The following is a 576,716-nucleotide window of genomic DNA, read 5'->3' on the forward strand; positions in this document are numbered from 1 at the left end:
CTTCAGTGAGCCCTACTTTAGGTGAGGGGTTACCAATCTTTTAGGAGCAATGGGCCAAATTTTAACATACCTCAGTCCAAAAGTGGGCTGCCATTTGCAACCCGGCCACGGCCATGAATTTTCCCAAGGCCAAAATTGCTGCCAATGTGATTGCAATCCAGCTACTAAATGCTGCCCCTTCCCCCACTACCAAATTGCCACCAGCTTCATGGGCTGAAAAAAAACTGCTTGTTTGGCTAGATCCAGCTCACGGGGGCTCCCCATGTGGTTGGAAATTTAGTGGTAGGATGAGCAGTGGCAGTGTTACTAGTGTAAGAGCTGCAGAAGTTTGCTTGGCTGCAAGCTGAGTGGGTGAGCTGTGCCTAATAACTTTGCAAAAAAGGCGGTAAAAAGTTTACAGAGGGTGCAATAGCTTTTCCAAATGGAGGGTATGCTGTGCAGAAAGTATGCTTTTTCCTGGAGGATTTGAAGGTAACCAGAGCCCCCATTGCAAACCCCAGGCTCTGATTGGCTTACTATGGAGTCAAAAAGCTGAGGGAGGGAGAACCAGCTGGAGAGAGAAGCTGTAGGTGAGGTACACCATCCTGAAGAAAGGGGCAGATAGCTCCTCCTTTCCCCCAGGCAGAGGGAACAGAGATGACGCTTGCTGGGGAGCAGGCTTCAGAACAGTGGGTAGCTTGAGTTGTCTTAGGAGAAGCTGATTCCCCATCCAGGTTGGAGCTGTGCAATCAGGGACACAGGTACCCAGGGAAACAGTGGGGAGGGGTTGTTAAGCTAGCTGGGAGAAGCTGTCTGGTCAGATACCTACAGAGGGAAGTCCTCTGTTTTGGCTGGAAAGGCTTGTACTGCAAGGCCAGAGGCCTGCAGAGGGAATCCCGTCTGCATGTGGAGGTGCTGGGAGACAGAGACAGCCCAGAGAGGGAGTGGGCTGTGAGAATCTCAGATCTGCATGGGTGTGTGAGGGGACACTTAACCCCTAGTGTTTGCAGGAGGTATATCTTTCAGAAGGAAACTGAAGAAAAGAAGCCTATTGCAGTGGCTGATCAGAGACTTTGTTTCCTTGCTGAGTTACCAAGAAAGAGCAAAGAGTCCACCTTCCTGAGAGCAGCAGAAGCCCCTCTGCCATCTAGTGGTAGGTCATAGTTAAAGCTGTGTTGCCATTTATTATTATGGGAACAGGAGTGTGGCCAGAGGGAAATCAACCTGGGTTATGGGGAGGGTGGGGGAACTATTCTAAAGTGTTATAACCTGGTGAATGTAATCATTGAGGTTGTTTGATACAAGTGGGACCACCCAGTGTGATAGAATTATTCATCTATTGTTGCAATTGCAAATTCTATTCAAATTGCTGGTTTTATTATTAACTATAGATATATATCGTCTCTTGATTAATCATTTCTTTTCTGTATATAGTTGTGTATAATAAAGAAACCCATTTATTTATTGGATTTAAAGTAAATTCTTGGGTAGTGAGGTTGAGAGACATACCTCTCTAAGGGACACTTCAGTTAGCAGACTTGCCTGAGGGGGTTCTCCCAGGCCTACTGGTACCCTGAGGATCCAGAATCCAGCATATTGCCTCACTTGGTGTACTGGCAAGGGTTACACTTGCCAAGGCTCTCACTGGCAAATTTCTGGCCCTAGAGGGACCACCATGCTGGAGCCATGTTATCTGACCCATGGGGCCAGAAATGAGGTAGTGGGAGAAGCAGTGGTTACCACAGCTCCTGAAGCTGTAGCTTTTAATCCTGCCACCACCCAATTTTCAGCTGTGTAAGCAGCCCCATGGACCATGTGGCATTAGTTTCCTGGACTAGTCCCATGCTCTGGTTTTGGCCTATAGATGGAGGAACAAACCTCTGCTTTAAAACAAAGCTGTATTTGCACCCAATATACTTTTCCCCAATACCATTTGCTACATAGCTGAAGAAATTACTGTAACAACAGTTACCTACCTCCACTCAGGGTCAAATTGATCAATATATCTGGGGACAGTGTCAGGGACTTGAACCCCAACTTGCCAGGTCCATTGCCTGACCGCAAGAGACACGCAACACCAGCAAGGTCTTATCTCAAGCTCTTCATTGAAGCGTGCACACAACAACAAAGAGTAGCCTGTCTCCTCCAAGAACCAGCTCCCCTTGATAACAAGTAAGCACGTTTTATATAGACAGTTTTGCATTACAGATTCTACACCTAATTGACTCAACCTCCATGGTTAGTTAGAAACTTCTAGTGCGCAAGGCAAGATACTCGTGCAGGTGGGAATTTTCCACTGTGAAAGAAAACAAGATATCAGATCAGTGTGAGAAAACTCCTAATTAGTTCAAACTGGCTTTTGGCTACATGCTTGTTTTGAAATGCTAAGTAATAGGGAGGAGGACTACATCCTTGGTTGTTTCAGGTGCATCTCTGAAGCACTGAGTCTGCTTTGTAGTTAACTTCTACACTATTATCTATGGTCTTGTTAGTTAATTTCCACAGCTACACAATAAGAGGCTTTGAGCAGTTCTTACATATAAGCATCTTCCTTATCATCAAACATGCAACTTTCTTTTCAGCACTGTTAGTTATGCTAGTGGGTTCAAGGTAGGTTCAGTTTGTACCATCCCTGTTTATCATTTCACATTCCAATTGTCATACTGCATACAGAGAGCTCATGATTATCCTGTTTGTGGCCTCTCAGCAGTATTTTTCTTTGTGGGCTTTTGGGCCTGCTCTCAAACATCCTATATATCAACAGGAATGAATTTTATCCCATGGTCAGACTGGTATGGACTGTGGGTGTTTTTGCTTCCTCTGTAGCAGGGGCGTAGCATATCTCTTGAGCATATCCTGACATTTTATAGAAGCAGGACATTGGCTGCCATGGTTCCCCTTCTTTACCTGTGGCCGGTTAGGGTGTTAGGTCTGTGTTGTCAGGATTGATGGTAGTCTTATGTAGAGTTTAGATTATGTTTTGGAAAGGGATAATCCTGCCTCAGACAGGGAGATGAATTAGATCAGTGGTTTTCAAACTTTTTTCATTTGTGGCTCCTAAAAAATTTCAAATGGAGATGTGGACTTCTTTGGAAATTTCAAATGGAAGTATGGATCCCTTTAGGTTGTAAGTGTGGATATTCATATACTTTTGATTGGTCATAGTAATCTTTCATGGACTCCTTAGTCATTGTCTGTGGACCCCCAGCGGCCCACAGAGTACAGGTTGAAAACCACTGGACTAGATGACCTCCAGCCCTATGATGTATATTAGGCATTACATGGCAGGACAAAGGGGCACAGAGCAAAGTATTTTGATGGTGGCTTGTCATGTTCTTGATTTGGCATTTAGGCTAGGGCTAGCATTGGAAATCAGACTGCTGTCACAAGCCTACCATCGTCTCTAGATTTTAAAGGCCTTACTTGTCATGGCAGAGAGCTGGTTTTGACGGCCCGGGCTGGAGGGCTAGTGGAAGCACAGCTCTTTGAGAACAGTCTGAGGGAAGCTATTGTTTCCCCGCAGAGTGCTCTACTGAGCTGACAGAGATCCTACGTCAATCCCGTATCTTCAGTATTGCCTGTCACAGCCCACCAGCGCTTAATGCCCTGACAGATGAAAGATAAAGCAGGGGAGAATGGGATTAGAAGTGCCAGTAGCTGATGTTGAAGCTAATGCTGAATGACTGCACCCAGTAACTCTGTTAGGGTGCAGGGCAGGGTTGGTGGCAAGGAGGAGAGAATTTGGGCTCTTCTTCACCATTCTGCAAAGCCCTGTGGGCAGTGGGGCTGTTTTGCATGGCTAATTCAAAGCCCTGCGTGCTCTTCTGATTTTTGGAGGGCTTCACAAGTAACCATGAGGCCTACTGAAATGTTGACTTCTGTGTAGCGCAGAAAATTGCCTGTCTTCTCCAGTGGATCGACCTCCCTGAGGTGCCAGAGACAGTGGGCACCATTTTCCCGCCTTTCCCCTGCCCCAAATTTGTGTTTTCACTCCACATTATTGTTAGAAATGGAGTATTGTTAGAAATGCACAGCTTGCATCTTGTACCCGATAAGAAAGAAACACTGCCAAGGACTTTTTTCCTTTCCCAGCCTTGCCACAGCTTTTCTTATGCTAAATCGCGGACTCTCCCCCAGCTTCTCCCTAGCCTTTCTCATACAGATTACAGAAGCTGGAATTCAACTGACTGTGTCTTTGAAAGGGGGGGGTTGGTGACCTATAGTAGTCTCTGAGCATGCTTAATTAGTTGATGCATATTTACCCCTCCGCCCTGCATACTTAAGTAGTTAATTATACTATACATGCGATGTATGTAGTGATGTAACCACATGTATGCTTGTATGAAACGGAAGTGAGCTGTAAGAGTTCCTGTTTCTGCACACGTGCCCAGGAGGGAAAAGATAAATACAGCCTGCAAAATTCCTTGGTGGGTTCAGAGTAATCTGAGTTTTTGACTCTGCTCTGACCCTATTTGCAAATACACCTTTTGTGCCATCTAACGAGTGTGTGTCTGTGATTTTTGTGGCCTCCAGAGAAACAAACCGCTTTATGCATCATTATTGTGGGGGCTTGTGGGGAAGGTGCACAGCAACCCCCCTGCATGAGGCCTCCTTTAGGCAGCCCTCAGGGAGGGCAATGTGGTCAGCTCCCCTCCCTCTGGGTACAGCTGTGGAGGGTGCCTTCATGTCCTGCCTCCCCAGGAACAATGCCAGGGCACCGGATAGGGTAACACTGAGCTCTGCTCTGGCTGGGGCTGCTCCTGCCTCCATTCAGCCCAGAACAGCCTTGCCAGGTCTTAAATATGAGATCATTGTACTGGTAGCTGAAAGTGATTGTATTTGCTGAAAAACTATTGTACATCATAAAATATACACATAAGTCTTTTTCTTCTGTACGTTATATTGCTCACTGCAAGGTGCCAGTGAGTGAGTAAGATCCGTGTCATGAAAAGTGAAGCATTTATTTATTTTGGGGCAAGCAAGTGCTGACAGCAAGCCCAAAAGTCGTTAAGACTCCTTAAAGAGGGACTTGAGTCTTGCATAGGCTCCATCAATGAGCCGCCTCCAAAACGTACCAAGCACGTTGAACACTATTACTGAGTGGTTGTATATCAGACCAGAGTGCAAAGTCTTGCACAAATACAGTAACTACCGCACACCCAGCAGTACTTGCGCACATGAGCGCTGAAGGGACAGGGGCAGGACAGCCGGCGGTTCTAAGCCCCACCCCTTTTCCAGGGGAGCAACAGTCCCAGCGATTTAAATCACTTCCGCACCGAAGCTGCGTGTTGGAGTTGGGTGGCGTGTGTCTGACGTCACTCCGCCCGCTTCTTCCTTTCCCGGTTGCTTGCCTATGGTTCCCAGCAGCCCTCGCGCGCCCCCTCCCCTCCCGGCAGTCCACGCGCTGGGGCGCTCCCCCTCCCGCAACCCAGCTTGTGAAAGCCGGACGGGGGCGGCGAGGCGGCCATTTTGTTCCCTGGGCTGCTGCAGGCGGCCGCTGCGGCTGGCGGGGCCCGGGGAGCCGCTGGGGTGGCAGGGACGACGGCAGCAGCCGGTTTTTAAAGAGGGTTTTTTCTTTTAATCGCTGCGGGGGGGTGGGGCCCGTTTTAACTCGCCATGTCCGGAGAAGGAGGCACTGGCGACCAGGTGAGCGCGGCCTGGCCCCCCCCCCCCCCCGGAGGCGCGGCCGGGCTGGGTCCGAGGCGTGGGCGGGAGTGGGACTGCGGCCCCCGAGGGCAGGTTTCGACCCCGCAGCGTTTGGAGTCGCTGGGGAAGCTGCCCCGGTGTGGCACCGGGGCGGGGGGCGGCTTGGATGCCGCCCACGCAATGGAGAGAGGCATTGGTTTCGCTTCCTTGCCCCTTCCCTGTGCAGGCAGCCTTCAGTCTTCCCCACCTCATGCGTGTTGCAGCGCCTCGGAGTGTGGCACGCCCCCCCCCCCCCCCGCAGCTCTGGTGCTGGTGTGTGTGAACCAGCCACAAGCCATCCAGATGTGGCACCACCTACTCCGGGTGTCACGCCCCTTTCCTAATAGCAGCAAACTTCTTTCTTTGGGTTGTTGGAGAGAGGTCCCCCAGGGCCCCTGCTACATTTGGATATCTGACACCACGAACTGGTCGGTACGTTTGAACTAAACCACATGTGCCAGTAGTTGTCGCACCTTAACTCTCCGGCTGTGGAGTGAGCCAGCTGCCAAGTTAGTGCTGGGAAATGTGTAACAACTGTATCGCTGGTTTCTGTGTAGCTTTAATTTGAATGTGTGGTGGGGCTTTCCTTGTCAGAGCAGTGCTTTATTTTCGTGTTGAGGGGAAACGCTTGCTTTCTGAAGCAGCAATTAAATTGAGGGCAGGGAACCTAGCGGGTTAGGATGTTAGCTGTCACCTAAACACTTTCAGAGAAATGGCCTAATTTTATGTCAGCTTTTTCCACTGTTGCTTCAGAGCGGAGGGTAAAGCACCAAGCATTGGTGTTAAGTAACACGCTCACTTTGTAGGGGTGCTAGTTTGCCAGACAGGGGAAATCCGTTATTTAAATGTGGTGTGTCTAGATTCTGATCCGTTTTAAAAAACAAAGGCAGTTGGCTTTTGGCAGGGCGGTGTAACAGACTTCATCTTGTCCCTTTCACAGTACAGTGCTTTTCACATTTAAATCTGTTCACAAGGGAAATGGTTCCAAGAAGTAAAATTTGCTGTAATAGGATGTTAGTGCTCCTGTACCAATTCTGATTTCAATGGTTTAACAGTAGTGTAAGGATACACTGGGGACCCAGGGCAAACTGGAAGTGCCAACTTCTAGCTTCCTGTCTCCCAGCCCTCTCCCCACACATCCCTGTGTACCAAGGCAGGGTCTGGGGCAGTTTTTCCTATAGCACTTACTTAAGTACCCCACTATGTTTTGGTATTCAGGAGAGCGATTAAGATTTTCCCTTTAAAAATTAACAAAATTGTTTCCGAAAGTTTTTTTTTTTTTTTTAAATTGTGAAATGTGTATACATCATTACTGAAATTTAACCTGAGAAGGCACAATACTGTATTTTCTGATATACAACATGTCCCCAAATAAGATGCTTGCCTTTCTTCTGAAAGGCTGGAAAAAACCCTTTCTTTGAAAATATAGGTGAGTAATAGTTTTTTTCTCTCCTCCCAGGGAAAACGTGGGTAGTTGTAGTAATGGTGGAGCAAAAACATCAAGGCTGCTCTATTAATCCTATAGTTTCAGGGTGCACCACTCTTCCCTTCTCAAGCAGAGCTAGGTGGGTAGTAGGCATCACTTGCCAGGCTAGTTGAGGGTCTGATCCTAGCCTCTACTTTGGCACCACTAAAGAAATACGGAAGTGTCCCAGCTTCTGCAACTAAAGCCTCATTGGCTGGAGAAGGGGAGGTTCCTATTTTCCAGCCAGCAGCCGGGGAGTCCACATACTTACTGTGCTGCCCTCTGTGCATTAAGAGCAGCATTACTTTTGCCCCTTTAGAGGTTCATTCTTCAGAAGCTGTTGTTGCCATGTTTTCTTGCTTAAAACATGCACCCCAATTTCCAGCAGCTGATGTTTTTGGGGAAAAGTCTGTTGCATGCAAGAAAACATGGTATTACTGGGCCATGACTTGTTTGTCTCTTTCTTCTACTACAAGACTGTTAAGAAACTGTGCTTACAATGAAGAGAGTTCTGTTCTTAAAGGTACTCACCTTGGCATACTTGTTCTCGTGTGACCATGCCACAAAGCAATGGCTTCCAATCTTTCCAGGTATGCAACTTCACTTATAGTGTGAGACCAGCTTTTCCAGCTGAATTTCGGTGAGGCTTGTCACCATGCTTTCAGTTTGACCCCTAGTTTAGGAACTGTTGTGATGAAGAGTTTTAATGCTAAAGGAATTTCACAAATTATTCCTTGTGGAAGGTGTGTTGAAGTTATCAACTTTAGTTTTTAAAGTGAGATTTTTATAAGAGGGAAAGTATTTTCATTTAGTATCTATAGAGCCCAAGTCCTGAATGAGCATTCTTAACTTACTGACATGGTATGTTTCAAAGAATCATTGAAAAGAAATCCTTTTGGACCCACCACAAGTTTGACTACTTCTAGCAAGAGAAGTGTGTACAGTACAATGGTAAAAATACAGTCTGAATTTTTGTCTACACTAGCTCTCAAACCAGTTCTGCTACTAGATGCATCACTAAAAATCTTTTCTTAAAACTGTCTAGCATTGATGAGGCTTGTTCCTGTATTTATGTATTGGATTTTTACGCATGTGTAGTTTGAGTGTTATTTATGACCTAAATCATGTAAGGTTTTGAAGTTGGTAGGTGTAGTTTGTCTTGAAGGTTAGTAATAAAATCTTTTCCTTATTCTGCTTAATTCTAAGTGTTTTTGAGTCATGGTCGGTTAACTTGACAGAGTTCCACTTTCTGGGCATGTATGCCACCCTCAGTGCCATATCCGTCCCTGCCCCCAGCCTAATTGTTGCTGCTCTTTCTGTTCTTCACCCTATCTCCCAACTGGTTACTGTGTACCTCGCACAGAGTCTTTGTGTGCCACTTGTGGTGCATGATCTATAGGTTGCCCGCCCCGGTTTAACTTAATCCAAGTTAGTGTACCCACCAGTTTCCTGTGTTGTCCTATCAAGGACAACATAGTTCAGTGGGGCAGTGTGCAAAAACAGGATTTTTCCTGTGAATCTAGTTGAAGGATAAGAGTATCATTTTTTCAGCATGTTGGATAAGATTTAAAAAAATTGTGTAGGTGACTTGAATGCCTCTGTCCATTTTGTTTCTGAAAATGTTAACTGCTGGTTAGGTGTTTGCACCTGCATAGGGTTTTGGAATGATTTTTGAGAACAGAACTATCTGTGTCTATGATTGCTACTTCCAAGTTTCTGAATACAGTTTTCTCACGTGACCCCAAATAAGACCTGCATCTTGTTTTTTGGAAGGTGGGATATAGGGAAGAAGAACTTTTCCAGAATGAGCAGTCAAAAACTGCTGCCAGTTTGAGCTGATGTGAAAGGGTTATAGCTGGACTCTGCCCCTCCTGCTTGCTGTTCCAGAGAAACTGGCAGCCATCTTGCAGAACAGTGTCTTTATGCTTCAGTTTCAACAAAGAGAATCAGCTTCCCTGCTTAAGTCAAGTACCCTGACCTCGGAAGGCTTATCTCGGGAAAAGATCTGTGGGGGGTATGTAGGTAAATGTGGTGCATGGGATGAGAATGTAATAGGGTTTTATTTCAGTCGTCTGGATCAAAGTAGAATGTCTGATTACCATTTCAGTAATAAAAGAAGTATACATTTCAAAACTAAAGATACCTGAGATTAAAAACAGAAATAACATAACTTTCCCACCTGCCAAATTTGTGTCTTCCTACTTTTTGGGATGGTTGCTTCCATGTCTGTGTTCTCAGCTATACTTCCTTTCTCATTCCCAGTTTAAAGAATTTGATAATCCTCAACTGCAACCCATCTCTACTGAACTGAGGTGAAATGGAGGAACAATCAGACCTTCCTGTTTTTAGGTGGAGGTTGTGTTCTAACTGCTGACTTGCTACCTCCTCCTTGGAGGTTATAGAGTAGTTACAGGATTGCTCTATGCCTGAGTAGTGGCCTGAAATAATTAAAATTAGTCCCAGGGTGGCTACTGCCCCTGCTGCTTTACCATGGTGTTGAAACGCTGCTGGAATGTGTGTGGTGCAAATACTGCAGAATCCCCCTGCCACTGAAAAACTGATGTGTTGGTTTGGCAGGCCAGATCCAGCTCATTATCTGCGAGTTGCTGACCTATGCTCTGGGCCAGGAGTGGCCCATAGAGAGACTTTCTGGCCTGCAGCAGGTCCTTTGGTCCCACCTGGCCCAGGTGCCATCTGGCCCATGGCACACCCTGCTGCCACCTGGGGTGGGGTGGTTCTGCAGCTGGACCACCTTTCTTGGCAGCCTGGAAAGTAGCAGCTCCTTCTGGCTGCCACCACTGCTGGCCCCAGCCCCATGGTACTGGTAGGGACCTGCAGCACAGCCCTGACCCTGGCCTGGTCCAGATTCACCCACTCATGCTGAGCAGCAGGAACAGTGGTGGCTGAGCGGAAGCTGCTGCTTGGTGTGGGGGAAGAGTAGCCCCTCCCCTCACCACTAGCAGGACCTTCTTGCTGCAGCTGCTGGAACCTGTGCCTGGGCTACTTTGTGGCTTTTCTGCACTGCTGCCCTGCTAGGTGGCTTGAAGGTGGCAGAGAGGAGCTACAGGGCAGCCTGGAGGCTCCGGGCAGCTGCAGCAAGAAGGAACTGGCAGTGGTGAGGGCCACTTTTCCCTTGCACTGGGCAGCAGCTTGTGCCCAGCTGCTGCTCAGCATGGGTCTGCGATCCGGAGTGGGCTAGGGTCTGGGCCGTGCAGTGGGTTCCGGCTGGTCCGCTCCAGCCTGGGTGAGTCTGGAGCAGGTGTGGTGTGAACCAGAGTTGGGTCTTGGGCTGTGTGCTGGTGGTGGGAAGGAGCCGCAGGGTGCATGGGTGCCAGGCTATGTTGTGGGGGGGTGGATAGGGTGGGTACTGACTGTCCTGCAGCAGCTCCCCAGAACTGCTTACGTGGCCCATGGGCCCAAATAATTGCCCTCCCCTGTGCTAGACTGTGCCTTAGCTTTCAGGTACCTCTAAGTCAGTGGTTTTTAACTTTTTTAGACTCCTGGTACCCCTTGTTAAATTAACGTACCTTTTAGAAAATGCTAGTTATTAGCTTTCATCTGTTTTTTAAGCAATTCTTCTGTTGTGGTCTTTCCAAGTTCCCTGCTACAGGTCAGAATGTTTTTAACCATTGGCGATGCATACATGCACCCCCTGAGCATGGTGGTGCACCCCCTACGAAAAGGTGTTGCCAGCACCTGTGGGTGGTCTCTGCTGGCCACCCCCACCACCACCGACCCCGCCAGTGACGTCTGTGGGCAGTCAGCGATCACTGCCACTGCTGGCCCCCCCCAACAGTGCTGTGGTTGCTTGCAGGGGCTCCCTGCTTACTGCCACTATGCTTCCGCCACTACCAGCACTGCCGTGCCCCCCCAGCCACTGGCGGCACTTGTTGTTCATGTGTTTAACACTGTGAATTCCTACTTGAAATATCTGGGTTTATCTTGTTAGGTGTGCATACCTCCTTCACAGTACTAATATTGCATGATGGGACCTGTGGCACCCTTGAAAGCATCTCAAGGCACCCCAGCGTGCCAAGATGCTGTGGTTAAGAATTGTTACTCTTAAGTGCTGGATTGTATCATGTTTTCAGTGTATTCTTGATGCTCTGTAATAAGAGCTGGCTATGAGATGGATCACAGCTGGCTTATGCAGCATGCAGAACATGCTGGTGAAAAATCCATTTCAGCATTTGTGTACTATCTCTTGTCTGCTGCTAGTCTTGATTGTCAAATGGCCTTCTTTTACTACAAACTTATTTGTTTGCTTTCACATTGCCTTTAGGCATGGATCAGTGTGAGTAAAATGACCTGTAAGTAGAGGTGCACTGATTATTCGGTCCATATTGTATCAGTACCAATAAAAGGAAAATTGATGTTATCAGCAGCCAGAAAAGGCTGATTGATGTGGCTGATAATGTTGAGTGCATGTGCAGAGCCACAGCTTGTACTCAGCCAGCCCAACAGCTTGAAGAGCAGTGTCTGGCTGGTAGATTGGGGGTGTGGGGTGGGAAGGGGTTGGGGGCTTAGATCAAGGCCTCTGTGGTGAAGGAGGGAGTGGGGCAGGGGCAGGGGCAGGTGCTGCCTTGCCAGGGTGTGGCAAAGGAGGGGGCCATGAGAGGCTGGTCCAGGGGATGTGGGGCGAGGAGGGCAGATCCTGTTGCCCCCCTGGATCTGTGTGTGGGGCAAGGGTGGGCTGCCGTGGGGGGTGGCACTGGGCTCTTCTTAGCAAGGGGGTTGGGCCGGGACTGCGCTTGGGGAGGGCTGTGGCGGTGTGGGGTAGGGGGGTTATGGGGTGGGCTACAGCCACCACAAAAGTCACCATAGCTTACCCCCTCAACCACCCTTCTAGCACTGCTGCTGCCTGCCCCAAATGCAACCCTGGCCCAGCCCTCTGCCAGGAAAAGCCTGGTGTCACTGCTGGCCCCAGCCTGCCTTTGCCCCACACAGAGATCAGGGGGTACACATAGCGGTGGGAGCCACAGCCCTGTTCCCATGCCCCTCAGATGAACTGCCTGTGGCTCCGTCCTGTGGTCTGCCCTGGCTGGGCAGCATCTCCTCAGACCCACTCTGTCCCTCACTGCAGGGGCCTTGATCTGCCCTCCCATGCCTCTTCCCTCCCCCCACAGACTTGCCAGCCCAATGCTGCTCTCCAAGCTGCCAAGCTGAATATTGGTATTGGCTGACTTATTAATGAGCCATATGGGCCATCAATATTGGCCCAAAAAATCTTTATTGGTGCACCCCTACCTGTAAGTTTTTTTTTTCTACCCTATAGTCTACCTATATTTGCCTCTTGTGGAGTCATTCTATAACTTTAGATAAACAGTTAAAGAGCTCTAATTTTGTGGATGTTTAACTGTGGCAGATACTTTGAAAGCTTTTAAATGCAAGTACCCCCAGGTTGTGCGAGTGTGATTCTATGGTTCTTGCTCCTGTTATGCTCTTCCTCACTCTTCCTTTAATATAATTTAAACTGTAAAATTTTTGGAGAAGAACTGTGCCTCCCTTTATCTTGTACAGGCTAATGTACTGGAGACCTAAAAGGAAAAATGGTTGTGTGACACTGGGCTGACTTTGGAACCTGGAGTGTTTCCCAGTCTAAGAAGTCTTTGTGTGTGAGCTCAGGCAAGTTGGTCAGCCTTCCTGTGCTGTATAGGTCCCCACCTGTAAAGTAGAATCCTTCACTACTTTGAGGGTGAATGTTTGATACTCAGTTTAAGTGATGTTGAGAACCATACAGAAACCTAATCATCATGATTGAAACTTTTGCAGCTGTTCTTCTGGACAATAATATAAAGAATAGTTTGGCAAACAGTTGAATCTTTTTAAGATTATGCAGGGCTGTGTTGCTTCCCTACTTAACAAGCATTCAGCAGCCTGTGGATCAAATGCTAGTAAGCATACTACAGCTGGAATTGCTTTGCTTAACCTTCACTAATAGATTCTGCATGCAGGATTTAATAAATTTATTAGCTTGTTTTTTAAAAGGAGCCAGAAATACTATTTAATTCAGAAAACTATTTTGTACAAAATGTAACATTGAAAGCAAACCTTAACTTGTAGAATTGTGTAGGTGAGGCATTTGAAAGGCAAGTACACAGAAGTCTCCCTTTGGATGGGATGAGGGACTGTGACATCCCTTTGGATGGGATGACGAAGTTGGAGGAATGGGTATCGTGAAGTATTGAAGCTTCTGGCCTGATTATGCAGACCTTATTTGGTGTCATAAGTAAACAAACTGTTTGTAACCAGGTCCCAGTTTTGATACAGTGTTGAGATATCTGGAATAGCCTTCCAGTTGATAAATTTTGAGCCTTTAATTTGAGCTAATTTAAAGACAGATTTTGTTAGGATATCAAAATACAGAGTGAGAGAGAGCTGTTGGTGTAGGATTGGGCTAGATTGCCTGCAGGTTTCATTTTTGGTTATGACCTGTGTACAAAAACAGTATCTTGACCCATCATGGCCCAGTCTTGGAAGGCAGAAGTGGGGATTTCAGTTATTTTAAATTAGTTGAGTTCTGAATTGTGTGAACAGTGGTATAGTTTTAACTATGTTCAACTTGCAGAGATGTACAAGCAGGAGATGTTTTTCCAGTTTTGTGGGGATGCAGTCCGTACCTGAAGTAATGTGCATTTAACTGAGACAGCAGAGTTAGGCTTATCCATACCATCAGCTATCCTGGAACAGTAGACTGTGGATTTAAAGTACTGTAGGTGATCTGGAAGAGCTGTCTGTGTGGAAATGTACTTTGGAGTGAGTGCCTTTTTTTCTAGTTCAGTATGTATGAAGTAGTGGGGGGAACCCATCTATTCTATATATTCCCTTTCTTAGAAATAAAAATGTTTTCGTGGTATAATTATGGTATGAATTATTGATTTACAACCAGTTATACCAAAAAACCTTTTCTGTGTACATAGTCATAAAAACTGTGTAGGATAGCATTTAGTGACTGAAAAGCTAGTTTATTGCTTTAATTATACTGTCAGTGGCCTTAACCCTACCTTGTAGCCTGTGTAGGACTATGAATTGTGCCCCGCTAACATCTTCAGTGGTAAATGAATAGTAAGGTACAGTGAAATTGAAGTTATCATTATGGAAAGCTAAAATCTGAAAATGTTAACTATCTGGTAGTTTGCTTGTAGGTTCCCTATCCTTGTTCGTGTAGTCTTCATTCAGTGATTACTTGAAGTGGTTTTAAGGAAACTTAAAACAGCTCTTAAAATTGACTGTTTAAGTTGATGTCCCCTCAAAATAGGTAGTTTTAAAAGGCCAAACATGTTTTCACCAAATATAAATTTGAAATGACACTTTGCCTTCTGATCTTTTTATGCCCTGTGAAATCCATTCCTTCACAAAAACCAATAGTAAGTTGTTAGATTTGCTCTTTGATGTTGCAGAGGTAGATATTCCTCCTATTTTCCATGAAGGTGACTGGACATAGTGGAGCATGTTTAGTGTGGAGCATTTGGCGTCTCTTGCAGACTCATGTTGAGTTCAGAAGTTACGTAACCTTTTTAAAAGGGTCTTTAGAGCAAGCCATTTGGAAGAACTACAGAAGTTTTGAATAAAACAGTTGCTTGTCACTGCCAGTTATTGTGGTTTTATAGTATATGCCTCACCAAGATTCTTACCTTCTACTTTTCAGTATGAAAGGCCCCTGACAGATTTTAAGATGTGATGGAATCTAATCCTTTATTTCCAGCTGTTGTGTATTCCTGCCCTGCTACGCTAGATGTGTCGAAATCTTGTATGCTACTTGGCTGGGTGACCCATAGATTTTATACGGCTCCCAGTACACAGGAAGTCTGGTATTGGGCTGCAGCAGCTCCCCATAAACGTGGACCTGTCAGAACCCCTGTGCCATCCAGCTGGGCATTGCATGGGGTTTTGACAGGTCTTGGCCACACCTTCAATTTAAGGCATAATACAAACAAGCCACATGTGTTCTGTTATATGGGGAATAACTTGGTAGCTTGTTTATTGCATTATCGCTCCTTGAATGGTTTGCATATGTGGCCAATTACAATTTTTAAGGCATGATTAACTTGTTAATCTGGTATTAAATGTAATGTGTCAGAGACCAAAGCAGCACACCAGAAGGGTAACTGACCAGTTTGGACTGTGAAACTGCAGACATTAAGCATGGCTGAAACTATACGTCTGATAGATTTTATGAAATACAGTGGAATAACTTGGTGAAAAGTTTACATTACCATTTCTGGATAGGGGTTACATTGAATATACAGGAGACACTTGATTATATATAGTTGTACATCATGCAAAAAAATAAATCTTTTCTATACTCTGATTCTAACTATAATGGGTACAATATTTCAGATAGTGCCTTTTTAAATGCTCCTTTAATCACTTTTATGACAACTTTTTTTATAATTGGTCAGTTGTATGGTATTAGACAACATTTTAGGTACCGGTATCATTTCACAAATGAGGAAGCGTAGTTGGTACTTGAAATCTTGTCTGCATCTCTCAACTGTACAAGGAGTCGAATAACCTTTTGGCATTTTTCCTGGATTTACATGGCTGCAGCAGCCATTCCAGCACTTGGCAGTAGTATGTCATTTTGAAACTGCCTTCACTGAAGCTAGCATAACCCCCCCACACACACACTCCCCAAGTACCAAACAGAACAATCCATTGATTTCAGCTTTGCTGGATTAGTGTACCGTATATAATCCGTTTACCTTACTGTAGTGGACTGATTTACATACATGCTCTATGCAGCTTGTGTTGGATGTGTGAAATTTTGCTTTGTTTGGGAAAAAATCAAATTGACTTGGGCTATTTTTTTATTTGCAAGGAAAATACCCCTTCCCCCTGCCCCCAAACACCCAGCTGCAAACCCAGTGGAGGTTGTTTTTCTTCTCTTACCCAAATTTTAGAGTGGTCTTGCATCATTTTCCTAAAAATAGTGCAACATTGTTGGGATTGTGCGTTTGTGGTACAGCCATCAGCCTACAGACTAATTTAGAGACATGGGTTACATATTTTAGGGCCTTCTGCTGGCAAAGTTATCCTCCTTAGAAGTGGTCTGTTACTGATGAAGCTGTGCTGCCAGAATCCATTTAATGTGAATGTCGTTGTATGGGTAAAACTGTAGTTTTATGGACATAGCCTTTTGCTCTGTAGGTGGGTAATAATAGTATATGTACTCTGAAACAAAGTAATTTTGCTAACATTGGTCCACCTACACCAGAAGAGCTTTGCTTGTGCAATATATCATGGAGTGCTTGGAAAGTAAACGCAACCTTAATCTCCATGGGCAAAAAAATAGCGCAATATCTTTTCTTTATGCTTGTGTAGTCTAAGGCTAGAGGTTCCCAAACTTTTTCTTGTTGCAGACCCCCTTCCAGATATACCAGCTGCCCATGTACCCCTACCAGCATGTTTTATATTTTAACCCCTTAAATGCCAATTTATTATTATAATGAAAATGAACTCCACCTTTATAGTTTCTCCCATATATCCCCCAAAGATATCTTGCATACCCCAGGGATACGCATACCACAGGTTGGGAACCCCTGATCTAGACTAACAAATTTTAGTTGGCTTAAGTTAAAAATAGTGTTGTCAAAATAACAATTTCTGAATAGTAAATTGTTGATTTAAAAATATCTTTGTTAATGCAGTCTAATTTGACTTCAACTTCAATATTTGGTCGTGTTTTGTTTCTGGATAAAGTTTCTAGTATTCAGTTGTCTGTGCTTTGGAAGCTTTCCTCTCCAAAGGTTTTACACAGCTTCCTTTTTAATTTGCAATATGTTGTGCATAGAATTTTTGTAATATATTCCTTTATCATTAATTCAGTCCTTGTTTGTGTATTAGTAATATTTGTAACTTGCTCCTAGCTTAAATTGGGAACTGTGTTTCAAATATGTAGTCAGGTAGCTTTTTCATGTCCCTGTATTTTCATGCACCCTGTCCTAGATTTCCTTACCCTGTCCCAGATTCTTTTTTTTTTTTTTTCTTGTATCCTCTTTCTATACATTTCAGTTATTACCAGTGGAAATATTTCTTTTCATTGGTCTGCATATGTGAGGTGAAATCAACGTTTAGCAATGAAAACTGAATCCTGCCAAGCCTATGTGTTTGTTTTTCTAGTCAACTTGGGGAACTTGCAGTGTTCCATTTGGGGTTTGCAGAGTCTTACGCAGATGGTTTTAGCAGGAGTCCCTGTTCTTTTCTTGGTTCAAGACTTGTTAATATTACCTGGAATTTGTATTCTTTTGAATAACTATGCTAGGGGTGGGGTGGGGTGGTATGTGACAGGGATGTTAGCTGGTTTACATAGACTGCTAAATTCTTCTGGTGGTGTATTGCAATACAGTAAAGGATGTAGACACAGAGGCATTTGAATGTTTCAAAAGGGGAGCTAACATCCCTGTCACATTGCAAAGGCAGCAGCTTTTAGATGCATCCCAGAGAATTAAGTTTAGAAAAAATCAAAATTGTACATTTTTATTTTTCTTACAAATTAAACTAAATATAACACTATTTGAACCTTCTTTAGAAATATATGCAGATACTTCAAGTGCATGTGGGGGGCGGTGTATAGGGTTTGTGGGGGGTGTAAGTCCCTCAGTACAGCTTCCCTTGCCATATGCCATGCTCTGCCTGCTGCAGCCCACCCCCTCCCCCCAAGCACAGCCCACACTGCTGCATGCCCTCCTCCAACTCCCCCACACAAAGCCCCCACTGCTGGTGGCAGTAGCAGGCAGCATGTCCTCAGGGTGCTCTTGGCCAGAGCAGGCAGAGCCCTTCCAGCAGTGCATAGCTACAGCAAATCCTGGGGGCTGCATATGGCAGCACAGAGCTGGCCCAGCCTGCTGGTGCATGCTTTTGGACCAAACCAGGCTAGCTCCATGCCAATGTGGGGCTTGTAGCACTGCAGGCAGGAGCCATGTGCAGCCCCCAGGATTTACTGGAGCCATGCACTGCCGAGGGCTCTGCTTGCCCCAGCCAGGAGTGCCCTGAGGGCCTGCTGCTGCTGCTGGAGACAGGCTGTGCACTGTGTGGTGGGGGGGGCCACATTCACCCACAAACCCTACACATACCCCCATGCCAATCCCCGATTCCTGCCACCAGGAGTTCCCCTTTCCACACACCAGCTACATCCCAGGGAATTGCATGATATTAGGTGACTGTGCAGTCATGTTTTATGCTGCAAAATTATACAGGCACATAATTGCGTAATTCCCTGGGGTGTACTTAGATTCTATGTTATGTATGAACAATTAAAATTGAGCAGAACTGCTTTATTTTTAACCCTAGATGAGGTAGTGTTAAAGTTGGAGAGGTAGATGTTTGCATTGTTGTTGGCTCATTCACACGTAACAGAACAGGAGAGTTTCTGCCTTTTTGGATACAGCTCCAAATGTATGTGTGCATTAGGGGTGTGTGAATTGGGCTGTAGTTGATTCGGCTGAATCCGAATCTGAAGATTCGATGCTGATGCGGAGAATCTGCCGTTTGGCCATAGATGCAGCTTTAAGTGGTTTGTGTGGTGTGTGTTTTTTTTTTTTTGTTTGTTTTTTTTTCCTGCATACCTTGATGTACCAGGCGCAGCTCATGAATGCTGAGATGGTAGGGTGGATGGAGTGTCTTGCAGGAGCACAGGGTGGGCGCTCCATATGCTCGGCAGGGGACCTGGAAGTGGACCAGAAATGCTTCTGATCCACTTCTAGGTCTGCTGCCAAGCGCACAGGGAACCCCAGGTGCTTTCCCCCCCATCCAGACCCAGGAGGCACTAGTTGCTGAGCTGGGGTGCATGGCGGGGGGGATCCCTCACGCATGCTCTGCAGCAGTCAGCAAGTGGACTGGAAGTGCTTCTGGTCTGCTTCTGGGTCCCCTGCCGAGTGCAATGGGGATGACAGCTGCCTGCCCCCCCCCCCCCCCCCCGGTGGGACGCTCTATCTGCCCCAGAGCCCCATCTCAGCATTCACAAAGTTGCCTGGTACCTTGAGGTATGTAGAAAAAAAATTTAAAGGTGTGTCTGTCTGAATCATCGAAGCTGTCTGTATTGATTTGAAGGGTTCCTATTTGATTTGGAGAGATTAAAGTGTCTTCTGATTCGATTTGGATTCAGAGATGTGGCCGCTGAATTGGGCCCAATCTCCACTGAATTGAGTCAGCGACTGAAGGTTTACACAGCCTTAGTATCCATCCTTGACTGTGGACTTTTGCTTTAGTAATGATTATAAATGAGCCCCTTTGGGTTCATAAGGAGAGATGATGGCTATTTTCATAACCAAGCATCACATTTTTTGCCATTCTAGGTTTGTACTAGTATGGATTTTGGGTCATCTTATGCCTAGCTCACAGTTTATAAATTTGTTTTTGTTTCTTATCTAGTACTACAATTCTCTGTATGGTCAGTTGTCAAGTATTTAAATATACAGAAGTGTACATTTCAGATTGCAGGACAGATGGCTTTAAAAACCCCCAACTAAAATAAACATTTTTGTAATTTTAATAATAAAGTCAAGCTATTTGTTATATCCCCTGTTCCTCATACACATGAATCATACCGAAATTTGTCCAGTACTTGGGCTAAAGTCTGTCTATCTGAAAGTTTAAGTTTATCTTGTTTTGGAAATTTATCAGCTGCTTTTAAGACTCTGTGGTAGTAAAGAAAACTTGCTTAGACGGAGTTGCAGCAAAAAAGGCTGCACTTTCAAGGGTTCGTTTTACTGTTGGCCCGTACAAAAGTCTGTGTTCATTGTTGCTAATATAACATTGATGGAACAATGTGAAAAATTCTTACTAAACTTACCATGTTTTCCTTTAAATTTATAGGTGTGCATTGGGGTTGCTTACAGATGTAAGCCCACCCCTGCAAAAAAAAGCAGCACTTTATTTTAAACTCTGCATGTGCCCGTGCTGAGCACAGCATATGCCCAGAAGAGGCATTGTGTTTAGTTGGACCCGGCTAGCCCAATGACTATAGATCAGGCACTTCAGCAGGGTTTTTATGATGCATTTATCTAATAGTGGATTGAATCATCTTTAGATGAAAGCACTAAAAAGCCCTGCTGAAGCACCTGATGGATACAGACATTGCAGAATATGGTCAAATTAACGAGCTGCTGCCTCTGGTAAAGCATGTTTTTTTGTTTTGGTGTTTTTTGGGTGTCCCTTCCCCCCCACTACCCCCATCTACCAGCACCCTGGCTGGCTTAAAGAAAGGGTTGGCAACCTTTGTGCCACACCAGGCTGCTGGTTGTTATCCAGCCCCTTCTGCAGGTTCATACCTCCCAGGAATCAGTAGAGGTTGCAAGGCCAACAGATAGATAGAATAAGGCAGGCAGTAAGATCCTGAGGATGCCTCCTCTGCTGCAGCAGAGAGAATAAGCAAAGCTATGGTTTAAAGAACTGATGTAATCATGGCTATGCCAACAGAACAAAACAGCTGTAAAGCTAGGAGCTTGTAAACTCTAAACTGAATTATTTTAGGCTTTCCTAAGAACAAAACATGAAGGAAAATACAGTTCTCAAATTGCATGCAGGCCTGTGAAATTACATCTGTGGAAAAGTGAGGGAATAAAATAAAATTACATCTTCACTGGTATCAGAGTCTGCTTTTTGATAGTATTGTCCATGCTCAACAATCTTGTCAGATCTATAGCAGTTTATGATGTAGAAAATATACTGCTTACGGTATGTGCAGTAGTATGGGCATGCTATTTGTATAATTTGAACTGTTTTCTGTTTAAAAATTAAACGTAGAATTCACTCTTACATATTCAGTACTTTGCTACTGAGTAGTGCATTGTAAATGCAATGAGAACTTGCTTTGCATTAAAAAATGTTCTCTTTCAGTGCATCTTCTAAAATGGCAAGGTATTTTTGTATATCCAGAGATATTTAGCATGCATGAAATAACTGGCATTGAGCTTCTTGACTGCTATGTGTAATCTTATGCCTTTGCTTTTTTTTTTTTTTTTTTGTTTATTTCTTTTTTTAGGCTGCTGAATATGTCCCAGAAAAAGTGAAAAAGGCTGAAAAGAAATTAGAAGAAAATCCATATGACCTTGACGCTTGGAGCATTCTCATTCGAGAGGCACAGGTTTAGTGACATAGGATTAAATTTCCTTATCTATGGGTCCACTCACACTATTTGGTTCTGGAGTAAAATCAATATATACATTTACATAAATCATAATACTGTAAATGCTGTTTTGATTTTCAATTTTTAGAATCAACCTATAGACAAAGCACGGAAGACCTATGAACGCCTTGTTGCCCAGTTCCCCAGTTCTGGCAGATTCTGGAAACTGTACATTGAAGCAGAGGTTAATATTTTAACATTCTTTCTTATATAACATTTAAGAGAAGTTTAAGCTTACACTCTGAACTAACTGAGTTAGGTACATAAACAAATAGAGGTAAAGGAGGGCATTAAACATATCTTGCCTTTATTTTGTAAAATAGGTGCAAAGGAATAATTAAAATGAATTCTAAAATATTTGGGTCTTTTTATGAGTTGATGATTGTTGCATTATGGAATTGCAACAACATTAAAACAGTTTCAATGGTATTGGAGTGCTTTAGCCTTTTATTTACTTGTCATGTGTCAATTTATTGCCTCCTGTGTCATTTATTTAGAACTCATTTTTTTTGTTCATACGTACAACTTATTTGAATGGTTTTTATGAGTGTGTGGATCTTTAATAATTTTGCTTCCTAGTGTATTTTGAATGTTTCTGAATATAGTTTTTGCCAGAAGGGTGTGGGAAGGAAGATTTCTGATATTACAGTTCTTGAAAATGTATGGTTTTTCATAAGCAATGACTAAATCTTAAAGCCAGCAAATTTACAAGAGTTTATATAACTATTCTGTTATGTCTCAACCACAGATGCTTTTTTGTTCCCACTTATAGATTAGTCTAATATTTATTTAATGATGCCATGACATTCTTTTTATTTTTTTAACATTTTGTTTCTATTTGATAGCTTATGCACATGCTTTTCATAGGCATTTTTAAAAAGTTTTTAAAATAGAGAGAAATATTCCACAAATTCAACTCTTCAGATTCAGAAGGGTTTATTCCTGAGAGAAGAAATAAGTTAGCTGAGCCTTTTTTTTAAAGAAAAAAATACTTTATCTGGAATTTGCTGAAGTGGCAGCAGCCAGAGTAACAAGCCACATGGCTGAATCTTTTAGATATTCTAAAGGTAATACAAAAAAGATAGGAACCATGGGGAGTCCATTGTAATTGCAAATTAATTGGATGTATTGCTGCTTATAGTTGGGTGTAAAGTGTGAAACATATTTCAGCATATATTCCTTAATATATCCTACACTTGGCCCTGTAATATTTTATAAATTGGAGAGTTTAGTGTTGCTGATAGAATGCATATCTGTGGTGTGTATACACCAACATTAGGTTCTGAGTTTTTTCTCGCTTTTTAGGTTTAGATCCCATATTTGGGTTCATTAGCTGGCCTTTCCCACCTACGTATACCTTCCTTGCTAGGCCTTGCCCTTAGCTCAGGGTTTTTCAAAGCATCTTATTATCTGGGAGTAGTTTAGAGCTAGAACTGTTCATTAATATCTCCCTAAAACAGAGGTAAATGAGACCTCCTAATCTCTGTGCTGCCTTACAGATCTTTCACCAGAAGTTGCTCTTGCGTTATTTCAGAAATCTCATGCCACATCTTTCTTTTAACTTTTTTGCACAGCTATTGTGACAAGTTACCTCTTCCAAATTTTAACAATACCTTTTAATTTAATGGAAAATCCAGGAGTATTTACCAGCATGAGGATCAGTTAAGTTAGGGCAGTGGTGCCCAACCTTCTAACCCTGTTGGTTGGATGAATGACAGTCCGCAGGCCGGATTCCATGCATACTTGGTGCCATGGGTTGGTCTGCGGGCGTCATCTCTGTACTGGTGTGATTTCTTTTGTTGGATGTGGCTGTGGAGTGACCCACTTGCCATGTTCTGGACAGGGCCATGTTTCCTGGCCTGTGAGACTTCCTGTGAGTCCAGAAATTTGACAGCAGAGGAGCAACAAGTAATGCCAGATTCTGTTCTCCCTCTGCCAAATTTCTGGACCTGTATGGAGTCTCATGGGTCAGATGACATGGCTCTGTGGTTCAGAGGTTGACCACAACTGTTTAGGGTACAAAGGAAGATGAGCTTTTCTCCTACAAAGTACAGAAACTGAGTGTTGCTGTAATGTGATTTGGCATAGAGTAAGTAATTCTAGAGATGCTTATGGTGTATTTTAACCATATTTTACCTAGAGCATAAATGGGATGTAGAATTCTTTCATTAAAAAAGATGGAAAATTCCATCTGTGGATTGTAGTATTTTGACATGGGGGGGTCCTGAGTATGTTATACATCAAGCTTTTTCTCTTAAAGCAACTTTACATGTTTAAACCAAAATTCTGTTTTCAAATTTGGCTTGCAGTATCTTTCTTTCTTGCTAACTGTCTCTGTAACTGCTTACAGAGTAAGAGAACTAGAAAACCTACAATGTTTGATTTGGCCTTCTCAGTACTATAAGTTCATTTTGTAGGCATTATTTTATGTGAAATTGATTATTTTTGTCCATTCCAACTGTCTAGTGGGGAAAAAAAATGAACATGTAAATCAGGTTACTTGGCGGTATTGCCAGAGTGGTGTTTTACGATGTTTCTTGTATGCTCGTAATCTAAGGCCTTAAAGCAAATTCAAATGGAACTATTCTCAAATGTTTTGAGCAGTGTAGTTGAAATTTACTCAAGACAAGTTTGTTAGGGTGACCTGAGATGGACTAGAAGAGTTAGTTTGAGGTTTCTTTATTGCTGCTTTATAACAGAGAGAACCCTAAAACTTTTTTTTTCTGCTTGTTAATTGTTTTGATCCTGTCAGAAATTACCAGTTTAGTCTTTATGTTTTGATTGAAAGTTTCTCTAGGATGGTCCAAAAAAGAAGCCCTTGCCAGCCTGGAACTGGAGATTTTGAATCTATCTAAAGTTCTGAGGTCTTTGGTCTTCCTTAGCCTACACCTTTCGTCAAAGGCCAGATAGGATGATTAATCCAAAAACACAAACATAACATTTTTCCTCTTTAAAAAAATTCTTTATAGTTTGCTTTTATGTATCACTGAGAAGCAAAAAGTGGAAAACAATTCTTTTGCAAGTGGCCGTTAACACTAGTGAATGTCTTTGTTAAACTTAAAAAAAAAAAAAAGAAAAAGTGAGAGGTAAAAGCCTTTTAAACTTTATGGAAGTCCCACATACCTTTTAACATGTATTTTAAAATTTCCTTTTGTCTTCAGTAATTGATTATTTTTTGTGCACTTTTTATACCTATGTCAAAATCACACATAGTTGAGTCTACTGTAGACACATCTTTTCTTTTTCTTCCTGCTTTTCCCTTTATTTCTCTTTTTTCCAGTTTTCTTTGCTAGATGTAAACCCTACTAAAATATGTCACCTGTTTCCAAAACTACAATAGGGAAACTTAAGGTAGGGATTCTCAAACTCTGGGTCGTGACCGCTCTCCTCGGGTCTCGTGAGCAACTTAAAAGGGGGTTGCAAACCTGTGCGCTTGTGGTGCTTCTGCTGCTGGCACTTCTGCTTTTGCCGCCATGCGGGCATGCAGGGGACCCCCTGCTTATTGATCAGCCACTGGGGGGTCACAGTATCGCAAAGTTTGAGACCCCCTGACTTAAGGGAATGGGAGAAATGAGTAACTGTCAAAAATATTTTTAGGGATTGGTATTTGACAATTTAGGGTTTGTGATAATGCAGTTTGGTTTAGCGATTTGATGAGCACTACAGTGGTGGAATTTTGAATGCTGTGTAGCAAGCTGAAAAAAGTCACTTGCTAATATATTCTGCCTCCTTTTTCAAAATGATATGGCACAGTAATAGTTACTCTAATGATCGAGTCTATCATTTCTCTCTTTTCAACTGTTAAAACCCTCAAATTGTCAAGAGTTCCCCTTGATGCCTTTCAACAAAAGGACAACTACCATGCTGCTTCCATAAATCCACATGCAGGTCTATTTGCTAATCTTATTAAGCAACCTAAAGTTTCCAGCATCCTCCAACATAAATGTTAAATTATTGGATCTGGATTATATTTCTCTTCTGCTGACTTGCTGTGTCATCTTGGGGTAAGTTATTTAAATAGTTTTCCTGCAGATTAAAAGAGGGTTGTAACTACATACCTACCTCACAGGGTTGTTGTGAGGCACAATTTAAGTGCATTAGGAATGCTTAACTAGCATGCACTATAGAAGTACAAAATAATGTATTCTGGTGATGTACACCACATGAGTCTGGGAACAGTTGTATAATACACCCTTAATCTGTTTGCTTGGTGACTCACTTTAGAAGCTGAATTAGTTTAGAATAATATTCCTTTATGATATACTTCAAGAATTTAAGTGCTTGGTAGTATCCTGAATGTTTCAATAGTACAGCATTAAACACATGAATGACATTTCATGACTCTTTGTTTTTCAGAAGTTTCTGTTCCCTTATAGTGTCCCATGAGAGATGGGTCAATGGAAAATCTTTCTTATTTGTTTTATGTTAAATTATATGCAAGTATTTAAAACATTCTCAATCAAGGGTATTACTCTTGAGTCCTTGGATTTCAGATCCTGCCACTTGAGGTGGAATCCTTGAACTTCTTAAGGGTCACTAGCCATATGGTCTTTGCCTCCAGTGGACCAGCTCCTGTCATACTGATCTCAGCTTGTTGTCATTTTAAGCTCTTGTTCTTGGGGGGAGTTCAAAAGTTTGCCATAACAAGGTATTTAAAAAAAAATCAGTCACAGAGTCCTTAAACACCCCAGAAAGTAGGAAACTATATAATAAATATAAGGCTAGTGATGATGCTTGTAAATTTATTTCATTTGAAGTGTATCTGCACTTTTACAATTTCCACAAGTTTGAATTTTGTAATTGCTTGCAATAGAGAAATGCAGTTAGTTTTTAAAAGAGTTTTCAAATCATCAGTAGGCATATTCTGAGGGCGTTTTAGGTATTTTAATAGTAATACAGATGTTGTATAAGAATTTATGGGTGGGTTAGAAAAGCATGAACTGTATGATCAAGGCTTAGGATTGATGGTTTTGCATTTTACCAGAAATAGTACATGAGTGCCTTTTAACTCATGTAATTCATATTGGTGTGCAAACTAGTCAGAATGTATAATTTTATCATACTTGTATACAAAAATGAAAATAAAACTGTTTAGAAAAATAATTGTTTTTGTTTAAAATGTTTGTGTTTCTTGACAGTATTTTCTTCCCCTAATGGTCTAGTCTACCCTGATTTGGGAGAAATATTTTGTGAATATATACTTTCATAATCAGTGTGTTCTGCTCGAAAAATAAAACTGACTTCTGTCAGGATGGAGCTGGAGTTACTTCTAGTCAAAGTAATGTAGATTTTCACTGCTGTTTCATTTAGTAGTACCTTATTTGAATTAAAAATGACAGTATTGGCTAAATTTATGTAAAATATCTTTAATATAATGTATTCAAACACAATTCACTTACATGGACACTTCTCAAAGTAAAGTTTTACTGTTGAGAAACTATTGTACAGATTTTCTGTACAACACCATGTTGGACTTACTAAATCTTGGATGTTTCTATTCTGAGCTTTTAATCTTTTTACAGCTGTACTAATCTTTTTTAATTCTCTTATGGACTTATTCCCTTCCTGTTAATAAATGTTGTTCTGTCTGTGTGATTATTGTAGACTTTGCTAGAAATCAAAGGCAGTTATTTCCTGTCCCTTCTGCCCAATAGGCAAATGTAGGAATGAACAATTTCTAAAGTGAACATAATGTTTTGAGTTGTTACATCAGAAATACTTACCCACATAACCACAACTGACACAAGCTTTTCATATTAAAAAGATTCACAGTACTACAGTGGTGGAATTTCTGTTTTTAATTTGACTTCTTAAATTATAATTCAATATACATATGTTCCTTAAGTATCTATTTATGAAAAGTTGATCGTAGGATACATGCCGAGACAAATGTGTAAGAGTAATATATAATCAAAGGATACCACTATGGCTCTGTAGTATGTTGCCATTTCCATCTGAACACACAAAGACTATTTGCCATTCTTTCTTAATTCCCCTCTGGGATTGTGATTAAAACATTGCTGTTGCAATTGTTGGCTGTACAAACATTATTCAGACATCTGCAATTTAGTTCAATTAGAATACCCATCTCAAAGTAAGACAATCTGGTCTTTCATTCCTTTCTGTTATGATTTGAATAGGAAAAATGCAAGTTAAGAAAAGTTTTATACACTTTTATTGGGTAAAAGTTTCAAAAGCACTGAAGTCTTGCTTTTAAACACTGAAAATCTTACCTCTTCATTACTTTTATCACTACACTAGAGTGCTTGTGCTACTACTCAGTTTTCTTTCCTGCATTTAAACACAAACTAGCCTCTTTCTCTCTGGTATAGTTGCAAGAAACTTAGAACACAATATCTAAGGGTTTTTTTCCTGCTCCATGGTGGATCTCATTTGGGCCTTTTTAATTGAGATTGAAATAGCCATAATTGGCTCTATACTTCCCCTGATTTTTGCCTCCCTTTTGTTGCTCCTCCTTCTTTTGCCAGCTCCTGAGAGATCTAGTCCTGCTCCCTAGGCTGCTTCATTCTTAAGTCTAAACTGTCACTTCTTTTCTTGTGTTAGTCACCAAAATAATTTGAGATGCACGTAAAACCTTTAATGAGTTATCTCTAGGATAGAATACCATGACCTCTGTTCAAGGAACTTGTTTTGACAGGTTATGCCATGGTGTATCAGTTGAGTACTCTGGCATTCAAGTAAATTGTATGTTGTAGGTTATGAATGCTAATTCAGAACTTCACATAAGTTTTCCCCTAACTAGATATCACGTAGCCAGATATTAGAGACAATGTATGTTAAAAGCTTTCAGTGAAGTGTTCAGCAGTTAATTACATAAAAATGGATTTTGCTATGCTTACTGGCTGACACCTTTATCTACCATTGTTTATAATAAGTTAATACATAACAGTGACTTTAAATATTTGTGTTATAATGGACTACAGGGCCTTACTGCACTCTGATAAAATCAGCACAATTTCTTGAGCCTATAAATATGGGCATATTTTTACACTGAAGCATAGCTATTTTGTCTGTCTTTAGTTCAGACAAATCTTAAAAATGCCTATAGTTTAAAAATCTTTAAAATGCCTATAGTTGGTGAGAGTATCGGAACTCAGTTATGCATATAAATATTCCACAGTTTTTTCTGTGAAGTGATATCCTATTATTTTAACTTGAAACAGAGTAAACTTGTTGAGGAAGGGGATAACTTAATGGCATATCAGGATCTGGGTTCTTGCCTTCTAAAAGAAACAATCTCTGAATGTTCTGAAGATACGCACCTTCCCTAACAGGTTTTGCCTTGTACCAGTTACTGTGATTCATCTTGAGCACTGGTCTCTTAAGACAAATGAATGCACAATAAATGTATCCTTTAGCAGATTTTGGTATTTAGCATCCCTGTTTAAGTATATGCCACTGATCCATTGTACAGAAAGCCTACTGTATTCTCTAATTTGGAGGCTTGTAAATACAACTGAAGTTTGATGCACAGGACTTCAAACCTCTCATTTCTAGGGGAAACTAGTGCTTTTCAGTATATTCAGACAAGCTGCAAAACATTCAGTTTCGTGATTCATGCTACAAGCATCTTTAACAAAACATTTGTGAGCAACTTGTGCAAGTGTCTGCATGTAGGTGAGAGTTTTAATTATCAGCATTTCAAAACAGATTTTTCTGAATAAACCCCACATCTTCAGTGGTTGATAGCCTGATGATTTGCAGAATACAACTGTTCTTGGTCCATGCCTGCTTTTCCAAGTTGTTTTGTATAATATCTCCCTATTTATATCTCATTTAGTGTAACTATGTAGGCCTCAGTTCTGCAAGTACTGTGTATGTGTTTAAATTTTACAGATGAGTAACCCTATTGAGTTGGATAGAATCACTTGCATGCAGAAGGTAAGTATGTTTAGGGGTTAATAGGGCTAGGCCCTAACAAAGTAGTGCTTTCAGTGACTCAAAATAGCCTGGTTTAATTTCTTATTTAGTAGCCTTCCCCAAGAACTAATGGAAAAACACTGCTTCTTCTCTAGCCCTTTTTCATTCCCCCCCGCCCCCAAATCATAAATGGTATGTGTACATTGTATGGCTAGTAATTTAATGCATTCAGTGGGAGTGCAAGGCATCTGTTATTGCAAGAAATAGGGTTTACTTTAATCCGTCTGTCCCCTAGGCTGTCATTGATTGCCTCTAGCACAGCAAAACCAACTTAACTGTACAAAACTATCAGCAGAGCAGTGGAGATCTAGATGCCCTAGGAGGAAATGGGGTTGTGCCATTACTACGTTGATTTTAATTTTTTTTTTAAACAATTCCATTTTTTATTATGAAAAGTGAGGTCTTGCGTGCGCTGTCTTGCAAGATGCCTGTAAAGGACTGGAGACCATCCAGAAACCATTCAGTGAAATCTGACATGTAAACATTAATAGTCAGTCTAACTGTGTTCTCAACCGTTTTTAGACTCAAGGCACTCCTTTCTAACTTCTGTGAATTGAGTCATACCCCATTTCAAAAACAAACTTATTTACAGTGCTTACCTCTTTGCAGTGGGAGCAGGGGAATAGCCAGGCAGGGACTGAGCCTGAACCTGCACTAATCTGCTTATCTTCTCATACCTCCTGATACCCTTCAAAGGGCATCTTGGTTGAGAATCACTGATTAATTCAAACTGCTTTTAGAAAAATTCTTGTCTTTTTGTTAAATATTTGTGGAGTTCAGGCAACCTTACTATGCACATATTATCTAGATATATGCATAAAAGTCAGAAGTTTTACTACTTTTCCTTGCATGTAATTCACCTAGAAAATCTGGTTCAATGTTTGGTTAAATTTCTTAGTGCAGTGTGTGTGTGTGTGTGTGTGTGTGTGTGAATATGCCTCTTTGCTACAAAAAGGTGGTTGTGTCTGTCAAAAACTTTTTGGAATCTGTTTACCTTTAGTCTCATTGCTCCATTAGTATAATTTGTATGTGGTTGTAAATGGACAAAGTAAAAAGAAAAAAGCCTGTTATGAGGCTCATTATTCTAGGTAGGATAAGTTATGCTTAGATGGATCTTGGGTTTGCACAGTAGTTTTGCTTCATGCCATGTTATGATGATTTTTTTTCGTTTCGGACCTCAGCCTAATAGCTCTTTTGTGACACAGTTTTATTAGATGTGTAACCTTATAGGATTTCCATAGATTACTTAATTATTTATGGTGTTGGAATAGCTTTTATCTTGGTTAGTGGCTGGTGTTCAGATAGGTACTTAGACAAACAAACAAAATACACCTCACTGATTTTTAATCACGCATAGGCCCTTCTGGCTAAAGATTGTCCATGCACTAGAGATCAGGGCTGTATGCAACCCCTGAGAGGTTTAATATGCAGCCTCCAGCCTCCTTCCCCAGGACATTCCCTTCACTGCTGTGGAGGCTGCTGCCACTAGGATCTCTAGGCTTCTCTTCCTTCTCCATCTTCTGCTTCCACCTTTTAGGTGATGTGGGTGGCACAGCCTTGGGGTCTAGGGCCTCTGTGCAATGGTGGGGCTCCTGTCTATGCTACCTGGGGGACCCATTGCAGCATGTTGCCCTTTAGGTGCTTTGAAGTTGGACTAACATTACTACACTAGATCATGTTACTGCTTTTACGTGTAAGTTTGAAAAGTTCTTGTTTTTAGAACTTACTTGGACTTTTATTTTGGTTCAGAATGCTTCTTCAGCTTTTTCAAGATAGACCCAGGTAATAAACAAAAAAACCCTAACCCCATACAGCTCAAAGTACATACTGGAGAATGAAGAGCAAAGATGACCAAGCTTTAAAATCCAACCCTGTATTTACTGTTACTTAAACCATCGATTTCTGTGGCTTTATCTTGAAAAATGGATTTTGCTATTTCTTATGGACGATTCAGAAAGATACTAGCCTTCTGTGAAAAATGTATCGAGTTAAATAGCTGGTATCAAGAACTCCAACAGCAGCGTGTAAAAGACATTCAGCTTCTACTACTGCAAAAGGGGAGAATAGCAAAATTTCCCTGGACCCTATTACAGGATTTTGGATTCTGAGCTGATGTTGGCACCTGAGAATATTTGCACCTATTGTGATTCTGGGGACATACAAGTATCAGGGTTTAAATTCGGCTTTCATTTAAAAAATGTTCCTTTTTCTTTATGAAAAGGTCTTTACATATAAACTGCTTGTAGTATTGAGTTTTTACTTGCTAATTTCTTCCCTTTTCGCATCCAAAACTCATGAGTTATTTGGTCTTTTTTCCCCATGTTAGCTGGCCTATGATTTAGTCAGCTAGGGTTACAGTAGATACAGGAAAATGCTGCCTAGCAGCCACTGCTTTAACACCAATTATTGCAAATTTTTCTCCCCCTGAGCTCTTAATTTAAAAAGCATGGAAACTAGGTTTAGATATTTAAGTATAGGACTTTAAACACAGGATTCCAAGAGGCTGGTTCTGGCTCGTTTCCACAGTCTTGCAGTGATAGTAGTGGCTTTCTTGGGGAGCCATTCCTCAAAAAAAAAAAAAAAAAAATCCGTATGATTTATTTGAAGCCATGCATAGTTTTAAGTACTTGGAATCCATGGGTAAATTTTTTCAGTAGCTAACTCAAAATAAAGTCATTCTGCCGAACATAAGCAAGTATGGGGGGGGAGAAAACTGCCAATACTAGGTTTTCACTTCAAAAAGAGTGTAGTAACACTATCTGGAGAAAGGGAGAAGATAGTAATTTACAGTTAGAGGCTTAGTTGAGCAGCAGCAGAAATGCTATTGTTGAAGTAAAATAGAAGATTATGGTAGCTGATTTTAATGTTTGGACCTTACAGCATGTTTATAGAAGATTATGCAGGCAGATGTGTTGTGCAAATTGGAGTCTGAGATCAGCCATTGATTTTAAATGAAGTTACATTTCCCAAATTCTTTTGAGAAATGGAAATGTTACAGTTAAATAGAATAATAAGATAGTATCAGTTTTGCTTTTTTGTACAAAATGGTTCCCTTTTTCAAAATTTCTGATGTTTCCTTTGCTCAGCCCTAACAAAAATTATGTAAAAGGCATTACAGGTAGCATTTTCCATAAGTAATTATTTTCTCCATAATATCCCTGTTTTTAAAATTCTGGTGCTCTTCCAAATATTCTTATTAAATGTTAATATTTTAGATTAATATTGAGGTGTTAAAGCTTTACCAAGGACTCTTAACATGCTTCAGGTAATTGTATCTATGCAGTCTCAGATGCACCAGTGAGGTGGAAATGGTATAGGTATGTTTTATATATAGGAAGAGGGTACATATTTAGCAGCCTAAATAGTCAATGTGCATTTACGTTCAGTGGAAACTTTTTGGATTTTGAGATATTTACAATTAAGTTCACCTTTCATGTTGTCAGTTACTGTGTATATTTGGTAACAGTTTATACAATTTCAGAACATTGCTAATATTTAAAACATCAGTTTTATTTAGTGTCTACAGGAAGTTGGGATATTGAGAAACTTAACTGACAATTTTCTTTTGTTTTGAAGAAACACATGACACTAAAGGTTCTACTTTATTGAAAGTGGTGTGCACTCTTAACAAACCTATTTATATAAGTTAAGAAAAGACCACTTCCATAAATATGAGTGCTCCATTACTGTATGAATGCCTTATTGTACAACTTTTCTGCTTTCTTGAATGTGTCCCTTCTCTTCCCCCCCCCCCGACTTTTCCCGATGATTCAGTAACATAGTTTCAATGCAAAACATTCTCACACATCAGTCTATAAAATTGCTAATATTGACAAGTTTATATAATCATTAAGGAATACGTCCTGAGAGAAGGTGAACAAATTTAGTATTGAGAAATGGGGGTTAGTTATTTGGGCTACCTATTCATACTGTAGAGCTTCTCAGTGGCTTTTAAGAGCCAATTAGCCCTATTTCATTAACGGAAAGAGGTTATAAATGCTTGTCTATTTCACAGTCACTGTGAAAATTATTTGGAGTGTTTTTAAAGCAAAAAATTCTTGCTGCTACAGCAGCAGTTCCCAGACTAGTGGCTGTGACCTCGGTTGAGGTCACTGCACTTATAAGGGAGTTTGAGACTGACTTACATTGTTAGTGTAGATGGGCTTAGTCTGGGCACAGGGTGCTGAACAGTCATGAGCTGATTGAAGTTTTGACCCCAGAAGTGTGGAATCCTGGGCAGAAAAGATTAGGAACCACTGTACTGCATTTAAGATGACAGAATCAAGTGAGCTCATCTTAAACTGACTAGATTCTAGTCCGAGATTTTTATTTTTATTTTTTAAGTATTTAAGTGCCTAAAGGTCAATAGGTACCTAGTAGGTTGTCAAAAGCATCTATCTGCATCTTTAGGCACCTAAAGGCCTGTGAATTTAGTTTGAACACTAAAGGATTTGCTATTAAGTAAGAGCTACCCATAGGCTTAAAGGGGCTATCAAGTCATCAGCTTTAGAATCTAGCATAACACTCTTACATTTTTAGGAATCAAAATATGCCTGAATATCTGCAAGGGAAAAATCCTAACATAACAGCAGGAAAACAAATGGATATGCTACTTACATTAACCTCTCTCGTGTTTGAATCTGAATATAACATTCAGAAATTGGCTGCCTAAGCCCAAGAAGGAGGGTTGTTCTTTTAAAACAATAATGCACATAGTTTTTCATATGGGATATAGACCAATGGTTTAGCAAAAATTAATCTGTTAATCTTGAGTGTGTGTGCGACTTTCCTCTTCTAAAGTTAGCAAACAAAATAATTTCATTTTGTGGAATTATTTTTGTTGCATTTGTGGCAGATCCAGGTAAGCTGATCTTTCCTAATGCACACAACCACCTCCTGCAGCTTTCGTGGGCTGAAGACAGGGCATAGGAGACGCATACTGCATAAGAAATATCGCTTACTGGAAAATGGGTTTTTGATTACTAACAAGTCAGATCTTGCATAGTTATTGTCTTAATGATATTCCTTAAATTTAATGTCTACAGCTGAAAACTGTACAGTTTCTATTTTTCCTATTCCTGAGCATTTGGAGAAATAGATAGGCTTTGCTATTTAATGTTTTTCTTACATGGAAACAATCTGTATTTTTTTTTCATTCATATAAGTTCAGTTGTTTCTGTTAATATGTAAGCTGCGATTGAATTAAATAAATGTCATGAATTGCTTTTGTCATACACACTTTACGGTGGATTACTAAATCAGTCAAGCTGTAGTACATGGTCAGTACACAAAAAGTGACTGCAGTAGCTGTCTGCGCTAAAACTCTTATTCTTGGACAAGCATTTTTTCCATGGATTCACTGAATAAAAAATCTTGATGGAGCTCTTCAAGAAAAAAATTGATTTCTTGAACTCAATTCTTCCTCCCCACCCCCAGACTTCTGAACTTGATAGGATTGCCAGCCTTGCCTACACTGTGCCCCTTTATGTAAGCATATTTTTTTTTCCTTTGGTGGTTTGTGTTGGAGATCAAACTCCTGCTAAGATGCCATCTGCTTCAGTATGGGTCCTATTAGAGAGAACCCATATACCCTGGAACCTGGGTATATTGGGAACATTAGTGAGTATCTAGAATGGGGTTTGTCATCCACTCTTACAAAGGGGAGGCCAAGTACTGGACAAGAAGAGATGTACTTTCTTTACTTCGGTGCCTTGTCTGCCCTCACTGTTGACTTAATCATTTTGAATCTTGTTAACAGAAATAGACTAGACTGTCACGATGGTTGCAATCTGTTTTTTTTATTTAATCAACATTTTTTCAAAACATTTGGCCATCTAAGCTACTTTGTTAATGCTATACTTAGAGTTTATGGAAGACAGATGCCAACGTACGTGCTGGGTACTAATGTAGCACCTACTTTGCATGGCAACCTAAACTGGCTGAATGGTACGATGGAGATGACTATGGCACAGTGTACCTGGACAAGCCTCATTCCTCTGGGGCAATCTGTGCACTGATAAATGGATACCACCTCTGGGCCCTCACTTGGGAAGCTAAAAGGTTCCCCCCCTTTTTACTTTAGAAACCAAAAAGGATTTCAGCACTGATGGAGTACCATTTGCTATTCCTTTATGTAGTTAGTGTCAGCCTCCAGTTTTACCTGCCTGCTACAGTGCTTCTGAGACCCTGGTGGCTTCCATAGTGAAGTCGGTAACTTATCTTTATCCTCCTCACAAGCAATTTCCTGCAACCTGTGTTAGGTTCCATAGTTGAATGGTCTTGGACAACAATTATAGACATTGCAGTGTTATGGAGATTATAGTCATTGCTATTCACAATGGCTTTCACTAATCCCATGTGGCAAGTAGGTTGAGCTGCAGCAGGATTTGTCAGTTTGTTCTTCAAAGAATATATTTGCTGATTTCTAAACTTCGTTTATGATGTGTCAAAATGAGTATTGTGCGATGTGGCAAGAAACACCCCAATAAAGAAAGAGAGATGTGTGCACTCACACTAATAAAACTCATGTCAGAAGAAACTGGAGCAGTGGTAACTGGAGGACGGCAGTAGTCCCTTGGGTAACAATGAGGAGGCCGGTCTTCAGAATAATAGAACGTAATGACACAATTTGTTCTTTACTCTTTTGTTCTTTTACTTCTCTTTAGAGAGATGAGACTAGGAAGAGACATGAGTCCAGGAGTCTTCTTTACGCTATAACCAGCCAAACACTTTTCCCTGTGAAAGAGTGGCGTTATGCCAAGAAATCTGTGTTGGTGTAACAACACAGTGGTCATGAGGTGTTTTCCAATCTCAACAATGTTTTGTTTGGCTTCAAAGCAGCAAAAACAAGCAACCCCCTCCACCTCCTTTTTCATAAAGTTCTGGATCAAATAATTAACCCACTTATGTCTGTCCTGCAGAATCTCCTAGCCAGAGTGAAGTTTAGGCTTTTTCCTCTTATGTCGTTATGAGTTCATAACACCGTCAAGTACACAGTTTATGCTTTCATGAAAACCCACCATTTTGTATTCATACCTTTACTTCTATAGAAACACTGTTTTCTATATTGTAGCAGAGAAACTATAGAATGGAATCTCTTCTCCAGACAAAAAGTGATCAAACATGTTTTGCTTTGAAAGTGATGACAGTCTTCAAGGAGAACAGCATATCTTGTATATTTTAATCTCACTCAGTTTGTTTAACACAGAGAGAGGAGTTACCTTTTTAGCTACATATTATAACTGGCAGGTGAATATCATTACCAGTTCAATCTTTCCTTTTGCATAGGTGCTTTGCCTACCAGCCATAGCAGCATTTTCAGTGGGAATGCTTTACCCTTTTCTAGGTAATCAATTAAGAATTGCACTTAAAGAAATCTGACTTTATCCATGCCAACAATGGGTGCTGGAATCACTTCAGCTCTCTAATTATGTACTGTTTTAGCATGTCTAAAACAATTGGAATATATAATCTCTCATGGCCTTGATTAACTGCTTTTAGTCCATTTACTGTAGAAACACATGTGAGCCTTTTAAGAAGAATCAATAGATAAGTATATTTCACTAAAGACCCAAGCTATCAGTATTGAAACGAAGGTCACAGCTATAGTCATTGTGTCTTTTAATTAGCCTAAATTGAAATAGTCACAGGACATACAAGTACTTGGATTGCCATCCTAGAAAGATTTGCTTGATGGATCTCCAGGAACAATTTGCAATACGTAGGTTACTGCCAAAGTTGTTCTTTCCTTAGTTACTAATTGACTACCCATTATGGAATTATTAGGAGAGAGTTTTTCATACTCTCAGCTTTTAATTTATGCAAGATGTAGTAGTTGCACCTAAATTTCCAGTAAATGAAAATGGTTCTCAATACATTCCACATTACTTAAGTGCTACAGTAATAAGTAATAGGTTTTAATTAAAAAAAAAAAAAAAAAAAAATTAGTGTCTAATTTCTTCAGCAGGAGAAAGTGTATTCCCTTGTTGGGAAGCTGTGTATGTTTGGAAGTAGGCACTGTTCCTGACAGTCTCAGGAAAAAAACAAGAATTTTTGTTGGCCTGAAGGCAAAACTGATGCATCTTGTTGCAGAGAGCCCTGTATAGTTTTATTGGGCTGTGATTACATAGGCCCGGGGCACCTGTCTACAGTTCGGCCTGGAATCTCACTGTCCATTGTTTTATAAGAGAAATCTTAAGAGCTGCTTGATGTGTTGGCATTGGTGTCTCCATCCTTTTGTTTGGTCTTATGCAAACCATGTATAAATCTTCTTTCTTGTACCTAACAAACTGGATAACTGCTGCCTTCCCCTGGCTCAGCCAGTTTTAGTTATGTTTTCTGCTTTTTATGAACTGCTGAAGGTGGAACAATTTCTTTATTCATCAAGTTTGTGAGAGATTTTTTGTCAGTGACCAAGTACTCCTAAAAATGTCACATTTAAAACATATATACTGCTATCCGAGAGAGAGACGGTGTTTTATTCAGCTGCTCAAGTTTCCAGTGTTGCCAACTCACACGACTTTTGATGGTGTTCTTAAAGTCTATGCTTCAGGCATGTGAAAAATGTAGCTCTTTTATCTCTTCATATAAATAAGTTTTTCACATTCCCAAAGTGTACGCTTTAAGAACAATGCCAAAATCATGAACTGGCAATACTCAGCTTCTGTGTTTGGTGCACTTTTTTTTAAGCCAGCAGCTTCAGCTCAGGGTGTGAGATCTGAAATCTAGTTTGAGTTTCTGCTCTCCTCCTAAAAGAATAACATAGAAATATCAAGGTGTATAGTAAATGAATAACTCATATTCGGTTATCTTTGTCTGGATTCTTTAGTCTTGCTTGTCTTGTGTTCCTGTATCAAAAAGCCTGCAGATTTTTTCCTTGTGTACAGATAAGCATATGCCAAACAATTGAAAGTGCAGGAGTCTTTGCCACAATGTCAGCTCTCCTGTGAAATACGAATTTTCATTTCTGTCTAGGAGAACTTTTACAATCTCTGCTCTCTCCTATGCCTGATGAAAGGTTTGCACCCAAAAGCTTGCAAATAAAATAATTTTTTTGCAAATATCTAGTTGGTCTAATAAAAGAGATCACCTCTTCCATGGATTTTGATTCCTAAGTAACTCTGGCATTTCTTCTGAAGATAGCAGATTTCTAATTTAAGCAGTCGAACATCCTGCTAGTATGGCTTCCACAGCTATCCATTTCAACAAGACCTAAAAGACAACATTAGCACATGTCTGAATAAGATCATGGTTTTTCTTTCATGATCAGTACTGGTGGTTTATAGGCATTCTGTGATTGACTAATGATCCAAGTCTTGCTTTTCTGTCTTTCTCCAGTTGATGGGAGGTCAGTTTAGAGCAGAAGTTCTCTTTTTTTTTTTTTTTTTTTTCCCCCAGCCCTTAAAATATGACCTTGCATTTGGTGTTATTAAACTTCATTCTGTTTGTTACTCTAGTAATTCATTCACTTGGAATCATATGTTTACAATATACATCATTTAAATAAGAAAGCTTTCCTTAAATACCTTTTATTTAGCATGGAACAGAAAATGAGCAAAACTGTAAATCATAATTTGAAGAACTTTATTATAAAAACTGTCCAAATTTCCCAGCTGCTGAAAAACTAACTGTGTTATGTAAGTAAAGTATTATGGAAGTTATTGTGAGCCCGTAGATTCTTAAACATGTTTCCTCAAAGTGAGGACTCTTGAAAGTATAATACAGCATCATTATAATAGACCGTGTTTACAACATTCAGTTTTAGCAATCCTAACAGCAGGTACCACTTTTTTTTATTATGATGATCCAGCGAATGGACTAAGCTCATTATAATGAACACCCTCTTAATGAACTTGTCTCCTGGTCCCAGGGGGAGTCATTGTAATGAAGTACTGTATATTCCATTCAAATAAGGTGGACTTTTAATTTTAAAAAATTATATTAATCTTGGCATGGAATAAATTTGGTATACTGCTTTAGCACATGCTGCTGTTTCAATTTAGTATCGTGAAACATTAAGTTGAATAAAAGGTACTACTTGACTTTTATTTTTTAATTTTTTTTAATTAATCAGTTTCAATTAGAAGTAGCAAAGTAAAAAAAACTGGCTTTCTCTTACTGTAGAAGTAGTTGTGGTATTGACTTAAATGGACCAGATTTTGATATCTTTATTCGTATGAAGTGTAGTACATCGATGGAAATTTCTGGGTAAAATTCTACTCCAGATTAATAAGAGGACTGACTATCTGAATATGGAGTTTCTTAGCTCAGTAACACCCTCAGAGCACTTGGTACATAATATGGAGCAAATGTCTATATGCTCTATAGTAGTGATGTCTAGTCTTTTTGGCAAACATGCCACAAGTCAAATCCAAAATGAGATGAGTGACACTAATCAGCCACTGGTATTGCCCAGTGTCAGGACATTGCACAGTGATTTTGGTGGCACCTACTGGCAGCTTCCACAGTGCCCAAACCTTCAAGCTAGCCCAGACGACTCCTTCCCTATTGTTCTGATCCCTGTTGGCTGCCATCCTGTCTTCTGTTTCCAGTGCCCCCTTTAAATTTGGTCCTGAGCTTGTATGCCAGACATACCAGCTACCCCTGCTACTTGTGGCACGTCATGGGTTAGTTACCACTGTTCTGTAGCCTCCAAAATAAACTTTGAGACGATCACAGTTTACATTAAGTATTTTGTACTCTTGCTGTTCATTTCAGGGCTTATTTTTATTGTATTAAAATGCTTTAATTTTTTTATATAAATGTTGTTAGAAATTTCACAGAACTGCGATATTGTAACCAATTTAAAGACCATTTGAATTACAGTTTTCTTGCAATTAAAGTTCACACGTACAGCACTAATACTGTGGTGGACATTTCTTCTGCTATTTTTTATTGGCATGTATTTTAATAGAAAACTCTGTTACAATGAGTTAAGAATTTTAAAGTGGAAAATACATTTGAACTTTTTGGCTGTCACACATTTTTTTTTAAAGCCAACAGTTATTTTGGTTTTTTTTGTTTGTTTGTTTTTCTTTTGGTGGTTGTTGTTGTTGTTTCAAACAATGTACTGGACTCTAGATTTCATTTGCTGTTGCTATAATAAAATGTTTTTCTACCTTAATATAGACTTCATTTTTGTCAGTTTTGTTTTTTATATCTTAAAAAGAATAAAGGGTAACCTTTCAATCCTTGTAAGGGATAGCAGACTGCAGTGTAAAAAACTTGAAAGTATTTTCAGTAGAATTGTCATCCAAGATAATAAAGCTTTAAGGCATTATAAGAAAATACTTTGGGCTGCCTTTTTATTTCTGTTGTTTGATTTCATATATAAGCACTTCAGCAGCTGAGCGTATAGCTTTGGGTATATGAGAATTATTTAATAAATTACCATTACGCTTTAGTCCTTTTGATTTAGAAATAGTCTCTGATCCCAAAATAGAAATCAAAAAGGTCATACAAGGAACATATATCCGTCAAATTTGTTTTCCTTTCCCTTTGAATCCCTACATGATTCATGTATGCTGTATTGTTCTGATAAGATCTATTTTTGTGAGAGCTCACAGGAAAATAACCCTAAAAATGAATTGGGCATAAAGCTAATCTATAATGGGGCCAATGATGGGTTGGGATAATTGCACTGTATTGCCTGACTTCCCCCCCACAGTCCCCTTCAGTCAAGCCCTGCAGAAACAGTGAAACAAGGAGTTAAAGTTGAATAATCTGTTATAGGATGCCCTTGTTTCCCTTTCAATTTATATGTTAATATAGAATGTGAATGCTGCACTTTGTCTTTTGTCCTGGGATCAGTGGTTTGCTTGAGACCTCAAGTTTTCTAATAGACAAATGCAGGTTATCATTTTCTGTGTTCAAATCAGACTCTGCTATCCATTTGTATTCACATTAAGTATGTGAATCCTGATGTCCGTTATTTCCTCTTAGTCACTTATGCTAATTCTCATAAAAAAATTGAAGATTATTTAGGAAAATTAATTGCAACAACTACACTAATACATAAACATTTTGGGGATCAATATTTCACTATGAATTAAGTGTCTTTTTGCAAAAATATGCTTGAGAAAATGCATTAAGCTTGGTTGCAAAATTTAAGTTCTTAATCATTAACTAGGGATTGATTTATGAAAAAGGAACTATAATTGTGGTTCTTACAACCTTTCTCATTTTAATGTTTAATCAAACATTCCTTTTTGGTTGCAGTGATTTTTTTTTTTTTTTTTTTTAATCTTTTTCTAATAAGAAAGTATCTTTTTAAAAGTTAATGCTCTCCTCCGGACTATTTTATGCCACTCATATGATCCAAGGTCTGCAGGGAAGGCTGTACGAAAAGAGCTTGGGGGACTTGGGACTCTTCAGTCTGGAGAAGAGAAGGCTTAGGGGGGACTTGGTGGTAGCCTACAACTTCATAAGAGGGGTATATCAGGACCTGGCAGAACACCTGTTCACCACAGCTCCCCAGGGGATAACAAGGTCTAATGGCCATAAACTCCAGGAAGGCTGATTCAGACTGGATATAAGAAAAAGGTTATTTACGGCGTGTGTGTCCAGGGTCACAGTTCAAGTTAGCGTCTCTGGCTTAGTGCAGTACTGCAGGCAGGCAGGCTAACTGTCTCTTGAACAAATGGCTACCTCCTAAACAGGAAGCAGAACAATTGTATTCACACAGTGCTAGGTCTAGGCTAATTGGCATGCTTTTCAGCTGATCCAACATGACATCTGGTGCTGCAGGAACATTTGGGCTGGGTCTTGGGTAATTTGGAACCAAACTTGCATTTTAGGGATGCTGGGATCTAGAGTATATTTGTGCACAAACTAATGGATTGGCCATCCTACTTAAGCAGTTTAACTCTTACTTATTTTTAATGGCAGCACTATTTTGACTTCCTTAGCAGTTCTAGGCTATATTGGAAGTTTTGTTTGTTTGAAGTTTTGAGCCTCTAAACTTTTAAGTATACGAGGTCACATTATTCACATGTTTAGCTCTGAGTGAAGATTGTTTCCATATATACAAGGAGTGGCACCTTAGGAAAAATGATTTTTTTGGGCAAAATATGGGTGTGCCTCAGTTTAAATGTTTTTCCTACATTTTTTCCTGAATGCTCACAGTCTTACATAACAAGAGACCACTCTTACATAATTTTTAAATATATAAGTTTAAGTTGATCACTGACATCTGCTTTTTACCATATGTTTTTCTTTATCTTTGGCTTAATTAAGTACTAGTTTTGATATCTTTTATTCTATTCATACATTGCCCATCAAGGTTAGGTTTACTGTCTCCAGCCTTTTTATATATACTAGATTTTATATTATAAAATTAGTCTGATCACTGAACTTCTTAAAATTTCAGCATAAATATTGGGGAGGGGGGAGAGAATAGCTTTGGAGTGAGGCTTTCCAACTTGTGGTCTGTAGGTCCCCATGCAGCCTATAAGGGGTTAACTTGTTGCATGCGGGCTCCCACTCAGCTACTGCTTCCACTCAGTTACCACTCCCACCACCACTCCTGCTGCTGTTGCCTGGGGTCTTTGGGCTCCTACTCCTTCCAGCTTCTGTTTCCTGTCCCTGCCCCTGTGGGTGGAGCTGTGCAGCCTGTCTGGCAGAGGAACCCACATGCTAGGAGAGAGAACATGGTGGAGGTGGGAGGGGAAACAGGGGGGTCTACGCAGCTCACATAGCAGGTAGGGGAGAAGCTGATATAAGATCAAGGTGACTGGAGCTTGGTCACTAGTGTCAACTGAACATTTTCAGTTGACTTGTTTTCTTGTCCCAAGGCTCAGCAGTAAAATTCAGAAATTAGTTAACATTTGATCTGAAACCATCAATTCTCTTTATTGAATGTTAACTCCTTTATTTAATAACAACTTCTTTATCTGTTCTTTTTTTTATTGCCAAAACCTAGTGGATTTGGAAGAAATGCTGATTTTTATGGGTCTGTAAACTTTATTTAAATGTGATCCTCCAGTTTCTAACACCATGTAAGAGGTGTCCTAGTTTGATTCTAAAGACATGCTTCCTCAGAAAACAAATTTTGGGGAATATTCTGGTGTTCTAACAGACTCTTTATGAAAGATTTCAGTTTAGGGCTCTAGACTTTGTATGTAAGCTGAAAAGTTTGTATTATGCTTCCTCTCTTTTTACATTGCCCTGTCATTGTAGTATCTGAGCACTTCACAATCGCTAATTTACCCTCTAAATAGTTATGTCAGTTACATTTACTATTAAATGACTTGCTCAAGATTCACTGGAAGTCAGTAGTACAGCCAGGAATTGAATGCAGGCCACCTTAATCACAGGTCCCTCCCTGTTTATATTGTAGCTTATTAAGTATTCTTTAATTAAAACGTTGTTATGGTATTATTCCACATAATGCAGCACATCTGTCATCCACAACTCATTTGTGAATGTTAGTTGGCATGCGTTGTTAAGAGTATTCTCTAATAAGAGGATAACAGACAAGCTTCCTCTTTGAAGTAGTCTTAGAACTGTATTTTTTGATTAGTTACCTTGTGGTCTTATCTTGGTTCTTTGGTCACATGGGAAGGTTGGGAGATTCAGAGCAAACTTTAGTGTGTTTACATTCTATACTAGTTCTACGAATTTTTTTTTGGCCATTTCAACACTAAACTGTCAGAAAATAGAATTGTTTTCTATATGTTGCCATCATCAATGTCTCTTAAGCATCCTTTCTTACTTAATTTGTATTGATGTCACTTAGGTATATATGTGAGCCCAAACAGATGTAGCAAGAACCCTCAAATATTGGCAGAGAATAGTCTACCCAATTAAATACTTTGAATATTTTGCCAGTCAAGGTTCTTTTGGTAGATCTTTTATTAGACGAACTGAGTAGTTGGGGGGAAAAAAGTTCTTGGCAAGCATTTGGGAGTAGTCACCCTTCATCAGGCATAGGGAGTCTCTGTTGGTCTGAGACTCCAAGGAATGAGAGAAGCTAGAAGTATGGTTGATTGTCAGTGAGAATGTAAATAGGTAGAGATAAACAAGACAAAAGGAAAAGCAGAGAAGCCGGGGGAGGGGAGTCAGAGGGAGACAACAGTGATAAAAAACAAAAATATCTTGGGGAGGCCAAAGAAGGGTTTTTGTGTTCTCCCTAATGAGTCCAAAGCACTGTCTGACAGTTAAAATATAGATTGTCAGTTTTCCAAATCCAGTCTGTAGTCCTTAACCAGTTTAGAAGTTGCTTGTTATGGTGGTTTTACTTAGAAGACAGCCCTTGGTGAAGGCTTAGCTTTTGCTATCATAGTCTTCAGATGAATTTGGCCGCCCCTCAGAGAGTGTGTGTGTAATTCTGAGCTCCTTGTGAATGTTTGCTTCATTCTGTTTCAAGATTAGCTAAGGCTATCAGGAATATGCAAAGTTAATTGTTAAAGAAGATAATGTAATGCTTTTGTGGGAATTGTCTGCTGTCAAACGTATGAATATTCCATCACTCTAGGGCAGGGGCGGGCAATTATTTTGGGCAGAGGGCTGCTTACTGAGTTTCAGCAAGCCTTCGAGGGCCACATGACGGGCAGCCCAGGGCAGATTAATATTGATTTTCTAAATTTTTTAGGGGACCTGCAGGCCGGATAGAATGGCCTGGGGGGCTGCATCCGGCCCCTGGGCCACATTTTGCTCACCCCTGCTCTAGGGTGAAGAAAGATATACTTAAGGAAGTGGTGCTCAACCTTTTTCCAAGACGGGCTGGATGGGCAGTGCCCAGCCTACCTACAGCTGTTTCTAGCCAATGGTTCTAATCCAGAGCACAGGGTGGGTGCAGGTGGCAGCCTGGCACCTGGTGAGGGGGACATGGCCCAGCTGTGCAAGAAAATGATATGCAAATAAAATATTAAGTTGTGTGGTAGATTTATATATTAAATGATTATGAGGGTTAGCTCTTGATTCCTTGCACTTCCTCTGGGTAATACTGCATAAGTTATGTACACTAACTATTAAAAAATATTTTCAGTATTTTCTGCATTTCTTAGCCACAAGAAACTCAAACGTAGGTCATGAGGCCCCTGAAAATGCTGTACAGCTGTAATGTAAACAACATTCATGGCTGCAGAGCACTTTTAAAATGGTTAATAGCGTGCAAATTTAACTCTTGGGGCTTTGAGCAGGGGGTTGGACAAGATGACCTCCTGGGCTCCTTTCCAACCCTAATTTTCTATGGTTCTATGATTAAGGCAGAGTGCCTTAGGGAACCTGTGTATGGGTTTCCCGCGAAGGATACATTTGGGTGATTCTGCCTGCATTCCTGAAGGGTTTTCAGGCTGGATTGTTTCTTGCACAGGTGAGCAGTATCCAAGCCTTGTCCCCAGGGCTGTCAGGCAGGAGACCCTTGTCTGGAGGCACCCCTGCATCCCCTCCCCAGCTACTCCTGTTGGGGTCTTAGTGGGTACCCAGACCAGGCCTGTTTGGGGGGAGGGTGGGTGGGATGACCTCTTCCCACTCACTGCATGAGGTTTTTAACAACAGCAGGGGCTGCTGCACCAAGAGTGGGGGGGTGGGGAAAGAGCACCTCTGCCTTGCGGGCCTGACCTAGCTCCCCTGGAGCTGGGACAGGGGAGAAAAATGAAGCCCCACCCCCTACCTTGCAAGCGTAGTCGAGTTGCCCCAGGGGGGGTTGGAGGGAGCTGGGCTGGGACCATGAGATGGGGCGGGGGGGGGAAGTCTTCTGTTATTTCCCCCAGCCACCTGAATTCTGGGTGCAACAGCCTCTGCCACTGTCAAGACCCTGCCCCTCCCCCCACCACATGGGCCCAGACTGGCTCCCCCCCTCCCCCCAAAAAGCCCATCTGGGTAGCCTGGGGGGGGGGGGGACTCCCTCCCCAGCCACTGCTGACAGTTGCCAGCTGGTAGTGGGGGCATGGCTGGGGAGAGGGGCAGTCTGACAGCCTCCCGGGAGGCTGCTGGATTGTGGGTGCAGGCAGGCTCTGAACTCTTCCCCCTCCCCCACACACACAAGGTAAAGACCAGTTGGATTCAGTGGTGCTCTTAACTCATGGTGATTTGTGTAAAGCGCCATGGGTTAAAGCATCTCCCTGACAGGCTGCTTGCCCTTGTGTACACACCCAATGAGTTTTCTTGCTTTTTTGCCAAATCCTAATCATAGACTTGAAATAATTTGAATGGTGTTACCAATAGGTCAGAGACCTTTTAGGTTTTTTTTATTCTCCCATTGTTCCCTGATGTGTTCTGTGAATGAAGTTGTACTTGATAGACGTACGCACAACTAGAACTTTTGGTTCCAAAATGATACCTTTGATTAGACCAACTGGAAAATGGCAAGAAAATTGTCCTTTTCTGCAAGCTTTTGGACATCAAAGTCCCTTTGTTAGGCTCTGGGAGGAGTAGATGGTATAAGATGGTAAAACTTTTTTATACCTCCCTGCCTGCCATCTGACACCTCCACGGAAGGAATTGTACTTGATCAACACATCAAAGAGCTACTCAACACAGCTCACAAAGACACTCATAGACCCAGAGGAACAGCCTTCCATCTTCAGCTCCCTCTGTGCAAAAATGAAGTTTATTTCCTACCTATGGGGACTTTTTACCATCTTGTAGCATCTATACTTTTCCCAGAGCCTGGCGAAGGGACTTTGATCCCAAAAGCTTGTAGAAAAGGACTATTTTCTTGCCATTTTCCAGTTGGTCTAATAAAAGGTATCATTTTGGAACCAAGAGTTCTAGTTTTTTTGTCTTTTTGTCTCAGACCAACATGGCTACCAAGTACACCCTTGTACTTGATATGCATCCCCTGTCCCCACTCTCTCTTCACCCCCTGACCCTGGTGATAGTATTATTCCTATTGTACAACTCTGATAACTGAACAACTATGAAGTTGGAGGATTAAAGAGTCTATGGAAAGGATGTTGGTAGATTCAGATGTTAATTTAATTACAAATACTACTTACTTTTTTATAGCTTTGTAAGTTTTAAAATTTATTGCAATACAGGCAGAGATTGATAAATAAGGATGTGTAACAGTGAGCTACAGTAGGTAGAAGATCATTAATGAGGAAGGAAATTAAAAAAAAAACTGAAAGGCAGGTTGGTGTTTATAAAATTTAAACCTTTTGTTATGCATCTGGAAGTGACTTTGTGTGTAAGCAGGTAGTGCAGGCTGTTTCTGGGGATGGAAGAGACATTGAAACTAGAGTTGTGACTGCATTAACTAGTTCACTAGATGGAAAACTGACTTACCATTTCAAGTATGAGAAAGTGTAAGCTAAATCAAGGAAGGGTTCAATCAGATTGATCTCAATCTGAATAACGAGAAGGGGTAGGAAGAGAGAAAAAATTAAAATACTCATAAGTGCAATTTTTTCATGTAGATGGACTTGAACACATTCTCCTATTAAATCTGGCGGAAAAATGGAGGGAACCAAATTATATTACAACTAACATGAAAATGCTTAAACAAAATGATGGTTCAGTCAGTGGAGTAGAGTGTTTGTAAGGAAAGACGATGATCTGGATAATATATTAATATAAAAATAAGGAAGGCACCAGATTGATTCTGTGTGGAGTGAAAAATGTTGAAATAAAGTTTTTTCACTTGAGTATGTGCATTGCCTTGGTTCCAGGGCTGGCCAGACTTTACAGACATCTTTAAAATGTAAAAAGTGAAGGTGGCAGAGTTTGCGTAATCAGGGACATGACAGAAGGAATGGAGAAGACAGTTTCCTAAAATGATCATATGAAGAAGCTAAATTAAAGATACCAAACAAGATGCAGTAAAGATGGTTAAGCAATAAAATAAGAATAAATTTAAATATGCGTCTCCTGAAGAAAAGTAACTGTATTAATATAAGAATAGTGGCCAGACAGTCACCTCTAGAAATAATTATGCAATAACTTGATTCATCTGTCAACCATGGTATAACCATTAACCCAAGTAGATATTTATTAGGAAGGCAATATATTCTATTCTAGGTTGATTAACAGGAGGTTAGAGAGCAATATTTAGATTAAATGATATATGGCTGAGAGAATAAAGAATGGTATAGTGGATCAGCATGAAAAGGTGAAAAAAAGGAATTATAGATGAGAACAAATGATTTTGACAGTGCCTGTTAACTCTGAACATGACCAGGGAAAGGAAGTCATATATTACTGAGGAATTCTTGGTGACCAAATGGAGGATGGGGAAAGGTAAATAATAAATTTAGATTTGCTAGATGATACCAGCTTTACCACTATAGTACAAGAGATACTGATTTGGATTTAACACGCTGATAAGCAAAATTAAGGGAAATAAAGGAAGAACAACTTGAGGACAGCAGAGACTCAATATAACTAGATACCTATGAGAGAAAGGGGTAGTGGAACAACTGAAATCTATTTAAAAAGGACCCTTTTACAAAGGTCAGACTGACTAAAGGGGTGTATTCAGACAAGGACGGATGTGCAGTATGTGGCACTTTACATGAAGGCATTCCCTGTGCTACTGCTTTGTACTGTGGGGGCATTTTTTGGCCCCAGGAAGTCCCATGGTCAAAAAAAATCCCATGCCTCCCCAAAAATGGGGCAGTGCTCGTGGTGGCAGTGTGCACCACCCAAAACCAGAGCCTGGATGGCTGAAGTCGCACTCCAGCTGCTGGCCAGGTTTCCTGCTGCAGGAGTACTGTCACTGCAGCTCCCAGATAAGGCTGTTGGGGCCAGCACAGTTGCTGGCTGCAGCCTCCTGTACCCCACCCGGGGTAACTTGCTGTGCACCAGAGCACACGTGGCATGGGTGTTCCTTGGGGACAAGTAACAGTAGCAAACCTTGCTGCTACTTGTCCCCAGGGAAATGCATAGTCCCACTCACTCGGGTGTACCCAAGATGTAAGAATCTGTTTCTGCCATCCATTCTTATGTTACTAACTCCGTGAGAAATACTACTTCTACAGCTTTAGATTTCAGTTTTATTTGACCAGCAGTAAGGGGATGGAACTACATGGGCAGTCTTTGAACTTTAACACATATCAGAAATACATCTCTCTCTCAAATAGGTATTCAGGGATGAGAGGGAGAAGAAAGAAATCATAGTAGGCTTTGTTAAAGATTAAGTGAAAAATTAAATGCAAGACAGAAAGGGTGTGGAAAGTGACCTGGGAAACTGACTTGTATATTTTCATTCGACTTGACTGAAATGGCTAAAAAAGTAGAGCCAAGATGCATGGTGTTTGAGGAAATATTTAATGAATTAGTAATTGCAACACATTGCTGTTTTCTTTCTGGCTTCTTTGTTTTGTTTCAAGTCCAGCATTGAAAATCAGTGAAAGGATACATTGCTTATTTGCATTAGAAAGCACCCTCAAAGAAATCTCCGTATTTTTCCATTAAAAACTCAGGTTAGGTTTCTGCAGTCTGTGGCCTCTGAATGAATGAGACTTTCTCAAAGTATCATTGGGAACACAGGGTCTCTAAAGGGTGTTGGGTCTCTTTCACTTAAATTGGCATCTTGGAGGTTGATGGTATTCAGACCCTAAACTAAAGTCTCTGAAGTCTGTAGTAGGATGTGTAGTGTTGAGGTAAAGACCAGAGGATCTAGTTTTTCAATTTTGTGTGGAAAATAGCAGATTTTCCCCTTTTGTGCCTAGAGCAGAGGGGCTGGACCCAATGATTTCACAAGGTCCCTTCCAGCCCCAAACCTCTGAGAATCAGGAAACCACTGGTGGGGTATGGGCAGCAGGTGGGCATGGCCAAGCCACTAGGGGACTCTACCAGACTGCAGAGCCACAGCTTCCCTTTGCCTCCATGGGCAGGGGCTGCGGGTAGAGCTGGGGTTGTGGACCTCTTGTCTGGATCCTGATCCTGCTGCCACGGAGGGAGGGGGAGAGGTGCCAGGCCCCCCACAGGGGTCAAGTGGGGCCTTCCCACTGTAGCACCAAGACTCCCAGTTGCGCAGTGGGTCTGCCCAGCTCCCCTGCAGTAGCAGGGCCAGGGCAGGGCTCCTTTGGCCTCCCATCATGTTTGTGGCATTGTCAGGCTGGGCCCTCCCCAGCTCACCTGGAGGGAGAAAGAGGCGGTCCGGTCTCAGTGGGGTGGCCTCCACTGGGTGTACTGCATCGTTTCCCCACCCTCCCATGGCGCTGGGAGCACTTGGGGTCTGGGCTAGCCCCGAGGTGGGGCTAAGTGTGTGGCTGGCTTGGTCTGAGGAGGTGCCGTGGCAGCTGGAGCAGGCAGCATCAGGTCTGAGGGATTACTGCCAGCCCCTCACTCTGAGTGTGGCCCCAGGGTGTCCCTGAGAGGCGGCAGCACAGCAGAGCTCCTGGGGGCAGTGTTAGGGTTGCAATATCAACTTCTCAGGCTACAGCTGCTGCACCACTGCCTTTCAGAAACACCCTGGGGTCATGCTTGCCACACAAGGGGCTGACAGTGACCTCTTGGACCTAGTGCCACCTGCTTCAGCTGCCATGGTGTCTCTTCGGTCTGAGCCAGCTGCATGCTCATCCCCGACCCAGGGCTGGGCCAGACACCATGTGGCCCCAGCACCATGGGAGGAGGGTGAAGAAGGCAGCACGCCTAGTGTAACCACACTGCTGGAACCAGACCCCTCCTGGGTTACCTGGGGAGGGCCTGGCCCAGTGTTACTGAGAAGCCTGCAAGGTCCAGGCTGCAGTGGCACAAGCATGGTGGGAGGCACAAAGAACCCACTGCCCTACGTGAGCCCTGCTGCTGGGGGGTGGGGAGGGCTGGGCAGGCCCACCGCATGGCTAAGAGTCTTGGGGTCAGTGAGGACCTAGTTGGAACTTCTGGAGGGACTAGACATGTTCAAGTCAGCAGGTCCTGACTATCTCCACCCCAGAGTGCTTAGGGAATTGGCAGAGGTCATTGCAGGTCCCCTGGCACAGCTTTACAAGTACTCGTGGTGCTGTGGTGAGGTGCTGGAAAAGGGCCAACGTGGTCCCCATTTTCACAAAAGGGAGGAAAGAAGACCTAAGAAACTATAGACCCGTTAGTCTTGCCTCGGTCCTGGGGAAGCTCCTTGAGAGAATTATCCAGGAGCACATCTGCAAAGGGCCAACAGGGGAGATTATGCTTAGGGGCAATCAACAAGGGTTCATTAGAGGCAGGTCCTGTCAGACCAACCTGGTGGCTGCCTACGACCAGGTCACAAAAGTCTTGGATGCAGGTGTCGCAGTGGATGTAGTCTTTTTAGACTTTAGGAAGGCCTTTGACACTCTCTCACCCTATCCTCATTAAGAAATTAGGCAACTGTGGTGTTGATGCCTACGTGACCAGATGGGTCACAAATTGGCTGGAGGGCCGCACCCAGAGTGCTAGTGGACGGGTCATTTTCGACCTGGAGGGATGTGGGCAGTAGGGTTCCCCAGGGCTTGGTTCTAGGGCCTGCACTGTTCAATATCTTCATTGGCGATCTGGATGAGGGGGTGAAAAGCACCTTGTTCAAGTTTGCAGATAACACAAGATGTGGGGAGAAATGGGCATGCTAGAAGAGAGGGACAGGCTACAATTAGATCTGGACAGGTTACAGAGATGGGCAGATGGGAATAGGATGGGTTTCAATACGGATAAGTGCAAGGTGTTGCACATGGGGAGGAAGAACCAGCACCATACCTACAGGTTGGGGAACTCCCTTGTCAGCACAGAGGCAGAAAAGGATCTTGGTGTCCCTATTGATTGCCGGCCCATGTTCATCTTGGAGTGTGGGGACCTGGTCAGGAAGGCCAACTGCACCTTGTTGTTCATCCATAGATGCATCATGAGCAAGTCCAAGGAGGTGATCCTCCCCTTCTATGCGACATTGGTCAGGCCATAACTGGAGTACTGTGTCCAGTTCTGGGCGCTGCACTTCAGGAGGGATGTGGATAGCATTGGGAGGGTCCAGAGGAGGGCCACTCACATGATCAGGGGGCAGCAGGACAGGCCCTATGAGGAGAGGCTATGGGACCTGAACCTGTTCAGCCTCCACAAGTGAAGGCTGAGAGGGGATCTGATGGCCGCCTATAAATTTGCCAAGGGAGACCAGCAGGCAATGAGAGAGTCCCTGTTCCCCTGAGCACTACCAGGGGTAACAAGAACAATGGCCATAAGTTGATGGAGAGTAGATTCAGGGTAGACATCAGGAAGCACTACTTCACAGTCATGGCGGCCAGGAGCTGGAACCAACTTCCAAGGGAAGTGGTGTTCGTCCCTATCCTAGAGGTCTTCAGAAGGAGGCTAGACAGCCAGGATCATTTGATCCCAGCATCCTTTCCTGCCCATGGCAAGGGATTGGACTTGATCTGCTTAGGTCCCTTCCGACCCTACCAACTATGAAAAGTCCCACCTGACCCCTGTGAGGGGCCTGGCACCCCCCTCCCTGTGGCAGTGGGATGGGGATCTGGGCACAAGAGGACCACAGCCCTGGCCTGGGCCCGTGCCCCTGCCTGTGGGAGTGAGGGGAAGTTGTGGATCCCCCTAATGGCTCAGCCACACCAACTACACCCTGCCTGGCTCACTGCCTACCAGTGGTCTAGGACCTGTCCTGGTCCAGGAGCACAGTGAAGATGCAAGTGGCTGGGGCTATTCCTGGTGGAGATCACTAAGCTAGGTATATCTTATTGGTTAACCATTTAACCAGTATAATTGGAAACAGTTAAACCGATAGTATTTTAAACCATACTTACATCCCTACCTGTGGGAAGAGCTGGCAAGCAGGGCAGGGGGTTGTGGGTGACACTACCAGGGATGCAGGGGCTGTGGCTTGGAAGTAGGGGTAACAGCATGGGGCATGGACTAGCATGTCAGGACTGCTCAGGGCCACAATGCAAGGGGCGGGAGGAGGAACGGCCACAGTTGTGTTCTGGTGCAGGGTGAGAGCTCCTGCCAGGAGGGAGAGAGGAGCGGGGGGTAGGCAGGGGCTGTAGGTTAGGAATGAGGGGCCCCTGCAGGACTAGGGTGGGGGGCTATGGTTTGGTAGTCAGGTGCACTGGCATATCATGGGTGTTCAGCACCACAAAGCAGAAGGGGGCACAGCTGCACCTGGACCCACATCCTGGTGAGTGAAGGGGGCAGGGGGAGCTCTGATTTCCCATCATAAAAAAAACCCAAATGCTAAAATATAGTATTTAGAATGTATTTTGCTATAATGATTGAGGCACTGGTTGGCTTCCAAACTGCTTTAAAATTGTAGACATCAATAAAGTATCATATTCAGCTGACACCTATGTATTAAGTGGCAGTTTCATTTTCACCTTGGAAAAATACGAATTTTTCGGGTTTAATCACAGAATTTAGGATTTTTTTTATCAGAGAAAACCAGGATCCCTGGTAATGACCAAATACCTACAATAATGTAGGTTGCTGCATCCCTGCAAAAACCCCAAAAGAACAAGCCCCCCCCCCAAAAACCAACCAAACAAACAAAAAACCCAACCCTCTAAGCTTATAAATGAGTTAGTCCTTAGGACTTGTCTGTGCTTGAAAATTAATTGGATTAAGGTAGGATGTGAATTTGAAGTCTAACAACTATTCCTGAATAAATTTCTATGTGGATTTCTTATTCCAGTATAAGGCTACCTTGTTCCTGTTTATCTTAATTTTTGAATAGCTATCAGAGAAGGTCCCATGGAGATCTACATTCTTATTTCAAATCATGTTCTTGGCTGTTAAGAGAGGTCTGTTTAACTGGCAGCTTTCAGACCTTTCTTTACAGAAAGAAATAAAGAAGGCTGGTAGCCCCTGTTTGACCTAGAAATTAGAGTCTGTGTAGCCCAATTAAGAACGTCCATGTTTCTCTAACAGCTGAGTGCAGGTGGTTAGTTTATACCTCAGGATATTACATTTTAATGTGTGGCTGGAGCTTCATTCCTCACAATGAAGATTGCTAGATAGCCCATGTTTTGTTAAGTTATAAGATTCTGTAACCAAAAATGGAGACCTGCCATCTGCTGCAAACTTTTCTTTCTTTCAGGTTTCTTAACCTTTAGCCTACATAGTCATATTTAGAAAGGCATTAACTTGACTGCAAGTGGAGCATTATTCATGAGTTTTTAGTTTCCAAATAAGGATTCTGAAGGTTAGTGTTGGGGTAGGGACACAGTTATAAAAGGTCTGGTGTCTTTCCTTAGTGGTAAGGAGGCAGATGGATAAAATGCATCCATCTAGACTGGAAGCAAGTGCGATTTAGGAAGGGGTATATCTTTTTTTCATTTGATTGTGTGCTCATATTAAGGAGGCTTGGGGATGAGAGCTGAAAACAGCAGCAGGCTTCCAGGAGATTTTGGGAAAAAAAGCAAAGGGAAACCATGCAGATCTTTAAGCCATTCCTGCAATGGGCCTTCCCCTCTACACTGCCATCACTTTTCTATCTTTCTGTGGCCACCTGGGTCCTTTGTATTACCATTTATTTACAAATGCACTTTTATTTTCTCTTCCTTATAGAGAGAGACTTCCCCATACAGTATTGTTTCTTCACCATTGTAATAAATAGGAAGTGATGTGGCCCACATGTTGGTGGGAGAAAGTTGTTTCACTGCTTGCCCTGCAAGCTTTTGATGCACCCCTAGGTACCATATAGTGATTGGTAAATTGAGAGTCCAGAGTTATTGTTCACTGCATGCTAAACAGCGTTCTTTCTTTCTTTTTCTCTGTCAGGTAATAATACGTACAATGTGTTTTATTTTACAAGTATTTACTGGTATTTGCACAGGTCCTGAGCAGGTGCAAAGAGACTATTTACATGTGAGTAGAGAGAATATGGTAGAGCAAGGTCTCCTTTTTCAAACTTCCCCATCTCCTATTTCCTTCAGCAAACTGCAGTGTTTTAAAGGGACTGTGGTTCACTCCCTGCTCAGGCATCTATGGCCTGTGTGTGGCAGGTGTGACTCCTTTGGATTACAAGGTCACCTTTTTGGGAGACAAGACCTTTTTTTGTTGAAGTGTTTCAGAATGAAGACGGTAGAAGAGACGGGTGACTGATTCCCTGCCCCACTTCTCTACTGCTTTCCCCCTCTCACCCATGCCCAGGATAGTAACTTGTGTATTAGGAGGAATATAGCTTAACTTTTGGCTGCAGAGGTAACAGGTGGGGCTGCTGTAGAAATAAGCAAGTGTAATAATACTCCATTGTTGGTGCTATAAATTCAGCAGAAATACTTGCATCTGTATTTATTTAATCTGGAATCAGTGAGAGACAAGATCTATAAGTGTACATAACCACATTCAGAACTGGCTTCCTACACAGGACAGTGGTGTAACTATAAAAATAAGTGCAAAATAACAACATAGGTTATAATATAATTGTTATTACAGTTTTGAGAAAAATATTTTAACATGGTTTTTCTGTCAGTTTTCACTTTCCTTATCTCGGAGTTCCTTTTCTGCTGCTTGTTTGTTGTTTATCGTTAAGCTTATGCTTTTTATCTAGCTTCTTGCATGTATTGGCGTTCTGTTTACGGAGGTATTTAGACTTCAGTTTCATCTCTGTCGTTTATTTGATCAGAACATAAGTCAGTATCAACAAAATAATAGCTGGAAGCAGCCTGGTCATCAGGAAAAGATCTGATCCAGAACACTGTTTTGAGTAATGAAAAGCACAAGTGGATAAGACTGGCAAACAGTGTGTGTTGGTGATAAATAATTTATAGCCAGGCTATTTTATTTTGGAAACCAGTACCTTGAAGTATCCCAATCTTTACTGGCAAGGGTTTTATTGGATCTTTTATTGGATCAGCTATGTAGTTGGGTTAGAGTTGGACAGGCTTTTGAATGCTACGCTACTGATCTTTATTTAAATATGCCCTTGCTTGAATATACATTTTAATACAAACTTCCATGAATTTTTAATGAGGAGAAAACTAAGACCTGTAATTATTGTTCAGAAAATCACACTTAGAATAATGTGTTTTTTTCCACATAGATTTAAACTGCTGCTATATGCTCTTAAGGTTTTGCGTCTGCGGAACTGTTTGTGATTAAATCCATCGTTTGCTAGCAACGTTTCTCTGGACATGTCAGCTGTCTTGTCCTGGTGAACAAAGCCCATGATAATTTCAACTGATGAACACCAGTTCTCTATTGTGATTATCATGGTACTCCATGATAATCTAGATTAATTGTTAAGAAACCAGTTATTCCTATTATGAGTAACATCTGAGGACTACGTATTTTCAGATTTCTTTCCCCTCGGGTTACTTGGTCACTCAGCTAGGTTTGAAAGGAGGATATGGTTTCTGAAAGGCATATTAACATAATACCACCTCTTTCTCCAGGACCTCAGCCTCACCTTTTTCTGAAAAATATTAAGGAGTAGGCTACATCCAACAGAGGCACATGAGTATGGAGACATTTTGATGTCAGATTAGCCACATGCAGGGAGCTCAGCTGGAGAAGGTGTACTGGGGACATTAGACTTTTTTGCTTGGAGTTGGTGGTGCACCGCATTCATGAATGAGAGGTGGTCTCTTATTGAAGGTGTGCTAAGGACATGAGGAGGTAAAGAGGGCAATTCGGCTGAGGAAGCTTCTTCCTTAAGGAGCAGATACTTTACTTACTCTTTGCAAGTCAGCACAAATCATTAAAAACAACAAAAGCCACACCTTCATGCTTGTTTTTATAGTTTTTAACTTTAATACTACAAATAAAATGAAACAAAAATAATGTGCTATGCCCATCATAAATAACACGCATCTTTTCCAAGTCAATGAAATCATGTAGTGCTGCACCATTACTTTTCCCTTGAACGCTTATGAGACTCACTGATTTTAATAATTAGGAAATGTACAAGCACGTCCCAGGACAGAGTTTGACCCTGTAATTGTGAAATCATGTTACAAGAAGCTTACGTTATAGTTTTGTAATAATGTAATTGGAAAATGAAAACTACTTCCTATTGGATGCATCACATTCAAACCTGAAATGAAAGTTTCAGTAAAGTAGATGGCTTGCTCACAGAACTAAAAGTGAGGCACTTTTCCCATTATGCTGTAATCCAGGCATGCTTGAGCTCAACTGTATTGACAACTGTACAAAAACATAGTAATGCTTCTTCTTTTGAAGAGTTAATAAATTGATTTAAGACAGGGGTGTCAAAACACCTGGAGCTGTTGCATTTGGCCTGCAGGGCTTCTGGAGGGTCTGGGAATTTGGGAGGGGTGATGGGGGGAGGCAAGAAGAGGTGGGGCCAGTTGCTTAAATCTGGGTATGGGAATGCATTCTGGCAATGGGGTTTGAATAATAGCTTTGGTGACCCTGAACTGTTGCTGCTTGCCCCACAGCTGGGGTGGATCTGGATCCAGACCACGAGGCTCTTTGTGGACCGGATCGAGCTCAGTGTCACACAAGTCTGACACCCCTGATTTAGAAGAATGGTCTCCCGTCTGTGGCCCTTCACTGTCATATTGCCCATGAGATCCCATGACTTTGCTGCCACAGGAGATTTTGCTTTCAGATATCCGTTTTCCAGTAAATTCTGGTGCCTGTAGCGTGTGACGTGCTCTCTTATTTTTGCCCAAAAGCTAGTGGAGGTTGGGGCAGAAGTGAAGAGAGAGAGGACAAAAATTGCAACACAGTTACAAAGTGACAGTATAGCCTCACTGTGTACATTTTATCCTTAAAGTTATAAATAAATGCAAGATTATCAGTAATTCCTAAATTCTGTGATCTAGACTTGATCACTGTCTGCTGGGTGTTTGGGGGTAGCATCTCTCCCTCCATTTCCTCATCAGTGAGATGGGGATATTTGACTCATGAAATTGTGAATTAGTGTTAATATTCATAAAACTTTATACCTAGATACAAATATGTAACATTTAAATAGCTTCATATACCCTCAATCACAGCAACAATAGAGGGACAGATCTTTATATTTTTCAGTTAAATTTTAAATTACCTTCAGTATATTATTGCACTACAACACAAGCTGCAGCCAAGAATTTGTAATATTCTAATATTAAAGGTCAAAATTAGAGGTGACTGCGTTAGTTTGCATCTTTTTGCCTTCCCTCCCTTCAAACACAGGCAATATCAAGTCAAGTCTTTTGACCCCTTCTTGTACACATTATTTCTGAGTTTTGTTCACTGAATCTCTAAAAGTTGGAGATAAGTGATGTTGCTTAAGGATTATTTAGGAAACAGGAGTGTAACACAAAAAAGTAAAGAACAGAGAGTGCCAAGGTGGCAGTGGAAGTAACACTCTTTACTGGACAACGTAAATTCACAGTAAACCTTACACATCAGTAGAGTGGACAGAAGTTAAGTTTACTTGCACTGCCTTCTGTGTGACTTCTCAGTCTATCCCAAAGTACTGATAAGGCTAATATTAAGTATCTGGCATGTGATTCTTTGGCAGAATAGCGGCTAGAAGCAAGAAGCTCAGACATACTGGTTTTATGATGCCTTTATTTCTTACAACTTCGTATGTGGAAAGAAGAATACCCTACCCATAAGCAATAAATACGAAAAGTCTTCTGCTGACCTCATCCCTTTATAAATAGGGAGTAACTCCAATAAAATTCAGTAGAGGTACACTGGTATAAGGTACATGTGAGTTTAGAGGTAGCTACAAAAATTGCTAGTTGCACTTTTCATAGATTGTAAGGGTGGAAAAGACCTTGGAAGATCATCGGGTCCAGCCCCCTGCACCAAGCAGAAAAGATAACTGGGGGCCAGGTGACCCCTTTTGCAGATTTCCAGAGTAGGTGATTGAAGCATCACGTCTGGAGGAAGCTTATTCCACAGTCTGGACACCATGACTCTGAAGAAATTTTTCCTAATGTTGAGTCTGAATTGATCTTCCAGGAATTTGTGGCCATTACTCCTGGTTTTCCCCTTGGGTGCACTGGTGAGCAGTTGTTCACTGAGCCCTTGATGTGCTCCCGTAGCGTACTGGTAAGATGCTCCCAGGTCCCCACTCAGCCACCTTCTCCTCAGGCTGACTTTTCTTCACTAGGAAATTTTTAAAGAAATTGCACATTTATCTGTGGACTTTTAGAATACTTTTTTTCTTCTAAACATATCTTTTTTTTCTTGTTCACACATTTCTTCATTTTTGTCTTTCTCAATCGCCCCCAGATGTTTAAAAATATATACATTTTGGAGCTGGTGGATTTTCATGCTGCTTGAGGCGAAAATGGCCTGCTGCTTTATCTTAAATACATGAGTAGAAAGGGGTACCAAGAGTGAAATACTGTCAGGTCCATGGTAGTTGACTTTCCTTCCTTTGATATGCTTTTAAATGCAGTCCTAACTTCCATAGATATCTTTATTTTTTACATGTGGACAGACCTTTGTCTTCACAAAGCACAAGGGCTGGAGCGCTGGAGTGGGGAGAGGGAGTGGGAATGATATCAGGGACCTAGTTATGGTTCTTGGATCTTGAGGCTGGTTTCATGCTATCTCTGGCCCAAAGCAGGTCAGAAGCATGCTAGGTCCTGCTCTAAATGTTCCCTACTTAAAATAGTCAGAGTGCTGCTATTGCAGCCTTGACCTGCCCCTTACTCCAGGGAAAGCAAAGAAGTGTGCTACATCTTCATTGCAGTCATGAGCTAAATTTACTTCTGGGTGCTCATACCTAATAATCCACACATCTAATCACTATTGAAAATCATAGGAAAACATCACATTCTCAGCTTTGGACAAAGAACATTGACTTGAAGTCAAAATACTAGTCAGTTGTATTAGCAGCCTTTGTCTGAGAGCAAGAGATGGAAGAAGCTGACTTGTTCCTTCATATAGTAACAATATATGCCAGCACAGAATAAGCTTGCCTGGTTAATTTTGTACTCATTTTTATACATAGTTATCCAAAATATTTTTAAAGTAATTTGCCAAAATTGGGCCACTTTATTTAAAATCCATATAAATTGATGTTCAATTGTGCTCCTCTTCGTGGGTCACAGCATGTGTGTTGTCTGGAACCTGACATACCCTCACACAAAATTCGTAGCACACTGGTAAGCTACAATAACAGGCCTCCTGTGCACTCATCCATAAAACCACAAGATTTCTGAGTTCAGTGGTATACAAGATCACCTTGTCATGCTGTGTGAAAACCTTAATTGATCTGGGATCTTTGTGTTAACTGTATGTTGCCTGATCGTGGTAGATATCTGCATGCACTCACTGTTTGTGTGTCTTATTATTCTCTCGGACAATGTGAATCACTGAAAATCTGAGAAATGGTTCTTTTGCATCTTTCCATGGGAGTTCAGATGGGCCCTTTGTCCTTCCCACCTTCTGCTGCTCCCACTGTTTTGGGAGTTCTGCACATAAGTGCCCACAAAACTACTGGCTATTTTTATGTAAATTATCCAGTGGCAAAGTAGTAGACTTATCCATTATTTTTGTCTTATCTAAATAAACGACTTGCTAGAGTTCCCATTTATGGAGTTGAAATTTACATATTCAGTAGCTACTAATTTACATATTCAGTTTTAGGGTTGGTGTCTTTTTGCTGATAAAAGTGTACAGGAGTAAGTGCAGGCAAACAAAGACAAGACGAGTAATCCTCTACATTAGAAACATGAAACCAAATAGAAGAGGACAAAAGGACATGGCAGTGTGTCATGCTTAGCCACCTCTGGGGAGATACTGAGGGCTTTTAACTCTCATTACGTTTAATAAGAGTTAAGGGTTTTAAATGGAAACACTCAGTACTTTGGAACCCCAATACAAAGGAAAATCCTGTGTTTTCAGAACTTCCAAACTTAACAGTTATGCCCCAGCACTCCTTTCTCCAACTGGGAAATACAATTCATATTTATCAATTAGAAAGAAATAGAACAGAATCAAAACTCTTAATGAAAGTTTGCAGTGAATGACAGGCTTTTATTGAAGTAATTCAAAAGTATCAGGATAAGCTTTTTTTTAAAAAGAGCCAGAGAAGTATTGTAAGCCTGCAATTGTAAGCGGCTGTGAGAAAGTGAAACTCAATACATACCCATTCCTGGGGATATGAAAAGCAGAAGTGTCTTATCACACGTACCCTAGGACAGCAAGGACACACTCACCTTTTACTTTTTTCTTTTTTTTAAGTATTAATAATATTGTATGATGGAGCAATACCTTTCTAAACTCAGCTATTTCTGTAGTAACATCTGAGTGCACCAAATGCAAACCTCACCAGAGGTACAGAAAGCATCCATGTGAGAGAAACATGTTTGCTTTGGGCCAGGTCCTGTTCCACCTATTGAGTTCCTAACTGAATTTAGGTGCATAATGTGAACTTTATTCCATCCTGCTCATGTGAGTGAAAAAATGTTAATGCTAAAGGTGAGTGGGTCCTCTTCCTCATTGGATCTTAGGGCTAAAATGGTGGCGGGATAAAAACATACTAACAGTTTTTCAAGGATTTGAGAAAGGTGGAATGAGATTTCATTAAACACCAAAAGTCCCTGTAAATATTTAATGGATGGAATAGGACTTTTTCCTTTGTGGAAAACCACATTGTCATGGGATCCTACAGCTTAATTCTCCACCAGTTTGGATCTTAAGGGAAAAGAGTGTACGTGCTCCTATTCTAATGGCACAAGTGCGAATTATGGAATGAAGTGCAAGGCAGTACAGAATCAGACCCACAGGCTCAGTTCTCTCTTTCCTTATTTGGCAGTCACATTGCCCATTTTTAATTTAGTCTGTTCATTCTGAAATTTATTTGTAAAGGTTTACAATTAGATAGAAACCAAGTGGCTAAGAAATATGAGGAAACAGAGCAGGATCAAGAAGATGGGAGACAAAACGCATAGTAGCATCCCTGCACAAGAGTAGCATCTCTGCCCCATATACCAATTAAATCCTAATAGGTGGGAGTAAACCAAAACAGTTGCATGTAAAGGCTACTTTTGAAGTACTACTGGCTACTGAACTTTCAGTAAAATCACAGGAGACTCGCGTGTGTGAATATAATTTGATTAACTTATTAGAAACCTGTAAGTTAGAACAGTAACTGTCCAACGCTTTCTCCTATCTGCGGATGCTAAATGAATGGGAGGTAGCAGTATCAGGTAAAAATAAGAGTATTTACTCTAGGTCTCCTTCAGAGAGAGGAGGCCTTCCTCCTACAAACTCTTTGTAAAACCTACTTCCCTAATGGTTTAAACCAAAAATGAAAGAAAATATAACTGTGCTAAAACAGAGTTTACCTACTGTGCACATATAACTTCCTACTTCAATACCCCTTGTAGAGACTGAAAAGGTCAGGGGGGTGTTATCTTCTGTTTTGCTACCAACGTACATTTTGGAAAGCCCTGAGAAATCAAGAAAAATTGGTTTTGAAGAAAAAGAATAAAACTATGACTTTTCCCACCCAATTTACAAAGCAAATATTTTGAGGTTAAAAAGCAAGATTTGAAGTATTCCTCACTTTGTGGTGATGCTAACTGTATGTGTGTAGAATAACAAACACTTCATCAATCTGGGAAAACACCAGACTTAAACTCTCAAAGAGAATCAAAAGCTTTAGGTATGATGGAGCCGAATATTGAAGGGCACAATCCTCATTTTCCTGTTTTGTTTATAAACAAGGAACCTAGTTATAGCCTCAAATCTTGCTGCTTTAGAGCAAGACTACAGGTTGCCTAGTACATGTATGCAGATTTAACCCACTGATACTTGGTCAGAGGTTTGCTAATCTGTACCTGCCTGTAGCTCAACCTGTTCTGTGGGTAGGTGAGCATGGGATATAGTTAACTACTGATCTGTGTCCTATTTGAAAGGCAACATATACAAATAAATCAGTGCGGCTGTATTTTCTACCCTTTATTTGTATAATACTTTAAGATTGTGCTGCTTCTGTATGTGCATTATTTGTAAAGCAGTTACAGTGGGGAGAGTGGGGGAGGAAGAAGTTTTCTGAGAGGAATATTGCATATCATGTTGAAGGTTGTAAGACTCATGACTCTTCTAATATCTTGGAGAAATGAGTCCCAAAGCTATGTGGCAAACGATAAGAAAGACAGGTGCCTTTCACTTCGGTTTCTCATTTTCAAAGGGATCAGTTTATCCCAGGTGAGCACAGCTACAATCCTCATCAGTTCAGTGTGAGGAACATGAGCCTGCGGTAGTCGGGACACCATGTACTGAAGGTCTGACTGATTGGTTTAATTGGATCCAGTACAGTATGGGGAGACAGCACAGAGTTCAGAGTGCAAAGCTAATGTGCAGTAATTTACTTCCGTTAAAGCCAGGTTTAGGACAGAGATGTTATTGATATCATTAATAGGTTTTTTAACTATCCTTTAGAAAATATTAGCAGATCTAATATATAGTAAAAGATTATTAAAAATGAAAATTTGCTATTAACACAGAAGCAAATAATTCATGATGGACATGAATCTCAGATGAAGCTTGTCAGAGTTTATAATTCACTGTAGACATAGCTTTTGTTCATAAGGTGTGGCTAAGTATGTGAAATATAAAGCAGGATATTTAACCAATAGGTATTTAAAATTTATTCTTACCTCTGGAAATAGGAATTTACTATAACACATACTCTTTCTGCTTCTCTATAGATTAAAGCAAAAAATTATGACAAAGTGGAAAAGGTGAGTTCTATCATAAATTCTATTCTTCATGTAATTTTAGGCCCTTATTAAAGTATTCTGAGCTCCATAAACATGGAATACAGGTTTCCCTCGCTTTTTGCGGATTCTGTATGTGCGAATTCACTCTTATGCAATGATCCTTTTTATACCAAAAATTACTTATATGCAAGGAAAATTCACTCTTATGCGATTGGTGCGGTGGAAGCCCACTGTCAGCTGCTTTGTGCAGTGCATTCTGGGTGTGATGCACCCCAAAATATATTCCCCTGTGTGGATCTGCTCCTCATTCGTTGTCTGCAATATGTTTTTCTGCAGTTGCCATCCCCATTATGGTAACATTCACCACCATCCTGTGCTTGTGTGTACTGTCTGCTGTTGGCGAGTACCAACATTGTTTTCTAAAAGTAGTAGAAACGGGTCTGGGGGTCAGTACAGTCAAGGTCTTAGAACGTATCCCTATTTCTTACATTTTAATGTGAGTTCCCTTTACGTGAATTCTAATTGTGCATCATTTTCCAGGAATGCATGTACAACATAAAGCGAGGGAAACCTGCATATATTTATAAGGGATTCAGGTTTCTTGTGATTAGGCTAGGATAGTAGTTTGGAAAGAACTGTTGTTTATATTGAGTATTTTGTCTAGTTTGCCCAAGATTCTTAAAAACTATGATTGTCAAAATTGGTTATATCATTAACATGTTATAATCAGCTCAGCTCAGTAATTCTTTGATATTTTATCCCTATCCTTGGTAATTTTAGTTCTTTCTAATACATTCCAGCTCTTATTAGCCACGTTTTTAATTGAGGCTTCAAAGAATTTAATGTATATAAATCTAATCTCTGTTCTTGATTCCTGATAACGTTTTCTTCATTTGTTAAACAGTTGTTTCAGAGATGCCTTATGAAGGTTTTGCACATTGATTTATGGAAATGTTATCTTTCATATGTACGAGAAACCAAGGGGAAACTACCTAGTTACAAGTAAGTACAAATAGTTTGGTCTCAATTCTTTAGTATGGTGAATGTCTTCCTTTTCCTTTACAAGGCATGGAGTAGGGGTTCCATCTTGGAAAAAATCAGTCTCTGAATGTGAAGATCTGATCATAATTGGTCTTTGAAATATTTCTGCAGCTTGAAAACATTTTCTCTTGAAAGACTTTTTTTTTTAATGTATACCTAATTCATGATTTCATGGATTCTGTGAAATCCACAGTGGGGGGGAAAAGTTTACAGATAATAAAATATTGGCTCACCAGAGGAAGCCAGTAGTCCGTAGGGTGCTGTGGCAGGCTGCCTGGGCAGGGAAGGAGGAAGGGGAGGTTGCCCACTCAAAGGCCTGCGGGCAGGATGACTGCCTGTCATGTGATTCTACCTCTCCAACAGTTGGCAGCAAGGGCAAGGCTGCATGATGGACAGCACTCACATCCCATCAATGGTGATGGGTAGGATCACATGACTGGCAGGCAGCCTTTGCAGCCAATCAGTGATGAGGGGTGGGGCCAGTAGGCCCCTGGACCAATCAGAGGTATCGGGGGGGGCCTGTTGCACTCTGCCTGGAAAATGACTGCTGACCTCGCATTCTGCCTGTGAATCAACAGGCAGCCACCATGAATTAGGTAGGTTCCTACTTACTAAGTATGTGCTTCCAGTTCCAAAAAAGTCTCAGGGAAGCTGAACGGTCACAAACTCCTGCAAGACCGTTTCAGGCTTGACATAAGGAAGAATTTCTTTACTCTCCAAGCCCCCAAGGTCTGGAACAGTCTGCCAGCGGAGGTGGTTCAAGCACCTACACTGAACACCTTCAAAAGTAAATTGGATGCTTATCTTGCTGGGATCCTATGACCCCAGCTGACTTCCTGCCCTTTGGGCAGGGGGCTGGACTCGATGATCTCCCGAGGTCCCTTCCAGCCCTGATGTCTATGATGTCTATGAAAGCTTACAATAAAGGATGAAAATACTAGAAAAACGGAATAAAAGTAGGATGAAATAAATGTCCCCTCCCATGCCCCCCAAGACCTGCAAATTCAAAAGTAATCTGTCCAAACTCACCCACCCACTCCCATTTCATTGCATCTGACCTTATGATATGAAGTTGTTGTGCAATGGCAGACTAGCTAAGCTAATCATCATAGGTGGTAATCTGATCAGGCAGTTGCACGTAGAGCAATATCGGGTAGAAGAAAAGAACACTTGAAGTGGGGAAAATCAGCCTTGTTGACAATACACAAGAACAATCCACAGAAATGTGTGAACTACGGAACAATTACATATTTTATCCAAGCAAATTCCCTTCTCACAGTTGTTCTCAAAAGATTTAAAATCTAGTAGGCTGGTTTCTGCAAAGATGATGGAATAGTGCGGCAACTCCTGTGTCTAAGGCTGATAGTACAGAGAGGTTGACAAGGAGATTTTCAACTGCTTCATTGACCTAAATTGGCATTTAGCTCAGCATGGCAGGAATGGTATTGATGTGAACTGGAAGCTGCTTGCACTCCTGACAAACATTTACAAAGAGGAGAGGTTGGGATCAGCAACAAGGTAAATGACTTTGTTCAGTATGATAATGGGCATCCCATTTGTTGTGTTTTGAAAGGCTGATGGATTTACAATAGCCAGAGGCCTTGTGGTAAATGTTCAGAGCAGGAGGATAAACACCTAAATTTGCTGCTGATGTTGATCTGCTCGTCAGTGAGAATAAAGGCTTACAGAGCCAGGTCAACCTTTTGAGGACTAGCAAATTATTTGGTTGTCTTCGTCTGCAGAAGACCACTGTCTTTGCCCTGCCCACACTGGAATGAAGAGAACCATGCGTTCATTAAAGTAGACCGCAGCAAGGTGGACTGTTTTCAGCACCTAGAAATCTTCATCCTATGAACAGGGACCAATTGCTAGAAAAGGGATTGTGAGGAAGGTCAGGTGGTATAAACAGCTTTGGTCAACCTGTAGGTGATGTGGAAAAACAAGGGAATGCAGTTCGATGTGTGTGTTCTTGACCCTCCTCTTTGTGGTGGCAACATGAACTTTCAAGAAGGCTAACACAAAGAGAGCAAGCTTTTGAGATAAAATGTAACAGGCAGTTGCTCATGGTCAGCTGGTGAAACCGTGTCAAAAGCAAGACGATCCAAGTAAGGACTGTTGAACAAGAGTATTGTTGACACAGTAGTGAGGAAGTACTGGCTTGTTGACTGTATATACTGGATGAAGGATGATTCTGCTTCATCCCAATGGCTGTGCCCTTTGGCCCAATAGGGTGTTACGGATTGTGAAGGAAGATGCTTGATAGTGTAACAGAATGATGTGACATAGATGTAAAGAAGCTATCTGCTGAAATGCATGACAAGGCACAAGGGAGAATTAGAGTATGATGCATTACAGGCCTCTATTATCTTTAGCATATGGGACAGAGAAAGGAAAACAGCGTTGCCATACTCATACTCCAGCCAGCATAGCTGAGTAAAGTTGCTTCTCTGAGATGGATCCATAAAATTTAGACATTGAAAAGATCTATTCAAATATCAGGTGCTTTTCCCTGCCAGTGAGGAATTGCACCCTAGCAAAATTTCCTATTGCTTGAAATTAGTCAAATCTTTCTTCCTAGTCAGGTTCTATTGTTTTTCTCCATTGAGCCTTGGTGAGACATACAGCTGACACACAATAACAGCCTTAAAATAGTTGTGCAGCTGGAGGACTATCTTAGAACTTAATATATATCACGGTGTTTGAAAGAATGTTTAGATGTGGATCTTAAACATCCCTTTTCTTGATTTCACCTATTTCTCCTACTTAAACTCCTTTAAATTGCTCTGATTCCTTTCCATTTTTGGGGTTGACCCCTTTAAGTAGCTGCAGGTCGTATCCTTCTTACATAATTATCACTTAGTGAAACTATATATATGCTCAAGACTAGAACTGTTAAAAAATTGTAACTATTTCATAGAAAGGAAAAAACCCATATTTTTAAAACTCTTGAAATGTTTCAATTAAAAATGAAAGTTGACTTGGGGGGGGAAGGGAAGTTCCTTCATTTTTACTCTCATACAGCTTTCCAGTGGTGAAATACAAAAAGAAAATGTAAAAAAAAAATTAAAAATTAAGGGATCTGAGGAATATGAAAATTGAGAACAAATCTTTTTTTTTTCTTGTTGAAAAATTAGGGGTGATAATAGAAAACCTTTTTATTATTCTTAAAAAAGATTATTTTGATTTTTGTAAAAAAAAATTAAAATTAAGAATTTTAGTCTAATTCTGTGTTTTTCAGAGGAAACAATTTTTTAAATCTTACTTTTTTGTTGTTTTTTTTCTAAACTTCCCACTCTTTGTTTCTTTTACACAATAATGCTAAGTGTATTGGTTAGCCAGAAACATTTTTGGACCTTCTGGTTGTATTTTTTCTGTCCCTGGTACATGGCATATCTGATCTCCTGTTACCTAAGTAGAAAAGGCCCCAGGCACAGTCACTGATCCATTAGGCCAGCTACTGTTTTCTGCAAATATTTCTTACTGTTTATTTAAAATTTGTTGCTCAAAGGAATATTTCAAAAGTATTTAGTAAAATGGTTGAAACCTAGTATTCAGTGTTTTCAATATTGTACTTTTTTCCCCAGAGAGAAAATGGCTCAGGCATATGATTTTGCTCTGGATAAAATTGGCATGGAAATCATGTCATATCAGGTATATTTTATCATCTAAGCAAAACGTATTTCTAACATTTTAATATACTAACAAATAAAATGCAAAAATGATTCTTGATTTTGCTTATATATTTTTACATAGATCTGGGTGGATTACATCAATTTTTTAAAAGGCGTGTAAGTATTTTTAAAGTATTTTTTAAGTCAATTTATGTAACATTGATGTTTGTACAGGTTGCAGTCTGTAACTGCTGACATGTTAATGTCTCACCTCACTATTTAGAGAAGCTGTAGGATCTTATGCAGAAAATCAGAGGATAACAGCTGTTCGTAGGGTTTACCAGCGAGGTTGTGTGAATCCAATGATCAACATAGAACAACTCTGGAGAGACTATAGCAAATATGAAGAGGTAATTAAAAAAGTAAAACTTGTTTTGTTTAGAAAGTCTGGTCTTAAAACATGGACTCAGTATTGTACCTGTCTTAAATGTATGTGCACCAGGAAATCAATACTGAAAGCTCATGTTTTCTATGTGCAATATTGAGCTCTTTGTGCATGCTTGCAAATATTGTAAATGCACAGCATGTTAGCTGATTAGGGGTACTTTTATATTTCTTCACTTGCAGATTTTTTGTAGTAGAAAACATGTTTCCTTTGCTCATTCACTTTGCCATGATGTTTATATCCACCAAGGGGATGCCAAAAGACATGGACCCCAAGAAGTTTCATCCAAAAGACTTTATTAGCCGTTTTTCGGTTCTGCATTAGAACCGAAAAGTCCTGTGCCATCATTGCAAAGTAGCAGTCACCCTCTCCGATATCAAAAACTATTTAGGCTCTCGCTGGATGGTAGAGAAAAGTTGAGAGGTGCTACCCAGGAGGGGTGGATGGTAGCAGAAAGGCCATTGCCACTGATAGTGATGAATCTGAAATGGATACTTAGTACCTAGTTGTGGCAGCCAGGATGCATTGGATCTCTTGGCAGACAACTGTTGGGAATTCGGAAAGAGGGCCAAGTGACTGCAGAGGGCGTATTTATTTATTTGGGCTATTGAATTCTTCCAAAAACCAACAGTAGAGGTGTTTTAAAAATCAACCAGTTGAAGCTTAAACTACATGTTTATGTAAGATGCCACTTGTGAGATTTCATCAGAGGCCGCTACAACTTTGGCAAAAGTTAATCTAATCTACTTTTCTACAAGTCATTTGATATGCAAAAAACTCATAGTACCACTTCACTGAATTTAGAGTACTGAATTGGTGGCTGTGTAAAGTTTGTGTCACTTTGTAAGATGATCATTGACACAACAGAAGGAAAGTTAAGAACTCATCTGGATAATCTGCAAACACAAGATGGTCCTCGGTGCTCAGAGCTGCTTGACTCGTGAATGGTATTTTCCCCATCTTGCAGATCACAGTAGTGCAGGTAGTAGCAGACAGCATATCAACCGTACACTGTATAAATAGGAAAAGGGCACCCACTCTCCTCCCTCTGCAGAAAACAATCAAGCTGTGGAATCAGAGTCATCGTTGGGAGCCAGGAGCCACTTTACACACATGGTAAGCAGGTAGCCTGCCACCAGTCACAAGATGATACCACTACAAAAATCTGTCACCAAGCTAATTATCTATCAATGCAGAAGAGACCTTGGGACACCAATTGTCCCAGCTTCTATTCCAGAAGAGGCATGAGCACATCTTCCTCCTTTAGTGGAAGTAAATCCCTCCTCTACAGATTTCCACTAATGTGAGGAATGATTGCCAAAGCCACATAAGTCCAGACCATGTTTATTCTCAAACCTTCCTTCTAACTGAGCCCATTCTGGCTAACAGACTCACTGCAGAGTACACAAGCACTGGTGAGGTTCTCAGATCACCCCGACCAGTTGTAATAAAATAAAGGTCAAGTATTCCATCCAAATCCAAAGTCACTTTTTACATGTTAAGCAAATTATGACACAGAGCAGATTGCTATCAAGTGGATAGACATAGTCCTTCAAATGTCAAGAGATTTTTGTTATGATTACTTCAACACAGCCTGTGCTGATTTCAGTTCTGAAGTTTCTTGATGATTTGCTGCTACAGTTAAAATGCTCTAAATTTTTGTTTGCTCTTGCTACCATCCGTGTCAGGCTTCTTTCTCTGAACTATGATTTAATAATTTTTAGGTCCTTCTGGAATGGTGTATTGTTAATTGCTGTTCACTTTTTCTCCCTAGGGAATCAATATTCACTTAGCTAAGAAAATGATTGAAGATCGGAGTAGAGATTATATGAATGCTAGACGGGTGGCTAAGGTATGGACTCCTGTTTACTTCATCTTTATGCTACCTAATTCTGTAGAAGCCAGATTGAATTTAGCTTAGTTAAGATTTTCAAGTACAGTTAGTGTGCAAGGCTCACAAAATTGCTATTGACAAAACAGGGTAACAACCTAAAGGATTAAATAAAAGGGATCTCTTCAAGAGTGTATATTTCTGTCTTTGATTTAAAACATTGATACCTTTTCTTCTTCAGGAATATGAAACTGTTATGAAAGGTCTTGATCGTAATGCTCCCTCCGTCCCCCCACAAAATACTCCGCAGGAAGCTCAGCAGGTTGACATGTGGAAAAAATACATCCAGTGGGAAAAAAGTAATCCTCTGCGTACAGAAGACCAAACTCTCATAACAAAAAGAGGTAACATGATTAGATAATAAGGTCAATACTTGATGCTCTGTAGCACTTTTGAGACAAGGATGACTTTCAGTTGAAGCAATAAAGTTCATACTCAGTGTTCTGCTATACAAGAAGTTGGTATCAAATCATGTGTTTTTTTCTTCATGTTCTTGGACTATATGCATTTTCAGAACTGTTCTTTATTTTGCCTCTAAAGTTCTGGCTGAGCTACAGCTGGTACATTGGTTTCCTCTATCCTCTAATAGTAATAGCCATGTGCTGGTGACCTTCCTTTGAAAGGCTGGCACTCTTCCTTGTGGAAGAAGTCAGATACAGATCCTTCAGCCTCTAGGGCTCTTCACCTCCTCCTCTGTGAGGGAGTGTGGTTGGGTCTGCTTTTTTCCTGCAGGCTGTATGCAGGCAAAACATATTGCTAGTTGTGCCTTCTCCGTTTTGTTCCCTTTTAGAATTAGTTGTGTCTGTATTATTGTGTGATACTTTGCTAGATAAATGTGTAACTTAAAACAGTATTAGTAACTTTTATACAATTATAAAACTCCTTTTGCTAGGAAGACTTATCACTTAAATTTTTTTTCCCTAGTTATGTTCGCTTACGAACAATGTCTTTTGGTCTTGGGGCATCATCCCGATATCTGGTATGAAGCTGCACAGTATCTTGAGCAATCCAGTAAACTGCTAGCTGAGAAAGGGGTAAGAGTCTAGTGCAAAGCTTTCTTCCTTTTTTTTTTTTCCTGTTCCATTTAATTTGTTTGATGTGATGATATAATGCTGTTAATTCTTCCTGAGTAATTGGGAACCAAAAAGGACAGTATATATTAGCATCTTAAAATATGTAGCCTTCAGAATTTTAAATATTGTTGAATAATGTGGATGTCAAGGAATAAAAAAATTGCACTTAGGAAACTTAAGAGTTACAGAACTTAACTATAGCATTAGCATGGAATGTTTTGTATAGTAAAAATATCAGTATTTTATGGAAGATAGATAGGTGAGTACTATAAAGTGAATTGCCAGGTCCTGATCATTCAAATATTTATGAACATGTGAATCTGTGTGTGAATACTCCATCTAAATTCAGTAGATCTATTCATGTATGTAGTAGTTTATAGGCATGAGTTACCGCATGAGCAGGGCTTGCATTTTTTTCCTACAGTTTCATTAAGTATTAAGTGGCTTGTTATGATGTTTATTGCAGGACATGAACAATGCTAAACTGTTCAGCGATGAGGCTGCTAATATTTATGAAAGAGCAATCAGCACTTTACTAAAGAAGAACATGCTTCTTTACTTTGCCTATGCAGACTATGAAGAGGTGAGTAAAAAGACTTTCATATGGACACAGGCTTCCATGGGACAAGATGCCTTCTCTCTAAAATTTATTGAAAAGCATTTCATATCCAAAACTACTGTATAAGGAAAATATTAGTCTTGCCAACCTTTTTCTCCTCTATTAGAACTTTTTAGGCTAAAAAAACGGTTATGGAAAAAAATATGTTCAGATTTTTCCGTCTTTCCACTTAAAAACTGAATATATTTTGCAAAGAAGTAGGACATTGGAAGCCTATCCTAGAGGCAGACTTCCAAAAATCTCAGCTTCTTTTCTTGTATCTTAATCTTACCTAAGTGTTGTGAGGCTTAATGTTCCTGTGACCATGGCTAGGATGGCAGAATGAAAGAGATCACATCCCCTCTCCTCCCTCAGGTATATTGAGGAATTTGCCTAGTTAACCCTATAGCTTTATTACATTGACTCAGTAATAAGTGATAACCAGCCTTGCACATTAACTGTTGAAGATGGGGCCCTGCCCTATCCACAAATAGTCACAGATAAGGCCCGTGAATTACTGATAAGGTAAACCAGGTTGTATTGTGGCCACTTACTCATACCAGTATGAGAAAAACATCATCCTACTGGGGCCTTGGGGTCTTTTTGCAAGCAAATCTCAACACAAAAGAAATGATCCCTCCTGCCTTGCCAGGAACAACTTTTGCATCCTGAATGTATTGACTGTCCAGCTTTCATTTAAGACAACCCGGTGCCATGGGCAGAAGGGACAACTAGAAACCCATAAGCACTAGAGTGAGGAAAGGGTTTCCTTGGCTGTCCTGCCTGTTGGCTTTGTCCTGGGTAAAGGAGACAGTCTCAGGGTTCCAAACTCAGAAATAGTCGGTGGGTTCTGAACTCTGTTACTGTTCCTTAAAAATAAAGAAAAACAAAAATTTGCATTGTTTTTTGGGGATGTCGTATCACCATGCTAATGCACAAGAAGTACAAATGAACACTACAAACCAATTATAGGCACAAAGTGAGCAAATGCAGAAATAATAAAAATGTATGTTCTAATTTCTTTTTCTTAGGTGTTTATTTGTAATAGAAAGTATAAAATACCTTGCAGGTGTGATTTGTTTTAAAAAATTCTTCCATATCATGAAACAAGTTTCCTTTGTATTCCCTCAGAGTCGAATGAAATATGAGAAGGTACACAGCATATATAACCGGCTCTTGGCCATTGAAGATATTGACCCCACTTTGGTATGATTCAGTATTATTCAGGCTTTCCACAGATCAATTAATGTTGGTCTTGATGCATTTTTAGTAACAGCGAGTGATTTAAGTAGACTTTTATAATTCACTGATGGTTCCAGCTTGTGTAAACTCATATTCATCTTGCTTGCCTCAAAAACTTTGATATTGATTATCTTTGTAATTTAGAAATGAGCCTTGGGATCCAATTTAAAAATAAATTGGTAGAGAAAGCCTGTGGCACTGTGTATGTTTCACAATCTTCTATAGTTCTTGCCTTGTTTGCATGTTTCTTTTATGGATTATTTTATTGTATTTTGTGGGAGGAGAGGGTTATAGATGTATCCAAAGAATCTTGTATCTTGATACTTTTCTGTTGTGTGAGAAGTATTGCTGTTTGCATTTTAGGTGTACATCCAGTACATGAAGTTTGCAAGGCGAGCAGAAGGTATCAAATCTGGAAGAATGATATTCAAGAAAGCTAGAGAGGATGCCCGTACTCGCCATCATGTCTATGTTACAGCAGCATTGATGGAGTATTACTGTAGTAAGGTACTTGAATTATGCATAGTTTGAGAAGAAAGTTAACATTTGTATGGTCTTTTTTAAGCTAATAGTGGTATTTTAATGTTTGCAGGACAAGTCAGTGGCCTTTAAGATTTTTGAATTGGGGCTGAAAAAATATGGAGACATTCCAGAATATGTATTGGCATATATTGACTATCTGTCTCACCTTAATGGTAAGCTTTGGGAATTGAGAAAGTTGCAAATGAAACATTAATCTCCGTTTTCTGTGAGTTTGACTTCAGACCAAGTTCTTTGCATGTTGATTTTAATTCTTTCCTGGAGAACAATAAATCTTCTTCATATAATCTGTGATTTGAGAAATTTTTATTTTTTTGGGCCCCATAAATTTCCAGACAGGAACAGACATTCAGTTTTATTACTAAACAAAGTAGGCTTCTGAAATCATCAATGTGCTTTCACTGTGGCAGTGTCACTGGATCTGTTGTCAACTGTGCAAAACATTTTGAGTATAACTTTGCAGGCATTTACAGCTGGTGCTGCAGAAGTTCTCTTAAGTAGTCATGGACTGATCTTTCCATGTGGATCAATGCAGAATTCTTCCAGGGTTCATTGACCTTTACTTGTCTGGATTAAATTCATTTCCCAAAAACAAGTGTGAAAAACATAATTCAGGTCAGTATTATGAATGAACTAGCAGCTGCAAGTTTACTGTGTCTGGTGTAGGGCCACAGTCGTCAAAGGCCCCAGTGATGAAAGGAAGAGCACAGAATGGTGCAGGAAGACGAGCCCATGCATGAGTCATAGGAAAAGGAGGAAAGGCTGTCAGTGCAACTTCTGTGGAGCTGGCAGCAGAGCTCTGCTGAGCCAGTTTCCAAGGTGTTTTGCATAGTTGATAGCAGATGTAGTGAAATGGATAAAAAGACTTAACTGCACTTTTTACTGCTCTGGTCTTAGAGTGCGCTCTGCAGGAGTCAAATTCCACCATTCTGCTGTCCGAGTCTCCTTTTTTCATGATTGTGGCTCTTGGGGACTGTACTCTCTGCATCCATCATGCTTATCCCATGGGTTGCTTTGTTGTCTGTAGCTCTTGTCTTCAGGACTTGTGGCAATGGTGATATGGTGAACAAGGCAGTCTTCACAAGCCAAAAACAATAAGTCTACACACATATCTATCTCTTGTATGGGTTTATTTTCCCTTGGTAGGGACTGTAGGAAGGCAAGTCATCCTAGATTGCTCCAGTTTGGGGTATTTGTCTGTTTTCCCTGTCTTTGGACCCTCCTGTCTGAAACTGTTTTGATAAAACTTCACTAGAGGTAGAAAATCAAAGCCTATATTATTGACCTGTATTTTGTTGGCAAGTGGAGGGGTGTCTTGAGCCACTGTCCTATTTCCTCCTCTATTTTTCTAGCAGCTTTCTGTTAAACCAAACTGTCCATACACTGAAGAACCCAGTTACTAACCAGGTTATAATAGTATTAATATGTTACTGCAGAACTGACATACTTCTTGTCAGCTGGGTACCTGGAGAATACTGAGAGCTACAGAGGAGGCCACAAGCATTGCCTGTTAGTGCACCAGTAGGACTGGCTTTCTAGGCTGCAGTTTGGATGCATTTTTAGGTTTATTTCATCCTATTTAGCAAAGATGAAAATAAAATCAAAGAATCGCCACAGTGTACAAAGCTTTTTACTTGAGTTACACATTTCTTTGAAGAGAAATAGATTTGAAACCAGCTTTATGGTTTAATTTTTTAATTGATTTTTGGTTTTTCTTTTCCTTGTTTGTGTTTTGAAGAGGACAATAACACAAGAGTTTTGTTTGAACGTGTGTTAACCTCAGGAAGCCTTCCGCCTGAGAAATCTGGGTAAGTTTGCCAAAATATTTGTTTTGTTATCTTAAAAAAACCCCTATTATAGGCATCAAGGGTTAACCTGAAGAACAGAAACAGGTAAAGTTTGAGGCAGATGTTCTTTTCCTCTTAATCCTGTCTAAAGTAACCATGCTAAGAGCATTAAGACTTGCTCAGAGTGAAATTTGTCCAGTGTTCCCCTAAAATGTTCAGTACTTTCTGGCGGATGGCACTGCTCATCACAGTGCTCCCTGATGCTCTGGGGGACATGAACACAGACACTTCAGGGAAGAGAAGGTGAGTTGGGAACTGATAGAAAAGGATTGTTATGGATTGATAAGGACAGAAAAAAGGAGAGAAATAATCGCAAAGTGAAAGAGCCATAGAAGAGCTTGTAGACACTTCTGCTCCCAGACCACACTAGCAGCCACATTTCTACTCCTTCATAGTTTCTAGGGTCTGAAGGGACCTGAACAGATCATCAAGTCCAACCCCATGCCTTGAGCAGGAAAGAGTGCTGGGATCATAATACCCCAGCCAGATATCTCTCCAACCTCCTCTTGAAGACCCCTAAGGTAGGGGAGAGCACCACTTCCGTTGGGAGCCCATTTAAGAGCCTGGCAGCCCTAACTATAAAGTAATGCCTCCTGATATCAAGCCTGAACCTGCTCTCACTCAATTTGTGGCCATTATTCCTTGTTATCCCAGGTGGTGCCCAGGGTAACAGAGCCTCATCTATTTTCTGCTGGTCCCCCCGGTGAGTTTATAGACAGGCACCAGATCCCCTCTCAATCTTCTCTTGTGGAGGCTGAATAGATTCAGGCCCTTTAGTCTATCTTCGTAGGGCCTGGCCTGCTACCCCCGACCATGCGAGTGCCCTCCTCTGGACCCTCTCAAGGCTGGCCACATCCCCCTTGAAGTGTGGCACCCAGAACTAGATGCAGTACTCCAGCTGTGGCCTGACCAGTGCCGCATAGAGGGGAAGAATCACCTCCCTGGACCTGCTTGAGATGCACCTATAGACACACAACAAGGTGCGGTTAGCCTTACTGTCTGCTTCCTTGCATTGGCGACTCATGTTCATCCTGGAGTCAACGATGCCTCTAAGATCCCTTTCAGCCACTGTGTTGTTGAGAAGGGTGTTCCCCAGCCTGTAGGTGTGTTGCAGGTTCCGTCTCCCTAGATCTAGCACCCTGGACTTGTCTGCTTTGAATTCCATCCTATTCTCATCTGCCCACCTCCATAACCTGTCTAGATCTAGCTGGGTTCTGTCCCTCCCCTCCAGTGTGCCCACCTTGCCCCACATCTTTGTATCATCAGTGAATTTGGACAGCGTGCTTTCCACGCCCACATCCAAGCTGCTGATAAAGATGTTGAATAGCACAGGCCCAAGGACCAAGCCCTGGGGAACTCCACTGCTCACATCCCTCCAGGACGAAAATGACCCATCCACCACCACTTTCTGGGTGCAGCCATTGAGCCAATTTGCCACCCATCTGGCTGTGTAGGCATCAGTGCTGCAGTCACCTAGTTGTTTTATGAGCGTGGGGTGAGAAACAGTGTCAAAGGCCTTCTTGAAGTCCAGGTAGACAACATCCACCTCAATGCCCGCATCCAAGGACTTTGTGACCTGATCATAAAAGGAAACAAGGTTAGTCAGGCAGGACCTGCCTTCAGTGAACCCATGTTCGTTGAGGCAGTTCAGGCTGTGGCACATGTGGCCACTTGCGCTGCCCCTAGATGTACAGTGAAGCTGGGGTGGTGCAGCAGCTGGGCTGCTTCCTGGCAGCTCCAGAGGTGGTGGCTCCTTCCAGCTGCTGCTGCCAGTGTCATCACCACTGCCTGGGCACCATCTGCCCTGCACCCACCGCTCAGGATGCTGGACCAAGCGGGCAGGTGGGGTCTCCATGTATGGCAAGGTGTGCTCACCAGGCAGATGGGATGGGGCTGTGGGCGGGAGGGGAGTGGTCAAGCAGGGTGAGGCTGGGATTATGGGGCAGTTACAGCCAGGTCACTGTCCATGGAAACCCTACGTGCCTGCCCATGCAGTGAGTGCTGGACCCATCTAGTAATCTACCACTTAGGGAGTTTTGGTGAGCTGTTGTGGGCCAGGATGGGCGGGGAGTGCTGATCTGGCCCACAGCAGCTCACCAAAACACTGTACTTGGACCTATGGACCAAAAAATTGCCCATCTCTTGTAATCTTGAAACCCCAGGCATCCTGAAACTCGGTAGTCACGTTATATTGTTCTGCTTACTCAGGGACTGACAGTTGTTGCTTCCAGTTATCTGGTAAGCATTTGCATCTCTATTTTAGAGGAGAAAATAAAGTGCAATTTGAGACTAATCCTCAAAAATGGGCTGTGAAGTTGCAATGAAAGTTGAATTAAGTTTAGACATGTGTACTCAGAGCTCTTGTAATGAAGCCACATGAGAGTTTCTGCACAGCTTAGTTATAATTTAATTTTTTTAATTTTTTTAAAGCTGTGTGAAATTGCATGGCATTTCCCTCCTGTGCATTGAGAGAGTGCATTCTGGTATATTGTTTTCACACCAAAGTGTCAGGCTAAAAATGTAGAGTACACTTCTTTCTGTACTGAATGGCACCTTGCATTGTGGCTAAAAGGAAATTTGTTGGGGTGGGGTAGGTCAGGCAAGTAAACAGAGATCCAGTGCTCCCTACTGAATGCTGAAAATCACTGCCCCTTCAGTAGAAGTGGGGATTTATTCTAATATTTAAAAGCTAAAATTCCCCTCTCCCTCCTCTTTTCTGTCATTGTGCAGAACCCTGCACCCCTGGTTAACCTGCTTGTCTTCTTTGCCACCCACCAGTTCACTGCAGTGGTCCGGGGCACATAGTTTGTCAGGTGTTTTAAGATTTTTCAGAATGAAAGGTGCCATCAAAATGTGAGAAATTATTAGGAAGGTAAAAGTAGTGGTATTTATTTTGTCATGAATCAAAATTGAACATGCACTTGAATAAAGGACATCTTAAATGGGAATGTTTGTGCTTCTAGATCCCAGCTATTGGTACTTGACATCTGGGTATCTCTATGCTGGGATGGATTCAGCATAGCTTTCTTCCTAAGCAATCATTTACTTATTTTCTCTTCCAGAGAAATCTGGGCCCGGTTTTTAGCTTTTGAAAGTAACATTGGTGATCTAGCTAGCATTCTTAAAGTAGAAAAACGGCGGTTTACAGCATTTAAAGAAGAATACGAGGGCAAAGAAACTGCTCTGCTGGTAGATAGATACAAGTTCATGGATTTATACCCTTGTTCTGCAAGTGAACTTAAAGCTCTGGGTTACAAGGTAGGTGGCTGAGAACATTTAATTTTGTCACAATTCTTCGCTTTGCCTTGCACTTAACTGATGGTATGTTCCATGACTAATACCACACAACCCCAAGCCTGGAACACTTATCAGCATTTTTATTCTACATTTTGAAGATGGCTCTGAGTGGATTTTTTTTTTACCACTTTTTTTTTTTTTTACTACTGCATTTCAATGTAAGCAATATTGGGCTGTTGCTTCCATGGGATCTTTTTAATATCCAGCTGGTTTAGTACATAGTGAGACGTACTTGGGACAAATTCATCCCTGGATTAACTTCACTCTGGTTAAACAAGGGGTAAATTTAGCTCACAGTCTGTTTCTTGGGCCTTTCGTTGAAATTGGGTTGCCAACCAAGAGTGGAACCAGCCAGCTGCTCCCTGTCCTTTATCTAACTGTCAGACTCTAAGAGAGGTGGGGTTGGAGGGTAAGGACATGACTAACACACATGCCTGCTTTAGCATCTGATGAAATAGGCTACTGCCTATGAAAGCTTACGCCTCTGAACTAAGGTGCCACCCTGCACTGCCTTTCCTTCTGTGCTTTAACTAGTATTTCAGCTTTTGGCTGAGAGGCTGCCATAACAGCTTTGCCACTCAGCCTGCACCAGTTTAAACCAAATCTATTTAAATCTGGTTTTGCACGGAGTTAAACTAGTGCAGCTTGTGTGTGGACAAACCCTAAATGTTTGTACTGTGCCTGCCTTCCTTGAAAAAAGAATGTCTTGCAGTTGAAAGCTTGTCTAACTTTATTCCAACTCCATAATTGGTCCAATAAAGGTATCCCCCTTAAAGCCATTCTTGTGCTGTGCAAGGAATAGGGCTAAGTTTCAGCTGATGACACCAGGCCATCTATAGTGACACTTTGTTATGACTGGATTGTGATATTACCAAGTTCAGTGCTCCCTGATTTGTATTTTCAGGATGTCTCACGTGCCAAACTAGCAGCCATAATTCCAGACCCAGTAGTGGCTCCTTCCATAGCGCCTGTTCTAAAAGATGAAGTGGACAGAAAACCTGAATATCCCAAACCAGACACGCAGCAGATGATTCCATTTCAGCCAAGACACTTAGCACGTAAGTTCAAGTTTAGTTCTGATTGGGTTAAAGATACCACATCATACACTCTATTCATTGGCCAGAAACAGCCTCTTAATTTGCATTGAGCCCTTTCATTTGTGATTAATGGGACTAGTCAGAGACTATCCTTATTCAGCAAAGCACTTTAGCTTGTGTCTAATTTCTGGACACTTAAATGTTTAAATCCCATTGGAACTATGAAACAGTGTAAAGGTATATGTTTGCCCAGTTTGGATAGGGATGGTCCTGCCTCAGGCAGGAAGTTGAATTATATCCCTTCCAGCCCTACTTTTCTATATCAAAATTTAGGCATCTACTCAAGTATTTTGCTGAAAATGGGGACCGCGTTAAGATATGGCCTGAGACTCTTGCTAGCTGTACTCAGCTCCTGTAGATTGTTTTAGGTGTTCAACTCTGTAGACCAGGGGTCAGCAATATCTGGCCTGTGCAGTCACTGGATCCAGCCCAGAGAGCCCAATGGCTTTGTCCATTCCCCCTCCACCCATACCAGGGCTAATCAATTTCTGAGCCACTGCTGCGTCCTCCTCTTCCCCCTTCCATGCTTCACCAGCTGTGGTGCAGGTGCAGCCAGTGGGAAGCTGTGCTGAGTGAGCCCAGGCAGCTGGAAGCTGCATCCACACAGCTGCCACTTCTTTGCCTGTCCCCCCCTCCCACCATCTCTGATGTGGTACAGAAATGGCTGCAGATACCAGGCCACACAGCTCCCCACCGCCTGGAAGCTGCACTTGTGCCCTAGTGAGGAGCAAGGGGCTGGGAGAAGCCCTGATGGCATGGGCACAGGTGCAGGAAAAGCTGCCATGCTGCAGAAGGTATGCAGTCCACATCAACTTGGAACCAGGCTGTTCTGGCCCACAGCTAGAAAAGGTTACTGGCTGCTGCATTAGACAAAGAAAATAAGACACAAGTGCTGTTGACATTACTGGTCATTTGTTGACATGTACTAGTCATTTGTGTTGATGCAAAGGTTGTTCAGGTGGAATTGCTTGCTCCACTGTTTACACACAACTGATTAGTGTTCTGTCCCCCATTAGCTCCAGGTTTACATCCTGTGCCAGGCGGCGTCTTCCCAGTCCCACCAGCTGCTGTAGTTTTAATGAAACTCCTTCCACCTCCTGTTTGTTTTCAGGTTTGTTACAATGATTTAATAGATTCTGAAGGCTTACAAAAGTAACAGATAAAAATAATTTGTTTCATAAAGTGGGTTTGGCTGCCCTCATGGCATATGCGTGGGGTTAAACTGTGGCCCCTGCTTGGTTCAGCTTCCATTACTCACACCTGTCCTCAGGGGTGGTGTGCAGTATGGAAGTCCATGGTGCAGTGCAACAGGAAAGCCTGCAGCTGATGACTTGTGGAGAGGGGTGCCCATTGGGGCATGAAGTGTGGAGTGGGAAAGCAGGCTGCCCACATATGCCGTGCGAGCTGGGAGAGGGTGTGTAGAGAGAAAGGCAGGCAGTGGGGGGGCCTTGGCTTATGCTATTAGTGCCCCTGGTGTGACCTATGCAGGGTGCAGCCTCCAGCTGCTGAGGAGTGGGACAGCCCTACCATGAAGTGTTGCATTTGAGTACAGGTTACTTGATTAGATGTTGCATTGCCAAAAATATAAAAGTATCTGCTCTCCCTCAAAACCAGGGCCCTTTTGTGCATGTGGATGAACTCATGGAAATTTTCCGAAGGTGCAAAATGCCAGAAAGTAAGTTGTTGCCATACATCCCTGTATCTTACCCTCCCTTAGCGGCAGGCAGTTGCCAGTTAAGACCTACTTAAGTTAAAGATGTTTGTTTTCCTCAATTTTATTTCTACCATTAAAGTAGCTACCTAGCAGTTCTGCTATGTAACTATTGAAGTAGCTATGCCTTTACCCCTGCCCTTCAGGAGGTCTCATCATTGTACCTAGATTAGGCTGCTGCTGAACACCAGAGATTTCCTATACAGGCACGAAGACTATCAGGTCAATGTAAATGTGTAATTTACTGATATATGATTGTTCCTGTTCAAACTGCTGTAAGTAATATTAGACATTTGTGATATAAAACCACTCAACTAACAAATGTAACTTGGCTAATAAAACTAGACTGAAAGCAGGCGTTCAGGTTGTCACTCTACTCCTCTCATAGATTAAACATAATATTATCCAGCTTAGAGCTATATCATATTTGGGTGATGTGAAACTTGGGTCTCATTTTTCTCAGCCCATGGAACTTCACCAAAAAGCACCTGCTAACACACATAGCTTTCCATAGTTTATAGCTGAGAACTAAACTAGTCCAGAAGGATTGGATATACAGCATGCCACTTAAGTCTGGACACTTGGTCTCTTGCCAGAGAGTAATTTAAATGTTTTTTATAGTAGCAGATAGTCTCACACTCCAGAAAAATCAAACTTCTGACTTTTTTCTTTTCAAATAAATAGGAAGTGAAAAAATCATTTAATTAAAAGATAGAAAACTTCAGTATTAACTTTTAAGTGTAGGTCAAGTACATAAGCTTGGGCATTAGTTTCAGCATAGCTTATATCTGTCATTAAAACAATAAATTTCACTTGTCCTAGTGACTTCCCTTAAGCTGTTTTCTTAAAATAGTATCGTTTTCAACCACTTATTTTCTACTTGGCATTTAACCCCAGGCACTGCAGATTCTAGGTCTCTACCACCAGTGCTTTTATTTAAAGTAACTTTTTAAATATTGTCCTGAACACTCTTGAAATGTTAGTCTGGGAAGTCCCAAAATAATGGTAGGGATTTCACATTTTCTACTTGCACTATTTACTAGTAGAAATAGAGAAGCAAACTAGTTGTACTCTAAAATTCACTCAGCACATCTGTAACTGTTGCTAAAATAAACCATCTTCCCTAGTGTTCCTGTTAGTATCCGCATCAGATGTAAACTTTCCCTGCTGCCGCCCCAACCCTGAAAAAGAAAAAACTAGTTCAAGCTGAGCTACACTATTCAGTGACTTCTATTTTCTGATCTCCTTATTCTTTCTGGTTGACACGGCCTCAGTTGGAGGTAGTGTCAAGAAATCCTGACTGGCTCCTGGTAGTGATGCCATTCTCTTGTAATGTTTCCAAAAGTACGTCTAAATGAATTCACATTTTCCAGGGAAGCTTAAATTTTGCTGACTGGTTTGTGCTTGAAGATAATTGGTCTTTTCCTCATTCCAAAGCTGTTGATGAAGCTATAAGAATAATTACTGGAGGCCTGCCTGACCTAACTGTAGAAGGTAATGGACCTGTGGAAAATAATGCCATGCTCAATAAAGCTGTCAAGAGACCAAATGAAGATTCTGATGATGAAGAGGAGAAAGGATCCGTGGTTCCTCCTGTACATGACATTTACAGAGCACGACAGCAAAAGAGAATCCGGTGAAACAAGTTTAAAATCCTACTGCAAGAAAAGGACTGAGAGAATTTTTTGCCTCTGAAGTCAAATGTTTAAAGGGACATCAGTTTTTAACAGATATCTTGGAGCGGAGGTTTGTTACTGAGGTGCCTCTTATACCATAAGTTTCTTGGACAGACGAGTCTTAGAATGCTGAACAGATCTGTGCTCTGAACAAAAATTAGGTTTTCAAAAAAAAAGTGCAAAATGTCCAACTTGCATTTAGTTCCTCTTCAAGTGTGTTCACATCTACCACTTGAAATCTTGTGGGGTTTCAACAGTTTTATTTTAAAAACTGGATGGCTTATAATTGTGAAACATTTTTAATTCACATTTTCTGGAAAACAGTTGTTCTCAGTTTGCTCATGTAGTGTCCTGCCTTATTGTTTGTTTTTATTTATGGCAGAATGTACGGAATCTGTTTTGTAGTTTAAAATGGAAAAACATTCCTTTAAAATAAAAGGATATCAATAACTTCATGCCTCATTCAGGTTTTATTTCATACACAAAAGCTAGTTTGTTTGTTTTTTTTGGTTTTGTTTTTAAACATTGCTCAGCCAAAGCCACTTCAAAAAGGATGTTAGCAATAAGCCTTTCAGGGAAACCAATCATATCATACATATCTCAGAAGTTTAACTGTCCAGTACCCTTCAAGAACACTGTGATAATATCATTTAAACACAAAGGAAAATGTACATATATGTAGTCCTGATCCTCAAGTTCAGCAGAGCAAAGGTAGCAACTTTATGAAACAGCACAGATAGATCAGCCAAATTCTGACCTCTTGTGGTCAGCTGAGTGTAGCATTGCCATTGTCAGTCAGCAAAATTATTAGAAAGTTGATTTGCTATGTGGGTTCCAATTTAGCTTGCCAGCTGTTATCACTTGAGGAAGAGAACATGGAGTGATAAATTGAGATGCATTATGGAATTTACTAGCTACTACTAAATATAAGACATGTGAAAAAGTTGCTGTAATCACTTTGTAGGATCTGCTTGGCCTACAAAAACCCCAAAGTCAGTAGTTCTTACTTGGTACAAAATCCTCTATTGAACAAGCCATCTTGCTGACTAAGGCTACATTTCCTATTCCTGACAATTTATGAAGCGTCAAACTTCATAACTAAGCTTTCAGAACAGGAACAAAATACAATGTACTATACTGAACATGTGAACAACATGCAGAAGCAAGGCTTGGTGTCACAATAAGCAGAAGCTAGTACTCATGAATATCTGCATTTTTGTGGCTTTGCAGGGGAGGAGAAAGCAGCCTCCTAGATAAAGGAAGTGTATTTTTATCTACTGGCACACCAGTCATCCAGGATTTGTACTTAAAATTCCTTTTCATAGTTGTATTTATTCATATCGACCATTACTACCAACTTTTCTTATAAGCAAGACCATTTCAATGCTATTCTTAGCATTACCATGGGTCTCTAGAATAAGTGCTCAGATCTCTCACAGTGACACATGCAGAATGGGAATTGAAACAGAATGGAGCTTGCATATTAGAGTAAGCAACTATTTATTCCAATGTATTTTTCTGGATGTAAAACATAAGCTTGGAACACTACACAGGGATTTCATACCAGTATACAGGGGGGAAAAAAAGCTCAACTCCAAGGCAGAAGTGCCAGTTTTTACTTGCATCAAGCAAGGTGGGGTAGGTCCTGTCTGGTATTTAAGATCTTTGAACAACTGCAAAGTCAACGGTTACTCAAACCTGTTCCTTCCTCACCTGGACTCTTGGGTCAGGATTTCAAAACTTGATGCTTAAGTTTTAGATTCTTTACATGCATATTTAGATTTCTGTAGAAGTGACTTCATGTGCACAAGTGCTGAGCATGGAGCAGCTCCAAAGCATAGAATTTAGAACCCATTAACCTCTAGTTTGTTTCTTCCCTTCAGTCATCACTGAAAAGGGCAAAATAGCCCATGGTTTGGAAGCTAACACAATTTAGCACTTCTAAAACTAGGCTAATAACAGCCTGGGAACAGGCTCAAGAGAGTCCTAGTTGGTTTCTTAAGGTTCTTTTTTTCACATTAACTTGTACTTTTGAGGCCTTAATTCAATTCCACATAAAAATAAATTTAGTGCTATTACTGTAAAGCAGCATAAGATGTCTTTCCAGAAGGCAGTGATACAAACAGTCAGTTACCACCAAGCATGTCTCAGCTAAAATATACTTGCTTAAACTCGAACACCAATCCATGTTTGTGCAAATGTTCTTAAAAAAACCCAACCAAACTGCTTTAATACTGAAAAACAAGTTAAAGGAGCTACTATTGTACCCATTATGGCTTTCACAAACTAACAAATGTGTTTTCTTCATTAGCATTAATGAGTTATTGTGCATGGGCATAAAAACTGCAGGTAAGTATGAATTTGAAATATGAATTCTAGGAGGTGTTCAAGCACAGATATTCTTCACTTCCACTATTTTATTAAGTCACCCTCATCATTATGAAGCCATGGTTTTGTTTGCTGCAAGTGTCCTTCAAGCTCTTTGCTGCTTTTGCCATTGTAACATTTGTCATACCCCTATTTTTCAGTCATTAAAATTATCTCCATTCTGGATTTAACAGGCTATTAATTTAGCAGTTACATTTTATTAGATTCCTTCCTAAACATATCATCAAAAGAAAAAGTGCCTTGAAACACTATGAAGAAATATAGTTGATTGTTTAGGATAGGCCAAGGGTGCCCAGCTAGAAACAGTGGGACAAAACTGACTGCAGAAAGTCTTGCAAAAAAAGTAGGAGGCTTATAGGTTAAAGGAATTCACAACCAGATTGACCAATCATCTTAACATGCTGGAGGTTCAAATCTAGAACTGACTGTGGGGAGATGATGACACCCATTTACAGTCCAATTGTTATGCTAATTACAACTCTGGACATCAATTGTTATCTGGTTCAAAATCTCCTCAGTCTCCTCTTGGCCTGGCCCTTCAGATCCCTCTCCCTGTACGACCATCTTCCATCCTTCCCCTTCCTTTTACCCACACCATTCAATTTCTTCCTTACCTCACACTAACCCCACGCTTCTGCCCCCCACCCCCAAGGAATACAAAAATGAATGTAGCAGCACTAGAAAGATGTACCCATAGCCCTGATAACCTTACTCATGTATCCTTTTTAAAGATTGTAACCCTCACATCTGCTTTTGAATAAAACACAGCTCAAGTGATTTCAAGAGTAAATGACAACTTTGGGTAATACCAAAATAAAAAAAAACAATTAAAAAAAGGTACACATTTAAAATCACATTAAATAGAATAGTAAAAGTCAAGCAGTTTGTTTTCTAACCTTCACTCTTTTTTAACAAGCTGGTGAGGTGTTAAGTTATATAGACAAGTTATTAACAAAAACACACACACACGGAGCTACAACAGCATTATGGACTACTGCACTTCTAGAGCAGCGTTTGTATTGTAAAAGGTTGGAAGCATCCACTATGAAAAGACAAGACTTAAGATTACAGCCTGATATGCAAAGGTATGGAGAACAATAGTATCAAACACTTGAGGAAGACAGTAAGGAACTTGCTTCTCTAGAGTACTTTATATTTTCCTTACGCAAAATTTGTAAACACAGACAATACGAAAAATTACTAGACAAACAAAATTACAGTTTTCACCTTTTCTCCTTAACCACAAGCTAAAAAACCTTTAACTATAACAATAGAAAAATGTGGCCAAGAGACCTCTGACACAGAAAAACTGTTTGTTATTGATGCAATTATTTTTAAATCATAAAATGAGGAAATCTGTTTCACACTGGCACACAATCAAACAATACAGTCCTACATCCTCATCCTCAGAGCTGAAAGTTCCTGCAACCTTATCCCCCTGCTCAAACTGTAGGAACTACTGCCATTTCAAAATGTCAAAAGAAATGGAAGCACTGGTATACATGATGTACGTACATCCCATTCAAACTACAGTGATTGACTAAAGAAAGAATAAAATTGACAGAGTAATTAGCACTTAAAAACAGGCCTCATTTTAATTTCTTTGTTTTAGAATACATCAGGACTTGTCAATGTTTTGGGCAGAGTCCCAAAAACATTTGCAACCTCAACTTGTAAGATGTTGGCATGCCAGGGGTGAAGGGCAGGGAAGCTCAGAAGCCCAATCCTTGTGGGAGCACAGACCTGGCCCCTTCCCCGCCATCCATCCCAAGGTGCATGTGCCAAGCAAAATGCCTCTGTGTGCCATGCTCTGGCACCTGTGCTGGGGGTTGCCTACCCCTGGAATATATTCTATTTTATTGAGGCCCCCAGTTTACGAATAGGCACCAGGCTATTACTTTTGCCCATGGGTAGATCACCTTATAGTAACCAAGATGCCACTTCTAGAACCACTTCTTACCCAAAGCCTCCTGGGCAGTATCAGCTGAAGACCACTTCAGTTTTCCTTCTAACTCATCACTACTGTGCAGTAGTGTCATGTGCCAGGAAGCATGATGTGATGCTACTGTGCAGTAGCAATGAGCTACTATGCTGTCAGCATCATGAAAAAGCCATTTGGCATCACTAATGCACAGTACTCTGGTACTGCACAGTCATTTAGTTGTTTATACAAGTACTAAATAAATGACTGCAGTAATGACTACACAGTCAGCATCTTGTGTGGATGCAACCACTGCCCTAAATCTAAGATTTACTTAGTTCTCAAAGAAAAAAAATTACTTTTCATGCTGTTGAACCACTAAGATCAGAACACCTTCAGAGGACACTCATTTGAGAGATTAAGTAACTAGATAATTTCTCAAGGAACTACAAATGTTTTTGAGTTCAAGAACTTCTCTATAAAAACTGGAAAACAAAATACCAAATATTCTCACATTAATTCAAATTAACTTAAAAAATAGCTCATTTCCTTCTATACACATAAAATTACCATTACCAAAATTTTATTGATATGTTCTGAATTTCATTAGTATTTCTGAAGCTATGAGCATAAGTCTTCACTTACGTCACAATTTAAAAAACAAGTAGTTTCCTTCAGCCTAAAATTCAAATGGTGAAGCCTTTATCCATCTTCTAAAAACATTACATTTAACTTTTTAAAATAAGTAATTTACATAAAAAGGAATAAACTATCAGCAACAGAAAGGCAAGAAGTGCCAGTCTTATCAAAACAGTTTTCTCTCTGCCCTTCTGAAATCTTTACAATAAATAAATACAGTTGCAATCTTACAGATTGCCACCTTTGTAAATACTGTACAAAGAGGACAGTTACCCGATATCCAGAAAATTCACTACAAAAATATAATTATATAATGTTTTTGGTAATGCATTTGCAGGTAGAGAGGAAAACGTGATAGAAAAAATGCAATTAGCAGAAAGACTAGTAGCTTTCAAATACAAAATATAATATTACAGTAAAGTGCTGCGTTTGGCTTTGCTCTTGATTAGTTAGCCAAGTTTCTCACATCTGGAATTTTATGTTTGTTAAATTGTTATGTTTGTCAGTTGTTACTATAAGATTTCTTGAGGCCAAATCACTCAAACTTGGAAGAGACCTTTGCTAATCTGCTTTACATCAATGCACATACTAACTTTGTGATAAAGTAGAGAGTTTGGACACCTAAAAATCAGCCATTTAAGATGCCATTTGATTGCAAAATTATCACCTTATCTAGCAACTGCTCAGTTTCTGAAAACTGCAAAAAAAAATACAGATCATTAGTCTGGCATACCTAAAGATTCATCTGTTTTCACTTCAGAGCACCTTTCTCCTTCAGAATAAGCCAGTGTTACTCAGTTAAAGAAAAAAAAATTAAATGGAAAGCTGTTTTCCAGAGCAAAGTTAGGTGCAACATTTCAATAGAAGACAAAACTAACACTGTCTAAGAAGCATATGAACAGGTATTATGACTTTTCTGACTTCCCTAATAGTCGAGATTCTTCCTTATCCAGTATTTTGCTGAGAACAGTGTCATAGTAAGGGCTGAAGACCATCTTGTTATAATTGACAAGGCGAACGTATTTGACAGCAATTTCTTCCAGCTCCTTCTGAATAGGGCCGAGTCCACCTGGAATGGCAGGTAAAAACTTCTGGTGACTCGAAACAAGATAACTCTCCAGGAATGTTTGGATTCGAGAATCTGGAAAAGGGTAAGAAAAGGAGCAAGGTTTTAAAAAAGTCTCAGAAGAAATAAGTTATCTTCCTACATGGGGGGCAGGAAAAAGAGGAGATTCAAACATGGTAAGCACACATTTTGAGATCAGTCTGCAAGAAAATTTCAATCTAGAAATTCCTTTGTGCACAGACTGCCAACCATGCTAAGCTGTATTATGTTATACCAGGGGTTGGCAACTCCTAGTATGTGTGCACGTGAGGCCATTTTGCTCAGCATAACACAGCCAGCCCAGGCTCAGGGCAGCTACTGCCAGCCATGGAAACCAGGCTGCTCACAGCAGGCAGTAGGGAGGCTACAAGTCTTGCTGCAAGCAGCCTGGGCTCCACAGCAGGCAGCAGCTGCACAGAGCCTGGGCTGGCTGTGGCAGGCAGCCAGGAGGCTGCAGACAGCTGCACCAGGCTCCAGAACCCTGGCTGGGCTCCACAGGAGTCTGAGGGTGCATGGCTAGGAAGCTGCCTGGGACATTGCAACCCGTCCCTCCCACCCTGCACCACGTGCCCCAAGACAAGCATGCAGCTGCCACCACCATGGAGATGGTGATGGGGCCTCAGTGCAGCTGTTTGCAGACATCTAGCTGCCTGCTGCAGACGCCCAGAGTCCAGGTGGACCGTGACAAGCAGCAGCACATGTGCTCTGGGGAGGATGGTGGGCGAGGGGCTGGAGTTATGCTATCCCAGACCCCTTCCTGGCCACACACCCTGAGGTGCAGCTGCCACCACCACAGAGCTCAGCCAGGGCTCCAGAGCTCAGTTCAGCTGTTTGCAGCCTCCAGCTACCTACTACAGCCACCTGGGCTCTGAGCAGCTGCAGCAGGCAGGCTGCAAACAGTTGCACTAGCGTCTGGAGCTCCAGCACCAACACTGACAGCGACAGCCACATGTACACCTTTGGGCACACAGTGGAAAAGGGGCTGGGGCAGCACAACTGTCCCCCCCCCCACCGTCTGCCTAAAAGGTGCATGTGCACTCACTGCCAGCAACAAGGATCAGGCCTCTCATGGCTCTCCCACTGTCTACCTCTGGCATGTTGAGTCAAGGTGTGGGCTGGGGTGTTTTTGGTCAAAAGTGTTGCTGACCCTGTGTTATACTGTCTAAAAAACGATCAGAGCTCAGCAGTTACTACACATCACACAGTATCCAAAGCTAACTTGGTGACATAACTGCACAGCTCAGTGGGGCACTGTTAAAATCAAGTGAACCAGGTTCCAAAGGTGATCGCTGAAGTCCTGCAGCTGAAATTTGGGAAATGATATTTGAATATTTTGGCCTGATTTCCAGAAGTGCTTACAGGTCTGAAGTCAAATCAGCTGCGAGTTTAGGATGCAGCCAGAGCCAGCAGAAAGAACCAAGTGCCTGTCTTAATAAATAGCCAATACGTAAGCAATGCCAAAACATTTTAATAACCTGGTTTGTTAGTAGCATAAGAAAGGAGGATGGTTAGAACACAACCCATGCCCTCCAACCATACCTATCAGCTTGCATATGGTGTTGTCAGGATTTGCCACTGCCTGGATCTGTCCTTTAAGTACAGTCTCTTTCTCAGTTGTGAATGGTGTAAACCCATGATGGGAAAGACAGCTATTGACTTCAGCACACACCTTCTCACCAATAGTAGCCAACGCATCACCCAAGTTAAAGGAGCTAAAGAGAGGGCAGAGGATTAAAACATTCTTTAGGGATTATATATTATTCATTTTATATGCTGTCCAATTAAATTGTTATGAGTTGCCAATATGGTAACAAAAAATTTCTCTCACAAGTGCATATGGCAATCATTCTATACCCGCAAGCATCTTAATAGACATATACAAAAAAACTATTTTGTAAAGGGCACATGAGGACCAGTCCAAGCTATGAAGCACAGTATAGTATAAGCCCACATAATCTAAATTTTGTTTGGAGCCAAGTAACAACAAAAGCATTTTTGGGTCCAAGTGAACAATACCACTGAACAACATCTACCTTCCTTGGAGAACAGAGTTTAGCTATTAGGTAAGGACATGTGTAAAGTCCTGCTAATACAGGGGAAAAGACTTGCAAGGGTGCAGAAAAAGACCATAATCTGAATGAGCCAGGAATGTGTTCCTGTTGCAAACAAGGCCAACCGCATACTGGCCTGTATTAATAGGAGTTAATCTTGCAAGTCAAAGCAAGTAATTCTCCTGTTCTGTCTTGCACTGGTGAGACCTCACCTGGAATACTGTACCGAGTTCTAGAAAGTGTAGTGGAGAGCAAAAAAATTATTAAAGGCCTGTGAAACTTGATTCATGAGGAAACCCTGAAAGAACTGGGATTATTTAGTCTAGAGAAGGGCAGACTGGGCGGGGGAGGGGTGTCAAGATCGATAACAGATTTCAATGACTCAAAGTATGGTTATATGGAAGAGAGAGACAGACTAATGATCTTAAATTGCAGCAAGTGAAATTCGGGTTAGATAATCAGGAGGAACAGGCTCACTATGACAGTGGTTAAAACACTGGAACAGGCTACCTACAGAAGTGGTAGAATCTATATCCTTGGAAGTTTTTACAAGCAGATTAAACAGGCACTTGACTAACATGAACTAGATGACTTGAACAGGGGGGTTAACTAGGTGACCTTCTGAGGTCCCTTCCAGCCCTACTTTTCTACAATTCTGTAAGCAATTCAGATACTCACGGAAGGTGCATGCCTGCCAGCAGCACCTTTACAATAGTTTTAATTTTGTCAGCAAATCCTGGCAGACCAGAGAGTGCTGTGCCTGCTGCATTGAACGTGACCAGGAGGACAGCTCCAATCAAGATGAGCTGTTCCAGCTCCAGCTGCATTTCCTGAAAACGGGATTGGTCCATTAACATCGTCTGCAAAGAAATTTACAAAATGGAGTGTAAGATATTGGGCCAACAATTAAGTACGCTGAAAAAAACCCAAACAATTATACCAAATGCAATGGTGTAATGTGGATGGCTCTGAAACCCAAATTCCTCCAGAATTTTCATTTCCATTTGATTGGACAGCAGTACCAAAGTAACAACAAAAGCATTTTCAGGGGAATCCAGCATGGAGAGCTCTACAAGTAGCATGCCTAGAAGCCCAAACAGGAAGTATTAGTATTAATAGAGGATCTCTCAGCCCATTGCATGACATTTCCAAACATACTCTTCAAAATTTGGTCTTCTAGGGCCTTTGTACATGCCACAAAATGGGCCTTTAAAGTGTCTTAAATGCTCTTTTGCATTATTGCAAAAAAAATGGTATTACTGTTTGCATATTTGGCGGCGCACCAAAGTCATTTATAATGGAGTATGTAGAAAGATAGAATACCTCCAATGTGTTTTAATTTGCTACCTAACGAAGTGGAACAGTGCACGGGGCACTGGAAGCCAATGTGCTTGGGGTTTGGCAGGCCCCACACAGCTCAGCGACTGTGGGACCCAGCAGCAGCCCATGCAGGCAGGTTCCACTGAAGAAAAAAAAGCGACAAGCCTGATCTTTTTTTTCCTCCCTCTCTCTGGAGCATGCCTGAGCTGTGCAGGTGCCACCTAGGGAGCCCCTATGCAGCTCTGGGACTGTTTGGCACACCAGCTGCTCCCCACCTCCCCCCCAGCCAAAGAGGCAGGTAAGGATTGGGCCCCCACCCCCACCATGGGGGTTTAAGCTCAGTTTAATTCTCCCTATATTGATGCGGTGTTTTTAAAAACCTACTGTTTCAATTTAGGGAGGACTGAACTGATTTCAACCCCCATGGCATGTACAAGCAGCCCTAGGAAACAACACAATTCAACTGTACACGTTTTTCTACCTTCAAAAGCAAAAATGGCCAAGCTTCACAATCAAAACAATCTCATCTGAAAGTTTGTCCATCACTGTGCCTGGTGCCAGATACTTCCAAAAAACATGCAAGAAATGCTATATTGAAAAGGACTGGAGCAAGAGCAGGCCAGAAACAAGGTGCTTTGGCAGGTGTGTGGAGGCTTCAGTCCCCCTCATTTTGAGTACTATATTTATTAACAAAACTGAAGTTTCACAAAAATATTTCATCACTGTATTTCTGAGTCTATTACAAATGGGTATTTTTTTTTCTTTTTATCTTAAAGAAGAAAATTAAATTACTTATTAGTGACTGATGATGCTGTCTCACTTGTGGGCATCTCACAACTTGAGTCTTTGATCCAACTTCCTGCCTTAGCTATACACAGAGTTTGTGCTCTCCCTACAACTCACCACCCCTCGAATATCTTTGCCCCATGCCAAAGGGCTAAAGAGTGGTGAGCACTTCCTGCTCCTTAGATTCACTGCAACTACAGGAGTCCTTGCCTGCATGTACACAAATGCCAGGAGCTTGTGGAATAAGCAGGAAGAACTTGTCCTCCTGCTTAAACACAAATAATTACAACATCATAGGGATAATGGAGACCTGGTGGGACTCCACCCATGACTGGACCACAGGTATAGATGGCTATACCTTGTACAGGAGAAAGCGAATAGATAAAGAGGGCGGGGGTGTAGCTCTGTATGTTAAGGAAAACTATGCGTCCCTGCAAGCTGATGTTGGTGACCAGGGTGGACGACTGGAGATTCTCTGGGTTAAAATCCGTGGAGAACACGGCACAGGTCTACTACAGACCTCCCACCCAAAGTGAAGAGCTTGACCAGGAGTTTGCCTGGGAACTGGCTGAGGCCACATGCTCCAGGGACCATGGTTGTCATGGGTGACTTCAATTACCCGAACATCTCATGGATCATTTAGCAAAATCCGAGCAGGTCGCAAAGCTTCCTCTTGTGTGTGGATGACCTCTACCCAACTCAAGAAGTCTATGGGCCAACGAGAAGTAAAGCGCTGCTCAACATGGTACTGGCTACTGGGGATGACCTAAAAATCAGCAACCTAGTGACTGAAGGGAAGCTGGGTGACAGCGACGACGAGCTGATCACCTTCACCATCTGTCGTAAAGCTGGCAAGTCAGTCAGCAACACTGAAGTCCTTGACTTCAGGAAAGCCGACTTTGACAAGCTCAGGAAGCTGGTCAGTAAGGCCCTAAGGGACCATGACCCCAGGGGGAGGGGAGTCCAGGAAGAGTGGTTGTTCCTCAAGGGAGCCATCCTCAAAAGCACAAGCTAATTCAATTCCATCTTGAAGGAAAGGCAGCAGGAGAGCACAGCAGCCCCCCTGGCTCTCCAGGGATCTAGCAGATCTCCTGAGGCTAAAAAGTCCTAAAAAAGATGGAGGATGGGATTCACCACCAAGGAGGAATATTCTGCACTGGTCCGGTCCTGCAGGGAGCAAGCCAGGAAAGCCAAGGCTGCAACTGAACTCCAGCTAGCTTCGAGCATCAAGGACAATAAAAAGTCCTTTTTCAGATGATATGTGGGGAGTTGAAGGAAAAGCAATGGCAACACTGGACCCCTGCTGAACCAGATGGGACAACTGACACCCAGGAAAAAGCCAACCTATTAAATGGGTACTTTGCATGGGTCTTTCATCAATCCCACAGGATACCCATGCCCGCTATGGGACAGGGAGGTCCGAATGAGGGAGATCCCCTGCCCTCCATTAATACTGACCTTGTGAAGGAACATCTTGAGAAGCTGGATAACTTCAAGTCAGCCGGCCCTGACAATCTACACTCCAGGGTACTCAAGGAGCTGACGAGCATCATAGCCCAGCCCCTGGCACGGATCTTTGAGACCTCCTGGCGCTCTGGTGAAGTGCCCGAGGACTGGAAGAAGGCCAATGTGGTGCCTATCTTCAAGAAAGGGAGGAAAGTGGATCCGGCAAACTATAGGCCCATCAGCCTGACTTCTATCCCAGGGAAGATCTTGGAAAAGTTTATTGAAGAGGCCATCCTTAATGGACTGGCTGACGTCAATATCCTGAGGGATAGCCAGCACGGGTTTGCTGCGGGTAGGTCTTGCTTGACCAATTTCATTTCCTTCTACGACCAGGTGACCTATCACCTGGACAAGACAGAAAAGATTGATGTCATATCTTAACTTCAAAAAAAGCCTTCAATCTGATATCCCATGGTCACCTTTTGGCAAAACTGACCAATTGTGGCCTTGGGTCCACCATGATCTGCTGGCTGGGGAATTGGCTCCATGGTTGGACCCAGAGGGTAGTAACTGATGGAAGTCAATCGTCACTGGCTCTGTGACCAGTGGGGTCCCTCAAAGCTCTGTCCTTGGACCCATAGTGTTCAACATCTTCATTAATGATGTGGACATTGGAGTCAGGAGCGGACTGGCCAAATTCACCGATGACACCAAACTCAGGGGCAAAGCATCCATGCCAGAAGACAGGAGGGCTATCCAGGCTGACCTGGACAGGTTCAGCAGATGGTCGGATGAGAACCTGATGGTGTTTAACACTGAAAAATGCAAGGTTCTCCACCTTCGGAGGAAAAACCTGCAGCATCCTTATAGGCCTGGCAGTGCTATGCTGGCTGGTACTACAGAAACAAGAGACTTGGGGGTCATCATTGACCACAAGATGAACATGAGCCTGCAATCCAATGCTGCGGCTAGTAAAGCAACCAAAACACTGGCTTGCATCCATAGATGCTTCTCAAGCAAATCCCAGGATGTCATTCTCCCCTTGTACTCGGCCTTGGTGAGGCCGCAGCTGGAATACGGCATCCAGTTTTGGCCCCACAATTCAAAAAGGATGTGGAGAAGCTTGAGGGAGTCCAGAGAAGAGCCATGCGCATGATCAGAGGTCAGGAAAAACAGACCGTACAATGATAGGCTGAGAGCCATGGGTCTCTTCAGCCTGGAAAAGTGCAGTCTTAGGGGTGACCTGATGGCCACCTACAAGTTTATCAGGGGTGACCACCAGTTTCTGTGGGAACGTTTGTTCACTAGAGCGCCCCAAGAGATGACAAGGTCGAATGGTCATAAACTACTGCAAGACCGTTTCATGCTGGACAGAAGGAAGAATTTCTTTACTGTTCAAGCCCCCAAAGTCTAGAATAGACTTCAGAGGTGGTTCAAGCACCTACACTGAACACCTTGAAGAGCAAATTGGATGCTTATCTTGCTATGATCCTATGACCCTGGCCGACTTCCTGCCCTTTGGGCGGGGGGGCTGGACTCGATCTTCTGAGGTCCCTTCCAGCCCTAATGTCTATGAAATCTATGCAACTCCAAGACAAAGGCTGAATGCAATGTGTAAAAATACATCTCAAAGAACTCCAGTTACTAGAAACTAACTTCCTTTTCTCTCTTAATTATCCACATGCACACACAGTCTCACTTATAGGTGATCCAAAGCGGTGCCCACATATCTAGAGGTGGGTCTCAGAGATTTTATATAAACAAATGGAAAACTGCCCTGCCAAATGTGGCATAGCACAGAGGTTTCTAGGATGGCATAAGGCTTAGTGTAGGTGTGAATGGAGCTCCAGGTAGCTACCTTGCTGATATCAGCTATGGGAAGAAAGGGTTCAAGAGAACTAGTCTAAGCTTTGGAGGAGTGAACCCACTTGGGCAATCTTTTAACACAATTTGACTAGACAGTCTCTGGGCTAAAACTGTTGTGCATTTATATCAATCAGCTATGGAAACAAATGCCCAAAAGGAACTTGAGGTAGGACCAAGATTTTCCAAAGAAGTCAAATCCCTTTAGACTCTGAGCAAATAAAAAGAAGTCTCAGTTCATGAGGAACATGGCTTTGGAAAGTAAATGCCAGCAGAGATCTTGTGACTCAAGTGAAACTCAAACTACTTTAGGTAGGAAGTTGGGATGGGTCAACAATCACCGTATCCAGTTAGAAAACAGCATGGGGAGCATCTGCTAGCAGGGCAGTCATTCCCCTAGTCAAGTCAATGGCAATCAAAAAGGCTGTTTTCAGAAAGCATGAGGTTATAGGCTCACACAGCAAATCCAGAAGTGAAGTTAATGACTTAGTTAATGAAGTTAATAACTCAGATAATGCCCTAAAATGGATTTGGAGACTAAGAGTGTGGCGAAGTGCCTACACAGAGATTTCAACAGCAGCATACAGGAGAAAGAAATTGAGGAATGAGACTATGAGCATTGTGCCGTGTCCCAGGTGCACAGGCCCCCTCCCCCCCCCAAGCTTAACAAGGCTAGGAAAGTCATTTTGAATAGAGTTCTTAGAAACACTGAAAAAAGTGTTAAGTTGTGCCTGAGAACAGGACTGGGGATTGTGGGACCTGGATTTAGTCAGTGCCAAATCCTCTCAGTGCTGCAATGGAAAGCTCCAGCTCTACCAAACAGCCTCCATGTTCCCCTCAAGAACAGAGGCGAGGCTGGCACCATGGAAGGCAGTATTGAAGAAAAGCAGCGGTACTGCATGCTAACTTCAAGCAACGACGTTTAGACCCAGACTTTTTAGTTGAGCGTGGAAGAGACAGTTTATTGAGACTTCTCTGGTGACTTGCAAGGTTCAGCAAGGGTCCCTGTTGGACCTCAAAATTTCAACCTCAGTTATCAAATATGCTTAACTAATAGCCTCTCCCAATACTTATATTGTTAGCTGCTGATAAATTTTATTTAGTGCTTGAATCAGGACCTCTTCAGGATATTAAAAAAGAGAAACAATAAAATCAGAAATAGTACAGCCAGGTATTTTCTGAAAACCAGCACTGAAACAACTGAGCTTCACAGCGACCTGACAGTGGCCATGAAGTCTTATGCTTTGGATAACATGGTAATAGCAAGAGCTGCTCACTGGTATTCCATGCTAGAGATCTATACCAAGCCAAGGCAAGAATGATACCTGAAGGACTTCAGAGCTGGATGCAACTGGAAAGTGTTGAATTGGATACTGAAGTCAGACTTCTCCAACAAAAGACATTTAAGCTTTAGCTACTTCTAAATTAAAAAAAGACCTGAATTTAGATGACTGACAGACAGAACACCTGTCTTAGATGTATACATCCTCCAGACAAGATAGCTGGAGGGTCTGTTGGAGTTGCTCACATTCAAACAATGAAGTGAAAAATTACAAACCAAGGCAGAGGTGCCCTTTGTCATTAAAGAAAGGGCAATGTGGGGGGGGGGGAAGATGGGGGTGAGAGGGGCGGGAGGAGCAGGTGAGGTGCGTATCTGCAGCCAGAAGGCCCCATCCCTCCTTTCAAGTGGGAGCACGGGATAGAGAGAACTTACAGAAGGAAGAGATAAAAACAAGCAGTACAGGCTTTGAAGGAGGAAAAAAAAGCCCCAAAAACCTCACATGGGTCAAAACCTGGCCAACAAAATGCTGAACCCCAACCAGGTGGTTGAGAGGAAGAGGAGAGCAAGAAGTACACACTGCCATTTATCCTCCTGGCATAGGGCCACGAAGGAAGGCAGGACTAAAATTCACTGTGCAGGTCTGGCTAAGGCAAAAAGCTTCCAACTGCAGACTTAGGGCATGAGACACACCCACAAGTTGAATGGGTGTTTGGATTATTTCTTTTTTTGAAGTTAAGAAAAAAAAAACCGACTGGTGTTTCTGTGTTTAAAGAATAATAAATTATCCATCAGAAATCACATGAAGACCTATTCACAGCCCAGTTGAGAATGTTACTTCTCTGAATTTTATACCTCAGAGTTGTAAGGAATTCCTGAGATGACCTATATTTTATGAATTAGAACCATCGCGGTGGTATTGCCAGCCTTGGCCATTTTCAAGGGGCCTAGGCCAAATTGCAGAAATGTGGCTAAGCAGAAGACCTGTTTGTGAGTGACCGTAGTGTGAACCTTTGCAGATGTGACACCTAGGTTGGTCAGCAAAGTAAAGGAAGTCAACCACATGTCTAACTAAATGCAATTAAACAAAGCACAAGGCCTGGAAAGAGACATTATAAAGGGAAAACCATACATTAAATAATCCAAAATATTAGTAGTACTGATTGATGTAACCAAATGTATTAGATGTTATTTTGCTATATTCTTGTTAAGATGCTTAGATAATTCATAAAAACAAAAAAACAGCCAGTCAAAGACAACAATGATCTACGGTAAAAAAGAAACAGGCCAGTGCTGAACAGCATTCCACAGTGGGGAAGGGAAGAAGATAAGAAACCCTCCCTTTTACTTTCCCAAGGATACAAATCCCAACTAACTGACACTTTCCAAATCCACAGTTCCAAAAGTTTGAGTGAAACAAAGACATTTAAATAAAGCCAATCAAAGATCATTGATTAGAATATTACAACTAACCATCCATACACATTGTCTATAGGCTGCTGGGAAACGTGGGGAACTCAAAGTCAGGAAGACCTACTACCAATCTGCATGCCACCTTTTTCCCCCTACTCGAGTCTGCCTCCCAGCCAGCATAGGTGAGAATCTATATCATGCTGTCACGGCTAGCAGATAAAAACAAACATTTATCCCAAAGTCTGTATTTTAAAGTGGAAGCAAATAAAAGGATTGGACTGTAAATCTGTTTCTGCCTTTTTTTTCCTTCTTTATTTTATTATCAGTAGCCTATTCACAAGTTACCTGGTCAGCAGGGTAACAATGGGGAAAAATGATCCACAGAGTTTCTCCTGGGTGGTTCCATTCCTAACTCAACATCAGTCAAACTAACTCGAGATTATAAAAGAATATAGCCTCACCATCTCTGAAAGCTGCAAGTTTAGCTCAAGTTCAGAGCTTTTGATTCAGAATCTTCCCAGCCATGGGAAAAACTACTCTATTCTTAAATAAGAGACCTAAAACAGACAGTTCGTCTACAACATTCTTAAACTCTGAGACACAAAGTGCATGGAGGCTCTACAGCATAAGCAATTAGAAACAGACAATCCCCCAGCATGAAACCATATGAAAGTGGTGGGAGTCACCCAGGAAGGACCCTTTGCATCATCTTTTCACTTTATGGCTACCGTAATTCACATATTGGAGCCTAGTTGACGGACCATTTTGCAACTGCATTTGAGAATTATACGTACACAGCAAATTCACAAGGAAATTCCTAAATGAACACTTGCCTTATAAAAGTGATCTGGAAGAACAAAAAGGCATTATGTGGGCTAGAACCGCACCTAGAGGACTCAGATCTGTGGCTCCACCATACTAGGCACCATGCATGCATGCACTAAGAGACGCAGCCCAGGGCTGGGCATCTTAATCAAAATGGACACTGGGGGCACATCCAGATGAGCGTGGCTTCATGGACTTCATAGACATCAGGGCTGGAAGGGACCTCAGAAGATCATCAAGTCCAGCCCCCGCCCAAAGGGCAGGAAGTCAGCTGGGATCATAGGATCCTAGCAAGATAAGCGTCCAATCTACTCTTGAAGGTGTTCAACGTAGGTGCTTGAACCACCTCTGATGGCAGGCTGTTCCAGACCTTGGGGGCTCGGACAGTAAGTTCTTCCTTATGTCCAGCCTGAAACAGTCTTGCAGGAGTTTATAACCATTTCACCTCGTCATCCCTTCGGGCGCTCTGGTGAACAAACATTCCCCCAGATCCCGGTGGTCATCCCTGATAAACTTATAGGTGGCCATCAGGTCACCCCTAAGACTGTGCTTTTCCAGGCTGAAGAGCCCCGTGGCTCTCAGCCTATCGTCATAAGGTCTGTTTTTCCTGACCTCTGATCATGCGCATGGCTCTTCTCTGGACTCTCTCAAGCTTCTCCACATCCTTTTTGAATTGTGGAGCCCAAAACCGGATGCCGTATTCCAGCTGCGGCCTCACCAAGGCCGAGTACAAGGGGAGAATGACGTCCCGGGATTTGCTTGAGAAACATCTATGGATGCAAGCCAGCGTTTTGGTTGCTTTATTAGCCGCAGCATTGGATTGCAGGCTCATGTTCATCTTGTGGTCAATGATGACCCCCAAGTCTTGTGTTTCTGTAGTACCAGCCAGCGTAGCACTGGTGAGTCTATAAAGATGCTGCAGGTTTTTCCTCCGAAGGGGGAGAACCTTCCATTTTTCGGTGTTAAAACACCATCAGGTTCTCGTCCACCCATATGCTGAGCCTGCCCAGGTCAGCTTGGATCACCCTCCTGTCTTTAGGTGTGGATGCTTTGCCCCAAAGTTTGGTGTCATGGTGAACTTGGCCAGTCTGCTTCTGACTCCAATGTCTACATCATAACTGAAGATGTTGAACACTATGGGTCCAAGGACAGAGCCTTGGGGGACCCCACTGGTCACAGGGCACCATGACGATTGACTTCCATCAATTACTACTCTCTGGGTCCGACCACAGAGCCAATTTCCCCAGCTAGCAGACTGTGGTGGATCCAAGGCCACAACTGGCCAGTTTTGCCAAGAGGTGATCATGGAATACCAGATCGAAGGCTTTTTTCAAGTTAAGGTATATGACATCAATCTCTCCTCCCTTGCCCACGTGATAGGTCACCTGGTCATAAAAGGAAATGAGATTGGCAAAGGAAGACCCACCCGCAACAAACCCGTGCTGGCTATCCCTTAGGATGTTGGTGTCGGCCAGTCCATTAAGGATGGCCTCTTTAATAAACTTTTCTAAGATCTTCTCTGGGATAGAAGTCAGGCTGATGGGCCTATAGTTTGCCAGATCCACTTTCTTTCCCTTCTTGAAGATAGGTATCACATTGGCCTTCTTCCAGTCTTCGGGCACTACACCAGAGTGCCAGGAGTTTTCAAAGATCCGTGCCAGAGGCCAAGCTATGATGCTTGTCAGCTCCTTGAGTACCCTGGGGCTGTGTGGGTTGTGACACCACAAACATGTCTCCAGGAGTCAAACACGCCCCCCCCAGAACAGCACATGCACAGGCAGTGCACATGGCTGAAAAGCAGAAGCACGGCTCCAGGCAGCCCAGCTCAGCTGCCAGCCAGGCTCCTCCTGGCAGGATCACCACAGCTGCAGCCCCGGGGTAACTTGTCATGCGCCAAAGCACATGTGACACGAGTGTTCCCTGGGAACAAGCAGCAGTGGTGCAAGGTGCACCGCTGCTACTTGTCCCTGGGGAACCAAACATCCACGCTCATCTGCATAGGCCCCAGGAAGGGAAACAGGCACAGAAAAAGAGAGCATCCTGCCCTGCAGAAGCAGATACAAAAAAAAAAAATCAAGCGTTTCCCTTCCCGCTGCTTTACCCACTGGACCACAGGCTTTTTTCCCTTCCTTCAGTTAAACACATTCACATTTTCCACAGACACATTCTGGGGGATTTATTCTATCAGGTCAGCAAGTGCTTTAATTACCATCTTAACCTCCCACCCCACAAACAACAAAACTTTTACTATCTTGTGCCCGTAATGTGGATAGGGAGACCCAACAGTTTCTGTTGTACCACCAGGAACTGTACAGAGAAATGAATACTGTTAAATAAACACCTACTTCTGGAAAAGGCTGGTGTACATGATCCCACTTTAGCAGCTTCAGGTATGCCCGATTCTGAACAGAGACAGGACACAGCACAGGAATTCCACTAGCTGCAGGGCCACCATCAAAGGGTGAAGATAAATTTATGTGCCTTAGCTTAGTAAGATCATCTGATGCCTCCTGAAGCCAGTCTGTGACAAAGTCTAGAGAGTCTGCAAAGGGGTGGGGCGGGGAACAGGGAAAAGTATTTTTGTAAGAATCTTCTTTTGAGTCAGTTTTTACCATAATTAGTATTAAAATATTCTTACTGATATCTTTTCCCAATACCTGTTATTACCTCTTGATAAATTTTATTTACTGCTTGAAGAAGGACCTCTGAAGGATATCAAAACAGAGAAACTGTAAAAATCATAAATAGTATGGCCAGGTATTGCCTGAAGAAACCAAATCGTTGGCTGGAAGCACAGCAGACTAATATTGGTGCTGGTTTTAAGGTGTCCTACATTATACCAATTTCAGTTGGTAGGGTTTTTGTTTTTTTCCCTAATAAAAAACTGCTCTTCCAGGAGATTTCTCAAGTCCAAGTCCAGGGACCCTGGCTATTACTTACTACATAAGCAACAGAAAATATACCAAAATATTGATTTACGGCAATGATCATCAACCAGGGTGCTAAAAGTATCTTGGGGTGCTGCAAGATTTTTCAAAGGATGTCACAGGAAGTGCAAAAAGATAAGGGAGGAGTGAGGAGATAAGTTGATAAGAGCAGGCTCAGGCTCTATGACTACTTGCAGATGTTAAAAAAAAAAAAAATGAATGAAAAAAGATGCTTTAATAGAAGCAGCAGCATGTTTCTCTGACCCAGCTCTGAAGTCTCTGTATAAATCAGGTGCTTCAGCTGGGCTTTTTGGCACTTTTAGCTGAGGCTGATTCAATCAGCTATTAGATAAAAGTCCCAAAAAAAATTCAGCTAAAGCACCTGATTCATACAGGCATTGGGTAAGCCAGGTCCAACTAAGGTGCTGAGTTCAAAATAAAACAAAATGCAAAAGGCGGGGGGGAAGATGAGGAAGCAGGGTGTTTGTTTGTTTTTATGTCTGTAAGCAGCCTGCTTTGCTGCTCCCCTACTCCCACTCCCTTAGCAAGGAGGTAAGCACAGTAATAAACATATTCGTTTTTGAAATGAGGTGTTGCTCAATTCACAGAAATTATGAAGGGGTGCCTTGAGTTGAGAACCACCGATCTGGGGGGTTTTTTTGCAGCCTACAGGCAGACATAATATATAGGACAACACAGAACAAAAGTCATACTTGGCTGTTTCTCAAGAAGCTCCTGAAACTTCTTTCTTTCATATTCAACAGACTGCTGCATTAGGTGTGGCCTAATACTACTGACAGCAAAGTTGGCCATGTCCATTTTCATTAAGTCTAAGACAGAGAAAATTGCTCTGTAAGAAAAAAAGGAAAACATTAGTTTTGTTTCAGTCTGGGCTGCATGGGTGCAACACATACAGTTTTTGCAAAACTTATTTAGTGTAGATTAACCCAGGAAAAAAAAAAAAAGAGTTGCATGTAAAGTAAACAGGTATGAAAAGTATTCACATGGAGCTAGAAGTCTGGGGAACAGGAAGTAGTGATGAGGTTTGCTCCCCTGAAAGAGAACTCCTGTAAAGACAGCAATACCCTTTCCACAGAATAGTTTTCTGGGGAAAATGCATCATCATATGATAATTCTATAACATATGTTGTCTGAGTTTTCAGCCTAACAAAGGTACATGCACATACATGCAGACTATGGGCATTTATATACATGATCCAGGAGGCTGGGGTGGGGGGAAAGCACTTCAGTTAGAGCAGCTCCGAGAGCCAGTCTAATTAAAAGTGTCTGGAGCATCACATGTATCAGCATCCCTGCACTGGCAAGTGGTAGTGGGCATGCTTTAACTAAAGCTTGTTGAACCAAACTTTAGTTAAAGTGCCCCTGCTGCCATTTTTCAGCAAGGGATACTGATACACATGATGCTGGAGTCTCCTGAAGTGTGATAATTACCACACAGTAATTACCGATTAATTGCAGTGCACTGGATCAGATTACAGCATGGCAGAGCAGCCTAGATGCAGATGCACAGGTGCCCACAGTGATTTCTGCCATTTTGGGCAGCTACTCTTCAAGAAGAAACTAAATGAATAAAAAAAGACCACAAAAGAAAGCAACTTCAAAGAAGTACGATTCCAACTAAATAACATTTCCGTTCACAAAAGGTATTATCTATAGAAACATCTGCACTCAGAAACTCACAAAGTTAGAAAATGCTGTGGTCCAACAAAATATATAGAAGGTTAATATACAGCATGAGTGTGTTATCGAAATTCTCTGTAAAACTTGAAGCCTTGAACAATCTGCTTAACCAGACAGGAACACAGCCTAATCCCCTCTTACACCCTCCCCCCCCACGCTTGCCGCTCTAAGCATCTGTAGCATATTATAGCATACAAGGAAGAGGAAAATTGAACAAAGGAAGAAATGGCTGAAAACAGCATAGGTCTGAGTGAATGAGTCCTCTCTGTTCTGCATTCCTGATTATATCAACATTTGCCATCGATGACAGAAGGGAAATATAGTTTCATAGTTTCTAGGATCAGAAGGGACCCGAATAGATCATCTAGTCCCACCCGCTGCCATGGCAGGAAAGTACTGGGGTCAAACAATCCTAGCAAGCTGTACATCTAACTTCCTCTTAAAGACCTCCAGGATAGGAGCCAGCACCACTTCTCTTGGAAGTTGGTTCCAGATCCTAGCCGCCCTGACAGTGAAGTAGCGCCTCCTGATATCTAGCTTAAATCTAGCCTCTGTCAGCTTGTGACGGTTATTCCCAGTCACTCCTGGGAGTGCTTGAGGGAGCAGGGACTTCCACAGTGCCTGTTGATCCCCCCTGACTAGTCTGTAACAGGCCACTAGATCCCCGCTCAGCCTTCTCTTGTGGAGGCTGAACAGGTTCAGGTCCCATAGCCTTTCCTTTTAGGGCCTGCCCTGCTGCCCCCTGATCATGCGAGTGGCCCACCTCTGGACCCTCTCTATGTTGTCCACATCCCTCTTGAAGTGCAGCACCCAGAACTGGACGCAGTACTCCAGCTGTGGCCTGACCAGTGCCGCATAGAGGGGGAGGATCACCTCCTTGGACCTCCTTGAGATGCATCTGTGGATGCATGACAAGGTGCGGTTGGCCCTCCTGACTGCATCCCCACGCTGCCGGCCCATGTTCATCTTGGAGTCAATGACAACTCCAAGATCCTTTTCCGCTTCTGTACTGACAAGAAGGGAGTTCCCCAGCCTGCAGGTATGGTGCTGGTTGTTCCTCCCCAGGTGCATCACTTTGCACTTGTCGGTGTTGAATCCCATCCTATTCTCATCCGCTCACCCCTGTAACCCGTCCAGGTCAGATTGCAGCCTATTCCTCCCTTCTAGCGTGCCCACATCCCCCCACATCTTAGTGTCATCAGCAAATTTGAACAGGGTGCTTTTTACCCCCTTCTCCAAGTCACTGATGAAGATGTTGAACAATGCGGGCCCGAGGACCGAGCCCTGCGGAACCCCACTGCCCACATCCCTCCAGGTCAAAAATGACCCATCCATTACCACTCTCTGGGTGCGGCCCTCCAGCTAGTTGGTGACCCAATTGACTGCGTGGGTGTCGACACCACAGTCCCCCAGTTTCTTAATGAGAACAGGGTGAGAGACAGTGTTGAAGGCCTTCCAAAAGTCCAGGAAGACTATGTGCACTGCCACCCCTGCATCTAAGGATTTGGTGATCTGATCATAGAAGGCCACCAGGTTGGTCTGACAGGACCTGCCACTGATGAACCCGTGTTGGTTGCCCCTAAGCAAGACCTCCCCTGCTGGCTCCTCGTGGATATGCGCCAGAATAATTCTCTCAAAAAGCTTGCCCAGGATCGAGGTAAGACTAACTGGCCTATAGTTTCCCGGGTCCTCCTTCTTCCCCTTTTTGAAGATGGGAACCACACTGGCCTTCTTCTGGTCCTCTGGCACCACACCAGAGTACCACGAGTGCTCGTAAAGCCATGCCAGGGGTCCTGCAATGACCTCAGCCAATTCCTTTAGTACTCTAGGGTGGAGATCATCCGGACCAGCTGACTTGAATACATCCAGTCCCTCCAGAAGTTCCCTAACTAGTTCCTCACTAACCCTTGGCCCAGGTGTGCCCCCCTGGGGCCTGAGGGGGGTCCGTTGGGGGGGGTGACTTTTCCGGTCCCTGCTTAGGAAAATGGAGGCAAAGAAATCGTTAAATATGTTGGCTTTGTTGTCTGGTGTAATGACCAAATTTCCTAACGTGTCCTGCAGGGGCCCCACGTTACCCGGAAACTTCTTTTTGCCCTCTATGTATTTAAAGAAGGACTTCTTGTCGTCTTTAATCTGGGAAGACAGTCCCAGTTCCATCTCTGCCTTGGCCTTCCTGACTGCCCCCCTACATCCCCGAGCAACCACAGTATAGTCATCCCTGGCGATGGCCCCTCCTTTCCATTGGGTGTACACCTCCTTTTTAGCAAGATGTTCCCGGATGCTTTTGGTGAGCCATGGGGGCTTGTGTACCCTCCTGCTCCCTTTGATCCACATTGGGATTACCTCCCTTTGGGCTTGGAGGATAGTTTCCTTAAGGAGCAACCACTCTGCTTGGACACCTGGCTCCCCTCCTCTCTGGGACCTCGGTGCATCCCCAACTATTCTCCTTAGCCCACTGAAGTTTGCCCTCCTGAAATCCAGGGCTGCTGCTGGATGGTGAATCCCAGCAGGCAATGATCACTGTCACCCAGGTGATCGAGCACCTGCAGCCCGCTCACTAGGTCATCTCCCATGGCCAGCACCAGGTCCAACAAGGCGTCTCTCCCCTGGTGGGGCTGTGCACCTCCTGGGTTAGATGGAGGTCCTGCATTCTGGCTAAGAACCTATGTGAGCAGTCAGATCTGGCTGACTGCTCTTCCCAGCAAATGTCCGGGAAGTTCAGGTCCCCCATGCCTACCACATCCTTAGACTTCACTACCTCCATGAGCTGACCTAAGAATTCCTGGTCGAGCTCTTCCCCTTGGTTGGGAGGTCTGTAGCAGACCCCCCACTGTTAAGTATCTTTCCCCTCGACTGCCTTGTATTCTAACCCAAAGCACTTCAGAGTGCCCTTCTCCGATTCTTTGTTAATTGATGAGGAAATCTTCTTTTACTTTAATGGTAATCTCCCAATACAAAGGAAAAGAAAAAAGAAAAAGAAAAAGTAGTGTCTGATGACACAGAATTTAACAAAACTCTTCAGTTCACCAGTATCTAAAAGGCTCCTTACTACTGGCTACTGTAATTTCCAGTCCATAACTATTCCACCCCCTTCCCCCAGCTACCCCACCATGCCACTTCTAAAAATTGTAGAACGGTATTTGTGTTAACAGGCTGTATATGCCGCTAGCATATACAGGAAATATTTTGCTCTCTAACAAAAGGCTCATGTGCAAGTCTGAAATAATTGAAGTGATTCACAGCATGATTCATAAAAGTTATTTCCATACCTGAACAATGGAACAATTTCATGAATGTCTTTTAGTTTCTTAATTTCCTCATCTCTAGCTGGAGCACAGAGGGTCCCCATCATTTGAATGATGAATGATGCCAGTTTAGAAATGTCTAGGGCTCCATTTTCTGCCTCTTGCTTTATCAGGTCCAAATCAAGAACTTCAGTAATCTGATTTCTTAATCTAGAATGACCAGGCAGTAAGAAAGAGAGAAGAGTCTGAAAGAAAACAATTATCACTATATTAATTTTTTCATATCAAACATTTTTTCAATCATAGAAAAAAAGCTAAATAATTTTCTGGACTAGAAGCTAGTTCCACACTGGATGCATGTGGCATATGGCAATTTATTTTTCTAAGCCTAAATCACACAGTATCTTTTCTAAACCTCAATTTCCCTCCACCCTGTGAGTGGTTAAACTGCAGCCCAGGTGGCTTGTTAGTGTGGCTCTAGAATCCAGCGGTGAAAAAAAATTGCCACTGCTCATTCTCTCATCCCCTTGCCTGCTGCCAGATTTGGGGTCTTTGGTCACTGTTGGGGACTAAAATCAGAGGCTGGGGAAAGGAGAGCAACAGCACTCGCCCCCTAGGTTCCAGAGCCACAAGACAGAGACACTAACAACCAACTACTCTACCGCCAGAGGTCCAAATCCAGTCCGTGGAGCCTAAGGAGTTGGACACCCTTGCTCCTTAGATTCTAAGTTCTTTGGGAAAGGATCATCTTTTGGGGTGGAGGACACGCACACACATTATGCCAGTCTTTGACTGCACCCTCTAGATGCTGCATAATTATTGCATTTTCTCACATACAGCATGTCCCAGAATATAATGAGCACTTTTTTTGCAAAGCAGGATGAGGAGAAGGTTTTTCTAGAATCATGGCTGCATAGAGCAGGGACAAGGTATACTCTTCAGCCGACTTACCCTCCCTTTCCTGCTCAGCTAGAGCTGAAACACCAGCTATTACTGAAGACTGGTCTCCATTAAGTAGATTTAAGATTTTGAAAAGAATTAAAGAACCTCCAAGGCTGTGAAATAGTAAGAGAGGGTAAGGACCAGTTAGAAGACAGCAGAATTATCCTAAAAAAGGTTAGCTTAATTATGGGACTATCAAGACCATTAAAAAGGAGAGACAACTGTTAATACTTTTGGAGCAAGGGTGGGTAAAATATGGCCCATGGGCCGTATCCAGCTCACCAAGAGATTCTATCCGGCCTGTAGATAAGTTTTGCATATACCTGTATGATGTTCATGAACAAGTGTTATTTTGATCAAGTGTGGAAACATCATGAAAGATGGAGAACCACTGCTACACGTGTCCCTTATGCCTGCACTTGTCCACTGGAGGGCAGCAGGGCCTGATGCTCACCCTTGCCCAGAGGAGGGCAGCAGCACTTCAGGGGCAGTCTGCATCAGCAGTGTGCAGCAGCAGGAGGAAGAGCAGCATGTGCCCAGGGGCCTTCTGTGCATGGACAGAGTGGCAAAGCATCCCAGAAGTGTCCCACAGGGAAATGAGTGGCAGCCCTGCCTCATGCATCCCTTCCCGAACACTCTCAAGGCCTGGGGGGCTGCGGCTGACCAGTAGGCAGACACAGGCTGCTCCTCCATGGAGCTGGTGCTGATGGGACACTGGTCCGCACTGCCTGCCCTGTGCCCATGCAAATTCACGGCTCTTGGGGAGCCTGCAGCAGTCACACTGCACTCCAGGTGGTGGTGGTGGACATGGTGCTCCCAGCATGCCCGGCACCACCCAGCCTCACTCCATAGCAGGTAGTGCAGCGTAGCCTGCACCAGGTCAGCAGCGAGGCGGCCCGGAGGGTGAGGGTGCAAGGGAAGTTGTGTGAAAAACTGTGGCAATGCAGTTGTCTGTGGTGACTTGGGAACTGTTTATGAAAATACATTTGGAATACTGAGTGGTAATTTAGGAACTTTTTCTGAAAAAGTGTGAAAACGTGAGCTTTTCAGTGTGGAAAACTGGTAATTGTGTGAGGTAATTTGGGAACTTATTTTTGGGACTGCGTGGGGAAATATGGTGATGTGCAAAAAACAAAAGTTACAGCATTTATAGTATGGAGTTTATAGTATAAATGCCATAATTTTTAAGTAGAGCTGTTGTTAAACACCATTAATTGCATGTGTGCAGCCCTCAACAGTTCACCAAAACTTGTTAAATGGCCCTCCAGTCCAAATGATTGTCCACCCCTGCTCTAGAGTGATGAACAAAGAGCTATTAAGTAAACTGACTCCCTGAGCTGCCTGAAAAGTAATGCAACAGCCGCACAGCGAGACTGGAATCAAAGCCAAGTGCTTCTATCCTGGGCAGAAAATCAGCTTCCCAACTTAATACATGCACCTCAATTCTATGGGGCTGATTTTTTGGAGAAAGGTGCATATGTACATGAGTAAATATGGTAACAATACCAACCCATTATTCAACTATGAAGTTAACGTTGAAGCAACCTTACTTTCATCTCCTATACTGCTTGGTATGTTTGGCTCTCATATCTGACTGTTTCTTCCCCAGGCAGATGCATACAGTCCACAGGTAAAAGGTTATCATCTACACCGTCACTAAACATTTTACATCAATATATTACAACTGTAGCATTAACAGGTTACTTTATAAGTAAGCATTGTTTGCATACTTGTATCCATTTGTGTCATAATTTACAGAAATGTTTGTGCCATATAATTAGAATAACTGTAAGTCTCAGTTTGGCCAGGACCAGATTTCTTAGTTTGGTGAAAGTGTAAACTAATGTCCTGTGCCACCCTGCCCGGCCCACCTTCTTCTGATCAGCAGGTGGAGGCAGGGAGCAGGCTGGCCTGGGCACTGCTACTCTTGCCTCGGGTAAGGATCAGCCAGGGTGGGGGAAGTGCTGCTAGAAGCATGGGCTGCTTTTGCGTGCATGTGTGGTGCCCCATGTAAACTTGTATTTTGGCACCCTCCTGAGCAGCAGCTGGGGGTCGGGGAGGACAGCAGGCTGGGCTGGGCATTGCTCCTCCTGTCAGGGATGAGGATTAGCCGGGGGGGGGGGGGGGGGCTGGCAATGTCCAGGATTTCCTAAAAAAAATAATATGGTTACCCTACATTATATCATCTTACCTCTTTTACCTCCCCCAGAAGTTTAATTGAATGATCGTATGTTGGTGGATCTTCATTTAACTGGGCTTCCAGACAATCCCAAAAGGCTTTGTGTACAATCTCTCTCACTTTTTTCTCCAAGCTGTGAGTAAACACAATATCAGAAGCTAATACTTGAATCTGCAATCACAATTAACATTGTTAAAGAATGCTATATATAAATTAGCAACGTTTAGAGAAGAACCCTTGCCATTTTAACCAGGAAGCAGACAAACAAAAAACCCAACAACAAGCAAACCAAAAAACCCCCTAAAAAATGGATTTACAATGACTAACATGACAGAAACATACAAAGAAATTTACAAATACAAAATCTTTCAAAGCAAGTGGTGAAGGATAAATTCTAAAAGTAACCCAGTAAAGAAAGGGAAGATAATAATCAAGTTATAAATTTGTCTCCTCAGATTCCTATGAACAATGTCAGTGTTTTATAGCAGTACTTAACTAAATGTCCTAGAAGTGATACAAGTCCCCTAAGTAAAATTCAAAAGGTTTAATGCAGAATGTATTACTCATGAGGAATTTACCTCATAGCAAAGAGCACAAGTCACGGTTTTTCCATACACTTGAGCATTAAAGATTTGAGCTGGAGAGCCAAATTCAAAGTTGCTGTGAACTCTGAAATAACTTCATTGGTTCAATCAGTAATTCCTACTTCTAATTTTTTTATTCAGTTAATTTTACTTCAGCAGCATTGCACAAACTCGCATCAAATCTGAAGCCAACACATTCTTGAGGAAATTAAAATACTATTTTATGCAAGCAGCATAGAAAAGCTTGCGGTTCTCATTCCACTAACCATGAAAGCTCAAGCAATGCCTGAAAATGAAAAAAATACAGTTATTTACTCCATAGCTATTCTAGCCCTTTGAGCCATTGTCAGAATTTGCTCTTGCACACAGACCGTATCTCCTCATGCTTCCATTTAAGGGTATAAAAGGCCCTGACCTCACATGATTCAAAATGTCTATTAGCTAAGAACACAAAGCAGGGATGAAGAGGTGGTCATGGGATGGACATACAATATACTGAAGAACCATTTAGTACTTTTAGTCAGCATGAATTCTACTGCAGATAACTGGCAAGCACTCTACCCTTTGGGGAGGTAAGGATGAGTACCAGCTGGATCAGCTGAACACAAACTGGAGCTCTACTCTTCCAAATCTGGCATCAGATTTCAAAGCCTAGCCCCTTACAAAGTTTTAAAACATATATTCAGCTGCCTTGCATCTCTCAAATGTGGATGTTCTGGAGGCAGAACAAAAGTGCCGCTGGAGCTCTGGCAGAAAGCCTTCAGAGTCAACATGCATGGCACGCATGTCATCTGGTGGCATAAAACAATACAGTGACTGAATGGGAACTCATTGCAAGGAAATAACCTGTCCCGAAGAGGGGCACCTTAGTGCTATGAAGAGGGACAGGGACAGACTGAATACCATCAACACAGAACATAACAGCACACAATAGAACGTCATCCTTCATGGAGGACAAAGCTTAGGGCAGTGGTCTCCAACCTTTTTATAATGAAGATCACTTTTTGTAAATAAAGGGTGCCCCTGCCCCGCCCCGCTCCGCCAGCCTCTGCCCTGCCTCCCAGACAAGCTGCCTGGGTTCTGACCCTACTCTCCCAGCCTGGCCTGGGCAGCAGCAGGCGGGGCTCAGCCCAGCCCAGCCCAGCCCAGCCCCATGTATCCTGCTTCTTCCAGTCGTGGAGCCTCCAACAGACTGAGATCAGCTGTCAAAGGTTCCATGATCGACCAGTTAATCAAGATCGACTGGCTGGTGGTGACCACTGGCTTGTGGGAAAGATGACAAAGAAGATCATCAGCTGGTTCAAATGAAACCCAGACACCCCCTTCAAGCTGAATTTTGCATGATTTCTCAATACCACATTGTCCTTAGCAGAGGCTTTATAAATAGTTTCCTTGGATCCTTCTCCTAGACCAGGTAACGGAAACCCAAGTCATTTCCAAAAATCAGACTGTGAATAGTGTATTCCATGAGCTTCCAAGAGACAACATTTTTGTGCCATGACAGGGCAGATGCAGAAACTGGTGGCTGTGAGGATAGCTGAATTAAAAAAAAAATTAATATATATAAAATATTGCCATTTGGGGAAGGACATTGTGTTGAAGACTAATGTTAATCTGGGGGTGATATCATCCTAACCAAAGGCTGCACTGTTGTTTTAAGCAGACTTCCCATGTGACAGAGGCCAAGAAACATGGCTTCCTATAAGCAGACTGGACTGAGACATGGAAGGACAAATCCTGCAGTTTGAGAGCCTGGATTTATAGAGATAGAATATTGGAGGCAAATATTACCATACTGAATCTGAGTTGACATTACATGCTTGATCAGGTTCTTCAGGTCTAGGACAGGATAAAGACATGGGTTCTTTGAAATAAACCCTTTACCTGTGTTCCTGAGAAGACTTCTGCTACATTTCCCTTAAATGGCCAAGAGAGTGGCTACTCTGAGTTCCCTAGGAATACAGGACAACTGCAGCCAGGAAGCTCAGAGCAAAAGTAATAGCTGCAGCCACAAACCTGGAGGAGGTCTTAATCATTCACTGACACCTTTAGTACTTCTCTTTCAGTTGCTCTCCACACCCTTGAGAAGTTGGAAAGGAGAAGTGATACTGCCCTCTACTATGCCAGGAAGCTGTTTCATAATCCTCACTTGCTAATTCACAATGTAGAAATGTAGAGAGACTGAAGAAGGCTTTTCTGCCAAAGAGGTCCAGGTTTTCTGGACCCGTTTCCTGGAGTTCATCCCTTCAAACTGTTACTGGTTTTTTTCCTAGAACCCTGGGGACAATGAGTGATCCCAGTGCAAGACAGGTATAAATTGGGCATGGGACCCAATTCCTTCCAATCATGTAGACATAGAAACAAGCAGCATGCACTAAAATGTCCTTCACTGATTTCCTGAAGAACTGTCCTGTCTATAGAATAATCCAGGAAAACACATACAAATTAATGTTGTCTTAGTATCTTGTGTGTCCACAACCCCAAATAAGAACTCCTAGAATACAAGCACAGGGAGAGGAGGGAGGACTGCCTCTCTAGGGAGACAATAAAGTTATATGTGGGGAAGGAAATTGAAATGTTTCCTATGACTGTTTGTTTCAGTCTGAAGTGACTTGAATATAATTGGGGAGGGTGCCCCAATTATCAACACCAGAGGAGATCAGGAAATCCTCCACTTGGGGGAAGACTTGTCCATGCCCTAAATCAGGACTGATGGGCCTCCACAGAGACAAGATGCTATACTGTACTGATGGTGGGCCATCTACTGCCTTCTTGTAAAAGGTTCCAATACTGAATATTTCTGGAATAGCCTGGACCAGTAGGTGACAAAGTATCTAAAAGATCTGTCTGCTGTGCTTGGGCAAAGAAGTGTTGGGGGGGGGGGGGGAGGGGGGTGCACGACAGTGACAATGACGGCACTGTCTGAAGATGGTGCCTGTATCAAATACATGCGAGTATGCAGTAAGATCCAGTGACTTATACCCCAAAAACAATAATTTATTCTAATAGCACCAAAGAAAAAATCACAGAAGTAAGGAAACCGTAGTGCTAGAATGAAAGAACAGAGAAAAGCCAAGACAGATGAAATGATTCTTGTCATAACATTATTTCCCCAAAGGACTCTGCATATTCTACTCTTCATGTGCAGATGAGTGAAAGACAAACAGTAATTTCCATAAGTCACCACCTTACCTGCCTTCTGGTAATTCAGTTGGTTTAATTCGAAAGTCTCCATTGACTACAATTTCATGTGCCAGTGCCATGTTGGTAACTCCTTTTGCTGTTTCCATCAGTTCTTCTGCTGATACAAACCGAGGGGGACTAGCTGTAACATAAATTAAGTAACAGATATTTAATCTTGAGAAGTTAAGGGCCAAGATTATAAGCCCCATCATTTATGGCCTCCCCATTCACTTGCTTGATAATACAAAGAGCAGCAGAACCAGCGGACTTTCCCAGCTGAGGATCCCCAGTCTTAGATCTGCTCAGTTTTCCCAGCTGACGATCCCCAGTCTTATATCTATCATTGCCACTTCTAAGGACCACATCCCCAGCAATGTTGTGCTCCAGAAGTCACCAGCTGACGCTCTACACCCTAACACGCCTCCAACTTCTGCTGCTTCCAGTCCTTCTCTAGAAATGGTTAGAATAAATCTGCACCTTTAGTAGGGCCAACTCATTTCGGAGTAGCACCAGTTACAAGGGTCGTTGACTGCAGAGTAGGCCCAGGCCCTGCATTTGGGCTTTGGCTGCTCTATGCTTCACAACCTAAACCAACTGTATTTGTTACCCTACAGCCTGGCTTCTGCTTGGTTCTCTGCTTCTGCTTACCATACTTGTTAGTGTTCTTGATTCCCTGACTTCTGACACTGCCAGCCTATGGATATGAATAATACTTACTGGGTGCATCTACATGTGCACTTAGCTTGTAGCAATAAATTCTGGCATGGTTTGTACCAGAATTTATTACTTCTGGGTGTAGCATTTACACGTGCATCCAGGACCACAGCATGCTGAGCTGGGGTGGAGCAGCCCTGAATATCAGGCAGCCCGGGGGGAGGTGTCCAGTGTGCCAGCCCAGGTCTGCTCTAACCCAGCTCAGATGTGCTGTGGAGGGGCTGGCTGGGGCACAAGGGTACTACAGTGCAAGGCTAGCTGGCTAGCAATATTCCCACACTGTAATACCCTCATGCCCCAGGCAGGCCCAGTCACCATCTGCATGCACCTTTTGTTACACGCAACTACTCTGCTGTAGTATAGTACTTGTTCTAGTACTATTGTACATCAGAGTTAGTTTATTTATGCAACCTGATATGAACGCATGTGTAGATGATACTTTACTGTGGAGTTAATTAGTCAGTGCTGCAGTAAAGTGCACATGTAAGGCTTCGACTCTAGTTCTGATCCTCTTGTATAGCCTCAGCCCCTGGTCTGGATCCTCCTCTGAGTTCGGTACTTGTTTACGTACGTATTCCTTCAGACTGTCTCTGACCCATTCTTACAGTAGCAAACCTCTTTTAGGACTACAGAGTCAAGTCCTTCCCATAAGGAAGTGGGGAAAGCATTATTTTAAAACAGGTAAATAACTTAATTATTTTTATACCCCACACCTTTTCCCCTCTAAAACTAGTAACTGAAAGTTGATGTGTGCATCTTAACTGAGTAAAATGATTCTGAACAGTTTGGTTAATAGGAAGAGTCCTTCTGCATTCTGCCAAATAAGATATGCATCTTATTTGGGGGAATGTTCTATATGAAGAAATACAGTAAAATGGAGCCAACAAGATGCCACCTCACTGCTTATTCCTGGAGATTACTATTGTACCTCATTCCCCAATTATCATGTGTACAAATTCATATGGACTGTACACTCCTCAGGGCAGTGAGCTCATCTATAAAGCAGTCTAGCATAAACAATACTAAGAAATAACAAAATCATGGCCAACTCCTTCATTTCTACTCTTACATCAAGTTCTTTCCCCCTTCTTTCCTGAAACCAGTGTCTTGCCATTCCTAACTTAATAATGACTAACAGGGGGCCTATCTCCACGTAGCCCGCCCACCTGTTCTTAGGCAAACTGCCTGCTTTCTCACCCACCATGCCTTGGTCTCAATTGATTAATTAATAGATGTAATTAGGTGGGAGGCTGCCCATTTACTGCCCCGCTGTTAGAGGGCGCCATCTGCAGCTCCATTCCTTCCCTACACCGCAGCCCAAGCCTCGCAGATGACATCATGATGTTATCGTATGTGCCAGTCCCCCATGATGGGCTCCAGAATCCTGCTGTAGGACCCCCACCCCAGTTCCTCCCTTCAGGCAAACTCTGCTGCTATCATACTGGGCCATATCTCTTCCTGCCACTGGTTCCCCTTCGGGTGTGGTCCCCTCACTGGGACCTTCAGCTCACACTAGCCCCAGCCCCCATCCAGGCCAGTTGGGACCCCAGGCCCCTGGCTCTTGGGCATCCCTCCAGTGGGCCTCCTTGCCCTTCTGACCCTCCTGGTCCTGGCCCCTGCCTGGGCCAGTCAGGGGAAGCTCTGGCAGGCCTTGATGTATGACCCATACTCTTATTCTGGGGTCCTCCTCTCTGGGTCCTCCTCCACAGATGTGGGGAGCTAGGGTTACCTCACACCACAACTGGTGCCTCAGGGTCTCACAGGGGACTCTCACTCCCCCCCGGGCATCAGGTCGTGGTGCTACTACCAGTGTTATATTCGACCCACACTCTGCCTCCCCACATTGGAGGACTTACTGGGGTCAGGACTCAGCGCGCTCTCTCTCTCTCTGGCTGAGCCCCCTCTCCCTTCACAGGGCTCCACACGCTGCCCCCCCACCACACTGGGGGCTCCACACTGCTCGTAACGTCCCCTTTACTTGGGGTCTCGGGGCTTCCCTCCACAGGTGGGCTCAGGTGGCCGTAGCTGTTCCTGGCCCCAACTCTCCTCTTCGGGGTCTCAAACCCCAACAGGGCTCAGGCGGCCTTGGCTGTACCTGGCCTCCAACTCTCCTCCTCGGGGCATGCACCCCCACAACTACCTCCAGTGTACTTAACCCACCTTAAGGTGAGGGCTAGAGGTTAAGAAGCCCCGACCTGCCTTTCACCGAGGTGATCACTGGCCTGACATTTCCTGGGGGCTCCCATGGCACTGGGAGCTCCACCAGGCCACCCACTCCCGACAGGGTGTAGTTTCCGGTTGTACCCAGGACCAGGAGCCTCCTACCATCAGCTACAGCTCCTCCCTTACCTCCAGATGAAACTCAGCAGCCCTCACGCCAGGCGATGTTGTTGGCTGCCCTCTAGCAGCCAAACTGCCTTGTTTATATAGGCAGCCCTGAGCCTAAAATGGCCGCCTCATTAGGCACCTGGAAACTGCCAGCCCCGGGTCCTTAACATGGCAGGCACACACAGTGCCCTGCCACACTGACCTTGAGACTTAAATATGGTGCTGATGCTGAAAGGCTCTTTCCGTTTAAATCTAAATAATTCACAACAAGAAACAGTTCACAGCAAATAGCGTGAAACCGTAGTACAAGTACCACTCTGTTATGCAGCAGAAAAATGAAAGGGAGGAGGTGGCATACCTGCACCCTATAGAATGAAAGTCAGGTCTGGCCTTCAGGTAGGAAAAGGAAGCCTGCTGGTGCAGAAGTTGGAAGGTGAAAAGGTCACTGGCTAGTACAATGGCAAATCAGAAAAATGCATCAGCTCCCTGAATATACTGAGAACCTAATTTGCCCTAATTTAGGTTAGGTCAGTGGTTTTCAATCTCTGGTCCACAGACCCCAGGGAGTCCGCAGACTATATTTAAGTGGTCCATGAAAGATTACTATGATCAGTAAGTATGGGAATATCCAGACTTACAATTGAAAGGGGCCCGCACCTCCAAAATTTCCAAAGGGGTCCAACAAATGAAAAAGGTTGAAAACCACTGGGCTGGATAACATGCCATTCTAGGCTGCTGCTGACATTGCTGCGATGCAGGAAGTGCCACTGTGTTAGCAGCAAGCAACAGTAAGAAAAGATAGAGGAAGAGCCCATAGGCCTATAGGGAGCCTATAGGGAAACTATAGGCCAGTTAGTCTTACTTCGACCCTAGGCAAGCTGTTCGAGAAAATTATGCTGGCACACATCCAGGAGGGCCCAGCAGGGGATTTCAGGGGATTTCATGCTTAGGGGCAACCAACACGGGTTCATCAGTGGCAGATCCTGTCAGACCAACCTGGTGGCCTTCTATGATCAGATCACCAAAACATTTGATGCAGGAGTAGCAGTGGACATAGTCTTCCTGGACTTTCAGAAGGCCTTCGACACTGTCTCTCACCCTGTTCTCATTAAGAAACTGGGGGACTGTGGTGTCGACACCCACGCAGTCATTTGGGTTGCCAACTGGCTAGAGGGCCGTACCCAGAGAGTAGTAGTGGATGGGTCATTTTTGACCTGGAGGGATGTGGGCAGTGGGGTTCTGCAGGGCTCAGTCTTCAGGCCTGCACTGTTCAACATCTTCATCAGTGACTTGGAGGAGGGGGTAAAAACCACCCTGTTCAAATCTGCTGATGACACCAAGATGTTGGGGGATGTGGGCACGCTAGAAGGGAGCAATAGGCTACAGTTGGACCTAGACAGGTTATAAGCGTGGGCGGATGAGAACAGGATGGGATTCAACACCGACAAGTGCAAAATGATGCACCTGGGGAAGAACAACCGGCACCATACCTACAGGTTGGGGAACTCCCTTTTTGTCAGTAGAGAGGCAGAAAAGGATCTTGGAGTCATCACTGACTCCAAGATGAACATGGGCCGGCAGTGTGGGGGTGCAGTCAGGAGGGCCAACCGCACCTTGTCATGCATCCACAGATGCATCTCCAGCAGGTCCAAGGAGGTGACCCTCCCCCTCTATGCGGCACTGGTCAGGCCACAGCTGGAGTACTGCATCCAGTTCTGGGCACCGCACTTCAGGAGGGATGTGGACAACATGGAGAGGGTCCAGAGGAGGGCCACTCGCATGATCAGGGGGCAACAGGGCAGGCCTTATGAGGAGAGGCTATGGGACCTGAACCTGTTCAGCCTCCACAAGAGAAGGCTGAGAGGGGATCTAGTGGCCTGTTACAAACTAGTCGGGGGGGGGGAAATCAGCAGGCATTGGGGAAGTCCCTGTTCCCCCGAGCACTGCCAGGATTGACCAGGAACAATGGTCACAAGCTGGTAGAGGGTAGATTTAGGCTAGATCTCAGGAGGCGCTGCTTCATGGTCAGGGTGGCTAGGGTCTGGAACCAACTTCCAAGACCCCTACCCTGGAGGTCTTTAAGAGGAGGTTAGATGAACACCTTGCTGGGGTCATTTGACACCAGTAATCTTTCCTGCCATGGCAGGGGGTCGGACTAGATGATCTACTCAGGTCCCTTCTGACCCTAGAAACTATGAAGCCTGATGGTACAATTAACACAGATCAATGAAGCATAATTTTGACACACTGCAATAGAGAGAGCAAGTTCCTTAGGAGCAAAATCCTCAAGTTGCGCTTGTAGAAGCACTGATGACAATACTTGCAACAGAATGGGACATGCCTCACAATAAGTTATTTCTGCAAGCTCCTGTTAAAAACAAAAGAAAAGCACTTTTCTGGTGTGGTACTTTGATAGAAAGGAGGCCAGATCATTATGCCATCAGAAGATAAACAGGCCTGGCAAGATTTCTCTGAGTCCATCTGTACTGAAGGAAAGCAAAAAGCAGAAAGAAAAAAAAAGGAAAAAGCAAGGACTAACCGCTTCCTCTCATTGAACTTGTGATAATCTTGTCTCTATGATTATCCTCTTGACAAAAAAAAAAATCTTACAGCAAAAAAGACAGTGTGCTTCCAAATCTGAATAAAACCCTCTTCATCCACTCAAACAGTACATGAATAGATTCGTTTTGGATAGGCTAGCAGGTTGACTTGGCTAGGTTCATATTAGCAGCAACTTTTAACGAAGTGCCTTTTCAGTGTCAAAAAAAAAAAAAAAAGCTTTCACCACTAATCTGCCACACACAAATGTGCTGTTATTCATTTAGTCAAGAACTATAAGCTCCATTTTGTTGTAAGCATCTCTTCAATTTCACCAGCACCCGATATGCTTGGGTCATATTGCTTAGAGTGTAATCTTGCACAATTCCTGAGAGGAATGTTGAAAGGTTAAAGTGGTGAGTGTAAGAGACAAATGTGCACTTACCTTTTAACGAGAGTGCTCTTGCTTGGCTGCCACATTATTTCTGCCTAACAACGGTAGTAGCCAAGGTTAAGAAGGGAGAGCATAGCTAAGCATCAGTTCCATATTCTAAAGAATGCACTTAAACTCATACTTCTGCAGACACACTTGTCAGTCCTGGTCCATTTTTTACCTGGCATTCTTGACAAAGCAAGAGACCCAAGACTTATTACTACTCACTGCAGAAAATTGTCTAGCACCTTACTTGTACGCACCTATAGTCAGTGCTCGTACAAATGATGCAACACAAAACTGCACTTCCTACCAGGCATCTTGCCCAGATCTTAGACTTCAAGGTCTTCTGGCTTACAGCAGCAGTTCCCACCCTTTTTAGACCGTGGACCAGAAGTGACCAGCATCCTGCAGACTAGCAGCCAACTCAAGGGTTGGCTGCCAGTCCACAGTATGCCGGTCACTTCTGGACTTCAGGTGCAGCAGTCAATCCTCCCGGATGTGGCCCAGAGGTTGGGAACCTCCAGCTTAGAGCATTCATCCCATTAGTATAAGCATAAGTTCCACATGAAATGCCTGCACTGTTTGGTATAGCACCATCAACACTCAACAAATAGTGCACACTATTTTAAAAACAGAAATACTTATAAAATGTTGTAATCAGTGGTTCAAGAAACCATCCACAAAAACCATGGGAAGGGCTACATTTTCTGAGGTAACTGCTTTATTTATCCATACACATAAAATGTCCTTTGGGATTCTTTTTTACTTTTCCATTTAGCTGGGAACTTGCTGGTAACAGTTGCATCTTACCTAGATCCTACCTTAAAAAAAAAGGAAAAAATACCAAAGTGGGAAGATAAAATTCTAAAAGCAAACTTCTAACACAACACAACAGTCTGCCAACCTGCATATCACTTTCTTGTAGTATTACAATTGAAAATGATTAATTTACATTAACTTCAACAGCAGGAGTTGAAGGTATCTTTGCATCTTGAAGGTTTGATTTTTTGCAGAGAAATCCATCCATTTATAAAACAAATGCTACAGTATAATAGTCCAGAAAGCTTAAGTGAACTGGATCATGTAAGTACCATATACATAACACACTATGTTGGGATTTGATCCTGCAAATACTTAAGACACGCAAGTAATTTTTTTAACTAAGTATCTTGCATTTTTCTCCCCCTTTCCTTTCTGGTTTGTCTTTAGGCATGAGCAGACCTTGTGACCCTATTGCCAACAACCTTTCAACAAACAAGTTTACAACAGATGTTGTCACATGCTTGTGGGGATACTGACTCCCCAGGGTTGTCCTCAGTCTAGTACTATTTAACACCTTCATGAATGGCTTGGATGATGGGACTGAAGGCACGTTTACCAAATCTGCAGATGACACCAACCTGGGTGGAGTTGCAGACACACTGGAGGGCAGGGCTAGGATCCAGAATGACCTGGATTAATTGGAAAACTGGTCTGCAAATCAATTAGATGAGATTCAACAAGAACAAATATGAAGTCCTGCATTTGGGACAGAATAATAACATTCACAAATACAGACTCGGGAATCATTGGATAGGCTGCACTACTGCAAAGAAGGGCATGGGGGTTATGGTAGATCAGAAACTGAATATGAACCAACAGGGTGCTCTTGTTGCAAAAGAGGCAACCTGAGCTTTATTAACAAAAGTGACATTGTAAATCAAGGGAAATGGATCTTCTGCTCTATTTCATACTGGTGAGGCCTCACCTAAAGTACTGTGTCCAGTTCTCAGCCTCACTCTTCAAGCAGGATGTGGACAGATTGGAGAGTCCAATGTAGAGCAACAAAAATGATTATGTGCCTAGGAAGCAGTACTTACAAGGAAAGACTGAATGAGTTAGAGTTATTTAACCCAGAGAAGAGAAGACCAAGGGGGAATCTGAATATAGTTTTCAAATAAGTGATGGACCATTAGAGAGAGGAAAGAGACTGGGCTTTTCTCTGTGGTTACAGGGGACAGGACTAGGAGGAACGGCCTCAAGCTGTAGCAAGGGAAAATTTAGGTTGGCAATCAGGAGGAACTTTCTGACAGAGTGGTCAAGCACTGAACCTATAATATTCTAAAAGATACCATTTTAAATATTCATAGGAGACTCCAGCAGACCTCAACCTGTCCACAACAGAACTTACATTCTCCCTCAAAAGCCAACAAAACTCCACAACCATTTCCTTCACGCAAGAATTCTGAATGTTGATCCCAATAAGCAATAGAAGAGACTGCTAAAAACACTAAAAACTGTTTTCTTTACCACACAGTAACTGGACATGGATGCTGAGTAGAGTCTAAATTCAAATCCCTGCTCTCTGCAATACAGATTTCAAATGCACAGCGAAGAAAAATAATTCTTTAGAAAAGAAGTGACAAACAGCCAAATCCTAAAGTCCTTCTTCATGCAAAAAATCTTATTCAAAGACAGTTTTGCACAATGCTGAGTAAAGATTCCAGGATTTGGCCCAATAATTATAAACAATGAACTAAGGAACAACTATTCTTCAGGAGGAGGTGGATGGCAATTATGTTGGGGAGAAATTTAGAGAAAAGATAGCAAAGCTATAACATGGCAACAAAAGAGTTTTCAATTTTCCCATAACTTTAATTTCTGGAATATATTTCCTATTTATAACTGTAATACCAACCTGCTTCAGGGAGAAATGAAGGCCTTCTGAAACCAGAGGCCTCATTCGATGCACAGTAGAAAGAACAGCACAAGGAAACCTACTTTAACAGACAACAGCCTTACTCATGCTGCCTATGCATTGCCTCACAACCTAGAAGACCCCAGAAATGAAAAGGGAAAAATATATATATTTCTGCACAGTACATAGTGCACCTTGTATAGGAAACAGGAAGCAAGGGAAATGGGTTTTTTTTGTTATAAAAAAGGAAGAAAATATAAATCCCATTTCTTTTAATAAAAGATTTACTTACATTTTGACATGTTGTCTCCGTTTGGACTTCGGGTACTTTGTCGTATCCTTTTTCTAATGGATTGATTCGGGTTGTCCAAACTGTCCCCTCGTGTACCTGCCGAATCGTTCGATTTTCCTTCACTTGTATATGGCTTGTCAGGATCCTGAGATGACATTTTCAATGCTCTCACCCTTCCCTCTCCAAAAACAAAACAAAAACAAACACAGAACAGAAAGCAAATAAATCTAAAACATTTTCTGATTTTGCAGAACAAGCAAAACAAGCAGAATTCCCTATTTGGTTATAGGTGCATCATCAGACATCATATCATTTCTATAGATTGTTTTTTCCTTTTTAACCCTAAAAAAAGCCCCCAAAATACTTGAGGTAGCTTCCCACTAATATATGTTTATTCCAGACAAGCTCTCAAAAGATGCTCTCCACTCCAGAGTGTCGAGAGAGCTAGCTGGGGTTATTGCAGGGCTGTTGGCACGGCTTTACGAGCACTGGTGGTGCTCAGGCCAGGTGCCAGATGATTGGAAGATAGCCAACATAGTCCCCATCTTCAAAAAAGGGAAGAGAGAGGACCCGGGCAACTACAGGCCTGTCAGTCTTACCTCAATCCTAGGGAAACTCTTTGAGAAGATCCTCAAGGAGCACATCTGTGATGGGCTGGCTTCAGGGATGATGCTCAAGGGCAACCAGCACGGTTTCATTAGGGGCAGGTCATGTCAGACCAACCTGATTGCCTTTTATGATCAGGTTACAAAAGCAATGGATACAGGTGTCGCCGTGGATGTAGTCTTTCTAGACTTCAGCAAGGCCTTTGACACCGCCTCCCACCCCATCCTCATTAAAAACTAGGCGACTGTGGCATTGATGCCTACACAGTCAGATGGATTGCAGATCGGCTCAAGAGCTGTACTTGGAGGGTGGTGGTGGACGGGTCATATTCGACCTGGGGGGAAGTGGGCAGCGGAGTCCCCCAGGGTTCGGTCCTTGGGCCTGCGGTGTTCAATTTCTTCATCAGTGATTTGGACGACGGGGTGAAAAGCAACTCGTTTAAATTCATGATGATACCAAAATTTGGGGTGAGGTCAGCACACTAGTAGGGAGGGAAAGATTGCAGCAAGATCTGGATAGGTTACAGGAGTGGGCTAACAAACAGGATGCGTTTCAATATTGACAAATGCAGGGTGCTGCACTTAGGCAGTAGAAACCAGCAGCACACTTATAGAATGGGAAACTCCCTTCTTGAGAGCACGGAGGCAAAAAGGGATCTTGGAGTCATTGACTCCAAGATGAACATGGGCCGACAATGCGAGGTCACGGTTGGCAGGGCTAACTGGATCTTGTCGTGCATCCACAGGTGCATCTCAAGTAGAGCCAAGGAGGTGATCCTCCTCCTCTATGCGATGCTGGTCAAGCCACAGCTGGAGTACTGTATCCAGTTCTGTGCGCCCCACTTCAGGAGGGATGTGGACAACATTGAAAGGGTCCAGAGGAGAGCCACCCGCATGATCCAGGGACAACAGGGCAGACCCTACAATGAAAGACCGCGGGACCTAAACCTGTTCAGCCTTCACAAGAAAAAGGCTGAGGGGGGACCGTCTATAAACTCTAGGGGGAACCAGAAGGGTTTGGGGGAGACGGTTTCCCCTAGTGCCCCCTGGCATAACAAGGAATAATGGACACAAATTATTGGAGAGTAGGTTTAGATTAGACATCCACAAGAACTACTTCACAGTTAGGGTGGCTAGGAGGTGGAACCAACTTCCAAGGGAAGTGGTGCTGGCTTCTACCCTGGCGGTCTTTAAGAAGAGGCTTGATGCCTTCCTGGCTGGACTCATTTGAGTCCAGTTTTTCTCCCGCCCAGGCCGGGGGTCAAACTTGAAGATCTACAAGGTCCCTTCTGACCCTACTTCTATGATAAGATCAGGTACTGCTTCTCACTAAAACATGCATAGATACGAGGAAAACAAATCTCCTCGTTCTTTTCAGGTTGGTCACATAGGTATGACTTTTTAGAGACATATCATTGTTTTTATAAAAAAAAAAAGTTTAACCTTAATATTATACATGCTTCCTCTTAAGAAGTACAATAAAGTGCTTTGCTCATAATGTGTTCTAGATCTAAAATTAATTTCTGCAGTTGTTTATTAATACTGCCCCTCCCTCCCGTAATCAATAGGAAGCCAGTTAAAACAGGACTTCCTTGTAAGAGGAAAAAGTTAGGAATGTTAATCCACAAAAAGTTAGGAATGTTAATTACACACAATAAAAGTAAAATGCACTGTAATCTCTATAGCCAAGTTGTTTATTAGATGTGGGATTTTTCAGTATAGTATTATGTCACTCTAAGTACTCTACAAAAATAGTTGAAATTGTTGAAGGGGACAACAAAAGACCATTTCACACAGATTTTTTTTCCCCCTTCTGAAAGATGTAATTTACATATATTCAATTTAAAAACATCCTAAACAGTAAATTTCTGTTTATTGGTCATAACTTTAAGTGGGTTAAGGGAAGCTAGAAACACAGTACAGTATTAGAAATATATAATCTCTCTAAAAATGAAGTATCCAGCATCTTCCTGACTTCCCATCTCACAAATATCCTTTAGATAAACTTAAAAAGAAAAAACTTACATTTTGCACTTAATATTGCTGGCTGCAAAACATGGAAAAGCGAAGCTGCCAACAGAAAAACGGATCCAGAAGCATGCCAAGATTATTAAAGGCAACCAGGAGCCCAAAGCCTGTACAGATGAGCATGCACCAAGAACAAGTGATACCAAGGAATTTATAAGAAGCTGGTTTACATTTTTATACAGCCATTAAGAGACTGAGCCTGCTTATATTACCTTAATGTAGGGAGGACACAGAGAACTCAACAACAAACATATGAACTTACATTCGGTAACACAATTGTGCCTGAAGGGCTCCACTGTGCTAGATATTGTACTTACCCTTAGATAGATTAGGAGACGGTTCTTATCCCAGAAACCTTGACAAATCTGAATTGTCAAGATTTGGCAGCAAAACAAAAACAGAATTTGCAGCATTGGCAGCTCTAACCTAGCTACCACAGATGCTCAAAGGAGCGAAGACATGGTACTACAGAGCTCAGGGTAAGCTAGAAATCAGAGTACTAGCCTCTGTGGACCCTAGGTATGTATGGTTTGGTGACTAAACTGGGTTGCCATGCTGCAATTAATCCCTGATAGCTAAATTATATCCATCACAAATATACCCAAACATGCAAGACTCACATCTTCAGTTCACAATGTAGCCATGTCCTTAATGACTTTGCCAAATCTATAGACAGGCCAGTAACAGAACCCCACTAGAGTATATTAATTACAAGACCATCCTTCCTCAAATCTAGAATTTACAACTGAGAGCAAGGGTGTCAAATCTACAGCCTGCAGGCTGGATCCAGCCTGAAGAGCTGTGTCATCTGGCCTTCCAGAGGCACCGATAATTCAGGGGAAGGCAAGCAGGGTCAGAGGCCACCACTGAAATCCAGTGTACAGAACCCCACTGGGGATGTGTGTTGGCAGCAGGCAGGAAGGGGGCAGTGCATCAAGCAACAGCCGTGTAACCCCTGTGGCCACAGCTCATCCTGCCACTGCATCTGGATCTAGCCTACAAGGATCTAGCCCTGTTATCTAGATATGGCTGGAGGAGAGGTAGTGTTAGTATGACACCCTTGCCCAAGAGACAAAAGGCTTAATTCCCTTTTTCCTCACACCATGCACCAGCCATTGTCCACTAAACACACACACACACACACCCTTAACTAGTAGCCAGACAGGTCATAACCATTAATCCATTTTAACCATCCAATATGTGAGAGTAGGGGAAGCATTTATGAATAGAGAAGAGGCACAGAACGAGGTCACACAGTACATCAGTGGGAGATAACCACAAGCTCCAGCTTTCCTAGATTCTTTCACAATAGCCCATCGGGCCTATGCTACAGACACTCACCAGCCGGTGCCTACAAAACAGAAGGCCAGGGACTGTTATTGCAAGGCTGTGCAATTCCCCCCCTCCCACCCAAAGTGTTTATTAAACCACTGACTGACTGCATTAGTACAAGGGGATGCTGAAGAAGGGCTACCCATTTGATCACCAGCCTTCTCAGCAACAAGGCAAGTGGCCACACTTGCTGGTCGAGTTCCCTCATTCGCAACCATCTTTCTTGCTGGTGGCTCCCATCTGCCAGGAGGCTTCACAAACATGGCTGGTGGGCTCTGGCAACCAGATCTCAACGATGCCTCTTCCAAACCTGCCAGTGGCACCTTCTGTCCCGCAGAACCCCTTCCACGCGCTCACTCCCAAAGGAGCCCGTCGCTTTGCACCCCCCGCCGGGGTCACCCAGCGGCGTGGCCAACCCTGAATCCGAGCCACGCTCCCTGAAACACAGGCAGACAGGTCCCTGACTCGGCTGTGCCGCTCTGGAAGCAGGGCCGACGTTTGCCTCATTGCTGAAAAGGCTAGGGAGGAGCCGGGTTGCAGTTCACTGGGAAGAACACGCGTGTGGCGCCCTCCCGGCCTGGTCCGGCACAGCTGGCGCCTCCCGCGTGCGGCTTGGTCCAGGCCCCTGCAGCCCGGGTCTCTCCGGGGCTGGGGCCAGGGGGCGCTGCTGGAGCAAGGGGCCGAGGGGCACCAAGCTGCATGCGTATGGCTAGCTCGTCTCCGCCGTCCAATCCCCCCGCCCCTTCCCCGACTCAGCACCTACCCGGTCGGCGGCCGCGATGCAGGGCCGGGTCGGGCCGGAGCAGCACTGCAGCAGCCGGCACTCCTCTAGAGCCCGCCCCGCCCCTGCGCACACGCAGCGCCGAGGCAGGCGGGGCGGGGCTGCGCCGTCCCACCTCAGTCTGAGCTCGGCTGTGCGAGGCGCTCAGGCCAGGGCTGGCACTGGGATACTCGGGCTCGGCCCCCAGCTGCGCGGGGTGCAGGTGCCAGGCCCGCGCGTAGCAAGCGTCTCGCGGCGCCCAAAGACAGTTCCTGCGCGAGAGCCCCAGCGCCGGCCTTGGGCCTTGTGCGGGGCCCACCGAGTATGGCTACAGGGCAGCCTGCACCCCGTGGGCCACAAGCCCCGGACTGGAGCACGCATGCCACACGGGGGGGGCGGGGTGTTGTGGGGTTTTGTTTTGTTTTTTTAAAGAAATTGTGCGTGTTCCCAACCAAAATCAAGTGCAAAGCTGAGGCAGTCCAGAACCATAAAGTGGCCCTACAGCCAGAAAACATCCTCCACCACCCCAGGCTTCAGATATTTCCAACATCTTTTGGTGGGCATGTTCAAGGCAAACTCTGTGTTTGGGTCCAAGGTGGTGTTTCAGCATCTGTGCATCAGGCCCCTGCACCAGAGGCAGCAGGCAGAGCCAGAGCCAGAGCCAGGCAGCAGCCCCTCATATAGCACGTGCCCCGCTGCTCAGTGTGCCCAGGTCCAGTGCTGGCATGCATTGTTGGCACAGGGGTCCAATCCGGTCTGTAGAGCAACCCTGTGGGGGCAAAGACTTACTTCAGGAAGCAGCTGCTGCTGTATTTGAGTAGACAACATTATACAGTCTTTTGAAAAGCTGATTTGCCACTAACATTTCTGGCTTCTGATTATTTATGCAAAGCTTGCCTTGACTTTTTCAGTACTAGATCCAATTACCATATCAGTATCCATTGATTTGTGAACCAAAAAAACCCCAAAAACAAAACCAAAAAACCAACCCAGCAACAACCAAAAAACAAAAACCAGAAGGAACTTCCTGTTAAGGCCACAAAGTCAACATTTTAGAAAACATCAACTCTTCATTTAACCAGTTACAGTAACAGAGATCCAACCACAGCCCCTAATAAGTGGCAATTTAGGGAATTCCTCTGGTCAGGAGAAATCCTCTGACCACAGAAGACAGGACAGGAAAAGGCCTCTTGGGCCAAGTCCATTACTTTTATCTGGATCTCAGATTGGGTTATGCAGCTGAAGCAAGTTTGCTTTTCCTGCCAGCCACCCTAATCAGCTAAGAAAAATTGAGTATATTAGGGCTTCGTAAGAATACTGGGTTTACTAGAGGTGCACCAATAAAGACTCAGCCGATACCGGTAGCCCAGGGGTTGTCAACCAGGGGTACGCATACCCCTGGGGGTACTTTGAAAGGTCCGAGGGCATATGGGCAGGTAAGGACGGAGCGCTGCCACCCCGCCGGAGCAGGGGGAGGGCAGCGGTGCCCCTCTGCAGGACAAACAGGTGCTGCCCAAGCAGCCGGACACATGGGGAGAAGCTTGCACGTGGCGGCTGCCACTACCCCATGCCGCCACTCCATGTATGGGAGCCACCACCCTTCCCCCTCCTCAAATCAGCTGCTGGGGGTACTGCTCAAAAAAAAGGTTGAAAACCCCTGCAATAGCCAATTATTAACCAGCCACATTGGCTGATACTGATCCAATAACTAGAATCTAGTAATGAACTTAAAACTCATTTGAAAAGCTTCAAGCGCCTACACCATCATTTCTAAGCATGGGGACATGGTGGCACTTTAATTAAAGCATCTCTCAGAGCTGCTCTGTTTAAAACACTGCCTACCCCCACCTCCCCACACACACACTCTCCCAGAGCACACGTAAGAGTGACCCATGCCAGTGGCAGCCCCTGCCCTTCAACCCCAGCCTGCAAGCAGCTCCCTGAGCCTGAGGCTACCTAGGGATGGGTGGTCTCTAGGCAAGACTCCTCACTGGGGGAGGGACCCTGCTGCACACACCATTGGAGAACAGCCTCCCCAGCCAGGTTTTGCCTCAGAGCCCTGAGACACAGAGCCCTGGGATGCAGAGCCCAGGCACTGAGGGCTGAGTCATGCTAGGCTGGGCCAGGCCAGGCAGCTCAGCTTCATCCACCCCTCCCCACCCCAGTCACATCTGCAGCATCCAGCACCTTTTACTGCATTTGCCGTGGCCCCAGCCCACACTGCACCAGTGCCTGGGACACCACAGCAGGTGCTCCACTTTAGCCTGACCCACTGGTGAGGGGATGGAGGTGTATCTAGGATCACCCTGGCTCATGGGAAGGAACCCAGGCATCCAGGGGCCCCAGCCAAAAGGCCTAATTAATCAAATCAGAACATTATTAGCTACAATGCAGAAAAAAAGCTAATAATATAAATTTCCTTTTAAAAAGTTGGTGACAATCTGATAGGCAACCAATACTGATGCACCTCTAGTATTTACCTAAACCCAAGAACATTTCAAATTTAAGACACTCCAATAACTAGATTCTAAATGTGGAAAATTAGAAACATTGTTACAATTTTTCACATCTAGAATCTAGTTATTGGAGGGTTGTTGTAAATTTGTCTCCCACACTGCTGCAGCAAAAAAAGAGGCAGCAGAGCAAGTGGTGGGGACAGCAGGGGCCCCCCTCCCCTTCCTGCTGTCCTTAGCAGATCCAGGCACAAGTGGAATCCCAGTACTGCTCCACCCATTCCTACCCAGCCTTGCAGGAAGCAGCTGTGTGAACAGCCTAGCTAAGCCAGGGACTTCAATGGTGCACAGTTCTTCCTTCTCATGTCTGCTCCCTGCTTGGCTCCCCCCTCTCCTATCCCCATCCCTAGCAAGGAGCAGATGCTGGAAGAAGGAACCTGTACAGTGCTGCTGTCCCTGGCTGAGCTGAGCTCCCTGCACAGTTGCTCCCCCACAGCTCCCAGCTGGAGCTGTCCAACTCCCAGCTGATAGAGGCAGAGGGGGAGCCCCAGAGCTGCTCCTGCCTCACACCACAGAGAGCTCTGGCAGCATGCAGGTTCCTCCTTCCCTGCCCCAGTGGCTGGAAGTGGACTAGAAGGAGGAATTTGTGCACTGCCACAATTATTCTTTGCTACGTAGGGCAGGAGTGACTGTGCAGCTCCCCTAGTGCCTGTATCAGATGACAACAACTAACTGGAAGCCCAGGTCAGCAGCAACAGGTGTACAGACTACTCTTCCAGCATCTGCTCCCTGCCTGTCTCCACTTGCAAGGAGCAGCCACTGGACAAAGGAATCTGTACATGGCTGTTGCTGTCCCTGGCCAAGCCAGGCTCTGCACCACTGCTGCCCACAGCTTCCAGCTGGAATTATCTGACACTGAGACAAGACTTTGTAATCTGCACCCCTGCCACACACTTCTTAATTGGGGGGGGGGGGGAGAATGCCCTTCATCTTGGAATCAAGTACATCATAAAGAGAGAGTCTCCCTCTGCCTTAACGGTGTTTGTACCCAAAAGCTTGCAAAAAACCAACAATTTTTTCCCCCAACTATTTAGTTGGTTTAATAAAAGAGATCACTTTTACTCAAAGAACCTTGTCTGCCTATGTCCGTAGACCAACACAGCTACAACCAACACCCCCAAAAACATGAAAGATACATACATCAAAGCTGTTTTATAAAAAACTGTTCACCTTATGGTAGAGTATCTGCCCTGTGTTTATATATATAAAATATATATTTTAATGTTTGAGGGTTTTTTGCCTTTTTTTTTTCCTTTTAAAAACACCATCAAATGAACACTGTAGCTCAGTTACAAGCAAAATGTGGACTTCTAAAGATGAAAGGGAAAAAAACAAAACAAAAAACCCAACTCACACGTACTTATACAGAGGAAGTAAATTTCCTGCCTTATTTTATACAGAAGTATCTTTATAATGTAACAAACATGTACTAGGGGTGGTGTGTGTGCACGTGCATTTCCCCTGTACTTCTCATGACACAGCACAAGCATGCCAGAAGATAGAGTGACATGCTGGAGTTCTGCCTTTAAATGTAAAGTTGTGGTTTGGCTTCACCCTTTCAAAAGGAGTAACACTTTATGCTTACAAAAAGCACCTGCATGTGAGTATTAAATGAATAACAACTGGTGCCCCAGCTTCTCAGAGTATCCTGGAGAGCTGGTCAGAGGGATTTTAAAAGGGAAACATAGGGAAGGAAATTTTGCCCAGTTATGACCATCTCCCCCCATCTCAGCCTTATACCTGAAAGCTTGCAAAGAACTATTTAGTTGGACTACTATAAGTCATCATATTTACCAAAATAACCTTGTCTGTCTTGATATACATACACCTTTCATTGTTTAAGGCTGCAGACAAGAATAGAGAACAGTTTTAAAATAACTAAATAGGACTGTCACTTTAGTATGCTTTTGCAATGTGAGCAAATGTTTTACTATTTTGTTTTGTTTGCCTACAGAAAGCAGCCTGACTATTGTTCACTGCTGATAATGCATTTTCTCTATTTACCATTACTTCAATAGAACCTTTTCAATAATCAGCTATTTGAACAAGGGCTTTAGATTAAGTTCAAGTCAAAACTTAGCATGTAAATGGGTTCTGTGTTAAATTTCAGTGTTACAGCCAGATAAAGAAAAAGGAATGTTGGACTGGGCTCAATAGTCAAGCTTGGATAATCTTTGAAGGTCGCTATGTTCCATCCTTATGCCTGCAACATTTACTGAATTCAAATAAATTCAACAACTTCCCTTTTAAGAACCGAGTACTGTTGATTTTTTCCTGTAATCAGTCACAGAACACACAACTATTCCTTGCATGCAAATGTTGGTGTTAAAATGCATATTGCCAGCTGCAAAATGAGTATAGGGTGTTAGAGTGGGCAGATGTATACACAACAAGAGCCACCACAGTTGGCACTGCTAACCCTTCTGATTAGGTAATATTGAAGAGAGATGGGTTTTAGAACAAGTTCTATGAATAGAAACAGACAGGTCCCCGGGTAGCAGGTATAAACACGTTAAAAACAAACAGGATGTGTTTATAAATTGTAGCACAGAGGAACCAGATGAAGCAGAACACACACACACACACACACTAAACTTGTACTCATTACACTTTTGGAAGGTGCTAAATAGGAAAAAATTGAATAACATTCTCTCAAAACAGCCTTTTAAAAGACAGAAGACTTGATTAAGACTAGGGAAAAAAACAACAACAAAAAACACGTTAAAAACACTTAGTACCATGCAACTGCATAGTTTCTAGAGTCGGAAGGGACCCGAGTAAATCATCTAGTCTGACCCCCTGCCACGGCAAGAAAGAGTACTGGGGTCAAATGACCCCAGAAAGATGTACATCTAGCCTCCTCTTAAAGACCCCCAGGGTAGGAGCCAGCACCACTTCTCTTGGAAGTTAGTTCCAGGCCCTAGCCGCCCTGACTGTGAAGTAGCGCCTCCTGATATCTAGCCTAAAATCTACCCTCTGCCAGCTTGTGACTGTTATTCCTGGTCACTCCTGGTAGTGCTCGGGGGAGCAGGGACTTCCCCAATGCCTGCTGATCCCCCCTGACTAGTCTGTAACAGGCCACTAGATCCCCGCTCAGCCTTCTCTTGTGGAGGCTGAACAGGTTCAGGTCCTGTAGCCTCTCCTTATAGGGCCTGCCCTACTGGCCCCTGATCATGCGAGTGGTCCTCCTCTGAACCCTCTCCATGCTGTCAACATCCCTCCTGAAGTGCGGCGCCCAGAACTGGACGCAGTACTCCAGCTGTGGCCTGACCAGTGCCGCATAGAGGGGGAGGGTCACCTCCTTGGACCTGCTTGAGATGCATCTGTGGATGCATGACAAGGTGCGGTTGGCCTTCCTGACTGCATCCCCACACTGCCAGCCCATGTTCATCTTGAAGTCAATGATGACTCCAAGATCCTTTTCTGCCTCTCTACTGACAGAAAGGGAGTTCCCAACCTGTAGGTATGGTGCCAGTTGTTCTTCCCCAGGTGCATCATTTTGCACTTGTCAGTGCTGAATCCCATCCTATTCTCATCTGCCCACCCCTGTAACCTCTCTAGGTCTGATTGTAGCCTATTCCTCCTTTCTAGCGTGCCCACATCCCCCCACATCTTAGTGTCATCAGCAAATTTCAACAGGGTGCTTTTTACCCCCTCCTCCAAGTCACTGATGAAGATGTTGAACAGTGCGGGCGCGGAGACTGAGCCCTGCAGAACCCCACTGCCCACATCCCTCCAGGTCAAAAATGACCCGTCCACTACCACTCTCTGGGTGCAGCCCTCTAGCCAGTTGGCAACCCAATTGACTGCGTGGGTGTCGACACCACAGTCCCCCAGTTTCTTAATGAGAACAGGGTGAGAGACAGTGTCGAAGGCCTTCTGAAAGTCCAGGAAGACTATGTCCACTGCTACCCCTGCATTTAAGGATTTGGTGATCTGATCATAGAAGGTCACCAGGTTGGTCTGACAGGACCTGCCACTGATGAACCCGTGTCGGTTGCCTCTAAGCATGATCTCCCCTGCTGGCCCCTCATGGATATGCGCCAGAATAATTCTCAAAAAGCTTGCCCAGGATCGAGGCAAGACTAACTGGCCTATAGTTTCCCAGGTCCTCCTTCTTCCCCTTTTTGAAGATGGGAACCACGCTGGCCCTCTTCCAGTCCTCTGGCACCACAAGTGCTCGTAAAGCCGTGCCAGGGGTTCTGCAATGACCTCAGCCAATTCCCTCAGTACTCTAGGGCGGAGATCGTCCGGACCAGCTGACTTGAATACATCCAGTCACTCCAGAAGTTCCCTAATTAGTTCCTCACTAACCTTTGGCCCAGGTGTGCCCCCCTGGGACCTGAGGGGGGCCCAGCGGCGGGGGGGGGGGGTGACTGTTCTGGTCCCTGCTTAGGAAAATGGAGACAAAGAAATCGTTAAGTATGTTGGCTTTGTCATCTGATGTGACAACCAAATTTCCTAACGTGTCCTGCAGGGGCCCCACGTTACCCGGAAACTTCTTTTTGCCCTCTATGTATTTAAAGGAGGACTTCTTGTCATCTTTAATCTGGGAAGATAGTCCCAGTTCCATCTCTACCTTGGCCTTCCTGACTGCCCCCCTACATCCCCGAGCAACCGCAGTATAGTCATCCCTGGTGATGGCCCCTCCTTTCTATTGGGTGTACGCCTCCCTTTTAGCTAGGAGACATTCCTGGATGCTTTTGGCGAGCCATGGGGGCTCGTGTGCCCTCCTGCTCCCTTTGATCCATGTTGGAATTACCTCCCTTTGGGCTTGGAGGATCATCTCCTTACGGAGCGACCACTCTCCTTGGACACCTGGCTCCCCTCCCCTCCGGGACCTCAGTGCTTCCCCGACTATTCTCTTTAGCTCAATGAAGTCCACCCTCCTGAAATCTAGGGCTGCTGCCTTGCTGCAGGCCTTTGCCACCTTGCGCTGGACGGTGAATTCCAGCAGGCGACCACTGTTGCCCAGGTGGTCGAGTACCCGCAGCCCCCTCATCAGCTCGTTGCCCATGGCCAGCACCAGGTCCAACAAGGCATCTCCCCTGGTGGGGCTGTGCACCTCCTGGGTTAGATGGAGGTCCTGCATTCTGGCTAAGAACCTACATGAGCAATCAGATCTGGCTGACTGCTCTTCCCAGCAGATGCCTGGGAAGTTCAGGTCCCCCATGCCTACCACATCCTTAGACTTCACTACCTCCGTGAGCTGACCTAAGAATTCCTGGTCAAGCTCTTCCCCTTGGTTGGGAGCTCTGTAGTAGACCCCCACCATTAAGTCTCCCCTCAACTGCCTTGTATTCTAACCCAGAGCAGTTCCGTGTGCCCCTCTGATTCTTTGTTAATTGATGAGAATGGGTATTCCTCCTTAATGTAAAGTGCCACACCCCCACCTTTCCTTCCTATCCTCTCCCTCCTGTACAGCCTATAGCCCTTGACATTCACCACCCAGTCATGCGTTGAGTCCCGCAACGTTTCAGTGATCCCCACTATGTCCAGGTCGGTGTCAGCTAGCAGGAGGGCGAGTTCCTCCTGCTTGTTTCCCATACTACGAGCGTTTGTTTAGAGGCATTTGAGGCCTCCTGTGGATGTGTGCACTGGCCCCCTAATCACAGCATTGCCCTGGCCCCTGTCACTTACCTGTGTATATGTTTCGCTCATCGGTCTAGGCTGGGCTGTACTTGTGAGTGTTGCTTGGTCTGGCAGTCTGATGATTCCTCCACCCTTGTCTTCCCCTTCCCCCACCCTTGTCTTCCCCTTCCCCCACCGAGCCTAGTTTAAAGCCCGCCAGAGGAGGTCCGCCAACCTAGAAGAAAACACATGCTTCCCTTTAGGGGAAAGTTGGAGCCCATCCCATCCGAGCATGTCTCTTGTCATGATGTGCTCATCATGGTTGAGGAAGCCAAAGCCCGCCTCAAGACACCATTCCCAAAGCCGCCAGTTGGTCTCCACAATGCACGTTGCATGCTGTCTTCCATGTCCACTCACTGGTAGGATAGAAGAGAAAACCACCTGTGCACCTATCTCTTTTAGCACGCACCCCAGAGCGTGGTAGTCCTCCATCAGGCTATCAGGGCTTCTCCTGGCCGCATCATTAGTACCTACATGAACTAGGACCATGGGGTAGTAAATCAGTGGGCTGGATCACGATTTGGATCATCCCCTTTACATCCCGAATCTTTGCTCCAGGTAGGTAGTAGACCTCGCGTGCCGAGGGGTCCTGGCGACAGATGAGGCCCTCAGGATAGAGTCGCCTATGATGATCACATGACACTTTCTCCTCCTGGCCTGCTTATCACCTTCAGCCTGCTCGCGACGTGGAGAGTGTGGAGTTGCCTCCTCCCCAGTTTCCTCCTCTCCTTCCTTCTCCTCCAGAGTTGCCAGGGCCTTGTACCTGTTCTCCAGCTGGACTGGAAGAACTGGTACTGCTGTATTACGAGCAGCCCTGGTTCGGGAGGTGACCATCTGCCACTCAGCAGTGGAGGGGACTTCCTGAGGTGCTTCTTCTTTGGGTGCATAACCCTGAAGGGAAAGAAAATAGCTGTCAATTTCCTCCTCTGCCTCCCTGATTCCCCCTCAGCCTGCTAACCTCCTCCTGGAGCTCCCTCACCTGTGCCTCCAGGGCCCTAAGGTGGGTGCCTGCAGGACAGGTGTGGTGGTCCCCAATCCCTGCCCCCCCAGGCCTTGCTGGGCAACTCCCGCAGGCCAGGGGATGGGGGGGATGCCAGCCCCTCTATGGGCTGTCTGGGTGGAGGGCCTGGAAGCACTCCATGTTGACACCATCTTAGGAGTTACTGCCTGTTTCTGGTCGAGTGCGGTGCCCTCTAATAGCTGCCGATTAGATTAAAAGGGCGAAATTTAGATTTTGTCACTTGCTATGTTTTTTCAAAATTGCAAAGGAGGTAAACAATCAATTAACTTACCTTAAATTGACTCTCTTTCTCTAAGGAAGAGGAAGCAATTACTGCTTGCACCAAATAAGTGGAAAATGACTAGAAGTTTAAGAGGAAGCAAGGAGAAGGGAGGGGAATAGATAAGTAGTCCAAGAGTCTTGGATCCTACCAATTTATATCTGCAGTCTCCTCTCCCCGCCCAGCATACAATAAGGTGATTTATATATTCAAGTCAGTGCATTTTGGAGAAAAAGTCATCACACTAACTTAAAAAAAAAGAAAGCAGCTGTTTTGCTACCACAACCAAACAGAATACTACATATAAATAGAACATAAATAAATAGCTCATGCTTATCTTGACTCTTAGATGTACAAAATGGTAAGGCTTCATAAAAAGCAACTGTCATTAAAATTAAGACTGAGTTTCCATTAAGACCGTTTCAATGCATCATGCTCCACCAAGAACAACAACATGCATTTTGTGGTACATGTATGCTCCTGCCTTTCAGTCTGCAATGCTCTGTATTTTCCATCAAGAAGCAGAGATGATATGTTGAACTATCCATTTCAGAACAGCGAGTCAATTTTCAGCCCTACAAAGTGTATCAGTAACAATGTACTAGATCTCAAAAAGAAGATGCATATTGTGAATCTGTCAGGTACAGTTCAGACACTTGCTCCAATTAATACTGAAAAGTAACCTAGTAAGAATACAGCAATATCCAATGTAGCTAAATTCAGAATAGATTATGTCCCCAAGACAGTTGTGGGTCCTGAAGTCAACAGACTTAAGCTTGATTGAGTGGTGTCAAGTATTGCAGAAAAATGCATGTGTAAGGAGCCAGAAGATGAGAATCACTGGGTGCCTCTACACAAGATGTTTATTGTAGAGCTGCATAATCAGTTCCAAAGTAAAAAGTCTCAACACCTACACATGTGACTATTAGGCCACAAGAAACTAATTAGCTCTGCCACAGGTTAGTACTTATATATACAAGTACTGTTCTGTGGCAGAGTTCTTTAGTGAGCAACAGTGCACATCTAGATGCTGATGGGGCTGGCTGAGACATGAGAATGCTTCAGTACAGGGCTGCTTGCTGGCTAACTCCACAATGGAGCACCCTTGTGCCCCAATCAGGCTCTCTACAGCATATTGAACTGGGTAGGAACAGCCCCAGGGTGGCAGGCTGACACTCCCAGGCCCTGGTCAGCTGGGGCTGCTCTGAACCAGCTCAAGATGCTGCAGTCTCAGGCACACATTCAAATGCAGTGCCCAGGAGCAGTAAAATTCCAGCATGACATGCTAGTAACCTAGAGCAATAAACTCCAGTGCATGTGTCAGTGCACCCACTGGCACCCAGAGAAGCACAGGTGGACTGTTTTTTTGCCTAAATATTACTGCAACTTTCTTTGGGAGTGGAAAACTTAACTAGAAATAAAAGACAACTAAATTCCACTATTCTTATTCTGCTCAGAGACATAATCAGGGTCCCCCCGCCCAACAGCAGTTATATTCTACACTCAGTGAAGCCTGGCAACAGATGCAAGGTTAGAGTTGCTGTACTGCAAGGAAGATGCATCAAGAATTAAAGCATGTTTCTGGTACCCATCTTGTTGGATTGTTGAAACTCTCAACTCCAAGTAAGGTAAGATTGGGTTTATGCCATTAGGGAGACTGTAGGCAGGTAGTCAGTCAATCTCTAGTGGCACAGAAGAAAATGCATAGAGAGATTTAGGATTATGCAGCATTAGGTTTTCCCTGTAAATTGATGTGGACATGTCATACGTGTTGATGCTGTACAATCTACAGTCTTCTCATGCTGTTCCTTATCAACTATAGCTATGAGTTTTGCATTAACTGAAAGCCACTAGAAACCATTACGCAGTAACAAAGCACCTTATGTTTGTACTTCACATAGCTCTTCAGCTCTGGCTAAGGTAGCTGACAACCATCAACCAAGCTCAATTCTTGGTATAGGAACTCCAAGGCCAGGCTGAAACAAGGCTGTTTACAGGCCATCTTTGTGTCACCCAATCAATAGGGGCTGTTGGCACCCAACAGGATCAGACACCTGATAAAGTTATTTCCCCTATTGTTCAGACTTGCGCCAATTTGTCTAAAATGGCACTAGAAACATCATCTTCACATAAGAGTTTAATTAGCAGTCTGATACAAGTTGAAATAGCAAGCAACTGATCTTCAGACATAAGTTTGCATACTACTGTAGCACTGCACCAGTTAAAAAAAACAAACACCACACACATTAAAAGGAAAGATGTTAATTTGAACCATCTCTCTCACAAGGTCAGGTAAAAAGTAGGATAAAAATCAAGAACGGACAATTTGTTGTGAGGAACAAAAAAAGCAAAACAAAACAAGCCACAACATAAAGCAAACATTTCTTTGCACAGTACTAGCTTTTCAGGGTCAAGTTAGTTAATCATTTTCTCCAAATATTGGAGAGAAAGAGGTAGCTAGCTATATTAGTCCAAATCTAAAAACCCAGGCAGAAGGCAAGGCAGGCACTAGCACCTTACAGATTAAGTGGTATGCCTTCAGAACCAGTTACCCTTCCCTGCCTTCTGCTTCAAATACAGAATTAAGCTTCCTTGGCCCTAAAAAGTTAGTCCAAAGTTTGCTTTATGCAGTTTTGATTTTAAAACAAAACATCTTCTTTGAATGCTAAAGTTATGAAAAAAAAATAAGTTCAGGGACTAATGAAGCCAAGCCCATAGGCTTAAGACACTTAAGTGTCTGATTCTGTTTTGCCCCTGTAGCCCCTATTGATATGGTGACAAAACTGGGCTACGAACAGCCTTGTTTCAGCCTGGCCTTAGAGTTACTATAGCAAGAATTGAGCTTGGTTGACAGTTGGTTGTCAGCTAGCTTAGCCAGAACTGAGGAGCTACATGAAGTGCAAACGTAAGGTGCTTTCTTAATATAGGCTTGGCTTCCTGTACTTTAGTGCCCTTTTGCTGGCAATGTTGCAATATAGTTTAAGAATGACTGACTGACTGACTGACTATTTCATAAATACAAACAAAGCCCCAGATTAATTGAACTTGTTAGAAATAAAGTTCTACTCAATTCCACAAAATTACTTTATTAGTTATTGGAATACAAACTTTACAATATATTAGGTATTTTTGGATACTACTACTACATAGAACACAATTCACATTTATTTTTTAGTTACACACACATATTAGTAAGTCTGTCACCAAAATACTGCATAAAAATAGTTGGATTACTACTATGAAACTGATCTAGCAGTCTTTTTTTCTCTTTGGCAGAGAGTTTTGAATCTTCATCAATGGTTTTTAGCAAAGACAGTAACTCATCTTTTGTTGTCTTCTCTGTATTGCTGTGATATTCCCCCTCATCAAGTTTTTGGCAGAAAGTATAGCCTGAAGACAGATATGAAAGACATTCAGATTGCTTGCAAGCCATTAGAGTCATCTAGCCATCCTGTATTTTGCAAGCAAGTTTGCATTTAAAATAAAGTTGCAAATTGTCACTTAAAGCCTCTTTGCACTGGCCCAGTTCTTTTTACTATATATCCAAACCTGAAAACAGGAGACTTTGTGTATTTTGAGGCTACTTTTTAAAAGCTGAATTGCTTTAACAAAAAAACAACTGTTTAAAACTGTAGAAAGTTTTAAGTGGTTACCTGTATTCTTACTAGGATCTTGACCTTGTTGTATAGCCACCAGCTTATCACTAACCATTTTATGTAGTGTCCCTGGGATCTTGAATAAAAAAAAAAAAGGAGAGGAGACAGCCCAAATATATTTAGTTAATACTGGTTAAGATAAAGTACTTCAAATAAATGATATGGCTGCTTTTTAGGTCTTACCTTTAAAACATCTTTTTGACGATCCACCAAGAACAAAATCAGGAGGTCGGTTTTTCCTTTGGATAAGGTCTTATTGTTGATGACAGCTTTAGAAAATATTCTTTTCACAACCATCCTATTATCAGTCTATATGGGGGTGGGGGGGGAAAGAAGATGGAAAAAAAGAGGTAGACAAAAGGATACCACAGTAACTTTTTCCCCCTTTTGGTTTATCATAGGTAGCAAATAAAGACAAATTTCTGTGAACTGCATTTTTATATATATAAAACTCAATATTGAACATGCATTGAGGTAAATGCCCTAGTTACACACATCTACAGGGAAAAATTATAGAAGCATCAGACTGATGTAGGCAAACAACACTCTTGTGGTAGGGGCAATACCTTTTATTAGACCAACTAAATAGTAGCAAAAAAATTCCTTTCTCTGCAAGCTTTCAGGGCCAAAACACCCTTCTTCAGGCAAAGGAGAATTCAAAGATTGTAAATGTTCTCCCGGGTAGAAATGAAGCTTTATCTTGGCCAGGGGAGTTAAAAGATGGCAAGGTTCCCCAAATGTAAACAGTCCATTTTAAACAAGGTTGCTCTGTGGGTATGCAAAGGAGGCACAGACAATAGCCAGAAGTAGGCTTGTTACCTGATGGCGTCCAATTGCTACTATTCAGTTGCTTTAATAAAAGATACTGCTAATGCTACAAAAAGTTGTTTGCTTCAAACTGATGTAGGCATGCAATCTTTGACATTGTTTATGCAACTTTGCCTTTTACCTCTTTCTGCAACTTGAGCTCCGAATGATAAGCTGCAACAGCCATGAAGTACAACAACCTTCTGAACTCCTCTCTAGTTTGACTATTCAGAAGCTTTAAGTAGAGTTGAACTGCTTCTAAAGCCTGTTCAGTCTTTCCATTCACTGAGACAAAACACAAAGATAATAGCAGGAACATAAACCTACAAACTCTGGTCTTGGACAGCTGAATCAGAATTGACTATACGTATGTTTCTGAATTCACACTCACAACAAACATTAGAAGTTACCCATTAGAGAAAGCTGCTTATTTAAAAACAGAGATTAAGGGTCTTGGTTTGGTTGTTTGTTTTGTTTTTTTTGGGGGGGGGGGGGGAAGTATATATTTTCTTGGGGGTTTTTTTTTTTAATTTTTTCTAAAATTAACACCACAACCCTCCTATAAAGCAGCTACTTCCTTTCTAAAGTCACTTAAGAAGAATTTACCTCTTTACAAGCAAGCCAAAGCCAGTTATCCCTCCCTGCACTGCATTATGTACTCATCTTCCTTGCACAGGTTTACAATGAAACCTCTTTTACAAAAAAAAAATCCTGATTTTAAAAGAATACCCAAGTACTGGTACATGCCATTTTAAAGCCATATCAACATGAGGCATCCTCTAGTCCCAGCAAGAAAACTCACAAATTTAAAATTCTTTAGTGTTTTTAACTACCACATTTGGGCTCAAACATTTAGCATCATTTTCTTGCTCACCAGGACACATATTGAAACATCAACATAGCTCTGCCGACTGAACTACATTAGGATATAGCTGCAAGTTATTTACAAGCTACACTATAACAGACTTTGATAACTTGGGTGACAGGACGGTTCAGCCTACACTTTTACTCTACTTCAGTCAGCAAAACAGAATTGAACTGTCAAATTTTACTACAAACTGACAGCTGTACAAAAAATAGTTAATATGCTTGTGACCTTCAGTGGTGTCAGCCAGCAGTCCTATATAATAGAATATTCAAAGAAAACCTCAGTGAAATCTTCAAATGGGAAAAAAAAACAAAATACATGACTACTTAACTGCTGCCTAGTTACTTCATTGAAGACCTGGAGGGTTTTTTGTTGTTGGATTTTTTTTTTATTTTTAAATAGGTATTGTAAAAGAATAGATTCATTTAAAAACAAGTGGGCCATATTAGGCTGTTCATCTTGTGAGAACATGGCTTAAAAAAAAAAGCATGTTGCCTATACTGGAGTAGGGGGAAGCTTTACTAGGCTAAATTCACAAACATCCAGAAAGAATCCATACAAGGCTTATAAGAACCCACCTATTTATCTATAAAATGAAGTTGTACTATTTCATATGTACTAGTTTCAGGGCTGATCTATTCCTTTACCTTGTATAACTCATTAACTTTTGTGCAGATTAGAATGTTAGTTTCTCATACACTTTGCACAGCTGTGCCCACACAAGGTATACAACTAAGGACAACCTGGCAGTTAGCCCTGATCAAATTCCTAAACTAGGAATCAGCTCTCAAAAACTATTCACTAAGAAGGAAGATACTACTCCTTTATGGTGCCTACAGACAAATCTGATAACCAAGTACTCAATCCTTCAATCTATTTACCAGATAAGCCTAGAATCTCATCGACATTTCACTTACCCAGCAGCTCTGCAATTCCTGTGTGGATATCAGATGCATGGGTTAATAGTGGCTCTTTCTGACTGTAGTAGCCACCAATAGTATCAAACAGCAGTAGCTTCCATGCCTCTGTTTTGTCAGGTTGATCAGGCAAGTTTCTGCTTATATCTACCACCATTTGATCTGGAAGATAATCCAAGCAATCTATTGCTGCAGAGAGCCATTCATCTGTCCTAGAAAGAACCGTTATACAGACAGATCTGTCAATAAAGTGTTAGACAGTTACTTGCATTCTGTGGGCTAAGCAGATGTTTACAAAGAGTAAATTCCCAACTGCTAAGCAGAGAGAGGTAGTTACCTGTGCTAGTCTGAAGTCAGGCAGAAGGCAAGATAGTGGCACTGTAGGCCCGTTATTTTTGCTGAACTACAAAGTCTGTAGCAACAAAAAATAAGTGAAATGCTATGGGCAGCCACATATTCAAAGCCCCCTATCTAGAGCATGACATAAGGCATGTTCTCCAGACAGGGCCCAGTAGAGGGCTGCTCCATAACTCTCCTGCCCCTAGGGAAAGCCATCAGTAAGCCAAATAGCAAACACTACTGTCCCGCTCTAAGGAGCCTGCCTGCAGCCTGGGATCCTGAAGTGTTTTTGAGCTGTCTATAGCCCAGGTTTCTGGGGGTGTCCGTAGGAAAGGGTCATGCCCCAGGAACCTGGCTCCCTCCCACACTGATCAACTGGTCCCCCCAGCTCTCTGTAAGGGGCATGATCCTTGCATGGGACCAGTTCACCGTGATTCATCAGTCCCAGTTTGCTGACTAGAATGAGGGATTAGAGAGCTGATCCCCTTCCTCCCTTTTCTGCAGACAGCTGCAGGCTGTTTGACAGCCCTGGTTACAGGTACAGGAATTACTCAGGCTTTCCCTCTTAACTTGCTCCTATGGCTTTTTACCTAGAGGCAAGCGAGACCATGCCTCTGGGCTTGCACATAGGATGCCAGCCATGGATTTGGGAGTATCTGAAGAGTCTGCGAGGGAGGATACTTTCCAGTGACAGCACCACACAGCCTTGAATGACTGAATTCTGCTCAGTTGACAGCATTTGGAACCAAATTTAGCTATCTGGCAAGAGACAAAAACTTAAAAGAAGGGGGAGCAGTAAGTCCTGGGATGCTGGCAGACCAGGGAAGCCCTTTCATTTGAATTTTTGGCACATTAAAAATTAGAGCCCAACACAATACAAGCTACAAAGAGGTGTTCCATATTTATCGCGGAACACCTGAGGCTCATTCACCACATTTGCTGCTTGTTCCCACCTTTATCAGATGATGCATTATTTGTGTGTAAGCCATGTCACAATTTATCATATAATTAGTGTGATAATTGTGCAATAAATGTACTATCTGCTGGGGGGGAGGAAGTCTTATTAAGTAACTGGTTCAGAGAAGTATAATCTTTTGTAGGCAACAGCCTACTTCATCAGATGCTGTAACTGTGTCCTACAAAAGCTTATGCCTCTCTGAACCAGTTAAATCTCTAAGGTGCCAGCCTGTTCTGCCTTATGCCCCATTGCTAAAACAGAAGTGTACAAGGACTCTGAAATGAGAGCACTAGGCATAGACTATGGACACAGATTAGTAGTTTAGGATGAAGTTACAACTGTATGCACCTCTGGTTGTTTTCCGAAGGAGTTTAGTATTCTATTTGTCCAGGTACATTACATCACACAAAGCAAAATAAAGCCACATCATTGGTATCCTATGTTTTAGATTATATAGCTCCCAAAGAAATATGAACATTGATCTAGCTTGGATAAAAGAATTTTTCATATTTTGTTGTATTTTTTAATAGCACAGTTAAAAGAAACAAAATATATATTTCAGGCCAAGCCTTATTTTAGTTTTGATTAAGATTTGAAGCAACTTAAACATACTTAAAAATACAGTCTGTTCATTGATTGTTCAATGTGTCCAGAATCTAGAAGAATGACAAATGATACAAGCTTCATCAGCTCAGTTTTTGGTGTGGATTTGTATAGCAAAACATGGCCATCTTGCTTTCTCATAGTTTATCAGACCTTCCTTTCCTCCCCTTCCCTATTTTCTTTTTTTTCCACCCAACCCCATGCCAAAGAATTTACTGAAGTATTGCGAGTAGAAGCATTAAATGTTCAAAGCTAAATTCATTATAATATCAAAGCAGTAGCCATTTGTTTACACAAAACATAATAAAAAGAGGGAAGTAGTTTACAAACTCCTGGAATTATAAGACTACATAACAATGCTGGACTCCAAAAGTTCCAGGAGTTAATACAGCAGTCATACCCCAATTCTACCATGCCCATGGGTTTGGTTTTAAACTAAGAGATACTGTAACACATTAAACATAAAAAAAAAATTTAAAAAAAAAAGGAGGGAAATTAGTTAGTCACTTTCCAGCCAGTTTCCCATTGTATATGCTCCAAAACATTCCAGTCAAAGATCACAACTGGAATAAATAATCTTCAGCCAAATAAGTAGTTCCACAGACTAAGAAGTTTCTAAGCCAGCACAAACTGGAAGGATACTTAGTCACCATTGCATAGAATAGTACATTGGTGCTCAATATTTTGGACCCTGAGGACCTGATGAGAGGGGGTAGTGCTGGTCCACAGGCCAGACCATATGGGTCATATCTACAATGGGTTCAATATGCAGGTTCAGTCTGCTGGTAAAATCCAACCTGCTGGCATAGGTCAGCACACTGGAGGACGCCATGGCTCCATGCACCAGTGCATGTTGTTTTTTGTTATCAGGCCTGCAGGGATTCCCACAGGTCCAGATGTTTGAGGGCATGGGGATGGGGAGTGGTGGCAATGTTAACTGCCACAGCTTCCAGTGCCACTGCAATTAACACTACCAATACTCCTCTGGTGCCAAGTTTCTATACCCAGGGGGAGCCACAAGGACCAGATTCAGCCCTCAGTTGTAGGTTGAGCACCACTGGGATTTCAGGTAGAAGAGCGCTGGTTACTTATTTAGAACTTAACATCTCGGCTAGTTTGCTTACTTGGAAAGTAGCTTCTAATCCAGGGTGTCAAACCAAATCCACTGTACAGAGCCCTACCATCTGGACTCCAATGCTGGCTGAGTCTCATCCAAACACAAGGCATGGCACAGAGCCAGGCTGGACCCACCAACTCCTCCCCTGCACCCGCAACATACCTGATCCAACAGCATGGTGCAGATTCTGAAGTGGCCACCACATGGGGTGTAGTCTGGCTGGAACAGAAACTCTGTTGCATGCAGTGCCCATTCCAGCCAGTCTGAGACACTGTGCTTGCAAGCACCACATGCAACATGGGTCCTGGATTGGCTAGACCATGTGTGATGCATGTTCCATAGCAGGAGTCACATGCAATACAGTCTAGCCCAGGAGGCCACCACATGTCATGCAGCTGCCACTCTGGTCAGACTGCACCATAAGTAATGCCCGTTCTAGCTATTCCAGACTGGCCGGAGTGGCTATCAGATCAGGTACACAGGGAGGTAGGAGAGTTCATAGGACCAATCCTGTGCCTCATGGGGTTGGATGTGTTGGACACCCTTGTTCTAATCTATGCATCGGGAACCAAAAGACAGAGAGAGAATAAAAAGTTAAACTACCTTAACATCCTGAAGGGTGACTTTTACTTGCAAAGTTGCTTTACTCATTTCTCATTTGATTTAGCATTTGATTACCATTGAGGAATACTAAGACTTCTAGGCACTTGCTCCTTATTTAACTATCAGTGACTTCAGATGTCTTCCATGAGTCAGCATTTATTGTCTCTGCTGGATCCAATTTTAGCAAATACTGTATCACAATTCAACACAGTCAATTCTAGTGAATAGAAGAGGTACCATATCCATTCTCTCTTTTGTGCAGTACTGGAGATGGATCATCAACATATTCATTACAATAGCACCCAAGGACAAACTGGTATAAACACATCCACTGTTCTTGACTTCTTCACAACTTAGAAAGGAAGTTAGCCAAAAGTTTGTCCCTTCAATGAAATATTTTCTACTTACTGAGTGTCAGTGAAAGCTTTGAGAATCTCTCTATCCAGATAGTTACTTGTGATGATGTAGCCAGCATCTTTCTTTGTTTGGGGAAGTTTAGGCCCAATCTCTTGATGTTTGAGTAAAGAGTCAAGAAGTGGAAGGTCCACAAGCTGCAGTAGACGAGCTATTGTTTGTTCTTGCCATACTTCATTGATAACTGGGTGAGGCAGAGGGTACAAAACAAGTGATGAAAGCCAGCTAACAAAATTATGAAATAAAAAGGGATTAGACGAGTGACAAGTTTTCCCTCTTCTCACAGGCTGAGCTGTTCCCACAGCAAGGAGTTAAAGTATAGGTCCCTTATCAGCTTTAAGTACACTTTATCACAGCAGAAAAAAAAAAGAAAGAAAGAATTATAGATTTGTTTAGCCAGCTTCAAGAGTAGCTAGAAGAATTGCTCTGGCTAGGTCCAAAATGCCTGACATACTTTACACTCTAAAATTTGCAAGCAATCTTTGTCACAGATAAAGGAGTCTTGCACACACAGCATGCTAATAGGTACTTGTGGAAGAAAGAGACCTGTTGTAGCTTTTAAAGCTCCAAGTGACACCCTTACAGCAGATCCCTACCACATTAGCTTTCACTCACAGATGCCCTATAGGTCATCTCGTTTGCCTGCTCTGGAGTTTCTGGGAAATTAGTAGTTATAACTGAGAGAAAGAAAGGAAATACACTAGCAATTGTGAGGAGGATACTAGCAATAGCCCAGTATCAAGTTTTACTGACTGCTCACAAAACTCAGACATAAGAGTGAGAGCTTTCACCAACAATTTTGCAAAGTCTTAAATACAGCAATTAAAAGGGGGTGGGTACTAGGTGTGTTTGTAAATGTTTGGAAGGCTAACAAAAGGGGTTAATCTAATTATGCTAAATTGTCTGTGCTGAAGTCATGACAGCTTCACAATAGTTGTATGTTTTCTTTCAGGGAATTGTACATTTATTATTGAGAGTTGAGACAAACTAGACTTTCTGAGTGCATTATGAAACACACTCTTCAAAACAAAAGGAGAACACTGTGTGTTCAGGATCTTGGATTCTGATAGTCTGACATCTTCCCTCCAATTTAAGATTGGAAAGGTTTCCACCTGTCATACCAGTTATTGCCTTCCTTCACACTTCACAAGTACCTATGGAATCTCATTTTGCTTACCTTGAGGAGACAAAACTTCAGAGATGTTTACTTGCAGGGTGTTAGCAGGCTGCAGTCTCAAGTTTTTCCAGAGATCATCTAAGTTTTCTGATTTTATTTGACTGGGATTAAATAATTCTGTTTTCCCACGTCTGAGATGAAGAGAAAGGGCAATCCAAGCAGAAATTCAGTAAAAATAAATATTTACGTATGAAAATTAGTTATGCACATAAGTCATGACTATTTCTGTTTAGAAGGGCAAATACTTTACTAAATATTTCTGTAAGTTTCAAGTGGAAAACAAACAACCAACCAACCAACCCATACATCCTAAATGGATATTTTTAAGACTTGGCTGTACCAGATACTGGATTGCTCTGATCCAGTCTAAGAAATCATAGAAGTAAAGCTGCCAAGTTAGTTTCATTGCCCTATCACTAGCACATGAAGAAAGATAGAGCAGTACTAGGGCAAAATTGCATAGTTCTGAGAGTGAAGGAAGAAAGTCACCAATATCCCTGCTTCACTGGAATTCTTCCTCCTAGGCTACATACATGGGAGCAACAAGAAAGCAGTTGGTGATTTTTTGGAAGCTGCTTTTCCATCTTCCCTGTCCTACAGTCAGAGTCAGCACATAAAAGAAGCTACATCACAGACATAGGCTAAGAGACCCAGGAGTGCATGGATCTTCCCCTCCATGTTCAGACCTGGAATTGGCAAATCCCCCTACAGTTGCAGGGGGATAGGTTCAATAAAGTGATGAACCTATAGCTCTTCTCCCCCAGCAGAAAAAGTTATTAGAATTAGGATACAGTTTGTATGGTGGTAACTGTTCACTAGGAATATATTGTTTCTCACATACAGAAGTAGCCTGTGGGACAAGCATAAGTGAATGTAAAAATGCCCATCGGGCCTTGTCCCCCCCATATCTCCAGCACCTATATTAATGCTTTACTAGGTTTCAGTCATAGCCAGCTGTGTAAGTTTTATCTTCTTCTTAACCATTTACTGTAGGTAGAGAAAGAAACAGCAGAGCAATTTCAGCTGACAAAGGATTTCTGCTGTAAGCATCATTCCAATCCTCATTTCAAAATCTTCTCCATTTTGTAGTAAGTCAGTTTTTAGTACAGCTTGAAAACTTTTCCATTTTAGGCATGCATTCTGCTCTTTGTGTAACAGCCCACATAATTAATTCTTGTAACGATATGTACCATTACATCTTTTTCTACATCCAAAGTAGAAGCAGCACAGCATATTTCAGATAATACTCATGCCATCACACCACAAAAGCCACTCATAAATTTATACCTATGGGAAAAGAAAGGTCTTGGAATACACTAGATACATGTGTCGGAACAAGTCATGATTAAGCACTCTGCCTGATATAAATATCACACTTTCATCAAATGCAATTATTCTACTAAGATTATCCTGTTTCCAAATAAAAAGAGGTTTTAAACAGTATTTTCCCCCATTTCTGCTCTTAATAGCTTCTAATGGTATTATATCAGCTTCAGATCTTAGATTCTGAAGTTTCCCCATTAGCTGAGTTGATTCATTCTAATTCTAATTCGCTATCAGATGCACATAACACAAGATGTTTGTACAAAACTTTCTATGGGATGAAAATTGCAATGTCTAAAAGAAGTTGATGGTTTCAATCCAATTCCTAATGGGTAAGTGTCCATACCTCCTCCTCAAAGATGGCTTCCTGATAGCAGTCACAAGATTGAGTAGATATGGAGACTATTTTCTTGTTCGACAGTGCAGTCTCTCTAGGTAAGAAACTTATTGTACTAGCTTAATGGTTCGAAGGTATCGGCTAGCATCTTTCCACAAACACAAAGTATACCACCCACAAAAATAAGCACCATCTCCCTACTGCAAGGTAGGTTGTTTATGTACAGCTGACCACTAACCTTTGAGGTGTACGGTGCCCATGTTCCTTTTCAAATGGGCTGTCCACTGGGCTAGGTACATTTGCAAATCTATATAAACTGCAGCTACTATCTTCAAACACAGACCGTTTGTCTTTTCCAAAAACTCTTGTTGAAACAGCCTCAAACACTTTGTAATCCATCAGGGCTTGGCATACTCGCACTACTTTAGCACGAGAAATATCTATATCCCCAAAATATCTGTTCTGCAGGAGATGAGCAAAAACAATGTCCGCTGCATCTGAGCCGATGAAACAGTCATTGTAACACTTCAGATTCTGTCGCCGCTTTTTAACTTCCACTTGAGTTTGAAGTGCATTGATAATGCTGCTCCATATGTATGTTGCACCAAAGGGCTTTTGTGCCAAGCTGAAACCTGAGAACAGACAGGGAAAACATTAATAACTACTTGTTCTCCAAGATGCTGATGGCTTGGTACGTCAACTTCAGAGTCATAAGTGATATCCTACAGCATATATCCTAGGGGTAGACCACAAATGCAAACTCTGCACAGCAAAAAATAGTCTGTGCAGACACTGGATATGGGTTTCATACATGCAAATCTCTCTGGCGGTTGCATCCAGTGACCAGCCTACTTCTTATTCTTAGCTACGGTTCTCTTCTACCTTATCAGTCATGCCCTTTGTTCTGTGAAGGTACCTTTACAATCCACCGCTGACAGTCAATGGGGTATGTACAGAACCCAGTTAATACACACACTTACGTGCTCCTTAAGCAGTTGGAGCCCACCAGCAAGTTAATCATTAAGGCCCCAATGATTTCATCAACTGCGCTGAGAAATAGTTACCCCTGTTAGTCTGAAGTCAGAAGGCAGGACAGGGTAGCACCTTTGAAACTAACTGGTTCAGAGAGACATAAGCTTTTGCAGGTGGCAGCCAACTTTGAGAAGCCAAAGAGTTGCAAACTGCGCATCTGACAAAGGTTGCCAACAGAATGCCAACTTCTTTGACGATGGGGCATGGGAAAGGAAGTAACAAAGGGCTACTGCTTAGATAGCAGTGCACTAGGCACAGGACAAAGTTCATACGTTAGCCTCATACAGTCCAATAAACATCTAACAAATGGGCCACTTTCAGCCACAACAACTCCAGCTTAGAATCAGAGCAGTAACAGAGGCAAAAAGCTCCAATCAGCTGACTGGCAGCCCCAGCCCTGAGACGACATACTGTACCAGAGCATCCTGGCCTCCCCCACTTCCAGAAACATGCCCTTGGGATCTCCAGTGCGTGTCTCTGGAAATGGGTGAAGTAGGGTTCCCCACTTCCACAGATGTGCCCACAGCAATCTCCAGGAACCCCAGAGATTGCCAGTTCCCCATGTTCCCCAGTTCCCCGCTTCCAGAGAACACATCACCCATTGTCCTGCAAGATCAGCCAGAAGGACATTGGGCAATATGTACTTCGCCCAATGAAGCAGATCAGCTGCGCCTGCACATATCTTGACACAGCTGGTGATGCCTTTCTGAACCAGTTGTTCTCTACGGCTAGAAACAGACATCAGCTTTCCTAGGCAACAGATAGTTTACTTCAGCAGAGGGTATAAATGGGGCTTGCAGAAAGTAGGTATTCTACACAGGAGTGAACTTAAATACATGAGGTAAGGGGCGAGGGCACTTCTGAGAAAGGCCAAGATGGGTTGATACTTCAGCAGAGACAGACAAGGCAATTCACCTCATATCCCTCAAAGGGATGAGTCAATGGTGAGAGTTGTTACCCTTCCCATTAACAGAAGAAGCCTCTTAAAGCAAGCAATTATTCCTCTCTACTCAGCACAAGGTAAGCCTTACCTGGAGAGTTCTGGATGCAGCCTTTACAAAAGATATAAGCAAATCAGAGACAATCCAGGAGAGGGCAGAAATAATTATTAAAAATAAAAACAAAAACAAAACTTTAGAAAATATGATCTATGCCAAAAGATTTAAAACAAAACAAAACAAAACCCACAGGTCCTTCAATCTAGAAATTTGAAGGTTACAGGAACATAACCCTTTACATATTGGAAAACTGTTATAATAAACGATAATGATGATTAATTCTTCCTCATGGTCACTAGAGCCAGGATCAACAACAAAGTGCTTAGTTTGTAGCAAGGGAGCTTTGTTTCCAAATTGCATAAACTACTTTTAACTATACAAAAAAAGCTAAGCACCCATACAGGCCAGCCAAGCAAGCGGTGAAATCCCACCAGCGGGCATTTTAAGCACAGGTTAAACAGACATCAGTCAGGGAAGTCAAGCAATGCTTTCCCTGCCTGACAGCACTGTGGAATAGACAGGGTGACCTCTCAACATCCCTTTCAGCACCATTTCTCTAGCAAGGGTATGAAACACATGAACAAGACAGTTTGGCAGAAGATGAGGTTTTCAATAAGGATGCTCCCAACAGGTCATGGGTCAGCACAGAGCCCAAGCTGGGCAACAGCTTATTCACTCTGCCATTTCCAGTCACTTATTCTTGCCATGATGTACCTGTCACTTTTAATTTTAACTTCGTAGAAACAAGCAGATCAGAGGAGAAGGAGGGAGAGCAAAAGACACCCTCTCTCCCCACAAACTAGCTTGGGGACTATGCACTTGTATTTCTAAATACAAACCTCTTTTATTACCATTAACTCCTCCCTTGACCACTCAACAGGTGCATGTGGGGAGCAGAAATGGTCACGCTTTTCTCTGAGGGCTGCGATTCTCGACCAGGGGCCAGCCCCGAGATAGGCAACCCCAACAAGCCCAAGGAGGACCTCCCGGCTCTGGTGCAGGAAACCCGCGCTGCTCCTGCCCCGGCATCCAGAACAGGGACGGCAGCCGAGAACCGGCACTTCCTGAGGGGGTCCGAGCCTAGGGAGGCGAAAAGCCACGCCACGGGACGCCCTTTCACAGAGTCCCCAACTTTCAGGACTTGCCTGGGCAAGAGCCGCGAGACCTTACTGCGGTCCGGGGCCGGAGCCATCCCCTTCTCGCGGGACTCAGCTGGTAAGGGGCAGCCCGCTGCCACCCCTCTGGGGAAGACGCGACCCCCACAGGACCTGGACGCGGCCCCCCTCCCGCGGCCTACCCGGAGGCTTGCTGGCCGGACTGTAGACGGCGCAGAGATTCAAAGCTGCCGCCCTCTCCCGCACACTGGCCATGTCCAGCCCGCTCCGCGCACCGCCAGGGCACTGCTCGCGCCGCCGCCCAGCCTAGATGTAGCTGAGGGAATGGGCGGGGCCCGCGGGCCAGGGCCAGCCCCATTGGCTTGGAGCCCAGCTCGGAACGCGGTGAGTCCTCGCGCGCTCCGAGCTCCGGCCGCGTTGGCGCGGCCCTGGCCCCCGAGCGCGGTGTGTCCTCCGCGCTGCCGGCCCCCGCCGTCCCGCTCTTCCGGCCAGGGGCCCTAGTCATAAGCCCGCTGGAAATGGACCGAGCGGCTGCACGCAGCCACACGGACAGAAATCAAAACCAAGCAGCAGTGTTTCTTGGGCCGTTAATGCGTAGCTCAGGCGCAGCCTTCGTTTAGGGACTGAAACTATCCAGTTGGGGAAAAAAATCTGCTGTTACTATTATTTTTAAAGGCCTCAGTTACCTTAAAACCGTCCTAAAGCCACTTAAAATGAGAGCAGTTAGTGATTAAAGAGTGTTAAACTGCCTTAAATACCTTCTAAGGGGTTCTCAACCTTTTCTGTACCAGGACCCCTTTGTAAACATCCATAGCCAGTCCCAACCCAGTGCCTTTCAGTGCTCACGTGCTGCCCCCAGCCCCAGAGGTGGTGGGCAAGCAGCACAGCAGGGTCTGCAACTCTGTTTTCAAATTTGCTATCCAGCTTAAATGTTATCCATGTGTTCAAGTTTGTTTGGGACCTTTTCATATATTCTTGCAAACTACTTCTGGGTGGCAACCTATGGGTTGAGAAATGCTACTCTAACCCTTTCAAAGTTATGCCACTCCAGCTGAAAGATCTCTCTATATAATCCTATAGTATTGGCTTGTTCATGCTTTGCTTGTAGGTGAACCCAAGATGAACTTGCTGAATCAGTCCATCATCAAGACAGGTAAATAGGTATAGAGTTTCATCTACACATTGTCAAAATACTTACTCACAAAATGTGTTGCAAGGCAGTAGGTCCCTGTGTTCTAACTTATTTTTTTATAAAAAATCATTTCCACTCAGTGATTAAAATAAGATATACTGTCTTCTATACTCTCAACATATTTACAAAATTCTGTTGGAACACAATGAACTACATCCCTGAAAAGGTTGCTAACTTTTATTATGAAAAAAACAATCCCATGAAAGCAAGCAGAAGAGGCTAAGTTTGTTTCATGACAGTATTTCACTCAGATTGGTCTAAGTAGTTTATTTTGTTCTGATCTACTTAAATCTAATATTTCCTATTGGGCAGGGCATTGGCGTACAAAAAGTGACCTATCTTTATAGGTAAATAATTTCTTTGCACTTTACCACTGTGGTATCTATACTTCCCTATAGCAACAGCAATGTAGAGGTCCTTTGAAAAGTTACATTTATGCAAGATGCTAATGAACATGTTAATCACATCAGAAATGGCAAGGATGCTACATGGACACCCAGTTTAAAGTGTCATAAAATGGCAAACCAGCCAAAAAAAATGTTCCACATATAATGGCTGGCTTGTATGGTACCTTCAGTTGAACATGTGGAATTCTCTGCCTGCCCCAGGGCTGGGGCCAATAATCAGCTGATTGTTGGATCCAGCCTAATGTCAACCTAGGGTCTCCAGGTAGCCCTGGTGTAGTCAGTGGATTGTTGGCCCTGAACCCAGGATTGCACCAGGTCACCCTGGCCTGCAAGCAACTGGCATTCAACCTGCCAGTGCAAGGGAAGCCCAGAATGTGATTGGGATCTGATCCCTGATCCCAGAATTGCACCTCCTGCCATGCATGTCTGACATGACAGGACACATGATTATTGGGACAGGCACTTAAGTCCAATGGCACCTTTAAATGAACATGTGCCAAGGGCCTAAGGAACAGAAAAGAGGAACTTTTTCCTTTCTTTTCTATTGGGCAAAGGACATTGAAAAACACTACAAGGAAAAGCTTGAAAGCATTGGTCATTTATGTACAAACAGCAGTAATCCCTGTGATTAGCTGGGTGAAGCAAGCCAGAAATATATAATATTTTTTATCCACCAAGTTTTTAATAGAAGTAGATATATATATTTTTACAGAACTATGTGGAATATAAGATGCCACCCAATGTGAATGAGTGTAGCAAGACCTAGGCAAAGTAAGAGAGAATGTTGTAAACAGTACCACTAGAGAAGCTGCATGATCTGCAGACTTCCCAATCATTCTTTTATGTCATTAACTTTTCATGAGGTTGCAGAGACATGATTTTGTTACTAATGTTAATACAAACTTTAAAAAATATCCATAACTGAGTTCTAATCTGGAAGAATATTGTTAAAAAATTGAAGCAAGAAGCTTGAGTGTTTAGAATAAAACTGTTGAGCTTTGACTTGGAAATTTCATGCACTAGAGCCAGAAGCAAGTTCTATTGTGTGCAAGTTCCAAAGAAAATCTAAAAAAAATAAGTTACTCCAAAGCTCTAGGGACAAGATCCTGATCACAAAGAGACCAAGTACTGGGCCTAATTCTGAGGATTTGCTCCTACTCATAACTCCCACTGAAGCTTATAAGAACTCAGTCCAAGGATCTGGAATTTAGTCACAAGAGTACAGCTTTGCATAAGCATTAAAAGCAACATGTTTAAGTTCAGTTCCCATGGTTACCAATATATTTTTGGTGTCCCAGTTGAGAATAAATTAGCTAAGTGAATGAAGTATTTACAGGAGGAGAAACAGGATAAAAAAGAATGGGGTTGATACTATATTTAAATTCCAGGCTGGCTATGGAGAGACAGATAGCAATTTGAAAAGAACTTAATAATTTGTTCGGTTAAAAGTTGCCCAAACACAGTGGAAGTATTTTATTAGCAAATGCAAAGGTGCCTGTCCTAATCCAAAAATGGTAGTAAATGGTCAAGGAAGAAGAGAAGGAACTAAAACAACTTGTTTAAATTTTTCCTTCAAATGTTTCTGAGCTCTTGTCAAACCATTGAAGACTTGAGAAGAAATTGGCAAAAAAACCCTCGAAACATTTTTTCTGATTTTTGGTTGCCAAAACCCAGAACAAAATAGTTAAGGGTTTTATGACCAAAAAAGTAAAACAAACAAACAAACAAACAAACAAGGGATATTCCTGTAAACATTTCCATCTTAATACAAAAACAACTGTTGTCATCCAAATAACTACAACCATCTATTAACTTCACTGTTTTAATTTAATTATTTAGATTGTATGCTTAAGTGCTAATCTTGCATCTCAGAAGTAAACTTCAACAAGTCCATTTCTAAAATTTAAGCCTTACCAACACTAGACTTCTTTCTCTAGGATTCAATAAAGTGTTTTCCTGCAACAACATAAGAAAAACTGAAAGGCTGCTTGCAGATGTGAAAAACAACTCCTCAAAAAACCCTGCAGTTTACCAGAAGCAGCAGTGTGTTACTTCAGTCTGACTCTGAAGCATCTGCATAAATTGGCATTTCAGTGGAGCTTTTTGCTACTTTTAGCTAAAGCTGATTCAGTCAGCTATTACATAAAAGCACCAAAGCCCCCCACTAAAGTGCCTGATCTATACAGACATTGGGTGAGCCAGGTCTAACTAATGTGTTATCTCTTCCAGGTATGTGCTGGGGTTGGCGCAGGAGCGCACCAAGTTTAAAGTGCTTTTTTTTGCACCTGTTAAACCTTAAAGTTGGTGCCAACGAGTAAGTGTTACTATATACAAGTTGTCTCGAATACAAGACAAGACAACCCTGAATATAAGATGACTCCCTATAATTAGATTCTATATATGGAAAATGTATGTTATAAATTTCTGGGTATAGCATCTCATTATTGGAGTTTTGCCTTCAATTTATCCCCCTGGGACTGCTACAGCACAGAAAATAAATCTAGGGAATAGTCAGATGGCTCCCTTATGCTTTGCCTCTCCACAATTTCTTGCCCCTGCTGCTCCTTCTCTTTCCCTTCTACCATCAAACTCTGCGTTCCCTGAGCACATGAAAGAGAGGCACATTTGAAAATGCTGACAGATCAATTCATGTATTACATGCACGCACACTGAAAATAAATGCAAGTTTTAGCACATGTACTCTACAAAAATTCTTTGAAACAACACTTTTGCACCTACTTGAAAAAGATATTTTTTTTAAGTTTGTACTATATATAAGGCCAAACCAGTTCCAAATTCTATTAGGCAAAGCCTGATAGTCAAGTTCCAAAATTTGACTGAGCAGAGCTCAATCAATAAGTCTGCGTGGCTCTACCACTTGGCAAATATCCTCCCTCCCAGACTCACTGGCCTAGGGCTTCTGATACTCCCCAAATCCAGGCAGACATCCTATATGCAAGCCCCAGAACCAGACGCCTTGGGGTTCAGATGCCTCCTATTTCCCTTGATCTTAGCTAGAGGGTGCAAAGTGTATATAGTACAAACTTTTGTTTTTTGCAAATTACATATATAAAGTAACTTTACCTCCAACACTGACAAGCAGCCTCTGTGGTTCATCTGAAAGCTCAAAGCCCACTTTGACAGTTAAACCATTAAAAACCTGTTACAGTTCACACTGTGTGTCTGCACACCCATCTCCATACCCATACCCCTACCCACTGCCCTCCTCAGAGGGCCTGTCCCTGAAACAATCTATGCCAGACCTCTCTCCACCATCTGAGGTCTTCCATTTCTTTCCTGCCATCCTCTTTTATCTTCCTATAGTACCAATACGTTTCATTTAATCCCATTTTAATACAGTCCTTGACTGCAAGTTCTGAGTATCTGTTTAGAAGCAGGTTCTTGGCTTTCCACAGCATACCTAAAGCAGGATATGAGCTGGTCAAAACAGGCAATACAAACTATGTATTATATTAGTCCAAAACCAAAATGCTCATGATTTATCACATATTTCATTGGGCTGGGCTGCAGCAGAGTCAATGGCACGTCAAGCCATGGTAATCCCAGAGCTCAGCACTGCTCAGCATGTGTATGTGCTCCAGATACACCCCCCCAACAAAGGATCCATGTGCTAATTAACTCCAGTCATGACTGGGGCTGGGTGTTCTTGTCACAAGTCCTGAGGTGCTCCAAAAATGTATATGCAGATGAGGCACAGGGCAACCTGGTCCAGCTCCACCCAATGAAGAGCAGGGCCACGCTAATCATATACAACAGATGGAGAGAGGAGGGTAACAGAGATTCTGCAGTTGGTGGTCCTTATACAGACTGAATCAAGAATCCAGATCCATCCACCCCACAAGGAAACACATGTACAAGTTGCAACAGAATCTGTTGATCTCATTTCAGCCTTGTCAGCGATCTTTGGACCCACAGATAAAGCAGTCATGGAAGATAATCATCTCCAACTATGAGAGACTGCCAAAGATTAACTTATATTTGTGGTAGGTTCCCATCAACATGTTTGCCCAATATGGGCCATGTGTTTTATAGTCATGTTCAGTGTTGGCTGCATTTAATCAGCTTCATAGTTGGTTTCCTTTACTGAGCACGTGCTGCTTTTATCAGCAGTTTAATGATAGACAGGGTATTCAGTGTGCTTTCCTTGCATGTGAACGTAAGACAAGGGGCTTTTTCCACCATGCTGACTGAGGGGAAAAACTCATCTTGTAGTCAAGTAAATGTGGTACTTTAAATTGAATATTGGTGTAATTTTCATTCCTATAAGGGCCTATTAATTCTAATGGCTCTGTGGCTGTTGAAGTATGGCAAATCATATTTTCCATTCTTAACAAAAAATTCAGACAACATTTTCCAGTTACTTAGAACAGCTGCTCTTTTGTTTTTTACCTAATTAATATCAAGAATGTCTCCATTCATTGCATTACTGAAGCAGATTGAAGGAATACATTTAAAACAGTTGATGAATAAATTTTTCTCTCTAGCATTCACATTCAGATGGACAGACAAATGAAACTAAACAGAGACCTGTTCAGCTGATCAGCTTTAGCAGCAGGAATTTGCTGGTACATTTCCTTCAAGCCAGAAAGATCATAAAACAAGTACATTTCCACTGTTTCATTACAAGATGCTATGAAATTGAATACAAGCAGGCTTTTACTGTATTAAAATTGCCGTATTGCATTTTCACATCTTCACTTCACTTTTAATTTTCTCTCCCCCTCTGTTTATAACTGATAAATACATGGTTCCTAGCGCGATATTTGACTGAACATTTTCTCTTGAGATGCTAGAAGGACAAAGTTGTCACAGTAGGTAATGTGGTCAAATATCACACACTTAATTGAGTTTTTTATTTTTGGTGGATTACTTTGGTAGAGTACCTGCAAAAGAGAAAAGAAGAAAGATGAGAGGAACAGGGAAGGGCAGATCAGATAATCCTAAGGAAGAAAGAAGAATGAAATGGTAGAACATCCTGTGGTATCATGGCTATAGAATGATATTCACAATGTGAATGAGTGTGGGTGGATGTGATGGGTGAACACTTAGACTTTCTGGTGTCAGTGGGAGCATTTCCTTTGATTTCACTGGTTCCCTAATTTTAAACCTCTGGTATCTTTAGAAGGTCTGTTAGAATAATTAGCAGCCAGCAGGTCTCAACCAGGACCAAATAATTGAGATCAGCAGCCCTTGAAAAAGGCTACAGTTTATAAAAATGTTTCCATAACAATAAATCATGAAGAAAAAAATAGGTATGAAAGGGAGACAAAAAGACTGGATTAGTCTAAATGATTTAACCCATGGACTGTGTTGAGCTCATGTCTAGTAAACAGGAAAGGAACAAGACTGGAAATTAACGGACCTGAATTGACGCACAGTTCTAATGGGTGGACAAAATGAAGAGGTGATGATCTAGTCTACTAAATCACCCCATTTTAGGATCTTTTGAAGGGGAAGCAGCAGAAAAAGTTGGTGGGAGATTCCTCAGCTGGTGTTTTCAGCTTTGTTCCAGGGACTCTGTCCTCTGTAAACAATCATTAATGACACCCAGCCATCACCATTGCACCAAAATGATGATGCCAGACCCTACTTTTCCCTTCCCTCATAGGTTTCTGTTTCAGTCCCCTTCTGTTGGCCTACCCCAACCTTGGCTTTTGACCTGATTCTAAGACCAGCATTACCATACAGAACCAGCAAAATAGAGAAGCCAGCCTTACTGAACTGCTCAGACTTAGAAACACTGGAAAGACAGGACATTTGACCAGATCACTGAGATGATGTCTCAAGCTGTGGAAGTGACCTGGGATCCAGACCAAGAGCCACTATGGCATACATGCCAAGCAAGAGCATACAGCTTTGGCTTATCAGTTACCTTGCACTGTAAGACATCAACATTTCTACCACTTTTACTATGTAATCTCTTTTCCCCATCTATCTCCTCTCTGAAAAACAAGAAAAGTAAGTGTTGTTCATAACAAGAAAATGCAACATCCCATGGCAGAACTAACCTATGCGCCTCACTCAAAGACTGTGGACAAGCCTGCTAGTATTTTCTCCGTGAAAAAAAAGAACTGGTAAGTTTTGATTAAGTTCTGCAAAAACTCTCAAATTTCAATTTAAAAAGTTTTGTACTGATGTGTGTTTGAATCTTAATCAACACATTTTCACAATTTGGCATGAATTTGCTATTGTGTCCATCAAAGAGCCGTTTTTGCATTTGCCCATACCTGTATAATGTTAATCAAACAAAATTTGGGTTTTTGAGTACAGAGACCTTAACCTATCTCAATCTGGTCATTCCATTGAAATTAGCAAAACAAGCTTCCAAGAGAAGAGGAGTAAATAGATCAAATCGACATTTTTACTGACTACCTGTCTTGTATGCATACCAGCCCAGCCTCTGGCTTCTTTACTTTTCATTCCATCCAGGAAGAGCACACATCAACTGCAGAAACTTCCTTGGCCTGATGAAGGGTTTTTGAACCAAAAGCTTGCTTAATAATTGTTTTCCAACTATTTAAGTTGGTCTAATAAAAGATATCAGATTCACCCGAAGAACCTTGTCAAGCCAAACGTAAGGGATTTTGATACTGTTGTAAAAGAGTCCAGCAACATCCCAAGAAATATTAACAAGACTATCATAAGGAAGCCAAATGAAGTAATCCTATTCTACTCACCAATGGAAAGGCCTTTGCCAGAGGACTGTCTTGTTTTAGGCACCAAGAAAGATGTAGACCAATGGAAGAGTCTAGGAGAGCAACAAAAATGATCAGGGGCCTAGAAAACATGAAAAGAAATTGAAAGAATTTGATTTGTTAATAATTTAACGAAGGCTGAGGGAGACATGATAGGGTCTTCAAAATTTATTTAAAAAAAAGTTACCTTAGATAAAAAGGTTTTGTTTGGAGTAAACAGAAAATAGGTGAGGTAGATTAGTTTTTGATAATTTGCCAAATGTTCATCCAATGTAAGATTAAGAATATCATTCATCTTTTAAGGACAGATTACTAAAGATGGAGCTTTTGAATTGATAGTAGCAGTTACCCACAGAATGAGACTGGGCTTTTAAATGAACAATTTTATCTTCAGAGGGGTGTGTTTTGTTTGAGAATACATTCTATGAATGGTTCTAATACTTGGTGAGAGAGGAAATGTAGATTTAAGTCCTGATATTTCTCCTGAACTTGGGCAACAGATAGATGTTTTTATTTAATCATATATTCTTTATTGTGCTGAATATTTTAAGTTTGGCAAAAGTATGTTATTTACTATTCTGCAGCCATGTTTATACTGCTATAAACTTACCAGCCCAGAGTGCTGAAACAGGATGGGCTGCTCTAGACATGCCAACTCTCAAACCTGAAATCATTTTAAGAGCAGTACTAAGTTGTGTTGATAGGGAGTGTTAATTAGCTTTGGAAACTACACTGCTTCTGGTTCAGGATGTAAATGCATGCACAGCATGTTCCAGCACAACCCTGCCTGGTGTGGTTAGTTAATGGTATAGACATGCCCTGCATAGTTACATTTTTGTTTCCTCTTTTGTTTTTAACAGACAATATTGTTTTTAATAACTAAGAGATTCCACGAGGTACTTGATTTACCTTGTCCTCTCTTTTTTATCAGGGAAGTTGTAAATGCACTGAAAGAGATTTCATTTGAGTAAGGGTCATTCCTTTCACCCAACTTCTTTCTTATGTGGTCACAGATTCACTTTCCCAAACCCAATTTCCCCTTAGCTTTCTAAGGAAAGGGAGCTCTCACAGAACTGGTGTGAGCTGCCTATCACACTATTCCATTCCCTTTTGTACTGTAACTACAGCTGAACCACTAAAGGCAGTTCACCTGAAGAGAGACAGGAAGATTTACCCCTAAGGCTTTTCGAACAATGTATCATTAAAAAAATTCTGCCCTGCATTTTTAAGGGAATGAAACAATAAACAAGCTCCCAAGAAAGAATACTGAATCAGTCAGAGGCTTCTAACAGACAAGACATGCATTGTTCAGGGGTGAAATTCTTCCACTCCTAAGCTGCAATAGCAATTTACATGTGAAACAGAAGACAAATAGGACAATTTAGTAACCAAGGGTACAAGCAAAAAACAGTATTTCTTCTGGGTGAAAACACTGACCCTTGGTGTAACTTTAAATTTCCTGAGCTACTAGAGTATGAGCTCAAAGGCCAAAGGTGCTATAAGACCTAGTTTACTCATTTTACTGTAAGAAGGGATTAGCCACCAGTGGCTATTGATAGCACAACAGAAAATGAACCTGCAGCTGTATGTCTGGCCACACCACCTCAGAATTAGAACATCCTAAATCTGCTTCAGTAAGAATTTTTGCTACAAGTTCAGACCCCAAAATCCCACTGTGCTGTCCTCTGTTGTGATTGGTCTTAGGTATTAAGGACATATCTATACTGCAGTCAGACTGCATATTCAAGATAAGCTAGCTAAAGTTATCTACCATGGGCTTTAGTGTAGCCTAGCACCCTACCCCATCCCCAAATATGCACCCAGAGTTCCCAAGAGTTTGTACAATCTGAACTGAAGTGTGTGCTGCCCCCGGTCTTCACTACTCCAACTAGTCATTACCTAAAGCTAACTCACATATGCCAATATGTGGTACAATTACACTTCTTATTGCAATGTAGATATTTGTTTCTAGCAGAACTGTCAAGCTGAGAAGCAGGGATCTGAGCATGAATGTTGGTCCTAGATGACATGTGTGATATGCACTATCATCCTGATACTGAGACTCATGACAGATTGTGATATCTCATCACATTTTCTCAGAACAGAGTCATAATAGTGACCACTGAGAGAATGAGCAGCATATGTTCAATGTGAGGATCTAAAAGGGCTGGGAAAAGAGTAAGAAATCTTGCAAATTGCACTGGGGTCTGCCTGGTGTAACTGATGGGCTGAACTAGACCCACTGTGTTGGACTTCTTTCTTTGACACAACACCCTTCCTTGGCTGTAATTTTGTTATTCAGTAATTACCTGGGCATAAAACCTCACATTATAGAGCATCAGTTATATTGTGTATAAGGGAGTCTTGCTTGCTATGTGTGTATGGGGTTTACCACCTTTTATGTCACTATGTAATGCAATGTGCTGTTAAAACAATGTGGTTTTGAAATAATTACATGATGTTTTGTCAGGCCAATGTTTAAAAACGGAAGCAAAATGTTTCTACAATCATTGCCTATAGCAAGCCTTCTCACCCTAGTAAAATCACTAAGTCCCTGCAGAATTAAAAATAAACAGCAAATGGTAACTTCAGTCAAGCACATATACTGGAAAATGTCTATTTATAGTTAGAATACAGAATTGTAATACCCAAGGCTCATAGCTTGTTTTTAGTAGTACATTAAGCCACAACTGGTTGGGACTAGTGCACAATTGAGAGGGGGGTGTTTAAAAAAAAGAGAGAGAGAATCACATGAATATGAACTAACCCACTGACTAGAAAAACTTAGAGCAAGTTACTTGTCCTTTTCAGTCCTAACCCTAAAGTGCTATTAAAGCCATTTAATTCATTAAACCATTTAATTTATTAAGCCATATCCTGTTCATTGCTACTGTATTGCCAGAATTCTACAGATTTTAGAAAAGAAATTATTTTTCTTTATAAAGCCTCCCCCTTGCAATTTAGTGAGTACTGCATGCATACCTCATACAATACAGCTTACAAATTGAGATAAACCAAACATTAAATAAAGCCAAAAGCATGTACTACAAGAATGGGGCAGAAGATTATTTGAACAGGAAGCACTTTTGGAAAAAGTAATGGCTTCAGAATTTTAATTTATCTTTTCAAAGTGGGCCAGACATTCAGAGCCGGATGTGCCCAAGGGTGGTCTCTGCCAAACAAAGCAGAACATATTCCAAAGGATAACACACCTGCCCAGCTGACATTCTCAAGTAGGTGTATGTATTTTTTCTCTCTCCTCCCCCCAACCAAGCCCAGATTATAAAACAGAATAACTGCTATCTTGAAGCCATAAGGAAATTAGTTAACTAATATTGGAGACAAAAGGCAATATTCCATGAGTGCTAAGCATAATTATCTAATATACTAATTATCTAAATGTAAAAGTAGTAATACAGATAGTGCTTGGCTTAACAAACCTACTCAAAATTAACTGTAGAGAAACTTACAGTCCTCCTGACTAACAAGTGTTCCTGTAACTCCACTTCCTGCTATTTACCCAAAACCTTCAGGCCAGACTTACAGCTGTCTACCAGCAAGCTACCATCAATGAAATTACAGCATTCAGCAGAACAGTCAAGTACTTATCTTAAATGGCAAAATGAAAGCCTCTCTTAAAACTAAACTAATCAATGAAAGTGTCCTAAACTAGACTCTACTATAACTAAAATATGCTTCATCTGCCAGGGAAGAGAAGACTGAACCACATTGAAGGCTGGGTCTTTGGACTTTTTACACTGAAGACAGGATTTCTGTTTCCCTCGGCTAACGCATGCAGTTAATAATTTTCAGGTATGAAAATTCAAGAGGATGAACATGGGAACCTGAAACATACCAAATATCTACACAATTGAGGTGTGGCTTCTTGTAATGTCTCCAACACACCTGTACATTGCCTCTGTAAGATGGGATGTGAACAGTGATGGGTTGTTGCAATTACCACACATCTGAAAAGATTCTGTAGGTTCCCTAGGAGTGAATCAATCATGATACTGCAGAGCTTTCCATAGCATGCATCTGGACTACTGTGTTTTACAACACACAAATTCAGACCTCTCTTCTTTGTCACATAAGCCCTATATGATTAACAGAGATATTCTGTCAAATTAAGAGGCAGACAGACCTATATTTTGGGGGGCAGGAGAAATAAAGTTTTAAATTTGCTTCTACAGTGAAGCTTCAAGAATGTGAAGTACAATGGCAACTATAAAGCCACAGTTGCTCACCATGTGCCACCTCCCCTGCCTGCCCCCTAGCTAGTTCTCTAGAGTGGTCTTCATTGTATACTGTTTTCATTGTACACTAGTTTACAAAAATGAAAGCAGGCTTTGTATTCTCTCCACAAGCTTTGTCCAGCTTAGGCAAGAGTATTGTTTTCTTTTAAATCAACAAAGAGATCAGCAAAAAATTAACAAAGTTCCTGGTAAGACCGAGCGTGCACATAAAAACACAACATAAATGTACAGCATAACTATAACATACAACACCCTGACATATATAACATTTTATATATGTGTATATACACACACACAATATAACTTATGCTATGCTGCCCTGAAAAATGGCCGCTCTTCTACCACTGCAATGCAAATTCTGCCCCAAAGCATAGTGAATTTATTAAAATTGTGAAAGTGCCAAGAATGGCAGAGAGCCACTCTAATTCCAAGTCATCATAAAAATTCGTCATTCTTCTTTTTTATAATTATATACCTTTCGTCATGACAGCTCTTAAAATACTTTACTTACGATTATCCCAGTTCTGCAGTGGGATTGTAGACTGACCTTTGCATTCATGCAGATCCTTGCTGACATTTGGATTGGGCAGTAAGATCTAACTTGGAAATTCAGATGCACACTGGTGCCTAAATAGCAGCATCTCACTGAAAAGCAGCCATCCTAGTGTAGGGTTACAAGCAAGTGGTACATGGAAGAAAGTGGTGGCAACTTTGAGGACTGTCAAATCATCCTCAAGTGCTGCTCTGATCCCCCAGAGGTGTACCTGCTAAAGTTTGTGCCCTGGGGAAGCATGGGAATTCCAGACTGGCCACACAGAATAGGATACTGCTGTGGCTACTATGGTAAAAAAGACAATCATCAAGAGTCAGGGTTAATCCTTCCCTGGCTCTACAACCTCCACAGTTCTCCATGGTGAGTGAAGATCTAAAAGCCCTCAATTCAGCAGCAGATGCAGGGCAAGGGAAGGGTTAACCTAGTTCTTGGAAGTGATACCGGACACTAGCTCTTGCAAGAGTGGGTCCTGCACCTCTTCCCCTTCTGCTTTACACAGCTGGAGGTTTTACTCGCTTGCTTCAATTCCTTTGCTAGGCATCTTCCTTTATTAAGTGCTCAGGACCTCTGTGCCACATGCAGCAAATGCCACCCCTAGCTGGCCAATGACCATTCCTAGTATAAAAAGAAACTTTTAATTAAGTAAAAACAAATTTTATCTCAAGCACAAGCACCATGGAATCTAGGTTTGTAACATTCTATCCCAAAATAGGCCTGCAATGAAAATGATCCTACTGAATTAATTTGAAAAAAATCCCCATGAACTACTATAGGCATACACAAAAAAAAATGTACCGACCTGAAAGTGATAAAGGGGTGGCTGAGTGGGGTCACAATGGCTTCTTCTGTCAGCTGTAGTGGTTTCATTTGTCTGCCATATCCTGCAGCAAGTGGATGCTAAACCCTGGTAACTTAGCCCTGTTTCATTCAGGTATAAGCAGCAAGTTCCCTTCCTCCCCTTGTAACTTGTTATACTTTTTTTACCTATTCATGTGCTTAGTCCAGAAAATGCATTTAGTTTGCAAAGAGGAAGAATTGAGCATCTCCTCCTGGAGGTTTGAACTTCTGGTTTCAGGGAATCTGGATATTTCAAATCTGATAAATTGACCCTTAAATGCTAAATGATCATACCACCCCACCCCCCCCGTATCTTGCCAAAACTCCACTCGCAAAATGCCCGTCGACTTCAATGGGAATGCTTGATATAGAACAATAGCAACTTGTGGCCCAGAAAACAAGGAGCCTTTTTTCTACAAAGGCATCAAATTCAATATTAAATGCAGCCATTGCTTTCTGGATAGGAATAAAAGGAGATCATGTTTAAGACTAACACTTCTACATTGAGAAGACACAAATAAGAGGGTGAAAATGTGCTTTCATTTAACACGCATGCAACCCCAATAAGCAGTCGGCATTGGAAAATACTCAAAACACTTCAATGGAACTACAATATCATGGGCTTATACAGAGCTGATTGTATAGATCACAGGGCTCTATATGTATAGTATCAACTACTATACATGCAAGTGTTGTGAGACTCCATTCGGTGGGGCACAGAAGGACCCATCTGTTGTCCAGACCCCCTAGCCCATGAGGTCTGCTGCCTCCATGGGGCCCACATCCAAGATGTTAGGGGGCAGCAGGGCAGGCCCTATGAGGAGAGGCTACAGGACCTGAACCTGTTCAGCCTCCACAAGAGAAGGCTGAGGGGGGATCTAGTGGCCTGTTACAAACTAGTCAGAGGGGACCAGCAGGCATTGGGGGAGTCCCTGTTCCCCCGAGCACTACCAAGAGTGACCAGGAATAACGGTCACAAGCTGGCAGAGGGTAGATTTAGGCTAGATATCAGGAGGCGCTACTTCACAGTCAGGGCGGCTAGGGTCTGGAACCAACTTCCAAGAGAAGTGGTGCTGGCTCCTACCCTGGAGGTCTTTAAGAGGAAGTTAGATGTACAGCTTGCTGGGGTTGTCTGACCCCAGTACTCTTTCCTGCCATGGCAGGGGGTCGGACTAGATGATCTACTCAGGTCCCTTCCGACCCTAGAAACTATGAAACTATGTTGTGGAGAGGATCCACAGGCTCATCTGGTCCTTTGACTACTACCCCATGCTCCTCATCCATGTGGGAACAAATGACATGGCCAGAAGTAACCTGGACTGGGTCACGAGCGACTACAGGGCTCTGGGGGTTGGGCTCAAGGGGTCGGGTTCAGGTAGTCTTCTCCTCTGTGCTCCCTGTTGCAGGCCATGGTCCTAGGAGGGAATGATGCATCAAGGAAGTGAACTGACATCTCCGATGATGGTGCCACCAAGAGGGCTCCGATTTCCTAGACCACAGAGCACACTTCAGGGGGAGTGGAGTCCTGGGAAGAGACAACATCCACCTCACACAGAGAGGTAAGTCCCTGTTCTCAGCCAGGAAGGCTAATTTTCTTGATAGGGTTTTAAACTAAAATTGCTGGGGGATGGGGAAACGCTGACTGGAGCTTGCCCAGGGACCAACACACAAGGAAGCTCTGTAGATAGGGACAGCAGGAGGGCCACTCTCACGGGAATAGTTCTTCTTCACCGTGACAGGAAGTCCAGGGTTTCAGTAGGACAACTCGGGTGCCTGCACACTAATGCCAAGAGCGTGGGGAACAAGCAGGAGAAACTAGCCCTCCTGCTCTCCAGTGGCCATTACAATATCTAGTAGGGATTACAGAGACCTGGTGGGACTCCTCACACGACTGGAGCATAGCCATAAAGGGCTACGCCCTGCATAGAAGGGACAGAAAAGGGAAAAAAGGTGAAGGTGTAGCTCAGGTCACTAGTAGGAAATGTGTTGAGGGGCCAGAAACTGAAGGCAAAAGAAGTATATGAAGGGTGGTCGTTCCTAAAGGACATGATCTTTGAAGCACAAAGGAAGTCTATTCCCATACGGAGGAAATATAGCAAAAGGGCTTGGAAGCCCTTTTAGCTAAACAGGGAAATCATGGTCCTCTCAAGAAAGAAGAAAGAGGCATAAAGTCAACGGAAGCTAGGGGCAGCCCCCCAAGGAGGGCTATATAGCTGATCCCGCACTTGTAGGGATCAGCTTAGAAAAGCTAAGGCAGCAATTGAACAAAAATTAGCAATGGGAATCAAGGTCACGTCCTTCTTTAGGTACACAGGGAACATGAGGAAACCAAATGGGAGTGCGGGGCCACTGCTCAACAACTCAGGACAGCTAGTTGGCGGTACTCGGGAGAAAACAACTACTGAATAACTACTTTGCTTCGGTCTTCCACTGGGCCAAGGGGAAAATCATGTCAGCTAGGGTACAAAATGAGGAAGGTTCAAATGACTGCCTTCCTACTATTGCCGTAGAACTGGTATGTGATCAATTAAAGAAACTGGACGTATGTCAGTGGGTCTGAATGAACTTCATCTGAGAGTGCTGAAGGAGCTGGTTGAAGTCATCATGGAACCCCTGACCAAGTTCTTCCAAAACTCATGGCGCTCTGGGGAGATCCTCGAGGACCTCAAGAGGGCCAGTGTTGTACCCATCTTCAAGAAGGGGAGGAGGGAGTATCCAGGTAACTATAGGCCAGTTAGCCTAACTGCTATCTCAGGGAAAATCCTGGAAAAATTCATTAAGGAGTTTATGTGCAATAAGCTTACAGAAGGTAGGATTCTGAATGATACCCAGCATGGCTTTATCGCAGGCAGATCTTGTCTCACCAGTCTCATCTCCTTTTACAATCAGGTGACTCGCCACCTGGATAAGAGAGAGGAGGTTGACATTATATACCTCAGCTTCCAAAAAGCTTTTGATCTGGTAACGCACAATGTCTTTGCAAGACAATTGGAAGACTTGCTTACTGCAAGACTGTCAGATGGGTAGGAAACTGGCTGGGGGGCAAGGCCCAGAGAGTTCTAATGCACAGGTCTGTGTCATCTTGGTGGGAAGTGGCCAGTGGTGTCCTGCAGGGGTCGGTGGTTGGTCCAGTGATATTCAACATCTTCATCAATGATTTGGATGTGGGAGTGAAGAGCTCACTGGCCAAGTTCACGGATGACACCAAGTTATGGGGAAGCATGGTCATGCTTGAAGATAGGCTGCAGATACAGGCAGCCCTAAACAGGTTTGCAAGATGAGCAGACTGGAATCATGAAATTCAATGTCGAGAAATGTAAAGTGCTTCTGGGGATGAACAATCCCCTGCACATCTACAGGCTTGGCAATGCCAACCTGACCAGCACTACAGATAAAAGGGACCTGGGGGTAATAATTCACCACAGTATGAAGATGAGCTGGCACTGGTAAGACCACAGCTGGAGTACCGCATCGTTCTGGGCACCACGCTTTAACAAGGACGTGGTAAAGCTTGAGAGTGTCCAGAGAATGGCCACCTGTATGATCAGAGACTTGCGTGGCAATCCATACGAGGAAAGGCTTAGGATTCTGGTACTCCTCAGCCTGAAAAAGAGAAGGCTGAGAGGACTTGGTAGCAGATTACTGCTACATCAGAGGCATACATCAAAGGTTCAGTGAACAACTGCTCACCAGGGCACCCTTGGGGAAAACTAGGAGTAACAGCCACAAACCCCTGGAAGACCATTTCTGGCTCAATGTTAGGAAAAAACTACTTCACAACTAGGGGACCCAGACTATGAAATAAGCTCCCTTCAGAGGTGGTACAATCGCCTACCCTGGAAATCTTCAAGAGGAGACTGAATGGGCATCTTGCTGGGGTCACCTGACCCCAGTTATCTTTCCTGCTTGGTGCAGAGGGCTGGACCCGATGATCTTCCAGGGTTCCTTCCAGCCTTACAATGTATGAATCTATGAACTATCAACACATGCTGGAGAGAATAAAAGCCTGAGGCAGCTGAACAGAGAGACGAATGGATTCTGGAGAACGGATGTAGTGACAAAATAATTAAAGGTCATGGTGACTGAACTACAAAAGCTTTGCAAGTTTCAGGACTAGAAAAAAGAACTTGGACAAAAATGAGTGGAAGGATTTGATCACCCATGTAAATAAAAGGGGGAGGATCAACAATGACATTAAGGCCTTTAATGATTCTCTTGAGGATGCAGATGTACAACATTTACAAATTACTAAAGAGTGATTTACCCTGGATTTTATTCTGCAGTAAATTTACTCCATGGTAAAATGCAGGCATATTTCTAAGATCTCTTCAACTGTCTGCCTTAGGTACTATTACAGCTTCTTAGGTGGGAAGTGAATTTGCTTGCACTAACCAGAGCTACCCCTAGGGATGAGATTGGAGTGGACATATTCCATGAAGTGACTTTCCTATGCATCAGTTACTAACTATTTTGCAAGGGATAATTATACCCTAGACTCAAGTGACAACGTGGTAATTCCATCTGGCTCCATTCTAATCTACCAAATAAAAACCAGTTTATCATGGCATAAGCATGTTGTGACCATGTTGCAGCTGCAACCTGAAAATGCAAGGAAATTCCTAGGTAAAAGGAGACGCTAATTTTCTGGGTGTTTGGCACTCCCTAGTTTAGAAAATGCAGGTAGAGCAGAGACCAGTATCTAGCACATAAGACAAATGCTCTAGATACAAACACAGTAAATTCTACTAAAATAGACAGCACTGAAGAACAACTAAATTCATTAGAAGAACTGTAGGGATCGATAATATTTTTTGAGATTAAGAGGAAAGAAATCTGAAAAAATAAAAAATAGGTGTAAATCCAATATTCTGCCTCATTATGAAGTTTTTTTACATTCTGGCAGAATGGTAACAGAATAAAATCAACAGATGACGTTCTCAATTGCAAATATACATCTGTCACCAGGTAGGTCACCATCATCATGAACATTTTACTTCATCCTTGGAAGAAATCCATCAATACCATTGCCGTGTCACATTTCTCCGAAATTGGACTGGTACAGTTATTTTTCTATTTCACAAATATGCTGAAATTTACCACAAAATGATTTTGAAAAATAGCAGATTTTCTGAAACTCATACTTTTACGTTGCATTCTCCTGTTATTTATGCAACTTATATGACAGAGCTAATAAATCTCTCATTGGCTGTGAATCCTCCCTGACTTTATCATTCAAAGTAATGATCTTTAATGCAGTTCCAAAACATTTTGAACCAATGTCAACCCTCAACATTTCTTGCAGACCAGCAAGTACCCTTGTCAAACTTTTGTTTGAGAACATTATAAAGGTGCACAGTAACCAATGGATCCGTGATCATTTCTCTTGGTATCAGAGACCACAGTTTGAGAACCACCGACCTGATGTGTCCTGAACAACATCTATAGACTAAAGAAAATAAGGCTATCCTCACTCTTAAGAGGACTTGTACACACACACACTCACACTCTCTCTCTCTCAGCATTTATATTTTTTCTCAAGAGTTTTTGGTTGGGTATGACAAGTCTGTTTAATGTCCTTCCCAACTCAGCTATTATGTTTCTTCATTTTAAATTGTTTGCTACATTCATTATTTTACTGTTACAGGAAACCAAACTAAAATAACCTTTATGAAACTCTGTTCTGTTTCAATGTTTGCTAGAAATAAAAATGATTTGTTAGAAATCTCCAGTGATGGGTGGCTTCTTAGGGAAAACGATTTCTTTGAAGGCTTATATTGTTTAATAAACTATTGAGAGAGTGACAGGTGCATTTCTATTGATCCCCCCCTCCCCTCAATCAAGGGGGTTGCATGCATTTGGTTCTTCATTGGCTTTATCTTTTAAAAGATCCTACACTGAACACCTTCAAGAGTAAATTGGATGCTTATCTTGCTGGGATCCTATGACCCCAGCTGACTTCCTGCCCTTTGGGCAGGGGGCTGGACTCAATGATCTCCCGAGGTCCCTTCCAGCCCTAATGTCTATGAAATCTATGAAATCTATGAAATACACTTAATTGCATTTGAATGTGACATTAATATATTCAGATCCCTCCACTGCAGTGAAGATTTATATAAGCATTGCCTCCCAAAGAATGTTTGAAGGACTGTAGTAATGAAGAACTCTGTGGAAACTGGAGTCCTTCCAGACCTAGGGTGCCACAGGAGTAGGAAAGCAGTTCAGATGCCCAGTCCTTTCATAAAGGCTTTCCAAGACTCGAGACCCACCTATTTCTGCTCACAGGGGCTAAAGAAAGTGCAGAATATGGCTACTTGCCTGAAGTCAAAACCTGTGTGACATTAAATTCCCCTCTGTGGGAAAAACAATTATATACATACACACACGTGAATAATTTGGATACTTCATCCTAATTGCAAAAGAAAATCTCTAGCAATATTATTTTTGGTGCAACATGTATAAGAAATTTAAAACCAAGTGCATGAGGGAGGAAATACAGTCTTATTTTACCAGTGTCCAGAATTCCTGTCTTCTCATTTTGTATACATTTAGTAACTATCTTAATATTTGTACAGTGAAAATAAATTTAAAAACATTTGGAAAGAAAAGCACAGCAAATTTTCATTTTAAAAACATCAGTTCAAATTAACATGGTATCCAAACTGAAAAAAGTATAATGAAACATTACATTGGATTTGGAGACTTGCTCATAATAGGTAAGAGATCAGAAAGCAGTTTGTCTCAAACATGCCAATTTTTTCAACAGTCTGGCTTTTCAAGTTTTGTTGCATTAATAATAATAAAAAACTGAGCATTATGAGGTTTTTGTTTAAAAAGTGTGTTCATTTTAATGGGTTTAGTTAATAACATCAAATGAATGGTACAAAATTGTGTCCTTTTTCACATTTCCATACATCATATTATGGACCAGCTGAAAATCTGGACTAGAAATGCATAAAGTGTCTCTTATTAGCCCTAACCTCATTTTTGCCATATGTCAAGGAGATATGCAGAAACATGCATTTGTTAACAATGACATGTTAATACTAACTTAAACAATAAGATATGGCAAAGTGTGCACTGTGTTTGCACAGGCATGTGACAGGGTGAAAACAAAATGTCAGGTGCTGCCAACAAAATCAGAAGTGAATACACACTGACATTTTGCGATGATACGCTTAGCTTTTTATTTTTCAATGTTTTAAATAGTTGCAAATATTTAAATAATATTTAAAATATATATCCCCTATGGAAAGCATTTATTGGAAGACAGATTGAAAGATTTTCCTTTTTTTTTTTTTAAAGTATATCATTTAAACAATATATAAATATGATACAGGTCATAGGATTGTAGAGGCTCTGAAGCCTGTAGCTTTTTTCAGAGAGTTTTTTCAACACCTTTTTATTTTCTGCCTTTTACTAGCAAAACTTTGGAAATAGCAGCCTGGAAAGAACCTGTCTTTACAGAAATACTGTATTTCAGTGAAAAAATAGAGGGGATGGGGGAGGAAGGGAGAGCAAGAGAGAGACTGCTAATATGCTGGGAGCCAAAGGGCTAGAAGTAAAGTCTTATTCAATTACCACACATTGAATTTCATTAGTTTCTCTAGTTGCTATATAATGAAATGTCTAAAGAGGGTTTTGTTACTTCCTAGCACATCTTTTCTTCTAGTTGTTTTTGCAGTCAAGTTAATGCTGAATTTCCATTGGTAAAAGATGTTAAGACAGTAGGACTTCACCGCTGTATCAAGGAAGAAAGATGATTGGGATGTGATGCAGAATTTACTCTTATCCAACCACAGTAATCTGAAATGCAACAGAGCAAAGCAGGATACTTGTGGAAAAAAAACGATTTTACATTGACATTTTTTCTAAGTTTGCTTCAGTATAAAAATTCCTCTTCAGTTCCCAGTAAGTTTTATTCTTACTTAATGGTCCATTGAACCCTTACAGTTTTTCCAGATTTGTAATATATCCTGGCTTGATACCCTAATAATCCAGCTACCATCATTCTAGCCAAGAATGGAATAGAACCCCTTTATATTACTCTTTACTACGTTGGACTGATTGTTTTCAAGCAATGCAACGTACACCCTATCATCTATAGGTGGAATACTTGGTCTAATGACCTGGGGAATGAGCTTGAGTGAAGTCTCCTCCCTAACAATGCAAACAATAACATGATGTCCATCTAATTTCTTTTTGTTTAAATGTACCTGGCTTTTATAAAGCCAGTTACCCAAAAAGCCACTATGATTTCCAGTAGTCTGAGGGCTTAGTTTGGGGCTTGGTCTAAAGTGATTGGTCTCCTAAACTTCCATTTAGACTTCTACAGAAAGTACAGAAGTAGAAACATCTTAAGTTATTAAAATGAAGAGAAGCTTATCCTCATTTGCTACTTCCTTGTAAAATTGTGAAGGACCTGTAGCTAACAAATTCTGACTAGCACTTCACTACATAATCAGGGAGCCAGCCATACTATTTCCCATATTTATTTTTAAACCTACAGATTAAAGGATACACCAGGTAAATCTCTATATACTTAATAGTCCCATTTAAATTAACAGATTTTAAATGACCAGTCTTGGTTGGTGTCTGTCACTTCACTGATTGGTATCAGTACAAGTCGAACTTTAGAATCAGGAAGAGGAAGAAGCATATCTTAAAAGATTCATTACTGCACAAAAAAAATAGCGGTTCTCCCACTATCTCCAACACCTCAATTCCCTCCTGTTCACTGAAAGAGCAAATTACATGCATGTACTTCTAACCTTCTGTTCTTTTTAAATCAAAATTCATATCAACCCTCTTGATTATGATAGGCCCAGAAGCAGCCAATGTCTCAGTTGATTTGCTGGTAAACTGCCATTTTACAACAGATGAAGTATGAAAAGGCTTTTAAATAGGCAAGGGGCATTTACCCACTTCCATTCCAGTCAGTTCACAAATATAAAGGAGAATTATTGCTTTTAATAAGATAAAGAGCTTTGAAAATATGGTCACTATCCAATAAGAATCTAAATGCTATCAATTAAAATACTCTACCTTATTCTTTTTGAACCCCTAATTTGATTACTTGAGATGAAATAGTTCCATTTTCACATCCCTTCATTATGTTTTATATAATTCTATGGTATAAGGAATATATTAATAGCTAAACAGAACCAAAACAGAAAAAAAAATGGAAAAACAGATCACTCTGAACCTCAAACGTATCTAATTTGGCTACTGAATGGTAAACCCTGCTTTCCTGGCTGAAATTAAGGCACTAAGTGGCAGCAAAAAGATAAAGGGATGAATATTTTTTCTACATTATCTGAAGGAAGAACTGACATTTCTTATTTCCTTAGGACCCCAGCAGTATACACATTTTGAATGACTGAAGTAAGGCATTCTGTTGGCAGAATTAAAGAAAATGTTCTACTGTTTTGAGTCTATTACATTCATAGTCTGAGTGTGACTAGTGGCACTGCTAACAGTTAGAATGAAAAACAGCTTAAAAAAAATGTATTTTTGAAGATCTGAAAGGCACCAAAAAGAGAACAGCTCTGGTCACTGCTAAATCTAAAAATAACTATGTAAGCTGTGTTTAACACTGCATATAGTCTAATCAATCATTAATCTTTGTTGACAAAATGATAAAAAAAGTGTAGTAGCTCTTCATTTAAACTCTCAATTAATCATGTACTAGTTTAGTAAGAAATTTATTTTCACGTATCAGAAAATTACTGCAGTGTCTAACACAACTACACTTAAAGCAAAACTAGTCTATAGTATGCATTATTCTGGTTAACACTGAAGCAAACCTGTATAAACAAAAAGGGTTACCTCAAGATATATAGTTTACAATATGAAAATCAACATATAAATGAATAGGATTTACTGAAAACAATGGAAAGTGTATTACAAAGGTACATGAAACAATTTTAACCACAATATTTCCTCTGTGAAAAATACAACTATTAGTGAGATAAAATGTACAATTGATTTTTTTTCCAAAAGAAAAAAAAACACAGTATAAAGGAAAATATTTTTCTTCAAAACAGGGAAAATAGTTAAGGTCATTGTCTTTCATTACAATATAATTTGACACAAAAAGCAGTCATAGGATTGCACCAACTCCATGTCCAGCATCCTGAACATGATTAATAGTAAAAGGAGTCCATAAAGCATAATGACATTTCTGAATTTTATGATGGCAATATTTGTATACAGAATTTGATGTCACATCAGCTCTGTTTACAAAATGTACAATACTCTAAATTTGGTGGCCAGACAGAAATGCAAATATTAGTTTACCCCAACCCTGACTTTTTCTGGTGTTCAGTCAGAAAAAGCCACAGTATTAAGTGTTATCTCCAAAGCAATAAAGAAAAAACTATACTTAGTGCATGCTTTATCGTTTGTCAAAAAACATTTTTGAAAATAAAACTAAAGTTACCCAATAGTTTACAAAATATAAAAATCATTTGCAGGTTAAAAATGTGGTTATGTTTGTTTAGTTCCATCTCTAAAGGACTAATTTCCTTGGCAGCGTCACTTTTCCTTAGCTAGAGCCAAGGCACAAAGTTCCAAAAGAGAAAAGAAATCCCTATGAATAAGCACGTAGTCTGGCATTATAAGAGTAATCAGAGCCTCACTCTGAGCTTTCTGTTCCATCAAGTTAGTGCTGTAGAAAAACGTGAGATTTGGGGGGGGGGGGGAAAAAAAAATATTATAAACATTTCTGCTGGACACGATTCAAAAGTTCGCCAAATTTTTCAAAAAGATCCTCCACCCATTTTATATTTTTCATGCACAGCTGGACGATTTCCTCCTGTCCTAGATCTGCACTCTTTTTCTGAACGGAAGAAATCTATTTAAAAGATAAAAAGACACACATTAGCCTGACAATAGTACACATTTAAATATTTAGAATACAAATCCTTAATCTGTCAAAAAAGTAGTATTTCATGTTTTGTTTTTTTTAAATAATTGTTTTAGTCACAATACATTTAATATAAAGATCACAAAGAGATCACCGAATTGGTCCCTGAAGGTGGCTCAGACACAGAACATAACACTTATAACCCTGCCACCTGACCTGTCCTCACCAGGAGTTTGCACAGAACACAGCTAGGAAGTCATTATCATAAAAGACTCCATGTTTCCAATATAGGAGCACTTAACAGACAGGTCACAAAAGCCACCAGGGCATGGGTGGAACAGACCCTAACCTATCCAAGTGGGTCCTTCTAAGCTAGTTTCTGACAAATTTTAACACAGTCCAAGACCAATTTAGTCTCTGTGAAAAACCACAAAGAAAATGAGTGTACCTCCAAATAGGTTGATTCTGTTTAAATAAGAAGATAATGACCTTATAACATCAAAAGTGTGGTGCTTCTGGTTCAAATGGAGAGAGAAAAAAATATCAGGAAGAAATGGGAGATGACAAGAGTGGCTGACATGCGAATCAGGGATGAGGGATGGGTGAAGCGGGCAGTATTTGATTTGTTGATTTGGATCACTGTCCCTATTCAATTCAGCTGAATCCGATTCAATTCCAATTCAGAGAATCAGTGATTCAGCTAGACACAGCATTATGTTTTTTCTATGTACCTCAAGGTACCCGGCGCGGCTTGTGAACGCAGGGAGGGTGGGGCGCATGGAGCATTGGACAGGAGCGTGTGGGGGGGGTTCCCTGTGCACTCGGTGGCAGATCCCCCCCTGCGCTCCCCCAGCTCAATCGGCTGGGTGGGGGGCCCCCAGGTGCCCCCAGGAGGCACCAGACCCAGGAGGCACCAGTTGCTGAGTGGGGGGAGGGAGGAGGTTCCCGGCGCACACCCAGAAGTGGACTGGAACTACTTCTGGTCCACCGCCATGTGCACAGGGGATTCAGCCGCTGAACTGGGCCAAATCTCCTCCAAATCAAATCAGCGACTGAAGCTTCGCACAGCCCCATCACAGACCACTGGGGGCAGTAAACTCCAGTTTGGCCTGACTGATACTTTTCTCTGTGAAAGCCTGTAACTTGGTGGGCCTGCCATAAGGCATTGGATCTCTCAAATTCTGTCCAAATTACGGCCACCTAGAAAGCAGTTTTCATTAATGGCTGGTAAAGACAGCACTGTAGACAAAGGATTCATCAGTGCAATTCCCTAATGTAGGGAAAGACAGAACTAATGAACTAGTGGACATTACATTGTGAAGGACCTATAGTTAATAAATTGAGTCCCTTTAAGAACTGGGATAGAGCTGGATTGGGAAGACCATATCCTGAACTGAACTGGAGGCTGATTAGTAGATAATGCTGGCAAATGTGCCCAAACTAAATTAACAGATAGTCCTGACTGTTTCAAAGACGGAGCAGATGTTGCACTGCCCGGACAGGAAGCCTCTTCCATTTGGCTATGTATGATCTTATCCTTGTCAAGGGTTTTTCACTGTGAATTAAGACATCACGTATTGCAGTGGGGCAGTAATCATCCAGCCAACACCTGCAGTTAGGTGCATGGATCCCGGGAAAGGGTGAAAAATCCAGGCATTGGTTTCTGAGACCATATATTTATATGTATGAATATATCTATCTAATCATGTGTTTGAAAGGGACTTACAGTCACCTGGTCCAACCTCCTGCACAAATAGCGGAATGTTATTCTTAAAACATCCTTGCTCAATGCTTATGCATCCTCTTTTTGAAAACCTCTAATGAAGTTCCTTGTGCAGTCTATTCTGCTCCCTTAATGTTCTAACAGTAAAGAAGTTTTTTTCCTGATATCTAATCTAAATCTAATTTGCTACAATTTAAAGCCATAACATTGTGTTCCAACCTCAGCAGCAAGGGAAAACAGATGTTCTCCCTCTTCTTTATGGCAGCCTTTCAGATATTTGAAGACTGCTATCATGTCCCCCTTTAATCACCTTTTCTCTAAGCTAAACATGCCTTATTCTCTCAGCCTTTCCTTGTATGGCTTGCCTTCCAACCCCTTTATCATTTTGTCACCAACCTCTGGACCCTTTCTAACTTCTCAACATTCTTTTTCAAATTAAGAGCCCAGAACTCCACACAATACTCTAGATGAGAGCTTACCAGGGCTGAGCAGAATGGCAATATCATTTCTCAAGTCTTGCACTTAATATTCCCTTGGATGCAGCACAAAATTGCATTTTATGCAACTGTATAACATATTCATGTTGAGTTTATGATAGAACCCCCCCTGACAAATCTCCTTCTTGATGTTACAGTTCTTTCTCATTCTGTATTTGTGCTTTTGACTACTTTTCCTTAGGTGTAGCACCTTACATCTGTCTGCACTGAATTTCATCCTGTTGTCTCCAGCGTAGCTTCCTAATGCATCAAGATCCTTCTGAATTCTATTCCTATCCTCCAAAGTGTTTACAATCCTTTCCAATTTCATGCATTTGCAAACTTGATCAAGCAGCTCTCTATTCTGACATCCAAATCATTAATAAACATGTGAGTTGTGCCAAACCCCTAAAGAACCCCACTCACATGTTTATTAATGATTTGGATGTCAGAATAGAAAGCTGCTTGATCAAGTTTGCAAATGCATGAAATTGGAAAGGATTGTAAACCCCTAAAGAACCACTCGCCATTCTGAAACTGATTCATTTATAATTACTGCTGTTTGCAGTTACCAAGCCAATGATCTATCCATCTTATAGCAATTTGGTCTAGTCCACATTTCTTCAGTGCTCTTACATGAATGTTGTGTGGGACTTCTATCAAAAGCCTTTAGAAAGTCCAACTACACCATGTCCACTGCATTCCTTTCATCAAACCAACTTTTTATTGGCCAGGGACAGAAGTTACACACAAACTGGTTTAAATGATCAGAAACTGGTCCAAATCTGTTACAGAACAGAAATTCAGTGCACCTAAACCAGTTTCAAAGTGGCTGAAACTGGGTTGAGATGAATCTGGTTGAACATAGTATCAGACCTAATTGACTGAGGTCAAATTGGTTTATGGAACTTCTGTCCAAGACCCCTTTGTGGTTGAAGTTAAACCATAGTCCCTTGGCATACTCTGCATCCCTTGGCTGGGCTCTGCTGTCTGCTTCAGTGGAGCAGGGCTAGCTCTGGCCCTCTGCTCTTTAGGCAGTGTAGGGGTAGTGGTGTGGCCAGATGCCGGTCCCCCTAAGGCAAAGGGGGCATGGAAGAGGTTTATTCCCCCCCTTCCTCCCCTGTCCCACCAGCATGGACCCCAGCTAGGGTCTGCCAGGTAGAGGCACAGCAGCCCCTGTCAGGCATTTCATGCTGCTCGAGTGGCAGGGGGTATGGCCAGCCACAGCAGTGGCATGAAGTGAACGGAGATAGAGGGGGAGTTTAATTCCTCCCCTCCACCTGCTGCCCCACCATGTGGACCTGAGTCAGGGTCTGCCTGGGTGGAAAAGCCCATGTCAGGGTCCATACCTCCTTGCTGCTGCAGCAGCAGGAGTGGGGGCAGGGTCATGGCCAGGCACCAGCCCAGCATAGCCCCTCCTCTCTACCCTCAGGACCGCACCCGGGGAATGCCTGGCCAAGGCAGAGCAGCCCCTGTCAGGCATTCTCCACCGCATCACCACTGGAACAGCTGTGGGTGTGGCCAGCATTGGCGTTAGCCTCAAGTGAATGTGGAAGGGAGGAGGTTTAAGAAGGGATAGAGCAGAGAATAAACTCCCTCGCTGCTCCCTTCACTTAAGGGGGCCATGCCTTTGCCCCTGCCACTGCAGCAGCAAGGGTAGGGGGGACCCTGACACAGGCTGCTGCACCCTGGCCAGGCAGACCCCAGCTTGGGTCTGTGCCACCTGGGCAGGGGTAGAGTAGAGAATTAAACCCCACTCTGTCTCCATTTGCTTCACATTGCTGCTGGGGTGGCCAAGCCCCTTGCCACTTGACCGGGAGGGTGGGGGTGGGAAATGCTTGGTAGGGGCTGCTTCCCCCTCCCCTCTCCAGGCACACTGTGGCTGGGGTCCTTGCAGGTCAGGGTGAGGATTTAAACCCCTCCCCAGTCATACTCAGCCTGCTGGGGCCTGGCCACATCTCTCCCCTCAGCACAGCTTCTCTGCAGCCCTCTCTCTAGCCCCACCCTGGCTTCTAGCATGAGCCAATGCAGGCATACGTCTGCATTTCTGGAATGAAAAGTGAATGTCTATTTACTTGCAAATACGTTCAGTCTACGCAGGTTACACTAACCTGCAAAGATTGAATCAATTCAGGCCCTGTCTTTTTGAATGTCTGTACTTAGCCTCAGTGTTAGGCAATATAACATACTACTGGGTGGCCGGTGACAAAGACTGGTTTGGTGGATATACTTGGTCTAGTCTTTGATGAAGGCCAGGGACTTAATACAGAGCTCCATGGCCCCTCTCAGTGCAGTCTTAATACATGGGCAGACTTTTGGTGCTGGCTTCAGGTTTGGTATAGGACTCCTCTGTGCCCTAAGATTTGCCAAAGGCAAAGTCTTAGGGAAAGCTGCATGGAGGGGAATGGGCTCTAGTCACTGGAACAGTGCTTCTTATGGTCTCTCAGAAATGGTCACTGATAGGGTTGCTGCCTAGATGGCACAGACCAAGCCCCAGCAGACACTTCTTTTATATTTATGAGATACACATGCACTAAGAGTGAAATCTGTGTGGAGAGTCACTCAAAGTTAAATCAAGCCTGTTTGTGTTTAATATACAATAATCAAAAGTGGCCTAGTTCAAAATGTTACCAGAACATGTATATGCTAATATGCAAGAAAAAAAATGTTGAAAAAAAAATGTTGAAAAGTGAGGAACAAGCAGCATGAGAGAAATTTGCTATTTGTGGCAACTGATAATTTAACCACAGGAATTAAAGAAAAACAGACTATTGAGAAATAGGCGTTTTAAAATGTTTCCTTTATAGAAGTTAGCATTTCACAGAGAAAATTCACTTATTTTAAAATGTAAAAGAAAAAAAGTGTTATCCTGCTTTAAGTGCAAACATAAAGAGTGCCTTAACTACGGAGCCACTACCAGTACCACTGCTGACACTGCTCATCTTAACAGACATTTTGGTGCAGATGACTAGGATAATCCATGAAGGTTAACTATTGATTACACTGTATTAGTTTTAAAAAAGTTGTTTAGTTTCAACAGAATCATCATTTTCTTTGATGTTAAAGTCAGAAAAACAAATTTGCTGCCTCACATTGATGTTTTGATAAGTTATTTATAGACAATTTAACTTTCTGTACTGGTTTGCAATGAGTCTAAAATAATGTAAGCAGCAGAACAATACTCACCTCTTCTTTACATGTCAGATATATGTGGTATTTGTAATGATGGAGTGAGTGATACAGAGAGTACAACTGTATTTTTTCTGGATCAACTGTAAACTCCTGCAGAGAAAATAGTTATTTTTAGACATTAATGATATTAGTTGAAAGAAAAATTCATTGAATATTAGACTTTTTATTGCCAATAGATTAATGCCAGTTTTAGCAATTCAGAAATAGAAAATAACTTTAGATCGGTGGTTCTCAATCTTTTTAGACTCAAAGTACCTCTTGGAAAATGCCACCTTTTAGCTTTCATTCATTTTTTTACTATGGAAAAATACTAGAGCAATTCTTTTGTTTCAAAAAACTCAAAGACCACAACAGGTTGGAATGAATTTGACAGTATGGATTCCAAATTAAAATCTCTGGGTTTATCTTGTGAATCATGTATAGGTGTTTGCACACCTAACTGTGTTAATATCACACAGCAGCAACCATAAATGGATCTCAAGGCACTGCAAGAATCACTGCTTTAGATATTCCCTGACAAAGTAGAAAACTATGTTAAACATTCTTGCAGAAAAATTTAGTATTACCTCGCCCTAGTTTGTTTTCAGTATAAAGTTATCTTCCTTATTAAAGTTGGGTTTGACCATTTTCTTCCATTATTTTCATTACCCGGAGGAATTAAATGGTCATTTTTCAAGAATTATTGTGATCTTCGTTAGCAGCAGAAGATGCAGCTTTCTGATTCACTTCATCTGCCAATCTGATACAGTTTTTTGGAAAGGAGAAGGCATATTTTGTATTAGAAGAGTGAAAAGAACTTACATAAATTGCTCCAATAACTTGTAACTTTGGCAAGAAAAAAACCCTGTTATATATTTGCTGGTTGATGGCATCTCCAGAATTTATTGTGATTAGCTAAAAGTACACGTGGATTTGTGTCCATAAAATCCACTTAAGACTGTCCTGGTAAAGTCATGAGTCACACATATTTTTCCAGCTTCCTAAATTTATTCTTTTAGCAATTAGATATGCAATCCAATTTCTGTCAGTGAAGGTAAGTGAAAAGGTAGGACAAAAACATTTAACAGTTTAAATACATGGCCTGCAAAATTTCTTAAAATGTGTATTTCCTCTAAAGGTAATATTTTTCTCTACGGTGTCTAATAGTTTCTACAAAGTATTCATCATTGTTTAAGCATTGGTAGGTACCAGTAGTAAGAACTGAATAGTGACTTTGCCATAAGCCCCCTGTAGGAGCATGCAATAGTCGTGCCACCCCAGCAGAATATAAAATAGCTTCTTATTCGTAATATCAGAATCTGGTGTCAGTTCATTCTCCTCCTGACCCCCACCACTCTCCTGACTGGTGGAAAGAGGTGAGGGGATGCAAAAGACCTTTGCCTAGCCTGTCTTGGTGTATCATACCAGTGAAAGGGAGAGAAGCCAAGTCCCTTTCTTCTCTCTGCCCTTTCCTTGCCACCCATGCTGGAAGGAAGTAGCACTTAAAGGAGACTGTTTCCTATGGCTGCTTGCAGTGCGAATACCTGGCATGGTATAAGAAGTTGCCTCATGTCCCCTTAATTTCTCATACAGATTTGCAGCAGAGACCATGGTTTGGCTCTAAATATGTCCTTTTTAAATAAGTTAACAATTCTATTCAAGAACTAGTGGTCTGAAATATTATTATAATGTACGCATTCTATTTTGCTGATCTATTAGAATGCAATAATCAGTATTCTTGAAAACTGAAAGGAACTGGGTCATTCCTTTCAGGTGATTAAACATGCAGTTTCAAATCAAATTTTAAAACTTTATTAAATTATAATATTTTTGACAAATTCAGTAAAGATTTTATTTTTTCATGAATTCAGACTATAAATGTATCAACAAAAAATCATTTTGGAATCATTTTGTATCATGTTAGAAATATGATCACAAAAGTAAAGACCATTTTAAATATTTACCTGTGCTAGCTTAGTGGTTGATTTAGAAGCCCTCAGTGTTTTCTTGTTGTAAGCTTTCCCATTCATTTTAATTTTAGAAATAGCAGCTCCTCCACTTTTTGATTTAGAATCACGAGTGATTACTGTCAGTTCAGGAAAGTTTTCCAAAGCATTCTTAAAACAGCACAGAAATAAAAAGGATTATGACTTTAAGAATTCTACCAAAAGAGAACTTATCAATTATTCAGATTTCTTAAAAACTGATAAATTAGTCTCCAAGTTAATTTTAACATGTAAAAAATACGCTATTCCTAAAATGATTTAGGAATAAGATCGTTTAGCTATCAAATAAATAATAAACTTGTTTTTGACTAGCTATTATGTCTTCAGAGGATCAGATCCCTTCACAAAAGTTTAGCAGCAAATTTTGAGACCTTCACTAATAAAATAAATGAGTCAGAAATCCAAAAAGCAATTTAGGATGAAGGCCTGAGTGTTTCAGAAATATCAGTAAAATGGCTTTATCATATCTGTGAATTAGGGAAGCATTATCTTCCTCTTTTGAAAACTGACAAAATTCAAGCACAGAGCTTTTACAGCCACATGCCTTAGTTTCACACTATAAGCATCTAAAGCCCAAAACAAAATTCAGATCACCAATCTCCTGATTGTTAGCCATGTACTTTAGTTCTGGTAAGAAAGACTAGTTTCTCAAAAAGTAAAACTAAACTTCCAAAAATGTAACATGCCCATTTCTTTAAAAAAATCTCTTATCCAATACTAGTCTGGAATACTTCAGAAATAAACTTTTATTTGACAGTAACAGTGGGAACAGGAGCCCAATACTTGCACTTTATTAATGCTACTGCTTTATAAAGAATATTCTGTGAATTAACTGAACTCAGTTCTCCAGAACTGAGAAGGGAAGAAATGGCACTAATGCTTAAACCTCCCTTCCCCAACAGGAGATAAGCAGATAACAGAATAACAAGGATGCTCCAGAATACTGGAGCTGGAATACTGGAGATGGACATACAGGTGATGCTACCAGTTTCACTACTGCTGGACTATGACCAGCTTGACTCTCTCTGCTGTCTGTAGATAGAGCAGGTCAGGGCTTTCTTAGAAGCCAGAAGGAAATGTAATAAATCACCTGGTCTGATTTTCTTCCTAATATAGGCCACCTGATTTTATCCAGTAACTCTTGTATTATATATACCTCATTGTGTTAATACAGCAAGAGGAAGGGATTAAGACTGTTGTACCAGTCCCCTCAAACCCCTGCTGGGAAAGGAGACAAGAGACAATCTACTTTCTAAGCTTTTTCCATAGCAAGTCAAACAACTCTTTTGGCAGGAAAGTCAGAAGTGCCAGGGGGGCCAGGAAGTCCAATCCTGCCAGCCAGCTTCCAACAACAGTACAATAACCCACAACTTTCTCTTCCCCTCCTTACAAATCTGCTTCTGAACTATTTCACAGATTTCATAGACATTAGGGCTGGAAGGGACCTTGGGAGATCATCAAGTCCAGCCCCCTGCCCAAAGGGCAGGAAGTCAGCTGGGGTCATAGGATCCCAGCAAGATAAGCATCCAATTTACTCTTGAAGGTGTTCAATGTAGGTGCTTGAACCACCTCTGCTGGCAGACTGTTCCAGACCTTGGGGGCTCAGACAGTAAAGAAATTCTTCCTTATGTCCAGCCTGAAACGGTCTTGCAGGAGTTTACCCATCTTGGAAAGGGCGTTTCCAAGGGCATTTGGGAAAAGGGAGGAACAGGCATCAAATATCATTACTACTTGTCCTAACCATCTCTTCCTGACTGGTACACATACTGCGGGATGCTGATATGGATATATCTGGTCCCTGACCCAACCCTTCACTTTTTCTTGCCTTGTGTTCAACAGTGGTACTTGCATCTGTCCCCCACTTCTTCCACACCTTAACTTAGGACTTTACATGAAAAGGATTCTTCTTCCACCTGTGACCCCCCCCCACCAGGTCTAAGTAGTCCTGGAATCCCACTTTACCTCTCCAACGCTGGGATGTCTGCTTTGCTATTCCTTAGGAAAGCCATTTATCAAAATACATCTACCAAAATTTATAGACTATAGGACAATAAAGAAAAAAAATTCTCCAAAGGGACATCAAGTTAGTTTTCTTTTGAGGATCCTGACAAACTTAATAAGTAAAACAGTTCATGGGAAGTAAAACTGAACTTTATCTGTACAGTTAAAAATCTTAATCCCCAAAAGTTTCTAAGTGTAATATACTAAGATTTAATGTAGTCTCTTCTAAACCTATATTCTACTCTTGTTACAAATTTGTTCTCTTGCCATATACTTAAGTGTATACAGCAACTCAATTACCACTGGTTTAAACTGAAAAGTTTAAAAAAATACCTTTAATGTATGCTCCAAATGTAATTTGGGAAGCAGTCTTTTTCTATTATCATTCAGCATGCCATCAATTTTTCTCATATGAGGCAGAAGTAGCTCATCTAAAAGACATGCAATTTTTTAAAGTTAACACTTTAATATTAACACAAAACTTTTCCCCTACCTGAACCACAGACTGACCTGGTACTGCTTTACCCAGCCTTCAGGGCAAAAAGGTAGGGTGCCACTCATTTAACAAGTTAACAGAGGAACCACAGATTGTTGCTCCTCACCTACTGCACCTGCTAGTGTTTTCACTGATGACAACAAAATTTAGTGGCAGGTAAAGCAGGGGCATAAGGGAGGAAAGCATGTGATCATGAGTGAGGCAAGGCAGTTATGATCATTAGCATAAGCTGGAAGTAAAAAACACTGCAATGCAGTTTGCTTATACTACCAAAGTTTTAAATAAGAGTTTTAAATCATTCACTTTGTTTTATAAGTTAAGAAAGAGAACTTGGTACTTTAGTATAAAACTCAGCACATATACCATGACAACACTATATCATATCTAACCCAACAGCTAAATGTAAATGCAACTGGTTCTTTTGTTTGTTAAAAGCTCAAAAAGGAGATGGAAAGGGCATTGTAGAGAATAAATTTCACAGGCAACTTTAAACAGTTCCCTAAATCTCTCACTATCATGCAAGAAAATTTGCAGTTCAGAGACGGGTTGTTCAGAAGTAGGCTCAGGTTAGGAAAACTACCTTTTATTAAAACTACCCAACTCTTAAACAATTGAACAAAATCCAATAAAACATAAGTAAGGGGCAATGTGGTGCTTAAGAAGACTGTTTATTTCTAAACTGTTCAATCCTTTATTCACACAAGCAGCCCCTCTTCATTCTACTGACATAACTGCTGCAGATATAGATCCTTACAGGATGTGTGTAAAAATTGAGACTCAAACAGGGAAAAGCTTTTGAAATATGGATAACTCAATTTTGCAGCAGCTGTACACTATGGAAATGCATGCTGATTTCTATGCTTCAGTCTTCTTACATCAGTCTATGCCGTGTTAGAGAAAACTGACCTAAGGTTTGTTTGCTACAGTTCACTACAGAATATGTTTAAATTTCAATGCGACAGAACTAACTCCATCAAGCCTTGGTTCTCTTGAAGGTAACCTGGGCATAATTATATTCAAATAAAAATTGTAAACCAAAACTCCAAAAAGTGCTGAAAATGAGTGCATAATGAAGCAGGCATGTATTTGAAAATGTTCTTAATTAGAATCAGCTTTTGTAAAATGCTTTTTGATGGAGGCCATCTTGATAAAAAATGGATTGTCGCTGCACCTAACAAGATGCTAGCCCAATGGAGTTAGCTTCCATTGTGCCATATTCAGGTTAAGCAATTAACAATCAGAGGAATACTGTAATATTTTATTAATAAACAGTTACAGAATTCTATTAAATTCTAATCTAGACTTCAATTATTTACTATATTTCCTTACATACCACATGGACTTTTCCCCCAAAATTAGCCACTGGAACTTGAGGTGTGTGATTTGAATTAAGGAAACATGGCTGGCAGGTAGGGAGACCCTTGTGCTCACTGTGTTGTCCCCTGTCCAGCACATGCCAGGTTACTGCCCCTCTTCCCAACTTCACTTTGTTAATGGGACACTCTTAGGCTGCTGCTTAGATGAGGAATTGTCTGCTGCCAGCATCTAGGACAGAGGTGCTCAGCCCCCAGCCCACAGAGCTACATCATCTGGACTGAAGAGTTCCTCATGGGTCCGGAAATCTGGTAGCGGAGGAGTAGTAGTAATGCTGCCACCACTACTTGCTACCAAATTTGCAAGCCCCGTGAGGCTGGACTGGGCCCTGGGTGGGCCACTGCCATGAGGCTGCATCACGCATTAGGCGGGCCAATTCACATGCCAAATCAAACCCACAGAGTGACCTGGCACTGCTCATCTGACCTGCGGGGTGAAGAAGCTGGGCACCACTGATCTATCAAGTTAACGAAGGAGCCACAGGTTATTGCTCCCTGCCTACAGCAGCTGCTGGTGTTCTCACTGATGTGGCAGCTACAGTACGGACACGGGGAGGGCAGCTTCTCTGTTAACTCTGTGAGCATCCATGATCATTAGCGGGGCAAAGCAGTTATGATCTTCCCAGCTGGTGAAAAATGTCTCTCTTCATTCTACCTTCTGAAAAGGCATGTCTTATTTGGGGGGTGTATGCTCTGCAAGACAACAGAGTGGCACTGGGGAAGAACGGCATACTTGTGGAAATAGACTGGGATTTCAATCATGCATGTATCTTACAGTCCATTTTTCAGATTGTTGAAAGTCATGATATGATAAAACTGGAACACAGAGCAAACAAGCCAGAGACCTTATTTTGGCAACAACAACATTTGCCCTGAAGAACTTCATTTATAGATATTTGTTTTTTAGTACAAAGAAAATAGTCTCAGAATATAGTCTTAGACGGTACTGATGAATATTGAATTTAGGCGAATGAGAAGTTTCATCAGCCCTTTAGCAAATACAATGTACACACAACGCCTTGTATGCCTTAAAGGGCAGATAAAAGTCTCCATGTGAAACAAGAGGCTTTACACTTGTTTTACTACTAAAATGTATACACGTAAAGATGACAGACTAATAGAAAACACTAGGGCACAAGTGTTAAACATACTGTACCATTGCTCTTTTCCAAGGCTTGCATTGTATCTGGATCCAAGGCAATGCTAACAAGCAGCTCCATGTAACTCTTAAAAGTCTCCTTCATCGCTCTCGTGTTCAAAAAGCGAGTGACAAATGGAGCTGGAGGTACAAGCTCTGAAAAGGAAATGGAACTCAATGACTATTTTCTCTCTCAAACATGCTGAAAATAGTACCATTTGGGAATATACAAATATTTCAAAACCAAATGCTCTCTCAGTGTTAAGCACAAGTGACCTCTAGTGGTATCCTAAAAGTGTAACACAATATATTACGACAAAATCAAAGAGTCGGTATACCAAAGAGAAGAAGCCTTACAGGGTATCAGATAAATTACACTATTTCCTTAAAAGATGCAGAATTACCTGCATTTAGGTACTCTGGTAATGAGTGCCTCAGAGAAAAATGAACCTTTTACAAGCAAAAATCTAGAGAAAAGAATAAAGAAATATCCTTGTCACACAACAATTTCAGATGAGTCAAAAAGTTCAAAAGCAAAGTCATTTAGGAATCTGGAATACCACTGAATCAGTCACACTTCCATTTGCTCATAAATGCCTGTATAATAAATTCCTCTAACAAACAAGTATATGTTACCTAGTGTCACTTTCCAAAATATTTTTAATTTTTAGCTACCTATTTCATTAGTGAGATTACTCCATTCTATCAAGGTTCCTCAATTACTATGGCTGCCAGTTCCCTTTAAAGTAGCCCCTTACACTAGTAAAAGGAACAGCTGAATACTATATCTTTAGAAGTGCATTGATAAAGATTTTCTTGACCAATACCAATAGGCGATTAACCAGCCATATCAGCTGATACTGATCTGATATCTTATTTACAGGAATGCAACTGGGCAGCTTGAAGGCCAGCATCCTGCTGGTAAGTCTTGTGGGGGTGAAGAGGTGTGGAGGAGGGAAGGGGCATGGGGGTGCGGGGTCAAGGCCCCCATGGTGAGGGAGGGAGTGGGGTAGGGGGAAGCGCTGCCCATCCAGGGTGGTAAATGAGACCCTGGGGCTGGGAGTGGTATGGAACTGAAGGGGTGCTCCCCACCTTTACGTGCACCCCTGGGGGAGGCACGGGGGGCATACGCCCCCTGGATTTGTGTGCAGGGCAAGGATGGGCTGCCTGCTGCAGGCTTGGGGCTAGGGTCTGTGCCAGCTTCTTCCTGGCATGGGGGCAGCACTAGGAGGGGTTACTACAGGGTGGGATATAGCCGCACCAAGATTCCCTGTAACTACCCCTCCCAGAACCACCACTGCCTACCCCATCCCCACACGCTTGGAGCTCAGCCCTAGCCCAGCACCCTGTTGAGAAGAGGCTGGCATAGACCCTGGCCCTGAGCCCACCTTAGCTCTGCACATAAATCAGGGGGAGGGGCATATGCCCCCCATACCTCCCTCAGGAGCACGCAGTGGCAGGGAGCTGCCCCCTCCCCAGCATCCCATGCCCCCTGGATGAGTCTCCCACAGTTCCATCCCATTCCCAGCCCCAGGGCTGCCTTAACTGCCTTGGCTGGGCAGCTCCTGCCCCTGGCCCAGCCCCACTCTCTACACCTCACCGTGGGTGCCTCAATCCACCCATCCACTCCTTCCCTCCCCCTGTTCCTTTCCCTCCCCCCCCCACACACTTACCAGCAGGCTGCTTTCCATGCTGCCCAGTGGCATTCCTGACTGTGTGCATACCATGGCTGCATGCATGCATGCAGCATTTATCGGTGACATCATCAGCTACACCGGCCAAAAAAAGCCGACTGCCGATCCAATATGCAATTGATATATCAGTGCACCTCTACATATTTTATAATATAATTTCATGGAAAGATCCAGACTTTTGAAAAAGGGAGGGGTACAGATGATGAGATGCACTATCATACAAAATAATATATTTTTTCCTGTTAAAAATAAATTAGAAGCTTTATTAATATGTTAGGGGCCCAGGACTGTATTATTTATTTTAAGATTGAGGCAAAAGCAAATATATTTTCACTGGAATGAGCTAAAAACAATCTGCAGGGCTGTGAAATAGGAGCTTCATTACTAGGATTAGCTAAGAGGCAGCAGAACTGCAGAACAAAGGATAGTTTGACTGGGGGGAACATCAAAACCATAAAAAGAGAGGGTCATTAACACCTGTGGAATGAAGAGTTTACAAGTAGATTATTATGACCCATGAAGTCAATTGACTCCCTTAGCACAGCCTCATTAGAAATGTTGCTGTTCCTGCCAGGCAGTTGTTTTTAAAACTTTGGGTGGAGCAGGAATCAAAGGGGAGTGCAAATGCACCACTGCACCCTGCCCCACCCCCAATCATTCCCTTTAAAAACAGGCTTAGATACTGATAACAGAACATGACCCACCATCATCATCACTCTGGGCTTCAGGAGAAGAATCAGACTGGGAAGATGAAAACTCTTCTTTCCATTTTTTCCGTTTCTTTGGTGGTGGTTCTGCTTTTAGTTTTGGCTGTTTAGCTTTGGGTTTTACAGAGGAGGAGACTTTTGTTGTTGTAGGTTTTGGTGCTGGAGGATCAGGTGCTTTGTTGCTGCCACCACTTGGTTTGCAGTGAATAGTTCTGCAACAGTATTATGAACATTTTTATAAGCCATCAGAATAAACAATCATACAAAAACTAGCTTTAACAAAAGATCAGTCAGGTCGTTTTGGCAGTAAGGTACATCTCTCATGGGATATGTATTTAAGTATGCTATTTCACTGCACTGTAGTATGATCAATTTAATTAAAAGTATTTAAATACTAATTTACACCTTCTGCTGCTAAATATTAATTAATCCCTTGTGCTTAAATAGTAGTTTTCCCCATTTTCCTGTGGGTAAACAGTCACAGAGGTTAACTCACTAGGCCAATATTTTCTGGTGAATTGGCTAGAGACAAGGGCCTTGTACAGGCATGCAGGCTTTTTATCTGAAAGTAAAAATGGTTACTCCAAGAGAAAAATAACCTGGGAACAGTCAGGGTTAAATCTCTCCCAGGAGTTTCCCCTAGGAGAACAAATGTCTGTATTGCTGTGGTTTCCCTCAGAAGAGAGCTTTCCTCCAGCATGCCCACCCCCAACCCAGGGAAACAGTCTCTCACTTGCTGGACTTTGCTGGTCCAGCAAGGTGCAAAACTTGCCTCCTTCACAATCCCCACATTGTGCTTTAAGGAAACGCAAGCTGGCCATGGGTAGTCTGGGACAGCTAATCAGGGCTGCCCTATGCACTGGCAGCATTCCTTGCCAGGCAGAGTAAGGGAGCCTGCAAAACATGCCGAGATGTGTACAGCACCCTCCCTCACCCCTCTGACCCCAACTGCAGTGTGGGCACTGCAGGCTCTCCACTCTTCACGGCCTCTGTATTCAAATGTCTGTACTTACAGCTCTGGGTAAGTTTTTCTACCAAAAGGACAAACGTGGGAGAAGTTTCTGGATCTACATTCAAATCAAGATTAGATTCTGGGGGCTCTAAACATACTCTACTCCTATTTTCCTACAGCAGCCTCCCCCAGGAGGCTTGCGCCTATAATAAGTTTTACATAAAAAATAATCATGATTTCTCTTGCAGACTTATTACAGAAATAACCAAAACAGCTAATGAAACTTGCTGATAATACAAAGCTAGAAGGCACTATCAATACAGAGGAGAATTAGAATATCATATAGGAAGATCTGAATGATCTGACCTTGAAGACCAAAGTAACAAACAGAATGACATTTAATAGTACTAAATACAAAGACATACACTCAGACACTAATAACAAGAATTTTTTGTAAAAGCTAGGAGCTCTTCAGTTGGAAACAAAAGGAGGAGGAGAAGGACATGAGTGCATTAGTCAATCAAATGATGATTAAGAGCCACTAATGTAATGCAGCTGTGAAAAAGGCAGGTAGACTGTATCAGATAAGGTATCTCTGTACCAATAAGCCAGTACTAATGCAAGAACACTAGGAAGACTGTATCTGGAATGCTGTGTACAATTTTAATCATTCAACAAGACACCATTTGTTCCAAGTTGAGTTAATCTAAGAAGGGTTATGAAGATGAATAGGTTAAACAGAAAGCCTACAAGAAGAATCCAATGGTATACCTATATCAGCATTTCCCAACCGGTGTGCCATCAGACATGTCCAGGTGTGCTGTGGCATTTTGGGCTGGAGTCATACCCCCAGCCTGCTGCCTCTGTGGACACAGACAGATGGTGAGCGTGGCTCCAGCCAGGCAGGGGGCATGGCTCTAGCCCAAAATGCTGCCTGGCTGGCCATGCACCACCCCCTTACCCGGTCAGTGTCCAGCTGGCTGCACACCACTTCCCCACCCCCACCCCCCACCCATCTGGTGTGCCATGGTGCTTTCTTATTTAAAAAGGTTGGGAAATGCTGGCTTATACTGCCACAGTACAGTGCCAGGGAGTGCTCCGGTGCAACAGAATGGGATTATTATTATGTTAAGCAATAAGCAAACATAATGCTGCATTCTTAACATGTTATGACAAAAGGAGAGAAGCTAGTAGTCCCTGTGAAATCCCAAACAAATTACACAAGCAAGAAATTCAGTTAGCAATTTAACCCTGAATTATTACAGTTTTTTTAACATGATATTCAAACAATTAAAGTAGGTATATTCCCGACATCAGACCAATATAATAACTGGATTTCAAAATAAATACCTTGCAGACTGCACAGGTCTGTTTTGTGGTTTTTTTGAACAGACTCTGACATATTCCTTTTTGTTTGCATTTTCAATGAATTTCACATATACCCGTTTGTATTTTGTTTTTGCATCTCCAAAATATCCAAGATACTGGAGTGGGGAAAAAAAAGCAAAACAACACAAATATAAACATTTCTGTTCTCTTAAACATAGCCACTCAGAAGAACATTTTTAAATGCAAGTGCTAAAGAGGCAAGAATCTGGTCCCTCTACATGGCCTGAATGGTGTCAAAGGAATCAGGCTAGAAGTGGGAATCTGGCCCTGAATATAGTTTCATAGTAGCTAGAGTCGGAAGGGACCTAGGCAGATCATCTAGTCCGACCCCCTGCCTTAGCAGGAAAGAGCACCGGGGTCAGATGACCCCGGCAAGGTGCTCATCTAACTTCCTTTTAAAAATCCCCAGGCTAGGAGCCTGCACCACTTCCCCTGGAAGCTGGTTCCAGGCCCTAGCTGCCCTGACTGTGAAGTAGCGCCTCCTAATATCTAATCTAAACTTACCCTCCGCCAGTTTGTGACTGTTATTCCTGGTCACTCCTGGCAGCGCACGGGGGAACAGGGACTCCCCCAATACCTGCTGATCCCCCCTGACCAGTCTGTAGCAGGCCACAAGGTCCCCCCTTAACCTTCTCTTGTGGAGGCTAAACAGGTTCAGGTCCCGTAGCCTCTCCTCATAAGGCCTGCCCTGCTGACCCCTGATCATACGAGTGGCCCTCCTCTGAACTCTTTCCATATTGTCCACGTCCCTCTTGAAGTGTGGCGCCCAGAACTGGACGCAGTACTCCAGCTGCGGCCTGACCAGTGCCGCATAGAGGGGGAGGATCACCTCCCTGGACCTGCTCGAGATGCATCTGTGGATGCATGACAGGGTACGGTTGGCCTTCTTGACTGCCTCCCCACACTGCCGGCCCATGTTCATCGTGGAGTCAATGACGACTCCAAGATCCTTTTCCGTCTCCGTGCTGGCAAGAGGGGAGTTCCCCAACCTGTAAGTGTGGTGCCGGTTCTTCCTCCCCATGTGCAACACCTTGCACTTATCAGTGTTAAACCCCATCCTATTCTCATACAATGACAAGAAACTGTTCTTCTGATCAGAGTGGAGGGACCCCTGAATTAAATATTAGTCCTAAAGTTAGAGGGAATTTAGAAGAGAACATATATAGCCAAAATGCTACATTAGTTCAGTGATTCAGAACAGGACACCGTTTTTTCAGTGCCTTTATGTACAGTCAAAAAGTCATGTCCAATATGGTTTGAAAACAAACCTTCATACTTACACTATTGGTAGCAGCAAACTGTCTCTGTCCATCTCGCACTTCAGGAACAAACTTTTGTAACAAAGCTTTCTGAACTTTCCAAATAGCTGGAGGCTCTTTTCCCATTTGTAAAGAAACCTATAAAGACCAAAAAATATTAACTAAAAAATTACAGGAGTGTAGGTTGTAGTTCTGTTGGTCTAAGGACATAGGCAGACAAGGTTAAATTAAAAAATTATGCTGTTTTCTCTCCAGAGTTTACTATTTTCCCCCAAGTTTCTTTTATTATTATCTTTTCGTCGCATAAAAAAGAGAGAGAAAAACTGAAGAATCACACCAAATAGCAGAAGAAAGAACTTGCCAAAGTCTCTAGGGCCAGCTCCCTGCAGCAGCAGATATCCATAGTACCTGTGACATTACAGCATGATGCTTGCAGTAATGTGAAAACAGAGAGGTCGATACAAATTAGTGAACTGGATGAAGATTATATTTTCAGTTCAACTTGAGGCATCAGCAACAACTACCTGAAATTGATTATCTTGTCCATATATTTAATATAGCTCTTAAATATATTTAAACAAATTGTAATAATTATCACTAACTAACCATTGCAAGTCCTTTGTCTATAAGTACTGATCTATAAAGATTCTCATATTTTTAAGGAAATGGAATACCAACTTAAGGATGAATCTACGAAGATTAAGATCCAAAGGAGCCAGTAAAAAAAATTATGTAGACTTATGACATACTACATTTTAAAATTAGTAATACTTTCACTTACCCAACGAAGCTAGAAACAAAAATGATCAATGGAGCTTATTTAAAACTTGTATTCAATGGGGTCAGCAAATAGACAAGAGATGGAGACATCCAGGAAGGAATGATTTTGAAAAATTACATAAAAACTTAACCATCAAATGTGCTGACTATAAATAGCAGTAGTATTGGGAATGAACAGATGGGGAAAATGAAGCAGCAACAGAATCAGAAATGAAGAACAAATCTAATACAAGCATTTCTTTTCCTTAAAGTCTACAGATAAAGGGCTGTAGTGACTGCACATAGAAGCCATTCCTTGTTAGAGTAAGTAACAACAGGCTCCACCCCAAGAAAACAAACAAAACCCTCCAAACAGCCCAAAAGCACCAAGATACCTACTATTCCAACATCTGAAACTATCAATAAACAGGCTGCAGCTTGGCAGGGACAATAGTTTAGCTTGAAAACTTTAGCTCTTTTCTAAATGTTAAAAAATGCACTAGTTAACAGGAATCTTCTAGATCTTGGAACATTATTTCTATAAATATTTAACAGAGGGATTTACTTCCACATGCTTCATGTTTCTTCCCCCAAATTAGAAAGACAGCTTTAAAGCATAACGGTGACATCAACACAACGTTAGGGTATGTAGCAAATCATAATTTCTGCCTTCTGGTAGTTGGTTCACTGATGCTTATTTCATGGTATGTGCTGATAATTAATTCAAAACAAACATTTGGATTACCTTTAGTGCATCTATATCTTCAATCTTCACTACAAATTCATCACGTTCTCTGTACATGCCCTCTCCTCCACTGTCCGTATTCTCCTCATCAATATATCCTTCTATTGCAACAGATGCCTGTATTTTTGCTAACTGGTCTGAAGTCACACCATCCTGGCCAGCTACCTTTAGGGCTTCTGTTGAACTTGTTTTCTCCTGCATATTCTGAACATTTACAACAGGAGCAGTAGTGTGTGGAGATTCCTGCTTTACAGCAGCAGTAGTAGTGGCGGTGGTAGTGATGGTGGAGGAGGTACTGGTAGTGACAGCACTAGTAGCTGCCAACTTTTCAGTTTCTGAAGCAAAAAAATAAGCATCTGTTATACAAGTTATCAAGGACTAACACCATAAAAATAAATTATATTTATTTAATTTAATTGCATATATAATAAGTATAAAATATCTACTGAAGGCTTTAAGAATTTTGCTATAATTAAAACAACCAAGTTAATAAGCCCACAGTAAAACTTATTGTGAAAAAAAGTAACAGTTACAATTTAACTGTTACAATTTAATCTATGTATTTGCGAAAAACTGATGTTACATCTGTTGATACCTAGATATTAGGGTGACGGGCATCTTAGGATATAACACAAGTTACAGATATGACCAACAGAGAAATTTTGTACAAAAGTGCCACACAAATTCATACTTTGGATGTTACTCGCTTCCAGCCTGCTGACACACAATTTTCTATTGGATAAGGAAAAGCAAATGTCCATCATGTATAACATAGAATCTAAAATAGATATAAACATATACTTTTTATGTGGCAAGGGCCGGGACACTTGCATTTTGTAAACTGATACACTGGTGGTTCCAGAATACATTATGAGAGAGTTCCAAAGCTGTCATAATATAATTTAAAACAAAATTTTAGAGCCGTGCCTTGAGAATTAATGAAAAGCCACGCTTGCTTTAATACCAATCTGCTAAACCATATCACTTAGCAAACTGAGGTCAAATTTTGAGAGAGAGCCATTTTTGTTTTATGCAACTATTGAACATATTGTAAGAAATGTTTAAGTATACAACACTTATAAAAATGAACAAGTTAACTTGATATGTATATTATTAGATCCTTATTATTAACAGAAACATCCAGTATTGGAGAAATTGTAACAAAATGTACAAGTAAAATTAAAAATAATGTGAAATGTAGTTATAATATGTTTCATGACTGCAAATACATATTCCTTTAATGCAAAATCTGGTATACAGTATTGTCTCAAATAGGTCTACAAATTTCTCCAAGAATAACATTTAAGTCAGTGCTGCATTACCAATGGTAGCAGGGCTATATATCAATTCTTAAATTTTCAAATTTGTACATTAGGGTTGCGTGAAGCTCTGGGTGCCGATCTGATTTGGAGGCGATTTGACCTGATTTGGCAGCCGAATCTTCGAATTTGAATGGAATCAGAAGACCAACAAAAAGATCTGAATCAATTCCAAGTTGTCTGAATTGATTAGGAAAAGATTTGGAAAGCTTTGGAGATTTGGGCAGTCCGTGCTTGCAGCCGCAGGGAGCTGGACCCGGACTCTGCACCAGTAAGTGGGGGGTGGAAGCCATGTGGGAACCCCTGCCAGACTCCATCCCCCGCCCACTGTCCCAGCCTCCCCCTGGCCCATGGCTGCCCTGCAAGGCTCAGCTCCCGGTACTTAAAAAGCCCCACACTCACCGGCTGCTGCAGCAGCCATCAGGGCTTCTGAGGACTCATGGCAGAGCCCCACACAGCGCGGGGCAGCAGGAGGCAGTGAGGATCACCCACTTGCATAGCAGGAGCCGGTGAATGTGGGACTTTTTTTTTTTTTTTTAAAAGAGCCAGGACCTCAGAGAGCAGACAGGAGAGCTCATGACAGAGCCCCCCACACAGCACAGGGCAATGGGGATCACCCCCCTGCTTGACAGCAGCTGGGCTTTTTTTCTTTTTTTAAAGAGCCGGGAGGCTGGGACTGGGCAGGGCAGCCACTGACGGGGCTGGGAGAGCAAGTGGGGGATGGGGCCTGTTTGATTCGGAGAGTCGGCCAATTGGGCAGTGGCCAAATCTCCAAGTCAGATTCGGCAGAATCAATTTGGGACAGTGATTCAAATCACTGAATTGAATCACTGTTCCCCAAATCAGCCAAATCCGAAGCAAATACTAGCTGCTTTGCACAGGACTACTGTACATACTTAAGTCCAGAAAGCAGGTGCACAATTGTACATGTACAAGGGAACCAGTACCAACTCTGCATGACAAACACATTGCAGGGAACAGACTATATTGTTATAATTGTCTTATACAACATGCAAACGCTCCTGTATACAGTGAATCCAAAATGTATACTCATGAAACTGGCAGTACATGTATGCACTGCATCTTCATACATAGTAATGTCCTATTAAGTCATATGTATTAAAAATAGAAAATAGTGGAGGAAATATGTTTACAATAATGCATTCTCTGCGTTTCTTAGAACCAAGTTCCATCTGTTCAGCAAAGACACTTATTTATAACTTAATGGTACTCTAAAACGTACTTGACTTTAAAAAAAAAATGTTTATAGTCTTTGGCTAGAAGTAATTTTATATAGGAGGAATAGGAGGTATCAAACTATGACACCTATTTTAACATTCCAAAAAATATCATTTTCATATTAAAAAACAAACAAACAACCAGAAACTTGCAATGAGAGAAATGGATTATATAAAACTCTTCTACTCTGTCACTCAAATATGGAAACTATAATGAATCCGTGTAAAACAAACAAAACAGTAGTTTCTTCTGTACTAAATAAATAATACAAGAAATCCTTAAGTAGCAATATTAATGATTATATTGATAGTTGGAAATAGATTTTGGGGCTGTTTTATTTATCATAACAAAATGTACCCATCGGAGTAAAAATAAATCAATATAAATCAGGAATGATTCACACTGAAAGAATTAAATTTAAAATCGCACACCTGAAGTGGGGCAGTTTTGTGTGCATCTGAATTTGGACAAATACTTTCATTAAGTACATTACATAAACACATGTACACACACTTACCAAAACAGACTTACCAAAATATTCTTTTAATAAATATGTGCAGTGGAAATCACTTTTAAATCATTAACTATTTTTTCTACCACTTAGAAGATACTAGATGATATGGCACAAAGAGACCAGGATTCTATTATAGGGATGTCAAACATCTGGCTTACCAGGCTACCAGTGGGCCCAGGTAATTTGGCAGGGTGGCCAGCAGTGGGTGTGGCCTAGCAGAGAATCCAAAGCGCTGGGCCCCAGTGGACAGGACTATTGGCAGTAAGGGGGGCAGTTGAGCAAGAGGGCTGTGAGAGATGGTCCTTGGCTGCCCTGTGGCCACGTCTTGCCACTGCTTGTGTATCTTCACCACAGCAAGCATCTGCTTGGCCTGAAGTACAATTGGCCCCACTGCCACTGCAGTGGGCACAGCCTGCATTGTAGCCACCACCATGGCTGCTGTCACTGTTCCTAGAGTAACCACTGCAACTACCTCATTCCTCAGGCTGGATCCAGCTTGTGAGGAGCCCCATGCTCCGGATCTGGTCCAGGGTAAAAAGCGAGCTTGACACTGATGCTCTACAGCTAGTAGAATGGAAGGAAATACTGCCAACAGCTGTCTGGCACTCTCAAAACTACCTACACATGATATCTGAGACTAGGTTTATATGAAGCAAGGCTAATACCATGCAGTGATATGCAAGTTAGCTTTGCACATGGTAGTTCCAGAACTGGAAGTCCTGCTTCTCAGCAAAACTCATTGATCTGGGTGCAGCGCTGTGCTAGGCTACATTGCTTCTGATTCTAGATCTAGCAAGCACAGAATTAACTCAGGGTATTATGGAACTGCATTATACCATATCAATATGCAGCGTACAATCCAAATTCACGCTATACAAATGCATACTTTGAGCATACTTTATATAAAGTAACAAAGAATTACTGAATATATCATACAACTAGAAAAACTGACTTGGCTTATTTTTATAGAGAGTATCCCTGTTAATTTAGGGGATATCTGGATATGTGTTTAGTATGTTACTAAAGAACAGCACCTATCATAATTTTGCTCACTGAAAAGGTCATTAGCTTCCTCTACACATATATTAAACATACTGTATGTATATTATATGCATGAAAATTTAAGAGAAATTAAGTAACACAGAATTATGTGCTGTATAAAAACTTATCTTAGTAATAATTAGGTTTTTTAGTAATATCTGGTATTTTCCAAACTTCAAAAATCCACCAATCACCCAGGCCCCAAAGATTCGTGCCTGACCACTCCTCTAAGAAAGAAGCACTGAAAATTTCTTCCTGTAGCCAGTAAATTGTATAGCTCTTCTCTTTGCCAGAGGTGCTGCTGAACGTGACCCAAGGCATTTGTTCTCCCAACTACGTACCGTCTATGAGGTATTGCTCCCAAACTAGAAGACTGACCCAGGTTCTATTAGATGTCTCTGGCAAGGAAGGACTACAGTTTAAAGTGAAATATTTAGAAGTAAAAAATATGGTTTAATATCAGTATAACTGCAAAGGGTAGAAGAAATGCCTACTGATCGCATTAAAAAAGATTACTTACAAGAAGTCAAAAGGAGTGGAACTCCAAAGCAAATGTTTACTATTTACAGTACCAACCTTTAAGGGGTCGGGTAAACGCTGATGAACACATGACAACTTAGGAGATCCTAGTTGTCCTAGAGATCCCAGATAGTGCATTTTCTCTTTTCTGTAAATGAATATGTGAAGGACTTCTGTATGAAAGTCTGGCCAAGCATGACTTGAGAGACCTCCTGACTAGCATTTGAAAGTGGATGCATGTTACTTTGTAGGTGCAATGCAGTCCCTGATGCATGAAACTGGTCCTGGAATCTTAAGATGATGTCTTGACAGAGAAGGTGATCTCACTTTCAGCACTCACTGCTATTTTCCTTGTCAAGCAGAGGAAATTGTTCACAAGGCCCTGCACAGTGTTACTACAATGACTGCAGGGGTATCTGAAGAATGCCTTCCTCTACTGTGACAGTGTGCCAACTTGGGTCTTTGTTCCTTGGGGTCAAGTAGGGGGAGTGGGGCCTGCCTTGAACTCTCTTACACTAACAAGGAGCAATTAGGGTCCTGGTGAGGACAAAAATACTCAAATTACATCTGTAAAATGAGACAGGCAGCCACAGCTGGGGGGCGGGGGAAGAAAGCAGTGCCAAAATAATCAGTGCTGCAAAAGTGATGCAGCGGTGACCAAGAAACCAATGCTGATGTACTCAACATCAAGGGACAAATGTGGAGACACCCCATACTGACAAAATGAACATAACAGACAGCCTGCAGCTGTGAGATCTAATGCACAGGTCTTGGAGCTAAATTAAACTGATACATCAAAACACCAAATACACCTAAAGCTGGGAGAGGGCTCAAGGCATCAAAGCTTACACATCATCATGTCTGTCAAAGTGGTGAGATGAGTCACGAGACTCATGGGTCCACTTCTTCCCTCTCACCTGAAAGGAAGAAATACAATCCTTCAAAAAGATCCCTATGCAAGCCAATGCTTTTGACATCAAAGCGGTCAACTGAACTAATGGTGGCGAAAAGAACTAATTTGGGAGAATGCAATCAGGATGTTGAAAAACCTTCTGGAAGATAACTTAATTCAACTTCAATATCAGTACCAACAGATGAGATGACAAAGTCAAGTTCCATGTACTCAAGTTCCTGGAAATCCTTTGCTTGTTAATTTCGGTTTCAACAAATCAGGACAGTTACAGACACAGACTTCTCTAGAAGATCAGTACTGGGTTCAGATGCCTTCACAGCCATCTCCAATCAGTGGAAATGAATGGTGAAATTAATAAGTCCTTTATGCTGCCAGAAAAAGCCAAGTACAGGCAGTCCTCGGACTTACAACACAATTGGTTCCTCAAAACTGCATCGTAAGTTGAAACGTTGCAACTTGGAACCGATTTTTCCATAGGAAACAATGTTATAAATGGGGGATTGGTTCTTGAACCAAGGCCCCATACCCTATTTTCACCAAAAATAACCCAGAATTTTGTACTCAATCAATTATAGATTAGTAGTATAGCTACAATAATGTATTTCTACTATAAATAGCAATCATATTGATTTGGAAGGACTTCTTTGAGGTGACTGTGCTGGACTTTTTGAAGGGCTCTTGGCTGGAGTCTTCTCAGTAGTACTGGCTGCAGCTTTTTCTGGAGACCTGCCTTCTTTCTTAAAGAAAGCGTCCAAGGAAGTTTGGACAGATATTCTCCAGGGAGATGGGCAACGCAGTGAACTTGTTCGCTGGTGAGACATCAGGTCACATCAAACATTGTAAAGTCAAAACTGATGTCAGAAAGTTGAAACAGGGTGTCAATTTACAAGCGCTGTAAGTGTGAAGTGTTGTAACTTTAAACGTTCTAAGTGGAGGACTGCCTGTACATGGATTATAATTTGAAATGCGACATGTTTCCCATCTCTTACAGAAGAGATGTCAAAAAGAGCTGGCCCTGAGGGCTGGATGAAGGACACAGGGCCAGGTCTGCAGGTCAGATGGAGCCATCATGCAGGGCCAGTCCAGTGCAGATGCTGCGTACAGCATGTGCCCTGAACTGGCCAAGTGTGCTGTTTGCGGTGTGTGATGGCCCTAACCCCACAAAATATATGCAGGCCAATCCAGGGCACACACTACACGCAGTATATAGGACTGGTCTGAGACTGCATGTCGGATCCTTATGAGCCCAGCTCTCCTTATGGGCCCAGCTCTGTGCACTGGATCCAGCATGCACCACTAGTCTATGGGCTTGATCCAGACTGGCCCCAGATCCAGACATAGGTACTGCATATAAAACATGTCCCACATGCTGTGTGCAGCGTGCTAGCTCCAGCTTGGTGCAGCACATGGGTCAGTCCAGGGCACACACTGAATGCAGTGTCTAAGCCAGACAGTCATGGAGTCTGTGGGCCTGATTCACTATGTGCAGGCCACACCAGATGGACCAGGGCTGCTGCATTTTACAAGCAGCAGGCAGTACTGCAGGCCAGAAGATATAGCTCTGTGGGCTGCATCTTTGATGACTCTGTTTTATAGAAAGAGTCAAATCGCAGAACCTGAGAGAGCTGGTCTCAAGCATAAGTGAAGAAAACAGCAGCAAAATGGGGAAGGATCAAGGAAGCCATGAGGACTAGACATTAGCAAAAGCTGAATAATAAAAAATATTTATTTGGGCTCAGTGAAAAAATAAGTCTCCTCTTATACCTCTTTGGATGAGTGCATAAAGACCTAGGTAAAATACATACAGCCTTACATACTAGCCTAGAATACTACAGCCTGTGGTTTGAGCTAATGGGTCAAGGGCATATGACATCAACTACAGGGAAGATCCATGCAGACCATATTAGACCAAAGGGAATTCTTCTATATGCATCAATAGGCTTTGATAGTGTATTGAATGCACGGAATTCACAAATAATTTTTCAGGCAATAGTTTTTGTGGCACTAAAATCACACATTTTGAAAGAGAATCAAGAATTGTTTGGCTGAGAAGCCAAAAGCTGCTGCATATTTGGCAGTGGCAATAAAAGGATTTTGTGTGAACTTGCTGAGAGTGAGCAAGCTGCTCTATGCTGTCAACTTTTAGCTGTGACTCCAAAAAATTTCTCTCTCTCCATTCTGCCTTCCCAAAACAAGGTGCATCTTATTTAGGGGAACATTACATGTGAGAAAATACTGTAAAATGTTTGACAACCATTGATCCTTCTAGATCATGATGTATGCACAAAAGGTCACCCAGACCTTCAATGGATTGCCTAGGCAGGAGTGGGGTTTTGTTTGTTTGTTTTTTTAAGGAATGGAGGCTGCCCAGACCTTCAACATAAAATGTAACTAAGAAAAAAAGCATGTAGTTTGTTGGCAATAATTCAAAGGGAAGCTGACAAGAATTCTACAATGTGTAATATTAAGTTAATGCATTAAATGTATCAATGTATTAAACTGAGAAGTTGAAAAAAAATTGTGAAACAGGTATACACCGCACCATTATCACCAACCAGGCAATCACAGTGCAGCTGATTTTTGATTGCTGACATACAGACAGACTCCCTACTTTCAAAGTACTGGATAAAAATAGGTCCTCAGAAAGTCACTGTACAATATATGTTTTTAATTGTTCTCTTTTCTATGACTATCACTGAAAGAATCCATGCAATCCATCAAGACAGATCTGAATCTTTTCTGAAAGCAACCCTTAATGATTTCTTTTTTGACTGAATTTCTTTAAAACCATTTTTAAAATTATCACTGTTGAGGTAATGAAGACTTATAGGAAAAACTACATCTACAGTTTTGACTTATAAAACAATAGAATCAACGATGGTTTAATTGAATAAGAGTTTCTTCAATTCCATGCCAAAATCATCCTTTAATACATCAGATATATATATGGATCCATTTTTGAAACAGCATGAAAGGATTTAGCCATACACTTACCAAACTGAATAGTACTCATATGTTTTAGTATGACCTAACAAACTTTTTTTTTCAAAAAAAAAAAACAACTCCAAGACAAAAAGATTTAAAATTAAAGCAAAGTTCACACCAAAGTACAGAATTATGTTGCAATGTAAACACTTGAAATAATTTATTTTACCTGATTTGTTCTTTTTGTCAGAATTATCATCCAAAGCTGATAAAGCAGTGGAGATGCTTTTCTGAAGATCATGGTTACCTCCTACAGAATCATCTTCATCAGAAGAAAATGTAGGCAATGTTTCCAAATTTTTCTTAAGTTCTTCATCAGCTTTTTTGGTTGGACTTTCACTGCCTACCTCAACAGACACAGGAGCTGCTGCTGGTTGTGGTTTTGAAGGTGGGTGGGGGCAAGGGGCACGGACTATCTGGGTAACTGGTCGTCTAGTCCTGTTAGGCATTCGTACAGCAGGAGCAGAAAACTGTTGCCTAGGTCCAGATTTCAGAAAGTCTAAAAAAGATCCAATGAATCCAGTTTTGACTTCTGGTTGTTTTTCTTCCACTTCTTTGATTTTTTGCCTCATTTTTTCTTGATGTTGGTAAGTGTCATAACAACACTCGGAAATAGGAGAAGAATATGTTAGGCATATATCAGTTCCTCTTGAATTCTGACGTTTACACTGCCCACTTTTTTTCAGTTGTTTCTGATTTACATTGTCATCTTCTACAGCATTTTTAATTTGGCCTTTTCCTTTATTTTTCTTCTTCTGCAAGCTATCTTGAGTTAAATCGTGGTTCTCCTCTTCAGTTTTATTAACAATTCCATCCCCTTGATGCGGTACAGGTATTGACTGCAATGGTCCTTTAGCCTGGTTACCTGCTACACTGCCATCATGACCACCCATATTAAAATCATTATCTGATGCTGCGCTCTCTTCACTTAGACTCCTACCACTTGAAACAAATTCTGGGTCTCTAGTGGTCAGTGCACCTTCAACCGGGATATCATTATCTTCCTCAGATTCATGATTAATGCTAGACTGTTTCTTAGCTGTGCTAGAACTTTGCTCTTGCTCCTGCTGACTAGGTCCAAGGGTGGGGGAGGTCATTCTACTTGGTACATTTTGATCAGAAGTCTCAATATGCTGTTGATCAAGGTTCACATTTTTTGGCTGTATTGCAGACATAGCTGTAAGATTTAGAGTTATTTGGCCTCCATTTAGGGAAATGTTATGTAGGCTCTGTGGTTTCCCAACTACAGTGGGTGAGGAACTGAACCCAGTAGACACATGTCTTACATCTATTGACTGGAATTGAGATTTGGAATTTTCACCATTTTCAACAGATTGTATTTCTTCTTCATTAGATGTTGATTTAGCAAATTCAGATGGTGTGACCCCACAAGCTGCTGCTGTTGCTGCCAAGATATCATCTACGTTGGACAATATATTCCTCTCATCAGTTAGAAGCATGGACTCTGGGAAACATATTGAACCCAGAGAAACAAACTGATTCTTTGAATCATGTTGATTTGGTTGAGTAAAATGGTCTTTTGTTGTCAAATGCTGCTGCAGGGGTTTTGAGGACTCAGAGATGTCCATTTTCATAACTTCTGAATTTTGAGGATGAAGCTGTTGCTGAGAATGACCCCCGTTACTTTGAATTATATGACCATCTATTTGAAGGAACGGATGTGCTACCTGCTGAGGACTCTGTATTCGTTGCACTTGTGGAGATGCCTTTGCTTGTCCTAAACCTGACTGCAGTATTGACTGCTGAAGAATTTGTAAGTCACAGGCAGAGTCCAGAAGTACCTGTGCACTGGGCAAACACAACTGATTGCTATGCCTCAAAGCATGAGCCTGAATGTGTTGTGATGTGCTAACAACTTGACCCTGCTGCTCTTGGGTCTTATTTTCATGTACCTTATGCAATAGAGCATGTTGCTGGTTTAGTTCTTTAGCACTTGCATTTACTTGTGCTGCTTGCATTAAATCAGCTGCCTTTTTAATGTCATGGCTTACTACATTAGTGATATGGCCAATCTGTTGAGAAAGCTGTGCAACAGAATTAATCATTCTTTCATCTTTTTTTGACCCTTGTAAAGTAAGTCCAACAACTTGATCTTCAAGACGAGAATTACTTCTGATTACACTTTGAGAATATCTGTCATCTGCCTTTGAGACCCTGTAGGCTGTATCCTGAGCACTGATTTCATCATCAGTCAGCCGTTGAGTAGAAGATTCAAGAGAAGCTTGCTGTTGTAATGCCTGTAAATCTTGCATTGACAATTCATCATCATCTTTTGATGAAGCATACAAGTTAGAGTCAGATTTCCTTTTAACATACGATTTTGTATCTGAGGAAGATCTATTGTTCTGCAACGTCTGTGAATGAGCTGGGGAGGCAAAAGGAGGGGACTGAACAGCTGGTAAAAACTTTTGAGATTGCGGAGAAGACGATTCTTGTGGCTGAGAATTCTGAGAAGTCTGTAGTGAAATATAGTTCTGGCTTGGACTTGAGACTGACAGATTTTGAATACGAGGAGAGGAAGAAAATGGAAGAGATGGTGATGTTAATGTTAAGGGTTGCCCTGAAGTATAGCTTTCTGAAGGACTAACAGCTGACAAAACTTGTGATTGAGATGAATAGTTAACCTGTGATTGGCTAACAGGAGATAAACCCTGAGAATGACTAGAAGAGTAGCTCTGAGACTGGCTAACTGAAGAAAGATCCCTCGTTTGCCCAGAATAGTTCTCATTTGGAACTGAAGTTAATACCTGTTGTTCTGAGGAGTAACTTAGTGTCTGAGTATCAGAAGTTATAGCTTGTGATTGCGCAGAAAAAGTCAAAGTTTTATATATTGAAGGCAGCTTCTCAACCTTGCTGGATGAGAAATCCTGTGAAAGACTGACTGATGGCACATTCTGTGATGGCGTTGAAACATAATTTTGGGATTGGCTAACTGACAAAAGAGTTGGTAGCTGTGCTGTGGAATATATTTGTGCTTGGCCTGTTATCACAGAACTCTGGTTTTGTGCAGTTTTGAAATAGCTTTGGGTCTGCACAGGGGGTGCTACATTTTGAGGTTTAGGGGTCTTGGTTGACCTTGGTGGCTGCTTCGTAGAACAGTTTTTTGCTTTTGCTGTGGAAGCGGGTGGGAAACCAGGTGAAGGAATTGCAGATGTATAAGACTGAGCAAGTTCCACTGAAACTTGAGAATGAGAAGTCTTCTGTTGTGGTCCTCCATTGCTCACCTGAGTAGCATCTCCAACTGGACTGCAGGACAATGCTGACTGCCTGGATGTATCCTGAAAATTAACTCCACTTGTATTTGATAAATAACTATGTAAGGAATGCTGTGAACTAGTCAGTTGTGCCTGCACAGGCTGCGTATTTGAAGGCCTCTGATGGTGTTTAATAACACTACATTCTCGCTGAAATGCTCTATCAATGGATGCAGTGGAACCAGTAAAGACAGATGTACTATATGCCTGAGAGACCTGTTGAGCTCCTCCCAGTGTTGAAGGCAACAAAGTAAACTGAGGTTGCAAGAGATGAGGTGCAGATTCTTGAGCAGAACGATAGGTTGATGACTGAGGTGGAACACTAGTACTTAAAACAGAGCTGCCTAGGCGCTCAAATGTCAAAGCAGTTGGAACTGTGCCTTGTGAAGTCTTGATTTGTAATAATGGGTCATGAGCAGTTAAAAGACCATTCGATGTTGCACTGAAAGTTGCATCTTGAAGTGTAAGAGATGGAGTAGTAACAAAGCTTCTACTGCTGAAGGAGTTTGGATGCTGATAAGCTGATAAAGCAGATGTTGGTGGAAATGTTCCAGAGGCTGGTAATGCTCCAGTAACAAACAGTTCTGTGGGTGTTGAGGAATGCATGCCTGAAAAGAGAAAGAGAGAGGGGGAACACAAAAAAGAAAGTAATATTTTATACTTTTTACATACTTAAAACAAAATGATCTATAAACCCTTTCAAACATACCATCAGATTCAATGTTCCTACATGAAATAAATGCAGTATTATCACTATATTTACACAGATGCATTATACAACGTTTGTCCCAACATACAAATGAAAATACAGAAACATGGGCATTTATGGTCTAATTTTTCCAAGATGGAGTTCAATTTTTTCAAGTCTCAACTCCACTGAACTCCTTCAGTGAGCTGCCAACAAAAGGCAAAACAAAAGGCAAATTGTGGGTGCAAAAATTCTCAAAGAGAGAAACTAGGTTAGAAATCCCACACTTTCAGATATATTTTTTCCCCTTATTTAAAAGAATATCTTCCCCAGATAGCACTAATCCAAAACTCTGGGCACCTTGGATCTGCATTAGAAAAACAAACCAAAGAAACTACACATATAACACCATAGGGAATTTTACAAAACAGAAATCAAAGCCTTATCATTTCTCTTACCCATATACCACCCCCTAACTAATCAAACAGCAGAACAAAAGTACTGAAAAACCCCTGTATTACGTGTGCCAAGCAAGTACAGACTAAGTTGAGGTGACTACCGTTCACAAATTGCTGGGCCACGGAGTGTAAAATGTTTTGGTCTAGTAAATAAAATTTACACTGCACTCTTAAGAGATGAGATTTTATATATTTATAGCAAAATATTCCTTGTGGCAGCTTTTAAAATTTATGAACGCTTACGTCCTTTGTTGAATGTGTTTTTTTAGAAAAGGGGATTTTTACATCAAGTTATAGAAAAGATACGCACACTTACATGCCACCTGTATGTTATAACATGGTATAAAATTCTATGGCATCCACAAGATAATGACTATCAGAACAAAAGTCTTGGCATTACCTACTTGCAGACTTGTACTTCATCATCTGCTCTTAACTGATATAAGGATATTTGTTAATAAACCAAAAATTCCATATAATTGTAATTATAACATAATTATGCAAATTTGCTCAGTTAATTCAAGTCTAGCTATAAAATTACTTGTCTTACTCTTCATTTATACTTCCCATATAGCATCTTCCACTAAAGAAACTCAAAGATTTATGAACAATTGATGAGACTTCCTAACCTCCCTAGGAGTCAGAACAGGTGCAGGCAATTATTTTGGGCAGAGGGCCACTTACTGAGTTTTGGCAAGCCATCGAGGGTCACATGACAGGCAGCCCAGGGCAGATTAATATTAATTTTCTAAATTTTTTAGGGGCCCGGCAGGCTGGATAGAATGGGCTGGTGGGCCACATCTGGCCCCCAGGCCTCATTTTGCCCACCTCTGAGTTAGAAACTACTACTATTCCTAATTTAGAGGTGGTGGATAGAAGCAAAAACTGGTGAAGTCTCACAGGAATCTGTGGCAAAGCTAAAAAACCTAGATGCTATTATCAACTTTCAGTACCTTTTCATGAGATTAACCTACTGTATTTACCTGAATCCACGATGACTTCTAATTTAAGATGACACCCCGCAAGATGTCTATACATGGACACTTATAAATTTGTTATAGTTTTCCATATATAGAATCTAATTATTGGAGGGTCACCTTAAATTTGCACCCCCCCCCCACTACTATACACAGCAGCAGGGAGACAAGCAGTAAAGAAAGCAGTGGCAGAGAGGGAGAAGGGGTAGAAGGCCACCACACCTTACCCTCAACCCCCACACCTTACCCCTACCATCATTTAACCACCCCACCACCAGATGCCTCTCCCCCTAGGCCTCCCACACCTCCAATTGCCCCCCACCCCCCAAACACACATGTTCCCTACCCTAACCACTGCTCTAGCTCCAGCTCCAATTCCAGCACAGGGCATGGAGCATTCGGTGTCTCCAGCCCTGGCCAGATTACAGCAGCAGCTCTGGCCCACGGCCCATGTTGGCACCAGACCAGGAGCTGCTCTGCTGATGATCTTCCCTAACGCACCCATGTCCAGTCTCTCCTGCACTTCCCGCCCCACACCATGCATTCCCTCACTGCATACTGTGTGCTATCCCCCACCATCCACTCTTTCCCTGCTGCACAAGCCACCTCAAGTTGCCCTGGCTAGGCAGCAGTGATAGCAACAGCTCCTGCCCCAGCATTGGCCTAAGGCTGGCAGTGGTGGCCTTTCTGGCCCATGGTCTGCATTGTAACAAGGGGAAAAAAAATCATCATGGATTCAAGTAAATATGGGTCTTTTGGTTGTTTTGTTTTTGTTTGTTTGCTTTTACACAAACAATGAAAGCCCATATGAATTAACAAAATTTCTTATTTAAAATCTAGGCAATGAGTCAAATTAACTCACTGGCCTGGCCCCTCAGATATCAAATGCCACGTTCCAAGTGACCTTCATGAGCTTACACATATGATTCATGTAGTTCAAGCATTTTCAATTCAGTATCTAAGAAGAAAACAGCTATGTACTTTGGGTCACCATTCAAAAATAAGAATCCATACTAAACAGGACACCTGTTGTGATACAACAGATAACCCTGTAAATAAATCCTATTTATAATTTAAATAATCTCACTCTTTTCCCAAAGAATTTTTTCCAAATTCTTAAGTTCCTACAGCATGCTTTTAAAGCTTGATTTCAAAGTTTTTTAAACAGCATCAGCTGCAACAACTCTGGAGCCCTTAGCTGCCCTTTCAGTGAACAGAAATTAGATCCAAGTTACTGAATAATTTCCAAGATGTTTTTCATTTCACATTGTAGGATAGCTATATTGGTTCTTCCAGACAGACTAAGATAAAAACTATTTTCACATAATATTGGTTTCAATGCCAAATTTAAGTGTAGCTAGATTCTTTTCCAGGTCCACACCTTCTATAAAATGAGAATAAAAGCACACAGAAAGTAAAAATATTTAATCATGAAACTAATGTATTTTGATTTTAATTTTGCATGTTTATGGGTCCTCAACTGACCCTTCTTTTTCAACTTAAAACTCTTCTTAACATTGAGGAAAATGCAGGGCCAAGTGTGGCAGCACCACCTTATTACTGCTGCCATTTCTTAAAAGAGGAGCTGTTGAATCAGAAAGGAAAAGTAAAAACTTATGCTTGCCTTCCCCATTAAGAATCAAACACACCAGGAGAAACACACCCCAACCATCCTTGAAAATCACCAGGGAAATACAGGAGGGAACAAACAGTCTGTGCGCTGATCCCTTCTCTCCCATGTCCCCCAAAAATCTGAGTGCGAGAGATGTGTACAGATTTCCAAAATACATATGCATTACTTCAAACAAGTAATTTGGAGTTAAGTGAGAGAAGCTATTTTCTCTCCTAGCATTTCTGCAGAAGAGATGGAAGAGTCGACCCTCCAAAAATGGCAGAGGTAGCTGAGGGACATGGAGACAGAAGACAAATATCAGAGGACCATGGCAAAAAAGCTCAAGGTATTGCTTGCTCTTAAATTAGTCCTCTGGACAATATGCTCAATTCTTTCCACCATTACCTGGCAGTCCCAGTAGCTCAGGGTTAGTTTCACTATCATCAGATCATAGAACTTGCAGGAAATCTCCCCCTCCCCAAACGTACTTTGCCTAATTATGATGAGATGAGAAGAGGTGCTCCTCTCAGGAGACAACTGCAGATGTAGGAATGGGTTGTCACCTATTTTAAACACTACCAGCTGAACAGCATCAGGGCTTTTTTCTATCTCAGTCTGAACCCAATGCAGAATGTTTTCTTCTTGCTGCCCAAAAGAATTCTGGGGAGAATGAGAATTAGGTAATTGTCCTATTGACTTTTTTGGGTTGCTCCCCTTTGAGGCAAAAGCAGCTGCCTCATTTTCAAACAGCCCCAGTTGTTGTGGCTCACCCTATACACTGTTCATTAACTTTCTTGAGCAGCACATGGAGCTTCTGCAACACCATTTTTAAAAGTTCTAACTCCACATATATCATGGAATCCAAGATTATTCTTGAATTTTAAGAAAGCATATTACAGGAAACAGTCATAGGGAGGGGTCTGAGAAAGAGAGTTGCTAGGTTGTATGGATAGCGTAGTTGAAAATTCCTGACTGGCTGCTTACAGACATTAAAGCAAAAAAACCCAACCCCTGCACTTTACCAGAAAGAGCAGCACATTAGTTCAACCTGGCTCCACAGCATCTGTATATATCAGATGCTTTTTTTTTTTTTTTTTTTTTTGGGGGGGGGGAGGGGGGCCTTTAAAACCATCAAAGAAGCCCCACTGAAGCGCCCCATCTATACAGATGTTGGGGGAGCCGGTTCCAACTAATGCGATGCCTCTTCCAGGCATGCGTTGGGCTTGGTGTGAGAATGCGCTGAGTTTTAAGATTTGTTTTTTTGTTTTATTTTTACATCTGTAAGCAACCATTAAATGGTAACTTATTTATTCTAAATTGTTAGTGTAAAAAGCTCCAAAGAGATGCTAAAAGTATAAATTAAATTCACTGGAGAAAATTATATTTTTGTGTTCCTCAAACCAGGATATACAAGAGGGAGGAATGGAAAAGAAGAAAAAGAGAAAAGGAAAATACAACTGCAGAAAGAGGGAGAAAAAAAATGGAAACTAAGCATAGAACATTTTTTAAATTGCTGGAGAGATTCAGTGTGGCTGCAGTGACAATTTTTTTTTATTATTAGCTATACCATACAATCACAGGGTTACACAGGAGCATAAACAAATCAGGAACACAATCCCAAAAAAGTTTCAGAAACATTGATCTGAACAATTTTTAAATACTCAGAACTTTTTGGAATAAACTTTTATAGATTTTGCTCATATTCTTCAATGAGCACTACCAAATTCAAGTTTGGTAACATTCAGATTTTAAAACAAATGCCAGGTTTGGTTTTTTTAATGCAAAAAAGTAAAAGATTATAGTTTTCATGGCTGCAGATTTTAAAAATGACTAAAAATTGACATAAAAATCTTTACTAGCAAGATGACATCAAATATTACAAAAAACCCATTTTCTTGTACCTGTCTGCCACGCTGGAGCTCTGAACTGTGGCACAAGGGTAGTTCCTGAAGAGGCAGCCTGGACAGTGAGAGACTCGATTGCAGAGAGAAAATTCATAACTGAAGTTTCTTTAGTGTTATTTCCAGCACTGTGTATACTGGTATCGAATATTCCAGTAAGACCTATATTTGGAAAAACACAATTGTTATTTCAGACTGAAATGTATATTACAGTCAGAGATAGATCAGCTTCTCAAAGAATTTAAAAGGGCAGGGGAGAGTCAAAAATAAATAAGTAAACAAACAACCTTACTGTACTGCTTCTTTAGAAAAAGTTTCTTGCATGAAACATCAGCACTGGTGTCAGTCATTAGTGAAATACATCTGGGAATGCAACTGGAAGGTGCCCAAAAAGATTTTAAAATTCCATAATTCAAAGTATTTTGATTTGTTATTAGGAAGCAATGCCACCAGTTGTAAGTTTTCTTTATGCATCTTCCTTTCTTGCAGGTTTTGTTCCAGTCTTTGCAAAGTGCTGAAGTAACCTATCATCAAATTTTCTGGGCTAAAATATTAGCTGGCATTGAAAAACACATTCTAAGGTTGTACATATTTGTATGAATCAACATACATTCATTCTTGCATATTAGTCTTCTAATTTTCACAAAAATTGCCGGTACAGTACCAGTAACTTGCCTTCAGAGCAACCAAATAATATTTTGTACATATAGTATGCCCCTGATTATAACAAGCACCCTAATTCTCAAAGGCTCCAAGAAGGAAAAAAATATCTTACCTTGGAGTACAGGTTAAGTACCTCAGGTCTGAGATCTCTGAAGTGGCCATATGCTAGAGCTGGGGGCTTGAAAGCCAGGGACCATGGGCTGGGGGCTAGGGAGCCCCATGCTGTGGACCATGTGGGGGAGCCAGGCCTGATCTGGTTGCAGCACCCCTGGGACTGTGCAACTCTGCATGCTGGCTCCACAGCAGTGTGATGCCTGACCCAGCAAACAACCAGAGAGCCAGCATGTGGTCCTGGACTCAGTGCACTCCATCCAACCCAGCACATGGCTCCAGAGCCAGTGTGCAGAGTCCAGCAGCAGGCCAACCCCATGCACCAGCCTGACCTGGTACATTGTCAGGAAAGGGGGGTTTCCTATGGGTCCAGATGTTTAGCAGTGCCAGCAGGGTGGTGGGACCCAAGGAGAGCATTTTCCTTATATACAATGTGCGCACCAATCTTCCCTAGCTGGTTTGGAAGGAAAAAGGTACGGGTTATGTGCGACAAAACACAGAATTTGGCCCTTGTGTGTAGAATAAATTAACAGTTACTTAAGACAAGTACTGGTAACTTAACATGCAATTATCTGAAGGAGAAAAGCCGCAGGAGATTTCCCTTTCTGTTGGTACAGAATCAGAACAGATTACAAATCGTAACATGTTCTACTTTCCTAATGGAAACATAGAAGGGAAGTGGTGAAGTGTTAGCTTCTCTAAAAGAATTCTGCTACCAGCTTGCTCTTGAAAGTAACAGCAAATGCTTTTTCATTACAGGCACCTTAAGACTATAAAATTAACTTCAAGATTGTTTTATAAGAGAGCATTGTATTAGTCATTTAAACTACGTTTTCATGACAGATAGTTACCAGTAGGATGGTGTGTGGTAGCATATCCAGGAAGCTGATGAGAAGCTGCAAATGTCTGTCTGTGAAGAAGATCCGTTTCTGAATGTGATGGATGTCCTCCTCCATAGGTTAAACTAAAGAATAAATGAAATGTGGTAAGCTAAACATACAAGCAAAAAGCAAGTAGATGAAACAGTGACAAGAAGCTGGAAAACTGTAGAAAGGAAAAAAAAAACCACAGGCAAAAATCGGACATTTGTGCTAGAGCAAGGACTCCATTAAAAGCACTGAGTAGTTAAAGCTGAACCTATGAGCCTGGAAAAGCCTAAACTCGCCATCATAAAAATAAATTCTATGAAATATTGTCTTAAGAAAAAAACCCAACAGTTCCTTAATTCAGTCATCTGAGAGAGCGGGATTATGATTTTTGCAGTGCTTTACTCCCATAACATCTAGTGTTTCCAACCCTCTAGGACTGCTCTGGAGTCTCCAGAATTTAGATATACATCTCCAGGAGACTGCTGAGAGTCACCCAGGAAATAAGTGATAGGACGGTCATTAAAATAAATATTTAATGTTGAATCCAATTTATACAGTAGTCTAGTGGGTTTTTAAAATGTAACAGTAATGTACATTTGCCTCCCTGAGTAGAGTACAGTCATTAATGTCGTTACATCATGTGATGAAACCTCCCAGAATAGATTCAAACAGAGTTGGCAACCCTAACAGCACCTGCATTAGTGGACCTCTAGCCTCATGACTGTTATAACCAAATGGTTCAATTTTGGCCCACATTTAAACTAATTTGTATAAACTGACTAGGATTTTCACTACAAATATGTTAGACCACTAAGAAGCAGTAAAAACTGTAAAACATGTAAACGTTTTTGTTCAATACTGGATTAAAATGATGCTGAAAGGGAGAGTGGTAGAAAGCAACAAAAAGCCTTCTGGGATGCTAGCATTAAATAAAAGTTACAAATCATATGTACTTGAAGTTTTAAAATGAGTCATTCGGATTATCAAGGAGTTTTAATCATGTTTAAGGACAACAAAACCAATTAAATGATACAAACAAACAGTTAACGCTATGCAATGTCTAAGTCTTCATAAGAGCAATAATGCTAATGCACGAAGTAAAATAAGAAAAAGAACATCAATACCAAGCTCCATTAGAAACAAAGGATAAAAACTAACATTGGCCAAGTAAACAATTGGTAAAGAAAAATGTTTACTCTCAAGCTTCTAAAGGCAGAGCTCCACTGGTGCTAATGAGCGACTGGTAGGACCGCTGGGCATGGTACAATACTGCCAGGCTCCAGACATTCAAGAGTTGGAATAAAAAGAACAGCAAAACACAACACCATGCCATGAAATTAGCATAAAATCAGAGTTTTTATTTTTTAAATAATGAATTGTTGGTAGGGTGACAGAGTGGGTGAGAAAGATCATTTTAAATTTCAACACTCAATGCTTATGAACACATGCAAAAACAGACAAACCCTTCAAACTGGCTGCTGAGAGGGAGACTCTATTTACTCTCTCCTATCCCCTGTGATGTGGGGCAGTCAATCTGAATAAGGGAAAAATTGAGCATGCCATGCCAAGAATCATTACATCATGGGAAACTTCTAAAAAGTCACCAAATAATGCAGGAATTGGCAACTCTGAGAAGGATTTATTTTCTATTAAGATGACAAGAATGAACAACGTAGATACGGTGGCCCAGCAAAAATACTGTGCCCAGTATAAATTCTGAAATCAGTGAACACACTCTTGAAAGGGATAGCTATACAGTGAGAGACAGACAGAGACAGATATATTGAATATCCAGGCACCTTTTTCTTATAGCTGATCCCTGAAACTCAGCATATTTTTATTTTTCTTTAAATACAGTATGTAAACACTTGGGTTACCACCACCAGACTTCTAAAAAGATTAACTAAAAATCTTAAAAGTGGCCATGATACATGGTGTACTCACCGCCTGCCACTTACACATCTATGCACAGGTAATTATCACTTTTACACCTAACCATCAAGGCTCAAGTTCACCATGAGAGCACCCAGTAGGGCAGAATGCAATTTCTTCCATGTTTGCTAATGATGAGGCTTCAAGTGTTCAACAACAGCACTTTCATAGTGTATCTTTCAGTAACAGGCAGGATTCAGCTCCTCTTGATACTAAAAGGAAGAGCTTAATGTGTACTTGAGACCACTTCTTCCTAGTTTTATCTTTAGTTTGTGATAATAAACACAAGGCATCTTACACACTCTTTTTCGCTGTTGTGGTTTGAGATGAAAAAAATTACTGATTTGCATCTTTGTTATGAAGAGCTGGCAGACATACCTATATGACATTATAGGTTAAGTCACTTAATGTTTTTGTTTATTAGGAGTTTTAAACTCACCCAGTGACCTACACTGAATCCAGACTGTTGGATTCTGGATGCACACCTTGCTGGGGTTATCTGACCTCAGCAGTCTTTCTTGCCCAGAGCAGAAGAGCTGCACCCAATGATCTCACAAGGTCCCTTCCAGCCCTAAACTTCTGTGAAGCTGTGGATACCTTTGTAGGCTGCATCCAGCCCACAGCACAGACACCGACAGTGGAACTGCTAGGGACACTAGCAGGACCAGCAGGAGCTGCAGTGGTGGCAGGACAAAAAAGCAGTGGGACTGGTCACTATCGGGCTCGTGCTTGCCCTCTTGCCACCAACAGGCATGTTCACTGGAGCCAAGGAACCCCACATTCTGCAGTAGGCCACAGCTCCCCCACGCAGACTTCTGGTAGCTCACTGGTAGCCTGATGGGCCAGATGAAATAGCTCCACGGCTCAGTGTGAGAGAGTCCCAGCCTCGAGCAGCCCTGGGAACAGCGAAGCGGGTGCCGCCGCGGCAATAAACTGCCGGCGGCTGTGGAGCATGGGGCGCGGTACAGGCGGTGCAGGCGCGGCGGGGCTGGCACCGCACGCAAACCACCAAGCGGGCCTGACTACGGGGACGAGTCCCTCGCTGGCTCGCAGGGCAGGAGACTTAATTACCTCCCCCAGGTGTGCGGCGGTGTCGGCAGGAACAAAAGCCACACCGGAGTGGGGAGGAGCAGAACCGGAAGGGCCAGGAGGGGAGCGGACCCCCGGCAAAAGCCCGGAGCAGCAGAGGCTCGCCGACACGCGTCCTGCCCGCGTATTCTGGGGAAAGGGTAAGGCCCCGCAGGGCCAAGGCATCAGGGGCGACAAGCCTCGAAGACATTGGCGGCGATTATGAAGGCTGGGGGGCACTTCGCCCCAGCTGGAGGCCGCTTGGCCGGGGCCCCGGGTGAAGTGGGCTGCGGGCCTCGGCCACAGTGCGCTGGGGACAGAAGGCGGAGCTGCCCAGGCGGGGCAAGGACCCTACAGTGGCAGACGACCAACCCCAACCAGGAGACGAAGGCCTCCTGAAGGAGGAGAGCAGGACTTGAGGGGAACCAGCTGGCGCAAGGGACCCAGAGTCAGGCACCCGTGGTGGGACTGGCGGTTCGACTCGGGGGTTAATAACTTTGTATTTTGTACGCGAGGTGTTGCCCACCCCTCTCTCCTGAGGGGAGGCCGGGAGGGCAACCCGGACTTGAACCTGGAGGCCTGGGTGAGGGCGTAGGGGAGGACGGAGCCCTCAAATATCTCAGACTTGAATCGACTGGAGGTCCCACTTCTGGACATGCATGCTTCATAAAAGACACACTGAACCAAGGAACCATCAAAGTGGTGGCAGGTGGATCTGTCGCGGGCATCCCCGGAGTGAGGGCCCCTACCTGGAATTAGTGGACAACCACACATAAACGACTGAGCGATCGGACTCATTGACGGGCGCGTCAACACTCAGACATGACATCCCTGTTTTACATCATTCTTAAAGCCATACTGTATTTTTAAGCCTCAAAGGATTTCATAATTAATTTCACACATAACATTCATGAAAATGTGCACTTATTTTTTAATGCATATTTAGAGACTATCTAATACTATAAAAGCCTTAATCTGTCTGTCCACAATGCTTTATTTGCACTCTGACTGTCTGACTGATACAGCCAATCAGAGTGCAAATACAGCATTGGGACAGGAGGTGGCAGTGTGGTGCAGTGCCGCCATAATGGTGGGGACACAGGGGATGGAGCAGTGCCTCACCCCGCCCCCTGGAGGCAGCAGCAATGGAGCGGACAGAAAGCGGGGGGCAAGGTGCTGGCCTCGCCCCCCCCCGCCCTCTTCCCTGCGGTGGCAACAATGGGGGGGGGGGAGGGCAAAGCCACTGGTGCTGCCTTGGCCTGCCCCTCCCCCCTTCCATTGTTGCCAACTGCAGAGTGGACCCAGACTGACACGGCAGAAGAGGTGGGGGAGGGGGAGGGGGCCTGGGCCCAGGCCCAATGCTGGGGGGGGGGAGGGGAGCGGACCTGGCATGGCACCAGCAGGGGGAGGGGAAGAGCAGGTCTCCTCCACGCCTCAGGACCAGGTCCACCCCCCCTCCATATCGGTCCGAAGCCCACTCCCTCCCATACGCCCACCGCTGCTGTGTTGGCCCAGGCCTCCTGCTCTCCCCCTCCCCCTGCACTGCCACAGCAGGTTGGCTTCTCCCCCCCACGAGGCCCAGTCCTGCTCCTCCCCTCCCCCTATGGCATTTAAAAGGTGAACTATGAATTCTTACTAAATAAATTACTAACGTGGAGTATCTCACTTTTCCGTTTTTATGTATTTTCAAGAAACAAGAAGCACGCTTGGTTTCATAGCAGTGCTGAAGGGCAAGGCAGCCCCCGAAGAGTTCCTTCCTAAAAAGAGGTCTCAGATGCATAAAGAGTGTGTGGAATAAACTGTCTCGGTCTCAAATATTTTTTTCTACATGGCAGACAACATCTCCTACGTTATAAAAAATCCACAGCCAAAGTGGATGCATTTCTGTCCCCAGTCAACTGCTTGCAATATTTTGAGATCTTATGCAATTCTTGGTTATTCTTTTTCTTTTTTGAAGATGGTTGTTAGGAACTTCTTCTCTTCTGAAACTCTTCTTTTGTAATAGGAATTTAGCATTATATTCAAAGACCACAGGGGAACTTCATATATTAGGCTGCTGAGGTGAGGTAGAAACCTCTACCTGGAAAAAAAAAATACAGAAATACATAGAGGACAACAGATTTTTTTTTACCTGTATCCTACTAATCTCAAAATATTGTTAATTATCTAAACACCATATTCTAAAGACCTCCTCAATAATCAAAGTATTATATTTACTTTTATGATGGAATATATTTAAAGCACACTATACTTCTGTTTCTGTTGAGCCTGACCACATTTCATAATTTATATCAGCTCTAAACCCAAAAACAATTTTTCTTTCAGTGCAAACATTGTACTTACAGTACTGCTGCAAGTACGGGTCAACTATTTTTCCCCTCAAAATGAAGCAGAAAAAAAAAAAAATCAGTTGATTTACATGCAGACTATAATCAGACCAAGATGGTATTCACATACATAGCAGGTGACCTTGTGCAGCACGTTACAGGCCAGTTCAATATATGGGGTCATCAGCTCCACTACCACCATGCCAGATCAGATGACCTTACATGGAAACCTTAAAAGCACTACGGCAGATGATCTGGTGCAGCACCCTTAGAGACCAGCTTGTTTCACCCTTCAGAGTGCCACAAGAGGCTACTACACTAACTTTATCATGGGAGAAAACAGGCAGGCTCAACTTGTAGGGACAGATGCCAAGTTACTCTTTCAGAAATGTCTTATTTTGCTCAGGAAAGACCTCACATACTCTGGTTATAACTGACATCAATTTTGTGCACCAACATAAATTACACCGGGATCAGGAATGGACATGTATATGTAACTATCTTCAGATATTACTAGAGCCTTGCCACCAAGGTAAGATAAAACCCTCAAAAATAATCCTTAAATCAAGTGAAAATTTTCAAAGTGCTCCTAAAAGTCATTCTACATGGGAAACTGAATGCTTGCAACCACACTAATTACACTGGAAACTCTTAATGAAGAGTTTCCAGTGTAAACAATAAAACAAAAGTTTCCAATAGTGATGCTTCTACTAAAATGCACAAAAGGCAGAAAATTGATTTTTTTTTTTTAATCCCAGGCTCTGTGTACATCTACAGCAAGCAACAACTCTTTCTGACTACTAGGCTTGAAATCTAAAAGAAGTGACTAAAAGAAAAAAAACCCACACCATCCACGCACCACATTAGTGACTAGACTCCCAAAGGGAGATGAAGGAAATTATCTGCACTCATTTTTTCAGCAGCTGATTCCTGAGTTATTGAAAGCAAGGACAATTCACTGAAAAGGACTGACACATTACAAGAACATTATTCAAGTCCCCTGAATAAATGCCTCGCCCAACACATCACCAGAAGCACTGAAGCCCTGAAGATCAACAGGCAAGGTTCTTTGGGTAAATCTGATATCTTTTATTAGACCAACTTGAATAGAATTTTTCCAACTACTTGAGTTGGTCTAATAAAAGATATCAGATTTACCCAAAGAACTTTGTCTACCTATGTCCTTACACCAACACGGCTACAATCTACATCCCTGTAACAGTGAAGATCAACAGGCACCTAATGGGATGCATACCTGCCTTAACAAATGCAAGACCTGCCCACTCATCTCTACTGACACAATTATCAACACTCCCCAAACCATCAGAATCCATAGACTATACATATGTCTATCCCAGGACGTAATGTACTTCAGTTAGTGCACCAAATGACCTCGTGGAAACCATAAGGATGAAACCAGACAAAAACTATGCATCAGAATAAATGATCACAGAAAAGTGACCTCAGAGTTCTCAAAGGGAAATTTACAAAAGATAAGACTGGGAAATCATTAGCCTATTAAAAACCCGGAATTTTACACAGATTGCAACATCACGGCCCGTTATAATCTATCCGATACTCCAATGGCTCTCAACCATTTTACACTGGAGGTATCCCTTATTAGGATCAAGACATTTCTTGAAAAATGTGAACTCTCAGTTTTTTCACTCATTTTTGATTATGACAAGATAATACAGCAATTTTTCTGTTGGAAATAACTCAGACAAGAGGTCAGTATTTTTTTTTAATACTATGGATTCTTTTTTTTAATTGCTGAGCTTATCTTGTGAATCATGTTTGCACAACTAACAGTGCTAGATGGCATCCCACATCACCTGTGAAAGGACCTTGAAACACCCTAATTGAGAATTACTGAAATTAGGTACTTGCTAATCTCTATACTGGACAGGTGACAACCCCCGGCCCCCGAATAGTCTTGCTTATAAGGTTTCTATTGTACCTCTTCTCTGTTGACTACTTGATAATTTATCTTATATCCTGTTTTAATTTACATGCAAGTTTTACACATGCCCTTATTCCATCTGCTATTTGGCTCTGCTTTATATGCTTCTTTTCCAGAGACCTGGGGGAAGAGAAATTTGATTCCCAAAAGCTTGTCCAAGTCTATCCCAACCATGCAGTTGGTCCAAAAATCACCCACAAAAATCCTTGCCTCATACAAACGTCATTAATTTGAAGTCAACAAAATGGTTAGAAGAGCCAAAATATCTAAATTTCTCTCTAACAGTTAAGACTGCAAAGCTGACAGCAAAATCTGCTTACATCTCACGAACTCTAGATGCCAGGAAACAGATTAAAAAACTAGAAACTAAGCTGAATTTAAACTAATTTAATTGCAATTAAATGCTATGTAAATTGAGGTACTTTACAGACTGAAATTTTCTTTTACCAAAATATTTTACTCTAGGTTAAATCTCTCTGCATAGACATTTAGCGCCAATTAAGATTAATTATATAAGCCTGATACCCAGAAAGAGTCAAATTATTTTAATGCTTACCTTCATCTATTTCTTTCCATTTACATGCTCTTTCTGAAAAAAGCGTATTACTTGAGAACACAATATAGATGAAGCTGAGGACAAACGGAAGACCATGTAGTTTGCTAACCACTGGGAAACTAAATCATTTACTATAACATTATTTGAGTCTAGAGTCTATTGTTACATTATAAAAAGTAACCATGGCATACATATTTTCATTTGTTTCTTTTTTTCAAAACACGTCAATAATTAATTTGAATTGTAAATGCAAAAAATAGTAACATTAAAATTGGGAGGTAAAAACATCACTCAATTTAAGTAGTTGCATTTTCTACTGGAAAGCTATTTTTTAAAATTTAATGAAGCTATGAAGGGCAGAGAGAATTTAGAAACAAATTCAAGTATTACTTATGTTAGCTTATTATTGTTACTACTGTTGATACTGTTGAGAGCAGTTCTGCCCTGCCCAAGTGATGGAGCACCTTCTGCCTTTAGATATATGTGTACTACTGAAACTTTAAAAGCAGTAAAGGATGAGAGAGACTTAAGAATTAGTTCCAGAATAATCAAGAGTAGGCACATTCAATCTGGAGAAACTGTTCTTTTGCTTATTTTAATTCAGATCACTTATAGAAAAAATAGTGATTCTACCTGCATTTCATCGTTCCAGACAGTCTGCACCAAACCCAAATACAACTGTACAGAAATAAACAGAGGATCTCCTTTATTAATGCTGTGACAACTTCAAATCTGTTATCAGATGACCATGTAAATGAAACATAATCTTTTATGTTTGAGGATTCGACCTATATCTCTGCAGACTGCAAAAATAGTGTACCTGTAACAGTTATCACTCAGTAAAGGCAAAAAATGACTCTGCTGCTTAAAACAGCTACACTGTTCAACAAATTAATACAAGAGGACCTTAAAAGTTAATACATTTTAAAATACTGCTTGAGGACCTACTGCTCTTAGTAGCACAGTTCTTTGCTACTTCTGTGAACTATTCATGAATTCTCAGATTAGAAAACGTATCTTGAAGTTAATATTTCAGGGACTTATTAGTTTAAATTTAAATTATATGATTGTTAGAAAACATGCTTTCCAGACCAGGAAATGCAGCACTGTAGTTAAAGATGCAAAAGAACAGAAATTCAGTTGAAAGCCCCACGCTACTTAATTTCACTCATGGACATATTCATAGTGAAAATCAGAAACCCGTATTACCTTATCAATCTGTAACAGAAAGGTTCACTTTAAAATTACCATATTTATTTGACTAAAAGGTGCCCCTGAATATAAGATGACCCTCTAGTAACTAGGTTTTATATATGGAAAATTTCCAAATTTGTTACAATTTTCCAGGCACAGACCCTAATTCTTGGAGGTTTGCCCTGAATTTGTCCTCCCTTCTCCCACCTGCTGCTGCACCTGCCTCTCATAGCTGACTGGCTGCAAGGGCTGTCTATCATGCAGCCTTGCTCCTCACTGCCAACTGGAGGAGAGGGGAGGAGCCAAGAGAGGCAGCCCCTCCAGCCAATCCATGACAAGGGGTGGGGCCATGCCTCATTTGCAAAAGGCTGTGCCTAGGCCTACATTCTGCCCTCAAAATAAGGGGGCAGCCCCTGCAAATTAGGTAGGTCCATGTTTGTATAGCCCCAGTCACTTACGTCTGCACCACATGCCTGGCACTGTGCAGGACTCAGGCTACTGGTGGAGGGGAAGCAGACACAGTTGTTGCTCAGCTGTGGAGCCATGGACAGGAGCTAGGGCTGCAGATTGAGCTGGGTCTGCAGACCTCTCCTGTGCCTGGATCCCACTGCCAAGAGAAGGGAGGTGACAGGAGTCTCCACAGGTGTTGGCTGGAGTCTTTCTGCTGCAGCAGCAAAACTCCCAGCCCTCAATGAGTCTGCCTGGCAGGGCCCAGGCATGCCGACAAGCTCCCTGCACCTCCCACTATGTTTGTGCTGCTGCAGCCCAGACCTGGAATGCTCCTATGCGCTGCTGGGCTGGTCCTCCCCAGCTTGCCTGAGGGGAAGGGGGAGTCTGGTCCCAGCAGGGAGGCTTCCACTGGGTGCACTACGTCCCCGTTCCCCCCCCACCTGTGGTGCAGGGGTTGCATGGGGACCAGCCCAGTCCCGAGACAGTGGCTAGCTTAGCCCAAGGAGGTGCCACAGCAGAACAGGTCTGATGGGTCGCTGCTGGCCTCTCAAACAGCACGTGCAGCCCCAGGGCATTCCTGAGGGGGGGGGCCGGCACAGCAGGAATCCTAGGGGAAGCGTTAGAGCTGCAACAGTGGCCTCCCAGGCTGGAGTTGCTGCACAGCTGCCCCTCAGGAACTTGCCACGTGAAGGGCAGGCAGCAACTCCTAAGACCCAGCGCTGCCTGCTCCACCTGCTGTGGTGCCTCCCCAGGCCCTGTGCAGCCCCAGAGATATGGGCAGGAGGGGGAAGGACACAGAGTGCCTGGCATGGCCACTCCACTGGGACCAGATCCCTGACTTGCTAGGGGCAAGCTGGGAAGGGGCCAGCCCAGCAGTGCAGAGGAGCCTGCCAGGTCCAGGCTATGGTGGCACAAGCATGGCAGCAGGTACAGGGAACCTGTCACCCTGCCTGGGCCCTGCCACTACATGAAGGCCAGGCAGATTCACTACAAGGCTGGGAGTCTCACTGCTGTGGCAGAAAGCCCCACAAAATCCCAGTGTGGGGACTCAGCACCTCCCTCTCCATGACAGCAGGATCTGGGCACAGCTCTGTCTGCAGCCCCAGCCTGTGTGGGGTGAGGGGAAGCTACAGCTCCACACCTGGGCAGTGCCCCCTAGTGGCTCAGCTGTGCCCACTGCCCCGCATCCATGGCTCTCTACCAGAGGCCTTGGTCCCATGCAGCTCCAAGCACACAGTGAAGGGGCCAGAGTTTGCCAAACTTGGTATGTGCTATCAGTTAACCATTTAACCAATAGAATTAGAGGAGGTTAAATGGATCATTTTAAAACAATGTTTACATCTGCAGTGCATGCACAACCCTCTACTTCTCAAAGGCTCATCATTCAAGCGTCTCCTGGTAGAAAAAAAAATGTTCTTCTGGTAGAAAAAAGTAATGGAAGAATTCTCTCAGATCACCTTAATATGTGTACACGTGCTCTGATAATATATGCAGTTGGCAGTAGTCTCTGCCATATTCCACCGAACTCTGTAACCTCTATGTATGAGCTCTGTGCATTCAAAGGATACTGCCTGGTATTTTAGCTATTAATTTAAAATCATGATATCCTGAACTGAAAAATCTCAGCTTTCAGCCCTGAAATGTACTATCTTCAATTTAGCAGCAGTTCCAAAAACCTCTAAAAATAAATTTAAAAAATAATTTTAGATTTTTCAAAATTAATTACTTTAAAAAATAAATTATGCAAACTGAGAAGCTGGACATAACACTATTTCAATTGCAAGCTTTTTTAACTTTAATAAATCTCAAGGAAATTTTGCAATAAAAACCATTATGATTAAAGAAAGTGAAACACTTTGGCTCTTTTAGAATCTGGACTGAGTGAATTAGTTCACAAAACCTAAGTAATTTTGTGAAATATCCCAGTTTCAGTAAAGCTGCATTTTTCACTCAGAAAAGTTTCAGTCAAGAAAATTTGCCCAGCTCTAGCTGTGATCTCAAACAGAAAGCCCCCTTTCAAGTTCCCGTTTCAACGAAGTATTGCTTTTGGGAGTATTTTTGAGACCCCCCTCACTTGAAAAAAACATTGCCTCTAGGTTCAAAAGTTCACCATATCTTCACTACCACAGATATGAACCTCTAATGAAAAGGAGGTTATGTGGTCCAAGTGATCTATGTATGAATGAACTGATTAAATGCAGAGCTGAAGTCCATTACTCTCTTATCAATTTTACCTGCCTGTTTGATAACAAACATATTAACTATTTTAGAAGGAATCTTATTATATTAAAAGAAATACTATTTCCATTTTATTCTAATTTTCTTGTGATTAAGGTCTTTGAATTTATCTTGTTAAAAAAAAAAAGTAGCATGCAAAGGACAGGCTAAGGTATTCTTGTATCTTTTAATACTTGAATGCGAGTGCTGGTTTGTCTACGTAAATCCTCCAAAAGAGTTAATATAAAAGACAATTACAATTCCATTTCCATTAAAATTTGAATATAATAAAAGGACTTAGTCTGTCTTTCTGTCTGTCCATAATGCTCTGGAAGCACTCTGATTGGTTACTGAAACAACCAATTAGTTCTCCAAAAGTGTTCTGGACAAGAGGCGGTGGCACCACCACGGCAGAGCACCACCATAATGGCAGGGATGGAGAGGATGGAGCTGGGGGGCCATGGTGGGGCCCCCAGCCCTGCTCCCTGGAGGCGGTGTGGGATGCTGGCCAAAGGGCATAGAGGGAACAGCGGGTCAACTTCCCCCACACCTTTTCCTGGGAGGCAACAGCAGCTCAAGGTAGTGGGTGGCAGCACTCCGCCCCCCGCCCCACGTTATTCCTGATGGGCAATTGGCTAGTAGTTCAAATATATTTTGAACTAATTTGAAACCTCCAAGTGACTTCAAATGGGGAAAAGAAATTGTACATGTTTACCTCATTGCCTTTGTTATGGTGAATAAAGGCAGTCAGCATATTGTTTTTGTTGATGATACACTTAAATACACACATTTTAAGGTCAGTGAAGTTGATCAAATTTTTTCAAAAGTCATAAGTTCTGATTCAAAGACAAAAAAAAAAAAAAAAAGGATGATTTTTTTGCCAAAAATTGCCAAAAGAAATTGTGTTCTGGTCCTAAAATTCAGGACCATCTAACCTGGAACTGGGTAAAACCATATCAATAAAAGTGAGAGGAGCATTAATTTTATCCTGGTTTATTTATTGTGATTTATTATTAAATTTATTGTTATTTGACTCAGTAACATTAGGACTTATTAGGGCCTTCTTACACATTACGCTATGAGCTGCACAATATTGATCGGTTTTAGTGCTTGCTTGGAGTGTGGAACAGTCACACCCTTAGTCTAGAAATCTTCTGTCTCACTAGAGGACTGGTGAGCCAGGACAGGCTTCTATCTTTCCTCTATGGGTGCAGGGTGTCAAAGACTCTGGGATACTGGAGGACTTCAACCTGGGTAACTGAGGGGACTGGCCACACCTTAATGGAGCAGCTGGGCAGTGTGGATCAGAGATAATCCTGCCCTGGAGCAGCATAACTTTGAGCTGCATAACAAGTGCTTAAAACTACTTTAAGGTGTTAACGTGTAGACAATCCAGGGGTTAAGAGCTCCAGGAACCATCCAAAATTACCAAGGTCTTTAAACACCTAGTCACTTTCCCCTTCAACTGCAGTGTCGAAAGAAAATGCAATTAAAAGACAGAAGTGGGACATTACATTCCTGGCCAGTTTTTTGTTTTGTTTTGTTTTTTAAGTGAAAAAAATAAAGCATCAACTTATTCGTATAGGATGTAGGGCAGGAGAAAATTCACACTCTTTAGATATCATTAATTGGCAAAGCAGGGGAAATATTCATTTTGTTTTTCTTTGGTACTTTTTAAGTGACCTGTTTGTTTGTTTTAAAAAATGCTTAAATTATAATGTCTCCTTACTTTCATTTCCTCAACACCAGTTGCTGATCTTCCCTTCCCATCCCTGGGGCCAGAAATGAAGAGAAAGTGTCTTCCATTGTAACACAGACAGATGTTACAATTAAAATGCTTGTAAGACCTTTAAAACATTTCAAACGTTTCTCCATATTAAATGGAGAAAAAAAATCTCATTTTGGATTCAAGTAAGTACTTGAGTAAGTGCCTGAGGCAGCTGGGAACTGGACTCAATGGATCAGGAAGTCTCTTCTAATCTTGTCTCTCAAAGTCATTAATTCTCAGACTACAGCTCAGTATAACGGCAGGTGCATACAGTGATGTAGATTTCCCTTTCAGCAGTAAATTGAATGTAATCTCTCTACTAAAAACAAAATGCCAGCAAGAGTTACATATAGGATTTAATAAATATTTATATTCTAAAACCTCTACTTTGGGATTTTCTACTTCACATGTTCTATGTCAAATATCCTGTGTATACCATGTATGCAAATTTTTGGAAGGACTCATGACTGAAGTAGTTCTAACTTCCAGTTCAATACACTATGATGTCTTTTTGCAACTTGATGGAAGTCTTTGTTGTGAAAGGTTTGGGTGCCAAGATGAATGAAATTTAGTAGTGTCTGTATACACATGGATTTTGAGTCTTAATCTAGTCGGGTTTTCATAACACTGAAGGAACTGTCCCAATCGATAGTTGGCTAACTTGTTCATAACATTAAGAAGAAACTTAAGTGTTTTGCCCATATCACAAACACACTGCGAAACACACATGAATCACATGGAGAATGGTGTAAATTTGGATCTTATAAGTGGGGATCTGGGCTTTCTGTTTCCCACAGAAAAAAATGGAGAAAACATGGATTTCTCCTTTTAGCAGAGAAACCTGTGGATTCCCTGCTTCTGCAAAGAGCTCTGAAGGCTGGTTGAGCTCCAGCCTGGAAGAGCTGTTTGCAAACAGAGAGGGAAACCCCCAACCCTGCCTGTAGGGGGAGAGGGAAGGGCAGGGGCCTGGGACTCTCAGTCAGCCACTGCCGGGCTCAGCTCAGCCTTACTCTTCACTCCTGGAACCTGTGCAGTAAGTGGGCTTGCAAGTCATGGCTGGGGACACCAGCAGGGCTGGGGGGATTGCAGGGGACTTTTAATTTTAATAATGGATTTTGGGGTTTTTAATCAGAGAATTTGTCATTTTTTAAATCGGAGAAAACCAGGATCCCTGCTTATAATTACCACCAACACTGGTCTCCTGACAGCTTCAAAATAACCAAGCTCCCAATCAGAGATGCAAGCAATTTCAATATACATTAAATAATAAAAAAAAAACAACCCTGAAACAATGAAGCTTGCTTACTTTTTAAACTTCATCTGTTGAAGCTTGGTTTTTAAAGGCCTTGTCCTCTGCCTTTTCATAAAATCTTAAGACACCACATATAAATTATAGCTTGTATAAACGATGCTACACAAGGAATTCCCACCTCTCTTCTACCTCTCTGAATTTCTAGGGCTTCTCTTTAAGAGATGTCCAATTATTTTATGAGACTGTCTGGAAGGTGGGGTGGGGCGCAGCTGTGGCTGCCTCAGCTCCAACTACGACCCCGAGTCGGGGGCAGAGTTGGAGCCCCAACAGTTGCCTGCCCCCTCACCCCTACTCAAATCCAAGACAAGGGGCTCTTCTCTCTTGGCCCCCCCCATATTAAATGGGGGAAAGAAACCTCACCTTCGATTCCAGGAAATACAGTGCGTAACCCACTTATTCATAAACCTTGAAATGCTTTATGAAGGGCAAGGGGAAAATAGCACAATTTCCCAAATATGTTACATCAGTGTCCACTGTTAAAAGAATACTTTGAGGAGTTTGCTGTCATACCATATGGCACAGAGAGGGGCTATCCAACTTTAGAGTGCCCCCCACCCCAATCACACTGCCATCACTCCCACATTACTCCCGACATGCAGAGTCATGAGCCCCGCAAGGCATGAGCCTCCCCTTCCCACCCCACTCCAAGGGGAAAGGAAGGAAGCAGAAGCTGGAGGGGTGGGGGGACCTGGAAACTCCAGTGGCAACAGCAGCCAGAGTGGTACAGGGAGTACAGTAGTGCAGGTGGGAGTCGAAGGGTTCCAAATTAACCCCCTGCAGGTTACATATGGCTTGTGGTCACAATCTGGACAGCCCTGGCATGCGGTGTAGTTGCTGAGGCAGTTTTATTACAGCTGATATGTGTGTGTCTGCATACATTTAATTAACCCATTTTTTAAATTAAGATGTTACATTTCAAAATTGAAAAACCAGCAACTATTAGTCTAGGATGTAAAATAGCCCCAGTAGTATTTCATTAGGATTAAAATTAGCTTCAGCTATTAAAACACTTAAAAAATAACTATTACAGTGACATATTTTGCCTTGAGCTGTGAAAACTGAACAGTCTTTAAGATGCTATAGGACAAGTTATTTTATTTCTTAATAAGCACTTCATTTTTCAATTATGTGCCTTTGAAACTTGGCAGCTGAGATGTTAAATTGCAAAGAAGTCAGGACATCCATATCTACACTTCTTGGATCAACTGTGAATCACCGGAAACAAACACCATCACCTTTGCAGCAAGTGATTCTCTTAATCACAGAACCTCATTGCACTTCACAAAATTAGTTAAGACTAATACACTATGAAATATCATATAATTTTATGGATGGAAACTGAGACGGACAATAGGGTTAAGATTTTTTTTAAAAAAGGCAGCACCCTCTAATGACTGTAAAAGCTTGACTTGACCTACACATGAAATTTAAATGACCAAATTAAAATAACAGTGCATCTTGCACAAGATTGCAAGATTATGACTGGGACCATGTGAGATTAAGTGATCCCAATTGATTTAATCTCTTGTGTTAATAAAACATTGGTTACATTTGCAATTATGCTAAACTATTCATAAATTTCATATTTCATAGATTTCATAGACATTAGGGCTGGAAGGGACCTCGGGAGATCATTGAGTCCAGCCCCCGCCCAAAGGGCAGGAAGTCAGCTGGGATCATAGGATCCTAGCAAGATAAGCATCCAATTTACTCTTGAAGGTGTTCAATGTAGGTGCTTGAACCACCTCCACTCGCAGACTGTTCCAGACCTTGGGGGCTCGGACAGTAAAGAAATTCTTCCTTATGTCCAGCCTGAAACAGTCTTGCAGGAGTTTGTGACCGTTCGACCTCGTCATCCCTTGGGGCGCTCTGGTGAACAGACGTTCCCCCGGATCCTGGTGGTCACCCCTGATAAACTTATAGGTGGCCATCAGATCACCCCTGAGCCTACGCTTTTCCAGGCTAAAGAGTCCCATGGCTCTCAGCCTGTCATCGTAAGATCGGTTTTCCTGACCTCTGATCATGCGCGTGGCTCTCCTCTGGACTCTCTCAAGCTTCTCCACATCCTTTTTGAATTGTGGAGCCCAAAACTGGACACCCTATTCCAGCTGCGGCCTCACCAAGGCTGAGTACAAGGGGAGAATGACATCCCGGGATTTGCTCAAGAAGCATCTATGGATGCAAGCCAGTGTTTTGGTCGCTTTACTAGCCACAGCATCGCATTGCAGGCTCATGTTCATCTTGTGGTCAATGATGACCCCCAAGTCTTTTTCTTCTGTAGTGCTAACCAACGTAGCACTGCCAAGCCTATAAGGATGCTGCAGGTTTTTCCTCCCAAGGTGGAGAACCTTGCATTTTTTGGTGTTAAACACCATCAGGTTCTCGTCTGCCCATTTGCTGAGCTTGTCCAGGTCAGTCTGGATCACCCGCCTATCTTCTGGTGTGGATGCTTTGCCTCAAAGTTTGGTGTCATCGGCGAACTTGGCCAGTCCACTCCTGACTCCAATGTCCACATCATCAATGAAGATGTTGAACAGTATGGGTCCAAGGACAGAGCCTTGAGGGACCCCACAGGTCACAGGGCACCACGATGAGTGACTGCCATCAATTACAATAACTATCTCCCTACCTGACTGTATCCTCCTTGTTGACATCCTTCCTCAATTAAGGAATATTTCTCAGAAAAGGCATTCAGTGTCTGTTTGGGGTTTTGCAAATGTCTCCATAGACCAAGGGTGGGCAAAATGTGGCCCGAGGGCTGGATGCAGCCCACCAAGCCATTCTATCCAGCCTGTGGGGTCCCCCAGAAATTAAGAAAATTTATATTTACCTGCCCCTGGCTGCCTGTCATGGCAGCCCTCAATGGCTTGCCAAAACTCAGTAAGTGACCCTCTGCCCAAAATAATTGCCCGCCCCTGCCATAGACCATCACTGGTTCAGAATATTTTGGGTTCTGCCCTATTGTTAAAAACAGCTACCCAGCAGAACAAAATCCCTCCAGAGGTGGTGCAATCACCTACCCTGGAAATCTTCAAAAAAGGAGACTGGACGCTCACATGACCCCAGTTGCCTCTCCTGCCTAGTGCAGGGGGGCTGGACCTGATGATCTTGTGAGGTCCCTTCCAGCCATGAAAACTGTCCTGTAATCCATGCTCCAAGGTCTCCCATTCAGTCATACAAGACTCATCCCATTTGATTGAAGTGGAACCTCCACACTGATCAAAAGCTTGTTAAACAAGTTTCACAACTGGACAACCCAAAATAGGATCTGAGCAGCTCGCAATTGTAATATAATGGTCCCTCCCTACCTGCTTTGTTCGAACTTTAATCGACCAGCTACCAAGGAGGAATGCTTTGAAGCTATACAACTGAAGAATATAAGAACGAAAGAGAGTTGCTGGCAAAATGTACACTGCAGGAGAGACGCAGAAAAAAAAACCCTGCTGCAATATTGTAACTTACGCCCAGCTGATCATTCTTGGTGACGGATCCACACCCCACAAAGGCTGCAAAGGCTGAAATCATTTCCAGCCAGCACTGGTGAGAGACACTATTGCAACTAACATATAGCACAACTTTTGTGATGGCTCATTTACAGAATATTGGGAAGGAATCTTTTTCTGCCATTTAGTTCTGTAACTTGTTAATGGTACAGTTATTAAAGTACATCTGTCATTAAATCGAACGAGGTGTCGTGTCAACGCTTAACTGCACCTTAACCTGCTTTTGACTGCAATACCCTCAATTGGAAACAGATTTTCAAGACTTCAGCACTTACAGAATGGTCACATTTTCAAGATTTAATGACAAAACTCTCATTCTGTTATGTAAGGGAACATTTTCCAATACACTATTTTGAATGTCTTGTCCTAAGACCCAGATCTACAAAAAGGTCTACAAGAGTATTTCAGTCCACAAGTGAGATTTTAAAACTCTCATCCAACCTTATAAATGCCTATCTTATTTATTAGATGCATTTGCCAGCCTTTCCAACAAGGCTCTGGGTAGCTTACAACAAGAGAACCAGCAGACTTATAAAACAGGAGAACAACAAAACAACTTAAACAGGAAGTAGAATATCAATGTAAGACAGAGACCTCTGCCTTACACAGTGTCTCAGCTTAGCTCTGTTTGCTAAATTTCTGCCCAGATAGAAAAAAAGTCTCACAGTGCTTCTGAAAGAGCCCAGCCCCTGCTCTGGCAGGCCTTATGAGGCAGTTTGCCTGGGACAGTCATAGATTTCAAAAGTCAGTCTCAGCACATTGGAAAAAATTATGACAAGCATCCTAGAATTACATGGGCACAGGGTGCAGTCTAACAGGGAAATGAAGAAGCATCATATACCAGAAAGCTCTGCCTCCCCACCAGACTGTGTCCGTGCTCCGCCCACCAGGCTCTGCGATTGCCTACAGCAATGCTGCTGACTTCTGGGGGAAGAGGGTGGGAACAGGTGGGACAGTGTCCCTTATGTCCTGGATTTCCTTATGGTCACTCTAGGCATAAAGGAGAAGGTGGTCCTTTAGATGCATAGGACTCAGACCATTTAGAGACTTACGGGTCAAAACCAGCACAAGAATTCCACCTGGAAAGTTCCAGGAACCCAACTTTATTGCTCAAATATGCGCTATGTTATGTGCTGGGGTAACTGACTCCCCATCAGAAGGCAGACCGTGGTGGTCTGTGCCAGCTGAAGCTTCCAGATGGTCTTCCAGGGCAGCCTAATGCAGAGTGCATTACTGTGGTTTAGCCTCAAGATCGAAGTCATGGATGATGGTGGCCAGATGCAAATCTGAAAGAAAGGGTCACAGCCTTCTCACCAGACACATTTGGTGAAAGGTGCTCCTAGCCACCACCACCTAAAGATCCAGGTGCAGCAGAGGATGCAGGAGCACCCCAAAGCTGAAAACCTGAGCAATGAGAGACTATATATACCCCATAGGTTTTAAGGGTCTACCCAACTTGAGGAACAGGTAGCTGATTTTCCAGGGAGATTGTGGAGCTCTACCCAGGTCCATGGAGACCCAGCCCCTTCTCCACTGTCCACCCTGAAACAGGAGTGCATCCCGCCACCAGCAATGAGCCAGGCTCCATGGACCCAGATGCAGCTGCTTGTAGCATCTCTGCTACCTGCTGTGATCAGCCTGGGCTCTGTGGCCAGTGGCAGGGGCCTGCCCAGAGCCTGGGCTGGCTATGGCAGGCAGCCAGGAGACTACAAACAGTTGCAGTGGGGTCCGTGGAACTCTGGCCCAGCTTGTTGCCAGTGTCGGGTGCACACATACCTCTGCGCAGACAGTGGGGAAGGGGCTGGGGACAGTGCAGCCAGAAATGAGCCAGGCCGAGGCTCCACAGACCCTGGTGAAGCTGCTTGCAGCCTCCTGGCTGCCTGCCACAGCCGGCCTGGGCCCAGGCTCTGCTGCCTGCAGCCTCTCCTCCCACTGCCTGCTGCAAGCACTGCCCTTCCCTCCACCCCCGGACCCCTCCCCAGCACTACAAGACTGCAGGGCTTCCCACCCTTTTGTTTGCTTGCTGGCAAGTTGTCCCCCCTACCCAGCAAGCCCACTAAAATCACACAGCCTGCTGTTTTTTGTGGAAAACACCCAATTTTGGTAGGTCCCTAGTTATAGATACCCAAATTCCTCCTCAAGTCAAGTGGTCTGCTCACTACCATCACCCCGGTCTTATCTGGATTCGGTTTCTTGGGGTTCACCCATATCCAATCCCCATCTGCAGCCAGGCACTGGAAAAGAACTGAAACTGCAAGGCCAGGGTCAAAAGAGATGTGGAGCTGGGTGTCAGCAACATACCAATGGCACCTCACTCCAAATCTCTGCACAATCTCATGCAGTGGCCTCATCTACGCATTGAACAGAAGAGTCAACAAGGTGAAACTCTAGGGGGCCCCCACAGGAAAGATACTGAGGAGATGTCAAGCACTCACCTATCAGCACCTTCTGAGACCTGCCTGCTAGGAAACAGCAAAACCAGTTTAGAGAAGTCCTGCAAATACCTATTAGATTATGTAAATCTTTATCAGAGCCTCAAGGTCAACATCAAAGGCTTCTGAAAGAGTTAGTAAGATCAACAGGGCACAATTTCCGCTGTTGATCTCTAGGTAAGGATCACTGACAAAGGTACAAGCGCAGTCACCATGCTAGATCCAGGACAAAAGCCAGAATGACAAGGGTCCAAGAAACTGAAGGCATCAAGACATGCAGGGAGTTGTTAGGTGGCCACCCATTCAATGACCTTCCCCAAAAAGGGAGATTGGACAGGGCAATAATCCACAGGTTCCCAATTTTTTTACCAGTGTTCACTGGGTACCCACAAGGGCCCAGAACTGCCTTCATCTTCCTCACACATAGATGCATTTGGGAGCACAAAATAGGCCCCTGGTGCCTAAATCACCTCAAGAGCCAAAGAGAGGTAGCCCAGTAATTGAAACACTTACCTAGGGAAGGAGAAACCTGTGTTTCAATCCCTGCTCCAATAACTCTTTATACATTTTACCCAATGACAAATAAAAATTCATACATAGCTATTGGACTAGGGATCACTACCCAAATCTCTCTCCACTCAAGCGAGTATTCTTTAATCTTCAAGCTACAGTCATGTTCCTCTCTCTCTCTGGACCAATGCATCTTGGCCTCTTGTTTGCAAAACAACCCTTTCAGAACAATTGATGACAAGGTAGTTAATCCTGGAAAGTGATGGGGATTTGAATCCTTTCAGACAGAGAGAAGGATATCAAAGCCAGGTTTCCCACATCCAGGAGAAGTTGGGAGGGTGGTACTAATCCATCACTTCTTTGCCTTCTCCAATCCTGTATTTGGATAACAGGAATGATCCAGGTTCTCTTGCTGAAAGAAACAGCTTAGACATCTAAATCCAGGAAAAAGGTACTGGCTGTGAAAATCCCATCCAACACAGGCACCACTATAAAGCTAGAGTGAAGTGCTTAAACCCCAGAAAAGGGCAAGATTTAAAATAAACTCTTTTCCTCTTTTCCTCCAACTATCTTAAGGCAGCTCCAATACTCACATGCCAAACCATCCCCAGGTACTGTTTGAAGGGCCCAGACACAAACACAGTGCTACAGGATTCCACTCTTAGATCTAGACATATAAAGTTTGATGCTGAAACACTGAATACTTTAGTGCAGCTGTTCCCAATAGGTAGCATGGGTACCACTGGTGGTATGCAGACATCCTGTCAGTGGTACATGTTAACAGTTTTATTATAATTACTTTATTTGACAAAAATGTGCTGGTGGTACTTAAGGTTGAACTGAAAAATTTGCTGGTGGTACTTAAAGTTGTGTCATTTAAAATTGGTGGTGCACAATCCGTCAGAGTTTGGGAACTGCTGCCTTAGTGGATCTAGCACTTGGTTGTTCATCCAACACTATGCTATTAACCAGTAGCGAAGTCAGCTGGAAAAATTCAGTACTCCAGATTCCTCACTTCTTAAAACTAGGCAATACTTACTCCCTATATTTTTATTAAAATGTATTAAATTACCTTTAATAGTTATATGTGTATATGACGAATTAGGATGCGTGTGGAAATCAATGTGGAATCTGAACAGGCATAGGTTACTCAAAAAATCCCAATAGTAAACCCTTAATTTGTAAATTACATGAAAAATCAAACATATCAAACTCACAGTGGCATTAAGAGCCTAATGATTTTTTGTGAGTTCTTAAAAGAACACACGCACCAGAATGTTTCATAAGATCATGCAGGATTAATTAAATCAAGTCAAGTCAGCTGTGTTTGCTTCACTATGCTTACTTACATCAGGAGGCTGTTCCTTGTTCATAAATTATAGAAGAATAATTTCACTGACATAGTATTCTATTTTGAGACAGCAATGACATTGATATATACAACAAATTCCTTAAATATGCCAAAAGCAACAGTGTTCATTTAGAACTTAAACGTTTGAAGACTAATATATTAAACAAAAGCAATTAGTATTATTGAATCACAAAAATAAAATTTAGACATTTGCCTTAACTGGTGAAAAATGCTCCCTCATTTTGAATCTCTGAAAAAGCAGGACAAAAAACAAAGGGAGTTTTAGGAAAAAGCTATTAGAGGGAATACTCAATTCTCAGTCCAAAAACTGGTTGAATACACACTGAATTATCTTTCATTCCAAGGATGTTGTTCTTAACCTCAATAATAACATATTTTCTCACACCTTTCCCCCAAAATCAGCTCCCCAAAATTGGGATGCATGTTTTAAGTGGGGAAGCTGTTTTCCTCACTGGAAAAGAAAAGAGCACCCCTGAATACACCATGTATGCCACACAGGTGCCAAGACGGCAGTCCCCCTCCACACCTATAGCAATTGGCTGAGTGCTCGGAGCTTATGCCCAAAGCAGCAAGTGATCTGCTGGTAGTATCTGGATTAGGACTGTGATGTTGAAAAAACACTTCATTTACAAGTACTTAAATTAAAGAACTCCTTGCAGAAAGACCACTTAACTGTCTTGCTACTGCCAGTTACAAGCATGAGACAGACTAAGTCCTTCTGGAAACACAGAGCATCCCAGAAATGTGGTCTGCCACATACTATGGTTCCAGATGCCACATTATTGTTCCAGGAGGATTGGCTGCATGTCACAGTCAGCCATGACTCTGGAAAAAGCTTTTCCCCTACATTCTGCCTTTCAAAAAAAAAAAAGGTGTTTTACCCCAGGGGGTGGGGGGGGCACATGATATCATGTTTTATGTGAGAAAAAAAATGCAAAGTTGTCTTTCTTCCCTAGATAACAGAAAACTTCAGTTTCTACTGTTGTGCATACAAAAATCTAGCTACAAAAAGGATTTCCTCTCCCCCATCCAAGAAAATTCATAAAGATAGGGTTAATCATGGAATAATCTTTACAACCACAATCAGGATTAAATATTACACATTTAGGCAGTTCTTAGCACCACAATCCTAATGGTACTTTAAAAAATCCTGAAATTCAAAGGTCAGACCTGATTTCCATGGTCTATCCAATATCTTTTAAAACCTATCTTACAGGGTAAATGGGGAAAGCTAATTTTGTACCAAGCCTCTCAGCACTCTATCAGTAACATCCATGAAATTATATTTTTCCCACCTACCAACTTCTCAAACAGCAGGGAAGATGATTAAATGAGGAATTAAAAGATTTTCTGGCAGATGGGAGAGAAGGGGTCCCATATGAGCATTCATTTTGGTCGTAACAACATGCCACGGTGTGTATTCCACGCTTGCTATATCCAAATGTGAATGCCTTACTCGTCCATCCAACCTTTTGGGTGAACATGAATGACAATACCAGCAGGGAATTATTGGAGAATGTTTCTTGGGGAATATTTTCTTTCATTGGTTTAAGTTTTGTCCTGTCAGCTGTGCAGGCAAGAATTACAGTAAAGTTAGTTTTGTCGTGGTGCGTAGTCTTCATCAGTACACTTTTAGTGCCAGTGACAAGTAAATTAGCATAGTAAATGTAACAGAACTTCTGTGAGAAAGAATACAAGTGGAATGCTGGGGGAGAAAAAGGGGGTAGTTCTCATGGAGATACATAGAAACAGGAATTCCTGAATAACTCCATATACAGATAACATGTATTATAGAATATAGGTGCCTTACTGCAGTTTAGCTCAGAGTATAGACATATAAGCTGCTGACAGACTTGGGGGGATGAGGGGGACAGGGAACGGTGCTTTACTTTTGGCTCCAAGCACAACACATGTGCAGAAGAGAAACTGCATCAGTTTGACCCAGCTCACCCAACATCTGTACAGATCGCATGCATTAGTGGGGCTTTTTAGCCCTACTAGTTGGATCACTTATTAGATAAAAGCATGAAAGAGCCTTACTGAAGCATACAATCTGTACAAGTGCTGGGGACCTGGGTCACAGTGATGCTGTTTCTATTCCCCAGTAAAGTGCTGTTTTTATTCCCCACCCCCCCAATGTCTGTAAGCACCCACAGTTTACTATATGGGAAAAGGAGAAGGATCTTAGCCTCCTGTTATCTGCTTCACAGTAACTGCCTGGGGAACATTCACCTACCTCTTTCACTGGAGGCAAAGTTGCCACACTTAGCTTCCACATGTATCCAGGTAAAAGCATGCCTATGGACAGTTACCTTAAAGCAACTAATGCGTAAAGGCGCTCCACCTTTTATCCAATGTTGGAATGCCCATGCCATTAACTCATTTAGCTATACAGCCCTTAGAGAAGAGCATTAGAAATGCAGATGAAAGATGAAGAGCACCAGGACAAATAAGAGTTTAACTGTACACAAAGCTGTTCCTGATTAACTGTTCTAAAATAAAAACGTCTACATGTGGCACTAATCCAAAACATGAGCATCTTTGCTCCTGTTTATTGTAACACTTTGAAAATGTAGAAAACTAAACAGGGAACAAGACACTTGTGTGGACATTGTGATTCTGGCATACAAGTTAAACAGGAGCAACTCCATGTACAAGCAAGCTCTTAGGAAAAAACTGAACAAGGGGAAGTGAGACAGATATGGACAGAAATAGAAAGACAAACTGTGAAATCCATCCAAGAAGGTAAGTAACCTTACTTCAAGTTAACCAAGTAGCTCTTAGTCCTCCCTTTGGTTCTGAACGGAGACCTGCTATGTCTTTGCTTAAAATATAGAAGTAATTTCCTTTTACTTTTGTGTCTCAAAAAGTCCTGTAAAACCTGAAACTATGTTTGGAGTATTTGTTAACTTTCCAGCATTTCTTCTTTGAAGGTGTAGGTTGATGTGGATATAATTACTGTATTTCACGGATAAGCAGAGTTTTGAAGCCAATTTTTGTCTCTTAAAAATTAAACCTCAACTTATACACCATGTGACAGCAAAAAAACTGCTGCCAACATACTGCTAGCTTAGTGAGCATGAGGCGCAGTTGTGCTAACTGCACTAAATGCAGGAAGAATGGTCTCACTAACTACATGAGATACAGTCGCACTAATTACAATCAGCATTATTGTAGCAAAGACCATATGAACTTAATTACTGATACCCCAAATACCACACTGTATTCAGGATGCCGCCAAAACAAATGAAATATGATGCTAAATTCAAGACCAGAGTCATCAACTTTGCTCTCAATACTAATAACAGTTCTGCAACCCGTCAGTTTGGTGTGAATGAGAAACTGGTTCGTGACTGGCAGAAAAACACAACATAAAAATGATGCCTCATGAGAAGTGTGCAGGCTGTGAAATGCAATGCAAATGGCCAGAATTAAAAAGAGACCTCAACAGCTGGGTCAACAATCAGCAACAGTATGGCAGAATTGTAACAAGAAATATCATCAAGATGCAGGCTGTGAAGAAAGGATTGAAAGACTACCAGCAATCCAACCTGGTGTTCCCAGTTTATGAAAAAGAATTCTCTCTCTGCACCAGGGAATGAAGATAAATCACAGAGATTACCACTTGACCTCAAAGACAAGATAACCCAGTTCCAGAGCTGTGTGTTGAACCTCCAAAAAAAACCCCAACCAAAACAAAACAAAAAAACCCAACAATTACCATCTCAGTCAAACCAGGAATATGGACAAAACATCTATGTGCTTCAATATGCCAACAAACTAAACCGTGGGTGTCACTAGTGCTAAAAGCATACTGATGAAGATTATGGGCCACAACAAAACCAATTTTACTGTAATTCTTGCCTGAATGGCTGACGGGACAAAATTAAACCAGTGGTCATCTTCAAAAGGAAAACATTCCCCAAGAAAGAATAATTCCCCGCTAGCATTGTCGTTCCTGTTCATCCAAAAGGCCACATGGACAAGGAAGGAGTTCACATCTGGATACAGTGACTGTGGAATATGTGCCCTGGTATCCTGTTACAACCGAAATGAATGCTTGTGTGGGACATGTTTAAGGCCACCTCTGTGACAGTGTGAGTCAGCAAAGTAAAACTGCAGCAAAGTAAAACAGACTTAGTAGTGGTCATCCCCACAGGCTAACATCCATCATACAGTCACTGGATGCATGCTTAAACAAACTGTTCAAAGACCACGTTTGCATTAAGTCGCTGAGCTGAACGATAAGCAGCCAACATTTGTATACAAAAGCTGGAAACATGCAAGTAGCCTCCTTAGCAACTCTGCACCAGTGGATTCTTACAGCTTGGAGGGATGTTAAACCCCAAACTGTTTTGCTTCGTTCAAAAAATCCGAGATCAGTAATTCTATGGATGGTGAAGAGGAAGATATTCAGTGGCATAATGAAGACCAAAGACAGAATGAAGATGCCAAAACATTTGATGCCAAGGATCCATATGACAATCAGATCGCTAATCATTTAGATTGGAAGGAACTGTTTGGGGTTGACATTTCAGATGATGAAAGTGAACAACGCATTTTTAAAGTAGTTTCCAAGTAGTATTTTAAAAATGTTTTGAATTGTTAAATGTCATGAGGGATTAAACTAATTAAATGAGGGATTTTTAAATGTTATTTGTGTGCAAGTTGCAGCAACCAGTGCTAATCGCCACTGATGGTACTAATCATGGCGGTGATTGTTCAGCTGTTCATTCTTGAGCTGTGCTGATTGCATGTAACACAGGGCAATTGGTGCTGATTGTGCTAATCATGCACCAGTGCCTGTTTGTTCTTGTCTCAGTATAAAATGTGGGTCAATTTATATATGCTGTGCCTATGAAAATCCTAACCTTTTGCACTGGTCAACGTATAACTGTATCAACCTCTACACCATAAAATATGGTATTTACCTTTGTCTCTGTTTATCTTTGATTTACGGAGTAGATATACACAATACTATAGCTAGCTTCTTAAGGAGATATTCTAAAATTTAGAAAACTAAAACCAAAATTGTTACTACCTGGGCTGATGGCCAAATTTTTCATTTTAAAAATGTCAAGGAAGACAGATGACAAAATGATACGTCATTTGGACAAGCTCCGACATCATTTAAAATTAATTTACTCTAGTTGGAGGTGCCTCTTAATGAAAAAAACCTGATCTTTCTGAATGCCCCCTCCTACGTCTAAGTCAATCCTGCCAGATTAATCAAGATGCTCCAATAAAATTAAAGATGACCATGGAAGAAGAAGAAATATAAAGGAAAGAACTGCTGCTCTGGCCTTCAATATAGAAAATGCTGATTATTTTTTCAGAGAAGCAGGAGGAAAGAGGAAAGAAGAATTTAACACACCTGGAAACTGAATGGTTTTTTTTGTATTGATAATAAGTTTAAGAGTCTCTCTCTTCCAAAAGACACAGATGTTTCAGGAGCCTGCTCAGTGACCTTTAAGAAAAAAACTTGTGATTCTTGGGGACAAGAGCTTATATCCAAAATTAAACCTGGCATTTCTGGTGATAATGCAGAGCTAAAGACTGAATGACCATGGAGGCAGATTTTTTTTAATTTTTTAGCAATTAAAGACTGAGTGCAACATTCCCTATAGACTGAAATGTAACCTCTTCACATACATTGTGTTATCTCTCTGCGTGCTCCTGAAAAATGACATTAGAAACACTTGAAAGCTGTGGTTAGATAAATCTAATGCAATTTCAATCTTCCTTTTTCTTTTAACTCTCCATCAGAGATTTTAAAAAGACTGTCGAGCAACTGGGCCTGGAGAGGGTGGACAGCTATGCAGTGAGAGAGTAGTTCAACAAACTCTCATTCAATCTTTGACCTTCCTGCTCAATGTTTTAACTAGAGCAAGCTATGAATATACACCAGTGTTTCTCAACCCGTGGGTCGCAACCCAAAAGTGGGTCACAAAAATATTTGAAAGGGTCGCAAGTCCTAGAAAAATGCAGGAAATCACGGGTTTCCCCTTGCAGGCCTGCAAGGGCTTCTGGAGGTAACCGGAGGCAGTGGGCACATAAGCATCTGCATCTCCACATGCATGTGGCAGGTATGCAGCCAGGCAAGGTGGTGGGGGCAGCCCCAGCTGCTGGGTGCAGGTAAGTTTATGAGCAGCAAGGGGTGGAGGTTCAGGGACTGGGGACTATCCAGAGGGAGGGAGGGGGCTGTGTGGAGAGAATGGGTGTTTGGGGATATGCCTGCCAGTGCTGGCAGAAGGTGGCTGGGTACCAAGGCTGCAGCAAGGCAGAGGGTAGAGGGGAAGGGGCCTGCCCCTCCAGTGGGGGGAAGGGGTCAGTGGGAGCAGGGAGCTGTGTGGCTGGGCCAGCAACACTGGGACCAGTACCTGTACTCATAGGGCCAGGCTGCTGGGAGACTCAACTTGGGGGGTGCAAGGAGGCCATGACCAGGCTGTCTGGCACAGCACAGCACAGCAGCCCCAGCCCAGAGTAGGGGGCATGCCACAGGCCTCCCCTCTTGCTCCTCCTAGCCTATATCAGGGCTGGACTCACTCTGCTGCCACCCCCTCTTGCTCCTCCTAGCCTATATCAGGGCTGGACTCACTCCGCTGCCACCCGCATGAGCTGGAGCAGCTGCAGCCACCATGCTCCAGCATGAGTGGGACGGGGGCAGCTGGGGGCTCCTTCCAGCAGAGCTGAGGGGGAGTGGGGAGAGGCAGAGGGCTGCAGGTTGGAAGTGAGGGGCACCAGCATAGCCCCAGAGGGCAGGGGACTTTGGGTCAGGAGTCAGGGTCCCTGCAGAGCCAGGGGGCTGTGGGCCAGGACTGGCCATCTTTACAAATGGATCCCACTACAAAAAAGGTTAAGAACCACTGCTCTACACTATACTAGCAGTCCTTAAAAATAAGCAAACACCAGAAGAGAAATACAGAGAAATCTTACAGTGTCACTACTTATACTATATTTGCAGTGTGGTAAATATTAGAGTTCAGCTTGAAATGCTGTCAATAAGTTCGGAAGGCCTAAGTTTCACTATTTTACTATATTTGCTTTTCTTTTAATAGCAAATAGGTAGAACATATTTCATTTTAGTTTCAAGCTCCTAAAGTATTGTTACTAAAAACATTTTACATGTCTATAGTGCCAGTAACATAGAGATTTGTAGAATCATAGAAAGTTAAGGTTGGAAGAGACCTCAGGAGGTCCATCTAGTTCAACCCCCTACTCAAAGCAGGACCATCCCCAACTAGATCATACCAGTTAAGGCTTTGTCTATCTGGATCTTAAAAACCTCCAAGGAGGGACATTCCACAGACCCTCTGGGTAACCTGTCATAGTGCTTTACTACCCTCCAAGTGAGAAAGTATTTCCTAATAACTAACCTAAACTTGTCTTGCCGCAGCTTGAATCTAAAATCTAATGATTTTATACTCTTTAAAGTTAAAATTAGTTATCTAGAGCAGAGGTTGGCAACTTTTCAGAGTTGTGAGCTAGAACAATCCAGCTTGGGTCTGTGGTAAACCAGCACAACTGCTGCTACCACCACCATGGCAGCAGCTGCTTTTCTCTGCTGTTACTTCTCTCTGCCCTCCAGTTGTGGTTGTTGGTCCTCAGCTGTGTCTGTCAACAACCTGCACAATTCAGAGTCAGATTCAAACTGTGCCCCCCCCGCCAAAAAAACAACAAGCAATACTGGCACTGGTGGACAATCATTTGCTAGCTAAGACTTGAGGTTAATGTTCAAAATCAACAGTGCTGGAAGCCCACATTCATGACCTAATGGAGCCGAGTTGCATAGCAATGAGTTCAAACATTTCAAACAAATTCCCTCAACTTCATGTACAGATTTTCAGAAGAATGAATCTTGTCCCTCCTCCTTTCTAATATATATATCAGACCCCTGGAAGAGGTCACTCAGCTATACATTTCCTTCCCAGCTGACAGAACCAGTGCCACTATACAAATAGGATAGTGGCTGCAAAAAATAGGGAGTGGGATGAAAAACAGATGGCTGAAGTTCAGCCCCAAGATGAGCAATTCTCACAGAGAGGTAGAATTATTTTAATTATCTAAGACCCTGAGCACATCTTTCCCTACAGCAAGTTCATAGCCTCCAAATATCATGTTATGTCCTTTCTGGACAAATATGTAATGCTCACTCATGATGATGCATGTCTGTTGTTCAACACTGGACAAGTGCAATTTCATCAATGAGTGCTGATTGCCAAAAGATAAATACAAAGTAGACACCCAAGCAAATCAAGAGACCAACATCAGTACATCCCACTCTCTACAGACTCCTTAATTGCTTCAATTAGGACACTAGGTGTTCACCACACCATTGAAATCCCTCACTGATCTTGGGATCAGGATTTCTCGGCAAACTGCTCTCCATCCATACCAAGACAACAGCTCTCACCAAGGCCACAGTTGCAAGCACTGTTTATGGGTTTATCGACCAAGGATAAAAAAACTGTTCATAAAACATGCTAATTAATACTTTTTTTTTAATCCTACTATAGACAGGGTAAGTTGTATTGTTAACTAACAAGATACAGGACAACCTTTACCAGGCAACAATTTTAAATTAAATTTGTCCTACCTATGCTAGAAATTAAAAATATACCACTTACAATGCTTTTAGCCAGCATGACTTTAAAATATTCCATTTAATTTAGCCAGGAGAAGCCTAAAGTGGAATTTGAGAGCTGGAGACAGGACTTTGTTATATTGATTCCTAAACTATGGCAGAAAAATGGGCTCACAAAGAACTGAGGTGGTTGAGTTAACACGGTAACTTTTTTCAAAGGTTATGAGTCTGGTCAATAAAGATAACAGTGCTCATACAGTATATATTTCTGTAAGACGCCTGCTTTAGCGTTGTGTGACATCTTGATTAAGATACTAGAACCATACAAAATCAACACGGCAGACAATAAATGGACTAAAACGGTTTGAGATCAGTCCATTAGCCAAACTGTAAAAAGGAAATCAACTTTAAATCAGTGCATTTCTTGCGATTCATCTGGGGTCTGCTCTTGACTCTACACTATATTCTTATTAATAACCTAGGGAAAAAAAACGGAAATCAGCACTCAAGGATTGCACATGACAGTAACTGAGGGAGTGACAAATAGGGACCTACTTACTCAAAACACAAAAAACGGCGGTTTCTGCAAACATCATGAAAAACAGCAGTTTCTGTGATTTTTGTGCAGAATTACCAGAAAAAATAATTTACTAAAAATAAAATGGGGGTTTGCCAGTGGCCACTGCAGCCCACCCTGCTCACAGGGCAAGGGGAGGGAGGCCATAGCATGAAGGAGAGAAGCCAAAATGGTGACCATTCCCTCCACCACTTATTGGCTGAGGGCTGCTTTGTGTGTGGCCTCACTCCTCTCTACCAATCAGCAGCAAGGGGTGGGACTGCATGAAGGGCAGCCCTCTGCCAATCAGCAGCAAGGAGCAGGACTGAAAGGCAGCCCTCACCACCAGTCAGTGGCAAGGGGAGAGACCACTGGGACCCCTCAACCAATCAGCAAGCGGGGGGCCCCACTGCAAAGAGACTGCAAAGGTGGTAGACAGCACCACGATTGGCTTGCAAAAATCACTTGTCTGCTGCCTCGATTTGGTGATAAATAAATTAAAAGGATTCTTCATTTCAGAGGTACTTGGGTCCCTGAGTATGGAACAGTTTGATTTCTGATGTGGCAAAATGTAAAGTTATGTATCTAGGAAAAAAGACTGGGAGTCATACTTATAGAATAAAGTAAGGACTCTGAAAATGACCTCAGGTCAATCAACATGAAGTAATTAAATGCAAGTTTATAGTATGACACTTGGTACAAGAGAACTAAAATAATCCTTGTAATAATCCTTTTCAAATCCTTGTATTTGAAAAACAGGATTCCCAAATAGCAATAGGGAAGTTATGTTGTCTCTGATGTAGAAGCATCTTCTAGAACAGGAATCAGCAATCCCCAGCACAAGTACCAGAGTGCAGCACGTGAAGACATTTTGCTTGGGATGCCACAGCTAGCCTAGCTTCTGGGTAGACCCCTGCCGCCAGCCAAAGAGCCCAGGCTGCTTGCAGCAGGGGGCGGGAGGGCTGTAAGCAGCTGCACTGGCCCAGCTTGCTGGTGGCGGGTGCACACGCACCTTGGGGCAGATGGTGGGGAAGGGGCCAGGACTGAACTGCCACAACAAGGATGGGGCCCCTCACGGCTCCTCTGCCATCTGCCCCTGGCACATCAACATCTTACAAATCGAGGTCGAAGATGTTTTTGGCACTCTGCCTATGTTCTAGAATATGATGTCTAGCTCGATTCCACAATTCAAAAAAGGATGTTGCTAAATTACAGTGGAATCACAAAAGAGCCATAAGAATGATTAATGGATTACAAAACATGCCTTCTAGTAAAATAATCTGGGAGGTCAATCTAGTTTATGAAAGGGAAGGTTAAGTACTATCTTGATCACAATCTGTAAATTCCATGGGGAACGAGACTTTGATAATGGGGTCTTCAACCTAGCAGACAAGATTATAACAACTGCTGGAAGATGAACTTAGACAATTGAAGATGGGAAACAAGGCAAAAATCTTTAACACCAAACGTAATTAACCACTAGGATAATTTACCACGTGCTGTGGTAGATTCTTCAACATGGACAATTTTTAATTCAAGGCTGGACAGTTTCCTAAAAGACAGGCCATGATACAACCATGACAGTTTAGGGACTGCTTACAGCCTATGCTATTAGGTGATCAACTAAGTGATCACAATGATCCTTTGCAGCTTGGTTATCTATGACTATATTCTCTAAAACTGGAATGGATCAGCCTTAGAGCTTGCAAACCCATTCTAGTACAACAGGTGGAAGAAGGGGTCCAATGGCCAAACCCGAGACCAGTAAAGTATGACCCATTTTGATTTTATTTTCATTGTAATAGCTTTGCCCTTCTGTACTACTAGATGGGAAGTGCATGTAGACACACACACAAAAACAAAACCCAGAAAGGCACAGACAGCAAGTCTTAATAGTCACCACTATGACAGTATCGGGGCTGTGATTTTTTGAGTTGACACCAGACCCAAACAATACAATTGAGGGCAAGGCTCAACCTATAAGATCTTCCACTGATAAATGTTTTGTGCGTTTTAGCGCTTCCTTGCAATTCTGAATGGCCCTCAGGGGCTAAAACTCCCCCAAGAAGCTAGCAGGCAGGGACTTTCAGCTTGCACGAAGGGCAACGTGGAAGGAAAAAGCCCACCAAGCCAAGCAACGGGAGGATGCTAGAAGAAACAAGGAAGGGTGAAACAAAGCTGCTAATACAAAGAGAGGGCTGGTGAGCTCCCGACACTGGAGCTTCCCTCGGGCGGGTGCGGGCGAGGTCACCGGGAGCCCCTGGAGGGCAGCGCGGCGCCCCCGGCAGCCCAGCATTGTCCCTGCCCCGCTCGCAAACCTCGTGGGCGTCTCTAGCCCGCTCGGCTCTGCCTTTCCCCGGGGGCCCAGGAGGGAGGCGATGCGGAGCCCAGGCTGGCGAGGCCAGGGCCCTCCTGGCGGGGCTGCAGAGCCCCGCGGGACGAGGGAAAAACCGGCGGCTCCGCATCGCAAAGGCGCTGGCCGCGCTGCAAGGCCTGGGGCCGCCCCTGCCCCTGACCCGCGTGGCGACGGCGGCGGCTCCCGCCTCGGGGCCCAGGCCCCGGCCCAGGCCCCGGCCTCGCGTGGCGCCGCGCCCGCTGCTTACCTGGGCTTCAGGCTGCTCGCGCCCCGCTCGTAGGCCCAGGCGGCGGAAGGCGGCGCGGCGGCGGCGGCCGGAGCCAGCGGGTCGGCGAAGCCGGGAGCCGCCGGGTAGTTCCTGTCCATCATCGGGGGCTCCGCTGGGGCAGCGGCGGGGACCGAGCAGGGGCGGCCCCCGCCCCGCTCCGCTCCAGGCCGCCCCCTCCCTGCCTCCGCCTCCCGCTCAGGCGGTGGCGGCGCGGGACGGCTGTGAGCCGGCCGGGCGCGGACCCATGTCGGACTGCTCCTTCCCAGGATGCACCTCCCTGCTCCCAGTTCAGCTCCGCTCCGCTCCGCCGGTCGCGGCTTCGGCGGCCGGGGGGCAGGGGAGGCCGCCGCTGCGCTGCGCCGAGCTGAGCTGAGCTGCGCTGCGTTGGGCGGGGGGTGGGGGCTGAGGCGGGGCGGGAGCGGCGGGCGAGCAGGGGTCGGCTGTAGCCCCCTCCCAAGGGGCTTAATCGGGCTGCCCCCGGCGGGGCTGGGCTGGGCGGTGTTTACACGCTGGGGCAGGTAAAGCGACTCCGCTTTGTTGGGGAGGAAGCGGTGCCAGTTCGTGCAGGCCCAGCACGCGGGGACCCCTCGCCAGGGCTGGTCTGGAGCGCTTCAAAATGGAGGGAGATGTTGAGAAGGAGGAGGAGGGGGCTGGTCGGGGTGTTTTTTTCTCCTCCTCCGTTGTCTCCGAGTGGAGTCACTGTACTGCAGGCTGCGCCCCCGGCCCCGGCCTGGCTTTTCCGTGCTGGGGCGTCCTAACTCCTGGCTTCTCTGCTGAACATCCGCGAGAGGCCTCCCGCAGCCTGCAGGCTGTGCTTGTCCTACAGAGGTGGCCGGTGTCCCTAAATAATAGGACACGGATTCTCCACCCAAATATAGCAGCATACGCTCTGTCTCCCCTTCCCCCACCCCCCAACTCTCCTCAGGCAGTGATATTTCCTCACTGAGAATTCAGTCAAGCCTTTTTTTTCCCTCATCCCTTGGGCCTTGTCTGTAAAGCAAAGAGGATCTCTCACACTGGGGATTCCTGTTAAATCATCACCCTAGGCAGATATTTCCTCACTTGGAAATCAGCGGAGGGCAGGTCTAGTGTCATCCGTAGCAGGCGCGCATCCCCCGCCCTCACTCTCCCACATCTCTGCCCAGGGCACTGAAATTACTGCTTAGGCCTCTGTTTCTGCTGTCTAGATATGACCTCCCATCCTCTGGTCTCTTTTGCTTGTTTGTAACTTGCTATTCTGCATCCTTCTACTTGCTAGTTTATTGAATACTAACCTCTCAGGTGTATCCAAATTCAACTCTCTCCCACTGGTGAGGAAGGAATGTGTTGCTAACTAAGGCCTTTGCTACGCATGACATATATTACGCAATTCACCAGTTAATCGCACAATTAGTTTACACTGGGCACAAGTGCAAAGTCATTATCATGCAATTAACTGATTAATCATGCAATGCATTTAGACTGGCCACGCGTGCACAGTAATTATCACACCATAAAAATTACTATCCACCTATAAAAAGAGCCAGCCAGCCAAAAAATTAGTGCTTGAAAATGTGTAACAACTCTATAGCAGGTTTCTATTCAGCTTTGAATGTGTAGCAGGGCCTTAGGTGTTTATGTTCTCCCTTAGACTTTTTTTAAATTCCCGAAGCTATCTCAGTTTGCAAACGGGTCTGTGACTTCTGCTAGTCCAGTTACATGATGGTTTTTTCCTCAAGTTGTTTACATTTTTTCCATAACAGTGATATGAAAAAATAAACAGCATCTCACGTATCCGTGAGCAACAGAGATGTACAAGGGTTAGAAAAGAAAAAGGAAATATGTACACCTGGAATACTGCATAGCAGCAATTAAATCAGACACACTGACATTTCTTTTCACGCTGGCTTTAAAGATATGGGCTAGCCTTTTAATCTTGTTGCAACATGTACAAAATACTGTTTTCCCTTCTGTAAAGTAGTTGGCCAAAAATTCAGGATCTTGCAGGTTGTTCCAATTAGCAAGAGAAACCAGTGATATCAGGTTTCTTTGATAAAATCCTGCTTATTTACGAAAAACATACAAAGTCTTGTTTCCCTGAAACTAGGAGGAACTAAACAACCCAAGGCAGTTTCTTTGCTTACAGCTACAAACACCTGTCAGCCAGTGCTAAGCCCTAAAAATACGTATGCATCTCTATTCAAGACAAGACAGAGCAAAATCAGTCTACTCTGATATGCCTTTATTTTGGAACATGATATATGCCTGTTTCAGATGATTCTAAGTTTTTTTTTTTCATAATTTTCATAAAGGAGCTTAAACAATTTACCCATGTTGTCTTGTATGCCACATGCCCCCAAATAAGCAGAACATAGAAACAAAGGCTGCCTGCAGACATGGAAAAAATAAGCGCTTTACCAGAAGAAGCAGTGCCTTAGTTTGACCTGGCTCCACAGTGTCTGTATAGATTGGGTGTTTCAGTGGAGCTTTTATCTAGAGCTGATTCAATCAGTAAAAGCCCCGATAAAGCCCCACTAAAGCACCCAATATATACAGATGCTGCAGAGCCAGGTAAAACTAGCCTGCTGTCTTCTCTGGGCATATGCTGGTCTCAGTAAGGGAGTGTGCAGAGTTTAAAGTAAAGCATGTTGGTTTTTTTCCACATCTGCAAGCAGCTAAAAAAAAATTCAGTCCTGGCTAACTCAGTGACATAATTTGAGTAAGTCCTCCTAGAAACTCTTATGTTTCCAGAAAGCGTGGGTATCCCAGAACTTAGACTGGGGGAGGGAGGAGGAACTTCCTGGTGTGGCAGGACAGCAATAAAGCTGTCCCCTAGACTCTTGCAACCAGGGCCAGATTAACACATAGGCATACTAGGCACACACCTAGGGCCCTACATGAAGAAGGGGCCCAACTGTGCTTATTTGACATACAATGATTGAGTGAAAATATAAATATGCAGTATTAAGTAGGGGGCCACAAGTTTGTTTGCCTAGGGCCCACTAAAGGGTTAGTCTGCCCCGCTTGCTGTAGCAAGATTATTACTACTTTACTGTAAATAGCTCTTTAAATAAGTGACAGGAAATAGCAAAGTGTTGCTTCCACACCCCGTGTCTCTTCAAGATACTACAGACTGCACTCAGCAGCTCACTTGTCCTAAGTCAGTTCAAGTGCTCCTTCAGGCACAAGCTCTCTCCTCTTTCCCCACTTGCATGTACTTTTAAGCACCACATTATCTTATTCATCAATCATTAAATATCAATATAATGTCATGATTTGACTTGGGGTTTAATACAGAGTAAATGAAAATGCAGTTCATATTGCAAAGTTTTACTAAGGCAAGGGTGGGCAAAATGCAGCCGGCAGGCTGCATCTAGCTCATCAAGGGTTTTTATCTGGACCGTGGTGGGTCCCTCAGCCCTACCTGGCCCAGGCATGGCAGGGAGCCTGAGCTGTGGCACCTGGGGCCAGTCCTGCCACCCACAGGTGCACAGCTGAGCTGGGGCAGCATGGCAGCCAGACTCCATGTCCCAGCAGCCCCAGCAGCAGCAGCAGCTCATTCTGGTTGCCACCACTACTGTCGCCACAACCACCTGCAGTGACAGCCGAAGGCCGTGCAGTGAGCAGATTGCAGCTCTGTCCTGGGCCCTGGCCCTACAGAGTCATTGCCCTGTGATCCTGGCCGCAGCCCCACCCACCTGTCCTACTCCTGGATGCTGCTCTTCAGCCGCCTGTAATCCCATACCATGCACCTAGCTAAGCGTGCCGTGCCTGCGGGGGTCCCAGCCTGTCTCTATGGAGACCCATGCCAACTCTTGTCTGGCACCCCCAGACCACTTAGGGAGTTTTGGTGAGCTGTTGCTGTAGGGGTGGGGTGCTGACCCAGCTTGCAAAACTCACCAAACCTTCCTAAGTGGTCCTCCAGCCCCAATAGTTGTCTACCTCTGATCCAAGGCCTCTGATGTTGCAGACAGTTGGGGCTTTAAGCAGGCATTCGGTTTCATTCATAGATGTCACTGCAGGACTGGGCTTGAGGGGACAGAACAAACAAGGTGAGAAGACTATGGCATAGGGTGGGGACATGAGACTTGAGCCTGGACAAGCATACAGAGCCTTAAAAGTAATTATGAAGAGATTTCCCATTAAAGAGAAAAAAGGAATGAATTTGAAAGGGCTAACATTAACAGCCAAAGAGGAAATTTAAGCTAATCACCAAGCTGAAATTTAGGAAGAGTCAGTTGGTACAGGAGAGACAGAATCATAGCGTTAGTCAAGTTTTGGTAGTGGGAAGAAATGTGAAATTGCATGTTTTAGAAATGTTTTCGCTCAAGCCTACATAAATACAGACCGGAAAAGGGAAAAATAAAAAATGAACCAAAGTTTGCAAGTCTGACTTGGAATTGTCTGGAATTATTAAAATTAATTGAGAAAGTGAAGAGGCCTTCTAGGAGCAAAGGCTCAGATTCAGATTTAGCCATGTTTAAACAAAACAGCAACAAGGTTGCTCATTAAGAAAAGGGAGAAATGTGGCCCTGGACAGAAGTAAATGTTAGTCATTATCAATGCAGAGGTGATAGGAGAGACCATGACATTCAGTCAAGTATTGGAGGGGCCAGAGCAGAGGTGGGACCAAAGATAGATTCCAGCAGTGAATTATTTTTCTGTTTGCATATGTTAGCACCTGTACTGCTTGTGCTGTTAACATATATTAACTTGCATATCTTAGCATGTTAACATACTTGCATACATTAGCACAGTGTACTGCTTGGAAGGGATTGGGGGGATATCATACAATGAGGAACACAGAGGTTTCTATTTACATATGAATCAAGAGTGATGAAAAAAAGTGACTGCCAGTATTATGCTAATGATCAAGTACATATATGGTTGAAGCAATTGAAAGTAGCATTTCCAGCAGGGAAGGGTTTACAGATTGCTTTGATTTCCCTGCAGGATCCAAGTAATCTCCATTTCAATGTTACAATTACAAAACATTGTTTCCTGCAAGTGTGTTTGTAGAGGGTGATATACATGCCCATACCCTACACAATGGCTTGTCACCATGAACTCTAATGTTTGCTATCAAGAAAAACTGTATTAAGCTACCATAAGAGTTTTATTGCCACAAGTCTGGAATAATTTGCTGATAAATGGAAAAAGTATCTGTGATATCTGGGACATCTCAAATTATAACTTCATAGCATCAGAGAATGGGTATGAAAAAAATGTTATTTTGGTACCTAAGGTTATGACTTTCCCTGTAACTTCATGGTAAATAAGGCAACATGATTTTAGATTTGCTGATATATTTAATTTCTTTTACATAGTTGTAGCAGATATTGATGAATCAGTTGAGTGGAACTTACATGATTGATATCCACAAGTGCAAAATAAGGGCAATTTATCTAATGGTTTGCAATTTCTATGCATAGTAAAAATGTACTTGCCTTAACAAGATTTTGCCTCTGACCCAAGAACTTTGTTTATCTCTTTCCTTAACAACAAGTTCTGAGACCTCTGCAGCAAGTTCCTGAGATGTCCTTATCAAGCAGAGATCCTGTTGCCTGTCCCTGCTCTCTAAGACACTCACACTAAACTAGGCAGGCAAGGTTTTTTGAGTAGATGTAATATCTTTTATTAGACTAACTGAATAGTTGGAAAAAAGTTCTTAGCAAGCTTTCAGGTGCAGTTACCTTTCTTCAAGCACAGGGAGTCTCTACTGGTCTGAGACTACAAGGAATGAGAGAAGCTAAAAGTGTAGCAGGGATGTCAGTGAGAATGTAAATAGGTAGAAATTAGAAGAACAAAAGATAAAGCAGGGAAGAGAAGGGGGAAGAAAGCAGGGGGAAAACTATGCTTTTATGCTTTATCACACTAAACTATGTACACTGAACTATGCCTTTATGCTTTATCATTATTATTAGAGGGGGTTATTTTTTTCCAATTTTTAACACATTTTAACTTTTAGAATCAGCTTTTTTATAGTACTTGATCATCATGATACCTTGTTTCCCGGGGCTTGAATAAAAGATTTTTCCATGATAACCTTAATGATTCTTTGACTGTCCTAACCTCTCTTTTATTGGTTAGTATTACATTATTTAAATTTATATACTAAAGTATGCACATAATGAAGGGAATTATGTGCTTGGACTTCAATTAGAACACACACACACACACACACACACACACTTAAAACCCTGACACTAGTTGGAAATAGTTTGTTCCTTGTATTAGTAAGTAAACCTTAATCTTTAAGTACAGCAATTATCTGCCTATCAAAAACTTCCGTTCTCCAAACACTGTGTACATAAAAATAAATCTCAGTGTTATAATTAAATATATCAGTTTTCATGCCTTTTAAACTATATCTGTGGGTCCAACTTTCCACTACTAAGTTATGGTTGGTAGTTACAGCTGTTATTTTCTAAATGACGAGCAAATGGGACTAACCTAGCTACGAATAAATTTAGGCTGAAAAAAAAATCCTAACCATTACAAAGATCAGTTTCTTTCCAATGGGAATAGTGGGATCACAAAAAAATACTTTTAAGATTGAGATTGATAGGTTTATATAACATAGTACTTATTATAGCAGGTGACTGAACTCAGTAGCCCTATAAGTCCTTTACAATTTCTGTTTCTAAACTGGTATATTCAGTCATAATTCTGAGACCTCCTGAAGTTTATAAGGCTCTTTTAAAACTTGTTTAAACAAAATGACTTCCAGAATAAAATAGCTTTCCCGATTCTCTAAAGCCCATTATACATCTATAAAATCTGGATCTGCCTTTGACAGGTTCCCAAGATAGTATCTGTAGACAACAGGCTGTGTACATTGGCTATGTCATTTGTCTGGTTTTAGTAGACAAATGCTTTTACTGAAATCCATGTACCACACAAAGATGAATTCATAAGACTATAAAAATAGATGAAAACAAGGAAGTAGTAATAGTCTGGCCGCCTCTTCTACAAGGAGGTGGCAACTATGTAAGAGAAGTGACTGTCAGAGAACAAAGTAAGCAGTGAGATAGAGCTGTTGTAAAAAAGATGCCTCTGAAGGTGCAGGAGAGGGAGAGTGGGTGGTTGGCAATAAATGCAGGAAACAAAAGAATTAAGCAACAGTGAAGTATGTACAATAGGAGATTATGATCCACATGCAGGAAAAGGGTAGGGAAGAAAAAGGTGGTCAGACAACCGAAGCACATACAGATTGGTAGTGAAAATGAAAAGTATGAAACAGGACAAGAAGATTAAACAAACAGTGAATGCAGGAAGTCATCTGTCCCCAATGGACAAAAGGCAGACAAAAGATATTAAAAGATAATAGAATTAAAGACCATTACAGATGCATTAAATACCCTTCCTCTCCGTTTTCATTTAAGCATTTGGTGTAGTTCCCAAAGGGATGTAATTGCAAATAGGAGTGAAGAGGATATAAAAAAAGGCATACATCGAAGGGCATTTCCCCTTATGAAAATGTGACCTGAAGTTTTTAGGCCTACTTCTGCTGAGGTTGACAGCACACTCCAATTAATTTTTTTTGCTTGATCTAATCTTTCCAAATTTTAGGTGGATGCTTATTTTATAATGCATAAAGCATATGATCCTATTTATAAAATGTCACTTAGTAGAACATTGCCTTCCATGAAAGAGTTTGAGCAACAGGCACCCTTTTCAGTGCATGAATGCAGACTAAAATTTGGGTGTAATTTAAAAAAAAGTGGTAAGTTATATGTGACTTTAAGGAGCAAGGGGAAGGCAAAGGGGTACTTAAGTGTTACAGACTTGTAAAGACTTTCAAAATGTTTTAAAGTTTCTGTTATAAAGCAAATGAGCATTTTCTTCCTTCAGCTGTAGTTGATTTTTGTAAATATTTACCTTGAGACTAGTTTTCAGAATAATATGGAGACTGGCACAGTGTCAGCATTGAATTAAAAAAGCAAGCACAGTGTGTCAAAGTCGGTGCCAAAATGTAATTGGTGTCAAATACACATGGAGTTTATTATTTTAAAGAGGGAATGAAGCACTTTAGTAAGATTACTTAATAAAAATTTTACTGTAGTTACACTGTTTTGGAAAGATTTAGAATATAAATACAAAATACTCAGAAGGTGCTGTTATAAGTAGATAAACAGTGCTTTTGGTCTGGTTGTGCTTTAAGTCTTCTGAAGAAAATGTTTAGTTCCCAAGGTATTACAATTATATAGCTGATCAGTTGGTAATAGCTATAAATAATTTAAATACCAGATTGGGGAACAACATGATGTAAAAGCTTAAATTCTCACTCTGGATATCCTGTATCCTTGTCAACTTTTAGATCTAGATTGGGACAGGTAAGAGGAAATCCTAAAACTCTTATTTTAACATGAGGTGAGTCTTTTTAAAATCCCTGACCAATAACAGTTTATTATAATCAACCTCTTCCATTAATAATCTTCCGTTATTCCCTCTATTTTAAAGAATAGAGGTACTGTTCTAAACAAAGTTATATTTTTTTGTGCTGCCCAAGTTATGTACATACTTCATTTCAGGACAGATCTATCAAGCTAACACATTCCAGTTAATTTAATATATCGCTAAAAATGGAAATATCCATAAATCAAGTCTGGCTTTCATTTTGGCTCTAGTTTCATACCAAATTATGTCCATGAGAGGTTTATTATTTACTTTGATGGGAACGAGATCAAACCCTTGTCTAGTGATCCCCAACCAATGGTTGCAGACCATGGAACCATGTCCTGTAATGTTGCTGGCAGCCACAGCAATTGAGGTCAAAGTATGATGTGCCTACAGTAGATTATATACTCATTGTTGCTACCCAAGGGCCAGCAAATGTTAGGGACCACAGGTTTAAAATATTTTTCTGAATTCTACTTAAGTAAATTACTTCAATACAGTACTTAAAATTTTGCTCGTTCAATGTGTTCACAGGTAAATCTGAATTTAACAATATTTGATGCATGAATGCCATGTGCCCCCAGTGGCTGGGGGGACACAGTGATTGCCTAAAGGCAGTGGCGGCTTGGGCAGAGTGGCAGTGAGTGGGGAGCTTCCACAGGTGGCTGCGGTGAGTGCTGACATGTCGGTTGGCAACTACCTGCAGACACTGCTGGCAGTGGTGGCCAGCAGTGGCTGGGGACTGCCCCCGGATGCTGCTGGCGGTGTCAGTGTTGGCAGCAGTGTCAGTGGCACTTTTTACAGGGGGTACACTGCCAAGCTCAGGGAGGGTGCACATGCACCCGTGCGCATCTCCTACATGTCACCAGTTATTTGATGCTTATGGTACCTTCCCTTAGACGAGTTGAAAATATTTTACAAAAATGTAGCTAGTATGGTTTTACCCGAGCAATAAGGATATAGGCCTAAACGAACTGAGAAATCTTGACCAAGTTATTTGTTCTGCTAATAGGAGATATTGCCAAGTCAGACTGTCAGATAGGGATTTGGGAGATGTACATTTAAACCCTAACAATTGAAAGGAAATGCCAGGGAAATAATTCAAAGCAATAGGTACAGGAAATAAATAACATTATCCATTAATAATAATCTTTTGGGAACACTCAAAAGAAATATATAAACATTATTTCACAGGAAAGGGAAACTTCAGTTTACAGCTGCCAATATAACATCTTTCCTCATATTAACTTCTAAAAACTATTGATCATCCTTCACAGTGTTTAAAAAGAAAGAACACTGATATTTAATATGTATGTTGATTATACATTTAATATTAAGAGTGAGCTGGACAGTAAATTTATGTCTGTGGATTTTTTGTGGGTTGAGAAATTGCATTGTTAAATGTCAGTAATTGTTACTAAATGTTTATTTATACATATATATTGTTAAACACACATTAAATGTATATGTTGTAAAGCTGTTTAGTAATGCTATAATTAGAAATATAATTATATACAAATATTTAGCAAAAAATATTGACATTCAACTATATCATTCCTCACCCCACCAAAATCCACAGGGACATAAGTATGTTCACTGTTACACTCCTAATATTAACTGTATAAACAGCATAAGTATTCCAAAGAGCAGTTAACATTTCAGGCATGGCAACAGTTCTGAATTCATAAGTTACTATAGTTTCATGGTTTCTAGGGTTGGAAGGGACCTGAGCAGATCATCGAGTCTATAACGTACCTGTTCTATCATCCGCATGAATGCAGATCCTTTAAATGCATATACTGTACATTTCCACAAGCTGCTACTTACAATCCTCAAAGCTGAATAATGTTGAGTAATATTCTAAATGAATAATCTGTTTAAAATTCATCTTTTAAAAAGTAACTTTAGAAAAATACAGCTTTGAAAAGCTTTCCAGTTGTCCTGTATTTAGCAAGTCACTACATCACCATTGCAGACCTTAGACCTTAACACTTTTAAAAGGTACTTTCTTTTCTAATATTGTTTTCTAGTAATAGTGAAACACATGACCCAAGAGCAGCACTACCTTTCACTCATTGTGCATCAAAAGTGGCTTCATATTGAGCAGTACTACAGCAGGGTGGTCAGCCTTTGAAAATGCATCCAAGTAGTATACAAACCTTTTCTCTCTCCTTTTCTCTCCTGCAAAAAAATGTTTGGGGCACTCTGAATTCATGATGAACTTAGATCAAGGTTCATCTTCCTTTCTGAGAGCTTTTCACTTTCAAATCACAGCTTCCTATGATCTATGCACTTTTTTTTTTAAACTAATCAACAAACCCCAGATTTGCAAAAGCACTTGTATTGAGACTAGAAGCACTGCCCAGCAGAAGTGGATGGGCATCTATTAGTTGGCATACAAGTGGTGTAAATAGCATAGACTTATAGACTGGTAGCTATCATACCCCAAAGCTGTACAATATTCTTGGCATGTAAACATTGGGCATTTATACACATGCTCTGGGAGTGTTGGGCAGGGGGAAGAGGGTGGTGCTTTAATTAGAGCATCTCCCATAGCTCCTCTATTTAAAGCACCCATAGCATCACATGCATCAGCGTCCCCATGTTGAAAAACGGCAGCGGGGTATTTTAACTAAAGCTTGAATGAATCAAAGTGCCCCCGCTGCCGTTTTTCAGCATGGGAATGCCGAAACATAGAACGCTGGAGTCTTCTGGAGCATGGTAATTACCACGCTTCAGCAAACTCGATTAATCAAGTCTGCAGGTGTATAGGCACCTATTATTTTCATCTTCACTATATGAAATGAACTGCAGTTACTTTATGGATTAAAGATCAAACTGTGAATGTACAGGTAACTAATACACAGTAAAAGCTTTGCTATCTGGCATGAGTGGGGTAAGGGGGGAGGGTGCACCAGTTATCTAAAAATTCTGGTTATCTGAGAGTTATATATATGGAAGACAGTGCAATACTTGAAGTGCAAATACTTAATGTGCATGTGCATACCAGATAGACTCAGCCAAGATTCCAGTTGGTAAAGTGAGGATTTGTATTGGGGGAATATTGGAAATTCCAGTTAATAGAGTACTCTGGTTAGTAAAATGCCAGTTAACACAGCTTTTACTGGATTTATAAAGTTTTATTTTCATTTAAAAATGCACACACCAAAAAAGAAAAATCACTGCAAATTACAATTCTAACATTAAAAACTTCAAAACTCTCCCAAGGTACACTGAAATCCCATCCAATTACTCATCTGCTCAGAAAAAACCTAGAGAACGAATGTGCCTTTCATTATGAGGAGAAGGTAATGAAATGAAGAGCAAATCCCTCCCTTATGAGAAGGCAATTCAGTGCTCAAGTACTTCTATAATTATTAAGAGGCTAGAAACCAGTTAAGTTTTTAGACCAGGAGTGTCAAAGATTCAGCTCATAGGCTAGATATGACTCAAGCAGCCAAAGGACTGTTTGCAGTGTAGCAAACAGTGGCAGTGTTAACTGCCCCAGCTCTGCTGCCACCACTCATCTCATTGTTAAATTTCCATCCCTGTGGGCGGCCTGTAGAGCACAGAGCCATGTCACTTGGCCTTCAAGGCTGCCCACAGGCTAGAGATTTGATGGCAAGATGAACAGCTGTTGTCATGGCTCCAGGAGCTATGGCAATTAACACTGCTGCCACTCACCCCACCAGCAAATTTCCAGCCCAGTAGGCCAGATAACGCAGCTTCATACTCCATATCTAGCCTGCATGGAGCACCATGTTACTCATCTGGCCTGCATTTCAGATATTGACTGCTGTAGTATCACTCAAGCTGACATGTAGTCCTTACGCTACTTTGGAACCCCACTTTGAATCCAGCCCATTTCAGCCCTTATAAATTAATAGTTAATGATCTTATTAATTAATCATAATAATTAAAGTATATATAAACAGTTTTCATCCAAGAATCTTAAAACACTTTATAAATACAAGTGATAACAAAAATTAAATAACCCCCCACAAAACCTCTGTGAGGTCAGTAAGATGCTTGTATTACAGACAGAAAAGTAAGGTGCAGAAAGGTTAAGCAACTTGTTGGAAGGCAACATCAGACTCAGTCTTGAGTTTCAGTAACAAGAAAATAGTTCTCCATGAGTCTAATTCTTCATACATGCATCCAGTGGCAAAATCTGACCTTATGTAACTTCCTTAGCACCCTGTATTTCCCAAATATTACAACTCTCCTTAAAACAAACAAACAAAAAGTGATTTAGATATAAAAATCATGTAATGGCTCTGTAATCACATTTTCTATTTTCTCAACTGATTTTATTCACAATTTCTGTCAATTAAAATTAAGTTAATAGTAAATATTCTACTTTTCAGTTAAGATAGTAACTGAATACAAAATCTTAGCATTCATTTCAGATGTTCCAGGTTAAATTTTTGTTTGCTGCTGTCACACTAAAGGCCAATATTAGTTCTCTGTGTGAATATGATTGAGGAACTTTTGAACTCATGTTCTATTATCCAAAGATTTCATTTTCCTGAAGGGTTAGTGCAAAACTAAGGTCACCAATAGAAGCTGTGTAGCATTCCAGACACTACTTTGAAAAAAATTGCGTTCATTTTAAGGTCAACCAGTGACAAGTTTACTAGCAATCTGCTATGGGCTGTTTTGTGTGTAATCTAAGGAGTATCTAAGAGTTGAAGAGAGGCACAGAATTGATTTGCCTAGTGCCAAGCAATAAACAGGTGGTACACCTGAGGGGAATATAAGCAGTAGTAAAAATGAGGGTAAAAGTTCTTTAAGTAGAAAATACCTTGCATCTTGCTAATCATGGACTCTTGTGATCCAAAAATAAAATAATAATAATTACAAAAAAAAAAAAAGTCAGTAGAAAGTAAAGGCATCATTGTGGTGTTTCCATGCCACATTTGGCAGTCACCATCAAGAAGCACACTTTGTCCACTCACTTCCGCTCCACGTGGACACACACACACACACACACACGGCAATATAAGTTCCCAAAGCCAGTGCTTGATACATGCTTAGCACTAGCCTTCAGCTCTGTTGAGCATGCTTACAAACATATATTCAGTGCTACTCTGCAGCAGGCATATTACTTCAGTTCTGATTTGGCACTTGTAGACAAGGAATAAGTGAATGGGAATGTTCATGGCATTCCTGGGTGCAGCACAAAGACAGTGTAGACATGTCCTTCAGTGGCAACAGCAGTCATACTATGTAAGTTCTAAAAAGTTTAATAAAAACATTTTTTTTCCAAAACTAAATGCTAACCCTACCTCCAAATCAAGAACTAAGAATCCACTTTCTACTGCATACTTATTATATTCACAGTGGTATAACATTTGAGCAGCCAGAAAATAAGCTGTTTGTCTCTCTAAAAGACCATTTTCAACATTTAAAATATTTTTCCTTCTAAAGAAAGAAACAAACAAAAAACTGTTAATGGCATATCACTAATTTAGTGGCTTGGTCCTAAATGCAAGTGGCCAATATAAAATTTGTATCTTTATACAAAATTCAGTTCCTAGCACCAAAAACATGTACAAACAAGTAATCTTCATCACGAAACAAACTATTTCCAAAACAATAGCTTCTTTGTCTGCATGGTAATTTCACTCAGTCCTATGCTGAGGATCAGCAAGCTTTCACATTTTTGTGAACTGTTCAGCAGTGTGCAAGGTATTGCACTTTGTCAAACATATATCATCATCTTCCAAGGAAGAAAGGAAGCAGGTTTGTGCTTAGGAAGCAGGAAGTGACATGGACTTCTTAAACACCCTAAGCCCTTTTGCAGGCCCTGGGTATGGTGGTGGTGAAACATCACATCTTCCATCAACTGCCACTGCTTGTTCATAAGTTGGAAGTCCTGATTCATCTGTTCTTGGAGGAAGTGGATTTAAAGATACTTCTTCATGTCTTCTGAAGATGATAGATGAATGGCGTCTTCTACTTCTTACATAGTTGGAATATCTAAACAAAGTCAACAGTATTATAATACAGTGAGAGAAGAGGCTCATGTAGCTTTTTCTCATATAAGATTACAAGTTTTCCTTTTTACATTAAACAGGATGGGCCAAATTTTCTTTCTATAGCACAGGCTGGGAAACACAGTTAGGTGTTGGGTAGAATCCTCCAACAAAAAAAACCAAAACTGTTGCTACTTTACTGTGATAGCTGGACAGCTATCCAATTGCTCACCAGTCCTTGCCTATTTTGGATGGATAGTATGATACACACAGTCTGGTTCCTGGTCCCAGCTAAGGTAGGCTGCATTTCCGTGGCCTTGTAAAATCCCATTTTCCCCAAGATGCAGAGCTATACATGTCTGAGTAGTATAGGGCATCAATATTTATGGGAATTGAACAGGATTTCCTTCTTTCATCTGGAGAAGAGGACCCTTAAGGGCAAGGGACAGTTACATAATATAAAAATATTGTTTGGATGCAACTTGCAAAGAACTGTTACTATAAATAATGAAACTGATTACTGCTATGTAATATGTATGCTCTTTCCTTCCTTTTTGTATTAAACATTTCAGAGGAAGAATTAATGCTAGTTTCTTTCCTTGATTCTCATGAAAATTAAGTCTAAACTTCCTATACATATTTCAACTGACTTTCTTCAGTTGAAAGATGTGTACGAGAATTTGAAATTTTATAAATGAACCAAATTCAGCGCAGATTTTTTAATCTTGAAAGCTAGATTTATGGGATATTTCTGTACCTACTATAGTCTGCATATCAGAAGTAGAAATTAAGTGATCCCTTTGTGCTGTTTATAAGAACTTATAAGATATTTTTAAAGAAAGACATTAAATGAAGATCATGTATATAGTTAATTCTGACCAACTCAAATTTAATGTTTTGCTTATTGGCATACATGCAACATTTATGCGATCTTTTAGAACCATGGTTAAGGCATATTTTAGTGCTCTGTGAAACATGGGTGATATTTCTTTGTTCAAGAATAAAAAGACTGTCTTTTTGTGTCTTTTCTGATATATGAGATTAAGTCAACTCTACAGCCTTATACCAGGGTGGTATTTTCTAAAGCATTTAAGCATTGAACTAATCCTATCCATCACTGAAGTCAATAGTAAAACTGACTCCAGGGAGACTGGAGTCAGGCCAGTGCAGACTGACCATCAAATTCGAATCCTAAAATTGTTAAAAGTTTTCCTCTGGGAATAAAGAGGAATTTTTTCAAATCCTTACCCTGGTGGTTGTCTTGATTTGCATCTACTTTTGCAAAAATAGTAAAGTAATAATCCAGTTAAAACCACCAGCACTCCAGCAGCAATTAGGCCAATCAGAAGTCCAGTAACATCAATCTTCTGTAATCCCTCACCATCTGAAACAGAAATAAAACATATTAAATTTCAGTCAACTAATCCTTTAGGATTAATCAATTTTGTTGATAGTCACAACACAGTAAGATTAGTTATGGTAGTTCCTTTCTGTAAGTCTTGTCTGCTGGGTGAAGCTATTGTATCAGTCTAGTACTACTCAAAGACATTAACAAATGCCAAACCCAACATAACAAACATTATTCTTCTTTCCACAGGTTTTTTATATGTATATTATTTAGATGTGAAACAACATTTGGAAAAAATAGGAAGGAGGACAACTTATCTTTGATTAGATGACTAGAAATTCAAGGGAGGATGCTGACTTTCATTTTGTTTGTATACCACATGGCATGCTGGGCCCCAATCCAATTTTTAATACAAAATAAAAACAGAAACAGGCAGAAAAACTGCAGTTGAAGCTTTTACATGCTGTACAATAAGGCAAAAAATGGATAGTGTCACAAACATGCATTATAATCCATGTTCTAAGGGTCAACCAAGAACAGGTCTCAAATGTGCTAAACTTTGTATTTAGCTGGGAGCCAAATAATGCACTAGTGAGTGTCAGCTGATGCTGTATTTACTTACATACCACACATCCCAAAATACACTTTGTTCTGGGACAGAATGAAGAAAAATGATTTTTCAAGAACATTACTGGCCAAAGCACAGGCTCACCGCAGCTAAATGTTGGTCACTCCTCAGTGTCACTCATCCTTATACTGCAGCTCCACAGCTAGGAGTGGTTAACCTTCTTACAGCTGTTGCTGAAGCTGCAGCAGCTTTTGGCTGCTGAGCCAGAGGATAAGTGACACTGAGGAGTACACTCTGCCTCTCTTGCAGATGGCTGACCATGAGCCTAGCACAGACCCAAGCTCTGACAGCCATTCTAGCATTCCCATGCCTATATACTAGCACAGAAATCTTTTTTTTTTTTTTTTGGCAGAAGACATGCACCCCAGTTTTAGAAAATATTTTTTGGGAGGGGGAAGAGTGCATGTAGTGAGTAAGGGCTTTATTTTATACATATTTTAAAGGTCAAAGTCTTCAACTGTCTGAACCTCACCCAAGTGTATTAGACCTGCAGTAGACCTATTTTGTAATTTACAAGATATATAAAGACAATAAGCCAGGAATAAGCCTCGCTATAAATGCTGCCAGCTGCATGATTAAAGATCAAGTGACTGGACATAATGACCAGAATATCTAAAAAAGGGTTACAGTAGAAAAACCACATTAATTGCAACAAAAAAGGAAAGTTATGTAGATGATCACTTACTGATTGTTGTACTGGGATCCTTTTTTGAATATTCTTTCCAAAACGCCATCTATAAAAATAAGCATTTTTGAAAGATATAGGTTATATGCAAATTCTTAATCGTTAAGATATTAACAACATTAAAACAAAACAACAAGGCAAAAAATCATGATACAAATAGGAACAACTTCCACTAGACTCAATAGGATTTGTACCTGTACACCCCCCTGAAGCAGTCATACTGGAGCAAGCTTACAGTCCAAAGGCAAATGCCACCTATTAATATAGCAAAAAGACAAACAAAGGACACATCCAACTGTGAAATACTAAAAGGAAAATTTTTTCCTGATCCCAGTTAGTAAATAATTTACATCCCATACGAAAATGATTATAAGCACCATTTATTTCTATCCTAATTAACCTACAAAGCTTTGTCTCAATAATCCCCTGCAGTAATGAGTTCCACTAGTTAAATTATAGGATGCACATAAGAAAATAACCTTATACAGTGCATTCCTTCCTTTAGTTATACATTAAGTTACAAGTCCATAGTGTTACTAACCTAACATCCAGATTAAAACAGTCATGTAAAATTCTTTAGGAAATTCCAGGTAATGTAAACTCCTGTGGCAACACCAGGATGGAAGAGTCAGAGAGGTGAGTGTACTGCATGAGGGGTGAGCACCAGAGGCAGCTCAAATTGCAGTAGCTACAGTCCTCCAAATGACTGAATCTGACCCCTCAACTGAGTGATTAAGGCAGAACAGGGGAAGAGTTAGAAGGCTTCTTGCATCTTTCCTCCCACATGCCCTAGGTTTATTTTATTCATGAAAGCATTATCTTGTACATAAAACTCACCATTCATGAACCTGCAACATAATCACTACTCTTTTTTCAAGGTATTTTTGTCATGTCATGGCAATCAACACTTAGGACATGGCAATAGTTGGCAGTTTAAAAAAAGCACATAAAGTAGTGTGCATTTGACTGTATTTCTTCCCTCTTGGATCATTCTGAAGATATTCTGTGGCTCTGTTTAAGTTCTGTTTGTAAGTATTTGCAGAATTGGACTCTCCGATAGTAAGTTTCATGTGGCATATACCATGTATCCAAAGGTCTTTACTGCATACCTAGCACAAGAGAGCCCAATTAGGGCCTATGGATTTACTGCAATATAAATAATCTAGACAATCCCCTTTTCTCAATCTCTTGTGAACGGCTGCAACAGTTTTAAATAAAACTGTCATCTACTGATAGCCACCCAATATATTAAACAAAACAGAAACAATTACCGTTTTATCAGGATCTACAAAAAATTCTCTTGCTTCCTCGTAATTGCACAGTTCTTCAAAGCATTCTCTTTCTACATCACCAGGGGTAAATACTTCAAAATCAAATCTGTTACTTAGAAGATGTCGTTTCAGGAACAAATTGGCTTCTTTTTCTGATGTGAATACTAGTAAAATAATAAATAAATAAATAAAATCATCAAGTTAATTTAGAACAGTTAGTTTGAAGAGACTCATTCTAGTATTTTTAAAGAACTCTAGAATTTGTAGGCCCCTAGCAGACTTTACCCTTATTGCATAATTAACCTGTTAATCACATGACACATTGTAACATACCATATATTCAAGCAATTTTTGGCACCATAAAAAATGGCAAAGCTAGCCACAAGATGTTCGATTAAATGCGGAACATCCCTGTGGCTTATTTGTATGGCTCTTCATTTTGAACATGTTGGCATGTTAGCTTTGCTCTGCAGCTCTGTGTGTGATGCTGCAGAGCCAGGCGGTTAAAAGTGCCGATAGGCTTCCCCTATGCTGGCACGTTTCCTGCTTTGCTTTGCTGGCACAGAGGGACCCTTTCATCAGGATTGGGCAGGGGGCATCCTTCAGGTTTAGGATATAGCTGCCCAATACCCCACTGGGATTGGGTAGAAGGTCCTGGTTTGGTACTCGGGGCTGCTCCACTGGATGTCAATTATCCATAGGGTCGCTATGTCCCAGATTCCAGGGCTGTCCCATGATCAATCCCAACCATCAACTGATTGTGGGGATTGGGTATGGGTCAGCTCTGGGGACCCCATCTGCTGGAAGTTGTGTGATTGGAATTAAAGAAATTTTAAATCCATTCCCAAAAAAAGTAATGCATCCTGCCATGCACATCTCACATGGCAGTTTGCATGATTTTTGGGATTCAGCACAAAATTCATCAGATCTCAGTGGCACAATGATACTAACATCTGCTAAGGGCCCTGGTAACATCCTAAAAGAATTTAACTCCATTCTTGACTCTCTCATTTCACTCAACAGGAGGCTTTAAGGCCTCCTCCTGCAGTAATTTTGTTGCTACCAGAAGTGTTCTCTTTCTGCCTATACAAGATTTAAAAAAAAGCAATATAAATATTTTCTGCCCCTTACAGGTACATTTTAGATCTTTCCATAGCAACTTTGCAGAATTTGGTGCTTGGGCTAGCTGTCTGCTATGCATGTCACTACAGGTGTGGTATTAGTACTCTTAAGATAGCTGAAAGCCTTCTTCTGCATGTCAAAGACCCTGTAACATTTTGTCACATGCAACAGATACCCAAGCAGATCCAGACTGACTTAGACCCATCACCTACACTTTGCAAAAGTTGTGTTCTCTGTACTAATGGTTGTTTTCTCTAGTACTTTTTAGTAATTTACTCTTCACGTATTCTGGTATTACTGTTTCAGTCTTTGTTTTAGAACAGAGTTTCTATCAGCACACTATACAGTTCCCATTTATTCTACTTTGGGTAAAATTTCAATTTACCCTTGGATATTGTTCCTAAACCATCATAACTAGGAAGGGAAAATAATAGAGAGGCAAGGACAGACTAGGGGGGCTGCAGTGTTGCAGTTGCACTTCCTTTTGATTCCTTCTCTACCCCAACTTTAAAGCCAACTGCTTGCCAGGGGAAGGGGGGAAGGAGTGGCACTTCTATTCAGGTAGCACCGAGGGTGTCAGTCAACTTTGTGGCTCAGTATAATCTTCCTGATTCCTGCTAATGTCTCTTCATTCCATAAGTGTTTAAGACCCTCTTTCCTTTAAATGGTCTTAATGTTCCACTACTTAGATTACCAGAAATGGCTAACGGGCAACAAAACTGCAGAATGGATAACTATCTCCTCTGTTTCACAGCCCTGCAGACTGTTTTAGCTCTAGCTAAAAACCTTAACGCAGAAATGATTGACAATGAAGTATTAGAGGCACTGTCAAGACATTCAAGAAGACTAAATTTTGTTTTATAAAAATCTGAATAAGGGATGAGCATTTAACAATAATGATTACAGGACTAATAAAATGATATCTTTTTACTATTTTGATCATTTTTGCATAGTTTTTCTGTTTTTTAAACCCAATGTATAATCTGGTTAATTACTGAACATTTCAAGAAAGTTATATTTGATTTGCTTTGATCTTAAACTGAATAATATAGTAGTAGGCCCCTAAAATATTACTCAGTTGAGCTTCTAGTTTCTCCTTAACTGGAGACAAATGTGTGTCATCTTATATTCAATCTGCACTCCTCTTTTTGTAATCCTAGATCTGTCCAGGGAAAGAGGGCAGCATATTATTTTTCAGACTTTCAAATGAGTTTATAAAGGGGTTGATGCTGATGTAGTCTTCAAGATTTCTTTAGATTCTGATCATCTACTTCCCCTTTCTTTTAAACCTTTTTGCTATTTTGAGAAACTAGAAAGAGACCTCACTAAGCAAACTTATTCACTCCTCTTGTGTGCTGAAATTCCAGAACAGTTAGTGAAATTATAGCAGATGTAAAATAACTGGAATGCATTTTCTAACCAGGCATCTCCTGGGCTCAAGTTTTAGCCTGCCTTTCCCATCACTTTTTATGAAGAAAACATTTTTATCTGACAGGCTAGTCTGACTTGGCTTTCTGTGGTACAACTGACATTTTAAATCTAAATTTCAGCTCTGTGTTTTATAATACTGTTTTGCTAAGCAAGATTAGAAAATTAATAAAATTAACTCTTGAGTATGTAAAAGTAACTTACGTGTTTAAATAAAAGCAGTAATAGCATTGTTACAAACCAAATCCACTTTCTAAAAACAGAGGAGACTCAGAATAAAGTTATTCATGCACAAATTAACTCTTGTTAGATAGTTTGTTTGTATAGGTTATCACATCACTCAGGAATTTTTCCCTTAGTCCTTACTGTTGAATTTTGCCATGCAATCTCAAAATATTTTGGTTGCTGAAAATTCCAAGGGGATTACAGTATAATTCATGTATTAATTACAGTTTGCCTTTAATACCATACCTGAACACTTTGGAGGGATGGCAGATATATTATCTTAAGTAATTTTAAGAAATTCAGTTTATCAACTCTAAAAATATTCAGTCACTTAGATTTTCAACATAGAACGGACTTTATCCACAAAAAAAATAAAGGGGAAAACCACATAAGGATGAGCAATGCTGAAACAGTTTCCCCTATGTGTTCAGTTAAACCTATTTAACAAGCCTAACCTATTTAAAGACTTATTTGCCTCCATTTTCCTGAGCAGGGACCAGATCAGCCCCCACACTGGGCCCCCCTTGGGCCCAGGGGAGGCACACCTAGGCCAAGGGTCAGGGAAGATCTAGTCAGGAAACTTCTGGAGGGACTGGTTGTATTTAAATCAGCTGGCCTGGATGATCTCCACCCCAGAGTGATGAGGGAATTAGCTGAAATCATTGCAGGACCCCTGGCACAGCTTTACGAGCACTCGTGGTGCTCTGGTGTGGTGCCAGAGGACTGGAAGAGGGCCAATGTGGTTCCCATCTTCAAAAAAAGGGAGGAAGGAGGACCCGGGAAACTCTAGGCCAGTTAGTCTTACCTCAATCCTGGGTAAGCTTTTTGAGAGAATTATTCTGGCACATGTCCATGAGGGGCCACCGGGGGAGATTATGCTTAGGGGCAACCGACACGGGTTCATTAGCAGCAGGTCCTGTCAGACCAACCTGGTGGCCTTCTATGACCAGATCACCAGATCCTTAGATGCAGGGGTAGCAGTGGTCTTCCTGGACTTTCAGAAGGCCTTCGACACTGTCTCTCACCCCGTTCTCATTAAAAAAAAAACGGGGGGACTGTGGTGTCGACACCTACACAGTCAAATGGGTCGCCAACTGGCTGGAGGGCCGCACCCAGAGAGTGGTGATAGATTGATCATTTTTGCCCTGGAGGGATGTAGGTAGTGGAGTTCTGCAGGGCTTGGTCCTCAGGCCCACACTGTTCAACATCTTCATCGGTGACTTGGATAAGGGGGTAAAAAGCACCCTGTTCAAATTTGCTGATGACACTAAGATGTGGGGGAATGTGGCACATTAGAAGGGAGCAACAGGCTACAGTTGGACCTAGACAGGTTACAGGGGTGGGTGTACGAGAATAGGATGGGAGTCAACACTGACAAGTGTAAGGTGATGCATCTGGGGAGGAAGAACCAGCAGCATACCTACAGGCTGGGGAACTCCCTTCTCATCAGTGCAGAGGCAGAAAAGGATCTTGGAGTCATCAATGATGCCAAGAAGAATATGGGCAGGCAGTGTGGGGATGTAGTCAGGAAGGCCAACCGCGCCTTGTCATGCATCCACAGATGCATCTCAAACAGGTCCAAGGTGATACTTCCCCTCTATGCGACACTGGTCAGGCCACAGCTGGAGTACTGCGTCCAGTTCTGGGCGCCGCACTTCAGGAGGGATGTGGACAACATGGAGAGGGTCCAGAGGAGGGCCACTCACATGATCAGGGGACAGCAGGGCAGGCCCTACAAGGAGAGGCTACGGGACTTGAACCTGTTCAGCCTCCATAAGAGGAGGAGGAGGGGGGAATCTAGTGGCCGTTTACAAACTAGTCAGAAGGGACCACCAGGCATTGGGGAGTCCCTGTTCCCCTGAGCACTACCAGGAATGACTTGAAATAGCGGTCACAAGCTGGCAGATGGTAAATTCAGATTAGACATCAGGAGGCACTACTTCACTGTCAGGGTGTCTAGGATCTTCACCAGGTGAAGTGGTGCTGGCTCCTACCCCGGAGGTCTTTAAGACAAGGCTTGACAATCACCTTGCTGGGGTTGTTTGACCCCAGTACTCTTTCCTGCTATGGCAGGGGATCAGACTTGATGATCTGCTCAGGTCCCTTCCAACCCTACTAACTATGAAACTATACCAAGCTGTGTAAGCATATCTCAAGTATTTTCTGAAACTGAAAAAAAAGGCTTTGCCTAAGTTGTTTGGCAGTTTGTTTCACTTACCAAACAGAAATATTAAACATTTCTATTCTGAAATACAATGTAATAACTGAAACAAGATTGTTAATATGTTTTATCCAGTGACCATCTAACATAAGCTATAAAAAAAATCCTTTTAATAGGGCTGAAACCCAATATCCCCCATTTTCAGACAAGTACCTGAGGTACACCAAGCTAGAGTCTTTCACCCTCTCTCTCTGACCTAATTAATCTTTAATTCTTTTCTACTGGAATAAGAGCAGCTCTGCCCAAGAACAGCCTTTAGCCTGGCAGTTAAGGTGCTCTCTGGGAGATAAGAAATGTGGATCTGAATTCTTTCAGCCAGGGATAGGACTTAAACCCAGGTCTCTTACATCACAGGCAAGTGCTCTAACCACTGAGCTATTAAATCAAGGGAGGCTACCATAGCCACATCCTCCTGCCCTTCTCTCCCCAATTCTCTTAAATATTTAAAGAAATGGACAGGGTCAGATCCAGGGGGTGTACAGTGGTATTGTCAATTCACCATCAAGAGTTCCAATCTTGGCCGTTGGATGCACATGCATCACCATCCCTCCCTCCCCACACCTCTTTCATCATCCTGGATCTGCTACTCAACAAGAGTAGTCCATGCTTAAAAGAAGAAAGGTTTCTGCCACTCCCTGCAGGAGAAGGATCTGGGCTGTGAATGCCAAGCAAACACCTCCTGGTAATGGCAAGTAAGACACTTAACCCTAAAGAAGGTGGCATTTAGCACGCAACTCTCTACTCAGCACTTCCTTACGGGCTAGCTAAGGCAGTTCCATGTCCAGCATGCTGTTTTCTCTGGACCCCATTCTAATTTCTCCTCATGTATTACAAAGGAAGCAAGACACCCAGCTCACTGCTCTGGATTCTATGTGGGGACTTAAGCCCATTTAGGATCTCTGTGTCTCAGTTCTTGTCCCCCTACCAACTGATAAATGTTGAAATTAATGTATAGGAGCAGAGAAAATTTAGACTGAAGTGCATGCACGGTGCCAATTATAGTAATATTGAAATATAAGAGATAAATAAACATATTTTCTGAATGCCAAGTGGAGGAAAACACTTGCAAATATGAACCACTGCAGTGCTTCCTTAACAGAGCTACAGGTGTTGTTTCAAATTGACATAACTAAGAACATTTTATGTTGACATTAACAACTATCAACAGCAAGCAGCCAAAGACCTACAAGAAATGTCAGTTATCTTAATATATCAGTAGATTGAGATAAATATTTTCCAAGGTCAACTCAGATATCAACATTAACAGTATCTGACTATTAACCCTTTTAGCAAAACCATCCAGCCTAAAATTATGGGACAATAATACTGTAATTTAAACCAATGATCTAAACCCTATTTTTTTAAATGTTAACCATCATAAAAATGCACTACACAATTTTAAATTTTAAGCCCGAGATGGTTAAAACAGTTTTGTTTTAGAAAACAAATTAATTTTAGAAAAAAAATATACCTTCTTTCCCTTTATGATTCACATTCTTTAATCTTGCACAATGAGGAAATGCAAACATTATTGGCAGCTGACACAGCAGTACGAAACACATAATCATAGTCAGTATCTGTTGGATGGAAAGAGTTAATAATAGTTAGAAACTCTGAAGTGTTAGTGGTATAGTTTAAATTATTCCATAATGCAGTTATCTGACACAAGTCCCCACAAGCAACTTGGATTAGCTTTTCCCTACAAGTAGAACTCCTATCCAAACTGGTTCTACGTGTATTTAATTTTGATTGCATAATGAGTCCTACATAAGCAGTCATTAGGATTTGAACTTGGGGCCTTTAATATGGAAACACAATCTGCTTGTCTTCCAGAAGTAACTCCATTAGCTGGCAGACATGGGAGGTGATTAGTAATGCTAGATGCTGTCCTGTTTGCCAGTTTGTGGCAAGCGCACACAGAAATTTCTAACAAGGATCTCTCTACCAGAAAGACTGAAGCCTTGCGCAAGTCTTACTGATTGCTTTGATCTATACATACAGGAAGCACCTTGTCCAGTGATGAAAAAGTCATCACTTGGGCAGGAGACAGCTGCTGTTTACCAACATGCACACAGCTGCATTCATCTGTATTCAGACACTTAACTGTACTCTGCTTAGGGCACAATTGTAATGCTCTAGCCCAATGCAATTACAGTCTAAATAATTCTAGGATAAAGGCAGGGCAGCACCTTGGAGATTAACTCACTAAGACAGAGTGACTTGACAGCTTTTGTATGCGACAACCTGCTTTGTCAGATGTATGATGATACATCTGATGATGCATGCAGTTGACTAGGTGAGTTTTTGCCTTTCTGAACAAGTTAAATGCTAAGGTGCAACACTGTACTGCCTCCTGCCTGACTTGAGTGGTGCACTTCATGGACTCCCAACACCTGCCCTTTCTGTAAGCAGAGGAAGACCCTGGTGTGCACCAGGCTACAGCCCCTTCATCACATCCACTAGAACCTCCTGTTGAGGTTCTGGCTCCACTACTCCCCGCACCTTTTTGTTTACACACTCCCTATCTGCAGCCCCACCAAGTCCCAGGACCTCTTGGTCAACCTCCTCCTGGCCCTGTTTAAGTTCACTATCTATCGGACCAGGAAGGAGGCTCTGGCCAGAAGGACCCTGGGGACTGTAGGGTCATTTTCCTGTCCCTTGTCCATTCACGTCACTGGGCAAAGTTTCATGGGGCAGTGGTCACTGGCTCCTTGGACTTGCTTGAGGGCCAGTGGGCACTGTCCAGTGTGCTTTGCTTAGTGTCTCCCCTTGGTGCTCTCATTATGAACTTATGATCCTCACTCCTTCCTCTGTTTTTCTTTTATTCATCCCAAGAAATTTCATAGATTTCATAGACATTAGGGCTGGAAGGAACCTGATAAGATCATCAAGTCCAGCCCCCTGCCCAAGGGACAGGAAGTCAGCTAGGATCAAAGGATCTCATAGAGATAAGCAGCCAAATGTTTCTTAAGTGTCCAGAGTAGGTGCTTGCACCACCTCTGGGGTGAGTCTGTTCCAGGCCTTGGGGGCTCAGACAGTAAAGAAGTTTTTCCTTAAGTCTAGCCTAAAATGGTCTTGCAGGAATTTGTGACCTTAGGACCTTGGCATCCCCTGGGGTGCTCTGGTGAACAGGTGTTCCCACAGATCCTGATGCACACCCCTTATGTGCTTATAGGCTGCCACCACATTGCCCCTAAGCCTGTGCTTCTTCAAGCTGAAGAGTCCCATAGCTCACAGTCTCTCTTCATAAGGCTTGTTCTCTTGCCCTCTTATCAATCAATTGTTATATCCCTCAGGGGCCTCCTTCTTAAGGAACGCTTATAGATTTACCTGGTGGGCCTAAGCCCACACTTCCCTAGTGGCATAACAAATAAGCCTGCCTGACTTCAACAGCATGTTTCACAGCCTCCCCCAACACCTGCCCTTTCTAAGAGCAGAGGGAGACCCTAGTGCAAGCCTACCTGGAGCGTACTATACTGCAGCCCCTTCACAACCTCATTCAGAACCTCCTGCTGAGTTTCTGGCTACAAGGGATGCTTGTAGTTTGCCTTGGGCTTAGACCCAAGTTCCCTGGCACATCAAACAGGCCTGCCTGATTTTAGGCTAACGCATCTAACTCCCTTATACAAGGATGCAAGACACCGCTTCAGATTCTCTGCTTAGAAACCTTCTAAGATGCCCTTGGGAAACAGATGTGATGCTGATTAAATGGCAGGGTCCAGTTTCTGTGAGACTAACTTGAAGATCTCAAACACAGAACATATTAAAAATAAATATACCTGCTGCCCTGGGAGAGGCTAGAATACATCTCTCCGGCCCAAAGCCTGGGCCCGATTCCTTGAGGGACGCCCGGAGATGCCGCTGCCACCGACCCCTGACCAGAGCCCCAGGTGTGCTCGTGTAAGAGCTCTGCAAGGAAAGGCAGCAGCAGCCTCCCCAGTCCCCCAGCGCTGCAGCACTGCTCCCCCCGGCTGGAGCTGGACAGCAGGGAGGCAGCCGCAGCCCACGAACCAGCGCTCCCCACCTCCTCTCCCGGGGACTCACCCACCAGCTCCTGCGAGGCTGCTCAGAGACACCACCCGGCCGGGGAGCAGACTCGACTAGCGCTGCTCCCGCTTCCTCCTCCGTTTTGCTTCCTGCAGAAGGAGCGGCCGGATCACATGCTCCGCGCTGACACACCTGGGCCGCCCAGAACCAGCCCCCGTAGCCCGACGGTTCGCTCAGCCCGCAGCGCCTCGGACGGGCCCCTGGGGCGAGCCGTCGGGCTGCCATCAGTCCTGCTGGGAGGAGCTGAGGGAGCCCCTTTCGCCCCCGCCCTCACGGAGCGAAGTCCCTCCCGTCCCCTTTCGCTCGGGGATGTGCGGCTGCTGGGAGCGCAGATCTCCTCCTCTCACCCCATCCCGGTAGTGGGTAGCAGTGGAAAAACACGGGGAGGAGAAAACAGGCGGACGCCTTCTGGGACGGGACAGAGCCGAGGGACTGGGAACTTCTCCGGTTCTCCATCTCCATCACCTGGAAATTTACTGAGTCTGGGCTGGGTGGCTGCTGTGTTCAACTTCCGAGAAAAGAGAGAACTGCTCATTCTAGAGCCGTCTAGTTTAAAATCTGGGTAGAGCAAGCCCTGTCTGAGATAAGGTAGCTGAGGATGGGTTGGACTAGACGAGTTCCTGAGGTCCCTTCTAATCCTCATTTTCCCATGATTTCTAAGTCAGTGCTTGATCTGGCCTTACTTTTTAAATGCCCTTTCTGGCTGTATCTGCCTTTCACAAACTGCAAAACAAACTAAAAAGTTTCCAATTCATTAGGTAGGGTAGGGAATGATTTGCTCAGCAGAATGCTAGCCTGTGCAGCTGTAGTGTGGCTGATGTATTTGTAGCAGGCAGTCCTCAGACTTGCAACACAATTGGTTCCTGAAAACCACGTCTTAAGTCAAGACCTTGTAACTCAAAACCAATTTTCTCATAAGAAACAATGTTATAAATGGGGGACTGGTTCCTGAACCAAGGCCCCATACCCTATTTTCACCAAAAATACCCCAGAATGTTGTACTCTATCAATTCTGGATGAGTAATATAGCTACATTAATGTATTTCTATTGCATATAGCAATCATATTGATTTGGAAGGACTTCTTTGAGGTGACTTTGCTGGACTTTTTGAAAGGCTCTTGGTTGGACTTTTTGAAGGGTTCTTGGCTGGAGTCTTCTCAGGAGACTTGGCTGCAGGTTTTTCTGGAGTCTTGTCTGCTTTCTTAAAGAAAGTGTCCAAGGAAGTTTGGACAGGTGTTCTCCAGGGAGATGAACGATGCAGTGAACTTGTTTGCTGACGTGGCGTTGCATCAGATCAAGCCTTGTAAAGTCAAAACTGACGTCATAAATTTGAAATAGGGTGTCAATTTATAAATGCTGTAAGTACAAAACGTAACTCAAAACGTTGTAAGTTGAGGATTGCCTGTATTCTAACTTTTAGTGCCTGATTTTGCAACTCATATGTTCTTTTAATGTTATGGTTTTTGGTATGTAACTGTTTATGCAATGTACTAAGTGCCCTTGTTAGGCAACTGCATTTGTAGGTATCTAAATATCTCTGTAAATTTGCCCCAGATTCCTTGCCTAAAATTCCTTGCACCCTAAATAAATAGATTATTTATGTATGCAGTATTGTTTTCTGGGAGAGCAGTCAAAAGACCATTTTCTAACAAACACATTATATGCAGACACATCTACTAAAAGCTGTAGGAATATAGATATAAGCATCAAGTACGCTCAGAGTCTGAATGTACGTAAGCCAAATAATTTACCATTGGCCAAAATAGGTCTAAAATACTTCCTTTAGATGTATTTTCTTCTATAAAAAATGTTATTGTACACACCCCCCAAAACCAAAAAAAGTCAAATTGATTTTATTATAACATAAAATAAATGAAAACCCAGAAATTACCACGTCACCAAACCCTATTTTTTCTTTGGAAATATGCCTCTTTAGAATTAATTTAGAGAATTCTTCCAGCCAAAAAGTGTACTTATTTATTTATAACTTTAATAAAGATATATTTGTTGTGATCACTATGTTTGTTAAGTGGCCATGTTCGCCAATCAGAAAAAAGTTACACAGAGTTATGTAACAGTTACTAGGCAGACCGTAGTTGTTTTTCTGCCATCAATGTAAGAGATAAGCGGTAGCTAGAACTTTCCACAAGGCGGAGTCCAGCGTCAGTCAGTCAGTGCCATGGGCCTGTCAAAAGGTGCCTCATGCAATCACACCACCGCACGTCACCTAAGCTATAAAAGGAGCCTCCACCTGATCATCAGGGTCATTTCTGCGTCTAATGGACTCAGAACGATTTACGGCAGATTATTAAGGACACAGCTTGGCCTTCGGAGTGGCCAACCGAAGGAGGACGCAGAGACCCGCCTGATCCCGGCAACCTGAAACCCCAGAAACCACTCACCAGCCAGGTTCATTGGTCTCGCGCACCATTAGGGCGCATGAGGCGTGGTGAGTTCTAGCCGCTGCGCGGCTACGTTAATAGTCGCTAATAAAAGCTACCAAGCCTGTTCACTGTTCTCTCGCCTATTCGTGATCTGTGGTAAGCCCGACCAGGGAAAGATCCAGCAACATGGCATCATGAACAGGATGGTCGGCTGCAGATCACGATAGGGACGACCAGTCACTGTGTCAGGTTTGTCCTTGGGCATCTGGCCATCGGATGACCAGAAGCTCTGATGAACTGTGGGGTCATTTACAGTTTCACCAGGCCCCCAGCCACGCGGATAACAATGGCACCCAGCCGTTCTGTGTGTGGCATCAGTCCAACCCCCGGCGCCCCTGGGAAGTTCGCTTAACGGGCCGAGCACTAGGGTGTGTGCTGAGGGACTCGAATGTGTCATTTGCTGTCCTGTCAAACCAAGATGTCCCTGATGCTTGTGTAGCGGTAGCCAAAGAGCTTCCCTCGGGTGACCAGCAAGATACTGACCCCTCTCAGGATTGGGATGCTTTCACGAAAAAAGTAGTGGCTCTGACAGGCGAGAAGCGCTGTACAGAAGAGGTGAATCTTTCTCAGTTTGTTATCCCCGGCGGTGCAAGTCATCGGAGGTTACGGGGAGTCTTCACTGCTGTTAGGGGAATAAACGATAAGAGAAAGGGGAAGAAAGTGGAGTGCTTGCATGTGTGTTTAGAGGCTTTTGCGGCCACGCTTGGGCGCCTTAACAATTATGAAATGGCGCTGATCACCATCAGCTGCGCGGCGAAAAGAAATGACCCTCCCTCTGGCGGCAGCCATGAGCACAACGTCTTTGAGCCGTTACCTGCCACAGCAACGGCACCGCCTACTACTCCGCCCCCACCAACTTATCCGGAAGGGAAGGAGCTGCCTTCGGTGGTGATGCCGCTTTACCCACCCCTCCCTGACCCAGGGGGCAGGGCCCAAGCAACGCCTCCTACGGACACCACTTCGCCAACGCCCGGCCCCTTGCCGATCCCTCCGCTCCAAGCCCAGCCTGTCGAGATAGTAAAGACTCGGCAAGATGGAGATGGGAATCTCATTACTGAGCGGACCACCCAAGATCGCGACCATGGTGAGATGAACGAGCTTATTAACAGGATGGCAAGACAAGAAAATGAAACCCCGGCCCAGTGGCTTGGATGATTAGTATTGGAATATGGCTATGAGACACTCAGCCAGCGGGAAGCCATCGGTCTTGTTACGCATGGAAGTTTCAGTTTGGGACTCCTTCCTGGTTCGACTGTCCTGGAAACTGACAACACACCGTGGCCTATCTCCCTCTCAGCCTTGGTTGCCAGTGCAGTACATGAAAAGCCACACCAAGTCCACGAGGGAGCTCAACCCATTCACGCCCCACATTCGCAGCCATTCGTCAATGCCCTCGCAGGAGCTGTTTATCTCTCCTTACCCAAGCGGCGGATCACAGCTTCACACACGCCTCTCACGACACCAGCACGTTCGAGTGGCAGCACCGAGAGTTCCCATGAACTCGCCGATTCGGCAACAATGCCCACCCGTGGTGGGGGACCGTCCTTTCCTCGGCGACTCCTTAACACATTCACTGGAATCAGCGATGATGGCGGTCCAGAAATTACGCGTACTTCACAGACACCAGTTGTTCGTCACGACCCGTGGCCACAGAGACATTGTAAGGATCCCCTTCAACTTGAGATCCCTCCAGCGATCCTTTAAGCTACGATTGATATTTACACTGATAACCTGGAGATGGCGGAGCTCCAAACCAGCTCTCTTCATAATCAACCCCTCTCGTCACTGTACCGCTTCCAGCATCGGCGACGTCAACAGCAACGGCGTGGAAAACCAGAACTAGTGTGTGTGATAGAAGTCACCCCAGTAGCGACTGCTGCACATCGCAAAGAGGAACGCCAAACACTGAACTCTACGCAAGGAGTCCCACGTCGTTACCCTGAGTGTACACCTGAGGAGCGTGCCCGTTTTGGGTTCCTGCTAAATCAAGCAGGCATAAAAAAGGAGGTCCTCAGGAATTTAGATGATGACACCCAGAAGCAACTGGCAACTCAACTGGGATTTCAGTTCCCACGAAAACCAAAAAACGAGTAGGGGCAGACGCCGGCCATGAAAAGGAAGACGTCCGCCAACGAACTGAGTTGAGAACCCTATCATCTTCAGATCAAAATTTTGGTGAAGCTTCTTGCTTACCCATTAGCACTCGACAACTAGATCCCTGCCCCTATGCTACCATTCCCGTCATCCATCCCACCACGGGAGAACGAACTCCAGTGTGCTTTTTGCTGGACACTGGAGCGGAAATCACCGTAATCGACTCCACCGTCCCGAACCGACCCACAAACCACATAATTTATGTAGCTGGCATCAACACCACCACCACAGCTCCGTTGGTTAAGGTACGTCTCGGCGACCCACCCATAGTCATCGAGGCTGTCTTAGGCAACCAATGACTCCTAGGAGTGCACAAGATACGTGTCTTAAACCTGAAAAACAAAGTTTGCAGCGTTCTCCCAGTTCGCACCTCAGCGACGGGACTACCAGCCCCATACATACCTCAACTCAAGATCCCTACAGTTGCCCCATGGAAATACGTTCCCATACAGACCAAGCCTCAGCTTATTCCATCGCTAATCACCCTCTTAGACCACCTCACCGCTGAAGGGAAAATAGAACCGATACTTCATAGCCGCTTTGTGTCCCTCGGCTGGGGAATACTGAAACCGAAGAATCCCACCGAAGCCCGCTTGGTAGTAGATTATCGCCAAGCCAACAGGCGTTCAGACCTCGTTCAACTAGTACCAGTGAAGACACTCCCAGACATCCAAGCCAACATTCTTGCAACTATGGCTCGCGGAAGTTGGTCCAACATATTCTTTAGTCTCCCTCTTAATGACGAAGGTGGAATCTTATGTATGGGAGTACAAGGTCGTATTTACTGTTGGGAAGTTTGCCCTCAAGGGTATTCCAACTCACCCGCCTTAGCCACGCAAGCCATGAACAGCTCGTTGCGAGGCTTTAAGCACCCCGATGATGAAGGCAGTACCCAGGTATTCAACTATGTTGATGACATCTTAGTGCTGGGAAGTAACCCTGGGGACATCAAGCTCACTGCTAGTGAACTAGTTGACCATTTACGCCTGGAAGGGTGGGAGGTCAACATTGCAAAGTCAAACCTTGAACCATCTGTCACGTGCATGTTTCTTGGAACAGAACACACACAAGGAGGCTGTGTAACGTCTCCCGCTTCTGTCCCAACTCCACCGTGGAATATCAGCTCAGATATGTCCCCTACACCAAAACAAGCTCAGCAGTTTTTGGGGCATATCAACTGGTTCTGGGATCATATCGCACCTGAGCACTTACCTGCCTTGAGCACACTCCAGAGTCGATTGCATAAGAAAGTCGCCAAGCACCAGTCGTGGATGCAACGTGACAACCATCGCATCCAAGCCCTGATTGATTCTGCTACTACTACCTCGCTAGTACCTTTTGGACCTACGACACCGCTTCAACTTACTGTTGGGTGGACACCCACTCACTTGTGGATCACAGCCCACACTGCCGATGGGAAGCCGGCAATTTTCCTCAACCGAGCCCTCCATAAAGAACAACATCGCTACGGTCACCTAGGCAAGCTATTGTTGGCTTTTCGCCTCGCACAGGAACACAACCTACATCATGGGAGTGGAACACTAGCTGCTCCCGCTGTCACGTTGCTCCCCATCATCGATCCCGAGCGGACTCCGAGCGACTTCCACGGAACAGCGGCAACATGGTATACCTTAGCCACAAGTGGTCACTACCCTTGGGTAAATTGGATGTACCGCAACAGCGCAACAGTCACCCCGAACCCTGAGCAGCGTCCAGTGTTACACGGTACTTCCCTTCCTAGCTACGTCGCTAGTGACGGAACCTCCCGATTTGGAGGGGGGCATGCTTGGAAGTGCACCCTCTGTGGTAAGAGCTCCATAACATGGATTAACCCCCCCGGCCAAGCATTGGCTAATGCACCAACACCTACGAATGCCCAGGAGATGGAGCTAAGAGGACCCAAAGCGGCATTGTCACACATCGCCAACGTTCACAACCAGAATCTTACCCCAGTCGTTTTGGTACTCGACTCACAATGGATTTGTAGCATGCTTACGGGCACGGCCGAACCCGAACAATACTCGGATGAATGGGACGATATCTTCACCATCATCGAGTGCATGCAATACCCGCCAATGGTTCATCATACCCGGTCTCATCAAAACGATACAGACCCACTCCACACAGCAGTTGATGCAGACCTGCCTCTAGGCCCAATGCTAACAGAGGAGTTCACTAGCATTCACACCGCTGAGCGCCAGATCGGTAGCACAGCGGATGCAGGAACATCCAGAAAACCCATGGGCGATAAATATCTCAAGTGGTTACACGACATGTGGGGACACCCAGGAATACGAACCTCCGTAAATCGATACCGCAGTATCGGAGGGTGGAAACGCTCTGCTTGAAATGGCCTATCAGGCCCCCGAGACTGGGAACGCGTCACCAAAGCTTGTCAGCAATGCACCCGGATTAAACCCCAGAACCACAAGTTTCTCAAAGGAGCTTACAACTCCAACCAGTTCCAATCTGGAGCCTTCTGGCAGGCTGATTTTGCAGGACCTTTGCCAGGAGCCTGTCAATATCCTAAGGCACTGGTTGTCGTCGACCTCGGATCCCGTATGATTGGTGTTATTCCAATGACCAAGACGGATGGACCCCCTTGTGTCCAGGCCTTCTTACAGCAGTTCTCGCGGTGGCAGATACGCGCAGAAGTTCAGACTGACAGAGGACCCCTATTTAACAGTTGCTGCATTCAACAGTTCTTTACCACCCACAACGTCCATCATCATATGCATTTGCCGTATCATCTGTAATCGAACGGCATTGTAGAGTGAACGATAGGCGAGCTAAAGCGTAAACTCCTCTTAACTCTCCAACGCACTGACTTCAAGGGCTGGGACCGCATATTACCTGAAGTCCTAATCAACTTAAATGCCGACAAAGCCCCTTGGGCCGCGTGTACCCTCCAAACTCGAAAAGGATGGCAGCCGAACTTTAAACCTGGAGACCTCATATGGGTTGCCTTTCCCACTCCAACGCCCACCAAATATCCACCCGTGTTCCCAGGCTAGATTATCGAAGCTACAGCCCTAGCCCATACTTACAAGCTTCACCTGGTCAATTCATCTGATGACCGCGAGCACTTAGTTCATCTCAATTGGTTAAAACCGCGTAGTGATTTATTGAACTAACATCTAATTATTTTACAGATCAAGTGACCTTCCGAGATGTTCGATCGACAAGATAAAAGAGCTGACACCGAACCTCTCCTTCACCAGACCACCATGCCATTGCCACGAGGCTGGCGGGTGTCACCCCTGTCATTTGCAGGATTATGGGAGAGGCTTGTGGGAAGGTCGAAAGAAGCAATGGCAGCTGTACGCCCATCCCGTCGACAGTGAAAGCTTTGGCTAATTTTTCTGATTTACCTTTCACTATCAGCAGGTATCATTTTGATGTGCGTCTTACACCGCGGCATCACTGGACACACGAAGCGGACTCTCATTACATCCCTGTTGTCCATCGCAGACAACCTGTTTCTCCGTACCTCGCGAGAGTGGATGCTGCTTACTGGGCACACATCAGGTTCAGTTTGTGGGCATACACCTACCTCCGCTGCAGACAGTCCCTTTCGCATAGCTGTCACCCCTGTTAATTACTCGTATTTATTTCTAAGTTTTGTACGTGCATCCCCCGGTAACAAAACCATTCGCTACTTAGCCTGCGACACGAGTTCTCCAATTTCTCACTTACACGTGGGAATGGAATGGCATATCCCCAATCAATTGTACTGTTCAAGGTATCCCACAGGATTGTTTCAATTTCACCCATGGGCCACCTTGGAGGGCACCACACTCCATTGTGCCCGACCCCGACAATGTTACTCTCCCCATTCCCCCACTCCCTCAAACCATCTTATGAATGGTGAAAATTAAATTTTCCACTCCGGGCACCCCGTGCTATTGGCCAGGATGTCATACTAGTCCGTGCACTTTTAGAACCTCCATGGTGAGGAGGTCTTTTGAGGATGCCGAAGTATTTCGCCTATTCCCTGTAAAAGCATTTATAATGATGGGCAGTCACTTTGGTCCACCTGCTCATCGTGCTGCATTCAAACTCATTACCAGAAGTTTTAGCCCACATCTAAAACCGTTACAGGCCCTCTTTAACACTAGACACCCCCCCACCAATAGCACTGATCCCACCTCCCCACGATACTATGTTCTATTGTCAACAAGATGAAAACTCAACCCAAGCCGTTCTGTACAGTCACTTTCCCTATCATTTCAATGTGTGTTGTATTTTGGTCCAAGTTACGCTATGCCCCTATGAGTTTTCCAGTGTTACCCATTGGACTGCCCCGCTTATGTTTCCCAACCATGTCCGGAGCACCCGCAATGTGATCCCCAATGAACAAATTACAGGTGTCATGGGGGAGTCAAAATTCTGGTCTAATATGACTGAAATTGAGCGCAGGAAGTTTACCACTGGGTGGACCCTGTATAGAATGTTTGTTACTGGAGCCTCCGCCTCGGCATTGGCCATCCAGCAGCTCCAAACTCTGGAATTGCTCGCGAGACTGGCCAATAGTACGGCAGACGCTTTGGAAGTATTCAACCAGCAGTTGCAGGATACTTCTAAGGTTGCCTTCCAAAACCGCCTTGTGTTGGATTTCATGTTGGCCAAAGAAGGTGGGTTCTGTGCAGTGCTTAACCTCACTGTGCCAGACGAGACCTGTTGTCTCGTTATCTATAACGCTTTGGAGCCCCTTTCTAGAGCCATCAATCAAATCTGAAAGGTAGCTGAAGATATGCGTACAATTGTCCAGAACCCCTTTAATTGGCTAGCTGAAATGTTTCAAACTGCATTTAACCTCCAGCTTTCACCATGGTTGGTGAATCTACTAACTCCCCTATTTACAGTTCTAATTGTTGTATTGATAGCATCCTGTTGTGTTGGTTTGATCATTCATTGCATTCATCGTCAAATTACCTCGGCTATGCATGTCACGTACTATGAGTCCCTTCCTCAAATGAATAACACTTGCCGCGAGATACAAAGTGTACTGTAATATTGACCTGGCAGCCTAATCGAACCTTGGTTTAGTTGATTGAATTTGTTCACTTAACTCATTACAGTTGGTATTACGCCGCACCATTCGTTTGTTTGTAACCTCCCTAGCAGAAATCAAACGTGTTAAGTCTGTTTTGGTATCTGTTGTAAGTTTTTTGGCTCATATGGCCAGGGGGGCATGTTGTGATCACTATGTTTGTTAAGTGGCCATGTTCGCCAATCAGAAAAAAGTTACACAGAGTTATGTAACAGTTACTAGGCAGACCGTAGTTGTTTTTCTGCCATCAATGTAAGAGATAAGCGGTAGCTAGAACTTTCCACAAGGCGGAGTCCAGCGTCAGTCAGTCAGTGCCATGGGCCTATCGAAAGGTGCCTCATGCAATCACACCACCGCACGTCACCTAAGCTATAAAAGGAGCCTCCACCTGATCATCAGGGTCATTTCTGCGTCTAATGGACTCGGAACGATTTACGGCAGATTATTACGGACACGGCTCGGCCTTCGGAGTGGCCAACCGAAGGAGGACGCAGAGACCCACCTGATTTCGGCAACCTGAAACCCCAGAAGCCACTTACCAGCCAGGTTCATTGGTCTCGCGCACCATTAGGGCGCGTGAGGCGTGGTGAGTTCTAGCCGCTGTGCAGCTACATTAATAGTCACTAATAAAAGCTACCAAGCCTGTTCACTGTTCTCCCACCTATTCGTGATCTGTGGTAAGCCTGACCAGGGAAAGATCCTGCAACAATATTCTATTAATTTAGAAAACCAGAGTAGAAAATTAATTTCCTTCCCACAAACTTAATGAAGAAATAAAGAAATTAATTTTCCATTGCTATTAGAGGGCTAATCCACTCCTTCACATATTAAGGGCTCTTTTGGCTGGAGTCTTCTCAGGAGTCTTGGCTGCAGATTTTTCTGGAATCTTGCCTGCTTTCTTAAAGAAAGTGTCCAAAGAAGTTTGTCTGCTAGCATGGCGTTGCATCAGATCAAGCGTGAAGTCGAAACTTGACGTCAGAAAGTTAATAGAATCATAGAATCAATGAGTCAGAAGGAACCTAGACAGATCATCTAGTTTGACCCTCTGCCATGGGCAAGAATGAGCACTGGGGATGGGAGGGGTCATAAGATAAATATTAATGTCAGAATCCCCTTAATATTGTTATGAAAGTCAACTTCTGGCTTTTCTCAAAATAAAATCTGGAACCTTGGTTTAGTAGAAGAGTGACCATATACTAGTGGTTAGCTCTTGGCCCATATACTAGTGGGCCGCAAGTGCGTTCGAAGTGTCGATGATCAATGTGTCCTGCAATTCACATTAATTCTCACAGCTAGCTGCGTTCTTCATTGACGCACGAGCAGAGTGATCCACCGCTAAGAGTTGTCCAGTTTGTGTTTCCACAGGCCTCTTTTCCGTGGTATGCCAGCTCGCCCCAGGGCAGAAGCCAAGCCGGGGACGAGAGGGGGCTCCTGGTCCGCACGAGGTCGGGACGGGGGTCCCCCCCGAGCCAGCCTTCCTCCCCCGCCGCAGCGTGCCCCCCCCTCCGCGAGGGGGGCTCGTTGGGGGGAGAGGCGTTCCTGCCCGGCTCGGGGGCCCCGCCGCGCCTCAGCGGGAGCCCTACCGATCCAACGAACACAAGAGAGGTTTAAAACAACCCGCAGGGAGGGCCGTGGCCGAGGAGGCGAGGTCTCCGCTGCGGGATCGGTCCAGGCGCCCGGCTCAGGGGGGCCGCGGCCGGCCATGCCGCGGGCTGGGGCGGCTCCGCAGCGCTCCTGCTCCCGGGACCGTGCACCTCTTCTAGCTCTGTCATAGCAAGGATGAAAAGAATCATAGAAAGTGGAGATGCAAAAGACATTATAAATAATCTAGATTCTAGCCCACCTTCATGCAGGAGCAGCAGTGATCCCTCTCCTATAGCATATTTTCCAGTACTTTTTCCAGTGTCCTTTGTAGGACTGTTCTGTACTCCAATAGATGTTACTAGGGGAATTTTTCCCTAATATTTCGTTTAAACTTTCTCTGTCTTCAAGTTAGGTTGAATGGAACTTAGAATCAAGGAGTGTCTATACACACGCTCTGGGGTGGGGGAGGGAGGAGCACTTCAATTAGAGCGGCTCCTGGACAGCTGCTCTATTTAAAATGCTGTAGTGTTATATGATTGAATCTATACATGTGCTGTGATGTGTTCTAATAAGAATGCGTCATAGCAGACTCTGCTGGAGCATTCTAATTGGAACTCCAGTGTGCCTCATCGTCACCTGTATTCAGCATCCTGCATTTCAAAATGGCAGTGGGGGTGTTTAGCTATCATAGTCAGTAGTTTTAGAATCCTTGGAATATCTCTTCTTGAAAAGAAAAAAGACTAATGCTGCTGCTTCTTTTTGTAACTTCTTCCTGTTTTTTCTCTTTGAGTTAATGCCTTTTTTCTGTTTGTATTTTATTTGTTCCTTTTTCATGTAAATACTTTATACTGTAGTTTCTTTGAACAACTGGTATCCTGTGTCTAAACTGCTTGTCCTTCCATTTTACACTAGAGGGAGCTTTCTAATGTACTTTCATTATTTTCTAGTTCTACAATGATGCATTTGCTTACTGTCCCTTATATATTTATGTTATCATCATGAGATGCACTTTATGTAGTTTTTCCTTTGCATCTGACAATTTAGAATTTCCTAATAAAATGTAACTTAAAAATATCTGTGCATGAGTAAATGTAATGCTTTATCAGGTACTGGATTGACAATTCTGATACCCCAACATACAATATAAATCCTTAAACATGCAGTTAGAAGTTTCCCACAGTGCAAGGATGTCTCGGGTATGATCCAAGAGTTTATTCTAAGATGAGCTGTTGTTTTCATTTTCAATACCTAGTCAATTCTTGGCAGCTTTGTTAGGATGGCTAATAAAGGTGTGCTCTAGTGTAGAATGTGATACAGGCTCTCTTTATACATTATTTTACAAACATCCGTTTTTAAATCAAGTTAGTAATACACTGGAAACACCTGTATAGTCACACTTTAAGTTGTTTACAGCAGTCTTACAACAACATGGCTTAATTTAGTATTTTTTCTTAGGAGTTGGTTGTAAACTGATATTAAATTTATTCATATAGATTTTGCATGTTTAACAGCATTTATTTTAAAATGTTTATTTGCTGATGATAAATTATGAATAAAACTCTTCTTCTCAGGCTTTAGTCCTTTATCTCATGATGTCTCACTAGCTGTTCCATACCCATACCCCAGAAAAAAAATGGGGTAGTAGAAACCTGATATTCTAATATCAAAATAGAAAAATCCTATGTTGAAAAATAACTAGATAGACCTTTTAGGGTCCCCTTATACATAAGGAAGAAACAAAAAAGGAAAGCTACATCTTTTATATTTTTTTTTGCAGATCATGGTTAATGATGTGGTGTTTACTTCAGAGATCAAATGGGCTCATTTAAATTATTAAACACACTATTAAACAAGGAATAAACTCTCAACTTGAGTAAAGTAATTTTTGCATTATAAATGTATTGTATTTTGCTATTTTGTTGGCAGCAGTTTTCAAAGATAAGGTGCTGTTCCAATGAATGGGCGGTAGTATTAACTAGGTATATTGAGTCATAATGTAAGTATGAACTTCTGAGACATACATTGTTGTTGAACATGCTTATCTTTTGTTTATTTAACATGGAAATGTTATTTATTTGCACAATCCAGTAGCAATTCAATGTCCAATTAGGAAAGAGGTCAGAAGGGTAGCAGGCCAGGTGTGTTCTGGGTTCTGGGCAACAGTGACCCATGGGGCAGGTGCAGATCGTTGCAGCCTGGCCAGCTGCCATTCAGTGATGACTATTCTTTTTCCCTGTTCCCCCAAAGACAGTGACTAGATTTTGAATTTGCAGCAACCATAGTTGCCCCCACCTTACATTACTGAAAGTGTTCAGAGATAAGTTTTTCTTCCTTTTTTATTTTGTGTTTCCTTTTAATGCCTTAAAATGGGCATTAAAATGCCTTAAAACAGGCCTTAAATGATGGTCCATGGGCCATATATGGTCTGCAAGGTTGTAGACGTGATTCTTGGACTCCCATCCAGCTGCTACTGTCCCTTGCTCTCCTTTTCATGTTAAAAATAAATACATAAATAAATATACAAGATGTCACTGCCCATACTTTCAGTAAAAAAGAATGCTTTAGGCGATATGTAATAGCATCATATAGTGAATCTCATTAGTGAGGTTAGGTTTCAGTATTTCTGTAGCAAAATCTGGACTGATGGACCTGATAATCAACTGATAATCAAGTTGCGATCCTACCAGGTAAAAAAAGAAATAAACTCTCTCTCTGTGCTTACCCTTCTCTTCCCATATGTGTCTAAAATTAAATCTCTTTGTTATTTTCAGTCTAGTGTTTACAGGATCAGATCACCTAGAACTGCTGGATTCAACTAATGTAAGGTCTGGGCTCAGCTAAGATAAAGTGACCTAATATATTTTTCGTCATTAAAAGAACTAAGTATTTGTCTGTATTCAACCCAACCTCCTTTTTCATCCCCAGATTGCTGATGCATGACATATAAATTGGCATTATCTTCTTCCACAGTAAGTCCAACATCAAGTGGTTATAACTTTGTGAAACCCAGTATGTCTCTCATCCAGTTTCTTTTGAAACATTCCATGCACTGAATGCAGAGTATAAGCAGATTAATTTCTTTTTCCTTTGTGGAACAATAAAGAGGTTCATGCTAAACTTCCTTTCTCTAGTTTCATCTGATAGGATTCAGATCTGGCATCTCTTGCACCGAGGGTCTGGACATTTGCCAATATATTAATTACGTATTTAAACATAGGCATATTGTAGCAGGGCACTAAGGTGCCTGCTACTGGGAGAATCGGGACCATGACCCAGGTGCTGGTTGCCACGGCAACCAGGGGAAGCAAGTAGCCAACACCTGTGTGGTGCGTGGTCAGCTGACAGGAAGGGGGCAGGGCCTGGCTCTTATATAAACCACAGGTGGAGGCCAGGAAGGAGCCCCTGCCTGCGACCAAAGGAGAAGGAGCTCTGCCTTGAGTAAAGAAAGGGAAAAGCCTGAATGTGGGTGCAGCTGGTGATATGGGTGAGAGAAGGAGCACTTGTGGTGTGGCTCAGATGTTTTAGCTGTGAGGCCTGAATTTAAGTTATAACGCAGAGGCTTGTGTTTTGTTGTGTTGTTAAACTGGAGGACTGGGTGAGGCTATAAGGGGATGGAGGAGGCTTCATAGGGGAACCATGTTAGAGTGGGGACCCCAGCCCCCGAGAGGGGGGGCAGCACTGCTGAGAAGCCCCCCAAGAGGGGGGGCAGGAGAGACAGATGAACATCCAGTCCATCAGTGAGGCTTGGGGTGTGGTACAGGGGTGGTAGGAGCCACGCATGGCCCATGAGGTGGGGTTGTACCTGAACACCCATACCAAACACCGGTCCGGCATACAGCAGGAACCGGTGCCAAGACGATGAAGGGCAGCCTCCCTTATGATCAAATTATAAGATCAAAGACGTGGTGGGTGAGATTCTGAGGGTGCTTGGAGCACGCTTGGCATGGTACAGAGTGGGGACCTAGGGGCGGCACGACAACCCTAGGATGCCATCCTGCTACACATATAATGTTTGTCTGCTTGGGATCAAAGTGTGGCCTGTTTGCAGCATTCTGTGTGTTGTTTTTAACATTATCAACCATTTATTATTAACACCTCCAGAGCCAGGGCTACTTGTGCTACCTCAGTGTCACCTCCCCAGGTACAGCTGGAGAAACAGGTATGAGGCCCTGGCAGCCATGGAAGAGGAGGTAGGAGAGGATGCCTCCAAGGGAACTGATGCCACTCCAAGCACAACACAGGCCAAGAGACACCAAGAGGAAGAGATGCTGGGTCCTCGTCATCAGCAATTCCATCCTGAGAGGAATGGAGGGGCCCATCTGTCGCTCTGATCCCATGGCATGTGAGATTTGTTGCCTTCCTGGAGCTCAGATTCAGGATGTCACAGAGATGATGTCGGACCTCATCTGACCAGAGGATCATTACCCCATGGTCCTCATCCACGTGGGAACGAATGATGCGGCCAGGGGCAACCCAGACCACTTCATGAGAGACTACAAGGCTCTAGGGGCAAAGCTCAAGGAGACAGGGGCACAGGTATTTTTTTCTTCTATCCTTCCACTGAGCAGACGTGGACAGTACCACGATACATGCATCAGCGAGGTCAACTGGTGGCTTCAGAGCTGGTGTTACCAGGTGGGCCTTGGGTTCTTGGACCATGACCCGCATTTCCGCACAGAGAACATGCTTGGGCAGGACGGCCTTCACCTCTCCCTAAAAGGTAAGCATGTTTGTTCTTCCAGCCTGGCTGATCTCATACAGCGAGCTTTAAACTAGGTTCACCTGGGGATAGGGACACAAAGGAAAACGAGGATACTTCATCATCAAGCCAGGTAACGTGCACAGGTAGTACCCAGGTAAGTGACATGGGTCAGGCCAAACTTAGGAACAAGGAGGCGGCATGGGCACCTACAGGAGGCCTCAAATGCCTCTACACAAATGGTTGAAGCATAGGGAATAAGCAGGAAGAACTCACCCTCCTGTTAGCTAGCAAAACCCCAGACCTAGTGGGGCTCATGAAAACCTGGTGGGATTCTACCCATGACTGGGCAGTGGACATTGAGGGATAAAGGCTGTACAGGTGAGACAGAGCAGGGAAAAGAGCGGTGGGGTGTAACGCTATATGTCAAAGAGCAATACACATCCTCAGTGATCAGGATGAGGTCAGAGGAGGGGCAAAATGAGGCGGTCTGGGTAAGAATGTAAGGGAGGCATGGGGAAAGGGACTTGATAGTGGGCATCTACTACAGACTGCCTCACCAGGGGGATGAGCTGGACCTGGAATTCTCAGGTCAGCTCATGGAGGCTGTAAAGTCAAGGGATGTGGTTGTCATGGGTGACCTAATCTACCCAGACATCTGCTGGGAGGAGCAGATGGGCAGGTCCAACCACTCATGGAGTGGCAGTCGGGCAGGTCCAACCACTCATGGTTCCTAGCTGGGATACAGGACCTTCACCTAACCCAGGAGGTGCATAGTCCCACCAGGGGCAATGCCTTGTTGGACTTGGTCCTTGCCACAGGCAATGACCTGATGAGGGGTCTGTGGGTACTCAACCACCTGGGCGACAGTGATCATCGCCTGCTGGAATTTACTATCCAGCGCAGGGTGGTGAAAGCAAGCAGCAAGGCAGAGATCCTCGACTTCAGAAGGGCTGGCTTTTGTAAGCTAAGAAGGTTAGTAGGAGAGGCATTGGGGTCTTGGAGCTTCATTGAGATGGGAGTCTAAGATGGATGGTTGTTCCTCAAGGAGATGATCCTCTGAACTCAAAGGGAGTCAGTGCCAATGTGCACCAAGGCAGGCAGGAGTGCTGAGAAGCCTCTATGGCTCAGCAAAGATACCAGGGATGCCTGAGGGCAAAAAAGGAGGCATACAAACAGTGGAAGCAAGGTGCTATCACCAAGGAGGATTACACCTCCATTGCTCGGGACTGTAGGGAGGCTGTTAGGAAGGCCAAGTCAGAGATGGAGCTAGGGCTAGCGACCAGAATTAAGGATAATAAAAAGTCCTTTTTCAAATACATAGGAAGTAAGAAGAAGGCACCAGGTGACATGGGGCCCCTACAGCATAGACGTGGCAATCTGGTGATTGTGGCAAATGAAAAAACTGACCTCTTTAATAAATTCTTTGCCTCCATATTCCTGAACAGGGACCGGGACATCTCCCCCATTAGAATTGTGGACAGACCCAGGGGAGGCACTGCCATGCCTAGGGTCAGGGACTAGCTAGGGAACTTTTGGAGGGGCTGGACTTGTTTAAATAAGTAAGTCCAGATGCTTTTCACCTGAGGGTGCTGAGGGAATTGGTGGGGGTCATAGCAGAGACCGTGGCATGGCTCTATGAGTGTTCATGGGGCACTGGACAGGTACCAGAGGATTGGAAAAGGGCCAATGTTGTCCTCATTACACCCTTTTACAAGAAGGCAATTATAGGCCAGTCAGTCTTACCTTGGTCCTTGGGAAGGCCTTTGAGAAAATTATCCAGGAGTTCATCTGCAAGGGCCCAGCAGAGGAGGTAATGCTGAGGGACAACCAAAATGGGTTCATTGAGGGCAGGTCCTGCGTGACTAACCTGGTTTCTTTTTATGATCAGGCCACAAAGTCCCTAGACGAGGGTGTCAGGGTGGATGTCATCTTCCTGGACCTTAAGAAGGCCCTTGACATGGTTTCCCACCACATTCTCTTAAAAGAACTTGCTGACTGTGGCACTGATGCCTACACAGACATATGGGTGGCAAATTGGCTAGGTGGTCGCATCAAGAGAGTGGAGGTGGATGGGTCGTTTTTGTCCTGGAGGGATGTGGGCAGTGGAGTCCCTCAGGCTTGGTTCTGGGGCCTGTTCAACATTTTTATCAGCAGTCTGGATGTGGGTATGGAATGCACGTTGTCCAAATTTGCTGATGACACCAAGTTGTGGGATGAGGTGGGCACACTGTAGGGGAGGGACAGAATCCAGCTAGATCTAGACAAATTACAGAGGTGGGTGGCTGAGAATAGGATGGAATTCAATGCAGACCAGTGTAAGGTGCTGCATCTAGGGAGAAGGAACCAGCAACACACCTATAGGCTGGGGAACACCCTTCTTGTTAACATGGCGGGAGAAAGGAATCTTAGAGTCATTGTTGAACAGGATGAACATGAGCTGCCAATGCAAGGAAGCAGTCTGTAAAGCTAACCACACCTTGTCATGCGTTTACAGATGCATCACGAGCGGGTTCAGGGAGGTGATTCTTCCCCTCTATGTGGCATTGGTCAGGCCACAGTTGGAGTACTGCGTCTAGTTCTGGGCTGTGCACTTCAAGAGGGATGTGGCTAGCATTGAGAGGGTCCAGAGGAGGGCCACTTGCATGGTCAAGGGACAGCGGGGCAGGCCTTATTAAGAGAGGCTAAAGGACCTGAACCTATTCAGCCTCCACAAAAGAAGGCTGAGAGGGGATCTGGTGGTGGTTTACAAACTCACCAGGGGGGACCAGAGGGAATCGGGGGAGGCTCTGTTCCCTTGGTCACCACCCGGGGTTACTAGGAATAATGGCCCCAAATTGTTAGAGAGAAGGTTCATGCTGGACATCAGGAGCCATTACTTTACAGTTAGGGCTGCCAGGCTTTGGAATGGACTCCCAAGTGAGGTGGTGCTCTCTCTTACCTTGGGGGTCTTCAAGAGGAGGCTGGACAGATATTTGGGTGGGGTGATATGACCCTGGCACCCGTTCTTGACTGGGGCAGGGGGTTGGACCTGATGATCTGTTTAGGTCCCTTCTGACCCCAAGTACTATGATTCTATGAATGATATATTTACTTTAGACTTCTTTGACAATTCTTAATGTTTCCTGTTTCTCTCTTTAGTCAATCAGTGTTGCAGTGTAACAAGGATATTTGTGGACCACATACAAAAGGCTTTTTAGGCGCCATCATTGTTTTCCCTGGGAAACTAATGCATTAAACACTGATTTTTATTATTTTATTAGTTTATCTGACTTAGCAAGTATTGGTGGCAGTACAGTAGGATGTTTCTTATTGTCATTACCAATTTGATCAATTTACGATTCAGGCCTGTCATACTATTGAAGCTTTTGTATTTACGGGGTAGCACTTTAGTTGGTTTCATCATCTTTCTCCTTACATACTTTGCACATATAGGCTGCAGCGGGGCTCAGGGCACAAAGCCCAGGGCGCAGCAGCAGCCGCCTCACCTCGCACACAAATTGGAGGGGGCATATGCCCCCTGGGCCTCTGCTGGGCTCCAACCTTCCCCTGGCCCAGCCTGGCTGGTGCCCCACTCACCTGCTGGCAGGGGGCACGGAGGGGGATTGTTCCACTCACTTGGCCCAGCCCTGGCAGCAGGGAGCACAATTCAGCCCTCCCATGGGTGTCCTGTAGCTCGTAAATCCTGCTGCTCCTGGATGTGTCCTGGCCACTCCCCATGTGCATCCTGCCGTTCCCAATTGCTGAGCCTCTGACACTGGATTTCAGTCTGGGCGGGGGTAGACCCCCCGGCTGAGATTGACTGACTGTCAGGGGCTCCTTAATCCTGGTTGGCGACTACTGCCTTGGCTCTTCACTTGCAGCTCTGGGAGACAGCTTGGGTGCCAGTCAGTGCTCTTCTTGCAGCTATTTTGCTCAAAAGCCTTTCTCCCTGCTGCCTGCAGGGCCAGACTGACTACCTGATCTCAGTACTAGCCTTATGTGTCTCCAGATCTCCACCGCTTCCTGTCAGATGGCTCTCCAGCCATCCACAGGGGATTCCTATGACCTGATGACTGGCTTGCCCTTCCCTGGCAGCTTAGCTTAGCTCCTCATAGTTCTTTGCTCCTGGGCAGCCAAGATGTCTACTCCTTGCATAGTTTACTGCTTTGTAGCTAGCTCCTGGGATAGTTATTTCCTAGGGGTAACCCCTATATCCCTGTGGTTTCTGGCCTGCTGGCTTCCTGCCAGCTAGCCCTTAGCCCAGCTGCCAGGCTCACACAGCCAAGCTTGCTGTAACAGGAGCCTGGCTCCCCGTTACAGTGTACAAAGTCCCATCTGTTTAATTTATGTTGAATCTGACTGTGGCATCAATTCACATTAAACCCCATGATGTTGCATTTTCACTCCATTCAAAGACTGATGCAGATATTAATTGATTACCTTGTAGAGCAATGTGTTGCAGAGGCAGTAGCGTATCCATCCTGGTCCATTCCTATTGTATCTGTCATGAAGCAAAATGGTGAGGTTTCAACATGTGCTGACTACAAACGTATGATAAGTAAAACACTGCGGAAATATCCATATCAAATTAGAGTTGTAAACCAGTTCCTTGTCACTCTTGCTGGAGGAAATGTTTTTGCTAAAGTGGACTGGCTACAAGCATATCAAAAACTCCTTCTGGATGATCAAGGTGTAAAAGCACGGTTGATCAGTAACCACTGAGGAACATTACAAGCCAAGTACAATTTGGAGTGAGCCCTGCATCAGGAATTTTCCAAAAGTTTGTGGAAGACTTGCTCTCAGGTCTAAAAGGACTTGTGCTATATTTTGTCCTTACTGGAGGATAATCTATGCAAGAATTATTTACATGACTGCATCACTAGTGCTGGCTTAAAACTAAAGAAATATACATGTGTTTTGGGAGTAACCACATGATAGAATTTGTTTTTTCCAGTCTGCTCTTTACAGAGCGTAGAAAAATGCTTTATAAAACGAAAACAGAGACAGAAAACATTATTGTGTTAAGATTAAAAACAACAAAATAAAGTTCTTGAAAGTTAAGTAATACTAGAATTGAAGCTGATTGTCTTTGCATTAGGATACACTCAACTACATGCTTACATATTAATTATTGTACAGGAACTTCTATCTTACTTAGATCACAGGATGGACATTGACTTGGTGTCCAGTACAGAAAGAGATATTCTTTGGTGTTCAGTGCATTAGACTGGAGCTCGAAACAGCCTAGTTCTACGTGAAGCTCTGTCACCAATTCCCATGTAATCTTCAAATATGCATAGAGTTTAAAGTCAAAACAGATCATTAGATTGGCTGTTCTGACCTTCTTTATTTCACAGCCCCTTGTATTTCATTGTTTTCCATGTATAATTTGTCTTTGAGTAAGATGCCATTTTTTGGAGCTAAAGCTGTCCAACTTCTAACAGTCAAGGGCTGTGTATCCTGCAGGTTGCACTAGTAAGGGCCACACCAGCATAAGCCACAGGCACCACCCCACTGCACCACGTGCACAGGTGTCCCTCCCATTGCAATATGCATGTAGAGTTCCTCCACTACACTGTGAGAGTACCACAGCCCCCACTTGTAGTTGCCCCCACTACAGGCTGCCCACTGCACCATGCCACACAGTGCTCAACTGTACTCACTTTCCAATTTTGATTTAAAGACAAAACCGCCGTAAGACAAATGCAAAAGAAAGCTGAAGCAAGTAATAGCATACCGGCAGTTCTCGGGCTTACAACACAATTGCTTCCTGAAAACCATGTCTTAAGTCAAGACGTTGTAACTCAGAACCAATTTTCTCGTAAGAAACAATGTATAAATGGGGGACTGGTTCCTGAACCAAGGCCCCATACCCTATTTTCACCAAAAATACCCCAGAATGTCGTAGTCGATCAATTCTGGATGAGTAATATAACTAGATTAATGTTTTTCTATTGTAAATAACAATCACATTGATTTGGAAGGACTTCTTTGAGGTGACTTTGCTGGACTTTTTGAAAGGCTCTTGGTTGGACTTTTTGAAGGGTTCTTGGCTGGAGTCTTCTCAGGAGACTTGGCTGCAGGTTTTTCTGGAGTCTTGTCTGCTTTCTTAAAGAAAGTGTCCAAGGAAGTTTGGACAGGTGTTCTCCAGGGAGACGAGCGATGCAGTGAACTTGTTTGCTGACGTGGCGTTGCATCAGATCAAGCCTTGTAAAGTCAAAACTGACGTCATAAATTTGAAATAGGGTGTCAATTTATAAACACTGTAAGTACAAAATGTAACTCAAAACGTTATAAGTTGAGGATTGCCTGTATTCTAACATTTAGTAGCTGATTTTGCAACTCATACGTTCTTTTAATGTTATGGATTTTGATATGTAACTGTTTATGCAATGTACTAAGTGCCCTTGTTAGGCAACTGCATTTGTAGGTATCTAAATATCTCTGTAAATTTGCCCCAGATTCCTTGCCTAAAATTCCTTGCACCCTAAATAAATAGATTATTTATGTAAGCAGTGTTGTTTTCTGGAAGAGCAGTCAAAAGACCATTTTCTAACAAACACATTATATGCAGACACATCTACTAAAAGCTGTAGGAATATAGATATAAGCATCAAGTACGCTCAGAGTCTGAATGTACGTAAGCCAAATAATTTACCATTGGCCAAAATGGGTCTAAAATATTTATTTTAGATGTATTTTCTTCTATAAGGAATGTTATTGTACACACCCCCCAAAACCAAAAAAAGTCAAATTGATTTTATATAACATAAAATAAATGAAAACCCAGAAATTACCACGTCACCAAACCCTATTTTTTCTTTGAAAATATGCCTCTTTAGAATTAATTTAGAGAATTCTTCCAGCCAAAAAGTGTACCTATTTATTTATCACTTTAATAAAGATATATTCTATTAATTTAGAAAACTAGAGTAGAAAATTAATTTCCCTCCCACAAACTTAATGAAGAAATAAAGAAATTAATTTTCCATTGCTATTAGAGGGGTAATCCACTCCTTCACATATTAAGAAATTGATGTAACAATCCACTCAGCCGAACAGAATCTCTGATTCTCCCTGCTCCCCGGTCCTTTACGCCAGGTTGTTATTTTACATTTAAAAAATATGACAAATCAATCTGAAGACTAAAAAAGGTATCTTGACTTTAGAGTTATCCTATTTTTAGATTGCATTGCCTGCTGATCCTGGGTGCAATCCTGTTTGCAATGAAATCTTTCTTCAAGTTTCCTGTTGTTTGCTAATTTGGGCTTTCCATTAATGGTTAACCAGAAGCTGCGTTTTTATTTCAGCTTGCATGCGTTTAAAAATTCTGGGTGTTTTAAAACTACGCTCCGATTGACCTTATTTTCCCCTCTAGTACATGATTTTTAGAATGTCATCAATATATCTTTTGTTTTAACTTCACCTAATTCCCAAAGACCAGGAAAAAGATATTCTAGGAAGGTGAAAAAATAGCCATGTTTGTCTTGTGGCAGACATCTCTTTTTTGCATGGTACTGAGCACCTCATCTGTTATTCAGCAAAGAACTTGTGGTAGAACTTTTCCTAAGAGGGAAGTCGGCACTGTTGAGAGAGTACAGCTGCAGGCCATTTGGATTAATACTGGTACTACACTAAAATATACATTTAAGCCTAAAAACATAATTTTATTACACTAGCCAATTGCCCAACAAAAATGATGGGGTTGGGGGAGTGGGCGGGGATGGAGTGCTGCTACCTAGCACCCCATGCTTCTGCTGTTCTGTCTGTTGTAAGGAGCAGGGTGTCCAGTCCTTGGTGCAGCTTCAGAATCATGATGGCACTCCCCCTATGCTTGGACAACTCTGATTGGCTGTTTCCACCACCCAATCAAAGCGTGAATAAAGTTACAGACAGACAGACTTCGCTTTTATAATATGCGAATGATTTCACTAGAGTTAAGGTTGTTTGGATGCCCCAGTTCCATTTCCATACCGCAACATGGTTGGATTCATTGGCAATGTGCACCCGCTGACCTTGGCAGTGCACTCTCTCAAAAAATGCCCCCGACACTGCTGGTGGTGCCTGCAGGCGGTCACTGCTTGCCACCCACTCCCCCTTGCTTCTGACACTGCCAGTGACATCTATGGGTGGTCCCTGATCACCACCCGCCACCGACACTGCTGGCGGCATCTGCGGACACTTGCCATTTCCCGCCCCCATAGCCGCCACCTCCATTCTCCCACTGCCGACAGTGCTGCTGCTGCCTACAGGAACTTGCCATGCCTGCCTGCCCCCAGCCTCTGGAAGCATGCAGCATTTATGTTTGGATTTCTTTAAATTAAAACTTAATTTTGAATTTCATGGGTTTATTCATGTTTTTATAGCATTGTTATGGCAAATCTTTACTCCAAATTAGTGAAAAGTTCACTTCTTTATTTGCTTGTCAACTCCAGGGAAAAGGAAAGGTAGTCAAGGCATAGGTCATAGCTGAGAGCATAATCCTGAGAGAGAATTAAAAGTAATCTGTGTCCAGACAGAACAGGTATCCCATTCTACTGTCAAATTCATAATCTTTCTACTGTTGATTCATAATCTTACCATCCCTTACCCAGGGAGAATTTAAATAATTATTCTAAGTACTGTCCCTAAATACAAGTGAATTCAAATAATATTAAAAAAAATAAAATCAGATGTCTGTTGTGGGATTTCAAAGTAGTCCATTTTTCAAGTTTTCGCGATCAAATACACTGAGGTGCTTGGGAGTTTTGACAAGGTTTTCAGTGCAGGCAGAGTTCAATTTGATAGGTTTTATGTACTTTCGGAGACTCTTTTCCAAAGTTCAGCTACTATCTGCATTTATTTATTGTCTGACTCATGCTTAAAGTGTTTGGTGCTTGATTAATTATTTCATAATATTTCATGTGGTTACAGCAAGTGCCAAAAAAATTGCTATTTATTGCTCAATAGATCTACGTTTTACTTCTGGATGATCCCTGTTTTCTCTCTCAACCGACAAAATGAAAGGTTTTTTTATCGTTTGTTTGTTTAAATACAAAAGGAAAAGAAACCACCCCTTAAAAACCTTTCAAAATACAAAGGAAAAAAATGCCCAGGAACAGGAATTTTGCCATTTTGTCAGCAATGAAGGAAAGCTCCAATTGCCTCTTCAGGATTTCTCTGTTCTGAGCATGGAAGGGCTGAGGAATACGTGTGAAAACATTCATTTGCTGCTCCCAAATTTTTGCACAGCAGGATTTTTCTTTATTATTATTTTCGATTTGTTTAAAGCTGTGTGTCACAGGTGGAGAAGCCCAAGGCAACAATCCTTGCATCCCAAGCGACTTTCTGAGGATTGAGTTTAGGGGTTGGTTTTTTTTAGGCTTGAAGACTGTAAGTGCAGGCGATGCTGATCAGGGCCAGGTCGTGCGAGCTCGCCCCTCACTGCGCGCTGAGAGGCCGTAGGTCTCAGTTGCAGCCAGGAGCGGTGCAGGAACCGTTGGCGCGTGGCCCCGCCCCCCGCGCCCCTGAGACAACGGCCAAGCCCTGGCGGTTGGAATTGGTGGGAAGGCGAAGACCGTTCCCCCCACGCGTGGGTCTTGTCCGGGGCAGCGCCTCTGCCTGGCGGAGCCCGTGACCCCTCGTCCGCAGGCTCCTGCTGTGCTCGCCCTTCAGTCGCTTTGCCCCCCAGCCTACAGCGTAGGAGCTGCTCTGTGGGGATTTGTGCTTGGCATCTCCCCCCCTCCCCCTCCCCCAAGCTTTTACTTCTTTCACTGTCGTGCACACTTCAGAGCTGATACGGGCTGCTGAGCTTCTCCGCATAGGGAGATTGCTCCAGGGAGAAACAGCAGTTGAGCCCCATCCCAACCCAAGAAATACATGTCCACACCTTCAGCTTGCTGCCTAGCCTACCTCATGGTCTTTGCCTCATGTCTTCAAGAGGTGATTCTGAACCGGGGTCCCTCCAGGTGATGTGGGGCTTTCAGGGGATGATGTGGGGCTGGTAGGCGCACCAGCACAATGCACAGGATAAGCCCAGCGTTTTCAACAACAAACCCAGGGCTGTGGTCTTTCTGAGTTCTGTACATGGGAAAAGAAACCTGCTCTCTTATTTTTCTGTAGTCAAAAAAAAAAAAAAGAGTGAAGACTAAGAGCTGGCATTTTTTGGGGTGTGCCTCAAGTTTCTTCAGGCATCGAAAACAGGGTGAGAACCACTGGTTTAAATGCCTGCGAATGGAACCTGGGCAGAAGGACTGTGCCACTCTCTTCTTCTCTTTCTTCCTTCCCTGTTTCTGTGGCTCTTCTCTGTCCTTCTGGCTAGATTAGTGGTTCTCAGCTTGTTTACTCATGGCACCTCTCATTTGGACCCCAGGCGCCCAGAATGAGAATCACTGATCTCTATCTATACCTTCATTTTTGGGCTGCTACTGTACTGCCTGTCTGTATTTCAATTTCTTCTACATTTCCAAGCTAGAGGCAACATGTAACTGGTTGCATTTCTGGTTCAAGCACAGTGGCAAATTAGCGGTGTTTTTGCTCTTTCAGTTTCTACTGAGCCCCCAGAGTCTTTTGGGTGTTGGAGTGACCATATTGGATGGAAGAATAACTGGTGAGTGTAACCAACACTAGGGTTTATGGGGATTGGGGAGTGCATCAAACAACAGATTTCTTTAAGACAGAAATGGATTTGTATAAAATTATTATTTATACATAAGTAATATAGTTATCCATATAACATGCATTCAGTATAATGTAGATACTTTGAATTTTTATTGAAAAAATAAAATCTTTTGGTTTTTTTTCTTATATGTCCCTCTGGTGGAGTGATAAAAACTAAAATATTGCAGTTCTCAATTCTTTAAAAAATGACTGAGGACTTTATGTTGAGAAATGGTATTAAGACCTTTGTTGCTTATTTTGATGGGTTTTATTGTGTTTGTTTGTTTGTTTTCCTGCTTGATTCTCAGTTAATGGTTGTAGCATTATATTGTACCTTGAGGTTAATAACTAGTAGAGACTACTTTGACCTTCAGCAGTGCTGAATCCTTGGAACATTGCAGCTGCCAACTGTGCAGCTGCTGGCTTATCCAAAGAAGGGTAAGAACCTCCCTTTAACTTATGTAGACCACCTTTGAAGTTTTTTGGGGGGAGAAGTCATAAAATAAGTTTCTCCTGCTTCAACTGGTCCTCCCTGTTACCTACCATTTGTGGGAGCTGTTCTGTAACTAGTGCTGGAGAAACTTTCTTGAGTGGGATGAGACAGAAGTATTCTGACATACAGGTTTCCTTGTTTTCTTCAGTCTTCATTAACCAAAGAAGAAACAATCCCCACATTTTAGCACATCTCATTCAGAAGATCATTGATTTCTTCCAGGTGCTCTAATCAAGACTCCAAAGAAGGTGTATAGAAAAAGGTTATGTGTTATAGTTGCTTGTAGTATTAGTAGGGAATTAGAATAAATGACCCAGAAAATTCCTTCAAGTTTTTTTTCCTATGTTACAGCTGCAGAAAAAAATTGCATGTTAGAGGATGAGAAGACTGATGCTTCTTTAGCAAACATCTTTCCACTAACTAATAAGACTAAGGGTACCTGTGGTAGCCTTATAAGGATCTCACAACACCTCTAGGGTGCTAAGGCACCATGGTTGATCATTACTGGTTTACTATTATCTTTGGGCTTGAGAAGATGGCTCAGAACTTAGTTTGCATTTCAGAGCCTTAATACCATTTCGTTGTGTAAAAGAACTTCCCTAACTTGAGTTGGGATTCTGGGTGGCACCATACCCACTTTTGTAATATGGGAGCTATAAACAGGTCTGTACAGCACATTTAACATCCCTCTGTTATTACAAGTATATCACAGTTACTCTTGAGTCAACAGTGCTGCAGCAGTTTTGAAAATTAGCCTTCTTATTCTGGTATATAAATATGCTTTTAGGATTCTAACGTTAGTCACTCTGAAAATCCTGGCCTTTTATTTATATTTTTTATCTTTGGCTAATTGATCTTAAGAGTGTTTTGAACGTATGTACAAAAAGCTAGAACTCTTGGTTTCAGAATGATACCTTTTATTAGACCAACTGGAAAATGGCAAGAAAATTGTCCTTTTCTGCAAGCTTTCGGAGTCAAAGTCCCTTTGTCAGGCTCTGGGAAAAGTGTAGATGGTACAAGATGGTAAAAAGTCCCCATAGGTGGGAAATAAACTTCATTTTTGCACAGAGGGAGCTGAAGATGGAAGGTCCATGAGAGTGTCTTTGTGAGCTGTGTTGAGTAGCTCTTTGATGTGTTGATCAGGTAGAATTCCTTCCCTGGAGGTGTCAGATGGCAGGCAGGGAGGTAAAAAAAGTCCTTGTTCTGCAATGAAGTTTAAAATCCAAAATTGGCTAAAATTCAGCATCTTCCATGTTTCAGGGGTGCACTTGGTAGCTGTGCCGGTCTGAGACAAAAAGACATACAAAAAACTAGAACTCTTGGTTCCAAAATGATACCTTTTATTAGACCAACTGGAAAATGGCAAGAAAATTGTCCTTTTGAATGTATGTAGTTTTCCTAATACCCATTAACCTGTCATAATTTATATCCCTTTTTTGTAGCCTAAACTGGATTGAATTTCCACTGGAGGTGGGGCAAAGTAGTTATCTGTGTTAGTCTGGATTCAGTCAGAAGGCAGGTAGATATACATCTTTAAAGACCAACCAAATAAGATATTGATAGAGAGAATACGCTTTAGTTTTGAACAGTGTCTGTTTGGCTTAAAAGCATTTTTAAATTTTCCATTCAATTACACTGATTTATTTATTGAGTCTTGCTCTATTTCTGATGTATTATTGGTTTTGTTGTATAATGTCAGTGGCACGTCTAAATTTTTTTCAATCTTTTTGAGTAGGTTTCTTTTCAATGTATATTTTCAGTGTTTAATGTCAGAGTATTAGCTTTTCACGCACCTCTCTTTTAGACGTTGAACTATATTATATTGCCATAAGGTGAACAAACCCTAGGTATTATATAGGGCTAGCTTAAGAGAAGTCTCTTGCCTTGTGTACTGCTCCAAGAAAAGCTATCTTTTTAAGGTGATATACCGCAGCAGGAGACAAACTTTGGCAGGTTCCAAAATTCACTAATATGTCAACAACCATACGAAGATCGTTTGATTGCAAAATGATATAGCCAGCACTAAGATAAACCAGAAGAATTTTGTCTAGCTAGTGATGCAAAATCATGACTAAATAGTTGAAATAAGATGACTACTAGGCTTGTGGGGCAATTTCTTATAAATTGAAGCTTTGGGATAATTTTGTAATTTGGATTATGAGTGGGAGTTACAAATTGGAGATCTAATTCTCCACTGCTTTATTCTCTGTGTTGTCATTCATAAGTATACATGGAAGTAAGTGCCAAATGGCTGTAAAATGCCACTAAATCAGAATAGGATAATTTTAGTTCCATAAAGAACTCACTTTGCACAAGTGAAAGTGACTGAATGTGGTGTAATTTAGGTTATTTGGTTTTATAGGACTTAAACCTGAAAACAGATAATCTAACCTTTCTTCTGTCACTAAAACTGCTTCTCTCCTGCTTATTTTTTAGTGCTAAATTTGCTCTCCTAATGAGAGGGTGTTAGGGGCTCTTTGGGGTCACCCACCCACTGCTTCTGATTCTATTGTTTTCTCCCAAACAGTGTTTATAAGCAGGAATTTAATTTGACAAAGAGTCTCCAGTTATGACTATGACATGTAGACAGTTCATTAGAATGTCAACTAGGTGGCAGTATAGTTTTTAAAACAAACAAAAGCTTTTGTACTATTGTATCTCAAGAAAAAGTAGATCTAGTTTAATCAAGTTTCTGCAAAAAAGCTGCAGAAGATGTTTCTAGCTGCAAAAGATGATAAGAAATCAGTGTGAAAAGACTGCAGAAGATGTTTCTCTAACACAAAAATAGAAAGTAGATTGCATTGCTTGAACTGAAAGGACTATTCTTACTAGACCAAAAGAGCTTTAATAAACAATAAAAATATTAAAGCTGATGGTGGGAGGGAGAATTCCATCCCATGTATTGAGGGTGATGTAACTTTTAAATTTCAATTAAAGTGACGTAAAGTGTATATCTATTTTTGTTTTTGAATGTATTAAAATACTTTAATTTTTTTTATAATACTATCTATACATGCTTGAAAAGTCCTCCTCCAAATTTCAGCTCTGTTCCTACTGTATTCATGACCTTTTGAAGACAGCTACAGTACACTATAATTAATGTTGTTTCTGGAGTTTGTTTGAGGATAATGTAAATGTGGCTATCTATCATTAGAGCCAGGAAACTGGTTTGTATGATAAACAATTTTAAGGCAATTTAAGGCAATTGTCTAGATTATATAGACTAACTAGTTTTCAAATGATTTTACACTTTATTTATTTATTTAATTTATTATTAATTTATTAATTTATTTAGAACTGAAACTATTAAAGGGAGCTTTTTATACTGGAAGAGGTATATGCAGGTCCCAGGGCATTTATTTCTAGTCAGAAACAATTTATCCATAAACAACAGACAGGAAATACAAGCTCTGTAGTCTGTGACAAAATAGTCTGCTTAACACCTTCTGTGCCAACTGCAGCATCTATAAATATAATATAGACCCTTAATACACTAAAGTAATCTAATTTAAGAGATAAGGGCATATATAATATTAATGGGGTCTGCATCTGAGACAATGCTAAAACTTCTTCCCAAGATGATTGGAAGAAAAACTGTATTGGGAGCTGAACAAAACTTCTGAATTGCAAACTTGACTGGCATAGACTTGCAAAGGGATTTTTGTCACATCCTCCAATTGGTTTTGGTAATCTACCAGCATCAGTTCAGTATTTTTTAATTCAGTCTCAGCCATTTTGCCTTCTCTTGTGCTCCAAGAGTAATTGTAAAAAAAGAAAAAAAATCAGCAATTATAATAGGGCTAGACTAATTAATTTAGGTTTATCTGACTATTTATGTTCTTAAATGCCTGCTCACAGACCCTCCCTATGGGGCTCCATATACATTTTAAAAAGGTATTATGGTGGAATCATGTGAAACAGCAGATAAGCACTCTCATGGAGGAGAAAGCTTAACTCAGAATTATTCTTTACTCAGCTTTACTCAGAATTCGCCTAATGAGAAAAAAAAATGACACCACAAGGCTATTTAATCTATTTCTGTTCATAACAATGAATGAATCAACAATATTTCATAATCAGTGGTATCAAAGTAGCTAAAAGATATAGTAACAAAGTCAGGAACATCCAAGGTAACTGAAAATGAGAAACGTCTTGCCACTACCTTCTCCATAACCTTAACAAAAATGTTAAATACTAGGAATAGGTCCATCATTGATCACATTGTCAACATCAAATCTCATAGAACATGCTTCTTTAAGAGCACTCAACATGCTGTCATCCAAGGAGGCAGTGACCTATTTCTTTTCCATATTTATCACCATACAGCCTTCAGCAAGCAGAAAGGCTTTGGGTTGAAGACCTTATGAGATGGAAATAGCCCAAATTTAAATGTGTACCTGCAGCCTGAATTCAGGCACAGAAGACCTAACCACTGTACTCCTTAAGATCTTGCAGCATTACCTTAGGCATGGACAGTTTAATCTCAATTGGATTAGTTTCCTTTAGAAAAATAATAGGAGGTACTCAGGTATGTTACAGGGATAAAACAGATTGGATTAAGTAGACTATCTAGCACATGGAATAAACATACTATTTCAGATTTTGCACATACTATGGTGGAAGCAAAAAACAATAACTGTTTTTTTTCTTCTGTGTCCTGTAGAAATATGTTGTGAGAATAAAAATAAAACTTCCGTTTTGTTATCTTTAGTTAAGGATTTCTGCCACTGGTGCCCCAGCTTTCTTCCATCTGCTTTATCTGTCACAGAGAATCAATTAAAGGAACATGATGTCTAAAGTTGATGCCATGAAAGGCCGCATCCAGACAAGCATGGGCATTTGGTTCCCTGGGGACAAGTAGCAGTGGTGAACTTTGCATTGCAGCTATTGTCCCTAGGGAATGCGTGTGCCATGCATGCTTTGGCGCACAGCATGTTACCCCAGGGATAGTAGGGGAGGTTGAGGGCAGTACTGTGCTGGCCCCAGCAGCCTTACCTGGGATCCTGGGGGCTTCCTGGGGCTGCAGCGGTGGCAATTCTGCTGGGCAGAGCCTGGCTGGTAGCCACAGCATGGCTCTGGGTGGCCCAGCACTGCTTTTCAGTGGTGCGTACTACCCGTGCATGTGCTGCTCTGTTTTTTTTCTGCAGATTTTTTTGACTCCTGTATATCCAGGGGTCAAAATACCTGTGGAAAAAAAAAAACAGAGCAGCATGTGCATGCATGGGCGGTGTGCCCTTGCAGCACAGAGAACAGTTGACTGTGCGTTATGTGGTGCTGCAGATGTGTTTGTGGCACTGCATACTGCATGCCCAAGCTAATTTGGATTGCCTAAAAAGACTACCTAGGGTTATCCTACCAGGGAAGGAGAAAACATTATTAGAGAGTTTTGTCAGTCCATTGGAATGGGCTCTTGCAAGCATGGTGTTCTCTCCGAGAGTCCTTAAATAGTCTGATTCTAATACCCTGAAGGGGTGGAGCATTAAAACATGATTCTCAGCTTGATAGGAGAGTTGTGCTCAAGCCTTAAACTGTAGGAAGCAATGATTTGTCCAGGACAAAAGTACACATACAGACTCTTAATCTTACATTGTATGAAATTGTGGTCTTCTGTGTATATTTAACTATCCTGACATAACATCATAGAAAGCAATTCTGGAGTGCAAAAACCAAGAGTAGGAATTGACCTTACATAAAACTGTCTCTAGGAAATATTTGAAATATGTTCCCTTTTGGAAGAGATACTGACTGAAATGCAAGTTTGATAAATTGATTTTAAAAAAAGAAAAGATTAGAAAATGTGTTTTATGGGAATTTATGGAAACTGAATAGAAATACACAAGGTAAGATGAATCAGAAGATGTACTAATCACCTAAATAATAAAACCCATGTAAGATAGAATCTTCTTAAATCAAACAGCCCAGAAGCATCCTGTTGTCCATATTATATAGAATTATATTACTGCAGTTAATCTTCATTTCTTACATTAATTTTTATTTGGCAACTTCTCCATTAAGCTATATTAAACATGTTGATCAACATTTTCAGAAATGACATTGAAAATACCTTTCTCTGGTTTACACTAACACTTAAATGTTTTTAATATTGGTTCAGTATCCTAATATAGTAGAGGTTCCATGCCCATTACATGTATCCAGATTCACTGGCACTGTCACTTCACTGGCTGCTGGAGTGTGCTAATTAACATGCTCCAGCAGACTCACGGCAGACTTGATTAATCAAAGCTGCTCCAATACGTGCTAATAAGCACGTGTCAGAGCAGAACTCCGTCTCTGGTATGGGTGCCCTATAACCCTGACTTAAACACCAACTACTGCAATAAAATTTGGAATGTTGTGGTTTTTGTTTTTAAATTCTCTCACTTGAAGATTTTAGCAGGATCTAAAGAAAAGTTTAAATTTAAAACCTATTAGTGTTTGATTTCTTGATGGCATATTTGATTTCTTGACATTTTTTTAATCATTATGTTTATTAACAAATATTTTGACAGTAAATATTTGCTCCATGATATTAATTTCCCATCATCCTGGTTGCAAAGAAAATTTTGAAAATAAAAACAAGAGTGTAAGATACTCTTTTAGCACAGTAACATTTAATTTGTCCAATACTGCTAGCACCATTTTTTTTATCTGCTGGTGAATCATGCCACCTTTCACAGAATCAGGGTCTTTGTGAACTGGATCTCTTTGCTTTGCATTTTTGTGATTAGATCAATTGCTGTGTTATATCTTTTCTAAAACAAAAACAAACAGACAGACTAAACCAAACCAAACCAAACCAAACCGAACCAAACCAAACCAAACCAAACAAACAGCTCCCTCACCCTCAAAAAACCAACAGCAACCTGGGGAAATCCTACATGAAAACTTGGGAATCAGAGAAATGAAGGGTTGAGGCAGTGAAGAGTGAAGCCTTCTGATGGTGTACATATCCTCCATTTCTCAACCAGAGAAATATATTTTATAATCACGATATACCACACAGAGGGCACGTCTAAATGAGATGCTCACTGTGCAGTAGCCTAAAAATACTGTGCAATAGTGCATCACAGCACGGACAGTGCTAATACACTACTGTGCAGTATTATTAGGCTACTACACTGTAGCATCACCTACAAGATGTGTACTAGTGCTACCGCGCAGTAACTCCGGATATTGCACATTTATTTAGTACCTGCTAATACAAGTACTAAATAAATGTGCAGTTACAACTGCAAAGTAGCACCTCATATAGATTGCCTAGAGCGCATTAGAAGCTTAATGCTGTTATAGCATACACTTTTCAAAGCTTGAGTGATTTTCCAGAACTGCACGAAAAGAATAATAGAGAGGGAAGTTTAGTTTGCTGATTGTGGTAGTGGTATAATTTGCAGGTTGTTATCTTTTTAAGGCAAACTTAAGGTTGTGGTTCACTTTTTAAAAAACAAACAAAAAACCCATTTCTACTCCAAGTCCACAAATGAAAGAATGAATCAATAGTATCAAATTTTATTCTACAGTCTACAGTTTAAATGATTAACATCCCAAATAGTTTACCAATATTTTCTAACTCTCTGAATCTAAAATGATAACCATCATGATAGGGATAAAAAAACTGCATCTGGTTGTACATTATTATCTGGAAAACCCAAAAGAAGTTGAAGTTTCATAACTCTCAATTTAATAATTGATATATCCAGTAAACTAATATATATATTTTGGCTAAGAAACAGTATGAATTGAAAGCAAGTTTTTTTTCTTTCAAATTATTTTTCAATTTCAAGTTTGTAAATCTGCTTTTGTGTCTGGTCATGTAATATGCCATTCTGAAGTATAAGGCCTCTTATGCTCCCTATGTCAAGGAGTTCCATGGTGTGATGAAGTCTCAACTGGTCTGATTTCCTCCAAGGCATCCCTCAGTATAGCCCCAGTAGAAAGAGCAAGAAGGTGTCATCATCACAGTATGCTGTATTCTGGGGGAAAAAAATTAACAGCTGGCAGATTTTAGAGTAGTTTTCAGGAACCTGTGGCCAATATAATCCAGAGATTTGAGGCTTTCCAGGTGGAAGTTAGGCCCAGCAGAGCATCTGGGTTTGTCTCTTCAATTTGTTATTCTTGGATTATAATCAAAAGATTAAGAATTTCTTAAGGAAAGCTGAAAAGGCTTCATACGGAATCGAACTCTGACTTTCTTCTAGTAAAAGCAGCCAATTGGCCTATGGCAAAAATATATGATTTCTTAGGAATTTAAATGAAATTTGCAGGAGAAAAGAGAAAATAAAATCTGTGAGAGAGAGCTTTTCTCTCTTTACTGTTTTGCACAAAAAGTTACAAAGTCCCTTTCACTTGAAATGATAACATCTTGTAATATGGACTATGCTTGACATTTATTGTTGATGGACAAACTATTTCCGATATTTGCATGTTCTAACAGTGGATTGGGATAATCGTGTTTCTATAGGCAGCCCCTTGATTTAGAAACTATCTGGAACAGGTGAATCTAGAAAAATTCCCCCCCCCTTAATATCTTTACTTTTTTTATTTCACTGAGAGCAGGATTGAGTGCATTAAGTGTGCATGTAGTTCACTGGGATATAACATTTGTGAGCATTTTTACACAAAGGGGCCTAATTTGCTTAAGGTAAGTGTCTTACATGTTTTTTTCTATGAATAAATGTCCACAAACAAGCAGATAAATGTCAGTAAATATTTATGAACGGGTCCTACACATTTAATAACAGATTCAGCTTGTGCTAAAGTGTCATAAATTATTGTGTTTCTAAAAAGCCGGCTGAGATGCAACTAAAGATGTGCCTTTTTATATAAAATATTACACAGTATATTAACAAACAGAAGTTTTTCAACACATGTATTAAGTTTGGAAAGAGAACATTTGAATTTTTTAATAATTGTTTTGAAGAGACTTCTGTCAATTGCAGTTCTAATGCTGGATGTTTTAGCTAATATGAAAACCTAGCAGTTGTTATTGTGGTAAAATGTTAGTGTGAAATTGATGCTGTTATACTATAACAATAAGGACGTGACTCATGTATTTTATGTACACATGCATTCAACTGTAGTGACAAATGGCTTCATGCTGTGTGATTAAATGCATATTAGCATTTGCCCTAGGCATTTGATTATTACCATCTTTACTTCATTACATTACCACACTGTATGGCCATATAATTTATAAGATAATACAGACATCACTTTGTTGCTGATAGGAATTATTCTGTTTTATGGATGGTGTCCTTTAATTTTGCCTTTCATGGATTATAAAATTGGTTAATATCTGCTGAAGTGAATCACTGGAGAAGCAAATAAAGAAGTTGGCCTCAGGTCACAGTGTCATTTGTGATACTGGCAAAATCTTACAGGCTCATTTATCCCTGTACATGATTGATAACACCATGGGTTAAATGGAGAAAGCTTTGCTTCCATTAAAGGATCATCACGAATGAAGACCTCCCACTTAAAAGTCAGGCATGATGAGAAGACAAGAGACTATCTACAGGTCAAATTAAATAACTTAAATAATTTAAGTGGAATGACAGTGTAATTTGTCCATTCTGTGTTATTACCCTGACCCCCATCAGGCTTATAGGCTAACTCACTTTATACTGTAGGGTATTTAAGATGTAATTTTTAATAAGTGCTATTCAAAGATATAAAAGCCTTTATGGCACTTAAAAGTGTTTAAAAACAGATTTTATAATGTGCTTTTAAAAAATTCATTTTTGCTATGTTATATTTGTTAACCATAAAACAGGTAATAGAAAACCAAGTGTAATGAATGCTTCCAAGTGGAGAATTTAATCATTTTTATAATTTTTTAATGTTTAGAATGCTGTTTTAAAGATGCACACAGTATTAAGTATAAAATATTAAACAATATTTTTATAGCAACTCCATAGCAAACACATCAGAGGTCAAGAATCAAAGAAATATAAATTTAATTAGGGACATTTTTGTTGCACTGGAAGCAATTTATATGTTCATTGATATATCAGAAGACCTTCCAGTAGCAGTTATCTTGTATTTATATAGCTTTTAAAAGTTGTATTTATTTGTGGTGTTTATAGAAGACATTTAATCTACATTCATGCACATCTGTTATTTTTAATTCTTTAAAAATATAAAGTTTATTTTGTGTAAAATTATTTTAAAGGATTATATCTTCAACAAATATATTTTCAATTTGTAGGTTTTTCTTTTTGCAGCTCATCAGTCAGGCAAATAATACAGCTAATTATAAAATTACCTTCTTTCAGCTGGTGGAGAGGCACACAGAAGTGTCAGACACTCAACCTGGATAAGAAGGAGGAGAAGGAGTTGGGGGGTAGCATATATCATAACTCTGCAATTTCTACTAGTTTGTTACGGAACATTTTGCTGCAGTCACTGAGGAAGTTGTCTAATACCCTTTTGCAGAAACTGCATGGATTATGTGAGAGAAAATGACCCTTCACAGTGAAAGGGTGGGTGAAACCTATATAAACTCAGCACAGAAAAGCTTTTATCACCATTGACTGCCTTGGCAAGAGAATGCTTTGCTTGTTAAATGCCCTTGTGAGAATAAGTGATGTAGAGGAAAATGCTAGATACCCATGCCTATTTCTCCAATATCTTATCTTAAAACATTATCTCAAAACATGATCTTAAAATTCCACAAAGAAAATAATTTCTAACTTTTTTTCTGATAAAAGTGAATACAAATCTAACCCTTCTAAGACTAACCCTTGTAATTCGCCATTGACTTCAATAGGAATACTTCAATAATTAAAGTTACTTGTATATAATCTCTTTTTCAGGATTCAGCCCTAAATTAGGGTATTACTTTGAATACAGTTTTTTTCACAAGAACTGATTTATCCCAAAGCACATCATATAGAGCTAAGGTACTCTTTTTTTGAATTAACACCCTTTTGCATAAAGCAGATGGGATCCCAAAGTTTTAGCAGTATGGGATTTCAATACTTTTAGCAGTATGGGTCTGTAGCAGCAAAATTAGACCATGTGTCAGGTTTCATCATTTAACTTTATACTTTTAAATCTTGCCTTTCAGATCAGGATATTGTATGACTGAAGGCAAACTGAATAATTTCTTACCTACTGATACATTAGACTAAGGTCAGTATTAGTTTTACAACTTTTGATGACCTCCCTAAATCTCAGTTTTTTGGGAAAGCTGCATATCTAGTGTCACTTTACATATTAGTAGTGTAACTTGTAGCAATAGGGCAAACCCAGAACTTAAAAAACTTTGTTCTTTTCAAGTAATAGAAAGAAAGAATTATTTTATCTGTTATTGGGGGCCTGCGTACTTGAATTCAGTGGGAGATTTGGCTAAGTGAGGATTGGTGTCTCTGTTCTGAATATTGGTACTGGTATATTTAAGTTTCAGCAAATGAAGCATGTACTGTGTGTCCAAAATGCATGTTTAACTGCATGTTCATGTTTACATGTGCAGATTAGTTAAATTTACAATAAATATATTGGTGCATTCAAGCAACCAGTTAACATTTAGTATGGAGACATGCTTGAACCCAAATTTTGTAACCAGATTTCAGTCTCTATTCCCTGATAATTTGGTTGTTTCATTCTACTTAAATCTTTTGTTAATGGTGTGGGAGTTTAATTAGCTTTTCTTCTTCATGATTTATTATTTGCTGACAAGAAGTTTGGCTCTATATAAGACAGAAAACAATAATGGGCTCAATCCTCCTCTTTTTAACATGAGTATAACATGATTTCATTGAATTACTTCTGGTTTGCAGTGGTGTAACTGGGAAGAGAATCAATCAATCTACTATTAGGGTCCCAAACAACTTAGGCTTTGTCCATTTTTGGGTTTAGCCAACAGTGAACAAGAACTTAGGCCCTGATTTTATGCTGTGTGATGGCCCCATTCCCTCAAAATGCCTCCCAGGTAAGGCAGGAACAGCCTACCTCCCACTATTCTGAACTATCTAGCTATTCTGAACTGCTGGATACTTAGTTTCTTAAGTTCAGAAATATCTTTCCAAAAGGAAAAAAAAGTACAGCTGCTGTATGTGCAATTACTAGAGTTCCATAAATAAAAAACCAGGTAAACTGAGGAAAGCGCTGTAACCTGCCTTCACCAATCTCAAAACCAAATGCTCTACCTTTACTGTAATAGGCATCAGTATTCTACCTAAGGCAAGCAAGCACAACTCCTTATGCCAGGCTTGTCCAACATGCAGCCTGCCAAGCCATTTTCTGTGGGCTGCGGTGCTGCGACGGGAAACAAAAGTAAACGCTGTTTAATTTCGCTTCCTAATGGCTGCTGAAGGGCTGAGGAAGGGACAAGGTTCCTACACATACCACATCAGCTTGACATTGCTGATGCTGTGCGGCTCCTCCCCCCCACCTAATTTCACAGTGTCCCTTCCTTGCCCCACCCTTCCCTTCTTCATTTGCATGCCAGCTCCTCCCCTCTCCCACATTGCAGGGTTTCCATTCCTAGCCCCGCCCCTTCCTCATTTGCATGCCAGCCACGCCCTGCGCCGGTCCTCGCTGGCCACATGGGCTGGAGCAGGTTGCAGTGCAGTGGGCCGGCAAGTGGGCGCAGGAGGCGCGGATGCTGGCATGGAGGGATACTGCAGCCAGGCCTGTGGGAGATGCTGCTGCTGCTGCTGTAGTTGTCAGGGTAGGAAGCCAGCACCACTCCTGCCTCCCTGCATCCCCCCCGCACCCACAGATATCGCACTGGGGGTGGTGAGTTGTGGGCCCCAGGGAAGGAGGGACCCCTGCTGCTTGTGCTTGGGCTGTCCTGGGGGAGAGGGAGCAGGGGGGTGTCCTTGCACATCCTGTACCCCCTTGTAGAGTCCCCACATGTCCCCCTGGCTGCTGAGCCCAGGTGCACAAGTGTGGGAGCATCCTCGAGGCCGCCCAGGTGGCAGAGAGGACACAGCAGGGTCAGGTGTCACCCCTTGACCCTTGCACCCCCAGGCTGCGGCTGGACTGGAGAGGCCGCACGAGTGCCCGCTCCTGCCAGCCCACTGGATGATAAAAAAGTTCATGATCCGGTCCCACATTCAAAAAGGGACTCCCCTGCCTTATGCATATGCCTATGTGTAATGGAGTAAACCTAGTAAACAGCTAGGTAGATGAAATCTTCTGCTGAAAGAAGACAGGTACCACTACTACATCACGTCTCAGCATCTGCAGCTACTATTTGTGTCTCCAACCTTCTAATTCTATAAGTTTCATGGTAACTATGCTATTTAAAGTTCCAGTCAAGCATTCATGAAAAAAGTCTCACTTTTACTTTAAAGAAAGTAGAAGTATGTCTGCCCTGCAGCCACTTTTGTGACTACTGTATAATGTTGAGATATCTGAGTTCATTGTAAAGTAGGTAGCTCAGGTATCCATAGCAAGCTAACCACAGTAGCATAGAGCCTACTGTGAGCTAATGTTCCTTACTGGGTCACTTTTATGTTACTTCCAAAGTTGCTAGCAATCATGACTATGGAGAAAATTTTGAAAAACCAAGCATCTCCTAAAGGTCCAGAAACAAGAAGTTACATTAAAAGAATCCCACGTGTATTAATTAAAAGAAATCATAATTGTTTTGAGACCTGACATATGCTTTTTTGAAGTCTTGGGTTTTACAATATTGTACTATTTTTCATAGTTGGAAATAGGAGTTGTAGCCTTTCTGTGCTAGTTTGATTTTAGTAACAGTTCAATTGTTAGAAACATAAAAAAGAACAAAACCTCCCCACCCCAAACACCAAAATGTCAAGTTGTATCATGCACGTGAATAAATAAAAAATCCTCATTTAACCACACTAACTTTAAAGAGGATTTCAGTTTTTGTTCAATTAAAAACTGGTGCCTAATCTAATCAGTTTACAAATGGCTAAAGTATATTATTCATTATTTTTTTATTTTGAATATTTTCAAGTTTTGAGAGGGTCCTCCATAAAGATTAAAGCTGATGAGAAGATGTTAATTTTGCAGATATACATTTTAAACATGGATAAAGACTTCCAGACAAAGAAACCTGTTTATACTTTTCAAAGTTCTTCAGAAACATTGTTTTCTATTCAGCTGCTGGATTTTAAAACAAGTTTATTGGAGGCAGTAGAAGAATTGCGTCTAAGAAGGGTTAGTGTGCTTACATTGTTTTAAGATTGGTTCCCTTGTGTTACTTCTGTTTTTTCATTATTATAAAAAATTATTATAGGAATTCTACTCTCCTACAAAAAGTAATAACCAATGTTCATATAAAATATGTTCCCATCAGCATCTTGTGTCCTAAATGGCATGGAAGGTAGTGGTATGTGCTTTTGTAGTGTATATTCTTCTTTAGAGTTTGCACAATTCAGTTCTTATTGGTGTACAGCGGGTGCGTCTACACAGGCTACTACTGTTAAGATCCCATTCGCTGAATAATACTGCACAGCAGCATGTCTTGGTATTGAAAGTGCTAATATGCTACTGCACAATATTATTAGGCTACTGAGCAGTACCATTACAAAAGACATTCCTCAGTGCTACTGCACAGTAATTCCATTTACTGTGCATTTATTTAGTACTTGTATTAGCACTATCATTGTCAGTGGGTGTGGCTACATGAGACACTACTGCGCAGTGGTTACTGTGCAGTTATTTAGTACTTGTTTAGTAGCCACACCTGCTGACAATGGTATGGCTGTCATGTGTTTGTTTATTCCTAATAACACAGTCAGTTACCAAGTTAAGGAAAAAAGTTGCCTATTTTCAATTTTTACTTTTTATTGTGTTTGTTTAATTGTAAAGCAAAGAGCTAGGTGTTACCCTGACAATCTACAATTTTTTTTCATTTGATCATCCATAAATATGGGGGGTAAAGGACAAATTCAAACTATTACATTAGGGTAAGGGCTGGCAAGATGGCCTGCAGGGTAGGTCCAGCTCTCAGGGCCATTGGATCTGGCTTGAGAAATTTGGGGGCTTTGGTTGTATTCTAGTAGCAGGGGGCTTTGCCTATGCTGGGACTGGGCAGGGAGGAGCTGTGCCCATGCTGGATGGTAGGGAAAAGCTGCTGCATCAAAAGACCAGTGTACTTCAGACCTGAGCCAGGTTGTTCTAGGTGCTGGCTCTGAAAAGTTGCCAGTCCCTGCTTTAGGAAAATTGTTAGCTCTACTAAGTGTTAAGATATGAATATTTTTTGATTTACAAAAAATAAATAGGGGGATCCATCTTCATGTACTATACCTGTTTCTTGATAAAAGTTAAAAGATCTTAAAGACCAACACACCTCATTTTTATTTTTTCAGCTGTACTGCAAATGACTCCAGCATCCACTTGTTGATTTTCTTTCTCAGCTTAGTGAGAATTTTTGCCTCTATAAAAGGCAGAAAATTACTTAAGAAGCTTGAGAGAGTCCAGAGGAGAGCCACGCGCATGATCAGAGGTCAGGAAAACAGATCTTACGATGACAGGCTGAGAGCCACGGGACTCTTTAGCCTGGAAAAGCGCAGGCTCAGGGGTGATCTGATGGCCACCTATAAGTTTATCAGGGGTGACCACCAGGATCTGGGGGAACATCTGTTCACCAGAGCGCCCCAAGGGATGACGAAGTCGAACAGTCACAAACTCCTGCAAGACCGTTTCAGGCTGGACATAAGGAAGAATTTCTTTACTGTCCGAGCCCCCAAGGTCTGGAACAGTCTACCAGCGGAGGTGGTTCAAGCACCTACATTGAACACCTTCAAGAGTAAATTGGATGCTTATCTTGCTGGGATCCTATGACCCCAGCTGACTTCCTGCCCTTTGAGCAGGGGGCTGGACTCGATGATCTCCCGAGGTCCCTTCCAGCCCTAATGTCTATGAAATCTATGAAATCTTAAATTATATAATATTTTGAGCTGTTTGAAAGAAGTATAATATAGACAATATACAAAAAGTATATTGGTCTTGATAATGTTTACTTTTTTTTTGATTCATTTTAAAAGTTAAATAGAATAATACTTTAAAAAATCTGTATTGACTGCTGTATAAAATCGAAGGAAAAAGACTCAAGGTTTTACTTTTTGGTGCTTGTGGTGGGCCAGTATGGGGCGCTCCTGTGTTGAGCCACCCACTTCACTGCGCCTGACCACCTTCCAGGCTCCAAGTGCCTCCCTGGGGGCACCTCACGTCTGGCCGACCCCTTTCCTGGAGCACACCGACTAGCCTGGGGGTTCTACTGCCACCACCCAGGGCTGGGCTTGATTCTGGCTCTGCACCCTGGGAAACTCAGGCCTAGTAGCCCTGAAGGGTACTTGACATGCATCTCATTTAAGGAGTGAGTCCCACACTTGGGCCACAAAATCGGCAATTGTCTTCCTGGGTTGTGGGATGGTATTCTGGAATTTTATCTGGAAATAATCTGGTCCTAACCTTGAACACACAGCATTTTTAAAGACATCATAGTTATCTGCTGATTCCAAGGGCAGGCTGTTCAGGACCACAGACATGTTGCCCTCGAACAGAGCAGCCATGTGTCTCATGAACTCTTTCATTGGCAACTTCCATCGGCACACTTGGTTTTTGAAGATGCTTAGGAACACTTCTGGATCATTCCCATCTTCGTAGCAAGAGAAGATCGGGGTGTTCAGTCTGAGGGATGCATCTACTGTGGGCTGAGCACTCACTGTTTTAACATTTGCCTGCATTTGGAGTACTGCGAGCTCATGCTCCCGTTGTCGCTGAGTCTCTCTAGCTTCATGTTCATGCTGTTCCTTCTCATGCTCACGCTGTTCCTTCTCATGCTGTCATTGGGCCTCCAGCTCCTAACGCTGGTGCTGGGCCTCCAGCTCCATCCTTTTCAACTCTAGCTCATGCTTGAGGTTATGCTCTCGCTCCTCAGCTTCTAGCTGCAGCTGGAATTTCCAGAACTCCCACTCAGAGGGTGGCCTCTCAGTGCCCCCCATGGGTTCTGTGTGGATGACTGGAGGTGATCTTGTGGCCTGGTCATTATAACACAGGATCTTAGTCAGGTCTTCTCTCTTCTGCTCCTTCCTCACTGGAAGGCCTCTCTCTTTCATCAGCTCCCTCAAGTCGGCCACTGTCAGGTGGTCATACTCGTCAGCCATCCTAGCTATCTGCACTGTCCAGTTGACCTGATGCCAAATTAGAAATTGTTTGCCCAAGGGTTTTCAGTGATTCTATTTCCTTCCCCAGATTATGCCTTCAGTGCAGCAGGTTGTTGTATCTCACCATTACCACCACATGTGGCAGGCCAGTAGGTGGCACTTCTGCGTTGAGCCACCCACCTCACTGCGCCCGACCACCTTCCAGGCTCTGAGTGCCTCACATTTGGCTGACCCTCTTTCTGGAGCACACCCACTAGCCTGGGGGGTTCCACTGCCACCACCCAGGGCTGGGCTTGATTCTGGCTCTGTGCACCCTGGGAAACACAGGCCTAGTAGCCCTTGAGGGTACTTGATTCACTTCAAGAACTTGGGATGCTTCCCTCAGTCAGAAGCACAAGTATTGGTCTCCCTTAGCCAGCCAAACCAAGAGGACCCTGAGGCATAATCTAGACCCACTCCCAATAAGTCTCCAACACTAGGTACAAAAGAGAATTTTATTGGTTACAAGGGGTGGGGTTGGAATAGGGTACAGGGTAGAGCAATATCAGAGAAATCTCATACAGCAAACTCCCATGGCTGGGTAGCCTTTGATCATGCATCTGTGTTACTGCTAGCTATATATCTAGTTATATCTCAGGTAGCTTACTCACAAGTATCATCCAGAGGCAGGTGGAGATTCCCTCTGGAGGCAGGCAGTTCCGTGATCATGAGTTTTGAGAGAGAGAGCAAGTTTTAGATGGGTCAGCTCTTCTCTCTCTCTGAGTCTTCCTCATGGCTGCTGCCCCCTTCTCCTGGGCAGTCCTTAATTTATATAGTCCTTGTGACCTCATTTACCTGGTCCAATGGAGGCCAGCACCTCTCGGCTGTCAGCCAACCAATTTGAAATGCATCACTAGTTCCTGGGCAGACTGGCAGTTCTTAGGTCCCCAGGGAGAAAGCCCCTCACCCGGTATGTGATACCAATCACGTAGGCAGAGGGAGCAGGTTTCCCCCCTCCCTCAGGAATGTATCCAGCTCAGGTTACCTAAAGAGGATAGGGTAAGGTGTGTATCCTCCTCTGCTGGGCCCATTCTAACCAAATTGTCACAGAGCAGAGTTTTTGGGGAGAAAGAGAGGTGGCCTTCTGCCACAGTGCTGATGTAGGAATTCTAGGGGTGGATATAGACCTATGGATTTAGTTTAGGATAGTGGGTGGTAGGGACTACATGGGGGGCCAGTTTGAGCTCCAGTGTGGTGCCAGATCCAGCCAACAATCAGCTGATGAAGACTGCATGGAGGCCATTTGGAGAAGGTCCTAATTCTGCCAGACGTTCAATTTAAGGTGCAATGGAAAAAAGCCACAAAAATAATACAAGTTTTTTGCATAAATTTTTTGTGGCTGGTTTGCCTTTTTGTGGCACCATTAATTGCCTGAAAGTGTTTTCCTGTTTACAACTTAAGATGCAAATAACAGACTAATTGTGTCTTAAATGTAGTATCTGGTAGGAGCCTAAGTATCCAAAACGTTAATCTCTTCCATCATCCAAAAATGGTTTCACATTTTTCTTAATAACAATTTATAGAGGAAAAATGTTAGAAACGTCTAACAACTTGTAAGAGTATACATCTACTTGTATGTGTGGTGTTTGTTCTATCAATAAATTCAGTACTATATGGTTATTAATAGGGCCTTACTAAATTCACTGGGCTGCACTACGGCTCCTTTAATTTTGCAGGTTGCCCTGTGCACTGTCCTGCTGCTTATTGGTGGAGGGGCCCCACTTGTAGCTCACTCCTGATCAGCAGGGAAGCAAAAACTACATTTTTAAACATGGTGCTATTTCTGCCTTCCTGATGCTAATTGTTCAAGGGGCCCCAGGAGCCCCACTGCTTGCTGCTGACTGGTGGGGAGGCACAAATGGCACCATGTTTAAAACTGTGGTTTTCACTTCCCTGCCAATCAGGAGCGAACCGCAACTGGGGCCCCTCCATCAATTAGCAGTTGGGGTTGTGTGGGGGAACCTGAAAGATAAAAAGAGCTACAGTGTAGCCCACTTCCACCATTAACCCACTAGAACCTAGTTATTAAGGATCCATTTAGGCATTAATATTTTGAAATACCAAGATTATAGATTATGGCAGGGCATAGTCTACCACTTCTGATTTTCAGGGAGAATTGTGCCTTTAGATAAATTGGCATTTTAATTAATAACCAATGGCACAAAAAGGTCCTGTGATTTTAGTTATGAATCTGTTACAAATCTTAACTCCATCAGGACTGGTATATTGTAAATTTACCTAAGAGTGGTGCATCACTCTACTATGCAGGGAACAGACTAGAAAATGAATGGAGAATAAAGACTTATTACAGTACTAGTCTTGTTTTGAGGGAAGAATGAATTATTTCTTCATCTCCATGGGAGTTTTTACTGTGTATTTGTCCAGGGGCAGTGTGGCCAAGTGGAAAGAATACTAGACTAGGAGTTAGAAGACTTGAGTCTTAGTTTGACTGCTAATAAACTGTAATTTTAAACAAATAATTTCATCTCTGCTTTTATGTCTCATTCCACTCTATGGCTCGTTTGTTTAAACTGTGAGCTCTTATTATGCATGTAAAACACTAATATGGTGGGTTTCTTGTTGGCTGGAGCCTCTGTTTGTACAAATACTAAATGATCAAAATAAATGTTTTGCCCCTGCTCTGAAGATGAGGTTATAAGCTAAGCAGATCCAGTGAGTAGTGAAAATCTAGCTCATCAGACACTGACACAGTATAAAAAACTCACTCTGAGAACAAACTGACGGTTTGCTTAGTGTTTTTTACCACTTTAATTCTCCTACTGTTCAAACTCAGAGCCATTCAAATAATCCTTTCATTGGAGTATTATAGACAAGATGCCATCCAAAATCTGTCAGTGCTCCTTAGTGATCAGATGAAGATATTATGTTGAGCAATGTGAGACACTCTTCCAAGGGGGGGATAAAATATTGTATTATATGTAGTTTTCACACAATTTCAACATTGAAGTTACTGAACACAACTATAATCAATATCTGATTGATGTAAAAGTGAAGTAAAATTTAAGATGATAACATAAACAGAGTCTATAAATCATGTGTGCTGAATCATTGTGTATCATGGCCCTCCTTCAGGAAAATATTTCAAATCAAGAAAACGCTTTACACATAAGGGGCTAAGCACATTCTTCACACTTTACTTGAATAGGGATATACTTTAATATAGAGGATAGGGAGTATTTGATTGGTAGCAGCTGGAGCAATAGAAGTGGTGACTAGCTGAATGCCAAAATCTTATAAAAAACATATCTTTTCAGAAAAAAATATTGTTTCTCTGCCTTTTTCAAAGCTGACTCAAAAGAAACAGTTTCCTTTACCATATTTAGAAAATTATATCCAAAGAAAGAAACCAGATTTAAAGAAAATTGAGTTTGAATATAGATGACTTTGAAATTAAGACATTCTGGTGTCAAGGTTGCCCATAAACATTATTTTGATCCCATTTTGTGTAATTATTATTGTACAGTTTTTAATTACCTGACTACATGTTGGGTTTTTTTCCCCACAGCCTTCCTTTTGACACCTCTTTTTAATGTAATTACATGTTCCAACCTTAACTTTCTATGAGTCTATGATCTTATGATACACAATACAGTGAAGAATTCAAGATATGTTGCATGCTGATTCTGACAAGTGTAAATAATGCAAGAATCCCAATTAATGTAGAACTCAACTTTAATATGTACTTTTTAAATATTATTACCAGGACAAATAATTAGTATAAACAAAGCATATGCATTTAATAAAAAATTAACAGTAATTGAAAGGATAATGTAATTTTTTTTTGCAAATAACATGGCCTAGTGTATAATACAGACCTCATTTTTGAAAAGCAGCGTAACAAATATAATTCCTTGTAGTACCTTACTATCAGGGACCCAAGCCTGCTGCCAGTCCTGCACACTGGGTGGGGCTCGCAGACTAATCTGGTACACTGAGTCCAGAGCCAGGACTGTGCACTGGGTCTATGGTTGCATACCAGGTCCAATACCATGCTCCAGGTCTGATCCCACACTCTGTGTCTGACCGTATGTGCCAGAGTGATCTGGTGTATAGAGCCATGTCATCTGGCCAGGAGGGATTCCCACATATCTGGAGATTTGGCAATGGGGACTGGTGGTCCCAGAGCTACACGGAAATAAACATTGCCACTGCTCCCCCACTGCCAAATTTCCAGATCCACAGGGATCCATATTTCTCGCATATTATGCAACCCTCATTTCTGCCAGCTGGCTTGGAGTAAAAGCGCAGGGTATGTGCAAGAAAATGTGGTAGTTTATGGGTACAATTATAATTCTCCAAAAGGGACAGGCCTAAATTGGACACCTGTCCCTTTAATTTCTAAAATATCCTATATCCATATATACATTTAAATCAAGAACCAATGATGACATCAAGAATCAGTGGTGGTAAGTGAAGGCCATGGAGATCCAAAGTTGAGCTGACCAACATGACGTGAAGCTTTTTTCAAGCAATAAAAGCTATGTTTCATGGGCCAGTGGCTCAACCCCCTTGCAATCCCAGATTCGCTCCACCCTTCTCACAGACAATGCATATCCATCAAGCGATCCTGGAAGGAGCACTTCAAGACTCTACTGAACCATGAATCTGAGGTTTCAGCTGCCACCATTGAGTCCATCCCTCAACACCCAGTAATAGAACCTCTTGCTGATCCCTCATTCTTGAAGGAAGTCTGGCATGCCATCACTCAGACCAAGAAAAATAAGGTGCCAGGCTCAGATGGCATCCCCACAGAGGTCAAAGCTGGTGGTACAGCACTACTGCAAAAATTTCACCAACTTCTCATCAACGTACGGGTTAATGAGGAAGTTCATACCTGGGCAGTCACCTCTCTCAGACAGTCTTGATGTAGAAATTGAACACAGAATTTGCTGTGCCAGTATATCATTCAGAAAGCTGCTTCACTGTGTCTTTGCTGACTGAGATATGCAAATGCAAACTAAAATATTGGTCTACAATGCAATGATTATCTCCATGCTTCTATATGGATATGAGATGTAGGTGACATATTGAAGCCATCTTAAGTGCCTGGAATGGTTCCATCAGTGTTGCCTCAGGAAGATCCTTTACATTAGATGGAAAGACCACTGCACCAATGCCAACATCCTCTCTGAATCTAACATAACCAACACTGAGGCAAAGATCATGAAACATCAACTCCACGGGGTGGCCACTGTGTGCAGATGGCTGACACTTGTCTTCTGAAGCAAGTCCTCTTCTCTCAACTTAGTCATGGTAAGAAGACCCATGGAGGACAGAGGAACTACTACAAGGGCACCTTAAAAGCATAACCTTAAGAAGGTGGCATTAACCCTACAAATTAAGAAGTGCTGGCTTGTAACAGATCTCAATGGTGCTGCACCATACATCAAGCTACAGCCCACTTCAAACAGAATGTTTTGATCAGGAAGTTAAGAAATGGTAGAGGAAGAAGGAAAGTGCACAACATCCTTGTCAACAGTTGTGCCCCTCCCCCCCCACTTGTCATATCTGTGGAAAAAACTTGCAAAGCACGGATTGGACTCCTCAGCCACCTTAAAACTCACCAGTAATCCCCCCATCCTGGCAGATATCATCCTTGTATCCAAATATTCATTTAAATTTCTAAATAACAATAGAATGTTATTTAACATTTTATACAATGTACAACCTATGTATCAGATTACACCTACTGTATTGTTACATATTCTAACAATAAAGGACATAATAAGAAGTATAGGCAAAGGAGAAAAGTTAGATGTTTGTCTGAGACTTAAAATGAGATGGAGCATCAATGAGGCGAATAGACACAGAAAAGCTATTCCAAATGGCAATAACTGCAGAGAAGATTGTTATAGCATAGTAGTGAGATTGATTGGAGGAACAGAGAAGAGGACAGTACTAGTTGAATGAAAGGATTGAGAGAGGAAAATCTTTGAGATTGGCTGGAGCAAGTCCTTGGAACCTTTTATAAATATTTTAAACTTAGGAAAAAGGTTTTAAAAAGATGAGTTTTAACCTGGATCCTGAAATGTTTTCTGAGATATAGGTGCTGTTTGAAGATTAAGGTGTGACTGTGTTTTTAGTATGTTAGGGCCAGAGATCTCTCATTTCCTCCTGTGGTGAAAGAGATAATGCCTCAGTTTTCCTACCTAGCTGTGCCTCATTTTCCTCTCAGCTGATACAGCAGTTTGATTTAGCCTTCTGGTTAAATTAAGACAACTCGTATTCTGCACTTTGTTCAGGTGACTGCAGAGAGCTTTCTCTCTTTTTTTTATGGAAACCTGGTCTGTCAGTTTTAAAACATGAAATTGCCAGTTCGTTAAGTTCACAACCAAAATCTTTTGTGCTCCTCTTCTTATTTTCTCTTCCATCACCATCCTAGCTCCTCTCTAGGCCTATAACCTGATTCAAGTCTCTGTTAGTCTTATCCAGATCCCAGCTCTTTTTCCCCACTCCCACTTCCTTCTTCATGGCTCTTCTGTATGTGGAAATTTCCTGATTGCCTCTTGTTTAACTTCTCCTCTACTCATCAGAGAGACCCAGCAATCTATTTTAATTTGAGTTCTCTCCAAGCACAGCACAACCCTTTTCCAGTCTATCTTGCAGGAAAACCTGCAAGGAAACCTGGCCAGAGCTGGGTGTGGGGGGTGGGGAACGGGGCCCCTTCACCTCATGGCCCCACCCTAGCTACCCCGGCTAGGGTACTGGGGGGAGCTAGGTCAGGCCCCTGAAGCAAGGGGGTTCCATTTCCCCCTTCCCTCAACTTCATCTCTGACCATTCAGCAGCCAGGAGCAGCCAGTGTGGAGCTGCCCACACGAAAAATTAACTTGGAGGGAATACAAGTTCCCTAAGGCGCTCTGCTTTCGAGTGCCTTAATGTAATACCTAAATTAACCAGAGTGAATTTTTCACTTTTTTGGCCTTTTAAAATGTGCTCTGCAGCCATGCATGTTTGTTAAGTCATGGCTGTAGAGTTTTTTCAGGGGCCAGATTTCTTGAAAACTCACTTCTGTCTGTGCCCTATGTGTTTTGCTCCGTTTCTACTTGCTGTCTTCATTTTAAATCTAGGTTCTTTTTGTTTCCCAAAAATCCCTTCTTAAAATGTATTGCTGCCAGATTATATTTCCAAGGGTCTTCCTAGAAAATATACTTCTCAGAATGCCTGTGTTCAGGGTTCAACTGGGTAAAGCCTGAGCATGGCCTGTAGCAGGGGTGTCAAATTTATCTGGCCTTATGGGGCCACTACAGCTGGTTTGGGACCCACGCTGCCTGTGGTGTGGATCCTGGAATGGCTGGAATGCCTGACACATGCAGTGCAGTCCAGCTGGAGCAGCAGCCACACTATGCTGCATGTGGCACCTGCTTCAGCCAGTCCATGACCTGCACTTCATGCAGTGCCTACAAGATACAGACTGGTCCTGCACCATGGGCATGTGCTATGCCCTGTGTGGATCTGATCAGAGCCATGGGCAGCACCAGATTGGAAGGTGGTGTTTGGCTTGTGGGGTATATGTTTGACACCCCTGGCCTATAGCCCTCACGTTAAATGGCCAGCATACCCTGTTACAGTAAGGATGCAGACAGAAGCCTTCACAACATAATGTTATTTTATCAGCTGAAGACTTGGGAAATTCTAGAGCTTCAGCAATAAAGGCAAAAGGAAAGAAAAATGGATGAGATTTTCAGCAGAGGTAGAGTTGACATAGTGGCATAAATAGGCAACATTATACCAATGGTTATAATCAGATACATAGTTAGGGATGCTGGGGGAAACTGTGATGTAGACCGAAAAGAACATCAATGTCATCACTGAAAGGGGAAAATTGATATTTTGAATCAAGATGTGAGATAGCAGAAGCAATAGAAATGAATTTTGGAATGTGCTCCCTTTACCCAAGGGGACCTTGTATCAGAAAGTTTTCTCTGAAGAAAGCTGATAAACCGATAAAGGTACCTTGTCAAGAGAGGCAAGGAAGGACAGCTGAGAGAAGTTAGTAAAGGTATTGTAATGCCTATTTAGTCCATAAGAGTAGTGGTTAATGTTCACAGCAGAATTAAGATAGCAGAATAATTTCATAGACATTAGGGTTGGAAGGGACCTCAGGAGATCGTTGAGTCCAGCCCCCCGCCCAAAGGGCAGGAAGTCAGCTGGGGTCATAGGATCCCAGCAAGATAAGCATCCAATTTGCTCTTGAAGATGTTCAATGTAGGTGCTTGAACCACCTCCGATGGCAGACTGTTCCAGACCTTGGGGGCTCGGACAGTAAAGAAATTCTTCCTTATATTCAGCCAGAAACAGTCTTGTAGTAGTTTATGACCATTCAACCTCGGCATCCCTTGGGGCACTCTAGTGAAAACACGTTCCTCCAGATACTGGTGGTCACCCCGATAAACTCGTAGGTGGCCATCAGATCACCCCTAAGCCTGTACTTTTTCAGGCTGAGGAGCCCCATGGCTCTCAGCCTTTTGTCATAAGGTCTGTTTTCCTGACCTCTAATCATGCATGTGGCTCTTCTCTGGACTCTCTCAAGCTTCTCTGCATCCATTTTGAATCAAGGAGCCCAAAACTAGATGCAGTACTCCAGCTGTGGCCTCACTAAGGCCGAGTACCAGGGGAGAATGACATCCCGGGATTTGCTTGAGAAGCATCTATGGATGCAAGCCAGTGTTTTGGTTGCTTTACTAGCCGCAGCATTGCAGGCTCATGTTCATCTTGTGGTCAATGATGACCCCCAAGTCTCTTTCTTCTGTAGTGCTAGCCAGTGTAGCACTGCTTGAGCCTATAAGGATGCTGCAAGTTTTTCTTCCCAACGTGGAGAACCTTGCATTTTTTGGTGTTAAACACCATCAGGTTCTCGTCCGCCCATTTGCTGAGCCAGTCTGCTTCTGACTCCAGTGTCTACATCATTAATGAAGATGTTGAGCAATATGGGTCCAAGGACAAAGTCTTGGGGGACCCCACTGGTCACAGGACACCATGATGATTGACTTCCATTAATTACTACCCTCTGGGTCCAACCACGGAGCCAATTTCCCAGCCAGTGGATCATGGTGGACCCAAGGCCACAATTGTCGAGTTTCGCCAAGAGGTGATCATGGGATACCAGATTGAAGGCTTTTTTGAAGTCAAAATATATGACATGATTCTCTTCTTCCTTGTCCAGGTGATAGGTCACCTGGTCGTAGAAGGAAATGAGATTGGTCAAGCAAGACCTACCCGCAACAAACCCAAGCTGGCTATCCCTTAGGATGTTGGTGTCGGCCAGTCCATTAAGGATGGCCTCTTTAAGAAACTTTTCTAAGATCTTTCCTGGGATAGAAGTCAGGCTGATGGGCCTATAGTTTGCCGGATCCACTTTCCTCCCTTTCTTGAAGATCGGCACCACATTGGCCTTCTTCCAGTCTTTGGGCACTACACCAGAGCACCAGGAGTTTTCAAAGATCTGTGCCAGAGGCTGGGCTATGATGCTTACCAGCTCCTTGAGTACCCAGTGTAGATTGTCAGAGCCGGCTGACTTGAAGGCATCCAGCTTCTCAAGGTGTTCCTTCATGAGGTAGTTCCACAATGTAGTGGGCCAATAATTTAGCCTCATGGAACTTTGTACTAGAGGGGTCTTTGTGCAGAAGGATAAGCTGCTACATGGAATAGTTTTTGATTGATAAGAGTAAGATTTTGGCAAGAACAAAATTAGAGGCACGTGTTTAGATAGGTAGCCAATCCAGGAGGAAGGAATAGTTCATAACAACTAATATCAGTGATACTTAATGTCAAATAGAATGAAAGCACCACAGACACAAAACTGAGGAGGAGAACAGTTCTCATGCTGCATCTGGATTTTATCAAATCAACTCAAGTATGTTATATGTAGTGTGATTAGAGGACACTGCTCTTTGGAATATCATGAGCCAATGTTAACTGACTTTGGAAGGTAAAGTAAAAGAACTTTACTGTGCAGAATATTATGAAGTTTCTGGATTTCATAAAAGAGTCTTGCAATATTGAAGTTGCATAAGAAGTGGATTAGAGAAAATATGATTCACTATATTATAGAAGTGAATAGGCGTTTTGACAGGGAACCCGTTTTTAAAGTCAAAGTAAAGTACAGCATTGTATCTATCAACTCATATGATGGGGGAAAGATCAGGTGGAGAGAATATAATAGAGCAAATTTAGCTAAAATGTGTTAATGAGATCCAGAAGAGAATTATGAAAAAAAGAAAAGGGAAAATATTGTAAGAGGTTGGTTGGAAAATACATTTAAGACAATATAAGAATTTGAAAATATTATCTCACTTCTCCCAAGTAAATCTTACTACTGTATTTGGAATAACTTGTGCAGTTACTCTTTATAAAAAGACATATAGTTGACAATGTGCATCTAAATAGGGAATCCCTTTGAGGAAAAAAGCCCCCAAAAGGCATGATTGTTATGCCAATAAAGTTCCTAACAAAATTACTAGGAATTCTGTAAAAGTCAAGTAAAACTGTTGGCAGACAAAGTTCTTTGGGTAAATCTAATATCTTTTAATAGACCAACTCAAACAGATGGAAAAATTTTTCTTTGCAAGCTTCTGAGTACAAATATCCTTCATCAGGCTGAGGAAGCATCTGCAGGTGGTCTGTGCTCTTCCTGAATGGAGTAGTAAAATAGCCCAGTATGTATGCAAGAAACCCAGTCAGTTAAAATGTAAATTGCGGTGGTCAGTAGGTGAGAGACAGGTAGGGGGAGGGGGGCGCTGAAAGAAGAATTAATATAGGTGTTGTTAATGGATGACAGATGGGGGGTAGGGGAAGGGAATGAGAATAGCTGGTAAAAAGTAGAGGGTTATAACTGTTAAAAGTGTTATAACTCCATTTAACTTCAGAATAAACGTTAAATGTGAGAAGCAAGTATTTCTTAGGGTGATATCTTTTATTGGACCAGTGTACGGTTGGTCCAATAAAGATCCCATCCTAAAAATCCTTTCCTCTGTCAGGATTCTGAACTGTCATGGCTACAGCAGCACTCTAACACTACCCATAAATGTTAAAGGCAGAGAAACTGAACTGGGTGTCTGTTAAAAGTTTTACTTCGTTATTTGGTTCACAATGGGTATTCTAATCAGACTACGAAACAATCAGAAAGTGTAAGAACTTTATGATTGAGCAACATGAGAAATTGGCTGCAATTTCGTAGGAGGTGGATTATGAGTTTGAAAAGGATAGTAAAAGTACGTAGCAGCAGTTTTGGCTGTTTGGACATGAGCCAGCTGTACTCTGTTCCTAAATCTGTTCAGGGTCAAGAATCGAGGGGGCTTGACCAATCCACAGCCCATCTTGTAAAACTACAGCCTGAAGCAAACACTTTAAAAAAGGCTTGACACTTTCTAAAGGTTATAACGAGTAAATAAACCATCAAATTACTCCTCTTTTATTGTTATGATAGTGTTTTTGTAAAAACACTTAAATCCTTGTAGTCCTAAGGCATCTAATAAAAAATAAACACTTTAAAGGTTTTGTGTTCTTTGATACCTTATAAAAGTTATATGCACTATTTTCTTCCTCAGTATAAGAACGTATTTATTTCTTCGTAGTTTCTTCAGAAACTTTAAAAATCTTTGCATAACTTTTTGACAGCTTTCAGTCCAGAAAGGGTGAAATACAAAGATGGTATGACAGAAATAAAATTATACTTGAGGATTTTAATTATTAGCAGTTTGCTATATTAAAATCTTTATCAAATTGTCACTTGGATAAATTAGTATAATTGTAGCTTTTAGTAATTGTATAAGATGACATTCTTGAGTTTCCAAATGCTTTCTTTTAAGATCTAGGACAGAAATCCAGATAAAGTATATATAGATTTGAAAGAAACCTAAATTGCCCTGTTCATTCAGTTCTTTTCATCATTAATATTTTTTAGACTATATTATAGTCATTAAAATGTACTTTTCCCCCTCTACTTTTCAAATTGGTATTGATTTAATTTTGTTTTAAGTTTTTAGTTATCTATAAAGTTCCTACTTTGTGATTAAAATAAAATACAAAGGTTTCTATTTAATGTTTAGTAATAGTACATTTTTCTGAGGAATCCTAAATTCTAAATCCAAAAATCAAATCAAATTTGGAAATGTAGCTCTGCCCTTAGGTTGTTTCCTTACATTAAAATGCTTAAATACAAAATACACATTCATTTTTAAGTTAAATTAAATAGATAGCAGATGGAATTAAGAAGCATCTGTAATACTATCTTTTTATGAATTGCTGATTATGTAAACTAAAGCGTATCGGCATCATTCAGGCAACTGTTAACACAGAGTGATTTGCAAGTGTCATTCTAGTTATTTTGAATACAAGTTTCATGTACATACAACTTGCACAGACCATGTTTAAATATCATGAGCTTTTTCTACCTCTTGCTAATTACTAAAATACTGTCTGTTGCCCACCCCTAGTTTTACAACTAGTGGGTGCAAGACCAGATTCAACATGTGTTAATTATTTTTACCTTGTTTATGAACTCATAAGTTTGAATTTGGTGCCATTACACTCCATTGTCTAAAGTATATATATATTTTTAACGAACGTTGACTTTTGGCTTTACTTTACTTTACTTTGAGGGCATCAAAAAGAGAAAACAGATTGTTAAGGAAAAAGGTTTTGTGTATATAACATTGTATTTTGTAATAACCAAGGAATTTGGAAAGGTAGATCATAATCAAATTAGATATTTAAAAAAAATTCTTTAAAAATTAAGCTGGACTTTGAAGGCTAACTCAAAGCATTTTAGATCACAGTCCTATAGATACTTAAACGGTTAATTTCTTTACTAACTTTAATCACTTCATTGTTTCATAGTTGGTAGGGTTGGAAGGGACCTGAGCAGATCATCAAGTCCGACCTCCTGCCAGGAAAAAGTACTGGGGTCAAATGATGCCGGCGAGGTGTTTATGTAGCCTCCTCTTAAAGACCTCCAGGGTAGGAGCCAGCACCACTTCGCTTGGAAGTTGGTTCCAGATCCTAGCCGCCCTGACAGTGAAGTAGTGCCTCCTGATGTCAAGTCTAAATCTATCCTCTGCCAGCTTGTGACAGTTATTTCTAGTCACTCCTGCTCAGGGGAATAGGGACTCCCCCAGTGTTGGCTGGTCCCCTCTGACTAGTTTGTAACTTCAGTCCCTTAAGCTTAATATTTAGATGGGGCATGAAACTTATATTTATGAGACTGCTCAAATGTGTCTGTTCTGACTCAGTAGAAGAATTTTGATCAAAAATCACTATGTATCAAAGTCATTTAAAGACAATAATCTATGTTAAACAAAAGTTTCACTGCAGCATCCTTAAAGCTTGAAGGATTATTATGAATATATTCATAATGATCAAGAGGACATTCTTGAAAAATCTTTACTTCTTACTGTTTTCTACGAGAGTTTTGCTAATGATGTGTCATGCTTTATTTTTTCATTAGTGTGTAGTTTACTAGTAGCACATTTTAATAGCATTTGTAAAGAAATTGTTTGAGATTATACTCCTACTTCTATAAAAAGTCATAAGGTATTCAATATAATTGGCTTTTGTCATCACTGGGGGAGTAATAAGGGATGTATTCAGATTAATTCTTTATAGATTAATATAGGAAAACTAATTTGTTTTAGTTACAAAGTAGTATTCACTCAGGGAGGATGAAGAAAACATTTTATTACCTTTTAACATTTGGTATATGCATGTTTTAGTTTCATGCCACAAAGCTTTTGAAACTTTTGTAAAAAATATACTATGGCATAAATTTCATGCTAAAGCTAAAAATTTAAATAAGGGTAACCCTTAAAATAAGGGTAACATTTTAAATACTCAGATGATTTTAAAATTGAGTTTAAACTTGTAGGATCATTAGTTCTCTGTAATACTGCTCCTGCAGTATTTAAGGGCACATTAATTTGCACACAAATATGGGATTTTTCTGTGAGCATATATCAACAAATATATTTTTAATCAAAGAAAGCAATACATTATGCTAAATCTATTTTTACCATATTTAAATCATTTTGGGACAGATTTTCCTTCTTTATTTTAAACTCAAGGCTAGTTTATGTATTATATAAATAATCACAGAACAAACACATGAACACTTTATTTGTACTGAGTTTGGACAGAGATGAATTCGTACACAACTGCTGGGGTATAACAAAGGCTGCAAACAATGTCAACTTTGTGTTGCCATAAAAATATCCATGGTGGCACAAAAGCCATGGGAACAGATGTCATAACTCTTTGTTGTGCCACGGGTGCTTGAATTTTGTAGTGGCAACAAACCTAGCAATAATTTGTGCAGCTTTTTTGTGGCTGACTTCTAGTTGTTTATGGTGGGAGAATGCAGACAGCCCATAGCTATCTGCACTTTCTTACCACCCCAGACAGGAATTGCCCCTGGACTCAGGGGTCTGTGACTGCAGAAAAAAGACCCTATGTGCTATACCTTGACTTAGAGGCCCACCTACTAGTGGGGAAACCTGCTGTTTACAGATGTGTTTCTGGTCAGTGCACCAGGGAATATCTTTTCAGAGGATTCCCCTCTTCAGAGAATTCCCCCAGAACTTGCAGACCAGGGGAAGTACAGAGGGGAGAAATGCCAAAAGGGTTCCCTCTTCTGCACTTGCAGACCAGGTGCTGGACCCCTATACAAGTTGTTCCCTCAGTGCTTGAATCCTTTCTCAGGGGATTCAAGCACCAAGGGAACAACTTGCATAGGGGTCCCCCCTCTCAGTGCTTGCAAATTGCGCCCTGATTTGGGATGTGACAGCTTGCTAGGTGCATTGGGGCCCAACATATTTTACTTGTTGCTATGTTCTAGCTCTAGACACCATGTATAAGTAGAAGGGGAAACCCTTATGGAGATGTGTTGGGGGAATCATTTTCCCGGCAGCGACCAGCTGGGTCCCACCCCATCGGGGGGTTAACATCTGATCCATCTCCAAACCCCATCAGGGGTGTGGGGTCCACGTGTACCACTGGCCACCATCCACAGGCGACCCATAGAGACTAGCGGACATCACCGCGTCAACAGAGGACATCAAATAGTCCCCAAAACAGTTGCAAACAAGGAGGCAACCCCCTTGGAGCTTGCAGATGTAGATACACACTGAAGGAATTATTCTCCCAGAGCACAAGTAAGGAAGGGGCACAACACCCATAGGGCTTTTTCTCCTGCACCAAACCAAAGTGCACCTATCATGATGCCATGCCCTGGGTTGGGGTACAGTGTGTAAGCACAGAGGGTGAAGGACCCCTTATGGGAGGGACCCCTGTGCCCTGACAAAGGGGTGCATCTGAAAACAGGGTTTTCCCACTTGTAGATACATCCCCAAGTCAGGATGTAGCACTCAGGGCTCACCCATTTTAAAGTCATATTTGACTTTTATCAGGCTTATAATTCAAGAAAGAGGCTGTGTCTATGCAAGGGAGTGGTGCCTAGGAGCAGCCGTGAACTCCCTAGCACCCCCTACCGTCACGTTAGGGTGGACTCAGCACCCTCAGAATCTTGCCTGCCATGACTTTGATCTTGAACGGTTAAATGGGAGGCTGCCTTTGTTCCCCTGGTGAACGGTATGCGTGTTCTTGCCCCTACTCCAAATGGGGCGCCTCTGTGCGCCCCTCCCTTAAGGGGTATGCATGCCTCCAAACCTCCCCTTTAGCACACCCCAAGCCTTGCAGCTGTTCCATGGGACGTTGTACAGGTGCCCCTCAGGTGCTCTCTCCCTGACACCCTGGGCTCGTCGCCCGCCTGGCGCCCCCTGGGCCAGGCTCCTACCCACCGGCCTGTTACCGGTGCCCCAGGCCTGTCTTTCTGCTGTCGCCCCCTCTGGGGCCTATAACGCGCCTCTCGCGCTACGCATTTCCCAATCTTGGGGCTCAGGTGGCCGTAGCCGTGCCTGGCCCCTCCGACCCTACTGGGTCTTTGCCAAGACTACCGGGTTGGGGTCAGGCGGCCGGAGCCTTACTTGGCCTCCCCGACCCTACTGGGTCTTTATCAATCAGAGCCTGCCCCACTCTGGGGCCTGTGCCGCGCCTCTCGCGCCCGCCGCCCCACTCTAGGGCCTGTGCCGCGCCTCTCGCGGCTGGGGCTACAACCCCCACTCAGCAAGCACCCTCCTGGCACTCCTTTGCTGTGCCCGCTGTGGCACTGTGCCCCTAATGGGCACCGGGAACCCCCAAGGCGCTGGGGAGCTCCCGTGAGGCCTCCTCACTCCCCTACAGCCTCACCCGACCCTCCGGAGTAACTATAACACAATGCAAGCCCCCTGGCTTCAACATAAAACCCAGAGCCTCCTGCTCTTAACATAAACACTGAGCCACCCACCAGGGCCTCCAACCCTACCTCACATCAAGGTGCTCTCCTCCCTGGCATCATCGCAGCCAGTCAACACCACAATGCTGCCACTACCAATTCAGGCCGCTCAGCTCAGCCGCAGAGCTCCTGCTCCTGCTCCTGCTCCTGCGGCTGCCAGAAGGGAACTGCTAGTCAGGCTCTGGCCTGGGCTGTTTATAAAGGCTCGGCCCTGCCCTCTTCTGGCCACCTGACCTGCCTGGTTGCCCTGGCAACCGGCACCTGAGCTGCCCGGTTCATTGGCAGCTCAGTTCCTTTTACTTCCATGGCACAGGACTCCTTAGTGCTCCTGTGACATACCCCCACCCCAAGTTACACTACCTGGCACAGGACACCTCCGTGCTCCTGTGACAGTCTACATGAGATGCTGACTGTGCAGTTGTTACTGCACAGTCATTGAGTACTTGCATACCCAAGTACTAAATGACTGTGTAGAACCCGGCATTACTGTGCAGTAACGTCCCTACATATTTTCTTGGTTCATTACTACTGTGCAGTAGCATCACATCACAGTTCATGCTTCACGATGCTACTGCACAATAGTAATGAGCTATTGTGCAGTAAGCATCTTGTGTAGATGTGGCCAGAATGTGCTAGTGTGGAGTCTTATCTTCCCACCTTGGAGAGCAGAGGATATCTCCCACAACATATGGATTTTTAACATGACAGTTCAGCATTATTGCTTTATTGAACAACTAGTAATAAGGACACTGAATACTTTTTTCCAGTTTGACTGTTCTTAGAACATATCCTACTCAGATTCTTAAATAGGTTACAAGGATAGCTAATATTTAAAGGGAGATATTATGGTGTTCCGTTTAAGACAATGAGCAACTCTGGAATTAAAGCTTGCCATTAACTTTTTGCAGTTTTGAACTACATATCAGTGTTCCTTCAAGTGGTCTGCATTTCCTTGTTATGCAATAACAGGACAGTAGTAAATGGCCTACCACAACATAAGGGATCATCAGTAAATTATAGTATCTTGTGAAATCATGACCCTCTGCTAGTAGAGCAAACTGTTATTCTACAAAGCCTTCTATTTGCAGGGGAAGAGCCGTGTTTGTACAATTTGCCAATTGTACAAGAGGGATCTGCTTCTGGTTAGGAATTGGGAATTTTCAACAAGGAAAACTACATTTATATATTAAAATGTCTGAAATTGCACCTAACTTGTTGGCATCTTTGACAAACAGTCAGCAAAGATTCATTCTGTTACCACAATAGCAGCTTGATTCCAAGGCAGATGCTTTTGTAAGAATAGGAGAACTGACACACATCTTTCCACTTCTGCCTATTTTTTCCAGACTCTGAAATGAGAAAAAGCAGAAAATACTAATTTATTTTGATTAAACGTCTGCGGTTTTCAGATCTAGGAAATCTAGTTTAGGCAAGTGTTAGAACCTGACCTTATATCTAATGATCTTTGAATACCTGCTTCCTTGTCATAATCTTTTTTTCACAAGCTTATTGAGAGAGAGCTTAATGGCACAAAATGTTAAAATCTATGTCACCCTTCTTTCTAAGCAACAAGATGCTGAGCTCCAATCAGTGAAGAATTTCTTTTAATGACCTCTTCCTATACCTAGAACCCCTTCATAAAGGCCATAGTGCAGAAGTGATTTTTATCAGTAGTTCTCAATTTTATTTTGGAAAAATTCTTGAAGGAGCTCTGGTTCTCCCCTTTGTGAGCCAAGACATGGTTGTTTGCAGCATTGCTAAATAATTGCTGCTTTAACCATTTACTTCAGTTTGTTGGATATCTTCAGTATTTTATTTTTATCTCGTCAGAATGTTTAGTCACAACATTTTTAATAATGAAATTAAGATATCTTGCTTTATCCATTAACTTAATGTTTTGTTATAAAAAGATTTGGTATGACAAGGGAACAGTAACTTATTGATCATTTATTTGTTTTCTTAGTTCCCCAAGTTATTTCTCTGCCTGTTGACTTTTTTTTTAATTGGTTATTTATTGGTTTTATTTAATGAAAACGATGAGCATTTTTACTCATACCAAGCATATAAATTCTTTGGTTTTATCTGTTTGGTTTTCTGTTGAATACCATTCTGTACTGAACAGCAAATTAAAAATAAAGAAATTATCTAGGGATATAATTCCTATTTACTGATAGCTTCTATTAAAATATTTTCATGACTTTTTTTAATTAGGATGCTGAAATTCATTATGAAGATCAAATTAATAAAATTGTTTTGGAGAAACAGGAACTTGAGTGGCAGAAGGTTGGTAATTTTTCCCTTATTCTTTCATTTTTAGTATATAACTATTGGGATTTCATTATCATAGAATCATAGAAGTAGGGTCGGATCTTCAAGTCCAACCCCCTGCCTGGGCAGGAGAAAAACTGGGCTCAAATGACTCCAGCCAGGTAGGCATCAAGCCTCTTCTTAAAGACCCCCAGGGTAGGAGCCAGCTTGGAAGTTGGTTCCAGATCCTAGCCACCCTGACTGTGAAGTAGTTCTTATGGATGTCTAATCTAAACCTACTCTCCAACAATTTGTGGCCGTTATTCCTTGTTATGCCAGGGGGCGCTAGGGGAAACAAGGTCTCTCCCAAACCATTTTGGTCCCCCCCTAGTGAGTTTATAGATGGTCACCAGGTCCCCCCTCAGCCTTCTCTTGTGAAAGCTGAACAGGTTCAGGTCCCACAGTCTCTCATTGTAGGGTCTGCCCTGTTGTCCCCGGATCATGCGGGTGGCCCTCCTCTAGACCCTCTCAATGTTGTCCACATCCCTCCTGAAGTGGGGCACACAGAACTGGACACAGTACTCCAGCTGTGGCCTGACCAGCGTCACAGAGGGGGAGGATCACCTCCTTAACCCTACTTGAGATGTACCTGTGGATGCACGACAAGGTCTGGTTAGCCTGCCAACCGTGACCTTGCATTGTCGGCCCAATGTTCATCTTGGACTCCAAGATCCCTTTCTGCCTCCCTGCACTTGTCAGTATTGAAGCGCATCCTGTTTTTGTTAGCCCACCCCTGTAACCTATCCAGGTCTTGCTGCAGTCTTTCCTTCCCTACTAGCATGCTCACCTCACCCCAAATTTTGGTATCATTAGCAAATTTAAACAGGTTGCTTTTCACCCCATTGTCCAAATCACTGATGAAGAAATTGAACAGCGCAGGCCCAAGGACCGAGTCCTGGGGGACTCCATTGCCCACTTTCTCCCAGGTAGAATATGACCCATCCACCACCACCCTCTGAGTACGACCCTTCAGCCAATCTGCAACCCATCTGACTGTGTAGGCATCAATGTGACAGTTGCTTAGTTTTTTAATGAGAATGGGGTGGGAGACGGTGTCAAAGGCCTTGCTGAAGTCCAGAAGGACTACGTCCATGGCGACACCTGCATCCAATGCTTTTGTGACCTGATCATAAAAGGCAGTCAGGTTGGTCTGACATGATCTGCCCCTAATATAACCATGCTGGTTGCCCTTGAGCATCATCCCTGAAGCCAGCCCATCACAGATGTGCTCCTTGATGATCTTCTCAAAGAGTTTCCCTAGGATTGAGGTAAGACTGATGGGCCTATAGTTGCCCGGGTCCTCCCTCCTCCCTTTTTTAAAGATGGGGACCATGTTAGCCATCTTCCAATCATCTGGCACCTGGCCCAAGCACCACGAGTGCTCGTAAAGCTGTGCCAAGGGCCCTGCAATAACCCTGGCTAGTTCCTTGAACACCCTGGGGTGCAGAGCATCTGGACCTGCTGATTTGAACACGTCCAGCCCCTACAGAAGCTCTCTAACCCGGTCCTCTCCAACCTGAGGTCTGGAGGCGTTCCCCTCGAGTCCATCTTGCATCACGCTGGGGAAGTCCTGGTCCCTGCACAAGAAAACAGAGGTGGAGAATTGGTTAAAGAACTGGCACAACCACCAGATTGCCCAGTGTATCTTGCAGGGGCCCCACATTTCACGGTACCTTCTTCATCCTCCCTATATATTTGAAAGAGGAATTTTTATTATCTTTGATCTTGTATGCTAGTCTTAGCTCTATGTCTGCCTTAGCTTTCCTGACAGCCCCCCTACAGGCCCGAGCAGAGGAGGTATACTTTTCTTTGGAGATAGCCTCCCTTTGCACTGATTGTATGCCGCCTTTTTGGCAATCAGGCATTCCCGGATGCCCTTGGTGAGCCAGGGGGGCTTTTGGGCACTCTTGCCTCCCTTGCTTCTTGTTGGGCTGGTCACCCCTTGGGCCCTGAGTATTGTCTCCCTAAGGAATGACCACTCATCTTGGGCACTGAGTTCCCCTGCCCTCAAGAACCCCAGCGCCTCTCCCACTAATCTCAACTCATTGAAGTTGGCCCTCTTGAAGTCTAGGGCTACCGCCTTGCTGCAGGCCCCTGACACTCTGCACTGGATGGTGAATTCCAGCAAGTGATGGTCACTATCACCCAGGTGGTCAAGAACCTGGAGGCCCCTTACCAGATCATCACCTGTGGCCAGGACTAGGATCAGGTCCAACAGGGCATTTCCTCTGGTGGGACTGTGCACCTCCTGAATTAAGTGGAGGTCCTGTATCTCAGCCAGGAACCTCCTGGAACGGTCTGACCTGGCTGACTGTTCCTCCCAGCAGATGTCCGGGTAATTTAAATCACCCATGACAACTACATCCCTTGCCTTAAGTGCCTCTGCAAGTTGGCCTGACAATTCCCAGTCCAGCTCCTCCCCTTGGTTGGGGGGTCTGTAGTAGACCCCCACCATTAAATCCCTCTCCCCACGGCCTCCTTGTATCTTCACCCAGAGCACTTCAGCTTGCCCCTCCTCCGACCCCATTTTGCTGGCAGAGGATGTGTATTGCTCCTTGACATAGAGTGCCACACCCCCACCTTTCCTTCCTTCTCTATCCCACCTGTAAAGCCTATAACCCCTAATGCTAACTGCCCAGTCATGGGGTGAATCACACCACATTTCTGTAAGCCCTATTATGTCTGGGTCTGAACTGGCTATTCTGAGGGCGAGTTCCTCCTGTTTGTTTCCCATACTACGAGCATTGGTATATAGGCATTTAAGGCCTTTCATAGCTACATGTGCCACGCCCTGATTTGGGAGACTGTCTGGACCCCTGTTTCTTACTTGGGCACTCCTTGCATTTGTCACCTGTCTTTGTTGGGTGGTGTCTCCTGGTCTTCCTGCGGCCCCCTCCCCTGGCAAGGCTAGTTTAAAGCTCACTGTACGAGATCAGCCAGCCTGGAAGAGAAGACATGCTTGCCTTTAGGAGAGAGGTGAAGCCCATCCCACCCCAGCAAGTCCCCTGCCTGAAAGCATGGATCATTACCTGGCGGCACCAACTGCATAAGCGCCGGTTGACCTCGCCAATGCAGGCCTCGTGTCACCATCCCCACCTACTCACTGGAAGAAGAGAGGAGAATACCACCTGCGCCCCTGTCTCCTTAAGCTTGTCCCCCAGAGCCATGAAATCCTTAATGCGGACAGGGTTTCCCCTGGCTGCGTCATTCATCCCCATGTGGATGACAACCATGGGGTACTGGTCTGCAGGTCGGATGTAAGCCGGGATTCTCTCCGTGATGTCCCTAACCTGAGCCCCAGGCATGAAGCAGACTTCTCGTGCCATGGGGTCAGGCTGGCAGATGGGACCTTCCAGTCCTCGTAGGATGGAGTCTCTGATGACGAGGACCTGGCGTTTCTTCCTGCTAGTGTTCACTCTTTGCCCATTCCTTGTCATGTGGGGAGTGGCATTGTCCCAGCCGGTGCAATTTCTCTGTCTTTCTCTGTCACAGCTGCCAGGGCATCAAGCCTGTTCCCCAGGTGAACCTGGGGAGCTCCCACCATTCTAGGCCTAGCAGGTCTGGATTTGGACACGTTCTGCCACTCCTGCGTTGGACGTGTCTCCTGTGGGGGCTGTACAGTGGGCAAGTGGGCCTGCAGAGAACAGAAATAGGCATCAATTTCATCCTCTGCATCCCTGATCCCCCTCAGCCTACTCACCTCAGCCTGGAGCTCCCTCACCTACTCCTCCAGGGCCCTAAGTTGTGCACAGGCGGACCACCAGGCCGCACCTCCCCTACGACCCCACCGAGCCCCCCCACAGACAGGGGGCAAGGGGCCACTGACCCCGCCATGAGCTCTGTCTGGGTAAAGGCCTCAGAAGAGCCCATGGCAGGCGGCAGCACCAGGGTGGGGCCCCTGGCAGCCACGCTCCGCATCTGCACCATGTCTGCAGAGCTGCGCCTACTGCTTTTGCTCTCTATAGGTGCCACTCTGGGCAGCTACCTTGCACCCGCCTTATGTGAACGTCAGCACAAACGTAATTTTATAATGCAATTTTAATGCAGTTTATGGACAAAACATCATTGAATGTTACCTTTATTAATTTATTCCCATACCAATATTAAAGTATGATAAAAAGTGGTTTCACATCTTACAGTGAAACTGCTGTACTTCAGTTATTAATTTTTTGGCAATATGGTAGCTCATATTGCGATTTCTTTTATTTAAAAGGTACAACAAAATTTGCTCAAAAGAGATGTAGAACTTGAAATAACAGGTTGTTGCAGCATAGAAATGCGATATTGTGACAAAGCTTTGTGGGTGATGTTATACAGCAGCTGTCTGCACTATGCATAGCTTTAGCAATTTTAATGCCTGTACTGTCATGAACAACACTTTCAACCACTTTTTGGGGGGCAAAGTCCAAAGAAATGTTTCAAACAGTAATTTCCAGTGTCCAGAAGTGATTTTTACAGTTTTTTAAACTTCCAAGGTGAAACCTTAAGTAAAAAGACTTTAGCATTATTTTTAGGGTTAGCACTCATGAGGTTATGCTTTAATAGGAAATCCATTCTCTTTCCAAATACAATCAAACCTGTGTCCTCTGTCACTGGGTCAGAAGATAAAAGGTTTCACTCCCTCCCCCCCCCACCCCAACCTGTCTCTCACCCACTAACTCCTCAATTTATATCTTCACTGACTGGCTTTCTTGCATGCAGATCGGCCTCTGGCTTCTTTACCATTTATTCAGTCCAGGAAGAGCACAGACCAACTGCAGATGCTTCCTTAGCCTGACAAAGGCTATTTATACTGAAAAGCTTGCTAAGAAGAATTTTTCTAACTACTTGAGTTGGTCCAATAAAAGATATCAGATTTACCCAAAGAACCTTGTCTGCCACAGTTATTGTGCATTAAATTTAGAACTTGGTAAGCCAAGTACTAAATCAATGTGCAGTAACTCACATTACTGAGCAGTAGCATCATCACATGGGTTTTTAGCAATGCTTACTGCACAGTAGCCTACTACTACTGCGCAGTAGTCTATTAGTACGTTTTTTGTCTGGCATTCTACTGCTCAGTGTTAATAGGCTACTGTGCATTAGCGTTTCATGTATATGGGCCTAGTTGGTCTTAAACTTTGGGTGGATCAAAAATCAAAGGGGAGGGGGTAGGCAACTGAATCACTGTACCCACCCGGTTCTGCTCCTGGTTGAGGGTGCAGGCATTCAACACTTTTCTTCAGGAGCAAGAATGGTGGTTCCGGGAAAAAAATAAGCCTGTAATCTAGTAAAAGTGGCCCCTGGCAAAATTTCTACCAGAGGAATGAACATCTGCACACTTACCTTTGGGAAAGGAGCTACAGCACAGACCTCTGGCATCCCACCATGCTTTGTTTCTGGCTCCTGTAGCAGGTCCAGGAGACAGTGTGTCACTTGGACTCTGCAAAACACACCCTCTGAGTGCCTGGAAAGCCTAGCATCTTCATCATCCCCCACTGTACTCCAGGGCTTCAGGGGGACACCCACCCTGTCTTACCCACCCTGTATTCAGACCTGCCTGTCACTGATCTTCTCCACCCCCCACTGCCCTGTTTTCATACTGACGAGACCCCACCCCTGAGATTCGGACCAAACCTGAAAGGTACAGTGGGGATCAGGTCTATGCAGTTTTGGTACAGAAGTAGGTGAGGTCTAGCAGATCTGGGTCCAATCATGCAGGACCTGGAGTGCCTAGGTGCTGCCCCATGTTATGCACGGTCCCCATACTTAGCACTGCTACTTCTCTGTAAGGTTGTAGCATATATGGGCATTCCTTGAGCTGTAAATATACATCTAAATTTATGGCATAGTGTGACAAGGATGAGACCTAGGGGTGCTGTGAACTCCCCTAGCGCCCTCCTACCATGCCAAATTGGTTCCAAATGCACCCTATTTATCTCACCCGCCATGTCTTTGATGGTAAATATTGTTAAAGGGAGGCTGCCTTCTTACCCTCCTTGGCACGGTGCTCTGCGATGTCCCAGTCTGTGCCCTGCCTTCGATAACACTGCAACTAAAGCTTCAGGGGCTACGCATGGGTCCTACAATCACACTTGCCCTCACGGGTCCTCTGCCTCGTCTCCGTTACCCGTGGCCTCACGGATGCTTTCCGGCTCATCTCCCTATCTGCCTGTGCCCTCTTGGGCACCCCCTAGCTTCCCTCACTGCTCTTGCCTGCACTGGGGCCTGTCTACTGTGCTCTCGTAGCCCGCACTGGGGCCTGTCTCCCGTGCTCACGCCCGCACTGGGGCCTCCCACAATCGAGGCTCAGGTGGCCATAGCTGCGCCTGGCCCCCAGACCCCCTTCTCGGGTCTTACGCCCCACTGGGGCTTCCCACAAATCGAGGCTCAGATGGCCGTAGCCGTGCCTGGCCCCTAAAGCCCTCTTGGGGCTTAACGCAAGCACCCTCTGGGCTTCTCACCAGTGCCCACTCTGGTGCTCCTCACATGACACTGACCCACTGGGGCCAGGGTTGATACACCCCAAAACATGGTGCCCTCTCCGGTGCCAGGACCCCCCACGCTACTGGGGAGCTCCTATAAGGCCTTCTCCAACCCATACAGCCTCACCCAGTCCTCCGGTCTTATACAACAACAAAACAGAAAACTCCCACTCCTGGGCTACAACATAAATTCCCAGCCAAACTGGTTAACCTTCATTCATATCCCTACTAGGGTTTCTTTCCTCCACCCAGTATCCTCATGCAGAAACCACTCAGACCATCAGGCTTCTCTGCTCTGCTTGCTCCAACAGAGCTCCAGCTTCCTCAACTGCCTGGAACTGACCTCCAGCCTCAGCCTGGCTTGTTTATATAGGCCAGGCCCTGACCAAAATGGTTGTCTCTGCAACCCACACCTGTGCTGCTCTGGTGACTGGTAGCTGAGCCTGTACTACAGTTTGTCAGTAGCAGGCACCTTAGTGCCCTGCTACACATAGATAATACTAATTGTACACTGATTATTTCATTCTATCCAAAATTCCAGGTTTATGGCTTTAAAGTTCTTGAAGCCAAGATGCTAAAATCTGTATCAGTTTATATACTAAGCCTCTAGGAAACCATCCATTTAAGAAATAAGAGCTGTCTCATAAATTCATAGATGCTAGGGCCGGAAGGGACCTCAGCAGATCACTGAGTCTGACTCCCTGCCTGGACAGGAAAGAGTGCTGGGGTCAGATGACCCCAGCCAAATGCCTACCAGCCTTCTCTTAAAGACCCCTAACGTAGGGAAGAGCACCACCTCCCTTGGAAGCCCTTTCCAAATTTTCACCACCCTCACTGTGAAGAAGTTTTTCCTGATGTTTAGCCTAAATCTGCTCTCTGTCAGTTTGTGACCATTGTTCCTTGTTACCCCAGGAGGTGTCCTGGTAAACAGAGCATCTCCAGTACCTTGCTGTTCCCCAACTAATGAATTTGTAGGCGGCCACAAGATCACCTCTCAGCCTTTTCTTGCAGAGGCTGAAGTGGTCCAGGTCCCTTAGTCTTTCCTCATAGGGCTTGGCCTGTAAACCCTTAACCATATGGGTTGGTCCTCCTCTGGACCCTGTTAAGGCTATTCACATCCTTCTTAAAGTATGGCACCCAAAACTGGACACAGTACTCCATAAGTCTCCCTAAGATCCACAATGGCATCATGGGAAGAAACTATCTGAGTGTCATTTAAGGAAGACTTGCAAATTAGGTTTCCATTCCTCTGAAGAGACATCTAATGTTAAAAAGAATGGTTACCTAGTTTAATGCTGAAATTACAAAACTTTTGCTTCATATAGGATAATTTGTAGTTATTTTAGTTATATTACTGTTATAATACTTTAAAATCTGGTTATCCTTTCAACTGTATTTCTGTGATTCACTTTCCCCTCTACTTTTTAAAAATAAGGAGAAATAAAAAAATTGTTACCTGGTTATTTTATTTCTATTAGCCTCTTCTGTCATCATTCAGCCCACTCTGGCAGTCTGGAAAATGATCAGAATGCAATTTGTAACAAATTGAAAACATTTCCTAGAAGGAGACTTCATCATGTAAAACCCTTAAAAGTGGGTTATGCAATTTCAAGTTATTGTCTTAATATTATTAATCAAATGTCAGAGGGCTTCTGCAGCTTTGGAAAAGCTGCTTTTGGTGCTATGAGGTGTAAAGGGTGGGAGCCTTCAGCAACAACAATTTTGGACTATCTCTGAATTGCACAGGTAAGAAGTATTACCATGTTATATAACAGGAGAGAAGCTGCTAGAAAAAAATCTCTCAATCAAGATTTTTAATATTTAATTAATACTTTTTTTTGGAAAAACCACTGAAGAATGTACTAAAATACCAATATGTGTTTGTTAAGGTATTATTTCTGTGTTGTTTAAAGAATGAAGTATGTATCATATTCAAGCACATTTTAATTTAATTTAATAAATTATTTTGATTGAGCAGGAAACTCTGCAACATCAGACAGAAACATCAAATAAACAACACAAAGAAGCCATGGCTGCTTATAAAAAACAGGTAGAGATTCTTTCATTTAAAAAGATTGATAGGAATACCTTATATAGGGTGCGCATAATATAAAATTATCTAGATTATTAAAAGAATTATCTCTTTTTTTTGCTTTCAGGCACAAAAAGTGCATATGTTATAATTAGTATTTGCATTTTTTCTCTTTAAATATTGTGCCTTATTATATGTTTTTTTGTTTAGGGATAAGGACAGATTAAATAATTCTGTTGAATGATATGGAGGATTTACTGGTTCAGGCTGATTATTGTAACTGTTTTATGTGTCTGCTTTAGGCTACAATAAGTGGAAACTACATTGGAAACTAAGCTATTTCATTCTAGTGTAAGCTGCCCCAGTTTAGTTTCAGGTATTTCAGTTAGTCTACTGTGCAGTAAAGCATCTGACTTACTTAGAACACCCAGTGACACATATTTTAAAAAGTTTTGTTCCTCTAAAGTTTCTGTGATAGAGTTGTGCTAGGATTACTGCTGTTGGTTTTCACAGAGCAATATTCTCTCTCTCTCTCACTCTGTATACACACACACATGCACACGTGCACAGAGCTGCTGATTTGGCACTCTTGAGTTGGTTCATTCACCTGTGTGTATGGGGGTAGTTTAGAACTGGCAATTATGTTGGTATGGTAACAGTACCACTTCCGTAACTTTAATCCATAGTGTTCTGCTACCAATAAGAAAGCAAGCAGTCTTTTGCTGCTGCTCCTGGAAAGTGATATTTAATTTGAAGCTTCACAGAGAGTTTGACTGATTTAAAAAAAAAATCTACTGCAAGGTTAAGTGTCTGACAGGTGCCACCAAACTGCATGTGGAACAACACTGTAAAAACCTCAATTTGGCAGTGGCTGCATGAGGAGCAGGGTTGCCAACCCTCCAGGATTGCCCTGGAGTTTCCAGGAATTAGATATAAATCTCCAGAAGACTGCTCAGTGTCACCTGAGAAATAAATGATAGGCCATTCATTAAAATAAATATTAAATGTTGAATCTGAATTATACCGTAGTCCGGTAGGTTTTTAAAATGTGATAGTAATATGCATTTACCTTCCTGACATAAAGTCTATGCACTGTAACCTATAACTGATATATGCAAGCACGCAGTTATGTTCTCATTGTCTATTGCGGGCATGTTGACATTGTGTGTCATGGACATGTTGGCATTGTCTTTAATCTACTCACTACCCTACACTGCTTGAGATTTTTAGTGTTGTTTATTTATGCAATATGCTTAAAATGTGAAATTGTGATTTATATGACATTCCTTATTTCCACCGAAGGCAAAATGATGGCTCTGTAGTGAATGAGTTTTAGAGTACAGTAAATCAGTCATTAATGTCATTATATCATGTGGTGAAACCTCCCAGAATAGATTCAAACAAAGTTAGCAACCCTATTAGGGAGTGAGGCTGAAGGGGGGACTCCTGCCCTGGTCTGTACACTCCAGCCCCTGGATGAGACCCTACCACTGCTCCAGTGCTCCCCACTCCATAGTTAGTGTCTGGGGCTCAGCCCTTGTTTTGCTACTATTCTTATCACTGATCTGTCTTTGGAGGCTGTTGGAAGTTATTAGAGTAGCCATAGGGATTCTCCAATTTGTGTTGATGGAAGCTGCTTTCAAGAAGCTGCTTCATTGGCTAGGAATATGGGAGTGCCTTGTGTGCCAGACTTGCTTCTAATATTTCCCTTTGCAAAGGAACCATTGACTTTTCAAGTCTTTTAAACTAAAACTATTTTCAGATGCTGCTTTAAGGTAACTTAAAGTACCATTTTTACCATTCCAAGGGTGCGTCCAGATGAGCGTGGTATGTGGCACTGCTACACATTCTGGTGCCACATACCACATAGTCTGGTGCTCTCCATGCTGCAAGGGCACTGGCCACGTATGTGCTACTCTGTTTTTTTTCTGCAGGTTTTTTGACCCCTGAATATCCAGAGGTAATAAATACTGCAGAAAAATAACTGAAGCAGTGCACGCTTGGGCAGCATGCACTGCTGAAAAGTGGAGCTGGGCTGCCCGGAGCCATACTGCAGCTGCTGACCAGGCCCTTTCCAGCAGGATTGCCATGGCTGTAGCCCCAGGAGGCGATCTGAACAGGGTGTGGGGCCAGGGCAAATCAGCCTGTGTGGGGCCCCACCCCTGGATGCAAGGAAGCCGCCAGTGGATTCGGTGGCGGGGGGTGGTGAGTGGCTAGATGCGCTGATTTCAGCAACGGATTTGCCAGCAGGGTGGGGGGGCATGTCAAGCATCCGGGTGTGAAGATGGCAGCAGCATGGCATTGCTGAGCTGCTCTGCCCCACCCAGCTCTGTTGGACCCCCCAAAGCATGGGGCCCAGGGCAGTCATCTCTGCCCCCCTGAGAGATGGCCCTGCCCCCAAGACCCGGGGTAAGGCTGCTGAGGCCAGCACAGTGCTGGCCCCAGCCTCCCCTACCATTCCTGGAGTAACTTGCTGCATGCCAAAGCATGCTTGGCATGGGCATTCTCCAGGGACAAGTAGCTGCAGTGCAAGGTGCACCACTGCTACATGTCCCCAGGGAACCAACCATCAATGCATGTCTGGATGCACCCCAATAGTGCAAATAGCCTTAGGAGGGTCTTTGTCCTGCACAAAGTCTAAAGCTAATTCTCCATCCAGTTAGAGAATGAGTCCTGTTTTGAGACATAATTCAATAGGTATTTAGGCACCTACTTAATATATTAAGCATATGAAAGTATTGTTGATTTTATTGGGCCTGCTGGTGCTTAAAACTGAAACATAGAGAAATATTTCATATTAAAGCTGTGTTGTTTGTTGATTTTGTATTGTGGTCTTTACAAGGACTGAAAACCCTTCTAGAACAAAGGTCATATGATTCAAGACTGGACTATTCACATAGTAATGGATTTGATCTAGTACTACTGGATGTGTAGATTTGCTGTTTGCGGGGGGGGCGGGGGGGGATTTAGGAAGTGACCTGAAGGATGCACTGCATTTGAAATCTTGTTTAAGTTTATCCCACCATGCAGTTGGTGCAATAAAAGATATCACTCACAAAAATCCCTGCCTCTTGCAGATTTCGTGGACCATCATGGTTACAACACTACCTTAGCAAGTGTTTTTGGGTCATAAGTTTGCTGCTATAGTAAAAAAAGCAAATACATTGTATTGTATAGAGTTAACTATATACTACAGTCAAATTTTATGAGTCAAATTAATCCTACAGTGGTTAAAATGCAGCATATATTGCATTAACATACCATTTTAAAATTTATTTTCCACGTTTGGCAATCCAGGTACAAGCAAGGTTATTTACTATGGAAGAAGAAAAGGTACTGTATGTAATTGAACTAATTGAATTTATCATTCAATTAAATTAATACATGAAAAAAATTGTTATAAAATATGTGCAATAGCAAGTTATTTTTATTGGTATAAAGGTAATCCATAGAGGATCCATCTGAGTTCAAACTCATGTTATGCTCAGTGGCATACAAACATCTGTAATATTAGTATAATGTATTTCATATATTGGGTGCAAAAACTAAAAAAAAATAATGACTGACTTTGACCCAGAAGTGTCTATATTTTGGCGATAGATAACAATCCTTATGCAACACATAAAGAACATGTTTTTGTAAATTACATGTGCGGTTCCTGTGTGAATAACTCCTGACTTCAGTAGAAGTTAGGTGCTTCTGAAGTCTATGGGACTGATACATATTAGTCTCAATCCTCTAGGTTTTATTTGGACAGAACTCAAATTGATTACATTGACACAGCAAAATTAGCACCAAGTTTGTATAATACTTTGACATTCTTCTGGATAAAATATGCTATGTAAATATAAATTAATACATTATTTACATTATAATATCTACTCTTACATCTGCTGTTTTAAGTTTTTGGTAATAGTTGCAATAAACTGCAGGATTTAAAAGAAACTGGTATATATTTCTCATATATGAACCTAATACTGTCTCTTGTCAGGCAACAATATTCTTACACATGAAATTTCCTAGTGAGGTATTTTATAATAGGTATAATTTTAAAGAAAGCAAACCAGAAGTTACACTTAAAATATTAAGTAATGTTAAGGTTATAACAAAAGACAGGAAATTTGAAGTGAACATTTGCACTTCTAATCCAGTTTCATAGTTTCATAGTTGGTAGGGTTGGAAGGGACCTGAGCAGATCATCAAGTCCAACCCCCTGCCATGGCAGGAAAAAGTCCTGGGGTCAAATGACCCCAGCCAGTTGTTCGTCTAGCCTCCTCTTAAAGACCCCCAGGGTAGGAGCCAGCACCACTTCGCTTGGAAGTTGATTTCAGATCCTAGCCTCCCTGACAGTGAAGTAGTGTCTCCTGATGTCTAATCTGAATCTACCCTCTGCCAGCTTGTGACCATTATTTCTAGTCACTCCTAGTAGTGCTCGGGGGAATGGACTCCCCCAATGCCTGCTGGTCCCCCCGACAAGTTTGTAACAGGCCACTCGATTATTTTGTTCTTATATTGATTCATAATTATTGAGGAAAATGAATAATCTCTAACATGGAATTTACTTCTTTTGTAAGGTTGTTTGTTGTAGCCATGTTGGTCTAAGGAACCCAGCCTGCCTTGTTTTGTAACCAGTTGATATCATAACACATATTTAAGTGTCTGTTTGTTTATATTGTTTATTTGTTTATTTATATTTAAATAGGACAAAAGTATTACTATTTTTATTGTATGATTTTGTTTGCAAGGGTTTGATGCTATAGAAGAGTGGGTTTTGAACAGGTACTGCAAATTTTTAGTTCTTGAGCAGACATACCACAAAACAAAACAGCGCTTTACCAGAAGAGGAATAGTCATTTTGGCCTGGTCTCCATAGTGTCTGTATAGATTGTGTGCGTCAGCAGGGCTTTTTAGCATTTTTATCTAATTGCTAATTCAAGATGCTGAGCAAGCCGTGTCAAACTGACTTGATTCCTCATCTGGGCATGTGTTGTGCTCCATGCTGGGGCTCACTAGGCTGAAAGTAAAGCACTGTTTTGCTTGGTTTTTTTCCACATCTATAAGCAGCCCTAGTTAGTGAACAGCTACTAGTGCTTTTCTGATATTTTTTCAAGACATATTGTCTGATTTTTGGCCAAACAACAAAGTTTATATAACCTGCAAAAGAAAGTTTCTACTTGATTTTGATTGTAATGAGGATGCTGTTGTTGCAATGCCAATTAGTTCTTCTCTCAGCTTTCTGTCAGCATTACCAGATGTTCTTCAACATAATATACATGTCAATTTTAATATGTTTTATCAATGAACATAAGTTTCTTGCTATATAAAAATCAAGGGTTTCCAAAATTTCACTCCTGAAGGGCCATTTCAGAGGGGCAATCCTGGGTGGCAGGCCACAGAAGAGGGGCTTTCAGGCTGTATCTGGCCTGTGAGCCACAATTTTAGAACTGTTGCTAACTGTTCAAATGAAAAACATCTACAAGGCTACAGGGTGCATTGAATGGGCTTGTGAGCTGACTCGTGGGTCATGCTTTGGGAACCCTAACTTAGATGAATCAGTACTTGTTTTAACCATCTTCATTTAAAAGGAGATTTTTGGTGTTGTAAATACATTTTTTTCTTTGGCAAAATCTGTATTTGGATACAGACAGACATTTGAGGAGGTTAGATCAAGTTAAAAATGGGCACCTGATCTTACGTAAGTTAAGATGGGGGACGAGCAGGGTGGGGGAGTCTGGGGAGCTTGGGGGAATAAGCATGCTCAGGGGTGTCAGGAGGATATGGGGGGCTGGCAGGGTCTGTGAGGAGGGCCAGGGGGCAGGTGGGGTCCAAAGGGAGGATTGGGGGGCTAGTGGGGTCTGCGGGAGGGGGCAAGCAGGGTTTGTGGGGGGTGTTACTGTGTCTGTGGGGTGGCTAGGGGGGATGGGGACTCTTTCCCCCGCCCCTGAGACCAGGAGCTATTTTCAGCTCCCAACCCCTCTCCTACACCCAGGGCTGGATGGCTAAAACTAGACCAGTGCCAGGAAGGGGCTAGGAAAAGCACAGCCCCAGGGCTGTGGCCAGCAGGTGGCATTTCTCTGTCCTTGGGCTGTGCTGGGAACTGTATAGAACAGGGATGGACAAAATGCGACCCACCAGGCCACTCTACCCGGCCTGCGAGGCCCCTAAAAAATTTAGAAAATTAATATTTATCTGCCCCGGCTGCCTATCATGCAGCCCTCGATGGCTTGCCAAAACTTAGTAAGCGGCCCTCCACTCAAAATAATTGCCTGCCCCGGTATAGAAGTTCAGGACAATTAGGTTGTTCTAAAAATGGCCAACCCAATCTAAGTTAGTTGTACTTCAGAGGCAGAACTTAGATTGGGCTGGATTTTTAGATTGATCCAACTGTCCTGAACTTCTGTATAGCTCACACTTAGATCAATGTAAGTAGTGTAAGGTCTGCACCCGGGCAAACTAAGTTAAATAGAGTGACCATTTTTAATGCAGTGTAACTTCCCTCTAACCTCCATGAATGTCTGTACTTAGCCTTAATAGAACATAGAACAAATGCAAATTACTTGTGCTTTGGCATTTTAAGAACTAGTTGTGCTAAAAAATATACAAGATGTAACATGAATAAATGGATCATGATTGTTGAAACTGTGCAGATACACAGCCTTCTAGCAGGAGCTCTTGGAACTACAGTATTGTGTTTTAAGCACTGTTTACACACAAATTTGTTTTTATTTAACTAACAGTTTAGTAAAAACTAGTGCAGCATCTTGTAGACAACATTTTAAGAGTGGCTTATATTAATTTAGCTGAACTCATTTCCTCATTAATGTGAGCTAAATTGAAATCAGACTGTCACAATCTAAGAATCTTCAGAAAGATTTTGCTTCTTTTTAATTAAACCTTTTTTTTTTACCATCCTAAGTTAAACTGGTTTTATCTTCCTAGGTACTTTTTTTCAGGTCTTGTTTATGCACAGATTTGAATGGTCTTAAATAAAGGCATATTTTTAAATCAGTATAATTAAACCAGTGCATATTTGCAAATTTCGGTGTAGTGTCATCTGTGGTTTTTGCTTTTTAACCAATAATACAGAAAATACGAATATGTAGTTATTTTTAAAGCATCAGTTTAATTAAATTTAGAAGTGTGTTGGTTGCGAAACAATTAGTGCCTTTGAACTAGATTGGACAGACTAGTAGGGGTGTGCGAAACAGGCTGTATTCAATTTGGATTCGCTCCAAATCAGGAGACGGTGATTCAGTTAGTTGATTTGGATCACTGTCCTCAACTCAATTTGGCTGAATCCAAATCTGAAGTTTTGATGCTGATTGTTTTAAATGTTTTTTCTACATACCTTGAGGTACCAGGTGCAGCTCATGAATGCTGAGATGCTGGGGTGGATGGAGCGTCCCACAGGAGAGCAGGGGGTGCCCTCCGCGTGCTTGGCGGTGAACCCGGAAATGGACTGGAAGTCTTTCCAGTCCACTTTTGGATCTGCTGCTGAGCATGTCAGGGTGCCCCTCTGTGCCCCTCCAGCTTGGTGATCAGCCATGGGGGGACTTTTTACACATGCTCCAGGGTGGGGGTGGGGGACACTTTAATTAGAGTGGCTGCAAGAATAGGTGTAATTAAAGTGCCCACAGCATCATGTGTTTTCAGCGTCCTGTGCTTCAAAATGGTGGCAGGGATGCTTTGAAGCTTGTTTGATGAGCTGCAGTTAAAGTGGCCCCACCACTATTTTGAAATGTGGGGAATACACATGATGTGGAGGCTGCTGGAGCAGAATTGATTAACTGAGTCTGTTCTGATGCATGCTAATTAGCACGCATTGGAGCAGATGTCTGTAACAGGTATAGGTGCCCTAAGGTACCACCCAGCCTTACTTTCTGCCTGGCTTCAGATTAGCACAGCTTTGTATTAAGGGAGAGCTCTTTTTACAGTTTAGGAACATGGCTCTGGAACAGACCACCTGGTTTACAGAGTCTAGTTCCCTATAACTGAAGACAGCCACATAATAGACAATATGGCAGTTCACCTATGGTGCCTGCCACTTTAAGGGCTGGAGCAGGTAGCAGCCAGGTGCTTGTTTGTGGTGGTTATTTTGAGGCCCAGGATATATGTAGGGCGAAGCAGCAGTTTACTACTGGCCGCTGTGAAAGAAACATCACAGCTGGCTGAGCTGTGGCTCAGGAACATCCTGGAGGTAAGTGCAGGAGTGAAGGGGATGGCTTGGAGGCTTCTAGTCCTAGGCATGACCTAAAACTGCACTCTGCTGGGATAGGGAGGCCTAGTGGGACTGTCAGAGGTGTGGCAGCCCCATTCAGATACCAGGACTGCTCATCTCCCCAGTGAAAGGCAGGTCGGAGTGCCTCAGTAACTCCTAGCCCCCACAAAACTGGGTATAAGGGGGCCAGGCACAGCTATGGCCACCTGAGCCCAGGGGGTGTAAAACCCCAGGTGGGGCCAGGCATAGCTTTGGCCACCTGAGCCCCCACAGGGGACTAAGACCCCGGAGGCCCCAGGGAAGGGATAGATGTGTAGCCCCAGTGAGGGCCCTGATGAGGGTTGAGTAGGACTGAGGGTCAGCCTGAAGGACAACTCAGCAGGGTGTGCTGAGTACATCTGAGGGACATTCTGAAGGGCAGCACATGGGCCAACCCCCTGAACAACAAGTTGAGGGATATGAAGTCCAGTGAGGAGCTAGGGTGGAGTTAGCCCTCTGTGTGCTGAATTAGCTGGCCACTACCCAATTGAGGGTCATGAGAGAGGCCCAACAGACTGCATGTCACCACCTGAGGCATGAGTCAGATAAGCCTGATGGCTTACAGGGTCGCGCAAGGGAGCAGGGCAGAGTGAAGGAGGCACAGTATTGTGCGGTGGGCAAGAGACCCTGTGAGAGGGGGTGGTGTGCAAGAGGTCCCAGTGAGAGAGGGGCGGTATGAGTTCATGTATGAATGAGGCCTGATGAAGGACTACATTGGCCCAGCTTTAGGCCAGGAACATAATGTCATCCTGGATGTCAATTGCGAGGCATGGGCTGCAGTGTAGGGAAAGTTTGGAGCTGTGGATAGCGTCCCTGTCTTTGGGGTAGGTAATGGGCAGCCACCTGCATTATTCTACCAGTTAAGAGAAGAGCAAAGTCATGGCAGGCGAGACTGGGTGGACTGCCCCATAGATAGGTGGGTGGGCTGACTTGAGACTCGGCCCCAGGCTTGCCCCATCACAGACAATAAGTCTAAAATGGTCTATAAGAAAATCCACCCTACTTCCCTCTCTCCCCACACCACAAGCTACAAAGCACCTACTAACAACCTATAACAAACTTAAGACATTTACTACAAAAAAGCCAAAAATACAGTGATCCAAAGACAACAGAAGACTTTGGCAGCACTAATGCCTTGGCCCCTGCTATGTCAGGGAATTTGTCATGTAAAATGTGCCCAGGAGTCCTGAGGAAGTGAATCCAGCTGTACACTGACCTGTAGGAAATTCCTTCATGACCCCAAATCTAGTGATTGATTTATCCATGATTTATCCAGGATATGGCCATTTTCTGATGCTTCACTAGTAGGTAAATCCCTATCCAGAAGCCAAATTATGCATTCATGGAGCGGAAAATTTCTTCCTGGTCCTGGTGAACTGCAGAACCTTTGGAGCATGGATTTACTTTATTAAATCTTGTATAATTAAGTGCAGTATAAATACAATGTAACACATATTAAAAGCATATTGAAAAATCAGAAAGTAGTATTAAAAAAGAGAAGGAAACCTAGTCTAAAAATGATGATCACAACTACCAAGCCTGACTTTCCTTTACTTGCATGCATATTTGTTATGGAATTTCCTCTAATTCAGAGGCAGATCCAGAAGAGCTAGGTGTGGGTGCAGCCTCATAACCCTTCAGCTGTACACAGAATGGTGCTGCTGCTCACTTTTCCACTGATACCAAGGATGGAAAAGGACATAGTACAGGGGAGCTGCAGCACCATTCACCCTCTGGGTTCCAGAGCCAGGCCAAAAAACAGCTTTGATAGGAGCTGTACCCAGAAGCTAACAAGCTCAGAGAACTCACTGTGCATGTGCTACAAAGCTATAATCAAAAGAGGTGTGACTGCACTCCTCATCTCCAACTCCAGTATCCACCTATGCTGTAATGTAAACTAAAGCATATCCTCAAAAAGACATCAGACTTGCCTCAAGAACTGTGGAATATTGAAAACCTTTCACCTCCATGCCAAAAACTGCTCCAGTACTCTACCTCCTCCTGGCATGAGGAACCCATATCTCACCTTGAACTTTCTTTAGCTTCAGTATCTGCCATCAGGCTCTACCTGCACCATCAGCAAAGTTAAAGAGCTCAAAGTCAAATACCTCCCTTGAATAGAAGCAACCCATGCAGCAGTCAAGTCTCTTCTATTCTCTTTTGGGGATACTAAAAAATTCAACAAGTGGAGACTTCTACCTCAAGCTTTAATTTTTAACTCCAAGACCATTCTTACCTTATCCTATTATCTCCTTCATGAATCAGACTCCCTTTTGAAACAGTCCAGGTTCTTGTCTGTACTACTTGGTTTAAGTCATTGAAAACCTCTGGTGATTAGAAACCTTCTGATTTTCAGACTAAATTTATTCATGACCAATTTATGTTTTTTTGATCTTGTGCCAGTATTATCTTTTTATATAAATAGTTTTTCTCCATCCCTGCTATTTGCTTCCCAAATGTATTTATACAAGAGTAATCATATCACTTCTCAATATGAATTTTGTTAGACCGGGGATGTCAAATGCACCCTGGGGCCTGAGTCAGATCTGGGCTATGGGGCTCCTCCCAGGCTGGTTCCATTGGTCCAGTAGCAACTGAAGTGGGTCCAGGGCTGGGTGGCAGTATGGAGTCATGCTTGGGTGGCAGCACAGATCCGCATTTGTGTGGCGGCCTAGAGCCTCTGTCTGATTGCAGCATGCATCTGAGAGTATGCAGTGGCATGGAACTGCATTTGGGCAGCAGCATGAGCCCAGTGACATGTGTGAAGCCATGTGCTTCAGGTGATAGCACACATCCAAGGGCAGCAGCATGAGTCTGGGGATGTGCAGCGGTGTGGGGCTGTGTTTGGGCAGCAGTGCAGATGCATGGGGCTGCTGCCATATCTATTGGGGTCTAGGGACTCCAAATTCTGTGGCAGGACATGTCCCCCAACTTCTAATAGCTCAACAGACTACTGGTAGGCCAGATGGAACAGTTCTGTGAGCCAAATGTTTGAAATTCCTGTGTTAGACTAAATAAGCAAAGTTCTTTTTATCTCCTCCAATTAGTTTCACCATAGTGTAATAGGCACCAGGCTTTATTGGTCTTTTTGTTGATAGCTGATAATTCACAATCAGATTTTATGCCAATTCATACTGTTAACACCAACAATTAAATCAGTAGTTATTTTATATTTATAGCAGCATAATTAAGTGAGTAATTTAACTCAGGGGTGCTCAACCTCCAAGTCTTGGAATCCAGAACATGAGGCTCCCCCTGGGTCAGGAAATTTAGCATGAGGAGAGCAGTGGCCATTGATATGGCTACCCTCCTTACTCTGCCAAATACCCAAACCCCACGCCCCGCATGGCCGTTCAGAGTTGGACTGTACACCCTTCCCCCGGTAGGGCTGGGCCATACCTGTCCCTCAGCATCTGGATTGGGGATGGGGGATGGGTCTTCCCTCCTTTCCCCCACAGGGCCAAGCTATGCTCCCTTTTCCCTGTGGGGCCAGGTTGGGACTGGAATGCTCCCCTTCCTCCTCCATGTGACCAACCAGATGGTACACACTGCACCTTTCCCGGGCACCAGATCAGGACCAGCAGCTGGATCTGGCCCATGGACAGACCTGGCACTGTCCATCCAGCCTACTGGGGGAAAGGTTTGAGCACCACTGATTTTAACTTATAAAACCTTTTTGGGCAGTTTTTGAACACAAGGACCAAATTTTGCGTTAATTTATATTGCACATATTTCTATGGAAATAATTTGATTTATACAGGTGATAGAAGGTACTTACAAAAGTTTTATGCTAGTACAGATTTTAGCCCATAGTACAGGCTGTCCTTGGACTTATGACACAATTAGTTCCTGAAAACTGCATTTTAAGTTGAAATGCCGTAACTTGGAACTGATTTTCCCATAGGAATAATGTTATAAATGGGGGATTGGTTCCTGAACCAGGGCCTGATACCCTATTTTCACCAAAAATAACTCAGAATTTTGTACACAATTAATTATAGATGAGTAAAATAGCTTAATTAATGTATTTCTATTGTAAATAGCAGTCATATTGATTTGGAAGGGCTCTTTTGCCTAGAGACTTCTCAGGAGACTTGGCTGCAGGTTTTTCTGGAGTCTTGTCTGCTTTCATAAAGAAAATGTCCACGGAAGTTTGGATAGATGTTCTCCAAGGAGATGGGCAACTCAGTGAACTTGTTCACTGGCATGGCATTGCACTGGATCAAGCGTCGTAAAGTTGAAACTGACATCAGAAAGTTGAAACGGTGTCAATTTATAAACGTTGTTGTGAACAAGTTATCTCATTTAGTTGTTCTGCCCAGTCAGAAGATCTCCTCGGTGATACAAGATGCTCACTGTACAGACTATATACACCAAACTTGCCTGCCAAGTCTTGATGATTCCCTGGTTCAGTTGGACTGTCTGGCGTGTGCACATCCAAAAATGAGACCTTGCGTCCGCTGGACCCGGCGCAGTTGAGGGCTCCTCCACCCCTACACCCTTGCCCGTGCCTCCGTGTGGGAACCATTCCACTGCTCAGCCTTCCAATCAGATTCTCATTGGAATAGTGAAGGGAAAACGCAAACGCAGCTCCTGCCTGAAGTTGCCATATCTGGAGTCCAAGCTCCTACCCAGAGCGGGGTTCCACTCTCCCCTCTGAGGCTTTCCCTGAATGGATGTCTCCAGCCCCTCCCTCTGGGCATGCCTGGTGCCCTACCGCAGTGGGCTCGCTGCTAATAGTCCATTCTCCCCTTGTCCTCAGGGTTCTCCTCTGCCTTGCTCCTGCCGGAGCCAGATGCACCTGGACGTTGCAGTCTGCTCCTGCAAGTTCTGGGTGACCGCCTCTGATTCTCACTCCTCACCGGAGCCTTACTCCTTGTCACGGCGTGGGGCCTAGGAGCGGCCATGATCTTGCTAGCACCCCCTACCGTGTCAATTAGGCAATCCAGCACCTTCTATCCTCGCCTGCCACGTCTTTGCTGTTATCTGGTTCAATTAGGGAGGCTGCCTTTCATCTCCTAATACACGGTATATGCTGAACTATCCCCTGTTCCGTATGGGGTGACTTGGTACACCCCAGCCTTAAGGGCTATGCGTGCCTCCTACCTCCCCTTTAGCACGCCCCAAGCCTCGCTGCTCTTCCGGACGTTGTCAGGTCCTTCTCTTCTCTGCACCCTGCCCGGCACCCCTGGGCTTGTCACGCAACCGGCACCCCTTGTCTGGTGCCCCTGGGCTTGTCATGCAACCGGTGCCCCTCCCTCAACGTGCCCTCCCCGGGGCTCCTCTCGAGTATCCGCTCGCTTCTGCGGCTTCTCTCTGCTTTTGCCAGTCTTTCTGTAATCACCGACTCTGTGCCACCCAGCACCAAACAACTGTGCCGTGCCTGGCACTACTCGTTTGTCCACACAGGACACCGGGAACTCCCAAGCAACTGGGGAGCTCCCATGAGGCCTCCTCGCACCCCTACAGCCTCACCTGGTCCTCCGGTTTAACAATATCACACAGGGAACACAAAAGCCATGAGCCAACTGGCTGCAACATAACAATAAGCCTTCTGACTGTAACATAAGGTCCAGATCCCACCTGGCTTTCCAGTAAAGCCTCCTAGTCAGGGTTCTCTCTACCCACGCCGTGATGCAGCTGCTCACTCTATCAATCTGCTCGCCTCAGCTCGACTCCCCTGCAGAGCTCCTGCTCCTACGGCTGCCAGAAGGGAACTGCTCTCTAGGCTCCAGCCTGGGCTGTTTATAAAGGCCCGGCCCTGCCCCCTTCTGGTCACATGACCAGCTTGGTTGTCCCGGGAACCATCACCTGGGTTCCCCTGGTGATGGCCAGCTACCCTTCTTCCTATCTAGGAACAGGGCACCTAAGTGCTCCTGTGACACTCCTGCTCCAGAACGTGTGGGTGCTGCCTCGGGCGACATGCATCCGCCCCTTCGCGTGGTCACTGGTGTCCGTCGGCTGAATCGGCACTTTCGGTTCCGCCCCAGCCTCTCGCTCTGGCAATGCTTTTGAGCCGGGCTCCCTCACCGCGCACCTGCAATGGGTAAGTGTTGGCCCCGCCTTCTGGGGCAGAGACGGGCGTGCTCCTGTGGGGAGCCTGGCCCAGCAAGCTCCGGAGCCCACTGGCTCGTCTGCCCCTGCACAGTCATAAGTGCCCTTCATTGTAACTCGAAATGTCTTAAGTCGAGGACTGCCTGTACTTTGAAAACTAAAAAAAGAACAGTTTAGAATTGAACACATTTTTTTCCCCCCAGTATGTGCTCTGTTGTTTCAGTTTCACTCTCTGTTACAATATTTCTTATCTGTAATACTTCTACTGAAGTGCTTTAGGGTTATTTTAGATTTACATTAGTTTAACAGAGATTGCAATCTGATCCTATCTCTTTACTATCTGAAAAAAACTGAAAGCTGTTCCTCTGAAGTTTTTTCTGCTATGAACATTTAGGCTCCCTCTACCTGTGGGAAGTATGTATCCTTAGGACCTCTACATGTGGGAAGTATGTATTACTTAGGACCAGCTACATGTGCGAAGTACGTATCACACAATAAAAAGCTCCAAGTTAGACCTTGAAAATGTGTACTAACTTTATAGTTGATATATTATTTCCATGCCAAGCAGGGTCTACTCTATGGCTGGGAGCCCTATCAGCTGATAGGGCTCCCAGCTACAGACCATACCCAGTATAAAACCCCCAGGCCTGGGGGATTATGGCAGGCGGGGCTGCATGAAACCCCTGGGCCCTGGGGATCATGGCAGCTGTGACCCCCAAGGCTCAGGAGTGCGTTAAACCCTCAGGCCCACGTGCAGCTAAGACTGAAAGTTCTTCATTGGATAGTGCTCTTGGTCCTGGCTGTGCTACACTGAGAGATGTGTGGTGCATCTGTGACCAAGAGCCATGTCCAGTATGGGACTTTTGGTCTTGGCTAAGCAAAGGGGGCTCCCATCTGTGGGAACCTGCTTGTTGCTGATGCAGGGGAAGCGCAGGATTGAGCTCCCCCTACACGAGCAGTAAAGTGTGATTGGATCTAATGTACAGTCCCTCCTGCCATGCACATGTGACGCGGCAGGGAGCATGATTGTATGGATCATGCATTAGATCCAATCACGCCATTAGTTGCATGTATAGAGCCATAAGAATATATATCTATATAGTTCTGGCTTTGTTATTCAGTAGGTTTGTTCAAAACTAGTATAACTTGTTAAGTGTTTGTTTGTGCCATGAGTTTCTCTCTTGAAAAGGAAATAATCCAGTGAGACTTCACAATTTCCTAACTATTTCTATGTGGTAAAGATGCACCATTTGTTTTTTAGTGTTGATTTTTTAAATCAGTTTTCTCCATATTCGAATTAATAATTTAGCTCCATTACATGATTATTTTGCATACGGATTGTTGTCCATAATAAAGAATCTATCACAATATAAGATTACTTTCCTAATATACTAGGTTGACGATATTTTGTCATATTGATTCTCTTTTTTCAAATACTAATGTACACCTTTTGATTTAAAGGGAAAATATCAACTTGTTGTAGAAACAAAAGAAAAGGAAATTGATGGTCTGAAGGAAATATTAAAAACATTACAGGTAAAAATCATTGTAAACTACTGACTTAAAATATTTTAGCTTCAGTTAAGTGGGAAGTTGGTTATTTTTATAGTTTTTTATTTTTAAACTGGGTCTTTTCCAATATTGTCTTTTTCTAGTACAGGTGCACCTTGCCTTCCAGTATATAAGTTCAGTTGCTCCTTTAGTTTCTTCTTAGTAGTATGAAATTACTGTTACTCAGCATTTGAACCTGCTGTTGTAGTTCAGTGATAGAATCCTTGTCTACCTCGTGGGTTTGATTTCCAGATAAGCATATAACAAAGCCATGGAGGCACTAAATGTCTGGACTCAGTCTGGCCTTTGGATTCTGGCTCAATAGTCTAAAGGGGGAATGGAAGGTCTGGGCAGCCTCCACTCCTCCATACTCCTGCCTAAGCTTATGCACCAAAGCTTCTAGTGACCTCTCAAGCAAACACCATGATCCAGAAGGATCAATGGATGCATCCTTCTGGATCAGTATTTGGAGGGTGCATCTACACATGTCCCATGGTGCCATTGTTACTGTGCCATCATTTAGTACTTCTGTTAGAAAGTACTAAATGACAGTGCAATAACAGTTGTTACTACACTGTGCTGGTGGTGCACAGTTATTTTTAGCTGTTATGCCACCTTAGCGACTCACTATAGTGAGAGAGTGAATAGTTATGGTGATGTAGCTGCAGCTTCACAGTTTGTGCCCACCAATGCTAAGTCGCCATAGCACATTACTATAGTGACATAGTGTCTCATGTAGGTTGTCTAATTTAGCCCTTCAGGAAAAGGTCCTCCTCCTGTGACGATATCTGGGCTAATGATGCTTCTTTATCCAGAGTTTTCATCTTTTTCTTCATTCTTCCTTATTGGTTGCAGAGGAATAAAACAGATCCTTTCCTTGCCTTGTCTGGAAGATTCAGTTTGGGGCCTCTAAGATGCAGGTGCCCTGACTGGGCCTCAATCCAACACCCCTTCTTTGTGTGTGCCTTTTGTCCTTTCCCTAATCATATCCATGGTCTCCCTTTATTTTATGACTTGCAAACAGTCCTGTATCATACAGGCTTTTAACTTGCTCTGACAAACCCACTACTTGCACTGAGAAAACTTATTGCTGTTTGGAATTAGGATAAACTATACTTTTTGAACTGTATTACAATGTTTTACTTTGTCTACATACAGCATTGCACTGGTGTAGCTATAATAGTAGCTGGTCACCATTGCTGAAATGAGGGGAAATCTCCAGACAAGACTTATAACAAAGTATATTGGGAGATGACCAGTGATAACCTTGTTCTTAAAGAATGTTAAGAAAATCAAACGTTTAGAGAGTAGGGAATTTTTTTTAAAGGAGAGGATTCATGGTATTGTCATATGCTGCAGAATGTCAGATTTTGCTAGTTTCTAATTATTTTCCTGATTTTGGCTGAGTGGGCCAGTCATTTTTTCCACTCCTGGAAGCAAAATAGTTATGTTACAATTTCAAATTAAATGGAAGGAGACTCTTCAGCAAGATTGGGGGTGTATGCTTTACTAGAATTTTTCCAGTGAACCTAACATTTAACATCTTTTAAGGTGACTTTGGCTGTTATTCCTGTATTACTGATATTAAGCTCTTCATTCCTACCTTTTACATTTAATGATAAGTATTTTTTTAAAGATTCTTAGTAGTGTGGCTTTGCTTCTTTCACTGCTTGGAAACCTCCTTCCGTATTTTTAAGTCAGAATAGTAAATCAAATTGTGGTTGTACTTTTAGAAATGTTAAACAATTACGCAAAATTCAGTTGGTACCTGACTTATGAATCTGAAGAAATTAGGAAAGACAATTACTCTATAATTGCATGGGCCAATGTATCTTGAGACGGTGACATGGCACCCTTCTATTACAGCATCCTCACTTAACGTGCTGGTGACATCCTTCTGGACAGTGACCACTAAATATTGCTGCTGTATATGCAAAAGTGATATCTGTTCATACAAGTGTTTTAAAGTTTCAGATTAGTGCTGGCAAGCATGGGTACATGAAATTATTTATGGATAGACTTCCAGATTCTGCATATTATAGCTCCTTTATATTATATATATTGAACAGCACATTATTCATACACACGTGCACATCAGGTGTGTATGTATCTGTGTGTGTACATATATATATATATATAATTAAAGTGTTAGTTGGTGGATACACAGATTCATTAGTTTCTTATTATGGCTTAGTCTTACTTTTTTTCTGTAAGATTTTCTGTCAAATTTGAAAGTATTTATAATTTTACTGAACAGTGATTTCTCAGATTTCTTCAGCTGGTCCTAAAGGCCCTTAAAAATCCTTAGGTTTTATTATATGCTCAGACTAATTGGCTAAAAATGTGACTAAAACTGTCCATATGAATGAAACTCCAAATCAGACTGCAAATCATTTATTTCTCTTTTTTGAGAAAGGTGAGACAGTTAATTCCTAATAATGGACCTTTAAAGGAAAGAGAATACATTTTAAATTTCCTGTTTGAATTAATCTGGCTTCTTCTCTGTCTGACTGTGATTCAACACAGTACATTTGCTGAAGTGTTCTGATGAATCAGAGCTGTGTGTATGAGATCTGGAGTATTTCCTTGACAATTTTGCCTACGCTAATTTAGACTAAAATCATTTCCTAAAGAGTGAGATTAAGTAAATAAGTGAGGCAACATGGACCAATATATGTGGATGGAGAAAATTTGAAGCTAATTGTGGCACAAGGCAGAATTAGACTGAGATCATCTGGAACCATTTTTAATGCCATTTTTTTGAAGTAGTGACTATAACAGTTGTAGATATTTTAATGGCTTATCTTGATGTGTATATAGGACTCCTTGTATTATCTTGAAGGCCACATTTTAATTATGAATAACTTATTAATGTTTTGCAAGAAGTTCATTTGTTTATATTAGATTTCTCTTTTCAGTACATAGGACTGAGTAATAAAAACCATTTTTGCCGTTATTTGTTACATATTTTGTTCTTATTAATGTTCATTTATAAATAGATTGGTTTTTTTTAGTGTTATACTCTACATATTTAATCATTTGGTTAGTGTTGAGAGTATTTTAAAAGCAAAAGAAATTCTTCCACATGGCTGGTCTTCTGTGCAAAAGCTGCAAGGATTTGTTTTGCCTTGTTCAAACCATGACATAGCCCAGGTGATGTATAGTGTACCTCATGGTCTGCTGAACATGATACATGGCCAGCAAGAGTAATAAAGATTCTGCTGGCTTTTCTTAAGTAAGATAAACTGAAATAAAAAATATTCACATTATGTTAAAGATATGATTTAAATTTACCAAAGCAAGGAAGTTCAGAGTTCAGGTTAAATTTCCTTAATCCAGCTTGTTATACTTGGGTATAACAGCACAATAGGATTCAGTCTTTGGATCCAGTAAATTCTGCTCTGTGCATTGCTCAAGAGGACAGGAGGTCATAATACTGGCTATAAACCACCTTTATGCTCTACTGATCTTTGGCCAGTTTCAGTCCTGGCATGACTTAGGACAGCTTCTGCTACCCACAAACAGATCACTAATAAAAGGAGATCTAATAAGGGGCAGGGGACAGACAGGAAGACAGTGCAGATGTGCAGGAGGAACACAAGAAACTGGAAAACAAGTGGGGAGGGGAAGAATGTAAAGGGAAGAAGAAATATTATGGGGAGCCAACATACCTAGAGGAAAAAAGGCAAAATAAGAGGAAAAGATGATTGGAAATTAAAGAGGAAGAATAGAAAAGGAGTTTCCAGATCAGTTCTGGGATCCTAAGTATGAATTCTTAATACCTCTAACTTCTGCATTCTTTTCTTTAAAACATTTTTGCTCAAGGTTATAACCTGGCAGTCTTATTTCTTGAAGTGCTGAAATTCCATGTTAAATTAATTGTTTGTTCTCTAGACTTAATTCTTCTGTAAATAACATATTTTTGCATGAGGTTCATACAACACAGCTCTTGGCTATTGCTGTTTATCCCTTTATGATATCTATCATAAGAACATCTCCTATTTGCAGCCATTAACTGAGAATGCAGATCTTGAGATCTTGCTGAAATGTCACTGAATTCAAGATTCCCACTGATATCAATGAAATTCCATAGCAGATACTGATAGAATGAAAAGTATTGTATTACTGACTTCATATGTGAATTTCACAATTAATAAAGAATGCAGAATATGCACCAAAATATTTCATAGACAGCAGGAGCTGACATTTTTACATTTGGGCACTGAACCCAGATTTTAATGCTGTTAAATATACAAAGACACTTTATGAAACAGCACATTATTTTTAAGTTGAAGTCCACTTAAACCTATTTTATAAAGCATGAAAGCTACCATTTACCGGGTCAGAGCATAGATCCATCTAGCCCCGTATCCTCTCACACAATGGCAGAGGATGGATGCTGAGATGAAGGGTTAACACGGCACATTCAGAATTTTCTCACCCACTGCTTCTCCCCTACTGCAGCTCTAGCACTGCAGCATTATAATTATGTATCATTACAAAAATGTATGCCCCTTATACATTAATTTGTTTATATTAGAATTTCTGCGATTTTTTTGCATCTTTTAGATATTTCAATAAATTGTAATTTTAATCCTAAAATAAATGAGCCATAATCATTGAATTAAAAATGGGGATATTGCTTCATTGGGTTGGCTATACATGAAGCTAAATCTTTAATGCACATGAAAATACGAAAGGAAAATGTAATATCTGGGCCTTCTTCAAAAAAGATCTGTAAAGAAGAGTGGTTACTACAACTTTAGTTATGTAGCTTTATTTTCTTACAGATTTCAAACTACACTTTACAGAAGAAATTGAATGAAATGGTAAGTAACTGCAAAAACTATATCACTGTAGAGGAAAGACTCCAAGAATTTTTACCATGACAATATAATGTAAGCGTGGGAGGGTTATAATGAAAATACTCACAAAATTTAAGAAACAATTATTTGTTAGAATTAACTAAAAAAGAGCATGCATCCCCAATAAATCTCTTAAATACTTGTTTTCTCTTCTCTTTAATGTACCCTGACACTTGCAGAATTGTTTATCAAAATGACTTGGCCATCCTAAGGAGGGTAATCATCCACTATGTTATATATTTTAAAGTAAACATTTTAGCAAAATGGATAAGGCATTTGGGATTTTTTCCAGTTACTTATTAATTAATTCTTCAGTAGATTCTGCATTTCATGCAAGCAGACAAAATAAGGAGAGAGGCAACTTACACCCTCTGACATTGAATATAAATTCATATAGAGTGACAGCTTAGTCACTTTGAATCCTGTTGTATGTTTTAGAAAGTGAAAGAAAGCACCAGAAACATTGCCAGGCTTGATTGAATAAAAGCTGTGAAAATTCTGCTGCTGCTCAACTGGAAAGAATAAAGATAATATTGTCAGACCATTATAAACTGTGATTTTAATTAAGAAGCTCAAAAAACTGGAGTCCAGTTTAGCTTTAAGTACCATGACATTTGTACTGAAAGTCATCTTCAACGCTACAGTGGTTTTACACAAAATATGGTGAAATTGAATAATGTGTCCTTTGACCTGGGAGATAAGGCTACAAGTTAAAGATCAAAGGGAACATAAAATGTGTTTTGTGTGATTTCACTTTTAACTTGCATTTGTTTTTACTGATAATCTCGAAAATATTTAAAAAATACAAAATATTGAATTTGCTTATATGACTTCAGCTATTGCCTTTTACTGAGATACCATGTTCAATTATTTCATATAGAAGAGAATATTTAAATTACAACATTTTTTGCCTACAAACTAGTGAAGTATATATGCCAGTTAATTATATATATATGTGTATGTTTGTATATAAAATTCTTTCTATCTCTCTCTATATCTATATATCTATATCTATATATATCTTTAATTATTAAGTAATCGTTTTTGGATGTGGTCTAAGTGTTGATTCACTATGGGTAGAAACAGATGTTACCTGACATCTCATTTGTGCTGCCATAAAAAAGATTTTGATGGCACAAATGACAAGCCAATAGACATCTCTACTCTTTGCCACACCACATCAGTGGCATGACAAAAGGTAGCATTAAATAGTGCCGCTTTATTGTGGCTGACATCTATTTGTTCTGGGATGGTAGAGTGTGGGCAGCTCTCAAGCTCTGGGAGCTTGAGAGGCTTGTGCACTGTAGAAATTCTCATGCAAGATCAGGCCCCTCAAGCCTGTGGAGCATCTGTTTAGCTTTCCCTTCTTACAGAGATGCACCCAGGGGATTCTCAGGATGCTATCTATAAGTGGGGAACATTGGGGTTCCTTGCTTACAAAGACCTGCTCTGGGATCTCCAGAGGAAGTGAAGAAAGGCTGCATTGGTCCCAGCATGGAAGCACAGGATTTGATAATTCCCTGGGTCCCATGCTAATCCATGCTTCATGTAGAGGCATGGGTCAGTTTGGCTCCCAGTGTTAAGGCACAGGGTGCTGGAAATCCTCTAGGTCCCAAGTCACCCTGCTCATCCTTGTCAGGACCCATGCCAACCCATGTTTCATATGGAGGAACAGGTCAGCACAGGCCCCAGTGTGAAGGCACAAGGTGCCAGGAATTCCCTTGGTCCTGTGTCACCCCACATTGGGACCTTCATCTCCTGTGCATGACAGTGTAGGACAATCGATAATGTGTGTTTCACCAAATAAAGTGGATCGGTTGTCATGACACCTTCATCCACTTGTTTGGTGATGTCTGTCTCTACCCTATGACAGCCTAGTAATTTTCTAGACGTGTCATGGGGGAAAATTCATAGAATTCCTCTGTTTTTACTTTCTTTTTTGACTTACATTGGATGTGTGCTTCCTTTATGTAATTCACATACTCCTAGAACCATAATAGGTATATAGGATTATAAGGAATATATATGAAAATGTATAGAAATTATTTTCCCTGGCTGTCTTTGTCACAGTGGGTTAATTCCTTTAGACTTAGGTTCAACTCTTCCAAGTTTACTCCTAGAATAATTCAACTGCAATCAACAGAACTTTTTAGAGAATAAAGGGGAGTAGAGTTGGGATCCCTGGGCACTTCTACACATGCATTAATTCACTTTAGTTAATGAGCATTAAATCTAGTACTGCAGGGCACTTTTACATGGGCTCCAGGGATGGGGGGAACGATGCTTTAATTAGAGTGGCTCTGTAATTTAAGCACCTCAGCATCTCATGTATCAGCATCCCCATGCTTCAAAATGGTGGCGGGGGTGCTTGAACTAAAGCTCGTTTGATGAGCTTAGTTCAACCATCCCTGACAGCATTTTTGAAGCATGGGGACACTGATACACAAGATGCAGAGGCTGGCTAGAACACGGTAATTACTAGGGCTGTGCGAGGCTTGGACAGAGCTTCTGATCCAGAGAAGCTTCGGATGCTTTGGGGTCCAAAGCAGCATGTCCAACTCAAAGTGCTGGCCTTGTTAGGCTTCCCGAAGTGGTTCGGAGCTTCCAAAGCTCTTCGGAGCCACCTTGGAGCCACCTTGGAGATCTGGCCATAGGGTATAATGGGGAAACAATAAAATATCTACAACTTTGTTATTTTTTTGTCCAATTTGGATGAAATTTTCAAGGGTGGTAGACTCTGCAGAGAGCATGAATCCTGCCAAGTTTCAAGAAGATCAGTGCAGGGGCTTGGGGGGGAACTGCACCCCAAATTCTTGAAAGCAAAACTGTCACATCTATGTGTTACAACACAGAGGGGTCAAGACTGCAGGGATGGTAGCTCTTGCTGAGGCCACAAAGCCTGCCAAGTTTCAAGAAGATCAGTGCAGGGGTTTGGGGGGAACTGCCTGTCAAGCTGCAATCAAGCAGAACTTGTGCCATGTGTTAAGGTGTAGCAGGGTGACAGCTGCAGCGATGGCTGTGGCCACGATGCCTCCCAGCTATTGAGGAGATCGGTGCAGGGGGGTCTGGGGCCCTGCACCTCTAGCTGCTGACAGGCAAAACTCATGACATGGGTGCTTGTGGGACTGTGTCTGTCTTGGGGTGTGGGAGACAGTACTGCATGCCTGGCTGCTAAGCTACTGTGTTACCAGTTACCAATCAATCATAATTCACTCAGGGACCAGCTCAATACACAATACCTAGCTAATATAGACAGTTAATTGCAATCAATTAGCACCTACAAAAACAGACTAAGGAGAGGAAAGAATCAATACAGACAATCAACTGCCCCAAGACAGACACAGTCAGTCCCACAAGCACCCATGTCACAAGTTTTGCCTGTCAGCAGCTAGGGGTGCAGAGCCCCCAAACCCCCCTGCACTGATCTCCTCGACAGTTGGCAGGTGTTGTGGCCTCAGCATGGGCTACCATCCCTGCAGCTGTCACTCCGCCGTGCCTTAACACACACACTGTCACCCATGTCACGAGTTTTGCTTGTCCGCAGCTTGAGGTGCAGTTCCCCCAAACCCTTGCATTGATCTTTTTGAAACTTGGCAGGTTTTGTGGTCTCAGTAAGAGATACTGCCCTTGCAGTTTTGAACCCCCTGTGTTGTAACACGTAGATGTGACAGGAGTTTTGCTTTCAAAAATTTGGGGTACAGTTCCTCCCAAACCCCTGCACTGATCTTCTTGAAACTTGGTAGGCCTCACAAACCCCATACCCACCCACACCCCACATATCCACACCCACATGCTCCCTCACCCCACACCCCTATTGTGCAATCACCTCTATATGCACTACACAACCACATGTAAATCAGGACAAAACTATTTTTTGAAATCAATTAATGAGTGTTGTAGATGTTCAATTTTTAGAATATAACTTGGAAATTTTCTGGTTCTGAGATGGCAAAACCCCTTGCTGAAAGTACTTTCGGGGGCAAGGAGAGCAACTTCTTGTGGCAAAAGTCAGGGGTTATGGGGTGAGACTTCTGGTCACAAAATGGCAACCAGGGGATATGGCACCTGTCAAGGGGCGGGGCTACCAATGTGGCCCTCAACAGCTTGCCAAAGCTCAGTAAGTGGCCCTCCACCCAAAATAATTGTCCACCTCTGCTATAAGAGGATCATCGTAAAGCAGGGGTGTCCAGCTCCTAAGCCCCCAGGGGTCACACCAGCCAGGGGCCTCATGTTGCAGAAGCTGAACAAGGCATGCTGCATAGACTTTCCCCTCCCCCACTACACCAGATGCTCCTCCCACTGCTGCACTGAACAGACACATGTGAGCATGATCCCCTCTCACTGCTGCAACAGCCTCCTCACTGCTGTCGCATATGGACCTAATAGTATGATCTCCTCTGCTACAATGTGGCCCCCCATCACTGCCCTAAATAGGTGCAGTCTCTCCTCTGCATGCAGTGCTGATCTCCCATCTCCTGGTATAGCCCTGGACTCACCCTCAGCTCTCCATGCTTCTTCATAAATGGATTTTGATCAATCTCTATGGATAATTTTCTTATTAGCTTGCTTATGAAGAAAGGAAGGGGCAGCTGGAGGAGGAAGGTGGAGCTTAGAGACCCCAGCTGCTGTTGCAGCTTCAGTCATGGGGGAGATGCAGCTGAGTGAGAGCCCAGGGGCTGCATGGGCCACTAGTTGAACAGTCCGGCCTTAAAGTAGAGGCCTGGTAATGTACAGTAGACATGGCAGGGCTGCCACCTGTCTGTAAATGTACAGATGTTTTGTAATATCACCTGTCCATAAATTCTGTAAGAATAATTGACTCTCCTTAAAAATAAGAAAACCTGATTTCATTTCAAGATTTGTTGCCTGAATGATGCAACAAATCAGACATTGATGCTGGATAGAGAGAGAAGAAGCAGTGTCTCCTGGGTCATGTACACAAGTGCAGGCACCCTGTCAGGGAGGCACTCTAACTCATGGTGCTTTAAACAAAGTACCATGAGTTAGAGCACCATTGAACCCAACAGACATTCACCTGTTGGTTGGAGGGGATCATAACCTGCCTGCACTGGCTTTGGCCAGCTGGCAGGGCACTCTAGGAGGCTGCCAGACTGTTCCTTTCACCAGCCATGCCCCTGCACCCTCCCTGGGCATGCAGTGATGATTGGGTGGCTCCGTGGCTGTCCAGGCAGTCCAGGCAGCAGCAGCTCCTTCTGGCTGCCACCACTCCTGCCCCAGGCCCGTGATACCAGTGGGGACCAGCGTACACAGCCCTGACCCAGTCTGTCCTGCATCTGCTCTGGATTCACCCACCCATGCTCAGCAGCAGCTAGGCAGAAACTGTTCCTTGGTACTGGGGAAAAGCAGCCTCTCCACCTCGCTGCTGCCAAGCCGTTCCTGCTGCAGCCACCTGGATCCCACACAGGGCTGCACTGTCTGCACCACCAGCACTGCCACCTCCAGGCTGCCTAGCAGGGCAGCGGTGGCAATGCAGAGCAGCCAAAGGGCAACACAGAGCAGGCTCCAGGCAGCTACAGCAGGAAGGGCCTGGGAGTGGTGAGGAGGAAGGGCTCCTTTTTTCCCATGCCAAGGAGCAGGTTATGTCTGGCTGCCACTGCTGCTGAGCTGGGGTGGGTGATTTTGGGACAGGCACGGGGCAGTCCAGGGCGGGGCTGTGTGCACTTGTACCATAGGGGTGGGGCCAGTGGCAGTGGCAACTGGCAGGAGCTGCTGCCGTGTAGGCTACCTAGAAAAGCAGTCCAGCCATGGAACCACCCCAGCCCTGCTGCATGCTCAGCAGGTGGGCGGTGCAGAGGAGGCACGGGGTGGGCTGGGTCGGGGCTGTGCATTCAGGTTCTGACTCTTCCGCTCCTGCCAGGGTGAGTCTGGAGTGGGGAGGCACTGCAGGGTGTTCTGGCTCTGGGCTTTTGTGGGGTGGGGGCAGGTGCTGACTGGCTTAGGGGGTGTGCACAGGGGGGGACTTCCATGCACCGTACCCACAAACCCTCTCCCACAAATCCCACAACCACACCCTCCCCCACAAAAAAAATCACACACCCAACACACAACCAAAGATGGCAAACTCCCATTACCAAAAGAAGTACTTCCATGGGCAAGGGAAGGGGACTTCTGGTGGCAAAGGTCTTGGGAGGGGGCAGGACTTCTGGCCCCAAGATGGCAACAAGGGGGTGAAGCACCTCTCAAGGGGTGGGGCTACCCTTGCAGCCCTTTACAGCTCACCAAAACTTGTTAAGCAGCCCTCCAGCTAAAATAATTGCCTGCCCCTGAGATAGAGGGGAAGATTAGAGAAAAGGGGTGACTACCACTTCTTCCCTACACATCTTGATCCTCAGCTACCTTATTAGCCTCCTGGACAGTTGATCCTGGGTTACAGAAGCACAAATATAATTCTTGTTCATCCTCCTTGAGCTTTAATATTTTATCCCTAGCCATATATGAGGAACTGGGCCAAGCGTTTTAGGTTATTCCTCCACTCTAGTTTCCATGTGCTGTTTGAAATCTAAACAAACAACATGGCATTAATGTATGAGAAACAAAGCATAATGCTAAATGAACATTACTAATGTTCATTTATAATGCTAAATAATACTAATAAATAAATAATAAATAGTATTTATAAACACATTTATAAATATTTATTTTAAATTTTATAAATAAACACATCAACAAATAAATAATAGATAATGCTAAATAATACATTTATAATAGTAAATGAACCCAATGTACAGCAGACAGTTTAAAATGAGGAGCCAGGTCTGGGGAGGGAAGCAAAGAAACTGTAACTTGCTGGAAGCTTTTGAGCTGTAGAAACTGGTGCTTTGCTTTATGTAATTTGTCTATGGAGTGTTTACTTTTATAGCAAATCATATTGTTGAACATGGTTTTAAAGTAGGTGTACATTGTGTACATTGGGGTAAGAGGCAGTCAAACTGTAGAGACTGCAAACAGATGCATAAAGGGGCACCATCACAAAATCTGCCCTTTGGGCAGGGGGCTGGGCCCAATGAACTTACAAGGTCCCTTCCAGCCTTAATGTCTATGAAATCTATAAAACAGTCTAACTTTATTTTCCAAGCTGAGTGATACAAAAAAAGTAGAGTGTAAATCGTGAAAAATAAATTCACTCAAAATTATTTTATTCTTAATAGTCTCAGATATTAATAGCAATAAGGAATCTTGATCAAAATGCAAATTTCATTTTCATAGTGCCTTTTAGAATCAATCCACCACAGTATTTTCAGCTGAAAAAAGAACATTTATAATGGATACTGCATCTAAAAATTAAGAAAATAATTCTTTTAAGGGGAAAAAATGGCAGGAACTACTTTATAAGCCATTGTTTTCTTTTTTGGGGGAATCTGTCCCTCTAAGCAAATGGATTTTGATATGGATAATTTCCCCATTATCTTGCCTCACATCCCCTGTCATAGCAACTCCTCTGTTTACCTCAGACTCTAGCCTCACAATTCTCAACTTGTGTTTTACTGCAAAACCTCTGACTAATGATTCAGTTCCTTGCATATTCCTCAGAAGACAGCAGTTAACTTCCGCCTTTTCTCAGGAAGCCTCCTGATCCTGTGCTATCTTTCTGGCCTAGTTCCACTAAAAAATCACTGCCCCAGCAAACCACATGGCCACAATCAATTTCACTCCCCATCCCAGCTTATCTTTATTACAGGTGAAGGGCACAGCAATCATTCCCTCTCATGGCGTATTAGACTTTAGGATGGAAAAGTGAGATTCCACGGATTCCTACTTCAGCTCCAGGATCACACCACTTCTGTTTTGCAAGCTTGCTTCAGATTTCCTTTATCTTGTGTTCAGAGGAGGAGCATTTTAAGACTGAGATTTTAAGGCCTCTTTGCCTAGAGCAGAGTATTGCCCATCAAGGCAGTAGCAAGCCAGACTGCTTTATTTTATTGGGAATAAAGCAAGTTCTTCTTTGTCATCAGAAGCCATATTTGGCAAATGGCAAACTGTCCAAATAGCTAATCAAAAGACAGCTTTTTTTTGATGGTAAAGCTCAGGGTCAGGCAATTATTTTGACTGGAGGGCCGCTTAATGAGTTTTGGTGAGCTGTTGAGGGCTGCAAGGGTAGCCCCAGCCCCTTGTTGCCATCTTGGGACCAGCAGTCCTGCCCCCTAACTCAAGACCTTTGCCACTGGAAGACCCTCCCCTTGCCCCTGGAAGTACTCCTTTTGGGAAGGGGTTTTGCCATCTTGGAACCAGAAAAAAACAAATTGTATATTAAAAATCAAACATCCATGATAAGATATTTTAATTTTATTAAAAACAAATGTTTGTCCTGATTTGTGTGTGTTTGTGTCGTATGTATATAGAGGTGATTGCATAATAGCTCAAAATGCAATCTTACTTTTGCATATTGTAGGGGGGTGTAAGGTTGGGGGGTATGGGTGGGTGGATATAGGGTTTGTGAGCGTGTGTGGGTAGGTTTGGGTGGGTGACTGGGTGGGTATTTGTGGGGGGCTGTGGGTGTGTATAAGTATGTGTATGTGGGGTGTGGGGGAAGGTGTGGGAGTATGTGTGGATGTGGGTGGGTAGGTATGAGGGGTTTGTGGGGGTGTGTGGGGTGTGTGTCGGGCGCGTGGTGGAATGTGGATGCATGTGTGTGGTGGGGCATGTGCACATAGCAGTGAGTGGGCCTCCCTCCAGAGGTGCGAGGTTGTGTATGTGCCGGGGGTGTGTGTGAGGGAGGGTGTGGTTGGTTGTGGTGTTTGTGGGGTGTGTGATTGTGTGTGGGGGAGGGTGTGGTTGTAGGGTTTGTGGGGTGAGGGTTTGTGGGTATGGTGGGGTGTGCATAGGATCCCCCCATGCATACCCCCCTGAGCCAGTCAGCACCTGCTCCAACTCTGCAACAGCCTGGAGCCCGTGCACCCTGCAGTGCCTCTCTGCCACTGCCCCACACCACACTTGTTCTGGACTCACCCTGGTGGGAGTGGAGCAGCCGAAACCTGCACACATAGCCCTGACCCAGCCCACCCCGTACCTGCTATGCACCACCCACCCGTGGCACATCCTGTCACCTCGTGGGCAAGCAGTGGGCTGAGGCAGCTCTGTGGCTGGATTGCCTTTCTAGGCAGCCCCGGTGGTGGCAGCAGCTGCAACAAGCTGCCACCACTGGCTCCAGCCTTGTGGTACCAACAGGGACCCATGTGCACATCCCCAACCCAGCCCACCCTGTGGCTGCTCCAGACTCATCTGGCCAGGCTCAACAACAGCAGCAGAGGCAGCAGCCAGGCAGAAACTGTTCCTCAGTGTGGGGAAAAAGTGGCCCCTCCCTGTCACTGCTGCTGGGCCATTCCTGCTGCAGCTGTGCAGAGTCCATGGGTTGGACAAAGCCCCTCTGTGGGTTGGATCCAGCCCATGGGCTGTATTTTGTCCACCCCTGGTATAGCTGTTATAGCCACAATAGGACAAGTTAAGTTTATGTCAGTGTAAGTTGAACTTCTAGCCTGTTATACTATAGGCTAGAAGTTCAACTTATGTTGACATAAACTTAGCTTGTCCCATTGTGCCTATTTCTAAATGCAAGAGATACTCATAAGAAAAAAGGTAAGTATAGACTGCTGAATGTTATACCACAAATAAATTTAGAGAAGTGGCCCAGTGGTCGGTCATGCTGCCACAATTTTAGGCAATAAGGAATAGAATCAAATGAATGAACCCTAAAAACTGAGAGAAAGTCCCTGGCATATTTACCTCATCTTGGTAACTACACCATTACTGAAGACAACACCATGGACTAGACTGGTTAAAAGTAGTGCTTGATAAACCATATCACCCAATATGGTATATTTGTCCCAGAAGCTTTACTTTGTTGTATACTACTTTTAAGCAAATTGAGTGTTCACACATCTGAGCTGACATATTACCTAGTCAAACCATTTCCCTGGATCAGTTATATTGGCAAGGAGCACCTCAGAGGTCAATTAGTTTAGGCTTAGCTGCTTTTGTTTCTTCTGGAGCAGAAGAAACATTTGCATCTCATCTCCTAACTCTTATACATGATTGAATTATACTTGGTAGAAAAAGGTAAATATTAAGTGCCTCATTAAGTTTGTTTTCTTATTTTTGTTGGTTAGATTCACAACCCTAGCCTTAGTTAAATTCAGTTGTTTAGAGGATTTTTCAATGCTAACTTAAGTAAAGGTTTAGGAAAGAGAGAATTATATGAAAATGCATAGGCTGAGTAGCTGAGAGTGTTTTTTGTAAGTGGTTGCTGTTTCGTCACCTGTTCTTCAATTATGTATTTCCGTTTGCTGTAGTGTATTTAATTTCATACCTTATAAAACATGAACAATTTGTATTGCATATGCTATTTTGATAGTCTTATACTAGACATTTCTTCTGATTACTGTTAGCTTTTATTATACTTCGATGCTTGGACATACATTGCATTTGTTAGCTTACAGGAAGGGCACCCCACAAAAGCCAAACGCATTGGGTGAAATCACTCCATGTATGTACCAAATTTAAAAATGGATGAATTTGGCCAAGCCTTTTTAAAATTTATTTTACTGTCTTCTTCTCTTGTGGGTTAAGAAATGCGATATATGTAAATTAATGAAGATACACAGGGATTCATTTGAAATTAATTTGAAATAAGATAGGAACAAAAGTGGGAAAAATCATAAAAAAGAATAAAGCCTAAAAAGCAAAACAGACAAATAAAGTGTTTAGGGTATCTCAAGAAAGGAATAAGAGTGATATTATAATTGTATTAAAGTAAATCAAGCATACCCATCACCTTTTCTACTGTTAGTTTCACATCTTCTTATCACAAAACAAGAAAATGGCTATAGATTCAGTACTGAATATTATTAATGAAGTAGAAAAGTGTCCATATAAGGATCACCTTACTATCAGCTTAGTATTCCATAGCTTAGAGAGAAACAATACACTTAAAACTGATAAAAGAAAATATATACTACATAATGAATAATTACTAATTGCCACAAGATATTGCTCTTCAGTAGAATTAAAGCAAAGTGTTAACTCAGGTTTGTAGAATTAAAAAAAAAGACATTTATATGGATAATATGAAAATTCACAATTAGATAATTTAAGATAAACATTCATATGGGATATAATACATCATGTTTTAGTAAAGGAATCACTAAGTGGAAGCTGTTAGGAAGAAATTTGTTTAGCGTGTGGCTGTTCCCTAACTATCTGTTATAAGGTTTCCTGCATTTTTCTGTGAAGCACCTGGTACTGACTTGCATTTGTTTCAATATCTTGATCTGTGGGCCTCACTTTTTTTTTTGAGTAGTGATTCACATTTTAGCTCAGGCGTGGGCAATTATTTCAGCTAGAGGGCTGCTTAATGCATTTTGGTGAGCTGTTGAGGGCCACAAGAGTAGCCCTGCTCCTTAAAAGGTGCTCCATCTTGGGGCCAGAAATCCTGCCCCTAACCCCTGACCTTTGCCACCAGAAGTCCCTCCCCTTGCCCCACAGAAAAAATCCTTTTGGGAGGAGGGATTGCCATCTTGGAACCAGAAAAAAAACAAATCATATACTAAAAGTCAAACACATGCTGTAACTTATTTTAATTTTATTACAAAAATATTTTTGTCATGATTTGTGTTTGTGTAGTATATATAGAGATGATTGCATTAATAACTCAAAAAGACTTACTCTGGTAAATCGTGTGTGGGGTTTGTGTATATGTGTGGGGGTTGTGGGAGCAGGGTGTGGATGTGTGGGGTTTGTGGGGTGTGAGAGAGGGTGGAGGGTGTTGGAACCCCCCCCATTCTCCCCACCATGGTGCACAGCCCCTGCTGGCACCAGCAGCAGCAACAGACAGCCAGTGCTTGGGCACTCTTGCCCAGCTCAAGTGCTGTTGCCAGAGGCACGTGGCTTTGGCCAGCGCTGCACATGGGGGCAAGAAGTGAAGCCAGGCTGGCCTGCCTCTATCATGTGGGGCTCTGCATAGTGCACATGCAGCTCCCATACTCGCACAACACCAGGGGAATCCCCTCGTGATGGAGCCGGCTGCCTTCATCGCTTCCTGCCACACAGGTACTGGGACTCTACAGGGAAGCAGAGCCTGGGGCTCCCCTCCACTTCTGGTGGAGTCCTAGGACCTGCACAGCAGGGAGTGGTGAAGGCAGCAAGCTTCATCATGTGGGGCTTCTCCCAGTGGTGCACAAGTGCAAGAGATGCACATGTGCTGCACAGAACCCTGTGTGGTAGAGGTGGGCCATCTTGGCTGCACTTCTTTCCACCACATGCAGCACTGGTCAGAGCTGCACACTGCCACGAGCACCCTGAGGGCCTTCTGCTGACTGGGCCAGGCCCTTCCACGCATAATTGTGGAAACAAGGTACAATACAGTAAGTTTGGGATGGGGTGTATATGTGGGTGCCTTGCTCCCACCCTCGTGGGCAGAAGGGCTGGGCGGGGTACCATTTGTCGATGATCACCTGTGGGCCAGATGAAATTGCCTGGCAAGACAGATCCAGTCCATGGGCCATATTTTTCCCGCCCTTGTTTCAGCTGCTTCCTTTAGAAGACACAATTTACTAAAGTCCCTGATTACTGTTTAGAAGTAATTGATGTTTATTTGTGTGGGAGGGGGTTTGGTCCTAGCTTAGTTTCCCCCTGGACTCGCCTGCCATGGCTTAGATTGAAAGGAAAAAGAGAGAGATTTAGTGGTATTTTAGGAGCGAGGAATCACCATACGCTACCCAGGTGGTAAAATCTCACAGTGCAGCCTTTATTTCGCAACAGGAGGTTACAGGGTTGCAATAGCCTCGCTAATTACTTCATTAGCAAGAGAAGCCTGTATGGCCGATAAGCGAACTCAGCACCGGATGCCTCATAGATACTTTGAACTAAACATAGTCCTTGCTGCTAATTGCCTCATTAGCCAAGCATGTTCTCAGTGTCTTTTGTGAGCCTTGTTTCGGGAGCTGCCCCCACTGCTCCGTCGTAGTTTGTATAGGCATTTTAGCTCATCACTGCTGTCCCAGTGGGGCCGGTGGCTTGGTCCAGCTCCTACCGCCCGTGCACAGCCCTGGGAGCACTCTCTCTCAGAGCTCCCCTTGGTGCCACTTCCCAAAGCCCCGGTTCTTCCCTGCACTCACCGAAGCAGCTGCAGCTCTTGGGGAAGTATCTTGCCTTGCGGTTGACTGGCCATGCCATCTTGAGTCCCATGGTCCTGGCACCCTTCTGGATCACAGGTCAGGCTTCTCTTTCTCCCTCTTCTGGGGTCCAGTAGTCCCTTGTCTGTCTTCCACTGCCTGAAGGTGAAGTGTGTTTGCCCAGCTGCTGGGTTTATACTGGCTGTGGTGGGCTAATCACCCTGACCTTCCCCTAGTGTGTAACTCCCTTCACTTGGTGGGGTCATCCATGCCCGTAATTATCTCAGTAACAGGGCTCCCAGCTGAGCTCTTGTTACACTTTGTTTTCAGGAAATAATATATTCAAATTTAGTTTACTCAGATGACTCAAAGGTATTATTTTCCTTTGGCAGACAAGGTTCTTTGGATAAACCTGATATCTTTTATTGGATCAACTAAATAGTTGGAAACTTTTTTCCTAGCAAGGTTTTGGGTTTAGGCTCAGGAAGCATCTGCACTTGGTGTGTGCTCTTCCTGGATGGAATGAACAGTAAAGAAGCCAGAGGCTGGTATGCATGCAAGAAATTTTCCTTTAAGTTTCTTTGTACTATGCCAGGATTTTAAGAGTCCTCTTTGTTGTGTTAATTACTATTTATGTTACTGTCCTACCAAAGAGTCCAAGTTCTGAACCAGGATACCACTATGCTTTGCACTATAGAGACAAAACAGACTGACAGTCCCTGCCCCAAAATGCATACAATGTAAGCATAAACAGTAGACAATAGATAAATACAGACATATTGAGGAATACAAGAAAACAATGAGTCAGTATTCCCCACTACATTTGGAGCAGACAAACTGTTGTTTAGAATCACAGAAAAGGAGAGTTTTAAAGAGAAGGAAGGAGTTTTAAAGAAATGGGAGCTCCTCCCAATCATGAAGGACAGCAGGGGAGAAAGCATGGGCAACTGGTGCCACCTTAGTCAGGGGGCGCATGTGCTCCCCCCCACAGCGACCAGTCAGTGACTGGGGAGAGCGGGGTCCCTCTGTGGCCAATTGCGAGATGGCTCATCACTGCAGCCAATTGCTGCAGCTGCTTCTAGGAGTGGCTGTGGCTGCTTCTGGGAGCACAATAGCACCCCACTCCCTGGTCGGCGCTTGCAAGGCAGGCACTGGCACTCCTGCCTGCTCTCCGCCCATTGCCTAAGCTGTGAGCACAGCTGGTCAGGGGTGCACTGGCACTCTCAGGACTCATAGTAGAGATTTTATTAGATCAACAAGATTTTTGCAAAAAAACCCCAAAAAACTTTGGCATTGGATTAACAGTTGCAAAAGTTCTCTTGGGTAGAAGTGAAAGTTCATATTTCATAGGATTTCACAGAGGAGTCAATAGATGGAAAACTCCTCTGGGTAGTCAGTTCATAGCCGGTATGGAGTCTCTCACCTCCTGTGAGGATGTATGATGATGCAAATTACCTTGAAACAAAGGCAGGAACAGAATCTCAGGTCTCAAGTGGTCACAGTTGCTTCCTGCCTGGGAAAATATGAAGATTTCATTTTTTAAAAATTGGCTAAAATTCGATATCTTACATGTCAGATTTAAATGTAATGATTTAAAATTTCAATTTCAGATTTAAATTTAACACAAAAATTTAACAAGCAGGCAGTGAAGGATAGCAAGACAAACTGATTGGAGATGAGAATTGACCTTCTGACTAGGAATTAGAAATGATAGGGTGGGGATAAGCTGTGAAGGGCTTTGAAATTTTGATGCTTTGATTTATCTATTTATGATAATACTTGAAAATTTAGGGAACACATCTATAGCTGCTAGAATTAGTGTTAAACTAATGTTTTATTCCTGTTTCCAACAGGATCAAAAGCTACAGTTACACTTAATGGCAAAAGAAGAGCATCATAGGAAACTGAATGAAGTTGAGAAATGCTATGCTACTATTACATGTCAATTTGGAATGATAAAAGAGGCTCATGAGAAATTAGAACAGAATGGTAAATATGCCTTGAATATAGCCTGTCAGTAGTAAGTTCAATAATATTTTTACAATCCTGAGAGTTGAAGGCATTCAGCATCTTGGAGTATTATGCACTTACAGCAGGAGCTGGCAACCTGTGGACTGGCAGCTGGATCCAAATCTCCCATGAAGGTTTGACTATCCCACAGCAAATTCTCTATAGCCAGTGGAACAGCTGGGGACTTGTAAGGAATTATGTCCCAGTAGCCCAAGTCCCTTACCAGTCTCATTTACCCCTCTTGGGAGATGCCACTGTTGCAAGGTGGGAAGGTATCAGCATGACCAGCAACCAGGGGATTAATGCAGCCCAACTCCTACAGCCACATCTTTCTTACCTTGAATTTACCATTACTGCTGGTGATAGGAATTGGCAGCAACAGCAGCAGGGATGACTGACAGCAGCTACAGTAGAAGGACACTAAAAGGTCCCTACACATGACAGCTGCTGTATTAACCTTTGGGCTCCTGGCATTGCCAAGATCTCCCTCCACAGCAGAGGTGTCTTTCATGGGGAGGATAGGCGGGAGCACGAGACTGACAAAGAAATCACAGTTGTGCCTTTGTTGGCCATGTACTGGGGTTGGGAACAGGCAGGAGGATTGTCCAGCAAGAGTGGGGGATTAGCAGGCCACAATGGTGGCTGGGTTGCAAGTGGTGGCCCACTATTGTTAAAAGATGGCCAACCCCTGACTTAGAGTACTTGACAGAGTACTTTTTCACTGTTGTTAGAGAAAAGAGTATAAGCTGCCATCTGCTTGCCATCAACCAAGAGCCACAGTTCTGATACAGGTTGTTTTAAATGACATATCTTCTCCATTATATAGAAATAGAAAGAAGATAATATGGCAGGTAAAAAAACAACTCATTAGGTACTGAATAAATAGCCAGTCAATCTCTGTAAATTGTGCTGGAAGTGCCCCTGCAGTAACTCCTTTAATATTTTTCATTTTGCCACTTGCATCCCCCTGCCCCTGACTGGTGGAGGGACCCCGCTGGCTGGGCTGTTTGCCACTGATCACTGGGGAAGTGAAAACTGTGGCATATTTAAAACTGCATTTTTCGCTTCCCTAGGGATCAGTGGCAAACGGCCCAGCCAGCTGGACCCCTCTGCCAATCAGGCACAGGGGGTGCCAGATTTTTTATGTATAGATAGACTGATTATTTGATATTTTTATAGAAACATTATTTTGAAAAGAAGGGGGAAAACAAGATTCCAGAGTAAAAAATTATGGTCTACCAGTGAAGATTAGGAAGTTTTTAAAAATCTTAAGCTAACTAGAATTTTAGATTAGGTAGTGTACCTTATTTACTCAAATCTAAGATGACCCTGAATTTAAGATGACCCCCAATAATTAGATTCCATATCTAGAAAACATATACTTTTTTATAATTTCCAGATATAGAATCTAATTATTGGAGGGTTGTCTTAAATTCATCCCCTCTCGCACGCCATTGCTATATCAGGGAAAGTCGTGGCTAGCCCAGGTCTGGGCAAAATGCAGCCCATGGGCCAGATGCGGCCCACCAGGCCATTCTATCTGGCCCGCGGGGCCCCTAAAAAATTTAGAAAATGAATATTTATCTTCCCCTGGCTGCCTGTCACGCAGCCCTTCATGGCTTGCCAAAACTAAGTAAGCAGCCCTCCACTCAAAATAATCGCCCGCCCCTGGGCTAGTCACCTGATAACTGGATCAGGTGGCTGGGAGGGTGGGGGAGTCAGGCAGCCCTCTTGCCCTCTGCCCCACTTCTTCCCCCTCAAGCCTTTGTGCTCCTCACCCCAGCTCACCATAATCTCTGCTCCTTCCCCTCTACCCACTCCTCAAAATCTCTGCCCTTTCCCCCTTGCTCCGCACAGTCTCTTCCTATTCCTTCCCCCATTTACCATCAGATGCTGCTCAGGCTCTATTCCCTCTACAGAACACAGCATGTAGAAGTATAGCTCTGGCTGGACCATGCAGCAGCAACAGCACTGCTGATTGGCCGGGTAGGGGAAAGAGGTCCCCTTTGCTCTGTGTCCAGCCTGAGATGAGCTATGCCTGATAGTAAGGTGGATGGAAGGGGGGGCAGAAGCCATAGAGGGCAAGTGGCGCGGGGACAGGAGGCTATTGTGGGTCTGACTCTGGCCCCAGCCTGGGCTCAGGGCCAGAGTTAGAGCTGCAGCAGCTGCCTACTCCCCCTGCCCCGCACTTTGTATATTAATCTGAGAGTCTTTTCCATCTATGCTGGTTGGGATAAAAATCCTCATCGTAGATTTGAGTAAATATGGTAAGTTCTATGCTCTGTTAACATTCTGGGCATTTTACAGGTTGGAGTTATTCCTCTAAGTTAAGTTTAGACAAAGAACTGTGCCTAATGTTTAAAACAAATGAAGGGAAAACATTGCTATTTTTTTTATATGAGTTTTTGTTTGTTTGCTTTGTTTTTCCTGTTTTATCATGGAAAGCCCTATTCTTTGCTTGTCCGATGTAGAAAGCACTTTTTGTGGTTTCATGGAAAACTAATATCTTTCAGTATTTATGAAATATGTAATACATATAAACATATTTTATCAGTAAATGTATTTATCAGTATTTCCAAGTTGAACACCTGGAAAAAATTACTATAACAGTTACTAACTGCTTCTGTTCAACAAGAAAATGATCTATTCACCGTATGAACTGCAGGGTATCTTTCACTGTAGAGAAAATTCAGTTTTATTGCAGTCTATAACAGCTATAATAAGCATGTAGATGTAGATTCTTAACAAGCATCTAATCCATAGAAAAGTAATGTAGAAAGGATAGGAGGTCATTTATTTCACAAACAGCCTTCAATATCTAACTCTGTGCTTCTCAGCTTTTTTTAAAGACTTGAGTTGTCCTTCCAAAACTTTCGTTAACTGGGTGGCACCCATTTAAAATATTTATTTATTATAATGGTTACCTGATTGAAGACAAGCTAGGAAGGTGGAGGAGCAGCTGGCAGGGAAGAATCCATGTTGTAGCTGGGGTGGGAAAAGGGCATACAGCTGGAAGAAAAAAGCCTGCACTTATCTTCTCAATTTTATTTCCCCCCTCTGGGGGCACCATCAAAGACTGTCACAGCCCCCTAAGGCACTGCATCACCTTTGTTGAGCATTACTAACCTAACTACTGTTTTCAGTACAATTCGTATATTGGGTATGAAAGCAATTACTAGATTTAAAAATAGATGATTTATATTATTTGGGAGAGATTTTTTCTACCTGCTAATGAGTCCTGGACTTGTAGCCCTGACAGCTTTTAAAATCATAGGATAAAATTCTAGCCCTACTGAATTCAAATGGGATTTTTATCAGAAACATTAGCATGGCAAAATTTCACCCATGATATTTTTAGTTTTAGAAAGCTTTATTTTGGATATTTAAGAAGTATTTTAAATTCATTCACAATCTAAAAACCTTTCTCTTGCATAATTCTAAAACTATTAGAGGCCTAAGGTGCTGCCCATAAGCCTGTTTGTCACATTTTAAGCCCTATTTTATTTGAAATTCAGATACTATATCTAATGCCAGGGTAGAACTTCCCCGGACCTTTTTGGAAAGGAAAAAGGAAGTCTGTGCAGTACTAGGGACTGTAAAAGGACTGAATAAAAGGGAGACAGGAAATAGGTACAGGTTAGGAAAAGGTACAAGGGATAAAGGCAAATGGACTAACATTTGGGAGTTGATGGGGAGGAAGAAATCCTGTTTTTTAGATGTAAAATTTTAAAACACCTTGACAGCCAGGTCTGGAGCTACTTGGGAATCAAGGTGCTGCCCAGGGTCAGGAAGAACAAGCAGATTTCAGGGACAGTCCATATCAGGAAGCTGGGGGGATCAAGCAAAGAATGGAATCAGGAAGCAATCCAGGAGACCAAACAGAGAGGGATTCAGAGCACAGACTGGAGGGAACAGTAAGACTGAACCCTCTGGCATAGACTGAACCAATAAGCAAGTGAACTGATGTTCACTTTTCAAATGAAAGGCAGCCAGATCCTTGCAGTGGTCCATATGAATAGCCAGGGGACACTAGAGTACACCTCCCAGCCTGCTGGCCACTGCAGAGAGCTGGAGCCCTCTGACTCTCCAAGCCGTATTCCCTCCTCAGCTTCCCTGCTGGATGAGCAAGAGGTGTGGGGGAAAAACCCACCCCTCCCACCTGGCATCGGATCCCTAGCTGGGATCAGCCTGGGAGGTGGGTGGGAAACTGAAACTGGGGCCATTACTCTGCTTCCACTCTCTATCTCCCCTCTCCCCCTCTGGGAGCAGGGCTGGAATCTCTTAGCCACACCCCCTTTTCAGCATTCCAGCTGGCTGAGGTAGAGAGGGAGGGAAGTCTGTACCTGGGCTTGGCTCTGCCTGGGGCTGGCTGAGGGGAGGTGGGAAGGGAAGCCCACAACAGGGACTTGACTCTGCTGCCGGAGCTGGAAGCCAGGAGCCATGCCCGCTCCTCAGCCTCCAGACTGGATTGGAGGAGGAGCCCATAGTGGGGCTTGGCTTCACCCCCCCTCAAAACTGAGAGTGGGGTTGGAGTCCCCTAATTATGCCCACTTCTCAGCCTCTGAGCAGGCTGAGGGGAGAGGGGTGGAAGTTGTGGCTTGGCTCCACTCCCCCAGAATCAGAAGCAATGTCCTTTCCTCAGACTTCGGGCTGGCCAATGGCAAGGGGTGGAGAGAGGGAGAAGCCTGCACCAGAGCTTGGCTTTGACCCCTACAGCCTTGAGCCATGGCCCTTCTCAGCCTCCAGACCACCTGAAGGGAGGGAGATAGGGAAGCCTGCAGCCAGGCCTTGGCTCTGCCCCCCAGAGCTGGGAGCCATGCCCCTCTCTCAGGCAGCCTAGGGGCTGAGAACGGGGCATGGCAAGGGGACTTTAGCCCTACTCCTGGCTCAGGGAGGGGGTGGGAGGCAGAGCCAAGCCCCAGTGTAGGCTTCTTCCTCTTCCTAGCCAGCCAGAAAGCTAAGAATGGGGCGCAGTTCCCAGCTCCTGATTCATGGGGGCAGGGTCAAGATATGTTAAAAATGTTAATGTTGAAAATTAATGGAGTCAAATCCAGCTAATACCTCACATGTAAGAAATACTCTGGAATGCTTTTCTTTAAAAACGACTCCCTTTTTGAAAACATGAAATTTAAGCTATAGCGTGCCTAGCACTTTTTGAGCCTAATTCTGCTGGAGTTCTTTGTGTACAACCACAGTAGTTTTGTAGTGTCATATAATAAATTGTTAAAATACATTTAACTTAAATAAGGGTTAAAATACATATTCAATCTTGGCTTCTTTTTTACAAAGAGATTTTAATTTATAAAACCATATGTTGCTTTCTTTAAAATATAAAGGTATATTTTGAAAAATGTATTTTTTAAATTTTTTTTTAATTCAAGTGGTAGAAGCAATACAACTTAACAAGAAATTGACATCAGTGAATAAAAGACAAGAGTCTGAAATAAATAATCTAAAAGAAGTAAGTATAATATGAATTTCGCAATGTTTAATTGGGCTTGGTTGGGATATCTACAAGCTATATTATAGATTAATAGATTCATAGGTGTTAGGGTCAGAAGGGACCTCAATAGATCATTGAGTCTGACCCCCTGCATAGGCAGGAAAGAGTGCTGGGTTGAGATGACCCCAGCCAGATGCCTATCTAACCTCCTCTTGAACACCCCCAGGGTAGGGGAGAACACCACCTCTCTTGGGAGCCCATTCCAGATTTTGGCCACTCTAACTGTGAAGAAGTTCTTTCTAATTTTCAGTCTAAATCTACTGTCTGCTAGCTTATGGCCATTATTTCTTTTAACCCCCAGGGGCGCCTTGGTGAGTAGAGCCTCACCAATTCCCTTCTGCCCCACCATGATGAATTTATAGGCAGCCACAATAATTAATATTATTAATGAGAATAATATGCCACTACGCTGAACTTTTCTTCATAAGGTGGTGTTTACTGAATAAGTATAATTATGCAGAGTAGGAAAAAGAGCACTTGTACTAATATATTTGGTAGAAGTAAAAAAGCTGGGACAGGAGCAAAAAAGGATTTCAGGTTGCCTACAATTGATGGAGAGTTTTTGGGAGTATAACTGAAGATAGTGAGGAGGAGAAATATAGTTATTGAGGGTAGCTGGCGATTGAGCTCTGCCCTGTCCCTCATACATGCAGATAGTATAGTAATAGTCATACATCCTCTTTCGATTTTTGCCCTTTCCTAATTAGGTAAATAAGGCAACCTTGGAGGAGTCTGGGAAGTTATCTCTGTCCTCTGAGAAACAAAATAAAGGGTGATAGGAGAAAGGTAAAGGTAACTGCAGGATTTATAGTGGCCATGTATATTCATTATCTCTGCATATTCCAATTTGTCCTTGTCTCTTTCCCACCTCCATTTATTTGAGTCCAGAGCTTTTTTTCCCCTTGAACTTGAAGCATTGAATTGCTGTTGCTCTGATATTACCAGGCAGGTGTTGAGCCCCACCCTTCCTCCCCTGTTTCCCAGATGGCTGCTATGTGAAATTACATATGCAGGAGTTGTGAGACTGTTACTTGAAAATGTAAAGATTGGTCAGTGGAGGACAAAGGATTAATTACAATTTCAGTCCTTTTAATTGATCAGGAATTGGACATTTATTCACCCTTGCTTTTCTGAAAAGTGAGGTTGATGAGTACAACAATGCTTTAAAATTCTTTTTAGTATTGTTTTCGTTGTTTAATAGAACACACAACTTCTCATTGTTACAATTCATTGGGGTATGATGCCTTTAAAGACTTGGTTTAGAAATCAGCTGTATCTTGAGATCCAGACAGTTTAATTGATTAAGTCCTTTTTCATCTATTTGATTCTTGTAATCTCTAGTTCTTTGCCCACTGTAGACATATATTTTATGGGTATAGTTTTAATAAAAACAAAGATAAATCACTAATTAAATGTGAGGGCTTATTTGGTCACATATTGGAATGTAATAAGACACACCTTGAGCATGCAAAACAATCAAGTTCCAAAATGACCGTTTGATCCAAGAGATTGTATAGCTCCTGCCATCATTAAAAACAGACTGAGAAACTTATTAACAATAAAGCAGAACACTGTGGAATTATTGACATGGGTGTGTAAATCATGAGAAGGTTTTATAGCTTTTAGAAAAGGTTTCTGCTGCACAAATATATTACTCAAATAATAATAGCTTTATACTAACAAATAAATACTCTAGGAAAACAAACTGAAGTGGAAATTTAAAAAAAAAAAAAATGGTCTGTCCCAATAATGCTTTGTAGGTAAATAATTTTCCTCTGAAGAACAATTTTGATGCAGGTCAAGCATAGAAGCCTTAATTTTGTAAAAGTATGTTGTAATCTGCACAAGATAGCATATGTTCTCATGCTATATCACGAACTGTGTGCATGCTAAGAAAAGTGGCATTTCATAATTGAAAATGAAAGATATACACTAGAATTATGATCTGATCCTAAACTCTCCATATACTTAAGATTCATAAGAAATCGCAAATTCTATAAACATTTTTGCATAATGGTAAATTAGATTTGTTTCTGATTAAACGAAAATCAAGAATAATTTTAGTTACATTTCTTAAGAAATAAGGTAGATAAAATTGTATTGTGTATATCAGAAGTATTCAAAAATAAGTAATGAGTGTAAATTAGTAGACTGTTTCATCTCCAATAATAAAATTATTTAATAAATCAGTACATTTTTTTCAAGGAGTTTTTCCTGAAGTTTAAGAGGTCACAAATGAAAAGAGAATATTTTTATAGATGCAGAAAAAAGGGCCAATTCAGACTGTTTGGTTTTTTCTTCCTTTGACTGCTAGGAAATACTTTAATAAAGTATCCTGATATTTTATGAATGTCTATAGTTTCATAATTTCATAGTTTCTAGGGTCGGAAGGTGAGCAGATCATCTAGTCCAACCCCCTGCCATGGCAGGAAAGAATACTGGGGTCAAATGACCCCAGCAAGATGTTCATCTAACCTCCTCTTAAAAACCCACAGGGTAGGAGCCTGCACCACTTGTCTTGGAAGCTGGTTCCAGACCCTAGCCGCCCTGACTGTGAAGTAGCGCCTCCTGATATCTAACCTAAACCTACCGTCTGCCAGCTTGTGACCGTTATTCCTGGTCACTCCTGGCGGTGCTTGGGGGAACAGTGACTCCCCCAATGCCTGCTGATCCCCCCTGACTAGTTTATAACAGGCCACAAGATCCTCCCTCAGCCTTCTCTTTTGGAGGCTGAACAGGTTCAGGTCCCGTAGCCTTTCCTCATAGGGCCTCCCCTGTTGTCCCCTGATCATACGAGTGGCCCTCCTCTGGACCCTCTCCATGCTGTCGACATCCCTCTTGAAGTGTGGCACCCAGAACTGGACGCAATACTCCAGCTGCGGTCTGACCAGTGCTGCATAGAGGGGGAGGATCACCTCTTTGGACCTGCTCGAGATGCATCTGTGGATGCATGACAAGGTACGGTTGGCCTTCCTAACTGCCTCTCCACACTGCCAGCCCATGTTCATCTTGGAGTCAGTGATGACCCCCAGATCCCTTTCCGCCTCCGTGCTGACAAGTAGGGAGGTTCCCTAACCTGTAGGTATGATGCCGGTTGTTCCTCCCGAGGTGCATCACCTTGCACTTGTCTGTATTGAAACCCATCCTATTCTTGTCCGCCCACCCTTGTAACCTGTCTAGGTCTGATTGTAGCCTGTTGCAACCTTCCAAAGTCTAATTAGACTTTGCTCTTTAAGTTTTTCACTGTTCCACTTTGAACACTGGTGGATTAGCTACTGCCACCAAAAAGTAAGTGTGTTTGTTCAGTTTTTTAAACATAGTTTTACAAAGGAAAAGCAGCATACAATTGAATTAAATGAAAAAGAAATTATGTGAAGACAGGAATAATCAGAATCTAATATGTTTAGTCATATAACCACAAAGCTGTGAACAGCAGAAGTTTTTACTTTCAAAAGAACCGCTAAAATTGCATCCTTAGTTCTTTTATTTCCTTGAAAAATGATCGAAACTGAAAACTCAATAAGCTTTTCTATTTTATATGTTTTATTCAAATCTTAAGATACAGACACTGTTTCCTTGATAATGATGTTTCATGACAATTTACTAGCCACTGTAAGAAACCCAACAACATTTGATGGCTATTTTTATCAGATATTTTGAATTTCAAATAAAAACTAGTGAAACTTTTCAACAAAAAAATCCAGTTATTTCTGCAATTTAGCAGTTTCCTTGCTCACTTCTGGTGAGCAAACAGGTTATACTATGGGTTACTTTACATCACTCCTCTACACTTATGATGGGGCTTGTCAACCCAGGGCATTTTCTGTTTTCTGCTGCCTACAGACTGCATCGTCTTGGAAACTGTATTTCCTTGGCTGAGATGGTTAAGTCAGGGACAATCCTGCCTTGAGGGGGCTAAACTAGATGATCTCGTGGGGTCCCTTCCAGCCCTACTTCCTGGATTGCCTAAGAAGAAAATAATCCTATGAGTTTACAAGCTGAAAAGAAGAAGCATAATGACAATGACTAAATAAGAAGTGTCCTGAGTCCAACACATTTTCCCTGTGGTCATTTTGGGCATCTACATGTGCGCTTTAATGCGCATAATGTAGATTTGAATGTGCAGTAAAGCGTGACTTTTACATGTACTCTGGGAGTGGAGTGGGCACTTTTACATGTACTCTGGGAGTGGAGTGGGCAGCACTTTCATCAGAGCGACTCTGAGAGCTGCTCTAATTAAAGTCCCTCAGTGTTTTGTGTATCAGCATCCCTGTGCTTCAAAATGGTGGTGGGGACACTTGAACTGAAGCTAATTTGACGAGCTTTAATTCAAGCCTGCCACTGCCATTTTGAAGCTTGGGAATGCTGATATATGAGCCATAGGAGGCTGCTGGAGTGTGGCAATTATCATTACTGTTATTAGAGTATGTTGGAGCAGCTTCTGAACTCATGTGCAGACACCCTGATTGCGCTTTTTAGTTAATGTGCATTAAGACAAGCTAATATGCATTTTCCTAGTACATCACTAGATTTCATGTGTATTAACTAAAGCATGTCAATGGATGTGTAGACACTCCCTTCATGCTTACTTAGTCAGTGCCAAGTGGTTACAAAATGGTAATACTACTCTTCCCCCTTTTGGAGAATGCCCTTGTTGTGCATTCTAGGTGGCATCTGCAAGATACAAAGCCAACATGACAGAAGATATTTTTTAGAAGTTTAGGAGAGTCTGAGAGAGAATATTCTGCACCCTTGCTCTATTTGACTCTGTTACTGCAAATCACAAAGGTGTGCTTCCATCCCAGGTACAATTTGAGGTAATTCACATGGCTGCCTTAACCTGCTTTCAGGGTTGAGATGGCTTCTAATAGTCACATTAACTTCTGTAGGTGCCAGCTGCCCCACAATGTCCCTGTGTCAGCCTCTGTACTGAAGTAGAAATGAATTTCCTGCTTTATCTACTAGACTTAATGTCCTGTCAGCTAATCTCACAGCCATTAGCATGTTTTGCCTTTATCTTACTTACCAAGATACTGTCATTCAGTTACTGTTGGCAGGAATCTAAAGTTAGAGAGTACAATTTAACTTAACAAAGTAAACTTATCTTGAAGATTCAGGGAATGAGGCATGCAGATCTAGGGATTAGATATGAAGCTAAGGTTTAGCTGCAATAGATCCTGGATTTGGTTCTGGCAAGCATATCTGCCACATGGAGAATTAGTACCATTGGGTGTGTCTACACAAGATGTTTACTCTGCAGTGGATTAATTAGCTGCACAGTAAATGTCTTGGCATCTATGCGTGTGCCCCTGTTAAACTGGAGAGAACCAATTTACTCCTTCTGTGGAGTACTCTGCAGCAGCACATGTGTAGATGCTGTGTCAGCTAGCTGGGGCATGAGGGTGCTTCAGTGTGGGTGTTACCTGTTGGCTAGCCCCATGTTGAAGCACCCTCATGCCCCAGCCAGCCCCTCTGCACTATGCTGAGCTGAGGGAGCAGCCCTGGCTGGCAGGCTGGCCCCCTGAGCCCCCTGCCAGCTGGGCTGCTTTGACTTGGCTCAATGTGCTGCATTCCCAGGTGCACATTTAAATGTCGATAAACTTCTAGGCGCATGTTAAAATGGCATGCCTGGGAGCAATAAACTCCGGAGCAATACACTCCAGGGTTTATAGCTTCACATTAATTGCATGTATAGACACTTTCCTAAATGCAGTGGAGGTTATTTGTTTGATTACCAAAACTTCTAGTACTGGCCTTAGAATACCTAGAAGCTCTAAAAACAATTAGTTCTACTGCATGGGGAGGATACAGTCTTCTGACCTGGACTCATTACAACTACAGACTTGATCATTTGTCTTAAAAGGTCCTGTGGAAATAGCTTTTATTTGTATTTTGGTGTTAGCTATTATATTTAGGGATTTTTTTCAAGCATTTAGTACTTATTGTTTATGAGACTCATAAATGGAAACATGGCAAAGTTAAAAGCAGCTAGAAGCAAGCAAGCAAACAAACAAACAAATAACCTTGCTAAGCAATGCTTGAAGAGTTTATCCCAGAATTAACCTTTCAGCAAAAGGATAGTTTTGGGGAGAAGCAAAGTCAAAGATATGTCTAGTGCCTTATCTGCCCCTCAGTTTTCTTAAAAACCAAGAGGATGAAACAGATACTATTCTACATCCCTTTTATAAGGGTTTTTTACTTGTACGGATTGTTTACAGGGTTCTGAAGAGAACCAATATCTTATTGCCAGTAGGAAGTTCAAAGGGGAAAGTTAGAAGCAAAAGCAGAAGCCCTGGGATTCAGACATGGTTGCCTTAGGAAGAAAATGTTTTATTTGTTTGTTAACATTTAGAGGATTGCTTTTGCAATGATAAAAGTATACACATATTATTTTTATTTTAAAACTTTATAATTATTCATAAATTGACCCTTATATCCCTTTCACTTCAGAAAACTTTCCACTTGCTTCTGGCAAGTGGCTTTAATTAGATCTGATTTCTTTTCTCTATTCATAAGAGAAAAAAATATTATCACATCTCAGGCTGGTGATAGGTCTAAAATGTACATCTCCCACAAGCTAGGTAGGCTTTCCATTCCTCTCACTAACCTCCATGGATAGAATGTGCATAACATGATTTTTTACATAACACAATAAGAAACAAGGATCTAATTGTCTACTATGTAGAATTTTTTCTGTGCGTGGAAGCTATCCCTGATTTTTAGAAAATGTGAAGTGGTGGGCCCAGAGAAAGTGTTTGCACCTGCTTGAGCATTGGACTTTATAGATCACAAAAACCTTAAAACTATCTCCTAAAAACAGCAAAGTCAGATGATATATTAAAACTTGACCAATGTTCCCTTCTACTAATACCTGCTTTGGCATTAAATTTTGCGAATGTAATTTATTTATTGCTGTATAAGCAAATAATAGTATTATACTATTTTTATGTGAAAAAGGAAATATCCTAACTAGATTTACACTACAGAATACTGCAAAGTAATATTATACTCTTTAAGAACTTTTAAATTAAACAGCAATATTTTGTCCATATTCAATCACTTCAGACTCATTTAGAACAACATATAACATCTAATTATTGGAAAAGTGAGACTATGAATGTATTGACTAGTTTCAATTCATATAACTCTATATACATGATTTTTAAATACAAGATAATCTTTAATATTTTGTCCACATTCAATCACTTCAGACTCATTTAGAACAACATATAACATCTAATTATTGGAAAAGTGAGAATATGAATGTATTGACTAGTTTCAATTCATATAACTCTATATACATGATTTTTAAATACAAGATAATCTTCAATATTTTGTCCACATTCAATCACTTCAGACTCATTTAGAACAACATATAACATCTAATTATTGGAAAAGTGAGAATATGAATGTATTGACTAGTTTCATTCATATAACTCTATATACATGATTTTTAAATACAAGATAATCTTCATTTTTCTTTTGTACCGCTATATGATTTTGTCCAGAACAGTTAAACCATTGGTTTGTGATAAGATGGAATTCCAGTTTTGTGAAGAAAAGTTAAACAGACCAAACTTAGTTGCTAGATAAAACTATTACCATTCTGAATGCTTAGTTCGCCACTATGGCATCATGAAAAATTCTTGATACTATCTGTGAACAGCATTCATAACCTCTGCTATTTGTCTGAGTAAACGTCAGAGCGCTCAAGGAGAGAGCGATATTAAACAGACTACCTTGTACCAGAAAGGGAGGGGTGGGGGAGAAAAGGGCACAATATTTATGACTCCAAGAACTATAAGTTGTAATTTAATGAGATCAAAGCATTTGCTGTTTATTTGCTGCACTAGCAGCTTTGAATAAACTACTTAGAAAACAGACACTGAAAAAGCTCAGGATATTTAAAAGGTTGCAAGACTATGAAATCAAAGGCATATTTTAAATGGAAAACCATGTTGTAGAGGTCTTTAATATTAATTTAGTATTCTCTTGAGATTAAGTAATTAATGGTACAGTGAAAGCAAAGTTCCCCAAAATGTTTTGTCAGTTGTTGCTTTTACCAGATATCCACTGGTCTTCCTTTTTCCCCTGCTGTTTCCCAAGAGTACACAGCAAGACTCACTGGTGGACTCATGGAGGACTGTTCCTGTTGTATGGCTCAGCATTGGAGTTTTCTGTCAATATCAGCTATTATAGTGGTGGCCAACCTTCTTGGCAGGCATGGCACTCCGAAGCCATCCCCCTCCCTGTTTTCCTACTCTGCTTTTGCTTTCTGCCCTATGCTCTCTGCCCAGGGCTGGTCCAAGGGTAATTGGCACTGTAGGTGAACCGTGTACCTCCACACCCCCACCACTTCCAATGTAGAGGAAAATAAGAAGGCTAGAATGAAACTTTATGGCTCAGTGGGGAGAGCAGTCTGGAGACTGGACCCTGCATCCCCAGTGCTGGCCCGGGTTCTGGCTCTGGCCCCATGGGGTGCGTGTGCTGGGCAGGAGTGAGCAGCACCCCTGGTCTGGGGGCAGGGGTGCAGGTCGGGAATAAGGGGCATTAGGTGGGCTGGAGGCAGGACCAGTCCCAGGTGGAGCCATAGCTAGCTAGGGCTGATATTTAGAATTATGTTCCTGTTATTTTGTTCTGCATATAATTTTGGCACCTCCCCAAATTTTGGCACCCTAGGTAACTGCCTAGTTCACCTAATGGTTGGACCAGCCCTGTCTCTTCCCCTTCTGCTGCTCTGTTTTCTGCATCCTGCCTTATCTGCTGCTTTGCTGCTTGTCCTTTCCTGGTTTGCTGGATGCCACACCCAGAGGCTGCCTGTACTTTTTGTGGCACATGTGCTTCAGGTTGTCCATCCCTGAAGTGTAATATGATTCAGTGTCCACTTCTTTGACTTTCCTATGAAGAGATAGTAGCAATATTTATATACGCTTTCTTGGCAGGACACGGTTTAAAAAATGTTATTGAAAATGATATACATTGTATACGATATCTGGTAAAATTAATGTCGCGGGGCACTCCCGCGCCCCGCTCCTAAGGAGATGCCCAGGAAGAGGAGAGGCCTGGAGCAACACAGATGGGGGTTGCTGGGGCAACCAGGCCGGTCATGTGGCCAGGAGGGGGCAGGGCCAGGCCCTTATAAACAGCTAGGCCAAAGCCTGGGGAGCAGTTCCCTTCTGGCCGCCGCAGGAGCAGGAGCTCTGCGGCTGAGCTGAGCGGCCTGAGTTAGTGGTCGCAGCCTTGCCACCCTAACCGGCTGCGATGATGTAGGGAACAAGATCACCCTGACTGCAGGTAGGACTGAGAGCCCGGTAGGGCTTGGAGTTATGGATAGGCGTGTGGAGCCTCGGTTTAGGTTGGAGCCAGAGGGCTTAACTTTGAGTTACAGTTTACACCGGAGGACTGGGTGAGGCTGTAGGGGAGCGAGGAGGCCTCAGCGGGGCTCCCCAGCAGTTTGGGGGCTCCGGGTGCCCAGTAGGGGCATGGTGCCAGGGGGGCACAACGGTGGTGCCGGAGTGGCACAGAGCACGGGGTTGGACCCCGGCCCGGAAGGGTGACGAGAAAGGACCCAAGGAAAGGGTCAAGGGGGCCAGGCACGGCTACGGCCACCTGAGCCCCAAGCGCGGGAGGCGCGCAGCGCGGAGAGCGCGGTACAAGTTTGTGCCGGCGTGGCACGGAGCACGGGGTTGGACCCCGGCCCGTAAGGACGGCACTTTGCCCAGGTGGGTGACGAGAAAAGACCCAAGGAAAGGGTCAAGGGGGCCAGGCACGGCTAAGGCCACCTGAGCCCCAAGCGGGGGCCAGGCACGGCTAAGGCCACCTGAGCCCCAGGCCCGGGGAGGGCGCAGAGCGCGGTGAGCGCGGTACAGGCCCCAGAGAGGGCGAGGCCCGGAGAGGGCGCGGCGCGGAGAGCGCAGTACACAGGCCCCAGAGAGGGCGAGGCCCGGAGAGGGCGCGGTGCGGAGAGCGCGGTACACAGGCCCCAGAGGGGGCGAGGCCCGCAGAGGGCGCGGCGCGGAGAGCGCGGTACACAGGCCCCAGAGAGGGCGAGGCCCGCAGAGGGCGCGGCGCGGAGAGCGCGGTACAGGCCCCAGAGAGGGCGAGGCCCGGAGAGGGCGCAGAACAGGAAGGGGACCAGACAACGTCCCCCGGGACAGCTGCGAGGCTTGGGGCGTGCTACAGGTGAGGTTTTGGAGGCACGCATTTGCCCATAAGGCTGGGGGAGAGGGCCCCACTTTGGAGCGGTAGTGATACCATTGCGGTGCCGTTAGGTGCGAGTAGGCAGCCTCCCATACTGAACCAATAAGATCTAAGACGTGGCGGGCGAGTAGAGGGTGTCAGACCACCCTAATTGGCACGGCAAAGGGGCGCTCGCGAGCTCACGGCCGCTCGCGGGGCCATCCGTGACAATTAACATAACTCTTCACAATGAAAAAAACATTAACCCCTGGTTAAAATTTAACTAGTCATTACTATTAATGTAATTTATATTACTTAATTTCATTTACTTTGGTGTTTCCATTCATTTTTCTTTTTTTGTTAAAGAGAGGGCAGGAGTCAGGATAGTTTAAAAGATTTGTCTTTGTTGTGAGTTGAAATGCTGATACTGGATGAACTATTTATGCATGTTTCCTGTGTTAAGGAACTGAAGAAAGTAACTACAGACTTGATAAGGTCCAAGGTCACATGTCAGTACAGGGTGGGAGAAGAAAACATCAATCTTACAGCAAAGGAACAGCAGTTACAAGAACTACAACAAAAAATTAGAATGGTATTTCAGGAAATTTAACATTTGTTGGCTAATGCTTCCTTTAATAAACAGAGCTGTAATGATTTCTAACTTACACATTCAAATTGTTACATATCTTATATGATCTACATATTTTTTGTGACAAAACTATTGGGTATTAAATGTTACATTTTCTGAGAAACTCAGTGTATTAGGAGTATAAAATATTATTTTGTTGTTAGTAAGATGCCATTTCTTTAAAGTACTAAATCTTAAGCTTTAAAATAATTATACAAAATGATAGTTGAATATAAGCTGGTTAAAAATAGATGGTCTAATATCATTGAAGATCATTGAATAATATTTGTGTGTTATCTTTTGTTAAGGAGTCAGTGATTAGTAGAAGAGTCAATGAAGAAAATGCACACATTAGAGAGGAGAAACAAGTGAGTTATAAAAAATATTTTGCATTTTAAAATTAATACTTCTGATTAGTATTTTAGGTTTTTATAGAAACGTATGCTAAACTATTAAAAAAGTAATTATTAAAATAATTACTTTAAAAAAGAGACTTACTGGTAATATACATATAAACATGATCTTAGTTTCTGCTTTATAAGAAATGAATTAATAGGACAAAATAAGTTGTGCATTAACTTTTCAGTAATACATTTCCAAATCTTCATTTACTTGAGATCAGATGCATGTAAATCTGGCACGCCACTGAAAATAATATTCAGCAAATTTTTTCCATAAAGTTATGCAGGAAGGTTTGTAAAACTTTCTCCTTCCTTCTGACAACAGTACCCAATGAATTCTCGTATCTCACTGGTAGCCCAATTAGGTAAAATTGGAATCATGTGTCAAACATCTAAATGAAGTATTCAAACACACATTCTCTGTAACAGCAGCATAGTGCTCTGCTTTTCAGGGTAGTGAAAGAGTTATAGAAGACCCCCACTCCATAGGTCATTAAAATCAAGCTTTTGAAAGTGATGTACTTGGTCTCAGGGAAGAGAAGGAGCAGAATGCTGACCACATTACCCACTGAACACCCTTTAAAGGCTGACTTAGTGCCAGAGACTGCATTTTGACTTTGAAGAACACTTACCACGAAATATTAGAAAAAACAGGTACTACATGTTTATTAGAGTTTAGCTTCACAGTTCCCATGATTCTGAGTTGTCTCAAGAACATCTCTGTAGTGAGTTTTCAGTCTAATGCATGTGTGTGTGTTTTCATTGTTTGGGAAGACAGGCAAGTATTCCCATAGTTAAAGGTGCATACATATTAGTTTTACCTGTTTCTATTATTTGCTAGTTTTTTGAATATCTAGTTTTTATGTTTAGTGTTCCCTTGTCTTGATATCAATCACAAGAGTAGGGGGAAATGTTACTTAATCATAGAAAGAAGTTTAGAGTTCTGTGTCATGTTTCCTGTATTTCCCCATTTGTGTTAGAAATCTTTCATTCTATTAATGTACAGAATGCTGAAAAATCACTCCTTCCCCTAAATAAGTTAGCAAATGTGCACTATAGTATGCACATGCAGGTGCAGAAGGACAGTGTTACCTAGTGCAGTAGTATACACTGCACAAGGCTCAGAAGACACGAATTCTATTTTAAATTATGCTTCTGATCTGTGAGATTGACCTTAAGTAAGCTACTTCACAACTCTGTGGTTCAGTTTCATAGCTGTCAAATGGGGTTTCCCTTCCCTTGCAATGTACTCAGCCAGGCATTATTATTTGTTACATTTATGCGCAAAGACATATGCAGTTTTTTATTGAATAGAGCTCCTTTTTCTGTTGGCTCTTCTCTGATTTTTATTTTGAGCAAAACAGTGTTGGCACTTAGCCATTTGGTTATCTAGTTTTGCTTGCAAAGAGACTTCTGACAGTGTCTTTGGGGAACTACAAACCCGGTAGCTTCACCTCAGTCCCTGAAAAAATCATGGAGCAGGTCTTCAAGGAATCCATTTCTAAGCACTTGGAGGAGAAGGTGATTAGGAACAGTGAGCATGGATTCACCAAGTCATGCCTGACCAAACTGATTACATTCTATGATGAGATAACTGGCTCTGTGGATGTGGGTAAAGCAGTGGACATGACACTTGACTTTAGCAAGGCTTTTGATATGGTCTCCCACAACATTCTTCCAAGCAAGCTACGGAAGTACGGGTTAGATAAATTGACTGTAAAGTGGATAGAAAACTGGCTGGATTATTGGGCTCAGTGGTTAGTAATAAATGACTCGATGTCTAGTTGTCAACCAGTATCAAGTGGAGTGCCCCAGGGGTTCGTCCTGGGGCTGGTTTTGTTCAGTATCTTCATCAGCACCTTGAAGATGGGATGGAGTGCACCTTCAGCAAGTTCATGGATGATACCATGTGGGGAATAGTAGATCCACTAGAGGGTAGGGCCAGGATTCAGGGTGAGCTTGAAAATTGGATGATTGGATGAAAAGAAATCTCGGGTTCAGTAAGGACAATGGGAGTGTGCAAAACAAGCCATATTTGATTTGGATTCAGCCCAAATCGGGGGACAGTGATTTGATTCATTGATATGGATCACAGTCTCAATTTGATTTGGCTGAATCCAAATCTAAAGATTCGATGCTGATGTGGAGAATCAGCGATTTAGCCATAGACACAGCTTTATATATTTTTTCTACATACTTTGAGGTACCAGGCACGGCTTATGAATGCTGCAGTGGTGGGGCAGATGGAACATCCCACAAGAGTGCATAGGGCCCCCCATGTGCTTGGTGGCAGATCCGGAGGTGGACCAGAAGTACTTCCGATCCACCTCTGGGTCCACTGCCAAGCATGTGGAGGACACTTCACATCCCCCTGGCTCGGCAATCAGCCATGGGGGGACCCCTGGTGCCCCCCCCAGACCCAGAAGGCACCAGTCACTGAGCCAGGAGGGCAGGAGAGGGTCCTTCACGTACTCTGCAGCAGACCTGGAAATGGACTGGAAGTGCTTCTAGTCCACTTTTGGGTCTGCCCCCGAGTGCGCTGGGGGCCCCTCCACGCTCCTGTGGGATGCTCCCTCCACTCCAGCATCTCAGAATTCACGAGCCACCTGATACCTTGAGGTATGTAGAAAAAACGTTTAAAGCTGTGTCTATGTCTAAATCATTGAATTTCTCTGAATCATTCCAAATCAATTCAATTCAGAAAGGTTAAAGTGTCTCCTGATTTGATTCGGATTTGGAGATTCAGCTGCCAAATCAGGCCAAATCTCTGCCAAATCAAATCGACTGAAGCTTTGCACAGCCTTGAAGGACAAGGGCTAGGTCTTGCACTTAGGACAGAAAAATCCTAAGTTCACTGTTGGTTGTGGGGTGGGTTGGAGGGAATCTGCCTGGGAGTCTGCAGCTGCTTTCCTCTAGCAACAGCCCCTCCTCCCTGTGAGGCTGCAAAGTTTTCAGAATAGGAGTGGGGAAAGGGAGCAGAGGAAATTCACTGGGGTTTACCAGCCAGTTCTGGAGGGTGGAGTGAGTGAATTGGAGCACTCTCACCTCAGGGGGGGCTCCAATACACTGGCCCCACCCTCCAGCAGGGGATAAAAAACACCCAGACCAAAATTCCTCTGCTCCCTTTCCTCTCTGCCATTCTAAAAACTGACATGCTGGCAGGCAAGCAGATGGTTACAAAAGATGCTGTTTTGCAATGTCTTTATTTGACTCCTCATGCAATGAGGATTCAGCTAGCTGTTTGCTACTATGCACTAGGGTCGGAAACAACCCATGTACCTCAGGGTATTGTGGATATTGTACAGTCATTTAGTAAAGCAAATGCTAAATGACTGCGCAGTAACAACTGTGTAGTCTGGTGAACACAAAAATGTGCCCAGTGTAGTTCTGTTGAATTTGATGAGAATATTGTAAATTGGGGGCTTACAATCTGGCTCTGACTTTTATCTTGAAATTAAAATGCTTGTCTGTGTTGTTTTATTAATTCTTAAGAATTTCTATAGTATCACTGTAGATCATTGATAGCTATACTCCAAAAAGTTAAGATTCTAAGCACAAAGCTGAACTCCAAACTCTATCACAATGTTCTGATATATTTGTTGAGATATAATGTACTGCTACTGTGTATAAATTTTGGCCTTGATTCCAAATTCAGGAGATAGCAGAGTTAGAAGAATGTCTTACATTTTCCGAGATGGCCACTGATAACTTTTACATGCTTCATCTTTGGGCTTTCCAGACTAACATTGTGAAATGACTCTGCCAAATCTGCTGTATTCAGATTCAGGTTGAATTTGACATGTTTAAACATGTCTTATTTAGAATGGCCTAGAACTGTTACTTGACTGTTCACCTAGTTGTATTATATAAGATAATATCTTGAAGAAATCATACTATATTATATTTTCTCACAGACAATATGCAGAGAGGAGTTGAGTTGCTATTTCTTTCTCCCCTACTTTCTTCCTCCAAACTAATTGTGTTGGTTATAAAAAGGGAATATAACAATTACATTAATCTTAACTATGTAATTTGTTGACTAAGAGAAAAATACATTTCCTAATAAAAATATAAACTATTTGTAATAAATTAGCATTATTTATTTCATACTCAAACTTTGCAAACTAAAGCAGTTATTTAATATTCTTTGATTTATTGTTTTCATAAGGAAATTATGAGATCTCTACAACATATGCAGCAGCTGCTCCAGCGACTGACCCAAACAAATGTCAGATTGGAAAGTGAATTGAATGCACTGAAGGCAAACTATAAGGTCAGATTATTCTTGATTATAAAATCTGCTAGTAGCTGCTCTACTTGTGGAGTTTAGGACTGTTAAAGACATCTGCATGCTTTTCAGAACTTTTGACCTCTTTTTCACTGCTTCCTCAGCTCCTTAACTGTCAGCGTAAACCTTGAAACACACCCCATGGTTCTCCTGTCCTGAACCCCCGCAAAGAAAAAAGATTGCTGGCTCCTTTCTGTCATGTATAACAAAAACATAATTTTGATTTCTATCACAAATGTTGGTATAATTAAATTATTTTATTTTTGTTTTTAGATTTGTGTTAATTATTTAGTTTTGTGGAAACTTCTTGCTATTGAAAGGTACTAGAAAAAAATCCAGTTGAGACTGTAGGGACCCAATCTCATCCTCTGTTTTGCCAAAAGGAAACAAATGTCCAGCATAAGGGTATCCCTAGCATAATGCCATCTCTCTTCTGCTGCCTTTGTCTAGGATTCATGTCCAGAGTGGTAAAAGAATCAGGTTAGAGTATGTTAGCTGTAACTTTTTTCAGCCAACCTAATTATACGAGCTTTGCAATTCTGTTTCACGGGAAATCAAACTGGTGTGTGGTAGCACTGGGAGTTGGAGGAATGCAAATATGATTTCACCAACTTTGTTTTGCCCCACTATTTCTTTAAAAATGCCAGGCACAAACCTGGTGTAGATAAAGATGTGTTCCAAAGTTCCTGTATGTACACACAACAGTATAGGGCAAATAGGAGTAGTGTTGTCCCACAGAAGTGCACCCCACAATGACCTTAAAGGAACATCTGTAAGACTGAAGGTATAATTTTAGCTCTTTTTAGTCCTTTGATTATTTATTAAGAAACTAAATAGGTTTAGTGTTAAAATTGATGTAAGGTGGATACGTACCTGCTTGCATCATCATGCTTCAATAGCTGGCTTGATGTCTAACTATGCTTGATAATAATGGCTTGAAATAATGGTTTGATGTCTAACTAGGAAGCATTATAAAGTGAGTTTCCCCAGGGGTCTGTGCTGGGCCTGGTGCTGTTTAACACCGTTAATGATTTGGAGGATGAGATCAAGTGTACATTTCACAAATGTCCAGACAACACCAAGCTGGGTGAAGTTACAGACCAGGGTTGTCAACCCAAGGAAAAAAAATTACTGACAATCCACAAACTTTTTGCTGACAACCAAGCTTTTACTGATGCATGTTTTTACTGATATATGTTTTACATAATGTAAATGTCACTCTTCTGCCAGGCCCTGCCCTGCTGCTGGACCTCAGTGAGAAGGTCTGGGTTTAAATTTAGGGGCTTATTATCAAACATAGTAAAAAAATAGAAGTTTGGTTGTCAGTTATAAGTTTGCAGTAAAATATATTGTTTGACTGCAGTGATGGTTGTACACTGTGCTGTCCCCATCTGCCAGGGGTTCCTATTTACCCCTATGTCCTGATGTCCCCGACTGCACCCTGGACCATGCTGCCTTTCCCCCCTACTGACCCCACTTCCCCTCTTCTGGCATAGATCCCCAAAGATGCCTCCTTGTGACTTAGCAGTATTACAGGCAGCCTGGGCAGTAGCAGCAGCAGCAGCAGCACATGACTAAGAGAATACACCTTGCAGGGTGCTGCACTGTTATTTGGACACCAGGTGGCAATGCTGTACTGTGTCTGCATGAGCTTCAAACAAAGTGCAGCTACTTAGTCTTTTAGTGGTGGCTAATGGTTTGTTTGGTTTTTTTGCAGACTTTACTGACAGCCATTTTTAGCCTGATTTTTTTTTTTTTACTGACATTCAGTAAATTTACTGTTAGTTGGCAAAACAGCTATAGAGACTCTGGAGGACAGGATTAGGATTCAGACTGACCTTGATAAACTGGAGAAATGGTCCAACATTAATCAAATGAAATTCAATAAAACAAGTATGATGTCCTGCACTTGGAGTGGAACAATCACATACACAAATACAGATTGGAGAATGACTGATTAGGCTGTTGTACTACAAAAAAGGACCTAGCTGTTATAGTGGACGATAAGATGAATATGATCCAGCAGAATGCTCTCGTTGCAAAGAAAAACCTAATAGGATTCTGGGCTGTATTAATAGGAATATTGTTTGTAAGTCAAGGAAAATGATTCTTCTGCTTTGTTCTGCACTGGTGAGGCCTAAGGTAGAGTTCCATGTCCAGTTTTTGGTACCACACTTCAAGAAAGATATCAATGATTTAGAAAGAGTCCAGCAAAGAGCAACAAAAATAATTGGAGATCTAAGAAGTGTGATTTACAAGAAAAGACTGAAGAACTAGGATTATTTAGACTGGAGAAGAGAACAGTGTGTGGGAGTTTGGTAACAGTCTTCAAATACCTGAAGTGTGATTATAAAGGGGTTGGTGATCACCTAGTCTCTGTGGCTGCAGGAGACAGAACAAGGAATAGTGATTTTAAATTGCAGCAAGAGTGGTTAAGCAGATTACCTAGAAAGCTTTTGGAACCTTCATCCTTGGAAGTTTTCAAGAACAAGTTAGAAAAACACTTTTCTAAGATGGTTGAGAGTGGGATGATTCTGCACTGAGCAGAGGATTGGATTTCCAACCCTATACTTCTATGATTATTTTCTTTTTTTCTTATTTTTTGTTTATGTAGAGTTTTGTACAGATGGCATTCATTTTATGTAAGACATGAGATGGAAGCAGTTTCCATCAGGGATGAATTTGGCACTTACACTGCACATTTAGGACTAGGTTCTAGCATCTTCATCATGCAAAACTGACCAGAATCCTATTTTGGAGTTTAGTTAGAGCTTTGTAGCACTCTGTACGGTGGTAGCAGTGCATCAAGAACAGAAATAAACAATTTTCATTTGTAGTTTTATTCTTCAACCATCTGTGTTCCTGCATTTGTATTAGTGTAATACATATTGGTGTCTTACTGATCATTCAGAAATTACCAGGTCTTGATTTGCACTAATGAAAATAAAAGATCGGTAGTCCACTATTGATCTTTGTAATAGGTCCCTTACCCCATTACTAAGAGATGGAAGACCAGAGTGGGGTCTAGTACCTCAGTGAGGGACCCATGGGGGATATAATCCAGATTTTATACTGCAGAAGGACTGTTGCCAGGTCCAGTGGTTGGGGAGAGGTGACAGTCAACCTCCAGAATGTGAGCTCATGGACCCAAGAGGTAAGGCAGTCTAGAACTCTGACAGGAAGGAGCCACTGTCAGGGACTGCATAAAAGATAAGCGGCAGAAGCTGCATATTTTGGTTTATTTGTGGACTGGCTTAAATGCTGCAAAGCTGAAGGTGGGGGATGGAGGCTACTTAAGATGTCCCACAGAGGGACTTAGAACTTTTTTTGAGTTGATGGGCTGCCAGAGGCCGAGTAAAATAGGAGTGGGCTGTCAGAGCCCCAGTGAATAGTGACTGAGCTACTACAGTCCTGAGAGCCGGTATAGAGAGCATGGGACCCCCAAGAGCCAGTACAGAGGGTGTGAGAGCCAGGGACATGGTGCAGAAGACATGAAAGCTCTAAGAGACTGAACAGGGACCAAGAAAGAGCCCAGTACAGAGGGTGTGAGAGCCAGGGAGATGGTGCAGAAGACATGAAAGCTCTAAGAGACTGAACAAGGACCAAGAAAGAGCCCATGGACTGAGCAGAGGAGAGACAGAGCCCAATTAATAGGGTAGAGGAGAGTAGGACACTCAAACCCACATTCCAGTTAGTCTCCCAAATGTTCCTAATAACATTAAAGTTCTTGCAGGTGAGTGTCAGGGAGGCAACTGATGGGTGGTAAGAGGTGCTTAAACAGGCTTCAGAGGGCCACTAGAGGTCACCAAGTGGCTTTAGGGAAACTGAAGCCTTTGTTACAATTTCCTAGGCTATCCAGTTCTCAATTCCTCTACTTTATTAAAAATAAAAGAAGTAAATCACATCTCAGTCATAAATGTAATACTAAAAAGATTCATAGATTCATAGATTATAGAGTTGGAAAGGACCCAATGGATCATCATGGCTGACCCCCTGCCCTTGGCAGGAAAAAGGGCCGTGGTCAGATGACCCTGGCCAGGTGACTGTCAAGCCTCCTCTTGAAAACCTCCAAGTTAGGTAACAGCACTACCTCTCTTGGAAGCCCATTCCAGACTCTGGCCACCTTTATTGTAAAAAATTTCTTCCTAATGTCTAACCTAAATCTACTTGTAGCGGAGCACTAGGGTGCTCGCTAGTAATGAGGGCAATGCAGGCTTAGCTGCCAATTTCCAGGGCAGCCCAGGTGCCGGTTGCTGGGGCAACCAGGCAGGTCATGTGGCCAGAAGGGGGCAGGGCCAGGCCTTTATAAACAGCCCAGGCCGGAGCCTAAAAACAGTTCCCCTCTGGCAGCCACAGGAGCAGGAGTTCTGCGGGACAGCTGAGCAGCTCGGGTTGATGGTTGCAGTCGGACCACTCTGACCGGCTGCAATAATGCAGGGATAAAGAGAACCCTGATGTAGGTAGGAGAGAGAGCCAGCAGAGAGCGGAGGTGGTATTATAAGCTCGGGGGCTTATGAGGGGTTATAGCTGGCTGGCATATAGGTTGTTGAGTTGAGTTGAGTTACAAGCCTGGAGGCTTATTGCGTTTATGTTACAGCCGTTTGGCTTTGGGTTTGGTTACTGTTTAATACCGGAGGACTGGGTGAGGCTGTAGGGGTGTGAGGAGGCCTCATGGGAGCTCCCCCAATAATCTGGGGGTTCCTGGCGGCACAGAGGGTGCTGTATTTTAGAGTGTGCCCTGGGAGGCCGTGGCAATTGATGCCGGAGAGGGCTCATCTTTAGTTGGGGGCGGATTGGCCCAGCCCCGGAGCTAAAAGGGGGCAGCGAAGAGCCCCGGAGCTAAAAGGGGGCAGCGAAGAGCCCTGGAGCTAGTGGGGGATCCTGACCCCAGCCCAGCGGGGCAGTATCAGGAGTAAAGCCCGAGTGGGGCGTAAGACCCCAAAGGAGGGTAAGGAGGCCAGGCATAGCTATGGCCACCTGAGCCCCGACCGCGAGAGGCGCGGCATAGGCCCCAGAGGGGGCAACGGGCACGAGAGGCTCGGCATAGGCCCCAGACAGGGGGCGCTGGTGGTGAAACCAGCTCGGGGGCACCAGGTAGGGCGCTGAAGTGTAAGGGCTTGATAATGCCCGGGAATAGCTGCAAGGCTTGGGGCGTGCTGAAGGGGAGGTTGGAGGCACGCATCACCCATAAGGCAGGGGTGCACTGGGGCACCCCAATCAGAACGGGGCATAGAGTGGAGTAGTGTCCAAGGTGAGACAAGGCAGCCTCCCTTACTGAACTTAGAACATCAAAGACGTGGCGGGCGAGTTGAGGGTGCTGAATCACCTAATTGGACATGGCAGGGGGCGCTAGCAGGATCACGGCCGCCCCTGCACCCACTCTGTGACACTACTCTTCACTAGTTTGCACCCATTATTCCTAGTTACTCCTTGGGGCGCTCTGGTAAACAGTGCATCCCCAATTCCCTGCTGTCCTCCCCTGATAAATTTATAGGCAGCTACAACGTCACCCCTCAGCCATCTTTTGTATAGGCTGAAGAGATCCAGATCTCTCAACCTCTCCTTGTAGGGTCTTTCACAGAGACCACTAATCATGCAAGTGGCCCTCCTCTGAACCCTCTCCAGATCATCTGTGTCCCTCTCGAAGTGCGGTGCCCAAAACTGGACACAGTACTCTAAATGCAGCCTGACTAATGCTACATAGAGGGGGAGCATCACCTCCCTTGATCTGTTGGTCATGCATTTGCTAATACATGACAAGGTCTGATTGGCTTTGTTGATGGCCTCGTTACACTGCTGGCTCATGTTCATATTGGAGTCAACTATGACTCTAAGATCTCTCTCAGCCACTGAGCTGCTGAGGAGGACATCCCCCCAACCTGTAGGTGTGCTGGGGGTTCCTCCTTCCTAGGTGGAGTACCTTACATTGATCTTTGTTGAATTGCATCCTATTACATTCTGCCCATTGATCTAACCTGTCCAGGTTGGCCTGTAACTGCTCCCTCCCCTCTGGTGTATTAACTTTTAAATACATAGGGGGGCAAAAAGAAGGTTCTGGGTAATGTGGGGCCCCTGCAGGACACGTTAGGAAATTTGGTCGTCACACCAACATATTTAATGATTTCTTTGCCTCCGTTTTCCTAAGCAGGGACCGGAACAGTCACCCCCATGTTGGGCCCCCCTTAGATCCCAGGGGAGGCGCACCTAGGCCAAGGGTTAGTGAGGAACTAGTTAGGGAACTTCTGGAAGGACTGGATGTATTCAAATCAGCTGGTCTGGATGATCTCCTGAGGGAATTGGCTGAGGTCTTTGCGGGACCCCTGGCACGGCTTTACGAGCACTTGTGGTGCTCTGGTGTGGTGCCAGAAGACTGGAAGAGGGCCAATGTGGTTCCCATGTTCAAAATGGAGAGGAAGGAGGACCCGGGAAACTATAGACCAGTTAGTCTTACCTTGATCCTGGGCAACCTTTTTGAGAATTATTCTGGCGCATATCCATGAGGGGCCAGCAGGGGAGATTATGCTTAGAGGCAACCGACACGGGTTCATTAGCAGCAGGTCCTGTCAGACCAACCTAGTGGCCTTCTATGATCAGATCACCAAATCCTTAGATGCAAGGGTAGCATTGGACATAGTCTTCCTGGGCTTTCGGAAGGCCTTCGACACTGTCTCTCACCCCATTCTCATTAAGAAACTGGGGGACTGTGGTGTCGACACCTACACAGTCAATTGGGTCGCCAATTGGCTGGAGGGCTGAACCCAGAGAATGGTGGTGGATGGGTTGTTTTCGACTTGGAGGGATGTGGGCAGTGGGGTTCCGCAGGGCTCGGTCCTCGGGCCCGCATTGTTCAACATCTTCATCAGTGACTTGGACAAGGGCGTAAAAAGCACCCTGTTGAAATTTGCTGATGACACTAAGATGTGGGGGGTTGTGGGCACGCTAGAAGGGAGGAATAGGCTGCAATCGGACCTAGACAGGTTACAGGGGTGAGCGGATGAGAATAGGATGGGATTCAACACTGACAAGTGCAAAGTGATGCACCTGGAGAGGAACAACCAGAACTCCCTTCTTGTCAGTACAGAGGCAGAAAAGGATCTTGGAGTCATCATTGATTCCAAGATGAACATGGGCCGGCAGTGTGGGGATGCAGTCAGGAAGGCCAACTGTACCTTGTCATGCATCCACAGATGCATCTCAAGCAGGTCCAAGGAGGTGACCCTCCCCCTCTATGCGGCACTGGTCAGGCTGCAGCTGGAGTACTGTGTCCAGTTCTGGGTGCCGCACTTCCTGAGGGATGTGGACAACATGGAGAGGGTCCAGAGGAGGGCCACTCATGTGATCAGGGGGCAGCAGGGCAGGCCCGATGAGGAGAGGCTACGGGACCTGAACCTGTTCCGCCTCCACAAGAGAAGGCTGAGGGCCTGTTACAAACTAGTCAGAGGGGACCAGCAGGCACTGGGGAAGTCCCAGTTCCCCTGAGCACTACCAGGAGTGACCAGGAATAATGGTCACAAGCTGGCAGAGGGTAGATTTAGGCTAGATATCAGGAGGTGCTACTTTACGGTCAGGGCGGCTACGATCTGGAAACAATTTCCAAGAGAAGTGGTGCTGGCTTCTACCCTGGGGGTCTTTAAGAGGAGGCTAGATGTACACCTTGCTAGGGTCGTTTTACCCCAGTACTCTTTCCTGCCATAGCAGGGGGTCAGACTTGATGATCTGCTCAGGTCCCTTCTGACCCTAGAAACTATGAAACTTTGCCCCATAATTTGGCATCATCCGTGAACTTGGAGAGGGTGCTCACCATACCCTTTTCCAAATCGCTGATGTAGATATTAAATAATGCTGGCCCAAGGACCGAACCCTGCAGGACCCCACTGCCCACCACCATGCCGAGAATGACCTGTCAACCACCACTCTCTGGGTGCAGTCCCTAAGTTAGTTAGCCATCCACTTGACTGTGTAGGCATATACTCCACAGCCCGTTAGCTTCCCTATGAGACTAGGATGCAAAACTGTGTGAAAGGCCTTCCTAAGACCCAGGTAGATGACATCGGCCTCCGCTCCTGTGTCAAGGCAGTGTGTGACCTGGTCATAAAAGGCTAAGGTTTGTCAGACAGGATCTACCTGTGCTGAACCCATGCTGGTGTCCTTTCAGCATTGTTTCCCCTGCTGGGCTTTCACAAATACACTCTTTGATGATTTTTTCTAGTATTTTCCCAGGGATAGAGGTAAGACTGACTGGCCTAAAGTTACCCGGCTCTTCCTTTCTCCCTTTCTTAAAAATCAGCACCACGTTGGCTTTTTTCCAGTCCTCAGGGACTTGTGCAGAGCACCATGAGAGCTGAAACAGCCATGCCAGTGGCTCAGCAATGACACTGGCCAATTCCTTCAGCACCCGTGGATGGAGGTCATCCAGGCCAACTGACTTGTACCCATCCAGCCCTTCCATGTGATCTTTAACTAAGTCAGAACTAACCTTTGGCAGGCTGGTGCCTTTTGGACATCTGTCAATGCTCAAGGTGGGGGGATTGTCTTGGTCAGTATTATGGAATACTGAAGCGAAGAGCTCTGCCTTTTTGTCTGAGTCAACCACCAACTGACCTGATTTGTCCTGCAGGGGCCCCATGCTACTCTGTGCCTTCTTTTTGCTCGCTATGTAACTGTAGAAGGACTTTTTATTGTCCTTGATTGTTGTAGTCAGCCTAAGCTCCAGTTCTGTGTTGGCCTGCCTAACTGACTCCCTGCAGTAGCGTGCCAGTATGGTGTATGCCTCCGTGGTGGCTGCCCCCTGCTTCCACTGCCTATACATCTCTTTCTTTGCCCCCAATCTTTCCTGAAGCTCCCTGTTCAGACAAGGGGGCTTTTTATCCTCTTTGCCCCTGTCCTGTATAAGGGGATTGACTCCTTTGTGCCCCAAGGATCACTCCCTTGAGAAACTTCCAACTGTCTTGGATCCTCATTAGCCCGATGTTCTTGAGTTCGGCAACCTCACTAACTAGGTTCCTAAGATTACTAAAGTTGGCCCTAAAGTTGGTCTAAAACTTCAGCATCACTGGATATTTTTCTCACCGTTCACTGGATAGTGGTCACTATCACCCAGGTTACTGTGTACCCGCAGGTTGATAGTACTTTTCCCTTAAATGTTTACAGCAATGTCCTGATATTTGTTTTCCTACATCCTGACATATATATACACTTTAGAAGCAAAGTCCCCTGTTTGAGTTCTATTATGTAACCATTACAGTTTAAATGTGTTTATAGATTACTACAGGAAATACTGAGGTAACTTGAAGTGAGATGCTATTCATATTCTGTTAACATTATTTTTTTATTGGATAAAGAGACTAAAGTTTATTTTCTCTCCCAACCTGAAAAAAGATAGGGACCTACATAACAGCAACATTTTCTGAAGCTAATTCTAAAGAAAGGAGAGATACAATGCTGGTTCCTTGAAGAAATTAAAAGGCTATAGTAATAGTTATAAAATGAGTGTGCTCAGTATAGGTCCAGTGAATGTGCCTAGAAGGACTAATTCTCGTTTGCAACCGTCTTATGTTGTCTTGTATTTGCTGGCAGTCATAAGCCCTCAGGTCTTGCTTTTTTGCCACTAGCTGACTGGCCTGGAACTGCAGGACATGATTTGCCTGCTTTAAGTGGATTAGCTGTTTCTGAGAAGCTGTTAGTTCCCACTCAGAAGGGTCTGGGGGTTAGAGACTAGTCTGTGGGATCCATCTGGTGGGTACCAGCCCACTTGCACAAGTAGGCTGGTCCAGATAGTTTTCCCAGGAAACAGGAAGCCTTATATAGGCAGGAAGATCCAGTCAGGTGCTCAGAGCTCTGGGCCAATCGGGCCAGAAGTGAGAAACTGTTTCTTGGTGGAGCCCCTCTCCTTGCTGCTCTGCCTTCCTCCATGAGCTGTGGCCTGGTAGAAGGCCAAACTGGTACTTGGGCCCTGAGCCTCCCGGTTGGGTGTTTAGGCCCAGGCCCTCACAGTTTCTCAGACAAACAACTCACTATAGTTGTCTACACCTTATAATTCCAAACTTACCATTTTATTTTATATGGAAGTACCATTGTAGATCCCAGAGAAACTTCATGGCAGTTGATTTGGTTGTTGGTGTTTCATGGGTGGAGTAAAGACCTGTGACTATAGCCTGCTCAGGCCACTTATTTATTTCTAGTTGTAATGATATTGGTTTTGATCTGATTTGGGTCCAGTCTGCCATACCATTTCTATAGGTACTGTTTCTGTTCTCATCCACCATCTTAGTACTTGACATCAGTTAAGGAACTCTTGCTAACAATTCTTAGCTTTCAGAGAAGAGGCAAGACATTCTTATATCAGAGAGATGAGAAATGTATGGAGTTAAGCTTATGTGCAAAAGTGGGGAATGTTAGGTGATGGACTCCTTTAAAAAATCCATCTCTTAACATAAATCCATACCATTTTCAATTTGTTATTCTGCTTAAGCTGTACCTGCTTGTTTCCTAGACCTGAGGAAGGGAACTTGTTGGGAGATATGGTAGATAAGCTCATACATGTGGTTCATACTGGCCATGTCTACATGCACTGCTGACTGTAGCAGTTCCAAGATATGTTCCAAGGCCTTGACTGTACACATGGTAGTGAGGGAGGAAGTGGGGTTGGGGCTGGGGTGGGGTGCAGGACAGGGGATGCAGCTCCTGCTGCTAGGCACACCCCGGGAAGGCATGAAGGGCGTGTGCCCCTGGATCTGCATGTGGGACAAGGGCGGGCTGCCGCTGCGGGCTGGGGCTGGGGGCAGCGCTGGGCTCTTCCCAGTGTGGGGCTGGGCTGGGCTGAGTGGCTGAGGCCCCAGCAGTAAGGGAGGGAGTGGTGCACAGGTAGGAGCAGGGGCCAGGCTGAGTAGGCCTCCAGCTGGGCTGGGTAGTGGGACAAGCGGAGGCACAGAGGGCACGTGCCCCCCCCGATTTGTGCATGGGAACAGAGGCAGCTGCCACTGAGCACTGCGCTTTGTTCCCTGCTGCAGCTGCCCCAGAAATGGCTCTTGGGGCAGTGGTGTTCAAAGTGCAGCACATAGCAGAATGCCGCCTCCACCCTGTGCACAAATCACTGGGGGGGCACATGCCCCCTGGGCGTCTGCTTGTCCTACCATCCGGCCTGGCTGGAGCCTCACTCACCCTGGCCCCTGCTCCTGCCTGTGCCCTGCTCCCTCTTCATCACTGGAGCCTTGTTCCCCCCCACCCCCATGACCCTTTCCCCTCCCTCTACCCCTTCTCCCTCAGACTTACCTGCTTGGGTTGGTGGAAGTGTGTGCCTGTGCTGATCGCATAAGACTGAATTTACCTTGCATATAATGAATTTTGGGTATAAAAAGAGTCATCACATAAGAGCAAATTTGTACATACAGAACCTGCATAAAGAGGGAAACCTGTAGTCATGGGCTACTGCGCAGTCAGTATCTCAGACATGGCCACTGTTCAGTAGTCTATGCTCATCTGAGCAGAGTTGTCTTACAAAGCATTGTTTAGGTAGACTGGGCTTCTACTTTCTTGGATCTAGGTCACTACATGCAAGTCAGAGGAATATAAGTGGATAGCGCACCTTGAAGAACCATGGTTACTGTGACATAAGTAACTTTTTCGTACAATGTTTGGCAAAATGGTGGCCTATTTCTTATTCTAAAGATCTGATTTTTATAAAACAGCAAATTAATAAGAATATAAAGGCTATAAATGTCATTCAGTGGGCAGTACTAGACACCATAAGAAAGGATACTTAATATATTTATAGTAAGAAGTATTAGACTTTAATTTATATGTCTCAAATCACAGATACAGCTTTACTCTTTTTACCTCAGTAAACATTACCCAAGATCTGAGGACTAAAATTCTTATTTCAAGGAAAGAATAATGAAATCAAGATGATGGTGCCATATGTTTTGCAAAGGAGAAGAAGAAGAAAAATCTTTTTTTTTTTTAATGATATTTAGGCTTCTCACTTTACCATTGGGCATCAGGTAAAGTGAGCTGTGATTGATCCCTGCAACTGTAGAGCTTGGTTCTGGCAATATTTTGATGTCCTTCATACTGTTAGTAATAACATTTTATAATTGCAATAAGTTACTTCTGGTAATTATTTTACAGTATATCTACTTCTGAGATTTATTATTAATAAGACCATTACACAACAATAGCCACATCAAACATGGATCTCTCTTGCTAAATAGGGTCTGCCTAAGTTTATACTGGGAATGGAGATCTTCAAGGAAAACTTAGGTGTTTCAGATCGGTCCTAGCTAAATTCCAGTTTGAATAATTACCACGCATTTTGTGTACTAAATATTTCATTCTGAATTTGTTTATTTTTTCCTAGAAACTGTGCTCTAAGTAACTGTTGCAATCTACTCCAGAGGAGGTTGCTTTTTATCTGTGGGTGTATAGATCCCACAGAATATAAAGCCTGATCTATTGCCTATTGAAATTAATCAGTATTGGATCAGGATTATAGTTTGTGAAGCCCTGTGGAATGACAGTTACTATATAACTGTATTTTATTAGTGCTGTTATTCAGAAAATATATTGTCTTATTGTTTAATTCAATGACAAATTCATGTATTTTTGCTAACAGCTTACGAAGTAAATTCTCCACGTATGCAAAAATAGGCCTGGAAGAATCCTCAGGAGGTCATCTAGTCCAATACCTGTGTTCAAGACAGAGTCATTCTTGTCTAAACCATTCCAGACAAGTGTTTGTGTAACCTGTTTTTAAAAACTTTGAAGGATGAAAGTACTCTAATTTTTATATGCTATATGTTGTGCTATTATTCCAAATGCTATCATAATTAGTCTGATTATAAGCATGTTAATCTTGTTGTGAAGTAAATCAGAAGCAATTTCATAGTTTTGTATTTAAAAGGTAAAGCAGAGAAGAATTCCTTTGAAAGAATGTTTTTATATCTGGTATATTTTAGAAGTGCTACCAGAGAATTGAAACAAAATCATATAAATAAGTTTGAATGCATTAAAACTGCATTTATATTTTCAAGTGTGTATGTATCATGTTTATCATAGGTAATGGAAGTGCTAAATCTTTTATCTTTTGTACTGTGTGTTATAAAAATTGGATAAGGTAAAAATTCCAGCAGTACCTGAGAGATGTTTGAGAACTGTTATGATTGATTTACACAAGCTTGTTTTAATTTATCAGTATGATAATAAAGCTGACACTGAGTTAGCCCAGAAAAGCTAGAAACACAGTTATGATAGCATAAAAGCTGTGCAGCATACAGCATATTGCTATTATTTTAATACACTTTTATTCAGTTTCAGTTAACTAGTAAAAATAAAGGGCAATCAAACATACACTATTTTTTTTTTTAACATTTCAATAGATATGTTGGAATCGCAGTTTACAATCAAAAGTACAAATTACAAGAAAGGTTATTCATATTGATAAGAGAAGATTTTTCTTTGGCTATTCTGTAGTTTTTTTCTTTAAGTTCAGTGGGGTTAGATTGTGCTACATTACATATTTCTCATCTCTGCACTTTATATTACTTTTTCAGCACATTAAAACTTATGCAGTGAAACTGAATAATGGCAAGTGTTTTTATACCCTTTTATAGCCATTTCTTTTTCATAACCTCCCCCTGTTTCCTGTTAGCTAAACTATAAGCACCTTTCTGTTAATTTATGAAAATTATTGTTGAGATAGCACATTATCACTGATCTGTATGGCACTTTCAGCATGTTAGAAGCAAAGGTCTCAGCAACATAAAACACATCAAAATTCATTAATGTGGTATTGATTATTTTTTGGATAATTAATTTTATTGCAGACCCTTGAAAGAGATAATGAGCTGCAAAGGGAGAAGGCAAAAGAAAATGAAGAAAAGTTCCTTAATCTTCAGAATGAGCATGAGGAAGCAGTAAGAACTTGGAAAAAAGATGTAGGTTTATTAAATTAAATGGTAGAGTATTAAGAGGTTTTTTAAATAGTCATCAAATAATCCCTAAAAGCCAAGAAAATATTGCAAAAATAAGGTAGGTAAAAAGTCAAGTATCATTTATTTCCTGGCAATGCAAGATTTTCTAGACATAAATATTTTTAAAATATAGATTTAATATAAACTCCATTTGGTTTCTGGACTTTAGAAGGCGAGCAATGTGTGCTTTTGGGCCTCTATCACACAAGCCAAATGGAAGGTTTATTTTGTTTGTTTTTAATATAGTATTTGGATAGTGTTCCAGAATTAATACATTTGTCAACCATTGCTGGCATTTTCCTAGACTATATTCCTGGATTGTAAAAATCATTAGTAAACTGCCAGAAATTAAACTATAAAACTCTAGTATAAGCTCATGTACATTAAAGTTACAAAAATGTAAGACATTTTGTCAAATTTAATGGGCCCAGAACTCTGACCTATCTTCAATATTTGTTTTTCATACTACTATTAAAAAATATTTCTGTGATTTGTAAAAAACAAATATTGTACTCAGCATCTTCAAGGTAAAATTACAGTGACAAATGAACTACAATAATAAACCATTGTTCACAAGTAAGGAAAGGAAACATTTTGGTAAGAAAATTAACATTTTAAAGTTTTCAGAGAATAGTGGCAACCAGAGAAGCTGTCACAAAATTTTTTAATTTTCATTTCTAATTTTCTTTCCTGAAAGGCAATGGAAGTATGGCAGAGAAGGCTGTGAAGGGCTTGTGCAGAGCTGTCTGTATATTTCTGCCTTCTCTCTTGACTTGACTCTTTGAATACAAGTGCTGGAAAGAGTACTCTAACCTGAAGCTCTAGAGCAGCTCCGGTGATGCTCAGTGGTTTAAGGAGGGAAGATGACATCTCCCTAATTGTTCAAAATAACTCCAGTACAAAGCCCTTTACTCTTACTTTACGTGTCAAATATGAATTAGCTCTGTTTGTTTCTCTGAAATGTTTGTAATAATCTTCTAGATAATTGCAAATGATATTTCTTTATAACTTCATTCCCAGTTTGATCTATTTGGCAAATATTTATTCTTAACTTGTGTTTCTACTATAGCCAATCCAATTTGACTTTATTTCATTTAATTCCTTATAATATTCCAGTCTCATTGATAATGTTAAGAACATGTGCAGCTGGACTTCTGCTGTGTACAGAGGTAGATTAACCTCTGATGCCCATTCAATATTATCCTTTTTATCTTTCTTAAGATAGGCCAAAGCATGTTCATTTGAGATGACAAAAATGTTCATCAAGTTATTTTTAATAGAAAGTGTCAGCAGAATACAAATTGAATGGACTGCCAAATAATACATTATACAAGGCAGATGATTTTGGTGGAATGGGGTTAGCTCCTAGAAGGGACAGGGATTGGGGGATGCAGTGTCACATAGATCTGTGGTTTCAGGTGCAATATTCTGGTGAACCTGCTATGTAATTTACATCTGATTCACCATATATGATGGAGGACCATGCTTTCATGGTCTTCCTTTCTTTAAGGGTGACATTAGCTACAAATTCCTTCAAGTGTCCACTGAAGATAGAATGGACAAAAAAAGGAGAGGACCTATCTGCTATTAGCCAAGATTATCTTTTCAGGCTGGAGGACATTGTATGTACAACAAGGAAAAATTGTGTGTCCCTTCTTTCACCCACTGTGATAGATTGTTTCTTTGTCTCCTGTGTCTGTACGGCTGGAATTCTTCTACTACTGTTAAGTGGTGACTTTTGTAACCTGCTCCTATAAAAATTGTTTAGAGCTGTAAAAAAATATATCAGTTAACTGAGAATGAAATCCAGGAGCACAGAGGAAGTTACTCTCAAGTCAGACAGAAATGGCAGGGAGGGGGTATCTTAGAGCTTGCTTACACATTCAAACCAAAGCTGGATAGAAACCAACTATAGAGTTGTTACACATTTTCAAGCACTAATTTTGGAGCTGTTTGGCTAGCTATATAGCTAGCTAGATATTTTTAGGGTGTGATAATTTGCACATATGGCTGGTCTACATTTATTGTGCAATTAATCAGTTAATTGCATAATATATGTAATTTGGCAAAGGCCTTAGATACTAACTAGTTCAGAGAAGCATGAGCTTTCATAGGCAACAACCTACTTCAGATACGATCTCAAATGAAATATATTGATGGGCTAAAATTGCTTCCATGTACGGGGCAGCGGGGAGGGGGGAAAGTACACATAAGTTCTTTGCAGTACACTGCAAACTAATTCCTAGAGTAGATCCAGTTGGTGAAATGCTATGAATTCTGGGATATACTTCCAGAACTCTTTCTGCCAAATGTGTAGCTGCAGAGTCAGTTCATGTACATGCATACAGTTTGATGCATATTGTTTCCTGAAGTGTGGACTTTTGGAGGCAGAATTTCCTGGTCAGCACCCACACAAATTTCATAGATTTCATAGACATCAGGGCTGGAAGGGACCTCGGGAGATCATCGAGTCCAGCCCCCTGCCCAAAGGGCAGGAAGTCAGCTGGGGTTATAGGATCCCAGCAAGATAAGCATCCAATTTACTCTTGAAGGTGTTCAATGTAGGTGCTTGAGCCACCTCCGATGGTAGACTGTCCGAGCCCCCAAGATCTGGAACAGTAAAGAAATTCTTCCTTATGTCCAGCCTGAAATAGTCTTGTAGAAGTTTATGACCGTTCGACCTAGTCATCCCTTGGGGTGCTCTGGTGAACAAACGTTCCCCCAGATCCTGGTGGTCACCCCTGATACACTTATAGGTGGCCATCAGATCACCCCTGAGCCTATGCTTTTCCAGGCTAAAGAGTCCCATGGCTCTCAGCCTGTCATCGTAAGATCGGTTTTCCTGACCTCTGATCATGCGCGTGGCTCTCCTCTGGACTCTCTCAAGCTTCTTCACATCCTTTTTGAATTGTGGAGCCCAAAACTGGATGCAGTACTCCAGCTGCGGCCTCACCAAGGCCAAGTACAAGGGGAGAATGATGTCCCAGGATTTGCTCGAGAAGCATCTATGGATGCAAGCCAGCGTTTTGGTTGCTTTACTAGCCGCAGCATCGCATTGCAGGCTCATGTTCGTCTTGTGGTCAATGATGACCCCCAAGTCTCTGTCTTCTGTAGTGCTATCCAATGTAGCACTGCCGAGCCTATAAGGATGCTGCAGGTTTTTCCTCCCAAGGTGGAGAACCTTGCATTTTTCGGTGTTAAACACCATCAGGTTCTCGTCTGCCCATTTGCTGAGCTTGTCCAGGTCAGCCTGGATCACCCGCCTATCTTCTGGCATGGATGCTTTGCCCCAAAGTTTGGTGTCATCAGCAAACTTGGCCAGTCCACTCCTGATTCAATGTCCACATCATTAATGAAGATGTTGAACAGTATGGGTCCAAGGACAGAGCCTTGAGGGACCCCACTGGTCACAGGGTACCACGATGAGTGACTGCCATCAATTACAACCCTCTGGGTCCGACCATGGAGCCAGTTTCCCAGCCAGCGGATCGTGGTGGAGCCAAGGCCACAACTGGGCAGTTTGGCTAAGAGGTGATCATGGGATACCAGATCAAAAGCTTTTTTGAAGTCAGGATATATGACATCAATCTCTTCTCCCTCGTCCAGGTGATAGGTCACCTGGTCGTAGAAGTAAATGAGATTGGTCAAACAAGACCTACCCACAACAAACCCGTGCTGACTATCCCTTAGGATGTTAGCCTGGGCCAGTCCATCAAGGATGGCCTCCTTAATAAACTTTTCTAAGATCTTCCCCAGGATAGAAGTCAGGCTAATGGGCCTGTAGTCAGCCAGATCCACTCTCCTCCCTTTCTTGAAGATCGGCACCACATTGGCCTTCTTCCAGTCTTCTGGCACTACACCAGAGTGCCAGGAGTTTTCAAAGATCCGTGCCAGGGGCTGGGCTATGATGCTCGCCAGCTCCTTGAGTACTCTGGGGTGCAGATTGTCAGGGCCGGCTGACTTGAAGGTATCTAGCTTCTCAAGGTGTTCCTTCACGAGGTCAGCATTGATGGAGGGTAGGGGATCCCCATCACCCGGATCTCCCTGTCCCATAGCAGGCATGGGCGTCCCATGGGACTGATGAAAGACTGACGCAAAGTACCTGTTTAATAGGTTGGCTTTTTCCTGGGCGTCAGTTGTCAGTTGCCCCATCTGGTTTAGCAGGGGTCCAACGTTGCCCTTGCTGTTCTTCCGGCTCCCCACATATCTGAAAAAGGACTTTTTGTTGTCCTTGATGCTTGAAGCTAGTTGGAGTTCAGTTGCAGCCTTGGCTTTCCTGGTTTGCTCCCTGCAGGACCGGGCCAGTGCAGAATAATCCTCCTCGGAGGTGAATCCCGTCCTCCATCCTTTGTAGGCTTTCCTTTTTAGCCGTAGGAGGTCCGCTAGGTCCCTGGAGAGCCAGGAGGGCTGCTGTGCCTTCTTGCTGCCTTTCCTTCGTGTCGGAATAGATTTAACTTGTGCATTGAGGATCGCTACCTTGAGAAGCAACCACTCTTCTTGAACTCCCATCTCCCTGGGGTCATGGTCCCTAAGGGCCTGACCAACAAGCCTCTTGAGCTTGTCAAAGTCGGTTTTGAATGCAGTAAGCTAGAATGCAGTGTAGATATACCCACAGCATACTTTCCTTTGATGGGAGCCATTATTTTATCCTCTTTCATATTTTATAAATTGAGAGAGAAAATCTTTTCAGCAAGTGCTCAAGCAAAAAGTCATTAGAGACATGTCAACCAGAAATTAAAAAAAAAAAAAAAAGATAAATACAATCTGCAATGAGTGGGACCAGAAGGGTCCCACACATTTTCATGCAATGAGCTCTGTTTCTCCATCTTCTTGTTTCCCTTTTCCTTCTGCTGTGTTCTCATGTTTCTCTGAAGGTATAGTTCATATTTAAGACAGTTATGCCAGTAATTGATGAGTTTTATTTTTGTGTTCTTGTTTCTCCTCTTTGATTCTGTAGTTTGAAGATTCATGCTATAAAAATATTATTTTTCAAGTTTCCAGATGCAACATATGGTGTGATCACTTCTTCTGTTCAACAATTGCAGGAGGAAAACATGACAAGGGAGGTGCATACTATAAAAAGTGAGGTGCTCTCACTTAAAGGAGCTTTCACACATCTCCAAGACTGCCATTCTCCTCAGACAGATCAACATGCTGGGCAAGAGGAAAACCTGCAGGTAAAAATGAAGTGTGTATGAATAGTTGCAAATTTTCATATTTCATCTGTCTGTCTAGTCTTTGGCATTTATTCTAAACCTTATTATGACCTTCATGAAACTTCCATTCTGTAAAGCCAAGGTCTTCAACATAGTGATCCAATAAAATTCTAAAATCTACCTACAGTAGGTTTCTCCTTTCTGAGCCTAGAAAATCTAGCCTAGAGATTTGGCTATTCATTCCCTCACTAAGTTTATATAAGATTATAAGCTTGGCAATTAGTTGTGTTAGATAGAATTTGTTAAAGACAGAATTTACTTCTGTGAAACATTCACCTGTACAAAGGCTTGGTGGAACTGTAGAAGCAGATCCTTTACAGAGAAACTGATTTCAGTCTCTGTAATGTAGGATGACAGAAAAATTTGGTATCATCTGCATTAAAATAACTGAAGCCCAATATTCAGTATAAACCATCTTTTATCCAATGTCTTAAATAAATCATCAAAGGCTTAAAATTCTGAATGTGTTAATAAATGACTGCAGAAAATAGAAGAAAAACAAGAGTAGAACAGAGACTTGTCTAGATTCTATCTTCTATTCTATCTTTCCACTATTTCACAGGTTAGTAAAAATGGGGTGAAAAACTCCCATTTGCTTATAAGTGTGCTCAACCTCCAGACTGGGTCAGATCCAGCCCCTGGGAGATCGAGCCTCTGGGTCTCTCTACAGATCTGAAAATATGTTGGGGGGGAGGGGGGAGTAAGGTAATTGGAATGTTAATTGTAGCTCCCCTGATGCCGAATTCCAGACCCGTGGGGAGCCCTGTATGCTGGATGATGTGACCCTGTGCACTAGATTGCACCAGCATGCAGTGGGGCCAGTACATGGGGTCAGGCTGGCACAAGAAGTCTATGGGCCAACGAGGCAAAGCACTGCTCGACCTGGTACTGGCTACGGGGGACGACCTAATTGGCGACCTAGTGATCGATGGGAAGCTGGGTGACAGCGACCACGAGCTGATCACCTTCACCTTCCGCCATAAAGCTGGCAAGTCAGTCAGCAACACAGAAGTCCTTGACTTCAGAAAAACCAACTTTGACAAGCTCAAGAGGCTTGTCGGTCAGGCCCTCAGGGACCATGACCCCAGGGAGATGGGAGTTCAAGAAGAGTGGTTGCTTCTCAAGGAAGTGATCCTCAATGCACAAGCTAAATCTATTCCGACACAGAGGAAAGGCAGCAAGAAGGCACAGCAACCCTCCTGGCTCTCTAGAGACCTGTGGCTAAAAGGAAAGCCTACAAAGGATGGAGGACGGGATTCACCTCCGAGGAGGATTATTCTGCACTGGCCCGGTCCTGCAGGGAGCAAACCAGGAAAGCCAAGGCTGCAACTGAACTCCAACTAGCTTCAAGCATCAAGGACAACAAAAAGTCCTTTTTCAGATATGTGGGGAGCCGGAGGAAAAGCAAGGGCAATGTTGAACCCCTGCTAAACCAGATGGGGCAACTGACAACTGACGCCCAGGAAAAAGCCAACCTATTAAATAGGTACTTTGCGTCAGTCTTTCATCAGTCCCATGGGATGCCCATGCCTGCTATGGGACGGGGAGATCCGGGTGATGGGGATCCCCTACCCTCCATCAATGCTGACCTCGTGAAGGAACACCTTGAGAAGCTGGATACCTTCAAGTCAGCTGGCCCTGACAACCTGCACCCCAGGGTACTCAAGGAAATAGCGAGCGTCATAGCCCAGCCCCTGGCACGGATCTTTGAAAACTCCTGGCGCTCTGGTGTAGTGCCAGAAGACTGGAAGAAGGCCAATGTGGTGCCGATCTTCAAGAAAGGGAGGAGAGTGGATCTGGCTAACTACAGGCCCATTAGCCTGACTTCTATCCTGGGGAAGATCTTAGAAAAGTTTATTAAGGAGGCCATCCTTGATGGACTGGCCCAGGCTAACATCCTAAGGGATAGCCAGCACGGGTTTGTTGCGGGTAGGTCTTGTTTGACCAATCTCATTTCTTTCTATGACCAGGTGACCTATGACCTGGACGAGGGAGAAGTGATTGATGTCATATATCTTGACTTCAAAAAAGCCTTTGATCTGGTATCCCATGATCACCTCTTAGCCAAACTGGCCAGTTGTGGCCTTGGCTCCACCATGATCCGCTGGCTGGGAAACTGGCTCCATGGTCGGACCCAGAGGGTTGTAATTGATGGCAGTCACTCATCGTGGTACCCTGTGACCAGTGGGGTCCCTCAAGGCTCTGTCCTGGGACCCATCTTGTTCAACATCTTCATTAATGATGTGGACATTGGAGTCAGGAGTGGACTGGCCAAGTTCGCTGATGACACCAAACTTTGGGGCAAAGCATCCATGCCAGAAGATAGGCGGGTGATCCAGGCTGACCTGGACAAGCTCAGCAAATGGGCGGACGAGAACCTGATGGTGTTTAACACCGAAAAATGCAAGGTTCTCCACCTTGGGAGGAAAAACCTGCAGCACCCTTATAGGCTTGGTAGTGCTACGTTGGATAGCACTACAGAAGAAAGAGACTTGGGGGTCATCATTGACCACAAGATGAACATGAGCCTGCAATGCGATGCTGCGGCTAGTAAAGTGACCAAACGCTGGCTTGCATCCATAGATGCTTCTCGAGCAAATCCCGGGACGTCATTCTCCCCTTGTACTCGGCCTTGGTGAGGCCACAGCTGGAATACGGTGTCCAGTTTTGGGCTCCACAATTCAAAAAGGATGTGGAGAAGCTTGAGAGAGTCCAGAGGAAAGCCACGCGCATGATCAGAGGTCAGGAAAACCGATCTTACGATGACAGGCTGAGAGCCATGGGACTCTTTAGCCTGGAAAAGCATAGGCTCAGGGGTGATCTGATGGCCACCTATAAGTTTATCAGGGTGACCACCAGGATCTGGGGGAACGTTTGTTCACCAGAGCGGCCCAAGGGATGACGAGGTCGAACGGTCATAAACTCCTGCAAGACCGTTTCAGGCTGGACATAAGGAAGAATTTCTTTACTGTCCGAGCCCCCAAGGTCTGGAACAGCCTGCCAGCGGAGGTGGCTCAAGCACCTACACTGAACACCTTCAAGAGTAAATTGGATGCTTATCTTGCTGGGATCCTATGACCCCAGCTGACTTCCTGCCCTTTGGGCAGGGGGCTGGACTTGATGATGTCCCGAGGTCCCTTTCAGCCCTAATGTCTATGAAATCTATGGCTGAATCTAGCACCTGGGTCAAGCCAGCACACAGCTGGATCCAGCAAGCAGAGCTGAGCTGGTGAGTGGCCATATCTGATGGGTGAAATCAGGCCATGCATGGTATCAGGCCAGCGTGTGTGCCTGGGCCATCATGCTAGATCACACATGTGACCAACCCTATACACCTACCCCACATGCTGGATCTGGCCTGTGAACTGGTCCTACACCAGTCATCTGGCCTGCAGGGCCAAAAGGTTGAGCATCACTGGCTTAGGAGAATCCATAGATGGCATAAGTTCAGCTTTATGGCACCCGCTTCGTGACCTTCTGCCATAGAAGAAAAGAGGTAGGTGATCCTTAAAGGCTGCTCTAACTAAATGGGGCTTAAACTAAGCCCAGCCCTCCTCCAGTCAGATGACTCCTCCACTCAGCCCTAGCACACTTGCAGGCACCCTGGGTCAGCTGACTCCACACTTAGCTTTGGCCTGCACCTGCAGGATGCTGTGCAGGCTGCTTCAGCTCTTGAAGTGGCAAGTGCCCTAAGCGTCCTGCCACACCTAACTGATTTAAACTTGAGAGAGGCAATGTTTTTCAGTGTATTACATGGGGATACTGTTGCATAAGTTCCATTAATGTTTATAAGAGTCCTGTGGCTCCAAAAATTATTGTTTATTTGAGTGAAATTAAGATGTTTCAATTGTACAGTTAGGGCATATTATTAATTATCCACTAAAACCTGTATTATGATAATATATATTAATATGTCTCTATGTTTTATGTCTTTTGAAAGTATAGATATTTAAAGTATATGTTTATAAATACCAAAATTCTTGGAATTTTTTCTAAATAGATATAGCAGTAGGAGTGGGGGGAGTTTTTGCCAAGTGTACCACAAATTATTTTTGCACAGTCATCAAGTGCCACTCCAATCCCCATCCTCTCTCTGATTTGCTGCTCTGGTTTATGTTTCCTTCCCTGTGCTTCCTGCCCAATTTGCTACTTTGCTTTCTGCTTCCTGCCATATCTGCCACTGTGCTGCCTGACCCCTTACCAATCTGCTACACAGAAGCTGCCTGCACCAGCTTGTGGCATCAGTGCCACATGTTGGCCTTGTCTTACAGTATCTGATGGCCTACTGCCATAAAAGTTTAAGCTGTAAGATAATCAGATAGCAAAAATTAAGGAAGGTTAGTCATATCTTCAGTGGTTGAATGCCAAGAAAGTCTCACAGGAGCTAGTCACAAACACTGGTGATTCAATAAGTGGCTTTCTTATCTGTGTCAGTGGCCTATGTAATATGAGAAATCATTTTGTAGATGCCTTACTTTAAAAGATGTAATATTGAAGATTTTGACTAAGGCCCCACTCCTCCAAAGACATCTGCACATGCTTAACTTTACACCCTGTATATAGTCCAGTTGAACTCCCTGAATTTCTCAGAGGACAAAGTTTAAGCATATGCATAAACTATTTCATGACTGGACTCCAGCTGTAGCCATTAAATAATTAAAGGCTGTTTCGTTAAAGTAACATTGTCAGATTTGGTGTTCTGGACAAATTTTAAATTTGAGTAATTACATGTTATTTATCTTGACTTCCTCCCTATTTTAATGGTATGTTTCTCCTCTGGTTTACTCTGTTTTGTGTGTAGCTATGCATGTTAAATAACTGCCACATATCACCTTATGAATGGTTACAGATCATTGTGATCCCTGCATATACGTACTGGGTATATCTACATGTGCGGTTAATGTGAAGCAATCAACTCCGGAGCAGTTGGAGCCAGAGTAAACTACTCCCAGGCACACTGTCTACACATGCACCCAGGACAACAGCAATTTGAGCCAGGGCAGAGCAGTTTATGCCAGGCTAGGCTGGGAGGGAGTATGGGGGGTCAGTGGCATCAGGCAGTGGAGGGGGTGGCTGGGGCATGAGGGTGCCAAAAGTGGCTAGGTGGAAGGAAGGAGTGTGGCTAGGTGGCAGACAGGAGTCTGGCCCTCTGCTACCTGGATTAACCAGCTTCAATTTATATCTCTGGTCAGCATCTACACTTGTGTTTAACTGCAGTTAATTACTCCACTGTAAAGTAGTACTGTCCCTGACAGTACTATCTGACAATGGCATAAATTAATTTGCTGTGGCGTGATAGTGTAGCAGGTATAGATGGTGATACTTTACTCCACTACTAATGTAATTTTTAAGAGGGCAGTATTCGATTTGGATTTGGCCCAGTTAGGAGGACAATGATTCGATTAGTTGATTTGGATCACTGTCCCAACTGGATTTGGTTGAATCTGAAGATTTGATCCTGATTCAGAGAATCAGCAATTTGGCTATAGACACAGCTTGCTATGTTTTTTCTATGTACCTCAAGGTACCAGGCATGGCTCGTGAACGCTGAGATGGTGGGACAGATGGAGTGGATAGAGTACTTCCAATCCACTTCCGGGTCCACCACTGAACATGGAGGGGATCCTCCCCGCACCTCCTCGGTTCAGCAATCGGTCACAGGGGGAACCCAGGTGTCCCCCCCAGACCCAGGAGGCACCAGTCGCCGAGCTGGGGGCGGGGGTCCCCTACACACTCTGCAATGGACCTGGAAGTGGACCAGAACTACTTCTGGTCCCCTTTTGGGTCCACCACCAAGCACGCAGGGGAGCTCCCTTGCACTCCCATGGGATGCTCCATCTGCCCCACCATTGTAGTATTCACAAGCCACGCTTGGTATTTCAAGGTACACAGAAAAAACATAAAGCTGTGTCTATGGCCGAATCATCGAATGTCTCTTGATTCAATTCTGATTTGGAGATTCGGCCACTGAATCGGGCCAAATCTCCTCCGAATCAAATCAGCGATTTGAAGCTTTGCACAGCCCTACTAATTAGTCTATTTGCAGTTAAGTACATGTGTAGATGTACCTACTGTGTGTATATTAGCTGCAGATTGTTGTGAACCCTGTGTATACATACTGAAGCTGGAAAAGGTTTTGAATTTCTTTAGTCTGAAATGTACTCTACAAGCAGAGGTCACTATGGATGCATATGTGTTGTCTGGTTATATTTTTGTGAAGAGTTATAGGCCAGTTTTTTAAAATGACTGCCAGATTTGGAAATGTCAATTTTTGATCACTTAAGTTTATGTATTTGGAGTCTTATCTTTAGAGGAACTGAGTATTCATTTGAAATTACTGAGAGAGGTAGCCCCACTGAGTACCTTTAAAAAATAGGTCTGAGATTAGGTCCCTCAAGACTGGAAGCCACACTTGAAAATTTGTGCTCCTGTATCTTCAATGAATTAAGTAGGCAAAACACAGTAAAAACAGGACTGATGTATGTAAATTACTTCTTGTATAATATTCTCTCTCTCCTTCTAAGAGGCTTTATCTTACTGATTCACATACTCTGGCCCTGGACAGACATACCATTTGAAGGACTCCATATGCCTTTGAAGCACTTAAAAGAGGAGTGAACAGATGTATACCTCCAATGGAGTGCTACAAAAATGGCCAAGTGCTCCAAAAATAACCCTGGAGGAAACCAGCAATTAGTTGAAAGCATTTCATTCTGAAGCACTTCCAGTTACATCTGTGCTGTACAGAGAATAACAGGTTTCTCAGTTGTCTTACATTCCATAAGGCTTCTGTGTCCCACAGGAGGAGGAAAGGAGAGCAGGGCAGACAGACAATGAGCACTCTCCTTTGTATTCAGCCTTTCCCAGGGTTAGAAAGCAGGGATTTCTTCATGCCTCTCCGTCTCTGATTTCCTGTTTCCAGCTAGGGGACGCAGGGTCTCTTGGGTTGGTAGGGAGGGGATGGGCCTCCAGTCTCCTGGTTCTGGTGGCAGGGCACATAGCCATCTTCAGCAATCTTGCATATCTTTCCATCTCCAAAACTGGGAGACTGCACAGGAGAGCCCTCATGTTGGGGAAAGCAGAATCACAGGACTGAGTAACCCCTTTTTGCATCCCCTGTCCATAGCCTGAAGCAGTCTAAATTTCAAGTCCCCTTAACTGGAGTGGAATTTGAAACGCTTCAAATGTACAAATGCCCAAGTCCTTTCCCACCAAGCCTATGCCAACTTGCTATAGTAATATTCCTTGTACAAACTCATTTCACAGACCCAGCCCAATGGACTGAAGCAGTAGAAGGGAGTAATGTGAATGTGTTACCGTCTTGCACAGTTTGTATGTAAACCATAGGAGATTTGGGGCACATCCAGATGAGTGCAGACATTTGTTTCTCCATGGACAAGTGGCGGTGGCACAGTCCTACTTGTCCCTGAGGAATGCCTATGCCATGTGCACTCTGGCATGTGGCAGGTTAACCTGGGTAGGGTAGGGGAGGCTGAGGCCAGCAACTGTGCTGGCCTCAGGTCCTGGAGGTCTCAGGGAGCTACACTGCTAGCAGGAAGCCTGGCTAGCAGCCAGAGTGTGGCTCTGGCTGGCTGGGCTCCACTTTTGGGTGGCATATGCTGCAGCCATGTGTGCTGCCCCTTTTGGCATGGGTGTTTGTGACCTCAGGGTCTCCTGGGGTCAACCCTCCCTCCCCCCACTGCAAAGTAGCAGTGTGGGGAATGCCTGCATGTGTGGTATGTGGCATTGCAGATGGGTCTGAGGTGCCACATACCGCACGTCTGCAGTTGTCTGGACGTGCCCTTGTGTTTTTATTTAAAGTCTCAGTTGCTGAAATATCAGCTGTCATAAATAAGTAAATTTTTAGCCTTTCTGGTTCCAGAGAAAAGCTTGAAAATATGAAGTATATCCTAAACTCTCAGAGCCAGAGGGCAAATGCAAAGAACACAAATGTACATTTTTAAAAAGTTTATGCTTTTAAGTCATTCTCGTGTATTTTGAATGCTTGAGGTTGGTGATACAGAGAAAGGGAGGAACAGAAGCAACAAACTGGGAGAAGAGAGGGAGGGACATAAGACAATATGATGAAAAATGAGAAGAGACTTCAGAGAAGGAGAAACAAGCAGCAGATCCCAAGAGAAAAAAAAATCAACAGAGTTGGGTTGAATGGACATAGGGTGATGTTGCTCTAGCCTGTAGGAAAAAAATGTAAACAGAAATGCCTGTCAATATTTCAGAGATGAAAAGAGACAAAAAATGTTTTTGTGAAGGGAACAAATACTAGATGTCTACGTATGTTGGGGTATATCTTTGAGTGTATGTGCATAATATCATTTATTTCTTCTCTTCATTCTGCATTTGTTGTTCTCTTCTTTCTCAGCTGTCGCTAATTATTGAGCAGGTCATAAAGACTGCATGATGAAACCTAACTTTCTATGAGTTACCAAATCAGTAAATCTGATTCACATCCTTTTTCCTTTAAAAATCTGTTAGATTTTATTTCAGGTGAAGTTGCCCCTTTGGAATACCTAATAATTTAATGACTTTTTCTGCTGCATCTGGCTTGTAAATCTGCTTTTTCCTCACTTACACACTGTAATTTTATAATTCCAAGGAATGATTTCTGTTCTACATCAGAACAGCAAAAAATGATTCAAGACTTCTACGTTAAATTTATGTTAAACTTCAGTAGGAAATCCATATACATTATCTCCTACTAATATGTTAAAAATTGTTTCTTTTTATGACAGAATGGTGAAGCACATTCTGAGGTCATCAGAATACAGACTAGTCAGAAAGAAGATGAATATTATGCAAGCTACATTAAAAATGATACCATTTACGAACAAGAAGAAAATGGAGTAAAAAATATTGTAGGCCTTTCTTCTGACATTGATAAAGTACAGGCAAAACGAAATAATGATAGTACTGAAGAGGCAAATAAAATAATTGCTGAAGGTATAAATACTTATAAAGACAGTGTATGACAAGAGCATGATTCAGTGCCCTAAATCAGTGTTCTTGTATAGATCATTTTGAAATGCTTGGTATCTGTAGGTGCCAGTTTGTATAAAGTAAACAATTTAGTAGAAGCCCAATCTCTTACACAGCTGCTTGGCACACCAGTGGTATTTGCATCTTGTATCATCCTTTAAGCTGGTATAGCATGTTGTTCTCTGCATACCACCGTGAGGCACATGGTTGTATTCTGAGAAACTCTGATTGTCCCAGCTCTTGTAAAGGAGTATTGTCAGGCAAAGACTCCCCTTCTCTCTGTACGCTCATGCACAACGCCAGGAATACTGCAGTTCTGTATGCAGCCACAGCATCCCCATTTTTTAGGTCCCTGTAACAATATTTTCTTATTTTGAACCTGGCATGAAAACCAGCCTTCAAAATTAGAAAGTCAAATTGTTAAGATCTTCATAGGTACTTGCTGAATCATCTCTCTTGTGGTCTAATAGAAATAACATTGGAAGATACTTCCAATTAATACTTTCTCTGATTACTATCATGGCTTAGCTTTTCTGTGTTGTTCAGTCGTGACAAATCAATGGCATATTTGTTTGATATGACCACAATCCCCAGATTAGGCAGATGAATTTTATTTAATGTAGGGAGTTTTAGGTTAAAAGGATGAATAGACACAATTGTGCTAGTAAACCAATCATGTTGTTATATATGCAGAGTGAAAACATAAAATTAAATATATGAATATATGTTATAAATTAAACTTTTTTTCAATTATTTTGACAAATATTCAGTTGGACAGGACTTAAAGTGAACCTATACAGTTAACATGAACATAGGACAGTGAGGAACCTCCTAGGTCCTCAAGGCCCTACTTTTGCAGGTGTGTCATCATGTTAACCCTTTTGTAAACTTAGAGGTATTTGTCTTAGAAGTAGATAGAGTCTTTTGTGCCCCTGGTACTCTAACTGGGTAAACTGTTCCAGAACTTCTCTTCTTTGATGGTAAGCTTCATCTAGTTTCCTGCTTAAATTTATTTATAACTATATTTTTTTTAAACTGGAAAACAATGTTAGCATACTGTTCTCAGTTTAAAAAGCATAACATTTGGTAAATTGTCCTAATACAAAATTGAGCCCCCAGAACTTTCTGATAGAGAAAATTACAACTCTATTTCACATGAGAAAAATAAAAAACTAAAATGCAATTATGTGCTATATATGCAACTAGGTATGGATTGCATTTTGTCTATTACTTTAAAAATAATGCATTATGTAGCCATTAGCTTTTTGTCTAATTATAGCACATTCTCATATTTTTAGATCTACAAGTTCTTGAAAACTGTTGTATGATTGAAGATAAGGGTATTAGCCCTTGTGAAAAAAAACAAAGAGAGGTTTCTCCAAGCAAAACCTTTTGCACAGATGTTAATTTAAGTAATCAAGGATACACCTGGGAAGTATGTGTCGCTGGGTGCAAAGAGGTTGCGAAAGAAAAAATGTACTTGGAGAAAAGCATTGTAAATGCAAAAGTAAAGGCGCAGGACAGCCCCTGCTCACCTACAAAGCTCCCAGCTGAAATAAGAAAAATGCTCCTAGACAATGCTGAAGCATCAGGTGTCTTCAGTGAGGATGCAGGTCAGCAGACAGGCTCCAGCAAGCATACAGCTGGCAGTACTACAAATGAATTAGTTTGTAACACAAATGATAAGGCAGATATCACACCCACACAGTATGAAAAAGATGTCTTTATAAAGGATATACTTAACAAAGAGTGCAGCTTTGCTCTAGGCACTGAAAAAGAGTCTGCAACTGAGAGTACCACAAGCATTCCACAAGCTAAAACCAAATTTAATTTTGCCATCCTGTCTCAGGCTACAGAAAATAATTGGACAACATTTCCGAAATTTTGTTTACAGGACAATGGCAAGTATTTAGATGACAAACAATGCAAAACAGAACAGAATCAACTGTTAAATCGAAGCACCAGTGGCATTTCCTCAGATACACTTTCATTTAAACAGATTCCTAAAGATGTTCAAGAGAGATGCAATGATGAAAATGCAAGCAAAACCAATGGAAATTGTATATTAAACAGTACTTTTAATACAATAATTGATGCTTCAGTTCAACCTACCTTTTTTTTTGATAATGCAAGTGCAGATTCTTGCAACACAAACGAAAAGAATACTACTAATGTATCTGTGATAGAAAATGTAAATGTAGGTACTGAAAAACGAGATACATTGACAAAACTGAATGATATACAAAGTGACCAACCTGAGCAAGACACTACTGAACAAACAGGAAGTGCTATAAATAAGCATGTTTGTACGGATGTGATTTTGCCTTTAAACACTGAGAAAAATTGGTCAGCCCAGAGTGATGATTTTGAAATTGTACATAAACAAAATTTCACAAACAAAATTACCACAGGTAAACACGTTTCCTGTGAAAAAGATCAATTAAATGATACCCAGATAGCAAACATTAAAGGAAGACAATCCTCTATGATTAATGATAATAATGCTGTGAAGAATACATTGTTAAAAGAGGAAAAAGAGTCACTAAATAATACAGTTGCAGAAGCGAAATTTGCTGAAGGTCACCTGGAAGAATCATGTTCTTTACCCATAAGGACATCTGGAGATTTAGTAAACAGAAGTGGAAGGTCATCCTTTGATCTTTCAACTTCAGATAAAAAAACTGAGAAAACTCCAGTAGACTTAAAGTTTTTAGATCTCGGTCCTTGGTCAAAAGTAAATCATGTTGAAAGTCAAACAATGGGAGCTTCAACTTCCAAAGCGCCTTTTCTTTTGAAAGAGAAACTATTATGTCTATCAGAAAACAAAGAGATACTTTCTCTAAAACTGTGTCATAATTTGAGTGGAAATGCTGTAACGAAAGAAACAGGACTAGGTAAGAGCAATAATTATTTCCATTGTGTTTCTTTGATAATTTAAACTGTAAAGAAAAAATGTGGAAAAATACTTAAATATGGAATTTTCTGTTTAATTAATATTAAATAATATTAGAGAAAAAACTTAAGCTTTTTGATATTTAATTTTCTCTACTAACATGGCATTCTCTTATGTGGACTGATCTAAACAATCTCTATAAGTTTATCCATTTATTTGAACAAATAAATTCATCTCTTCCTTTCCCTTATAGAACAGGAGAAATGCTATGACAAGTAATTTAATTTTTATAGCTGTGTTCATAGTAAACATCAGCCTTATTGCTCAGAGATGAAGGCATTAGAGTGAAGACTTAGCATGGATACCTGCATTGGCAGTGCATCAGAAGAGAGCATGGGTGGGCACATGCCAACCCAGATTTCTGTGCTGATGGTGGGGTACAGGGCTGAAGCCCAGCCAGAAAAAAAAGGCCCGGCAGTGGCGTGGCCAGCAGCAGCAGTGTAATTTCTGCACTGGCCACAGGGTGCAGGGCTGCAATCTGGTCAGAGTCAGCACCTGGTGGCAGCAGGGGTGGCAGTGGTGTAGAGTTGTAACCCACTGCCTGCACTGTCAACATTTATGCATCATCAATGAATATATGTATCCTTGGTAAGTGATCCTGATGCTGGGTAGAGTCATAAATCAACTGTCATTTTTTTTTTCCCACAAGAGTTGAGGGTCTCACACTCTTTCCAGGTACCCAATGCACGCTTAATGCCAGTTGTGGATCAATTAGTGCCTTTTAGAACTGAGTCCAACTAGTTCAGTTATTTTACTATATGTCATTAATTATACCCCCAATATCAGCTGAACATGGCAAAAATGAAAAAGGAGAAAAATGTATTCTTTGAAGCTTTGGAAAAGGAAAATAAAGGCTTTTTTTCAATTGCAACTGTCACAGTTGGTGATTATTCCCTAGCAATATTATGTATGCACAAATTCCAGGAAGAGTAAACATTTTTTAAAAATCTCTCCTAATAAAACATAAAAAGTAGTAAAGCAGATAGATTTAATTAATTTGAAATAAACTTATGTAGTACATTTTGATTACTTTATTGGGAAATGCAGTGCAGAAACTCAAAATAATCTTTATCAAGATAAGAAAGAGGATTTTTGTTTCCACATTATGATTACTTTAATATATTTGATGAAAAAATAATGATTTTATAGTAACCAAAATTGTGTTGGTTGCTCCAGAAAAGAAATAAGAGGACCTAAGATAATCTTTTTAAAATTATCTAGATGCCTGAGACCCATTGACTTTTACCATAAAATATTTTGGTGCTTTTGAAGTGCTACCCTTAATAACTATCACAAAAAGTTTACAATCATAAAAAAGAGATGGGGGGGAGAGAGAGAGATAGAGAAAGAGACATGGATAGGATGTGACATGCTTGAGCAATGATAACTGTAAGGCAATAGAAGCAAGAACAACCTAGAGTTACAGAAATAAGGTAATGCGATTACATAGACTTGTTACACATAAGTTGTCATGTGTTCCTTATATACATTCCTCTGCACACCCATGCACACGTGTATAATTTTGGATTCTGTTCATTGATCTATACCAATATTTCAATGTTTGAGTAACAGAAAGTTAATTCAGAAATGTTTAATTAGTCCTATATGGCCCTTGCACAGAAGAATGAATGGATGAGGACTAAAGAGGAGGCCTACAAGGAGAACTGGTGGATCATTCCATGACTGTTTTGTGTCATGCATTGTTCATGGAATAAACCATAGGTTTATGGCTTAATCTGAGTTAGTCTGATATTTCTCTTCTAATAGGAGTATTGGATTTAGTACATAGGAACAGTTGCCTAGAAGTTAGGTACTGCAATGCCTAGGTTTTACACATCTGTCCCAAGAGTAGAATCTGGAATCCTAAGGGAGGCATCTGGACCCACTTTACAAAATATGGCTGTTTGGGCTAAAAACAGATGGATTTCTTGAGGACAAAGCCTTTTATTTTGGAATCCTACAGATTTACAAGTTCATTATCTCAGCCTAAATACCTGTGATATACTGAGATGACACTTTTCCCCTGGGACAATAAGGTCTAATATGAAGTAGGTGCCATTCAAGTGGAATGAGTAAACAACCTTTCTACACCTGTTTTGATGCACGTCAAAGCCTGGGACAATCAGCCAGGGGAAAAATCCTGTACATATTTTTAGCTGGTGAAACTAATTGGTTCAGAGACATATGACCTTTTTTATACAACTATCAATTTTGTCAAATGCTAAAACAAAAGCTCATACCCCTCTGAAGATAAAAACAAATGACTGGTTTACCCTGGAAAAATTAATTTTATTGAGGGATCCTAAACCCTGTTTGTTCTATCTTATGTACCTGTCAAAAGCATCATGGGTGCCTGTAGATGTGCAGGACATCTGCTCTGATGCGCTGTAATTACAGTGCGTTGGAGTAGACTTGATTAATCGAGTCTGCTGGAGAGTGCTAATTAGCTCCTGGGAGCTGCTCGTATAAAGTGTCCACAGCATCACATGTATGCAGTGTCTCCATGCTTCAAAATGGCAGTGGGAGTGCTTTAACTAAAGCTTATTGAACGAGCTTCAGTTAAAATGCAGCTGCCGCCATTTTGGAGTGTGAGATGCTGAATACATGTGATGCTGTAGGCACTTTAATTAGAGCAGCTCCCAAGAGCTTCTATAATTAAAGAACCCCCTCTCCCCATTACCTCCAGAGCATATGTAAAGATGGCCCAAATGCTCCATACTGGAAACCAACTAACTTCCTTTTCATTCCCACAGCTGAGCTGTGCTTTTCTTTCCCATTTCCAATAATTCCTATTTCTTCACCAGCCTTAAATGTCCAGCAAACATCACAAATGGAACCCAAAAAGCTAACCCAGAATCCCTCTATCATTCTCTCAGCCTGTAGCATATGATTAGTGTGGCCCTGCACCTCATCTTAATATAAATTTGGGAGGATCCTAGGACTCATAACACGAACACCTGGTTCTAGTCATGAAAGGGCTAATTAGCATGATTCCTTTGTGTGTGTGTGTGTGTGAGAGGGGTATGTGGAGTATACACACATACTGTGTGACACTGTGGTATCGCTATGGCTTGAAATGCTGTTGACTCTGCTGGGATCCAGCACAATGAACTATATAGTAAATTATGAGCCTTTTGGCTTTGGATTAATATCATGCATAGTGGGCATGTCTCTATATGTTCATTGATGCACTTTTGCTAATGTGCACTAAATTTAGTACCTCGATTGTGTGGCACTAGAAAAAGGCACGTTAGCTTATTTTAATGTGCATTAATGAAAGTGAATAGTTATTTTGTGATGCTTTAATGCGCATTAATATAGGCTGATATGCATCAAAGCACACATGTAGATGCACCCAGTTTATACAATATATACATAGATACAAAGTGCTGCTTAAACGTATGTTTGTGGAGTACTTCTGCTAAAACTTACATTAGTTTTTCTCTCTCTTTATATATATATATATATAAAAAATTAGTTTCTATGCATCTAAATTGATGAGTCAGTTAAAATGGAGACAATAAACCCAGATTAAAGTAGCCCTCTGTGTTCCATCCTGCCCTGTCTTCAGCAGGACTTCAGATTAATGTGACTAATCACATCTGCTTACAAAGCATGGGGAGAATTGGACGTCAGGATGTCAAGACAACCCCACACTAAGTAGGCAGCGAAGTAGAGTTCGATAGTGGGAAAATGCTGAGAGATAGGATAGATCTTAAATCTTGCCTTCCAGGCATCTTATTCAGGGCTGTAAGGGAGGTACCTCCATCTGCTTGGGAATCATCGTCTGAAGGCAGGTGCCTATACCTTTTCTTTCAAAGAACTGAGCAGGTTTCACACTTTTCTTTTAATATGCAGCTGGAGGAGGTGTTTGCAGCAGCCCCTTTGATATAATAGCATAGTAGTCAATCAGAATAAGGAGACTCTTCCGTAGGGGATTCAGAAGTCTAACCTAACCACTAGCTATACGCTATTCTGAGTTGGTGAAGCAGAAGCAACACATTACACCTCTCTTGTTGAAGCTGTGTCATTTTGCCAAAAATGAATTTAGGAGACATTGGACCAGAAAGAAAGTGATCATGACTCTCAAGTCGGGTGGTATTATGATTTTCTCTAAATAGGCTGATCAAAGCAAGGGTCCATTGTGTTAGGAAGACACATGTGTGCTGTGAAGAGCTTCGTTAATGCTCCTGTGATTTTTCATAGCCTTCTAATAAAAATAGCAATTATAGATTAAAAAGAGCAATTAGAAATGGGGTGCTTCTGTTGTGTCATATCAGGAATTTCATAGAATCATAGAATCAATGAGTCGGAAGGGACTTAGATCATCTAGTCTGACCCCTGCCATGGGCAGGAAGAAGCACTGGGGGTGGCAAGGGTCATAAGACCCCAGCCACGTGCCTATCCAGTCTTCTCTTGAAGATTTCCAGGAAAGGTGAGAGCACCACCTCTCTGGGAAGCCTATTCCAGGTTCTGGCCACCCTTACAGTGAAGTGGTTCTTCCTAATATCTAACCTAAACCTATCCTCCCTCAGCTTGTGGCCATTCTTCCTGGTGACTCCAAGGGGGGCCCTGGTGAACAGACTTTCCCCGAGTCCCTGCTGGTGGCCCCTGATAAAGTTGTAGGCAGCCACAAGATCCCCCCTCAGTCTCCTCTTGCGGAGACTGAAGAGATTCAGGTCCCTCAGCCTCTCCTCATAGGGCTGGCCATGGAGGCCCTCAGCCATACGAGTGGCCCTCCTCTGGACCCTCTCCAGGTTCTCCATGTCCTTCTTGAAGTGTGGCACCCAGAACTGGACACAGTATTCCAGCTGCAGCCTGACCAGCGCCGCATAGAGGGGGAGCAAGACCTCTCTGAACCTGTTAGTGATGACCCTGTTGATGCAGGACAGGGTGTGGTTGGCTCTGCTTATTGCTTCATCGCATTGGCGACTCATATTCATCCTGGAGTCAGTCCTGACTCCAAGATCCCTCTCTGCCTCTGTGCCGCTGAGAGGGTCAGCCCCTAATCTATAACCATAATGCTGCTTCCTGCTCCCCAGGTGCAGCACCCTGAACTTGTCCTTGCTGAACCGCATCCTGTTCAGATCCACCCACTTCTCTAACTTATCCAGATCTGCCTGGATGCAGTTCCTGCCTGCTGGTGTATTCACTTTACCCCACAGCTTGGTGTCATCAGCGAACTTGAACAGGGTGCTCTCCACACCCTCGTCCAGGTTGCTAATGAAGATGTTGAACAGCACTGGCCCAAGGACTGAGCCCTGGGGGACTCTGCTGCCCATACCCTCCCAGGTCGACATCAACCCGTCCACCACCACCCTCTGGGTTTGCCCCTGGAGCCAGTTTGCCACCCATGTGACTGTGTATTCATCAGTGCCGCAGTCCCTCAGCTTGCCTATCAGAATTGGGTGGGATACTGTGTCGAAGGCCTTCTGGAAGTCCAAGATGACATCGACTTCCACCTTCACATCTAAGCTCTTTGTTACCTGGTTACAGAAAGAGACCAGGTTAGTCAGGCAGGATCGGGCTTGCACAAACCCATGCTGGTTACCCCTCAACATCACTTCCCCTGCAGGGCTCTCACAAATGTGGCCCTTGATAATTTTTTCAAAGACCTTCCCCAGGATGGAAGTGAGGCTGACTGGCCTGTAGTTGCCAGGCTCTTCCTTCCTCCCCTTCTTGAAAATAGGGACCACATTGGCCCTTTTCCAGTCCTTAGGGACCTGGCCCAAGCACCAGGAGTCCTCAAACAGCCGTGCCAATTCCCTCAGCACCTGCAGATGAAGGTCATCTGGGCCCGCCAACTTGGACACATTTAAGCCCTCCAGGTAATCCTTAACTACGTCTGAACTAACAGTCGGGGGACTTGCATCTTTCCCGGGCCTCTCTACGCTGTCACCCGAGAGCACCCCATTGTCAGCAGACAGGAACACGGAGGCAAAGAACTTGTTAAAGAGTTCTGCCTTCTCTCGCACATCCATCACCAACTGCCTTGCCCTGTCCCCTAGGGGGTCCAATGTTACCCCGAGACTTCTTCTTGCTACCTATATACTTGAAGGACTTTTTGTTATCCTTAATCCCTGAAGCTAATCTAAGCTCCAGTGCTGCTTTAGCGTTCCTCACCAAATCCCTAGTAGCTCTGGTCAGGTAGGTGTACTCCTCCTTTGTCCCTGCCCCCTGCTTCCACCACCAGTATGCAGGGGGCAGGGACAAAGGAGAACAATGCTCAGCCATGAAGGTTTCTTGGACCCTTTTCCTGCCTTCCTGTGCAGAGGAATTGCATCCTGCTGCGCCCCAGGGATAGCCTCCTTGAGGAAGGACCACCTTTCCTGGACCCCCATACTAGCTACCCCCTGGGCTCCAAGTGCCTCCCTGACTACTGTCCTGAGCACATCAAAGTTGGCTTTCCTAAAGTCAAGCTTTTGCGCTGTGCTAGTAACCCTCCCCACCTTTCTCTGAATAGCAAACTGGATCATTTCATGATCACTGTCCCCTAGCCTCCCTTGTACTAGCACCTTCCCCACCATTTGTTTTTGTCCCAGTGCTATTATATATTTGTATTGGTGTTTTGAAAGAAAATATAGGATCATTAGTGGTAAAGATTACAGATGACAAAAATTGGTGAAATTACATGCAATAATAGGGAAAGATCAATTGTATATACTAACCTGAATCACTTGATAAATTGGACTTATTTAAATTATATGTTTTAATGCAGCAAAATGCAAAGTTGGGGAAAGAAATGGAGGTCACAATTACAATTTAGAAACAGAATATTAAATTGCAGTGACTCTAGAGTCTGAAGGATAATGGTAGATAGTAAAATATGAGCTTCCTGTGCAGTTGTTTAAATAAAAGCACGAATATGTTTCTTAAATGGATAAACAGAACAATATAAAAAGGAAGGTAGTTTGGTATATGGTATTAGTGTGACCATCACTGGTATATCGTTTCCAGTTCTGGTGTTCAAGTTTCAAAAGGTTGTAGAGAATGTGAAAGTGTTGAGAGAGCTACAAGAATGACCAATCTAGAAAATATACTTCATTGAGAAATCTGTGAAGGTCAGTCAATTTATTTAATCCAAAAGTAGATTGAACACTGTCCTGATCTACCTACCTGAGATGTAGATTTCTGAATGTAGATCTTTCTTTAATATAGTAAACAAAACATAGTGAGGTCAAAAAGACTTAAGCTAAAGAAATCCAGACTAAAGAAAAAGCAAAAATGTATAAGAATTATGGAATTAACCAGTGAAACAATTTTCCTCAAGTATATGATGGATTTCCTTTTACTTGAAATCTTTAAATCAAAGTCAAAAAGGATATTATATCTTAATCAGGAATTATGAGCTTGATGCAAATTGTTACTTGTTGAGTCCATGTCCATATACTATAGGTGCGCATCTACATGTGCACTTTACTGCCTAGTTGACTAATTAGCTCTGCAGTAAAGTGTCACTTTCTATCTGTGTGCCCATATTAGGGTGCAGTAAATTAATTAACTACACTGTAAGACAGTATTATCTTATGGCGTAGTCAGTTGCTGCGCCAAAATGCACCTGTAGAATGGCCACGGCTCCACACTTTGGCAGTCTCATGCCCCAGCCAGCCCCTCTGCCACCCACCACTACTACCTGGAGTCTGGGGCTGATCACCCTCCGGTTTGCTGGCAGCCCAGGTCTGCTCTGCCCTGGATCAAACTGCTGTGGTCCTGGGCACACATGTAAACACTGAGCTCGGGAGCAATAAACTCCGGCATGAACTGCATCAGAGTTTATTGTATCACCTTAATGGTATATGTAGATGCACCCCATAAGTGCTTAATGACCTGATTTTCCAAGGATGCTAAGCACCACAATTAAGGCAATGGATTTATGAATGCACAGCTCTCTGAGAATAACAAATACTTATTTGAGAATAAAGATACTTAATGGCTGGCTGGCTACTAGAAGCTGGTATTCAGAATTAGTCAGTCACTTCCAGAAACTAATGTTTTACCTAGCAATTATGATTTACATTGTACAATATGATGATTGGGAAAATATTCAATGTCAATAATTTGTAAAAATGTGCTTGAATTTTAATATCAGGACTTTTTGTAATAAATTTGTGAAATTATGGTAAACAGTTGTGTTTTAATAAAATAGAAACTTGTTATAAAACATCTTTCTTGTAGCCCTTCTGAAAAAAATGTCTGGCAATAGGATCAAAGTATAGAAAAAACAATAAAATAGAAATGAAGAAGCAAAACACAGAATTTCTGTGATTTAAAACAAAAACTTTTGGCTCTTAAGATCAGAGATAAACCAGAAGTTTAGTCACTCTAAAATTAGTGCCTGGAGAATAAATTGCAGTTGTTACCATTTCCTTTTTGTCAATCAGATTCTACCAGTATTAAGAGAGTTGCTGACACTTTGAATACCTCCAGTATCCACCGAGACCCCAAGAGAGATCCCAGTGAAGAATGGAATGCAATAGCAAAGACTTTTTATGATTCTTCTTTTCCCACAGAACATGTAAGTCAATTAAAAATATTGCAGAGCAGACCTTAGTGAGCTAATACCACAGATATGTGTAGAACTGTACGCATCTGGATGCTTTAAGACCTAGTCGATCTCCAAAATAATATCAAGAGGGCAACATGGCACCATTTTTCACAATTAAGGTTGATAGAAAACAGCCGGAAAAAGTCACAGCATATAAATCAAGCAGATGCTAGCCAGTCTGTTTTGGGAGGACAGGGAGAGGTAGTTCATTGTGTACCTCAATAAAAATGATCACCTACAATGTAGGAATAAACATGTTATGTTCACTTTACTTACTGATTTGCTTACTAATTTACATGAATACATGCTATCTATTTAGAAGAAAACTTCAAGGAATTTTGAAGTATTTCAGTATGTTTTAAATACTAGGAGAAAAATTTGATTTTGAATAACTGTTTGAAAATGACAAGGCAAAATATTCTCCATGTCAATATACAGACATCTATGTATAAACAGAAAATTAAAAGAGGAAACCTGTGGTTCCCTTGGGTCTACTTGTTACATGAGATGACACTAGCCATAGTTCACATTGCATTTTTTAGATCTATGTGGTTTGTAATGGTGTGTGAGGAACTTGAACAAAAAGGCTAAGTCTGGTTCCTGTCTGAAGAGAGAGAAACAAATTCTAAAGCACAATATGAAATGTAACCTCAGGGGGTGATTTTTTTAAACTTCTGAATTACAACCAACTTGGAAACAGTTATTGCAAAAGGTATGGATAGTCAGTTACAGCTGGCTTTTGTTGATCTGATTTGTAGTGTGGGTATAAAAAGATATCTACATTGGTATCTAGTAGGGGTATGCAAAACGGGCTGTATTCGATTCGGCTTCGGCCCTAACTGAGGACAGTGATTTGATTTGTTGGTTCGGATCACTGTCCCCAGTTTGATTTGGCCGAATCCAAATCTGAAGATTCAATGCTGATTCAGCGAATCAGTGATTTGGCCATAGACACAGCTTTAAATTTTTTTCTACATACCTTGAGGTACCAGGTGCGGTTTGTGAATGCTGTGATGGTGGGGCAAGTGCAGCATCCCACAGGAGAATGGAGGGCTCCCCTGTAGGCTTGGTGGCGAATCATTTACCTCAGCAAATTTAAAGTCACCTGGAAGTACTTCAGGTCCACTTCTGGGTTTGCCACTGAGTGCGTAGGGGGCCCCCACCCCTCTGTGTCCCCCTGGCTTGGCTATCGGCCATGGGGGGACCCCAGGTACCCCCCCCAGACCCAGGAGGCACCAGTCGCCAAGCCTGGTGGGTGCAGGGGGCCACCCCACATGCTCCCTGGCAGGCCCGGAAGTGCTTCTGGTACACTTCTGGGTCTGCTGCCAAGTGCGCTGGGGACCCCCTCACATTCCTGTGGGATGCTCCATCTGCCCCACCATCTCAGCGTTCATGAGCCACCTGGTATCTTGAAGTGTGTAGAAAAAACATTTAAAGCTGTGTCCATGTCTGAATTTTCAAATCTTTCCAAATCTCTCTGGATCAATTCAGAGGGTTCTGATTCAATTCTGAGAGATTAAAGGGTCTCCTGATTTTATTCAGATTTGGAGATTGGCCATCAAATTGAGCTGAATCTCTGCTGAATTTAATCAGCAGCCAAAGCTTCGCACAGCCCTAGTATAATTTTCTGGTGAAGATGGGCCAAGTTTAGGTATCTATTGATTTTATTGGATCACTTTAAAATATCTTGAATAACATATTCTTCAATAGCATCCTTCCTTTTGTATTGACTACCACCCAGCCCTCCCTAAAGCACTTCTTCCATGTTATCAGCATTTATTCTCAGCAAATGTAAAGTCACCTGGAAGATGAGGTGTTTTAGACTAGCGGGCCATCTCTAAGCTACTTATACTAAGCTTTGCCCCTTTTGGTTAACCCAGGGTCTGTGATTTTTTTTCATGTATGGCAGATAGGAATCAAATAAAATATGAGTCAGTAATGAAGCAGGGTAAAACATCTGGAGATGCTAGCAGGAATTAGATCCGCTTCTTTTAAAGACTGAATACATTATAGCTGTGAACACATAACCACCAGCAGTCCTTGGGCACATCTACATGTGCAACTAATGCGCTTGAATTTTCATCGCAGAAAATTCAGGCTCATTCAAGTGCTGTAGGGCACACATCTAGACTTGTGCCTCCGTCGGGAACAAATTGCGCCCGACAGGAGCAGTCCAGTACAGGGCTGCTCCTGCTCTGCTCTGCCCCCGTGCAGCAACCAGTGGGAGCTCTAGTGTTGCCCAGGTGCCAACTTCAGAGCTGCAGGGGCCACGGGGCCCAGTCCTGATCCCCTGCCAGCTACCTGGGGATCAGGAGGGTTCTGATCCCCATGTGGCTAGGAGAACTATCCCTGCTCGGTGGGGATGCTGCCTGCCAGCCACATGGGGATTCCCATTGGTGAAGACAGCTCTCCTGGCCACATGGGGATTGGAGCCCTCCCAATCCCCATGTGGCTGGGAGGCAGCATCTTCACTGAGGGGTAATGGCTCTCCCAGCCACCTGGAGATCAGGTCCTGACCTGATCTTCATGTGGCTGGGATGCAGCAGTCCCAGCTGCCAGGACAGCTCTACTGGCCACATGGGGATTGGGTTGGGCTAGCACAGCTCCCCCACTCCATGTTGGGGCTTAGTCAGGCAGCAGCAGACCCCAGCAAATGCTCCTCTTTAGCATCTACACATGCACTACTGTGCAGTAGCTAATGCATTTTTAATCTAGTACCTGTATTTCCTGGTACTAGCAAATGGCACATTAGCCTAATTTACTGTGTATTAAGTCTTGTGCATGTGTAGATGGTGGTGCTTTACTGAGCATTAGTCTAATGCACAGTGGCTGCATCTACACAAGATGCTAACTACGCAGTAGCCTAATAACACTGTGCAGTAGCATGCCAGGTAAAAACCATGCTAATACGCTACTGTGCAGTAGTATTAGGCTATTGTGCAGTAAGCATCACTAACGGGCCATAAGTAAGCGCTACTGCACAGTAGTGAGTACCGCACATTGATTTAGTACTTGGTTATCCAAGAACTAAACTTAATGCGCAGTAACTATGGCACATTAAGGTATAGATGCGACCAGTAAAGTATTTTATGTAAATATGCCCCTTGCTTGTGACTTTAAGTGCATTTCAGAGTATTAGAAAACGGCTAATGCCGCTTCTTTCCTGTCTTGGTACATTAGTTGTCATAATTTCCTTCCTCAAACTTGTAACTTTTGTGATAAAGGAGAAATGAAAAATTAAAAAGAAGTTAAAATATGTTTTTGCTCTGATCAATTTGTTCTCATTGTGCACTTTACTGTACTATTTAGTATATGCACTGCACTGTGCTTTACCACAGTTCTTTTCTAGTAGTCAAGTACACTGGTCTAGATGTAAAAACAGGACATTTTTCTTTTCCTTCTTTTTCCCCTGGGAGCTGAGCCCCTTAGTTCTGAAACACTTCCTGTTTTAATTCATAAATCAAGATTCTTCATTCACTGTACATCTTGACAAATAAAAGCTTTACAATGAAGGCTTACTAGAGAAGGGTATTTTTATTGTAAAACTTGTATGATGCATAGGATTATACATTAGTGATGTGAATTTTAATTTCTGCACTAGATTTTTCAACAAATAAAATATGGAAGAATTAGAAAACATTGAATTTAGATAGAAGCCATGAAGTTGGAGATAATTTGTACTTATACATTTTAATATCATAGTTTGTGATTTATATATTTATCTTTGTTCAAATACTTCATGCAGTTTTTCTACAATTTTAGTTTTGCAAGTATCCTCCTGTACTATGGTTCAAAGTAATCAGTCATTTTTATTAGAAGTAGACCATATGATGTACTTTTTTAAAATAAAGGATACTGCAGATAAGATAAATTGGACCATCATAACCTGAAAACTGAATACACATACAAATTATGAAAAGTAATACAAGATGCTACTTAAGGTTATAGGGAAAAATTTATATGGCTGTGAACCAAGCAGCAACTTTGCTGGCAACTAAACTATCAGAAAGTAGACGCACACATATGAAGTTAAGGATGCATATACATCTTCAAATTATTTCCTGACTTGCACACTTGACTATGCAATCTTAGTATTCTCCTAATGAAGTCTTTCAGAAACAACATGATCCTATTGACCTTAGTAGGATGTGTTCCATTATTTGTGGATAAGAATGGCAACAGCACAAGATACTCATTAGAATGATTAGGCTGTTTAGAGAACTCTGTAGTTTAAGCTCTGCTGACTCCTTATCATTTAAAAACAAACCAACCAACCAACCCTGAAAGGTTAAACATTTTTGGTTAGGTGTACAGCATAGCATTTGGCCACGAAAGAAGTAATCGGATTAATTTTCTACACTGTCTTCAAATTAAGATAAGATACTCTCAGTGTACTCTGGGGGATAATCTCCCTTGCACTCTATTTCCTTTAAATGCAAATATAATTTAATAAACGAATTTGTGGCTTGTAGTTGGTTAGGGCTTGAATATCTGTTTTTGTCAGTATTGTTTGGTAGGGTGGTGGTCAGCACTCCCTCAAACATTAAGATGGACTCTTTCTGCCTGAAACCGAAGAGTGACCATAATATACAATGGAAGTCATACCTTACTCAGATGCGTTCATGAAGCCAGCTCCTTTGCCCATAGGTTAAGAACCTCCATAGAACAGCTGTAGTTCTATGGAAGTGCCATTTTAAATGAGCTTTCAGGTCTTCTCCAGTGCTGGACTATGCTAGGGAGGCATTGCTGTGAAAATCCACTCTACAAACCCCAAGTACTAGTGTCAGGTCAAGGTCTAGTTTTTGGCACTCAGAATGGGCACGGTGTGTTTTTATAGTGCTGTTCCTTAGTATGTAGCCTGACATGCTCAGTATGTTCTATTAGTAATCTGACAGGCAGTTTAAATCTTAATTTAGTCACTATATCATATCTGAGTTTACCAAAAGTCCAGTAAAGGTCCACCCCCACAAATAAAGCAGCTGTCTACACTCACCATTTAATCAGCTTATGCTGTACGATATGTCATGTTGCTGTAGTTGTTATCCAAAACCAAAAGAAAGTAAATATTATACTAGCTTTTTTAAAATGATGAAAATAGGAAGCTTGCACCAAAGTCCTAGCTTGGAAAATTGTCAACTTTCTAAGGGTCGGTTAACATTACCTGTTCCTTTAATAGTAGTAGTTTTCTGCAAAGAAGAAAATGGAGGGAAAAGCTGTGGTATATATTTTTCCTTTCCTTCCACAGTATTAACGTTGTGGCTTACCATGTTTTGCTACAGTAGAACACTAAATGGATGGCCATAATTCAAGGGATAGAAGAACTTAAAACAGGCAAAAGAAGTTTTTTCAAAACATTTTTAAGTGCAAACTATTTTGAAGTAGTGACATTGCTTGCAGATATGATTTTAGCCATTTTTAAAAATCATCTAATGCAGTAATGCTCAACCTTTTTCCCCAATGGGTTAGATGAGCGCTTCTCAGTCTATCCACAGGCCAGATCCAGCTGGTGGTCTCAATCTGGTGCCTGGAGTAGGCATGGAGGGCACTATCTTGCCACATAGAAGGAGGTGAGTGGCAACCCAGCCCTGCAGGAGAAGGGAGTGCCTAGGCCATGCAGGTAGGGAAGGGGGTGTGAGTCAGCTCCAATCTACCACACAGGCCTTGAGGTTTGGGAATTAGGCAGAGGGGAGGGTGGCCATTGCTCCACAGCTGTCAAATTTCCTAACCTGTAGGGAAGCCTGTGGGCTGCATTTGGCCTGCAGGCTGGAGGTTGAGCACCCCTGATCTACTGCTCTTGGATTCATAAAATACTGATTACAGTTGCACATGCTTGATTTGGTCAAATCAAGTCCTTTTTTAAAGTAGTAAAATGGTAATTGCAACCATCTGAAAAGCAAAAGCCCATAAAAATATGATGCCCAATTATTCTCACTGATGTCTTAACCCTTCTGAGAAATGAAGCTAATTAGACTCAAAGATAAATTATCTTCCTGGCTTGTTTTTGTTTGCTTGTCAAAAGAAATTGTGCAATATCAGCAAAAGGTGTATTTTGTAACTGTTAGAAATCATTGTAAAATGTATACAACTGGCAATTTTATTAGCAAATACTTTGCTGATCTGCATACATAATCAACAAAACTGGCAGTCCTCCCCTTTTCCTCAAATGTACTGAAGTATCATATTTAAGGCTTATTTTTAATTTATGCTATAGTACATTTACAAATACATTATCCAGTATAAAGCAATTAAAATATGCTTTTCAAACTAAAAGTGTACAATTCTGATTATACTCATCGTTAATCATGTTTGTTCCTTTACTTGCTAAATAGCAAAATTCAGTAACTTGCTATGGATCTCAAGACATGTCAAGTTAGCCTGGATCTACCACATTAAATACTAAATGTATGTATTGTTTTTAGGTCAAACCAGGACTTACTACAGCTTTGTGTTATGAGCAGAAACCTTGTGCGACGTACAAAGCCAACACACCAATTTTAAATGAAAGTTCATATGAAGAGGAGGATGGGGACACTCAGAATAATTTAATAAAAAATCAAATCAAGGAAATAGAAAAGTTTTTGGATATGGAAAGGCTCCACCGATCTCGTAAGAGGAAATATGAAGAAAATACAGATGCAGTGACAGAAGACAAAACAGATATCTAATTCACTTGTCTGAATATGCTTAAAATATGTGAATTAGATTTGGAGAGGTCTTCCATTGGAAGTATAGAACTACATATTTTATTCTTTGTGTAAATCTAAGTTACAGACCTCCAAAGTTTTTTGTCTTCCAAGTGTGGATGTAATCCTATTAGAATGGATTCCCTATATTTTTGCAACCAAAGTCCTTGTAATAGGTCGTAAAGCTGTTGCTAGAAGTTAAAACATTGGTAAGCAGTTTTATTTACAGCTGTTAACTGTAATTGTCAGTATATATGCAGCTCAAATCCTGAAAAACCTCAGCTAGAGGACTTCCTTGTTTCTGAAAGCATAATCAAATGACACAAACAGGTTTCAGAATGAATTGGTTACCTTGGCTTTTTAGGATAAATAATATCACAGACTGCCAGAAGAACAAAGTATGCTACTCGTATGCATCAGGTATTTTAATAGAGAGCCAACTACGATGGATGCCGATTCTTAGACTAAATATTGCCTTTTTGAAGTGTATTGCATATGTACATATATATGAGGTATCAACAGTTACTTCAACAGAGTAAATTTTTCTTTATCAAACTCGTTTTCAGTTCTGAGTTTTGGCAGAAGTTAAGTTTCTGCATCCCCTATAATTTTTTGCATCATCATCCCTTCCCTACTACAATCAAACAGGGAAAGGATGACCACTGACATAACCAACAAGAATGAAACGGGCTATTTTGTGCACTGTCCATTATTATTAATAAAAACTGTATAAGTCAACACAGGATGTTTTCCTATTTTAATTTTATTTTTTTCTGTAGCTCGTTGTCTTTCAGTCACATTTCTTAAAACCAAATGCAGACATGAGACAGAAAAGTTCACAATTGTCAAAATAATTTTTTGAATGCTTTACTATGATTGGAAAATTTGTTCAAAGTGAATAAAAACAAAACATTTAGGTATCAGAAAGACTGAGGAGACTGTTCTTCACTTGATTCAAATTTTGTTTCCAGGTGTTAAGTGTGTCATATAGCTGTTGCCACTGCTGCTTCCCAAAAGTCCTGTGTGTGCTGTGACTATGGAAGTAAAACAAAATTAAAAAAGGATTAACAAACACCATCTTTGCCAGCAATGCCCACCTAACATTTTTGTTTAGCAAATATCTAACTAAACACCAGGGTAAATAGAGGTAAAAAACTAATTCTCTCTATATAAATTGAGCATGGTAACATCTCTTTTAACACTCTCTCAAAAGCTTCACCGCACCCATTACAGACTTCTGTAGTCTTCCCCAAGTATTTAAAGCAACAAAAGTCATTAGTATTCTTGTCACTGATAGGTCATTAAATGAAATGTGCTGGAAAATAGGACTCTTTCATTAAATAAGCTAATCACATTCAGTCTGAGCTTTAATAAAATTATGATAAATAGCAACTATTTAACTACAGGCAACTGATAGGAACAATACCTTGCTTCTAGTTAAAATATTAAACATATATTAAATGAAATAATAAAATACTAAACTGTTCTGCAAAATGCTGCAAAGAATTAAGTCTTACCTGACTACTACTTTCCTCTGTGTCTGATCAATTTTGCAGTATACCATCTTTGTCTTAACAGCTGAAAAAAGCAGACTTGTTTTTTGAATATTTTTCCAAAAAGCAAAGGATATTAAATAGCGTAAAAATCTTTAAATGAAAATATATGCTAGCAATAACTTGCTTGACGCTATTTAGCTATTGGTTACAACAATCCGGTAGGCAGAACAGCAATGACGTAACAAAATAAAAGCCAAGCATGAATCTTATGCTTTGGTGCCAATCTATTAAAGCAATATCCTGTGCATTTTTATGAACTCCTCTCCCCTACAAAACACATCCTGTTTTAATGACAGCAAGCAAAAACAGCTGACAAATTAAACTTGCAAACAATTTATTAGTTCCATAAAGAATTACTTGAAATACAATTCCCATCATTGAAAACAAAACAGTACTTAAAAGCCAACAGTAGGGCCATATCTTTAAACATGAAGTTTTACAAATTAATTTCAAAATAAATCAGAAATGAAAATTTGCAATTCTTTACACGCATGGCTGGTCTCACCAACCTCATATTGCTCACGTTTTAATATGTTACAAAGCCGTGTAAAATCTGGCTAAATATTATTTATATTGCATTATTAAAGTTATATATGCCTTTATAGTTTTTGAGGTTTATTTCCCACCAATGTAATATTCAAATTACTTTTGTCCTAACAATAAGAAATTAATTTTAGAACAAAAACAAATCTCAGGGAAAAGGCCCTGGTGTAAAATAGAGTGAAATACCAGTGCTTACCATCAATAACAAATGCTTCTACATCATCAGCCCCAATCTGAAGTTCCTGTTGCATTGTGTCAAATGAAATTTCTTTGTTTTCTACTGCCATCCCCATAAAAGTAAGTAATCTCATTTTTGCCATATTCTGTTCATGCAACAAACCTGAACAATAGAACATCTATGAAATATAATGCATGCTCATAAACTATTAACAAGTTAAACTATTTTCCATGTTCTTTTTACTACATAAGCCTCAGCATTATTTCAAATTCACTTTACATCATGTACATCAATGTTTCTTATCTGGCTTTATCAACACTTTTATAAGGTAAAATGTTATTTTTATTTCTGCAGAATATCTTAAATATTTTAGTAATGTGCAATTTATTCTGAAAGTGCACAAAAATTTCATGAAAATGCAGAATATTATCTAGACCTAGGATTCTGTTGAATAAGTGAGAATAAGCAGTTTATATCTCCTTGAAATTTAAGGATGTAAAGTTGTCCCCAAGCCATTAGAGCAGTGTCCCCCAATATGAAGGCAGGACATCTTTAGAGCAAGGCAATACACATTTAAGTGGACTACTAAGCAGAAGAACAGAATAATGGAGCAAGAAATCATAACTGACTGATGAAGACCAAGTTTTTCCCACTACCATATGATCCTGAACTCTTGCCCCTTATTTTCTCTATCTACATCCATACCACTGTGGCTTTGGTAGACTGTTCCTTGAAAACGAATTCTCCTAACAATAATCTTTACAGAGTACAGTTGTTTCCTCCAAATAGGAAGTATTTCTATTATAGACAGCAACAGTAACAGGGTCACCTGAAATAATGCCATTTATGTGCAGAAATGATGGAGAAAAGGGAATGATCTACCCATCTTTTATAGCCCTCATCATCAAAGCATGGGAGTGCCTTTCAATCTTCAGTACATTTCTCCTTAGAGCACCCAAGGGAGATAGGAAAGGGCCGTTATCTCCACTTTACATACTGACAGAGAGATGAGACAACTTGCCTAAGATTCTCCATAGTGGAAATCTGGCAGAGAATGAAACTGAACTATGGTCTCATACAGAACAGGTTAAAATCCCAAGAACTACTAATGACTAGCCTAGGGTAGAATGGCCTCCCCCAATTCTCTCACCTTATTTGGATACTTATTCATAATTTTGTGTTGTATTGTGTTTAACATAAAAATCTAGAATTGACATACGAAGTTCCATTAAAAATTAACTGGAATTGCTTTGTTCTAGTAGGACAACATGGATAGTAACACTACTAAGGAAACATTCAAGTTTGGAATTTATAACAATCATACACTAATAGAAGATCAAGGAAGCACATTAGTACAGGACATGTTGTGCTAATTAGCAATAATTATGATGCAGGCTCTATATCTGGCACAGATTCAACAGAAATGTGATCATCATAACTCAAATGAATGAGGAGCACCAGCAACTGTAGCTAACTGGGTTTAATGGAAATCTACAAGCATCAAAAAATCAATTAGCGCACATTAACCCTAATTAACAAATGCAAATGAGATGCTGATTAACTTTCTGAAGCAAGAAGGTTGCTGATAACACCAGATTAAAATGTGGACATGTTAGGGCGATGCAGTTGACACAAGATAATGCTACTGGTGGCCTAAGTTGTCAGCATCAATAATGCAACAAATTGTAACAATCTGATGCCACCTGTAGGAGCCTTTATTCAATAGCTTTGGTAAAATAATTTGATTTTTATTTAGTCTTGATCTGAAAGAGCACAACTAAAGCAAATCCTATATTAGCAGTTATTTTAAACCTACTGTTAAAATATTGTTAAAAATATATTTATTAGTATTTTCAAAGTACTATCTTGAAAACAGAAACAAGGTTTTTTTTGTTTTGCTTTAGATAATTTTCAGAGGAATAAGTTTTAAATATTATCTTTTCAAGTTTTGCTCGGAATTTTCATATACCTTTTCATTATGACCCTATATCTTTTTTATACCGATCACCAGTTTTAAAAAGTTTTAGATTAAATTTGACCAGAAATGCTTGTTCACATTGTAATCTAATACTGATTTAGTACCTATCAAATGCTTTTTGAGACATTCTTTACACAATTTTATGACAGTGATTAAGAGAGCAAGAAGTGAGAAAACTTAAAAAACTGAAACAGGTTTTACTCTTAAAATATTTTAATAACACACAAGTTCTATTATGGACCAGCATATGCTTAACATACCCCAAATCCCCATGTTTGTAGATTTCACTTTAAAAAACAAAGTTTAATAGAGTAAAAATGAAACAAGAATAATGCCATCATATTAATGGTTAAGCATAATATGGAGTTAATGTGGAACATCAGGTGTTAATTAATGTTCTCTGTTTAATCAAACAACATCCTCAGAACTGCATATTCGGCAATTATGTCTAGAAACAGACAAGCAGCATTTATTGTGAAAGTTGCCTGGAAGTTTTTTTGTCCCACTGAAGTAATCACGATTCTGCAATGTTTCAAATATTCATGCAAAAGGCTGTGTCCTATCCTACATACAAATTATAGCTCTCAAACAGCAAGTTTTGTCCACAAAAAAACAGTGATGCTTCCAGTTACATCATTTTACTTTGAATACCTAAGTAGCAGTTCCTTAAAATCCTTAATGTATTTATTCTTAAAATCATATCACAACCCTTTGAAGTCAAATGACAAGTGTTAAAGACTGCATTAAACTTGTTTTGTTTCACAAAACTATAACACTGTTTTCTCAAATACATTCATTCAATAATTCAAGTGTCATTTCAAAATCAAAGTTATAAAAAAAGTCTATTTTTTATGGAAACATTTATTCATTACCAATATGTCAAAACTTAATACAGTAATAAAAAAATCTGCATCATTGAGCAATTTCTGCATTGTCACTGACCCCTGTCCTAAAAAGCTGCAATATAGAAAACGTAATTTTAATGCATGCAATAGCTTATGAACCAGTGCTCCTTTGAAACAGTCAATTACACATCAATGGGGGAGTGTCAAAGTGTTAATTACTACTCCTTTTTTCCACAGTGTGTAAATAAAGAGGGTGCTGACATTAAAATTCCATCACACAGCTTCATGCCATGAAACAAATTAACTGGGACAGAATATGGTTTGCTAGGTCTAATGCACTAGCAAAGCACTAAGCATACACAAAAATATTTGCATCTACTTTATCTTATTGTCTTCCCCCTTGTTATAGAGCTATTTGGTAGAGTTAAATCATTTAAACAATAAAAGTGAAGACAGAAGAACTCTTTTCTTTGGGTTATATTTAGCACTCTAGCAAGTATAGGACTGGTAGCTTCTACAGGTTACAGTGAAAACTTGCTCATATTGTTTTGGCTAGAACTCCCCAGTTCAGACTAACCCAGCACACCAGTCTTGTCAGTTAAACAGGAAACATTTATACTGAACACTGAAAAACCATTTGGGACTGATCTTCATTACAGAGGGCATGTCTACAATAACCGTAGCATGCTACAATGACCACATCAACTATGCCCTGCCCATCTGCTCGTCTGGACATGTGCCAAACCCGGATGTGCACAGTTAACACTGGTCATGGTGTTCCTTTACAGCCACATTTGAGACCTGTCTTCAGTGTTCCAGAACAGCATTTCTTAACCCATGGGTTGCAACCCAAAAGTGGGTTGCAAGAATATATGAAAGGATTGCAAATAAAGTTTAAAAATGGAGTCTCTTTAAAGGAGAAAAATATGGGAAACCTGTGGCTTTTCCCTTTCAGGCTGACAGAATCCTGATCTGCCGCCCCCAGGTCCTAGCTCCACCATGTGTGGGGCAGTGGTGGGGCTAGAACCTGGGGGCAGCAGATCAGGAGTACGGACACTGGATCAAGACTGGCTGTCAATGTCTACAAATGGGTCCTTGTACAAAAAACGGTTGAGAACTACTGTTCTAGAGAATAACTCCTGAGGATAATCCTAGAGCAGCTGCACCAGCATGCTTCTGAGTTTGGAGCAGATGAGGTGGACAGGGCCTGACGGAGTACCCCAGATGCAGCACTGCTGTTGTGGTTCAGTCATGCCCCCCATTCTGCTGCAGGACTCCATGTGTCCACTCTCAGCTCCCTACAGCAGCAGAATCCTTCTACAAACAGGGTAACATCACCTCAGAGGCAGAAGGCTTCTGTTGGCAGCTACCAAAGCACATACAAGGTACTAATTTCTTATAAGTTTCCACTGCTAGAGATCTTTCCAGGAGAGGAAGCAGTACAGGCATTCAGCCTGCAGCCACTCATCCCCTGCTCCCTGTGCCTTTCCCAGAGCAGGGTAATCCCTGCCTGGGGAAAATGTGAGGAGAAATGAGAAGCAGTACTCCTGGTCCTGGAGGTAGAGCAGGGGAAGCAGCAGTGGGGGGAATGACTCCCCCCACTTCCCCACACTGAAAATCCTGCATATGGGGAACGGGAAGAACAGGGCAGCAAAGCCAGACTGGTCCTGTGCAAGAATTTCTCCTGCAAAAACTTTCACCGTGCAGTTGTCTTGTTAAGATAAGGGCTTAACTCCATCCCCCAAAGCCTCTATTCATGTTTTATGGTAATCTTAACCCATTTGTATGTCTAGACAAATCTTGCTTTTAAAAGCTCAAATTCTGAGCTAGCACTAGATATCTTTCATCTAGTCTTATAACAATTAACCTTAGAGACAAGTTTAGCTGTCAAACTACTTCATAACTCCCTCCCCCACAATACTTATTTGTTGTAATTACATGGGCTTGTATCTCCAGGTTATTGGGGGTAAAGATACTTATAAGCAAGATGTCTGCGCTCAGGAACAAAAACATTCTGAATCTTACTGAAGTGTTTAACTAATGACTACACAGAAACTTCACAAACTAACATGTCAATTTTCAAATCCTTGTGTATATTGAAGTGTTGCATAATGCTGAAACATAGCATCAGGACAGGAAATAAAAGAATTTTATAGCGTCTGCCATTTCATTTACAGTACTATAAGGCACTAAGTGAAAGGAAATATTTTGCAAAGTGTTTGACATAAGATCACAAGTCAATCAGGAAATTGGGCTCAGATGCAGTCTGACTACACATGATCTTCAGTGCCATCTCTATGTACAAATATCAGTATGTTCTTAAGTATGGAGCAGCATAGGGAAAAGTGGGACACTGATATTTCTACAACAGTTCTCAAAGTGCAGACACTGAGAATAACAGAATGAGGCAAGGCAAATTTTAATATGAAATAAATTATGGATTAGTTTTGGAACAAACTGGGCATGGAAACTCAGGTTTCACATCTAGTCAGGAACTGAAGCACTGCATAAGAAATGCAATCATAAAGCAAGCAATCAACCAACCTAAAACAACAACTTACCCAGCGAGTCAATGAAGTCCTTGTTGTTCTGGTAAAACTTTACATAGGATGCTAATTTAGCACTTACAAAAATGGTCAAAAGCTAAAGAGAAGGAAGAAAATATTAAATATGAAACCAGTTAAAATATTTTCTAACTTCATTATATTTCCTCAGAGTACGTACCTCACATTTCAGCATTTGCACTGCATACGAAAACATTGCTTAAGGAACAATTCTAAACGTATTTCCAAAATGCCAACTGGCACTGAGTAAACAGGAACAAAGTTGACTAAAGTCAAGTTCTGCCTCCACGTAATGGTAACTCCCACTAACTCCAAAATGGACCATTTGTTTAGAGCTCGTTTCTCTATGCACTCTCTGAATTCAGAGCACTTGTGCTTATGTATTTGTTGGCAGAATCTGAAACTTCACAACAAAATTTGCCAAGGCAAAGCACACCTATTTTAGCAATTCTCTGAAGATACTCATGTTATTTATTTACTTACTGATTCAAACTTTAAAAAAATCCTTTGCTCGTGCATCTCTTGCAGGTCAATGGTCATTGTTAGCGTATAAGACAAAAGTAATAATTCAGTTTCAAAACAAAACAAACAGCACCCTCCAGAAAACAGAATTACTTACATCATGGATAAGTTCTCCTTCCAAAAATTTGACTGGCTTTAAGGCAAGAAGATGGTCGAAAAGGAAGGTAATTGGATCCTTCAATGCTCGCACAATACATCTAGTTGGGAAAAAGGATACTCTTATTAACAATATATCTACATTAACAAACTGTGTAAATATACTTTGTGCTTCCATAATACTTTCAATAGAATCTCAAAGTGCTTTCATTATTAATAATCAATAGTGTGTAACACCAGAGGGAGAATCAAAGTATTTTAATGTCATTGTAAAGATAGGAAAACTGAGGAAAAGAAAGTCTGAGTAATCTGTCCAACATCACAAAGGAAATTTGTCAGACTCCAGATCACAACTCCCAACGTTATGACTTAGCTATGCTTTTGGTTTTTATTTCCTTAAATGACTTTTGCTTTTAAAGAGGGATAATTTTTACAATATTCCAAAAGTGTCATAGAATGTCAAATGCCTGGGTCAAAAACCTGAATAAACCTACAAATACTGAGGTCCATGATTTACCAGTATGAACAAACTTTGAACAAGCCTAAAAACATTTAAGATTGTTGATGAAAGCTTTTGTTAAGCTTCATGCTTTGTAACAAGGTCTGCCTAGTTTCTTAACCTGTTTTGAAATATTATTTGGCACCTATGGGTCTTAAGAGAGAGTGTGACCTTACTGCATGATGCATCAGTCAGATCTGAAGCAAGTCTTCGCTTCAAAGAACTTTCAGTTTCCATAAACACAAAATCATGCGTTAAACCTTACATGGATGTTCTCATTTAAGAATAAAATGGCTTTAGATTGCTGAAGCTTAATCCTCAAGGATTCAGCTTATGCACACTGACTTTACATCTCTAGTTAACTTGTCTTACCCTTCCTGTGTGTCCCTATGCAGACGATCCTGTGAAAAAAAAATCACCATCTGTACTTGCTTAATAGGGCTTGTCAGATGCAGCTATAATCTCCAAATGTGCTAACTGAATTGAACATATTCCTAGCTTCCATTGAGCACTGTGGTAGGAGCAGAGCAACAGCTTTGTAATAGAGAATGTGATTTCATACTGACCAAGGGAAAGATGTACTTGAATGGAAACAACTCGTCCACTAACTTGTTAGTTCTGTTCACTTCACAGCCTTAATTACTGAGCAAAGTTTCACATCCCTATCTTAGCTGCCAGGCAGAAAACATTCACCCATTTTAAAATGAGGTAACACAGAATGTACTTTCAAATGTACAGAGGAAGTTGCATTAAAAGTACTACTTTAAAAGAATATCAAAGTTGTATATTCAGACACAAGAGATTCCAAAATCAAGGCTTGTGACCTTAATGTAGTCCCTTTATGTATGTTACGACAGAATTACATGAAGCAACCTTATTCCAAACCATCCTGAACAGAGAAGGTAACAGTGAACTTACGCATGTATGACCCAAGCTTTTAGTTATACAGCACCTGCAGTAAATGCATATTTGCTTGCTTTTTCTCCAAAACTATTATAACTTAATATCCTTATACAGGGTCTTCATAAAGTCCTTGTGCACAACCTAAGTTATTAAAGTTTAAAAGTGCACAAGGACTTTATGAAGACCCTGTATACCACAAAACTTCACAGCTGAGTCTGTTGGGAGTGGAATGACACTCAGAAGAGTGACTTTTTATCAAGCTATATACTGCATTTTGAAATAGAATTTGATATAAAGTAACCAGTGTAAAAATATATAATAAAGTAGCCTTCCTCACCCATAAGTATGCACTGACCTGATCATCCCTTCCAACAAAGACTAGCTCAAAAATCTCACTTTAGTTCTGTGAATGCCAGAAAGCAGCAACAACAGAACACCCAAGAAGTTCAAAAATTCAAAGCAATAGAAGCACATAATTTTGGGGGGTGGAGGGGTAGGGAAGAGTAGGGTGGCAGGGTTTGACAAAGATTTTACATCTAAGAATCAGCTGGGTGACTAACTGATCGATACTCATTGGGTTCAGCATACAATAATGCAACTGTTGAATTACAAGTCATCTTTAAGAAAACCCCAAAATTTCATATTACCTGTGAGCATCAACTCTAGCTTGGGAGGCATTATCCTCTGTGTAACTTCCCAATAGTTCCACCATTACTTTTGCTGCAGTATCACTACAAGGGAGGGGGGAAAAGGTGTTACTTCAGAAAGTCTGAAAAATAATTATAACAAGCTACTCAGATATTTAAAACAACTCCATTATGAAGTTATATTTCAAATGAAATCATTCTTGAAGGATATGGATGATCAATTTTAATTGCACTGAAGTCGAGGGGGCAAATTAGCTAAATGTATTCATTCAATTTTGGATTTACAAAATGTTTATCTTCACCCTTCATTTCATTCTCTTAAATTGATAAATTACCTGCCAGTTATGGAAAGCTTTCCTAGCTGGAAACAGCTTTATAGGATTCATTAGAACACTCCTTACGCACATCTGGATCTAATCACTGCCAAATAAGTAGTGCTGATGAGTTTATTTCAAAATGCAAAATGGCACATCTTAAAAAGCATTTGTGGTCAGAAAAGTAACCATGTACAATCAGAACCATCTTATTTAACATATCTGTTCTCCAAGGAGATTCAGAGCACCAGCTGCTGCTTTTTGTGACAAAATTAAGCTCTTACTTTTTTTTTTTGCTTCTGTAAAACTAAAAAGAGCAAACCCACTGGAAGGGGGAGCCAGAGTCTGTTTTGTCACATGATTTAATCCTAGTTCCTTGCATCTTCCCTACTGGTGGCGAGTCACAGAATCAGAAATAACTAGAGGTGCACTGATATATTGACTGCATATTGGATTGGCACCAATAAAAGTAAAATTAACATTAATCAACTTTTTTGGGCTAGTGTACCTGATAATGTCACTGACAAATATAATATGCCTTCTGGCTGCGGCCCCCACACGATGTGCATGTACGCAGCCATATGCATGCATGTGGCTGGGAACGCAGCCCGGCAGCGTGGAGAGCAGTGGCCTGTAGGTAAGTCTGTAGAGGGAAAGGGGCATCAGGGGAAGAAGGCATGAGGGTGGGGGGAATGGAGAGTCAGATCGAGGCTCACAATGTGAGCAAGTGGGGCAGGGAGGCTGCCCAACCAGGGTAGTGAATGGGACTCAGGGCAGGGAGCAGGATGGAGCCACAGACAGCCTGGCCAGAGGGTGCAAGGGGTTGGGGTAGGGAGAGAGGGGGCAGCTCCCTGCCGCTGTGCGCGACCCCCAGGGGAGGCATGGCAGGGCATGGGTGCTCCAATTTGTGTGCAGGGCGGATGCAGGTGGCTTACTGTGGGCTTTGGATTCTCCACTCTGCTGCCTTTCCCTTGGGAGCCCCACACTGGCTGCATACCCCCTGCCCACCTGGCAGCAGTGGGGGCAGTGAGTTGTGCCTCCTGCTGCCAGGCAGGCAGGGGGTGCGCAGCTGGCGCAGGGTTCCTGGGGCAAAGGCAGCAGGGTGGAGCGCTCCAAGCCCACAGTGGGCAGCTCGCATATTCCCTTGACCCGCTCAGCTCCAGTTAGAAGTGTCCCTGAACTCAAAAATAGTGGCAGTGGTGCTTGAACTAAAGCTCATTCAAAGAGCTTTCATTTAAGTATCCTGGATACCATTTTTAAGCACCAGGACGCTGATCCCCTGGATAAGCCACCCATGGCTACCCCCACCCCACCCCACCCCAGGTCCTATGCACCACCCTGGCTGGGCAGCTCCCAAAGCCCCAGCCCCAGCCCTTCCCTCACTGTGTGGGGCCTTGATCTGCACCCCCTTGCCCCTTCTCCTCCACAGACTTACCTGCAAGGAGCTGCTCTTCACGCTGCCTGGCTGCGTTCTTATAAATCAGTTATTGGATTGGTATCAGCTGAAATGGCTGGTTAATAACCAGCTATTGGTGTCAGCCAAGAAAATCTTCATCAATTCAGCCCTAGAAATTACTCAACTATACTTTGCAAAGACAGCTTTTAAAAGAAAATTCTTTACAAATAAAGTGAAAAGCAACACGGAACTCTGTGACAATCTACTGATGCTTCTATAACACCATTCCACCAGGTGATAGTGGAGATACACAAATTACAAAATGTCTGCAATACCCTAATGCCACTGCAGCCTACAAAGAAGACTCAATGAACAAGTGTGTAAGATAAGGTTTATGTTCTGTAGCCAGTTTCAAACAACAGGTGTGGAGGGTAACCTGCTCCCTGCACTCCAGTGAGGTGATACTTGTTTAGCTCAGTGACAGCACTCTAAACAGCAGTGCAGACTATTTTATTACTCATAATTTGATTAGAGACACTTTCAGCCAGTGAACTTAGACCAAGCAGTTTCTCTCATCTCCTAAGCCGCCAAAAGCTACAGATGTGTTCTTCCCAGCTGGCAAGGCTGCCTGCTTCCCTAACAATTTCTACAATGCACTGATATATTTTCAACACAGCACTCTGCAGCACTTTGTGAAAAACGTGGTGACCAAGATCAAATTAAATCTAATAAATCAAATTATATGAGTGAACAGTCACAAGGAACAGTGTACTGAGAAAGTTTTCATATTTAGTATAATTTTTCAGTGCATCTGATATGCTACCAAATTTAAGTTTGTAGGAAGATGCATCTTTCTAAAGCAGTTTACAACACAAATTTCAAACATTTTGAAGAAAATATTCCCAACTCCTTTTGTAGAAAATAAGGGATTTCCCACTTGCATTTCTAAGAAAGGCCAGAGTTCAAAAGGGTAATTACTCTTAAACTCCTTCCCCTCCAATTTTCATACATCTCAGTATCAGATGCTTAATTCAGCTTCAGTGATGCAAATTTTGTTGCTGGAGGTTGATGGTGATATATATGTTAGTACTTTACAAAAGCTTTCTATTATGCCCTGTATCATGAAGACTTGTATTTATTTGCATGAGCCACCTTGTTCGAAAAGCACCACTTCCACATCTGCATCCAAATACCGAACTAGATCAAAATCCAATGAGGACAAGAAAGGAGAGGGGGAAGGGGGAGCAGGAATAGAAGAGAAGTTAGGGAAACAATATACAGGGATTTAACTAGGATATGGAGATCATAAGTTACTTCACATTTTTAAATATTTGTTGGGAGGGCAGGAGGAGAGGGGAAAGAATACAGCTAGTGATCTTGCAAGAACTGTACCTATGCTGAGTTCTTTCCAATGGGAAGAAGTTGCAAACACTCTAGAGTACAGGAACAGAAATCAAAAGGATCTCGATAAATTGGAGAACTGAGCAACCAACAACAAAACAGTGGATAATTGGCTAGGCAAAGTGCTGCCAAGAAAGATCTGAGGGTTACGTGGATCATAGATGCGCAAGAACTAGTAATAAGATATAGTCACCAAAAAAGGAAATGCAGTTTTGGGCTGCATTTACAGGAGTACTGTATGTAAGTTATGGTAGATAATAGTACCAGTGTACTCCAGCTAAGACCTAACCAACACCAAGAACTGTGCACAATTGCACTCTGCATTTTTGGAAGGATATAGAGAAACTAGAGAGCATCCAGAGGCAAGTGACAATGATAATAAAGGGTTAGTATGCACACTATATGAGAAGGGTAAGAGAATGAGGTATACTTAATTTGGAGAAAAGGAGATTAAGGAATCACAGCAGAGGAATCACAGCGGTTCTCAAGTATTTGAAAGAAGAGGGAAAAAGAACTGCTCTCTCTTCCCAGAGAGGGCAAGACACAAAGCAATGGGTTTAAACTGCAGTCAAGCAAATTTTAAATCAAATTTCAGAATATTAATAATAAAAAAGACTTCCTAACTTTAAGAATAGTAGAACAATTGAACAAGCTGCCCATGGAAGTTGTGGAATCTGAGAGGCTGGATAAGCATCTATCTGGGATGGTTTGGGAGGAAGAGCATATCCAGCATTTGTGGAGATTGGACTAGCTGACTCTTCAGGTCCCTTCCAACTCTGTGATTCTATGGTCAGAAGATGCCTTACAGTTATATTCTGCCAAAGCTAGAAAAATGCAAAGTACAGAGGCAGGCAAGGTACAAAGCAGCACTGCAGAACCTCCCCAAAAAGTGGCATGAGAAGCAAAACCAGTAACAGGAAAAACAGTCTAATTCGCACAGATCTCAGAAACGTGCCTCTCAGGTATCTACAGATGTTTTTTCAATTCATTACAGAAAGTTAACATTTTCTGTCTGAGGCAGCCAAGATGCTTTCTGAATATTAGGAAAAGGAACTTTTCATAAGAAAGTAGCTAAAATAGTTTTCATTAAAACAAAAACAAACTTATTGTGGGGAAAAAGGAACATGCATGTTTAACATCTGTAAAGTAACTTTCAGGAGCCACAGGCAGGCAAGATTCTTTGAGTAGATCTGATATCTTTTATTAGACCAACTGAGTAGTTGGAAAAAAGTTCTTAGCAAGCTTTTGGGCGCAATCACCCTTCTTCAGGCACAGGAAGTCTCTGTTGTTCTGAGACTCCAAGGAAGTCTTCAGGAGCCACCTGAACTTGACTGTGTAGTCTACAGCTATATATTACTTGTATATATTAATCTCTCCTACAACTTCTCATCTCTTAGGACGAAAAGTTGGAATTAAAAATCTGTGGTTCTTTGAGGCACTGGCTTCTTCATTCCCTTCTCTGTAACTAGACAGAATAATTGAAGTATGATTTTTATCACTTATTTTCTCCATTCCCATCTATCTTCCCATACAGCTAGATCTAGTGACATTCCTAAGTGCTAAGGCTGGAATGCTGCTGTGAGTTTCCCAGAGTAGTGCAGATAGTGCCCATTGATCCAGGAGAATGAACCAGGTCAAAGGTGCAAGGGTCATGCCTTGTTTTCTTTCCCCTACGGAGAAGCAAGATGCTCTGAAAAATTGCCCAGTCCACTGCAAACCCTGCACTGCTACAGATGGCAAGACCCTTATGACAGCACTAATATATCACAGAGTTTGCAAATGATTTTTTGTAATGCTTAACTTAAGAATTCAACTGACAACTAGTAAATAAAAAAGTCCTTTCAATATCTACAATGCCTTTAGCTCAAGGGTTTTGGTTCTTCTCCTTCCCCAAAATTAAAACAGAAAAGTTATGCTATGCCATGCCATATGAGGATTTGATAAGCAGCAAAGCTAGAAAATGGTTAATTATTTAAATGATACAAGGATTCCAATTCAGCTGGCAGAAAGAGAAGTATTTAGAGAGCAGAACTGTAAAAGAATATGAACTCAGTGCTTTCACAAAAAATTCATAGTGGATAGTATCCACTGTAGGAGTGAGTCTTTTGCTAATATCCATTATTTTTACTATCTAATAGCTGTCATCAGGGCAAATCCATCCTATTGTTAATGGTTAAAAAGATAAGAAACTGTATATTGGCACATATAGAGCAGCACTGCATCCACCTTGGTGTTTAGTGCTGAGCAGGCAAGCTATCCCTTACTGCAGTGCTCCCCAGCAGGATGGAGAGGTAATATGCCCATGTGCACCTAAATACAACAATGGAGTGTTAAAACCAGACTGGAAAACAGGAAGACTGTTCCTTATTTAAATATGAGTGACAAAAATTTGAGGGTTTGTCTCTTCTATATCACTTATTATTCAATATCCCTGAAGAACTGTGCTGGCTTACCCACTACCAAGAGCTACTGTCAATTAACACTAAAATGAATTTGCTAACAAACTTATGTACAGAATCGCATAGAATTTTCATTTGCCAAGTTCATTATATCAACGATTCTGCTTATGATCCAGGACCATATTTTAAAATAGCTCAGCAGCCATTTTATTAACATTAATTTATATGTCTAAGGCAAAGCTTTGTCTTAAAGGTAATGTTTATATAAGAGGCTGATTGTGCTAGCTTTGATTGATAGACCCCTGGTACCATTAAACAACAGAGATAGCACTGCCACGCACTAAAACATCAAAGCTCCATTAAATAATAAACTTGGCATAATGTTATACAGCTTGAGGATTAACGTTTATATCATTTCAAGAAGAAAAACAAAAGTTTTACTTTTTTTATGTTTATGGCTCACAACCAATCCACTACGACTTTACCACCATCCTCTCCTTGGAGAAAAGCATTTAACTTAAAGAGTTCTTAAAATAGTTATTTGAGATGTTGTAAAAATATGCCCAGTGCATTAGTTAAATATTTGCTTCAAACCTTACACAATGTAACAATTTAAACCTATTAAAAATTTTTAGTCTGTATCCTTAACTCCATATACCTTTTCTTGCAGTCCACCAGTACATCATATAGCAGTCTTAGAAGCGTATGCTTTTTTTCTGTGCTGAGTTTCCAATCAGAAATCCATTTTCGAACCTGTATAGAAAACAATTTATAAAGATGTGTTGCTTCCCTTTGAGAAATACCTCTTAGAATTGCAAATACTGCCCGCTTCACTTCAAGATGTTTAGCAGGAGGAAAAAAAGGATGGAAAGGACCTACCCTACAGATCTTGGTTGGATATTTATCCTAATGCCCAGAATTAGAACTGCTGTGAGGTGAAGTCTCCAAATCTGTGCTTTGTCTTCTTAAGAGGAAGGGATGGATATACTGACCTCTGCCACCAAAGCAAAGGACAGAGAAGTGATGCCCTAATGCTGCTCCAGCTCTCACCCTCCATCCCAACCCAACAAAGCAACACGCAGATCCTGTGAGGTATTTAACATAAGGGGATTATAACACACACACACACACAGAGCTTATAAAGAACTTTTACAAGATTAGACACCTATGCTACAAAATTTGCCTTTTATTCCAATGGGGCTTGGCACCTTTCAGCAGCTGAACCACTGTGTATTACTTCTAGATACCCTTTCATAAGAGAGGAGGCATGTTTAACAGAAAATAACTACTGACAACCAATTCATTACCTGATCTAGTTCAGTTGGAATGTACTGAATGGCACCACATGATGAGGCCACTTTAAGAAGGCTGCAGTAGACTGTATATCTCACAGGAGTGTTCTTATCCATACCATGAAAGAGATTGCTCAGTCTAAATTATAAAGAACAAGAATCATTTAAGCCTAGTGAGTATGGCTAAGTGTTAATGAATGGTCTGCACAGACAAGAGTACTATCATATAAAATTTAAATCATTGTACAAACATCACCATTTCAATTCTATGGCAGATTTTAAGAGGTCACAGTTTCAGAGTGCCCTCCGTCAAAGGATCTGGAAGCACTCTATATACAGTGATTAAGTTAGCTACACAACAGCCCAGGGAATTAAACAGAGAGCTCTCATTTTTACAGAGGAGAAGGAGGAGGCAGAAATTGACATTGCCCCTCACATACTCAACAGAAGCCAGGTCCCACAATTTCTCCACCTTATCTTTTAAACATAACAGACACCAAAACATGAGTCTCTTGAAAAAAATGATTATTTTGTAAAATATTTTGTTCTACTGGCTTCACAGGGTTACTTACAACTGCAGCCTGAGACACGGACGCTCGCCTTCCCGAAATTTCACCAACTTCTCACAAAGACTTTCAATCAAAGCTTCCTGTTTGTCAAGCTCCAGGATAAGCAGCAGAGATACCACACTGTTCATAACACTCTCAACATCTACACACAAGAGAAAAAAAAGCAGGCATCAATTTAATACTGCAAACAACAATCATAATTAAGAGACAATTAATCCTTTATTGCTGAAGAAGAGCTCCTGACATTAATGCTTGCTTTGTCTTAGCAAGACATACAATAAGAGTGCAAATCCAGGAAAGGATTTAAAAATAAATAAATAAATTCAGCTATTTATTAGACTGAACATCAAATGTGGAGAGACACCAGTGTTTCCACTGGAAAGCATACCATCATATAAAATTTAAATTGTTGTTTAAGCACCACCAATGACAGCAGCTCAGGGTCACCCAGTTCTCTGCCAAAACATGATTTACTTTATTTGATTTATATGATGCTCTACACAAAAAAGGCTCAGGGAGATTTATAATAAAAACAGATTAAAAAAATTAAATAGTAAATGGCAAACCAATCCCCTAAAACTGGGGTTGTCAACTGGGGGGTACTTGAGAAGGCCGTAGGGCAGGGGTGGGCAATTATTTGGGGCGGAGGGCAGCTTACTGAGTTTTGGCAAGCCATCAAGGGCCACATGACAGGCAGCGAGGGGCAGATAAACATTCATTTTCTAAATTTTTAGGGATCCTGCAGGCTGAATAGAATGGGTTGGCGGGCCAAATCTGGCCCGCGGGCCACATTTTGCCCACCCCTACTCTAGGGGGTACATGCAGGCAGGCAGGGACAGAGAGCTGCCATGCACTATCCTGTGATGCTGGGCAGGTGCTGCCTGCCTGGCTGGACCCACGGGTAAGCTCCACGTTCAGCTGCCTGCCACCCCCTACCTTGTCTCTCCCCACCTGCCCCATGTTCTGCTGCCGGGGGTACACTGATCCGCATCCAGCTGCCAGGGGTACACCGATTCAAAAAGGTTGAAAACCCCTGCCCTAAAACTAACCTCAAATACTTCTCAACCTAGATCAACAATTACCACGCATATGGATAGAAGAGAACTTGATCTGTGACATTAACTGATGCCCCACTTTTGATTCAAAGGAAGCCAGCGTACATTTCAAAGCCTTTGTCCCTATCTTAAGAGCACTCAGTAACTTATCAAGACTGCCTTAACTTGTGGATGAGGAGGTCAATGCCTGCTAACCAAACCCAATGGAACCTTATATCATAAGAGTCCATCTGATTTCCAGGACACAGAGCTTTCTCTGGAGTCAGTCCCAGACAGTGGAACACAGTCTGACAGAAACAAGTATCAGTAAGTACATGCTTATTTTTTAAAAACTGCTAAAAAACTCTACCCTGAGAGGAGATAAAGTTAGCTGCCTGTGAAAAATGTTATTTTGTGTAACAGTATGGAGAGGCCCTCGGTCTTTCTACAACCCTCACCACCACGAAGTCTAAGACTGGCAATGAAGGTGTGAATTCACGTTAAATTGTGGTGACAGTTTTGTGCCAAAACTACATACATGACAGAACAACCAAGAGCCAAAATCCCTGACCCAACCTATTCTCACAATTCTTAATTTCAAATCCACTGATGTCCAGTAAGACTTGCTGGAGCATTCCCATTTATCAGGTTAATCTAACTTTAGAATGCGCTTAATTCTGACTAATTCTTCGTATGTGGATGTCACTTAGATGCAACAAATCTACAGCCAATATTGAATAAAATCCTATGTTTGGAAGGGTGAAGATCCATTTAGGGATGAATGACAGCATGATAAAATGGAGAATGACAAAAATGGAGAGTAGCATATCTAGTGTGTCCTCTCTGAGGATAACTGGGTACCCCCTAAAGTCCTCCTTAGCTTCACTATAACTGGCATGGCAGGCTGTGGTGAATAAAATGTTATCTTCAGAAAGTAACGTATTCTATGCTGATCGTATACTGAATATAACCAGTTCATGTACATGTTTTATGCAGTGAAGGCCGTGGAACAAGTGTCCAAAACTTGCCAAAAGTTATCTGAGATGTTGTTAGTACCAATGACTTATTTTGGCTTCTCCTGTGCATTCATTATGCAGTTTTAACGAGAGGAGGGCTAAGATTAGCTCAACTCCCACAGACCACTATACCCTAGACCAAAAAGACTAAACATTGCCTCAGTTGGCCACACAATCTATTTTTGAATTACTACTAGCCAAGGACAGGGTCAGTGTGCTATTGCATCCTTTTCACCATAGGCAAACACCTTTAGTATACAGAAATTTTGAAGTTCCCAATGGGTTTCTTTCATTTTATGAAAAAACTTTCATGTTTTTACATAGCTTGATCTCTTTAAAAATGTAGGGTGGGATTAAAAAAAAAATCCAGCATTGCCCTAGCTTCGTTCCCATTTAGGTAAATATGAGTTCTATGCAATTTTCAAATAGAAACAGCTAGACCAACACTGAAAATGCCATCCTAGTTTACACTGGCCTATTGTTTGAGTACACTTACTCTCGGTCCATCTGCCCTATAAGCTTCCCATGGAAGTATTGGGTGTATCACAAGCGCTGTACTTCATCATAATGTTCCTGAATATGCTTGCCAAAAAATGTCCACACCCAGACTTCTAAAGACACAAACCTTTATCATCATCCTTCAGACATACATCACAGGCTTCAATAATTTGAGCCAAGTCAATATGAAGTCCACCTTCAGAATTCTCTTCAGAAATCTCAGCACCTTTTGATTTTAGGTAAGCTCGAAGTTCTGCCGCCTTTTAAAGGAAGAAACAAATAAAAACAGTTCATACTAGTAATAAAAGCCCTATGACACCAACTTCATTAGAAAAAAGCCTAATTGTTTACATTTTCATTCTCTGTGTGGGTGTGTCAGTGACAAAAGTATATGGACAATATATACTAAAGAAAATTAGTTACTGGTAAGTAATTCCTTAATTTTCTGTAAGAAATGCAAAAACCTAGAACTCTTGGTTCCAAAATGATACCTTTTATTAGACCAACTGAGCTTTCTGTAAAATCCTAATGAAGGCAGTTTGGAGTTTTTTCAAGAATTAGCAAGGTAAATTAAAAATTCGGCGACCTCCATAAACTTATTAACATGGCTGTCATTGGCAAATCAATAGAAGAGATTTTTCTGTGCTATTTGGCACTGGTGAGGCCAATTTTCAGCCCCATATTTCAAGAGAGTTGTGGACATATTAGAAGAAGTCCCATGGAGAGGGCCAAAAATGTCTGGAGGCCTGGGAAACTAGACTCATGAGGGAAGGCTTAAAGAACTAGGGTTATTTAGTTTGGATAAGAGAAGAGGAGAAAGGGAATAAGTGGGGGGTTGATAACAGTTGTCAAATATGTGGAAAGGGATTATAAGAGATGGAGATGGACTCTCTATGGCTGCAGAGGATGGGACTATAAGCAATGGCCTCAAGCTGCAACTGAGGAAGTTCAGGTTGGAGATTAGGAGAAACATTCTATGAGAACGATTAAGCATTAGCACAGGCTACCCAGGGAAACTGAAATCACCACCCCCGGAAATTTTAAAGAGCAGGTGACTAAGACACTCGCCCGCCCCGCTTCTATGAGGCTGATGCTAAGCTTAGGGGTCCTCCGCCCCCGCACGCGCGGCCGCTAGGGCAGTTGAACCGCCCTCGAGCCCAGCCCCCTCCCCCCGGGGCGCGAGGCGGGGGCGGAAGGCACGGAGCAGCTGCCCCCTGCCGGCCCTCCCGCGTCCCCTCCGCCTCGGCCGCCACCGCCACTCCCCCCGCCGGACGCTCGCGTCTCTCCGGAGCCGGCCACGCCCCTGACCTGGTCCTCCTCGGTGATATCGATGAAGGCCGGGACGCTCATGGTGACGGCGACCGCCGGCTTCACCGCCTGAACCGAGCACGCCGCCCTCACCGGAAAGAGCGTGTCGCTTCCGGTCAGCTGCACACCTCGTTTCCACTTCCGGGGCACGGGAGGGGGAGAACAGTTCTGACGCTGAGTACCGCGCGCGAGCAGCCCTGCCTGGCGCCCGTGGGCGCATGCGTGATGTCCACTCCTGTCGGGACGGGGCGTGCTGGCGCCTCCCCCTGCCTGAGGTTCCTCGCGTTGGAATGATGCCACGACGTTCCCTCACGTCGTTGGTGCGGCACGTCAGTACTCGGCGCCCCTTGTTCTCCAGTCTGGGTTGCCAGGTGTACAGCAGTTATCGTAGTTGGGCTGTCTTTTCCACCCTACTCTTGCACGGTGGTCCGGCCTAGAGAAAGTGCTCAAAGTGCCCCATAATTTTTGAGGCAGCTCATTGATGCAGCGTGTGCAAAACCCAGGGTAGTCTCAGAGAGTCTTAACCTACTTTTGGGTTGCTGTCTTTTTCGTTGTGTATGTATATATATTTGTGTGTTTGTGTGTGTGTGTGTGTGTGTACACAATGGGACAGGGGGCCAAAGAAGAGGACATGTCCAGGAAAACCCAGATGTATGGTAATCCTACTCTTTCCTCTCATCCTTTTCTGTCTTCCTGTAGTACCAGTGCATTTTACTCAGCCCCATTTTAATATATATACTGTGCTTTACTTGACAACTCAAAACTAACTTTGACAGTTAAAGTATTTTAGTCCTCTTGCAGTTTGCCACACACCCATCATCATTCCAGCACTTTCACTTGTCATCATGTTCAACCTTGCCTTTGTTGCTGTTCTCACTGTTGTCCTCATTGTTCTCTTTGGAGGGTTTGCCTATGAAAAATCTTTTCCAGTCCCTTTTCTACCATATGCGGTCCACCTCCTTCTCTAGGATTACCATATTTCCAAAATTAAAAAAGAGGACACCCGTGGGCAGGAGAGTGGAGTGGCATTATATGATTAGGGGCTGGGGAGTGACGCCAGTGCCCCAAGCATCCAAGCTGCTGGGAAAAAAGGAGGAAAACCAAAAACCCAGACATTTACTTTCATTTTAAAAACCCACCTGAACATTAGGACAGGGGGCCAAAGAAGAGGACATGTCCAGGAAAACCCAGATGTATGGTAATCCTACTCTTTCCTCTCATCCTTTTCTGTCTTCCTGTAGTACCAGTACATTTTACTCAGCCCCATTTTAATACAGTCCTTGATTGTGAGGTCTGAGTGCCTATGTTTGACTGCTTGCCTAGAAATAAAGAAATGCTTCAACTTAGATGACCCAGTTCTCACTCACTGGAGGCGTGCAGTGAGCAATATATAGTGCATAAGAAGACGACTTATTTGCATCGTTATTTGTGTACTGATTTGCATATTTTTCAGTGTATGATAGTTTTTCAGCAAATACAATTATTTTGAGCTTCCAATATGATAATTTCATATTTAAGACCTGGCAATGCTGAAGAGAAATTAGAAGTTTTGCTAATCTGCTGTGGGGGTTTAGCAGTATCTGAGTCAGTCTGAGATCAAAGCAAAAACTACTAGAACTATTGGCATGCACATGAATGTGCTAGGGTCTATACACTGTTGAAACCCCCTCAACAAACTAGGCAAATACAGTAAAAAATAGTCTTTAGTTCCACAGTCATTACTCTCATTCAGATTTGTAAAATAAGATCTAACCTTCCTGAGCCTCCAGTGCTTCACTAGGAGTTATTTCTACATTTGAGTTTATACTCCCATGCCTGATCCTGCACCTGGGTGAAGGTGTTTAGCTAGAGCTAAAAACAGCTTATAAGACTGTGAGGTAGAAGAGAGTCACTCCCAGGAATGGTAACAGCAACATTGCAGAGGCAAGGATTGTTTGAATAGTTCAACATCAAGACTCTTCAAAAGGAGAGAGGGTTGTTAACACATAAGGAGTGGAGAGAGATTAGCAGGAATCAGAGGGACGATCATGATCCATGAAGTCAGCTGACTGACTATCTCAGCTGCTGCCTGAATAGAACTGCAGCTACTGGGTAGTTGGTTTTAAAATTTCAGTGGAGCAGGGATCAATGAGGGGTTTAACTGCACCCTTGGCCTGTTTCAGGTAGAAGGCAGAGGAGACTTGCACCTTATACACTACCATATTTTACAGTGTACAAATCTATGTGACATATAAGTTGACCCCATATTTCTTATAAAAAAAGTTAGGATTTTTGTAGATCTGGTGTATAAGTCGACTCCACCTCACCACAGCCACCTCCAGGGGAGGCATCAGGTGCTTGAACTCAGCTGTTACCTCATCCCAGTGCTTTATAAATGTGGGTCAGTGATGGCCACTGTGGCCAGAGCCTGTGAGCTGTAGCCACAGCTGGGTGGGCAGCAGCGGAGCTCAGCACTGGGGGCTGCAAGTGGCTCCTGGCAAGTGCTGCTGCTACTCTGTGCCCTGGTGCTGTTGGCAGCGAGCAGCAGTACTGTGGCTTCTGTGCCATCAAGTGATGGCTGGCCAAGATCTACCCACAGGGCAGCCACTGGGCTGTGGGTAAGTGTCCCTGGGCCAGACTCGATGGATGCAGGGTTTGGGTGCCCAGCCTGGCTCTGGGGTATCAGGCAAGGGGGAGGCAGGAGCCTGGCCTGACCTCAGTCAGTGCCAGAGAAACTCCCAGACACCAGCACGCCGCCTCTCTGTGGGCTGGGTATGGCAGGGGGCAGGGTCTGGCTGAAGACAAACAAATTTTGAAACACAATATGTTTTTATTTCAAAGTATTGACATAATGCATAAGTCGAGGTGGAAATTTAGGGGTAAATATTTTGGCTTCAAACATCAACTTATATACTGTGAATACGGTAACTACATCAGAGAGATGTAGTATAAGCCTGCTGCTCACAAAAGCCAATGCTGTACATCTGATATAATTAGCCTATAAGGTGCAAATCTCCCCTGCCTTCTCTCTGGGCTCTTCCCCTGGTGTCACAGGCTTCGGGGGCCTGAAACCACCTTAACTACAGCCTTCCATCTCCTCTTGTCATATGCAGTCTCCTTTTACCTTGTGGCATCTTTGCCTTTCCCGTCCAGATCCATTTTTATGATATCTTCCCATCGTTGCCTTGGTCTACCTCAAGGTCTGATACTTGTCTTTGGTTTGGAGGCCCTTAGGCTGGGGTTTTCTGCTCAGTGGGCTCCTTACATTTTGTATCTGCAACTTCCACCCTTGTTTTTTCAAGTCGTTCATTTATTTTTGGGTTCTCTGGCCCTTTTTGCCTCTGAGGGAGGGAGCCCTACATTTTGGAGGCTTGTGCCTACCCTTCCAAACTTCAAATAGGTACAGTGAGGTGTTTTTTGGATATAAATTGGAACTCATGCAGTCAGGTTGAACAAATTACAGAGTATAAATTTAGGTGTCCTCTATTCCATTTTAATAGATTAATAGGAGCTACTTGAAGACTATTTTGTCAGTAGCATCACAGGTGCTGACTCTATGGATACTCTGGTGCTCAAGCACCTAGTGGAAAAAATCAGCGGTTGCTGAGCACCCACGAGCCACATTGGGTGAACCAGGTTGAAGAACACTGACTTTTCTGGGCTTGTGTGAGGCTTTGTGCAGGAACGCAACCCCCCCCTCCCAAAAACAAGAAAACAAACCCACCAGCAAAAACCAAAGCCTATGAATAGCATGACTTAATTTTGACTTCTCTGCAATATAACTGAAGAATTCAAGATTCTTGAAAAGGGAACAGATTTCAGACAGTCACGGCTAGTCATTGTAACAACTCAGACTGTGGAGACAAAGTCACTCCTCTACAAAACCTAGTTTTTATAAATTGCACAGGTAACAGCACAATTCTCTGATTTATGAGCTTTTTGGTTTGATATATCATTAAGACATATTCTATATGCAGTCAAGTTGTTGCAGTAATACAGATACATTCTGACATATTTATTCACTGGTTCCTGCATAAATTATACTGGTAAGTAAGTAGACCGGACTGCTTTACTTGAAAGAAAAAAGTGTTTAGGAACCCATTTAGTATTTCTTGGTTTCTTTATCTTCTTTTAAGCAAAACTGCTCATCTCTACAGTCTCAAAAGTCTAGTTCTTGACCTTTACTCTTTGGCAATTTCCTTCTCTCACTTCTTCTTGTCTTTTCACTACCTTTAATTATATGTATAATTTTTCAAATTGTTTCTGTTTGAGTGCACATATATTTTTGGCAACCGCAGTTTCAATGTTTAAACAGCAGTTTCAAGTAGTTTCAATGTTTAATAATAAGTTGTAGCTGACAAAACAATACTCAGTACAGAGGTGCAAAATTAATTCCATGTTTGCAAAGCTGAAGGATATGTATGCAGGATACCTCTGTAAGTATACAGCAAGGTCCGAATCTTAAAATGTATTTAGGTGCCTAAATAGGAGGTAGGTGCTTAAATCCTAATGATTTAAATGGGACTTAGACACTTTTGAGGCTATGGGCCTGGGGTTGACATTACACGTTACACTTAGACCAAAGCAAGGGCACTTAAAACATAAGCATCTACATGTTAAAACTAGTTAACACATGTTCAATGCCTCCTGAGTATCTCAGAATTACACTACTTCAGGCATGGGTTAACTCTGGGCCATGCTTCCCAACTTGTCTTAGGGTAACTTCAGTCTGCTCCATGGATTTGCAGTTTGCAGTCTTCCAGCATCCCAAGACGCACTGCTCCCAATCCCCCTCACTGCCCCCCAGAGCAGGGACAGAGGTCAGGTGTTCCGGCAGCTAGCTATGTCCCTGCTCACCAGCCCTCTAGTGGTAAGACAGAGCAGACCAAGCAAGAGATAGTATTGCCCATTAATGCATGACTGCCCACAACATGTTCTAACTTTAACACTGCTTAACATCCCACAGATGTAGTAGGTCTATGTGTAATGTGTATACCTTCACCATAAGTTACTTTCAATTTAACCCTTCCTAGGGTGACATCCTGGCCTTAAACTCTTCTTGATTTCATCGGGCTGTTATTTTGCCTTGTTTCTTGATCAATCTCTGATTCATTTGGCCATTTTCCTTATTATTACTTCGTTACTGTGGTCAGTTGGCAGTTTGTGTATTTTTAATTGCACTGGTTACTGCTCAGCACTACTATATGACTATGTAGGTATTTGGCTCCATAGACATTTTTAAAAAAAATCCTATGAAAGCAACATGTTCCATTGAACACAAATTCCTTTCCCTGAATGAAAGAATAACCTACGTGTGACAATGTCAGTCAAATAACAGCACAATTCTGAGAGGCACTCAGATTTGTGACGTCCCAGTTGTGGAAGTCAGGTGTATCTCTGGAAGCACCCAGATATTATGAGTTATAATACGAGCTATAGAATACTTGCTAACACAGAGAAGAGTGTCACAATTAGCTGCAAACTCAAGTTCAGATCCATGTTTGTACTGAAACACTCCAGAGCCCAGATGTTAACGGGGTTTTTCCATTTTGTTCTAGGTCAGGGGTGTCCAATTTCTAAGCACCCAGGGGCCACAGGCATTGGAGGCCTTACAAGTGAGCCACAGGCCACTGGGTTGCGCAGACACTCCCCCACACCCTCCTGTTGCACTGTACACCTGCATGGGCACCTCCATACTACTGCACTGGGCACCCAACTCCTTGCTACACTGCACAGGTACATGAGACCCCTGCTACAATGCAATGATACATGAGTACAATACCTTCCCCACTCCAACGTGTGAGTGTGTGAGCATGATTCCTACTAATGCTGCAGCACATGTCCTCACTGGCACTCCTCCTACTGCTGCAGTACATGGGTGGAATTGCCCACATACAGTGTCTTGTGTCCCCCCACCCCAGCACACATGGCCCCATACTCATTCTCAGCTTGCTGCACTGATTGCCACATAGCCCTGCTCCCTGGGGTGCTCCCTGGTGTATCCCCAAGGCAGAGGCAGGAAGTGGCAGCCAGAGGAAGGAGGGACAGCCCAGGGACCCCAGCTACTGTTGTTGCCAGAGCAGTGTAGGTAGGCAGAAGTCTGAGGGTCACAACTTACCTCTTACAGGCTGCAGGTAGCCCAAGGACCACCAGTTGGCCCATGGGCCCTATTCTAGTTCATTCCATTATAAAGATTTCAGTTTTGGTTCAGATCAGGCCTCCAAGCTTGAACACCTTAAGTGCTGGAGGGGAGCAGATCAGGGTTTGATTCTGGTCCCTTTCTAATCTATTCCAATAATTTAATTGTAGTAAAAGCTAACTCAAAAACGTATTTTTTCCAGAAGCTAGCTACTGTATTTTTCCTTGCATCAGATGACTCTGAAACATGGTAAGAAAAGGACAGAAATAATTAAACCCAGCACTCCGGAAGAATAAGTAGGGAGGTGACATGCTTAGCTTGCAGGACTGAAGTTGTAAGTGTCTTGAGTTCTAATCTTAGATAAGCAAATTACATTTTGTCCGCCTTTGTTTCAGTTTCCTCACCTGTAAAATGGAGAGGATAATAATGTCTGTCCCTTCCCCCTTTGTAAATATTTGCAGATCTTAAAATTATATCTGTAGTACCCATTTTTCATGATGTAGAAAGGAAGTCTGAAATGTTTTATCTTTACTCCAATAATAATGAATTGTTTTCTGTTTTTTTACTTTACAGTCAGGCAATTGGACAACTGGAGAACTACTAGGTTCATGATATCACAGGTAACTTTGTAATTAACCTTACCTGAGAGAGAGAGAGAGAGAGGGGGGATTTTTAGCCATACTGTTTAAAACATTTTGTTTTTAGTTAGTTGGTGTTAAAGCCTATTTAACTTAAACTCCTGTAAAAACAAGAAAGGTCTCTTGTCAAACATTCATGGCATGCCCCGTCATTTAAGGGTTGAGAAAATTCCCAGTTCACATAACTGAATTATTCAAAAGAGATCTTCAGCAAACTAACTCAGACAAAACTTGATATTCCTGAGTTTTCTAAAGTTCAACAAATTTGTGGGGTAAGGGAATAAAACAACCAAATCCAATTTTTGCTTTTTTTCCTCCTGTTACTTTTAATAAACAACTTTCTAATAAGTATCCACCAAAGTAGGAATTGCAAAGTGCTCTCAAGTTACTTAATCACTTTTGAAAATCCTCCCCTAAATTACTGGAAGTAGCACCATACTATAAGCTGCTTCCTGGCTTTCATTGCACTTGAAAAAAAATGAGGTTTGGAAAATTGCAACATGCTTAAAATTCCGTTATACCTTGTGTCTGTGGAAAGGGCAAGAACACAGGCAAGTTTGTCAGATTTGCTTATGGAAGGAAGGGACATCACTTCCTCTACAGAAGGCCTGTGTGGTTGGAGAGGGCAGGACTGTTGGACAACTCTTCTCCTAATCTTCAACAACAACCTAAATACTGTGGAATCCTCCAAAACTCAAGAGGAAAGGGTTTGGGGAAACTGTCCAGTAGGAAGGACCCTAGGAGGAGCTGTGCTACCAACAGGACAGAAGGGAACAAAGAAGCCAAGAGCTGGCATGAAGGTATGGAACATAAGCACTGGAGTAGCTCATATAGGCAACTCTTGGAGCGTGAGATTGGCAACTTCATTAAAATCTTTCCAGTCTTGTTTAATACCATGTTTCTTTATTTGTAGGAAAGGATGCCCTGGCTTATTATGGCTAGGCAAGAATAGTTGTTAGCAAGTAATAAAGAGCTTTTTCATATCCTATAAGTCATAGGGTAATTCAAAACATATTTCTGTGGGGGGAAAAAAAACAGTAACAGAATTGAGCAGTACCGGGAAAAAGGAGCCAAAGTGATTACTTTTTAATGGGAACTTTGAGGTTGGTACTGTAACCCTATGTTTTGTATTGTTTAATGCTAGAAAGTGTGAATCATTTTTCTGATCTAATGCTTTGTAATGTGAAATAACAAGGTTAGGTATAGTTCACAGTGCCTGGATTTGTTTTATGTTTCAAAAGTTTAAACAAATTATTTGCTGTATGAACAAAATGATAGTGATTTACTGATCACAGTACCGGGGGTGCTTTCCTGAAGTGTAAAAGCTGTTTAGCAAAAGGAACGTGCTGCTGTCAGCAAAACATACTCCAAACTCAGATGCTACAAACAATGTAGCATTAAAATGGAGATAAACGCTAATGAAATAGCATTCAAAGTCCAATAGTTTTTTTATACATGATAGATTAATTTAAAATATTCACGTTAAGAAACTCTGAGTTTCCAATATTGCCCTGAACATTAAATGAAAGTTTCTGTGGTTTGAGAGGAAGAATCAGAATCCTGCAGCAGTCAGGAAAAGTTAGTAATTTACAATTAGTCCTACAATGACAGCTATATAAATTAAAAGACAGCATTGGAACGTTAAATTAGACTGTTCTTTAAAAAGAGCAGATGTTACTTCTGTAATTTTGAAAATTCCCTTTTATGAAAATTTCTCAGTCCTTATTAAAACAAACCTGGTGGCTCTAAATTCACTTTACTAAACTGGCGTGAAATTCCACTTTCCCTACAGAAAGCTGGCTTATTTTAATTTTTTGTTGGGAATGCTGGGCGAACTGAGGAAGACAGAATCCACACCCAAGGTCTGTAGAGATATACTGCCAGCTTTGTGCAGCTGTTGCTTCAGCGTGTCTGCTGGAATATTGGCAGCAGCGTCATCATGCCTGTAGCAGTAGTGTGGAAGATGTGAATGATAATAAATAGACACCCTGGTTCTGCCCCGGACCTGTTCTCAGTGGAGCTCTTTGTCTGAGCCTATAACACCATGTAGAAATTCCGTGAAACATTTCTAAAATGTTTCCTGTAAAATGTGGCGCTCACAGAAATCATGCATGTTCCAAATCCTGTTCATAAAAATCTTTTCACTGTGTCACACCATGCTACCATTTATTGCTGTATATGCCACATATTTTACAGATAAACAGATTTTTTAAAAAGTTTTAAAGAACTGCGGTGATTTTCAGTAAATCAAGAACACTGCTCTCTGTATGTATTTTTAAAGCACTGTTATAGTGTAAGTTTAGCAAAATAATATATTTCAGTTATTGAGGAAAATGTAACTTTTCAGTGAATTGTATAATGAATCTGGAATTTAAAAATTTAGTGAATGCAGCTCAGACAGATTCTGGCATGAATGGGGTTAAAAGTCTGCCCTAAGATGCCAGACATCCCTGCAAAAGCTGCCAGGATTGCAGTGGAATGCAGCCACCTGACAGGCTGGCTCTCTGCAGTCTACTAATACTAACAAGGGCGAGCAGATCAAGAAGATCTTCATAGTGGAATGTGTACAGGCCCCACCCCCTGCAGCAGGGAATATGAACCAGAGCAGAGAGAGTACACAGAAAGGGCCAGAATCATTTCAGAAGAAGCTAGTATACATACACACATCATTGGCCAAATTATTTGCAACTTAGCTGGTGAGGAGATGGGGAGGTGAAAGACAAAAGCGGAGTGTGATGTGTAATAGACACCTGATGTGTTATAAACCTGATGTAGACAGAGCTTGAAAAAAAGTAAGAGATGGAGCCTAAAGCAAAATAGATGTCATGTCTTGCACCTTCCAGGGCCACAGTAAAAGAAAGAAACACAGTTGCATCAAGGACCAGACCCTACAAACTCATACACATGACACGAGTCATCTTCAGAAAGGCACGTAGTTCTCAGAAGTCAATGGACTGGACCTGTGACTGAGGGCTTGAGAGGTTGGGCTGAGAGGATTGGGTCATCCTCCCTATAATTTTGCGGGGAGAACAAGGCTGTCCCTTCTGCAGCAAAGGTTTTGTGGTGACACCTTTCTTTTTTTCCAGACCCTGGGAGTCTTCTTTCTGTAGTCTGTCTGTGGGTATCTTTGCTAAATGAGGAAATGAAAACTGAGCTAGCCTGGGGAATGTTTTGGGTCGTGGTATATTGCACATGACTTTCTCCTAACCCTGTGACAACTGATGAGTAAAATGAGAGACCTAGTTAGCTTTATTAGCCTGAAGTCAGGCAATGAAATTAGCCCAGCCTTTTCCCTCCTTCCACCTGATCCCAGGCCTATAAGTACCATTTTTTCTTAAATGCAACATGCCCTGGAATAAAATATGTATCTTGTTTTTGAAAGGCAGAATGAAGAAGAAAGATCTTTCCCTGTAGTAAGTAACTAAGTAGGAGTAGCTAGGGATCCAAGTCTGCTCATTTTCCGCTCCTGGAGTGGCATACAGATTTTACTTTCACTTTTGCCCAGTAAAGCAGAAACCGCTTTTACTGTATTTCATATATATAATGCACACTGTAATTTCCAGCAGCTGTTTTTTTGTTTGTTTTTTTTTGGGGGGGGGAGTTATGTGTTGTATACGAGAAAATACAGTATATTATCTTTGCTGCCAAGAGCTGTTTTGAGGTCCCTGACATGCTGTGCCTGGGAGAATTAGTGTGGTTTCATTGAAGCCATTCTGTCATTGAGCTGATGAATACTTCCTTCTAAGACCCTTGGGGTTTTTTTCTGTAGGTGGGGGTGATTGCATGGTGTTCCTACAGAAGTAGGAAAACTTTTAACTGTGAACTGTGGATGGTAGCTTCTGCAGATAAAAAAGGACTGACTCAAACCTTTACCCAAAGCTGAAACACTTTCAATCAAACCTTATTTAATGTTCAGAAATTCTTGGCTAACTTTATTATAAAAAATCATTGTTCACATTCCATTCCTCTGTTTTTCCTAGTTCTTGGTGGGACTAGAAGGGAAAATGTCAAAATATCCTTTGAGAGCCTATTCTTGCAAGACACATCAGAGAGCTCATTAGGAAGCTTGTTCTTGTAATACTCCTAGCCAAGTTTTGCAGTCTCTGTAAATCTGAACGATTTAAGTATGTGAACTTTTGGTACTTATCTGGTTTTCTCTTAATCTGTTTGTAAATAATGCACACTTCTGTGCTTCTTTCAAATCCATCCTAATCATGCAGACTTCTAAAATCTATCATTGCACTTTCCAATCCATACCTGCTGTAAGTAAATAAAAGAGCAAAAATCTTCTATAATGGGTAAAATTCAGTATATCATTATTCATAGTAGAATTTTAGATCTTAGATGGAACTATTTGTCTTTAAAACCTTTTAGAAATATATGTTGTTGGGACTATGGATATGCTTATTTTGGTGCTGTACGTGTAGCAGGTGTTTTTCTTAACCATTTTTTTTTTTAGGAGAAATCCCAAGTTTAGAGGAAATGAGCACTCGATTATTTAAATTTCCTGAGATTAGAGGAAGAACACTTTGCCAAACAATGCCTCTTCACTTCAAAACCTCTCCTCATAAATTATGTTAGGAGATCTTATTAAAAGTCTGTAAAAATTTCCTATTAAAAATGGTTGATTGCAGTCCAGACCATCACAGCTTTTGTGCTTTCGTTGAAATACCACAGCTGTCGCAAAGAAATATACTGTGAGACAAAAGGTTTTGTTTCCTTTGTAATAAATTATTTTTGTGATATCCGAAGTAAGATAAAACTTTCACTATGTTTGAGTGAAGGAAGATTCTTGTGATAACTTGTTCAAAAATCTATAAAAAGAATATAAGAATGCAGATCTAGATAGCAAATTAGAATCAGACTTCCTTTTTGTTTAGCAAAGCAATTATTTCTAAAGTCAGTGAAGATTATAACTATGGATAATGGAACGACTTACAAAAGCACAGCGACTATAGCTCAATAGAATTTTAAGTTGAAATTTTCAACTTTGACCTTTTGAAAACTGTACAGGAGAAACCTTCAGCATTGGAGATTTTTACAGACAAAACTAAGTGTTATGAAACAGTCTATTTGCTAAATATATTTACAAATAGTATTGGAAAAATACTGCAAACATCTTTTAAGAGTTTTTTAAAATTCTGAACTTTTTAAAAAGAACGAAGTTGCTTTTACTACATTTGTTTTTCCATTTCTTAGGCAAATGAATTTTCTGCTGGAAAGTTTGCAGAAGCAAACATTGATTTAGTAAGCTGCAGTATTTGCACTAGGGATCTGAGTCTAGGCATAGTAGTCATCCAATCAAAGAATGAAAACATACCACATGACATACACATTGTGTCAAAATTTAAACAACATAACCTGTATTTTTGCACAATCTATGTAGCAAGTAGTTTTAACTGAAAGATACATTGGGGATATTCAAAATTTGTTCACAGAAGAAAGGTCAACTTTACTAAATAAATTCCTTTTATACCTAGAAGTTAATGGCTGTTTTATACATGTATTAAAGAGAATTATTGTAGATGCTAGAAAATAAGATAGAATAGAAGATGCTGTTCAACATCTTCATTAGTGACATGGACGAGGGTGTGGAGAGCACCCTGTTCAAGTTCACTGATGACACCAAGCTGTGGGGTAAAGTGAATACACCAGCAGGCAGGGACCGCATCCAGGCAGACCTGGATAGGTTAGAAAAATGGGCGGATCTGAACAGGATGTGGTTCAACAAGGACAAGTGCAGGGTGCTGCACCTGGGGAGAGGAAACTAGCATTATGGTTATGAGTTAGGGTTGACCCTCTCATCAGCACAGAGGCAGAGAGGGATCTTGGAGTCAGGATTGACTCCAGACTGCATATGAGTCGCCATTGTGATGAAGCAATAGGCAGAGCCAACCGCACCCTGTCCTGCATCAACAGGGTCATCACTAACAGGTCCAGAGAGGTCTTGCTCCCCCTCTATGTGGCGCTGGTCAGGCCGCAGCTGGAGTACCGTGTCCAGTTCTGGGCTCCGCACTTCAAGAAGGACATGGAGAACCTGGAGAGGGTCCAGAGGAGGGCCACTCGTATGGTTGAGGGCCTCTGTGGCCAGCCCTGTGAGGAGAGGCTGAGGGACCTGAATCTCTTCAGTCTCTGCAAGAGGAGACTGAGGAGGGATCTTGTGGCTGCCTACAACTTTATCAGGGGTCACCATCAGGGACTTGGAGAAAGTCTGTTCACCAGGGTCCCCCTTGGAGTCACCAGGAACAATGGCCACAAGCTGAGGATAGGTTTAGGTTAAATATTAGGAAGAACTACTTCACTGTAAGGGTGGCCAGAACCTGGAATAGGCTTCCCAGAGAGGTGGTGCTCTCACCTTCCCTGGAGATCTTCAAGAGGAGACTGGATAGGCACCTGGCTGGGGTCTTATGACCCTTGCCACCCCCAGTGCTTCTTCCTGCCCATGGCAGGGGGTCAAACTAGATGATCTGTCTAGGTCCTTTCCGACTCATTGATTCTATGAAATAGAGTTCAGGATATATTTTTGGTTAATGACTGATAATTTAGTTTGATTCTCTGCTGTATTTTTAGCTGCTAACAATTTTCTTAAATAGCTCAGTTTGTTACAGTTTGACTAATCAAAAGAGTTGATTAGAATTATTTATATGTACCAATATATGGATGAACAAAGCAAAACCATAAGACAGTCTCCTTCCATTAATATGGCCAAATACAATAGGCCTTATTCCTAAGGCCAGATCTATAGTACAGCTTCTTACTGGTTTTCCCTCATAAGAGATTTTCTTATAATTTATAATTAATTTCTGCTCCCTCTTGTAGAGCCACTAGTACCGTGTACTGTACGTTTCAAACTACTGCACAAACATAATGTTTATTATTATTAGCATAACAAAAGTCCTTAGTCTTTAACATAAGATGCCTAAAGATGGGGAATCTATTCATGAAAATTACTCTGCCTGGAGAACGGAGAAAAAGTATTGCATATATTTGGAGATGTGTTCCAGATCCTTCAGTGGCTATGGAAGCCAAAAGTTCCATAAACTTGGAACAGTGACACTGAGAGTAATTTTATGCACAGGAATGGTATTGATGAAAGGACCTGCAGGTTCAGACTTCCAAGGATTTACTTACATTGACAAATAGTGGACATCAATGGAACTTCTTGAGGAGAACGTGGCTATTCAATGAGGTAAAGGTACCAGAACCTACCTGTACTAATTCCATTCCAATAACTACTTAAAAGGAGTTCTGTAAAAAGAAAAACATGTATTACATGTCATTTTAATAGATCAAAAATTACCAAATAATGTTACCGTTTGCTATCAAGCTGGTGAAAGTTTCTCCTGCATCAAGAAAACGGCATGTGCTGTATCTATTTCCAAACTCGGGAGGATTTGAATAGTACAGGTTAAGTCCACATTAGTAGGATTATTTGATTAATGAGATTTGTTTTCTAATAATAATCCAATAAGAGGGAACAAAAAAGGAGGTGGGGAGAGCTATCCTAATAATTACAAATAACCCTTTAGACTCTGCTTGAAAAGCAATAAGTAATTATTGCATATATGTATTGGAGTGTGTTACAATACATTACCAGGGAAGCTAGCTGACAAATGACATTCTTATCATAAGGAAATTTCTAGTTTCTGTATGCAGAAAATATTAGGAACTTGACTGAGATCTCCACGTATGTGGAGGTGCAATAATGTGCAAGTTAAAGTGATGTTATAGCTAAGATAGTCCAGGAAATAGGTGAGAGGCAAGGATTTTTGTGGGGATATATTTTATTGGATCCCAGTCATGCAATGTTGTCAATTGAAGGTATCACCCACAAAAATCCTCACCCCTCACATAAAATAAAGAGAGTTACACAGTGTAAATTTAGCCCATTTTATACATTTCCTGACCCTGGGCAAGTTAGACTCCACTGTACGCTTCAAATGTATGGTAACTCTGAAGTGAGCCAGAGGGAGTTGAGTTAGTATGAGTGGGTCTAACTAAAGGTGACATTCTAGTTAGAGCCAGTCATAAAAATTCTGACAAAACATAAATTCCTCAAAATATTCCAGTTTGTTAGTATATAAACCTATTGTGGGGATGATTCAATGTCAGCAGCGTTCCTCCAGATACCAGGCAAACTTCTTGGTTTCATGCCAGTATGCAAGCCCAATTCCTTTACAGCCTAGGCCTCCATGGTCCACAGCCCTAAATCAGCCCATTCAGGCACTGTCCCATAGCTAGGGATAGTAGGCCCACAATGGTCCTCAGCTCCAAAGTTCTGCTCTAGTCTTCTTTTATAAAGTACATATTTTCTCAAATCATAAATATTTCTCTTAAAAAGGATACTGAAATGAAGATAATATGACTTCTTAGTACAGGGACTTCTAATGTCAGCCATTCTGTGTTTAAACTATTTCATTTTCAACAGAATTAAAGATCTACACAGTATATTCTACCTCCTGCAGACTGCAGTTGTTAAAAGAAAATAAATCACTTAAACAGGGTCACAAGCAACAAAGGCCAAAATGGGTTCAGAGTTTACAGGTCTCCACATTTATCAGGTAGAAATATGCCACATTTCACTATTTCATAAAATATCCTTTTATGAAAAAAACATCAATCTTTGTATGTCCTTTTAAAACTCTGATTTCTCAAATGAAAGAAATGAATGATGACACTGAATCAAGAAATCGTTTATGAGTTTATATTTTTGCAGGACCACCAGGACTTTCACATACGTTTTCAATTTCTATAAGGATGTGATTATCGTGTGGGTAAGTTTTACTCCCACTGCCTGTACTAAGGGATCTGTCAGAATAGTGTACCCTTTTGTTGGGCAGATCAGGATCTGCCTTTTTTATCTCCTGTGCTAAATACCATTCAGAGATAGATGTCCAACTTTTTAAAACGTGTCTAAAACTTTAATTTTTGGTATATTTGTGTAAGTTGTATATAGTTAAATATGCAAGTGTTAATATTTGTTCAAATGTAATGCAAATCAGTCTATACAGTTTCTCTTCAAGATTTCTTAGAATGTTAAATGTTCACCTTTTAATGTACTGTTGAAGACTTTTCATTCTGACTTGCGTTATGAGAGGAGCTATGCACAAATTAAAACAGTGTTACAATAGTAATTGTACCAATGCTTCTTTTGTTGTAATACCAGGATTCATTGTTTTTAGGACACTGATAACATCTGACATTTCTGTTTGTTTCTGGTATAGAGAGTGGCCACTAGTTGAATAACTAGCATATTGAACAACAGTGAGGCAAGGAAAGTTTAGACAAAGATATCAGTGTAAATGTTATGTATGATGAAAAATGCCATAGGCTATATCTCAAATCCACACAGAGAAAACAAGATTTTAGGGTTTTAACATGCTGTCTGAAAGCAGATGCACGTTCATATAGTTTTTTCTCTATCCGCAGAATAAGTAGAGAAAGGTGAGAATGTGCAGAGAATCAAATCTGTGTTTCCAAGGAGTAACTTGATGCTTTGACCTTTAAGCCACTCTTCTGGCAAACTCAGTATAATCCCATCTTTTTGGGCTGTTGGAGTGAAATGAACCTGTGGTTGAGAGTTTTGTGCAACTTTTTTTTGTTTAAAGACTTGTCTTAATTTTTGATTAGTCTGACTGTACCTGTGATTTTCTTCCTATTGAGTCATTCCATGAGTTTATATGGTCTCCTCTTGAACTTCTTATCTGATTTTTTTGAGCAGGCTGTAGTAAACTAAATGTAAAAGAGTTCAGTAAAAAAAAATTAAAGCAGCCAACACATATAATATAAACACATATCAGAATAAAACATACATTCTTGTAGTTCTTGAATTGTTTGGAAGTTGGTAATTTTTTTTTTGTCCAGAAAAATAATATAGTTTTCTCCAGTTCACGGAGGAACCACTTTTTGGCAAAGTCTTTGGTAATGTCCTTTATGATAATGCGCATAAAAAAATCCTGTCATACTTCCTTAGGAACTGAAAAGTTAGCTTGACTTACAGTCAAAGTATATACTATCTAAATGTTTCTTCGTTTCTCTCAGCTCTCTGCTTTCTCTCCCAAGGGACAAAAAGCTTAGAAAAGAAAGAAGGGTAGTAGTGATTTTTGCAGAGGGAGAGCCAAGTCACGCACAGAGCAGCAGTATTTAATATGGAGCAAGCATTATAAGAATGCAACGCTCACTGCATTGTAACTAGTATGTCACTTCCTTGCAGTTTTTATGTAGTTTCAGGGACTTGCACAGTAATTTAAGAAGCTTACTCTTCTATGAGCATGCTATGAAATATATCTTGTGACACTACTGAAGACTCTGGAAAACCTTACAAACGAAAGGAGACATAAACAACTTTCAATGGGCACGATACATTACAAGCCAAACATCTTCCCAAAACAAAATCTGTCTTGTCTGAGTAGACTGAAAGAAGAATAAAACTTACTATTCTTTTGGCAGTGAGCAAACATTGGTGATGGATAAAGCAAAGAAGCTTAAGAAGTTCTGTCTTTAATTTTTCTAAGACAGTTGAGAAGCACTACAGACATCTCAAATTTGCTGGAATTTTGCTTCATTTGCATCTCGAAGTACTCTGAAAAAAATCTGCAGAGTTCCATAAGAGCTCCATCAAATCTTACAAATGATCCCAGAAGAACCTGCAAGTTACATCATAGGATTCCAGCATTTTTTGCCTTTAGCTGTAGGTATTATACTGTAAGGCAGTTCTTTTTAATGGTATTTCTAATATTTACAAACGGCTGAACCACAGATCAAAACTATCAAAATTAGCTAGCAGAGTTGGAGCACCGATGTTTAACTGAAACATTACTTATTACTTAATATAATGGGAAGAGACAGTCAAGCTCTAAGACTTCAGATGATGAAGACGACAGTTTTCATTCTAAAAAAACTACAAGTTTCCTAGAAGAAGGCTACTCTTTTCATATTGGTCATTTTAGAGCCTACAGAAATCTTGTTAAATCTCTGATCTATGATGATATTTTGCATATGGGTCAGACAGTCGAATTCTACTATCATTGCTTTCTCAATTACAACAGAGTCTGAGCTTGACTTTGAAGATGAAATCTCCAGAGGAAATGTTATCAATGTGTTTTGCAGAATAGTTTTAGAAGACCTCTCAACATGATGCCTTAAAAATACAGGACTGTGTCATACCAGATGCCTCATCTAGTCTGGTATGCGGTCTCCAATAGTAGCTGTTAACATTATTTGGGGGAAGATGATTGGAACTTAAGAACTGTCTGTCAGGGATCAAGCTGCCAAATGGAAACATTTCTTCCTAATCCTTTACAATCCACAAAGCATGAGTGTTCCTTTCTTTTAAAAATATTCTATCTAATGAAACCAGGCATGTGCTTACACTCGAGGTAACTGTCTAACCATCTTTTGAATCTTACTAAAGCAATGAGTTCTTCAGTTAGTTATATGTTGTAGAAACACTTACATTTGTTGTCTTTCAGTTTCATTAGATGTTCTGTTGTTCATCTAATACAACAGAGAATAAATGGGAGAGCCTGACTTCTCTGTCTGTGGTTTTATAAACACATGGTAAATCTTCTTTTATTTATTTATTCTTGTTTAGAGATGACTTCATCTTTTCAGTGCCTCTTCATACTCCCCACATTGCGGGTCATTTACTTTTAGGAGCTTACTCTCCTCAGGAGAGAAAGTTTCAGACTGGTTGGTCTTGAAAAAGGTAATGAAAAATACCATCTTCCATAGGGGGAGAGTCTTGCCCCTATAGCCCTGGGCAATCGGAACTTGACAGGCAGAAGTTCTACTATGCTTTCTGCCCTGAACTTTTATAAAAGTGGGTTAGGACTTTATTTGTCTCTGCCTTGGTCACCCTAGCTGTGACAGGAGAATAATATTTTCCTAGATCACAAAACATGTGTGAATTGAAATTCATGTTTGTCTAACAGGTAACACAGAAGTGCAGATGATGACGTTATTTGTCTTGGTCCTGTTTTCAAAGATGTATAAAATGTGCTACTGGTAAGAAACATTTTCTTTCAAAGGACTCAAATATTAGCAAACTTTTTTCCACGTCTTCAAGTTGAGAACTTCCCCTCTAAGGTAGAGAAGAGAGGAGCTGTTAAGAAAACAGTTAAGAAATGGATTGATTGGTAAGTATACTACTGATTTGTATATTTTAATATTTTCCTTATACTCAGAATAATTTATTGTAGAAAATCCTAGTTCTTCAGAAGCATTGACTAGCTTGTATAAGCTAAAGGTCCAGGGGTCTGCCTTTTCTATTTTTTTCTTATTACTCATAATATGTTTTGGTGATTTTGCTTAAGAAATGTCTTCATAGAACCAGATGCATGTGTCATTGTTGGAAAGGTAAGCTTTGATATTTGATTTAGAATATCAAGGTGCTACAGGGAATCCTTCTTGGCTAAATATAAAACAATTCTAAATTACTCTTATTTTTTTTAAGAAAAGCCAAAAAGCATGACCAAACAGAAGGCCATGTAAAAAATAAAAATAAGCTGTGAGAGGTCCATGTGTGTCTATAAAGAACCATAAAAGATCTTCATAACTGACAAAAAGCCAAAACTGTCACCAAATATAGAGTTACATATTATTTTATATAACAAACAAGCAGGAAAGCTTGGATCCTAAAGATATTACTGAGTCCAGACTTCTCTGTGCTGACATGGAACCTCATTAGAGTCTGAACTCTGCTGGAAGAGGAGGGATTATAGGTAGGGACCTACCCAAATTTGAAGAGGCAGATGACCAATTGCAAGGGCAGATCATGGGGTTGGCCACCATTTTCATGGGTTTATCGTGGCAAGCTCCCCCCATGCTTCTGATTGGCCAAGGGGCCCTGGTAGTCCCACTTCCCGCCACTGATTGGTTAAGAGGGTTGTACGTCATGTGGCCCCACGCCTCATTGCTGATGGGTTGATGAGGGGTGGCATTGCATGACAGGCAGCCCTAACAGCTGATCAATGATGAGGGGTGGGTGCCTGCTCCCCTTTGTGCTGGCAGCCCTCCTCTCCCATTTCTCTGCTAGTGGGCTGCATAGCCTGGCTGCGGCAGCTATGAGGACTGTTGGCTCCCACTGGGGAGCATTTTATTTTTAGTAAGTTTTTTTGCCCCACAGATTTTGTGCACATTACTCAACTTTGCGATTCCATGGTATCATAATTTGAGTAGGTTCCTAATGGTCTGTAATCCTTCACTCATAATATCACATATGATATAACTAACAAAGCAATGAATCATCACATCTAAATAAAATGAATAGTTCTAAATACCCTCCTACTATTTTTAATAAATAGTGCTGCATAAATCTCTGTAAACATGCCCTCTCCATGCATATTACCATTCAAGAGACTGCCTGTCCAATGCCTTTCTACTTCAAGTGGCCTGTAATAGGGAACCCTAGCCCTGTCACCAGGAGGCAGATCCACCCCTTTAAGGCCAGAACTTTCTAGGCAGAGTGCTGGTAAGGAAGGGGTTAAATGCTGAGCCTGGCTAGCTAGTCAGCTGACTGGAAGGGGCAGGCCAGGGCTATAAAAACCCAGGGCAGAGCAGCAGTGGGAGGCTGACAGCTGAAGGTGAAGGAATGCATCTCAGAGCTTGTTGAGTTGCTTAAAGGAGGGAAGAAGGGGACTAAGGAAGCCCTGGAAAGATGACAGCCGCACCACAGCAAGGACTGCAGCCAGTGGTGGGTAGCCAAAGCACTAACCTTGCGAATATAAGCTGACATACTGCTTTTCCTGATTACATTGTTTTGGTGGCAGTTGCTTGCCCACAGATGGGACTGCATATTTTTTTTCTTTTGATTATTGAGTAACACTGGTGGTTTGGGTAAAGCTATTAGAAGGAGGAAGAGGCCTCAGTTTTGGGCCCACTATGGAGTGGGGACCCTGGCACCAGCAAGGGCATGGCTTTTGGGGGTACATAAACCCCAGTGCTAGTGGGGGTGCAGGATTTTGGGGTACACTGACCCTGGTGCCTGAAGGTGCAGCCAGTGAGGTCTGGTGCACCTGAGGTACAATTTTATTTATTTACTTATTTTTGGACTGAGAGGGTATGAATTTGAGGCTACCCCTGAGCTTTGAACTTGCGACCCCCTGGCTATTGGGCTAGTAGCCAGACCTCTGGGCTAAAGGACACCAGGCTCTAGAGTAGAGCAGGAAAGAGGGCCATGAGCCTCAAGATGCCAGAAAAGGCTAGTGCCTCAGAGTCAAACCCTGTTTGGTGGGCTTAGATGGGGAGGCCTAGCTAGAGAAAGACAGGGGTCAGGCCCATGTAGGCAAAAGGCCCAATATACAAAATACAATAGGCAGTCTCCCGCTCACAAAAAAACCCATCAGCATAATAGTTTCCATCAAGATGTGGCAGGAAAGTAGTGGGCGGGACACACGAACATCAAAGAAGACTTAGGGTGCCCCACGTAAGGAGCGGATTACCAGGGAAGATGCCACTGGGGAGGCCTGTTACATGGCCATTGTGGACAAGATCCTGGTTCCAGATATTTTACATAAACATAATAATGTAGCAGGCTTACTTTTCAGAGCTTGGGTTGAATCCCAGGCTTGAGATCATGCTGTTTTGATTGGTGGAGCTCATCCACCAATCAGGAGGCAGTGAAAGAAATAACAGCACGCCTCTTTTCTGAGGGGAAGGGGAGAAGAGCTGTCCCGGACCTGATTGAAGACTGGAAGCTGTCAGGTCCGGAAGAGTTCAGGGTCGGAGCCCTGGAGCATATAAAAGGAACTGTGTGCCCAGCACGAGGAAGATGCATCAAGGACTGAGAAGAGAGAAGAGCGGGATTTAGAAGAGCTGAGGAAAGCTGCTTAGCAGGGCAAAGCAGTAGCCTAGAAATAGCCCCTGAAGACTTCTATCAGTGGGGAGCGGGGGACGGCTCCAGCAGTTAGGTTCTTGGTGCACATCACGGTGTATGGCATCCAGACCCTGGGAGCTGTGTGAGGTGGCTCAGATCTGCAACCTCAGGTATATGGCCAGAGATGCGGTGCACAGGTTAGTGCACAGAGCAGGATCTTTGGAGGTCCTCAATCCCCAGAATGAGGCTGGGAGCTTGGTGCAGGGGGCACTGCACAGAGGGTGAGAGACCCTGGGAGCCACTTGAAGTGGCTCGGGTCTACAGCTGCTGACACAGGGCAGCAGCTCAGTGCAGATGGTGCAGCCCAGAGGGTCTGGGAACAGACCGAGCCCTGGGGCTGCACAAGGCCATCCAGGCCTCCAACCCCTAGCATAAAGCGAAGTGCCCACTGCACTTCGCTGTGCCTGTGGCCCTAAGCCAGGACAGCAGCAGCAGAATCAGTCAGCAGGAAAACCCAGCAGGGACAGAGCTTGACCTGGAGAACAAGAGGCAACCCTCCGGGACTGTGAAATAGTAGTAAGTTACCCTGGAGAGAGGGTCCCCACAGGGGAGCCCCCTCCCCTAAACTGCGTGTGGAGTGTGTGTATATATATTATAGGGTTTGTTGTTTTGTAAATTTGTACATAGATTATATATATATCCTTACCCTTTAATGGTTTTGTTGTGATAATAAATCTGTATATAGTTAAGTGATTGATTGATTGATTGGATCTGACTCTATAGGAGACAGAGGCGGCCACTGGACTGTTGTGTTCCTCCACAGCACGCTGCCCTGCCAATAATTCCCTCAATTGGAGAGGGAAGTACAAACCCGTGTACACCGAGCTACAATAAGGAATAATTCCATTAAAATTGGTGCAATGATAATTATGTGTAGCTTTTATATGATGCTTTTCTTCAGTAGATCTCAAAGGGTTTTACAAACGAGGTCAGTATGTACCTTATCTCTGTTTTAATGATGGGACAACCAAGGCACAGAAAGGTGAGTTGACCTGTTCTAGGTCATTTGGGGTGCATCTACACGTGCATTTACTCTATCCTAGATTTACTGTGCAGTGAACTACTGCAGAGTAAAGGTTTTGGGGTAGGTGTCTACACATGCAGGGATTAGGAAGCAGATTTGCTCCCAGGTTCCTGGAGCCCTGCAATGGGCCCCTGCCACCACTGGGGGGGAGCTCCAGGCTCTGCCTGGGTGCTAGCCCAGGGGCTGTCAGGGAGCATCTGTCTTCTGATCCCCAGGGGCTGCCTGCTGCTGGGTTGGGGGCAATGTCTGCCTGCAGAGAGTTCCTGGCCCTGGCTCCCTGATCAGGGGCACAGGGCTTGGAAAGAGCTGCAGGGGTGGGGCAGGTCCCAGCCCTCTGTCCTGATCCATTGGTGGGACAGCTAGCAGCTAGCTTATGGCTTGCTGCCCCACTGGTGGATCAGGACAGGAGGCTGGGACCTACCCCACCCCTGCACCTCTTTCCTGTACGTCAATCACCCAGCTAGCCCTAGGCTGCATGGAGAAGTCTTCATGTACAATCTGGAGATGGCTGGGGACAGCCAGAAACAGCACAGTCCACAGCTACCTCCAGGCTTCCCTGCACAGCCTGGGGCTGGTTGGGAACTGTCCCCATGCAGGGAGCTCCCAGCCCATGCTCCATGATCACAATTGCAATCATGGAAGTAGGGCTGGGAACAAGCTCCCAGCATGTTCCCAGCCCCAGCTCCACAAATGGGGAGTGGGGGTTGGAAACTTCCTTTTGCTAGGGCAGGGGGACATTTGTCCCCACCCAGGCACACAGGGCAGGGGCTGGAGAGCTTGTTCCCCACCCAGCTGTGTGCTCACAGAGCTGGGTGGAGAACAAGGTCCCTACCCCCACCAGCAGGGACCTCCCAGCTGGCTCCACAGCCATGGAGTTGCTGCTAGATGCTTATCTTTCAGTCTGAACTCTGCAGTCATGGGGCTTGGGCTGGGAGATAAGGGTCTCCCAGCACATCACTCCCTGATTGCAATGGTGGAGCAGAGGCTAGGAGATGAGGATCCTATTGTGATCTGGGAGCAGGGGGCTTGGAGTTCCCTGCTGTTGCGGTAAGAGGACATAGTCCTCACCTGAGCTTCTCTGGCAGAGTCCTCCCCAGCAGCAGGCAGCTCCCTGGTGGATGGTTGACTGGGAGGAGATTTGGCTCCTGGTTAGGCATCTACATGAGTGCTATGATGCTTTTACTAAAGCTGAGTAAATTTGCTACTTTTATTTGCAGGTAGCAAATTTACTTGGTATTAGGGAAGTTTATTGTGATGTAAGCATGTGCACTTGTAGACATACATGCTTACTTAGCAGTAAACTATACTAATGCAAAGTTAATCATCTCATGCAGACATGCCCTCAGGCTAGCAGAAGAGCTGGTAATAAGACCCAGGTTTTCAAAATTGTGGCCCATGGTTCTATCCACAACACACAGCAATGTAACTGATGGTGGAATCCAGTCAATATTGATCGCATGTACATTTTAAAAAAACACAGTACATTATAGCCTTAATTACTTTTAATATATAACTTTTTGAATCCCAAAGAATATGGACAAGTGGTCCTTACAATAATTAAATATCCCTATATTGTAAAACCTTCTACAGACTCTTTGTCCAAAAACAAGTATCAGTAGAGATGCTACTTAGCAGAACCTTTTGGTCACCAATTTAATAAGCTATCCTAAAACCGTCATGGAGAGCTGATTGTACAACAGAACCTCCGTGAACTGAAGTATAAATTAGGTCCCAACAAAACAAAGTGCTGTATGTCAAAACATCCAGTGCAAGCACTACTTAATTAAAGTTTACAGGAGTAGACAGCATGTGGAAGGGGGTATTTTTTTCCAGATGATGAACATCTGGCATACTTTGGGGGAAGATAGAGTCCGAATATGTTAACTTTGTGAGATATCTTGATTGTGACATAATCATTGCATATTTTTCTAAGGTCTCTTCTCACGTTATTTGTGAGTTTATATTCATTTGATTCAAGAAAGACTTCTGTGTTTATTATGGCACCCAGTATTTAAAATTAATATCTTAAAGGCAGTGTATATCCTAAACACAGACAATGCTGAGAGGTCAGAAATGTACAACCAAAAGTTTCAAATTTTACATTCAGTTTATATCCTTTAATGTGACATTCAGCTATCCCATTTAAACATTATGATTCAACATTTGAAAATCAGAGCTGAGTATGGCCTTAAAATCATGGCATCTGTAATGAATGAGCATTTGGATACCTAAATATTTATATCAATGTTTAAAAGTGTGTTATAAACAACTTATTTTTTAAATTTATTAGAATGTCTTTTGTCAAACTCTGTGTGGAAATGCATACAACATGCACAACAACAAAGCAACAAATAAAAACACTTTTCTGAGAAATAAAAGTTGCTGCAAGAATTGCTTGAGTTTTTCACTTCTCATCACTTTTGCAAAGCTTGGTGAACCCTTTTTTTATTAATTTGTTTGCTGTTAATTAGTAGTAAGACTAGACACTTTGGAAATATCCATCAGTTTCCCTAAGAGCTTAGTCAGCTTTCCAGTGAAGCCACAGAAAATAGCTGTGAAGGACTCTGATCAGGCTGACCACCTGGCCAAGTACTGTCAGGCACTGAGCAGGCAGGCCAGCCTGGACCAACTACCACAGCAGCCACACCTGCAGTAAACCTCAGTTAATGATCTCTGTTCCAGTTTAGGAGCATCAAGCATCCTGACTGGCTATTGGGAATGCTGCCTGTCCATTTAACACCAGCTGAGTCTCTGGGTTTGCAGGCTAGTCAATAGTTCTGCTGGGGCAAGCTTTCTGGTTCCTGCACTCTGATTTTTGGCTTCTTTCTGGACTTTGGCTTTGGATTTCCCTGTGGATCTGGATCCTGATGCCAGTTTGGTTCTGCTCTTGGACTTCACCCTTTGGATTATGCTTTGGATTGGGACATGGCATCTGATCCCCTGACCCTGGCCCGTATTATGGATTTTGCCACTGGAGTTCCTTCTTGGTTTGGTAATATGGCTTCCACACTCTGACCCAGACCCAGGCCTCTGCTTTCCATAGATGGTCCTAATCATTAGGCAAGACCACCTATGCCCTAATCCCTTACAATAGTAAAGAAAAAGACCGAGTAAATTACTCAAATATTCACAAGCCCAACACATCACTACTATAAGCTGTTCCGTTCAAACATCTTCTGAGATAGCATGGGTAGAAGACGGGCTTGGCATTTTAGAGAACTGGCTCCTGTTCCCTGCTCTGTCATTGACCTGCTACATGATCTTTGGTGACTTGCTTCATACCTATATGCATGTGTTGTCCTTCCCAGACTTTGTATATATATTTTTTTCAAGTTGGAATGTGAGCTCTCATTATGTGTTTGTACAATGGGGCCCAACCGTGGTTGGGGCTGTATGGTAGGGCTATGTGAAGCTTCGGGTGGTGATTCATTTCAGAGGAGATTTGGCCAAATCTCTGATTTCTGAATTAAATCAGGGGACCAATTAAAAGATCCAAATCGATTCAGAGCTTTCTGAATCATCAGAAAAGATTTGGAGAGCTTTGATGATTTGGACAGTCCCTGGTGGCTGCAGCAGGGAGCTGCAGCTGGACTCCATGCTGGTAAGTACTAGGGATGGGAAAGGGGGAGCTGGGGGAGGGGAGGGGACCATGAGGGGACCCCTGCCAGGCCCCGTCCCCTGCCCACCTACCCCAGCTCCTTGTACTTTTAAAAAAAAAACAACCCAGACTCACCAGGTGCTGCTGGGTGTGTGTGGGGGGGTGATCTCTGCTGCCCCCTGTTGTGCTATGCTGCATGGGGGGCTCTGCAAGAGCCCCCTGACCCCCACAGCCTCCCTGACAGGTACTCCACCCAGGCCAGCTCCAACCCTTCAAGGAAAAAAAAAAACCCAAGAAAAACCGTGGGACTCACTGCTCCTGCAGCAGCCTTGGGGCTTTGTGGGGCTCATGCAGAGCCCCCCATGCAGCATGGGGCAGTGGGGATCACCCCCTACCAGCAAGAACGGTGAGTTTGGGGGTTTTCTCATTTTAGTTTTTTTCTTAAAGGGCTGGAGCTGTGGTGGGGGGGCTGAGGGAGCAGTGGGGGGAAGCAGGGATCACCTCCCACATGGCAGCACCTGCTGAGTTGGGGCTTTTTTTCAAAGGGCCAGGAGCTGGGGCAGTTGAGGCAGCCATTGCTGGGCTGGGAGAGCAGGCAGGGGATGGGGCCTGAACAATTTGGCCAAATTGATTTGGGACAGTGATTTGAATCTTTGGGAGACCGTGATTTCATTCGGTGATTCGAATCGCTGTCCCCGGAATCGGCTGAATCCGAAGTGAATACTAGCTGCTTCGCACAGGCCTACTGTGAGGCACTTCTGGAGTAGAAATCATAATTACTTCTGCAAATCCTGTCCCAGGGTGCCTTACCTCTGGTAGGAAAAATTTTCACCATCGTTTTGGATGGTTAGGAGAGGATCCTTCCCAAATTTCTTCTTGGATCTAGTATTTACAGTCAGAGCTGGCATTAGATTCATGGAGTCTCTGTGCGGAGACTAAAGTATGGTTCCTTCCTATCTCCCACCCACATATTTGATGACCTCTGCTGTCTTAATCCAGTAGTATCCCCTATGACCTGGGGCTCCAGTTAACTGCCCTAGTTGCCTGCCTCTAAATCTGGCTCTGCTCACAGTGTTCAATTAGTATTCTAAGGAATGGGCATTGGAAATCAAATAGTGATATGAGGTAATTTTAGTTGAAAAATTAGTCTTGAACAAAAAAAGGTAAATGACTAAATGCACAGAGTTAGGAGGATGGGAGGAAAAGGAGTCACTAAGTGAAATATCCCAGACTTTGAAGAGACTTTTAATTCCAGTGCCCATTTTTTTTTTTTAATTGTCTTCACTACTCTGAACCCCTAGCTGTTTTGTGTTGGTAGCCCCAAGGGTATGGTCAGAGATTTTATGTTCTGTTCTCCCACTTCTCCAAATCACAGAGAAAGCCATCTGATTAAAGAGTAATTAAATGGCTATGCATGTTCAGTCATCTGATGGCTTTTGAACAAAAGTAGTCAATTATGTTGCCATATGTGTTCGTTTTGAAAGTGTCAGGTGAAGGCTGACAGAGATCACGTTTCTGTTTTTTGCTGCTCAGTTCAGACCTTGGCCTCTTGAGGTAATGGATCTCTGCAGAACCTCACTGGAGCAGATCACCAAAGAGTGCAGGATTTCAAAAGCTGGTATACTTTTATTGCTACAATATTCTTGTCAGGAAGATGATGGGTTTTCTATTGTGGGTTAATAAATCAGGGCATTTCTTATGCCTAAAAGCTATGCTGTCTTGGTAACTATGGAGAATGATGCTTCTATACAGGAGCTTTGCTGCCAAGATATCAAATGCTGTTAATGAGACTTCATTTGTTTGTAGGCCTGGAAGTTAGAATAATAGCTTTGTCCAGAAAGATGTTTCTAAATACTGAATTTCTGCATATGCATATTAGAATACACTACCAAATGACAGACTAATGCCATAAGCAGTATTACTTGAGTCTAGCCCCAGAAGCTAGAGATGATTTCCATTAGTGTTAAAGATTCCCTGGTCTGGAAACTGTTCTTTGACAGAGATGTTCTCAGTCCCTGGATCAGTAAGGTAACTGGAATAATGGCTAAGACACCTGCACCAGTCTGCATTGGGTAAATATGGATTCATTCTGGCCTTGTGGTTTGGCTTTTTGTTCAGGACATGATTGAAACAGACTGCTGCAAAATTGTGGAGGGTCCAGTCTGGAGGGTAATTCTAAAATGGAGCTGATAGATTCATGCCATTTTGAAGCAAGCCTGCTAAGTGTTTTACCTGTAGCAGGCTCACCTTTCAGAGCTTGGGTTGAATCCTAGGCTTGAAATCCTGCTGTTTTTGATTGGTGGAGCCCATCCACCAATCAGGAGGCAGCAAGAGAAATGACAGCACGCCCCTTTTCTGAGGGGAAGGGGACAAGAGCTCACTCAGACCTGATTGAAAACTGTAAACTGTCAGGTCTGGAAGACTTCAGGGGCTGAGCCCTGGAGCATATAAAAGGAGCTGCGTGCCCAGCATGGGGAAGATGCATCAAGGACTGAGAAGAGCGGGGTTTAGAAGAGCTGAGGAGAGCTGCTCAGCAAGGCAAAGCAGTAGCCCAGGAAGAGCCCCTGAAGACTTCTGTCAGCGGGGAGTGGGGGACGGTTCCAGCAGTTAGGTTTTGGTGCACAGCACAGTGTGTGGTGTGCAGACCCTGGGAGCTGTGTGTGGTGTCTCAGGTCTGCAACCTCTGGTGTATGGCTCTTCAGAGCCCCTGGGCGGGCGCAGGTCCTCAACCCCCAGAATGAGGCTGGGAGCTCGGTGCAGGAGGTGTTGCATGGTGCAGGAGGGTGAGAGACCCTGGGAGCCACTTGAAGTGGCTCGGGTCTACAGCTGCTGACACGGGGCAGTAGCTCAGTGCAGACTATGCAGCCCAGAAGGTCTGGGAACAGATCAAGCCCTGGTGCTGCACAAGGCCATCCAGGCCTCCAACCCCTAGCATAAGGCAAAGTGCCCACTACAAACAGCGATGCCTGTGGCCCTAAGCCAGGATGGCGGCAGCAGAGTCAGGTGGCAGAAAAAACCCAGCAGGGACAGAGCTTGACCTGGAGAACAAGAGGCAACCCTCCAGGACTGCAGAGTAGTAGTAAGTTACCCTGGAGAGAGGGTCCCCACAGGGGAGCCCCCCTGCCAAACTGGGTGTGGGTGTGTGTGTGTGTGTGTGTGTGTGTGTGTGTGTGTGTACATATATATACACACACACACACACACACACACGTGTATATATAGAGTTTATTGTTTTGTAAACTTGTACGTAGATTATATTTATATGTCCTTACACATTAATGGTTTTGTTGTAATAATAAATCTGTATATAGTTAAGTAATTGATTAACTGGATCTGACTGTATAGGGGACAGAGACTGTTGTATCCCTCCACGGCACACTGCCCTGCCAATAATTCCCTTAATTGGAGAGGGAAGTACAAACCCGTGTACAGCTGGGCTACATATCATTAACAAAGGAAAGAAGGGGTGGTTTAGTGCAGCAGTGCTCAACCTTTTCCCCTCCAGGCTGGATGGGCAGTGCCTGGTCAGACTGGAGGTCAGATGGTGGTTTTGATCTAGCACCTCAGGGCTGGCACAGTGGCCACCATCTGGCCATCGAGTAAGGGGAGGGGGTATGACTTGGGCACGTGGAGAGGGGGGAGTGGAAGGAGGCATAGCCCAACCCTAACCTGGCATGGCAGGATGGGGGAGTGGGGGGAGCAGTGTGGCCCAGCCCCAGTCCACTTCCTTAGGGGGAAGGGAGTAGGACCTGGATCCAATCAAGCATGTGGGGCTTAAGTTTTAGAATTTGGTAGTGGAGAGGGAAGCCATATTAATTGCCACTACTTCCCCATTGCCAAATTTCCTGACTCCTGAGGAGCCCTGTGAGCCAGATATGATGGTTCCCCATGGGCTGGAGGTTGATCACCCCTGGGCTAGGTTTCTTATTTGTAAGCCCTGGGCTCAATTCCCTTCTCTGCTGCAGACTGACAGATGGGTGGGACTTTGAGCAAGCCATTTAGGCCCAGATCCTCAAAAGTATTTAGGTTCCTAATTCCTATCTATAAGTAGATCTATTGATGTCCAGAGGAGTTAGGCTCCAAACAGGGGTTGCATACCTACCTTTCAGGTGCCTGTGTTGGTCTCCCTGGGTTCCTTCTCTGTAAAAGTTGATCACATTTCCCTACTCCTCTTTGTTGTGAGGTCAACTACATTTTAGTTCAAAGTGCTCAATACTGTAGGTATAGGGAGGGTCAGAGAAAGTACCTAATAGAAATAGCAGCATTCTGCACCAGCAGTATCCCCAGGGCTGACAAGATACCTAAATAACTATACTTACTGCCCTGCAGAGCTTGAAATGGATAATCTATATAATATACAGAACAGTAGATCTATGTTGATGCCAGTTGGAATGCAGGCATATAGGAGTATTGTTCTATACTTTCCAGCTACAATACAATTTTACCACTGGGGGGGGGGGGAAAACCAACTTACTAGGCATATCTACATGAGATGTTTACTGAGGAGCTGCCTAATTAGCTCTGCAGTAAAACATCATCATCTACACATGCGGTGCTATTAGGATGGAGCAAACCAATTAACTCTGCCACAGGAGTTCTTTACTTTGCAGAAATGGATGTGTAGATGCTGGCAGGGCTGGCCAGCCCCACATTGGAGCACCCTCATGCCCCAGCCAGCCCCTTTGCAGCATGTTACTCTAGGTTGGAGCAGCCCTGGGCTGGCAGGTTCACCTCCCAGACTCCTTGCCAGCCAGGGCTGCTTGGACCCATCTCACTGTTCCTGGTGCACATTCAAACATTGCACCCAGGAGCAAAAAACTCTGGCATGATATGCATCAGAGTTTATTGCTTCAAATTAATTGCACATGTAGATGCACCCCGAGTCACTGAGTCAGTTTACTGGGTAATGGCCTTCTCTAGTTGTTGTGATTGTTAGTTAGAACACTGGGCTCTTTATATTGGAGCTATTACAAAGCTGCCTGGCAATGAAAGACACAAATGTCTTAACATTTTTCTTCTGAGTCACAGGGGCTAGATGTGCCCTGAGCATGGGAAGATTCACTTGGCCTACCTTCTTTTTTTCCCATTTAGTGGTATGGGATGAACAATCTTCTATAGTTCCTGTTGCATCTACAGTTTTCATACCATCTGAGAACGTAGGCTGTAGCCTACAAGGCTAGGGACAGAAGTTACACATAAACTGGCTGAAGTAATCAGAAACTAGTTTAAACCTGTAACAAAACAAGTTCAGTGTACATAAACTGCTTTCAAAATGGCCAAAACTAGTTTAAGATAGTTGTATCAGACTTAACAGATTTATGTCGAACCAGTTTATGGAACTTCTGTCCCAGATCCCTTCCTGGTTCAAGTTAACTCAGCCCCCCAGCATCCCAGGATGCTTTGCAGCTGTCTGATTCAGTGGAGCAGGGACTGCCTCACTCCTTTGCCTCTTAGCCTGCTTCCTGACTGCATCCATCAGCGCATAGGGATGGGGGGAATGGGGACAGGGGAGCAGACCCCCAAACTGCCCCTAGTTAGGGTCTACACAGCACATGGGGGGGATGGAAAGCCCTTGCGCTGTGGGCCTTTCTACCCTCTGCAGCCCTCCCCCTCCCCCTTTCCAGATGCTAATCACTTCAGCTGCTGCCACAGGAGGGAGGAGGAAGCAGTCCTCTCAGCAGGGTGCCTGCCCATGCAGCTGGGCATGGGGGCACTGGGGAGCCCCTGCCTTGGGAGGCTTCCCCTCATGCCAGCCCAGGGTCTCCTAGCCCAGGACAGCCCCAGGGAGCTAAGGGGAATTCTTCCTCTCCTGATCCCCAGAGCTGCTTGCCTTAGCCCCTGCAAGTCTCAGGCAGGCTCAGAGAGCAGAAGGAAATTCTCCTGCTCCTCCACGGCCAGTTTTGTATCATTTGCTGTGAGTCTGAGGGGAAAACCAGTTGCAGGGGGTAGATGATTTCCATCTGCTCCCAGTGTCCCCATGCTGGGTGCAGGGACAGGCACCCGGCCCCAAGGACTCCTCCTCCCTCCCTTCTGTGGCAGTGGCTGAAAGTATCAGTAGCTGGGAAGGGGGAGGGGGATCATTTCTGTCAGCTCCCCAGGGCTGCCTTGGCTGGGGACCTCAGGCTGGGGTAAAATCTCTGAGGGGGAGGCTTCTCCAAGGTGGACCAGCACCTGGACAAGCAGCTCCTTAATCACTGTGGTGGGGGGCAGCAGGGGGTTGGGGACACTTGGCTGGATGGCAATGGCCAGCAGACTGGGAGATGTGCTCTAACATGTGTCAACCCCTCGCATACCAGTCTGGGTCAGTGCAGGCCTCCCCCTGCCTTTTTCAATGGAAAACTTGAATGTCAGTTCAGTTGGTTATCAATCAATTCTGCCTTGGGCTTTTTGACTGTCTATACATAGCCCAAAAGCTTATGCCTCTGACCCAGTTAGTCTATAAGGTGTCACCTTGCCATGCCTTCTGCCTAATTTTCGGGCAAACTCAGCTAACATGGGGACATGTGGGCAGCAGATCATGCTTCTACCCTGGCCCCAGCCCTGTACTGTCACTGGCCCATATCCCCAATCCCAGCCCTGGCCCTCTAAAGCACATTCAGAAGTATGAGATGGTTACTTGCACCCTTGGATGCAAGCTAAAATATTTTAAAAATTAAAAGGGAAAGCTTATCTTGGAAGGCTGTTGGTTTTTTTTTTTTTACAGTATAATGAAGTGACATGCATCACACTTCCCTGTTTTTTACATATTAGGCCTAGATACATAAATTTGAGGGTTTTTTTAGTGGTGCTGATTTGTTCTTTTTTTTTTTCTGCTCCCTACAAAATAAGACATGTAGGGGCCTTTAAAAGCTGTTGTTTGTCTTGACTTCACCTTCATTAATCTTATTTAATTTCTGCAAGGAGCCATTCTGTGAGTGCCACTGATGGGTAATGTTTTCTTTTCCAAAGTTCATGCTTCTTCTATTCAAATCACTAATTTTCACTGTTACACTCCAGCGGTTTAGTACTTCCCAGGCCTCCAGGAATGAGTTCAATTAACGATGGTGAATAAATTCTGAAATGTGATTCATCTCTCTTGTCCTCAGGTTACAGATACATTTTTAAATTGTATTTTAGTTATCAAAAGGTTTGCAATAACAGCCTTTGTGCTCACCAGTAAAAGAATAAGATGTGAATTTGGAAGAACGCATGCCACCTGCCTAGCTTCTTTAAAATTAGGTAAGTGATTTAGGGCTCAGTCCTTTTCCACTGAAGTCAATGGAGACTCAGTCTTGTTCTCCTGACTTCAGTGGTGTCTTGGTTTGTATGTATCAGATGCTATTGCATAATGGAATTCAAAGTTAAATCTAAACTCTGGGCTTTCACATGACATACTAGGTATAGATTACATAGAATCTCAAAATATCTGACACATATCCATGAGTTAAGCCTCATGACATCGCTGTGAGATAGTAAGGAATATTGGGCAAGTCTACACATGCATTAATGCACCTTTGTTACTACACATTAAATTTAGTACCTCTAATATGCGTTACTACATAAATGCATAGTAGCTGGCACTACTGTGCAGTAGTTTCATAGTTTCTAGGGTCGGAAGGGACCTGAGCAGATCATCTAGTCCGACCCCCTGCCATGGCAGGAAAGAATACTGGGGTCAAACGACCCCAGCAAGACGTTCATATAACCTCCTCTTAAAAACCCCCCAGGGTAGGAGCCTGCACCACTTGTCTTGGAAGCTGGTTCCAGACCCTAGCCGCCCTGACTGTGAAGTAGCACCTCCTGATATCTAACCTAAACCTACCCTCTGCCAGCTTCTGACCGTTATTCCTGGTCACTCCTGGCAGTGCTCGGGGGAACAGTCACTCCCCCAATGCCTGCTGATCCCCCCTGACTAGTTTATAACAGGCCACAAGATTCCCACTCAGCCTTCTCTTTTGGAGGCTGAACAGGTTCAGGTCCCATAGCCTCTCCTCATGGGGCCTGCCCTGTTGTCCCCTGATCATACGAGTGGCCCTCCTCTGGACCCTCTCCATGCTGTCAACATCCCTCTTGAAGTGTGGCGCCAGAACTGGACGCAGTATTCCAACTGCGGCCTGACCAGTGCCGCATAGAGGGGGAGTATCACCTCTTTGGACCTGCTGGAGATGCATCTGTGGATGCATGACAAGGTGCGGTTGGCCTTCCTAACTGCCTCCCCACACTGCCGGCCCATGTTCATCTTAGGGTCAATGATGACCCCCAGATCCCTTTCCACCTCCATGCTGACAGGAGGGGAGTTCCCTAACCTGTAGGTATGGTGCCGGTTGTTCCTCCCGAGGTGCATCACCTTGCACTTGTCTGTGCTGAAAACCCATCCTGTGGGTAGCAGAGGTACATGGTCTTTTTGTGTTGCTTAATGTGCAGTAGACTAATTCTGCTGGATGTTAGTGTGCTAGTGTGGCTTCTTCTGTGATGCGCTAATGCTCAGTACAACTAGTCTACTGCGCATTAAGTGTCTCATTGTAGACATGCCTACTGTCCACAATAAACAAATGGACAAATAGAAGTGCAGAGAAGGTTAACTTGCCAAATGATACCATTCGTGTCCATCTGGATCCAAACCAGGAATAAAACCCAAACTCCTAATCCTATAGTAATTCTGTGACTATATTCCTGTCCCCTGAGGTGTACAATAAAAGAGAACAGAGGTTCATCTGAGCCTACTGGCTCATCAACTTAATGCAGTTACAGCACACAAATTTCTATAGGCAACAGCTCACATGAAGCTATGTATATACCCAGAAAAGGAGGGACTGCTCAATATGCAATTTTTCTGAGCTGGGGCTATTTTGTCTTACAAGTTTGCACAGCACCTAGTGCCAGGTGGCACTAACCCTAACTGGATGCAATACAAATAAATAATAATCCTTTAAGTCTTGGAAAGCAGTGAAAATATGTAATAATACTTCATGCCATAGGAAATGTAAAATTAATGATTTGGTGAATAGATCCAGATGGATTCAGGTACCTTAAACCTGTTAAGGTTTTTTTTTTCTAGTTGTGACCTAAATGAAGCAAACATTTCCAAAGGTTTATAGAGGTATGCCTTCTCCTAATGTGTTAATTTATTATTGTTACAACCTCATAAACTTGAAATGCATTGGACTTAGAATTGACTATTACAACTTGTGAATTTGAATGAGACCTCTGTAGTTGCAATTTACCTTTGTTTTAAAAAGTCAGTTTGTTCTTTGCATCATTTAACTTCAAAAATATGGTTGAGGTAGACAGGCATAGAAATATATTCTGTGAAAGACCACATCTTCTGACCATAGCTTTGTTTAATTTTTCAGTGAAAGAAAATATATTGGGTTCTTTCCAGTCACTACATTCTGTTATAGGGCTAACAATCAAATTAAGGCAGCCGTCTTGTTCAAGGAGAGAGAAGAATTTGGACTTAAAAATTCTGTGTTCTGTCTCTGCTGTGACTTAGGTAAAATTATTCCCTGTGCACTAAGCAATGCAAGGCCATCCTCGAATCTTATTTCAAACCTGCTTAAGGCCATAGTAATGCATAAGACTTTTGCTAACCCTGAGCACAGAGGAGAACTTCACTGTATATTACCTTTCTCAGCTTTTCCCAATTTTCACATTGTAAAAATGACAGCAGTTTTATGAGACTTCATTAATTAATATTTGTAAATTGCCATGAACTCCTGGGTTGAAACGCATTGCATGAAGTATCATAACAGTTCACCAAAATGAGATGTAATTATGGATCATGACTTTATACTAACACAAATCTTCATTTTAAAGAGAATATAAACATTAGCATCACCCGTTTATAGTTTTCTGCCTGGAAGTACTGCATTTGATGCAGGAGTCACTTGGTGATTACTTTGTGAAATTCTATGGCCTGTGCTATGGAGGAGGTTGACTAGATAATTACATTGGCCCCTTTCAGACTCCAAGTCTGTGATTTGTTCTTAAAAAAAAAAAAAGCAGCCCTTTACCTGTGCTATGGGCGCTTGAATTAACTCAGGAAACTGCCACTGAATTTCTCAAGCCCCCACTCTACAATTCTGAGTAAGGACTGATCACTTACTGAAGATACTCTAAATTTAGCTGGACACAGCACCATGGCTTCAAAAGTACCCTGAGCTGATTCTTTTAATTTATTCTGAGAGGGTTGAATGGTTTACATGAAAACTAAAAACCCACTCGCATCCTATGGTTGTAAAGAGGTTAGGAATTCTTCACAGGTTTAGGTTCCTAACCTCTTTACAAAGATGAGGGTTTGGGAAATAATCTGGGGACATGTATAGCCTCAACAAACAGCTGTATAGGACCACACAGCTGTACCAGCTGCTTACTGCAGCTTTTATTTCAAAGAACACTGCTTTTCCAAGATGCTGAGTGGGGCAGTGGCTGTGCTCCAGTTGAACAGAGAAGTGGTAGCCTTTGAAGTAAAAGCTTAAGAAAGAGCTGAGTGTCTTGTTTCCAAATTTACAAGGAATTTGTTGTGAATTATCCCTATAAGAAAAATCTGAGTTGTGCTAGTACATATTTTCCTGTTTTTCTTTGACTGGTCTGACAACTCTATTGAATTTGTAATAAACTTAGTTTGCTGGGTTGCCTTGTTAGAAACCTAGGGCATTTATAAACATGTTCGGGGGGGCATGAGGGGCAGGGGGGTGCTTTAATTAGTACAGGTCTGAGAGCTGTGCTAATTAAAAGTGCCTGGAGTGTCACACATCTGTGTCCCTGCACTGAAAAATGGTGGTGGGGCTAAAGGTTGTCAAATAAGCTTTAGTTTAAAGCAGTCTGCTGCCATTTTTCAGCATGGGGATGCTGATACATGTGATGCTGGAGCACGGTAATTTCCACTGGAATCCCAGTGCATCAAAGCAGGCTCCCTGCACGTGTATAGGAGCCCATGATGTATTGGTACTTTACACAACAATTCCAGTCGTTTGGTCATTGCTCCACCTATTATACCACACTGCTTAAGGCTTCCAAGCCTGCAGGTTAAAGTCAGCTAGTTCTTGTATGATTCTTCAGTAACTTTAGCTGCTGCATGAAGGTATGGATTGCAGGTACAAAAGCGCAGTACAGAAGAGAAAAAGGGGTGTGGTAGCAGAGTAGTAACAGGTCTGTGTGCATCTACCTCCTTTCTCTCTCAGCGTCCTGAACCCCCACCCCAACTCCAACCCCTTCCCACATCCCCCCACCCCTGGGCTTAGTTGGCTAATGCTGTATTGCTTGTAACCTAGTCGCGTTCCCCTCCTCTCCTCCATCCCTCTATTGTTAGTCCCTCGCTCAGGCGCTTTGTATTTCCATATCAGCTTTGTCATCTTTTTTCTGGATTCCCCACCCAAAACATCTACTAACAAAAGTCAATCTTCTCATGGCTCCGAAGGTATGACTTCAAGCCTTTTTCTGGATTTCACTTAGACACCCTACATGTAAATGAATATCTGGCCCTTTTCAGGAGAGGAGTCGAGCCAGAAGTCCTGAGAACATGCTGGCCACATCACCCCCTGGTGTGCCCTTGGTTACAGAAACTGGTATGACTTAATGATGACCCAGTGAGCTGCTGTGTTTGAATGGAACCTTGACTTTGTTTGGGGGAAGAAGAATGTGTAGGTCCTAGAAACTGGGCCAGGAGAAGGGTCTGCATTTAATAAGATCCAACGGTCTTTATCTCCTTCCCCTTCCAGAAATGCTATCTCATGTGGTCTGCCCTCACACTTTGAACTGCTGTATCCCCATTCTGTCAGGCCAGCTGGTGGTGTGTATTAAAGTGATTTTAGGTCCCTTAGTACTCTGATGAAGGGTTGGTGGCCAGTATTGTGATGAGGCAAGTAGAACGCTTAACCCTCCCTGCCCTTTTAAATTGGGGTTGGGTGTTCTAGGACTACTGTGCCAGGGGGAGCCTGAAGAGATGCAAGCATCTCAGTTGAGAGGGAGTGGACAGAAGTAATGAGCAAAATGAGACCTACTGAAGGAAGGGGGAAATGAAGGGAAGGGGGAGGGGAGAAAAGCCAAATTTCTGTCATCAACATTCAAAGGGTTAACTTTAAGGTTAAATACTGGCCAGTATCATAACCAGCTATCTTTGATTATTCGTTGGTATTGTGCTGGCTGCAGTGACTAGACCCTATCATACTATTACTGCTGCTATTCAACAGAAGGTGCATTTAGATGGCTGTATATCTTCTCTTTTTTCCCCATAAAGGTGTACTATATGAACCCCCAGAGAGAAAAACAAGGGGTATGTTATGACGTTTTCTAATTGTCATTTGAAAGATTTAACTTTGTTAGCTGTCCATACTGTCTTGAGACATGTAGAACAAAAAGGCAGCTAATTCATCTTTATCTGTGTGCATATTTTTAATAATTTTGAGAGCCATTTTACAAGATTCGCTAACTACTATGAATTATTTTAGAAAACGTAGTAGAAATACAGTGTAATTGATTAAATGTCAAGGAATTTCTTTTGATTCAAAAGCTAGTACTACTCTTGCTTGGATACATAACTTCTGTCTGCCTGGTCATGGTTTGTTTAGCTTTCCCTGTTCTTGTGAGTTTTCAGGTCAAGCCACAGGCCAGGACTACTTTCCTGGAGTTTAGATGTTGAAATTATTTTGATAAACTATGTGAGAATAACTTTCTAAATATTTTCTAGTCTTCTGGCATGTTGGATGGCTCTGGAAGGAGTTTAACGTTAAGGATGATAGTCCTGAGATCTGTATTTTTTCTCACCAAGCAAATGTATGCTGCAGACAGGTGCCTAATGACTACGGAAGTTTAAAAATGTCAAAATGTTAAGAAAGGGAGAAATTCATTTCTGTCCAAGAACCCACACAAGGCCTGTGCATCACTGAAGTCTAACTTAAGCCCTAGTTTCAGGATTTAAATCATACTTAAATTACTGCTGGTTTTGCATTACATTTGTATACACAAACATTTACCTAACACAAATTTTCACTAAAATATCATGTTATATTTAGTCTTAATATCCTGTAGTTTTTTGGATGCTACAAAATATATTATTGTAGTTGTAGCTGGCTGCAATTTGCGTCCTCATTTTCTGTCACACGTTTACATTTATTAATTTATATTTACTGGATTACAGAAGTACTGTGTTTGGCTCTGTCATTCTTGAGAATGAATTGCATTTTGCATTTAACCAGGGATTCAAATACTTCATGTGATACATGCAGCGTATCTTCCCTAAATGTAAACACCAACTCTTTATACTATATGCAATACTGTAAAAAAAATATGAAATTTAGACCTCACATGTAATTTTGTTTTGAATTACATCTCAATAGAGCAACACAGTCTTCACACTTCACTTCTAGCTAGATTCACTACAAAGTTGTGCGTAGGCTATATTTAAAGATTTCTTTGTTTTAATTGCCTTTTTGTAATCACTCCTTATAATCAAAAGTTTGTCTTTTAATGGGGCTCATAAATATTACTCCACTTCTAGAAGCATTCTATATTGAATGTTTACAAAATGGCTGCCACTTCTCAATGTTTCCTGTTGGACTTATGTCCGAACTTACCTGTGTTTAGGTTTCTATTTTAGTGTTTGGAGCTTTTCTTCTGTTCCCAGTTGCACTGAAGCTAGAGGCTGCCCTCAAATAAGATGACTCGTGTATTTTCCCTCTCTGAAAACAATAATGAAAACATTTTGGAAAAGAACATTTTTGCTCAGGGCATCTGTTGCCACAGTTCAAATAAAGACCTTGGGAGGCAGGAATTTTGAGAGCAAGCAAAACTTTAATGGTGTTTCTGAAGAGGAAGACTTCTACCTACTCGCCTCTGCTGATGGAACAGCTTTCAGTTTTGAATAATAATGACAAGTTATTACTATGATTCCTAAACATGTATTTTCAAAAGCTACTTGTTACACCAGATCTAACCCACAGAGAAGATAAGAAAAAAGCCTGGGAGTAGGAAGTGTGAGTGGTATAAGAGAATGTGATGGGAGTGGGTAGGAAACAATGGGGTGCAAGATGGTGTCAGCAACTGCAGCAGGTGACAAAATGCACAGGGGCATAATAAGAATGGAAATGCATCTGTTCAGGGAACTATTGAGAGCATAAAGAAGGTCTTAGTGTATATTCCAGGGAATATAAAGAAGTCCAGAAAGCATAATTTGAAAGAGTCTAAGAAACCTGGAGTCTACTCTCCAGCAGTATTGCACTACTCCATGATGCAGGATGAGAATTACAATGATTTTGTCATCATTCTAGTTCTGTAAATGCTGAAGTGTCTTAATCATAAACAATTCCTTATTGCTAAATCTATGTGTGTTTGTGTGTGTGTCAGTGTATTTGTGTGTATCTTCTTTATAACGTCATTGTCTGTTGTCACTGCTCTGTACAATTTTTCTTTAGAAATTATGCATATCTGTGCTCTCGCTTTTTTTAACTTGACTTGTATAAAATGTTGATTTTTTTTTTTTTTTTTTTCCTTTGGCTCTCAGAGAATGCTTTGTAGCAGCAGGCTGTAATAAATAAAATATTACTGGCTGTTTTTAATTTCCCTTCTATCAAATGTTTAGAATTTTGTTGTCCTTGTCAGTGCAAGGCAGGATCCAGAAGTTTATGTTCATTGTCATTCCCATCCAAGATAAGTTCTTTTCCTCAGCATTTATCCTGGTGAATTTAAATGAGTAGTTTTAATAACACTTTACTCAGATGCTATATAGTTCTAATTTGGTATTTAAGTGGTTCAGTATGTTGTCATTTGTTTTGTGGTTTGTTAGGATTGGAATTGTCGGGAAGTTCACCTAAGTTTCACTCCGTCTTGTTCAGCTCCTAGGAAATTTGGATAATTTTCTAAACTGAATCCAGACTCATTGCTGAATCTTGCCTTCACAGGGAAAAATTTAAGGGCAGGTCTTAGGAAAATGTAAAAGGCTCATCTTATGGTGTCCTCCCATTGCTTTCCTTAGGTTTCGGCAACCAGGAGGCAAGAGCCTACAAGAGACCTTACAAATTTGAGGAGGAATGGTAGCCGCAACAAATTCTGCTCTGGATTTTGAAATCTCTCCAGGCCTGAGCTGGGCCTCTGTAACATCTTGTTGTACCTCTTTTCCCATTATCAGTTGAGCTGTTTTGGGGGTAGGGGGTGAAGAAGGAGGGTGTCTTTTCCTTAGGCAACAGAAACTAGAGAGGGTTCTAGTATTTAGGATTTAGCTCCATGTCCTTGCAAGCAGGTTATAGTACCAAAGAGAAGCTCCAGGCCTTTGATTAATATTGCTTCAGACACAATACTCTGGAAATGTTTCCTGCTTGATTTTTAGCACAAGCCTGAAATTACATGCAAAGGTAGTTGTTTGCAACCACCTCTCTTTTATGCAACCCAATATTTTCTACTGAACAGAAACAAATATAGTTATTTATACACAGGTATTTTACACCTGCTTTGCACATGTGCAAATGATTTACCCAAAGTCCAAAGTAATGGAGAATCAGTCCCGATGACTTGATTCAGCCGTTCACTTATTTTAACCAACAGCAGGAATAACTCAGCTTGGCTGCTTGCTTGGATTAAGGACTTTAGGCTGGAGGTCAGCAATGTTTTTGGCCAAAGTGCCAAAAACACTTGCAACCCTGACTTTTAAGATGTTGGTGTGCCAGGGCAGATGGCAGGGAAGCCACAAGGAGCCCAGTCCTTTTTGTGGTAACATAGCCCTGGCCCCTTCCCTGTGGCTCTCATGCCAAGCAAAATGCCTTCACATGTCACACTCTTGCACATGCGCTGGGGGTTGCCTACCCCTGCTTTCGGTTAACACTCCACCTTGAGCAGGGACAGATCCAGGTTGAATGCAGTGGCATGGTCACACCTCGGTTTAGCAGTATAGCTTACCAGCTGCGGGCTGCTGGAAATGGCTGTGTAGTGTGCTGGGCTCTGCAGTAGCTGGCAGGTCCCTGCTCTCTGTCTTCTCCCCTGTGTATCCCTCACTGACCCAGCAATTCTAGCTGCAGGGAGTGGCTATGGAGGGTGCAAGGTTAGACTGCGAACAGGTAGTATCAGTGGGCAGGTCCCTCCCCTCCCCTCCAGAGGCAGGACACCTGGGGGGCCTGGGCAGAGAGCAAGCAGTGGAAGGGATGCCCTGATTTCTGGTGCTTCTGTCCCAAGATGAGCCTGGTACCTTGTGCAGTCACTTGCCACAGCCCCTGGCTTTCCCTAACCCCAGGTCAGCTTGCGGCAGTGGCAGCAGCAGGTGCATCCCCCTTTGTGTGCTCAGAGGCAAGCCCTGCTGGAGAATGGGAGGGAGGTGCCGCTAAGTGCTAGAAGGGAGGCCATGTCCTGAGTGGGGCTTTGCGGGGGGGGGGGGGGGGGGCGTGTTATATCTGCTTCAGGGATTTAAAAAAGTCCCTGATAGCTGCAGTCATGGTACTATCTGCCCACAGGGCACTGTACTTCCCTTTTCAAAATCCTGGATCCACCCATAGCCGAGAGTCTGACCAGTGACATAAACCAGAGCTATGTATGTGTAGAAATAGGACAGGAATGTATGTTATCTCATACTATTACTTCAAATGGCAAAACAGCATTACAAGAATGAGTAGTCTTGGTCAGTCTCTCGGAAAATACACAATTTGTGGAATTAACTTGGTGAATGAATTTGCTTTTTGTGAAGCAAAATTTGATTTGGACTTCAAAGTCCCAAATTCTTTCTGAGTCAAATCCAAAATACAGCTGTGGGTTTCTCACAGTTACGAAGGAGCAAACAGGAATGGCCCAGTGAAAACATAACCATGGTGCTGTGTTTTGTATCTCACTATTTTGCATAGTAGCTTTGGTAAATATCGAAGAATTTTGACTACAGTTTATAAATAACAGCTGTAAAATAACAGCTGCAGCAGAGCAGCTCTGCTTACAAGACCTAGGACTAACATTCTTGTCTGCCTGTAATCAGGTTGAAAATTTGTTACCTGGGAGTTGAGGAATGAGTTTGTAAAAGGCAGAAAATTGCTTACTTGGATCTCAGATCCAAAAACTGAGATCCAAACTGAGATCCAAAAAGCCAGGAAAAGAGCTGTAGTTAAGGGGAGTTTCACCTGAGTGAAGAATGCAATGTTGAGCCTTGAAGTCATACAGTGGCGCTGGCTAAGTTCAGCAGCAGCAGAGCCTGGACTACATCAGTTCTGACATCCAGTAGGTGTCATTGCAGCCAGCTGGGATTATCATTCAAGGAAGGCTGAGATGTTTTGTCAGGGTGTGGGGTGGAAGAGAGGGAAACCCAATTTGAAACGCATCATTTCAAAGCTGTAAATCTAAGCAAGTTAGGAGAAGGATGCCTCTACTTCTTACTGATTTGTTCCAAATATCAAAACTGCAATTTCTCCTCATTGGTCTCTGTGCATAAGATGGCCAGCCCAGGTACACTAGAGTTTGGAGGAATTATTGCTGAAAGACTATGTTAATTTGTATCAGTTAACCTTTATTATTCTTTTCTGACTGGCTTATAAGTTTCAAGTACTGTCTGTTGCTGAAAATATTTCATACTGGACCATGGATTTGGAGTGGTGGTGCTTAGGAGACAACAGCCAGGTAAGAACTGGAGTTTACAAGCCAAGGGCTATTTTATACAACACTTAAAGTACCTCAGATAAATCAGAGCAGCAGGTCTGGTCCTTCAGTGTACATTTGAAAAAAAAAAAAATTTGAAAAGCAGGAATTATTAAAGTCAGCTGCTACCAAGTTTTTTTCAGAACCACACCTTTACATTCTTAACAAAGTGTTCGATATGTTCAAAGTAATGGTTATATTATTATAAGGAAATTTGGTTTTCTGACTCATCTTTCATTAGAAAAGTATGTACTAAGGGACTGCTCATATGAATAAGGACTTTAGGACTGGGCCTTAGAGTAAATATTTTGGAATACAATGCAGAAATACTCAGATTCCACATTATTTCCAACATGCTAGGCTTAGGAATAGGACCATTCTCTATAGACACCATTTATGAGCTTTATTTTATGGCTCTCAACAGCATTCTAGATCATAAATTGCTTAGATAGCCTTTTATGCTATATAGCAAATAATTACTTATAAGTAATAAAGGATAGAACAAAAAGGAATACTAAATTATCACTGTAGCAGAGTTGCTCTTAATAATATTTACCAAACAATAAGACAAAAAGATATGCAATTTAATTTTAGGAAGACATTCTGGACTGTGTACACTATGTACAGTACCTCCAGTAGACGAACACAAACAGAAGGCTTAGGAGATAACAGCTCCATTCAGTCTCCCCAACAAATCCTGGGTTGTACAAGCACATTGCCCTCCGTAGATAACACGTTATGAACAAGAACAAAAGATGTGAATTACAAGAAAATTCTTGGGGGAGGGGGAAGTTTAAAGGTAAATAACTAGGACATACTAGGCCAGTACTATAGGACTGTAAGTCAAAAAAGCACTTTAGAAATGTGTTATTTTAATAGCAGAAAGGTTTTTAAATAGATGTAACCGAAGGCAGTCTTTTTTCATGCAAAATCCATTCTGTGCAATACTGTGTTGGGGAAATCAACCAAAAAAGAACCATGTTTGAGTGAGTTGTGAAAAATGTTAATTGGTTTAGTGTGAAGAATTCCACTGTTTAACTGTTGGCGTATCACATTTTTTCTTAATGTGCACCTTCTTCAGTTTGTGCTACTGTTACTACTACTTTTGTTTATGAGAGAACAGCTACTTTCTGTCAGAATGGCCTTTCCTTTTGATTGAGAGAGAATGTGAGAGAGACTAGTTGTGCATCTCACTGCAGGGGAAGCCTACAAGAACTGAAAGCCTAAAAGGTGCCTGTCTCTACAGTATTAGAAATCTTAGTGATCCAAAGATGCAACACACACACACACACACACACACACACACACACACACACACACAAACAGTTGGATTAACACATAATTCAACTCGTCCATTGTACCAGATTGGCTCTGTTCACTTCAGTGCTAATGGCAGCACTGTTTTGTACTGAAAAAAGCTGTCAAAAGATACTGTTACAGTAATATAGCTAGTATCCTCCCTTTTAAGGGAGCAATGATAGATCAGCTCAATTATGCATTTTAGACTTTAGGGTTAGACCTATTAACTCAAGTCCATTTTTGAGCTTATTTCTCCTAAGTTCCAGTGTAACTTTTCCATAACAGAGTGACTGATCTCATCAAAGCTTTGCATGGTTGGTAAAACTATGACTACGTTTTAACATTGTTTCACAGTATCTGTATTTACCCTTTGTGAGATCATCCATTTCCTTTCTTTCTCCTCACACTTCCATCCCAATGATTAGAGTAAGGAGGTAAGTGAGGTGATCTCCATTATACAGGTTTGCTAGTTAAATACAGAAAATGGGTAGTTCTGGTGTGGGATGTAGTTTGTTTCCAAAAGTATCCCAGATTGTCAGTGGGAGAGGGGCAGTGCCTGTGTCTGGATAACAGGATTGAAGCCCATTTTGTTATATCATACCCAATTATATGTTCAAGTTAACAACATGCTAAAGGAGCTTACAGGAGAAATCATTTAGTAACCTGAATAAAAAGAAGAAAACCCTTCCAGAATTCCTAGGTGGTAATTGAAAAACAAGACAAAATACCACTAAAAAAAAGAAAAGAAATAAACACTGGGTTCTGTATAAGACAGAAGTATTTGCATGTTTAATGATGCTTTGGGATTTATCACTATAATATTTTCAGCTTGTATTGAAGTGCATATACTAGTAGCTCCTTACTGCTGTAATGTTGATTCTGTATTCATTTTAACTTCTCTTTCTAAAATTAAAATTATTAATTTCAGATCATCTGTTTTCTAGTAAGTTAACATATTAACTGCAGTGAACCTGGTCCCTTCTTATGCCATGTAAAGTGAATTGTGTATATCTCAGTCTTTTTGATTAGGTTACATGTACCTTTTATATCATTCCTGTCCAACAGATAATGTAAGTTTGTGTTAAAGAAAACCTCTTCACTAAAATAACAGAGACTTTAATTTAGTAGGGGTTGTGTTGGAAATCTTTCATGTGCTGCTTGTCCAGGTCAACTTTCTGACTGTGGTGATCAATAGTCCATCTCCTAAAACTAAAATCCTGGTCTGATAACTGTAATCCTACCTTTTAACTAAGATAACTGCTCTAAGTTGAAGAGATAAGGAAAGTGGAGAATCTCCTTATACATTGCAAAGATTATTTGCAAGATTAAATTGACCCTGTAACCTCTTTTTACACCCATGGCTTAAAACGTTTAGTTTTCTCCACTAGAAGTTGGGAGGAGTTGGTAGCAGAACTGCCTGAACACATTTGTTGAGTGATAGATGGTAGAAGATATTGTTAAAGTTGGTAAGAAATGATGATAGTAGCCTCTTATCGTCTTTGTGACAATATTTGTTTTGATTTTTAAAATCAATTTTAAATCTGTAATCCATGACAAAGCATGTCCACCCCCTTTCCAGTTAATGGCTGAAAAAATATATTTATCATCCCAGAACACTTTACAGAAGTTGAAGTGAGTGTGTGTGATGTAGAAACTTTGACTTTCCTATGCATATCTCTCTGATCCTGTTTGCAGTATACTCTTATTGGTATATTTTTGTCTGTTATATCATTATGGGCCAAATCCTCTGCTAGTGAAAATCAGTGCTTCACTGAAATCTTATTTCTCTGTGTCCACCACTGATAAAACAGCTACTTCTGGAGTGAAATGTGGCAGCACTTGGAGAATAACAGTGTCCTGCTGCAGATGAAGATTAATTTAGAATTTGCAGAGGCAATTTGGTTAGGCGCACTAGTATTACACAAAGCAGAACCCAGTGACTCTTTCTCCTGTGAAAAGCATTATAAAATATTTAATGGTCATAGGTCTCCAGTTTTACACGTTACTCAAAAGATGGCATAGTTAACTCCACAGGGCACTAGTGCTCTCAAGCTGTAACAGTGGTTCAACTCCCTGGACTAACATGGAAGATTAAAAGTTACTGAATCACCATTACAATATCCTGCAGCACCTTCTATTTTCCTGAAAGGCTCCCACTCTACCTCACTTGGGTTTCAAAATCTAATATGAACTTTTTAAAACTAAAGGTGATCCTTGCGCTAAAGTAAAGATGCATGAAAACAGTAGCAAAAATGGAAATTGGCATCAGACCATGTGGGTTAGATCTTGTTCCACCTATCAGGCACCTAAGTGAGATCAGCTGCCTATTCCACCCTATGTGTATGTCTCTGCCTACTAATGATTAATTAGAATCCTGTTTTTAGTTTACTCACATCATAACAGTCTCTATGCCAGGTTGTTGTGTATTAAGCGTACTGAACATTGTGCCATATTTTTTTAGGTCTTTAATGATGAATAGCACTGGCAAAAAGAGGCACTGGTCTAGGTGGATTGCTATAGAATCATGCAGTTTGGACAATAACTCTATTAATAAAGTCACCGAAAGTCTTTTCCATCTTGTGTGGCCAGGGCTACAGTTTTTTGTAGCACTTTACATGTAAGTGTATTTAACTGCTTATTTTTCTTTAAAAGCACAACCAGCATCTCAAAATTTGGTGCATTAAGAATTTCAATAGAAAAGTTGAATGTCAGAAGCAGAACTAAATCATTGCAGGTGAGGTATTTTTAAAGCCTAGGGTTTGCACTGATACTAAAGCAGGATGGGGAGGAAGAAGAGAAGGGTGAGTCCTTCAACATATCAGATGCTTTATTGCTTTCCTTGCAGGATCTCAAGATTTCCTGTCCTCCTTCCTTTATCTCATCTTCCTCCACATAACTTTCTTGCCCTGACAGATTTTAAAGTAGTAATCTGGAGTAGAAAGGAGGAATCATGACAACCTAAAAGGTTAAAAAAAAAAAAGGGAAAAAAAACAATGAACTTAAGTTACTCAAAACTGGTAACCCTTGGAGATTTTTTTTTTTTTTACTCCACTTCTTTTCCTCTGGTATGCCATAAACCTGCAGGTAATAACAGTGTATCTACTAATAGCACCCAGAAAATAAATGTTACAGAGATCTTTCAGCAAATTATCCCTCTGGCCTTACCTATTGGAGCATACGTATGTATCCCACCCTGTATATAAGCATGAAATACGGTGGGAGGGCTCACCTCCTGTCTACATTGTCAGAGGTCTTCTGGAAAACTTGCTAAATTTTTACACACTTGCTGGGCAGGTGGGGTCATCAAGTCAGCCTCCTAGGAGGGGTGAGTGGACTGTCTAGGAGATGGGAAGGTGGGAGGTGAATGCTGGAGCTAGAGAGAGCCTACTCCAGAAAGAAAAAGGTTTATATTGTGTTATTGTTCTTAAGTTATGATTAGAGAAGGTGAGTTTTTGGACAGTATTCTGAGTATGTGTTCTGATGAGTGGAATCGGACACTCTGCAGTCATGTACCGTGGTGCTTGGTGCAAATACAAACCCCAAGGTAAACAGATTAGATCTCACCCCCAAGAATGACATGTTTCATTTATGGAATCATTCATCATGTTTGTTTCAGAAATGGGTCTTCCCTTCTAGAAATCAAGGATGAATTAATAGGGGGAGGTTTGAGATACGGGTTTGTTCAGCATGTACACCTAGAAGTCAATATCTGGAAATGTCTGACTCCTTAATGGTGACTGTTTAGGACCTCACACCCTCAATTCTTAAGGTCTTTCCTTCCTCCTGCAGGCGCAGTAACTGTCATGTATCCACATCATTAGGATTTGGGTTAATTAACTCCAGTTGTTTTGTGACAGGAGAAGATGGGGAGGGTGATGGGATTCCCTTCTACCTTGTCTCTCCTGCTGGTTTGGAGAAGCCCTCAGGTCCTCTCCCACAGGTCCTCTCTCTTCTTCTGTGTGATCCTAAACATTGCTCTGGATCCCAGAGAAGCTGAATCCAGCTATTTAAAACACTCTGGGGTAGAGAGGCATGAGAGCCTGGTGTCATACAGACAGACATAGCTAGAGAAACATACTTGTACTTCTTGTGGGTAGCTTACTTCATAAATAGCTGTAGAGAGCTGTGAAATCCTGTGCTGAAAGGCACAATGATTCCACAAATCATCATTGTTACGATTTGACTCCATAGTTAGCACCTCTATAAGACACATGGGTAAGCACATCTACTTTGCTGCTGTTATTTCTGTCTGTCTCATTGCCGACTCAACAAGACAACAGTGTACCCGTTCTTAAAGGTATCTTCATACCTAAGAAGCTTGAAAAATCAGGGAGAACAGGGTTTGTTTTGTTTTAATGAAAGCTACAATGGTATTGCTGCACTCTAAAAAATCAGGACATGAGCAGATGCAAAGAAATTTCACAATGAAGACAACAATGCTTGTATTCCACAAGCACTTTTTGTGAATATTGTCATCTGACCTTGATAGTTTAGCATCCCTGATCAGAACATTAATAAACAGCTCAGGAATCTTTCTTGTGGGACAGTTGCACTGGCCTTTGGGTAGCAATAGCAGCTTAGGAAGGTGCTGAATGTGAATGCAACTTGAAATTCACACACACAAAATCTGAAGTGGTTTAGAATTTTCCATGGGATGGTTTGGTGGATTTCTTTGTTACCGTATTCAACCATCATTAAATTAGGCATCTTTTAATAGTACTGTTATGGGTAATAATTTAGTAGTAGAGGTTACAAAATTAATTAGATTAGCTTTCAAAAAAAAAAGGTTACTTTGCCTTTATAGTCCTTTTGTAAGTGACTGTCAATACAAAGTATTCAATACTCTTAAATACTTTACAAAATTTGTACAATGCTATATGTATTCCTCACAAGTTTTGATCTGTAGATCAAACACTTCTTTTCTAAGTATAAGCATAATGAGTTTTTATCAAGTGTTGGTCAAAAAATGGAGGAATAAGAGTGAAAAGCTATATATTTTTCAGCACGTAGTTTGTTTCTCTGACCTTGATAGGGCTAAGAACTTGTTCCAGAAGCAAAATATTTCATTCTCAGACTCTTGTCCTTCACTTTGCAGATTATAGCCATGTGCACACATTAGGCTTTGAGTTCCCTTTATTCATATCTATATATGATTGCACCTCAAAACATCAAAATATTGTTACCTCTTTTGAACGAAGTCTAATTTTTCAGCATTGCCCTTGGCCCCAGGTTTCTACTATGCATATTAGGATTAAAATGATAGCTCCTTGTCTCTGAACAGCTGGGTTCTCATCTGTAAGTTACATCCTTGTGAAGAATTTTTGTGACCTTGGTTTTAAAAGTAAAGTGCTGTGTATGACACCCTTTCAAATTGCTAAAGGAATATTTAATTAGAACACTGTCCCCACCAATGTGCCTCTGGCAAAGCTACTTGAACCTGTAAATTATGTTAAATTGTGATATATTTTTTTAATTCCAGAAGGATGTAACAAGACGCATGCACAACACTTAAGCATGTTTCATCAAAGCTCAGTGTTGTAGCCCCCATCTTGTCATGCAATTTCTCTTTGTGATTATCCCTTCTTTGCCTGAGTAAATTGTAGTGTAGTTTGTAAGGTTCTGGAACTAGGGAAACATCACTGTAAATGTCTGTAAAATGCCATGAACCCTCTGGCACCATATACATAATAATGTAACAACCTCATAGTTCCTGATTTCCAGGTTCTGATCTTAATTGGACTGATTTAAATCGAGAGTATTTCCACTTAATTTAGTGACGTGCATAAGAAGTCAGAATGTGACCCCAGGACAGAAAATAACATTTTAAAAAAGTCAAACTTGCATACCACAGGGTTCATAGCCAGTTAAATAGCCATTCATAAACGCATATTTTAAGCCAGCATCTCCATAGCTGTAAATCTATAGTTGAGAGTCTCTCCAAAGCCTCAGATTCTGAAAGCTATCAAAATGAACCAGGCATGCTAAGGTCCATTAAACCATGCCACTCTCGGTCTCCAGCCAGATTAATTGCATTTAGACTCTTTGGCAGGCTCTCCCCAATAATCCCGTTCACCCATACTTATGTGTGGGAGAAATTCTGGGTAAATTGGGGTAATTCTATGGCAACCGTGGAAAATGGGGTGCTTTCCCTTTCACTCTTTTCAGAGTTATTATTCAAGGCCTCTGCCTCCAGTTCAGATCCTGAATGGTCTTCATGGGTGAAAATCAGCTGCAAACAGCTCTTGCTGTGCTGATACCTAGCTTCCCCCACCTTCCAGGGGCCCAAATACAGCAGACAAAATATAGTATTTCTCCTGGGGAAAAGAAATGCAAACAGGTTCTGCTAACCCTCAGCAGCACATGAACTAGGCTTCATCAATCAGGGGGACTAGAAGCAATACCATGTGGCAGAGGCAAACAACCACACATGCACACAAAACTTTAGGAAAAATTGGAATATTTGCTATGACATTTTTCAATACTTCCTGCCATCTGCCAGATTTGTAACAGGAAACTTCTGTGCAACACACAAAGCTTTTGAAAACTCCGAAGTTCAGGAAAGATTTTCATATTCACGGCCAGGCAAATTTAACCAGTAAACTACAAAAACCTTCCCTAGCTCTAGCTTTGAGCCACGTTGTGCAGTTCGCATTACACGTTATATACTTAAGTCAAAGAGAGATTTGCTCTAGTAAAGGCTGTAGTATAGTTCAGTGGGTGCAGCTGCCAGAAAAGATAAGGAAAATTAGTCAAGGGCAGCTTTTCATTTTCCTCTTGCAATATGTAATTCAGAGAGATTTTTACTTGCAGTTATTTTAGGATGAGGTTTTACCCCAAACTCCCCCTGAATCCCAATATGCTGCTCCAGCAGTGTAAAATGCCTGGAAAAGCCATCTAGTAGAGGGAGAGCAGCACGCCCTAAATCTGCCCTAGATGGCTCTGTGGATGACCCCCAGCACTGGGGATATATTAACTGTAAAGGTATAGCTTTCTATCCACTGGGCATGGCACACATCACTACTGGGAGTTATACCACAGACTCCATGAAGAGCAGAGTTAGGTGAACTCTGAATACATCTGATTTGTCATGAAGCCTGAGCCTGCAAACTTTTAAAGGAGTGGGCATTCGTCACAGGAACATCCCCACTGAAGTAACTGGGATTTTATGAGTGAATACTACCAATTTCAAATGGGTATGTTACCTAAAGGCCAGAATTCCTCAGGATACACAGAGAACTATATGAGCTAGGTACATGTTTAGATTAAACAGTATCATTTATATTTTTAACGGATTGTGACCTAACACCATACACTGAAAATGATAAAGGGAATATAAAGGAAAAAAATGGTGATCAAGGCTAGTTAGAACTAATTCCCTGAAGCTTTTGGTTTTCGAAACATTTGTATCATTTTTGTCAAAGAATGTGGGAGTGGTAGCAACAGTGAGTAGAGCTTAACGGGCTGGAGTAAAGTTTCATTTTTTTGCCAACAGCAAAGAAATTATAAAAACAAATTCTTGGCTGAAAACTTAAAAGGGTAGGTTTGGAATGTTATCTTAAAGCACATTACAATCTTGGAGCTTCTAGTCATACCCGAGATAAAGCACTTTGTTTATATATTACCCCTTTCCACATAAAATGGCTTCTATAATTGAAGAGCCATAATGATTCATCCAGGCTTTGTGGATTACCTGTGTTAACTTAATTAGACATTTGCTTTTTTCTTCATATACCCTATTATTTTTATTAAGCTAGTCATTTCATATGTACACAGTCTTTTTTTGCAGATAGCTCTGCTAACCAAGCAACATATGCTATTTTTGCATTATAAATATAATTCTCTTCTCAATGTGAATCTAAAGTAACTTCACTGAACTCAGTAGAGTTATTCACACGTTTATACCAGCTAACTTAGAGCTACATATGAGACAGCTCTAAGCTTTTAACTGTACACTTTAGAGTTTGGATTCAGATCTTACCTTTCCATTTATTTTTTTTTAAAGAAAAATCAGATGTGTAGAACTGTTAAGATTAAAAAGAAAGTTGCCATTTTCACACTGATGCGTTATCTGAAGTGCAGCATTTTCTGGATATGTGGCTGTCCATGACCAAGAAAAATTACAAGTTGGCAAGCCTGTGCTACTATTTAGCATGGTCGTAGGAGTTAGGGGAATTCAACACCTGGCTGCATGTACTGAGTAGCTCACAGGATCAAGGTTTTGGTGCTGTATGTGAAACTGACCAAATAAAAATATACTTTTGAGTTCTGTTTAAAACAAATCACAGAGAAACCTGTTCTTATTTACTTGAGGAAGACAGTTAAAGTTAGTTTGATTGAGAGTGCAATGTCCTGGCCACAATAGGTATATCTACATAGTGGTATAAGTGAGAACGGGCATGTCATCAAAGGACTAAGCCCCACCCACCCACACTACTCTGCATGCCTTGGCTCTCAAATTTGTGGTGTTAATGGCTTGTTATGGTCCTGAGAATAGGACCTGTGGTCCTGCCAGGCACACACTGATTTGAGAGCCTGATCATGCCCAAACCTCTGTGTAGACAGCCCATCAATGACAATACCAAAACTTGTATTGAGTTCAGGATTTCACCCTGTGCTTGCAAGAATTGGGAGACTTTAGGAAAGCTCCTAGAAAACTATTACCTGGATTCAATAACACTGACCGAAGGTCAGTATTCCCCACCCTGCCACATAAATGGTATTTGCACTCCTTTTTGTTCCACTTAGTAATTGGTTATTGCTCGTGACTGATGGTATGTAGGCCTAAAGGATGTGTATTGTCAAATTAGGGACAACAGACTTGTAGAAGCTGTGGTCTATTTTATATGAACTTATGCTGCTTTTTCTGGGACTCCATCTGACTCTTCACACTTTAACTTTGGCAGTAAAAGTGACTTGTGCTGACAGCTGGAGTAATTGCTTTGCACAGGATAAAACTGACTTGCACTTTGTTTTCTCATTCTAGTTCTTAACTGTAAGTGGATTCTTGCAGATCTAAGCTGAAATGTGTAGATAAATTTTTGTTCTGTGCAATAAAATTGGTTTATATGTTTTTCTGGTGCTAAAATGTGCAGAAGATGCATGTAACCACTACCGAAAGGTAGAAAAGAATAGGGCAGTTTTAGAGGCAATAAATTTTCTTTTATACTCTATTCTCTTTCACATTGCTTGTTAATTTTTTAAAACTCTCTTAGTTCCTTGTCCAGGTCCCTTTTGAAGGGTGCTTCTACCCGAGACGCTTTATTGCACATTAGACTAACTTAATGCACAGTAAAGCATCACTGTTTACACATGTGCAGCAATTACTGTGCAGTATATTAGTCTACTGTGCCCTTTTCTAGTACCTATAGACACAAATACTAGAAAAATGGTGCATTAACTAATGCGCCATACTACATGTGTAAATGCCAATGGGAAGCAAATTGCTCCCAGTCAGCTTATGCAGCAAGGGGGCCACAGGAGGTAGGGAGAGCTGTCCCAGCTCAGCAGATTTCTGCCTGCCAGCCACACCTGTCCCAGTCTCTCTTTGGCTCATAGAGCTATCCCAGGTGCTGGGCAGCTGCCTCCCAGCCATGTGGGTCCTGATCTCCACATGGGTGTGAAGCAGCTGCTCAGCTGCCAGGACAGCTCTTCCAGCTATATGGCAATTGGGATGGGTCCTGATCTCCATGTGGCAGGGAGGTGACTGCCCCCTGCTGGACCAGGGCAGCTCCCATCCCCACTGTCCTCTGGAGCTCAGGGCTAAGCCCCTGTGCCCTCTGCCAGCCTGGGGCTGGCATCCCCTGGAGCTCCCCTTGGCTTCTGCAGGGGGGCAGAGCAGGGCAGGAACAGCCCTGGACTGGGCTGCTCTTGTCAGGCTCAATTTGCTCCCAGTGGGGGTGCATGTATAGATGTGTGCTGGGGTGCACTTTAATTTTCTGCACAAAAAATTCAGGTGCATTAATTGATGTGTAGATGTGCCCAAAGTGTCTTAAATGGAAATTAGTTTAGATTTGTCCCGGGGTGGGGAACCAAACCCCAGAGTCACGGTGGGCCGGGGTGGCAATTAGACACGATAACAGGCCGGGTTCTATTGGCTATGGAGAACTGAGGCACGGGAAGCGTAGCGGTTTCTTAAACAAGTTGGAAATTTATTTGACTTACGCTTATGTGCGTAGGAGAACGATGTCTTCAGTTACAGTTTACAACAACAACAACAAGAACAACAAAGGGGTCTGTTGGCCCACGAGGTTCAGTCAAAGACCTAGTCCCAGGGCTGGTCAACAGCTCAGAGCTGAAAGTGGGTCAGGGCTGACTGACAGCTCCTGAGGTCATAGAAGGGGTAACTCAGGCCCTGCATGGAATTTTCCACTCTCAATCAAACTGAGTTCATGCATTGGCAGCACCTATACTTAAAATTTTGCTCCAACAAGATTCTAGAATCTTAGAAAATTAGGGCTGGAAGAGACCTCAGGAGGTTATCTAGTCCATCCCACTGGTCAAAGCAGGACCATCTCCAACTAAAACATTTCAGCCAAGGATAGAGATTCCACAACCTCCCTAGGTAACCTCTTCCAGTGTTTTATTACTCTCCTAAAGTGTTTGTACATGTGATACTGGGGCCACATACACATTGCAAAGTGACAAGAAATTGTTATTTGTCTAACATAATGGTGTCACCATGTACATGTGCATGATTGTTTTCTATGTGTAAAAATTAATTTGAGCATGCCAGCTTAGACCACTTTGGATGTATTTTAGTTTGATTGGGGCAAATTGTCCTGTTGTGGATAAAAAATTGTGCATGTGTACATGCACAGAGAAAGCATGGAGCACTGGAATCCCAGGCAGGCTCACAGAACCTCAGCTTAGTGGGCTTCCAGCACCCCTTGCACCATCTCTGCTAACTTCTCCAGCTGCCAGCACACCCAGCCACCCTCCTGCCACCTTCCCACATTGCCCCATGGGTAAGCCAGCCTGTTTCCAGGTAGTTCCAGGTGGTGGGAAGGTGGGAAGGACAGTGTATGGGACACTGGAAGCCCACCAAGCCCAAGCTTCGCTGTGCATGCCTGGGCTTCCAGCTCCCCATGCACTGTTGCATCAGGCTGGGTGCTGCCTGTGAGATGGGGCAGCACCCACACAGCAGCACCCTGCCTGGGGGGCCCCAGGGGGACCACCACCATGAGGGAAGCACTAACCACCCCCTCACAGCCCAGATGCTGCATGACCCAGCAGCACCTTGTGCGGGTAGGCTCTGCTGAGGGCAAAAAAAAAAAGTGATGAGTCCAATCCTTTTTTTTTTTACCTTGCAGAGTCTGCCCTCCTTTCTCACGAACATGGGATGAGCTGCCAGTGGCCCCTGAGCTGCAGGGGGCTCTGGTCCCTCCCTCCATGGGGGCAGTGCCCTTCGGGGCCACCCAGGCAGGTGCTATCCAGGGGGTACTGTCACTGGAGGGAAGGTCCAGGGCTTCCCATAGCTCAGGGGCCACAAGCAGCTCACCCTCCAGCTGTGGGAGAGGTGGGCAAGCTCCACAAGTTTAAAAAAAAAAAAAGATTAGGGGGTGGGGGAGGTGAGCTGTTGGCGGGTCATCACTGTTGCATCATAATTAAAAACCCACAGTTTCAATTTAGGGAACTAAACCCCCTCTATTGTAAAAGCACCTGTAGTGAAAAACTCTTCTGAATATCTAACCTAAACTTCCCTTGCTGCAACTTGAGACCATTGCTCCTTGTTCTGCCATCTGCCACCACTGAGAGCAGTCTAGCTCCATCCTCTTTTGAACTCTACTTCACGTAGTTGAAGGCTGCTATTAAATCCTCTTTCAGTCTTCTCTTCTTTAGATTAAATAAGCCCAGTTCCCCAGCCTCTCCTCATAAGTCATGTACCTAAGGTAGGGTCGTGACATCAAATGGGATATCTGCATTTAAAAAATGAGAATTAGTTCCAAAGAAATTTGATTGCAGTGGTCAGAAGAGGTGGAAGTGGGGTGGAGGCAGGTGGAAGTGGGGTTGCTGCAGCAAAAGGTTTGGACCTGCTGCCTGGAACTCTGGCAGCATTAAAGATGAAATACTCTTTCAAGAGGTTGCTGGGCTGTGCTTCAAACTAAACATACTTGCTTACAGAGGAGTGGGAGCTACCATCCATGTTTGCAATTGCTAGGTTATTGGCCCAAATGTATGTAGATAGTTTATAGAAACTTTATTAAGTGGTTAAACTAGTGGAACGTACAACATTGTTCTTGTTGATTTACACAGGTAAATGTTGCTGGAAAACTTGATGGTTTCTTGGGACTTGGGCACACTTGTATGGATGTTGGAAGTCCCAGTAGATAATCCAGTGGGTCTAGAATTTTCATTACATCAAAAAGATGCACAGTAAAAATATTAAAATTGAATGGCAGCTGTTGCTGGCCTGGTGTTTCTTCATTCAGTGGGGCCTCGTCCTATTTTTTTTCTTACATGCTGCTTATAGATGGGACATACAATGATATGAAGATTCAAGAAGCTGAGACTAGTTAATTGAAGCAGTGATTGAAGCAGGTGATTGGTCTAGCAAATCAGATTAAAGAGCTGAAAGGAACAGGAAGACTGGAAGGAACAGAGCCACACAATCTTGAAACACTGAAGTAGAACCTGGAAATCTCCTAAAAGAGAACAAGCCAAAAACTGAACAGGTCCACTGTGTGTTTAGACAAAAGTATCCATGGCCACTTGGCTAGTATTGATCTGTCAGTCTAATTTTCTACCCCAAGTGATAGTGCTGAATGTGGCCATGAATCCTGTATGGTAAACTGGAAGCAACAGATCTTTTGTAGTATTTTTATTGGAACTTTAGTGCAATTATTTGGAGAAACAACATGTAAGTGATGATAAATTGCAATTATTTTTCTAATACAGTATAGTAATAAAGTATATTATTAGAATGAGCAACCTACTTCCTTGCAGCTTATCAGAATACTTATTTGCATATATAGTAAAACTAATGAATCCAAAAATCTCTTAAAATAATCATTTTCTTGCTTGGCATAGTGTTGTTTGACTGCCTTTTCTCACTACATTTAACATGCATTTAATCCTTTATGATACGTTTGTGTGCCACTTCTTAGAAGTTTTTTTTCTTACTGTTGTTTACTGACAGCTAAGGAAGCAACCATTCTTTTATATACTAGATCTTCCAATTTTAAAAAAGAATGGAGGTGGGTGGCATAATAATTAAATATGTTTGTGTGGTGTTTCCGTTCAGCAAACTGAGCATTCATGCTCTAGAGTGCTATCTGATACGGTACCTAACCACTAGGCCTGTACAAAGTGGCTAGTATTTGCCTTGGATTCAGATTTGCCCGATTCAGGGGACAGTGATTCAGTGTGGTGATTCAAATCACTGTCCTGTATCAATTTGGCTGAATCTGATTAGGAAATTCAGCTGCAGCTGAATTGGCTGAATCTCTGACTCGGGCCCATCCCCCACCCTCTCTCAATCGCTGTCCTGCCCACTCTCCCAGCTCCTGGCTCTTTAAAAAAAAAAAAAAAAAAAGCCCCCACTCACTGGCTGCTGCCAGGCAGGGGGGATGATCCCTGCTGCTCCCCACTGCCCCATGCTGCATGGGGGGCTCTGCCATGAGACCCTGCCCACTCTCCCAGACCCCCCCCCATGGCTGCCCCACCTGCCCCAGCTCCTGGCCCTTTAAACAAACAAAAAAAAAGCTGCAGCTCATGGGCTGCTGCCAGATGGTGGGACGATCCACTCTGGCCCCCACTGCCTGGCACTGCATGGTGGGCTCCACAGCAGCCTGTGATTTGGATTTTTTTCTGTTTTTTGTTTTAAAGGGCTGGGAGCTGGGCTGGTCGAGGCAGCCATGGCAGGGGGTGGCTGAGAGAGCTGGCAGGGGTCAGTGGGGCTTGTGGCAGGGGTTGGGGGGGCTTGTGGCAGAGGCCCCCACACAGCATGGGGCAGTGGGGATCATCCCTCTGCCTGGCAGCACCCGGCGAGTGGGGGCTTTTTCTTAAAGAGCCAGGAGCTGGGGTGGGCAGGGCAGCCATGGGAGGGCCTGAAGAAGCGGGCAGGGGTCAGGGGGTTGTGGCAGAGCCCCCACTATTTACCAGCACAGAGTCTGGGTCAAGCTCCCTGCTGCAGCGAGTGAGGGCTACCTGAATCACTGAAGCTCAGTGAATTTTTTCTGAATTAATTCACAGAGCTTCGAATCGATTCAGACCTTTTAATTGGTCTCCTGACTCAATTCAGATTCAGAGATTTGGCCGCCAAATCGGGCTGAATCTTGTCCGAATCAAATCAGCATCTGGCGCTTCACACAGCTCTACTAACCACCTAGGGACAGCACCCAATCTTCATATTTCTAGGGTTCATTCAATGTGTCACAATATGAGGTCATAGTGTGTTGGTTTCTATTAACCGTAGAGCTGACTAGAACCTAGAATACATAATATATAAGGCTACAAAAAAGTTAAGATAATCAGAACGACATCAAAGCTTTTGCTTATGAAAGAGATCCTAGAAAGACAGTTGCCTCTGTGAAGCATTCTTTATACTGTAAGACATGGAAAATAGAAATTATTCTTTCAGTCTTCCCTTCCTTGGTTTTTCTATTGTACCCACACCTGAACAATTAAAATCAATTCTGTCTTGACTTCTGAAGACTCTAGCATAAATGTGATTACTTAAGTTCCAATCTGTACACACTGGGCATATCCAGATGTGCATGCATGTTTGGTTCCCCGGGGACAACAAATGGTTCCCCTACAAATGGTAGGTTGCAAAACCTGCAGTTCAGCCAGCTGGTATCCTGTACAGGATATAAACTACAAAACTACAGGGCCCACCTGTGCCTGGCAGGCATAATGACTGATTTTTTTTTAAAATTTTTTTGGGAGGGGGGTAAGGGGGGGAGTGCCCCACTCATTGCACCCTGGTGCCTGGTGCTGTTTCGAGATGATATGAACACTTCCTGCTCTTGCATTTCTCAAACAGGTCTTATCATATGCAAAAGCTAGTACTATACTTCTGTAAGTATACTGCATGAATCTCCCTCCCAGGAGAGGGTGAGCCTTAGAGTTATGCTTCACTTAACTGAAAATGCTCATAGTATCTGTAAACAAACAGTACTGTTATTCACTGGCTCCTGTAAGCGTTTTCATATATTGCTGCACATCAGTAGCTTCCAAAATAACAGTCTGTTTTCTTGCAATTTAAAGTGGTACTGAAATCTATTTAAAAAAATGATTTTCCTGTCAGCTATATTGACTATGGGGGAACTTTTATGACCTTTAAGAGCCCACATAGAAATCAGTGAAGCTCATTCTAGAAACACAGTTTGCTCTTGTGTCTATTGTTAGGCATTGTTGTGGTTTTTTTTTCAGATTGATTCACAAAAGTCGGCATAGACCTCCAGCCACATTTTCCCTTTCAAGCAGATAATCATTTTCAGCATTTTTTAGTTAAAAAGAGTAATGAAAATGGGGAGAGAAATATGTATTATAATGTATACAGTACATTGCACTGCTAGCCATGGAATTTCAGTTTTAGGTTATACTGTTTAAGTTATACTGGAACATACATTTATCTAAAGTAAGGTAATTTTATAGATCCATAAAACCTACATTTTCTCTTATGTTCCTTCCCCCCTTTTTAGCAAGATACTCAAAGAATACCTAAAACTGTAAAATAAATCTTCAAATGCTGCAGAAGGTTGAGCACAGCTTTTATTACATACCTCTGCAATTAGGCCTAATTTACTGCCTTGTGAGATGGGTGAAATGTGCAAGGTACTCCTTGGATAAATATACCTTGGTAAGAAAAGCATAGCTGCTCTGTAAAACTTATCTGCTTGTGTTCAACAAGTATCGGGGTCATTCTTATGGCTACATACCGTAGAACATTAATTAATGGGTCTGCAGCTGGTGGTACCACTTTGGCTGCTACAGCCCAGCCTCTTATTCCTTATTTCTCAGGTTCATATGACCAATCTTGGACTGCGTCCCATCATTTTTTTTTTCCCCCCAAAGTACAAAAAGTACTTAAGTCTCTGCTGGAAGAATGCCAGTCTTTCATAAAAAGAACAGAACTGTTGTTTCTTGGCTATTTTTATCATTTCTTAAAAAAAAAAAAAAAAAAAGACACCATGTTGTATCAGCCATTGCATATTTGCAGTCATCATTCATGTTGAGCTGGTTGGGCCAAATTTTGTTTTTTCTGTAATGGCAAAGGGCACAGGATATCCATGGTTCTGCTGACCTGGGGTGGTTCCACTGCTCAGACATTGAGGACAGGTTTTGGAGACTCCATATGAATGGTTCTTCCCCCGTGCTGTAGAAGTGTCTTCTCCCAGGTTTCCTACATGTCAGCAAACAAAAGAGTTGAGATTTGGCAACATCCAGTTCCTTGTATGGTAGTTCTAACTTAGAAAACAATTTGGATTCTCATTTAGCTAAATAAGTCCTTTAAGACTTGTTTTGAGGTCTATTCCAATGGATGGGGTCCATTCTGATGCTGATCTTTGAACTGAACTTCACCACTCAGGGCAGTGTTAAGAATTTCCAGGAAATTTGCAGCAATATGAAACCAGGTGAGAAATGCACATAGAGGCGTATACGTGCCCCAGTGTCTGGAGCATGGAAGAAGCTGTACAGCTTGTGCTCTGGAGCCAGGAGGCCAGCATGTAGACATACCATGATGCTTTGCAGGAGCCTTGTCTGCAGAAGATCTTGAGGAAAACGCTGATTGGCTGGCCATCCTGAGGAACCACAGCCCACCAGGGACTCCTCTCCCCTCCCCACCCTAACACTGCAAGTGAAGAACCACAGTACCCCTCTTTACAATTTGCGATACCAAAAGGCCTTCCAATTTCACTTCCAGTGTAGAATGGATCCCTGCCACCCATGTGCATCTTTAGAGAAGTGGAAAAATAGCTACCGCCACCACAGCTGGCCACTGGCCACACCACTGCAGCCAGCAGCACAGCTGTTAGTACCGCTCCATGTGTTGGCACTGCCCAGGGAACAGGGTTGCCCTACTAGGTCTCTGTTTTGGAGTGAAGAGGGGAAGCAAACAGGGCAGTTTTCAAACTGTTCCCAAGTTGGTTTGCAAGGATGGTGATACTGTTCCCTAGTTGAAGGGAAGCCATCAACACATGTTCTTCCTTGAATTAAGAGTAACTAACTAGATATTTAGTGGAAGTAGCTGGAACCCAGCAGTTAAATCAATGCTTAAGTCCTTTTTAATCATTAGCTATAATTAGGGCTAGAGTAAGGCTAAACAGGTCAGTCTGTACATTTAAAGTCTCTAGTCTAAGGCAACCTATAAATCAAGACCTTCTTAAAGAGAAAACTCAGTTTTAGAATCATAGAAAATTAGGGTTGGAAGGGACCTCAGGACCATCTCCGACTAAATCATCCTCAGTCAAGGCTTTGTCTAGCTAGCTGGGCATTATAAATTTGCAAGGATGGAGACTCCACAACCTCTCAGGGGAACCTGTTCCAGTGCTTTACTATGGTCCTAGTGAAAACGTTTTACCTAATACCTAACCTAAATTTCCCTTGCTGCAACTTGAGACCACTGCTCCTTGTTTTAACATCTGCCACTACTGAGAACAGTCTAGATCCATCCTCTTCTACAGACTAAATAAGCCCAGTTGCTTCAGCCTCTTCTCATAAGTTATGTGCCCCAGCCCCCTAATCATTTTCATTGCCCTCTGCTGGACTCTCTCCAATTTGTCTCTATCCTTTCTGTAGTGGGGGGCCCAAAACTGTGCCCACTGATTTGGCCTCACCAGTGTCGAATAGAGGTGAATAATCATTTCCCTCGATCTGCTTGCAGTGCTCCTACTAATGCAGCCCAGTATACCATTAGCCTTCTTTGCAATGAAGGCACACTGTTGGCTCATGTTCAGTTGCCCACTGTAACCCCCACGTTCTTTCCTGCAGAGCTGCTGCTTAGCCAGTTGGTCCCTGGCCTCTGCCAGTGCATGGGATTTTTCTGTCCTAAGTGTAGGACTTTGCACTTGTCCTTATTGACCTCATTAGATTTTTTTTTTGTTTTTTGTTTTTGTTTTGTTTTTGTTTTTTGTGGGGGGTTTTTTTTTTTTGGCCAATTCCTCCAATTTGTTGAGGTTCCTCTGAATCCTAGCTCTATCGTCTAGTATATCTACTACTCCCCACAGCTTGGTGTCATCCATAAACTTGCTGAGGGTGCACTCCATCCCATCTTCAAATCGTTAATGAAAATATTGAACAAGACTGGCAGCAAGACTGACCTCTGGGGCACTCCACTCGATACCAGCTGCAAACTAGAGCTCGAGTCATTGACTACTACCCTCTAAGCCTGATGATCCAGCCAGTTTTCCATCCACCTTACAGTACATTCATCCAACCCATACTTCCTTAGCCTACTTGAGAGATTGTTATGGGAGACTGTGTCAAAAGTTTGCTGAAGTCAAGGTATGTCATATCCACTGCTCTCCCCACATCCATAGAGGCAGTCACCTCATCATAGAAGGCAATCAGGTTGGTCAGGCATGACTGCCCTTGGCAAATCCATGCTGACTGTTCCTAATCACCGCCTTCTCCTCCAGGTGCTTATAAATGGATTCCTTGAGAACCTGCTCCAGGAACTGAGGTGAGGCTGAGCAGTCCATAGTTCCCTGGGTCCTCCTCCTTCCCTTTCTTAAAGATGGGCACTCTATTTTCACTTTTCCTATCATCTAGGCCTTCTCTTGACTGCCATGAGTTTTCAAAGATGATGACCAGTGGCTCTGCAATCACGTTGGCTAACTCTCTCAGCACCCTAGGGTGGATCATGTCCATACCCATGGACTTGTATGCATTCTTCTTTTTTAAATAGTTTCTAACCTGTTCTTTTGCCACTGTTGGCTGCTCACCTCCTCCCCAAACTGTGCTGCTAAGTGCAGTAGCCTGGGAGCTGACCTTGCCTGTGAAGACTGAGGTGAAAATGGCATTAAGTACTCCAGCCTTTGTTGCATCCTCTGTCACTAGATTGTCTCCCTCATTTAGTCAAGGACCCACAATTTCCCTGATCTTCCTCTTGTTGCTAACATACTTGTAGAAACCCTTCTTGTTACCCTTCACGTTCCTTGCTAGCTGCAACTCCAATTGTGCTTTGGCTTTCCTGATTTCATACTTGTATGCCCGAGTGATACTCTTATACTTCTCCCTAGTTGTCTGTCCAAGTTTCCACTTCTTATAAGCTTCCTCTTTGTGTTTTGGCTCACTGCTAAAGAGTTCCCTGCTAAGTCAAGCTGGTCTTATGCCATACCTGCCAGCCTTCCTGCACATCAGAGTGGTTTGTTCCTGCACTGTCAGTAAGGTTTCTTTAAAGTACTGCCAACTCTCTTGGACTCCTCTCCCCCTCAGATGGGTCTACCAGGGGATCCTGCCCATGAGTTTCCTGAGTGAGTCAGTCTGCTTTTCTGAAATCCAGGGTCCATACTCTGCCACTCTCGTTCCTTCCTTTCCTCAGGATCCTGAATTCAATCATTTCATGGTCACTGCTGCCCAAGTTGCCATCCATTACTACATGCCTCACTAACTCTTCCCTGTTTATGAGCATCAGGTCAAAAAGAGCATGGCCCCTAGTTGGCTGCTCCAGCACTTGCACCAGGAAGCTATCTCCAATACTCTCGAAAAACTTCCTGTATTGCCTGTGCACTGATGACTGCTTTCCCAGCATATGTCAGGGTGATTGAAGTCCCCCATGAGAACCAGGGCCTGTGATCAGGAAACTTCTGCTAGCTGTTTGAAGAAAGCCTCATCCACCACATTCCCCTGGTCTGGTGATCTATAGCAGACACCCACCATGTCATCACCTCTGTTGCTCTCCCCTCTGACCCTAACCCAGAGACTTTTGACAGCCCTATCTTCAGTTTCATACTGGAGCTCTGAGCAATCATACGGCTCTTTTACATGAAGCACAACTACTCCTCTTCTCCTCTGCCTGTCCTTCCTGAATAGTTTATACCCATCCATGACCAAGCTCCAGTCATGCGAGCTATCCCACCAAGTCTCTCTTATTCCAATCACGTCATAGCTCTGTGCCTGTGCACACACTTCCAGTTCTTCCTGCTTCCTTCCCAGGCTCTGTTCATTTGTGTACAGGCACCTGAGGTAACTAGCCAATTGCCCTACTTTGTCAGGAAGAATGCCAGCACCTCCCCTGTCGCCCACTCCTGCTTGCACTCCCTCTAGGTCACCCACTTCCCCACTTACCTCAGGGCTTTGATTTCCATCCCCTGGAGAACCTAGTTTAAAGCCCTCCTCATTAGGTTAGTGAGCATGTCTGTAAAGATGCTCTAACAGTTTAATTAAATATTCAGGTAGATGTCCAGCTACTCAGGTTCTTGTCGTGAGTGTAGCATGTATAATTACTTGCCGCGGGCAGGTTTCATAGGTGTGCACTGGCTGCAAAGAAATCCTTGCTCTGAGAGAGGAAATTCATTCTCTCAGAGTTTGGGTGGTGGAGCTGAAGCAGCTATGGGAAGCAAAGAGATTCATAGATGAGATCTTTTGGAACAGGGCGAGCCTGTAGTAAAGGGAGCCCATACAGAAAGGAGCCCCTTACAGAAGGGATGGTTTCAACCTTAGCCAAAATAGTGCCAAACTGCTGGCATGTAACATTAAAAAGGTGGTAGAGTAGCTTTTAAGCTAAAAAAGGGGGGAAAGCTAACAGGTGTGGAACAGCAAACACATGCTATAACGGTGAAACTAAAAAATAGGCATAAACAGGGTGAAGACAAACACAAGCAGTAAAGGTCACACAGAAGTAATCAACCAGGCAACAATAAAAAGTACTTGTACTTTTGTACTAATGCTAGGAGTCTAAGATCAACGGTGGGGGAATGTGAATGTTTAGCAGTAAATAATGATATTGATGTAATAAGCATGAAAAGCAGTGGAATGCTGTAATACCAGGTACAATGTGAATGTAATGTGTGGCATCGGGGCACTCTGCAGAGCTGCTATGCCTATTAATTTGGGCTGCAACTCCCAGAATCCCCCAGGGACTGGGGAACAAGAGAAAAACAAAGAAGAAGCTTGAAGCTGGAATAAGGAGAAGAGGGCAGTGTGTACATGAAACCTGGTCAGGCCTACTCTGAAAAGTGCACAGCAGAGCTGGAGATCTCACTGCCTTGGTCAGTTAGACTTGTGGACTGAAAAGGCTGGACTCAGATTTGGGGACACTGCAGCTGCTGTGTGAATGCTCTTGGGACTACAGGCTTGTTTGGGGACACCTCTGGTAGTGTGGGGAGGAAATTAAGGTGCTGAATATATGTTCTCACAGTATTGATATTTCTTTACCTTTTACCTCTTCCCTCTCTTTGGCCTTGTGACCCTAGCTCCTATGATTTTCTATATAAAAGTGGGAACTCTCCCTTGCTTCTTGTGCCAGTTTCTGGGGCTGCAGGACTGGCACACAGAATGCCAATTATACAGGAATAATTGAGTAGGTCATTCTGGTTGGGGAGTGGCACTGTACATCAAAAGCTGTACCAAATCAAATAGGTTAGATTTTTCACCTGATAGGAGAGGTAGTGCAGAATCTTTGTGGATAGAAAACCTGAGTTTTAATAGAAAAAAAGGACATCTAGGGATATACTATTGAGCCCCAGGACAGCAGCAGTGAGCTAGAAATGCTCATGGAGTTGAGAGAGGCTGCAACAGCAGAAACACAGTAATAATGGGGGACCTCAACTATCCACAAATAACTGGGTCAGGCTAACATCAGGCCAGGGTGCAGAAACCAAATTTCTCGATGTTATAAAAGACTGCTTCCCATGATACTTAGTCCTGGACACTACAAGAGGAAAGGCCATTCTTGACTTACCTTTTGCACCACATCCTGTGTACTTAGGACTAAGTGTAACTGAGCCATTCAGCAATAGTGACATCCATGTAGGAGGTGAGGGAAGGAAATCTACCACAGTAGCCTTTAGTTTTAAAAAGGGAGACCACACCAAAACGAGGAAGCTAGTGAGATGGACGTTAAAAGGGGCCCCTAAAGTGGTGAGGAAGTTGCAGGCAGCATAGCAGCATGCGAACTGCTTCAGAACACCATACTGGAAGCACAAAGCAAATGCATACTGCAAATCAAAAAAATGGAGAGTGGAAAAAAAGAAAGCCAGCATGGTTTAATGGCAGAGTTACAGAGGCAATAAGTAGAAAAAGACTTCTTTCAAAAAGTGGAAGTCAAATCCTAATGAAGAAAGTAAAAAAGAGCATAAACATTGTGAAGGCAAATGTAAAACTGAAATAAGGCAAGCTTCTCTCAAGCTAAGAGAGAATTTAAGGAGAAACTTGCTGGAGACCCAAAAGGTAATGATTAAGTACATTAGAAGTCAAAGACCAAAGGAAGTCATAGATTTCATAGATTCATAGATGTAAGGGTCGGAAGGGATCTCACTAGATCATCAAGTCCGACCCCCTGCATAGACAGGAAAGAGTGCTGGGTTCAGACCCCAGCCAGATGCCCATCCAACCTCCTCTTGAAGCCCCCCAGGGTAGGGGAGAGCACCACCTCCTTTAGGAGCCCATTCCATTCCTTGGCCACTCTAACTGTGAAGAAGTTCTTCCTAATGTCCAGTCTAAATCTGCTCTCTGCTAACTTACGGTCATTATTTCTTGTGACCCCCAGGGGCGCCTTGGTGAGTAGAGCCTCACCAATTCCCTTCTGTGCCCCCATGATGAATTTATAGGTAGCCACAAGGTCACCTCTCAACCTTCTCTTGTGGAGGCTGAAGAGGTCCAGGTGCCCTAGTCCCTCCTCATAGGGCTTGGCCTTCAAGCCCTTAACCATGCGAGTGGCCCTTCTCTGGACCCTCTCCAGGTTATCCACATCCCTTTTAAAGTGCGATGCCAAAAACTGGATGCAGTATTCCAACTGCGGTCTGACCAGCGCCCAGTAGAGGAGTAGTATAATCAAGAAGTATCACCTCCTTGGTTCTGTTTGTCATGCATCTGCTGCTGATAAAGTTAGCTTTTCTGACGACTTCATCACACTGACAACTCATGTTCATCTTGGAGTCCACTAGGACTCCAAGATCCCTTTCTGTTTCCATGCTACTGAGCAGGTCATTTCCTAGGCAGTAGGGTCAGTTGGGCCTTTTGATGATCAGGGTGTAAAAGGGGTGCTAAAGGATGACAGGACCATTGCTAAGAAATTCAATGCATTTTTTGCATCTGTCTTCACTGTGGAAGATGGTAGGGAAATTCCCTTACCAGATCCACTGCTCTCTAGGGACAGGTCAGTGGAACTGATCTAAACTGGGGTTTCAGTAGATCCAGCCGGCAGCCAGCTGCCCCTCCCACCAGGTGTGGCTGGTGAACTCAGATTGGTGGGGCGGTGGAGCATTCCATGGGAGTGGGGGGTGGGTTGTAGTCTCCCCACTACTGGCTGGAGTGCCTGGCAGGCTGCAACCCCCCTGCCCTGGCCCCACACTCCTGGCTGGCTGCAAACCTCACCTCACTCCCTGCCAGCTGCAAACCACGCCCCCATGCTCCTGTGGGACACTCCACTGCCCCACCAGTTTGAGTTCACCAGCTGTACCTGCCTTCCAGTGTTGCTGTGGCCAGTTTCTATAGAGACCCCAGCAGCAGCAGAGCTGTGATGGCACAGGGCCAGGGTTTCCATGGAGACCAGCCCCAGCAGCACTGGCAGAGCTTGTCACTGGGTGGGGAGCTATTCTTGCGGTGGTGACAGCGTGGTCCAGAGCCAGGGCAGAGCCGTGATCTGCTGCCTGCATGCCCCTGCCCAGGGTATGTGGGCAGTGGATCATGGTTCTGTCCTGGCTCCAGACCACACTGTCACTGCTACAAGATCCCAGCCCCAGAGCAACTCCCCACCCAGCCATGCACCCTGCCAGGACTGCTGGGGCCGATCTCCATGGAAACCCTGGCCCCGTGCTGTCATGGCCCCACTGCTGCTGGGGTCTTCATGGAAACCAGCTGCAGCGATGTGGGCAGGAGCTCCTGGGAAATGGAGGCTTCTGCAGGAGTCTGATCTGACCCACAGGCTGGACTTTGCTAGTTCCTGTTGTAGAGGAAATTGATAAACTACACAGAATCAAATCACCAGAACTTAGCATTCACCCTAGGGTCATGAAGGAGCTTATATCAGAAATTACTGAACTTTTAACTGTAGTATGCAACCTATCACTAAGACTAGCCTTGGTACCAGAGGACTGGAAGGTTGCCAATGTGACTCTCATGTTGAAAAAAGGCTCTAGAAGAGATGCAGGGAATTACAGGCCAGTGAGCCTAATTTCTGTTTCTAGAAACCTGGTGGAAATAAAAATTAAAAAAAAGAATTATTGAGGACGGGATTCACCTCCAAGGAGGATTACTCCGCGCTGGTCCGGTCCTGCAGGGACCAAACCAGGAAAGCCAAGGCTGCAACTGAACTCCAACTAGCTTCAGGCATCAAGGACAACAAAAAGTCCTTTTTCAGATATGTGGGGAGCCGGAGGAAAAGCAAGGGCAACGTTGGACCCCTGCTAAACCAGATGGGACAACAGACAACTGACGCCCAGGAAAAAGCCAACCTATTAAATAGGTACTTTGCGTCAGTCTTTCATCAGTTACACGGGATGCCCATGCCTGCTATGGTACAGGGAAATCTGGGTGAGGGGGATCCCCTACCCTCCATCAATGCTGACCCTTGAAGGAACACCTTGAGAAGCTGGATACCTTCAAGTCAGCCGGCCCTGATAATCTGCACCCCAGGGTACTCAAGGAGCTGGCGAGCGTCATAGCCCAGCCCCTGGCACGGGTCTTTGAAAACTCCTGGCGCTCTGGTGTAGTGCCCGGAGACTGGAAGAAGGCCAATGTGGTGCCGATCTTCAAGAAAGGGAGGAGAGTGGATCCGGCTAACTACAGGCCCATTAGCCTGACTTCTATCCTGGGGAAGATCTTGGAAAAGTTTATTAAGGAGGCCATCCTTGAGGGACTGGCCCAGGCTAACATCCTAAGGGATAGCCAGCACGGGTTTCTTGCGGGTAGGTCTTGTTTGACCAATCTCATTTCCTTCTATGACCAGGTGACCTATCACCTGGACAAGGGAGAAGAGATTGATGTCATATATCTTGACTTCAAAAAAGCTTTTGATCTGGTATTCCATGATCACCTCTTGGCCAAACTGCCCAGTTGTGGCTTTGGCTCCACCACGATCCGCTGGCTGGGAAATTGGCTTCGTGGTCGGACCCAGAGGGTTGTGATTGATGGCAGTCACTCATCATGGTGCCCTGTGACCAGTGGGATCCCTCAAGGCTCTGTCCTGGGACCCATACTGTTCAACATCTTCATTAACGATGTGGACATTGGAGTCATAGATTTCATAGACATCAGGGCTGGAAGGGACCTCGGGAGATCATCGAGTCCAGCCCCCTGCCCAAAGGGCAGGAAGTCAGCTGGGGTCATAGGATCCCAGCAAGATAAGCATCCAATTTACTCTTGAAGGTGTTCAATGTAGGTGCTTGAACCACCTCCGCTGGCAGACTGTTCCAGACCTTGGGGGCTCGGACAGTAAAGAAATTCTTCCTTATGTCCAGCCTGAAACGGTCTTGCAGGAGTTTGTGACCGTTCGACCTCATTATCCCTCGGGGCGCTCTGTTCCCCAGATCCTGGTGGTCACCCCTGATAAACTTATAAGTGGCCATCAGATCACCCCTGAGCCTGCGCTTTTCTTGGCTAAAGAGTCCCATGGCTCTCAGCCTGTCATCATAAGATCTGTTTTCCTGACCTCTGATCATGCGCGTGGCTCTCCTCTGCAGTCTCTCAAGCTTCTCCACATCCTTTTTGAATTGTGGAGCCCAAAACTGGATGCAGTACTCCAGCTGCGGCCTCACCAAGGCCAAGTACAAGGGGAGAATGACGTCCCGGGATTTGCTCGAGAAGCATCTATGGATGCACGCCAGCATTTTGGTCGCTTTACTAGCCGCAGCATCGCATTGCAGGCTCATGTTCATCTTGTGGTCAATGATGACCCCCAAGTCTTTTTCTTCTGTAGTGCTAACCAACGTAGCACTGCCGAGCCTATAAGGGTGCCGCAGGTTTTTCCTCCCAAGGTGGAGAACCTTGCATTTTTCGGTATTAAACACCATCAGGTTCTCGTCTGCCCATTTGCTGAGCTTGTCCAGGTCAGCCTGGATCACCCGCCTATCTTCTGGCGTGGATGCTTTGCCCCAAAGTTTGGTGTCATCGGCGAACTTGGCCAGTCCACTCCTAACTCCAATGTCCACATCATTAATGAAGATGTTGAACAGTATGGGTCCCAGGACAGAGCCTTGAGGGACCCCACTGGTTACAGGGTACCACGATGAGTGACTGCCATCAATCACAACCCTCTGGGTCCAACCACGAAGCCAATTTCCCAGCCAGCGGATCGTGGTGGAGCCAAGGCCACAACTGGGCAGTTTGGCCAAGAGGTGATCATGGGATACCAGATCAAAAGCTTTTTTGAAGTCAAGATATATGACATCCATCTCTTCTCCCTTGTCCAGGTGATAGGTCACCTGGTCATAGAAGGAAATGAGATTGGTCAAACAAGACCTACCCGCAACAAACCCATACTGGCTGTCCCTTAGAATGTTAGCCTGGGCCAGTCCCTCAAGGATGGCCTCCTTAATAAACTTTTCCAAGATCTTCCCCAGGATAGAAGTCAGGCTAATGGGCCTGTAGTTAGCCGGATCCACTCTCCTCCCTTTCTTGAAGATCGGCACCACATTGGCCTTCTTCCAGTCTCCGGGCACTACACCAGAGCGCCAGGAGTTTTCAAAGATCCGTGCCAGGGGCTGGGCTATGACGCTCGCTATTTCCTTGAGTACCCTGGGGTGCAGGTTGTCAGGGCCAGCTGACTTGAAGGTATCCAGCTTCTCAAGGTGTTCCTTCACGAGGTCAGCATTGATGGAGGGTAGGGGATCCCCCTCACCCAGATTTCCCTGTACCATAGCAGGCATGGGCATCCCGTGTGACTGATGAAAGACTGACGCAAAGTACCTATTTAATAGGTTGGCTTTTTCCTGGGCGTCAGTTGTCTGTTGTCCCATCTGGTTTAGCAGGGGTCCAACATTGCCCTTGCTTTTCCTCCGGCTCCCCACATACCTGAAAAAGGACTTTTTGTTGTCCTTGATGCCTGAAGCTAGTTGGAGTTCAGTTGCAGCCTTGGCTTTCCTGGTTTGGTCCCTGCAGGACCGGACCAGCGTGGAGTAATCCTCCTTGGAGGTGAATCCCATCCTCCATCCTTTGTAGGCTTTCCTTTTTAGCCACAGTAGGTCCGCTAGGTCTCTGGCGAGCCAGGGGGGCTGCTGTGCCTTCTTGCTGCCTTTCCTCCGTGTTGGAATAGATTTAGCTTGTGCACTGAGGATCGCTTCCTTGAGAAGCAACCACTCTTCTTGAACTCCCATCTCCCTGGGGTCATGGTCCCTGAGGGCCTGACCGACTAGCCTCTTGAGCTTGTCAAAGTCGGCTTTTCTGAAGTCAAGGACTTCTGTGTTGCTGACTGACTTGCCAGCTTTACGGCGGATGGTGAAGGTGATCAGCTCGTGGTCGCTGTCACCCAACTTCCCATCGATCACTAGGTCGCCGATTAGGTCATCCCCCATAGCCAGTACCAGGTCAAGCAGCGCTTTGCCTCTCGTTGGCCCATAGACCTCTTGGGTCAGGTAGAGGTCATCCACGCATGAGAGAAAGCTTTGCGCCCGCTCAGATTTAGCTGAGTGATCTTCCCACGAGATGTCCGGGTAATTGAAGTCACCCATGACAACAAAGGTCCTGGAGCAAGCGGCCTCAGTCAGTTCCCGGGCAAACTCATGGTCAAGCTCGGGACTTTGAGTGGGAGGTCTGTAGTAGACGCCCACCGTTGTGTCCCCTGTGCCGAATTCCCCACGAATTTTTACCCAGAGGGTCTCTAGCTGTCCATGCCGGTCGCCAACATCAGCTTGCAGGGACATGTAGCTTTCCTTCACATAGAGAGCTACACCCCCGCCCCTTTTGTCAACACGATCCCTCCTGTAGAGGGTATAGCCCTCTATACCCGTGGTCCAGTCATGGGTGGACTTATCCCAATGACGACATAATTCTTTGCACTGAGCAGAAGTATGAGCTCGTCCTGCTTGTTGCCCAGGCTCCTGGCATTAGTGTACAGGCAGGCAAGTGTGCCCTTGGGGGCTCTTGCCTTGCCCACAGATTGTGCCAGGGCTGGGGCAGGGGTGATCTCCCTTAAGTGCCCCCTTAAGTGCCTTGGTCCGCTGGCTTTGCAAGGGCCGTTCAGCAGGCCAGCAGGGGCAGTAGTCCCCCCATCCCCCAGCGGGCTTAGTTTAAAGCCCGGTAGAGCAGGTCAGCCAGCCTGGCTGAGAAGAGCCTCCTCCCCAGGGGAGAGAGGTGGAGGCCATCTCTTCCCAGCAGCTCACTGCCTCTCTCTCCAAAGAGCGGGCTGTGGTCATGGAAGCCAAAGCCTTCCTGATAACACCAGCGCTGCAGTCTTTGGTTCACCGCGTGGATCCTCCTCTCCCTCCTCAGCCCATAGCCCGAGACTGGGAGGATCGAGGAAAACACCACCAGAGCTCCCAGACCCCTAAGCCCCGCTCCCAACTCCCTGTAGTGCCTCATGACCTGGCTGGGGGTGCTCCAAGCCGTGTCATTGGTGCCCACATGAATAAGGAGCATGGGGTAGTGGTCTGTGGGCCGGAGGAGCTGCGGGATCCTCTCCGCAATGTCTTGGATGCGGGCCCCCGGGAAGCAGCAGACTTCCCGGGCTAAGGGGTCGGGGCGGCAGATTGCCCCCTCAGTGCCCCGCAGGATGGAGTCTCCCACAACAAACACCTTACGCTTTGTCAGGAGTCAGGAGTGGACTGGCCAAGTTCACCGATGACACCAAACTTTGGGGCAAAGCATCCACGCCAGAAGATAGGCGGGTGATCCAGGCTGACCTGGACAAGCTCAGCAAATGGGCAGACAAGAACCTGATGGTGTTTAACACCGAAAAATGCAAGGTTCTCCACCTTGGGAGGAAAAACCTGCAGCACCCTTATAGGCTCGGCAGTGCTACGTTGGTTAGCACTACAGAAGAAAAAGACTTGGGGGTCATCATTGACCACAAGATGAACATGAGCCTGCAATGCGATGCTGCGGCTAGTAAAGCGACCAAAATGCTGGCGTGCATCCATAGATGCTTCTCGAGCAAATCCCGGGACGTCATTCTCCCCTTGTACTCGGCCTTGGTGAGGCCGCAGCTGGAGTACTGCGTCCAGTTTTGGGCTCCACAATTCAAAAAGGATGTGGAGAAGCTTGAGAGACTGCAGAGGAGAGCCACGCGCATGATCAGAGGTCAGGAAAACCGATCTTACGATGACAGGCTGAGAGCCATGGGACTCTTTAGCCTGGAAAAGCGCAGGCTCAGGGGTGATCTGATGGCCACCTGTAAGTTTATCAGGAGTGACCACCAGGATCTGGGGGAACGTCTGTTCACCAGAGCGCCCCAAGGGATGATGAGGTCGAATGGTCACAAACTCCTGCAAGACCGTTTCAGGCTGGACATAAGGAAGAATTTCTTTACTGTCTGAGCCCCCAAGGTCTAGAACAGTCTGCCAGCGGAGGTGGTTCAAGCACCTACATTGAACACCTTCAAGAGTAAATTGGATGCTTATCTTGCTGGGATCCTATGACCCCAGCTGACTTCCTGCCCTTTGGGCAGGGGGCTGGACTCGATGATCTCCCGAGGTCCCTTCCAGCCCTGATGTCTATGAAATCTATGAAACATGTGGATGAACAAAACTAGCTGGGGAGGAATCAACATGGTTTTGTCAGAGGGAAATCATGCCTCACAAACCTACTAGGTTCCTTTGAGGGTGTCAATAGCAGATAGATTGGGGTGATCCAGTTGACATAGTATATTTAGGCTTCCAAAAAAATGTTTGCCAAGATCCCCCATCAAAGGCTCTTTATTAACTAAATAAGGTAGTCAAGGGATTACAGGGAACATCCACTTGAGGATTAAAAATTGGCTCAAAAATAGAAAGCAAAGAGTGAGTAGAAATTATCAGTGTTCAGAATGGAATGAAGTAAACAGCAGAGTCCCCCAGAAATCTGTGTTGGGCCAGTGCTGTTTAACCTTTTCATAAATGAGCTGGAAAAGGGGGTGAGTAGTGAGGTGGCCACATTTGTGGATGACAGTAAATTATTTAAAGGGGTAAAGACCACGGTGGACTGTGAGAAACTACAGAAGGATCATAGAATCATAGAAAATTAAGGTTGGAAGAGACCTTGGGAGATTATCTAGTCCAACCCCCTGCTCAAAGCAGTACCATTTCCAACTAGATCATTCCGGCCACAGCTTTGTCAAGCTGGGCCTTAAAAACTACCAAGGATGGAGATTCCACCACCTCTCTAGGTAACAGTGCTTCACCACCTTCCTCCTGAGAAAGTTTTACTTAATATCTAACCTAAACCTCCCTTGCTGCAACTGGAGACCGTTGCTTATTCTGTCATCTACCACCACTGAGAACAGTCTAGCTCCATCCTTTTTGGAACCACCCTTCAGGACAGCATGATTGAGCAAATGGGGAACATGGGTACTGCAGATGCAATTCAATGGGAGATGCAATTCAGTGTAGATAAATGTCAAGTGATGCATCTGGGCAAAAATTACCCAAACTACACAATAGAGGAAAGAGATTTGGAAGTCATTGTGGCTAGTTTACTGAAAACATCAGCTCAGTGTCTAGCAGCCATCAAAAAGGCAAACAAAATGTTAGGGATTAAAAGGGAATTGTAAACAAAATGGAACATATCACCATGTCCCTTCATAAATGCATGGTGCATTCGCTCCTTGAATACTGTGCCCAGTTCTGGTTCCCACACCTCAAAAGGTTAGAGAAAAACTAGTGAATGTCCAGAGAAGGCCAGCAAGAATGACTAGTGGTATAGAGGGACTTCCATATGAAGAGAGACTACAGAGGCTAGGTCTTTTCATTTTAGAAAAGAGACACTTGAGGGGGACATGACGGCTAGGGACAGAAATTACACACAAACTGGTATAATTGATCAGAAACTGGTTCAAATCAGTACCACAACAGAAGTTCAGTGCACATAAATTGCTTTCAAAATGAAGGAAATTGTAGTATCAGACTTCACTGATTTAGGTTAAATTGGTTTATTGAACTTCCGTCCCAGATCCCCTTCATGATTCAAGTTAACTTACAGTCCCACAGCATTTTTTCACCAGGGGGTGAAAAAATAGCCACTGCTGGCAGCTGGCTGTGCTATTGGCAAAAGCAGGAACCAATGCTACCCTGATCGGGTCAAGAGCTTTATGCAACGCACCCTCTTACCTAGTTTGTAGGAAAATGATAGAAAGCAATGTCAGCGAAAAGGTAAAGAGCACTTGTTCCCTGGCGTTCTTGATACCTGTTGTTAAATTAATAGCAATTTTTTTCTTTTTTTTTCCTCTTTAGAGTCTCTGAACTTATCAGAACCCTTTTCTCTATGGCAGCTGTCCTGACAGCAACAATTTGTGCCCTAAAAATCACATTCAGCTCCCAGTATCTCCAAAAAATTGAATGATGGCAATGCCTGTCTTGAATAAACAGTTAAGGCTGAGTTGGCTTTTATTTTTAAAATAGGGATTCAAACAGTAGCTCTGTTACCTATGTAGAATGTAACCTTTTCTTCCTTAAATCCCACCACTTACTCTTTCGATACAGATTTAAGTTTCTGAGAATTTACAAGAAGATCTGTTAATTGGTCTGTGAGTTAAAACAGAGCCTTTAAATTTTGCATCCTGAGCCAGACAAAATGTTTGTCATAAGTGATCTTAATATCAGACTCTCTAAGGATTCTGTGTAGTTAAAACTCTACATAGGCTATATTTCAGATATATTTTTTTTTGCTTTAAAAAAAATCCAGTCTTTTTTGGCTGTTTATTTTTCTTAACTGAATGCTTGCTTTCTTTCATTAAATTCTGAAAAAAAAAATCATAGACTTCTGGAAAGAAATAACTATTTTGCAAACTGAAGTGACCTATTTCTTATTGTTCACGATGCTTCTGAGGCTGCAGGCTGCTTTCAGGGAAGATGGTGGCTCTTATTTTCAAAATGGCCACTGTCTGCGGCTGTTCCCAATAGCAGTAAATGCCAGTAGCCCTTGGGAAAGATGGCAGCTCCCTCATTGTTAGGGGCTGCTATTCTCCTTTGACACCGGGAGGAAAAAAATGAAAAGAAAATGCATTTGAAGAATCATTTTCATCTAACCTGGCATTGCAGGCATTATTCATTCTAATCATAACTGAATGACTACTTCATGGTATCAGTCCAGCTGTGAATTTGGCCAACCAGCCACTGAAGAATGGAAATAGAAATGAGAGTGGTGGTTCATAGAGGTTTTCAGAAAACACTCCTTTCCATTCCATGGGGGGAAAAAATCAAGTGTTTGGAAACAAAAATAAAGTTGAAATTTTTTGCTAAAATAGTTAATTACCATACACTAGGAGAAAAATAGGGCTGGGAAGGGACCTTGCAAGAATGAGGGCTCACATCCAAATTTAACCTCATCCTGTGAAGTACAAAAATCTTTTGCACCCATGCTACCAGATGGAATGGTTGACAGCTTTTCTTTTTAACTAGGTATTTTCAAAACTATTTTCCTCCATTATTTGTGAAAACTAGTGGTAGGGTTTTCCATTAGTATGCTGGCATAAAAATCTTACTATTAGCTGCAGGCAAATCATTTTAGATGTGGGTATTATTGACTTTGATTTAGACAAAAAACAACCTAAAAGTAACCTCTTCCATGATAATTAAGGTAACTATTTAAAAAAGCGATTAGCTCTTTTAGAGACCTCATTTTTGGGTGCCCAGTTTTAGACACCTTCAAAACCTCTGATTTTTACGGACTGGGTGATCAGCATTTCTGGAACTCAAGCCTCGTTGCAAGTGCCTCAGGCTGGACAATCAAAAGCAGAGGTACCCAAAGCCCTGGGTCATTAAGGACTCTTAAAAATTCTTGGTCTACAGACTTTATGGGAGCCACTCTAATAAGAAGCAGTTTGCCTGAGTCTTACCTACAAGCATTTTCAGAGCATATGCATCTTGTCAGAAATGCTTTTAATCTGCTGCCTGTTAATACACACATTAGTACTCAGAGATGAGAGCTTTGTCCTCCTTTCTTCAGACAGGATGACCCAGAGCCTACCATAATCTGCTTCTTTATTTTGCTTTCCCATTCATGACTGCTGAAAGAAATAGCACTGTAGGGAGTTTGAAGGGCTGGATCTTTAATTGAGCAATAATTTATGGCTTCTGACTGAGGTCATTCCTTGGCAGATAATGATGATCATTTTGAGACACTAAGGATTCAGGAAAGTCAAGGGCCCTTAACATTTGTAACCAATCATAATTTTGGCTGGTAATGACCACCAACAAAAACCCATTATTTCTGTTTTGATCTATTTTAAAGTATTTTGGTTTGGTTTTCTTCTTGGAGACCTGCTGCTGCCATCAGAGGCTCTTTGATTTGGCTTCAGAGATGGCCAGAGTCACACTTTTGTTTGAAAAACCTATTTGAGATCTACTCATTGATGTACTGCTGAAAAGCTGCACATTTATTTTCAATCTACTATTATGTTACTACATCAAAGAGAGCTATGGGGCCAGTTATCTGGAGCCAGGGAAGGAGGTATTTCCCAGTGTCAATGACAACACAAATACTGCTTTTTTTTTTCTGTAAAAGGTGTTGGGACCAGCTTGCACCCACACAGATATTGCTAGTTTGTCTACACCTGCCCAGTGAGGGTGAGGTAGGTTTTCCAGAAATTGATTCAAAAAGCCTTTGAATGCTGCAGAATCTGAAAACCTGAGAAAACACACTGCCCAAGATGGATCACTTCTGTGAAAGGTACCATATTTCTATCATACTCTGGGCCAGCGGGTGATGCAATGTGAAGTGTGGGATTCCCTCCCAAGATGTTCAGCTCAGACCACTTCTGTACTGCTAATGAAAATTATGTAGTGCTATTGTCTGTGGGTGCAATTTTCTGTTTTACCCATTTCTGTCTCTTGAAGATGCCCCCTATCCTCTTCTATTAGTACTGCTGCTCCATATTGCCTCAGCATTTCATTTGACTTACGCAGCATCTTAGAACAGTTGCTTTATTGTAACGTTAACTGCACAACGTCCTTAATGTGTGTATGTTCAAGGAGGGGACTGTGCAATGCTACACGTTCATTATTCATTTTTAAGGAACGTATTAGTAGTTTACAAAGGCTGAATAAAAAAGGTTGGTGATTATACTCAGATCTCTGCGTACTGTGTGATTTCCCAGCTGTGGCATTTGCTGCAAAAACCCTTCCTCCTTGCTGAAGAATTGTACTTTAAATTTAAAGTTTTAATTCAAAACAAAATGTCTGTGCTATATGGTTATGAATTTTTTTTTCCAAACAAGAGCCAGCCATGAACTAGAATAGATGATACAAAGCAAAAACAACAACAACAACAAAGGAATTTAGAAAGGGAAGAAAAAAATTCCCAAATATCCCACTTGCAATGGAAGTGTATTGATTTCCTGCCTTCCCCCTCATCCCAAGGTTGCATTACTGCAGAGACTTATTTTGGAATATGTGGTGTATCTTGAATTTTCATTTATTTTAGCAAAACATAAAACTACAAAAAATTTGTTTAAATATATTGTTATACTGAGTAGGCTATGCTCTTGTTATTACTACTGTCATTCATACTGCAGTAGGAGTAGATAGATAGAGCTGACCCACATTGTGCTAGGTGCTGTACAAACACAGAACAAAAGGGTGGCTGTGCTCTAGATGGCTGCTAAAAAAACAATCTGAAGGATGGGTGCTTCATATTTGGAAAGAAGTAAACACTATCAAGCCCATGCTTTTGCAAAGTGACAGTGGAAGGTCCTTGTCTGGAATGTCATGATAAATTCAGAACACACAAAGTTACTGGAAAAAGCCTCTATCTGAGAAACAGATGCATCTCTGCTGAGTCAAAAGGCAAGCATTAGCAACACCACCACACCCACTTTGATCTTTCATGGGACTGTTTCATAGCCCTAAAGATATTGTTATACAAGTGCTCTGAATGTTGAGGTTTTTAAAAAATGCTATCAGCTTGGGAGTGCAGTACTGGCCCCTTTTAATAAAAGGGAAAACTGTATTGCAACAAAACCAAAAAGCATCCTGCTGAAGTCACATAGCGGGTCAGCAGTAGAGCTGGGAGTAGAACCCATGTCTTGTCTTCTTTCTGCTAACCCATTCACCTATGTCCTGGCCACAAAGGGGTGGGATTATGACAGACAGCATTTTCTCACTGCCAAAAGCCTCCACTGACTCATGATTTCTCCAAACCCAAACTGTCGCCCATGCTTTCCGAGGAGTTAAAGCCTCATGTCTTCTCCGCTATGCAGCTGCTAAAACCTCCAGCTTCCTTTACCGACAACATCTCAAGTGCAGCTGTGTTGGAAAAAGCCGTGACCACTAAGGTGGTTTTCCTAGTTTCAGGGGAAAACCATTTTATTGGCAGGGGGTAGTACCTTGACCAAGGCACAATCTCCCACTATCACTTCCAGTGGGAAGATCTTGACTCTATGTCCACTTTATGGAAATGGGAGATTCCTCCCTAGCTTGCTCCTGTGGCCATAATGCTGAGGGCAAGCACAACTCGGGAGCATCCGAACCCCCAAGCCTCCAGGTTTGGGCCTGCACATAGGATGCCCGCCAAAGCATTTGGAAGCACAAGCATTTGGAAGCATCTGAAGCCCCAGGCAGGGATGCAGGATGCTTGCCGGTAGCAGGGCCACATATGGATCTTGAATGACTCCCAGATTTGGAATTGGTTTGGCTGGTTTGACTTGAGATGTGAAAAATTTCCTTAAAAAATAAAACAAAAAAACCCTGTGTTTTTAGCCAGCTATATAACACAATGAAAAGTTGGAAACAAGAGAAAATTTAATTTAATTTTGGGGTAGATAGTTCAGTTTCAAGTTAAATATAATAAACTGAATTTTTAACATAGATGTTACCCCAAAATATCCAGGGAGACATGATATAATAATCAGGTCCCTTTTGCTACAGATTGGGTTGGGCCATTGTGACACAAGCATTTATACAGCAATTTTCCCATTGAAGAACATTATTATTTAATTATTACCACTCTTCATCTTACAGATGGGTAAACTGAGGCATTGAGCGAAAAGCAAACTCAGGCAGAAAGAGTGAGCAACTTCAGATGATGTAGGATATAATAGGGTTATCATATTTCCAGTTACAAAAAAGAAGATACCTGTTGTGGGGGGATCTAGTCTAAAGAAAAGAAGAGTGAATGGTGATTGGTTACAGCCTTCAAATACAAAAAGGGTTGTTACAGAGGGGAGGGCAGTCAACTGTTTTGTGTTCACAGGGAAAAGGACAGGAAGTGATAGGTTTAAATCGCAAGGAGTGAGATTTGGGTTAGATATTAGGAAGACTTTTGTCTAAATCTGAGGCAGGTATTCATTGGAGCAGATTAACTTGAAAGATCATGGAATCTCTTGTAAATTTTTAAGTGCAGATTGGACAAATGCTAGTTGAGGATGGTTTAAACAAGGATGATTCTGCCTTTAACATGGGTTGGACTAGACGATGACCTTCTGAGGTCACTTCGAGCCTTATTTTAATGTGATTCAGTGATTAATTTCCTCATTTTAAGTGTATGCAATACTAGATACTGATGAATCAGAATATTTACTGGTGAAGTGAAGACCCATATAGTCATGAACTTTTCTGTTCAAGCAGGGGATACCTCTGAATATACAGACATTCTTCTATTTTGTGACACTCTTTTCTGAAATGTGTAGGAAGTCAAAGCATATTTTATGAGACTGTGATAGGATGAGAAATTATTCACTGGCTTTGGGATTTGTTACAGCCTTTAGCTGTAAAACAGGAAGCCTAAGAAAAGGAAAAGAGATTCCCTGGGCCTGGGCCTGGGCCTAGGCCTGCGGAAACTAACAGTGCCCCTTTCATACATAAAATAACTCTAAAAAACCTGGTCGAGTTTGCATCAACCTAAAAACCTTCACACATCCTCAAATGTTGTGTCTTGCCTCCCCTTTCCTTCCCTTCTATCCCCTGTTCTCCCTTATTCTTACCCCTTTCTCTTAATGCAGCAAGAAGGTGGCACTTTGGGAAAAGCTCACAGATAAGGGGTTCTGTGACTCTTTCCCATTATGACCTGTTCTCTTCTGCAGCTCCTTTTTCCTTTCCCTATAGCTCAGCTCTTTACTTGTCACTTTTTAAAAGCCAGTGATTATGGAACTCCTCTGCTTTTCACAGCTGGCACCCACCGCAGTCTCTCCCCAAGGTCACCAGGAGCTGCTCACTTAACTCCTGTAGCTGCCACTGTATTGCTCTTCCACCTTACTACAACCAAGATCTGTGTTTTATTAGCCCTCCACTGTTATGGCCTCATGTTCAAATCTCCTGCTTTTGCAACCCAACAAAGTCACTATCATGATGACTTTTCCTTTCACTCAAGGGGCATGTCTACATGTGCAATTAATGCAAAGCAATAAATTCTGGAGTATATTGTTCCTGGGCATGTCATTTGAATGTGCACCCAGGAAAAATAACATTCAGAGCAATTAACTCCAGAGTTTATGGCTGTTTGCACATGCACCAAGGATAGTAGTATGTTGGGCCAGGTTGAAGCAGCCCCAGCTGGTAGGGTGTCCGGGGGGTCAGCCTGCCAGCTTGAGGCTGCTCCCCCCAGCTTATTGTGCTGTGGAGGGGCTGGCTGGGGCATGAGGGTGCTTCAGTGTGGGGCTAGCTGGCAGGCAGCCTCTGCACTGAAGCACCCTTGTGTCCCAGCCAGCTGGGGTAGTGTCTACACATGTGCTGCTGTGGAGTTTTTTACTCTGCAGCAGAATAGTACTTGTAAATACAAGTACTGTTCTGGTGTGGATTAAATTAGTTTTCTTCAGGAGTGCACATGGAGACATCAAGACACTTACTGCACAGCTAATTAATCGATTGCACAGTAAATGAAATATCTTGTGTAGATGCCCCATGGAGGACTGGACCCAAATCCCATTACTTTCTTTCATTTAAGTAGCCAATCACTGAAGAGCAATTCATAAAAAGCATTTGAATTGTAAAGCTTTTAGGTTATGAGTTTGCTGTTGCTTTATTAATTTTAATCTCTGCTGATGCAGTTAACAAAAGATCATACACGGAGGAGCTGAGCTGCTTTTCTAAATGCAGAAATGTTTGAAACAGAAAAGCTTTCGGAAGTGTCTCTCCTGCTTCCTTAAGGAAAATCTTAGGGTAGCTTTCATGCTAACTATTATAAGTAAACAGCAAATGTTGATCCTGTGATGTTGGAACCAAATAATGTTGTTGTAATACTATTCTTGTCCTTGTAGAAAATGTTGCTGTGTTGGCTTTCTGCTTTGCTTGGAACAAAACTGGAGCTGTTTTGTGATACTGATACCTTTTAAATGACACTCCATATATCTCTCAAGAATGGAGATTACAGTGAAAGTGGAATAAATGTTGCAGGTCTTACCACATGGAAAAAGTTCCATGTGAATTATGGGAACCAGTGTTTAATCTATTCATACTCTGAAACTGAGTTAGGAGATGGTATTCTGAGTGGCCTTGTATACAAAAGCCAATCATTTTCTTATCATCTGATTAACTTTTGATGGAGTATGGAAATGATACATAGCTCACAAAAATGTCAGCTTTGAGTGGTTTCTGTCAACTGGGCCTTTTTCTGGCTTTTTCAAGTGTATATCACAGGACAGCTTTTTATAGGGTTCTTTATAGCAAATGAGAGAGAATCACTTTACATCCTGCTTAGAAAAAACAGCATCAAACAATTTCTTCAAAGTTCACACAAGTTTTCTTAAGAACAAGTAAATGCCTAAATGGTTAAATTAATCCCAACTAATTCACCATTTAGTAAACTCTGTCCTTAGTCACACATTCTACTATTGCCAGGCAAAATAAAGAATCGGTTTATAGGGACAATGGTGCAGATGAAAAGAAACAGAAAATAAAACCCTTCAGAAAGATACAAGCAGAGGTCTGGAGAGGTAAGAATTTAGAATGGAGGAGCATTTACTGCACTTCCTGAATGAGTGTCGAAAATAGATTTTTCTCCCTCAGCAATTCAGAGTTTCAGTTAAGCTAAAACTGTTTCTGAGGACGAGCCAAACAGCCCCCCTGCACAGATGTCAGTGGTTGGAAAGCCAGATTGAAATGACCAGCAAATGAGGTTTTGCTATGCTAAAAGATAATAGCTAATATCGTAACTATGCAAATAATTTCTTTTCTTTTTCTTTGACTGCTGACTGGGCCAAAAAGGTGACCAAGGTTTTGTAGTGGGTGGAACAAAAGCGTTTATACCATTTTTAATTAACCTGGACTATCCTTACAAATTCATGTTGTCATTTCAAAATGAAAAACTAGAACTATTTTCATTAAAAAATGAAGAAACAAAATATTTAGATTTTTTTCAATGTTTTCATCTTGAATTATTGAAACAATGGAACATAAATTCATTAAGTGTTTCATCAATTGAAAGTTGCTCCCTGCTTGCCACCCGCTGCCACTGCCTTTGGCATCTGCAGGCATTTCCCGCTCACCACTTGCCGCTGCTGCCTACAAACAGTGTCACCTCAGTCTCGGGAGGCACCAGTTGTTCATGCACAGTTTTATTCAGGTGCTGAATTCTGTGACCGTGAATAGCCACAGCAAACTAGTGGACACCCACCTACGTGCTACAATGCATCTTGTGTTAGGTACTTTGCGCACCACTCTACTTCCATGATTACTGGTTCTCAGTAACATTGCTCCTGCTCATTTCCACCACACAAATGCTGAAGTAAAATTAGTAGCCGGACTCTGTGATAATCCTATGCTACTAGTGTGTTGGGACATATTCTACCCACCAATAGCTTGGCTCCCCTCAAGACATTCAGTGTGGTCCACCTTTCCTTTGAGTCTTCCTGACTTATTCAGTGATATTAAGAATGGTCAGCACAAGCACCAATCGCCACATCATCTCTGATCCTATAGTTAGGCAACCAGGATTTAACTGGCCATACCGTTATTGGGCACTTCTCAACCATTTTCAAACTCGACAGGGTCATTATGCTTCAGACCTATACCAGTGGGGCCTTTGCAATGACAACAAATGCCTTTGTGGACAAGGTTAAACCATATCCCATATTGCTGACTTGTGTTCATTTACAGTGTTGCCTGGTGCCCTTCAAGCTCTTCACACTGGTGATGACATTGCCATAAGATAACTGAAACAATATGGTGAAACTGCATACGCTAAATAAATATAGGAAGAGATCTAGTCTTGATTTAAAGATTCAAAACAATGGTGAGTCCATCACAGCTCTAGTATTTTTTTCCCCAACGATTAATTACCATCATTATCAAAAATAAGCATCATATTCCTAAACTGAATTTGCCTCACTTCCACTTTAGCTTTTTATGCCTTTTTTAGCTAAAGTTTAAAGCTTTCTGCTATCAAAAATCATCTCCCCATTATAGATGTTTGCAGACTAGGATCAAATTACCTCTTGTACTTTTTTGATAAACTCTACTGAGATTGTTTTAATATCTTGGGGTGTATCTACATGTTCATTAATGTGCTTTTGCAATTGCACATTAAATTTAGTACCTAATGTGAGGTACTAACTAAATGTGCATTAGGTTGCCCTAATAGCAATGAAAGTACATACTTTTTAGTTACACGTACTGTGCAATAGCTTAATTTTACTTCATGTTAGCATATTAGCACAGTTTTTGCCATAATGCTCTAATGTTCAGTAAAATAAGCTACTGTACATTAAAGCACACAAGTAGATGCGCCCTCAGGGTAAGACAGGTTTTTGCAAACCTTGACTATTTCTTTTCCTTTCTTTAACTCTTACTGATTTATCAATACTTGTTCTAAAATGTGGACACAAGAACTAGGAACAGTATTCAAGTAATGGTCTTAGTAATGCTGTATACTGCAGTTGTATTGCTCTTTGTTTCTGCACACCATTCACATCTTTCTAGGCTTTGGGATCTTTATGTCTTCTTGCTAGTTTCAGGACCTACTCACAACTAAAACAAACATACAAACAAAAGGTTGTGTGTGCCAGAGGGATTTCTTTTCTCAGATTTTACAAGTAAGAATATTCTACACACCCTCTTTTATGTTGGCCATCATGGGGTTTTCATGTCATGCATGCATGTCATGTTTATCTATAGATTCATCCCTTGCATATTCACCACATATTTCTAAATCAGTCCCATCTGCTGGAGAACTAGACAAGTTCTGCTAAGAAACCTCTGCTTGGAGTGCCTACATGATCAAAATATCAGAGAACTTGAGGATTCTTTTGTGCCAATACTACCTGCTACTTTCTCTGAATCTTTTAATCTATAATAAGGCTTGGAAAGAAGTGTTTTTCAAGGAAAGCATTTGAACCAGATCTTTATTATTTGGGCCTTCTTTCATAAGAACTATTTCATATCTGAGGTCAGCAAGATTCAACTCTTCACGCTTCTCTCTTGCCATTCCTAATGGTGTGTAAACATTTATTATAGCCTAGTTAAGTGTATCCAGTCATATTTCTTATCGCAAATGACCATATTTTACTTGCTCAGCCAGTCATGTTAATGAGAGACTCCCATGGAGCTGCTGCACATCTTGCCAAGGAAGGGTTTCCCAGCATTTGTCTTCTTATGCCCTAATTTACTCCTTGAACTTGCACAATACATTTGGATCTATACGATAAGTTTCACTAGTCAAAACACTGTTGACATTTCATTTCATCATGGCAATTTCATTACAATTGTTACAAGCAAATTCAATATAGCCTCTTTTTGACTTGTTAAAAGGCATTGTTAAAAGGTCATTGTGGCAGTCAGAAGCCATTTTTCTCCTGACCTTAGCATAGGCCCAGATGTTCAACGTTAAGCAGCTTTAATTAATACAAGAAGTCAAAACTTATAAAGAAAGGGCCAAAATACGCAGAGGCATTCCTGATATTAATAAGTATGCATTGGAACCTTTAAAACAGAGAAAGAGCAGAATGTTGCTGAATTGCTTTCTCTTGTTTCCCCCCTGTAATAAACAGAAATATCAAAATATAACCTGCAAATCCACAGAAAATGATATTAAATATAGTGTTCCATTTAGTCAATGAACCGGATGGACCATGACTTCTTGAAGGTGACAAGTCATAGATTGTAAGTTTTTCAGGTGGGTACCTACCTAAAGCATTTATAAACTAAGCTCTGCTGCACCTCTTCTGCTCTGTAGCTGTAGAGTTCCTAATACAATTAGACCCTGATCCTGTGTGTGATTTCTAAATGCTATTGCAATTTAAATATTTAATAATAAGAGCCTCTTGGTGAGTTTATATACAGAAGACCCCCTGTCATCAATAGGGGATTCATATACATTCAGAGTAATACAGATCCTTAAAAGTAAATGTATTGTATTTATAATCTTCAGGTTTTACTTCCCTCTGAAATTCTTCTCCCTTTTCTGACACACTGTACATTTGCAATAGGATTCAAATGTTATGCAGCCTCTGAAGCTGATTATGTGATTGGTGTGTTGCACAGTCACTGCTTGCTTATGTTTTTTTCTGACCAGTGGGCTTATTGTTGTAGCACTGTAGTATTTGTAATACCATAGTATCATCTGAAGGCACAATAATAAAAAAAAGTGCTTAAGTCCTTGAGTATTAGCCTAACCGCCTAGGTTCATAGCAAGATGAGTCTCAGATACGGTGAAATGGATTAGGGGGGGAGGAGCGGGGGAGGAGGACAGCAGGGCACCCACCCAAACATCAGATTACAGGGGGCATGAAAATGCCCTCTGCCCTCTGGGAGTCTTTGCTGCGGCAGGCGCAGCTCATAGAAACCAGGCAGTCCTGTGCTCAGCAGTATATGGGGAAGAGGGGTCACAGTGAATGGTTCCCACCCTGCAAGGGAGTTTTTGCTATTGGAGGCACAGGGGTGGGATGGGGAGAGAACAAGTCTTTGTTTGCTCCCCTCATCCACCCCTTATACACTACTGGGCAAGGAGCTGTGCCTCCTGTGGCAAAAATTCGGGGGGGTTGGGGAGGATGACCACCATTTGTCTTGACTCCTTCTCCCCTCCCTAGCCCAGAGCTGCCAGGCTTCTATGGCTGGTCTGAACCTAGCAACGACTCCTGTAGGCGGTGGGGGTGAGGGTGGGGGCGGGGATGCATTCTGGCATCCCTTGCTGGAGCTGGTATGTGCTGAATTTGCTTCTCAGCTGCAGCTGCCACCAGAGCATGGAGAGAACCAGGGCAGTCAAGACCCTCACCTCCTCTCACCACTGGCTCTTTGGTGGTCCATACTCTGCTTAAGGTGTTGGGGGAGCTCACTATGCCTCTGACGGATGCAAATAAAATGAAGTGACCTGTTACTTCAAAAAAGGGTCTGTGTTGAATTCTTGTCCTCTCAAGTATTTAATGCCATGTGCTAAGTGTTTCTAGAAATAAGATTAAGGTGTGTCCAGAATAAAATTTGGTGTGTGGTACTTGTTTGGTTTGTAGTACATGTAGTACCTTTACCAACCTGCTTCAAATGGAGAAACAAGGCCCCCCCATTCAAATCAATGGAGAATTGTTGGAGAACGTGGATTGCTTTTCCTATTGTGTAAGCCATCTTTCATCGAAGGCAGACATTGACATGGAAATACAACACTGCTTGAAATGTGTAAGCGCAGCCTTTAGACGTCTGAGTAAGAGAGTCTTTTTAAATCATGACATCCTTGCTGAAACGTATCTCTTGGTTTCTCGGGCCAGTGCCATTCCAACTCTGCTGTATGGCTCAGAACCTTGGACCACACACACAAGACATCTCAAGAGCTTGGAAAAGTACCACCAACAGTGCCCTGACAAGATCCTTCAGATTCGTTGGGGGGCTAGACACACAAACATCAGTGTCTTGGCCAAAGCAAATTCCAACAGCATTGAGGCCACGATCATCCAAAAACAACTTTGCTGGACAGGTCTTGTTGTTTGCACGCCTGACTCCCGCCTTCCAAAGAGAATCTTTTTCTCACAGCTGAAAGAAGGTCAGCAAAGTAGCGGAGGGCAAAAAAAGCACTTCAAAGACACTCTGAAGGCAAACATGAAGAGGTGTAACATTGACATTAACACTTGGGAGACCCTTGCTTAGGACTGACCAAAATGAAGGAAGACTCTTTGGCAGGGTCTTCAACACTTTGAAACCAGCTCAACAGCAGGCAGAAGAGGAAAAGAGGAACAGGCGAACAGAACATCCAATGCAGCAACACAGCACCTATCTCTTCTTGCAACACCTGCCCTCACTGCAACAAGACATGTGAATCTAGAATTGGACTATGGAGCCACCTCCAGATTCACTATTAAGATCCTTGGAAGACTATTTTACTCGTTCATGAGTGACCGATCACCCATCATCATCAGTACTTATAGTACTACTTTTAGTTTAAAATGTTATCAATTATTGTTTGCTTTCTATGTTAACTTTGTGTAGGAAAACCAGTGAATAGTGAAGAGAGCATAATTTACTACGTAGATTAATGTTTTCTATCTCATTGAGCAATATTTTCCCTTACCTACCCCAGCTAATTTCTCTGTCCTCTTCTTAATTTTACTTCTGGATTACACTCTAATAAAGATATTACCAACTAATGCACGCAGTTCACAGAGTGGAGCTACACGCATGCTGAAGTGTCAGGGCTAGATGCATTTTCTGGTTTTAAGAAGGACCAGAATGGATGTTCATTCATTCTGGGAGAACTGTGAATGTCCTGGATTATGGAAGGGTGAGGAAAGGGTTGCCTTTTGTTATTTGCCATATTCAAATCCAGTCCAGTACTGTGGAAATCTCTATCACTTGAGGGTTGTTGGGTGACCTTTGTGAATGGAGTTGGTAGGGTAATCCCATTTCACACAAATCTCTAACCTTGAAACTAGCTGCCCCCATTGTCAGCAAGTATTAAGGATAAACCCACCTCTTGCCTCTAGAGTCAGTGCATCCAAGTCAGGGGTCGGGCACAATAGCAAGGCAGCTAATATTACTGAGACCTACACAGCATGTGTTCTGAAGCCAACCAGAAAGCTTTGCTCTAACAAGCTGATAATGCATTTTGAAGTACTATGTGCCTGATTGAGCAACATGACATTATAGTTTGAAAGCTATTGGAGAAGGTAGATCTGTTGTTCTTTTAGAATTTTCTAACAGAATCTAATTCTTAGAAAAGTTATGAAGGACAAACTGTGCCATGTTACTATAAAAATGTCTTGGTTGAATCATTTCTGAGCATCTCATACATGGCATACCACTCCATTGGGAAATTTGGTTATCATTTCTATCTACCAGCTGAGATCCATAATATTAATGGTGAAAACCTTAATAAAAAAGCATCTACTTTTTTATGATGCACCTCGGGAGGAACAACCAGCACCATACCTACAGGTTAGGGAACTCCCCTCTTGTCAGCACGGAGGCAGAAAAGGATCTGGGGGTCATCATTGACTCCAAGATGAACATGGGCCGGCAGTGTGGGGAGGCAGTTAGGAAGGCCAACCGCACCTTGTCATGCATCCACAGATGCATCTTGAGCAGGTCCAAGGACCTGACCCTCCCCCTCTATGCGGCACTGGTCAGGCTGCAGCTGGAGTACTGTGTCCAGTTCTGGGCACCGCACTTCAAGAGGGATGTCAACAGCATGGAGAGGGTCCAGAGGAGGGCCATTCATATGATCAGGGGACAACAGGTCAGGCCCTATGAGGAGAGGCTGCGGGACCTGAACCTGTTCAGCCTCCACAAGAGAAGGCTGAGTGGGGATCTTCTGGCTTGTTATAAACTAGTCAGGGGGGATCAGCAGGCATTGGGGGAGTCACTGTTTCCCTGAGCACCGCCAGGAGTGACCAGGAATAATGGTCACAGGCTGGCAGAGGGTAGGTTTAGGTTAGATATCAGGAGGCGCTACTTCACGGTCAGGGCGGCTAGGGTCTGGAACCAGGGGTCTTTAAGAGGAGGTTAGATGAACACCTTGGTGGGGTCGTTTGACCCCAGTACTCTTTCCTGCCATGGCAGGAGGTCGGACTAGATGATCTGCTCAGGTCCCTTCTGACCCTAGAAACTATGAAACTATGAAACTACTTATTGTATTCATGAAGAGCCGGGGCATGCGGGGCAGCCATTGCTGGGGCTGGGAGAGTGGGCAGGGGATAGGCCTGGCCTAGGGGATTCAGATATTTGGAGATTCAGCAGCAGCCAAATCTCCAAATCGGATTTGGTCAAATCAATTCGGGACAGCTATTTGAATCTCCAAATTGAATCACTGTCCCTTGAATTGGCTTAATCTGAGGTGAATACTAGCTGCTTTGCACAGGCCGAACGCCTACCCCTTGCCATGGTGCTGAAGCATGCTGTGTGCCTGTGTACAGGGGTGCAAGCTGCAGGGACCTGGACCCAGGCTCTGTTCCAGGTAAGTGTGGGGGGGGGGCTAGAAAGGGTGGGGTGTGAGGGGCTATGGGGGGCGGAGCTTGGGAGGGGTGAGTCCCCTGCCCGCCACCCGCAGGGTCCACAGGTGCTGGCCCCAGGGTCTAGTTCTCCCTGGCTAAAGATCTGGGAGAAGCTGGGCAGGGTTATTTTGCCCCAAGTGGCACAACTTGCCCCACACCAAAGTGCATAGCCAGGCATGTGTGCTGAGGCAAAAATCCCCAGCTCAAATTTGTGCTGCTCCTATTTGTGTGGACTCACCTATTGATTGTTTTGTCTATCTCAAACTTCTTGCATGATACTAAAGATATTCAGCTAGTTTCTGAGAAATTCTTATTAGAGATGAAGTCTAAGACAACCATCCTGATCTGAACAGCCCTTTTGATAAACTGTGAAAAAGTTTAAATTAGAAATTAGAATTTGTAATTAGCCCCATGTCTAATAAAAATGAAGAGATAAGGAGGGAAAAAACCTCTACCTGAATTTCCAGATTTATTTCAAAGAGATGAATGACCTGTAATTCCTTTGTTTTTTCCCCTCTGAGAATGGATCACTATTGAATAAAAATACGTCCCTCATCTTTCCTCTTTCAATGAAACATATGTATTTCCAGGATCCAAACTGCTATCAGTCTTTTTGTTTTTCCAGTGTTTCTTTGAACTGAGATCCACATTCATTCACTGCTGTTTAATAATCCTAGGGTTACTTGAAGGGCTTTTGTTTGAGAGACCTTTCAAGCAAAGCCAAGGCAGCAGTTTAGAGAACTTTTCTTGTTTGTAGACAAAAATACATTAAAACAACCAAGGGAGCTATTACTCTTCCACATAATTATTTTTAATGTCTCCTTGGACATGTATGAAATGCCTTTCAGTTCCTGTGGGAGAATTACTTTTTTTGTTTTGTTTTTACATTTGCAGCATGGCTTTTGTTAATTTTCTATTATGTTTTTCCATTGGGCAACACATCACCCCAAAAGACTTTATAAACATGAACAGCATCCTTAGGAATAACTGGGCAATACAGGAAATATAGTACATGTAATTTTGTTAGTGGTCATAGGCTCTAAGATATTTGTATACCTTTACTTCTCTGGGTTTTTTTCTAGTTGTAATCAAAGGGAGATCTGAAATGCAGCAGCCTCCTGTACCTGACCTGAAAACATTCTTCTAAGCTTGTGTAGATTACAGATCCTTCCAATTACCCAAAAAAGGGAGTGATGGAGGATGGGCCAAAAAGGAGTCAAAGTGATTTAACGTGGCAAGCATCATCATCTTTTTTTTTTCTGTAAGGGGAGCAAAGTGGGAAAAATATGGAACATAAATCACATGCAGAGAGAGAATAGTTTTTAAAGAAAAGACAAAAGTAATCCCTTAAATTTCAAATTTAACTTAATTCCTACATTGATAGCTGCGGCTGGCTCAGGACATGGCCCTGTACCCTGCTGCCTGAGGACCCATACTGGGCAGGTCCTTCTGTGTGCTGCTCTTCTTTCAACATGCACTTATGACCTCTCCTGAAACCTACAGGTCAACCATATTTCCCATTCTGCATTGAAAAGTGAATTAAGAGGCCTAGATCTCACCCATACTCTTCTGCCAGCATCTTTCTTCCCACAGTGACAAGTCTGGGCTCAGCCCCAAGCATGCTCTGCTGTTCTGGAAGTCAGGCTTAGGTCTTTTACTTGTCTGATTTCACACAGGACTCTGAAGTGCCAGGCCCAGCCCTAGAACTAGAGCTTGTGGAGATATGTCTTTGTTAAAAATCATGTAGTTGCTGTTTCTTTTGTATGTTGCCTACTGGCTCATTTAAACACAGTGTTGTGCAAGGAAATATTTTTCCACAAATGCTGGTGTGCTGTCTTGGGTTTCCTGCTAAGCTGTCTAGCCTTTCTGTTATGAATGGGAGAACCAAGATCTGAGTTGAAAGAGTGTCTTGCTCAGTGAATCAATAAACTTATATAACCTAGGTCTTTCTGTTCTGCCACTTTACAAAACTGCATGTCATTTTTAGAAACTATGCACAGTGGTAAAGTTCACAAAGAGGTAGGCATGTCCTAAACAAAAATAGAGGGGTTTTCTAAAAAAATGTCCCTTCTCTGCAATTGTCTTGCCTAACTGGATTTGGACCCTATTTTACATTTATAGTACTTCTGAATCTTGACAGAATAAAATGTTTTCAGTGTTGCAGTCTGACTCATTTGCCTATGCATATTTGAAGACAAGTCCTCAATGTATAAGTTGTAACTTGTGTAGGTGAGATTTAATTGTGTAATCCATTATTGTTCTAGTCTGTGGAATGACTTTTTATTTATGGAAAGGCAGCAGACAATTCTAACAGTGGAAGGCCCTGGAAAACTGTTTCCTACATGTGTTGTATGATGACAGAAGCAAACCAACAGGTCACTTTGTCCCATAGTAAAAAGTCATATGGTAGTATTTTCTAGGATTTATCCATGACAGCAATTTATCAGAAATTCCTGCACACTGGTCTTTGCTCAGATATTTCTCCCTATTTGTTTCTTAGACAAATCACCTGTCATAGCTTCCCTATATAAGGATAACAATATACACTTAGCTATATATATATATATATATATGTATATATATGTATATATATGTATGTATGTATGTATGTCTGGGACTGGGATAATACATACTTGCCAGTGTCTTATGGGTTTTGTTTTAGAGAATGTTTGTAAACTACTTTGAACATAATCACTATGAATGTCATTTATTTAATGACAAGTTTATTTGCAAATCCAGTATCTTTTATTAGACCAACTCAGATAGTTGGAAAAATTCTTCTTTGCAAGCTTTCAGGTACAAATGCCCTTCATCAGGGTGAGGAAGCTTCTGCAGTTGGTTTGTGCTCTTCCTGGATGAAATAGTTTGTCATTAAATACAAGTTTTACTAACTTTTGACAAGTACAATACAGCTGGTAGGCCACTGTTTGGAGAAACAGCTTTCTGAGGGTCCACCTCAATGTATCCAAAGTTTCCTATACTGATGTGATAATTTGAGCCCTCTTGGACTACCACGCAATTATTCAAAATATTTCAGAGACCTGGCTTGCACAATCATGCATACAGAGATAATCAAATGTCTTGATATTTATTTAGCTTGGTTCCCAGCTTCTCATACTGTTGTAGGGAGCTCAAAGGGTCTCTCCCCTGTAGCTGGAGTAAGGAAAAAACAAATGTAGAATGGAAATACATAACAATCTGTAAGCATGAAAGATGGAAAACAGTTATGCAAGATCTTACAAGGAATAGATGGAATGACAATGGCAAAAATTGGGCTGAACAAAAAAAAAACTTCCTGACCATGAGATGTTTGATTATGAAAGTCTCTCCAGGGAAACCCTGTGATTTGGGAAAAGTAACAGAAAACTGTTCAGCTTACTGGAATGTGGTCTACCAGGGACAGTTCTGCACTCCACAGGGACTTGGATGAAGAATATATGTTAGGTCAAATATTCTGCCTCTTAACTGAGTTCAAGATCACAGAGACTCATTGTATTTGCTGGAAAGCACTGAACCTTCAACTGGATTATGCTTCTCCATTAATGTTGTGTTATATTTAATTTAAAACTTGCTGCTATATACTTATATTTTTAAATGTACATATTTTGATTAAGCATCTAATTTTGTTCAATGCAAATCAAGGTATTTAGGATCAAATCCTATGCACACAAGTCAGGTACTTGTATGTGTAGCTGGTCAGATTCAAATATGTATGTGTGTGGACACAATCACTTGACCACAAATCTGTATGTGTCAATTAGGTGCACAATCGTGAGTGCACTTGTATGTATAATATTGAAAGCTGGGCCCAAGTCTCTATCAGGTTTGTAATGAAATTACCTGTAGGGCATTTTGCAGTGGGTGTCAGAAATATTGAAGGCTTTTTCTTTGTATATTTTATGAAGCGAACACTACTAAGACATGGGAAATTATCAGTTAGTCAAGAATTTTCATTCCCTGATAAAAGATGTGTAGTACTGGAGAACAAGTTCTCATATTGATTTCCTCTTGTTTGAGCCTTTTGTTACCCATTCCTGTTTTTGTTTCACTGACAAGTCCATGTTTGGCTGACACTAGTTCCGATAGCTAATTTAAAAAGAGGAGAACTTAACTAAAAATTCTGCACCTTCTTTCATAGATATCCAACCTGCATATCAATTTACTGCTTTGGCTATGACTATGTTCTTAGAGATGTAGCTGGGCAGTTCTGTGCCCTGAACCACAGCAGTACATTAGGGGTGTGCAAAGTGGGCCCTATTCGATTCGGATTAAATTTTGGCCCAAATCAGGGACAGTGATTCAATTCATTGATTCAGATCACTGTCCCTGATTCGATTTGTCCAAATCCGAATCTGACGATTTGATGCTGATTCGGAGAATCAGCAATTCAGACATAGACATAGCTTTAAAAGCTTTTTCTACATACCTTGAGGTAGCAGGCTGCAATGCTGCAATGCTGGGGTGGATGGACCATCCCACAGGAGTGTGGGGGAGGCCCTCCACATGCTCAGCAGCGAACCCAGAGGTGGACTGCAAGTACTTCCTGTCCACTTCTGGGTCTTCCGGGGAGTGTGCTGGGGGGCCCTCCTGCACCTTCCCAGCTCAGCCATTGGCCGCAGGGGGACCCCAGGTGCCTCCCCCAGACCCAGGAGGCACCAGTCACTGAGCTGCGGCGATGCAGGGGGGCCCCCCAGTGCACTCCCCAGAGGACCTGGAAGTATACTGGAAGTACTTCTGGTCCACTTCTGGGTCTGCTGCTGAGCACGCTGGGGAGCACCCTGCGCTCCTGTGGGACACTCCATGTGCCCTAGCATTGCAGCAGTCATGAGCCCCTGCTACCTAGAAGTATGTAGAAAAAACATTTAAAGTCTCTATGTCCAAATCACCAAATCTTTCCAAATCTCTCCAAATTGATTCGGAGGGTTCCGATTCAATTCGGAGAGATTAAAGGGTCCTCTGATTCAGTTCAAATTCAGAGATTCAGACACCGAATCAGGCCGAATCTCTGCTGAATTGAATCAGGGACCGTAGCTTCGCACAGCCCTACAGTAAATGGTGTAGCAGCTGCTGCTGATGGCAAGGGCAAGCTATTTTTTGCACTTCCTCTTCCCCTATGTCAGCATCTGGGACTAATTCCTCAGTTGCTCCTCTTCCTCCCCACTTCTTAGTTAACCAGGATTGGTGTAGTAAATTGAAAGGGTGAGAAACCATTTAGATGTGAATGATCCCATACAAAATAGTACAAAACACAGAAACACTGAAGGCAGTAAGCATAAAAAGGCCTAAAGGTTTTACAGATTACTGCACTGGAGTGAAATTCATAGAACTAGAGAAGAGTGAGCCTGGTCTTGGTGGTATTTTCTTCTGAAGGTAATTTCATTACATGCCATTCAAAGTGTGCTGCTTGTATATATATAACACACGTTTATATGTACAAACAGATGTTCAAAACAGTAGATCTCACACACCCAAATGTCGATAGAGACTGCAGATGCCCTTTCAAATAACATGAGGAGATAATTGCTAAGAAACCATTTTGGAAAATGTGCTGAACCTAACATCTGCTTCCAAGAGCTGAAGTCTGGACACGTGAAAGCTCTGAATTTTTTTAAACCAGTTACATAAAAATCTGTTTCCCATGTGAGTGAATTCACTAATAAATAAAAATATTTGCTTGTAGATACTCCTTCTTTAAATGATCTTCTTTTAATTAAATGTTTATCATTTAATGGGGGCATAATTAAATCCATATCAATATGTACATAAGTTAGATTTCAAAAATGATATCTATGTTCTACCAAAGGAAAAAAAAATCAATCACTTAGATCTGGAACAGTGATCACAATAGAAGTTTCTTTTGCAAAAGATTTATGGAGACTTGAAGTCAGTATTATGTTTTGAATAAATGCACTATTGACCAGTATCAGATTTCCATTGGCTTTATCTTGTTTTGTCTAAGCTACTGCTCATAAACTTTTTTTAAATATCTTGATCAGCATGATGGTGCTACTTGAAAATCTGTTCATACAGCTATTAATCTATTCCATGGCTATCGCAGAGGAGTCATACTTATTGAGTTGTCCTTCCATTGTTTCTTTTAAAAACCATAAATTGCAAACTGACAGGGTCTCTTTGTCCCTTGATTTTTTTTTCCATTTCTTTTCCACTGATGTGTTTCATATTTGAAGAGGGGTCAGTTAAAGCATCACAAAGATAGATTTTAGTCCTAATCTCCAAATCATTGAACTCAACTATGACCTTTCAGAAGAGAAAATGAATGAATAATAGATCTTACTGGTTTAAAAGGCCATGGCTCAATGGATACAGCAGACTCCCAGGTATATTTTGAATTTCGATGTTCTGCTGTTTTGTAAATGCATAGCAGAATATAAGCATACTTATCTTAAAGTCCCTTCTGTAGCTCTATTAAACCTATACCTTAAATGCTAGACCTTAAATGCTGGAGGCTGCAAGTGAGAGAGGAACAGTGGACAAAATCCTGGTCATTTGTAGTTCAGCACCCATTCTCTGACACTGTGTAACACAGGATACTGGGCAAGATGGCGCTATAGTCTGACCCAGTAAATGGCAGCTCTTATGTTCTTATATACAGGGGATCAATTTGACCCTAAAAGCAGCATCTAGCAGTGATTTATTTTCCCTTAGCTTTGCTCCTAAATCTCCTCAAAGGTCTCAGCGTTGGAACCTGTTGTCTGCACAAAAAAGGATTCCTGGGGTTCAGCAGTAGGTGCTACTGAATACAGTTTAGCTGTAAATATTAAAAGAGAGAGAGAGAGAGAAGTTAGGCATCACAATCCCACATAGTGTTAAGGACCAGCTAAATACCTGAAAGACTTTTACAGCTCTGTACAAGAACAAGCAATGGGAGGTGGTTAGCTGTATTAGTCTGAAGTCAGGTGGAAGGCAGGGTAGCAACTTACGAAATAACTGGTTCAAAGAGGCATAGGCTTTCATAGCATCTGATGAAGCAGGCTGTCACCTACAAACGCTTATGTGTCTTTGAACAAGCAAAGGTTAAAACCTGTTTTAAGTACTGGCAGTAAAGGCTTTTGGAGAGATGTGAGGAAGGGGAATCACAGCTGATGCTCTATCCCCTCAGCAAATGTGTTAGGTGTTCTGCACAATAGCATATATATGCAGGAGGGGTTGAATGTACTATGTTTGGAGTTGAAGGCAGCAGCAAATGGAATATAATGAGAGAAGGATGTTTGTGGGGAAGGTGACACAAAATGAAGGCTGGGAGAAGTTTTTTGAACAGGGCTGCATGTTTTTGGGGAGGGGGTTGGTTTGGTTTTGTTTTTACTGCAGTTTTATTTTTTGAAATCCATATATAAAAAAAGAATGTATTGGTTTTAGTACATATGCTTCCTTTCTGCATACTGTAGGGAGTCTGCTGCAACTATTTTTGAGAGCACCCACTTCAACCATCTCACACACTGCTGTTGTCTGCACATTCTCTGGTTCTGGTATCATTGAGCATCCTTGGGTGAGACCTAGAACTAAGGACCCAGTCAAATAAGCATAAACTTGACTTCAAGCACATGAGTAAACTCTTTAGCAGCAGTAGAGCTATTCAGGTACTTAAATAGCTGCTCAAGTGTCTTGGTGAATTGAGCTCTGTGGGTGTGTCTTTGCACTAGACACCAGTTCCTAAAGTATTCCATGGGCACATCTTCATGAGATGCTAAATGCAAAATACACTAATTCTACTGTGCATTAGCACATCATGGCAAAAGCCATGCTAATGCACTAATGCACAGTAGAATTAGTCTTTTGTGCATTAGCATCACAAAACATGTGCCACCACTACTACACAGGTACTAAACTGAATGTTCAGTACCAACAGCGCACTGAGTGTGTAGACGCGCCCCATCCGTTTAAAACAAGATTCTTCAGGCCCAGACCTTCAGCTGGAGTACCTGGTGCAGGTTCAGAGAAGTTAACTGATTTGCATCAGCTGAAAGCCTGGGCTGACATATTTTGCCCATGGTTTCTGCACAAAGGAGTGCTTAAAAATAACCTGAGATTAGGACTTTCCTCTCATTGTTAAAATGATGTGTTTGTTCAGGAATAGAAATGGAACATGAAACCAAGCATGACCAGTGTTTAGGAAAATATGTTTGTGCTAAATCCAGTGGACAAATTTGTTATAGAACAATTCATCCTTATGGAAAGACTGTCCTGTAATTCTGCTAAGGTTAGTGAGACCTTGGGTTATCTGCTGTGTTAGTTTCTTCATAAACAGCCCTCCTTTACTCATCAAAGTTGCTGTAAATACTCTAATTTGTTTTTGTGGTTTGTCATCATGCATTTATTTTAGCTAGATTTTTTTCCCTGATTCCTTTGAATGTGTAACTCCTTCCATGGAAGTCCAGATGTATATGTAGATTCACAGGAAGCTTGGCATTCTCATCAGTTGTCTATGGAACAGGTACGTGCCACTACCTTCTCACCTG

At 42.5% G+C, this 576,716-nt stretch overlaps 7 protein-coding genes, 2 long non-coding RNA genes and 1 pseudogene across 10 annotated transcripts; 4 read left to right on the forward strand and 6 right to left on the reverse strand.

The window, feature by feature from the left end:
• Nucleotides 1-5,419: 5,419 nt before the first annotated feature.
• CSTF3 (cleavage stimulation factor subunit 3) lies at nt 5,420-84,195 on the forward strand. Its single transcript, XM_090032786.1, has 21 exons — nt 5,420-5,625; nt 21,114-21,215; nt 21,346-21,441; nt 63,665-63,697; nt 64,581-64,678; nt 68,302-68,368; nt 68,471-68,505; nt 68,612-68,738; nt 70,548-70,625; nt 70,846-71,008; nt 71,589-71,698; nt 72,204-72,320; nt 73,467-73,541; nt 73,941-74,084; nt 74,170-74,272; nt 75,856-75,925; nt 79,027-79,222; nt 80,166-80,319; nt 81,375-81,469; nt 81,973-82,033; nt 83,507-84,195. Exons 1-21 carry the CDS (start codon nt 5,596-5,598, stop codon nt 83,707-83,709), a joined length of 2,157 nt encoding a protein of 718 aa, XP_089888912.1. The 5' UTR covers nt 5,420-5,595; the 3' UTR covers nt 83,710-84,195.
• Nucleotide 84,196: 1 nt separating this feature from the next.
• Nucleotides 84,197-129,324, reverse strand: TCP11L1 (t-complex 11 like 1). The gene is made up of 10 exons (XM_090032790.1): nt 129,256-129,324; nt 124,528-124,705; nt 115,552-115,684; nt 111,788-111,908; nt 108,679-108,899; nt 104,422-104,558; nt 103,127-103,323; nt 92,528-92,709; nt 91,338-91,510; nt 84,197-89,834 (listed from the first exon to the last, which is right to left on the reverse strand). The coding sequence occupies exons 2-10, from the start codon at nt 124,682-124,684 to the stop codon at nt 89,599-89,601; spliced, it is 1,557 nt and encodes a 518-aa protein (XP_089888916.1). The 5' UTR covers nt 124,685-124,705; nt 129,256-129,324; the 3' UTR covers nt 84,197-89,598.
• Nucleotides 129,325-137,562: 8,238 nt separating this feature from the next.
• Nucleotides 137,563-155,593, reverse strand: DEPDC7 (DEP domain containing 7). Of its 2 annotated transcripts, XM_090032789.1 has the most exons (9): nt 155,123-155,232; nt 152,034-152,427; nt 150,136-150,266; nt 148,953-149,142; nt 144,925-145,136; nt 143,282-143,424; nt 142,516-142,641; nt 142,330-142,408; nt 141,667-142,066 (listed from the first exon to the last, which is right to left on the reverse strand). In XM_090032789.1, exons 1-9 carry the CDS (start codon nt 155,193-155,195, stop codon nt 141,852-141,854), a joined length of 1,563 nt encoding a protein of 520 aa, XP_089888915.1. In that variant the 5' UTR covers nt 155,196-155,232; the 3' UTR covers nt 141,667-141,851. The 2 variants fall into 2 exon arrangements, with proteins under 2 accessions (XP_089888913.1, XP_089888915.1); XM_090032787.1 differs by lacking the exons at nt 141,667-142,066; nt 142,330-142,408; nt 142,516-142,641 and adding an exon at nt 137,563-138,287 and having other exon boundaries at nt 155,123-155,593.
• Nucleotides 155,192-179,598, forward strand: LOC149871571 (uncharacterized). Its single transcript, XR_016440270.1, has 9 exons — nt 155,192-155,324; nt 156,049-156,101; nt 158,769-158,853; nt 160,449-160,543; nt 161,045-162,634; nt 166,387-166,488; nt 166,964-167,068; nt 170,308-170,460; nt 173,867-179,598. It is a non-coding gene; the product is annotated as an uncharacterized LOC149871571 (long non-coding RNA).
• QSER1 (glutamine and serine rich 1) lies at nt 175,728-253,704 on the reverse strand. The gene is made up of 13 exons (XM_090032785.1): nt 253,086-253,704; nt 218,721-218,833; nt 217,096-217,257; nt 208,354-212,067; nt 199,655-199,989; nt 198,172-198,288; nt 196,853-196,986; nt 194,548-194,762; nt 192,168-192,305; nt 189,476-189,573; nt 187,100-187,252; nt 185,151-185,246; nt 175,728-179,753 (listed from the first exon to the last, which is right to left on the reverse strand). Exons 1-13 carry the CDS (start codon nt 253,205-253,207, stop codon nt 179,613-179,615), a joined length of 5,538 nt encoding a protein of 1,845 aa, XP_089888911.1. The 5' UTR covers nt 253,208-253,704; the 3' UTR covers nt 175,728-179,612.
• A 10,750-nt stretch (nt 253,705-264,454) lies between these two features.
• Nucleotides 264,455-280,665, reverse strand: PRRG4 (proline rich and Gla domain 4). Its single transcript, XM_090034943.1, has 6 exons — nt 280,436-280,665; nt 277,863-277,968; nt 271,396-271,559; nt 270,125-270,173; nt 268,712-268,847; nt 264,455-267,467 (listed from the first exon to the last, which is right to left on the reverse strand). Exons 1-6 carry the CDS (start codon nt 280,661-280,663, stop codon nt 267,239-267,241), a joined length of 912 nt encoding a protein of 303 aa, XP_089891069.1. The 5' UTR covers nt 280,664-280,665; the 3' UTR covers nt 264,455-267,238.
• A 10,629-nt stretch (nt 280,666-291,294) lies between these two features.
• On the reverse strand, nt 291,295-291,434 carry LOC149871574 (5.8S ribosomal RNA; annotated as a pseudogene).
• Nucleotides 291,435-321,487: 30,053 nt separating this feature from the next.
• CCDC73 (coiled-coil domain containing 73) lies at nt 321,488-455,574 on the forward strand. Its single transcript, XM_090034625.1, has 17 exons — nt 321,488-321,619; nt 343,167-343,238; nt 351,705-351,776; nt 355,056-355,091; nt 367,531-367,605; nt 372,411-372,449; nt 387,466-387,601; nt 393,004-393,083; nt 403,768-403,896; nt 404,241-404,300; nt 408,502-408,606; nt 422,442-422,552; nt 427,634-427,765; nt 436,555-436,762; nt 438,097-439,692; nt 448,133-448,266; nt 454,716-455,574. Exons 1-17 carry the CDS (start codon nt 321,488-321,490, stop codon nt 454,959-454,961), a joined length of 3,363 nt encoding a protein of 1,120 aa, XP_089890751.1. The 3' UTR covers nt 454,962-455,574.
• A 150-nt stretch (nt 455,575-455,724) lies between these two features.
• On the reverse strand, nt 455,725-476,695 carry EIF3M (eukaryotic translation initiation factor 3 subunit M). Its single transcript, XM_090032791.1, has 11 exons — nt 476,538-476,695; nt 475,357-475,489; nt 472,685-472,823; nt 472,128-472,251; nt 471,479-471,573; nt 465,311-465,394; nt 463,263-463,362; nt 462,641-462,722; nt 457,275-457,418; nt 456,497-456,557; nt 455,725-456,013 (listed from the first exon to the last, which is right to left on the reverse strand). Exons 1-11 carry the CDS (start codon nt 476,577-476,579, stop codon nt 455,893-455,895), a joined length of 1,125 nt encoding a protein of 374 aa, XP_089888917.1. The 5' UTR covers nt 476,580-476,695; the 3' UTR covers nt 455,725-455,892.
• A 5,385-nt stretch (nt 476,696-482,080) lies between these two features.
• LOC149871577 (uncharacterized) lies at nt 482,081-486,600 on the forward strand. Its single transcript, XR_016440540.1, has 4 exons — nt 482,081-482,252; nt 483,229-483,275; nt 483,832-484,093; nt 486,137-486,600. It is a non-coding gene; the product is annotated as an uncharacterized LOC149871577 (long non-coding RNA).
• Nucleotides 486,601-576,716: the final 90,116 nt, after the last annotated feature.

Source organism: Crocodylus siamensis, chromosome 2 (assembly GCF_052110815.1).
Source record: "Crocodylus siamensis isolate JL-2025a chromosome 2, ASM5211081v1, whole genome shotgun sequence".
Classification (NCBI taxonomy): domain Eukaryota; kingdom Metazoa; phylum Chordata; order Crocodylia; family Crocodylidae; genus Crocodylus; species Crocodylus siamensis.

Bases quoted from the DNA above. Each gene is read 5' to 3' on its own strand.
- CSTF3 (XM_090032786.1), top strand. From the start codon at position 5,596: ATGTCCGGAGAAGGAGGCACTGGCGACCAG. The intron at 81,470-81,972 runs GTTTGTTACAAT...CCTCAAAACCAG, and splicing joins CACCTCCTGTTTGTTTTCAG to GGCCCTTTTGTGCATGTGGA. The intron at 82,034-83,506 runs GTAAGTTGTTGC...CTCATTCCAAAG, and splicing joins AAGGTGCAAAATGCCAGAAA to CTGTTGATGAAGCTATAAGA.
- TCP11L1 (XM_090032790.1), bottom strand. From the start codon at position 124,684: ATGTCATCTCAGGATCCTGACAAGCCATATACAAGTGAAGGAAAATCG. The intron at 103,324-104,421 runs GTATGACTTTTG...ACCCCTTTGCAG, and splicing joins GCTTCTTGAGAAACAGCCAA to ACTCTCTAGACTTTGTCACA. The intron at 92,710-103,126 runs GTAGGTGTTTAT...ATTTCTTTGCAG, and splicing joins TACACCAGCCTTTTCCAGAA to ACGATGTTAATGGACCAATC.
- DEPDC7 (XM_090032789.1), bottom strand. From the start codon at position 155,195: ATGGCCAGTGTGCGGGAGAGGGCGGCAGCTTTGAATCTCTGCGCCGTC. The intron at 149,143-150,135 runs GTAAGCAAAATG...TGCCTCACCCAG, and splicing joins TGAAGTTTTGTCTCCTCAAG to TTATCAATGAAGTATGGCAA. The intron at 143,425-144,924 runs GTAAGTGAAATG...GTTTTGTCTCAG, and splicing joins AGGAATTGCAGAGCTGCTGG to TGAATGGAAAGACTGAACAG.
- QSER1 (XM_090032785.1), bottom strand. From the start codon at position 253,207: ATGATGGACAGGAACTACCCGGCGGCTCCCGGCTTCGCCGACCCGCTG. The intron at 194,763-196,852 runs GTATTTATTTTG...ATACTGTTGCAG, and splicing joins AGACCTGTGCAGTCTGCAAG to AACTATTCACTGCAAACCAA. The intron at 189,574-192,167 runs GTACAGTATGTT...CATGTCTTTTAG, and splicing joins AGCCTTGGAAAAGAGCAATG to ATGAGCTACTTCTGCCTCAT.
- PRRG4 (XM_090034943.1), bottom strand. From the start codon at position 280,663: ATGGCAGCCCGACGGCTCGCCCCAGGGGCCCGTCCGAGGCGCTGCGGG. The intron at 277,969-280,435 runs GTGAGTCCCCGG...TCCATCCAACAG, and splicing joins AGCCTCGCAGGAGCTGGTGG to ATACTGACTATGATTATGTG. The intron at 267,468-268,711 runs GTAAGGATTTGA...GACTTTGTTTAG, and splicing joins AAATCAAGACAACCACCAGG to ATATTCCAACTATGTAAGAA.
- CCDC73 (XM_090034625.1), top strand. From the start codon at position 321,488: ATGGATAAAGACTTCCAGACAAAGAAACCTGTTTATACTTTTCAAAGT. The intron at 393,084-403,767 runs GTAAGTATAATA...TCCTGTGTTAAG, and splicing joins AAATAAATAATCTAAAAGAA to GAACTGAAGAAAGTAACTAC. The intron at 427,766-436,554 runs GTAAAAATGAAG...TTTTTATGACAG, and splicing joins GGCAAGAGGAAAACCTGCAG to AATGGTGAAGCACATTCTGA.
- EIF3M (XM_090032791.1), bottom strand. From the start codon at position 476,579: ATGAGCGTCCCGGCCTTCATCGATATCACCGAGGAGGACCAG. The intron at 472,252-472,684 runs GTAAGTAACCCT...TTTATAATTTAG, and splicing joins CCGTGTCTCAGGCTGCAGTT to ACTGAGCAATCTCTTTCATG. The intron at 456,558-457,274 runs GTAAGCACTGGT...TGCTTTTTTCAG, and splicing joins AGAAGCATTTGTTATTGATG to CTGTTAAGACAAAGATGGTA.